General features: G+C 39.3%; 2 protein-coding genes across 6 annotated transcripts in view; one reads left to right on the top strand and one right to left on the bottom strand.

The window, feature by feature from the left end:
* The window catches only part of AhcyL1 (Adenosylhomocysteinase like 1), a 472,277-nt gene extending 415,582 nt beyond the window's left edge, over nucleotides 1-56,695 (bottom strand). The window contains exon 1 of one of the 2 annotated variants that reach the window (XM_067140830.2): nucleotides 56,551-56,695. In XM_067140830.2, coding sequence (XP_066996931.1) covers nucleotides 56,551-56,646 — 96 coding nt within the window. In that variant the 5' untranslated portion in view covers nucleotides 56,647-56,695. The remainder of the gene's footprint in view (nucleotides 1-56,550) is intronic. The other variant, XM_067140831.2, reaches the window with a different exon arrangement.
* A 60,908-nt stretch (nucleotides 56,696-117,603) lies between these two features.
* On the top strand, nucleotides 117,604-385,101 carry LOC136862872 (ubiquitin-conjugating enzyme E2 T). 4 transcript variants are annotated; one of them, XM_067139140.2, is made up of 5 exons: nucleotides 117,604-117,854; nucleotides 166,141-166,210; nucleotides 209,347-209,551; nucleotides 323,036-323,145; nucleotides 384,332-385,101. In XM_067139140.2, the coding sequence occupies exons 1-5, from the start codon at nucleotides 117,743-117,745 to the stop codon at nucleotides 384,357-384,359; spliced, it is 525 nt and encodes a 174-aa protein (XP_066995241.1). In that variant the 5' UTR covers nucleotides 117,604-117,742; the 3' UTR covers nucleotides 384,360-385,101. The 4 variants fall into 4 exon arrangements, with proteins under 4 accessions (XP_066995241.1, XP_066995240.1, XP_066995242.1 ...); XM_067139139.2 differs by lacking the exon at nucleotides 384,332-385,101 and adding an exon at nucleotides 356,115-357,365; XM_067139141.2 differs by lacking the exon at nucleotides 384,332-385,101 and adding an exon at nucleotides 335,743-335,978.
* The last annotated feature ends 180,569 nt before the right edge of the window (nucleotides 385,102-565,670 follow it).

The following is a 565,670-nucleotide window of genomic DNA, read 5'->3' on the forward strand; positions in this document are numbered from 1 at the left end:
TAACAAATGTTTAAAGACTTGATCACTTTGGAATGGTTAAAAGGTCTCAAGCGTAGCACTGCTAAACACTAGGTGAAAATAAAACACGGACATTTAAAAACTGACATAGGATGCAGTCCTTCCACAGAGTATTGACAATAAAGTAACAAGTAGGTTTGATGGTGGCTTGCAAAATTAACTCATAAAAAGAAGCAGTCATTTATGAAGTACTCAAAGAAGTGGAGTGATAATATGGCCAGAAAGTTCTTGATCCAATTCGGAACCTGAAGTATGAGAAGAAAGTTAAGAGTTAAAATGAGATTGGAAATAGGGCAAAACACTGTAAAGTTAAGTAGGAGACTCACCTCAAAGGGCCTGATTTGTGCATGGAGAGTGGCAAGGAGCAAGTGCTAGAGTTTGCTAGAAGCATAGAACATCGTTAAGGGAGGGAAAGGGGTGGGTCAGGAAGGGGGAAGGGAGGGGTGATGGAGGGGGCGGAGTCAGCTGGGCGTGGTAGGGAAGGATAACGTGTGACGTATAATCTGAAAGAACAAGCTATTTTTAGGGAGTTTAACACTGTTGAGAACTAAAATAAGAGAATCAAATAAACTTCTGGGCTTTTCGGAAATGTCGTTCAAGTTGAGATTAGGATTTAAGTATTGGTCTAGATGTATGTAACAGGCTTCCGTGATATCTAGTAAGGGGCCTTTGCTCAACGTGTCTAATATTGTTACATCTTGATCTAATCCATTAAATTTGTGTTTATAATCTTGTACGTGCTGACCAACTGCGGAAAACCTATTGTATTTAATTGCATTGAGATGTTCGGCATATTTAATCTTGAAGCTCCTGCCAGTTTGTCCTGTATATGAACTGTTACAGTCGCTGCACTGAAACCTGTAAACTCCTGACTTAGTAAAAGGGTCCGATTTGTTGACCAGGTTGGAATTGTGGCGAATATCCATATTTCTGTTGTTGGTGCGGAAAGCAATAATGACGTTATGTTTCTTGAATAGGTTGGTAACCCTGTAGATATTTTGATTGAATGTAAAAGTTGAGAATAACTTAGGCCTGGGATTATCTTTTATTAAGTTAGATTTAGAGCGATGTCTGAATCTGTTGATAATACGTTCGATGAAACTTTTATTTTAACCATTAAACCTGGCTATCGCACGTATAGTATGAAGTACTTTATTTAGGTCTGCTTTCGACATTGGAATTTTGAACGCGCGATCAACTAAGCTATTGTAAGTAGCACATTTGTCGGAATAGGGATGCCAGGAATCTCGTTTTATTGTTAAGGCTGTACGGGGAGGTTTTCTGTATATTTTACAAGAGAATGAAGAAGGGAGTCTGGTGATGGTTGATAAGTTTAGCGCCAGATTTGTAGATGACACATTTGTCATCATCGATGAGCGTTCTGTCGATGCACTGAATACCCTTCTCACACCTTAACAACATAGACCCTAATATCAAATTCACACAGGATTCAAAATCTAACGCTTCCATCAACTTTTTAGATATAACCATCACCAGACTCCCTTCATTTTCTTATAAAATATAAAGAAAACCTACCCATACAGCCTTAACAATAAAACGAGATTCCTGGCATCCCTATTCCCACAAATGTGCTACTTAAAATAGCTTAGTTGATCACGCGTTCAAAATTACAATGTCGAAAGCAGACCTAAATGAAGAACGTGCGATAGCCAGGTTTAATGGTTAAAGTTTCATTGAACGTATTATCAACAAATTCAGACATCGCTCTAAATCCAACTTAATAAAAGATAATCCCATGCCTAAGTTATTCTCAACTTTTACATTCAATCAAAATATCTACAGGGTTACCAACCTATTCAAGAAACATAACGTCAATATTGCTTTCCGCACCAACAACAGAAATATGGATATTCGCCACAATTCCAACCTGGTCAACAAATCGGACCCTTTTACTAAGTCAGGAGTTTACAGGTTTCAGTGCAGCGACTGTAACAGTTCATATGTAGGACAAACTGCCAGGAGCTTCAAGATTAGATATGCCGAACATCTCAATGCAATTAAATACAATAAGTTTTCCGCAGTTGGTCAGCACGTAAAAGTAAGTCAATTCCAGTAGCACATTAAGCTATTTTGCCATGAACATTTTATTTTAAAATATTAAAATTAAAAAAATTCTGACATTATTGAAGTTGCTTCTGGTTGCCAGGAAGCATGCCAATACTGGGATATGTGCAGCAATTGTCAACAATTGTAGCATATTTAACAATCGAATGAATATTAACCTATTTTTTCCCTTTGTTGAGCTGGGTCTCCCCCCTACTGGAATTGACTTACTTGCTGATGGGCAATAGGAACCTCAGTGCAGCGAACCCTATTCCTATGAACGAAATAGATATGCCTGTGCGCAGAGTTCTACCCCCTCTTGAAATCCACAGTGTATCTCAGGCATGTGAATTAATAATTAAATATTTCAGTACTGATTATCGCTGTGTTGTTAGTGAACTGTCCAGCGATGTGTTTCCAAGTCTGACTTTGAAGCAAAATCACGGACAACGCTGAAATCAACTAGTAGAAGTTACCTTGCAAAATGCTGGATTGGAGGCATGACAGATTACACCACAGTTGGTAAAATTATTTGTTGTGTACTTGTGACAAACAGGTTCCCTGTGAAAAAGTACCAGCTCGTATAGCACCCTAATAACTCAGCTCATATAAATGCGAAGCGAGTTGGTAGCAGCAAGATAAAACAAACCTAATGAACACTAAGTTCCATCAACTTAAGGATAAAATTAGTTTACCTGTGATTTGTCACACAATAAATAATTGCTGCAAATATTCCACAGAATAGATTACCTAACTCTCATTTCCATAGGCAAAGAGTGTTTGCTGTTGACAACGCTACACTAACCCGATTATTCCCTTTTCCTACCATTTATTACAGCTAAAATAATAATTCAATTTTCCTTTATCAAACAGGATCAAATAATCCCTTACACTTAAATAGTAACTAAATAATAGAAGCAATTGCTAATATAACGGTAATGGATGGGAGGATAATTACAAGGTTTTTGATAGAAGCAAAGAATAGCTCATTAGAAGCTAAACTTGTAATGTAGATAAAAGACACTAGATTCCACCTATGAATACTAGGAACAGGATTTACGAAAATCAGAAAGATGATATTATTCCAACAGTCATTGAGACAGTACACATTATGGGTAAGGGGTGGTTTGTCCGGGCAAAGACAACTATCGAAGAATTTAAAAGTGAGGGTACTGAAATTTATGATTCAGAGTGCAAGATAAAATCCTAAAGAATTTAATTGTATAAAGTCTGCCTATTCAATGCAAGTTCCCCATTTAATAAATTGACTAAGAAGCTACATAGGACATCTTTCGACCTAGTCTAGAGGTCATCTTCAGCTTAAAATAACACAAAGATGAAAAACATACAGAAATAGTTTTACATAAAAAACTTGAGATAAAATACAATCAACAAGTCCAACAAGAATCTAAGTTTAAAATGTTCATAGCTTCATTCTTGTGGACAAATCTAGTTGTAACACGTGTGGGTCCAACCGTGTGTACCACAATTATTGGTTGGCTGAAGGAATAGTTTAAAATTATGAAGTGTTATCTGTCATGCTTCTCGAATGGAGTGTTTTCCTTTAGAATTTTATCTTAGATATTTGAAGTCAATACAGAAACCAGAATGAAGTTAATTACTTGTAATTGAGAGGGTAGTTTAAGGAATCACTATTAAGGAGGCAAAAATGGCTTTCAGCAATGAAATGGTTCAAAGGGAACTGGCACTTACCAAGACACTCCCAAACCATACCAGAAGCAGTCAAGAAGCTAGAAACACGTGAACTGAGAATGATTCGCTGGAGATTACCGAGAAAGTGAAGCATGAACTGGAAGGTATCACAGGAAAACTTTGATTGTGTGTGCAAACAATATTTCGTGATATCCTCAAACAAAATCCAGGTTACATCATGGTATCTTATTACATGTAATAAATATCATTTTTGGTCCGTATTGATGATATTAGATTGAAATAATAACATTAAATTATTTATTAGACCACCTAATCAATACAAAATCGTCTTGGATGATTTACATAAATTTGTTAGCTAATAGTGGGACATGTTTCGCCTTCTCTGAAGGCATCATCAGCCATAGTCTTAACCTTAAATTAAAAATAAGCGTCTAAATAACATGTAGTAATGAAATGAATTTTAAAAATCTTGAAGAGATTTGAAGTAAAATAACATTAAAAATAACAATGATGGTTTGAAAATACAATGTGATGAGATACAATAGTGGAAGTATTAACAAAATTAACATTAGAATTTTGTTAATACTTCCACTATTGTATCTCATCACATTGTATTTTCAAACCATCGTTGTTATTTTTAATGTTATTTTACTTCAAATCTCTTCAAGATTTTTAAAATTCATTTCATTACTACATGTTATTTAGACGCTTATTTTTAATTTAAGGTTAAGACTATGGCTGATGATGCCTTCAGAGAAGGTGAAACATGTCCCACTATTAGCTAACAAATTTATGTAAATCATCCAAGATGATTTTGTATTGATTAGGTGGTCTAATAAATAACTTAATGTTATTATTTCAATCATGGTATCTATAAACAAATATTTGGCTGGTACTGATAATGAGCATCTACCAGAATGTGTAACACCTACACTCACTCCCAAGTTCAAGTACTGTCCTGTCACATCCATAGATTTAGAAACCATTCTCTGCATTGAAGCAAATTTTATCTTCTTTTTTTTGCTAGTTGTTTCACGTCGCACCGACACAGATAGGTCTTACGGCGACGATGGGACAGGAAAGGGCTAGGAGTGGGAAGGAAGCGGCCGTAGCCTTAATTAAGGTACAGCCCCAGCATTTGCCTGGTGTGAAAATGGGAAACCACGGAAAAACATTTTCAGGGCTGCCGACAGTGGGGTTCGAACCTACCATCTACCGAATACTGGATACTGGCCACACTTAAGCGACTGCAGCTATCGAGCTCGGTGCAAATTTTATCAAACGCCACCAATTTATACCAGAAAAGTTTGAGAAGTCTGCTGTAGTGTACTGCAAAGCAAATTATGGACAGGAAAAGTGGGGTGTGCAGTGAAAAATGAAAGAGGTATGTACGTTGAGTGCTCAGCCCAGAGGCTGGTTTGGATTTCAACAGCTCCGCCATCAGCCGTTAGGTGGCCCAGGCGTCACTGAAGAGGCATACTAGGGAAATGAGGAGTGAGGCAGTTTCCCGTTGCTTTCCTCACTGAGCCAGAAGTTGCTATTACATCTCAGTCTGCCAAGCCCACTGAAACGCCTGCACCAACCGAACCCTATGGGCAACATTTTCACACCATACATAACAGGAATTGGCAGTGTAAGGAATGGCTTTAACAGCATCACTCATACCTCGGTCACTTTCATGCTGTCTAAGCCAAAGACAGTGTTCTCCCTAGGACCTTTCTAATGGGCGCACCGCCCAGCCATTTTTACTGACCGCCCGGCTATCATAACCTAGATATCTGCTAGATACATAATATTTCAAGTTGCTTTACGTCGCACCGACACAGATAGGTGTTATGGCGACAAAGGGATAGGAAAGCGCTAGCAGTGGGAAGAAAGCAGTCGTATCCTTCAGCTACAGCCCCAGCATTTACCTGGTGTGAAAATAGGAAACCACGGAAACCATCTTCACTGCTGCCGACGGTGGGGTTTGAACCCATTATTTCCCGTATGCAAGCTCAGAACTACGCGCTCCTAACTCGCTCGGTTTACGAAATATTAATACATATTTCATTAATTGAAAACCTACAACCTGTTTTCCTGTCAGTGACCAGGTCAGGGATGGAATGAATTAGGCCCCTTCTTGCGGCGAGGATAGGAATTGTGCCGACTGCGGAAGCCTGTCGCACTCCTCTGGGGCAATGATTAATGACTGACAGAAGAAATAGTGGAGTGTGTTGCTGGAATGAAAGATGACAAGGAAAACTGGAGTACCCAGAGAAAAACCTGTCCAACCTCCACTTTGTCCAGCACAAATCTCACATGAAGTGACCAGGATTTGAACCATGGAACCCAGCGGTGAGAGGCCGGCGCGCTGCCGCCTGAACTATGGGGACTATACGTATTTCAGTCATAATGTGTTCCAAATTAAAATGTAAAAACTGTAAAACTGTTTATTTAAATGAAAAATCATTATTGTCAGCATAATCGCGCGAGTTACATCGGAGTTCAGCTTATCACCTTATCAGACTGTGCCTCATATATAGGCTTCTGATAAGCTCACCTGCATACACCCAGCGTCAGTGGGTAGGGTCTGACGCATCCCACTCTATCGAGTCTAGTGTCAGACCTAAGGCGAAACACTGGTTAATAGAGCAAGCGCCTGAAAAGCCTTACATCCAATATATTTTATCACCTAGTGTCGTGCGCGAGCGGTGCCTAGATTAGCGTGGAGTCACATGTGAGCATTCGATTCAGCGGTACGTAACAAACCCGTCTAACCAGGGACCAAGGGGGATGTTTTCATTACCCTTCCCGAAGGGAAGGGGCGGGCCACCTAGAAGGTTACGCCTTCTCTCTTGCCAGGAGATTTGGCAGGGTTTGGGGATTTGATAAGGTTGGGAGATGAGAAAGGAGGGAGCTTTAATTTGGCGATGTGAAGGTATGGCCTCTCGGCTAAGGGATGCAGCATCTGTTCTCTGCTTTTTATTGAGTTTTACATAGATAGGTTTACAATTATGATTTACAAAGGGTTTCAATACAGCTATTTAAAAGTTATTCTTGGGAGTTGGGGAAGAGGAGATGGATGGTTTGTTGGTAAAGAGAGGAGAAGTTTAGGAGTGATGCGAGTAGTACATGGAGGAGGTAAGAGCGGTTTCGTATGTTTGAAGGGTGGTATTGGGGGTTGGGAAGCCGGGCGTGGTTGCGAGAAGTGGAAGGGCGTAAGGAGGGTTGCGGGGGAGATCGAGATAGCTCCACTTGGTGGTGGCGGCCGAAGAGTTTTATCCCCTGCTGGATTAGTCGCTGTACTACTTCTGCTGTCTGGAGCTGGAGTCTCAGCATAAAGGTGGCTCCGGCTTCGTTGTATATCCTAGATGCGCGTTGAAGATGGAGGCCTGCAAGTCTTAGTTCCTGGGTGATGATGTTCATTGGTATGCCTGGGTTTACGCCCCGCACGACGCAGCTGGGGTTGCATTCGGGCGGTGGTGGTGGTGCTGGTGGTTTTTTTTAATTTTGCTAGTTGCTTTATGTTGCACCGAGACAGATAGGTCTTATGGCGACGATGGGACAGGGAAGGGCTAGGAGTGGGAAGGAAGCGACCGTGGCCTTAAGGTACAGTCCCAGCATTTGCCTGGTGTGAAAATGGGAAACCACGGAAAACCATCTTCAGGGCTGCCGACAGTGGGGTTCGAACCTACTATCAAGCTCGGTGGTGGTGGTGTAGTTGGTCGGGTTGTTTCCATTGCTTCCTCACAGGGTGGCCGGGCTGTAGTGATTGGTGGGCTGGTTGGGATAGCAGAGATGGGAGACATCATAATTGGGGAGGTGTGGGTCGAAACTATGGTGGTTATGGGAGTCTTGGGTAAGGTGGGAGTAGGATAAGTGGCGGTAGTGGTGGTAATGGTAGTAGTAGGGGTTGTGTATATATAGGACGGGAGCTGTGGTGGTGGGGTGTAGGGAGGTGGCTGGGTGCCAGGTTTCGGTGACTGTGGTGGAGGAGTGTATACAGGCGGCCGGGTTCCCTGTTTCTCCATGAATTTCGGGCATGGTTTCATGAGGTGTGGCCATCCTTGAATGAAGATTCCATATTTCAGCGCCTTCTGAACATTGTTTACTGTGGCAAGTTGGACCAGTACTTTTTCTGTTGGAATGAAGTTTTCTAGTATCCTGGATAGGTTTGTTGCTGGTACGCCGCTGATTTGGAGCGAACGGAGGAGTGCTCCGTCCGTAAGGGCGAGATCTACGCCTTTAATGACACAGTTAGGCATTTTGGGGAGGTCGACTTCCTGTTTGGTGTCTGGCCTGTTTATGCTGGCTGGCACGGCAGAGTATGAAGTTATAGAAGTGGTGTTCCCCTGCCGTAATAAAAATTGGCATAGATCGTCCCAGCAAGCAAGTGATTATGAACGAGCAGTAGAACACTGGAAGTTCAAACTACTCTGTTACTTCTTCGTGATAACACTAAAATAGTTCATTTTTGAAGTTAATGTTTACCTGTCAAATATTATTGTTAATGGCATGAGGGAATAAGTTGGAAGTTTATCATATTTATTTTTTACATAGTATTCCCTGCCCGGCTACTCATTCCTCACACCCAAGTAACGAAAATTTCTGGGGAGAACACTGAAGGATGATACTGAGACAGGTCAATGAAAGGAACAAATTTGTTCTAGCCCACACAGAAGACACAGTGCGCTGTAAACAGTAGGCCTTGCCAGCAAAGGCATAATGAAAGAGGAATGTGTATTTAAGTGTGTTTCTTCACGTTTGAGAGTTTTTTTTTTTTTTTCACAGTTTCCTTACAACTTCACTAATTACATTTTACCACGTCTATTGATTAACACATTGTTTTATCTAGGAGATATGTGCATATGCTTTACAGTGAACACTGATAGATTTTAACATGTCTCAAACTAAGCACAGATTGTTTGTACTAGCAGAACAGCTGCAGCTGTAAGAGTGTGATTTCTTGTTTTTCATTCAGTTGTTGATTCGTGATCATGATTTTATGCATTGGTGTGGATGAATTACGTGACTCTAGTAAAGGAATCTTACATTTGCATTTCATATCAGTGTTTAATATAGCATGAAAATAAGTGCACACTTAAGTGCATATTTCACCACATTTTGCAGCATACTCACAAGCTTACATTAGTGATTAATGTAGCATATAAATCCGATGTCTACTGATCACACATTCCCTTCCAAAATCCCAGTGAACACCTTGCCTGGTATACTGATCAATGAAATTAGCACCAAAGTAGTTGTTGGAATCCTTCCCGCTGCTTTCATCCTATCAGAAGATACATTACTAATATATTCCATGCCAATCTTATTACTCCATGAAGCCATTTCAACCCTGCCTTCCCACTAAATGTTAGGCTCCATCAGTAGCATAGCCAGGATTTCAGTTTGGGGGGGCCCATTCATCCAGAATTTTAATTTGATAGGTGTCCAAACTTCCAGAGTTTAGGTGGTGCAGAATACCTAAAAAGGAAATGAGTGTCCTTGGATCCAAGTAAGAGTGGTGGATTCGTACAGATTCCGGAAGCTAATAGTAATCTTCTTCTTCTTTCCCCCCCGCTTTTCCCACATCTGTGGGGTAGCGGGTGCGAACTGTGCCGCACGTGTGGATTTGGCCCAGTTTTACGGCCGTATGACCTTTCCGACGCCAACTCTATATGGAAAGATGTAATCACTGTTGTGCATTTCTTTTTTTTTTTTTCCCCCTTGCTAGTTGCTTTACGTAGCACCGACAAAGACAGGTCTTAAGGCGATGATGGGACAGGGAAGGGCTAGGAGTGGGAAGGAAGCGGCCGTGGCCTTAATTAAGGTACAGCCCCAGCATTTGCCTGGTGTGAAAATGGGAAACCACGGAAAACTATAGAGCTGCCGACAGTGGGGTTTGAACTCAGTCTCCTGGATGCAAGCACACATCTGTGCGCCCCTAACCGCACGGCCAACTCGCCCTGTGGATATGAGAAGAAAGCCGATCCTACCGAGTGCGGTGATGGATCTTCAGTAGTAATTGATGGTTTTGATTTTTACCATGTGCAATCATAGCTTCTGTACTCTTATCATAAACCAGCTGCATTATTGAAACTGTTGGTAAAATTGATAATATCCTCCTTTGTTTGTGAGGAAGTAGAATCTTCATTTAATTTGTTTTCTTAAAAAAAGGAACCACTTTGGTACTACACCCTAAGAAGGTGACGACCTTCCAGGTCGTAGATAATTTGATTACGGGAGACTCAAGGCAAATTCAACTGAACCCACAATTAAGGCCGTATTTTCCCCATACCATGCTTTTTTAACTCTGTCAGTACCGGGAATTGAATGCAGGATGCCTTAAGTCAAATTTTAAAATAAGGAGACCTAAAAGTAACCAGCTGGCCCCGCGGTGTAGGGGTAGCGTGCCTGTCTCTTACCGGAGGCCCCGGGTTAGATTCCCAGCCAGGTCAGGGATTTTTACCTGGATCTGAGGGCTGGTTCGAGGTACGCTCAGCCCACGTGTTTATAATTGAGGAGCTATCTGATGGTGAGATGGCGGCCCCGGTCTAGAAAGCCAAGAATAACGGCGGAGAGGATTCGTCTTGCTGACTACACGACACCTATGGCCCTTCGAGGCTGTTATGCCATGGAGTTTGGTTTGGAAAAGTGAACAAAGAAGGAAGCGACACTCCTGCAAGGCTCTTTAGCTTCCAGCTAGTTCTTCTATCAGCCCTCGTGCATTTACGACAGTTGGAAAACGTACGCCGTAATAAATGCTTCTCATAAAACCTTTGTAAAATAACTGACTGCATCTATTTATAACAATAATCTCAAATGCCTTCTTTTCATGTGGCTCAGTTGTTTGTGTCGCTGTCCTTCTGAGTCCATGTTCGCAGGTTCAAATCCCAGCTTGGGTCGGTGGCCCTTGAAACGGTGTTGAAATGGAAACAGCTCAGTGTTGTTGGTTTCCGGCACATTAATAAAAATTATACACACGAATATTAGCGTCTCAGAACTGTAAATTTATAATACTATATTCTGTATCCCAGGCTTGCGAGCGAAACTAAATAAAAATTTGCTTTATGTCGCACCGACACAGATAGGTCTCAATGTAATAGACAAGAAAATTGTTCCACCGATCAATACAACTAGTGTTGTGGCCTGATTTAGTTCTATACCTCTTATCTTTAAATCGTAAGAAACCGAGTCTAATCATCGTCGTCTTGGTCTCTACTTCTCTTACCCTCCATAACAGAGTCCATCATTCTCGTAGGTAACCTATCCTCCTCCATTCGCCTCACATGACCCCACCACTAAAGCCGGTTTATGCGTACAGCTTCATCCGTCGAGTTCATTCCTAAATTAGCCTTTATCTCCTCATTCTGAGTACCTTCCTGCCTTTGTTCCCACCTGTTTGTACCAGCAATCATTCTCGCTACTTTCATGTCTGTTACTTCTAACTTATGAATAAGATATTCTGAGTCCACCCAGCTTTCGCTCCCGTAAAGCAAAGTTGGTCTGAAAACAGACCGATGTAAAGATAGTTTCGTCTGGGAGCTGACTTCCTTCTTACAGAATACTGCTGATCGCAACTGCGAGCTCACTGCATTAGCTTTACTACACCTTGATTCAATCTCACTTACTATATTACCATCCTGGGAGAACACACAGCCTAAATACTTGAAATTATTGACCTGTTCTAGCTTTGTATCACCAATCTGACATTCGATTCTGTTGAATTTCTTACCTACTGACATCAATTTAGTCTTCGAGAGGCTAATTTTCATACCATACTCATTGCACCTATTTTCAGGTTCCAAGATATTAGACTGCAGGCTTTCGGCACAGTCTGCCATTAAGACCAGGTCGTCAGCATAGGTCAAACTGCTTACTACATTTCCACCTAACTGAATCCCTCCCTGCCATTTTATACCTTTCAGCAGATGATCCATGTAAACTACGAACAGCAAAGGTGAAAGATTACAGCCTTGTCTAACTCCTGTAAGTACCCTGAACCAAGAACTCATTCTACCATCAATTCTCACTGAAGCCCAATTGTCAACATAAATGCCTTTGATTGATTTTAATTATCTACCGTTAATTCCATAGTCCCCCAGTATGGCAAACATCTTTTCCCTCGGTACCCTGTCATAGGCTTTCTCTAGATCTACGAAACATAAATACAACTGCCTATTCCTCTCGTAGCGTTTTTCAATTATCTGGCGCATACTGAAAATCTGATCCTGACAGCCTCTCTGTGGTCTGAAACCACACTGGTTTTCATCCAACTTCCTCTCAACGACTGATCGCACCCTCCCTTCCAGGATGCCAGTGAATACTTTGTTGGTATACTAATCAATGAGATACCTCGATAGTTGTTGCAATCCTTCCTGATACATAGGTGCAATTACTGCTTTTGTCCAATCTGAAGGTACCTTACCAACACTCCACGCTAATTTTACTACTCTATGAAGCCATACCATCCCTGCCTTCCCACTGTACTTCACCATTCCAGGTCTAATATTTCATCTATTTCTGCTGCCTTATGACAATGGAGTTTATTTACTAACCTTTCCACTTCCTCAAGCATAATTTCACCAACATCCTTTTCCTCCTCCCCATGAGCTTGGCTGTTTGCATCACCACCATGATGATTTCTTTTTACATTGAGAAGATGTTCAAAATATTCCCTCCACCTCTCCAGTGATTCCCTGGGATCTATTACGAGTTCACCTGAATTACTCAAAACACTGTTCATTTCCTTTTTCCCTCCCTTCCTAAGATCCTTTATTACTGTCCAGAAAGGTTTCCCTGCTGCTTGACCTAACCTTTCCAGGTTATTACCAAAATCTTCCAACGACTTCTTTTTGGATTCAACAACTATTTGTTTCGCTCTGTTTCTTTCATCTACGTACCAATCCCTGTCTGCCTTGGCCCTTGTTTGGAGCCATTTCTGATAAGCCTTCTTTTTACGTTTACAGGCTGCTCTCACTTCATCATTCCACCAAGATGTTCGCCTTTTCCCATCTTTACACACAGTTGTTCCTAGGCATTCCCTTGCTGATTCTATTACAGCATCCCTGTATGCCACCCATTCACTTTCTATATCCTGAAACCGCTTACTGTCTACTGTTTGAAACTTCTCACTAATCATATCCATGTACTTCTGTCCAATTTCCTCGTCCTGGAGACTTTCTACCCTTATTCGTTTGCAGACAGATTTCACTTTCTCTACCCTAGGCCTAGAGATACTTAGTTCACTACAGATCAGGTAGTGGTCTGTATCATCGAAAAATCCGCGAAAAACTCTTACATTCCTAACAGATTTCCTGAATTCAAAGTCTGTTAAGATATAGTCTATTATGGATCTGGTACCCCTAGCCTCCCATGTGTAGCGGTGAATAGCCTTATGCTTGAAGAATGTATTCGTAACAGCTAAACCCATACTAGCACAGAAGTCCAGCAAACGTTTCCCATTCCCATTAGCTTCCATATCTTCCCCACATTAACCAATCACCCTTTCGTATCCTTCAGTTCTATTCCCAACTCTTGCATTGAAATCGCCCATTAGCACTATTCTATCCTTGCTGTTGACCCTGACCACGATGTCACTCAATGCTTCATAAAACTTGTCAACTTCATCCTCATCTGCACCCTCACATGGTGAATACACGGACACAATTCTTGTCCTAATTCCTCCCACTGACAAATCTACCCACATCATTCGCTCATTTACGTGCCTAACAGAAACTATGTTGCGTGCAATGGTATTCCTGATAAAGAGCCCTACCCCAGACTCTGCCCTTCCCTTTCTAACACCCGTCAAGTACACTTTATAATCTATCTCTTCCTCATTATCTCCCCTTACCGGAATATCACTTACTTCTAGCACATCCAAATGCATCCTCTTTGCTGACTCAGCCAGTTCTACCTTCTTTCTTCCATAAGCCCCATTAATATTGATAGCTCCCCATCGAATTCCATTTCATTTGCCAAGTTGTTTCCAAGGAGTCCCTCGCCTGTCAAATGGTTGTGGGACTCCATTACTCCAATAGGTCCGAAGCTTGCTTAAAGTGTTCTGAGCTCAGTAAATTCATGAAGCAGGATGCTGCCCTACTTGCACATAGTCCAAGTGAGGATCTCTCCTCTAACGGGTTATGGACCACCGGTGAATTGTATAGTCCTAGCCGCCTGAGCACAAGGAGGGCCACGACTGAGAATATGTCCGAGATGCCCACTCCCATTCCATAGCAACTGGTATCCCGACTCTCAGGACCACTTACTAGGCCACTCAGCCGTTGCCCATGGTTCACTAACTAGGACGTGACTACAGTAACCCACAAACATGAACCACGAAATGAAATGAATATTAACACTTTAAAATTTTACTTTGTCTCCTATGTTCTCCCCATTATTGACTTTTGTTCCCCTATTTGGTCCTCATCTGCTATCACAAACATATCTCAACTAAATAGTATCTTTAACCTTTTCACTTTCATTGTTAAGACTCACAATCCTGTTTTTAAGAACAAAACAATCTGACATTTTGAACTATCTGGGTATACTTTACCTGAGAAACGGTTGACAGTTCTCCGGTCTATATTACCTTCATAAAATAATCAATGGCTACACCAAATGTAATACTCTTCCAGTGTACTTCCCTATACACGTTCCTCCACGCCCAACATGCAACCGGCACACTCATCATGTGTCCCGTCCGCACCTAACCTTACAACGACGCTCTTCGCTGTCTCCTTACTCTTGTAACTCACTACCCGATATCTACATATTCACATCTTTTGCATCCTTCAAACAAAAAATTAAAAGATTCCTTTGAAGTCCTCTCCAGGTTTCCATTTTCTTCCGTCCATCCAACCCTCGACCTTTCTTCTTCCTAATTCTGTAACCGACACTTGCCAGTTATTCGTTGTCGTTGTTGTAACATTGTCATTGTTAATAATTTATTGTTGATAGTTAATATTACTGTTTATACCAATTGTTATCCTTTATACTTAAACACTATTATTAGTGTAAAATGGCCATCCATAGGCTGTATCCGATAAATAAATAAATAGGAAATTATAGCTCATAAGACGAATTTTTTGCCATTGTAAAGTGAATGCTATAAAGCAAACCTCGGATGAGGGATAGTACTGGGGAGTCCACACAAAATGAAAAATTGAGGGAATAGTACATATCTTGTGTCTACAATAAACTGACTATTTTATTTATGTATTTTTCCAGATGGCATATGACCAAGAATCACATTTTGTGCAGCATAAAGCATCTACAGGACATATCAACAACATTGATATAAAAAAAAGGAGCAATTTTCCATCGCAGTAGCCACTAATTTCCAGTTTTCCTGGCACTTCAATGGAGGATAATTATAATATCAATTTACGCGAAGCGCTGATTTCAGCAAAAATGCCGTAGAACGCATTACATAATCCTATGTTGAAGAAATTTCTTGAGGACAACAGTTGCCGTAAGGTACCAGACGAATCCACGTTGAGAAAAAATTAGGCTATTTGGAAGAACTGTGCAAGAAAAATATTGAAGACATGAGGTGATATAGGTGATCGTTATATCTGGCTTTCGGTGGACAAGACCACAGGTAGTTGCCGTCATTATATCGCAAACATTGTGGTAGGTAAATTAGATGCCACAAAGCCTGAAAAAAAAACATTATACTGTGCAAGATGTTGGAAAAAACGAACCATAGCATCATAGCTTGCACCATCCAAGATGCTTTTCGCATTCCTTGGCCAAGAAAAAAAATCAGGATGACAAATTTTTACTTCTTTTGAGTGACAGGACAGCATATATGATCGAAGTTGGTGAAGTATTGAAGAGTTTCTACTCTTGGCCTTGGATAATAGAGCACAATGAATAGTAACATGTCAACTCTGAACTGGATGTGTTTAATATCATTAGCAAAAGGTGGTCTAGTCTTTATGTTTGATTAAATCTAGAAGGAAGAAGAACTAAATTGGTATGTTATATAGAAAAAGAAATCAAAAATGTAGAAAAACAAACTGGGTGATTTATAATGCAAAGTACTTATTCCTCGTACCCATGGGCCCTTGACGTGTTATGTCGCATTGATCTTCAAACTTACACAAGCAAACAGCATCTTTCAGCTATTGTTATTGAGAGGAGACAGCACAGAAGGGAAATTGAGGGGAAGCAGCAGATTGCTTATCACATGCTATGATTGCTTTATTAGATTTTTTCAGTTCTGAATTAATTTTTATGACTTGTAAATATTACAGCACGTGATAGGCAACCTGCCACAAACCCTCCATTCCATTCTCCGCTGCCTCTCCTCAATAACACGACCGAGCAAGTAGCTCCGCAGTTTGGATCACGTAACTGTCAGTTTTCATTTGGAAGTTAGTGGTTCAAACTGCACTGTTGGCAGCCCCAAAGATGGTCTTCCGAGGTTTCTCATTTTCACATCAGGAAAATGCACCAGCTGTACCTTAATTAAGGCCATCGTCACTTCCTTCCCACTCCTAGCCCTTTCCTATCTGTCACCGTAAGACCTACCTGTGTTGATGTGACAAAGAAAAACTGTTTTTAAAAACAACAGCTCCAGGCCGCCGTTTAACAAGTGTAAGTTTAAACATCAACAAAATGCAACATGACATAGCCTACTTGATGAGGCTGATGGGACTGAGTGAGTACTTCACATTTATCACTTACACAATTTGTTTCTTTACCTTCAATTTATTCTTCTCTATACTGCAACATACTTCGTTTTTCTTTCCTTTCTTCTAGAATTCTCTATCAAACACAGAAAGACTACATTCAGTTCTAATTTGAGATTTTACTACTGAAAGTGCTCTAATATCGAAGTCCACAATCCCCAATGAACAAGAAGTTCCTCCAACCCAGCCTGATATAGACACTTGATTTAACACAAGACAAGTTTACTCCAAACCACTTTGTCATTTATTATTAAATCCGAACCATGAAGACACCCAAAGACAGACCCCACACATTGTATTCTAAAATTTTAAATTAGCCTTTTCATGTTTTTCATCATTTTAATCATTTAAATTTTTTACATATTTTCTAAATTATTCTTTCCAAAGTGAATTGTTAGCTGAGGACGGCCCACATAGGGTTGAAATCTGTAACATTACATATTTGTAGTGCTTTAATCTTTTGTGCATCGAAAACTTGGACCCACAAACTAAAATTCTTTTAGAATTAACATTCAAGAATTAGCCTATATCAATGAAGTACTCCTCCTGTGTTTCTTCTTTCCTTACTAGTACAACTAGGAGTGCAATGTGGTGAAATTCCCCGTCATTAGCGTTTTTCCAGCTGGCTTGTTAACTGCTAACTTTCCGTTACAGCATGTTCCGGTGAACGCTTATGCAGAACTGCACTTTTAGTCCATTATTATCGGATTTTAAATAATTCTGGAAATGATTTAGGGGACGTTCAATGAGAACTAGTGAATTAATACATTATATAATTTAATGGAGTATAAATTCTTGTGCTTTACTGATGTGTGATTTAATTTAGAAGAATGAAGAGAGGGAAATGAATCTTTTAGGCATGTGATTGTTAAGGTTATTCTGGTTGGCTCATTTCATGGTGTATACTTCTATACTTCATTGCTTTTTCTTGGTGCTGCCCATAAAGTAGTGGGTGTTGTCACGTGTGTTCACAGACAGCCAAGTGTCTGCTGAGTCTAACTGCATTTTTGTGTTCTTAAGTGCCTGCAGTGGGAATTAAGTTTTTTTTTGGCCAATATGTGTGCTTAGTTCTTGGCAACTGAGTTCAGATATTCTTGAATAGGACTTTTTAAATTTACATTGCATTTACTAAATTTGCTTTTGTTATGGTTTTTTTTCTGAATGCTATTGTGAAACCTTCCTTTCTGAACATGTTAGCCATTTTGAACGTGTTTCTGTTCACAAAATTGGGAACTACATCCTTATCGATTTTGGGTGGGGATTTGTTAAGGCCTTTTTGTTTTCTTAATTGATGGTTTACTGTGTTGGGTGGATGGTTCCTTTCTACAGCAATTTGTTTTATTATTTGTATTTCATTTTAAAACTCTGTTTTGCACACTGGTATGGTTTTAGCTCTGTGAATCATCTGTTGCATGCAATTCCTGTATGTATAACAGTTTATCTTAGTTCTACTACTTGTGATGTCTAAAATATTCATCATTGCATTTGTTTCTGGTTCCACTGTAAAGACTGAAGTTCGTAAGTTCAGCCTGCCTATGTAGCCTAATGGTTAGCTCTACTAGCTGCTGTCTTCAGAGGACTGGGCTTAATTCCTGGTACTGCAGAAGGGGTGGAACATGGTTAAAATGGTACATGCGGCTCACCTCCACTGGGAGTGTAGACGAAAAGATCTGCACCACCTCAGGACAAGGACACAATTGCATCTGCTCGAGTGCAATATTTTTTAGGAACGTTAGTCAGTTAAGAGTTTGTTTTCAATATTATTTAAGAATATGTTCACTATTACTCCTGATATTGGTGAAGCCATGGCTAATCCATCCTCTTAAAAATATATTTTCTCGAACATAAAACGTGTTTTGTTTAAGGCTGTTTTTAATAGCTTTATTTTTTATTTTGTTTTCTTCTATATGTTTTCTGTAATTTTAACCAATTTTTTCTATTGGTATGTTAGTCTAAATGTCAAAAGATACCGTTCTTGTACTTTGTTATTTTCAGTTTCCTTAGTTTGTGAATCATGTCAGTGTTTTCCAGGCTTGTAGGTCGTGGTTCAGGAGCATTTGATGCTCAAGATGTTTCACCGATGACTGCACTCAGCATTATCAAGGATTCCAACAGACTTTGATAGCAAAGTGCACGCTATGGTGCGATGTTCGCCTATTGGTCCGCCATGTTGGAGGGGTGGACGCTGGCTGGCTGTACTTTAGCCAATGATTTAGGCATTAAGGAGCCCGATGTACGTCAACCTGCCTTGGCGGAGATAGGCAAATGATCACCCGTTGCTTTTTCTGGTCTGCCGTAGCCATCATGTTCTCCAGGATTTAAAGCTTTCAGGACTGGAAACCAGGCTTTGTTTACCTATTCAGATTCCTCCTTACGGTTGAAGCTGATGGTGTGCTTCAGGATTACAATGGCTTCCCTTTGTAGCCGGACATGATAAGATACAGTAGTTGACAGTACTTTGGTGTTGCTGTACTGTATGTCATGGCCTGCTAGCAGTGAGTGTTCAGCAACTGGTAACACCCGGCTGCAAAAAAAAAAGTTTTCTCTCCAGCAAAATGTTGAAGAGGTGATTTATCCTAATTAGGGTGTGCTGATTTCAAATATGTAAACCGTCTTGGCCTATCATGTACAGTTTTTTTTGCTATTTGAAATCACTGTTGGTAGTTAACATCTTTAACATTTCCAAGGACTTTGTTACAAACATCCTTGAATGATTCTCATGCCTGAAGCTGTGTTTCGCTCGTCGTACTGAATGTCAGATCCTTCATAAGCTTCCGAATTTGAGGGCCGTAAAAAACACCTTCCTTAATTTTGGCATCCGACAGTCCTGAAAATTTCTGACAGAGGTACCGAAAGCAGGGACTGCCAGAGTCCTGCAGCCAGGCCCACCGCGCAGCACTTCAAACAGATGGGCTCCGGCAGCCCAGCCCATGCAGTGCCGTTCTCTTCTGACGCAGCAGCAAACTGGCCCACAGCACTGGTCTCATACAGCGCACCAAAGTCCACCGCACTGGGCGGGCTCAGTACAATAACCTTGAGTACTTCTCTACAATAACATGTGTGCCGTGCACAACGAAATGTTCAAGTAACACTACTATTCAGATCATTCACTCTACGAATTCCCGTACGCTAACAACATATTTTAAAGTACGGTAGGCTAATCGCCCTGCTCTGCGAACCATGTGACCTTGCCGCGGTGGGGAGGCTTGCGTGTCCCAATGATGCAGATAGCCGAGCCGCAGGTGCAACCATATCGGATGAGTATATGTTGAAAGACCAGACTAACGAATGGTTCATCGAAAGGGGGGTAGCAGCCTTTCGGTAGTTGTAATAGTGGCAGTCTAGATGACTGACTGATACGGCCTTGTAAAATAATACTCAAAAGGGCTTAGCTGTGTTGATACTGGTACACGGCTGAAAGCAACGGGAAACTACAGCCGTAACTACCTCCCAAGGACATGCAGCTCTCTGTATGAATGGTGTACTGATGATGGCTTCCTCACGGGTAAAATATTCCGGAGGTAAACTAGTCCCCCATTCGGATCTCAGGGTGGGGACTACACGAGAGAGGGCGATCATCAGGAAGATGGATACTGACATTCTGCGAGTCGGAGCGTGGAATGTTAGAAGTTTGAATCGTTGTGGTGGGTTAGAGAATCTGAAAAGGGAGATGGATAGACTAAAGTTAGATGTAGTTGGTATAAGTGAAGTACGTTGGCAGGAAGAACAAGATTTTTGGTTAGGTGACTACCAAATTATCAACACAAAATTAAACAGGGGAAATGCAGGAGTTGGTTTAATAATGAATAAGAAAATAGGGCAGCGGGTAAGCTACTACGACCAGCAAAGTGAAAGAATTATTGTCGTCAAGATAGACACCAAACCAATGCCCACCACAATAGTGCAGGTCTATATGCCTACTAGTTCAGTGGATGATGAAGAAATCGAAAGAACATATGAGGAGATAGAAGATTTAATACAATATGTAAAAGGTGACGAGAATCTAATTGTGATGGGAGACTGGAATGCAGTGGTAGGCCAAGGAAGAGAAGATAGTACAGTAGGAGAATTTGGATTGGGACAAACGAACGAAAGAGGAAGTCGGCTGGTTGAATTCTGCACTGATCATAATTTAGTCCTTGCCAATACTTGGTTGAAACACCACAAACGACAGCTGTATACGTGGACGAGACCTGGGGACACTGGAAGGTATCAAATAGACTTCATTATGATTAGGCAGAGATTCAGAAACCAGGTGTTGGATAGCAAAACTTTCCCGGGAACAGACGTGGACTCTGACCACAACTGGTTGGTCATGAAATGCCATCTGAAGTTGAAGAAATTGAAGAAAGGAAAGAATGCAAAAAGATGGGATCTAGACAAGTTGAAAGAAAAGAGTGTGAGGGATTGTTTCAAGGAACATGTGGCACAAGGACTAAATGAAAAGGCTGAAGGAAACACTATAGAGGAAGAGTGGAGAGTCATGAAAAATGAAGTCACTAGGGCTGCTGAAAAAATGTTAGGAAGGAAGAAAAGATACCTAAGAATCAGTGGATAACTCAGGAAATACTAGACCTGATTGATGAACGACGAAAATACAAGAATGCTAGAAATGAAGAGGGCAGAAAAGAATACAGGCGATTAAAGAATGAAGTGGATAGAAAGTGTAAGGTAGCCAAGGAAGAATGGCTGAAGGAGAAGTGCAAGGATGTCGAAGGCTGTATGGTCCTGGGAAAGGTAGATGCTGCATACAGGAAAATCAAGGAAACCTTTGGAGAAAGGAAATCAAGATGTATGAATATTAAGAGCTCAGATGGAAAGCCACTTCTAGGGAAAGAAGACAAAGCAGAAAGATGGCAGGAGCATATCCAACAGTTGTATCAAGGTAAAGATGTAGATAATTTGGTTCTGGAACATGAAGAGGCTGTTGATGCTGATGAAATGGGAGACCCAATTTTGAGGTCCGAGTTTGACAGAGCTGTGAGTGACCTAAATAGGAACAAAGTACCTGGAATTGATGATATTCCCTCTGAATAACTTTTTTTTTTTTTTTTTGCTAGGGGCTTTACGTCGCACCGACACAGATAGGTCTTATGGCGACGATGGGATAGGAAAGGCCTAGGAGTTGGAAGGAAGCGGTCGTGGCCTTATTTAAGGTACAGCATTTGCCTGGTGTGAAAATGGGAAACCACGGAAAACCATCTTCAGGGCTGGCGATAGTGGGATTCGAACCTACTATCTCCCGGATGCAAGCGCACAGCCGCGCGCCTCTACGCGCATGACCAACTCGCCCGGTTCTGAATTACTGACTGCCTTAGGAGAAACCAGCATGGCAAGGTTATTTCATTTAGTGTGCAAGATGTATGAGAAAGGAGAAGTCCCATCCGATTTTCGGCATATACCCATTCCCAAGAAAGCCGGAGCTGACAGGTGTGAAAACTACCGCACCATTAGTTTAGTATCTCATGCCTGCAAAATTTTAACACACATTATTTACAGAAGTGGAAAAACAAGTGGAAGCTAAGTTGGGAGAAAATCAATTTGGCTTCAGAAGAAATGTAGGAACACGTGAAGCAATCCTGAATTTACGTCTGATCTTAGAGGATCGAATCAAGAAGGACAAGCCCACATACATGGCATTCGTAGATCTAGAAAAGGCATTCGATAATGTTGATTGGACCAAGCTATTTACGATTTCTAAGATGATAGGGATCAGATACCGAGAACGGAGAATTATCTACAATCTGTATAAAAATCAGTCTGCAGTGATAAGAATCGAGGGCTCTGAAAAAGAAGCAGCAATCCAGAAAGGAGAGAGGCAAGGCTGCAGTTTGTCCCCTATCCTTTTCAATGTTTACATAGAACAGGCAGTAAAGGAAATCCAAGAGAAATTTGGAAAGGGAATCACAGTCCAAGGAGAGGAAATCAAAACCTTGAGATTTGCTGATGATGTTATTTTATCTGAGACTGCAGAAGATCTCGAGAAGTTGCTGAATGGTATGGATGAAGTTTTGGGTAAGGTGTACCAGATGAAAATAAATAAGTCCAAAACAAAAGTAATGGAGTGCAGTCGAACGAAGGCAGGTGATGTAGGAAACATTAGATTAGGAAATGAAGTCTTAAAGGAAGTAGATGAATATTGTTACTTGGGTAGTAAAATAACTAATGATGGCAGAAGTAAGGAGGACATAAAATGCAGATTAGCACAAGCAAGGAAGAGCTTTCTTAAGAAAAGAAATTTGCTTGCTTCAAACATTGATATCGGAATCAGAAAGATGTTTTTGAAGACTTTCGTGTGGAGCGTGGCATTGTATGGAAGTGAAACATGGACAATAACTACCTCAGAAAGAAAGAGAATAGAAGCTTTTGAAATAGGTGTTACAGAAGAATGTTGAAGGTGAGATGGATAGATCGAATCACGAATGAAGAGATATTGAATCGAATTGGTGAGAGGAGATCGATTTGGCTAAATCTGACGAGAAGAAGAGATAGAATGATAGGACACATTTTAAGACACCCAGGACTTGTTCAGTTGGTTTTTGAAGGAAGTGTAGGTGGTAAGAACGGTAGGGGTAGACCAAGGTATGAATATGACAAGCATATTAGAGCAGATGTAGGATGCAATAGTTACGTAGAAATGAAAAGTTTAGCACAGGATAGGGTGGCATGAGAGCTGCATCAAACCAGTCTATGGACTGACGACTCAAACACACAGGCTAATCGCATCTTGAAATTAAATGGTAGAGATTTCTCCTGCACTGTAACAATAATAATTGATAACAAACAGAAACTTTAAACTAACATTCGTTTGCAATTGACATCAAGTTAACTGAAAATGAATTTAAATAACACTAAGCATATTCATAGGACTTCATTCGCATTTACCTCAAAATAAAATAAACAGAAATGACGTGCAATATGCCAACAACAAAAACAAACCTGAACATAGCTTTTACTTAGTGTGCGTAGTTTATTGGTCATTTTAATGTGGTGGAATGGAATTACTGTGAATGAAAAGAAGAGCATCAGCATTTTCTGGCTGTATTAGAGACCATCGTGCGTTGAGAATGAAGCCCGCTGAACTGAAATTTATCTCTGAAGCTGAACTTGATGCTTGCATACATACTACTTTCTTAGCGATCTGGTGAAATTTTGGATAGTTTTGTCCATTTATTCTCCAATAGGATGCTATATATATCTTCTTCCATTCCACAATTTTGCTTTAAACATCTTTCCAGCTCACCTGTTGGAATAGGAGCCTCATGAACGTCAGTCCACAAAGAAAACTTCATTACTTAGGCAGGTTGTGGCATAGTCGTGGAGTCTGATGACACGGAAACATTACAACGCTCTTCATTCAAGCACACCTCGTTCATCGTAAGTTTTTTATCTAATCACAAAAAGACAAAATCAGTCCGACTCCTTTAATCTATACTAATATAATAAAGAGAGAGCGCGAATGTTGTTAGTTTGTGTATATCTGGAGGGTAATCTCAGAAACTACCGGATCGATTCTAAAAATCCTTTTACTAATGTAAATATACATTATCTCTGAGGGACATGCACTGTATTTTATTTTCAAAACAATTCCAGGTGGGGGGCGACGGGGGAGATACAAAAATAATAGGCTAATATAGGTGAAATATCGAATTTGTTGTGCAAGGATGAGACTAAGCTCATTTTAAGCCCCCTGACCCAAAGAACAAATCTCGGTAAGCCCTACGGGTCGCAAGTGATAAAAACCACGTTTTAAAGCCCTAAAACCGACCGCTATGGAGATATTGGCACCACACTACCCCTTCTCTCTGAATCGGATTAGGAAATGAACTGCCGTAACCATGGCAACGCCAGCTCCAGGATTCTACAGCAGCGAGATTATGCGTGAACGTTTGAGCACAGTTGCCAACCAAAATTTGTACACATAATCCCTGAGCATATCTACAGTATATCTCAAACACTTAACATGTTACAAATGTGAAAATTGGTATTTAGTATTTTAAAAATAAAAACAGGAATTATTTTGTTTTTTGAAAGACCACTTAACGTAGGGGGGTTAAGAGGGACTGAAAAGGGGGTTGAATTAATTTTATTAGGGTACTGACCTCAAAAACTGAAGTAGTTACAGACACAAAAATTGGTGTTTAGAGTCTCCTTTGAAAAGAAATACGTATTCTTTTGGTTTTGGAAAATCCACTAAAGGGGGGATGAAAGGACTGAAATATTAGTTAAATTATTTGTATGAGGATACTTATGAGTACCGGTATATCTAGAGTGTATGTCAAAAACTTTACATGTTACAGACATGGAACTTGGTGTGTCCTTTAAAAATAAAGAAACATGTCTCTTTTTTGTTTTCGGAAAATCCACATAGGTGGGGGTGGAGGAAGGGCTGATAAAGAAGTTGAATTCGCGGATACTTATACCTCAAAACCTGAAGATGTTACAGATTTGGAAATTTGCATTTGTAATCTCCTTTAAAAATAAAGAAACCTTTTTTTTTTTTTTACTTGAGAGAAGACATTCTCACGTGTACAGTTCTAATTCGCATGGTCATCTCAGCCCCAAAAGGCAATGCCACAAACTTGGTTTATGAAGAGTTTCTGGGGTAAATGAAATTCAATTTTTCAGTGAGGTTTTATACTTCATGGACTTTCAGATAATGTCTTAGTACAGTACCGAGGAACGATTACTTTTATCAAATTACGAAATCCACGCGAGAAGCCGCGGGCAACTGCTAGTTTGTACATAAAGTTCACCGCAGATCGTACAGCACACAAAATTAACGTCTTTCCCATCACCGTCAACTGCAGGCTTGAATACCAACCAAATAAGACTTTTAAGTTTAGGATCCGGTTCAGAAGTCTTGTATTGTGCGGTTTTTAGTTCGTTTGTTGCTTCTTTTTTTACTTCACGATTTTTTGCCATGGTTTCTTTTCTTTTGGAACTACAGTCCACATTTGTTTCCGATAACAGGATACACGGAGAAGTCAAACTGAAAACCACAGCAAATTTGATCGGCTCCACTCAACCGTAATGCAACGCACTCCGCTGACACGCAGTGCACTGTACACGTTGAAGCAGTTTTAGCCCATAGAACTACCACAGCGCTGTCCTTGGCTCACCATGTACGAATGACAGAGCGCTGGCCCAGACCGGCCCGTGCGATGTCACGGGCTTCGCAGCATGTTATAGCCTTTCAAAGCCCATTGCATTCTACTGCCGAAGCAGCTCATGGGCTGGGCCTCTCTACAGGACTCTGGGGACTGCCTCTATCCAAACTCTTCATGTACTGCTTCATAATTCCCAATTTAATATGTAAAGGGGGCAATAACACACACTGAAGATCAATTAATGGACGATTTACAATGTTTTTTCCTCCAGACACGAACTGTTTCCTCTTGGGCCACTCCGACACTAACCAGAGACGATCCCTGTCCCGAGAGTCCCACTCGCACAGATAACAGGGGAACTTTGTATATCCTCCTTGCTGCCCTAATATGATACCACACACCATCTGTGTTCATTGTAGTTCAGTTTCTGCAACACCATAGATAAACTGTGATAGTTTTCACGAAGAGATGTTGAATGGGCGACTGGCACTGAAGCAAGTTTATTTCCATTGTACAGAAGAACACCTTCGAGACTTCTTTTACTGGTATCAATACATAGATGCCAGTCCTTTGCTTGGTAAATAATTCCAAGACGACAAATCAAGCCGGGGATATCACAGCAAAACACAAGTTCCTCTTCGTGAACAAAAAACTGCCTGAATTTTTCCTCCCGATTTCTGTAACAATATGAATTTGCCCCAGGAAGTAAAAAATTTCTCTTTTAATCCTGATTCTGTCCAGCCCCGCGATGCAGGGGGCAACGCGTCTGCCTGTCACCCGGCGTCCGCGGGTTTGATTCCTGGCCTGGTCAGGTGTTTTTAATTGTAAATTATTAATATCCCTGGCCTGGGGACTGGGTGTTTGTGTCGTCCTTAACATTCCTTTCCCCACATTCAACACTTAACACTTCTGCCATTTACAAAATACATGCAGGTTCCTCACATATGGTGCAAGTAGGGGCACACTGATTATAAAGACGTGGAGTTTTATCCTCAACATCCGGTACAAAGGTATCATCGTCACCATCCTCCACACTTGAAGATGACTAAGAGAGACACTCTGGTAACTGTCATGGTGGTTTTGGGACAGGAATATCGGGCCCATGTGGTATGAGGGTTATGGCAGATGGAAGGCAGGGATACACAATGCGCTTTTTGTTTTTCGTATTAAACCCGGACACTTTACATACACAAAAACATTTGCATACCTGCCAGCTTTTACGGTTTATCCGTAAAATTTACGGAAATTGCAGCATTTTACAGTTTTATGGATGGACGGTGTCATTCTATGACTTCGCGGACAAATATCTGAACCAACGTTCGATAATTGCTCCACTTCCGTAAAGAACGCTCGGTCTTGGTCGAAGGCAAGTCAACGATAGTCGATAACTCATTCTTTGATATGATTGGTAACCGTGTGATGTTTGTGTCGTTACTGGAATTTAAAGCCAGGATAACAGTTCTTCCGTGTGAATCTTAGGTGTCGACAGGCTCTGCTCCACAAATTCTTTGTTCCACTCCGTTCACTTCTTGTGATTTAACCTATATTCTTTGACCACACGAGTTGTTTTTGTTTACAAACAGTACTTCCAAAGAATCATATTCTGTTGATTTTCCATGCATACTAAAATGAAGAAAGGGCCTCTTGCACGGTATGTGGGTGTGACAATATTGCACATAGTGGATGCAACGAATTAGGTGATGGTGAGTTAGTTCTTGGCATTCAGACTTCCAGCATAGTGAATGATCTCCAGGATAATGATAAATCCCTTTTCTTTTCATCAGTGAGAAACTACTTTTGTACTGCTTGTGACTACATCATCAAGTTTCCACTAAAGGTTGATGTGTTAAAGCATGTTCAAGTTGCTAGGTTAGACAAAATTTAAGTTGCACAGTTTTCTTCCATTCATTTTATTCTTGGAAAGGTTTCCTATCATGTTATGCAAGGAAGAGAATGAAACTACAGATGAGGTGGTGAATGAGTTCAGGTTGTTTACACTTTGATTGCAAATCGCGATGCTTCAAGTGATTCCAGGTGGGCACCAATATCAAGAATTTCTGAGCCGATGGACTTCTTAAGTATAACCAAATTTCTCACCATACCCCATAGCACTACAGAATGTGAACCTGATTTCAGACTTGTGAAGAAAAACAGAACAGAGTTCAGACCATCCATGTCCAATGAATGTCTAGAGTCTATTTCTATTTTAAAGACCAGGAGTTCTGGTCCTTGTTATGACAACATATTTTCTCAAGACTTTTTGCAGGAAGCTAAAAAGGCCACAACTATGACTTTCAAGTCAAACTAGGGTTATTGTGTAAAGCAGGGCCTCTCAGGGTGCATGCGCCCGTGCACTGCATGGCGCAAGGTGCAGGAGACTTCACTAAGTTGACCAGAGTGCAAATCCCCACTCCTCTTTCCTACATCTCTCTCACCCGTTCAGCCTGTCTCCGCCGTCTTCACCTTCCCCAATGATTTTCCCCTCGCTGGGAAATGTTTATGTGCAGTGAGCGGAAGCACTCAGTTGTATGGGACAATGTTACCAGTGTTAAAAACTCTTCTTATAATATGGTTTGAGCAGACAATTTATCTTCTCTAGCTCTTCTTTTCCTTTCTCTTTGCAATTATACCAGTAATATCTGGAACAAGGGATCGGCTGACAGCAAATCTGAGAGCATTCTTTAAATTTCAATCAGAAATACTCACACACAATCTAGTTTTCGTACGACTCAAAACAGGAAAAAAAAAAAAAAAGAAAAAAAAAAACTTTGACATATGTATGTGGGACCAAATATAGAAATAAACTTAGCTGATTCTCAATGCAGTTTAGGAAAATCTACCTTTGAGTAATTCTTGAAGAATTTGAGCAAAGCCTTTGTACTGAAAAATAGATCTTTTTGATTATCACGTAATTATAGTCCCACAGATTAAGCATTTGGCTTTATCGTCACAACTGAGAAAAAAATACTGAAGTTCCCAGTTTGATTGAAACAGACTTTCAGCAGTGTTTGCTTCCTTCAAAACAGGTTGCTTCATGATTATGTTGTTGTCTTGCGCTTATCTATTTCACTGATAAACAAGCTGTCTACCACCGAACACTTCATCGCTCTCAGCACACTACACCGTCCGAGTCAAGCCGAGTTGAGCCTAGTCGGATCGATGCACTGTGCACTGAGCCGTTGTGCCTCTGTTTGCACACGTGAAATTTTGGGAGTTTGAGAGGCCCTGGTGTAAAGCCTTTTTCAATTATTGCATATATGCTTAATTTATCAAGGTAGTCCTGTTGTGTATGCTCCAAACTAATATTCACCACGCCTGCTGCTGTTTAACATGGATTTCTTCTTGATTGTTATATTCATCTACAAATCACTGACCTATGATGTAAGTAGATACGATTTCTTTGAAGTATCCTTTTTTAAGCATGAATTCTTGTATTTTGTAGCCCAGAAGTATTATTTTCGTCAAGCCAGGGTACAATATAAAAATAATATAGAAGCCTCCACCTTATCAATACTATGTTTATTTACAAGATGCAGTAAATTCAGTACCGGTTTCGACCCCTATGGGGTCATCCTCAGCTGTTATACATTAAATCGTTTTCAAAAACATCACGTAAGGACTAATGCCTTCATATCACTGACCCAGTTTGACAGATCATGAAAAAGTAAATATAACAGTAGTATAATGAATCTTTTCTCATTGACTAGAAAGTTGCTTATTATGTAAAGCGTCATCTCATTGTAGCCTGAGTCTAGTAAACATCAAATAAAGTTTACAACAGTATATGTGGAATTATTACATATTTACATATATATTATTGGAACATACATTGTCTATTAAAAACGAATATATACACATAAAATTTGACCCGCTATAACAGGCCGTTTAAAAGTGGATGAAATGATAAAAACAAGATAAAATGGGTCCGCATTTAACTCTAGTTAGTGCTGGTTTGTTGTTGCTGCATTATTCTTTTAATATGGTAAGTACACAGTGTTTGTATTCTAATGTTTAAACTTGTGATAGTTTTTGTTCATTCCGATGTTTTCTTGATTAATGCTAGTATGATATATTACAGTTGTCTTGATGTACTAAATTATTATGAGAAATTGCGTGCACCATTGCTAAGTTAAGATAATGCCTATTGTAAACTGGAGTATTAAGTAATGCCGTGCATCTTGGGATTAAAACTGTCGATGTCAACCAATATACATGTATGCTGCACGGCTGCACGTCGAGATACATAGTGCCAACACTCAACATATTACAGTCTACAATATAAAGGAAGCCCTCACGTTATCACCTAGAACTTATGTATATTGGTTGACATCGACATAGTTTTAATCCCAAGATGCACGGCATTACTTAATACTCCAGTTTACAATAGGCATTATCTTAACTTAGCAATGGTGCACGCAATTTCTCATAATAATTTAGTACATCAAGACAACTGTAATATATCATACTAGCATTAATCAAGAAAACATCGGAATGAACAAAAACTCACAAGTTTAAGCATTAGAATACCGTAACGAGTTGGCGGGGTAGTATGATCAATTAACAGAAGACTGGTAGCTTCAATTTCATAGATTTATTAACTACGCACTAAACTATACAAAACTGCACACAACTGTTGCTCATAACACAAACTTACACAGTTCATGCGCTCTCTCTCCCTTCGTTTCTCACTTGTGCTCACACTACACAGTTTTACACTCGCACACACGGTCCCGCGTCGCACGGCTGCACGTTCTCTTCCTCGCCGACAGTCCGCACTGTAGCATACTAGTCCGGTAATCACGACTGAGCCACACCGACTTCTAACTCGGTCGAACTCTTCCCTCTTGCAGGCCGGTCGTTCCTCCCTTTTATACCTGCTCTGGCTCTTCTAGAATCGTCCGGATGCTGGATGAATCCAGAGACATCGCGAGATGGAACACTCCAGATTAATTGCGGAGTCATCTCCATACTTCTCGGCTACGGACCGCGAGCAGAAGCGAGTGGGGGCTGGCCTAGCTGCTAGTGATTGGCGCAGCTGAAGCATAAGGGGTGGGTCTTTACGGTGTCGGGCCGGGCCCACTGCCAGTTGACATGGCGGACGCTAGGACCATTGCAATACAAACACTGTGTACTTACCATATTACAAGAATAATGCAGCAACAACAAACCAGCACAAACTAGAGTTAAATGTGGACCCATTTTATCTTGTTTTTATCATTTCATCCACTTTTAAACGGCCTGTTATAGCGGGTCAAATTTTATGTGTATATATTCGTTTTTAATAGACAATGTATGTTCCAATAATATAAATGTAAATATGTAATAATTCCACATATACCGTTGTAAACTTTATTTGATGTTTACTAGACTCAGGCTACAATGAGATGACGCTTTACATAATAAGCAACTTTCTAGTCAATGAGAAAAGATTCTTTTTTAGTTGCTTTACGTCGCACCGACACAGATAGGTCTTATGGCGACGATGGGACAGGGAAGGGCTAGGAGTGGGAAGGAAGCGGCCGTGGCCTTAATTAAGGTACAGCCCCAGCATTTGCCTGGTGTGAAAATGGGAAACCACGGAAAACCATTTTCAGAGCTGCCGACAGTGGGGTTCGAACCTACTATCTCCCGAATACTGGATACTAGCCGCACTTAAGCGACTGCAGCTATCGAGCTCGGTGAGAAAAGATTCATTATACTACTGTTATATTTACTTTTTCATGATCTGTCAAACTGAGTCAGTGATATGAAGGCATTAGTCCTTATGTGATGTTATTGAAACCGATTTAATGTATAACAGCTGAGGATGACCCCATAGGGGTCGAAACCGGTACTGAATTTACTGCATCTTGTAAATAAACATAGTATTGATAAGGTGGAGGCTTCTATATTATTTTTATATTGTAGTAGCAATCAATACGGAAATGAAGCTCATAGATTATGATGAAGACCGGGTACGTCGAAAACCATTGAGATTTTTTGTTGCGCACGAGTTTTACTGATAGCTGTTTTCAAAAGTTGGCAGGTATGCATTCATCAAAATGATTTCCTTGTTCCTGCCAAGCCATTGGGATTCCGAATGGCATTGACGGCAACAACCCATTGTACCATTGCTGTAGGTTTTCTACACTGGTTTTACACGACATGGGTTGCGAAATTCTTGTCCTGGTCACCTAACTTTATGTTAAAATAGGTCAAGTACAGGCTTTTTATAAATGGCATAATATTTCGCTTCTGGCCTTTAATTGTACACTAGCCACATAAATAACAGAAGGAGTTGGGACTGTTCACACATTTTTGCCTCCAAACATCACAGCCACTTGCCATTTCAACGCAAACTCACTTATTCATTCAATCTACTTCAAGTGCACGTCGTAACTTGTAGACAAAGGAGTGACACAGGTTCCCAGATTCTCCTCTCAGACTACGGAGAAACACGATCTTGGTGTTTTGACCTTGCCTGACATTGTGCATGCGCGAACTGCAACTGTTCTACTTGTTCTTCCGGAATTCCTGTGTGATTACCTACTACCCTCCAAAACAGAGCACATACAATATTTTCTCTCAGACATGTCCATACCTGCATTCAATACAACCAATCCAAACCTCATTTACAACAACGAAGCTCCTTTAGCATAAACATGAGATGGACTTGTGACAAATCTGTACGTAATACGAAATAACTGGTATTTTTTTTTTACATAAGGACACTAAATGTAACGTATATCACATACAATTACTTCTGCTGGAAATTCTTCCCAGGCCGTTGTAATCAGTCTGCTTGTCCCAGCCGACTATGTTATGCTCCTTCAGTCGTGTGGCGATGCTGCGTTTTGTAGTGCCTACGTATACCCGCCGCTGCTGCATAGGATCTTGCAAACACCTGCTGTGGAATGAGGATGGCGATTGTCTTTAGCAGACCTAAGTAGTTCCTGGACAATGAGGCCTAATTGCGACCATGAGAATGCTGCCCAGACAATAACTAGGCCGCCTCCCACCTGGACACAAACTTTTTGACACACAGGATCCATAGCTTCAAGGGGCATACGCATCAGTTCAATATAACAGGAACCACACGCTGCCATGGTCCATTACTGATGTTCGCGGGCTCATGCAAGTCACTGATCTCTGGGTCGAGGTGTCAGCAAAGTGACAGGAGTCCGTCGTCTGCTGGTGAAGCCTATGCGGTGCAGTTGCCTGAACTATGAACAACGCAATTTAAGGGTAAAGAGCTTGTCAGAAGCTCACCGTGACCCGTAATGAATTTCAGTCCAATCTCAGTTACCTGCCCTATACACACAAGTTTATACGATGAATAGAGGCACCTGTTTGTGTTGAAAATTGTTGCCTAATTTCGTAATTTTTTAACAGTTATTTCGGCATACTTTTAGCTATTTTTATTTTATTTTGTCAATAATTTTGCTCCAGTTTTCAGCAATAACAAGTAAACCAAGAACTTAGTTGATAACACATTTGCAGTATAACGTCGTATTTTTGCATAAGTATATATACATGAGTTGTGCTTCTGCTTAGAACACATACAGTATTACATATTATATCAAAGCATGGAAAATTGAAAAAATTGTATCAGCTGTCACTTTAACAAGTAGGGCCTAACCTAAGTGTATAATTTACACATCAGTCTGAAAAAGAGAGAGATACCATGAGTTCCATATTACTGGGAGTCAGACATTACATTACAATACATTGAAAATGCCCTCTCACTATCAACATTACTGACTGATCACGGAGATATTCTCCAAGGTACTCAACACTTTTAAACCATGAGTTCCAACCAGTGATCACAGGAATAGGAAACAGTTTAGCTTTAGTGGGTTCGTCTTCTTATTTCTGTTTTAAGAATTGAATGTAGGTATACATGCTTTTTCTTCCGTGTATTAAGGAAGATGTGTTTTGTCTGTACAACACATTCGTTCAAAGCACCAAGTTCCACTGTCCACACACTGCCCACCAAATTCAGTTTATGAGCCCAACACTGTGTGTGTACTAACCGTTCTGAAACTAAAATCCTAACTACATTTAAGCACTTGCCTTATGTAACGTGCTGAATCTGAAGTTAGAGAAACTACATTCTGGTACTGAATTACAAGTTTGTGAATGGTACATTCATAATTGCCTGTGAACATGCTGTAGCATTAGCATTTGCAATAACTTTCACTCCCTCTACAAATAACTTCGGAACTGTTCTATCGCCACAACTAAGCACTTTTACCAGAACCATAAACATAGATTGCCCCTTTTGTTATCAGTCATTTCATCACACAGAATTGAAACTCTCATCTTCCACAGCTTCTTTTAATCTTCCCTCCTCCTCTTTGATGATTCGAGGTACAGAACTTTCCTGCAGTCTTCCAGCTGTGGGCAAGTCTCCATCACCTTAAAAAATCAATAGGCCTAATATTAGAGGGCTCCTTATCATTTGAATGAATTAAATGATTTATAATTTTAAGTAAAGGAGGCATCCAGCATGCATTATCTAGGCATAAATGTTGTTAAATGAGAAAAGTAGCATAACTGCACAGAGTTACTGTATTTGAAAAACATAACCTCAAATTTATTGCTCAGAAAAATTGTATAGTATTGCACAAACCTGGTATATATTTCTCCATCCACTCTCTCATCTTCGGGTGATCAACTTTTTCCAGTGGAACATCTGCCTACATAAAAACTTGAGTTGTAGATAAAATGAATTCGTCTTTATCGTATTTTGCTCGTTTTGCTCCTGAACTAGAGTCTGTCAGACGAGCTTGTCTTCTGATGCCTGCCGTCGTTAGCGCCTTTTCCTTGTTCTTCTAATGTGAAACTCTGTTATTAATGTGTTTCAGGGACAAGTCCTTCCTCTGCCACTCAATTCGCGAATTACATTATTTGCATATCAGTATCTTTCTAGTTTTGCCAAACACGTAAAATCCTTCTGATGTAAATTCTACTTCTCGATCAAAAACTGTCGCAACCATTTTAATAAATTGAGCAAAAAATAGGAAAAATTAAACACACCGATCAGCAGCGATTTTCAACAGGCAAGAGGACACCATCACTCCGTCACGTATAGGGCTGGGACAGATACAACGCAACCGTTTTATCGCAACTGTTTCCGAAACACAACTGTTGTGAGAAAATACCAGTTGCACTCTGCTGTTGTGTTCTTCGCCAGCACCGATCAAGTGGCATTTCAAGTTTTAAAACCGGAACGTATACAAAACTGCCTTCCACAATCGTTGCGTTTCTTGACACTGGGATTTTCCTGTGCAACTCACAGGTCAGATAGGCCATTCTGGAGAACTGCCCTGCTATTGAATGAAGCGCCTGACGTCACCGAGAGCCATAATAGACATGGCTACCCCAGATTCTATGGATTGAGTGTTGTAAGGTGCAGTTAGTCGAGTACTTTTAGAGTTAATCTTCTTAGTTATTCTAATTAGCCTCCATTCAGTCATGAAATATAGAACTAGTGGATCTTTAGATGCCGAGACATTTAACATTTAAAACTAATACGAAAACATAACACGACTTCAAATGCGACTCTGTAATGACAGGTTCACTCACAAAGGCGATCATGAGTTGAGAAACCTTTTACGAACAACTAAAAAACATAGGTATTAATCAAGGCTTAATACTGCCCTAGTTTAAAGAAGGAAGAGAACTACGAGCATTATTCCTTTTCTAGGTCTCAGAAAGTACAGTAATTTAAGATGATTTTGTTATGGATTTGTAAATTATGTTGATATTCAGATATATTTATTTGTAATTTCTATGTTATGTACGGTAGTAGATTTTCAAGCACACGGTAATTTTAAATTCCTCTAACCCATATTTCCAGTAGCCTGAATAGGTAACAAAATACAGTAGTAGGTTAGAAGAGTGTTAGAAACAAAATATATTACTACTGTCGACCAAACTATTATGCTCATTCGAGTTTGGAGGTTGTTTATGATATAACCAGTAAGCCTATAAAAATTTAACTACACCATAATTTTCTTAGTTTTATTTCATGTTAGTCACGAACGTTTGGAATTTTACATTTGCACTTTAATATTTTTTTTATGGCAAATGGAACGCAGGAAGTTTTTAAACGTGTTTCAACCATACATTAAGCTTAAGAAATTATTTCTCTAAACACGTCATCAGATCAAATCCAAATTATAACACAATATAGAATGTAATGTTTTATACGTTATTTATAAATTTAAGAATTTTATAATCCCAAGAAAAAAGGCTGTTATCAATTTTGTAAGACAACTTTTTCTCGGCTTAGGGTGGTTGGAAAACTGCACTATTGGCCGCGTTGTAATCTTTATATATCCAATGGTTATGCTGTAAGACTGTGAACTTCGTAAATGAATTCCTTTATATCAGTTTGTATTTATATTGGATAGAATGATATACATCACTGACTCGCCGGTACAAGGAGGCGTTGCCGCGCACTCCTTCATTTGTTTTGTAGGAGTGCATTATTTTGCAACCGTTTTACACAACGGTTGTCTGCGCGCAACGGTTTCAGCGACAACCGTTGTCTGAGCGCAACTGTTTTGCCCAACATTAGTCACGTAATTATGAATACGATAAATTTCTCGCTTCCCAGGAAGCTAATTTAACGATAATCGACATATCTTAGCTTTTGATATATCTAACAGGTATAAAGTCGATTGTGGCATCGATTATCGGATTTTATTGCCACAACTTGCCTCGAATCTCCTTCATTAACTTCAAATGATGCAATTCCAAAAAATTTTGTAGATTATTTCGCGATTTTGCTTAAACGTAAATAGTTACGTGTTTTTGTGCCAAATTCGCGCTTTGCAAAAAAACAGGTGCCTCTAACGATGAATGAATAAACAAATATAGTAAACAACATTAAGTGTATCAGAGAAGCAAAAAGTGGCTGCTTATAGGGAAAAGTACTGTTACGTATAAAACTTGTTGATGATTATGCTTTTTGTTTAAAGGGGCCTAACATCGAAGGTCATCGGCCCACGTATAAAACTGAGTCTGTTTTATTACTCTAATGTGGCCAGAGACAGAATAATCTCGTTGCATCACCAAGAAACACGCATGAAATCCAGCCAAAGAGAACCATACATGAGAATGCCATCCATGACCTCCAGGCCGGCTGGGAGCTTTCCAGTCGGCTGACTCACTACTCCCATCCAAGAAGTACCAAAGGGTCTACCGCAAGGCTGGCGCATAACAGGTGAGAAGGTAACTGATCGGCCCGATCAGTTATCTTCTCAGATGTTCCTCGGTATGCTCCCCTCGGTCTACATGTACCACCATTTTGCATCTTGGCCTCAGTCGTACACGGCAGCTGACGTCATTTAATCATTTAAGTGTCTTTCCACGTCCCCACGTATAAAACTGAGTCTGTTTTATTACTCTAATGTGGCCAGAGACAGAATAATCTCGTTGCATCACCAAGAAACACGCATGAAATCCAGCCAAAGAGAACCATACATGAGAATGCCATCCATGACCTCCAGGCCGGCTGGGAGCTTTCCAGTCGGCTGACTCACTACTCCCATCCAAGAAGTACCAAAGGGTCTACCGCAAGGCTGGCGCATAACAGGTGAGAAGGTAACTGATCGGCCCGATCAGTTATCTTCTCAGATGTTCCTCGGTATGCTCCCCTCGGTCTACATGTACCACCATTTTGCATCTTGGCCTCAGTCGTACACGGCAGCTGACGTCATTTAATCATTTAAGTGTCTTTCCACGTCCTCTAGAACATGAGAGGCCACCCTAGTTAAATGAAAGTTTCATGATGATAGATCCGTATTGAACTGTGATTACAATAGAGTAAATTAATGTATTATTTGGGTCCATATTTTCAATATCAAAATGTAAAGAGTTTAAATTACATAAATGATTAGGGACTAGTTTCGACCTAGTACTAGGTCATCGTCAGCCTAAAGCAAGATTAAAACACAAATACCGGAGAAATTAAACAATGTAAAGACACGTAAGGTCTTGTAAAAGTACATACCATGTGAGATATTGTGCAGCACTATGTTAAAAAATAACTCTCTGAAAGAGATTCATAAAAAGTCCAGTGCACATTAAAAAGATGTTATAGATAGGAATCCTTGAGTTGCTGGATAAGGAGATTAGAATATGCTGGCTAATTTAAGATGCAGGTATCCAATTGAAGAACCACTGAGCCGAAGTTAGTCGTTTATTTATGAATAAAGTCCAGTGCGCCGTATAGCATTAAAAAGTCCAGTGCGCACTAAAAAGATGTTATAGAAAAGAATTCTTGAGTTGCTGGATAAGGAGATTAGACTATGCTGGCTCCTTTAAGATGCCTCTGAATGTGACAAGTCTTTTCACACTTCAAAAATTGGTAACGCAAAGTCAAATTTGGAACCTTCAAAGTTCCTTTCAGGCTTGTAGATAAACATATCCTAAAGTGTTACGTCGTGTTTTAAGAAGGAATGTTACATTTTAATCTGGTACTGTTCCAGCTCACTTTCACATAAACTATAAGTATATAATAAACAATTTGAGACTGAAATTCGAACTTGGACTCAAGTTCCTTACAATTTCAAAAGAAAACTTTCATAATATTACTTGGTGATTCAAGACCTGGAGTTAAGTTTTTAAGAAAATTTTTAACTTAGTGTTGTATAAGCTGATACTCATTTTAACTCCCAGTCCATTTAACCACTCAATATGGTCATATTGGTCCCATGCTTTGTTTTGTATGTCTCATCTAGAGAAGACATGTATTTGAAAAGTGATACAAATTCTTTTCATACATTGAATTTTGGCAACACAAAGTTGAACCCAGAACTTCAAGTTCCTATCAGGCTTAATGATTAAATTTCTAATTGTCACATCTTGTTATAAGAAGAAATGTTATACTTTCCACAAGTTCCTTATGATCTAAAGAGAGCTATCTCAAGAAACGTTATGCAGTGATTCAAGAAATGGTATTATACCTTTAATAAATCTGTAACTTAGTGTTGTAAGAAGTGATCTTTCATCATGTTAATTCATTTACAATTTAGTCGTATGTTCAATTGTATTGCGCATTGCTTTGTATGTTTATTTTATATATGTCAATGTCTGTTTTTCTAAGTTTTTTGGCTGAAGATGACGCAGAAAAAGTGTTGAAACTAGTTCCATTTATTAATTAAAATGTTGTAATGTGAATATTATAACATTGTTTTGTATTGAAAAGGTGTGCCCATTAGTTTGTTCCTATTCTATTCTCGGTTCAATACGGATACATAATGAAGTTCTTAAATTTGAATGTAGCAGTATCGTCCTGCCAGTCAGCAGAACATTGCAAACCATTTCTCATCATTGTGGGAGGGGATCCCTAACCAGACAAAGTATTGGAAACATTCTAAGTGAAAAAGGTAAGTAGACTGATGAAATATTTCTGTCAGACAAAAAACTGAAAAACTGCTATGATGCTATATCAATGCATACTAATATTATTGTATGAATTGTATTGAATAGGTGGATTGTATAATTTCCTTATAAGAAATTTTGTCTGATTCAACCATTTGTTTAAAAAAATGTAACCCATTGGTTTTCATAGAGTACAGTAACAACAGAACACCATGGATGACTGCTGTCAAATTTGACAAATGGATCAAAGATTTTTTAAATGACACAAGAAGACATGCAGTGTGTTACTTTTTCTGACAATGCACCAAGCCACAAAATTCCAGCTAATATAAGCAACAACAGGATGGAATTTCTTCCTCTCCAATGAATTGGATATCTTCAGCCTTCAGACGTGGGAATAATGAAATGTTTTAAAGCACATTACATGTGAAATAAAGTGAAAAAAACATTTGTCAGATCAATGATGGGGAATCTGTTGTCAGTATGTTGCTAAAGAATGTTCTATTCTACAAAAAAGTTGCATGGAGAGAAGTTTCAGCCACAATAAGGAACTGCTGGTCCCACACTGGAATCACTACTGGAGCTGATTCAACTGAGGAAGACCAGTCCAAGCATTAGAGGAAACTCTCGAATGTCTTCCCAACAGAATGACTCTCACAGTAAGGAAAACTCGAAGCAATGGACCAAAAAGAGTCAGTGTTTCAGGAACATTCCATTGACAACACTGCTGACTTATAAAAACCACAAAAAAGTTCGAAGTGACAGCGAAAATGAAAGTGAAATACCTGAGCTGGTGCATCAGAAGATCACTACTAAAGGAGCTGATAAGTGTGTGACAGTCTGAATGGTTATTTAGAACAAACTTTGTTCTCAGTGAAGACGTACGATCACCTCATTGCTATTCATTCAGCTATTTCAGCTCACAGTGAGATCCGTAAAGTTCTGTTCAAAATCTTATAATTTTTCAAAAGGATTTAACCCTTAACTATGAACGTGCGGTCAACATGACCGCGGTGGAAAAATAAACACGTACTAAACCTCGCTTATCGCCCTCCCAGTATATTTGCTTGCAGAACCTTTCTATTTTAAGAAGACCTCTCCACTGTACTTATGTCATAAGTAACCATGCAGCCGCAATAAGAAGCTGATGAGTTTTGTAGTGGTCTGGGTGACTGCACGTCCATGGTTTAAAGCAGTCTTCAGTTGATAGTGCTGTGTGCAGCAATGAGTCAGCGTGCACGTACATCGGCAAGTGTCCAAACACGTTATGTACATTACGAAGGAACAATTACCGAGTGGTCTGAAGAAGACATGAGTGATGTGGACGATGGTGATTGTGAAATAGTGATCACTATACCTACACTGAGACAGAACGAGAGGTAGAAGAAGATGAAAGGTCCGCGCTACTGCCTGATTATTCACGTTCTAAGCGTTTTTATGATAGAAATAGATACAAATGGTCGTCTGCTCAACCTCCACAGAATGTGCATACTCCTCGTCAAAATATCGTGATTCACCTACCCTGTTTGCGACCTTTAGCTTGAGTTGGAAACAGTGTGGATCCTGGTACGGCATGGACACTTAATATTCAGTGAAGAAATGGTGAACTTACTAGTGCGTTGGACAAATGTGAAGCTCAGTGCAATGAGAAGTAATTACCAAAAGTCTACCCGACCAGAATTTCCAAATGTTGACACGGTTGAAATGAAAGCTTTCCTAGGCCTTCTTATTTATTCAGTGGTTTTCAAATCTAACAAAGAGGACATCACTTCAGTCTTCACAGCTGACCATACGGGACGTGAAACATTTCGTGTTGGGATGTCGGGTACGAGGTTTTCCATTCTTCTGTGCAGCCTGCGTTTTGACAACCCTGAAGACAGAATGCAGCACAGAGAGAGAGAGAGAGAGAGAGAGAGAGAGAGAGAGAGAGAGAGAGAGAGAGAGATCCTACTGCACCCATATCTGAGCTTCTGAATATGTTGATTCAGAAATCTCAAAGGTGTTACTCCATTGGCACAAATGCAACACTAGATGAGATGCTAATTGGTTTCAGAGGTCGATGTAAGTTCAGAATGTATATTCCGAACAAGCCTGAGAAATACGGAGTGAAACTGATGTGCCTAACCGATGCAAAAAATAGTTATTTGTACAGTGTCTGTATTTATGCAGGAAAAGACACTGATGGAATAGGTCTTTCAAGGGAAGATAGGAAATTTTCAAAGCCAACTCAGGCAGTTCTTCATTTATCAGAACCAATACAGGGCACAAATAGGAATGTAACAGCTGACAATAGGTTCACCTCAGTACAGCCTGTTCAGGAGCTGAGGAAAAGGGGACTCACTTATGTTGAGACAGTAAGGAAGAACAAGAAGGAAATTCCAATTACCTTCTTGCCTTCCAAGCAGAGAAAGGTCGGTTCCTCTGTGTATGACTTCACAAAAGACATAACTCTTCTCTCACATGTTCTGAAAAGAAACAAAGCTGTTTTGTTAGCATCCTCTATGCACCATGGGAAAGTAACTGATGCGGACACAGGAAAGGAAGAAATGATTCAGTTTTATTATTCTATGAAGTCTGGAGTAGATACTTTGGATCAGATGTCAGCCAACAAAGGTTGGGCACTATGCCCCTGTTTCGGCACACTGTGCCGGTGCATAGTTATGTTCCGCTGTTCTGGAACACGGAGCGTTAGTTGTTCTGAAACATTCTCAAGCGAGACGGAGACAGTGACTTGCTGTCCCGTCAGAAGCGCCACTATGCACTGCCCTTCACCCACTAGCTGACTGTCGATACCGGCAGTGTGCTGCCATGTGCTGGAGTTCCGTGTTCCATCGTATCCTCTTTGTTCTGAGAGTTCCGTTGCACCGGCAACTGGCCTTCAGTACAAGCAGATGCGTTCTGTTTTGTTTTGAAGCCTAGCAATATATACTGCACGAAAGCCTTTGAATAATGTCGCACCAGAGTCCAGTTTACGACTTTTTTACTAGAATAGAACCGGACAGAGTGACATACAATTTATGTTCTTCTATTTTGTCTGAATAGGGATCTTCAACCGGCACGATGAGACATTTGAAACTTAAACATCCTACAATTTTTATTTTCGTGCCCTGCTTGTATAGGCCTAGTTTTATTTTTAATCTCCGGTTCCGCTTGTATATAGTGTTTGATTTTTATCTTTGTGTTTTGCTTGTATGGTTTTTTTTTTTTTTCTTGTTCTGCTTGTATATTGTGTACGTAAATAGAGTACTGACGAATGTTTCTTCAACTGTGAGAGTATATTTTTAATTGGTGGAAATAACATTGTGACATTTGTAAACACATCTACTGCCAGTGTAACTGTGACAGGTATATTTCAGAATGAATGAAAACATTCTTATCCTAAAAACAACATTCAGACATGATTTTCTGGGTGCCTATTTCAGAGTTCCGACTGCTTTTTCACGTTGCAAGTGACTATTTTCATGCCGTGAAGTCTTATCCTGGCCCTAATTATGCACAATGTAGGCTGATGCATTCAACTGGTGTGAATATACTTGGATTGGTTACTTTTAAACATCGGTACTGCCATTGTAAGCGTGGCAAGTGTATTTCATATTGACCGGAAAAATCTTCACCTAAAAGCAGCCTTTAAACATTATTGGGCGCGAATTTCAGTGTTCCAACTGTTCCTTCACATTCCGTGCAGCTTTACGCTGGCCTTAACTACACATAGCATGTCTGGTACAGCAGCACATTCCTGCTGAAGCGGAGCATGTCATGTTGCCTCACGAAGTTCTCTCTAGTGCGCAGTTACAATACCGTGTCCTGTGTGCTGGCACACTGTACCGATACACTCCACCTCAAGCTCCTAATGTTCCAGAACAACTGACTGTTCCAGTCTGCCCAACCCTACAGCCAACTACTGCACAGGTAAAACAAGAAGGTGGCCGATGGCAGTCTTCTTCTGTATCGTCGATACTGCAGCTGTGAATGCGAATATCTTGCATAAGTCCTATCGCGAGAACCCCCAAATAACCAGGCAACATTTTCTGAAAGAACTTGCTGCTTAACTCACTAGGCCACACACAATAAGAAGATTATCAAATCCCAGGATCCCATGAGATATTCGAGGCGCTATCTCTAGAATTTTTAGCATCCCTGAGGAGCGTATCAACATTGCAGAGGAGAAGCTTGAAAAACGGATAACCTATCGCTTGTGCCCACCAGCAAAGAACAGGAAAACATATTATAAGTGCTAAGATGTGAAAAACCAGTATGCTTAGAGTGTACAAGAAAGATATGCTTCGAATGTGTTGAGTGAGAGTAACATTGACAGCCAAGTTCAGTGCTTGCAATTTCCACCCCAAGAAGTGATCAGTCTCATGTGTGGTTAATTTTCAGTGCAGTAGTTATCAAACATCTTTATTACCCAAGTTAGGGTCTATTTTTTTTATAGTGTAATGGTTGTGTGTTTAAATGGAACAGTGCATTCTGAGTAACGAAAACTGCTGCGACTGTAATCTGAACGTACGAGGGTTCTACAAATTAACAAATGGAAAATGTTGTTGTGGTTTTGGGTTGAATAAAGTTTATTCAAATGAAAACAGCTAGCAATTTCTCTCATTAACCGCCCCTAAATTTTGATGCGGTCTCTGTGACCTCACGTCCATGTTGATGTCACTGAAAATGTACGACCATAGTTAAGGGTTAATGTGCATGAAGAGAGCTGTATGACTATCAGATATGTACTGTATACTACACTGAAATCATTTTTCATACCCAAAGAAATGTACTTCACTGTCCTGATGATAAATGTATAAAAGGGGTATTTAACACCCATCACGGTATTGTACAAATACAAAATACTTACAGAAATATTAATGTAAAACTAATTAAATGCTGAATTAATACTATTCCAAAAAGTCCCTGTACAGTATATCACTATGTGGCAGAAGTCACAAATTAATGTTTTATAATATGGCCTCAATTTAACTCCACTCTCCTTATTGCATCAGCTACTCTCCGAACAAACTATGGCATTATAACGAGGGATAACTGTATGTTATAACATAGGAAGGAAAGAAAGTAAGAAAATGTTTATGGCGGAAGTGCAATTGAAACAGAAGCAGTCCTCATCCATTGCCGAATTAAAGTTTTGTTATGGAAAGCTAACACACCTAGGCATAAGAGCACAAGCCAGCTCATGGTATTGTATGTTCCTCGTATTTCATATTTTATCATGCTTAATTTTAATTATTAAAATAAAATTCACATCCCATGTAAATACAAATGCTGTGAACACCCACAAAAATGCATCTAAAGGTTAAGAAAAGTGCACCTACGACGGAACTTGCACAATACCATACACTCATTCTTTTGTTTTGTTTTTCTTTTGTTTTTGAGACTATACTTATGAAAATGAAAGGCTACTGTTGAAACTAACTAGCCTTCTGGACAAACTAATCTGTACCTCAAACAGGGGAATGGTTTATGACCACTACTATGATGCACTATCAATAGATTTCATCAAGGTAATTTACTACTCCTGACAAACAGTTATTCAATCAGTCTATTTCTGAAAGTGATTATTTATTGGATTATAAATAGAAAGAGGTGAGTGATTAGAAGAGGGAATGTTACTTAAGAGATCAATGGACTCGTTCAGGAAGGGTAAAAGAAGCAGAGAGCACCAAGGAGCAAGTCAGTACGTAACACTTAGCAATAACAAACAGAAAAAATGCACTGACCATATTAAGAGAGCAGGGCCATGCCTATTCTCCGGACCACCTTTTGAGCAGTCTAAAGCGGAAGTGACGTCATTGTCTCGTCACACTAGCCGTGGTTGCCAAATGACCCGGCGTGCGATTCAAAGTTGTACTCCACCACTATAATACAGCACAGCTCATGGATTGAACCTCGAATGAATTTAAAATAATTAATACATTAACGTATGCGTGTTAGAATCCCATACAGTTTTTTAACAGCTTACAACTTGAAACAATTCATTTACTGAATTAGATTTTAAATGTGAAAACCTACAATCTGTTTTGCAGTCAATGGCCGCGTCAGGGATGGAATAAATGAAGCCCCATCTTGCGGCGAGTACAGGAATTGAGCCGGCTGCCGAAGCCTGTTTCACTCCTCTGGGGCAATGATTAATGACTGACAGATGAAATTAAATGATACTGGAGAGTGATGCTGGAATGAAAGATGACAGGGAAAACCGGAGTACCCGGAGAAAAACCTGTCCCGCCTCCGTTTTGTCCAGCACAAATCTCACATGGAGTGACCGGGATTTGAACCACAGAACCCAGCGTTGAGAGGCCGACGTGCTGCCACCTGAGCCACGGAGGCTTTCACAATTTTAATGTACTAACTACAATTTCACAGTACAATTTCAATAAATTAGCTATTACAAATATATTTTTATAAAAATATTCTTTTTCTTCTTCTTAATCTGTTTACCCTCCAGGGTTGGCTTTTCCCTCGGACTCAGCGAGGGATTTCACCTCTACCGCCTCAAGGACAGTGTTCTGGAGTTTCAGACTTTGGGTCGGGGATACAACTGGGGAGAATGACCAGTACCTCTCCTGCTATGCTGAACAGGGGCCTTGTGGAGAGATGGGAAGATTGGATGGGACAGACAAGGAAGAGGGAAGGAAGCGACCATGATCTTAAGTGAGTTACCATCTCGGCATTTGCCTGGAGGAGAAGTGGGAAACCACGGAAAACCACTTCGAGGATGGCTGAGGTGGGAATCGAACCCACCTCTACTCAGTTAACCTCCCAAGGCTGGGTGGACCCCATTACAGCCCTCGTACCATTTTTGAAATTTCGTGGCAGAGCCGGGAATCGAACCCGGACCTCCGGGGGTGGCAGCTAATCACGCTAACCACTATACCACAGAGGCGGACTATAAAAGTATTATGACATATTATTATTATTATTATCATCAATATACAGTATGTATATATATATATATATATATATATAATATTTTATTATTTATTATTCACTATTATTATCTAAATATATGGCCTGATTTCTGATTGAAATGAGTTGCTACTCACGAGCGATTTATGAAAAAGGGAGAGAAGTGAGGATTATATATGGGCCTACTCGTACTGGAATTAACTTGGAACTGACTGATGAAGTTGAGGATCCAGGCAAAAACCTGTCCCACCTCCGCTTTGTCCAGTATAATTTCAATAAATTAGTTATTACAAATATATATTTATAAAAATATTATTACATATTATTATTATTATTATTATTATTATCATGCAGGAGGTTTCAGCGTTAGCTTACCTTGTGCCGCAGTAATTAATCTGTCTCACTATCGAGTGGCTGCACACCCAAGTCAGAATCAGAACCGGGGTCAGCACACGAGGTAAACTAATCCCGCCGTCAATAATATTCGCTCGGAAATGCTTATAAACAGACAAAATCATATTTCTCTCGCCGGAAGTAAAAATCTTGCGTTTCTTCTTCAACTGATAACAGTCTGGTGAATTTTTGTTCGGATCCATCACACAATATCCAATAACGAGTAAGAAGAAACCTACAAACGTACAAGAGACTACAAGAATTATGAATTAGCACACAATACGCACATGCACTGTTTTTGTAAAAGCGAAGCACACGTGTTCAGGACATCCACTGAGTGAGTAAGTATGGCAGCTCCGCATTGACTGCACCATTGCCAAAACTCGCTGCACCCCTCTTACCCCCTCACCTACCGTGTGACAACACCGAAGGCGCTGCCCCTGTCGCCCGCGCCATCCCCTGGTCTATACACTCACTTCCGCTTTAGTCTGCTCAAAAGGTGGTCCGGAGAATAGTATCTGAGGCAGAGAAGGAGACCTTCAGAATGGCGAAGATGGTGGATGACGCAACCCATCCTCTCTGGGGAAAATTAGAAGAGGAAACACTGCCTTGTGGAGAAGAGGGATCTTCAAAAGCTAAGGGAGTAAACCCTGAAATAAAAGCCTCCGATGCGTTAGGCTTAGCAGGTCAGCAGATGAGTACATTTGCACTTACTTTCAACTACAATACAAGCCTCGGATGGAAGTTTAAAAATGGAAATGGAATTGACAAGCCTCTGACTACAGTTGCACAGTACGGTGGTAATTCTGATGTTCGTGCAAGTGTTAGATCAGAGAACATAATCCGATTTGGAATAATAAATATTTTAACAATGAATGGGAAGGAAAATGAATTGATTGACCTAATGGAGAGACGAAAACTTGACATCCTGCGATTAAGTAAAATGGAAAGGGAAAGGAATGAAGAAACCAAGAAAGGGATACACATTGTACTGGATGGGTAACAGTAAAAAGAAAAGAAATGGAGTGGAATTTTGGGTGAATCAGAATGTCGAACCAATACCTGAAGTTGAGTATGTACTGTAAATGAAAGAATTATAATAATGCACATACATGTAAACAAGGAACTACTGAAGATAGTACAGCTGTATGCTCCACAGACAGGATGTAGCGTGGAAGAAAAAGAAGAGTTCCTTCAATGAACTGGAAACACATATTGTTGGAGATGGGATCATAATAACGGGAGATCTAAATGCTCATGTGGGAACTGATAGAATGGGATATGAGAATGTTCTGGGCCCACATGGGTATGGCATTAGAAATGAAGATGGAGAGAAACTGTTTGACTTTTGTATCAGAAATAACCTGATAATAAAGAACACATGGTTTATGAAGAGGAATAGCCATAAGATCAGCCAAAATAGTTGGGATGGACAGTATGGAACACTCATCTATTTTACAATAACAGACCGAGAATGGGGAAGATACATCATGAATACGAAAATTTTCCCAAGTGAAAGTATGGAAGGTGATCATAGATTGATTGTGGAATTAAAACAAGTAAAATTCCCAAAATTGTATTGAAGAAACCAAAGATCAGGATTTGGGAATTGGAGGAGGATAAAAGAATGGCATTCCAAGATTGTATAAAAAGGAAGGTGCCTAACACGGAAATACGAAGTGGAGAAGAAAAGTGGGACAATTTAAGACATTTGTGGAAGCAGCAATTGAGGTATGCGGGGAAAAAAAGCAAAGGTTAAGGGAAAGGAGACACGGTGGTGGACAGACACAATAAAAACATAAATAAAAGAAAGAAACAAGGTGAAGAAAATAATGGATAAGGAAAACAAAAAACGTATCAGAGGGATGAGAATAAGATAGAAAGGTTACATGTGGAATACAAAAGATTGAAATTACATGTAAAGAGGAGTATCAAGGAAGAAAAGGAAAAATGTTGGGGAGAGTTTAATAAACAAAATTGAGCAAGATAGTCGAAGAAATCAGAAACTATTACACAGAGTAATAAAATCAAAAAGAATAAATCAAGGAAAAATCAAGACATTAGAGAGGGAAGATGGATCCATAGCACATGACGAGAAGGGTCTTCAGAAGGTGATGGCAAAGTATTTTGAAAAACTTTATAATGAGGATGACTGCTCAGAAGAAAAAGATAAGAAAATGGAAATAATAGATGGAGAAAAAGAAGAAAACCCGATAACATGGTTGGAACTTGAAAGGGCAGTGAAAGCAATGACCAAAGGTAAAGCAAGTGGAAAAGACAAATTCAATGCTGATATGATTAAGGCAGCAGGAAACATTGGACTAGAGTGGCTATACAGAGCCCTCAATGCCATATGGAAGAATACCTGAAGATTGGCAACAAGGAAGCACTGTACCACTGTTCCAAAAAAAAAAAAGGAAGAAATGTGAAAATTATATAGGTATAACTCTCTTATCACATACATACATAATCATTATAGACTGTTATGCCTTTCAGCGCTCAGTCTGCAAGCCTCAGTGAATTTACTAAACGTCGCCACAATCCTCGATTTGCAACTAGTGTTGTGGCCTCATTTAGTTCTATACCTCTTATCTTTAAATCGTTAGAAACAGAGTCTAACCATCGTCGTCTAGGTCTACCTCTACTTCTCTTACCCTCCATACCAGAGTCCATTATTCTCCTAGGTAACCTATCCTCCTCCATTCGCCTCACATGACCCCACCACCGAAGCCGGTTTATGCGTACAGCTTCATCCATCGAGTTCATTCCTAAATTAGCCTTTATCTCCTCATTCCGAGTACCCTCCTGCCATTGTTCCCACCTGTTTGTACCAGCAATCATTCTTGCTACTTTCATGTCTGTTACTTCTAACTTATGAATAAGATATCCTGAGTCAACCCAGCTTTCGCGTCCGTAAAGCAAAGTTGGTCTCTTATCACATGGGCTAAAAATAATGGAGAAGCCAGACAAAAGACTGAGGGATATAATAGAAACACAGAGGAAGAACAATATGGCTTTAGACCAAATAGATCAACAATAGACTTGATATTTACAGTGCAAACGATAATAGAAAAATATCTGTAAAGGAACAAGGAAATCATCTTTGTATTTTTGGATTTGGAAAAAGCTTATGATACAGTTACAAGAAAACATGTATGGGAATGCCTACTGAAAAGGAATGTATCAAAATCATTAATTAACAAGATAAAAATGTTGTATCATGAGAATAAAAGCAGTGTACAAGTGGGGAGTGGTGACTGAAACATTTTATACAAGAAAAGTTCTCAAGCAAGGAAGTGCACTGTCGCCATTATTGTTTATTATATTGATGGTTTAAATCATAAAACGTGTGAAGCAGAGTATCAGTAGTGATGAAGTTAATGCTTTGGTATGTGCAGATGATGTGGTGATTTGGGGAAAGGGAGAAAAGTACAAAGGAGACTGGACATTTGGAATGAAAATCTGAAGGAGTTTGGAATGGTCAGTAGTAAAAAGAAAACTGTAGTCATGCACTGTGGAAAGGAGAAAAAGGGAAGCCAAGTGAACAGACTGAGAACGGTTAGAGAATGTAGAACAGTTTACATATCTGGGTAGCATTATTAATGGAAGTAATGAAATAAATCCTGAAATTGATAACAGACTAAGTAAAGGTACAACATTTTATGAAGTCAGAGAGCTTTTATATAATGACAAAGTGCCCAACAGAACAAAATTAACATTATATAAACAGTATTTAATACCAATTTTAACATACGCCTAGAAATGCTGGTAACTAAGATAGTAAGATCCAAGCAGCAGAACTGAAATTTTTAAGAACATCGGTTAAAAAGACAAGAAGAGATGGAATTTAAAATATTAAAATCAGCGAAGAGCTAACTATAGAGCTATTAGTACAGAACATACAGAAAGCAAGACTGAGATGGTTTGGACATGTAAAAAGAATGGGAAAGGAACGGGTAGCAAGAAGGGAATTGGAAAGAGAAGTTAAGGGAAAGAGACCAGTTGGAAGACCGAGAAGAAGGAGGATGGATCAGATTTGGAAGGACATTAGAGAAGCTGGATTGGATGTGGCGGAAGTAATGGAGCAGAAGTGGAAGGACAGAAAGGAGTGGAGGAGGCTTGTTAACCACACCCGGGCAACTGGAGTGGGACACTGATGATGGTGATAATGATGTGGCACAGCACGAAGTCTATATACAGTCGGACACTAAAGTCTACATACGCCCTAAAAATAACACTTTAAGACAAAAGAAATCAAGAAAATATTATGTATTCACTTTCTGTGTCATACACAGACATGTTACAAACTGAAAAACAACATTTATACTGCATAATTAATAATAGTTCCATATAATGACATCTTGAGTATACAAATGAAACTCCGGTAGGTACAAAAGTCAACATACACTGTGATGATCACTTTCATGCACAATTTAATATTTTGTATTGCTGCCTTTTGCTTCAATCACAGCTTCCAAGTGTCAATTCATACATTCCACCAACTTTTTTGTGTCCGCAGATGTAAAGTTACTCCACTCTTTCACTAAGGCCGCTTTCAGATCACCTTTGCTTTTGCTGTTGTATTTTTTTATCCTTCGCTTTAGTTCTCCCCAAAGATGTTCAATTTGCTTGATGTCTAGTGACTGGGAAGGCGAATGAAACTGTTTTGGTACACTGTATATTATCCATTCTTTCATGACAATGGCCGTATACTTTGGGACATTGTATTGCTGAAACACCCAGTCTGTTCTTAGTCCCAGTTTCTCTGCAGATTGTTTCAAATTCTCCTTTAAGATGGTGACATACTTCCATTTATCCATAATGTCCTCAAATACCTAATTCCCAACCCCGGCTCCAGACATGCGACCCCACACAAGAATATTTCCACCACCATGCTTCACGGATGGGACAAGATGTTTCTTTCACACTGGAAGATGTTCAACTTACTCTCATCCATGAAAAGCACTGTATTCCAAAATATAGAATATTTACTTTGATGCAGAGTTGCAAATTCTAGGCGCTTCTGTTCATTTTCATTGCTTATGAACAGTTTCTTCCTTGCTGTTCTACTGTCTAACTCATGACTATGCATAAGTCTTCGTACTGTGATAGGATGAACAATGTCACTAGTATTTGCGACATCTACCGCCAACTCTGTAGCTGTAATTCTGGGATCAGCATTCACTTTTCTAATTATGTGTCTGTGCTCCCTCCTAGTTAATTTTTGTGGTCGTCCACATCTAGCTTTATTTTCTATACGTCCTCGATCATTGTAGTTTTTTTATCACGGTTTGGACAATTGCATGGCTCCTAACAATTCCCTAACTTTTTGCAGTGAAAAGGCCTTTTTACTGAGCTCAATTATATTTTTCCTCACCTCTACTGGTATTTCAGTTCTTTTTGGGTCATGTTACGCGATCGAATTCTGTATTACAATACACGTCTACTGTATCAACAAACCGCACAACTTTCACACTGTTCACTGCAACATCTCTCCTACAACTGACGGCAGACTTGGAGTGTATGTTGACTTCTGTACCACAGTAAAACACACAATGTTGCATCTGTCACGCTTGTCGTGCATGATACTGGTCTGATGACCTTGGATTATGTTTTTATGCACGTGGACGCATGTACACCTCTGTGCATCCAGCATCGTACACAACATGCGACAAAATGAGGGTGTATGTAGACTTTAGTGTCCCACTGCATATTTTATTTGTCACTGATATAGAGCACTAGACTAGGAATACAGTAAGTTTAACATTAAACGTAAATGATAAAGTACTAAGACTTTTGCGATATTGCCCCCAGACAACTGGAAATTAAAGTCAATAAAGCAACGAATAACACTGTTCAGTATTTCAGTGAGCAGTACGAGTGTCAATCCCACAAGATATGAATTTAATCACATTTGGCTTTAAAAGTATTGCCTATGAACAGCAGATCTCCATTGGAGAGGATGTAACCCACAATAGTTAATAATTAATGGAATAAAGAATGGATAAGATGGGAAACGAGAAGATTAGAGATGTAGTAAAAGAAAAGCATCTACAGAACAGGATAGAGGCATCTAGACTTAGATGGTATGGAAACATGAAGACACAGGAAAGAATACTGAAGAGGATGCATGAAATGGAGATAACAGGAAAATGACCGAGAGGAAGACCAAGTGACAGATGGATAAAAGGAGTGGAAGAGTGTGTACAGAGAAGAGGAGAGTACTGGGCAAGAGTGATGAAGTGGTGGGAAGACAGGAGGAGATGGAGAGGCATATGTTCCAAGCAGACCTGGCCAACAGCCGGAAACTGCATACAATGATGATGACAATGATTGGCTTTATGTCCCACTAACTACTTTTACGGTTTTGGGAGACGCTAAGATGCCATCGTTTTGTCCCGCAGGAGTTCTTTTACATGCCAATAAATATACCGACATGAGGCTGACGTTTTGGGCACCTTCAAGTACCACGGACTGAGGTAGGATCGAACCTGCCAAGCTGGGGTAAGAAGGCCAGTGCCTCAACCATGTGAGCCACTCAGCCCAGCGCACAATAGTGATATTGCACAATTATTAGAAATGATAATAGCTTAAACTAATTTGGAATTAACAAAATTAAATGTAAAGACACATGAAGAGCTTTTTGTCTTGAAAAGTCTAGTTGAATATGTTCGTATCAGTACCACCAGGGTGATCTAGCCTGCTTTTCTCTTATCTAATCACACATTGTGTGTAACATTCGAGGGCAGGGGGTAATATTTCCAAGCAGAATTTTCATAAAACCTTAATTTTACAGAAAAGAACTATCAGATATCGAGCAAAACTGAAATACAATAATTCATACAAATAGGTATTTATACAGATATTATGACCCTGTCTAGTACATGCATCTCCACAACAATTCTTTATATTATTAAGTTTAGATTACCAATTCAGCAAAACTGAGAAACATACCGTATATCATTACAACACAAGAGGAAAAGACTCGCACTGATAAGCCACATATTTTTTTTTTTTTTTTATTTTTTTTTTTTGCTAGTTGCTTTACGTCGCACCGACACAGATAGGTCTTATGGCGACGATGGGACGGGAAAGGGCTAGGAAAGGGAAGGAAGTGGCCGTGGCCTTAAGGTACAGCCCCAGCATTTGCCTGGTGTGAAAATGGGAAACCACGGAAAACCATTTTCAGGGCTGCCGACAGTAGGGTTCGAACCTACTATCTCCCGAATACTGGCCGCACTTAAGCGACTGCAGCTATCGAGCTCAGTAGCCATAAAATTAGCCTTCTTGAAAAGAAAATGTAAATCACTCGTCAGAAAATATTAAAGCCAGTGCAATTATGTGCAATTCAGGAACACTTTAGTCAGTTTTCTTACTGATAAAACTATTTTAGAAAAGCAACACTTTTATTCCACCCAGCTACAAATGCATTTGCAACATTATCCAAACTGTCACACGCAATTCAGATTAATCTCATACAGCACAAATGTACTAAGCACAATGACCGAGCTCGATAGCTGCAGTCGCTTAAGTGCGGCCAGTATCCAGTATTCGGGAGATAGTAGGTTCGAACCCCACAGTCGGCAGCCCTGAAGATGGTTTTCAGTGGTTTCCCACTTTCACACCAGGCAAATGCTGGGGCTGTACCTTAATTAAGGCCATGGCCGCTTCCTTCCCACTCCTAGCCCTATCCTGTCCCATCGTCGCCATAAGACCTATCTGTGTCGGTGCAACGTAAAGCAAGTAGCTAGCATTAAGCACAATGCTTGAATATTTAATGTAGATACCTTAAACTGAAAACAGATATAACAGTTCTTTTGAATTAAATTAATGTACTGAAAAATTAAGTTTATGTAGGGACCAATCAAAGATCAAAGGTGTTTGAATTGTAGTTAACTAATTGGTGCCTACTTGCAGAACTGTTCTGTATGAATTTTTAAAATCCACAAAGATTGTGTGACAGGCAGAAGATTGACCAAGCAACATTTCTAATTTACTCAACAGCTTCAAGTGCTTCCTATATGACCTCCCCCCCATCCAAGTTCAAAGAACTATACTGGTACAGAAAAACTAAGCTATAACTGACACTGTAACCAAACAAGACAACTAGGCCAAATGAGAAAGGTAGGCCTATATTGAAGTAGCATGAAAGTGACTGTAGTGATGACTACATCACCAGACTAGGCCGGGATTGAACCCGCCAGCTAGAGCTCAGCAGGCCAGCGCTCTACTGCTTGAGCTACTAACCCCAGCCATTTATATTCATTACTAATGTATAAAGTTATTTCATCTTCCAAGAAATTTATACAAGATTTCTGGATCTGCATGTGAATTATACACACGTTTACACTCCAATGGGTTAAGGCAGTCATTATACAGAAGATGCTACTTCATTTTATACCACTATATCATGTCCAATTTAATAAATACACATAGCATACGTTTCACAAGTTTCATTGAAGAAAAATAACATGCATTAACTATTCAGTCATACACAGATAAATACATACATAAATAGATACTCCGGTTTGAGCTGCCTGTGTTACAGTTATTGCACAATAACAGAGAACAAATTGATCAAACTATTAATGAACAATCCTATAATTAAGTAATGAATCTGTTACAAGCAGTTCATCACCTTACTGTGCACAATAAAATTACTTGCAAATAGCCACAGCTACTTAGCAACTGTTAGAAACAGGGTATTCACAAGGCTAAGGCAAAATGAAAGGAGCGCCATTCTATAAATTTACATAAAGTGTATCAGCACTGCTCACACAAACCAAAAAGCACAGTAACTTATGCAACAAGCAATGAGATCCCTTTCAAACACGGTGCTTGTAAATGAAACTGACTTTTGACCATCCACTCAGACCAATCACGGAAGGTTAAAATTACATTTGCAATACTGTACAAACGTACTTTGGCACAGACTGCCTACAAAGAGCTTAGGAGAGATTACCAATAACTCAATATTTGTGCAACCCTTTATAAATGTAGATGATGTATTTGTATTCTTCTATGATCATAGAAACATTTCCATACAAACTATCAACGTTGGATTACAAACTTTTTTGTTTGTTCTTAATAGCAGAGACGACATAATTGCTGGTATGAAGAGCAAGGTAACATTTTGAGTAGGCACAAAGGATCAAACGTTCTGCACATATTTACGCACTTACTACATTCATGTATGCAGAAACCCGAGAGGCCTATGGTGCAAGCAGGATTATGAATAAAGTATATAACTTACACATGTATATTGCACCACCCCCCAACAACAACAACATGCACAACATAAGTTCCTTTTTCTTCAAGTTGCTTTACGTCGCACCGACACTATATGTCTTATGGCGACGATGGCACAGGAAAGGGCTAGGAGTGGGAAGGAAGCCTCCGTGGCCTTAAGGTAACCACGGAAAACCATCTTCACGGCTGCCAACAGCGGGATTCGAACCCACTACCTCCAGAATAATGGATACTGGTCGCACTTACACGACTGCAACTATCAAGCTCAATACAACACCCGTTAACCCCACCACATACTGCATGCTATGCATCACCTCTATTACTGAAACGTGTGTCTGTCAAAGTAGAGAGTGCATGAAAGACAGCAGTAACAATCACGGAATAGAACATAAGAGTAATCATAATCAGAGCAAATAGGCCTAATCACTATAAAGCACTTCCTGAACTTTCTAATTAATCAGGGACTTCCAAAACTAAACATTCAGGCTTATGCAAACCACTTTACCAAATCACTGTGCATATATTTAAATTCACAGCAGCATACTGAGGTAATATTACCAGAGACAAAAGTGGCAGAAATAGCATCCCGCAAACATACGCGAAAAGATCAAATACATAGATTGTTTACAAACTGCAAATAAGCCTAGAAAATGCTAAAATGTGTAAAAGTGATCATAAAAAAAATTACTAAAGACTTAAGCATACGAGTAATCATTCTTCTTCGACAAGTAAAAGGTAGGAAGAAATTGATCTTTCTACCAAATTGTCCTTCTACTGCAATTATAATGTGAATAAGACACCATGGTAAGTGGGAACAATTTCAACTGTACCATACAGCTAGATGAAAGCTAACCACATACACCATTACGTCATAAATCCTGGCATATTTCAGAATACTTCACCTGATTTACATCTTTTATTTAGGTTTACTGGCTTGCAACGACATTATTCAACTGAATAACCTATAAACAGGTTGTAAACATCAAAAGCATAGCAACATAAACCCATACTTCATTATGACATGTAAGTATGCCTCGCTTTGTTCTTAATACAGATAATTCTTTTATTCACACCTTTCCCGAAGAACCTGGGTCGGTGACAGGACTGTCCGAAATTACAGACGGAGTCGACTTCGTTGCGAGCAAAATTCCACCGTACTGCTCACCCATTTTACGAAAACAGATGTTTCGCACTAAGATTAAACATTATGACCTCAAGGAATAAAGAATACCAACTTCAGATATTCTTTGGCTATTGAAACAATAACAACCAACGTTATGGTCGACCAACACCCTCTTTCAACTACAAGCCTTGTGTGTTAGAAGTGGCAACTGTAAACCTTGGGAGTAAGGTATTTTTGTTTTAAATTGTAGTGTACTTGATACCAACGGGTACTGAAATCAAAATGTGTTCCTTATCTTTGATGACAATATTAATGGTACGGCATAATAAAAACCTACATAACCTCTGTCTGGAAATAACATTCGCCGACATATCAAATGTACCGTACCTACATTATGTAAAATATTTCAGATGCCTTGAAAGTGTTATGAACCCGGGTGCAAGTTATGACAGAACTTTAAAATTAAATGGCATCGTTTCCACAAATTCCTTCCCTAAAGAAGACATAAAAAGGCTGGAATCGAATGGTGCCATTCCACGAAAGAACAGGCAATCAAATCAGTCATCTGAATTTTTTGCCGAACTCTTCGATTAAAAGGACAGAATAGCTTATGAAAATTGGATAAAATCTGATAGAACAGTCAGAAATTCTTCTCTAAGGTTTACCAAGTTGAAGGAAGAAGCCGTGTCCCGTATGATGCAAGTTAAATGAACTAGTATAACTTGGAATCAATTCTCTAACACACGGATAGGTAAGGGAAATATCGAGATAGATAGCAATAATTTATTATTATTATGACTTCTGAGGTGAGGCTATGAAGTTGTTTATATCTATTAGAATTATTACAATTATTTACGTAGTTATGTACGAACGATCGTATTATTTGTGAGGTTATGTCATGAAACATCAGCTGTATATTACCCCCTATTTCCCGGTCAAGCTCAACCAGCACACGAGAGAACCTAAGGTGGACCGTTCGTTTGCAAGCTGCCTTAATTTTGGAGACTTAAAGGACAAGAGTTGACAATACGAATGAGAACAATTTAAAAATAGACTCTACATCTATTATAAGGTATGCACAATAATGATGAATTTAACAAACAAAATATCTCTTACGGAAGTTACTTTCGAAGCTCACGAAGTTACAATGGTTGAAAAAATGCACACAAATCAATTCTCACATCTGGAATAACTTTGACATACCATATCTGAAGTACTTATTTCATTATTGTCTGGTCGAAGGAGCTATACCAGATGAATGGAGAGTTGCTATAGTAGCCCCTGTGTATAAAGGAAAGGGTGATAGACATAAAGCTGAAAATTACAGGCCAGTAAGTTTGACATGCATTGCATGTAAGCTTTGGGAAGGCATTCTTTCTGATTATATTAGACATGTTTATGAAATTAATAACTGGTTCGATAGAAGGCAATTCGGTTTTAGGAAAGGTTATTCCACTGAAGCTCAACTTGTAGGATTCCAGCAAGATATAGCAGATATCTTGGATCCAGGAGGTCAAATGGACTGTATCGCGATTGACCTGTCTAAAGCATTTGATAGGGTGGATCATGGGAGACTGCTGGCAAAAATGAGTGCAATTGGACTAGACAAAAGAGTGACTGAATGGGTTGCTATATTTCTAGAAAATAGATCTCAGAGAGTTAGAGTAGGTGAAGATTTGTCTGACTCTGTAATAGTTGAGAGGGGAGTTCCTCAGGGCAGTGTTATCGGTCCTTTATGTTTTCTTATATATATATATAAATGATATGAGTAAAGGAGAGGAATCGGAGGTAAGGTTTTTGCGGATGATGTAATTCTGTATAGAGTGATAAATAAGTTACAAGATTGTGAGCAACTGCAACATGACCTCGAAAATGTTGTGAGATGGACAGCAGGCAATGGTATGTTGATAAACGGGGCTAAAAGTCAGGTTGTGAGTTCACAAATAGGAAATGTCCTCTCAGTTTTAATTACTGCGTTGATGGGGTGAAAGTTCTTTTGGGGATCATTGTAAGTATCTAGGTGTTAATATAAGGAAAGATCTTCACTGGGGTAATCATATAAATGGGATTGTAAATAAAGGGTACCGATCTCTGCACATGGTTATGAGGGTGTTTAGGAGTTGTAGTAAGGATGTAAAGGAGAGTGCATATAAGTCTCTGGTAAGACCCCAACTAAAGTATGGTTCCAGTGTATGGGACACTCACCAGGATTACCTGATTCAAGAACTGGAAAAAATTCAAAGAAAAGCAGCTCGATTTGTTCTGGGTGATTTCCGACAAAAGAGTAGCGTTACAAAAATGTTGCAAAGTTTGGGCTGGGGAGAATTGGGAGAAAGAAGACGAGCTGCTCGACTAAGTGGTATGTTCCGGGCTGTCAGCGGAGAGATGGCGTGGAATGACATTAGTAGACGAATAAGTTTGAATGGCGTTTTTAAAAGTAGGAAAGATCACAATATGAAGATAAAGTTGGAATTCAAGAGGACAAACTGGGGCAAATATTCATTTATAGCAAGGGGAGTTAGGGATTGGAATAACTTACCAAGGGAAATGTTCAATAAATTTCCAATTTCTTTGAAATCATTTCTGAAAAGGCTAGAAAAGCAACGGATAGGGAATCTGCCACCTGAGCGACTGCCCTAAATGCAGATCAGTATTGATTGACTGATTGATTGATTGATTGATTGATTGATTGATTGATTGATTGATTGATTGATTGATTGATTGATTGATTGATTGATTGATTGATTGATTGATTGATTGATTGATTGATTGATTGATTGATTGGCTATTCTGTAAATAATAAACACAAAAGAAAAATTAGCCTTCCTTTGGATACGCAAAATAAAATTAAGTGGATGAACTCCATCCTAAAAACATCCTGAATCTCCGTGATATCTTAAGGATTGAACTCAATTATATCAGTTTAAACAGTAACAAAAACATTAAACGTCCCCTTTAATTGAGCGGTTGATAACAATGGTCTACTTTTTAACTTAATCTGCTCAATATTTACAAAAATATATTCTACTATCTCTCTCAGTTAAAAATAATGTCTCAAAAAACACAAGTTGAGATTATTAACTGAATTATTGAGACTCTTGAAAAATCATTAAATGAATTAATTGAAGTTAATCATGTCGTTACTTGAACTTATTAATCGCTGATTTACATTTAAAGCAACAATTCTTTCATTTATTTGCGTCCTTATGCATACTCTTTAGATAATTTATCGATCTTATTCACTTCTCACAAAATCGTTTTATCATAGAATTGAATGTGTCAATGAACTTTGCATAAAATATTACATAGCAATCTCAAATAATACGAACAAAGCACATACAACGCCGGAATAATCTAATCCACAACGCCGAACACGTGGTCGGACTAAGTACCACATTTCACAAACTATATCACTCTCACACAATGCACACACAGGATACTCGAATTTTATGTGTAAATTTACACTCAGATCCTAGCTTTGATTTTGATTTATAACTATTACCATGGGGAAGAAGGTTGAATGGCATAGACTGATGACCTTCATTTAAATTCAATATCCTCAACAACTGACGTGATTCGTGATAGAACTCAGATGACCAATTAATTGAACGTTATCTTGACATTACAACGGCGATATCTTCAAAAATCAATGCTTTCAGAAGACTTGGTAGATATAATAATCGTGCACATCACCTGGGATAGCACTGATTATATTCTCTGACACGTGGACATTAAGTGTAGATAAAGTATTATAATTATTCCTTAAATATTGAAATACATCTCAACACTTGCTCCACATTTATCGGAATGCAGATCAACCCGTGACACGTGCTTCCAAAATTCAATAATATTGCCCGCAGGCTTACCATTCTCCAGGTAAAATTATACCATAGTTGATCAAATTTTGCACGATAATCCACGGTCTGTTTCCAGTCATTTAACCGGGTCAAGAATGGAATGAATGAAGTCCCCATCTAGCGGCGAGGTTAGGAGTTGTGCCGGCTGCTGAAGCCTGTCGCACTCCTCTTGGGCCATGATTAATGAATGAGGGATGAAATGAAATGGTAATGGAGAGTGTTGCTTGAATGAAAGATGACGGGGAAAACCGGAGTACCCGGAGAAAATTCTGTCCCGCCTCCGCATTGTCCAGCACAAATCTCACATGGAGCGACCGGGATTTGAACCACGGAACCAAGGGGTGAGAGGCCGGTGCGCTGCCGCCTGTGTCATATTCCACATGAATTATTCTCATAATCCTTTTTCCTCGCCATGTTGCCATCGGGTTCAGCAGTCCGGTGTATCTCTCGTTTTGACTTCATGGAAGTTATTTCGGGCATGTGAGATATGGGTCCACAGTGCCTACAGGGCAGTGAGGGGGCTGCCCTCTTTGGGCCTCTGCCCCTGCCACTCTGCGACTTCAGGACTGATGGTGTTCTCCTTCCCTACTCCCTGAGACAAAGATTTTCCTTCTTTAGGAACTACAGCTGAAGATCTGTCATTTAGTCTGGCCCCTCACCCTCGACCCTGCCAGGAGCCGTAGCTCCCGCCGGTATCGCTCTTGGGATCACTGAGGCACGCAATCCTCCCCACCACGTCAAGGTACCAGACAATGGGGGAGGATGAATTATTATAACATTATTTATCACTCATGACCATATATAGTTTCAATTAACCCGATATGAAATTCTTATTATTGGTAACACTTTTTAAATAGACCATCAACATCTGAATTAATATTTTAATAAGATGGCACAATATGCATTATCGTGTGGCACTGCAATGAATGAAACACAATCTAAAACACGTCCCCCAATGTTTCATAAAAATTTCGAATGATCATTTTACACTCTTATTTATCCGAGAGAACAATGATTACTAAAGCATGATTTTTAAAAATTGCACTGAGGTTGAAATATTCTTAGAAGACAAACTAGTCTACCTCTAAAGGTAGAAATATTCTTAGAAGACAAATTACTCTACACCTAATCTAACAGAGTCCAATATACACATCCTCATACTAAAAACGACCTTTAACATGGCAGGATGAAATATGAAAAATATCACTAAATTACACAATCTATTAGAAATATTATTTTAGAGAAGAAGGTCGTTAAATTTTCTAAAAAGATGGACAGAAAATATTACAGAAAGGTACGTAAATTTTGTGCTGGTATTCGATTCCCGGAGCGGTCTGCTATGCTCCCATGATATCCATCACGTTCTCCCTCCGATGTTAGTGGCGCTACATGCTTAGTGCCACATGGTTGACGTAGATTTCAAGTTCCACGTCGGATGAATCCGTCCTCTCGAATTTGTAGTTGACATCTTGGACTGGTGTCGTAATGACGTTCGGCTGTAGTCCCCTTATCTCTTCTGAAGTTAGTTCTGAGATGAAATTGATACAAAAATTTAGAAAATGTTCGAGCTAGGCCAGAATAAATAATGCAGAAGGACACGTAACTTAAATTGGCTCGGAGACGTTCTTGAAGAATAAGGGCTGAGCTAGGTAAAACACTGAGTTGAAATAGCATCACATCTTTGGTGTGGTCGTTAGATTAATTGCTATTGGCGTTTGTACGAGTAAAGGTTTCTCGTAACTGGTTCACATTGTTATGGAAAGTTTCATGTCGAGCGAGCACCGTAGGGGCTGGGTTTAACCTTGAAACAGGCCAGCACATCACGTGATCTCCACATGTTCGATCGATGAGGGTGAAAGGAAAAATCAGTACATAAGTAATCTCCAACTCGCTAGCCACGTGGCTGACTGAGATAACAGACTGTCACCAAAATGAACTTGAAAAATAGCCCATATCATAGAAATGACACTGGCTATTACGAGGTGCAATTAAACACTCGAAAAGCACAAAATTGATGGGGGAAAATATATATTAATATGAGTTTATTTAAGGTAGGAACACGTAATTAATAGTACATAACTTATTATTACCTGTATATAGATATTCATAGACAGATATTTATTTAAATAATTAATTCCAACGAGCCAACGGCTCATACGGAGGAATTGTACAATTAATAATATATTCAATGGCGGATCTACAAACTCCGAATATTTACAATGATATAATCAGGTGACTAAAACAGTAAAAGTAGATACATCAATGCAGAAAGTGTAAAAAATAAAATACCATTCTATAGTTCCTTAATTATACTAAGATACTTAAACTACTTAGAACTACAAGTGAGTAACAATGCAAGGGGATTGACAAAGCGGGGCGAGTGTTTGTTTTAAACATTACATATTTATATTTCGCCTATGAAGTATCTGTCCATAAATTTTCCTTTGCCTTTCGTTTGAAAGTTATTAAAGTAGGGGCAATTTTACGTCAGCAGGAAGTTTGTTGTATGCTTGAATTGCTGAGAATTTACAACTGTTCTTCCCATATTTTGAAGAGTGGATGTGATACAAGGCCAAGTCATCTGCATGTCTAGTTTGATACCTGTGGTTGTCTGAATTGGTTATTAAAGTAGAGTTGTGAAATATTATGTTTCTTTTTATTTTATACATTAGTAATACAGAATTAAGCTCTGTAATTATGCTGAGAGGTGGAATTTTTGTCTGAGTGTATAGGTCTTTTACTGGGCTGTATAATGGTAAGTTAAATATGTTCCTTGTTGCCCTGTTCTGTATCACCATTAGTTCATTCAGGGAAGACTTTATGCAATGTGACCAAATTACACATAAGTACTGCAAGTGGCTATGTACTAGTGCATAATAAATTTGTAGGAGGAGGTGTTTAGGGATTAAATATCTAAGTCTTCTTAGTAACCCAGTAACTGGGGCGATTTTCTTAGTTATGTATTCAACGTGGTCATACATTTACCGTATATATAATGTATAAAACAAATGCAATATTGTGTAACATTCTGTAATATCCAGAACAACGTATCATTGACAATAGAACTGTATAGAAAATGACTTTCATTTTATATTGTCTATCTGAGACTCACGAAATTATAGAAAACATGTTGTTTCATATATTGTTCTAGAAGCCTGCCCAGGCAACGTATATGAAGGGGCAGTCTTGTGAGTGAGAGTTGAGTTGTTGTTTAACAAGAGTTGCGAGTACAAGTCGTTAATCGAGTATGTGAATTCATGAAGTAATTACGTTGACATGCTATTGTGGCAGTCTTCTTCTACTTCTTCGTAGTAATGTTTTGTTTCAAGATGGCAGTTTATTAGTGCGTGTGTGTAGAATCTGTGTAACTAACTTGTAAATAAAACAGTGTACACAATTGACAGCATTTTATGTGCGTTTTGTGGCTACATCACGTAGGTCCCTAATTGTGCCTTCTTACCTAACCTGCAGTACACCAGCTGAGAGACAAGATCGCGACTAGCGAAGAGAGGATATTCGGAGAAGAGAACAACAACAAACACTGGATAATAAAAAAACAAAATTTCATTTACTAATTTTAGTGACCTTTTCAAACATTACCTTCAAAATTACATCCCTCGAATTGTCAGTGTAAGATAGTGAATATTTGTGGTTTTATCTTCTAAAAGTTGATTTCCTTAAAGTGCCGCGAAGCTCATAAGTACTGTATGGTATGTATTGTATCACACAATGTTTACAGGTTACTTAATTCTGAAAGGAAATGATTGAGATTGGTGATTTATATTTTGATCATTTACAACGAGGAAGACAGTCATTCCGAGTGACTTATTGTATTGTATTGTATTGTATTGTATTCATGCAACATCTATAGTTGGGCCCACGAGAGTTAGAGTCTGATAATTTTAGTGGTGAAAGCAGTAACTACGAAGTATGATGCGTTGTCATAGTTACCTCTGTCAGCTGCATATCATCCTTTGATGTAGGCTAAATATTTAATTAAACATGTAGGCTAATGCAATTCGACAATGTTTGACCCGTTTTGGGGCTCGTGGTAACAATTCCAACATTTAAGACAACACGTCATTGCCGATAAATATGAGATATCATAATCACCAAACTCACGGTAACTTCACCAAATTCAGATGTACTGTACAACTAGTCACTGATTAACTTACAAAAAAGTAAACTAACAACCAAAATAATATTCAAGAAACAAACAAGTAAATAATTACATAAACTAGCTACAAATAACACAGCTAACACAGCACCACTCCGAATAATGTCACAAAAGCGACTGAGAGCATGCCAACCCACGTGGCGATAGCTTCATAAATATTGCATTTCTGTTATCGTTGCCATACTAACAGATCATACTCGAGCAGCGTTAGTCAAACTTTTCTCGCCGGTGGCGCTAAACGTCAGACTCCAACTCTCGTGGGCTCAAATGTATATTTCAGAGCATTGTGAACTCAGAAGAGTTGGCGAATACAAACAGTACAGTACAATAGAGTATACCTTTATTTCTTCTATTTCTCTCAGATATCTCCATCTAGATTGTAACAGAAGAAATATATAACAAAAACTTAAAAAGGTATAAAGGTGTCAAGCCACTATCTATGGGTTTGAGTTGAGTCAGCGTGCCTGCTCATCAAACTCTCGTCTCGGAAGCCAAGAACTAAGGTAATACCAAATAGCTTAATATACATTAGTCTGAACTGTCCTCGCTTACCACACAGAAGTGCGGCGACAGTGCGTAGTGCTACCATCTAGAGGCTCGAGGAGAACATTACACAAGGAGCTATTAAAACACTACAAATGTCGACTTCGAAAACCCAACGAAAATCAGATTTTAAGACGTTTGCATAGTTCTTGTGATATAGGGAAAGAAGAAGGTGGATGTTGATCTGAAAGAACCAGTATGTATCACCATTTCCTTCACACACAGGGGTTACTACACCAACTCGTCATTAATTGGGTATTGCTCCTTCATTCAAACAATAATCAAATAAGTACTTCAGATTTGGTACTATATACTAGTACATCTTCTGAAGTCTTATCAATTCCAGCCATTTTTTTCAAATTATGTATCTTTCTGTAAATGTCATTGATATCATATGGGAAAATTTAATACTTCTATAGCATTAGTCACCTCCTCTATCTGGACATTATCCTTGTAACCAACAATCTTTGCATACTGCTGACTGAATACTTCTGCCTTTTGAAGATCCTCACATACACAGCCACTTATAACGCGATTTCTCTCCAGTCTGTTCCTCCTTGTTAGTCTGTTTATTTCTCTATTATAAGGTGGGTGTTTTCCATTCCCTACAGGCATTAAATGTGCAAACCTGTTTCACATTCCTCAGCAATTGCTTATTTATCGTTTTGCAACTACAATACATTCTATAATAAGAAACGGTACACCGGGATGGCGATGTCCGACTGTAAGGAAATTACGTATGCAAAGACAGTCGGACCGAACATGCAAATGATTAAAGTTACGTGTCCAGTGAATGAATAGCGGGTACTCCTGCACATCCAAACTGCGCATGCATCAGGTGGATATAAGGCGCGATTCTGAAGCGTATGCTCAAAGTAGCTGTTGCATTCGACTGCGATATCTTAACGTCGGCTATTAGAATACCACGCCAAAGGATTCGTGCTCATTACAAGCAGATGTCAGAGCTTGAAAGAGGTCGTGCGATCGGATTGAAAGAAGCTGGTTGGTCGAATCGAGCTGTCGCTGGACATTTGGGTCGAAGTGAAGTGGCAATCACACGATGCTGGCAAGCGTGGGTCAGCACCGGCAGGCATCAACGTCAGGACAGCAGTGGTCGACCGAGGGCCACAACAGCGCGGACAGACAGAGCGTTTGTCAGATTAGCAGTCACAGCATCAGAGTCGTCGTTATCAACGATCCAGCGTGTGACCCGCACACATGTGTCCACCATGACCATCAACAGGCGCCTGAGCAAGAGGAATTTGTGCTCGCGCCGACCTTTACGCCACTCCACTCACGCCTGTTTACCGTTAAGGCAGATTACAGTGGTGCCGCGCTCAAGCAACGTGGAACTGCGCTGAATGGGGACGTATAGTCTTTAGTGACGAGTCTCATTTCCAACGGTGCCCTGACGGCAAGCGCAGACGTGTTTGGAGACGTCCAAGCCAGCGTGGGGATCCTGCCTTGACTATCGCACGCCACACAACCCACAAGAGGAGGTGATTGTCTGGGGTGCCATCTCCTTTGATAGCCGGACCCCTCTGGTAGTCATTCCTGGCACACTGACAGCACAGCGGTATGTTGATGACATTGTACGGCCCGTTGTGTTACGTTCCTTCAGCGATATCCAGGCCTTACGTTCCGACAGGATAATGCTCGACCGCACATGGCACGTGTGGCTATGAACTTTTCTCAGGCTTGCCCTATCCTTCCTTGGCCAGCTCGGTCACCTTATCTCTCTCCCATAGAGCACATTTGGGACGTCATGGGAAGGCAATTGCGAACATCCCGTAATATCGCCGATTTAGCCCAACAGTCGGAGACCATTTTGCACGTAATTGCGCAGGACACCATCCGGGACCTTTATCAGTCTATGCCGTGTCGATTGACAGCTTGTATACAGGCCAGGGGTGGACCAACACCTTACTGACGCGCTCAGTTTGTAACGCTCTAACTCTGCAATAAATCATTCGATTGTTCTGCACTTTTGATCGTTTGTTTTTCTATGTCTGTTCCTCACATCCACCAGTGTTTATCGTCATCGGACAATTCCTTCCTGGTGCGTCTTTTTTTCGTTATACAGGGTAGTTACATATTAAATAGAACTTCGCGCCTACTTTATCAGCCATATCATCTGCCTAATTGTCCTACATTTCGGACCTTCCTCTCTATCACATGTATTTCCAACTACGACAGAAACTGCTTCATGATCTCTATACCATTTATTACTTCGGCTTCTCCTTAGAGCTCGTCTGGTATTACCAGCACCACGTCCAGGACATTCTTCCCTCTAGTTGGTTCAATCACCTCTGAATCAGCTGTCCTTCCTATAGTAACTTATTGGCCATATTTTGATCATGCTACCTGTCGTTCGCATTACCTTTCCAATTGACATTAGATAAATTCAGATCTCCCGTTACTATCACACTCTTTTCCATGTCGTTTCCCACATAGCTGATTCCATCTTACCAAATAATTCTTAATCAGCGTCAGCGCAACACTTTCCCGGTCTATACACTCCAAGGACATCAATTTTCCTATTATCTTTAGAAATGAGCCTTACACATAGAATGTCATGTTTGTCAGCTTTATCTTTTTCGTAGCTTACAAATTCTTCCTTCACGAGAATGAATACTCCCCTTCCAAACGTTCCTATCCTACTTCTAACGTACACACTCCAGTTCCGCGAGAAAATATCTGCATCTATTATATAATTTCTTACAAATTGTTCCTTCACGAGAATGAATACTCCCCCTCCAACAGTTCCCATCCTACCTCTACGATACACACTTCAGTTCCATGAGAAAATTTCTGCATCCATTATATCAATTCTCAGCCATAATTCAACTCCTATTACAATATATGTTAAGTATATATCTATTAAATTATTTAATACTATTCCTTTCTTTACAATACTTCTACAGTCCCTACTTGACTTCCAGGTCCCTGTACCCTAAGACCACCACGTTTTCCTGAATCTTCCTCACTATAAAACTTCTAAACAAATTTCCTAGCTTATACGCATAACTACGGTTTAAGTGAATGCCATATGAGCACAGATCCTTATCTCCTACCCACTCATTACGATCTAGAAATCTCACTTCCGCTTGCCCACATACACATTGCATAGCCTCATTTAAATCCCCAATCACCCTCCAGTCTGTATCACTCCTACAATGTATTCCACTGATAACAGTCTTCTCTTCCTTAAACATCACACGTGCTGCATTTACCAGATCCCACACAACCCCAACTACATGCTCAGCCCATGATATAATGGCCTGCATTTTCCTGTATTACATCATATTATTTTACCAGATCACTTAATTTACACTGTTTAGTAACATTTCCTACAAAATTGAACTTCATTACATCATTCCCTTTGAGTCAATAGAAAGTTTGCAACATTAGATTCACAATTAATATCATAGGAAGCACAGAGCAATTGATTTACCATTAAACCTCTTATGGGACTGCGAAATTTTGTTGCATCTGGGGTCACATTGTACCTTTTTCTCTAATGATCGAAAAAAGTCAATGCAGTCCAATGTGACTCTCCTTGTTAACAAATAATAGAAAGCACAATATTTTGTAGCAATTGAGGCTTTCACGGCCGGCGTTACAAATCATGCCAGCGTTTTCCGGGCATATAGGTGAACCATGCTCCATTAGCATGTTTCTCAAATGTAATGTTTTAGTATGCAAATAAGTTGTGTCGACCTCAGTTCAAGGAAAAACTTATGTATTTCCATCGATGCGCTACAGAGCGCAGCACTCTGCATGATGTGTATTGACGATCTTTTCTTTTACGAGACAACTAGGTTTTATCTTTTTGACGCATATCTTTGCATTGCTAGCTCGAGATTTTTTAACAATGGAGCCCATGCCGTCCGGTATTGCCTTTCTCTGTTTTAGGTGGATTTTAAAATTATTTAAAAGAGCCTTTACTTCATTCATGTCGTAAGTTAAGTTTGGATATAACAGGTATGTGCTTTTAGTTGTTACTTTATTATAACGTTGTGTTTGAACATTTTTTACAATCCCTGATAAGTGGTCGATGTGCGTCTCCGACTCATCGCATTTTTGGTGCACTTCCTTTTGTTGTACTTCGCCATCTATGAAGCCATTACTTTCGTGTCGACTAAAAGTTTCATTATATCGTGCTCCCGTAGTGCACGCTACTTGTTGGAATATGCGAGGCCTGGGACTGTGTTAAGTTGAGTCATGTGATGTGTATTGGTACCCCGTGTGAATGATTCGAATGAATGCTGGTGTCTGAACGAATTGAAATGTGGGCTATCGATTAGTTTATTTACATTTTTATTTTAATTTTTTGATCTTGTTTCTGTACCTAATTTTCTTTTCTTGGTGCAGCATTCTTATTTATTTGGCCATGTCTTTACTTTGGTATCTGCCTAGCCGCCTGTCGGCCATGTCTATACTCTTATTTTCTAATAATCGCGCATGCCTGTAATCCTCTGTTGTTTAATATCTCTGGACCAGAAATGCTGAACTCAGCGCCTTGTTGATACCTTCCTTTAATTTCTTGCGTTTTTAAGTTGATCTCTCTGGACGTGTGGGCTGACATTTTTTTGTGAGTGAGAGGCTTCCATTGTTGTTGCGTGGATAGCGAAAGGAAAGATATGTGGTGTGAATAGTGTAATCTCGTAAAAGAATATTGTTTATATTACAGTTTGCATGGCAATTTGATTGGAATGCTAATTGCAACGAGGTTGTTACTGAATCAGCGAGCTGGCAATAATATATTTTTAGTGTTTCATTATTAATTATGTTGAGCTCACTCCACGATGTCGAGAGGTACGCTTGAGAAGGTATGTTCATGATCTATTTATTGGTTTGTCTTTTACAATTGGCTTCTTTTTCATGCTTTTTGATTCAAATACTTCTTTATTAATAAATCCTGCCCTTATGTTTATTCAGCGTTTCATTTATAGTAGTCTTGGATAATCATCGATAGATGATGATGATGCTTGTTGTTTTTAGGGGCCTAACATCGAAGTTCATCGGACCCTACGGATAATCATCATTGTCCCCTAATAACGAGGGCCATCTTCAGTTCAGGGTTGTCTTTCTGCCTTCCCTAATCGGGATCCGCACCTCAATTCGCCCGATATGCGCATCTATTTACATTGCGTTAGATCTGTTGGTGAGGGGGTTCGGCACATGGACCGTGGTCCAGGAGCGAGTGAATGTCCCCCTGTTTGACCGAAGACTGCGTTCGGCCTTGTCAAGTGTTCCGACTGACTTCGATAGCAACAACCTTGAATTATAGGTTAGCGTGTCTGCTTCTCACACGGAGGCACCGGGTTCGATTATCAGTAAGTTCAGGGGTGGTAACAGATGATCGTGACAGTAACTTTAAGTGTTGAATTTGCATTTTACTCAACAGATACATCCACCAGCACTACGAAATATTTCATTCTCGGCAAATGAAATCTGTTGACCGTGAAGGTTTATGTCGCCGTTTTTCGAAGTTATTGCGTGGATCTGTTTTGGTTGGCTTATCAATACAACAATTTGATCTTGCTATTTGTTTAATTTAGAGTTTACTTCGTTTCTCTAGTACAACGTGTATTCGCTGTACTTCCCGAACTCTTTATTCTGTTATTGCATGTGCTTGCGTCATCTTTTTCCCGTAATGGCTGGCCATGTAAGTCCGAATGATTTAGTTATCCTGGATATTTCAGATGATTTAGACAGTAATAGTGACTTTTTGTCGTAGTGACTCGTATTACGTATAAAATGCCGATTTTACACCTGAAGAATTTCGCACAGTTACAGCTGCCACAGTCACGGTCACGTGCATCGCACCGTGAAGAACATGACATCGATGAAAATCACGTGTACAGTGAACAACTTTGGGTCATACTTCATGAGTGAATTGTAGCACACGCATCATACTGATATCAAATTATTCAGAATTAAATGTTATTTCTTTCAGGATTAAGAGTAAAGAAGAATGACGCAATAATGTCTGATCTTCGTCTGACCTTCCTGTCATTGAAAACCATCATTTATTTTTCAAATGTTATTTTCAAGATTTAACATTTTTCCGCTTTACCACTAATAAAAGGCCCAAGGTATATTCTTTTCTGAAAAGCTCATAGTTTCCTACATTATTGTGATTTATTTTATTTGACTATGTGTTAAACTGTTTACCGTACGCGCACCTTTTAGTGATACATGCAAACCGTAGTGCTGAATCGGTCCACCTCGGTTATCTTCGAGATTCGTATTGGCAACCTTTGAAACAGAAACTATGAATCGCTTATGTATCGCTGTGCGACATCTGGCGTACACTCTACGTACTAGTACTGTTGCTGTTTACACAACAAAACCAAACTATAGAATTCATGCTAGGAACACGATTCGAATCGAGAAATGTTATATAATGTTAAATAATATATATGTGACACTGTTGTTGGCGTAAGATAATAAATGTTTAGAAAATTCATATCGATCGATCATATTATGGATTTAATTCAGATTTCATTTCTATTCAGTTGGCAGTATAACCGGAACTGGGAGACCTCCCTCCTTACTCCTCAACCCCGTACAAAGTAATATCGCTAAAAGTTGCGCGGACTGTACGTGCTGATTTTTTTGTAATTGGGTTGGAAAATCACAGAAATTAGTTTGAGCTTCCTCGAGCAAGCCACTACATATAGGCAGAGTGAAAGAGGTTTAAATGCAAACTTAAACTACCTACCTTTTCCACTCATTCACAACCCATACAATAATTTTCTGTTCATTGCCATGCTGTTTTAACAATTCCAGCTGTCCTTCACCCAATAATGTCGCTATCTCTTTACATAGTAACCGTAAATGAAGATCTTCCCTCACTTCACCCATAGCGTAGTGTTCTATTCCTGAATCCTACACTTTCTATTATATAAACAAAACATCCACCATAATAAAACTTTTCTCACAGTTCTTTCTACATTACTAATACCTATACTCGCAACTTGGCTTATCGTATTGAGTATATTTAGGGTCGCTCTCCTCCCACATTCCTCCATCTGACCTTGCATTTGAATATGTCTTATACTCTTTATAATAATCCTGCAAAATAGTCTTCCCCTTTTATCCTTATCTCCGTAGCGTTGGTACCCTAGTCCCAACCGTTCCATATTCATTTTAACCTTTACAGATCAGACCTCCACACAAATACTTCTAAGAAGAAAGCGTCCATTACTCCTAAGCTATTGCTGATAAACAGCTTGTAGCAGTAGGACACCTTTTCCTCTCTTTAAGCTCATCCAATAACTCAGTACCCCCTTCACAATTTCAACTTCCATATAATCCCCAATCTTCTATTTATCTGATTCAGAGTATCACTCCCATTTTGCACGGTCCGCAGTTCTGCTCCATAAAGTAATCTGCTTAAAACCACTGTTTTGTACACCACACTTTGTATATTATAATTTATTCCCGGAAATTTGTTCTCAGAAATCTTAATAACCAAAAGAGCTACTAAACTTTTCCATTTGCCTCTCTTAATCTGGTCTTCCCATCCCCCTCCTTTTTGATTATAAAAACCACCAGATACTCCAGCTTTTCCCCCTCTTCTACTTTCTCACCCCAAAGCACCCAGTTTTCTCTTCTTTCTCGTTCTGTTTTCGGCCTACCATCATCTACATCTTATTAAAATATAATTTCAGCGACCAATTTCCAGCATGTTCTGATACCGCAATTAAACATTTTTGCAAACCCCGTCCTGTTAGTGTCTTTAGTAGCATATCATTAGCAAAAATTAAATGAAATCGTATATGGCTTTTAGTGCTGGGATGTTCGTGGAAAAGTTCGCTTCGCCAGATGCAGGTCTTTTGATTTGACACCCGTAGGCGACCTGCGAGTGGTGATGAGGGTGAAATGACAATGAAGACGGCGAATAAACCCAGCCCCCGTGCCAGAGAAATTAACCAATTATGGTTAAATTTCCCGACCCTGCCGAGAATCGAACCAGGGACTCCTGTGGTGAAAGGCCAGGACTTTAACCACTTAGCCATGGAGCCGGACACCAAAAATCAATACTGCGAATTCTTGATAACCTAAAACTGGGCAGGCCACATATGCCCTCCCTGTCCTTGTAAAATATCATGTTTAAATAATCAAAATAAAATAAGTGATAGTTTACAACCTTGTTTCAAATCAATCTTATATTCAAACATGTCACTTGCCACACCTTCTTCCAATTGAATACCCCAGTAAACTTTATCATATACGGCTTGTAGCACACTCTCCATCTTTCCTGAAACCCCAACCATTACTAAATTTTCAACCAACGCGCTTCCACTCACTCTGTCAAAACCAAAACCAAAACCCAATGGCACTACAGCTCCAGAGGGGCCTTGGCCCACCAAGCAACCGCTGATCAGTCCAAAGGCCTGCAAATTACGAGGTGTCGTGTGGTAAGCACGACGAATCCTCTCGGTCGTTATGCCTGGCTTCCTAGACCGGTGTTGCTATCTCACCTTCAGACAGCTCCTCAGTTCTAATCACGTAGGCTGAGTGGACCTCGAAACAGCCCTCACGTCCAGGTAAAAATCTTTGACCTGGCCGGGAATCGATCACGGGGCCTCCGGGTGAAAGGCAAGCACGCAGCCTACCCACCATGGAGTTCGCCACTGTGTCAAAAACTCTTTCAAAATCAATTGCATCTATGTACACATTACCCCCTTCCTTATTCAGATATTTCTCCAAAATCATCTTAACTATCCTTATATTATCTGACCTCCTTCTGGACTTCCTAAACTACCCTGGAAAATCGACAATATCGATCACTCTTCAGCTCATTTCCTCAACCTATTCGCTAGTATAACCCTATAAATCTTGCTCAACAAGTCCAGGAAGGATATTATTAACTACATTTCTTCTTCCTGCTGACCTGTTCTTCAATATCCCTATCTATTCAATTACCTCCTCTCCTGATATATTTTATCCACCTCGGGGAAATCGCTCCCCACCTGACTGTGAGCTAGTGTGTACTGAGCTCCCCGCTTAAGGGGTTAAGAAGGCGAATCTGAAGTTTTGATATTACGGGAAGTTTTAGATGTACTATTTCTCGTGGATTGAGTGTACAGCAGTATTAATAAATTTATCCGTCTATTCTCGCGGTGATAACGTTGGTCTTCGCCCCTCATCAGGTTATATAAAAGAAAAAGTTTCCTCTTTGATTTCACCGGTGAGCACTCGGCGTTGAACACATGACGTAGAGCCCCGTCACTTAAAATTTACTGCCAATTACAAAAGACCTAAATGTTACAATAGGGAGGTTGAGTTAATTGAATATCCTTAAATAAGGTAGCTGGGATGTCAAGAATTAGAATAAGAAGGAATGTGGGGGGAGATGGGTGGTAAAATAAAGAGTACAAGGAATCGAAGTAAGTAGTCATCAGGGCGCTAAAATATTATAAAATGCACAGACAGAGTGGAAAAGGAAAGAATTTTGTAGATTAATGAAATACTATACGGACAAAATCGCAAAGAGAAAGATATTATGGATGAGGGAGCAAACAGAGGTGATGAATATTGAGGGTAGAATGAAGCAACCTAAAAAGGTGTGGGAAGGAGTGAATAAAATTAGCAAATGTGAAAAGAGGTAACATCATCCAAAATTTGAATATGACTCATGTGTGAAGTAATTTCGCAAATTATAAGAGGGGAGAGTAACTTGGAGATAATCAAGAGAGGAGGAGTTTTCTCTAGAAGCGAGTTGATGCACATATTTATGAGGTGGTCCCAGGCGATACAGTTAGACGCAGCAACTTCCGAAACCTTGGCCTGGGTCCAAGAAGGATTCACATTTCAGAGCCAGCCTCGCTCAACACCGGTCAGCCGCGGATGCAGCAGAGGACGGGGCGCGGCGCACTGGGGGCGAAGGCCACTACAGCACCAACCTAGCATCTGGGTCCAGGGAACGAGTCTGCCCGAGCGACAACAGGAGTCCGTCCCCGTCGCCAGCGGGCACTCTTCGCCGGTCGCTGACCGGCCTCCCGCCGATCTCGACCGACCTGCCCCAGAGCCACTACGAGCCTACAAAAACCCAGCACGGTAGTCGCCTTGTTCCACAGGGAGGCAAGGACAAGATTCGTGTGTAATGTTCTCTTGTTTTCTATTATTCTTCTTGATGTCTATTATAGTGTCCTTTGTAATGTTACTTTATGCCTTTAGGCCTCGTATGTAATGTTTCTCTGTGCTTTCACACTGTGAAATCGAGATTGCATCTTCCTATCAGCAAAGCTCTGGTTTTTGTTTATAGAGTAACTTTCACTTGAATATTTTAGGCAGTTTACTATCAATCTCTGCCTGTAAATAAATGTTTCTGTATATGTAAATTGTAGATTTACAAAGTTTAAATGTACGTAAAAGATATACAATGCAATAAATTATAATATTCACGAAATTTTCTGTTATGTTGGTTAGCGCTTTCGACGGATCAAGTTTATATAGCCTCCCTACAATTCATAAGTGACATAAACGGACTACCTATATTACACACAATACAGGTAATATTTTGTGTCAGTGTCAGTGGTTTGATGTTGGCGGGTTGGTGTGTGCGTCTGTTTTTACGTGTGAACATCACTGCATGGCACTTCTCTACGTTGACTTTAATGCGCCATTTAGTGAGCCACGGTTCCAGTGTGCGCAGCGCTACCTGGAGCCTCCTTCTTGTACTCAGGAGCTGTGGGTGCTGGACGGTTATTGCTGTGTCATCTGCATAGAGATACGTGGTAGTGAGCTCTGCGGTCGGCATATCGTTGGTATACAGGACAAATAGGATCGGTCCTATTAGTGAGCCTTGGGCTACGCCCGCTCTGATGTTTCGAGTACTTGATAGAGTGTTGTGCACGTCTACTTGAAACTTTCTGTCTGTTAGGTAAGACTTAATTAGCCTTACATATCCTGGATGGAACTCGTAGTCTATCAGTTTTGATAGCAGGCCTTCATGCCATACTTTATCGAAGGCTTTTTTGTATATCTAAGAAAACCGTGCCTGTATCCCTTCGCTTGTTAAACCCGATAGAGGCGTGTTCAAGGAACCACGTGAAGATCTGAGTGGAGGAATGTCCGTTACGGAACCCAAATTACTCTTTCCTTAGTATTCCTTACTCCTTTATGTGGTTTACGAGCCTTTTTAGCAGTATTTTCTCAAATAATTTGCTTAAGGCTGTTAGTAGACTTATGGGCCGATAGTTGTTGGGATCCGATTTATCTTTCCCTGGCTTCCCGAATACAAGGATTTTTGCTAGTTTCCATTGTTCTGGGAAGTATTGCAGCATAAGCATGGCATTGAATACGTTGGTAATTATTGTGAGGGCTTTCCTGCTTAGTTTTTTGAGAACTAGATTCATGATATCGTCTGGCCCTGCGGTTTTTTTGGGGGGTTGAGGTTTTCAGTAATCCATTTTATTTCATGGATATTTGTCTTTTTAACTTCTGATCTAGGTTCATTGTTCAGAAATTCCTCTACCTTTACTTCGGTTTGCCGCGTGAATTCGGGGTCGGAAGAACTGTCATTCGGTGTGAATGCTGCCTCTAATGTGTCAGCTATGATTTCGGCCTTCTCCCGCGTGTCGAATACTGGTCCATTTGGTCCCTTAGTGGTTGGAATAATGTGTGGTTCGCGTGTGATGTGTCTTGCTAGTTGCCAGACGGGTCTGGTATTCGAGTCGAATTTTCGCAGTTTATTGTTCATTCGTTGGACCTATGTTCTTTCAGGGCATTTTGAATTTCAGTGTTCAACTGATTTTTCATTTCCCTGTCTATGTCGTAGTGGTATCGGGCCCAGCTGCGCCTGTGACGGTTCCGTCTTCGTATGTGTTCCTTAATGTTGCTTGGAATGTCGAAAGTGTGCTCCTTATGTGTGTGTGTGGGGGGGTACTCTCACTTCTGTCGCTGTTTGTATTGCCTTAATGAGGCTTGATATTGTCTCCTCAATCTCGGCAGGGCTTTCAGGGGTGTTGTTTTTTATTCCCTGTAACAGCGAATCAAGTTTCCTTACGAACTTGTCCCATTTGGCTGCTTTATAGTTTAGCCTTGGCTTGGGAGTTCGTTCGTATCCCTCGGGGTCAGCATCCAGTGTTAGTAGTACTGGTTGGTGTCTTGATCTTAGGTCATTGATCACCTTCATGCTGTATTCCAGAGGGATGTGATTATGTAGGGCGATGTCTAGTGTATCAGAAGTGTGCCCTCTCGGAGCTAGGAAGGTGGGTTCCTTGGGTGCTGCTATGACGTATTCGCGGGCGAGCATGTGTTCGTATAGCGTGGTGCCTTGTTTGTTGGGTTTAAGACAGCCCCAGCTTTCGTGTTTCGAATTGATGTCTCCGCCAATTATCGTGTTTCTGGCTAGTCCTAGGAGAACCTCGATGTCGCCTGTGTTGACTGTCCTTGGAGGGGAGTACGTTGCAATGACGTTAATTAACGTCCCACGTACTAGTAGGCGTATCCCGCATGCTTCCATTGCCACTAGCTCTGGAATTTCAAGCTCCATGTGTTTTAAGTCCCTTCTTAGCAGTACTGCCACGCCTCCTCTGGGTGAAGGTCTGTCGTACTTGTGTACTTTGTAGCCTTTAACTGTTAATTTCGAGCCTGGGGCGAGAAATGTCTCTGCGATTAGTGCTACGTGTATTTCATGCTTTACTGGGAAGGCTTCGAGTTCTATTTTCTTGTTGCGTATTCCATCGCAATTCCAAATTAGAACTCTCAGCCCCTGTGTGTTGTGTGTGTTTTTGTGATGTGTACTTTGTGCAGCCATTTCAGGGAATAGAGATAAATAACTCGATGAGGTTTACTATTGTCCTCAGCCACCTGAGATTCTCCTCCTCTGCCACCCTTTTTAAGAAGTTTAGTATGGTGGGTATCAGGGTGGTCAGCGGTATATTTATGCCTAGTGACTTCAGTATGTCTTCGGCCGCATTGGTCTTCTGACCTGGAGGTTCTCGTGGAAGTTGTGGCTGGGGTAATGTGTTTAGTGTTGTGTTCGTGGTGGTGGGCGTGGTCTGGGTAGCGGATGCTTTGTGTGTAATCCTGGTTATTGTGCGCTGACTGCGAGGTGTGGAGCAGGCGGCGGGTTCTCCATTTAGTTCCTTCTCGGGTTCCCTAGGCGTGGTCTTTGCGTCCCTTTTGTTGTTTTTATTTAGGGGGTTGGTCCTGCCTTGGTTGTTTGAGGCTATATTTCTGTTGCCCGAGGCTTGGGGAGTGGGGTCTGGTTGGGTTTGAGCCTCGGGGTGTCTGTCTTATCTGGTTTGTTTATTTTGTGTCTTGCCTCTGCCTGAAGGACCTATACAATTGGCAGGGCCTTTATTTCCTGGTTGGCCAGGTTTACCTGAGGGGCCTGGTTGGCTAGGGGGGCCTTTGTTACCTGATGGGCGTTTTTGAGCCTCAGGGCGGCCACGCTGTTGTTCTCTCGCGCCCTTCGGTCTCTTAGCTCTGAGGGAGCTTTCGTATTCCCTGCGGCTCGGGCATTCACTGTAGTTGGCCGCGTGTCTCCCCTTGCAGTTACAACATTTAACAAATTCCCTGTCTCCGCCATTCGGACAGTCTCGGGAGGAGTGGGACCCGGCACACCACCTGCATCTGTGGCTAAGCTTACACCCCACTTGGGAGTGACCGAACCTTTGGCACACTCTGCACTGGGTGCATGTGGCTTTAGGCCGGTAAGGCTCAACCTTTACAGTCATGTTTAGGAGGGTGCGTAGACTCTCCATCTTTTCCACTCCCGACTGGTCCGTTAGCGTGACAAGATAGAGTGGGGCTTGTTTCCTCCCCTCCCTTGTTCGCATCCGCTGTACTACCAGGACTGGGATTTGCTCAGCTGAAATGGCGTCGCCGAACTCTTTGAACGTGTACTTGTTTACGGGGGTTCTGAGTACATATCTCTTAGTCCTCCCGTAGTTGAGCAGAGTGTACTGAATATCTTGCTAATCAAGTGCGATAGTTGCCAGGTGATAGCTTTTTTCTGAGTATAATATCAGCTGGACAGCTTCGTGCGAATCCCTCCTGGGCTTTACGAACTTATAGTTCCTTTCGCCGCGTGGGAGGTACTTGAGCAGCGCAGACTCAATTTTCATCAGGTCGTTGGTGTATATGGTGATTGGGTGGATTCTCATGTTGTTGTGGTGTTTGGTGGTTTGGGGGAAGTGGGTTGGCTATCGGCCCCTCGCCCGCCCAACCCTGTGGCTGAACAGAATGTGCTTCGGTGTGGGATACTTGGTGTAAAGATCGATCCCGCTTATTAACGGGTTGATCTTATTACTCCATGACTTTCTGTACATATTTAGTGTCTGTTTACGTATTTGGTGCCTTATTGAGCTGACTTTCGCAATACTGCGTAGTTGGCGTATTGGCGTGTCGTAAGGGAGTCTGGTCGCTGCTCGTATGCATTTAGTTTATATTATTGTTGGCGATGACATCTATATATTGTCCCCTTCTCCGGGGTCGCTCAGTCGGCGGAGCGAGAGTCCCAAAGGGTGGACTGTTCGCAGGGCCAACTTGCTTTTACGGGACCGACCGACAGAACATTTATTTTACAGGGCCATTGGTGACTGGATAGGAGACATAATGTTGAATGAAAATCAGGACAAAATAACAACAATGTTTATTAAAATATAACGAAAACTCAGCCTGGACAAATGCAAAATAAAAAAAACCTAATACAATATTTCACCAAATAATTCAATTCATTATTGCTTGTGAACAAATAAAATGACTGTGAGTCCTCGCATGCTTCTCGGTTTCATTTGATTCCATTACTTCTTCAATGAAACTCCCTCCAACATATTACACTGTAACATTGAATTAATCACGTGATTAGCAATGCTATCATTTTCAATTGCAACACATCGTGTTGGCGTGCACACTGGAGTCTAATCCATCATGACTATGGCTACGTCCAGCATCGTCGTATTACTCCAGCAAAGTTCCGGAAACTTCCAATCCTTTCCTCGTGTTCGTTGCATCTTGGCTGCTAGGTTTCACGGAGATAGCTGAAACTGAAATTCTGCATTAACAATAGGATCCACAGTAGTTGTAACTCACAAAATTATTCACAACACTTAACTGGTGCAACGATGAATTTTCAGGTCCAGGTTTACTACCAGCTTCGACTTCCAAACACATTCACCTAGTTACGATACGTCTTAAAGCTGACAAATAATATTACTAGTTATTACGATGCTTAAAGGCCAGATTACTTCTCGAATATTCCCTTAAGATAGTGCCTTTCCTTTATACTGTCCAATGGAACATTCCATGAGTTTCTATTATAAGACTTGGCTTCAATGAACACACGAACTGTCTGCGGTTCAGCAGGTTCCACACGGGAAATTGTGCGGCTGTAATAAACTCGTTGGATACTGCCTTGAGCTGACAACAAGTTGCACTGGCACTCAGATAAAGCAATGGTTGTGCCGTACGAGAATTATACAGGTATTAACGTCGTCTGCAAATACTCGTCTTTTCCGTAGAGAATGCACTGTTCATCTTCTCCGTAAGAATACGACTGTACGACGTTCTTCAAACTTGTTCTGTTCGTCGTTTCGTAAGGTACTCTTCTGTACTGTTCGGTGTTTCACAAGGGACTCTTCCTCGAATTTGTTCTAGAAAAATCCTAAGATTTTCTAGCACCTTCCTCTATTTCCATTGGCTGTTGGCCATCATGCGCCGTGATTCGTCTTTCAGAGCTGCGAGTGGATTCTTCGAGAATAATATTCCCCTCTCGTCTGCCGGTGTGTCAGGTGACGTAACTGCGTGCGCTGGCGGCCTTCAACAGCTGTTGACCTACTTTCGGCTGCCTCCGATCGGCACGGCACGGTAACAGCTGATACACGCGCTTTCGTAAACCAATATTCCGTAAAATTTTTTTCCATCTTTCCCAAATTAACTGAGGCACCATTTAGACGGGTACAATATATCAGAGCGGTGTATTGGGGGAGCTGGAGGTGACTCAGCGCCTAGCGTTCTCCGCGAGCGGGAGACAACAAGTGTTAGAGGAGCTGGGAGCAGACTGCGCACCTGACTCTCAGCAAGTAAACCTAACAACTGGAGTTTACCTGACGGGGTGTGCTATGCACAACTATGCGTGCACCACCACTACTAATACTACCACCACCACCACCACGACATCTCCGATCACCACCCCGTCAGTACAAGCCAGCCTGCACATACCAGTGCAGCCGCTCCCCAATCGGCCGGCCAGCCACAGGGCTGACCCCCGAAATAAGAACAGGCGAAGCCTGGAAGCTGACCTGGAGTGCGTGACGTTGTGTGCGGGCGACCGGGAACCGGGGCTAGGCCCCGATGTGCCGGAACACGAACACGGGAAGGAACAGTCGTATGACTCCACTGAGCCAGCGACTGTGGAGCAAAACAAACATAAACTGGAGGCTACTTCTCCCCCTAACATGAATCGAACCCTCAAACCCTACCCAGTGGTCAGCCCGTCGGACGCCGTGACATTGGGACCCAGTTCCGCCAACCCGAGCGCAGAGACAACAACGCAAATTGGAAGGAATGAGAGGAAAAGACGGACTCGGCGGATGGCGCTAAATAATGTCCAACCCCCACCAGCGCAAAAGAGACACTCGGACTCGGACGAGGCTCCACTGGTGATTGGCCTTTCAGGTAAATCTCGGGAGACCGAATCTGAAAGCTCCGAGGGAGAGGGACTCAGTGAGCACGGGGTGACCGAACCCGAGGTCCCAGCCACCCAGCCGGGAAACCAGGGCGACGGCTTCTGGGAGGCAAAAGGGAGGAATCAAGGGAAGGGGAAAGGCAAAGTGACCCTGAGCTGCAAGGCCCAGAAAGGCGGGACACGTAAACCAAGTACCCGAGTCGATAGTAGCACCGAAACATCTATCGGCTCTACCCAGCCCCAGCACTCCACACACAAGAGGCAGACTCGTCAGAGCCCACCTCCACCACCACAACAAATGAAACCAAACACCCGTAAGGGGTCAACCCCACCACACCTTACGGTATACACCACCAACAAAAAGACACGAAATGGAGCTCCTCACAAAGCTACCGCATGACCATAGAAAGTACTACTTCTCCAGGCCGAGAGTTGATGCACACGAAGCAATCTGGCTACACATGCAAAGCTTCGAGAGCTGCGAAATTGCTATCGGAGTGTTGAAAGGGCTAAATATTAATTTTGTAAAAGTATTTCCCAACAGCACTATGAAGCGGTTCGTAGTGAGGACCCCCATTAACGGAAGTAATGCGGACGAAATCCAGCTGGCATTGAAAGCACAGGATATCCCCGCATTCTCCATGGTGCAGATGCGTACAGGGAATAGGCCAGCCAAGGGCAACCTATTCCTAGTTGCCGTGGCGGATACCCCAGAAGCGAACAATCTGCGGAAAATGCGGATGCTCGCGAAAATGCTGGTGTCGGTTGAGCCATACCGCCCCCCAGCCACTGGCCCCCAGTGTGGAGTGTGTCAGAGGTATGGCCATCCAGGCGCGGCGTGCCGATCAGAGCCCAGATGCCGCAGATGCGCCGCCTCCCACTTGTCCCGCGACTGCCCCCACGGCAACGACCCCGCGTACTCTAAGTGCGCCAACTGCGGGGGGAAACACGCGGCTAATTTTAAGGAGTGTCCCAGCCGCAGGGACTTCGAAGCCGCCTGTCAAGGCAAAGGGCCAAAGGGTGACAAGCGTGGCAATCCTAAAGCCCAAGCAGGCCCTTCAGGCTCAAGCGCTTCACGCAAAAGGAATCCAGGCCATTCAGGCAAAAAGGACCCTTCAGGTCCTGCTGACTCTTCAGGTACAAAGGGCCAAAACCCAGGCCATTCAGGCAAGCAGCGCCAATCAGGCGGAGGCATTTTAAATTTTAAGCCCGTACGGACGGAGGGTAAACACAACCCCGGGCCCTCAGCCCAACCAGCCCCCACCACCGTCCAAGCTAAGACCTCAGACAACAACAACAAGAAGGCCCAGTCACATGTAAAGAGACAAGGGCAGGTTAAGTCCACGCGAGCTCCCACCGAGTTACCTGAGGGCCCACCCCAGGCCAGCTCCACCCCCCACAAGATACCTGCCGACAGCAAACAGGCATCCGCACTACCCCTCCCAATGCCCGCCCCCACCACTACACCAGCCACTACCATCCCACCACCTACATCCGAAACACTAACACAGGTGCAACAGCCAGAAGGGAACATGGCAGGAAGGGTGTTCAAGGAAAAGATAGACGAAATTCTGAAAAACGTCTTTCCGAACTTGAACCTAACCGCAATCATAACCTCTGGTCTTATGATAGCCAAAATGCTGGCCGCGACCCTATCACTCCCATGGCTAGGGGACTTGGCGAACGCAATCTCCGAACTCCTGACCCTGGATGGCTGAACAACGTAACAATGATAATAATAATAATAACACCTACAACACACAAGGGCTCCGAGTTCTAATATGGAACTGCCAAGGAGTGCGGTCAAGAAAATATGAACTCGAAGCCTTCCTAACAGCGAACACCATACATGTAGCGCTCCTAACAGAAACATTCCTTCCACCGGGGAGGAAGTTCACCATATGAGGCTACAAAATACACAGAAGTGATAAGGCTAACGGAGTTGGAGGAGTGGCAGTCCTGGTAAGGAAGGACATCAAACACATGGAGGTAGACATGCCAGAGCTGGTCGCGCTGGAGGCATGCGGAATAGCCCTACCAGTGCAAGGGACACTTATAAATGTCATAGCGGCATACTCCAGACCGACATGCCTAACACTCAGGACATAGAATCAGTACTAAGGCTAAATCGAAACACAATGCTAGAGGGGACTTAAACTCGAAACACGCCAGCTGGGGATGCCTGAAACCAAACCCAGCAGGCACAAGGCTGTATAACCACATGCTATCCCAGGACTATGTGGTAACAGCCCCCAGCGAGCCCACGTTCCTAGCACCGAACGATCACGTATCCGACATACTAGACATAGCCCTATTGCGACATATTCCTCAAGGGCATAGCATAACGGTAGTGAACGACCTGGGGTCGCGGCACCAACCAGTGATATTTACACTAGATGCGAACCCAGAGGAATATGAAAAAACGCCGGCTCAACTATAAAGCAGACAACTGGGGCAAATTCGAACGCAACCTAGACACACTCCTACAGGGAAGCGAAGGCATGCTATTAGACAGCACAGCCCAAATTGACGAAGCAGTCAAAACCCTAGTAGAAGCAATTCGAACAGTCACAACTGCGAGCATACCGCTAAGTAAACACAAAGAATGCCCTCTTTTCGAGATTCCAGTTCACATAAAATAGTTAATACGCAGGCGCAACAGCCAAAGGCGTAACTGGGCTCGACATCACAGAGACGAAGATCGCGAGATGAAAAACGAACTAAACACGGAAATACAAACTCAACTACTGGAATACAGGTCGGAAAAGTGGAACAACCACCTCATACTTTTCGACACCAACACTAGGCCAGTGTGGAACCTAGCGAGACACTTCACGGGAGAAACACACAGCATCCCTACCATTAAGGGACATAACTGCCCGGTATACGACAATCGTGATAAAGCCGAAATCATAGCGGACTCGATAGAGGCGGCTTTCACTCCGAACGAAATAGCATCTGACCCAGCCTTCATCAGACAAACTGAGGCAAAGGTAGCAGAATTCCTTGAAAATGCACCTAAGCCGGAGGTTAAGAAGACAAATATACAAGAAATTAAGTCATCTTAACCCCAAGAAGGCGCTTGGCCCGGACGAGATCCAGAATATTATAATTAAGAAATTAAATCACAAAGCCCTAACACTACTTACCAGCATCTTCAATGCAATGTTCAGACTCCAATACTACCCTGAACAATGGAAAAGGGCTAGGATCCTCGTATTTGGAAAACCAGGCAAAGACAAGTCAGACCCCAATAACTACAGGGCCATCAGCCTTCTGGACGCCCTCAGTAAAGTATTCGAGAAAATACTACTGAAAAGGTTAATAGGGCATATCAAGGAAAAAGGTATAATTCGCAACGAGCAGTTTGGTTTTAGGAACGGACATTCTGCCCCACAACTGCTCACTCGATTCATAGAACAAGCCACCATAGGTCTCAATAAACGAAGAGACACAGGTTCGGTTTTCCTTGATATCCGGAAAGCATTTGACAACAATCTTGCACGAAGGCCTACTAGCGAAACTAATAGACCACGAATTCCAACCCAGGCTATATAAAACTTATAAAATCTTATCTGGAGGGCCGAGAGTTCAAAATAGACGTACACAACACGCTGTCAAGTACACGCAGGATTAGAGCGGGTGTAGCCCAAGGGTCCCTTATCGGCCCAATCTTCTTCGTCCTGTATACAAAGGACATGCCTACTACAGAACTCACTACCACACACGTCTAAGCTGATGACACCGCTATCACAGTCAAACATCCACAGCTAGCGTGCGCTCGAAAGAGGCTACAAGTAGCACTAAAACTCTCGAGCCATGGCTAACGAAATGGCGCATCAAGGTCAATGTTGACAAGTGCCAAGCCGTGCTGTTCACTAAGAAGAACAGACGCACACGCAGACCAGTCAACATAAAACCGCTAAAGCTTTTCAACGAAGATATAGTGTGCCATGACAAAGTCAAATACCTAGGAGTAGTCCTAGACAGAAAGCTCACCATGCTACACCACATCAATGATATCCAAAGAAAAGCACACATACGACTTAGCCAGCTATATCCTAAACTGAACAAAAAGTCCAGTATTAACATGGAAGTAGACATAAACATGTATAAGGCCCTAATCAGACCAATAATCATGTACACAGCCCCAGCGTGGGTGTTCACTGTAATGACGAAACTGGATAAGCTGGAATTAATACAAAATAAATGCATACGAGCAGCGACCAGACTCCCTTACTACACGCCAATAGGCCAACTACGCAGTATTGCGAAAGTCAGCTCAATAAGGCACCAAATAGGTAAACAGACACTAAATATGCACAGAAAGTCATGGAGTAAGCAAGTTAGGAGTGAAAACAACCCTTAACTTAAAAATGTAATATCTCCTAAACGGTTGGTGCTAGAAAATTAATGTTTAGCTTAAAAATCACTAAACATAATCCTTTAACAGATGATATACACTAATCCACCCCTAACTATTATTTTAGGTTTTGGGGCAAAAATAGCTTAAAATTTTAAAATTAAAAGCAAGGCTTGTTGTTGCAGAGCGCGTTGTATCGACTCTAATAGAGGTCCAGAGGTAGGAATTGACAATACTGTAGCTATCGCTGTTGTCAATCATACTTCGCCGCGAAGCTGTTTGCAAGGAAAGGGACAAATAATAATACTACGGAATGACTAATCGACAAAAATATGTACATGCTTTATAAAAATAGCAAGGAGGAGTAGTTTTTGTGTCTTTTTTCGTATGTCAAGTAGTTACAATCGGCATTCTAAGAAAACCTCGCAAATGATCGTGAAAATTGTATGTGATTAGAGCCAAGATGCTGAATGTAAGAGTGATGAACATAGAAATAATAATTGACAAACAAACGTGTTCAGCAATGGTCCAACGCCGTGGTTAGCCGATTGGATACCCGTTGGTCTGAAAATTTTCACCAACAGAATGTTGGCCGGCAGGGTAGGAGAGATCGTGCTATAGAATTTCTAATCCCTAGTTTGCGTCAAAAAGCCTTCATTCAATTCCAAACTTCTCCGCAGAATTCATATGGAGAGAGCATATGACACTGTTGATGGTGATTCGTCCGTCGGATGGCGACGTAAAGCCATGAACAGACACCTTATGCTATCCGACAGGAGTAGGCTATGTGCCAGCATCGTGTTTCACCCTCCACCTTCCTGCTATCAGGTATCAGTGTTTATAATAAGTAACATAATTCTTAGTTTAATTTGGCATATGCCGTAAAATAGAATATTCTTAGTATGAAATATTTAAGTGTGCAAGTGAAACAGTGAAGTAAAGTGCATTACATTTAAGCTGCTAATGTTATATTAAGTCAGTGTAGAATTAGATAGAGATCTCGTGAAGTATGACAATGTACGAACAGGTGATTCAACGAGATAGTTGAGAATACGATTAGGAAGGAAAGTAATATAACACCTGATTGCAAAGATTGTCATATGATGAAGAATATCGATTAATTTCGCGAAGCCATTCAATCAAAGACTACGTCACAGGTGGATCGCGTGCGAGAAGTGATTAGATAGAGTCGAGTTATTCCTTGTAAGGCAATATTGTTAAATGTACAAATACGGTATTTTAAGGTTGTGAATCGTAATTTTTAGAAGAGAATTGATCAATGTAAAGGACTATTTACGTACAGAAGAATGTTATATCTCAGTAGTTGCAAATAATATGAAGAAGGTTATGAGAGATGAAAATAGATACCGGTATTGAAAAAGTTGAGATGGAATTAATTGAAGGTTGTATAAGATAATAGGAAGTTATATGAATGATTTCAGTATTATAATGTGCGTCGTAGTAATTATGAGACATATATATGGATGATAGGCGTTAAATATAAATGATATTGAATCAGTTAGACGATGCAAGTACTGGAAGAGAAATACGCCCGGAGACATATATATGTAGATGATAGGCGTTAAATATAAACGATATTGAATCAGTTAGACGATGCAAGTACTGGAAAAGGAATACGCCCATAAATGATATTGAATCAGTTAGACGATGCAAGTATTGGAAAAGAAATACACCAGGGAGTGACTTGAAAATAAGGTATGGATGGAGAATACTCGCATATGATTGAGATTTTGGAGGTGATACAGTAATAAATACAGCTGTTATTATATAGATATATCAGTTTTGTAACGTATTCTCAAAATATATGAACTGTGAAGTAGGCAAGAAGTTATATGTGTTGGAGCTGACGTTTAAAAATGATACCGAGATATCACAATGCAGATACTTGTTAAATGACTTGTACAACGATATATTTGAGCTAAACTTAACGAATGAAGGCATATCTAGCCAAATTGCATTAAATTAAGAATTATGTATATAGAATAGGGAGATAGATTATTTTATATATTGAGTGTTGTTTTATAATTTATGATAGAATTTTAAATGAGAAGATAGTAGATTAGGAGCCGTGATTTAAGAGGCAGTAGGGTCGAAATCGTTAGCACGTCAGTCGTTAAAATACAGTCCTTCAGAATGAGATTCTACATTAACGAATTCAGATTTCAAGCCATAAAAGTGTATAAATTATGAGGAGGAATTCCAAATTTTCCTAATGCTAATGTAATTATGTTACATTGATACATGTGAATGATTAATTTAATTTTCAAAGGATGATTGTGGAGAATTTGATTTCATTTCAGAAATTTTGAGTTCATAATATGATATTATTATATTAATACGCCAGCGCTGAATTAAATATTGAATTCCACGATTTATTAATTTTGAACAACAACTGTAGAAGTTCATAATGATAATAGTTCTAATTTCTCTCAAGTTTTTCTTAGTTTAATAAATATGTTTCTTCATGATTTTATAATTAAGTGAGTGATAATTTATAGTAGTAGTTAGTAGATTGACTTATTTTGTAAGGTGTTTTCATGTGATTTACAATAAGAAATTGTGGTCGATGATGACTTTATAGTTTTATGCGATAGGATGGAGACGTTCAGCGTTGATTATAGCGTACAGTCGCCTTGTCTTTCTCGGAATTCACGTAAAGAATAACCTACAGAAAAATTAAAAATTATTCTTACTCGATGAGATACCCTGAGATTACATATGACTAGCTGGAGTGATAGCTGTGTCGTACCTGGACGCAGGAAGGGCTCACTGTTAACAAACTTAACCATAATATCTATTAAAATTCTCTTGATTATAAAGCTTTATATATTTCGTCTTATTAAAACAATATAAAAATTTGTTGTGTTTGAATCTTTAAAAACTTGTTCTAATATTTGGAAAACTATGTCACTAGTTGGTCATGTATAAATACACTTACAGTCTCTTAAAGTTTTTGAATATCTTAAAATTGTATACACATTAAAATAATTTTGTTACTAGTGGCGTGAGCTTTTCCACACGTTGTACCTTATGGAAATAAAATCTTAGTGCACTCTCAAAACAGCTGAGTTTAGGCGCGACTAACATTCTTTTCATCCGTAAAATAACGAACTGAAGCACACTGTTTATTATAGGTTAGAAATTTGTAGTACATTAAATATTTAACATCCAATTTTTCAACTTCACGTATTGCTTGTGGACTTTACCAGTGTAGGGCAATTCTACAGACGTTAGCAAGGATTCAGTCAAATGGTAACAGTCAAGTTTTGATGATAAGCAAGTGGTAATTTCATCGAATTTTACGTTGACATCTCTGTAACAGGAATTCTTTTAAAAAGTATGTGAGATGGTTTTAAAGTTGAAGAAGCTAATGTTGAAGGATCAGCACTTACCCTTCCTACTCCTGCCTGCATTTACGTTAGTACACTCAACCGTTTGACGACTGCTTGCGCTCCTCGTGTTGTATGTGTGTCTCCGTATCTACGGGGCATTGGGAGAGGAGGTAAGAGAGCGGCGTTCTAGCGAATGCCGTGATTCTTTGAGGGGAATGTTCAGAAGTTGTGTGGAGGGGTGTTTGTATATTCGTGGATTGACTATTATGATTAATATTCCGGATAAAATTGTTTGTCAATTTTGTGCTATTGAGTTTGAAAGTTTGTATTAACTTCGGAATTTGTTCTATTAATGGGTTTTTGATTTCTATTTCGTCGTACAGGTTTTTTATCTCTATTGAAGTACTTGTCTAGGTAGATATGTATGTTCTCTAGCGCATTCATTAATTTTCCTTTATCGACCTTTCTGATTATATTTAAATCTTTTTCTACTGTGGTAAAATGATGTCCTTTTTCTTGCATATGTTTACTCATCGCGGTAAATTTGATATGTTTAGCTGCGTTTACATGTTCCAATTATCTAGTTATAAAACTTCTGCCAGTTTAGCCAACGTAAGAAAAACCACAATCTAAGCAAATTAGCTTATAGTTTCCTGAACTTTGGTATTTGTTGTTGCGTGAATTTACACTATTATGGTTAAAATATATTTGTATTTTGTGTTCTAAATGCAATATTGATTTGCCGGTTTTTTATCGGATTCGTGATTTAGTATACTGCTGGGTTGGTGAATGTAAATGTTGCGAATTTTGGTTTTTCAGTTTTGAACGGAATAAGGTTAGTGGCTAGTTTCGATTTCACTCTATTAATGATTTTGTTAACCACATCTAATTTATAACCGTTGACTGAAAATAAGTGTTTTATAAATTGAATTTCTTTCTTTAAACTATTATCAGAAAGTGGCATTTTGAAGGCTCTGTATATCAGACTAAAAAGCGTGTTGTTCCTGTGATTCTGGGTGTAGGGAATTTTTTTAATATTTATTGGAACGTAAGATGGCTTTCTATAAATCTGAAAGTTAAATTTATTTTCTGTTCGTGTTACTGCAATATCTAAAACGTTTAATGAATTATTATTTTCTTCCTCCTTAGTTAATTATACTCTTTGGTCTAGATTATTTAAAAAGTTTAATATATTATCACTGTCATTAAGTTTGCTATCTATTCTAACAAAGGTATCATCCACGTATCTCAACCACAAACATAGTCCTTCTATGCTTGTTTTTATTTTGCTGTGCGCTAGATAATCCATGTAAATATTTGATAAAATTCCTAACGTGGGGTCACCCATCCCCAAACACATCTGTTTGTAAATGTTATCGTTGAATGTGAAATAATTGTTGTTTAAAACGAAATTTAATAGATTTATAAACTCTTCAATTTCGTACGCACTTATCTTGCCCTGTTTGGTCAGATTAGATTTGCTGATTTCAACAGTTTCTTTAATAGGTATGGTTGGATACATATTGGTTGTATCATAGGAACATATCCTGTGATGTGGTTGTAAGCTGAAACTATTTAATTTTTCGCAAAATTCAATTGAACTGTTTACCATTAAATCGCTGTTAAATTAGTAATTTTAAAAAATGGTGTACGAATTTTGAGATTTTGTAAGTAGAACTCCCTCTACTATTTGCTTTGTGTATCTTTGGTAGAGCTTTAGCTGTTGGTAATTTGGGTTACATATTAATCATTTTACTCTTGTTCGTTAATTAGGAAAGTGGAATTTTTAAGTATATTCTTTAGATTCTTCTGAATTTTATTTATAGGGTCTTTGTTAGTTATTACATAATTATTATCCGAAAAAATGCTTCTGTTTTGCTAATGTTATCGTGTTTGTTTAAAAGTTTCACCTTTGTCTGCTTTAGTCGCTGTAACATTGCTATTTTTAATTTTGGTTCTTAAACTATTGCCTTGTTTAGGTTGAATATAATCTGAATTGTTGATTAATTCTTCAACTAAGGTAGGAAGCTTCTTTTTGATATCATACCTAACATAATTTTGTGAATCTACTGGTACTTCTTTTACATTCGACTCTGCTTCTGCTATTGTAATTATTAAGTCGTCCATTATGTGTCGGTTAGGCCAGATGAATTTTGATCCTTTATTGAGTTAACCTATTTCGTTCTCAGTGAAAGTAGTGCTACACAAATTTATCGTAGTGGGTACATCTTTTAAAGCTGGAGTGGTTTTATTTATTCTTGTCGGCTGATCCCTCAAGTTTAAATTACTCTCTTTCAAATGGAAAAATTTGTATTCTACTTTTTTCTTCTAGTATGTCAACAAGCTTCGCACTAATATACAGTTGGATTGAACCCAATTCTAAAGGGTATAACTGCTGAGAAATTTCTAAATGTGTGCGGTATAGTTGTAGGTTCAAAACCGACTTTTTTCTATAATGCATTTTGATTTCGTTCTTCAGCCATATCTCATTCACCTTGTTTTGTGAGTGTACTAAGTTTTGTGTTGATAAATTACGTCTTTGTGTAGGGTTTAAAAATGTCGGTATAAGTTTGTCTTTTAAACATTTCTTCAAAAACCATATATCTTTCGAGATCTTACCTATTTTAACCTTAAGGGCGGTGATCAAGGAATAAATCTATTAGATAAGGCATGTAAAGAACACGATATCGCTTATGCTACATACAAAGGTCAGAACAGAAGGAAATAAGCAGATAAAATCTTAGCCTCTAAGGCTTGGCCTCGTGTAAACTAAACTAAAGTAGGTGGGGGTAGACGAAGAAGAAAATCAAAACATCGAAGAGAACGTGTAAAACCGAAGAAAGACAGCATGCTGTAAAAAGGTGGTTTTCTTCCACTCCTTCCGATATTTGCAGCCTTGTCGTGCTTGGGCTGTCTAGCAAGTCGAGCTGCGGGCATCGCATCGGCTGCAAACAAGGCGAAAGCCGCACAGGAAGAATTAAAAGAAATGAAGCGACACAATCGAATGCTAGAAGCGATGCGTGTGAGACGGTTTTCTACTCGAAACAAAGGAAAGGCCATTTACTCAAAGCGCCCAGCATATAAAAGATAATGGAAGGCCTGCCGAATAGAGCATTAACTAACATAGATCTATATCGTCACGCATTTCGTTTAAAAATTCCCTACTTCAGATATGTGTTTATGCGGGATACGTTAGCGAAAATTCCTCTTAAAAAGAGAGTTATATTTTGAATTTAGATCGGATAAGTAAATCTGGTTCGCACTGGGTTGCTTTCAGTAAACGAGGTGTATATTTGTACTACTTCGACAGTTTTGGTAATTTACGTCCCCCTAAGGAGGTATTAGAATATTTATAAAACTGTTACATTCGGTATAATTTTCATTCTTATCAAACTTTTAATCCATCAATTTGTGGTCATCTGTGTTTACTATATTTATACTGTATAAATAAAACACGACCTTAAGATTTGTGTTCAGTGTGCACGATGCCTTATGAAAGACGGATCACACTGGAGGGTACAGGCTCGAAATTTGATGTAGTATTAGAAATCCCGATTTATTTGAATGGAGATTCTTTCTGTGAAATAGGACTTGCCGCACTATTTACATCTAATAGTATTCGAAATGTCACTAGTAAAAATAATAAGTTTGCTATATATTTGAATAATAAAAAATAATTTTGAGTGTAGAGGAAGGTATTTATGAATTCGAAGATCTCGTTGCAAAAATTGAAAGTTTGCCATTAAAAATGTGAAACTATTTCTGCAAGTGTAAACTCCAAAACTTAGTTTATTATCTCAACTATTAACAACAAACCCACTATGCATTCTCCGTTCGACATTGATTTCAATGTACCGAACAGTGTTGGTAGTAGTTTATGTTATCTGTTAAATATATATGAGAAATATGCTAACCATGAATCACAGCTGAACGAAATAGGCAACGTGAGCGTTAATAGCACAAATAACCAGATTTGTTTTAAATGAAGGGAGACAAAACAACTGTAATCACATTACCTGAAGGTAGTTACACTTTTTCAGAAATAGGAGCTCTAGTTCAAGAAGCAATAATTAACAACTTCCCTATTCTCGAAGAGGTGAGTGACCCTCTAGAGGGAGATAGTAAACTTATTACTATTACTTATGAAAAGACCTATCTCCGCTGTAAAATGTCTTCAAACCTAGACGCAGACTTTGATGTTTCCGACTTAATTGCAGATTTGTTAGGATTTTCACGTCAAAAATATGAAGCTAATAAATTACATATTTCAGGGGATATTATTAAAATGAATAACGTAAACTCGATTCGCGTATGTTGTAATATCGTGTTAGATTCCGGTTCCTACCTCAACGGTAAACAAACACACTCGTTATACAAGTTTAAACCCCTTGTTCCAGCAGGCTATCCTATTGTAGTTCAACCGTCAACTATAAGCTTCTTACCGGTAAACACTAGTGTTATTCAACATATATCCGTCGTACTCGAAGATCTGTTCGAAAACCCAATCGACTTACAAAATGAGGATGTAAAAGTAGAGTTAATTATTCGTCCAGTGAAAATACAGTAATAGTATATAACATAAAGCGTACTGTCATTCGGGTAAGGAACAGTTGAACAACAACATAATGGTAGTAATTTACAACAAGTCAAAAAAGCGAGGATTAAAAGAGGAAGCAGAGAGAGTAGTAAAATATAGAGTCACCTAAAAAACAATCTCTTCGTGTACGCTACAAGAAATGATTAACCGCAAACAATAAAGACTTTTTGCAATCGCTAGGCTACCAACTACCATAAGTTCTAATTATCCTACGGAAGCTACTTTAGTCTCTTTTCGTGTGTAATCAAGGTAACATCAAGAAGAAATATGTTTAACGTAACAGACAAAGTTGTATTTGATAACGGAGTAGCCAGGCAGGAGGTAAGAAGCTATCGTTCAAATGAGGCACGAAATATGAAAACAACGATGAAATTCGAGTTCCTGTACCTTCTGAAGCCGATGTCCACATAGAAGGTTGTATTGTTAAACCAAACACAGATGATGCACCTTCAACTTCAAACGTTCCCGATCAAACTTTTGCAGCAAATCTTCCCGATGAAATTCGTATTAAATTAAATGCGAAGGAAATTGAAAGAACTCGGAAAGATTTTTTACAATGCTACCGACTACTATAAGATAAGGCATATAAATTATATTTCTCTATCAGAAACTACTTTAGTCTCTTTTTGTGTTCAATCACGGTAACATCAAAAAGAATTATGTTCAACGTAACGGACAAAGTTATATTTGACAACAGAGTAGCCAGGCGGGAAGTAAGGAGCTATCATCCTTATGCGGGCACGAAATATTAAAACAACGATGAAATTCGAGTTCCTGTACACAACCAAGAACATGTCCTTTTACCTCTGAAGCCGATGTTCACATCGAAGGTGAAAGAGTTAGATCAAGCGCAGATAATACACCTTCAGCTACAGCCGCTCCCGATCAAAACTTTGCAGCAAATCTCTTCGGTGAAATTCGTATTGAACTGAATGGGAAGGAGATTGAAAGAACTCGGCGTGTAGATACGACTAGTGCTATAAAAACCTTCGCCTCTTATTCTAAAAATGAAATGCTAGCGCTGCAAAATGCCGGTTATTTTCCTTCAATTTCTACATCACCAAACGAAGCTACTATTGCTCACGCAACTACAAAGCTGTTCCATACAATCACCCCACTGCGTGTTCGTTGCGGCTTATTTGAACACTACAGGAAACCATTTATAAACTTTAAACTTGAATTAATCTTTACTCGTTCCAGAGATGACAAATGCGCACTGTTTTCAGCCAATGCGGGTGATACAGCTAAGGTTAAGGTACGCAAAATGTACATAATGCTGCCAACTCTAATACTGTCCGACGATGAAGAAGTTAAACGCAAAAGGTTGATCCAAAAAATCCTTCTATTCCTGTAGCATTTCGATCGTGGAGTTATCACGAGTTACCTACTATTCCAAATTCAATGAAAATTAATTGGACAGTTATAACTACGTCACAAATAGAAAAACCGAGAGTTTTCATGCTTGCTTTCCAAACCGATAGAAGGAGAATTAATGCTTCTTCTTCTCAGTTCGATCACTGTAATATTCGATCAGTTGCCGTATTCTTAAATTCAAACTTTTTTCCCTATGAAAAGGCTGTGGCTAATTTTAACAATGGCGACTGCAGTGAATTGTATGATATGTTCATCAAGTTTCGTAATGCGTACTATCAGCTTGATGGTAATCGTTCTGAACCGAATATATCACGAAGTGAATTTCAATCGCATTGTCCTATTGTTGTTATTAATTGCATGGAACAGCTAGAATCGATAAAATCTTCCTCTGTAGATGTTCGCATTGAAATTGAAACAAACGAACCTATTCCATCCAACAATACCCTGCACTGCATTATTATTCATGATCGCATAATAAATTAGGAACCTCTAACGAATGAGGTATTTTTCTTCCAATAATCTTGCGCGAGTTTTCTTCCTTTTTTCTAACTGTGTATATAAACGAGAGAGAGAGACGATTCTCTGCTTCAGTTCTTCGATATCAATCAATCAATCAATCAATCAATCAATCAATCAATCAATCAATCAATCAATCAATCAATCAATCAATCAATCAAACAACCAATCAATCAATCAATCAATCAATCAATCAATCAATCAATCAATACTGATCTGCATTTAGGGCAGTCGCCCAGGTGGCAGATTCCCTATCTGTTGCTTTCCTAGCCTTTTCCTAAATGATTTCAAAGAAATTGGAAATTTATTGAACATTGCCCTTGGTAAGTTATTCCAATCCCTAACCCCCTTCCTATAAATCAATATTTGCCCCAGTTTGTCCTCTTGAATACCAACTTTATCTTCATATTGTGATCTTTCCTACTTTTATAAACGCCATTCAAAATTATTCGTCTACTAATGTCATTCCACGCCATCTCTCCGCTAACAGCTCGGAACATACCACTTAGTCGAGCAGCTCTTCTTCTTTCTCTGAATTCTTCCCAACCCAAACATTGCAACATTTTTGTAACGCTACTCTTTTGTCGGAAATCACCCAGAACAAATTGAGATGCTTTTCTTTGGAATTTTTCCAGTTCTTGAATAAGGCAATCCTGGTGAGAGTCCCATACACCGGAACCATACTCTAGCTGGGTTCTTACCAGAGACTTTATGCACTCTCCTTTACATCCTTACTGCAACCCCTAAACACCCTCATAACCATGTGCAGAGATCTGTACCCTTTATTAACAATCCCATTTATGTGATTACCCCAATGAAGATCTTTCCTTATATTAACACCTAGATACTTACAATGATCCCCAAAAGGAACTTTCACCCCATCAACGCAGTAATTAAAACTGAGAGGACTTTTCCTATTTGTGAAACACACAACCTGACTTTTAACCCCGTTTATCAACATACCATTGCCTGCTGTCCATCTCACAACATTTTCGAGGTCACTCTGCAGTTGTAACTTGTAACGTTGTAACTTATTTATCACTCTATAGAGAATAACATCATCCGCAAAAAGCCTTACCTCCGATTCCACTCCTTTACTCATATCATTTATATATATAAGAAAACATAAAGGTCCGATAATACTGCCTCGAGGAATTCCCCTCTTAATTATTACAGGGTCAGATAAAGCTTCACCTACTCTAAATCTCTGAGATCTATTTTCTAGAAATATAGCAACCCATTCAGTCACTCTTTTCTCTAGTCCAATTGCACTCATTTTTTTGCCAGTAGTCTCCCATGATCCTCCCTATCAAATGCTTTAGACAGGTCAATAGCGATACAGTCCATTTGACCTCCAGAATCCAAGATATCTGCTATATCTCGCTGGAATCCTACAAGTTGAGCTTCAGTGGAATAACCTTTCCTAAAACCGAATTGCCTTCTATCGAACCAGTTATTAATTTCACAAACATGTCTAATATAATCAGAAAGAATGCCTTCCCAAAGCCTACATACAATGCATGTCAAACTTACTGGCCTGTAATTTTCAGCATTATGTCTATCACCCTTTCCTTTATACACAGGGGCTACTATAGCAACTCTCCATTCATCTGGTATACCGATCTCGATAGCTGCAGTCGCTTAAGTGCGGCCAGTATCCAGTATTCGGGAGATAGTAGGTACGAACACCAAAGTCGGCAGCGCTGAAAATGGTTTTCCGTGGTTTCCCATTTTCACACCAGGCAAATGCTGGGGCTGTACCTTAATTAAGGCCACGGCCGCTTCCTTCCTACTCCTAGGCCTTTCCTGTCCCATCGGTGCGATAAGACCTATCTGTGCCGGTGCGACGTAAAGCAAGTAGCATCTGGTATAGCTCCTCCGACCGAAGAATAACCAAATAAGTACTTCAGATATGGTAATATATCCCAACCCATTGTCTTTAGTATATCCACAGAAATCTGATCAATTCCAGCTGCTTTTCTAGTTTTCAACTTCTGTATCTTATTGTAAATATCATTGTTGTCATCTGTAAATTGTAATATTTCTTTAGTATTAGTCTCCTCCTGTATCTGGACATTATCCTTGTAACCAATAATCTTTACATACTGCTGACTGAATACTTCTGCCTTTTGAAGATCCTCACATACACACTCCCCTTGTTCATTAATTATTCCTGGAATGTCCTTCTTGTAACCTGTTTCTGCCTTAAAATACCTATACATACCCTTCCATTTTACACTAAAATTTTTATGACTGCCAATTATGCTTGCCATCATGTTATCCTTAGCTGCCTTCTTTGCTAGATTCAATTTTCTAGTAAGTTCCTTTAATTTCTCCTTACTTCCACAGCCATTTCTAACTCTATTTCTTTCCAGTCTGCACCTCCTTGTTAGTCTCTTTATTTCTCTATTATAATAAGATGGGTCTTTACAATTCCTTACCACCCTTAATGGTTCAAACCTGTTTTCACAATCCTCAACAATTTCTTTAAACCCATCCCAGGGTCAGTTTACATTTTTATTTACCGTTTTCCACCGATCATATTTACTTTTTAGAAACTGCCTCATGGCTGCTTTATCAGCCATATGGTACTGCCTAACAGTCCTACTTTTAAGACCTTCCTTTCTATCACATTTATTTTTAACTACCACATAAACAGCTTCATGATCACTAATACTCTCTATTACTTCAGTTTCCCTATAGAGCTCATCTGGTTTTATCAGCACCACATCCAGGATGTTTTTCCCTCTGGTCGGTTCCATCACTTTCTGAATCAGCTGTCCATCCCATATTAACTTATTCGCCATTTGTTGGTCATGCTTCATGTCGTTCGCATTTCCTTCCCAATTGACATCTGGCTTATTCAGATCTCCCGCTACAATCACATTTCTTTCCATTTGTTTCCCACATAGCCGACTATCCTATCAAATAATTCCGAATCCGCGTCAGTACTACCCTTTCCCGATCTGTACACTCCAAATATATCAAGTTGCCTATTATCTTTAGAAATGAGCCTTACACCTAGAATTTCAGGTGTCTCATCTTTAACTTTTTCGTAGCTTACAAATTCTTCTTTCACCAGAATGAACACTCGCCCTCCCACCCTTCCTATCCTATCTCTACGATACCCACTCCAGTGCCGTGAGAAATTTTCTGCATCCATTATATCATTTCTCAGCCATGATTCAACTCCTATTACAATATCTGGTAAATATATATCTATTAAATTACTTAATTCTATTCCTTTCCTTACAATACTTCTACAGTTTAACACTAAAATTTTTATGTCATCCATACTTGATTTCCAGTTCCCTGTTCCCTTATCACCGCTCCCTAGGCCATCCCGTTTCCCTGAATGTACCTCCCTACTACCCTTCCAAAAAAATTCCTAACTTATACGTACCACTGCGGTTTAAATGAAGGCCATCTGAACGCAGATCCCTATCTCCTACCCACCCATTAGGATCTAGAAGTTTCACTCCCAGTTTCCCACATACCCACTCCATAGTCTCATTTAAATCCCCAATCACCCTCCAGTCAGTATCCCTTCTACACAGTATTCCACTAATAACAATCTCCGCTTTCTTAAACTTCACCCGTGCTGCATTTACCAGATCCCACACATCTCCAACTATGTTGGTACTTATATCAGTTTGCCTTACGTTGTTGGTACCAACGTGAAACACTACCACCTTCTCCTTCCCCTCCTCCCTCTCTTCTACTTTCCTCAACATCTGCCTCAACCTAATTCCTGGATAACACTCTACCCTGGTACCCTTTCCTCCATACACTTTCCCCATGTGTCTAACGATGGAATCCACCATGACCAGAGCCTCAACCCTATCCACCTCATTTGATCCCCTCCCCTCCTGGTCTGCCCTATCTTTCCTGGTAGCTGCAGAAGCTACTTCCTCCTCCCTTTTCTTCTTCCCATCACCCTGCTCCACCTGTCTTTTCCTATCCTCTACTCTACATTTTGCTTTCCTACCTTTTCCCTTCCTCCTACTTGCACACATCTCAGCAACAGTTCCCTGTCCCTCATCTTCCCACTGTTGTTCTACCTGGAGTGACTCGTACCGATTTCGCACAGACACCTGTCCTGAATAGAGCCCTTAGCCTGCAATCTCCTTCCCCTTAGAACATTAGACCACCTGTCTCCTACAACTCCTCCCTTTCCTTCCCCTCCCTCTTGAACACCCACTGTAACCTGTATATTGTTTGAGGGAGGGATATCGAACACACTATGAGGGCAAGACCCAGAGGAGTGATAGCTGACATTCAGAAGTTACCTACTGGAATTTACGAGATAGCCTGTTGTAATATAGCTTTGTCTACAAATATGTTACCTACAGCTATATTAGGTATGAGTGTACCTAATTTTGATTTCACGCTTACGTGTTTCATCAATCTTCTCAGTGATCAACAATACCAATATCTGGTTGTGTGCAACTGTGTTAATGAATTACCTCTATTAGCACTGCGAGAGTATCCTCGTACATGCATAATTGACTTGAACACTATAGAAGGTGTACCCGATTTAAGAACAATGCGTAACGAGTGTGTCCCTGTTGACTGTCCACATCAATTACCACATGTTGCAAGACATTCAGGCAGCTGTGCTATGTTCAACGTTCATGCAGTTCATTGTTGCTTAAAATCATCTGATGGTGAGATGAGAATAGTGTGTTCAGTAATAAACAAATTTAAGAAAGGAGGTGTAAGCATATTCAATAAATTTGAGTGGGCTTTCTTCCCTGAAAACATATTATCTATTTACGAACAGCATCAGTTAAGTGCGCTCTGGCAGTATCTACCAGATCATCTGAAGGCGAACTTACACCATGCTTGTCAGGATTCAGGAGCTAACAACGACAACAACGTCCGAGCTTGATATCAGCTACTAATTCAACAATTATTAAGGTGAAGGAAAATAGATATAATGGAATCCTTTTTCTTGCTTGCTTCTTCGGTTTTATTCTGCTACCAACTATTTTTTCCTCCTCTGGAGTTCTTTCCTCATGGTGGCAAAAACAACAACAACAACAACAACAACAACAACAACGTTCGAGCTTGATATAATTTACTAATTCAACAATTATTAAGGTGAAGAAAAAATAAATAATAGTTTCCTTTTTCTTGCTTGCTTTTTCTGTTTTATTCTGCTATCAACTAATTTTTCTTTTTTTCCTCTGCAGATCTCTCCTCGTGGTGGCAGTCAAAAATTCAATCAAAATCATATATAAAAACCTCTGTAGTTTCTCATTCAATAAATTTGAATGTAATGTAAAAATAAATATGTTTTTCATTCTCCTACTCCTACTTTAGTTAGAGTACAAGGAATAAAAGATAGGTGGCGCAGGATAGTTGAAAGAAAACTTTTAACAACTTTTTGATCATCTAGTTTGGCTTTTACTTTTTCGAAAAAGAAAAAATTAAATAAAGCTTTACAATGCACTTTAATATATAATGAAAGTAGACATACAGTACAATAGTTTACAGCGCAGTTTAAAAGAGAAAGTATTAATACAATGCAATACATTGAATATAAGAAACAGAAAGTGAAATGTTTATTTAGTTTGAAATCCTATAAGATCACAATTTTTTAAATTAAAGAAATATCGATAAATCAAATACAGAAGAAACAAAAGTTTCTAAAATAAACAGATTAAAGTAAACACAGAAGAAACAAGAGCTTTTCCTGCTATTAATAATCACCTACGGAGTAAATTACATTATTTTTACATACGGACGTGTAAACCGATGAGGAAGTGCTCACAAAAAAGGAGCCTACAATGCAAGAGAGCTATTCATTGGTTATACTTTTCTCTGCAAAATTGTTATGTCCAAATGGTAATGTATTAATTTTGTGGTCTGTGATGTACCTTTTGTCATCATTAGCTGTGAGTGATAGTTGATATTGACGAACCGTGAACACAGAATGAGACGTGGAAGTGATTCACACTTGTAGTCTGGTCACACGCTCACCTTCATACAGACAACGTCTACGCTGATCAATTGTAAGGTGATCGACAACATTTTTTGACACCTTTAGCTTTACAAGTAGGTTTCTCTTATTCACACAACTTAATTCTTTAACGATACTTCCACCGTTTTCATCCCTCATTAAACCTATTTCACCTACATTTTTTCTTTCAATTTGGAAAGGATTATTTTCGTCATAATTTCCTGTGTCAAACAAAACTGAATTTTCCTTCACAAACTCGTATATATCAAATGAAAAATTGTATATCAAACTGTCGGTGTCAGTGTATAGTAGTTGTGAGTTTGAATCAGTGTTTCTCAAAATAACGTTGTAGTGAAAATCGTTCATTTTCATTTTTGACAAATCTAAACTTGTAGCAGCGAGGTAAACCGGTTGATTGTGAAGAATTTGAAGTTTCTTCATTTCCACAATCATACAGTGTTCGTCCACTATAATACGTTTGAAGGTTTGCTCTTGAGATCAACGTACGTGCACCATTACGACCCTCCCACTGTGTAACCCATTTGATGTCGCGCCGCTTTCTTACGTTCATTAATGGAGACCAAAAATTGCGTTATTCATTAATTTATAGAAACGTTTCTCAAACTCTTTCTAACTTTCGTTTCTCTGTGTTCAAATCAATGTAGCATTTTAACCATGCGCTCTGATTAAACTGAATCGCTCTGTAAATGCGAGCTACATTCATACCTAATTCTACACACTGTTTTAATACCCTATAATGAAGAACAGACCGTTCCTTGTTGTAAAGAGTGCTCATTAGTTTCGTAGATTTTTCAGGGCACAAAGGATAATCGGCATGTTTATCATGAAGTTCTGGGGGGTAGATTAAATCAGCCTCTACCATAAACCCAACATCTGCTTCATCTCCTACAACCATAATGTCAAACTTCTCGACGTTCTTTACCCATTGAAAGCCGCCCGTTGGAAGAAACTGTTGCGTAGCGAATCCATACAAATTGTTCACTTCAACGAACATTATGTATGATTCCGGTTTGGACTCATCGTATGTTAGCAATTACTTGTTATTTGCTACTGCATGCCGCGTAACGCATTGCACATTACCACCGCGTATGGAGCGTTCGAAAAACTGCAGCATGTCAACATCTTACAGTAATTCTGGCTGGAAAGCCGTTATTTTTTTCATAGCACTCCGGGCCATAGACGGTGCCGTGTAGAAATGAGCGGCATCAATACCATATGTCTCTTTTCCACTCAATCTAAAGTCTTCAAATACATCAGCCAAGAGTAAAGTATCGATTTTCAAGTAAAGATCAGAATATTCACTCAACGATTTACAGTTATAAATGAGGCAAGCAAACGCGTAGTTCTTTTCCGACACAGTTTTACCCTTTAAAGAGCTAAAGAATGAACTCCTTGGCGGTAAACTAGTGTCGTCTAACACCTCCATACCAGTGATATATTCGTATGGAAATATTCCTTTCCGAGAAGCGAGTTTAAATTGAAAATCATCGGTAAAATAAAGTCTCGTTAATAGCTTTGACTCATCACTAAGTAATAGTGCCATTTTGTCCAGCGAAAAAGGAATGAAGTTGTATGTGTCCATAAATTTTAGTTCAACACATTGTTTTTGGTTATAACGTATAAAGTTTGAAAATTTCTTGTATCGCTCCATGTTCAATGCTAATAGTTTAATGTTCAGCTTGAGATTTGTCGCAACATCCCCTCCCTTCCTATGCAGTTCTCTAATTATAAAATGTCCGTCATAGGCTGTCAAATTATGGAATGCTACCGGCAAGGTTCAAATTTTACGATACTGTAAGTTACACGATTGATGTCCTGATCTCCTGTAGACAGCCGTTAAATGACAATGATCGCGAACTTTAATTTCATTATCTGCGATTTGCTTCTCACATATATGACATAATGTATGTGAGAGGAATTTATTTTTTAGCTCAACAGTCAATAGTAACATCGGTTTCGTTTCAAAATAATACGGCGCAAGCGTGTCCACTATGTTATACAACTCATCTACGAACCATTTTACACATTCACTACCTTGGCAGAGTTTGAATGAGCACAAATCTCGGTCAAAACTAGTGTAAATAATATGCTACGCTGTATGGTGAATTGGAGTTGAATGTGGCGTGCTATCATTTGAAAAACTAGTAGACACATGTTTCAGTATGCATTCTGTGTCAGCATACACAATAAAAGGCACTGTCTCTTTAACCTTATACTCTGCAAAGTACTGTAGCCGTTCCCTATCCGAAGGCATTATACTTTTGCCCACCGGAAATTGTATACAGTCATTACTCTGCAAAGCTAATTTTTCCTCATTTTGGAAGTAAGACAAACATCGTCTGCAAATATAAAGTATATTCCGGCTCTTCGTAAGAGATGAGCGCACAAGACGTGAAAGATTCTTAATTAAACAGAAGTGATACTTCTCACTGTCGCCAATCTGAAGCATTAGAAGATCTACTTTCTTTTCACACGTTTTATGTGAAATGTTCAAAGGTACAAGAGTAAAATTTTTTTTGACATCTTTCTGCCCTATGCACACCCAGTTGTTCTCGCCATACTGCCCTCCGAATACATTCACGGAGATTTCGTCTTAATCTTCAAATTTTCTCATATATCTCATTTCCATCGGGATTGTATGTCTTTTAAATTTAGAAGTAAATTATAATGTGGATAAGAAGAAATGCGATCCACATGATGTTTAGCTGGAACTAAGCCAGCAACTACACTCCATGCAAAGCAAGCATCCCGTGTGTTCTGCAGATTAATAACTCCTTTCTTGTTTCTAACTGCTGTAGGCAAGGTTAGACTACTTGGCGACTTGCCCACGTGAAAACCAACATTTTATTAATGTTTATCCGCAATTCACGATTTCGTAGCAGAAACCAGCCCGAATCACGAGCCTCGAACTCTGTCAATATTTTCAGAATCGGCTTAGTTACATGGTCGTTGTACCATACTCTTAAATTAGCACCTTCGGTAATTTCCGCATTCCTTGAATGAAAATAATTGTTTTAGTTTTTATCGTGAAGAACATGTTGTGTGCAGAGAACGGTATTTACTTTTAATGCTTGTGTGTTAAGTGCTTTCTTCACATATTTATTAAACCACACGTAAGATTTATCTAGGAACTCTTCGGGAAGTAAGAAATCATTTTTAACATTTACCACCGCTAGTGTGTGTACTCTGCGCCGAAAAGCTTCCCCGATTTACTTACACTGGAAAGCAGAAAGATCTTCTATCTGAAAAGTTAGCCCATTAACAGTGCGAGCGTGTAAATAAATTTCTAACATCCGATTACGCATTTCCTCTACCTCGTTAAGATTTTCAATCAGCTCGTCTGAGCTTCTTCTTCTCGCTCCTCGCTAGGTTCGAACTTAGATGAAATTACTATTGATCCATTTACCTCCCTCATAAACTCACGAATGCGTTCAAACGCTCTATCAAAATGAGCTTGCATTCTTCCCTTATCTTCATCCGTCTGTAAATTAATGTCTAATTTTCTACGTTTACTCGAAGGAAACGCCATGACTAAAAAATGTGGCCACAAATTACGTTCTGGTGCTAAATTTTTCTATGTTCTCAAGACAAGTCCAGCAGTTGCTGTAGCAACGACTTATCAAGAATGTACAATCCGTCATCACGCTGTATAACCATCGAGCTAGCTCACTCCCTACTACATCTAGTGAACAGTGAACAGTTTCGCTTGGAAACACGTCCTGAAGCTTCCCTAACAATGTATTCCGGTAATAGGAAATTTTATTCGATTCTTGTGTAGAAAAGGAAAAATTAATCTTGTAAATTTCTTCGAATGTGTTATACCCAACGAATAGTAAAAAATGTTCATTACTTGAAAATTCGGTCAGGAGAAATCGCACTACAGCAGTTGTCACCTCCTGCTGGCTTTCATATGCTTTACTCAGGTTCGTCACATATACTGTAAAATTAAAGAGTGCACACCCTGTGTTCCATAGTTCAATACAATTACCACTCAGTTCTTGTTGTTGTTCTGCGCTCAGTTGTCCCGCTTCATCTTGAACAGGCTGTGCACTGGCGACGACTTCCTCCGCTCGATGTACTTGCAAGCGTCAACTCTGTATGATTGGATATGCTTGATTTTCGGATCCAGCCTTTATCTCCACTTTCTTCCACTTCGTCATAGCAACACGACGGATCTGAAAAGAAGCAGCACATACAATTTTCAATTAACAAAACAATTATACAAATATGGTGAAAAGAAGTTACATATAAGAACGAAAAGACCTTACTTAGTTAAAATAAGTGTTGTAACTGTCGGCATTCTACTGTAGAAAGCACACTTGATAGTAGCCCCTCTCCATGCCTTTGTACATCGTTTTGAAGTTGTTTTTTAATAAATTTATTTCTTCTGCAGAAAGTTTCCCGAATTGCGCCGGCAGGAAAACACTCACTGTCTCCTCATCTTCCCCTTCAATATCGGCTATTATTTTCCTTCCGAAACGTGTTTCTACTGCTCTCAGCTCTTTAACCTTAAATGGATGGTTAATTTGCAACTCGCTTAGTTTTCTATTATGAAACTGTGGTGCCATCGCTATCTCATTTAATTTCATTAACATATCCATTATGTTGAAACTGGTATGTCTTTTACAATTAACAAACTAAATAAACTTAAACTCACTTACTGAAGAGGAAAGAAAAGTTGTTGTAGTAGAGAAGTTCTCTTCCAACTAGATGATAGTTTTCATGTTGTGCTCTGCTCCTTTAATACTCCCTGCCACCACCTTCTCTGCTCACCAGTGGGATGGAGTTGTCGCTGGTTCACCTTCACTAAAAATTACAACCTGCCATAAACATCCTGTCCACATTTCGTGATGTAGATAACCTTCAACAAGCTGCAAAGCAGATCTTGCCTAGTAACAGGTGCACTGCACCACTCCTTAATTTTTCTCCTCACCCACAATAGGGGAGGAGGAGGAGGAGGGGGATCTTTTACATAAACTAACATCCTGTTAACCTTTCGCCAGCAAGTGACCTTTTAAAGCAAATCCAGTTGCCACATAGTCACTGTACCTCGCCCACAACAGTAACATTCAAGAAATGATTGCCTCTTACATAAAGACCTCTGAGTGTGTAGTTATCATTCCACATGTGCCTAGCCCCCTTGGCCAGTGAGAGGCACTCCATCAAGTGACCTTTTAAAACAAATCCAGTCACTGCCCCATGGTCACTGCACCTGGCCCAAACGGTAACCTTTCGAGAAATAATTACCTCTTACATAAAGACCTCCGGGTATGTTTAGTTAATATTCCACATGCGCCCTGGCAAGTGAGAGGCCCCGGAGGGGGAGCGCGCGCGCTAGCGCAGAGCCTGCGGTGGTCCAGAATCCCCTTTTGTACTCTACTGCTGTCAAGAACATTCAGGTCTCATCGAGACCCCTCAGTATTGTTGGACGGATTCGACTATTGTATTTAGTTGGATGCGATCGAAGGAAAATTACGAACCTTCGTAGAGAACAGTATACAGGAGATACCAAACTCCATAAAAAGGGATGAGTGGAATCATTTTGCTGGAAAACATATCCCTGTTGGCATATCGTCACGAGGAAGTTCGGCTAAAAAACTCTTTGTGCCTTGGCCGGGGGGGGGGGTGAGCACGGCTAAGTATACTACAGGACGAACGGCCCAGTAAAACTGTTGCGGTCATAGAATCCTGTTGTGAGGAAGGGGATAAAAAGATAGTTTTGACAGTTTGTAGTTCCACATTATTATTAACCAATATATACCGGGCGAGTTGGCCGTGCGTTTAGGGGCGCGCGGCTGTGAGCCTGCATCCGGAAGATATTGGGTTAGAATCCCACTGTCGGCAGTTCTGAAGATGGTTTTCTGTGTTTTCCAACTTTCACCAGGCAAATTAATTAAGACCACGGCCGCTTCCTTCCAACTCCTAGGCCTTTCCTATCCTATCGTCGCCATAAGACCTATCTGTGTCGGTGGGACGTAAAACCACTATCAAACAAGGAAAACGCACAAATACATCGCAATTCGGAAACATCCCGATGGCAATGGTCACATTGAGTAGTTTGATAATAAGGTAAATTTTCTGGAGTATTTTTCCGAAGTATACCAGGATAGTGAGGATGGTGGCATGGGTGTTGAGGTTTACAAAGAATAGTGCAAAACAAACAAATGATCGGTATAAATGCAAGCTAACAGCGGAAGAATTAGAACGGTCTGAAATAAGGTATATAACACTTGTTCAAGAGGAAACCTTCACCAAAGAAATGGTTTCCAGTGTAAATCTCTATGTGTCTTCAAGGATGCAGAATGAAACCTGCGGGTGAAGACAAAATTGTGGAGAGGAAGGATGATGATGTCTTCAAATGCCCCGTCGTCTTGCCAAACATGCATAAATTAGTTCAGCCTTCGATTCGGGAGGAACATGAAAGGTTCTTTCATACTGGAAGTCATATACTACTAGCTCACCTGCGACAGAGATATTGGACACTGAAAGGTCGAAGAACTGTTAGAAATATGCTTGCATTGTGTAAGAGGAAATGCAGACGAGGTGAAGCCAATAAGATGGTTCCAGATGTACAACGCCGTCTCCCAGAAGGGCGCTTCAGTGTTTGAAGTTGTGGGAACATACCTTGCAGGTCCACTAATCCTCAAGGGAGGACAGAAGTCGTGGATTGTACTATTCACTTGCGCCGTATAGGGTAGTTCATCTAAATCTAATAACCCCTGTCAAGAATGGGTTTATTATGTGTCTTCGTGAGTTCATTGCGCGAAGAGGAAGGTCAAATATAATTTACAGCGGCAACGGAAGCAATTTTGCTGGAGTAATAACCTGCTCAGATCCATTAACTGGAACAGGATAGAAGAAGATTACTCACTGCTATGAATTAAGTGGTAGTTCAACCCTCCAGCTGCCGTCTGGTGAGGAAGTTGGTGGGAACGGATCGTCCAAACAATCAATAGAGCCCTTCGTCATGTGCTGGGAAGATAAACTCTAAACTATGGAGAACTACTCAGTATAATATGTGACTGCGAAGCTCTGATAAACTCGCGACCTCTCACTTAAATGTCAAAAACGTCCTGAAGATTTGAATCCAATCACGCCCAGCATCTTTCCGAAAGGCATGCCCAATGTGAGTACTCCTGATTTTGACTTGATGGATGCGAAGTGTTTATCAAAATAATGAGTTATATTCAGCAACTATGTCAGGACTTGAGGAAGCGAATCAGGGACGAATGTCTGGGTCAGTTTGTACATTGTCATTATAAAGCACATGGTGAAACATGGTTATAGGTTTAATGGAGTTAGGTAGGTGGTAGTCAGGAACTTCTTTATTACCTTATAGCGATTGTGTGTGTACTATGGTTGGCAATAAAGATATTATGTAATCTAATACTCATTGAAAGCCTCCGTGGCTTAGACGGCAGCGCGTCGGCCTCTCGCCGCTGGATACCGTGGTTCAAATCTCGGGCACTCCATGTGAGATTTGTGCTGGACAAAGCGGAGGAGGAACAGGTATCTCTCCGTGTACTCCAATTTTCCCTGCCATCTTTCATTCCAGCTGCGCTCTCAATTCTCACTTCATAGCATCTATCAGTCATTAATAAAAATGACTTAGGGAGTGGCGACCCCATCGTACTAATAGCCCATATATGATTCATTCATTCCATCTCTGCCCCGGTCATTGACTGGAAAACCGGTTGTAGGTTTTCATTTTCAATACTCATTGAAAATGTTGAGCTTTGGGAGTGTGTTAACTAGAGAAAAGCCAGATTGTTTGTAGTTTGTAAAATCCTGGAGAATTAATCCTTGTATGAAAGTATGTTCTGTGTTGTGAAATGTAATTACACGTGTATATGACATCCTGTTATTATGTTGTTGCAAGGATCTACGGCACGGGTAGTGCGCGATTGTCTAACTCTAACCCAGCACATTGTCTTACTCAAATCTGGACCTTAATGAACTAAGAATGGGAACAATCAACACTAAGAATTGCAAGCATTTTTATGCAATTCCTGCCAATGGTACTTCATATTGTACTGACGCTGCGTCATATTCCTACTATCCGCATGCGATTAAACCATGACTGTACTCCTGTTCACTTCTTTGGAATGAATCTTTCAGACTGTGACATCTGCTCTTACGACCAAGAAATTGGAACGATAAACCACTTACTTTTCTAATGCCCATTTTCCTCTCTTTAGCGTATACAATTTATCAGGAACCTACTCAAAGTTCATGAGCCCTTACCTACGAGTGTCTCTTGCTTGGTACATATTCCCCGTTCGCATATTGCTGAAATTAACTTTCATTTCCTGAATGATGCTATGAGTATCCTTTAAACGCCTCCTTAATATGCTGTTCCGGTCTTCTCAAAAAGATAAAAAAGACTCATCATCTTCGTCATAAATCGTTTGATAAGCTGCTGATAAATGAGCTGGTACTTTCAGAGACCTTCAAAATTATTATTATTAATCGCTATATTTAACATACCAATTGTTAATGCCATATGTAAGTCATTGTCTTGTTCTTAAATTTGCATTTACGTTTTATTTGGGAATGCATACCGTATGTAGAATCCGTACAAATTGTACGAAGCTGACATTATGTTGCTTAAGTAACTACAGATCTGTTCAAATTATTAGACTCAACAGGCAGATCAAGCACTTTTTTTACTTCTCTTCCCAAAATCACGTTGAAAATCATATTTATATTAAGAAAACAAGTATTTTAGCATAACATCAGTCCCTTGCATAAGTTGTTTGCTGTTTGGAGGTATCTCCAGTTAATCTAGCCCACTTTTGTCATTCATCACACCAACTTCTTAACTTCATACGTAAAACTTAATCAACCTACAAATTACTACTACATCATTACAATGAAATCCCTAAATACAACTGAGCATTTTAGTACTTTGTGTGATACCCTTTGCATTGAATGACACTCTTTAGCCGTTTTGGCATGATTTTCACAAGATTTACGCACTTATCCTTCAGTTCCACATCCGTATACCACAGATTGTTTATTTCTGCTATCAGCTGATTTTTGTTGGTTATGTTCTTTTTCATCATCTTGTGTTTCATGAAGCTCCATACATTTTCTAATGGATTCACGTCCGAGCTGTTGCCCGGCCATGGTTGAATGCTGATATTCTTGCCCTTTATAAAAATTTTGTGACACTTTTGGCCTTATGACAGGGTGCACTATCATGCATGAATATGAAAGAGCCATCGTCAAACCATTTTTCGGCCTGAGGAAGGAGTTGTTCTTCAAGAACCCGTTTGTAATTGTCCTGTTTCATTGCCCCCTCTATAATTTGAATTTGTCCAGGTCCATAGATGGACATCACACCCCACACCATCACTGCAGTTGGGTGTTTCACAGTCTGTTGTATGCACTCCAACTTGTATTCCTCTCCACGTCGACGAATTTCATATCTTGAACATTCTTCAGAAATACTGAAATACGACTCATCACTAAAACACACTTTCTCCCATTCATCAGACCAGTGTTGAAGTCATTTTGCCCATTCGAAACGTGAATGTGCCATTGATGGGGTGATCTTCGCTTTCTTCCTTGGTCTGCGCGATTTGATGCCCTCACTACACAGGATCCTCCGGACACTTCCAGGAGGAACAACCGCTCCATAATCCGCCATTTTAATGCTCAAGTGCTTAGAAATGAATTTTCTATTGAGAAGAGCCAAATTTTTTTAGTGTTCTAATGCCTCGTGGGGAAAGATTTGATTTTCGCCCACACTTTCCCACTCTATTTTGATGATAAGTTGTGTTCTTCCTCAATTCTACACTAATTCTACTGGCTGATTTTTGACATAAAAACACTTTACGTGCAGTTTGCCTCTGTGAATACTTTCCTTCACTCAGCAGAGCACTGACAACTGCAACTTTACATGGGGAAGTGTCTTTGCCTTTCCCCATTATAAAAAAAACAATCCGATTGTACGGTACAAAGCACTAGAAGTTGAAAAGAAACAACTGATTGAATAAAACTGTATGAGATCACTTCAAAATTAATGGTTAGAAATAGCTACTCTTCCCTAGAAACAGTACAATCCATCAACAATGGCCATAACAACACTTTTTCAGAAGCAAGAATCCAACTGCTACTTGCAGTCACAGCGCAGGCAATGACACTCCCTCCAAAACAAAACAGTTGAAGGTCAAAACAGAGTTCCCAACAGCTTGATGCATTCGTAAACTGTGTGGGAACTGATGTTGCACATGTTCACCAATAATCTGACAAGAAAAGTCCCTTTTATGAAGAGGTATCTTAAATATATTTCAAAATAGCATGAATTTGTCTGTTGAGTCTAATAATTTGAACAGATCTGTATCTGTAGTACGCAGCGAATTGAATTCCCACGTATACCCGTACTTTCTATGTATTCCATACCTTTTGAGAGTTTGTGCTTTAAACCAACTATTATAATTTCATCAATTGAGACTTTTCCCAGTAAGACACAAAATTTTTACCATCTCTTATCTAAGTTCAAACGAGATAAAATCTCCTTATGTGGTGTTGAAGTTAGCATTTATACCGATAGTGCTCTATACATAAATGGAAACGGATCAGCCTTTTTTATTCCACAGTCATATTCAATCACAGAGTTTCACCTCCCCTATAATTGTTCTATATTTACCGCCGAATTATTCGCAATCCGTCAAGCTCTACTCCACCTTAAAAATCCTATTAAAAGCTTCTATATATACGGATGCTAGAAATCTCTTACAAGCCTTACCCTCTAATTCGACTTCATTTAATTAGTATTAATATAATGTGAAATATTTATTGTATTATTTTGACCAGGCTGGTGCGTGCATAACACTAGCATGAATAGCTGGACATGTAGGGATTCCTGGCAACGAGAAAGCTGATTTTGCCGCTAAACTCGCAAGCAGTCAATCTACTGCATCTGTCTTCAGCGCGATTTCTCCTTATCCTTATCTTGATCGGTAACTCATACTGAAGCCTACCAGACAAGGCAACATGTTTGGCAAAAATTTTCACGTAAAAAGGTAATTTTTACTATCAACTCCAACCTATAATCCCACTTAAACCTTGGTACTTCTATGGATCTTATACACAACGTCACATCACTGACATAATCAGTCACGGTTACAAACATGCGTTAACGTCTCAGTATAAAGCACGTTTTCATCTTGCGCAACAAGCTACCTTTGCGTGTGGTCAGTCTAGTGGTGATAGCAATCATATCATCTTTCAATGGCTGGTTTACGATTTACCTCGGAGAATTTTCTTATCTTGTTTAGCGAAGATGGCTCTTCCGTTTCCTACCAGTATATCTTGCTTATTGGCAACACTTTCCCCTAATCTTATTGATAGTATAAATAAGTTTCTTTATGACGCTCAAATAGTGTTGTAATAGTTCTACTACGACTAACGTCTGCAACTCATTTCGACAGCGAAGCGTTTTTCTCATGTCAGTTTTAGTATGCGTGTGATAATGAACATATAACTAGCATATACGTGTCATATACAGCCTATGTTATTATTGAATTATGAGTTACTATGTTCAAGGTTGTATTAATCAAGAATTCAACTTATGAGATACGTAGAAGTGTATTTATTAGCAAGGTTATAGTGACTGGGCGATAATCCAACGAGTCCAAACCAATCCCTTTAGAAGAAGAAGTATCTATCTGCAAATATACTATAGAGAATACGTGACACTCTGCGAGATACCGCAAGACATTGACTGCCAGCGCACCCATCGGGACGACCTTAAAACTGAGTGTGGTAGTAATGCCGATCAGCTTATTAAGTGTGAATGTTTGAACTTGGATTTCCGTTAAGAGGAAGATTTCTGTGGAAATGCAATTTATCCCGTGTAAAAAGTTTTTGGAGTTACAATCATACAAGCACTGAACCATGTTTGGTGAGGTTTATGCTGTTTTCGGCTGCAATAACTTTGAGCTTGTTCAGCTATAGAAATCTTTCTTCCGCTTTCCTCGAGACAAACATTGCAAGTAAATTAAATATTGTAAAATATTAGTGTCCACATCACATTAGGTTTAATATTTAGTTGTCAAGTATCCTTACCTTACATTAACTACATGAAGAAAATTAAAACAAAATACTTAAAACTACAATTCTTCTTTTCTACCGCTTTTCCCAGATCTGTGGTGTTGCGGGTACGAACTGTGACGAACATGTGGGTTTTGCCCTATTTTACCAGTCCTCACACCAGCCCTATATTGAGGGACATAATCACTTGGCCTCGGATTTTAGGGAAAAGCGTATTTTGTTCTTGAAGACAGTATTTAAATGAAGTTGTATTTACACGTTTCATTTATTTATAATGATAGAAACGGCCATTCTATAGTGCCTAAAATTGCCTGAATTGACGTTAGAACTTACGTTTGCTATATTCCTATATTCTCCCTAAATCGGTTAACATGCATTTAATATATTCGAGAAAATACAAATTTGCTGACTCATTTTCCGTCTCTTAAACAATTTTTTAAAATCCGAAGCTGTAAACCACACTGTCTGGAAAACTTTAATAACCTCCCGCAGTGAACATTTCCGTAGTCTGTCACGAGGCTGGAGACAGTATCCACTGAAAAAAGGCCATTTATTATGTGAGAACATTTCGGTATTTCCTTTTGTTCAGTGTGTGAATTACGCCGAAAGCGTCAGGTTCCAAGTCGCCTTTAATTAAAACGTTACATGTGTTTCCCCATTTCACATCGGATGAAAAATTTAAATCATGTGACGTTTGCAGCAAAGTGGTGAGTGGAACTTGTTTTAAATTTTACCCCTAATGAGATTTTATCAATTTAGCGAAATAAATATTGTATGTAAATTGATGCCCATTGACATACGTAAACCTGAAGCTGCCTAAATTATTTTAGAACCTATTTAACAGCCTATTTAGACTGCTAAATAACATTTTAGCACCAAAAATTCTGATGACTAGTATTTGCTATTGCATGTTTTTGTGATGGTTGGAACTGTAGTGTGTTGTCTGAATACGAAGAGATAGTTTCGGAACAAACACCCAGTCCCCGAACCTGAAGGATTAATTAGACGCGATTAACATCTCCGATCGCTCTGGGAATCAAATCCGTGACCATCTGAACAGTAGGCTGACCTTTCAGCCAAAAATTGGGACAAAACAATATCATTATTGAGTTTCATTATTTCTATTAGTATTAGTATTCAATTTTCGTAGTAGAACTACGCAAAAATATTTATGTGGTTTCATTTTTCCTATCATTTTTAACATGCAAGTTGTGTAGTTTCGAGAATACCACCTAACGTTTAAGGTCGGGCCATCAGGTGCGCACTATCTACATATCTCGCAGTTTTTTACGGGAGAATGCGGAAGTGCCCAGTATTGTCTACAGTGTATTTGCTATCTGTAGCTTGATTTTGGAGATTCTGACGTAGAATTCGTTGGCTTTCTTTTCATGTGTACAGAGAGTACAGATTTTTTTAGTCCTTGCAGGACGAATAGAAATGAGTAGTGTGCCGACTCCCTCTGAATCACATGTTAACAGACACGGTGTACATGTTCTCCGCCACCTGCAGCGCTGCTGTCGATAAAAGGGAGAGTACGCGCGCTTTTCTTCGGCTTACTGTGGAAGTGTGCAAACAGTTTGTGGTCTTTTTCAATAGTTTTATACATTCTCCAGTTGTATAAGTGCAAAATAGCTGGCATTAACTTTTCATGAACTGAAAAGTGAAAAAGATTATGCATTTGAGAAGTAGGACGTTTACTTTGACATATGCTTCAATTTACTACCGCATGTGAATATGCCTACAACTTGCAATGTCCCGGGTTGTAATTCGGGTTACAATAAACATTCGAATGATAAGCGTCATTTTTGTTTCACCCCCAAAAGATCCCACTTTGTTCTCAAAGCGGTCGAAGGCTATCCCACGTCAACATCTGCTTTTAAAGTGATAGTACCCTTAACATAATTTTGCAGTCAGATTAGAGACATGGCAAAAGCTGTTGTCAAAGAGAATGCCAAAATCACAAGTACAGCTCAGGAAAAAAATTACAGCGCGCTTACCTTTGATCAGCCACAATTACCTTTTTTTTCTTTTTTTTTTTCTATTTGGTTTACGTCGCACCGACACAGATAGGTCTTATAGCAACGATAGGATAGGAAAAGCCTAGGAGTTGGAAGGAAGCGGCCGTGGCCTTAATTAATGTACAGCCCCAGAATTTGCCTGGTGGGAAAGTGGGAAACCATGGAAAACCATCTTCAGCGCTGCCGACAGTGGGATTCGAACCCACTATCTCCCGGATGCAAGCTCACAGCGCGCGCCCCTAACCGCATGGCCAACTAGCTCGGTCCACCATTATCAAGTTGGGAAGATGAACAAATAGCTCCTTTCACGAGTTCAAAAATTAATGTTATTCATCTGTTCTGTGAGCATATTGTTAAACATGAAAGCGAAGTGATAGGCTGTACAGCATGTATTGGTTCTATGCAAAACAATGCAGAGGAGGACCTAACAAGTCTAGAAGAATATTTTAACGCATCCAACTATCTTATGTATCCATCGAGTGAATTATTATTGATGTTTTCTCATGTAGAGGAAGTTGCTGTGAGAAATATTAGTGTACAAGAGGCATATGGGGTGAAATATTTCAAGAATGGCTGGATAGTTTACCTTCAATTACTGTTTCTTATAGACTTGGGTGCTGTACTGAACATGCTCAGGACTTGGTACCAAAATTAATTTTTCATTACATACGATGCCGATTTTATTTCCGAACAAGAAGTACGGAAAGAAATGCAAGCTTGTACGACCGCAAAACATACCCGTAAAATGTTCAAGGTGTCCAGTTAACCGACTGATAGGGTGAAGTGCTGATAAAATTAATGAATTTGAGCATGTTAGTATATAATTTAACTTAAGTAGTTACGCAGGAATTGCATTTGTATGACATACCGGTACGTAACATCATGTGGGTGCCTGCAGAGTTTTAATGTGCTGATATTACTCAGCATGTACACTAACGGTCGAACATGTGTTTTTTTAATGTTATAGCTGATAATTGCAACTGAGTTTGATTTTGTGGTGAATTAATGAAATAGCTCTATACACACATACCCGTTTGACATATTCGTTAAGACACTGACGAACCAATTTCAGAAGTAATGTCATTAAATCATTACTAAATGTAAAATATTTCCTATGAGTTTGTCACATATTACTTTCAAAACAAGGAACACTATAATCTTAATTTGCACGAAACACAGATCGCACATAAACACAGTCAACGGTCAGTAAAGAGAATGCACATTCCTGAAACGTACCAATAATAAACACACGGTTTTAAATAATTTATTTAAACAATAAATTCCGAATTAAATCACACGTTCAGGGACAGCTGATCCCTGGTTACCTACACCAGCGCCGCGTAGTGTATGAACATATCAAACAGCAGAAGTCGTCCATCGCCGTTTCGATCCTCTCGTCAAACTATGTACTTCCTGTCCTTGCACATTTGTAAGTGTTTATTCTTCGTTGTGGGATTCTTTGCTTATTTTTGTGGTTTTTGTATATCTGTACTGTTTATCTTTGCTTTTCGCGGGATTTGAGGACAACAAGATTGATGACTTATCTGTGCATTGAATTTTCTTGAAGAGAGAAAGTGTATCAGTGTATGTTTATTTTAAAGTGTGGCTTTTGGGTAAGAAAGAACTCTGAACTAAATAAGCACTATGGATAACGCCCGATTCATGGGCCGAATTCGCCGGGAACTTGCAGTAGCTAATTCTGTGCCTGGGATCTTCTATTGCTGCAAAAATGAGAAAATGGACGAGTTGGAAGCTAGTGAGTATCCCTGGCTCGTTATTTATCTCAGCAATTAAGTTGTAATAATCTTGTCGCAGAGTTATGGAGAACGAAGTGATGTGCAGAATACAAGTGAATCGATGATTGCTAAAACTACATGAGTCAACCTTTTTTGTCAAATTGAGGTAAACCGGGCGAGTTGGCCGTGCGCGTAGAGGCGCGCGGCTGTGAGCTTGCATCCGGGAGATAGTAGGTTCGAATCCCACTATCGGCAGCCCTGAAGATGGTTTTCCGTGGTATCCCATTTTCACACCAGGCAAATGCTGGGGCTGTACCTTAATTAAGGCCACGGCCGCTTCCTTCCAACTCCCAGGCCTTTCCTATCCCATCGTCGCCATAAGACCTATCTGTGTCGGTGCGACGTAAAGAAGAAAAAAAATTGAGGTAAGTATGTGGCTGCATTCCGTGAGGGTAGTTACACGTTTTGTGCAAATAGTTCATCTGTCACGTTGCTTTTTTTTATGCAATACAGTTTCCACAATTCAATGTTGAGAGCAGAAACAGCATGAGTCAGTTCCTACGCTCAACGCAGTGCGTGTTCTGAGCGCTGTAAAGCACGAATCTCTCAAGCACACGAGTTGCGCTCTGAAGGATCCCCCCACTATTTCTCTGAAGGATCTCCCCTCTTACTTTCAGTTGTAAGTTTACCGAGCTTTGTGTTCGACGAGTGACGTGCATTAGCTTTTTATGTTGTGGATAGTAAGTTTACAGAATTCTATGTTCAAAAAGTGACGTGCATCAGTTTTCTAGGTTGTGAATAAAACGTAGATATGTCAAGTAGCAGTGAAAGAAAGAGGAATTATGGGAACTAAGTGAAGAGAAGGAGAAGAAATCCTGAAGCACACAAAAAGAATGTTATTCGCACATCAAATTTAAAAGGTGAGCAGCATGTTAATTGGCGAGGTAAGGTTGTCAAAAAGGGAATTAATGGCCCAAACTGTAACTGTAGTATGAAGTGCTTTTCTAAGTTAACACTTGAAGAGCAAACACATAGGCCTACACTTACCGGTAATCACTTCAATGAATTTGCAACTCTAAATGAACAGACATGTATTACTCTCAAAATTTTAAAGTGATGCATGGTGTTACGGTGGTGAGGAGTAAGAAGGGAGCTCTCCTGGTTCCGGTGATACTACCACCCGAATGGAAATGAAATTGAATTGATTCGATAATATGATCGATCGATACAAATTTTCTAAACCTTTATTATCTTAAGCCAACAGCTGTGTTACACACACATTATATAATATGTTTCATTGAGAATCTTGTTCCTAACATGAATTCTATAGTTTGGCTTTGCTGTGTAAACAACAACAGTACTAGTATGGAAAGTACTAGTATGTCTCACGGCGATGCATAAGCGATTCATAGTTTGTGTTTCAAAGGTTGCCAATACAAATCTCGAAGATAACTGAGGTGTACCAATTCAGCACTAGGGAGCCCATGTATCACTAAAAGTTGCGAGTAATACATACAGCAGTCAATTGGAAAGAGGGACATAAGGAAATGTAGACCAACGAAGGATGATCCCAAAAGTAGGATCCGTTATATTATCATGAATGGATCCATTAAAATGCATTTTTGTAAGAAAGCATTCCTGTCATTTCACAGAATGACAGATGTACGGGATCGTCGTTTATGCACGTTATTGTTGGAAGGACCAAACGTAGTTGCTGGAGATGTATGTTAGAAAATACATCAACATATTGAATCGTTGCCTACGAGTTGTACACATTATGGTGGAAAGCAACTTCTGTATCTATATGCCAGATTAGACGTAAAAATGATGTATGCCATGTTCAACCGAAGCAAACCCAGGAGTTCCTGTAAAATATGTGTTTTATCTCCGCTATTTGAAGGAAATTTTAAAATTACATTTTGGAAGGCCGCAGGTTGACACATGTAGAGATGAGCTCAACCGATATTTCAGAATATCGGTGACGGGTGTATCTGTGACACAAAAATATGTGAGACTTTTTTGTGGAATTCAGTCACAGGAACACGAGCATACGATTATCGTAACGGGTCACGGCTAGAGATGAGCTTAAATGATATTTTAGGATATCTGTGACCGGCGTATCTGTGATACAAAAATATCTGACTTTTATGTGTGATTCAGTCACAGGAAGCACGAGCATATGATTATCGTCACGGTCACTCTTTGGTCACGGGCGACCAGTATTGAAATACTTCTAGTTGATATGATGACAAAGTCGGGTAGTATTTTTCGGAAGATTCGGGACATTAGAAGTGGGTAAAATAATATTCATTTTTGTACAGTAATTTGACGTTTTAATAATGCATAGGGAAAAGGTTGTTAACATGATGCACACTAAATTAATAAGCGGAATCTGATTACCCGTGTCGTGTCTCCGGGATACCAATACAGTACTTAATGTAGGTTTAAAAATAAAAAGACTAAAAATACTGTAATAAATTTACGAAATTAATATAAAGATTCCTCTCATGGCCTATACAGGGCTATTCAGCAAAGTTGTCCACGTCAAATAACTCTTGAACGGTTAAAGATATTGACATTTTGTTTTCAGTTTCAGTAGTGGTACCAAATGGCTAATAATCGGACTTAAATTAAGTACTGTGCTATGACGTTAATATTTTCTGGGATCATGGTACTAGCTTTGCCTTTTTTTAAATGGTACCACACTATTTTGTACACATAGCCTTTAATCTACAAACATTACAAATTCAGCACTGTGATTATTTTGAAAATCGGACAAGTACTCCTCAAAAAAACATGTATTCAAACATGCCTGATTTCCCAGCTGAGGACTATACTGTTCGATTCGCACTACATATGAAACATGAGCTAGGTATTGACATATAGAGTTTCTAGACAGGTATTCTCTCTACTGTGCTCATAAATACACTATGATAAAATGTATGATTTAACACCTTTAATATCGCCGTACGTAACTGGTAAGTGAAAAACTGATATAGACATTGAGCTGCAGTAGATAACATAGCCCTGTGAGCTTGATCCAAGTACACAACATAAACAATATTTTGTCACAGATACTTCCCTGACAGTGTATCTGATGTATTGGTGACAGAAAAATATCGGTGACAAAGTAACAGGCTGTGATTTATCAACCATCTCTAGACTTGTATTAAATGTGAAGAACTGGCTGTGAAAATAAAATCACCATCATTATCAGAATCCGTGAAACGTACTGTGGTCGCTGAATTAATGGTACATAAAAGTCCAAAACGAAAGTAATGGAGGGCAGTCTAACGAAGTTAGGTGATGCAGGAAATATTTCATTAGGAAATGAAAGGAAGTAGATGAATATTGTTACTTGGATAGTAAAATAACTAACAATGGCAGGAGGAGGACATAAAATGCAGACCAGCACAAACAAAGGTCTTTTTAAGAAAATAAATTTGCCCACTTCAAACATTGATATAGGAGTTAAAAAAGACGTTTTTGAAGACTTTCATCTGGAGCGTGACATTGTATGGAAGTGAAACATGGACGGTAACTAGCTCAGAAAGAAAGATAATAGAAGCCTTTGAAATGTGGTGTTACAGAAGAATGCTGAAGGTGAGACGGATAGATCAAATCACGAATGAAGAGATGCTGAATCAAATTGGTGAGAGGAGATCGATTTGGCTAAATTTGACAAGAGAGAGAATGATGGGACACATCTTAAGACACCCAGGACTTGTGCAGTTGGTTTTTGAAGGAAGTGTAGGTGGTAAGAACAGTAGGGGTACACCAAGGTATGAATATGACAATCAAATTAGAGCAGATTTAAGATGCAGCAGTTATGTAGCAATGAAAGGGTTAGCACATGGTAGGGTGGCATGGAGAGCTGCATCAAACCAGTGTATGGACTGATGAATCAAACAACACGTCAGTAATAAACAGTAAAATTCAAGATCCAATGCCATTTAAAAGATTAATATGAGAGATAGACTTCGTATATAACTATGCAACGCATTTTTACTTTATACACATAAGGACAAGCTGTCCATATTACAGCATAGAACAAAATTTGTTCCATTAGATAACCCGAAAGTGAATTGAAGTATACACCCCTCACAGTAGCTCAGCTTTGTCAGAGACTCTTGTATGGCCTATGAGTAAACCTGAAACTGTTTTGCATAATTTTGAGGACCGATGACCTAGATGTTAGATCTCTTTAAACAAGCATCATTATGTGAATCTTGACCTTACTGTCATTTAGTCCCCTACTCTAATCCTCTGATCTGTTTTCTAGAAGTTTAGCCACCCATTGTATCACACTTTTATCTTTTCCTTTGATTGTCATCAGAAGGTGCAGCTATAGGTTTCAAGATCTGGACTAAATCTTCTGTATTCCTTTTCAAACACATGTTTATCACTTTTCCTCATTAGTTACTCTCATGTTCATACAAAACAGAACACCTTGAGAGCCTAGAGATAGGAAGTTCATATTCACAGGACATGTTCGTTAGTATGTTCTGCAGAAACCATTAGCATTTCAGTCACCTAGGTTCAGCATGTGTCCTGTTGCTTAGTAGGCACTGGGTCCTCCATGGGCACTGGTAACTTTTTCCATGCGCGGTGGCATCAGGGCGTATAAGGCGCAAATGGCGTCCTGGGGTATAGCCATCTGTGCTGCATTCATTGGTTCCACATTTAATCTTTGGTTGTCGGCATTGGGTCACAACGCCGCATCTGTCGTTTCACCATATCCCACACATTTTCGATTGGCGACAAGTCCTGTGATCGGGCGGGGCAGGGCAACAGGCCTACATCCTGTGACAACAAGAAGGCACCTGTTCATGCAGCAACATGTGGTCGCGCATTGTTCTGCTGAAATATGGCGTCTGGTGTGTCATGCAGAAATGGTATGGCTACGGGTCGTAGTATGTCATTCACATAGGTCAAACTGGTCGCAGTGCCCTGGACATGCACCAACTGTGATTTGTGGTTGTATCCAATAGCACCCCACGCCATATGGCCTTAAGTTATTTTGACAGTGATACACCGCATATTGGTACTGTCACCTGTGTTGTTGTACAATGAAATTTGATATGTCTCACTACTTTCACACAGCAAGCTTGCTGAATGCCATTAACAGGAGAAATATATTCGAAAAAATTCTCCAATTTCTTTGCATTAGTTGCAATTTCTACTTCTTCAACATAAAGGGTACAGATAAGGTCTGCTCTGCTGACAACTTTGTGAAAATGTGTAGCATTACAGACATTAAATTCAGCATCTACCTGTATGTTGTGTTTTCACACATGTTATTTCTGAACTGCTCTGACTCCATCATCAGGCCCTTTCTCATGGTATGACTGAGAAGTTCCAAGATGCATGTCTAGCAGTTGAAGCAAGCACTGTCGTGCTATACCAGTTCTTAAAATGGGCAGCTGCACCATCACTCCATATGTTGATGCTGTAAACAGAGTGAACACTCTTCATAAAATCAGACATACTGGCATCATTAAAAACCACCACTTCTATTGATGAATGCCTGCTGCAATCTGATATTACAGCATAAGATTGGTGCTGAAACTTTCCAGCTACAGCTTCCCTGTAATATAAAACTGCTGTATACAGAATGCCTCATATCTTTTGGGTCAACGGAAAACCATTTTCAGGGCTGCCGATAGTGGGATTCGAACCTACTATCTCCCGGTTGCAAGCTCACAGCCGCGCGCCTCTACGCGCACGGCCAACTCGCCCGGTCATGTTATCCTTAGCCGCCTTCTTTGCTAGATTCAATTTCCTAGTAAGTTCCTTCAATTTCTCCTTACTTCTACAGCCATTTCTAACTATTTCTTTCCAGTCTGCACCTCCTTCTTAGTCTCTTTATTTCTTTGTTATAATAAGGTAGGTCTTTACCATTCCTTACCACCTTTAAAGGTACAAACCTGTTTTCACATTCCTGAACAATTGCTTTAAACCCATCCCCGAGTCTGTTTACATTTTTGTTTACCGTTTTCCACAGATCATAGTTACTTTTTAGAAACTGCCTCATGCCTGCTTTATCAGCCATATGGTACTGCCTAATAGTCCTACTTTTAAGACCTTACTTTCTATCACATTTATTTTTAACTACGACAAAAACAGCTTCATGATCACTAATACCATCTATTACTTTGTTTTCTCTATAGAGCTCATCTGGTGTTACCAGCATCACATCCAGGATATTTTCCCCTCTAGTTGGTTCCATCACTTTCTGAATCAGCTGTCCTTCCCATATTAACTTATTTGCCATTTTTGGTCATGCTTCCTGTCGTTCGCATTTCCTTCCCAGTTGACATCTGGCAAAATCAGATCTCCCGCTACAATCACATTCTTTTCCATGCCATAGCTTATCAAATAATTCTGAATCCGTGTCAGCGCTACCCTTTCCCCGTCTGTACACTCCAAAGATATCAAGTTGCCTATTATCTTTAGAAATGAGCCTTACACCTAGAATTTCATGTTTGTCATCTTTAACTTTTTCGTAGCTTACAAATTCTTCTTTCACCAGAATGGATACTCCCCCTCTCAACATTCCTATCCTATCTCTACGATACACTCTCCAGTTCCGTGAGAAAATTTCTGCATCCATTATATCATTTCTCAGCCATGATTCAACTCCTATTACAATCATCATCATCATTATCATTTCCCTTTATCCAGCTGTAGCCGGGTAGGGGCAAATATGGTTCCTCTCCACTTTCTTCGGTCTTTCCACCACTCCTCCTCTAACACTGTGTCCCAGTCCAGGTTTCTTTCTATAATGCTGCGTTGGATGGTATCCTTCCATCTCAATCGTGGTCGTCCACGGCCTCTCCTTCCTTGGATTTGCATTTCCATCACCCTTTTTGGCATTCTTTCGTCGCTCATTCGCTTTATGTGCCCAAACCATCTTAGTCGGCTCTTCTCCATTCTATCATTCATTTTTTCCACTCCAATTTCTTCCCGGATTTTCTCATTCCTTATTTTGTCTCGTCTACTCTTCTGTATCATACTCCTCAAGAATTTCATTTCGGCTGCCTTTATTCGACTCTCATCCTTCTTTGTCACAAGTTTCTGCTCCGTAAGTTGTTATGGGTACGTAATACATCTTGTACATAGTATCCTTTGCTTCCATTGGCACATCTTTGTCCCATAACATATTTCTTACACTATGATAGAAACAACTTCCAGCTTGAATTCTTTTACTAATTTCAGCATCCAGTCGAGCATTCTCCATTAATTCACTCCCCAGGTATTTAAACGTTTCCACTACTTCCAGGGGCTTGTCTGCAAGTCTAATCTGACCTTTCCCTTCTTTCTCCCCTCTAGTCATAACAAGAGTTTTACTCTTTTCTACACTTATTTTCAATCCACATTCTTCAATCTTCCCATTCACCACATTCAACTGTTCTTGAACCTTCCTGTCGTCTTCTCCCCAAATCACAATATCATCTGCAAATAACATCATGTTCATTTCTCTTCCTGCATATGCTGCTTTTGCTGTTCTCATGATGTCATCCATTACTATTGTAAACAGGATTGGTGATAGAATACTTCCCTGTCTCAGCCCACTAGTTATTTTGAACCAACTTGTCCTGCCAACTTGTGTTTGCACGCAACTGCAACATTCCTTATACAATGCCATGATCATTTTTATTAATCCCTGTCCAATTCCTTTTTGCACCAGACTGTCCCAAACTTTCGTCCTAGGGACACTGTCATATGCCTTTTCAATATCAATGAATGTCATCACCATATCATTCCCGTACTCCCAATGCTTTTCCATTAGTTGTCTCATAATGAAAATGGGCTCTATTGTTGACCTTCCACTTCTGAAACCAAACTGATTTTCCTGTATCTGCTTCTCAACCCTCAACCTTATTCTACTTTCCAGTATCCTTTCCATTATCTTAGCAACATGGGATATTAGAGTAATTCCCCTGTAGTTCTTCAAAACTTTCTTATCACCTTTCTTGAAAATTGGGATGATTATTCCTTTTTGCCAATCCTCAGGGACCTCCTTATTCTCCCAGACATTCCTCAGAACCCGATATGTCCACTGCAGGCCTACAGCTCCAGCTGCCTTTATCATCTTCACTGAAATTTCATCTATTCCAGCAGTTTTTCCATTCTTCATCTTTCTTACTGCCATTTCAATTTCATTCATTGTAATTTCTTTATCCATTTCTTCGTCAACTAATTGCCTTTCCTGGTCGTCCATTGAATGACTGTCATCCGTTCTTGTGTTCAGCAGCTTCTGAAAATACTCTCTCCATCTATTTCTTATTTCTTCTGGCTTTGTTAAAATTATGCCACCTTCATCCTTCACAAATCTGGTGTTTACTTGATCTCTCTTTTTGTTTCTTAAGATACCATACAGTAATTTCTTGCTGCCCTGCATATCATCTCTCAATTTCTGTGTGAATAAGGCCCAGCTTTTCCTCTTTTCTTCCTCCACTACTTTCTTGGCCAAATTCTTTGCCTCCACATATTTTCTTCTACTTTCTTCAGTCTTAGATGTTTTCCATGCTTTCCATGCCATTTTCTTTTCCTTCACTTTAATCTTTACCCTATCATTCCACCAGTGTGTTTCTTTGTCCTTCACATTTCCTGATGTTCTACCACACACCTTTTCTGCACATCCAACCAGTGCTTCCTTAAATCTTTTCCATTCCTCTTCAACATTCCCCATCTCTGTCCTGGGTACCAAGGGTATTATTTGCCTTTGAAATTCTTCTTGTATGCTTTTCTCCTTCAACTTCCATACTTTAATTATTTTCTCTCTTCTTAATTGGGGTTTTTCAATCTTTCCAACTTTCAATTTTCCTATCACAACTCTATGATCTCCACCAAAGGCCTCTTCAGGCATGGCTGTTACTTCTACAAGGTTCTTCCGGTGTTCTTTCTCTATGATTATATAATCAATCATGGTCTTTGTTCGTCTGTCTCCCCAGCCATACCTTGTAATCTTCTGACTGTTCTTCTTCCTAAACCAGGTGTTTCCAACAATCATTTGATTCCTCATGCAAAAATCGCCTTCTGGATTTACATTTCCATATCCAAAAGGCCCTACAACATCTTCCTTTCCTTGTCTTTCTATTCCAACTTGTGCATTTAGATCTCCCATCAATAGTACTTCCTTATCTTCTATCTGTCTCTCCACTTCCTCTAAGAAGTCCTCTAGATGTTCATCTATGCAACCAGTTTGTGGGGCATACAACTGAAATAGATCTTTCACGCCATTTTCAAACTGGAGTCTCATCATCATCCTATCGCTGACGTACTTTGTATATTCCAGATATTCTTGGATTTCTCTTCTAAGTATGATGGCCACTCCATTTTTTGCTTCAGGTCCTCCGCTGTAATACAGCCTGTATCCTTCTCTCAGAGGGATCTCCCCTGTACCCCTCTTCTTGGTCTCGCACAGTCCAAGTATGGCTATATATTTTTCTATCATGAAGTCAACCAGTTCTTCTGTCTTTCCCGTCAGTGTCAGTACATTAACTGTAGGGACCCTCTTCGGAGGCAGCCCTACCCAGGGAGTGGCGCCCCTGCCTATGTGAGTCCCAGAGCACACTGACCCGGTGTGTAACATCTGGTATGGGTCCCAGCTCAGGGTTACGAGTGAAGACCTCAACGGCATCTACGGCGGAGAAGGTGGACTTCGGTACGGCGGAGATGGCGGAAGGGGCATACCCGTAGCATCTGTACTCCAGAGGAGCGGCTACGAAAGGCGTCTGTCTCCATGTTAGGGGCGGCCTAATTTTGAACCTGGCAGTAGGTATAAAATGCCTTTGGGTGTGGCGAGCCCATCGTAACAATAGCCTATATGGACAAAGCAGATATGGTGCCTCCTATTACAATATCTGGTGAATATATATCTATAAAATTACTTAATTCTATTCCTTTCTTTACAATACTTGTACAGTTCAACACTATCACTTTTATGTCATTCCTGCTTGATTTCCAGTTCCTTGTTCCTTTATCACCGCTCCCTAGGCCACCCCGTTTCCCTGAATGTACCTTCCTATTACCCTTCCAAACAAATTTCCTAACTTATATGTACCACTGCGGTTTAAGTGAAGGCCGTCTGATCGCAGATCCCATCTCCTACCCACCCATTAGGATCTAGAAACGTCACTCCCAGTTTCTCACATATCCATTCCATAGTCTCATTGAAATCCCCAATCACCCTCCAGTCAGTATCCCTCCAGCACAGTATTCCACATATAACAATCTCCGCTTCCTTAAACTTCCCTGTGCTGCATTTACCAGATCCCACACGTCTCCATCTATGTTGGTACCAACGTGAAACACTACCACCTTCTCCTTTCCCTCCTCCTTCTCTTTTACTTTCCTCAACATCTGCTTCAACCTAATTCCTGGATAACACTCTTCCGTGGTTCCCTTTCCTCCACACACTTTCCCCACATGTCTAACGATGGAATCCCCCATGACCAGAGCCTCAACCCTACCCACCTCATTTGATCCTCTCCCCTCCTGGTCAGCCCTATCTTTCCTGATATCTGCAGAAGCTACTTCCTCCTCTCTTTTTCTTTCCCATGACCCTGTTCCACCTGTCTTTTCCTAACCTATACTCTACATTTCCCTTTCCTACCTTTTCCCTTCCTCCTACTTCCACACATCTCAGCAACAGTTCCCTGTTCCTCGTCTTCCCTCTGTTGTTCTACCTGTAGCGACACCTGTCCTGAATTCTGATCCTCAATAGTGCCCTTAGCCTGCAATCTCCTTCCCCTTAGAACATTAGACCACCTGTCTTCTACAACTCTCCCCTTTTCTTCCCCTCCCTCTTGTACACCTATTGTAACCTGTACATTGTTTGAAGGAGGCCTGTCTTCTATGAGAATCCTAATTATCTCCCTCAAACTATCCAACTCCTCCCTCATATCCCTGAATGCCTCGCCACACCCACCTGCACTGCTTAGCCATTCTTTATGGAAAAAATGAAAAGGAAAAATAAAATAACTTATGTTAAAAAAATTAATGGAGGGATATATTGTCTGGGATAGTACTCAAAGATCGACAATAAGGTACCGGTAATTAATATACGACTACACTACAATACTACTTAGTCATACTCTATTTTTATCTTACAACACCCTAACAAGATAAAACTGCTGTTAATTACTGAATACCGAAAGGAATACACAAGAATTACACAATTCTAAACTATCCTATCCTACTTGCAACAGAATTTTAGCAAGAGAGTTTCTACGGATACCTCTACTATACTACACAAATATTTTACAATAATAAAATAAGCACGCTAAATTCTAATAAGATACTACTCGTATACTACTGTACAGTACACTACAATAATTTTAAACTATGTTCAGACGTATCCTAATTACAGTACTGGTACCGTATTTCACTACTAAGAACGAACAGAAATGAAAATTGCAAGTTTGAAATTTGCAAGAACTACTGTACTCAAAGATTACCAGTTTTGTAACTCCTTTCCTTTCCGAAAGACGTTATAACTGTGTTTCTTCATTTTCTCAGCTTGGCACCCAAGTTTACTTCTTGCAGTCATCATATCCCACATTACCTGTTCCAATTAGACTCCATTCCACTGATTTACCATAACCCATGCATGTCCCTCTGAGTCAGAGTTACTGACCTTAAAAGTATTTCTCTCTAAAACAGAATCCTGCTTACTCTTACAAACATTGCAGGAACCTACCATACAGTCTGCATTGCTTATATCACAAACCATGCCCCTTACAAGATTTTTGCACAGAGGTTGTATCAGTTGCTTCATGGCTACATATCTTTAAAATGAAGTTTAAATTTTCACAATTAAGGGCAGCAACAAACTTAATGTCTTCGAGTTCCATACAGTTTAACTTCTTCTAGACGAAGACTGCAAAAGAATGACAGTCCCACTTTGTTGGAACCATGTTCTCCTTCAGAGTAAATAAAAGCACAACACATGAATATGAGCATGAATTTTCCAATATTGAAAACGATATGGAAATTCTAAACATAAATTCTAAGGTCCCTTTGCTCAATATCTTCGAGGAATTCTGTATCAAAGTTGACCAATTTGCCAACCTAAATTTTTATCTCAATGAAATAACAGAAATAGCAACATCCTTTTCGTTGGTGCCATTTCCCTCTTAAAGAATGTTTATTAAAAGAAAGTTAATAAACAGAAATAAAAACACACAACTAAGACTGCACAGGACACCCCCCCTCCTATCCCAGCCCCTTCTCAAGCCCTCCCCTCTGCTCCACCCCCTTTCCCCTCCGCTGCCACTAAGGCCAGCCCCTGTCGTACAAGAGGCAGTACACAGTACGCTCCCGACAAAGAAGTAAGCGATCAACTAGAGACAACAGAAAAGTAAGTAAAATACACTTACATTATATTTCACTATACATATTGTAGACATCCTCTAACAGAAAATTCTTCCCTTTAGATGATCTGACACAGCTATCACAAATTTCCAGCAGATCACAAATTATGAAGCAAGGAACACTTTCACCATATTACTCCAAAACATGGGGCATTAAAACTAAGGCAGCCTTACCTTGAGCAGTGCTCAAACTATATGATGATTTCAACTCAATTTATTTGTTCCACCAAAATTGGCATTTAAAAAATACAGTATCTACCTGCTTTAACCCTGACAGTAACATGTCTATAAATATCGCTTTAGTTACACCACACGTTTCGAAGACGTGTCACTCAAAGCCTATTATTTAAAGTTACATTAAAGTTACCAGATGGAATGAACAAGGAATAGAGATGGTGGAGGGGATAACTCTCCCCTCCTTAAGAGGAATAGATGGCATTCATTCGCACAACACGTCAGAAAAACGTATGGTGTTACTGTCAGGGTTAATATAGAAATCATAAAAGTGTGTTAATAAAACTTGAAGACCAGTGATACTTCATAAAACGAACTTTAAAAAAAATGTTGGTGCAATATAAAGCCACTAGCAAAAACAAATCCAACTGTTTATCTATAAATTAATGTATGTTTGGATTTATATAATATTATAATCATCATTTCCCATTATCCAGCTGTAGGCAGTTAGGGGCAAATATGGTTCCTCTCCACTTTCTTTGGTCTTTCCACCACTCCTCCTCCTACACTCTGTCCCAGTCCCAGTCTAATACTGCGTTGGGTTGTGTCCTTCCATCTCATTCGTGGTCATCTGCGGCCTCTCCTTCCTTGCATTTACATTTCCATCACCTTTTTTGGCATTCTTTCGTCACTCATTCGCTTAGTGTGTCCAAACCATCTTAATCGGCTCTTCTCTATTCTATCATTAATTCTTTCCACTCCAATTTCTTCCCAGATTTTATAATTCCTTACTTTGTCTCTTCTGCATTATACTCCTCAAGAACTTCATTTCGGCTGCCAGTATTCGACTCTCATCCTTCGTTGTCATTGTCCAAGTTTCTGTTCTGTAAGTTGTTATGGGTATGTAATACATCTCGTACATAGTTTCCTTTGCTTCCATTGGCACATCATTGGCCCATAACATGTTTCTTACACTATGATAGAAACAGCTTCCAGCTTGAATCCTCTTGCTAATTTCAGCATCCAGTCAAGCATTCTCCATTAATTCACTCCCCAGGTATTTGAATGGCTCCACTACTTCCAGGCGCTTGCCTGCAAGTTTAATCTGACCTTCTTTCTCCTCTCTAGTCATAACAAGAGTTTTACTCTTTTCTACACTTTTTTTGAATCCACATTCTTCGATCTTCTCATTCACCATCTTGAACATTCATGTCCTCTTCTCCCCAAATCACAATATCATCTACCCAACATGATGTTCATTTCTCTTCCTCCATATGCTGCTTTTGCTGTTCCCATGATGTCATCCATTACTGTTGTAAACAGGATTGGCAATAGAACAGTTCCCTGTCTCAGCCCCAGTGTTCTCCCCAGAAATTTTCATCAGCTGGGTGGCAGGAACGAGTAGACGGGCGGGGAATAATACGTAAAAAAATTAATGTAATAAAATTTCAGTTTAATCCCCTCACGGCATTAACAATAATATTAATGCCAAAATTGACCTATATCAGTGTTATTAGCACAAACAAGGCATAACGGAGTATTTTCGACTTCAGGTGTTCTGCTGCTCGTTCACAATCATGTAACACCAGAACTTAACCATTTGGTTCGTGTGGAGTGCCATATATGTTTTTGACGTCGGGCAGAATCGAGTGCTCGCATGCGATTCCAATCTAATACAGGCACCGTACCGCTCGCACGCAACACTGCGTGATAATCGAGCTAAAGATTGAAACTCCGATGTAATTGATTTAATTATGCTGACAATAACAAAGATTTATCATTTAAAGCAGATTTACTGTATTTAGATTTTCATTTGGAACACTTGATGACTCAAATAGACCTATGTATTAATACTTTGTAACTAGCACAAATACTTATCTAGGTTATGTTAGCTGGACAGTCTCTTTGCACCAGACTGTCCCAAACTTTAGTCCAGGGGACACACTCATATGCCTTTTCAATGTCAATGAATGCCATCACCATATCAGATGGTTAAGACGCTGGCCTTCTGACCCCAACTTGGCAGGTTCGATCCTGGCTCAGTCCGGTGGTATTTGAAGGTGCTCAAAAGTAGTTAGTGGGACATAAAGCAAATAACATTATTATTATTATTATTATTATTATTATTATTATTATTATTATTATTATTATTATTAAATGATCCCTGGGAGAACACTGCAGCCCACTAGTGATTTTGAACCAACTTGTCCTGCCAACTTGTGTTTGCACGCAATTACAACATTCCTTGTACATTGCCATGATCATTTTTGTTAATCCCTGTCCAAGTTCTTTTTGCACCAGACTGTCCCAAACTTTAGTCCAGGGGACACAGTCATATGCCTTTTCAATGTCAATGAATGCCATCACCATATCATTCCCATACTCCCATTGCTTTTCCATGAAAATGGGGTCTATTGTTGACCTTCCACTTCTGAAACCAAACTGATTTTCTTGTATCTGATTTTCAATCCTCAACCGTATTCAATTTTCCAGTATCCTCTACATTATCTTAGCAACATGGGGAATCACAGTAATTCCCCTGTAGTTCTTCAATACTTTTTTTATTGCCTTTCTTGAAAATTGGGATGATTATTCTTTTTTTGCCAATCCTCAGTGACTTCCTTATTCTCCCAGACAATCGTCAACTGCAAGCCTACAGCTCCAGCTGCCTCTATCATCTCCACTGAAATTTAACCTATTCCAGCAGTTTTTCCATTCTTCATCTTTCTTACTGCCATTTCATTTTCATTTATTGTGATTTCTTGTCCGACTTGTTGGCTGAACGGTCAGCGTACTGGCCTTCGGTTCAGAAGGTCCTGGGTTCAATTCCCGGCAGGGTCAGGGATTTTAACCTTACTTGGTTAATTCCTATGGCACGGGGGCTGGGTGTATATCTTGTCTTCATCCTCATCACGACGCGCAGGTCGCCTATGGGCATCAAATAGAAAGACCTGCACCTGGCGAGCCGAACCCGTCCTGGGATATCCCGGCACTAAATGCCATATGGCATTTCATTTCATTGTAATTTCTTTATCCATTTCTTCATCAACTAATTGCCTTTCTTGGTGGTCCGTTGAATGTCTGTCATTAGTTCTCATGTTCAGCAATTTCTGAAAATACTCTCTCCATCTGTTTCTTATTTCTTCTGGCTTTGTTAATATTATGTCGCCTTCATCCTTCACAAATCTGGTTTTTACTTGATCTCTCTTTTTGTTTCTTAAGATACCATACAATAATTTCTTGCTGCTCTGATATCATCTCTCAATTTCTGTGTGAATAAGGCCCAGCATTTCCTCTCTTCTTCGTCCATACTTTCTTGGCCAAATTCTTTGCCTCCATATATTTTCTTCTACTTTCTTCAGTTTTAGATATTGTCCATGCTTTCCTTACCCTATCATTCCACCAATGTGTGTCTTTGTCTTCCACATTTCGTGACGTTCTACCACATACTTTTTCTGCACATCCAACCAGTGCTTCCTTAAATCTTTTCCATTCATCTTCAACATTTCCCATTTCCGTCTTGGGTATCAAGGGTATTATTTCTCTTTGAAATTCTTCTTGGATGCATTTCTCCTTCAACTTCCATACCGAGCTCGGTAGCTGCAGTCGCTTAAGTGCGGCCAGTATCCAGTGTTCGGGAGATAGTAGGTTCGAACCCCACTGTTGGCAGCCCTGAAAATGGTTTTCCGTGGTTTCCCATTTTCACACCAGGCAAATGCTGGGGCTGTACCTTAATTAAGGCCACGGCCGCTTCCTTCCCGCTCCCAGCCCTTCCCTGTCCCATCGTCGCCATAAGACCTATCTGTGTCGGCGCGACGTTAAGCAACTAGCAACTTCCATACTTTAATTCTTTTCTCTCTTAAAGGGTGTTTTTCAATCTTTCCCACTTTCAGTTTTCCTATCACTACTCTATGAGCTCCACCAAAGGCTTCTTTAGGCAAGGCTGTAACGTCTAAAATGTTCTTCGGGTGTTTTCTCTCTATTTATTTATTTATTTATTTATTTATTCAGGATCAGCAACAGCATAACGCCGAATTACAACGATCTGAGCTATGTACAACAGATATGGATCTAAAATGAAAGATATATAAATACTTACAAAGGACACGAATATACACAATAAAAACTGTACAATCATATATAATACATATTTACATAAACAACGTTATTAACAAAGAAAAATACATTTACAGTAAATACAGGAGCAGAACGGGAAAGAACAAGAAGGAAAATTAAGTTATATGATAAATATCATGACAGAAGGAAGGAAACGTTACGAAGAGATCTAGGTTGTTGTTGATAGATAATGTATTAAACATTGCTGGAATACGTACCGAAAGGGACCTTTGGGTGAGAGAAAGCCGGGAGTAAGGAGTATGGAATAGGGTCTTCATTCTGGTATTACGGGATGGGACGTGGAGGGGAAATAAGGAAGCTAAATCTGGAGACCTAAACAGACCATTAACTGCTTTGTATAGCAGCTTTAGGTCGGCTACTTTCCTCCGAGCAGAAAGAGTCTTGAGGTTCAGTTTCCCAAGCACTTGGATAGTGCTTAGATTGCGACATGCAGGGACCCTGGCTCTGACGATAGCACAGAAAAAAGATTGTACACGGTCAAGGTGGCAGAGGTTTGAAGAAGCAGAAATGGACCAGACTGGAGAGGCGTATTCAACAATAGGTAAGATACAGGAAACGTAGAATGCTCGGAGGGCATTCACATCTGTGATGTCAGAAAACCTGTACAGTAAACCAAGGAGTGACATAGCACGTGAGGTAACCCTGTTTATGTGCGAGACAAACAACAATTTACTGTCAAAATGCACTCCTAAGTCTTTTTGAGTGTCAACAAGAGCAATCGGTTGGTTCAGTAGGTGATATTGTTGTAGAACGGGGGATTTACGAAGTGTGAACGAAATGGTGGAACACTTGGAGGGATGAGGTTTAAGACGCCATGTAGTACACCAACCTGATAGTGAATCAAGTGCATTTTGCAATTGGATCGTATCTGTAGGAGAATCGATCTGCTTGAAGATTTTACAATCATCAGCAAAGAGCAGTATTTCACATGAATGGTGGGAAACAGTATCGATAAGGTCATCAATAAACAGGGCAAAAAGAAGTGGACCAAGGACACTACCCTGCGGGACACCAGAGAGGGTGGTGGTGAGAGAAGAACTGCATCCATCAAGAACAACGCGCTGTAGTCTTTCGCTCAGAAAGCTATTAATTAGAGCTAGGAGTCTCCCATGCACGTTAAACCGTTCAGAAAGTTTGTGCACAAGAAGGGTGTGATCCACGGTATCAAAGGCCTTCGCGATGTCGATATAGCATACATCAAGTTGAGAACCCGCGTGGATGGCAGACGTGGCATGATGGAGGAGGATAGCCAAGTTAGTTACGCAGGAGCTTCCAGGAAGGAAACCATGCTGCTGAGGGGATATATAGGGATTTGTAAACGCAAGCAAATGCTGATGGATGATCCTTTCACAAATGATTGATAAAGCAGGTAATATAGAGACCGGGCGATAATTTGCAATATCCGACCTCTGTCCACCTTTAAGAACTGGTGTGATATACGCAAGTTTCCAGGAGCTCGGAAAGTAGCCGACTGAGAAGCACCGATTGAATATCACACTAATAGGGTATGAAAGACTTACTGCTGTATTCCTAAGGAAGATAGGACTGAGACCATCAGGACCAGTGGGTTTATTTTCTGACAAAGACGAAAGTAGGGAGTACACTTCAGATTCAGTGGTAGAAATATTACTGAGGCTATGGGATGTAACAGGTTTACATTTAGGAAACTCAACATATTGCACAGGTTTAACAAAATTAGAGGTAAAATATTCATTAAATAATTCAGATCTATCTGCTCCACTGGCTACAGACTGGTCCCAGGTTACTACTTCCGGTATTCGTTTATTGTCTCTTCTGTTATTTATAAGTGACCAGAACCTTTTACTGTTGTGTTTTACTTCAATGCAGGCTCCGTTAATATAGTCAGAGTAATCCCGCCTTAATAAGTACTTGTGGTGTTTGCGAAGGTCCGAGAATATTTTATAATTACTCTCGGAAGGTGCATTCTTCCATTGTCTCCAGGCTACCGATTTTTGTAGTTCAGCACTTTTAGTATCACTCTTCTTCCATGGAGGGAATTTTCTGGACATCGAACGAGTAGGAATGAGGTCCCGAATCACAGCAAGCGTCCAATCATAAAATAAGTCCACCGCATCTTGAACTTCACCCACATGCAACAAATGCCATGGTAACAGGGACAGGGTACGATTCACAGTCTGCCAGTCAACTTTACGCCACACAGGCACAGAGCTCCTAAGGACAGGTCGATGACATCTCGGAGCACGGGGAGGGGTGAGAGTGAAAGTTGCTTCAAAGGACTTGTGGTTGGATTTAAAAATATTTCGTCCCACAGAAACAGATGAGGGCTCGTTATAGGAAAGCAGGTAGTCAAGAAGACTATTTCCGCAGGTGTTTTCCAAGACATGCTGTTTGAAGTTCAGTCCAGTAATATAGTGGTCCATATACCATTTGTCGAGGCTATTAGAAGGCTGACCTAATGAAGGGGAAATCCAGGAGACAGACAGATTAAAGTCTCCTAGTATGACAATGCTATCTTTGGAATGAACGGCTTTAAGCTCAGAGGAAAGAAAAGCTTCAGAATAGCTGAGATAAGAACGAGGTGGTCTATAGAAACATGCAAAAAGATATTTTATGTTATGAAATGTAACTTCAACCCAAACAGCTTCACAGTCATTCATCAGGTCGGAGCGTAGGGTCGCATGCCATTTAGATTTGACAGCGATTAAAACACCCCCTCCCTGGGATCCTGTTCTACGATCGGCCCTGAATAACGAAAACTCTTTTGAGAGTGGGATTTCAGAGTCTAACACAAAATCCGTCAACCAAGTTTCACTTAAGGCGATAACGTCGAAAGCAGCTAATTCTTGAACATGAAGTTCACAGTCTGTAATCTTATTTTTTATGGACCTGATATTTTGACAGTACACGGAGAACTCATTATTCATTGTCGGCCCAGGATTAATTTGCACATCACCAGACAGTAGTAACAGTGTTAGTAAGAAACTTAACGGGGAACGGCGCGCATGACAGCGTAATTTCAACGAATCGTGGGTCGATGTTGGGACCTTAAGAAAACAAGACAGGTTAGCCGTTGGTAAGGAAGGAAAATAAAACTTACGATCCGAAGTTAACCAGACTCCTGCTTGTGAGAGGGCGAAGGAAGTTTCCACGTTCCATTGTGTACCTGCAGGCCCTGAAGGCGGATCACTCGCAGCAGTTGAGGACGCCGGCCCCGTAGTGTGCGTAAGCTTGTCACACCCCGACCACGTGGCGCACAAACACAATCTCATTGTTTTCACCATTATATCGTCACACATCGCACACTCACTACACTCCACATCATCACTAAATTCCTCGGAAGAAATTCCAACACAATTCGAGACAGCAAATCCTTGATTAACCACACATATTACTAAAGTAGCACAGAGGATACCCACACTGAGATATTCGCTCGCCGCCATCTCCCCTCTCCCCACTGTTTCCTGATTATGATTATAAAATAAATCGTGTTCTTTGTTTGTCTGTCTCCCGAACCATACCTTGTAAACTTCTGACTGTTCTTCCTAAACCAGGTGTTTCCAATGATCATTTGATTCCTCATGAAATATCCACCAAAAACTTGCCTTCTGGATTTACATTTCCATATCCAAAGGGCTCTACAGCATCTTCCTTTCCTTGTCTTTCCATTCTAACTTCTGCTTTTAGATCTCCTGTTAATAGCACTTCCTTATCTTCTATCTGTCTCTTCACTTCCTCTAAGAAGTCCTGTAGATGTTCATCTATGCAACCCATTTGTGGGGCATACAAGTGAAATAGATCTTTCATGCCTTTTTCAAACTGGAGTTTCATTGCCATCACCCTATCACTGACACATTTTATAGATTCCACATATTCTTTGATTTCTGTTCTAAGTATGATGGCCACTCCATTTTTTGCTTCAGGTCCTCTGCTGTAATACAGCCTGTATCCTTCTTTCAGAGGAATTTCTCCTGTACCCCTCTTCTTGGTCTCACACAGTCCAAGTATGGCTATTTCTTTTTCTTTCATGAAGTCAACCAGTTCTTCTGTCTTTTCCATCAGTGTCAGGACATTTACTGTCGCAGTCTTGATGTAGTTTGGTGCTGGTTGCCCACTTCTCACAGTTCCCCCCAGCACCCAAGGGGCTATGCGTCGCTTTTAGCAGGGGACGCCCTGACCTTTTCTGAGGCACCATATCTGCTTTATCAACTTCCATACTTTAATTCTTTTCTCTCTTCTTAAAGGGGATTTTACAATCTTTCCCACTTTCAGTTTTCCTATCACAACTCTATTGTTACAATGGTCTCGCCACACCCAAATGCAAAATATTATAATATTCATTTTTAATCTCATTTTAACTTATCAGTGTGAATAACTGGAGGTTATTGTTCAATTTTCTACAAGTTACATTGGTCACGCAAATGAGGTTACGTTAGTCTTGCAGTTGAGGTTACATTTGTCACAGACTTTACTAGTAATAGATTTAAAAAATGAATATAGGCCTAAACTTTATGAACAATGTTATTTGTGTTACTATTCTAACTATTACAGGGTGGCGCACGTATAGTTGACACATTTGAAAAGAAAATATAAAATGCAACTTATGTACTATGTTGTTCAAATTTCGTGCACACCTTCCCTGTTTCATGGAAATAACTGTAGAGGTGACACTGCCGCCTAGTCTACGAATGCCTGAATTCCAGTGAGCTTTCTGCCATGGCCGACTATCCGTTTAGCAGTGCCCCAAAACAATCTTTTATTGCGAATCGAAAAGTGTTACGGCGTCACAAATAAAATTTCAAACTGAATTTCAAGTGGACACCAGCAAGGAACACCATCCTTCGCTTATACAGAAGCTTTGAAGTACAAGGCAGTGTGAAGAAAGAAAAGCGACTGCGTGCACCAGCAGTTCGGTTTCCTGAAAACATCGCTGCACTGAGGGTCGCCATGCAGCCCACACCAGTCAACACGGCGAACTTCAAGAGAAAGTGAAATATCGCGCTGTTCAGTTCAAAGAATGTTACACGGTGTCCTTCAATAGTACACGTACAAAATGACTGTACTACACAACCTAACAGATCTTCACAGACAGAAGAGATTGCAGTACGCATTATGGACTCAAGATAAAGATCAAGTACTGTCTAACACTTGGCTCTCTGATGAAGCTATTTTCAACTCAACAGGGCAGTTAATAAAGAAAATGTGTGATTTTGGGCTACAGAAAAACCAGAGAAGACCTCAAAGCCGCACGGAAATGCGTGCTCAGATTGTGCTGCTCTGCAGTGAAATTCATGAAGACCTCTGCCGCAAATTCGTCAGAAACATGCGTACTCGTCTCGAAGAGGTTGTTGGCAGCAGTGGAGGCCACACCGAACATGTGATATAGTGAAGTGTATTTCCAGGGTCCAAGCTACCTGTGTCTAAAATGTTCGGTGAAAAATAAAGTTGTTATTCTAAAAGTAAATGTGTCAACTATTCGTGCGCCACCCTGTATATACTTTTTTCCCATTCCCTCTCACTCTTTTTTGAAAATTAGAAAAACATTGTTTTTTCGTGCTAATATAACTTGAGTAAATGTTTTAGTAATTCCACGTGATTTTGTAAAATTGTTGAAATTCGTCTTCAGCAATAATTACTTCAGGTTTCATGACACCATATACCAACAACATGGATTTCCCATTTATCGCCGGCTACCGGAATCATGGCTGAAATATACTTGGACTATCTGGAATACGCGAAAATTAGCAGAACAGATAACATCTTCTTTTTGGTATAGGTTTGTCGATGACATTTTTATCATAAGAGATTAATGGTTCACTAATGGCATCACCATACTTGAGCAAATCGACAAACTGGACCAGAATATAAAATTCACCATGGAGACTGAGATAGATTGCACTCTTAATTACTTATACATATCAGGCAGGCATGACAACCACCTAACATATAATATCTATAGGAAGCCTACAAGCACGGCTAACACCATAAAAAAGAAATCCACCAACCCTGAGGCACATAAAAACACGGCCTATTACAGTATGATTAATAGTGCATTTAATATTCCCGTATCAGATGAAAACCTGATTAAAGAACTAGACACAATTCATCAAATAGCTAAACACAATGGATACTCTAAAGAGTCAATAAATAAGATCATTCAGAAAAATCAAGCATCGACCTAAAACTAAATTAAGCAAAGAAACCAATTCCAAGAAAGATTATGCAACCTTCACATTCAATAATACTAGCATACACTATATAGTCAACATATTTAAAAGACGCAACTTAAATATGGCTTTTAAAACCACTAACAACAATTCCGCAATAATTTACATCAAGTCAATCCATAAGAACAATGAGTACAACCAATCAGGTGCCTATAGATTGGAATGCATGAATTGTGAGAAAAGCTATGTAGGACAAACTGGCCGAAGTTTTAACACCTGCTATTCAGAATATGTTAATGCTGTCAAGTATAACAGGTTTTCTTCCTTTGGACAACATATAGCAGATTCTAGACATAAATTTTCCAACATTGAAAGAGACATGGCTATCCCAAAAATAGCCCCCACAAAGGTGCTTTACTCAATATTGCTGAGGATTTCTACATGCATATGGACCAGTCATTTAATCTAACTCAGAACTTAAATGAACTAACAGATAAAACAGTAATTTATGACACAGTCACGCCATTACTCAAAAGTCATTATCTAAGGAATAAATAACAACAAAAAATACCCTCGACTAGTCCCCCACAAGACATGACCCCGCCCACCTAAATTACTGCCCCTAACCCCTCCCCCCACCCCTCACTACTCCCTCTCGCCCCATCGACTACTCACAGCGCTAACCCTCGTCGTATGAGGAGCAGTGCACAACGTGCTTCCAGCAGGGCAACAATATCTGGCCTCCCCAACTGAGTGAGTAAACTAACACACACGGCTCCCACCTCATATCATACAAAACAGACGTTCTCTCATACCCAATCTTTTCTCTTTAACATTTAGACTCTATACAACTACTATCTCATAGATGATTCCACCTACTCCAAATGTACCATAAACAACAAGAAAACGTCCCATAGGCCTAGATGATTCCACCTACTCCAGGTGTTCAGTAAACAACAAGAACACTTCTACTAAAAGAACACATCAATTTCCACAAGCAAATTTGAAGATTAGTCATCGCCAGCTTAACTCATTTTGACTTTGACAGGGCACCACCACAAAAAGCAACATACCTCAGCACCATATTTGACAAGCCTACACCTTACAAGATATGGAACATTCAGCTACCAACACACCAGCATTTTTAAGTGCATCTTAACTATGAAGAAGACAGAACTACAATAGGTGTAACAGGCGCTATAAAGGACGTAGGGCCTATGGACACAATTTAAATTTTATTGATATTTTCTCATTATTGTTGGTCATCATGCTTTTTAATCACATTCTTAAACTAAGTAATGTCCACTGATTTGTACATGTTGTTTTATCTCATGTTCTTAATACAGCTGAGGATGATCGATATAGATCGAACCCAGTACTGCAAATCGTGTATTTTTAAGCATAAATACATTATACTTTTAAGAAGCCATATTGATTAGGTGGAATTAGCAACATCTTACAATTGTGAACTTTATCGACAAGGACATGAAAATAATAAACTATAATGCCTCACCTGGTAGTGCTGTAACATCCATTAGCTGTTTAGCTGTGTACGATGAGTGGTGGTAATTCATTAAAATATGCTTTTATAATGTCACTGATATTACTTTTACTAGATTAACTACAGTTTATAAAACATTTTGAATTCTCAACCTACCTTTTCAGAGGAATAAATGATGCAAATATATTATGATTTCTTCAATCAATCAATACTGATCTGCATTTAGGGCAGTCGCCCAGGTGGCAGATTCCCTATCTGTTGCTTTCCTAGCCTTTTCCTAAATGATTTCAAAGAAATTGGAAATTTATTGAACATCTCCCTTGGTAAGTTATTCCAATCCCTAACTCCCCTTCCTATAAATGAATATTTGCCCCAGTTTGTCCTCTTGAATTCCAACTTTATCTTCATATTGTGATCTTTCCTACTTTTATAAACGCCATTCAAACTTATTCGTCTACTAATGTCATTCCACGCCATCTCTCCGCTGACAGCTTGGAACATACGACTTAGTCGAGCAGCTCTTCTTCTTTCTCTCAATTCTTCCCAACCCAAACATTGCAACATTTTTGTAACGCTACTCTTTTGTCGGAAATCACCCAGAACAAATTGAGCTGCTTTTCTTTGGATTTTTTCCGGTTCTTGAATCAGGTAATCCTGGTGATGGTCCCATACACTGGAACCATACTTTAGTTGGGGTCTTACCAGAGACTTATATGCACTCTCCTTTACATCCTTACTACAACCCCTAAACACCCTCGTAACCATGTGCAGAGATCTGTACCCTTTATTAACAATCCCATTTATGTGATTACCCCAATGAAGATCTTTCCTTATATTAACACCTAGATACTTACAATGATCCCCAAAAGGAACTTTCACCCCATCAACGCAGTAATTAAAACTGAGAGGACTTTTCCTATTTGTGAAACTCACAACCTGACTTTTAACCCCGTTTATCAACATACCATTGCCTGCTGTCCATCTCACAACATTTTCGAGGTCACGCTGCAGTTGTAACTTGTAACGTTGTAACTTATTTATCACTCTATAGAGAATAACATCATCCGCAAAAAGCCATACTTCCTATTCCACTCCTTTACTCATATCATTTATATATATAAGAAAACATAAAGGTCCGATAATACTGCCTTGAGGAATTCCCCTCTTAATTATTACAGGGTCAGATAAAGCTTCACCTACTCTAATTCTCTGAGATCTATTTTCTAGAAATATAGCAACCCATTCAGTGACTCTTTTGTCTAGTCCAATTGCACTCATTTTTGCCAGTAGTCGCTCATGATCCACACTATCAAATGCTTTAGACAGGTCAATCGCGATACAGTCCATTTGACCTCCAGAATCCAAGATATCTGCTATATCTTGCTGGAATCCTACAAGTTGAGCTTCAGTGGAATAACCTTTCCTAAAACCGAATTGCCTTCTATCGAACCAGTTATTAATTTCACAAACATGTCTAATATAATCAGAAAGAATACCTTCCCAAAGCTTACATACAATGCATGTCAAACTTACTGGCCTGTAATTTTCAGCTTTAGGTCTATCACCCTTTCCTTTATACACAGAGGCTACTATAGCAACTCTCCATTCATCTGGTATAGCTCCTCCAACCAAACAATAATCAAATAAGTACTTCAGATATGGTACTATATCCCAACCCATTGTCTTTCGTATATCCCCAGAAATCTGATCAATTCCAGCCGCTTTTCTAGTTTTCAACTTTTGTATCTTTTGTAAATGTCATTGTTATCATATGTAAATTTTATTACTTCTTTGGCCTTAGTCTCATCCTCTATCTCAACATTATCCTTGTAACCAACAATCTTTATATACTGCTGACTGAATACTTCTGCCTTTTGAAGATCCTCACATACACACTCCCCTTGTTCATTAATTATTCCTGGAATGTCTTTCTTGGAACCTGTTTCTGCCTTAAAATACCTATACATACCCTTCCATTTTTCACTAAAATTTTTATGACTGCCAATTATGCTTGCCATCATGTTATCCTTAGCTGCCTTCTTTGCTAGATTCAATTTTGTAGTAAGTTCCTTCAATTTCTCCTTACTTCCACAGCCCTTTCTAACTCTATTTCTTTCCAGTCTGCACCTCCTTCTTAGTCTCTTTATTTCTCTATTATAATAAGGTGGGTCTTTACCATTCCTTACCACCCTTAAAGGTATAAACCTGTTTTCGCATTCCTCAACAATTTCTTTAAACCCATCCCAGAGTCTGTTTACATTTTTATTTACTGTTTTCCACCGATCATAGTTACTTTTTAGAAATTGCCTCATGGCTGCTTTATCAGCCATATGGTACTGCCTAATAGTCCTACTTTTAAGACCTTCCTTTCTATCACATTTATTTTTAACTACCACAAAAACAGCTTCATGATCACTAATACCATCTATTACTTCAGTTTTCCTATAGAGCTCATCTGGTTTTATCAGCACGACATCCAGGATATTTTTCCCTCTGGTTGGTTCCATCACTTTTTGAATCTACTGTCCTTCCCATATTAACTTATTTGCCATTTGTTGGTCATGCTTCTTTGGTTCTTCGACGGTGGATTTCAACCATGTCTAGCACAAAAATGGCTATATTAAACAATTTGGTGCTGCCAAATTCAGAATATTCAAACTTTTAGGTTTAAATTGATATATAACATGTTATCAATGCAGAAATATGAATAACAAACTTAAATGTTGCAAAATTATGGAATGACCCCCACCTTATTCTCACCAACTTGTGTACTAGGAATTGAATTATGGGTGAATCTCTTCATCCACGCAATCATTCAAATTATTTTGTCATCGCTTGAGAAGTATCTGTAGTACCAACTAAGGCCATGGCATTTATACTGTTCATTGTGCTTTTCCTTAGGACTTTTTGCACCAGTAACAGCTAAACAGGACAGCTTACCAAGTGTGACAATTCATTCACTTCCAGAGAGATCAGCTGGTCATCCCCTAGTACCTCTCCTGAGGGCCACTCTTGTTCAGGTTTCTTAAGCCAGTTTGGTTCCTCCCACCATTTCAGTGTCAATACTGTAGTTTATCTACCTGGCATCCTCTTGAAGCAAGATTGCAGGCTTTTGGTGGCCAGGCAGTGTGCTTTCACAATTCAGGCTAAGTCAGACTCTGAATTTCTTTTACCCAATTGTTTACAATAGCCCAGTTTTTTTTTTTTTTTTTTTTGTGTGTGTGTGAAAATTTAAATTTATAATTCCACATTTACAATACTGTAATTGTCTTTATTGAAAAGACTACATTGGCATTATCATCACACTATTTTATATACAACATGCATATCATTTTATTCGCATAGCCACTCACGTTGTTTTCTAATTGGGCAATTCTGTGTATACAACAACATTTTAATTTGTGTTTTAACTGGACTTCATGGTTCATATCATGTTCCTGCTGCACCATTTTAAGGTTCAAGATTGACATGACGCCAACACGCCATGTCACAAGATTTAAAGACTTTTCATTTACGTATTTTAACATGTCCTCATTTTATTTTCAATGTTTGTATGTGTGACTGAAGATGTCCCATAAGAGGATGAAACATGTATCACGGAAATAGTCTAATGTAGTCATTTCAATAAAGACAATTACAGTATTGTAAAGGTGGAATTATAAATTTAAATTTTCACAAGTTAATACTTTGACAATACGGGCTCTAATATGAAATTTATTACGTGCAACAGCCCAGTTGTCTTGCTTCTGGATTCAAGTCAAAGCAGTGGTAGAGTCTGTCGAGAAAAATGTTTCAGATCAAGTGCGTCCAGCACATACTTGTACAAACTAGCTCCGAACAGTGCAGCAATCAACTCCAGTCATTGAATGGTGACCGCTGTAATAGGAGCTACCCTTGCTTTAGCTGCCAGGAGACTTACTTTAACCAAACCATCTTATGAACACAGTTGCAGCATAAGCTAGTCGGCTGGCATAACAGAAATTATCAACACTTACACCAGAGTTGTTGGTAACACAGTGGAACCATTGTGAGACTTCCTACTTCTTAAGAAGGTAAAGGCATTGGTACCAGGTCAAAAATTCCATTCTAGTATCTGTATCAACTGCCTCGTCCCAAGATATTCCACTCTTCCAAAGTTTTTGTAGTAACAGTCTGGGAATTAACAATACAGGGCTCGCAATCCCTATAGGGTCAAAGATCTGCTGGGCTACTGAAAGAACTGTTCTTTTTGTCACCTCACCTAGCACAAAATTGTCGAGCCACTCTAATTTCAATGCCATTGTATCTGAAACTGTATCCCACAGTAAAATTAATGTTGCAACCTATCTAATCCCAGTAAAGGGATTGTGGTTGGACTGCCATCCCCTTAAATTGAATTTACCATCTTCCATGACCATAACAGCTTCACTGTTGAATTGTTTAAAATCAGACAGAGACGCTGTACTAGTTACCACATTATCGACACAGAGGCTTCCTTTCATTTATATCATGACTTCGTTGTTGTATAGTGAGCTACGCATTGCTTGACTGACACGATAATCAAGAACTGCTCCTGGGATGAAAGGGCTACATTTCAACCCAAACACCACCCTCTGGTGCTGAAACGCTCTAACCTTCACCCTGTCATTCTTATCCCACCAGAGAAATTGAACGCTGTCTCTGTCTTTATGGCAAATATTTATTGCAGGAAGGTTATTTTTTATATCTGCTACTCTCCCAAACTTTTCTCTTTGAAATTTGAGTAATAACAGAAGGGGCGAGTTCATTGAGGTTTGGCCCACACGCCAAACACTGATGCAGAGAGAGTGAGCTTTTGTCTCTCTCGCAGAGGAATCAAATACCGGACGCACACTTCTAGTGCCGTTCTCTTTAACAACAGCTCAATGAGATAAATATTGCACATTATCTCCCATTGCCTGAGCACCTTTTCAGTTATCCCTGCTTGTTCCCACTCGGTCAAAACAGCATCGTATGAACTAAACAAATTTTGTTCATTTCATTTTTTGCTTGTGGACTCGTCTCTTAATTGCCAAATCACAGTTACTTGGAAGAGGCAAATGGTCCTTCCAGAATAGGGGTACCTCATACTGCCCATCATCATTTCTGACAATACACATCTGAAGCTTTGTTCAAATCTCCCGATCTCTTCCTTCTTTGGTCTTATGAGTGGCTGAGTCTGATATACCAATGATATCTAATCTCTAGAGTTCACTAAACTCATTAATAAGTAGTGCAGTAACCTCTACTGCCGAGATAGTGGGTTCGAACCCCACTGTCGGCAGCCCTGAAGGTGGTTTTCTGTGGTTTCCCATTTTCACACCAGGCAAATACTGGGGCTGTACCTTAATTACGGCCACGGCCTCTTCCTTTCCACTCCTAGCCCTTTCCTGTCCCATCGTCGCCATAAAACCTATCTGTGTCAGTGCGACGTAAAGCAACGTGCAAAAAAAAAAAGTTAGTTTCAATAGCTACTATGCTCGAATCCAATAATTTCAGTCTCCCTGTCCTTAGCTTACTAGTTACATGTGCCCCAATCAGCAAGTCTACAGGTCCATCCCTTCCATCTACATCTGTTAAAGGAATATTCCCATCTGTTCGTGTTCCTCTAACCAAGGTCCTTTCTTGACGGAAGAAATAACATCACAAATGACCGATCCAGTGCTTCCTAATTACAGTTCAATTTACCATCTATGTTTTGTACCCCTGCATTGTAACGCAAATATTCCTTCAAATAGTTTTTACATCACCAAAGAGACCATGTTTAATTGCTTCTCCCCTCAAGGTCTTATAACCTTATTTTTCCACAATTTCTTGTCGGAAATATGACCTCTGAGAGCCTGCGTCAATGGTTGTGCAGAGATATGGGTCCTAGTATGCTTCATATTCACAATTGGTGTTTGTAGCAGAACATAGTGATGTGTGGTGCTACTACGGGAGGTGGTTTCCTGATCATCCATGTCTTGGTTGTGGTCTGAATTAATATTTAAATCGTTCTTTTGATTTCTTAGCACATTGGGGCACATTAACACATTATGATTCTTATACCAAGCAAGACCTTTCACAGCTATTTTAAATTTATTTAAACAATGACCCTTCATTAAACACTCAAAAAACCACCCTTATTATTTAATAACTTCTGTTTCTCAGTCAAGCTCATTTTCTGAGCCTTTAAACAGTTGGAACCATCATGTTGTCCATTACAAAAAATACAGACTTTTCTTATCCTCTACACCACTGGTACTTAATAACTGAGCAGCAGTGGCTATTGCAGGCTTATGACATGCTAGTGTAGTCTGAATATTACATTCATCTTTAACCCTTTCAATGCTAGGTTTGTTATGTATACGTACACTCTCTTTGCTGATTTTTTGCCCATGAATGTGTATTTATTGAAAAATAGCTTTACTAGTTATTTAACTGACATTTTAAGATAATAAATTGAAATTAAGCATAAATTTACAGTGATGATGTTCAAAAGTCTAAAAGGGGACATTATTGTAGTATTGTTCAAAGCAGGATATAACACCACCATGCATTGTATGGTTGACTCATATAATGTTTTTTTAGCTTGTCATGAACATTATAACAGCAAAAAAAAACCTGTAGAAATCTTCATTCACAGGTTCCAAATAAAGTCCAATGCTTCCAGTCATAAATGACCGGCATTCACCGTAACAACATGCCAGAAATTTAGTGGAGTGATGTTTTTATTTTGTGTCATTCGATTTGCAAAGAAAAATTTACTAGAACAATCTCTAACTCACAAACCAGCAAGGCAACATGTATGAAAAAAGTGGATACTCATTTTATTGTAACATCAACATATCTATCATAGTGTAAGAAACATGTTATGGGACAAAGATATGCCAATGGAAGCAAAGGAAACTATGTACAAGATGTATTACATACCCATAACAACTTACAGAGCAGAAACTTGGACAGAGACAAAGAAGGATGAGAGTCAAATACAGGCAGCCGAAATGAAGTTCTTGTGGAGTATGATACAGAAGAGTAGAAGAGACAAAATAAGGAATGATAAAATCCAGGAAGAAATTGGAGTGGAAAAAATGAATTAAAGAATAGAGAAGAGCCAATTAAGATGGTTTGGGCACATAAGGCGAACGAGTGATGGAAATGCAAATGCAAGGAAGGAGTGGCCGTGGACGGCCATGATTGAGATGGAAGGACACAATCCAACGCAGAATTAGAGAAAGAAACCTGGACTGGGACACAGTGTTGGAGGAGGAGTGGTGGAAAGATCGAAGAAAGTGGAGAGGAACCATATTTGCCCCCACCTGGCTACGGCTGGATAATGGGAAATGATGATCAACATGTGTGTATGTTTTATGAATAGCTTTGTAAATGACATTTCACTTTTAAAGTGTTTAAGATCAATTTTGATTATATCTGGAGATGGCCAAAATTGAAGGCCAAAGGATGTCCTAATGTTTTAATGAACTTTAAATATAATTAGCATGATGTGTATTGAACAGGTAGACCTATCAATACATTATTTTATGAGAATCAAATCTCTGTACATTATGTTGTCAATACAGAGCCAATGTAAAATTTGTAAGTTGTAATCTAATCAAATATATGCAACTGTCTTCAGCAACTGACGCCCAGCACAGGAGCGGTTGGTGGTTTTTGTCATGCATTGGATGAAATCAGTGAGTGTAGTTGTAACCATTAGCAACTACCAGTTGCTGTATGGTGTTTAGTTCTTCATTGTAATCTTTCGTGGAGAGAGTTATATTCTTGAGTCTGTGCAAGATGAATTGGAATGTTGAGTGCTTGTGTTGTGGTGGGTATTTTGAAGTTTTTGTGGAACATGGTGCGATAGACATATTGAGCTTCCTATATATCTTGAATTTATGTTTCTGGTTGTTGTATTCATATTCTTCTGTTTACTATAGGTTTTTGTAAAGTCTGTCGACATGAACAACTAGTTGTGAACATTTTCTGGTGTTGCTTTTATATAGGAGGATACTATCATGAACAAACCAAGCCAAATATAGTCAACTGAGGGCTGGTTCAACCATCTGCTGGTAAACTAGATGGCAGCTACACAGGAGGTAAACTACCTGGGGGTGTAAATCAGCTGGGACTTTGGCTTGTGTTGTACCACCTACACGTAAGCACTAGGGAGCTACCCAGAGCTAGGCACCGATATATGGGTTATTTTCAGCGACTTCTCGCTTTTGACTGAGGTGCCATCTATCGTTAGATGTATGAACCTCATTTTGATTGTCTATTTTTCTTTGCATGCATCTGATGATTATCACCAACAAGCCTAATAAGGGGAGTCTGTAGAGTTATTGACGGTGATGAATGTCAAGCTTTTGTGAGATTAATCTATGAGGTTCCAAATCAATGCCCAATTGGGCTTAAAATCTCGAGATTTTAATGTTTACATTTTCTTACACCAGTTATAAGCTGTCATGCAATGCAACGTTTTGGAAAATATTCTCGTTTTACAAAGGAAAATTTAATGTATCCTATTCAATACATATCATAATTCCATCATTAGATGGAGTAATAAAATTCAAACATATTTTGACTCGTTTGAGCCATCTTCAGTTAACATAATAAGAGCTAAAAATACAGTATGTTAAAAACATAATGAAGGAACAAATGAAAAACAAAAGAGACATGACGGAAATAAAAAAACAATATAATATACAACATTTCCATCAATAGATGGAGCAATAAACAACTTGTTGAGATGGCTTCAGTGAAATATTCTAATATCTTGTAATAAAGAATTCTCGTAGTAGAGTGGTCAAGGCGCTCGCTCTGAAGTGGAAGGTACAAAGGTTCTCTTTGTCTTTTTTAACTAAAATTCAGATTTCTTTTCGTACCATGCATTGTTTTTAACTATCTTCTACGTGCTTCCATATACGTATGTGTACACACATGTCTTCCTTATGGACTTATTGCCTTTGAGCCTTCTATTTGCAGGCTTCTGTGAATTGATAAAGTATCTCCACGATCCTCTATGTGCAGCTAGCTCTGTGACCTCATTTAGTTCCATATGCTTCTATTTCTTGATAATGTGAAAATAAAAACCTACAACCTGTTTTCCAGTCATTGACCAGGTCAGGGAAGGAATGAATGAATAATATATATAGGCTATTAGTACAGTGGGGTCGCCACTCCCAAAGTGATTTATGAATGACTGATAAATGCTATGAAATGAGAATGGAGAGTGTTGCTGGAATGAAAGATGACGGGGTAAACTGGAATACCCGGAGAAAAACCTGTCCTGCCTCCGCTTTGTCCAGCACAAAGCTTGAGTGACTGGGATTTGTACCACGGTATCCAGTGGTGAGAGGCCGATGCGCTGCCGTCTGAGCCACGGAGGCTCCTTATTGATAATGTGTTTTCTTCTAATGTTCAACTTTATAAAGTGGGAAGATAAAGATAATGAAACCGGGCTAGTTGGCCATGGGGTTAGGAGCGCTCAGCTGTGAGCTCGCATCCGGGAGATAGTGGGTTCGAACCCTACTGTTGGCAGCCCTGAAGATGGTTTTCCATGGTTTCCCATTTTCACACTAGGCAAATGCTGGGGCTGTACCTTAATTAAGGCCACGGCCACTTCCTTCCCATTCCTAGGCCTGTCCTGTCCCATCATTGCTATAAAACCTATCTATGTCAGTGTGACGTAAAGCAAATAGCAAAAAAAAAAAAACAAAAAAAAAAAAAAAACTTTATGAAGATAAAGTTGGAAGATAAAGAACAAACTGGGGTAAATATCCATTTATAGTAAGAGGAATTTGGGAATGGAATAGTTTATCAAGGGAAATATTTCATAGATTTTCAAGTTCTTTGAAATCATTCACAAGAAGGCTAGGTAAACAATTTATAGGGAATCTACCACCCGGGTGACAGTCCTAAATGCATATCAGTGATGATAGGAAATAATAATAACATCACTTTCTATAACTAACACACACTTAAAGCATTTTCCTAGTAGAGATATTGTGATTAAGCATTTTGATGCAATATATTATCAACAAAAGAATGTATGAAGAAAGCATGCAGGTGAATACAACAGCTAATTATGAAAAAAAAAAATCAGCGTAATGAGGACTTGAATCTATGTACCCCATATTACAAAGCGAACGTCTTAGCCATTACACTACGAGAACGCTAGGGGTGACTCAGATACATACAATAACTTATACCTAGTGTCTGAAAAATTAAAATTGGAAAATTAAAGCCCAATTGAGATGATTTCCAAATATGTTTTGATTTCGTATTCTTGCTGACTGTCTTCACGAAAGTTTGACATAATGTGGCCCTGATGCTGTAGATGCGAGAGGATGGTGTGACCATTGCAACTCAAGGGAAGCATTCATGTTCAAAATACTACAATACAATCCCGATCCCTGTTACAGTATCATGCTTTTATCAACATACTAAGATAACACTAGCCTGCAAAAGAAAAATTTTTTTTTTTTGTGCGGTAAAAACGAAACTAGGTGTGTTTTATGAATTTCTTAACGCAGAATTCGAGAAAAAATTTAGTTTTGACGAATCGCGTCTGGTTTGGTGGCAATTATACAAAATATTATTTTGTTCTTACATAAAATTGTTGATACTTAGTATTGATTAAATATGATGTATTAATGTAAATTTCAGCTTGCAAAGCATAATCATATTTTTCATGCATTGAATACACATAAATGCTGCTTTGTAAGCAAGTAGATAGTATGTATTATATTTTTAATGTATATTGAAATTCGTGAAACTGAAGCATAAAGCGCCTATTTAGTTTCGACTGTACAGTTGCTTTTAAATTAATATAACCGTACCTTGAATAAAAATTACATGGTTAAACATACATAGTTTTGTTACTTACATTATGTGCAGGTTAGATTCACACCTCCGTCTTTTCCCGTTTGCCATGGAATTTCCAGGTTTTTGAAGTTCTTGAATGATCTCTAGAAGGGTCGTCTTGTGCAATCGACCAACAGTAATCGGCCATCATATTCACATCCCAACGTCCCTGATAGCGTTAATAATTTCGTGTGGCTATTTCTAGCCGAGTGCAGCCCTTGTAAGGCAGACCCTCCGATGAGGGTGGGCGGCATCTGCCATGTGTAGGTAACTGCGTGTTAGTGTGGTGGAGGATAGTGTTATGTGTGGTGTGTGAGTTGCAGGGATGTTGAGGACATCACAAACACCCAGCCCCCGGCCCATTGGAATTAACCAATTAAGGTTAAAATCCCCGACCCGGTCGGGAATCGAACCCGGGACCCTCTGAACCGAAGGCCAGTACACTGACCATTCAGCCAACGAGTCGGACCCTGATAGCGTTGTTCTGCATCTTTGAGATCCTGGTGAAACCTTTCACCTTGTTCTTCACTGACAGCTCCTAAATTTAGAGGGAAATAATCCAGATGCGAAGCTAAGAAATGAAGCTTAAGGCTCATATTACAACCGAGTTCCTTAAACTTTACCAACATTTTCCTTACAATTTCTTTGTATTATGGTTCATGTTTGTGGGTTACTGTAGTCACGTCCTAGTTCGTGAACCATGGGCAACGGCTGAGTGGCCTAGTAAGTGGTCCTGAGAGTCGGGATACCAGTTGCTATGGAATGGGAGTGGGCATCTCGGACATATTCTGAGTCGTGGCCCTCCTTGTGCTCAGGCGGCTAGGACTATACAATTCACCGGTGGTCCATAACCCGTTAGAGGAGAGATCCTCACTTGGACTATGTGCAAGTAGGGCAGCATCCTGCTTCATGAATTTACCGAGCTCAGAACACTTTAAGCAAGCCTTGGACCTATGGGAGTAAGGGAGTTCCACTCCCATTTGACAGGCGAGGGACTCCTTGGAAACAACTTGGCGAACGAAATGGAATTCGATGGGGGAGCTATCAATATTAATGGGGCTTATGGAAGAAAGAAGGTAGAACTGGCTGAGTCAGCAAAGAGGATGCATCTGGATGTGCTAGGAGTAAGTGATATTCGGGTAAGGGGAGATAATGAGGAAGAGATAGGAGATTATAAGGTGTACTTGACGGGTGTTAAAAAGGAAAAGGCAGAGTCTGGGGTAGGGCTCTTTATCAGGAATACCATTGCACGCAACATAGTTTCTGTTAGGCACGTAAATGAGCGAATGATGTGGGTAGATTTGTCAGTGGGAGGAATTAAGACGAGAATTGTGTCCGTGTATTCACCATGTGAGGGTGCAGATGAGGATGAAGTTGACAAGTTTTATGAAGCATTGAGTGACATCGTGGTCAGGGTCAACAGCAAGGATAGAATAGTGCTAATGGGCAATTTCAATGCGAGAGTTGGGAATAGAACTGAAGGATACGAAAGGGTGATTGGTGAATGTGGGGAAGATACGGAAGCTAATGGGAATGGGAAGCGTTTGCTGGACTTCTGTGCTAGTATGGGTTTAGCAGTTACGAATACATTCTTCAAGCATAAGGCTATTCACCGCTACACATGGGAGGCTAGGGGTACCAGATCCATAATAGACTATATCTTAACAGACTTTGAATTCAGGAAATCTGTTAGGAATGTAAGAGTTTTTCGGGGATTTTTCGATGATACAGACCACTACCTGATCTGTAGTGAACTAAGTATTTCTAGGCCTAGGGTAGAGAAAGTGAAATCTTTCTGCAAACGAATAAGGGTAGAAAATCTCCAGGACGAGGAAGTTAGACAGAAGTACATGGATATGATTAGTGAGAAGTTTCGAACAGTAGACAGTAAGGAGGTTCAGAATATAGAAAGTGAATGGGTGGCATACTGGGATGCTGTAGTAGAAACAGCAAGGGAATGCCTAGGAACAACTGTGTGTAAAGTTGGGAAAAGGCGAACATCTTGGTGGAATGATGAAGTGAGAGCAGCCTGTAAACGTGAAAAGAAGGCTTATCAGAAATGGCTCCAAACAAGGGCCGAGGCAGACAGGGATTGGTACGTAGATGAAAGAAACAGAGCGAAACAAATAGTTGTTGAATCCAAAAAGAAGTCATGGGAAGAATTTGGTAATAACCTGGAAAGGCTAGGTCAAGCAGCAGGGAAACCTTTCTGGACAGTAATAAAAAATCTTAGGAAGGGAGGGAAAAAGGAAATGAACAATGTTTTGAGTAATTCAGGTGAACTCATAATAGACCCCAGGGAATCACTGGAGAGGTGGAGGGAATATTTTGAACATCTTCTCAATGTAAAAGGAAATCATCATGGTGGTGTTGCAAACAGCCAAGCTCATGGGGAGGAGGAAAAGGATGTTGGTGAAATTATGCTTGAGGAAGTGGAAAGGATAGTAAATAAACTCCATTGTCATTAGGCAGCAGGAATAGATGAAATTAGACCTGAAATGGTGAAGTATAGTGGGAAGGCAGGGATGAAATGGCTTCATAGACTAGTAAAATTAGCGTGGAGTGTTGGTAAGGTACCTTCAGATTGGACAAAAGCAGTAATTGCACCTATCTACATGCAAGGAAACAGGAAGGATTGCAACAACTATCGAGGTATCTCATTGATTAGTATACCAGGCAAAGTATTCACTGGCATCTTGGAAGGGAGGGTGCGATCAGTCGTTGAGAGGAAGTTGGATGAAAACCAGTGTGGTTTCAGACCACAGAGAGGCTGTCAGGATCAGATTTTCAGTATGTGCCAGGTAATTGAAAAATGCTACGAGAGGAATAGGCAGTTGTGTTTATGTTTCGTAGATCTAGAGAAAGCATATGACAGGGTACCGAGGGAAAAGATGTTCGCCATACTGGGGGACTATGGAATTAAAGGTAAATTATTAAAATCAATCAAAGGCATTTATATTGACAATTGGGCTTCAGTGAGAATTGATGGTAGAATGAGTTCTTGGTTCAGTGTACTTACAGGGGTTAGACAAGGCTGTAATCTTTCACCTTTGCTGTTCATAGTTTACATGGATCATCTGCTGAAAGGTATAAAATGGCAGGGAGGGATTCAGTTAGGTGGAAATGTAGTAAGCAACCTGGCCTGTGCTGACAACTTGGTCCTAAAGGCAGATTGTGCCAAAAGCCTGCAGTCTAATATCTTGGAACTTGAAAATAGGTGCAATGATTATGGTATGAAAATTAGCCTCTCGAAGACTAAATTGATGTCAGTAGGTAAGAAATTCAACAGAATTGAATGTCAGATTGGTGATACAAAGCTAGAACAGGTCAATAATTTCAAGTATTTAGGCTGTGTGTTCTCCCAGGATGGTAATATAGTAAGTGAGATTGAATCAAGGTGTAGTAAAGCTAATGCAGTGAGCTCGCAGTTGTGATCAGCAGTATTCTGTAAGAAGGAAGTCAGCTCCCAGACGAAACTATCTTTACATCGGTCTGTTTTCAGACCAACTTTGCTTTACGGGAGCGAAAGCTGGGTGGACTCAGGATATCTTATTCATAAGTTAGAAGTAACAGACATGAAAGTAGCAAGAAATATTGCTGGTACAAACAGGTGGGAACAATGGCAGGAGGGTACTCAAAATGAGGAGATAAAGGCTAATTTAGGAATGAACTCTATGGATGAAGCTGTACGCATAAACCGGCTTCGGTGGTGGGGTCATGTGAGACGAATGGTGGATAGGTTACCTAAGAGAATAATGGACTCTGTTATGGAGGGTATGAGGAGTAGAGGGAGACCAAGACGACGATGGTTAGACTCAGTTTCTAACGATTTAAAGATAAGAGGTATAGAACTAAATGAGGCCACAACACTAGTTGCAAATCGAGGATTGTGGCGATTTTTAGTAAATTCTCAGAGGCTTGCAGACTGAACGCTGAAAGGCATAACAGTCTATAATGATAATGTATGTATGTATGTTTCTTTGTATTGAGGGTCCTTAATGTTGCCAAGGAATTTAGTCACTACATCTTTGAATGCGTTCCATGCCTCTTTCTCAATTTTGGTCACTGTGTCTGTGAAAATTTTATCCTTCATCTGTTTACGAATCTGTGGTCCATCAAATACGCCTTATTTGATTTTTGCATCTAATAATGAGGGAAATTTTGTGGATAAATATTGGAAGCATAGGCTACTTTTATGTAATGCCTCGACATACAGTTTCATCAATCCAAATTTGATGTGCAGGGGTGGAAGTAGAATTTTTTCACGGTCAATAAGTCTTACATTCAAGACATTTTTGGATTCTGGTTGTAGTTGTTTTCTTTCTGTCCAATTCACTGTATCGCAATGTTTATCCCATGCCCTGCTATCCCATTCGCATAGGAAACAGGGAAATTTTGTATAGCCTTTTTGTTGTCCCGGCAACAATCCAATGATCTTCAAATCACCGCAAATTTGCCACCCATGCTCATGATATTTAATTTTTTCAAGCACCAACTGTAAGGTCTCGTATGTTTCAACTTTTTTGTGGGGTGTGCAAGTGGACGGATGCCAGAACATTTGTATTATGAAGCTAAACAGCCTTTAAACTTATTTTGGAAGAGTTAATAAAAACACGCCAGTTACTAGGATCATACTCTTTCTCTCCCAATCGACGTAGAAGATTTAAAACATCTGTACAAATTACAAGTTCATCTTCTTGAGTATAATACTTTCGGACTGTTATCTTTGAAAGGAAACTGCTTTATCAGTCCATCATAAACATTGCATAAGGGCTGGGGTTTTTAACACGTCTGATTATTCAAGTGGTCTAATGCCTGTTGCTCACGGTAAAATTTTCTGTCAAATTTATTGTACAATAATTTAATTTTATAAAATTTCTGTTGCTCACGGTCAAATTTAAGTTTTATAAAACCTTTGACAAAACTTTCATAAAATAGGACATGTTCTATTCCGTAAAATTAATTTTACGAAATGAACCAATCAGCGAAGCTGACATCATGATGATGCTGGCGCTACGTCGTGAGAAGATTGCGAAGCTCGATTGTAAACAAACACTTCTTTCTAAAATGGCAGGTTCCGGGTGGACTAAGGAAGCTGTTAGTGTTTTACTGGACGAATACCAGAAATATCCATGTTTGTACGAGGTTAAAACGCCACTTTACCACAATAGAAATGCAAGAAGAGAGGCAGAAAACACAATCGCCGAAATTGTGTCACAAGTTCGCCCGAATACAAGCCCGGCTGATGTGAAGTCGAAGATAAACGGGCTTCGAACTCAATTCACTAATGAGAGGTTAGTACTGAATTTGATCAATCGTAATTATTTGAGATTGATTGATTTTTCTTTAAATTTGATATGAAGTTTATAATATGGCAGATAGTAAAGCTAGTTCTATTCATGCATTCACGGTTGACTTGGTAACCTGTCAAAAATTTAAATGCAGTAATTATTAATGTACAGCCTACTGTGTACCAATAAACAGGTTTTTTGTTCTTCAGTGTATATTAAAATGTAACTGATTTAAATCTGCAAGTTTACTGTAGTAGATTACATTCAATTGTTTGTTTTCAGGAATAAGGTTATGAAATGTTTACACAGTGGAATGGGTGGCAATGAAGTATACAAACCAACATTTGCTTGGTATGACCGTATGCTGTTCCTTATTCCACATATTGCTACCAGGAGCAGCAAATCAAATTTGGATATGAATACAACTTGTAGCAGTGATGACAGTCAGGTAAAGCTTATTTCTAAATCTAGATTTCATAGGTTACAAGATGGTCATGTCACATGGGACCTGTGCAACAACCAAATTTAAATATGAAAGTTAAATGTTTTTTGTGAGTAGGAGAGTGATGTTCTTTGAATGTGAAACTCCACCTTTTGTTTTGCTATCTGTCTTCCTGACCCACAAATTTTCCAGCATGGTATGATTGACTCTTCTAGTAGGTGGTGGGATAAATGTATTCATTTCAATGGAGGATATTGACAGTCAGAGTTAATCAAACATCAATAACTCTATCAATGGGGGATGCAAGGTTATGTCTGAATATTTCTGAGACATGGGATATACACCTCTTGCATCCATGCATATGTAAAATTCAGGGTTAGCCAAATTGTATTCCTTCATAAGCTGTGAAGGTAGGGAGTATGTATGAGTAAGAGGAATATTCTGCATCAAAAGAAGTATATGTCCACCTATCCAATACTTTTAAAATTTATTGATCTCTGTAGATTATTTACATGGTAGCCATGGACCATAATTTAATAGTCTCTTTAAATTATTTTACACGGTAACCAGTAACCATGGACCATGTGAAATAATCTAAGGATACTATTAAATTATAAAATTATTGAACAGGCGGACATATAGATACTTATTTTGATCATAATAGTCAATACAGAACCTGTACACAGTTTAATTACTGAGCATTCATGTAGGCTGTAATGCAGTAAAGACAACTAGGCTTAGGCGGATTACTTTAAATCATAATTTAATGATAGACAGCACCATAAATTAAAATACCTGTAAACACTCAATAACTTAAGTTAATATATGAATTCCTGCACTAATTCAATTTAATTCCATACCACTTTTATTATGTCATGTACTGTACTATCTGAAAGCTGACCGATGGCTGTGCAAAGTACAGGGTGTTGAAACATTTTACAAGGGCTAATACTGGTATATTACAAAATATGTTAATCTACTGCCTGCTGTCATTTGTTGATGGTTACAGTACTTTTGCATCCATCTCTTGGCACAGGCCAGAGCAAAGTGTAGTCCCAGTCTCATCCATGGCTGTGATAATATGGAAGTTGCTGGGGTATGGGTAGTGCTGATTAATGACATTCACAGCACAACCAGTGTGTCTGAGTGTCATGAAAGGTGTTGCTCATAAGGTTAGTTGTGCTACATTGGCACTGTCTGGCCCAGTGAGGATAGCAATGGCAAACTACCTCACTCCTCATCTTGCCTAGTATGCCTCATTTTGGTACTGCCATTGATTTTTGTGGTTTCCCTATAACTGCATAGCCTTTGGTGATGCTATTTGAGGATCCAATCAGCCTCTGGGCTGTTGACCTAACAGACCCAGACATGTTAATCTACAAGAATAGTAGCTAAATATTTGGCCAACCTTAAGAGGAACAACTGTGATAAACATCATTCCAAACATACTTGTCTAATTAAAACTGCACCCTTACAAATTAAAATTAACTCATAATTTCAAAAGTAGAAAGAAAATTGAATTTAAACTTTCATCTCAAATAGTGGTAACTAAGTATCTATTCACTATAGTATTATGGGCTTAAATTATTTTTTTTTAATGTGAAACTCTACTGTACACCTACATTTATAAGAAGGGTCCATTCTAACACAATATTGTAAATGACAGTCACAGAGAAATACAATTAACATGTTTGTTATAAATAATTAGAATCGAAATTTATCCACACAGTGATCTTGCCATGATACTTTGCCTACACCATTAAAGTAGTCTTTCAATGTGTTCCTGATACTTAGTGGTGTTTGCAAAACTCGGTTTCCACCTTGCCTCTGGATTTCTCCCATGATGAGATCCCTTCTTCACTCCCCTAATTGCACACTGCCTCCTTGTACATTTTCTTCATCCACACTGTGAGGTGGCATATAAACTCCCCTGTTCTCTTCCAAAAGGAAGTTGTGCAATACACAGGTAGCAAGGACAATGGATTCCACTTTGTCAACAGAGAGTGTCCTTTACTCAATAATTCCCTAAAAACATTTGCCATGATGCCAAATGCATTTTCAACTACACATCTGGCCCTACTTAATCTGTAGTTGAAAATTTTCTGCTCTCTTGTCAGCCCGCTGTACCTAAAAGGCTTCATTAGGTTGGAAGAGAGGGGAAAAGCATCATCTGCAATCATTACATATGGCACTTCACACTCAGTTTCAGGAGGTTTGCGAGGGGGAGGAATGTTCAGTGTTTTATTTTGGACTGATGCAAACAAGGTGCTGTTTTGGTAGACACCTCCATCACTTGCTCGTCCATTGGTCCCAACATCAATGTATATGAATTTATAATGGGCATCCACCAGACCAAGCAAAACAATGCTGTTAGTACCCTAATTATAATAGTGGGAACCACTTGATCTAGGAGCTGCAAACTGTGTATGTTTCCCATCCAATGCACCCAAACAATTAGGGAAATTCCATTTCTCTTCAAATTCATGTGCAATCTCAAGCCATCCAGTCACAGTATCTGGAAACTGAAAAAAATTGTGTTTGTTTTAAAGGTTACTCTGCCTGATGACTCTGTGAAATTCGATGACAATGGGATGCTGACTGTATATGAAGAAGAAAATAGGCCTACTGACAATCAGTCATGTACATCACAGCCTGCAGCAAGTACATCAGGTAGCTTATATATGTTTATAGAAATATCAAAACATAATATTTTAAACAATTTGTTGAGGCAACTAAAATACACTGTAGGTAATTGAGTTCAAAAAGAAAATTGACAATATTCTGGTGATAAATTTTCCTTCTCGACTTTCTAGGAAGTTAGTGGTTTCCAGAACTTATTAATGGTATACTGTAGTAGGGTAATTACTCACATTATGATATTATGCAGTGATGTTAATTCAGAAACATGCATATTATTTATGCAATCACTGTGAATTAGCTTATTATTATTATTATTATTATTATTATTATTATTATTATTATTATTATTTCCAGGCACATCACGAAAACGGAAGAAGGGGTCGATTGAAGACGATGTCCTCCTTCAGGCTTCAAAGGTGCTTCACTCAGTGTCAAATACTGAAGATGCAGACGATGAATTTGGCAAATTTATTGCCTCAGAACTGAGAGCTCTTACCGACACAAAAATTAAAATTCTTACCAAACATAAAATTCAAAAAGCAATAATGGATGCTCAGTTGGAAGTATTAGGCCTACTAAATACAGACTAGGAAAGGAGTTCCCACAGCCTAAAAAATGATATTGTACATATTTATGTAATATTTTTTAATAATTATGTTGTTTCAATAAATTCAAATATTTACCTTCATGTACTTTTCCTTCAGTGAAGAGTATATTTCCCTACATGTTTCAGGAATAATACGTGCTAGAGTTCCTAATGGTATTCTAGTTGAATACATCAAGTTGGTGTAACTTTCTCCAGTGGCCAGAAATCGGAGTGTCACTTGCAGTCTCATTTCAAGAGAAATAGCTTGCCTCATGTTAGTGTCTTGTCGAATAATTTTGGGACCAACAAGATCCAGAAGTTTTTCAAAACTGCCTTCCTCCATTCTTAGAAAATTCCTATATGAATGCTGGTATTCTAACCTCAACTCATTTTCAACCAAGGACAGCAATCCTCTATCTTCTTCTCTTCTTTTTATCCAATCCCAAGTCCAGCATTTCCTGGCATTTCTTTTCTACCTTTTTACCACTGTACAACATATAATTGCAGCTAAAGCGCAAGTAATAGATGGGATTAGTGATCACGAAGCTGTTTCTGTGGTAATTATAAATAAATGTGAAAGAAAGGAAGAGATTAAAATTAGGACTGTTCGGCAGTACCATATGGCATGAGGGAGTTTTTAATAAGCAACTATGATCGGTGGAAAACGGTAAATAAAAATGTAAACAGACTCTGGGATGGGTTTAAAGCAATTGTTGAGGAATGTAAAAATAGGTTTGTACCTTTAAAGGTGGTAAGGAGTGTTAAAGATCCACTATATTATAACAGGGAAGTAAAGAGACTAAGAAGGATGTGCAGGTTGGAAAGAAATAGTTAGAAATGGCTGTGGAAGTGAGGAGAAATTGAAGGAACTTACTAGGAAATTGAATCTAGCAAAGAAGTCAGCTAAGGATAACATGATGGCAAGCATAATTGGTGGCCACACTAATTTTAGTGAAAAATGGAAGAGTATGTATAGGTACTTTAAGGCAGAAACAGGTTCCAAGAAGGACATTCTAGGAATAATTAATGAACAAGGGGAGTGTGTAAGCGAGGATCTTCAAAAGGCAGAAGTATTCAGTCAGCAGTATGTAAAGATTGTTGGTTACAAAGATAATGTCCAGATAGGGGAGGTGACTAATACTAAAGAAGTATTAAAATTTACCTATGACAGCAATGACATTTACAGTAAGATACAAAAGTTGAAAACTAGAAAAGCACCTGGAATTGATAAGGTTACAGGGGATATGGCTTGGGATATAGTACCATATCTGAAGTACTTGTTTGATTATTGTTTGCATGAAGGAACTTTACCAAATGAATAGAGAGTTGCTATAGTGGCCCTTGTATATAAAGGAAAGGGATATAGGCATAAAGCTGAAAATTACAGGCCAGTCAGTTTGACATGCATTGTATGTAAGCTTTGGGAAAACATTCTTTCTGATTATATAAGACATGTTTGCAAAATTAATAAATGGTTTGACAGAAGGCTGTTAGGGTTTAGGAAAGGTTATTCTACTGAAGCCCAACTTGTAGGATTCCAGCAAGATATAGCAGATATCCTGGATTCAGGAGGTCAATTGGGCTGTATTGCGATTGACTTGTCTAAGGCATTTGATAGGGTAGATCATGGGAGACTACTGGCAAAAATGAGTGCAATTGGACTAGACAAAAGAGTGACTGAATGGGTGGCTCTGTTTCTAGAAAATAGAACTCAGAGAATTAGAGTAGGTGAAGCTTTACCTGTCCCTGTAAAAATTAAGAGGGGAATTCCTCAAGGCAGTATTATTGGACCTTTATGTTTTCTTATATATATCAATGATATGCGTAAAGAAGTGGAATCAGAGATAAGGCTGTTTGCAGATGATGTTATTCTGTACAGAGTAATAAATAAGTTACAGGATTGTGAGCAACTGCAAAATGACCTCGATAATGTTGTGAGATGGACAGTAGGCAATGGTATGATGATAAACGGGGATAAAAGTCAGGTTGTGAGTTTCACAAATAGGAAAAGTCCTCTCAGTTTTAATTACTGCGTTGATGGGGTGAAAGTTCCCTTTGGGGATCATTGTAAATACCTAGGTATAAATATAAGGAAAGATCTTCATTGGGGTAATCACATAGATATGATTGTAAATAAAGGGTACAGATCTCTGCACATGGTTATGAGAGTATTTAGGGGTTGTAGTAAGGATGTAAAGGAGAGAGCATATTTGTCTCTGGTGAGACCTCAACTTGAGTATGGTTCCAGTGTATGGGACCCTTACCAGGATTAGTTGATGCAGGAACTGGAAAAAATCCAAAGAAAAGCAGCTCGATTTGTTCTGGGCGATTTCCGACAATAGAGTAGCGTTACAAAAATGTTGCAAAGTTTGGGCTGGGAATACTTGGGAGAAAGGAGACGAGCTGCTCGACTAAGTGGTATGTTCCGAGCTGTCAGTGCAGAGATGGCGTGGGAGGACATCAGTAGACGAATAAGTTTGTATGGTGTCTTTAAAAGTAGGAAAGATCACAATATGAAGATAAAGTTGGAATTCAAGAGGACAAATTGGGGCAAATATTCGTTTATAGGAAGTGGAGTTAGGGATTGGAATAACTTACCAAGGGAGATGTTCAATAAATTTCCAATTTCTTTGCAATCATTTAAGAAAAGGCTAGGAAAACAACAGATAGGGAATCTGCCACCTGGGCGACTGCCCTAAATGCAGATCAGTAGTGATTGATTGGGTTTTGCTTTGTTTGTTGGAGTCATAGTCTCAAACACACTGTAAGTTGAACAGCTGATTCTTGGTTTAAAAGTTTATCGATAGATGGCAGCACATACACTTCTTAGTTCAGAAGTTAGTTCATAGATGCCCATACTGATGTTTCCACGGATTTTATAAATTAATTTTACCGTGAGCAACACAACTTGTTTTCATCAAATTTTTATAAAATTTATTGTACAACAAATTTTACGAAACATTTTACCGTGAGCAACAGGCATTTAAGATGAAAGACAAACTCTCAACTTCAATCCTACATACCTCGCGGTCTATTGCGTATCTGGGGGAGTTTGTTATGAATTTACCAGGAAATCCCCAACTACAAAATGAAAATTTAGACAGCAATAAACCTATAATTCAATGCAAACAATAACAAATCAAATCACATAATTGTATTCTAAAAAATGTTGCGCGAAAACATCTCTCAACATTTCAACTTACAAATTCATGCAGATACTAAAACACCAAATTGCGTCAAAACTATACGTGATAGGAAAAAAATAGCATCATTTTCGGAATCAGGGCAGCGATTTCCATAAGAATTACATATTTTCTATTTTACTGCAAAAGCATGTTGGCTAGTGTAATTTAAGTTTTACATCATCAAAAATACAGCTAATAATGTTCAGCTCTAAAATCTTGCCCGGCATGTAAAGTCTTACAAGTCATTAATCTCATATTTGGTCCGTATTGACGACAGTGATTACATATAATTTAAAAGAAATATTTGTTTAATGTCAACCTCGTCAATACTTACAATTACCACTATTGTGGTTAAATGATTATAAATAATTGAAAAATCGTGAACATGTTTCGCCCTTCTTAACGGGCATCATCAGCACTATGAACAACTTTAAAAATAATAGTTACATTTAAGACTGTCTTACAATAATCAATCATATAAGATTGGAATAAAATGTGACATTAAAAGTTGTTTTTGATACCATTATTAAAAAGTTATAAGTAAATCTTATAAACAACAAGTTAAAACAGTTGTAGGTCAATTTCATAATCTAGTCTAAAAAATATATATGTTAATGTTGGTAGGAAGATTGTCAAACGGCATTCGTCTGTAATGTAAAGTCTTATCGGACCCTCACAGTGGCCGATAAGTAACATGCCAGGTAAGTACAATATATTCTGCCGATAGCGCTGTGCAGGAGTGGTTGAACGGAAACATCCTTTTATGCGGAGGGCAAGTTACATGCTACTTCACCGAAGGTGGTAGAACCGGCCCTGAAATGACTCCGAGGTAACTTGTTTATCATTTGAACTGAACTGTAGTGAAATTGTTACTGTACTTTTTATTGTAAATCAGTAGCTGTTTTAAGGTAGTAATATGCAAAGCTGCTGTTATATTTCATTTCCAAAATAGATAAAAAGCAACCTTTTTGTTTTGTTTCAGCGATATCTGGTCTGGAAGGCACACCATACGAGGGTGGGATTTTCCAACTGAAAATTAATATTCCAGAGAAGTATGTTTATCAGAAAATTGTTGAGATCCTCTCAGGGACAAGCAACTAACATTCAGAGAGTTTAGAATGAGATAGATCCATTATAACCTTTCTCCTTTAAATTGTTTTCTCATCTGGTATGGAAATGCAGGGGCTGTACCTAATTAAGGCTACGGCCACTTCCTTCCAACCCCTAGCTCTTTCCTGTGCTATAGTTGCCATAAGACCTGTCTGTGTCAGTGCGACGTAAAGCAACTAGCAAAGAAAAACCATTTATGCTACCGGCAATCTACAGTAGCATTCTACTTTTCTAAAATTCAGCAAATATCATTAAAAGATGCTTAGTGGGTCTCCGGACCAATCCAAGCACCCCTCAATATCCTGCTTGGATTCAACTCTTCCTAAACTTCATGGGTCATATGTTTGGCAGTGGTATTAGTGTTGCTTGTCACTGTGAGCTGTCAGTGTACAACATGAAAATAAGCATGGTATCTAATATTCGTGCATTTTTATACAAAAAGAATAATGTTTGATGAGTCATAAGGATAAGGCCAAATAAATTCTATTACACCTACGAATGTAAGTGATGTATAAGTTTCAATTATTTCTAGATTTCTAGACTATTATATTTAGATACGTGCGTTATGTTATCTTATTTATTTCATTTCTAATTTCCCTCTCTTATAATGTGCAGTATTCTGTTGCTGCAGATTCTAAGGGCCTGTACTAGAACAGCCATGTGCGACTTTATGAGGCAGATTATATGTTGGGTTGAAAACTTGTGCTATGTAATTCGTTTATGTGTAACCTGGAAGAATATTCTCTACTTTACCTGTGTCGAAGATGGAGTGGCAGTTGAAGGTCTTGCCCCTATCTTGGACTCTGCTGTAAGAATCGAGATGGCTGCACATCATGATGAATCTGCATCTGCATTATGCTATACGAAAAATAAGTTGTTATAGTGTAGTCTATGTATTTATAAAATATATCTCACTTCCCGTCCACCTATCACAGTTTTTAAAGACTTCCCAAGCGAGCAAGTTGTTGCCACTAACTATATGAGTTGCACGCAAGCAGGGCAATGGTAAGCTTCCTTGGTAGCCACAGTCGGTATGGCATCATTGCATGATGCTGCCATGTTATTTGTCAGTTTGAGTCCTATTAGGTGAACATTTTTTTTACCTTCTAAATTTTATAATACCAATATAAATGGTCCTTTATTATTGAATATTATAAATTTTCCAGCTAACTCATTTCTGGTTGCCAGCATTTCACCTCAGTGTTGGTAAATAGCACACCCACCAAGACGCATGGCTAGTGCATACCGTGGAGGCCACTACGTAGGCCACCTGGAGCCACCGGCAGTGCCAATGCACTATGAGAGACTTAGTCTCATAACGCTGGCAACCAGGAATGAGTTCGCTGGAAAATTTATAATGCCCAATAACGGACCATTTATATTGGTAATATAAATTTACTCATTCAGGACAAATATTTCAGGTTCCCTATGGGAATCAACATCTATATCATTCTAAATTTTAGTCTGCTAGGTACTAGAGATGGTGGCATACAATTCCGAATCACTAAAATGCATGCAAAAAGCTCCAGTTGTACCAAGTATTTTCATGTAAGTGAGATAAATGTCTGCCAGTTTCTATTCTAACATTATCTTGGAAAAAGTAACCATAGTACTTATTAAATTGGCAAAAATAGCTTGAATAATTAATAATAAAATTACTGATGCTCTGCCACATAGTGATATCCGGGTTTCCCAATTTATTGTACATCTTAACAAAATTTGTAGCATTGATTACGAATATAAATTTTACTTTCGCCGTAGTTAGTATTAAAAAACAAAATTATATTTTGAGGTAGGAATTATTTGGTAGGATACATAACTTGAATCTTACCTTTTGCGTCCATGTAACATTTTCAGTCTTCTTGCTTTCTACAATGGTGTCTGTTTCGTTACATAGTTAATTAATATTCAAGTTTTTCTTTGTGTAAATTTCAGTCCTAATTTTTTTCTTGGCTGTAACTTCCACATTATAGCCTCGTAAGAGTCCATTCTAATATGGCAGAATAGTGCAGTGGATTTAAGCTCTACATATAAAGTTCACCCTTAACCCTTTAACCGCCAACGTCCGATTGATCGGATGTTCGAGGTTCAGTCTAAAAACGCCAACATCCGATTGATCGGACGTTCCGGAAAATGTACTTTCCAAGTTATTTATTCGTTTTAATGTATAATAACTGTGAGTGCAAACTATGTGGAAAAACGTGTGAACAGTACCACATTGAATTCTGTACAAAAAGAACAATGTCTATACGTGATTATGCAAATATGTAACCCATCAATGTAACCTATATTCTCTGTTACGGCTATTTGGCTGCATTAAATATATTAATAATGTATAATACATGTTTTGGACTAGTTTTGGATTAAGTAAGACTATATACAACAAGTTTAGTTGAGGAACTTGCTGCTGAGTGGCTTGGTGGCCAAGCGGCAATTCAGCTCCCATGGGTGGTTACTATTTACCAAAAAAAGAAAAAAAAAAAGGAACACAACTGTTCCATATTCAGAAAGAGTAGTACTAGTCAAGTTGGTAAAAGGAAAAAAAAAGACCAGATACATTTGCAAACAGTGTAAGAAGAGTGTACACCCTTTGTGCCTCCCTAAGCACATTTGCTAGAGCACGTCATAAACATGTGTAAATATTAGTGAATAATTTCTTGTATCATATTTTTAAGGCAAAAAGTGAATTTTTGAATGTTAAGTATGTGTGAAATATACATTGGTAGTAATTTTTTACTTAAAATGAACCAGGAACTGCAGCATTTGCGTATAATGTAAGATTAGAAAATTTCACGTTAATGTAATAATAATAAAAATATTGTAACTGTAATATTGTACATAAGGCTCCATCTTTTTGTATATAGCGTAGGAAACACCACCTCTCTAAAATAATGCAGCTTTTGATAGTAAAACTGTTTTTTTCTTACCGGTTTTTTCAGATCAAAAATTAGATGTATGGCTTTTCAGGCGTTTGCTCTATTAACCAGCGTTTCGTCTTAGGTCTGACACTAGCCTCTTCAGAGTGGGATGTGTCAGACCCTACCCACTGACGCTGGGGTGTATGCAGGTGAACTTATCAGAAGCCTATTTAAGAGGCACAGTCTGATAACTGCATACGGGAGATTTAAATATTTTTTTCAAAGAAAGGAAATATTTATTTGAATTATTACTTCATAAAATAAATTTAAAAAAATAAAGGTGCATTAATTTACATCAATAAAATGTCCGAAGCATTGCCTTCGAAACAAAAAAAATGCCCATCCAATTTACATAAATTGAACAGAAGTTATTACGAATAATTTACTGCAAGGTAAAAAGTGCTCATTAGGCCTTGGCGGTATAGGACATGGACACCGCGTATGAGGCTGGCGGTCAAAGGGTTAAGATAGAGGCTAGAGTCATTACAATTGATGTTAAGATAATTGTGCCGGGCTGAGTGGCTCAGATGGTTAAGGCGCTGGCTTTCTAACCCCAACTTGGCAGGTTCGATCCTGGCTCAGACCGGTGGTATTTGAAGGGGCTCAAATACAACAGCCCCGTGTTGGTAGATTTACTGGCACATAAGAGAACTCCTGCAGGACTAAATTCCGGCAACTCGGCGTCTCCGAAGACCTTAAATAGTAGTTAGTGGGACGTAAAGCAAATAACATTATTATTATTAAGATAATTGTGATAATCGTAACAATGAATGTAATTCAGATTGCTTATTTTGAATCAATCTTTTTGATTGGAAGTCTTGGACTCAAGTAATACATTTTCGAAGGATATAATGCTAAACAAGAGCCTCCGTGGCTCAGGCGGCAGCGCGTTGGCCTCTCACCGCTGGATAGCGTGGTTCAAATCCTGGTCACTCCATGTGAGATTTGTGCTGGACAAAGCGGAGGCGGGACAGGTTTTTCTCCGGGTACTCCGGTTTTTCCTGTCATCTTTCATTCCATCAACACTCTCCATTATCATTTCATAGCATTTATCACTCATTAATAAATCACCTGCCGGGCTGAGTGGCTCAGACGGTTAAGGCGCTGGCCTTCTGACCCCAACTTGGCAGGTTCGATCCTGGCTCAGTCCGGTGGTATTTGAAGGTGCTCAAATACGTCAGCCTCGTGTCGGTAGATTTACTGGCACGTAAAAGAACTCCTGCGGGACTAAATTCCGGCACCTCGGCGTCTCCGAAAACCGTAAAAGAGTAGTTAGTGGGACGTAAAACAAATAGCATTATTATTAATAAATCACCTTGGGAGTGGCGACCCAATTGTAATAACAGCCTATATATGTTTCATTCATTACATCCCTGACCCGGTCAATGACTGGAAAACAGGTTGTAGGTTTTCATTTTCATAGTGCTAAACAAACTAAAACACCTGGGAACAGATATACCACTGTGCTAAACTTCTCTACATTTTCAATAACCTTATTGCCAATGCAATAAAAATGTTGCTACATCTACCACATAACAGTAACATAGTAAAAGTCTGTTTGTAGAATAAAAAAAAAAATTAACTTACAGTTTGCAAAACTGTAGTCTACATATCTGGCTGTTTGTCTAACAGTCATAGTACAGGCCCGAAGTCCATTAAATATATTCACACATCCCAGTGACATAAGTCACTATGTTAACAGAGTTTTAGAATCGAGTGAAATATTTAGTTTTTTTTTAAGCCAACGTGGCATCTTGAATATGGTTTGGTTTTCTCTGCTACTCAACAAGACAAACAACAGCGGAAATTTGAGAAGGACTGGCTACACCAATTTCACTGGATTTCGTACAGTCTCATGAAGGAAGGAAGAATCTGCAAATTCAGTGTTTTGTTTGGTCCTTCAGCTGGTGCTGGTGTAGGCTGTCAGCCACTGAAGACTCTGGTGAAGAAGTTGCTGCAAATGTTTTTAACTGCCCTTGAAGATTTGTGAGTTCATGCCCCTATTCAGTACTACCTCTTTACAGATGAAAAAGCCAGGGAGATCTTGAAAAATTATGAATCAAGAGATGGGAACGTAGTTAATGTTTTGATTGATAAGAACAAGGCAACAGTGATTGAGGCAAACGGAAAAGGATTAATTCATTAATAAAAACAGCATTGTTCTGTGTCTTGTCCTCTAATTCTACAATCAAGGTAGTGTGCCCCAAACTAGTCAGTGGATCCCAAGCATGCTCAGTTTGAAATCCACTAAAATATATTTATCATATAATTACACCCTGGATTTGTGATTGGGAGCATATATTCCTATTATGGACAAGACTAGGTAGAGTATAGCTTTAAATGATGTTGGCAGAAGCACGTCAGATTTGGGAAAATTGTAACTTATTCATAAAAAAATTAATGGACAATCAGTCAAAAATAGATGTGAAAAAAATACAAATGTAAAAGTTGCCTCGACTTTATAAAGAAATATGGCAACCCTGCGCCAACAAGCACGTAACATTTACACTGAACACTTGAAAATTTTAACACATTTAAAGAACTTGGGCTCGCATGCTCACACCATGCACCTGGCTTGTTTTGTTAATTCATTCAACTATAGATGAGTACTTCCCTTGCCTGCACACTTGACATTGCAGTAGGGTCCCTAACCTTATGTCATCTAATGCGCTTTGGAGGTAAATACCTACTCTGACTGTACACGTAAAATATCTGATTGGTAAAGCACATCCTGCTATATTACATCTAGCAAAACACGCGCAGAAAAAATCAAACAGTGGCTCGGAACCACACACAAGTCACATGAAAAGAAACAAATATTTACACAAATCAAGGAGCATAACATATTGTCATTTTCCACTCCCATATAATAAGCAGGCTAATCCCACACAAAATTTTTATGGAAAAGTTTCACGGTAAACAAATAACAATTTATACAATTCGCTCCCTAATCAATGTTGGTTCCTGGAAAAGAGAACATGACGCAAAATCAAATAAATAGACTGGACTTTAACTTCAAACATTTAATTCAACGTTGGTCTCTGGAAAATGTACATCAAATCAATCAGTCACTACTGATCTGCATTTAGGGCAGTCATCCAGGTGGCAGAATCCCTATCTGTTGTTTACCTAGCCTTTTGTTGATTACATATGTTTTTGACATTTGAGGAACTTTGCCTAACACAGTCACTCTCTTCATTCACGGAACTGCACAAAGGAACACATTCTGCTGATCATTTATTTCTCAACGCATACGATCCGTCACTCCGTATACGCCTTCTTGATGATTGACCTGGCATTGCTCCAAACTGTTCCATGGCCTCCGCCGCGTGATGTTTCTGGACCTGAATATTCATATGAGATTTTTCCTTCACAGTTGTGATCTTTCATCTACTGGTCTCCATTTGTATCCCAACTCGTGTTCTTAATTCAATCATCGGAATACCACGGGGTTCTGAGCTTTTGAATTTCCTGATTTCATTCCATTAGATTTCCTTTTAATGAGCGAGTTGTCTCGGTTTACGTACGTAGTTGGACGTATTCCGGCGGGATGTGTACTTATGCACCGCTTCTGATGATCTATTTTACTTTACTTATAACTTTCAATGGCTCCTTTGCACTTGAGCTCGAGACCATTGAAAGGTTATAATACGGAATAACATTATCCACAAAAAGCCTTATCTCTCATTACGCTTCTGTACTCATATCATTAATATGTATAAAAAAAACATAAAAGTCCAATAATACTGCCTTGAGAAATTCTCCCTGTTAATTATTACAGGGTCAGATAAAGCTTCACTCTCACTCACTCTCCTGGCGTTATAGCCCATGAAGGACCCTGACCTCTTCAGTAGCTTTCGCCCACTCCTTTCGGTCCAGAGCTCTCCTTCACCAGCCTAGATCTTTATCAACTCCAAATCTCTTGAGACGTTGCCCAGCCACCTTGTCCTTGGTCTTCTCCGTCTTCGTTGGCCGCCAGGATGTTGGTCAAGGGTCTTCATAGCCCGGCCCTGGTCCATCCTTTCGATGTGTCCGAGGTACTGAGGTCTCCTCTTTTTGGCCTCTGCGACTATCTCGAGGTCACCATACAGGGCATAGACTTCTTCATTGGTCCTGATGCGCCACTCTCCTTGATCGTGAACCACGTCGAAAATCTTCCTCAAGATCTTTCTCTCCCACACCCGTAGAAAGTTCTTGTCGCACTCATTTAGTGTCCACGTCTCGCACGCATACAGTACAACTGGACGGATTATAACCTGGTACACGGTGAGTTTTAATGTTCTGGACAGCGTTGCAGTCTTCAGTAACTTCTGGAAGGCGAAGTAACACCTGTTCCCAGCTGCCACCCTAGCCTTTATCCCCTCACTAACCTTGTTGTCCTCAGTCATGAGGGCTCCCAGGTACTTAAACTGCGTTACTCTCTCGTAGGTGTTTCTTGCAGATTCCAGTCCTCTCACACTGTGAAATCTTGTTTTGTCTCGGGTGTTTGCAGTGTACTTGGTATTGTCCTTGTTGATCTCTAAGCCCAGATGTTGTGATCCCTCGCTCATGTGCTCCAGAGCTTCCGTCAGTTAGTTCGCACTTCTCCCAAGTAGGACAACATCATCCGCGAAGGCCAGGAACTGGAGGGTTCTGTTGCAAATGGTACCCCCTGGTTTCAGAGGTATTCGACGCATAACATGCTCCAGGCAGAGGTTAAACAGAGTGGTTGACAATGCGTCACCTTGCCTCAACCCTCTCTTTACTTCAAACTCCCTGGAGAGCTGGCCCTGGATCTTCACTTTGGCTCTGGTACTTCTCACAGTCATCAGGACAAGGTTGGTGATCTTCGTCGCACCTGCATCTCTTCCAAAACCTGTCGCAGTCTTGACCTGTCCACACTGTCGTAAGGCTCCTTGTAGTCAATGTAGAGCTGGTGAATGCTGATGTACTCATGACACTTTTCAAGGATGAGCCGCAGGGTTAGTATGTGGTCTGTTGATCTGTTGCGCCGGAACCCACACTGGTGGTCTCTCTGCAAAGGGCTCAAATCTCCTAGACAGCACCTTTGAAAAGATCTTGTAGGTCACACTAATAAGAGAGATTCCTCGGTAGTTGCTACAAACTGTCCTGTCACCCTTCTTGTAGATGGGACAGATGAGGGCCATGCTCCAGTCCCTTGGCATCTCCTCACTTTCCCATATAGATTGAATCAGAGCGTGCATGTTATCTACAATCTCTTCTCCTCCATACTTGAACAGCTCAGCTGGTAGGCCATCTTCTCTTGGTGCTCTGTTATTGCGCATGTGGTCAGTCGCCTCCTTCATGTCATTCCTCTTCACTGCGGGGACTGGTTCGTGCTCATTGTCAGTAAGTGGGTGGTCAGCTGTCACCTGATCAGACACCCTTGCTTCTGCCTCCTCGGTATTTAGGAGCTCTTCGAAGAGCTCCGCCCATCGTGACAAGATCTTCTCCTCCTCTCCAACCAAAAGACCCTTCTTGTCCTTGCAGTATGAGGTTCTGGGCTCAAACTCATTCTTGATTTCCCTTGTTCCCTGGAACATGGCACAAACCTCCTTCTTATTATACAGCTCCTCGATGGCTTCAAGCTGCTCTTTCTCTCGCTGTCTTTTAGTCCTCCGGAGCATCCTCTTTGCTTCTACTCTCGCCATATGGTAGTCTTCTTCTGTTGATGTTGTCGGTCTTTGTAAGGTCTTGTCCCTTGCTTTGGTCCTCCTTTGGATGGCCTTTTCGCATTCCGCATCGAACCACTCGGGTCTTACACTTGGTTCTTGGAACCCTGCAGATTTTGTCGCTGCGTACGTGATGGCATCCTGTATTGTTCCCCATAGATTTTCTACAGTGGTGCCTTCTTATTTCTCTCTCTGGTCCGCAAGTTTGGCTCGGACCGTCTCTCTGTACACATCCTTGATGACGGCATTATTCTTCAAGGCTCCGACATCGAACCTCATAGTCTTCTGGGTGTGAACTTTCCAGATGTTGGCTATGCGTTGTCTGTACTTCATGACAACCAGATAGTGATCCAAGTCATGTCCGCACATCTCCTCGTCTTCACATCCATAGTATCAAATCCATGCCTCCGGTCGATGAGGACTTGGTCGATTTGGTTCTGTGTCTTGCCGTCAGGGGACTTCCATGTTACCTATGGATCCTCTTCCGCGGAAAGTAAGTACTGCTAATGCTCATCTGATGGTCGATGGCAAAGTCCACTAGTCTGAGGCCGTTGTCATTACTCTCTGGGTGTGCTCTCTTGTCCAATCGCTGGTCTGAACACCTCCTCCCTCCCCACCTTAGCATTCATGTCAACAAGGATGATCTTGACGTCATGACGCGGAGCAGCAGAGTACTCTCGGTCAAGGAGAGCATAGAAGGCGTCCTTTTCTTCCTTAGAGGCATCTTCAGTCAGTGCATGTGCGCTGAACACTGTCACATTGAACAGGGAGAACTTCAGTCTCAGTGAGCACAATCTCTCATTCGCGGGCTTGAACTCCAGCACTGCCGGCTTAAGTCTCCTGTTAACCACGAATCCAGTACCAAGCTGACTCCTCACTCCTCCACTGTAGAAGAGGTTGTAATCTCGTGAGTCCATGATGTCATCGGATTTCCTGCAAGGCGGCCACAGAAATATTGTAACTTTTGGGGACTTCCTTCAGATTGCTGAAAGCTCCTGCTCTGAGGAGACTCTGGACATTCCATGTGGCAAACACAGCATCTCGTTTTCCTTTTCCATGATTGGTCGTCAGTAAATCCATCCGGCTTTTGCTATTTTGTCTTGTAACAAGGGATTTTTACATGACTAGGTCATTGGCCCAGCGCATAAACTTCTGGGGGGGCTGCCCCCTTTCAGCCCTCAGGATGGCTCTCCTTTCTGTCTGGGTGGCCCCATAGCCTTTGGGAATCTCTCCCCTTACCCACAAGGCAGTGGATGCTAATCCTATTTACCCCGGAAAAGCAGGGTTGCCTCTTCTGCCAGTTCCGCTGTTCCAGGAACTATTCCTTCCGTCTTCACTGCCATTGAGGACTTCAACAAAGTTCACCAGAGCCCCGTTAGCCGTCACCTTTCAGGGTTCCTGCATGGCCTTCACAGCTACTGTAGCGGTCCCGGAGCACATGAGGTCCCCGCTGTGCTTCACCCCTGCAGGCTATCCCCTACTTCATGCCGTTGCCCGTCTCCCACCACAGGGAGGTGGGGTTGGACTTGTGGGAGACCAGATAAAGCTTTGCCTACTCTAATTTTCTGAGTTCTATTTTCTAGAAATACACCCATTCGGTCGCTCTTTTGTCTAGTCCAGTTGCACACATTTTTGCCAGTAGTCTCCCATGATCTACCGTATCAAATGCCTTAGAGGGGTCAATTGCAATACAGTCCATTTGACCTCCTGAATCCAAGATATCTGCTATATCTTGCTGGAATCCTACAAATTGAGCTTCAGTGGAATAACCTTTCCTAAACCCGAACTGCCTTCTATCGAACCAGTTACTAATTTCTCAAACATGTTTATCATCATCAGAAAGAATTTGGGTTACCAGAAATCCGTATTTACCAGGACATGCCCTTATTTTTAGCATCTGTCCTGGCATCCGTAGTTATTTTTTAATTATTTGCTGATTGTCCGTATTTTCATCTAATAATGTTAAAATGAACTTTTTCCAACTGGAAACCCATTTTCGTAAACTTAGACTCGCTTATTCCAAACTTTGACTTCAGCTGCAACTTGAACTTTTTAAATTCCTGTAGTCTTTGATTAGTATATTATCGCTGGTCGAAGTCGATAGTCGAAGTTGGCGATAGCATACGGAAACGGAAGCTAAAGACAAATAATTTTTTGTTCATATTGCTGCTTAGTTGTGCCACAATCCTTGTGATCTACTCTACAATATCTGTTGTGATCTGTTGGTACGTTAAATGTATTATGGGGAAAAGAAAGTGTAAGTTCACTGCTGATTTGGAGAAAAGATATAAATGCTTCAAAAAGGGTCGCACCAACGAAGAAGCCATGTGTCTAGTATGTAAACCAGAAACGTACGTTTCTGTGGCTAATCGTGGAGCTATGGATTTAGAAAGTCATATTACAACGGGCAAACATAAAGCTAATGTTCAAAGTGCATCAACTTCAAATAATGTGTTGACATTTTTCAAAAAGAACACATCACTAAACGAACATGCAATTGCTACAGAGGGAGTTCTTGTTTACCACAATGTTGTTCATCATGGGAGCTACAAAACTATGTATTGTATGCCTAAACTTCCATCTAAATTATTTCCTGATTCTGAAATAGGGAAAAATATTCACTGTGCTCGTGCAAAGTCTGAGACCATTGTCAACAATGTACTTGGACCTCACTGTGTAGAAAGTGCCATTAAACAAGTCAAAGACGTTATCATACATTGGTGTTTGTACGGATGGCACCAATCATGGGAATATAAAACTGTTTCCTGTGCTCATGCAGTATTTCGACTACAGGAAAGGAGGGCTGCAAGCAATGTTAATTGACCAGCACAGTGTTAGTAATGAAAAAGCTGCAACAATCTCTCCAGTGGGGTTAGATGTCCTGCAACAAAATGGAATTTCGGAGAAGTGCATTGCTCTTGGAGGAGATAACTTGCAATACGAATTTTGGTGGCCTGAAAAGAAGAGGAGATAATAATGTATTTTCTAACCTCAAATCTCAGCTTAATGAAACCTTGATTGGAGTAGGCTGCCCAGCACACGTGTTGATTTATTGTCGATTGACGTTGAAAGCATTGTGTTAAAAGTGTTCAACTACTTTTCTACGTTCACCATAAGGAATGAAGAGCTAAAAACTTTTTGTGAATTTGTTGATGTGAATTACAAATTCCTATTGAAGCTTACAAAGACTCGTTGGTTGTCACTTTTTCCAGCTGTTGAAAAGATGCTTGAACTGTATCCAGCACTTCGGTCTTATTTTCTATCGGTAGATAACCCGCCAACAATTTTGAACAAGTTTTTCACCAATAAGTTAAGTGAAATGTATTTAATATTTTGCCAGTCTTTAATGTCAGTCTTTCAAGAGAACATTCTTCATGCTGAAAAGGAGAATAATTCCATTATTGAAGTGAAACAGGCACTTGAAGAAACTGTTGGCATTTTACAAGCTCGTTTTTCAAATAATTTTGTTCCTATGAAAGTGAAAGAAATGATGAAAACTTTGAAGGAGGAAGGGTTGCAGGAAGACAGTGATTCATTCATGAAAGAAGTCCATGATGTATATAATGCATGCCTGGAATACCTTGGAAAATGGTTACAGCCACTTTAAGAATTCAGTACCTTTAAATGGATGACCTTAACTTTAGATTTCAACTGGACTGACCTTGAAGATACTGTTAAATACATTATTGCTAAAGGTGTACACATTGATGACGTTAGATTATTTGACCAATTTGTAAATCTTCAAAAGTATGTTGAAGTGCAAAATCAGAATGAAAATTTCTTGAAGGAACCAGTCCATAAAAAATGGGCTGGTTTTCTAAATAGTGTCAGTATTACATGTTCTACCGAGCTACTGAAATTGGCAGAAGTGTATTTTGCAATTCCTACACATAATGCCAATGTAGAAAGAATTTTTTCTTTAATAAATGCACAGTGGACCAAAGAAAGAAATAGGTTAAGTGTTGACTCTGGGAAATGTTTGGTGTCAGTGAAATTTAACATGAAAGACTTCACTTGTAGCCAGTTTTACGACTATTTAAAAGGTGTTGCTCAATAAAATAAGTAGCTCTGATAAGTACAATCAACATGAATAAGGTGTCAGTGACATTCTTGCTTTCGAGACTTCACTTGTGGCTAAGCAATATGAATAAGGTATGCTAAATAAATGGTCTTAACAAAAAATTTAGGCAATTTTAATGCTGTCCAGGTTTTATCCTGCTTTTTGAACTCAAAAGCCCTGCTTTCAAGCTGTTGTCATCTGGTAACCCTAGAAAGAATGCTTTCTCAAAGCTTACATGCAATGCATGTCAAACTGACTGGCCTGTAATTTTCAGCTTTAGATCTTATCACCCTTTCCTTTATACATGGGGGTACTATAGCAACTCTCCATTCATTTGGTATAGCTCCTTCATGAAACAATAATCATATTAGTACTTCAGATAGGGTACTATATCCCAACCCATTTTCTTTAGTATATCCCCAGAAATCTTATCAATTCCAGCTGCTATTATTTTTTTAAAAATGCTATGTGTTTGGGGCATCGACCTATAGAGATCTTTTGCCCCTACTTGCACCTGTGATATGAACCTGCGTGTAATTGGGATGGAGGAAGTGTTGAATCTGAGAAAAGGAACGTTAAGGACGACACAAACACCTAGTCCCCAGGCTAGGGATATTAATCTTTTACAATTAAAAACCCCTGACCCAGCCAGGAATCAAACCCGGAGCCACCGGGTGACACGCGGACGCGTTGCCCCCTACACCGCGGGGCCGGGCAGCTGCTATTCTAGTTTTCAACATTTTTATCTTATTGTAAATGTCGTTATCATAGGTAAATTTTAATACTTTCTTAGTATTAGTCACCTCCTCTATCTGGACATTATCCTTGTAACCAGCAATCTTTACATACTGCTGACTGAATACTTACGCGTTTTGAAGATCCTCGCATACACACTTCCCTTGTTCATTAATGATTCCTGGAATGTCCTCCATGGAAGCTGTTTCTGCCTTAAAGTACCTATGCATATCCTTCCATTTTTCACTAAAATTTGTATGACTGCCAGTTGTGCTTGCTATCATGTTGTCCCTAGCTGACTTCTTTGCTAGATTCAATTCCCTAAGAAGTTCCGTCAATTTCTCCTTAATTCCACAGCCATTTCTAACTCAGTTTCTTTCCAGCCTGCACCTCTTAGTCTCTTTACTTCTCTGTTATAATATAGTGGGTCTTTACCATTCCTTACCACCTTTAAAGCTACATACTGTTTTCACATTCCTCAACAGTTGCTTTAAAACCATCCCAGAATATGTTTACATTTTTATACACCGTTTTCCACCGATCATAGTTACTTTTTAAAAACTTCCTCATGCCTGTTTTATCAGCCATATGGTACTGGCTAAGAGTCGTACGTATAAGACTCTCCTTTCTATCACATTTATTTTTAACTATGACAAAATAAGCTTGTGACTACTAATACCATCTATTACTTCGGTATTTCTATAGAGCTCATCTGGTTTTACCCGCACCACGTCCAGAATATTCTTGCAAATGCCACAAATTCAAATGAACACTGTTCTTATAACATCAGAACGACTCGGAAATGAACACAACGTGCTATTTAAAGATCTCATCTTTAGCAGTACAGAAATGACATGGACAAAAATACAAAAATTGGCTGCTTCCAAAATCCCTCCTCGGTAGATGCAAGTAAATAACCCTCGCCTATCACACGGCGGAATACCACAAAATAATCAAGATTCAGGCTCCCAAAAAGACCAAAATCCTCATGGGATCCTACCTTTAGCTACTCGCCGAAACAAATCTACCCTAGGCAAGTTACACAATAACCATCAATAAATCAGGCCTTAACTGTGGAACGCATCCCCTTAAACTCAACAAAATATAGTCCCATGTCCAAAAGATTGCTAAATCTGACATCACAAATTAACGATGCCCTCCTATTCTTCCATACTCTTCACAAGTCTGCACTCATTAAGTTAAATTCAAATTAATGACCGACTCTGCTCTGATATAAAATTTGAAGACTGAAATAATACCAAAATTTTATGTAAATTCATTCCTAAGAACAAGCCTCCGTGGCTAAGATGGCAGCGCGTCGGCCTCTCACCACTGGATGCCGTGGTTCAAATTCCGGTCACTCCATGTGAGATTTGTGCTGGACAAAGCGGAGGCGGGACAGGTTTTTCTCTGGGTACTCAAGTTTTCCCCGTCATCTTTCATTCCAGCAACACTCTCCATTATCATTTTGTAGCATTTATGAGTCATTAATAAATCACCTTGGGAGTGGCGACCCCATCGTAATAACAGCCTATATATGTTTCATTCATTACATCCCTGACCCAGTCAAAGACTGGAAAACAGGTTGTAGGTTTTTTTCATTCCTAAGAATCCAGAAATTTATACTGAACTAACTTGCACTCCCCATTCAAGGAAATGGTAATAATAATAATAATAATAATAATATTTTTAAGAGATCTAAACTTCCATGCTAGAACTTAAAACATGGTATTGGCATTGCAAAACAGTTACCCAACAACAACATCGCACTAAATCATGACAACACGCTCTTAACGCCAAAACATTTATCACATTCAAACTTAGAAAACTCAAGATGATACTAACAAGTGTTTGAATCACAGCTCCACCAGCATTCAGCCTCACTCACACTTCGTGCACATAACTAGGAAAATGTGATTGAATGTTTTTGTGCCTTTTAAATCCAGTTATCCAACCAACCTTCTACCTTTTACCGAGTTGAATCTTAATCCCTTCCTAAGTTACACATTCACCCCGAGGTGTGCATTGCGTCTCAACATCAAAAGAAATGTACAAGCAAGAAATGCTAATGAATTTTAGAAATATTATTTATAAAATTTATGCTAACCACTCAGGTACCAAAATGAAATAAATGGCAAACTATGACTCCATGCATTAGTCGACATGTACTTTACAATATTTTCAAATTATTAGAAAAGCTACCCTACATCTTACTGAAAAATTTCAATATATAATCCTGTGAAACAAAATTTAAGCCTATTGAATTTAGTCGATAAACTGGCCTATCCCCTCAGCAACATTAGACAACAATATCACAGTCATAATTTCATAAAAATTCTGGTACTCATCTGTTTAGAAGATCCATCGCATCTGCCTGCAGCCAGGCTTCTTCCAGCCTTAAGTAACCTCCCATGGTCATGGTGATGTCCTCAATGATTATAAGTTGAAATCTCGATAGGTCTCCATCCTTGACGAAGAAACACATCCCAACTAGTTGTTTGCCTTCCCTTTCACTATAAATGAAGCAGTGTTATTACCCACAATGTTCTGACGAACTCACTTTATACTTCTGGATTTACTTTGCATAACTTTTCCATTACTTGTGTCCCACGAAAGGAATAATTTATTTTATACGTCTGGCTAATTTGTAATAAGCTGGCTACTTTGTTACCGCAAATGTTCACCCTTGCGAATGTTTATCCTGCGTAACTTTTGGCAGTCTCTAGGCATAGAACTTGCTACAAATCTATCTTTGCTAACAACTATTCACTCACAATGGACCCATCTCTAAGTGCCAAAATTACTCCAAGAAAGATTATGCAACCTTCACATTCAATAATACTAGCATACACTATATAGCCAACATATTTAAAAGACGCAACTTAAACATAGCTTTTAAAACCACTAACAACAATTCAGCGATAATTTACAACACCAAGTCAATTCGTAAGAACAGTAAGTACAACCAATCAGGTGCTTATAGATTGGAATGCATGAATTGTGAGAAAAGCTATGTATGCCAAACTGGCCAAAGTTCTAACACCCGCTATTCAGAATATATTAATGCTGTCAAGTATAACAGGTTTTCTTCCTTTGGACAACATATAGCAGATTCTAGACATAAATTTTCCAACATTGAAAGAGATATGGCTATCCTAAAAATAGCCCCCAAAGGCAGTCTACTCAGTATTACCGAGGATTTCTATATACATATGGACCAATAATTTAATCAAACTCACAACTTAAATGAACTAACAGATAAAACAAATGTCCTTTATGACATAATCACTCCATTACTCAAAAGCCATTATCTAAGGAATAAACAACAACAAATAAAATACCCTCGACTAGTCCCCCACAAGATACGACTCCACCAACCTAAATCACCGCCCCTAACCCCTCCCACACTCCTCCCTCTCACCCCATCGACTGCTCACAGGGCTAACCCTCGTCGTATGAGGAGCAGTGCACAATGTGCTCCCAGCAGGGCAACAGAATCTGGCTTCCCCAACTGAGTGAGTAAACTAACACACACAGTTCCCACCTCATATCACACAAAACAGACATTCTCTCATACCCACTCTTTTCTCTTTTCCATTTAGACTCTACAACTACTATCTCATAGATGATACCAACTACTCCAAATGTACAATAAACAACAAGAAAACTTTTCCTAGAACACAACATCAATTTCCACAAGCAAATTTAAAGATTAGTCAATGCCAGATTTTGTTCATGTCATTTTCTGCTTGTGGACTCGTTTCTTAAGTGCCAAATCACAGTTACTTGGAAGAGGTAAATTGTCCTTCCACAATAGGGCTACCTTGTACTGCCCATCATCATTTCTGATAATACACATATGAAGCTTTGCTTAAATCTCCCGACCTCTTCCTTCTTTGGTTTTATGAGTGGCTGTCTGATATACCAGTGACATCTAATCTCTACACAACCGCACCCGGTTTGCTGGAGCAAAGAAATGAAGATGAAGATGATGATGATGATGATGATGATGATGATGATCTAATCTCTAGAGTTCACTAAACTCATTAATAAGTAGTGCAGTACCCTCTACTGCCAAGTTAGTCAAATCAGAGTTCACCCTAATTTAGTTTCACCGGGCTCGATAGCTGCAGTCACTTAAGTGCGGCCAGTATCCAGTATTCGGGAGATAGTGGGTTTGAACCCCACTGTCGGCAGCCCTGAAGATGGTTTTCCATGGTTTCCCATTTTCACACCAGGTAAATGCTGGGGCCGCTTCCTTGCCACTCCTAGCTCTTTCCTGTCCCATCGTCGCCATAAGACCTAACTGTGTCAGTGCGACGTAAAGCAACTTGCAAAAATAATTAGTTTCAATAGCTACTATGCCCGAATCCAATATTTTCAGTCTCCCTGTCCTTAGCTTACTAGTTACATGTGCCCCAATCAGTAAGTCTACAGGTCCATCCCTTCCATCTACATCTGTTAAAATTCCCATCTGTTCATGTTCCTCTAACCAAGGTTCTTTCTCGACAGAAGAAATACCATCACAAATGACCGATCCAATGCTTCCTCATTACAGTGAAATTTACCATCTAGGTTTTCTACCCCTGTATTGTAACACAAATATTCCTTCAAATAGTTTTTACATCACCAAAGAGACCATGTTTAATTACCTCTCCCCTTAGTGTCTTATAACCTAATTTTTCCACAGTTCCCCAGTTAATACACCGTAGAGTTGATTAAGAAATTAGACAACTTGGAAATTCAACCCCACCATTCCATCCACTCATTCGATATTACCAGCATGTATCCATTATTAACACCAAAAACTATTTCCCATTATCAAAAGAAAGAAGCACATACAGTTGTTTAAGGAAACTTGAGATTCAGGATTTTTATGAGTTGTAAAATTAGTAGTCAATAACAATTTTTTTTGTCTTTGACAGTATCGTATATCAACAGGATGGCTTGGCAATGGGGTCACTGGCCGCTGGAATCTTAGCAGAAATCTATCTAGACTTTCTAGAACACATTATAATTGACAACAATGACACCTTTGCGAATATGCTCTTTTGGGCTAGGTATGTCAATAACACCTTGGTAATCCTTGATGACAGAACCATTAATGTGGCCTTCACTCTTATTAACCTTAACAATGTTGATTCCCGTATTAAATTCACTCTTGAATCTGAATCCAACAAATCAATCAATTTTTTAAATCTTAAGATAAGCAGGCTCCTATCCTCATCGTATAAGATATATAGAAAACCCACACAAATAGCAACCACTGTTAGACAGCATTCATCACATCCACATACATATAAATGTGCCACTTATAATAGCTTGGTTGACCGCGCTTTTAAAATACCGTTGTCCAAAGAAAACTTAAATAAAGAATTAAATACCATCCGTTCCATTGCCAGATTCAATGGATACGACTTTTGTATAGAAAGAATAATTAATAAATTTAAACACCGACCAAAAACAACACTACTAAAAGAAAAATCCAACCCTGCCACGTATTCCACCCTCACTTTCAGTGAAGACGTCTACAGTATTACATCTTTAAGAAACCTAATACTAATGGTACATAACTCCAATTCACTAAACAAAACTAACATCTTTTCAAGGTCAGGTGTCTACCGATTTAAATGCAATAACTGCAGTTCTTCTTACATAGGGCAATTAAATACAATAGGTTTTCAGAGGTGGGGCAACATATACATGATGTAAAACACAGTTTCACCACTATAGACCAAGACTTAGAAATTCTCAGGACTTCAGGAAAAGACCCTCTCCTTGATGCCACTGAAAACTGTTTTATCAATCAGTCAATACCGATCTGCATTTAGGGCAGTCGCCCAGGTGGCAGATTCCCTATCTGTTGTTTCCCTAGCCTTTTCTTAAATGATTTCAAAGAAATTGGAAATTTATTGAATATCTCCCTTGGTAAGTTATTCCAATCCCTTCCTATAAATGAATATTTGCCCCAATTTGTCCTCTTGAATTCCAACTTTATCTTCATATTTTGAACTTTCTTCCTTTTAAAGACGCCACTCAAATTTATTCATCTACTAATGTCATTCCACCCCATCTCTCCGCTGACAGCTCGGAGGATATCACTTATTGCATAAGACCAGTTTCATGTTTTTACCCGTATTGAACTTACTACTAGTATTTACAATTCCTGTTTTTATTATCCACTCAATTCAATACATAAAATGTTTATTGTCTCTAAAGGGACATTACAATATAAACATTAATTGGGACAAGTTCGCTCGCTGTATCGAGCATCTTGAGCTATCTGTTATACAATTTTCTCAAGGTTGAGTCATACATTAAAGCTTACTTATTATAATTTTGTTCAGTGAAAATGTTTTACACAATAAATTTTTTTGTCACTGCTTAAAAATTAAACAAGTAAAATTGAAAATTAAATTGTATCATTAATGGACTAGACGTTAATTACATAATATTGATAAAATGTCGTCTCTACTCAAAAAGTAAACAAAAAGTTTTTGACAATTAAAATGTATCATTAATGGACTGGACATTAATGACATAATATTAATGTCCAAGTCATATTAAATACACCAATTAAATTGAAAGATTTGGCTAATTCTTGTTTGTTTCTTGATTTTTCAAATAGTGTTATTGTATTTATCAGAGTTTCAAATGAAATAAGTGAAGGTTAAAGGATTAAACTTGCAGTATTTTTTCTGTTGTGTTTTCGTTAATTTGAGAACTACATCATTATTAAGGGATGGATCATTGGAGGTTTATACTCTGTTGTGTGCATCACACTTGTAGTCTTCACAATCTTCAACTGATTTAATTTGGCCTGGTTGAACCATTTATCCTCCTCTCTCTTCAGGAATTGCTCATGCTGGTGCCTCTGTTGACTTAGCAATTTTCTTACTCCATTTAGCAGGGGTTTCATCTATTTTAAGTGCTGTTAAGTTTATCAACACAACTTTTAATATACGGGCCCTAGGAATATCATTAGATCAAACACTTTTATTTGTATGAGCCGTGGCTATTACCGCCTTACTTCTCCTTCTTTCTTTACCTGTATTACCTGGTGCTATTACCATGCTACTTACTGACCGAAACGAAATACCTCATTGTTTGATCCCGCTGGTGGTGGACTTACATCAGTTGAGATTGAAGTTGAAAATTGTGAAGACTACAGGTATGATGCACACAACAGAGTATAAACCTCCAATGATCCATCCCTTAATAATGATGTAGTTCTCAATTAACAAAACACAACGGAAAAATTACTGCAAGTTTAATCCTTTAACCTTCACTAATTTCATTTGAAACTCCGATATATACACTAACAGTATTTGAAAAATCAAGAAACAAATGAGAATTAGCCAAATCTTTTCATTTAATTGGCATATTTAATATGACTTGGACATCAATATGATGTCATTAATGTCCAGTCCATTAATGATACATTTTAATTGTAAAAAAAAAATTTTGTTTACTTTTGAGTAGCGACGACATTTTATCAATATAATGTAATTAACGTCTAGTCCATTAATGATACAATTTAATTGTCAATTTTACTTGTTTAATTTTTAAGCAGTGACAAAAAAATTTATTGTGTAAAACATTTTCAATGAACAAAATTATTATAAATAAGCTTTAATGTATGACTCAACCTTGAGAAAATTGTATAAAAGATAGCTCAAGATGCTTCATACAGCGAGCGAACTTGTCCAAATTAATGTTTATATTGTAATGTCCCTTTGGAGACAATAAACATTTTATGTATTGAATTGAGTGGATAATAAAAACAAGAATTGTAAATACTATGCATACCACTTAGTCCAGCAGCTCGTCTTCTTTCTCCCAGTTCTTCCCAGCCCAAACTTTTCAACATTTTTGTAACTCTACTCTTTTGAAGGAAATCACCCAGAACAAATCGAGCTGCTTTTCTTTGGATTTCTTTCACTTCTTGAATCAAGTAATCCTTGTGAGGGTCCCAAACACTGGAACCATACTCTAGTCTACCAGAGACTTATAAGCCCTCTCCTTTACATCATTACTACAACCTCTAAACACCCTCATAACCATGTGCAGAGAGATCTGTACCCTTTATTTACAATCCCATTTATGTGATTACCCCAGTGAAGAGCTTTCCTTATATTAACACCTAGATACTTACAATGATCCCCAAAAGGAACTTTCACCCCATCAATGCAGTAATTAAAACTGAGAGGACTTTTCCTATTTGTGAAACTCACAACCTGATTTTTAACTCCGTTTATCATCAAACCATTGCCTGCTGTTCATCTCACAACATTATCGAGGTCATGTTGCAGTTGCTCACAATCTTGTTACTTATTTAGTACTCTATACAGAATAACATCATCCGTGAAAACCCTTACCTCTGGTTCCACTTCTTTACTCATATCATTTATATATATAAGAAAACATAAAGGTCCAATAATACCGCCTTGAGTAATTCTCCTCTTAATTATTACAGGGTCAGATAAAGCTTTGCCTACTCTAATTCTCTGAGATCTATTTTCTAGAAATATAACAAACCATTCAGTCACTCTTTTGTTTAGTCCAATTGCAGTCATTTTTGCCAGTAGTCTCCCATGATCCACCCTATCAAATGCTTTAGACAGGTCAATTTGACCTCCTGCAAGATATCTGCTATATCTTGCTGGAATCCTACAAGTTGAGCTTCAGTGGAATAACCTTTCCTAAAACCAAACTGCCTTCTATCGAACCAGTTATTAAATTTGCAAACATGTCTAATATAATCGGAAAGAATGCCTTCCCAAAGCTTACATGCAACACATGTCGAACTAACTAGCCTGTAATTTTCAACTTTGTGTCTATCACCCTTTCCTTTATACACAGGGGCTACTATAGCAACTCTCCATTCATTTGGTATAGCTCCTTCAACCAAACAATAATCAAATAAGTACTTCAGATATGGTACTATATCCCAACCCATTGTTTTTAGTATATCCCCAGAATCTTATCAATTCCAGGTGCTTTTCTAGTTTTCAGCTTTTGAATCTTGTTGTAAATGTCATTGTTGTCATCTGTAAATTGTAATATTTCTTTAGTATTAGTCTCCTCCTGTATCTGGACATTATCCTTGTAACCAACAATCTTTACATACTGCTGACTGAATACTTCTGCCTTTTGAAGATCCTGACATACATACTCCCCTTGTTCATTAATTATTCCTGGAATGTCCTTCATGGAACCTGTTTCTGTCTTAAAGTACCTATACATATCCTTATATTTTTCACTAAAATTTGTATGACTGTCAATTATACACCTTGATCAGTTTTTCAATTCCAACCTAAACTAAATGAAATCTCAGAGAAACCTAACATCCTCTTTTTCTTTCTCATCACAGTTTTTAAAAGCACCAAGTTCTCAAGTAGGTGTTCGATCTTTCACACCATACACAACACCCTCTCGCGCTACATGTCCCTACCACATCGCCCTCCAGACCTGCCTTAATACACCTTCCCCTCATCTCCATATTCCCCAAGCCCTTCCCTTCTTCCCCTCCTACCTATACCGCTGCTCCATCCTTGCTTACACACTTGCTCCAATCCTCAACTCCTCTCCATATGTTAAGCTTCACGGCACGTTGTGAAAGGTGAGCCTCGTACTATTGTTGTTTTATTTTGTCTTGCCTCTTTGAGCCTTCTGCATACTAAATTAGGTCTCCTTCTTTCTTTAGGCCTCACGTTCTGCATCGGACTGAGAAATCTTGGGCCTGCAAACTAACATAGGACCCACATGTATAAAACTATCCACCTTTTGACGTGCTGGTACAACATAAGCTTAGAAGTCTCTGCCAAACAGCAACAATACAAAAGTTGTATCCCTCTTTGAGACTCTTTTTACCATGTCACAATGAGTCAACCATCAAGATTTAATATGTTTATCAAGTTTTTATCTTGCATTCAATCATAAACTCAACATTAGGATGAGTTATTTCAACACCTACATCAAGATTACATAAGACTATTAAGCCGCTAACGCGTTGTCTACCTATTGTAGATATAATTTTTACTTTTAAGTGTGAACTTTCGTTACATGAATTGTATCAATGTGTGTATATTGTTGTATATATATATATATATATATTTTTGTCCTCTTGCTCAGTTTATGTGATAGGCTGATGATGACACTAAAAATGTGTCGAAACCAGTACCACAATAAACATGTTGTAACAATCCTATGCAAAAGAATTGTATTGAAAAGGTGGAACCCTTAAATTCAATTTACCGTTATGTTTCTCAGTTCAATACAGAGCAACTATGAAGTTTTTAACTTTCAATAGGAACTGTGCCAGCATTTTTCTGGAGTGAAAATTGGAAACCACAGAAAACCATTCTCAGGACAGCCGAGGGTGTGGTCCGAATCTGTGTGTCTCCCGAATGCAGTGCTTGGCTCCCTAGCCTTAGCGCATTAACACACTCGGCCACACAACTCGATAGACTGTAGTCTGAGAATATCGTCGTTGCTGGGACGAAACCTCCTATGTGAAAAATTTTAGCTTAGAACTTTGGCCGGTAAGGTTCTGTCATCTAAGGTGCAATATTGTGTGAATGTAGTCAAGGGATTCGCACTCTTCATGATGTATGTGCTGCGGGTCAATATATCTCCAAAAATATTATCACATAGGAGGTTTTGTCCCGGCAACGACGATATTCTATTTTGTATGTAATTTATCCTATTTTAATTTTTCTGGTGAGAAATTACACTTTTTATATGTATTTTAATTTATTTTATGATTTGTAGTTTTCTTACAAGTTTCTAATTAATATTACCTGGGCTGACTTTGTACTTCTGCATTTCAGCTTGTTAAGTGTGATGGAAAACTGAATTTCACAGTGTTACTCCACCTTACTTTGTGACAAATTCAGGCTTGATATCCTAGTTTGTTTGAAGGTCACTCATTGATTTATCCTCAAGAAATGTTAAATAAAGGATAATAACTCCCAAGTATACCATTGGGTTAGAATGTACTCTATGATACGTGTTAGCTGTAACATTCATAAATGTTCAAAAAATTTCACAAAGTAACCTCTGCTTACGGTATTGTGGTATGGAAGGCCTCTGCAACACCATTTTAACAGAACAAGCCTGGGTCGAGCAAGTCAGCCTGGCAAATCGCTGAGTTGCTCCCGCACCCTCGCGCCACTATGGACAACCCACTGGAAACAAGATGAGCTAGGCATTAATGCCAACTCATTTACCGCCTAGCTAGTGTGGAAACGAGGAGAACCACTTTCCATATCCAGTGGTTTAGAGGCATCATGACAGTTCAGTTCAGTGTGTGCTTTGAATGTGCCACCGATTGATGAGCGAAGAGTGCTGTGGGGCGTGTGAGGCGGTAGAAATTGCTAAACACCCGAATCATTTTAACAAGGGGGATGGCTATGTACTGAGTAATCATGGCTAACCTGCATAGTTAACTCTTTACAAATAACAGAAGTTGCATAAAAAATGATTTGATGGTCATTATGTATGGCATGTTCTGCTCCAGCAGACTTCTCTGACTGGCAAAGACGTAAGCCAGTGGTCTCCCTAGAACCTTTCTAAACCAGTTATCATAACCTAGATATGTGCTAATTACCTAACATTTCTACCGACACATATAGGTCTTATGGCGACGATGGGATCGGAAAGGGCTAGGAGTGGGAAGGAAGAGGCCTTGGCCTTAATTAAGGTACATTTACGAGGTGTGAAAATGGGAAACCACGAAAAACCATCTTCAGGGCTGCTGACAGTGGGGTTCGAACCCATTATCTCCCGAATGCAAGCTCATAGCTGCACGTTCCTAACCGCACAGCCAACTTGCTCGGTTTTCATAATATTAATGCATATATGAGTCATTGTGTGTTCCTAATTAAAATGTAAATACTGCAAAATTTTAAAACGAAAAATCTTCATTTTTTGCAGCATAATTGCACAAGTTACATTGGAGTTAAAATGTTCAGCTTATCACGTAGTGTCGTGAGCAAGCGGTGTCTGGATTAGCGTGAAATCGCATGCGAGCACGCGATTTCGTGGGACGTAACAAACCCATCTGGCACTCCACAGCAACCGAGTGATAATGAACGAGCAGTAGAACACTAGAAGTTCAAAATACTCTGCTATGTCTTAGTCATGGTTGTACTGGGAGGTACACCTCAACCCCGCGCATTTAAAAGAAGCGCCTTGAAGAACGTTATCAATCATACAAAACATGAAACAGCTAGTGCAGGAAGTGGGACATTTACCAACAGAAGTCACTACTAAATGATGGATTAATATGTTATTCTAAAGTTTCCTAAACTGTTTTGGTGTATCACTGGTTTCAAGACATTTGAATTTTTCTCCATAGATGTCTCTATTTAAAAACTGAGGTCATGCACTCAGATGCAAAGTGGAATAATTAAAGATTTGAAAAAATTTGGTGTTTATAGGTTTTCTGAACTGAATTGACTCATTATTTTTTACTTCAAGGTTTGCAACACTTCGTTCTCATCCCGCCAGCTTTGGAGGCTTTCCTATCACAAATTTTCTGTATTTATTTTTCAGCCAATCAAACGTTTCTGGTACCTATTTTATCTGCTAATAAAATGAGAGGGTGTGTCCGGATTTCAGGGAAACGGGCTTTGTCTAGGGAGCGGTGATAAGGGTACAGAGATCTGGAAGTCAAGTACGGATGACATAAAAATGTTAGTGTTGAACTGTAGAAGTATTGTAAAGAAAGGAATAGAATTATGTAATTTAATAGATATATATTTACCAGATATTGTAATAGGAGTTGAATCATGGCTGAGAAATGATATAATGGATGCAGAAATTTTCTCACGGAACTGGAGAGTGTATCGTAGAGATAGGATAGGAATGGTAAGAGGGGGAGTATTCATTCTGGTGAAAGAAGAATTTGTAAGCTACGAAAAAGTTAAAGATGAGAAACATGAAATTCTAGGTGTAAGGCTCATTTCTAAAGATAATAGGCAACTTGATGTCTTAGGAGTGTACAGACCAGGAAAGGGTAGCACTGACACGGATTCAGAATTATTTGATACGATAATCAGCTATGTGGGAAACAACATGGAAAGGAATTTGATTGTAGTGGGAAATCTAAATTTACCAAATGTCAATTGGGAAGGAAGTGTGAACAACAGGAAGCATGACCAACAAATGGCAAATAAGCTAATATGGGAAGGACAGCTGATTCAGAAAGTGACGGAACCAACTAGAGGGAAAAATATCCTGGGTGTGGTGCTGGTAAAACCAGATGAGCTCTATAGAGAAACGGAAGTAATAGATGGCATTAATGATCATGAAGCTGTTTTTGTCATAGTTAAAAATAAATATGCCGGGCTGAGTGGCTCAGACGGTTGAGGCACTGGGCTTCTGGCCCCAACTTGGCAGGTTCGATCCTGGCTCAGTCCGGTGGTATTTGAAGGTGCTCAAATACATCAGCCTCGTGTTGGTATATTTACTGGCACGTAAAAGAACTCCTGCGGGACTAAATTCCGGTACCTCGGCGTCTCCGAAAACCGTACAAGAGTAGTTAGTGGGACGTAAAGCAAATAGCATTATTATTATTATTATTATTATTATTATTATTATTATTATTATTATTATTATTATTATTATTATTATTATTATTAAAAATAAATATATTAGAAAGGAAGGTCTTAAAAGCAGGCATGAGGCGGTTTTAAAAAAGTAACTATGATCGGTGGAAAACGGTAAATAAAATTGTAAACAGACTCTGGGATGGGTTTAAAGCAATTGTTGCAGAATGTGAAAATAGGTTTGTACCTTTAAAGGTGGTAAGAAATCGTAAAGACCCACCTTATTATAATAGAGAAAGAGACTAAGGAGGAGGTACAGACTGGAAAGAAATAGATTTAGAAATGGCTGTGGAAGTAAGGAGAAATTGAAAGAACTTGCTAGGAAATTGAATCTAGCAAAGAAGGCAGCTAAGGATAACATGATGGCAAGCATAATTAGCAGTCATACAAATTTTAGTGAAAAATGGAAGGGTATGTATAGGTATTTTAAGGCAGAAACAGGTTCCAAGAAGGTCATTCCAGGAATAATTAATGAACAAGGGGAGTGTGTATGTGAGGATGTTCAAAAGGCAGAAGTATTCAGTCAGCAGTATGTAAAGATTGTTGGTTACAAGGATAATGTCCAGATAGAGGAGGTGACTAATGCTAAAGAAGTATAAGAATTTACATATGATAACAATGACATTTACAATAAGATACAAAAGTTGAAAACTAGAAAAGCGGCTGGAATTGATAAGATTTCTGGGGATATACTAAAAACAATGCGTTGGAATATAGTACCATATCTAAAGTACTTATTTGATTATTGTTTGCTTAAAGGAGCTATACCAAATGAATGGCGAGTTGCTATAGTAGCCCCTGTGTATAAAGGAAAGGGTGATAGACATAAGGCTGAAGATTACAGGCCAGTAAGTGTGACATGTGTTGCATGTAAGCTTTGGGAAGGCATTCTTTCTGATTATATTAGACATGTTTGTGAAATTAATAAGTGATTCGATAGAAGGCAGTTCGGTTTTAGGAAAAGGTATTCCACTGAAGCTCAACTTGTGGGATTCCAGCAAGATATAGCAGATATATTGGATTCAGGAGGTCAAATTGTCTGTATTTCGATTGACCTGTCTTAAAGCATTTGATAGGGTGGATCATGGGAGACTACTGGCAAAAATGAGTGCAATTGGACTTGACAAAGGAGTGACTGAATGGATTGCAATATTTCTAGAAAATAGATCTCAGAGAATTAGAGTAGGCGAAGCTTTATCTGACCCTGTAATAATTAAGAGGGGGATTCCTCAGGGCAGTATTATTGGACCTTTATGCTTTCATATATATATATAAATGATAAGAGTAAAGAAGTAGAATCAGAGATAAGGCTTTTTGCAGATGATGTTATTCTGTATAGAGTAATAAATAAGTAACAAGATTGTGAGCAACTGCAACACGACCTTGATAATGTTGTGAGATGAACAGCAGGCAATGGTATGATGATAAACGGAGTTAAAAGTTAGGTTGTGAGTTTCACAAATAGGAAAAATCCTCTCTGTTTTAACTACTGCGTTGATGGGGTGAAAGTTCCTTTTGGGGATCATTTTAAGTATCTAGGTGTTATGGTATTGTAAATAAAGGGTACAGATCTCTCTGTACATGGTTATGAGGGTGTTTAGGGGTTGTAGTAAGGATGTAACGGAAAGGGCATATACGTCTCTGGTAAGACCCCAACTAGAGAATGGTTCCAGTGTATGGGATCATCACCAGGAACTGGAAAAAATCCAAGGAAAAGCAGCTCGATTTGTTCTGGGTGATTTCCGACAAAAGAGTAGAGGTACAAAAATGTTGCGAATTTTGGGCTGGGAAAAATTGGGAGAAAGAAGACGAGCTGCTCCACTAAGTGGTATGTTCCGAGCTGTCAGTGGAGAGATGGCGTGGAATGACATTAGTAGAAGAATAAGTTTGAGTGGCGTCTGTAAAAGTAGGAATGATCACAATATGAAGATAAAGTTGGAATTTGTTGCAAATATTCATTTATAGGAAGGGGAGTTAGGGATTGGAATAACTTACCAAGGGAGATGTTCAATAAATTTCCAATTTCCTTGAAATCATTTAAGAAAATGCTAGGAAAACAACAGATAGGGTATCTGCCACCTGGGCGACTGCCCTAAATGCAGCTCAGTATTGATTGATTGATTTAGTCCAGAGCCTTCTCGATGCTTCCCCTCGGGTGTAAAAGTTGTAGCTTTTTCAAGCTAACTTGTCTTATTGGTGGCCAAATTACTGTGTTCGCGGCCAGTATCCAGTATTCGGGAGATAGTAGGTTCGAACCCCACTGTCGGCAGCCCTGAAAATGGTTTTCCGTGGTTTCCCGTTTTCACACCAGGCAAATGCTGGGGCTGTACCTTAATTAAGGCCACAGCCGCTCTCTTCCCTCTCCTAGCCCTTTCCTGTCCCATCATCGCCATTAGTCCTATCTGTGTCGGTGCGTCGTAAAACAACTAGACGGGGGGGTCCTCATTCTTCGGCTGGCAGAACATCAGCCCAGGTAATGGCCACAAGTTTTCTACCTCTGCAGTTATCTCCAAAAGCTGAACTCGAGGGGAAGGATCCTATCTTTAACTACCGGTATGTAACAGTCAATTTTCTAAAATCTAAACTTACTTTATTCTCATGTAAAATTTCATGTTAGTCCTAAGGACTTAAACTGTAAATCGGGTGTAGAGAGTGTGTTACCCTCTCGAATTCCCCCCCCCCCCCTCAATTAATCTTTTGGTGACTACGATTTTGTAACTGTTCTTCTCCTGTAAATTTTAAATTAACTTGTCCTAGTCACCTCAGTAGTGTGGGATTAGCTTCTGCATCGTTGGGCTGCAAGCCCAAGTAGGGTTTTTAACTTGGTTTTCTAGGAGCGCAATTGTACGCCTCCATACGTTTTGAGTTTTGTCCAGTAACTTAACCTGTTCTTTTCTCGAAGGCCCAGTAGAATGGGTACTAGATACCCTTGTGTAAACTAAAATTCATATGGTATTGTAAATTACTGGTTGTGCCTAAAGAGGCCGAAAGGTGTAATTGTATTGAACAGAGTTGCTCTTTTCTGTCTTGTAGCAGTTAATGGTTGCCTTGAGTAGGCCGTAAGAGTTTGGGAGCGTAGTCTCCTGGATTGAATTTGTAGAGCATGTAAGCTCTTTTTCTTGTAATGTAACAGATATTGCTGTAACATTGAGTGGTGCTTTTGGAAGGCTGTAAATTGTAACCGTTGGAGCAAAGTGCTCTTGAAAAATTGTGTTTTAGGAGATATCTCTCCTTTGCTACCTGTCTGTTGCAACAATTTTGATGTTGGGACCTTGGTAAATTATGAGCTTTGAAGCTCAAATTGTAACTAGTCTTTTCTGGGTTTTTTCTGTTTTTTTTTTTTTTTTTCTACTTTGCACCTGATATATTGTTTGTTAAAATTTAATTTCTGAAAAGAAATATAAACTTTATTTTAAAATTTTAAATTCATCTTTGACTATCGTAGATATACCCTTTCCCACCAGCACCTTCTTTCACCTCTGCGTTCCACAGATAACCCCGGAACAATGGTAACACTGGAATAGTTCAATTTTGCAGTTAATGTATGTCTGTCTAATATTATTATTAATGCCCTGGGTGGAATAAATTGAAATTTTATCATATTCATTTTTTTACATCATTTTCCCCACCCGGCTGATGAAAATTTCTGGGGAGAACACTGTAAGTACCTGCAATGTTCCTTAACCCTCGTAGCTACCTTCCAGCCACGAACCTACTACGCTGGCGTAGCAGGGGGAGAGGTGATACTCCCATGTGGTGCGTCCCAGGTGGCAGAGAGCGGGGTCCTAACCGGCTTGCCGGCGGTCTTGAGGGAAATAAAATACCTCTCACGGACCAAACACACAACCCCCTGTGGGTGGGGGACGTATACAAAGAATACACCCACGGTACCCCTGCCTGTCGTAAGAGGTGACTAAAAAGGGGCGACTAAGGGATGATCAAATTAAAACCATCAGACTACTTGTGATTAGTACCACCATGCGGGGAACACCGTGGGTCGCTTTTACTTACGCGTAGTAACAAATATGTTTGTGATTAGTAGCAATAGGTATCGAGCTCGATAGCTGCAGTCGCTTAAGTGCGGCCAGTATCCAGTAATCGGGTGATAGTGGGTTTGAGCCCCACTGTCGGCAGCCCTGAATGTGGTTTTCCGTTGTTTCCCATTTTCACACCAGGCAAATGCCGGGGCTGTACGTTAATTAAGGCCACGGCCGCTTCCTTCCAATTCCTAAGCCTTTCCCGTCCCATCGTCGCCATAAGACCTATCGGTGTCGGTGCGACGTAAAGCAAAAAAAAAAAAAAGAAAAAAAAAAAGAAAAAAAAAAGGTAGCAATTGACTACGGTGCCGGCTTCTGCAGTACCTGTGATTCATACCCTTATATGAGCAACACCATGCGATGAGCGACACCATGGTTCTGCCTTGCCTATGCTTAGTACCCACTATGTGAGGAACACCCCAGGATAGTGCGGGTGTCTGTGGTTAGTCCACTTTTGTGAGGAATGTCATAGGTTTGCGTTGCCTTTAAATAGCGCCGCAGTATGAAAAACACCATAGGTCTGTATTCCATGTGCAAATTTCCTTACCTGTGAGTAGTACCTTACTGTGTGGCATGCCGCGAGTATACGTTACTTTTAGTTAGTACCGCAACATGACAAATACCATGGTTCTACTTTCCTAACGATAAGTACCATTGAGAGAGGCAGATGACTTGGATTTTGGACCCCTTTAGACTAAAGGCATCATCGATTCAGTATTCTGCTATAGAGACGCAGTCCCTTGGTCAGTAATACTATTGTTTCACGTCAGTTTCTGTGAATGTGAGACATTGCGGATCAGATCCACTGATTGTTTTAAATTCATATCCATCTATTCATTCTTCGTCCTCATGTTTTGAATTCTGGTCAGTGGAGGATTTTGGACTTTGTCTTTCCATTTCATCTCATTTCGTACCATTAGGGGCCGATGACCTCGCTGTTAGGCCCCTTTAAACAACAAGCATCATTATCAGCTACGCTCCAGCATGTTTCGCCAACATAAACCGATTCACAGGAGCAAGGAATCTATATTCCAGCACAGTTTAAACCAAATGGGGTTTTTGACAGATCGCAAGTAATTGCCTAGGATAATATCAGGCTTAAAGGTGGTCTTGATATTGTGCCTTGTGTGATTATTGTCAATCCTATCTGTGACAGACTGTACGTATGGCAAGAAGGCCAGACGCAAAGGACGACAATTGCGTGGCAATCTGTCTTTTGTCTTAGGATGTAGCACTTCATCAATTTGTTTCCTTGAGTAGCCATTTCTGTTCTGGTTAGGAACTCAAGTTCAATGTTTAACTTATACTCCTCACAAACCTCCCTTGCTCGACTGAATAGAGTGTTAAGCACAGCATGCTTTGGCAAGGATGGTGGTGAGAGGACCAATGAAGATATCTATTAGGATGGGTGGGTTTATGGGAAACCAAATGATCTAAAGTTCCACCTGATTTCTTAGAAACCAAAACATCCAAGAATGGCAAACATCCTCCACATTTAGTCTCCATGTTGAATTTAATGTTTGAATGTAAGCTGTTCAAGTGACCCAAAAATATAGATAATTCATTTGCTATCTGGTCCTATGGCGAACATCTTTCTTCTTGACTCTGGTGGCCCTGGAATGAACTAAGTGTAGTTACTATGGAGTGACAGTTGCAACTAAATTCTTTGTTATTGCTTCGAAGACGATCCTGGTTGCAGGTTCGAAATGTGTCAACTTATAAGAAGTATTACAGGAGCAGACATCCCCAGAGTTATATATTATAATGTCTTTTAGCGGTCATGATAATCTACATCTTGAAACAACTAATCTTGGTTTCATAAAATGCACTTTTTTAATGAAGCTGTGTTCCATGTGATAGTAAGTTCTAATTGACACAACTGTCACTATTATGCTAGAGAGAATCCTCCCGTCACTGAAGAGTCATTCAAAATGCAGATCGGTCACAGTTTGGGCAATGATTGGATGGGAGGGATTAGTAGGAATGTGAATCTTGGACAAGGCTGCTAATGCTGATCGGTATTGTGAAATCCTTCATGAAATTGTTGTGCCATGATTTCATAAAGTGATGAAATCAAACCTTGCTTATTCCAACAGGGCAGTGTACGCCCTAACTATGCTATTGTGCCGAGGGAAATTCAGAACTGCAGAATCGCCAAACAGGTGGCTGGTAAGGAGAGGACTGACTGAATTGCGAGCCTGCTCACCTGTTCCTACAGCCTGTGAGTGTTGGTTGAGGGTTTATTTGAAGTAGAAGGTTTATGCTTGATAAAGGTGAGGCATCAACATGCTGAAAAAGGCAATTGACGAAGAACTTCTTGCTATTCAGGTGGACGTGTATCGTGAAGCAACGAGTGACTTTGCAAAGCATTGATGATTATGCTTTGATGTTAACAGCAAGCCATTTGGAGGCAATAAAATAATTCTGATTACTGTCTCATTGACATACCTCAACGAGATGGAAGGCTTGAGTGTGCAAGATTGAAAACAGTGCTCTTAAATCTTGCATATAGAAATTAGCGATGACCAGTGCCAGTGGCAACACCATCCATTTGTTCATATATTGTACCATGAAAACTGAAATATGTGGTGGTGAGGACAAGGTGAAACAGATTAACAATGTCACCAGGAAAGATTTTATCCAACAGAGACAACGTGTCCATGATTTGAACCCCAGTGAACAAGACACAATATCAAATCTGACTACAATATCACCAGGACAGACATGCTGATTGGACAAAATGCCCATAAACTTCAATGAATTCCTTTTGGATGCCCAATTTCCTCTGTGCGGCTTAAGACGTTCCCCAAGGTATTTGGTCAGGTTGTATGTAGGGGGAACATATACTATTGACAATAGGTCTAAGAGGAACTTCTGGTTGCAGGTTTAGGAACTTCTGGTTGCAGGTTTGAAATGCGTCAGCTTGTGATAAGTACCGTATTTTCTCGCGTAATTAATGAACTTTTTTGATAAAAAATACATGCGAAAACTTTCGATGCGTTAATTATTCAAGAAATTCAAATATTTAAAAATTATTTACAATTCATGTACATTTAAAAGATACATCAAATATAATATACACACAATTGGTTCAACTCATTTTAGATTATCATCATTTGGCATAAAATTCCGGTGTGAGCCTTTTTCCGAAAAGTCAAATAGGGTACATCAGGTAAGTTTAACATATCCATACAGATGCACACGAGATGCTGTTAGTTGTACAGTTATTTATTTACAGGTTAACACACACGTAACCTTGATTACTGGTGTTTGACAACAAAACACTGTTACACCACAAACCGCCATTTAAAACAACAACTGCCGATCTCTTCAGTATGGCGACTGCGTTTACCGCATGTCACGAGATCACAAGTAAAATCTTGCTACACCATAACTCGCTAACCAGTAACTTTTCCAACAATTAACTACCAATAACTTCCAACTCCCAATAACTAAATTCACTGTGAAGATAGTTTCTTTATATATATCCTGGCCAGGTTTCCAGAAAGATATGTTACCAGAAAAAATCTACCTTCTTGAATATTCCAGAATGCCTAATACATAGAAAAAGTGTACAAAATATTCTCAGTCATTCTTGTCTACCTATACCATTTTGGATGTTAGAGTGTGTTTCACAATTATGGGTTACAATCTATATATACAGGTAAGAATAAATTATAATATTATTTCACACGTATTTACATTAACAGAACTGATACAAATGTCTATGTACAGTGCCTACTTAATGACATAACCTCACACACAACGCTATTGTATCGTAATAATTAGGGCTTGGATTCGAGCATATTATCATATTTTTTTCCTGAATAGTACACATTGATAGAAGCCTTTCGGTGGTATTTTCATCTCTCTTGGGACCAACAGAATTTAAATTTATCGAGCATATAAATGCATAAAACCGTGGTTTTCAGAATAGAAGCATATAAATGCATATTCTTGTGGTTTTCGTCTAAATAGTTTGTTTTTCTTCGAATTCACCCCCGAATTCGGGCCCTGACCATCCTTAATGTTCTAAAATAGAAATAATTATTAAAAAGCCTATCTGGTGCGAATAATAGAACCGCAGGTTTTTAACCTTTAGTGAGGTCATTCACACACCCTAATTGGCCTCTGCCGGATTAGAGTGCGACTCATCAGATAAGCGATGGAAGCCCCAAGCATCCTTTCACTTTGAAATGTGAGGTATTTTAGTGGTGTGCCTATTCTGGGAACCAGTATTGTTTAGGTGGCTTTTCCCATGAAGTGGTGGAAGATCCGACCCGGTCAAGTCAAGTTTCTGCATTCTACTCTCAGTTCTCAGTTCGTAATCATATCCGTACATACCTATCGAGTTCTTTTGATTTCTAACTACACGATGCCTAAAGTTAAGGAATCTCTGAGTGTTTTACTCCGATGATGTGCAAAGGAAGACCCTGACTCATTTTCTACTGAGGGGAAAATTCTTTTCTGCAAAATATGCAAAAAAGAGGTAAGTTCTTATTGACATTTTCACATCTACGTTCTTAAAGATATTACTGGTCAAACGGTTGAAATTTCAAGTAAGCCATATGTGTAGCATATGGTGCCTACCTGCTAGGTAAGTAGAGATAAGTCTAAGCATTCGGAGTGTAGACCCGTTAGATCCTCAGATTTTACTGTACATTTCCGATACAGAAATTGACGTTTGGATTTGCTGATTTTTCATGGGATCGTTGATAGGGTGCTCGTATTTCTACTGCAATATTTGAAAATAATTCCATTGTCCACAATGCTTTATTTTTGTTCATTCAATGTACTTTTTTCTCACTTATGCATACCTACCTACTTATTTTCAGATCAAGATTTCGAAGTGTTTTCAATTTTCCCAACATAAAATCACAAGTGGGCACTCAGCAAAAGTTGTAGAATTTAAAAAAAGGAAATCGAAGAAACAAGCGCTGATACAACCTTTGTTCAATCAGCAACAGCATTTGGACGAGTTCTCTTCCTGAGTTTGTAGGGCATTTTTAAGCGCCAACATACCTCTCTACAAAGTCGAACATGCTGAGGTTAGAGTTCTCTTCAAGGACTTTGCAGGAAGAGACTTGCCTCATGAGTCGACCCTACGTAAATATTACGTTTCTTCAGCCTATGAAAAGGTATGAATTCATGCACGATTGCCGTATTCCGCATTCTCGTTAACAATTTAGAAGTAATTTTTACATGGATCTGGCTTTGTCGTAATGAAGGTTATCTCTCGATAATACCTTCATTCCATGAAGAATATTCATTCAGGTACTTTCTTCACCAGGTTCTACATGCAATCAGGGGCGACATTGGGAGCCACCCAATTTGGTTATCTATCGACGAGACCAGAGACACTTGTGGAAGATACATGGCCAACGTTATTGTTGGAAAACTCAGTCCCAGTGAACTGGGGAAGGGCCACCTAATTCTGTGCAGGGAGCTAGATGTGACAAACCATGGTACCATTGTGCGAACAGTGCAAGCAGCTCTGCGTAAGTATATTTTTGTTAATTTATTTTTTGAGCAATTTGCCAAAGAAGATTAAGTACAGTCTGGCTATAATTTCAATGCATTCTACGTATGCTCAGTGAAGACTCTGATAGTTCTGATAGTTAAATATCTTTTACAGTTGTATGACATGTCAGAATCCCATTAACTGAATGATTCACCCTTCATTTCATGCATTCCAGTTTCAGGCTTGCTGTGGCCAACATTTCCAGATGAGGAGGTAAACAAAGTACTCACATAGGTGACTGACGCTGCTCCCTACATGATTAAGGCTGGGAAGAGCTTCAAGCTTCTCTACCCGAAGATGTTACATGTTACTTGTCTTGTCCATGAAATGCACAGAGTTGCTAAGGAGCTGTGCGAAAAATCGTCCGGCGTCAACAGCGTCATTTCCTCAGTGAAGAAAATTTTCCTCACGGCTCCTTCTCGCTTTCGTGCCTTCAAGATGATGCATCCAGAGCTCCCTTTACCTCCCGAGCCCATATTGAAGCGATGGGGAACTTGGATCTTGGCTGCCTTGTATTACGCTGAAAATCATAGGGCAATTGAAGGGGTAAGATTAATTGAAATGTTTAAAATCTTCTCATTTTCAAAGTTTTCTCTATAATTCTTTTCATTTCTTTTATCCATCATACGGCACCTAATTTTGTAATTTTCTCAGTTATTCTCCTCGGCTAATGTTTTTCGTTTATATTTTTTCCAGGTGATCAAACGTTTGATGAGGCGGACAGCAAGTACATCGCGAAAGCTAAGGCTGCTTTAAAAATGAAGGGCTTGATGCCATCCTTGACATTCATAAAAGCCTACATGAGCGTCATTCCTGAGCCCATCTTAAAGTTGGAATCGCGAGGGATGGAGTTGGTTGAAGTGGTCGCTACAATACATGGAGTCATCCAAGAAGCCGACTCGTGGCCTGGAGAGACTGGGAAAACCGTGAAACAAAAATTGGAGTTCGTGCTGGCTCTAAATCCCGGTTGGAGTACAGCGTTGGACTTGGAGAGGATGCTGCGTGGCGAGTCTGAACCGTCAGAGGATTTTCCGAACTACTCTGCACAAGAAGCAGCATCATTCAAGTATTTTAATGTTGAAAGATCGTTCTCATCATTGAAACTTTTATTGACTGATTTAAGAAAATCATTCAAAACTAAAAACATAGAAAAAATTCTTGTTGTACAGATCAATGCTGATCTACTTCATTGACTCGCCTAATTCTGAACATCTTGTAAATGAACTTTTAAACTGTAACTTTCATAAGAAAACTTTTCATATATATACTTGAAACTTGAATGCAAGTATATCGCAGTGTATCATACATACAATTAGAAAATAAAGCTTGTATATAAAGATATGTTATTGGTTTTTTCGTTTCACTTTCCTTTCTATAGTTCTTAACAGTTTTTTCGAGCATATTCTGCATATTTAACCGCATATAAAGGTTTTTTCGAGCATGTCTATGGAGCATATAATGTGTTTTTCGAGCATATCTATCGAGCATATAACACATGGTTTTCGAGCATATCTGGAGATTTTATCGAGCATATCAATCCGAGCCCTAGTAATAATGATACAAATACTAACTGGATGTAACACTTTACAGCCATACATACAAGTATCAATCGTAAAATAATAATAATAATCACAATTGTAAAATAATATGAAATTGAAAACCTACCCCTGTTTTCCAGTCAATGACCGGGTCAGGGATGTAATGAATGATGCAGATATAGGCTATTAGTACGATGGGGTCGCCACTCCCAAGGTGGTTTATTAATGAGTGATAGATGCTATGAAATGAGAATGGAGATTGTTGTTGGAATGAAAGATGACAGGAAAAACCAGAGTACCCGGAGAAAAACCTGTCCCGCCTCCGCTTTGTCCAGCACAAATCTCACATGGAGTGACCAGGATTTGAACCACGGTATCCAGCGGTAAGAGGCCGACATGCTGCCGTCTGAGCCACAGAGGCTCTTGTAAAATAATAATAAAAATAATAATAATAATAATAATTCGAGCCCGATATCTGCATTAGTTACACATGGGTGAGAGAATATTGTTTTCAAGTTATACCTGTTATTGCACTTGCATCAAGTTGGACACATGGGTTTGAAGTACCGACACTGGAAAATGTTCTTCCCGTTACAAGCTGACAATGCGACCTGAAGTGAAATAAACATGAACTAATAAAAGTCTCATCGCCTCATCGAGCTCTGCCAACAACACGACCTGAAAATCATGTCAACATCCCTATGGAAAAACCCCAATAAGTTCTAAACATGGGAATCACCCAGCACCTGCTGTGGCAAACACCAGATCGATCATGTCTCCATCTCCTTCCCTACGGAAAAACCCCAATAAGCTCTTCACATGGGAATCACCCAACATCTTCTGCGGCAAACACCAGATCAATCATGTCGCGATCTCCTTCCGAGCAAAAAAATAAGTACACAACGTCCAAGTCCGCAGAGGAGCCAACATTGACTCGGACCATCATCTAACGAGAATCAAAGTGAAATTTACCCCAAAATGCTTCTATCAGAAATCCAAGGCAAACAAAAATATGGACATAACACAAATAAAAACATCAAATCTCAGGGAAACTTGGGGGGGGGGGGGAATTCCAGCCAAAACTTGGAACGAATTCCACGACAAAATCATGAAGAGTGCATCACAGCAAATCCCAATACAGAAAAAGAGCAGACACCCTTTTTGGAACACTGAATGTGACCAAGCTTTATTGAATAGAAAAAAACGCATACCAGACATTCATCGGCAACCGTACACCTGAAAACGAGGAAAAATTCTGCAAAGTCCGCAGACAGACCTGTAAACTTATCAGACAAGCAAAGAGGAAATACCTGGAAGACCAACTGAAGTCGGCCGAACAGGACTTCCGCAACTATAACACCAGAGATTTTTACAGCATCTTCCGCAACAGATTAAATGGGTACACGCCCAAGAACCTCTGCTTCAGAAAACAAAACGGAAAACTGGCTCTCACAGATGACGAAAACACCAAGGAACTTGCGAGATACTTCGAGGCACTACTCAACTGCCCAGAACCAACAGAAAGAATTCACTCCAAGAACTCCCACAAATCATACAAGAAATTTGGACAATGGAATAATAGCAGAAAATTGGACAAACGCCCTCCTCGTTCCGCTTCACAAAAAAGGTGACCGAACAGATGTGAACAATTACAGGGAATTTCCCTGGTGCAAGTCGCATACAAAATCCTCTCTGCAGCCCTCCTCCAAAGAACACAGGAACAACTAGAACCACTCATAGGCAAATACTAAGCGGGCTTCAGGCCCCACCGATCCTGTGCAGAACAGATACTCAATCTGAAAACGATCTTGAAATTATGACACACCAGAAAACAACCCACAATCTGCACCTTCGTGGACTTCCTGAAAGCATACGACTCCATTGACCAGCAATCCCTCTTCCAAACACAGTGAATACGGACTGGACAACAAGACTCAAAAATTCATCGGAATAACTCTCACCAACACAACTTTCCAAGTAAGATTAATGGGAAATACATCTGAAAAATTTCAGATAAAAACCAGTGTCCGACAAGGAGATGGACTTTCCCCACTACTCTTCAACACAGCCCTGGACAAAATCATGAGAGAATGGAACATAGGCAACCATTAAGCATGATAAGAAAACATGTAAAAATCTCCTGTCTCGCTTTCGCAGATGCTCTCGCAATCCTCGCAACAAACGAACAGCGGGCAATCAGCCAAATCGAAACCCTCAAGAAATGCTCAGAAAAAATCGGCCTAAAAATCTCCTCAAAAAACTAAGGTCACATGCAACCACTGCAGCCTCCAGAATTTGAACACAAAATTTGGCAGAATCAAAAAATTAACTGAGTTCCGATATATATATATATATGGGAGAAATTGTAGTACCAACAGGAAAAGAACAGAAGGCCCTCGAGGTCCGCATCCAGAAAATGATGAGAGCCCTTGGCCGAATGCAAAACATTTACAACAGAAAATGCCTCTCAATCTTCACCAAAATTCAACATTACAACACTGTGATCAGACCTGAAATACTATATGTGAGTGAAACACTGGATCTTCACAGAGAAACAGTACTCAAAGATATCCTGAAAGAGGAACGTAAAATCATCAGAAAAATTCTCGGCACAAAACTGACTGATGAAAGATACTGACTGCAATCTCGTACAAAAACCGAGGAGCTCTCAAACCGTGCAACCGACATCAGATAAAGAAGCCTGAAATTTTACGGGCACATCAAACGCCTTCCAGAAAACAGACTGACAAGAATCTTACTAGAGGCAACAGAAATCATCAAAAGACGTAGGTGGACATCGGAAATTCGCCAAGACCTGGAAAAAATCAGGACTAAAAGTAGCAGACATCGCAGGCCGAATCTGCTACAGAACGAAAATCAACAAATGGGAAGTAGAGTCAGAGAGAAAGCACAAAAAGAAGACTGGAGTCAAGTGGACAGATGAACGAAGAACCACAATGAGAGAAAAACTGAAGGCAGCGTGGCAAAGAAGGAAATACACAACTTCTGAGTGAGCTTTGCGTGATCAGTTTTCTGGTCTTTTTCACATATAATAATAATAATAATAATAATAATAATAATAATAATAATAATAAAAGTACAATTCATGGAAGTATGTAATAATGACATACTGGCAAAAAAGAAAACTGTCCAACACGAGAAGGGCTGGGCTTTGAAGGAGGGACCCTGCTAGATTTCTCTAAACCATTTGTATCCAATCTTGTACGAGTGACGTGTCCATCCACCCTTTTTCTTGGATACGAACGTGGATCCCTCGCCTAAATTTTACTTTAGGCATTGTTTTTCATTTTAGAACAACATAAGGTGCAAGCTTTCTGCCATCAGCTGTTACAGCAAGCATTGCAGTACACATAGTTGTTCTTCACTTCCGGTAGTGTGTACGATAACACTCAATGTCCCTTTCTTGTCGATTGTTCAACTTTGTGGCATATGGAAACTGATTGGCATCTGACCTGCGTTTCCTATTTGGGAGAGCAAGTATTCCTTCACTTTACGCTTCTCAATCACAAAGCAATGAAAAATCTTATTTTTTGGTTTAAATCATTCAGCAGTTTTTGGCATAATGTTGTTCTTCGTCGAAGAGAAAGTCCATTTCTCTTCATAAAAGTAATCATCCAGCTTCAGCTGACCTTCCAATCCGAGATACTGATTCCATGTGCAGCAGCTATTTCTCATCCTTTAAAATACAGCATTTCTTGAGAACAGCATGTACAGTGTTGCATAACGAAATCATATATCTAAGTAGATCCTCCTCTACTTACGGAAACTTGCCGGTTTTTTGGTCCGTGAAATGCTTTGCGAGACTTGTTGATCGCTTGAAGTGCACATCTCTGTTATCACGGGAGTGCACATATCATTCGGGCACTGAATACTTGCGGCCTGCTGCCCTATTTCCGCATGTTTTGGCGTAACTGATCACCGCAAGTTTATATGATGCAGTATTACTTGAATACTTGCTCACTGTGAACTAACAAACAATTTTGAGGTCACAGAAAATGCATGTCCTGTATCGGAAACAGTTGTAAAATACGTTTGTACCAGACTGGAATAGAGCGTCACTAGTAACTTCCATGCTGATTCTCTCACTGAATTACAGTAGTGCAGTAGTATTTCCTCCCGGCTGATAACAGCACATTGCTCAGTATTTGAAATGCCGGTTTTGCAATAGGAAGGCTGCTACTTGAGTAGTTAACATCTTTATATTTTCGAAACTCATATGGAGCTGCGTGATGGATGTTCGAAGAAGTGGGTGCATCAAATACGTGAACATTCCTTTTTCTCCGCTTTGGACCCAAAAATATTTGAATGCGTAAATTATGCAAGGGCATTAATTATGCGAGAAAATACGGTATTACACGACCTAACATCCCCATAATTATTATATTTTCAAGATTAGTTGTTTTCACATTTCCTTAAAACAGTTCATACAGTTCCAACTGCCTGTCAGGGTCACCCTCATTCAGTTCATGGGCACTAACTGATTTGAAGAGACAGTACCTCCCATGTTTGAAAGCATTGGACACACTATACTGACTGATACCAAGCTCACATACACCATGATGGGTTGATTATTGTGGGCTATTGACGTACACAGGCTCATACCTTGCCGATGTTGTTGCTTCGGTGCTACTGCGAGGCCTCCAGGATGTTTTCCTTTTTGGATGCTTCTTATTGTCAACAAGCGTTTCCACCATTTTCACATAGATAATGGTAGCAGTGCTAATGTTGAAATCGTGTCTCATGACCTCACTACCATTCTAGTATGCAGATGCCCATGCTGCAACTGTAACATGCTGCTGTACGTTTAGCACCATCTTGGCTAATGTTGTAGTTAAGGAATATGACACTTACCTGAAATGAACAAAAACAAATTAAGTTTTAAATTTTACATATAGAATTACTTATTTATTTTTTATTTTTTGTTTTTAATTATTTATTTTTCTCTCACTCATTCTCTCTCCAGATACCCCCTTGTTCCTCCAAGAGTGCAGTTTGTAACTCCAGTTTATCATCCTAATATTGACTCATTGGGTCGAATTTGTCTCGATATCTTGAGGCACCCACCAAAGGGATCGTGGTCACCTGTGACAACCATAACTGGTGTGTTGTTGGCTATACAGGTTTTGATGGGACAGCCAAATCCAGATGATCCACTCATGCATGAAATTGTAAGTACAGGTTTATATTTTTAAATATTTTAAAAATTGTGTAAGTTTGGGAGAAAACTTCAGCGTATCTGTGGTGGGGTGTGTCTAATAGCAGACTCTGCCCTATAGCTTGTTAGGCAGAGCGTCTAAGGATTAAGTCAGCATTGCCATCAGCACCATCATAATCATCATCATGGTTCTCTTATAGTATGATGAAATAGAAGACATGATAACATTCACTAGCTAGAGGGTTGATGTCAGGAAGGTCATCCAGCCATAAAACTGGGCTTAATCCAGATTAGTGCTGAACCTGGATGATAGGGAAAGAGTCAGGAAAGAAGCAGAAGAAGAAAGAACCTGAGTTATGATAGTGTCCAAAGATTTGGGCTAATGTGAGATCAAATTTTCAAATCAAAATCAAATCAAATCAAAATCTCTTTATTTGCAAATGAGGTGTCTACCTCGGTGGCAAATGGTACACTAAAATACATTATTGTCAAGCACTAAATTTTAAATTAACAGGAGACGAAGAAAATTTTCCTAGAATACAATATTATACAATTTACGCTAATAATTTTTTCTATTAAACACACACATCATCCTTAATAAATTTATATTGTTTACAAAATTCTACTTATAATATCTTACAAACATAGTCAACTCATATACAGTACGGTATGTGAAATTACTTCTAATAATACTATACAACTGGTATAAGATTAAAATTAACATTGAATTTATTTACATATTTATATTTTACCCATTTTGGAACATAAGTAGCATAACGACCTGCTGCGTCTTAACCAGAGCCCCTTTTGCCACCACTTTTCAGAGTTCCTGAAGGGCCTTCACAGCTACCGTAGCGGTCCCAGGGCCCTCGAAGTCCCCACTGTACTTCACCCCTACAGGCAGTCCTCTACTTGGGCTGTCCAAACTCCTTAGACCAGGGGATGGAATTAATTTAATCACACACATTTATTATTTACAATATCCTGCACTGGTCGAATGCCCTCTAACATTTAATTTATTATCTCTGTTGTTGTTTATTCTCTTCTTGAATATCTGTACAGATTTTGGAAAAGGATCAAACACTGCCCCTGGTAAACTGTTCCACTCCTTCACGCCCTTCCCAATGAAAGAAAATTTACCCCAATCGCTTCTGCTAAAATTCCTTCTAATTTTGTACTTGTGGTCAGTTCTACCAATATAATTATTTTCCAACCGAAGCCTCTCACAGATATCTCCCCATGCTTCTTCTCCTGTATAGGCTCTATATAATCCTATAAGTCTACTTTTCTCCCTTCTCTTACTTAAAGTTTCCCACCCAAGTTCCTTTAACATTTCTGATACACTACTCTCTCTCCTGAAATCCCCTGTTACAAACCTTGCTGCTTTCCTCTGCACACCATCTAGTTCTTTTATTAGGTATTCTTGGTGAGGATCCCAAACACTGTTTGCATATTCCAATAATGGACGAACCATACTTAAGTAACATTTTTCTTTTAATTCTTTGTTGCATCCTTTAAGTAGCCTCATTATGACATGTAACGATCTGTATGCTTTCCCAACAACGTCATCAACATGACCCTTCCAGTGCAAATTACTTTCAAATCTCACACCTAAGTATTTGCACTTGCCATCTTTTGGGATAACTACCTCATCCAAAGTATATTCAAATTCAGTTTTAAAGCTCCTGTTTGTAAAAGTTGTAACAGTTGATTTGGCTCCATTAATCTTCATATTATTTTCTTCAACCCATTCCTGGATACTGTCAAGGTCCCTTTGTAATTCTGAACAATCCTCAATGTTATTTATTTCCCTATAAACAATTATGTCATCTGCATACAATCTTATTTTCGATGTTATATTGTTCCCTAAATCATTTGCGTATATTAAGAAAAGTAACGGACCGATTATACTACCCTGTGCAATTCCCTTCCAGACTTTCTCTTCCTGTGATATATTATTTCCCACTTTGACTTTCTGAACCCTTGAATTTAGAAATGTTCTTATCCAACGTATAACCCTTACGTCCAATCCTATTCCCTCCAATTTCTTTAATAATATTCCATGTTCCACTCTATCAAAGGCTTTGGAAAGATCTATGGCTATGCAATCTAACTGGCCTCCTGAATCTAACTGATCTGATATGTCCTGCTGAAATCCCACCAGTTGTGCCTCGCAAGAAAATTTCTTTCTAAATCCATACTGGCTCCTCATGAACCAATTTTTATCATCACATATCCCTCTGATGTACTTTGCTATTAAACTCTCCAGTATTTTACAAACTATACTGGTCAGGCTGATTGGTCTGTAGTTCTCTGGTTTCCTTTTATCACCCTTTCCTTTATAAATTGGTGAAGTACAGTATAGTACAGTCAGTTGACATTCAAGATTGCTTGAAAACATTAAACCTGTATTGTTATGTTTACTGATGCATTAAAGAACCCCATTTTCACACCAAGAGACTATCACTCTTGGCATCCTTGATAATAGCAAGAGATATTAAACACACTGCACTCATTTTAATATCCAGCAATCGCCGTGATCAATGGCTGTGTGATGTAGTAAAGGTTCCTGGGAAATGGGATACTATTTGCTGTGGAACAGCAGTGTTTTTCTCATACATATTCTGAAAAATGATGCCTGTCTTGCTCTGTTGGCGAGGAATTTCCAATTCACTATCTGTTGCTAAAACATTTGAGTTAAAATCTCGCTGAGGTCTATATTTTAGTAAAGCCAGCACTGTGATTGCACTGAAAATATGTCTAGCAAGTCTTAGACCTAGGGAAGTGATGGAATCTCACTTCTCTTAGAAAAGAAGATGCTCCCAAACTATTTTGCAAACAAATTGTTGTTGTTATTGAAGAGGTGTACAATTAGTATTACAGAGATTTATAGAAGAAAGAAAATAGAATTGGATATATTGATAATTAGCAGTGTTACGGTGTATAAATGTGCCACAAACAAAACAAGTTCCTTACCCTCAATTCATATATATTAATATTCTGTTAAGTTGTCGTCATCATCATCATTTCCCATTATCCAGCTGTAGCCGGGTAGGGACAAATATGGTTCCTCTCCACTTTCTTCAGTCTTTCCACCACTCCTTCTTCAACACTGTGTCCCAGTCCAGGTTTCTTTCTCTAATACTGCATTGGATTGTGGCCTTCCATCTCAATCATCTTGACTTGGAGATTGGATGTTTGCGATCCAAGTGGTGACCCATGGTACTAATGTTGTGTGAACCAAGGTAAACTTTTGCCATAGAAAGAAAGAAAGAAAGAAAGAAAGAAAAGAGTCATCACTTAACATGGCATGTTAACCTAGGCTCAAAGGTTGAGTTTTTATTTTACAATCTATTATAGGTAATAATTCAGTTAAACAACATATCTTGCCAAGAACATTCCTATTTATTTGGGAACTGCCCTAACAAACACCATTGCTGTGGAAAAACACAAAATTACCTATTGAATCATAAATGAACACGGATAAAAGTGAATCGAGAAGCGATCATTACTGCAGGGTACCATTCAAGGCAGTATTACTAGAAACAGGCCAAGGGAAGAGAGTGCACTTTCTCTTTTATTTGTTATGGTTAACCCTTTATTGTTAATGGCTTTCATGGTCTTCATATTTGATATTTTGTGGATTTTCTCTTATGTTTAAAATACAGGCATTCAAATTGAGGAAGATGGTAGCATCTCCCTGCCATTCAGTAACCTCCCAAGAAGGAGTTCTGGTATGAATTTTGCATACTTTGCAGAAGATGTGATAATGTTAATGCAGGAAGGCTCATAGATATGAAATTAATAATGCATTAAATTTGTTTAGAAAGTATGTTGGATATTTTTTTTTTTTTTTTTTTTTTTTTTTTTTTTTTTTTTTTTTTGCTAGTGGCTTTACGTCACACCGAGACAGATAGGTCTTATGGCGACGATGGAATAGGAATGGCCTAGGAGTTGGAAGGAAGCAGCCGTGGCCTTAATTTAGGTACAGCCCCAGCATTTGCCTGGTGTAAAAATAGGAAACCACAGAAAACCATCTTCAGGGCTGCTGACAGTGGGATTCGAACCCACCATCTCCTGGATGCAAGCTCACAGCAGCGCGCCCCTAACCGAACGGCCAACTCGCCCAGGAAAAACGCATATTGGGAAGGAGCAAAAGCACAGAGACATCGTAGGGGAATAACCAGCAAATAGAAGGACTAAGAAGAATGTGGAAAGGCTCATTGGACTCTGCAAAGCTTTTCAGCAAAACTAATATCAACACACTTCAAGAAACTCGCGAGAAAATCAAAGACGTGTATCTCCGAATCTCGAAGTAGGGGAATTCCAATTGGATTAGCGATTACAATGAAAAACTCAAAGACGGGGATGAACGCCAAAGTGTTTAGGAATTATGAATTTGATTCAGACCACTATGTCTCCAAAGTTAAAATCCATTTTCTCCCAGTGGGACAAAAGAGAGATCCATCTAATTTGATAAGATACAACACAAATCAAATGAACATCACTGAAGACATCATTAGAAACTTCAGGGACAAAATCCGCACCAGCAGAAAGGGGAATTAGCAGGAACTATGCACGGGAATCAATGAACCCGCAAAGAAAACACTCAGACAGGCTAGGAGGAAAAGGGAAATATGGTGGAATGAAGAATGTGAGGAAGTTCTCAGGGAGAGGTCCGAGAACTGGAGAAAATGGAAATGCTCCATAGAAAAGTAACATATGGAACCATTCAGGAAACAAAGGGATGAAACATCCAGGATATTTCGAAGGACTAAACAATTATTTGAAAGAGCTCAAGCTCCACACCGACTTTGTCACAAACAATTTCCAAGACTTCTATAAGACTTTCAAAAGCAAAGTCAAAGGATACCAAGCGCCAAGTTTGATCTTCAGAAACGAATGGGGTAAAATCAGACTGAACAACCAAGAAAAATGTGAGATATTAGTCAGGTACTTTCACAGTCTCTTCAATTGTCCTTCCCCAACATCCAAACTAGAATTTCCAGACATGCCAGAGAACTCAGAAGATGATGAACCACCAACAAAGGAAGAAGTCAAATAAGCCCTTGAAAAACTAAAAAAAATAAAACAGGGCAAGTGGAAAAGATTCAATAAAGGTAGAAATGTTGAAATGGACTGAACTGGAAATCTTAGATGATCATCACCAAATCATCAAGGAAATCTGGAAGGAGGAGAAAATCGCAAACGAATGGAAAACAGCACTTATCCATCCACTGCATAAGAAAGGGGACAAACATGATGTCAACAAATATAGGGGCATGTCCCTCCTCCCGATCGCCTATAAAATTCTCTCAAAACTGCTTCTTAATAGAACAGAAGTGAATTAGGACGAACAACTAGGGGAATACCAAGCAGGGTTTAGGAAAGGCTGCTCCTGTATTGAACAAATATTCAACCTGAAGTTAAAACTCTGCCACAGAAGAAAACTACAGTGTCTTTTACAGACTTCAAAAAAGCCTTCGATTTGGTGGACTGAGAGACCTTAGATAAGATCATTAGGGAATTTGGAGTCAAAACCAAATTGGCACATATAATCAAAGAAGCCCTAATAGGCACAATCTCCAAGGTAAAATTCTTTGGGCATACTTTACAATCATTCAAAACCAACACAGGTGTGAGGCAAACTGATGGACAATCCCCACTCCTATTCAACTGCATCATGAAAAGATAGTGAGAATATGGAACTCAGAAATTGAACATCCAGGGATAATCCCAATCTGTCTAGGGAGAAAATCAGGAGGGATTAAAATCAACTGCCTGGCTTTCGTTGATGACTTTGCTACACTATTGGAAAGTCCAGAGGTCGCAACCATCGAAATTAACCTCTTGGAAAGAATCGCCAGCCAAACAGGACCGAGGATCTCGGCAGAAAAGACCAAATTCATGACAAACATTAAGGATGGGCCAAAATTCTTGGAAACAGAGGTGGATGGATAGAAAGGGTCAAGAAGTTCAAGTACCTTGAAGAGACCATTCAGGAGAATGGGCTAGAAAAAGCTGCAGTGGAAGATTGGATCTCCAAAATTGAGAGAGCATATGGCTTGACCAAAAAAAAAAAAAAAAAAGAAGTGCTTATCCTGGAATGAAAAAATAAAACATTAAAACACCATGGTCAAAACAGAGTGCCAGTGAATGCCTGTTCATGAATAACAAGCTGGAGAAGCTAGAGGTTTTGAAAAGAAGAATCCTTAGAAAACTTATGGGAAAACTGAAAGCAGATGGAAACTTTGGAGCAAGAAAGAAGTTTACCAGAAGGTGGAAAGGTTCTTGCAGACCATGAAAAAAGGAGACTGGTTTTTCTCGGGCATCTGTACAGAATGAACGCAAATAGACTTACCAAACTGGTATTTGATTACTTCTGGAGAAGAAAAGATCACTACAGACTGGATTAAGGAAACAAAGAAGGAACGAGAAAGGTTAAACATCTCACAGGTCCAACTGTTATAAAGGAATACATTTAGGAATACAGTCAAAAATTTCGAAGGGGTTCAATCTGCAGGAAGAGCCTCGACAAATAAACAATGGAAGCAACTCTGCATGAAGAGAAACAAATGAAGTTGTAATACCAATATAAATGGTCCGTTCTTGGACATTATAAATTTTCCAGCTAACTAATTCCTGGTTGCCAGCGTTTCGCCCTCGTGTGCTAGGCTGGGCTCATCAGTTGGTACCTAGCACACCTATCAAGACACTGGCTAGTGCATACCGTGGAGGCCACTGCGTAGGCTAATTGTAGCCACCGGCAGTGCCAATGAACTATGAGAGACTTTGTCTTATTATCAAAAATTGATGCCTGCTTGGCCATCAGATGATATAGATGTTGATTCGCATAGGGAATATGAAATATTTTTTCCGAATGAGTAAATTTATAATACCAATATAAATGGTCTGTTATTGGACATTATAAATTTTCCAGCACTAGCCAGCCTAGCACACGAGGGCGAAACGCTGGCAACCAGGAATGAGTTAGCTGGAAAATTTATAATGTCCAATAACGGACCATTTATATTGGTTTTATAAATTTACTCATTGGGAAAAAATATTTCATATTCCCCATGGGAATCAACATCTATATTAAATGAAGTTGTAGCATGATACTAAGTGGTACATTGGCTTGTAAATAATAATAATAATAATAATAATAATAATAATAATAATAATAATAATAATAATAATAATAATAATAATAATAATAATAATAATAATAATAAAATTCATTTTGTCCATAACTATGTGTTTTAGTGTATTTGTACATTTCTGCAGTTAGAGTAGCTTCTTATTCCTAGTATTGTATAATCAGGATATGTTTAACTATAATAATTGTAGTATAGTTATTCTAACAGTTTGTTTCCTGACTGTATTATCATCGTGGAATCTTTTGTGTAGTATATATTATTTCCTTTATCTGACATATATACCTACTTCTATTCATATAATACCCAATTTTACTTCTGTTGACATTCCATATTATTTCACATTTCTTTGAAAAGATAAAAATATGGCCAAGAGGAACAGGTGTAAGGACTGTGGGTGTTAGTGCAAACTAAGGAGGATGAGGGAAAAGATAGTGGGTTTGAGGCAGATAATAAGACTTGTAATGGATGACAGGAATGAAGATAGGTCCCTCTCAATCAATGTACAAGATACGCTGGCAGACGAGAGGGAAGCGATGGAAGGGGAGATGTTGTGGAAGACAGGTGGGCTAATGTCTTAAGGCCAAGGACGAGGATTGAGGGTTTTCCACAGGAAGAAGGACCAGGAGAGGTATATGTGAGGAATTGGTATGTGTCACTGCAGAGAGAAGCAGAGGGAAGATGGAGAACAGGGAAGTGTTACAGAGGAGGGGTGGGGCAAAGGAAAGGGACCGGAAGGAAAGGGAAACATAGAGTAGAGGATAGGAAGAAGGAGTTGAAACAGGGTAGTGAGAGGGAGAAAAGGGAAGAGGAAGTGATTTCTGCAGGCACCAGGGAAGTTAAGGGAGTCCAGGAGTGGAGGGGATCTAATGAGTGTGGGGTTGAAGCTCTGGTCATGGGTGACTAAACTGTCAACCATGTGGGAAGAATATGTGGAGGAAACAAAACCAGAGTAGAGTGCTATCCAGGAATTAGGTTAAGACAGATATTGAGGAAAACAGAAGGGAGCGATGAGGGTAAGGTCTGGTTCGATAGAAGGCAATTCGGTTTTAGGAAATGTTATTCCACTGAAGCTCAACTTGTAGGATTCCAGCAAGATATAGCAGATATCTTGGATTCTGGAGGTCAAATGGACTGTATCGCGATTGATAGGGTATATCATGGGCGACTACTGGCAAAAATGAGTGCGATTGGACTAGATAAAAGAGTGACTGAATGGGTTGCTATATTTCTAGAAAATAGATCTCAGAGAGTTAGAGTAGGTGAAGCTTTGTCTGACCCTGTAATAGTTGAGAGGGGAGTTCCTCAGGGCAGCGTTATCGGACCTTTATGTTTTCTTATATATATATAAATGATATGAGTAAAGGAGTGGAATCGGAGGTAAGGCTTTTTGCGGATGATGTTATTCTCTATAGAGTGATAAATAAGTTACAACGTTACAAGTTACAACTGCAGCGTGACCTCGAAAATGTTGTGAGATGGACAGCAGGCAATGGTATGTTGATAAACGGGGTTAAAAGTTAGGTTGTGAGTTTCACAAATAAGAAAAGTCCTCTCAGTTTTAATTACTGCGTTGATGGGGTGAAAGTTCCTTTTGGGGATCATTGTAAGTATCTAGGTGTTAATATAAGGAAAGATCTTCATTGGGGTAATCACATAAATGGGATTGTAAATAAAGGGTACCGATCTCTGCACATGGTTATGAGGGTGTTTAGGGGTTGTAGTAAGGATGTAAAGGAGAGTGCATATAAGTCTCTGGTAAGACCCCAACTAGAGTATGGTTCCAGTGTATGGGACCATCACCAGGATTACCTGATTCAAGAACTGGAAAAAATCCAAAGAAAAGCAGCTCGATTTGTTCTGAGTGATTTCCGACAAAAGAGTAGCGTTACAAAAATGTTGCAATGTTTGGGTTGGGAAGAACTGAGAGAAAGAAGAAGAGCTGCTCGACTAAGTGGTATGTTCCAAGCTGTCAGCGGAGAGATGACGTGGAATGACATTAGTAGACGAATAAGTTTAAATGGCGTTTATAAAAGTAGGAAAGATCACAATATGAAGATAAAGTTGGAATTCAAGAGGACAAACTGGGGCAAATATTCATTTACAGGAAGGGGAGTTAGGGATTGGAATAACTTACCAAGGGAGATGTTCAATAAATTTCCAGTTTCTTTGAAATCATTTAGGAAAAGGCTAGGAAAGCAACAGATAGGGAATCTGCCACCTGGGCGACTGCCCTAAATGCAGATCACTATTGAGTTGATTGATGGTAATTTTCCATGTTGGTACCAATAATATAACAGTCACAATTATAGATTGGGATGTTCCACTTATTCAAAACATAATTCAATTGTTAGTGTATGTATTTACATTAAAAATACATTATCACAAAACCAGTTATGATCCCATTAGACTTCATCTTCAGCTGCTGAAGACATTAAGTAGTAAAACAGCAAATGCATGAATATTAAAACATCACTTATCGAAAGTTAAATACAATTTTAATGCCGATAATACAATTGTATTCGGTTTACATGTCTAGAGTTCAAAGTTCAATAACCCCTGTCCGCTGAAGATTTAAGTAAAAAATTAAACACAATCCATGAAATAGCCCACTATAACAGATAAAATAGATAATCAATTAAAATAATCATCCAAAAAATTAAGCATCAACCAAAATCTAAATTAATTATAGAAGACAAATCCAAGAAAGATTATGCAATTTTTATTATACCAGTGTCCACCCATCTATATAGAGTAAAACCTCCCTATAACGGACACCATTGGGACCGAAAAAAATGTCCGTTATGAAGGGGTGTCCGCCCGCAAGAGGTTATGAAACCGGTACCATTAAACATAAGTTGGAACACAATAACCCATGTATTGTATGTGTTAACAATTCCTGCAAATGTACCTTTAACTGTATACAGTATTGTACAATATACTGCACTGTACTCACATGAGAAAGTTGTAGATGGGCTGCTGCAGCTGCGATGCACTGTATTAAAGAGACAAAAACACTTCTGTGGAAACCTCTATTGAGCACACTGTACACTATTACCGTTCACCATGTTAAAATTAAGAGAGTTTTTGAAACTTCAAATCAGTATGTAGATGTAGCAATATCTGGCACAGTACAGTAAAACATTAGCACTTGAAAAAATCCTTAATGTTCATTTGTTTTGTCCATTTCAGTTTAGCAATGATGTTTTCACTATGTGCAATTAAATCCTGGGTTAAATTTACACCTTTTTCATCGTTTTGTATATAATTAAATTCTTTCAGTCGCTTAACAATGCCGAGAGCCTCACTGTACGAGGTTATTGGCAGCACATTGATTTCCGTATTTTCTTCAAAGTCGTCATTAGCATCACCTTCACTCCTGCTTTAGTCAGAATCTTCATTTTTGTCCCTCTTCCCTTGGATTGACTGAAGAATCGTTTTCGTGTCTCCACTCTCACACTCTGTTGGAATATCTGAATCAATTTCGATATAGTTGTTCACTTGTACACTGTAACCTGCTGCATTAATCAACTCTTGTGTTGTTTCCATGCTGTCAGGATGGGTATCCGATTCTATTTTGGGATGTCCACCCCTAGCGGGAAACCCAGCTTTCAGAAAGCAGTTACGAATTGTTGAGGCCGTGACGTTTTTCCATGCATTGGTTATCCATGAAATTGCTTGGAGAACATTCAGCCCCTTTGTCAGTGTTTGAAGGGTTACTTCATTCCCGTTAAGTTCTGATACTATGTGCTTCATCAGTAACTGTCTGTACATAAACTTGAAGTTCTGGATCACTCCTTGGTCAAGCGGCTGAGAAACTGATGTTACATTTGGTGGGAGAAAGACGATCTTCACATTTTGCAACTTAATTGTAACCGGATGCGATGCTGCATTATCAAGGAATAATAACACTTTTCGCTCCTGGCGTATAATTTTTCTGTCCAATTGTCATAGCCACTCTGTCATTATTTCTCTGGTCATCCATGCTTTCCTATTCGCTTTCCATTCAATGCCAAACTTCGTAACGTCCATATTTTTAAAACATCTTGGTTTTGCAGCTTTTCCTATCACAAGGGGCTCCTTCCGTTCTCCACTCATACTTGCACATAACAAGACCGTAAGACGTTCTTTCGCAACTTTTCCACCAGTACGATTTCCTTTGAAACACAAAGTTTTGTCGGGTAAAGCACGGAAAAATAATCCAGTTTCATCGGCATTCAAAATATTTTCTGGAGCATACCCGTCTATGATTGAAGGTATTTTTTCTTGCCAGTTGTCAACAATCTCCATATTAACACTGGATGATTCTCCGCAAATCACTCTGAAGTTGATACCATGTCGCTTTCTGAATCTTTCTAGCCAGCCATTCGAGGCTTTGAAATCTCCAATACCTAATTCTGTCACGAATTCTAACGCTTTTGCTTGTATCATTGGTCCTGAGACAGGGACATTCTGACTTCTTATTTTAGCGAACCACTCTAGCGTTGCTCCACTACCACTCTGAAACAGTTTAATGCGCTGTTCGTTGCCATTTAAATGCCATTCTTTCACTAGTTCCTCTTGCTTTTTCACAATTTCAGCTGCCTGTGTCTTTCCAATCTTAAACACTTCGGACAGTTTACGCACACCACACATCTCACGTTTATGATAGTCTATTATGCCTACCTTTTCTTTTAAAGTTAAAAACTTCCTCGGAGCCATGTTTACAAACACTTACTAACGTAAAATTGAACACATCAAAAGCCCACGAGTCAATGAAAAGTAACCTGACAGTGAAGGTACGAATTCCAGGGCTGTCGAGCATGTCGGACACAACTTCCGGAAGTGATAGCGTAGCTTAGTGTTGCCTTCCAAGAATGTGTACAGCCAGGATCAAAAGTTACGGTGTCTGTGATTCTTGGAAGTACCGGCTGTGCAAAAAGTAAGCGAATACATACTGTACAGGACACAAATATAGGATTTTTTGAAAAAGAAAGTGTCCGTTAGGAGAGGTTTAATTAGAGTTTCTCGTGGCTATGGTGTGTCCATGTCCGTAATAAAGGGTGCCTGTAAATTACTCATACACAACATGGCATTTAATTATGGACCTAGAAAATCGTCCGCCAATGAGGGGTGTCCGTTAAGACAGGCTTTACTGTATATCAAATAACATGTTGTGACTGACTGACTGATTTATCATCGCCGAGCCAAAAACTACTGGTCATAAAGAAATGAAATTTTGAGGATACATTTATATTACAAAATAGGTGCTCAATAAGGAAGGATTTTGGATAATCCGTCGGTAAAGGGGTAAAATGGGGGTGCATTTTAAAATGAGAAATGGGGGTGCATTTTAAAATAAGTATATCTATATCTCAAAAACTTTAAGGTTTAAAGATGTTAAAATTGGTATTTGGAATCTCCTTTAAAAATAAGGAAACATATTTTTTGTTTTTGGAAAATCCTTTTAAGGGGGATGAGAAAAAGGGTTCAATACCTTTTATCAGGATGCATATAATAAATAATAAAATCCACAGCCTGTTTCCAGCCATTCGACTGGGTCAGGAACGGAATGAGTGAAGCCCCATCTAGCGGCGAGAATAGGAATTGTGCCAGCTGCTGAAGCCTATCGCACTTCTCAGGGGCAAAGATTAATGAATGAGAGATGAAATGAAATTGGAGAGTGTTGCTGAAATGAACAATGGCAGGGAAAACCGGAGTACACAGAGAAAAACCTGTCCCGCCTCCACTTTATCCAGCACAAGTCTTACATGGAATGACCAGGATTTGAACCACGGAATCCAGTGGTGAGAGGCTGGTATGGTGTTGCCGGAACCACGAAGGCTCTATCAGGATACTTTTTTTTTGCTAGTGGCTTTACTTCGCACCGACACAGATAGGTCCTATGACGACGACGGGAGAGGAAAGTCAGATCAAAAATTAGATGTATGGCTTTTCAGGCGTTTGTTCTATTAACCAATATTTTGTCTTAGGTCTGACACTAGACTCTTCAGAGTGGGATGTGTCAGACCCTACCCACTGACGCTGGGGTGTATGCAGGTGAACTTATCAGAAGCCTATTTAAGAGGCACAGTCTGATAACTGCATACGGGTGATAAAACTCCACAATGGAATTAATGCCCGCCTAGCAATTCCAGCGTCAGTGGGTAGGGTCTTACACATCCCACTCTGAAAAGTCTAGTGTCAGACCTAAGACGAAACGCTGGTTAATAGAGCAAACGCCTGAAAAGCCATACATCTAATTTTTGATCTGATTTTTTATATGCTCTATTGGTGGAAAAATATCTAATTCTCTCCATGGGAACTTAGAATTTCCATTCGGGAGAGGAAAGGTCTAGGAGTTGGTAGGAAGCGGCCGTGGCCTTAATTACGGTACAGCCCCAGCATTTGCCTGGTGTGAAAATGGGAAACCACGGAAAGCCATCTTCAGGGCTGCCGACAGTGGGATTCGAACCCACTATCTCCTGGATGCAAGCTCACAGACGTGTGCCCCTGACCGCACGGCCAACTCACCCTGTATGAGGATACTTATATAAAATAAAATAAAATATGAAGAAACAAGTAATTTTTGTTTTTGGAAAATCTACTTCAGAGGGGGTAAACGGAAGTGACAAAGGGGGTGAATTTTTAAAATGAGTATATCTATAATATATCTCACAAACGTAACATGTTACAGATGTGCAAAATGGTATTTGGAATCTACTGTAAAAGTAAAGGAACATGCATAATTTGTTTTCTGAAAATCTACTTAAGGGGAAGTGTTAAAAGGGAAAATTTTCAAAATGAGCATATCTGCAGTACATCTCAAAATCATATTACAGACGTGAAAATTGGCATGTTTAATTTCTCCTAAAAATAAAGTAATGCATTTTTTTGTTTACAGAAAAAAACACCAGAAGGGGGGGGGGGAAGAGACTGAAAAGGGGGGTTAAATTATTTATATACATAAAATAAGAGTTCTGTCTGTACATTGCTCAGAATTTAAAAAAGATGGTATTTCTGTATAAGTCGTGCCCACAGTAACAAGGAAATGCATTTTTTACTTTTCTGTAATTTCTGTCTGCCTGTCTGTTTGTATGTATGTACATGCATCACGAGAAAACGGCTGAGGAGAATTTAATGAAAATCGGTATGCAAAGTCGGGTAATAGGTTGTTACAATCTTGGCTATAAATAGTTTTATTCATGCTGACTGAAATGGTAGTTTAGGGGAAGGCCTAAAATTTAATTCCCATATGTTTATGTTATTAGTGATCATATCTTAATGAAAATCGGCATACAAAGTTGGGAAATAAGTCACTATAATCTAGGACATAAAGAATTTTACTCACACTGAGTGAAATGGTAGTTTAGGTGAAGGCCTAAAATTTCATTCTCAAATATTTGTTACTGAAGGTCGTATCGTAACGAAAATCGGTAGGGGAAGTCGAGGAATAAGTCGATACAATCTAGGCCATAAATAATTGTATTCGGGGCCGATGACCTTCGATGTTAGGCGCCTTTAAACAACAAGCATCATCATCATCATCAATTGTATTCACGCTGACAAAAATGGCAGTTTAGGGGAAGGCCTACAATGGAATTCTCTAATATTTATGTTATTAATGGTCCCATCTTAATGAAAATCAGTATGCAAAGTCGGGGAATAAGTCACTATAATCTAGGCCATAAATACTTTTATTCACGCTGAATGAAATGGTAGTTTAGGGGTAGGCAAAAAATTTAATTCCCAAATAATTTTTATTAGTGGACATATGGATAAATACTACACAACTAAAGATATTTACGGCTATGATCAGAGATATTCATGAATTTGGATTGTTGTTACTAAGTCCTTATCAGCGCCCAGTCACGAGAAAATGAGTAGACAGGATTTAATGAAAATCGGTAGGTATGTAAAGTCGGAGAATAAGGAACTACAGTCTACGCTATAAATAATTTTATAAGATGCCCTAAGATCACAGAGTCTAAAGAAAACTAAAGGTGAAGGCCTACAATATAGAAAGCTCATAAAATTGATCAACAATAACATTACATCGACCATTGTTTGTTGTGGTGTGCTTTGTCTTCTGTTGCCACTCATCTCCTATAGATAGGATTACTGCTGCATACCGAGTTTTTTTAAAATTTGCCTTGCGTCGCACCGACAAAGTTAGGTCTTATGGCGACGATGGGATAGGAAAGGGCTATGAGTGTGAAGGAAGCGGCCTTGGCCTTAATTAAGGTATAGCCGCAGCATTTGCCTGGTGTGAAAATGGGAATCCACGGAATAACATCTTCTAGGCTGCCGACATTGGGGATCGAATCCACTATCTCCCGGATGGAAGCTCACAGCTGCGCGCCCCTTACCACACGGCCAACTCGCCCAGTCGTAAGAGTGTAACAGTCTGCCTAAATATTGGCGGAAAGTAGCTGGGGAGTTAGGTAACTTTATTCTTTATCATGCCATTCCTCTGGTTCATAAATTTTCCGATAGTACTGGTACGTAACAGACTGCTTCATCAAAGCATTTGAGCTATTCAATCACTACTCTGAGGCACTGATTGGAATGAGCAGTGTGCATATTTAACGCAATAAAGGCAGAGGAGTGTTTATGGCTGTCTGCGGCCTGGTCGTTCCAGCTCTAGAATTTTGGACTGTTAGATCGGCACCGTAGTACTGAGTAAATTTTTTCTAGAATAAAATTACTGTGTCCACCTATTCAATACAATTATATTTTGTAGTGATTAAATTCTACATGAAATATAAACACTAGTTAGGGACATGTTTCGCCCTAGTTTTGGGTATCTTCAGCCTAATACTAATCTTAAGGTCAAGTCTTAAATCTATTGACATTGGAACTTAATATTAAACTTAAAGTAATATCAAATACTAAATACAATGGTCTTGTGCTTATTACATATTTACATAGTTTACAATATGTACATTAACTAAATGCCAGAATTTGTGAACAAGGAAGCACTAAAATAATTATTTTACAATGACTGGAAGACCTTTGAGACATCTGGATGAAAGTTTATGCAAATGTGTACATATTGGCTAGAGATTGATCATAGCGTGAATATGTACATTAACTAAATGCCAGAATTTGTGAACAAGGAAGCAATAAAATATTTTAATTATACAATGACTAGAAAACGTTTGCGACGTCAGGATGAAAGTTTATGCAAATGTGTACGTATTGGCTAGAGATTGATCACAGCGTGAATTGGAGTATATCCAACTGTTTGACTAGAGATTGATCACAGCGTGAATTGGGGCTTCTCGAACTTTATGGATGAACATTAGGTTGAAGGTTTTTTCAAAGGTGGTTATGGTTATTATCATAAGTATATTGTTGCAAAACCGGAACCGTGGTTAAATTCGATCGTGTTGGATTTGAATATTCCTTTAGAAAGAAGCATGGTTGGTCGGTAATGTTTAATAGGCTAAAGCATGGATGTTGTAAACATATTGTTGGTATTGTTCATTGGAGCTCATCTGATTAAATTTTGAATTTTGTGCCATTCTTGTCGATTAACGTTCCCATTGGTGCATTGTTCAACCTTGGGAGGAATTATGAGATCTCTGTAACTGACTAAGAGAAAACAGGAATTTAGAATGTGAATGTAGAGCCCAATTAATCATAATTGTAAAGTAAAAGTGTTTCCCGCATGAAAGTGGACGAACTTACTTATCTTGTCGATGTTAGCTGGAACCGCCTGTTCCGGTTGCGTCTGAACGACTAACCTTACTACTCCTGGTGAAGTATTGATGCGGTAACGGAGGGGTGGAGCATAGATGGGGAGGAGGAGGGGGAGGGGGAGTGAGTTTCAGTTTGTGCGTCTGTGTTGTTGCTTGAGAGGCGTTACTCGAATTGGATTGGGCGGGCCCAGCATTAGGCGTGGCAATTGGAGCACATGCGTGCTGTGATTTAAACAAACTGGGGACTTTATTCTGATTTACGGCCTGGTTTAACCTCAGAGTTGCCTCATATAATGGATTTTTATTGTCAATAACATCGTTAAGATTACCAGGCCATAAATCAGAATAAAGTCCCCAGTTTGTTTAAATCACAGCACGCATGTGCTCCAATTGCCACGCCTAATGCTGGGCCCGCCCAATCCAATTCGAGTAACGCCTCTCAAGCAACAACACAGACGCACAAATTGAAACTCACTCCCCCTCCCCCTCCTCCTCCCCATCTATGCTCCACCCCTCCGTTACCGCATCAATACTTCACCAGGAGTAGTAAGGTTAGTCGTTCAGACGCAACCGGAACAGGCGGTTCCAGCCAACATCGACAAGATAAGTTAAGTTCGTCCACTTTCATGCGGGAAACACTTTTACTTTACAATTATGATTAATTGGGCTCTACATTCACATTCTAAATTCCTGTTTTCTCTTAGTCAGTTACAGAGATCTCATAATTCCTCCCAAGGTTGAACAATGCACCAATGGGAACGTTAATCGACAAGAATGGCACAAAATTCAAAATTTAATCAGATGAGCTCCAATGAACAATACCAACAATATGTTTACAACATCCATGCTTTAGCCTATTAAACATTACCGACCAACCATGCTTCTTTCTAAAGGAATATTCAAATCCAACACGATCGAATTTAACCACGGTTCCGGTTTTGCAACAATATACTTATGATAATAACCATAACCACCTTTGAAAAAACCTTCAACCTAATGTTCATCTATAAAGTTCGAGAAGCCCCAATTCACGCTGTGATCAATCTCTAGCCAATACGTACACATTTGCATAAACTTTCATCCAGACGTCGCAAACGTTTTCTAGTCATTGTATAATTAAAATATTTTATTGCTTCCTTGTTCACAAATTCTGGCATTTAGTTAATGTACATATTCACGCTATGATCAATCTCTAGCCAATATGTACACATTTGCATAAACTTTCATCCAGATGTCTCAAAGGTCTTCCAGTCATTGTAAAATAATTATTTTAGTGCTTCCTTGTTCACAAATTCTGGCATTTAGTTAATGTACATATTGTAAACTATGTAAATATGTAATAAGCACAAGACCATTGTATTTAGTATTTGATATTACTTTAAGTTTAATATTAAGTTCCAATGTCAATAGATTTAAGACTTGACCTTAAGATTAGTATTAGGCTGAAGATACCCAAAACTAGGGCGAAACATGTCCCTAACTAGTGTTTATATTTCATGTAGAATTTAATCACTACAAAATATAATTGTATTGAATAGGTGGACATAGTAATTTTATTCAAGAAAGAATTTACTTATTGTATCTTCAATACGGAACAAAATGAGATTAGTTACTTGTAACTGTAGTACTGTTCGCTAAAAGTGATAAAATGTGTAGTTTTCATTTGATCGAGTATTTTATATGATAAAATTGCTTTTAATCGCTACATTCCTACCAACGTTTTTGTAATGACCTATATTGACTTCAGTTACGAAAACCACAAAATCAGTCTTTCTGAGAATCCCGTTGTGAAGCAGGGGTACATCAGGTAGTTATCTATAAAACTGAAGATATTACAGATGTAAAAATTGGTATTTGCAATCTCCTTTAAAAATAAAGGAATATGTATTATATTTTTATTTTTCTTGGAAAATTCACTTAAGGGGGTTGTAAAAAGGACTGAAAATAGGGTTGAATTCTTTTTATGTGGATACTTATATCTCAAAAACTGAAGATGTTAGAAACATGATAATTTGTATTTGGAATCTTCTTTAAAATTTCATACATATTTTTTTTCCTTTTGGAAAATCCAATTAAGGAGGCAGGGTGGGTGAAAAGAAGTGAAGAAAGTGGTTTTTTTTTTTTAGTATACTTATATATCAGATACTGAAGATGTTACAGATGTGACCATTGGTATTTGGAATCTCCTTTAAAAGTAAAGGAACACACATAATTTGTTTTCTGAAAATCCACTTAAGGGGAAGTGTTAAAGGTGGTGATTTTTTTTTTTTTAATGAGCATATCTACAGTATATCTCAAAAACTTAACACATTACAGAAGTGAGAATTTGTATTTTCAGTCTTTTAAAAATAAAGTAACACTTTTTTCAGAAAAAACACTTGGGGGGGGGGGGTGAAATGACTGAAAAAGGGGGTTGAATTTATTAAGATACTGGTATATCCAAAACTGAAAATATTACAGACGTGAATATTGGTATTTGGAATCTCCTTCAAAAATAAAGAAACATGTATTCTTTTGTTTTCGGAAAATCCAATTGGGGGGGGGGATAAAAGAATTGAAAGATGAGTTTAATTCTTTGTTTGAGGATACTTATATCTCGAAAACGAAGAATGGTACGGACGAGAAAATTTGAATTTGGAATCTCCTTTAAAAGTTAAACACACGCATTTTGTGGCGGCGGAGGGGTGGATGGAATCAATTTAGTGGGGGGGGGGGGGTGTAAAAGGAGTTGAATACTTTTATGAGGATACAAATAAGAAATTGACTCAAAACAATACACCCCTAGGGGGGTTTTGACTGTGGGGGTTTTGAACGATGACAAAAATATGCATTTATATGAAACCGTTTGAATTATGAAGTTAAAATTTCAAGTGATATCCTGGTAAGGTTTGAAACAAATTTAACCGTTCAGAGAGTTACGTGGGGTTAACATCCGGAAACAAATATATTCATTTGTTCCTCCTATATTCTGAACCAAAAATTGTAGCTGATAATGTTTAGTCAATCTAAAAGAAACATGTACTACGTGTAAATTAAATTTGCCAACGGCAAAATAAAAAGTATTCATTAGGTGGGACTGGAGATTATTTACCATCCTTTCCACTTCCTTAAGCGTCATTTCACCAACATCATTTTCCTCCTCCCCATGAGCTTGGCTCTTCGCAACACCACCAGGATGATTTACTTTTACATTGAGAAGATGTTCAAAATATTCCCTCCACCTCTCCAGTGATTCCCTGGGATCTGTTATGAGTTTACCAGAATTACTCAAAATACTGTTCATTTCCTTTTTCCCTCCCTTCCTAAGATTCTTTATTACTGTCCAGAAAGGTTTCCCTGCTGCTTGACCTAGCCTTTCCATCTTCCCACCACTTCTTTTTGGATTCAACAACTTTTTGTTTCGCTCTTAAACAGACCAATCCTGGCATAAAACATACGCCCATACAAATCACACTGAATGGATGGAGGAGGGCTGGGTTGTAATTGACAGTTTTCTTGCTTGTCGCTTGGCCCCTTTAAGTCTGCAGCGTTCTCTTTCAAACAAGTTGACAGCGGTGGATGTAGTGTTCAGCCACAGTGAGCAGTCCACAGCACATTCTTCCCATTTCTGTGTATTTATACCAGTGGTCTTCATGATGTGTTTCAGCCGGTCCTTAAAACGCTTAAGAGGGGCTCCATGAGGTCTACTGCCGGAGCAAAGTTCACCATAAAGAATTTGGCGCCGAAGCCTGGTATCACCCATGCGGTGAACATGGCCTAACCATCTCAGTTGACGAGCGATGATTGTTGCCTCAATGTTATTTAGCTGCGCTTTGTTGAGAACTGCCGTGTTGGACACATAATCCTCCCACTTAATATTCAAGATAAATCTTATTTTCTGTTAGTGGAAGTGCTCAAGTTTTTTGATATTACGGCGACAGAGTGTCCAAGTTTCACAGCCATACAGCAGCGTGGATATGACAACAGCTTTGTACACCATGAGTTTGGTATGCAGTTTTAGGTCGTTATTCATGAAGATTCTGTGCATTAACCGTCTGAACGCTGCATGAGCAGCCCCAATTCTTTTATCAACGTCTAGTTCACAGGTACACCGTTTAGACAAGATCCTTCCAAGATATGAAAAGTGATCAACCTGTTCCAGTGTTGTGTCCAAGATGGAAATGCTGAACTTAGGAAGTGTTAATCCTGGGGCAGGTTGTGCAAGTACCTTCGTTTTTGTTTTTTTTTTTCATTAATGCCAAGACCAAGGCGATCACATGCAGTTTTTAAAGCAGTTGATCGACTGTTGTAGTTCTGCAGGTTTTAGAGCAGGAGATGCGGTGTCATCAGCACACTGCAGTTCTGCCACCCGGGTAACCAGAGTAGTGATGGGACATTCGATTCATTTGATTCCATTCACGTTACTGAATCGATACAGTGATCCGATTCACGGCACATTATTCACCCCTCCTACTGCATCTGTGTAGTATGTGCTGGTAAGACAGCAGCAACAGCATTCAGTGCTCGCAGCTGCCATCTGGTCTTCATACTATGAAATCCCTTCTTAGAAAATAATGCTAGTCACTCTAATACATCAAAGGTTACCGGCGACGCAGGGTGGGAAAGGTTAGGATTAGGAAGGTAGCAGCCATCGCCTGAATTAAGGTACAGTCCCAGGATTTCCTGGTGTGAAAATGGGGAAACTACGGAAAACCATCTTAGCGGCTGCCAACGGTGGGATTTGAACCCACCATCCTCCGAATGCAAGCGAATAGCTATGCGATACTAACCGCACGACAACTCGCTCAGTCATTTTTGAAAATATGTACTTTTCTATCAGCTGAGGATTTTTTTAAATCGTCATATCTTGTATAGGCTACCCGAGATGTAGAGTAGCCCGCTGGTTTTCTGATTCAACATATTGTTGGTTAAGTTATTACGTCTGTCCACATATGATTGAAGTCTTGTGCAACGATGTGACATATGAACTGAGAGAGTACTGAGCCGTTCTTCCCAATATAAAACAGGTACTTTTGAGTGGTCATGAGCATGACTCATAATCATAGGGCAGGCTAGAGTCGAGTTTAATTGTCAAATGTCAACTAAGTTATAATACTAAGATTCATTAAACTAATAAATAGTATAACCTACTAGCCTACCTACTTACTAGCTACTTCAGAATTATGTTTTGACTACCTTTTTAACACTGCAAATAAATCCATCTATTATTTAAACCTCCCTGTAAGAAGAAGGGGCTGCCTAGCCGAGGCGGTAAACGCGTGCTGGGTTCGCCCGGAAGGACGTGGGTTCGAATCCCCGTCAAGAAGTTGTAAAATGTAAGAAATGAGATTTCCACTTCCGGAGGTGCACATGGCCCTGAGGTTCTCTCAGCCTACACCAAAAATGAGTACCAGGTTAATTCCTGGGGGCAAAGGCGGCCGGGCGTAGAGCTAACCACTCTACCTCATCAAGTGCCGAGGTTACGGATAGTGGAAGCCTTTACCTTCCACCCCTCCAAGGGCCTTCATGGCCTGTACAAAGATGACTTTGCTTTGCTTTTGCCCTGTAAGAAGAGGACAGTGAATGCAAATGGGTATTATTTTCAAATGAGCTGAGCTCGAGAGTCCATTATAGCATACGATACTTTCATGGCTCACTGTATGTCTCGCTGCAGCGGAAGCTCAGCTCTCCGCCAGTGTCCAGTGAGCCGATAAGGAGCCGTATGTATCTTGTGTCTCACTGAGCTGTGCTCGTTCACGATTCTTTCGATGTGCCATTGCTCACTGTATGCCTCGCTGCAGCGGAAGCTCGGTTCTCCGCCAGTGTCCAGTGAGTCGATAAGGAGCCGTGTGTATGTTGTGTCTCACTGAGCTGCGCTCGTTCACAATTCTTTTGATGTGCTATAATTCACTGTCTCGCTGCAGCAGAAGCTCGGCTCCCCATCAACGTCCAGTGAGTGCGCCACTCAGCACTGTTCGCTGGAAGTAAGCTGAATTGTGTGCCATAAGTTCGCCGTTCCTGTGAATCGATTCACTCGGACACTTGAATGAATCGATACACTGCTTCGAATCATGCATTCAGTAGCCAATACTAAACCAGAGTATGTCTTTGTGAGCAAAGTCTTGCCAGATTGAAAAGTCCTCCATCAAAACAAAATTTAATATCCATGCCTGAGTTGTTTGCAGATGATTCATGCAGCATGGCAGCCATGTACAGTGCAAAGAGTGTAGGAGCAAGTACACAGACTTGTTTCAATCCATGAGTGATTGGGAACGAATCTGATACTGAGTTACCATGAAGAACCTGTCTAGACATGCCATCATGAAGAGCTTGAACCAATTCCACGTAACGTTCAGGACATCCAAAATGTCTCAATACTTTCCACATAGCAGATCTTGGTACTGAATCTCTCTTTTTTTTTTTTTTGCTTTACGTCGCACGGACACAGATAGCGGCCGTGGCCTTAATTAAGGAACAGCCCCAGCATTTGCCTGGTGTGAAAATGGGAAACCACGGAAAACCATCTTCAGGGTTGCCAACAGTAGGGCTCGAACCCACTCTCTCCCGATTACTGGATACTGAATGGAATAATATCAATAAGTTAATTTATTGAATTTACCACCTAATCAACACAAAATGTCATAAATTAACTTATTGATATTATTCCATTCAAGTATCATCAATACGGATCAAGAATGATATTTATCACATGTAATATTAATGCCAACCAGGCAATGATAAAACCTAATAAGTATTTGAACCTAAGAATTAAAATAGGCAAGATTTCTAGAGATATTAAGTTTCTTAAAGATTGCTTGAAATTAGAGTTGGTTCTTAAGTTTCTCAAATCTTTGCAACAAAAAGGTCATCCCCATTCAAAATCTAATGTCACTCAAAAGAAAGTAAACAGCATATGGTTAAAAAATGAAATCAAGCTATTATACAGGAAGAAATCTCTATTGAATTTACAATTATACAGGACACATTTGACCATCTCTCAAAAACTATCTCCACTTGAATGGAATTCATTTTTAAGGCACACTGACCTCAAACTATCTTACATATTAGACAGGAAACAGAAAACCCTAAACCATAAATTATCTTGTTTACAAGAAAACAAACGCAAAACTTCCGACCATAACACAACTAACAAAGTGCCCCCTTCCCATTTGACTAACATTTCCACTACTATCAATCTTTCTAATACTGCCTTCTCCAAACAAGAGATGAATCTATTGGATATGGGTATTAAATATAATTGGCCTAATCACAAAAAAGCAGACGACATAATTACTACCATCGCTGAAACCGAAACTAATATTGATAAACAAATTCCGATTGAGAAGCAAAATGACGTACGTTATGAAGTAAAAAAGAGACTCCCAACATTGTTTAATGAGATAACATCTAACAACAACTACAACATCTCAAAACAAATCCTAAATCTGAAATCTAAAATCCATAATATTAATGTAGTAATAACCAAAGCAGATAAAGGCAACACCATAGTAATAATGAATAAACAAGATTACATAGATAAAACAGAAACCTTTCTATCAGACAAAACCTATACTATAATTAATAAAGATCCAACAAACAAAATACAGCACGAATTAAAGAACCTTCTCAAAAATTCTACTTTTATTTTAAATGATCATGATTATCAGAAATTAACCATAATGAACCCAAAGTTACCTACAGTAAGATCATTACCCAAAATTCATAAAAAGGAAGTCCCCATTCGACCTATAATTAATAGTATGAATAGTCCTACCTATAAAACTTCTCAATTCCTACACAAATTCCTGAAAAAACATTTCAAATTCAAGAACTCCAACCCCATAAAAAACTCGATCGAACTTTGCAATTCCCTAAATAAATTCAGTCTACAACAAAACCACGTTTTATGCTCTTTCGATATCACCAACATGTATACAAATATCCCTATCAATAATACTATTAATATCATAAGGAACAAACTATCGAAACATAGCAAATTGAGTAAAATCGAAATTGATGAGTGGTTAAAATTACTTAGTTTTGTTTTAAACAATAATTACTTCACCTTCAATAAGAAAATTTACAAACAGGAAGGTTTGGCGATGGGAGACCCGTTATCTGGAATATTAGCTGATATATACTTGGATAACCTCGAACACAGCAAAATTATCAATAACATCAACGGACTCTGTCTTTGGCATCGTTATGTCGATGATACCATAGCAATCATAGATAAACAGTGACAACATATTATCCTTCCTCAACAATTTGGACAATAACATTAAATTCACTAAAGAAGATGAAATCAATAGCTCTTTAAATTTCTTAGACATCAAAATCACACGATTATCAAACAAGTTCGACTTCCAAATATACAGAAAACCCACCTTTTCTCCAACAACCATAAAAAATGATTCTTTACATCCCAACTCACATAAAAAAGCCACTTATCACAGTCTAATATATAGGGCATTAAAAATCCCTATGTCCCCCAGTAATTTAAACAAAGAATTACAATTCATTAAAGAAATAGCTAAATTCAATGGATTTCATACAGATACAATTGATAAAATCATCAATAAAACCAAATTAAAATTAGCTACAAATTTAACCCCATTGAAACCCGTTAAACCAAAATACGCTAAATTCACATTCAATAACTATGGTATTTATCCGATATCCAATTCACTAATGAAGCACGATGTAAAAATAGCCTATACAACAAAAGACACTAATCGTAATCTATTCTTTAGTCACAACTCTATTAACATCACAGACAATAATTACTCTGGATCAGGAATATACAGACTAAAATGCTCCACATGTAATTTTTCCTATGTTGGCCAAACTGGCCGCAGCTTCTCCACTAGATACGCCGAACATTATAATGCACAAAGACATAACAAATTTTCAGCAATGGCCAACTACATGAGGGAAACAGGACACAAATTTACCACTATAGAACAAGACCTTCATATCCTTAAAAGAGTCAACAAAAGTAAACTTATGACTGAGTATGAAAATTTATTCATTTTCCTAGACCAACATTTCAACAAAGATAAGAACTTGAACGATATCATCGATAAAAAAAGCCCCTTGTACGAACAGACTTTATGTCTATTACAAGATTCAATTCCCCTCACCACTATATTCCTAAAAGTTTTCAACCTCAAATCAATAAGAAGCCCCCCTACCTCCTCTACAACTAAAACAATCCCCCCCCCCCTTCCCCTCACCGCCATTACCGCTAATTCAAATGCTACCAATAGACACTTTGCCACATCCACTGTATTTTCGCTCCCTCCAACGGCATCTCACCGTTACAACGCGCAGCAGCACACTTCCCCCTCTCTCTTCCGCCAATAGCAACTCCCCTCCAAGCACTACAAACAAGCCCATAGCCACACCTTCGCAAACAGTTCCACCTCCAACTCAAACATACTGTTACAACACTCGCAGTAAGAAGCAGACAGTCGACAATAACGTTCAGTTAATAACGTAATAACGTAACAAACTACCCTCTCTTAGTGTAATGGTAAGTGTACACAATCTTCACTTTAACATTCAATTACGATTTTTCACTCAATTAACACTACGTTTTTTGTTTCCTTTTACAGATTCAACTGTAACACTTCTGTATCGACTCGAATGTCAATCATCCACACATTCCTAAGAACATTGAAGTATTTGCAACAAATTGAGATGGTCCATAAAGGCCCTATTTAAACACCGTTATTCAACTTCGTATTTTTATTTTTATTAAAATGAACCATATCCTATCTCTAGTCAACAAGTATTGACGGTCACATGACCGTATTTCACTATTATTTTAAGCTACATTTTTATTAAATACGACCATCATTGTCATTTTCGTTGTAACCGCTGGTCGGCCAACATAATTTTTAGCAATCCTATCACTCGTTTATGACAAACTGTTGCTTTGTTCTTTCTTTTTAATTATAATAGAAACCTTCTAATGTCATATCACCATTACTTTCACCAATCGTAATTTTACTGACTCATTGTAATATCTTTATAACCAACTTAACTTTAATTCTTTTACTATATGTTAATTGTAATTTTAGTCTCTCCAAGGTTTTTTAATTTTATTTCATGTATATATAAATCAGATGCCTGTTTCTATTTTTAAGTTAAGATAATGGCTGATGATGCCTGAATTCAAGGTGAAACATGTACCATTTTAGTTAATATGCCAAAGTAAACCAACTGAAGTATGACATTTTGTATTGATTAGGTGGTAAATTCAATAAATTAACTTATTGATATTATTCCATTCAAGTATCATCAATACGGATCAAGAATGATATTTATCACATGCAATACTGGATACTGGCCGCACTTAAGCGACTGCAGCTATCGAGCTCGGTGGGTACTGAATCAAAGGCTTTTTCCAGATCATAGAAAACTAAATACAGAGGCTGCTGTTGTTCTCTGCATTTTTCCTGGAGTTGTCTAGCACAGAAGATCGTATCTGTTGTGCCTCTGGAGGTTCGGAAACCACATTGAGACTTAGTCAAAATCCTCTCCGAGATAACTCGGAGCCGGTTTAATAGAATTCTTGCGAGAATTTTACCTGCAGTTGACAAAAGTGATATACCACGGTAGTTCGCACATACACTACGATTGCCTTTCTTGAATATAGTAATGATGGTAGCATTCTTCAAGTCATCAGGTACTTCTTGAGTTTCCCAAATGAAGAGGATGAGTGTGAAAAGTCTAGTCTTCAAGGGTATACCTTCATTTTGTATCAGTTCCAGAGGGATGTTATCAGGACCAGGAGCCTTTCTTGGTTTTAGTTGATTGAGTGCTTTGGTGAAGTCTCTGTATGTAGGTGGAACTGCCATCCATGGTTGTCGGGGCTGCTGAGGGACATTACGAAGAAAGTTCTCAGCAACATTGGAAACACGATTTAGAAGTGAAGAGAAATGTTTCTTCCAACGCTCTAAAATTTCTACATTATCAGTTAAAATGATGCAGTCTTCAATGACCCCAATGAAAATCAAATTCGACCATATATCTCCTTTATGCCAGCATAGACGTTTTGCAGGTCATGGGCATCAGATAGCCTTCGCAATTCTTCAGCTTTTTGTTGCCGTCAGTTATTCTTAATTTCCCTAATTTGTGCCTGACATTTTGGTTTAAGTTCCAAGAAATGTGATTTCTTCACATTGGAAGATAATAATAATAATAATAATAATAATAATAATAATAATAATAATAATAATAATAATAATAATAATGGCGTATGGCCTCCGAAGAGCCCTGGTGCGGATCTTTTTCACGTAGATGGCCTATTAGGCGACCTGCATATCTGTGAAGAGGAGGGCCCTACCTAGGATGATTTCTAATGCTGAATACACCACACACACCTAGCCCCCGAGTCACTGGAAATAACCAATTAAAGTTAAAATCCCCGACCCGGCCAGGAATCAAACCCGGGACCCTCTGAACCGAAGGCCAGTATGCTGACCATTCAGCCAACGAGTCGGACACATTGGAAGATGGATCTTGAAGATAGGATAGGTGGGCTTCCCGTTTGGCATTGATCAGACATTTAATTTCTTCATTATTTTCATCAAACCAGTCCTGTCTTTTTTCCCTCAAAAAACCAATTGTTTCCTCAGCTGACTCAGTGATGACCTTCTGAAGCATGGCCCATTCCTGATTTGTACTATCACTGCTGACTGGATGACTAGCCAGTTTGTTTGAGATTGCATTTCTGTAATCTGTAACAATGGATTCAATTTGAAGTTTAGAAGTATCGAATTTCTTTCTGGGCAGGTTGCGGATGGATCTTTTTGGTTTGCGACAGATTGAGATTCTCAACCCGCAAAAAAAGGAGCTTATGATCTGTCCAGCAGTCATCTACGTTTCTTGCGGTCCTTGTAACAAGGACATCTTTTTTTATCACATTGCCTGGTGATGATATAATCAAGGATGTGCCAGTGCTTTGAGCGAAGATGCATCCAAGTGGTCTTGTAGCGATTAGGCAGGCAGAACTGAGTATTAGTAATGAAGAGTTCATGTTTAGCACACAAACCAAGGAGCAGTAGAACATTGGCATTACAGTTGCCAAGTCCATGTTTTCCCATCACATTCCCCCATAACTGGTGATCTTTGCCAACTCTGGCGATGAAATCGCCACGTAGTAAGTGTTTGTCTCTTGGTGGTACTTTGGTGATGGTAGTGTTCAGCAGGTTGTAGAACTGGTCTTTAGCTTCTACATCAGCATCCAAGGTGGGAGCATATGCAGAGATGAGTGTCATATTTGGTTCCAGAGAGTGGGATTTGGAGAGTCATAATTCTTTCACTGAATGCGGTTGGAGTTAGATGATAATCTTTCACCAATGTGGTCTTCACAGCGAATCCCACACCATGAATGCGGTGTTCTCCATCATCTTTTCCCTTCCAGAATATTTTGTAGCCTGAGCTGATCTCTGTAAGTTTACCTTGGCATGACAGTCTGGTTTCACTTAAAGCAGCAATATCAATGTTTATTTGTCTAAGCTCATGGGTGACAAGTGCTATTGTTCTCTCAGGTCTGTTATTGTCTTCCAAACCAAGTAAGGTTCGAACATTCCAGGTTCCTATAATCAAAGTTTTGGTAATCTTCGTTTTTCAACCGTATAAGGGGGTGACCTGCTGGGTGCGACCTCCCAGCCGGCTGATAGTGTGACTACCGATGTTTAGCCCACATTTTCTAGAGCCTTCCCCATTCAGGGTAGGCAGCGGTGATCCTAAATAGGCCTGCCCAAACACAACCATGTGTATATAACCTGAAAAGAAACAATTGCCATGTTCTATCTAAATTCGAGGCATCCATTCAGGTGAACGTTGGCGCCCACATTACAGGCATTAAAAATTATAAATAAATATCCAACATACTTTCTAAACAAATTTAATGCATTATTAATTTCATATCTATGAGCCTTCCTGCATTAACATTATCACATCTTCTGCAAAGTATGCAAAATTCATACCAGAACTCCTTCTTGGGAGGTTACTGAATGGCAGGGAGATGCTACCATCTTCCTCAATTTGAATGCCTGTATTTTAAACATAAGAGAAAATCCACAAAATATCAAATATGAAGACCATGAAAGCCATTAACAATAAAGGGTTAACCATAACAAATAAAAGAGAAAGTGCACTCTCTTCCCTTGGCCTGTTTCTAGTAATACTGCCTTGAATGGTACCCTGCAGTAATGATCGCTTCTCGATTCACTTTTATCCGTGTTCATTTATGATTCAATAGGTAATTTTGTGTTTTTCCACAGCAATGGTGTTTGTTAGGGCAGTTCCCAAATAAATAGGAATGTTCTTGGCAAGATATGTTGTCTAACTGAATTATTACCTATAATAGATTGTAAAATAAAAACTCAACCTTTGAGCCTAGGTTAACATGCCATGTTAAGTGATGACTCTTTTCTTTCTTTCTTTCTTTCTTTCTTTCTATGGCAAAAGTTTACCTTGGTTCACACAACATTAGTACCATGGGTCACCACTTGGATCGCAAACATCCAATCTCCAAGTCAAGATGATTGAGATGGAAGGCCACAATCCAATGCAGTATTAGAGAAAGAAACCTGGACTGGGACACAGTGTTGAAGAAGGAGTGGTGGAAAGACTGAAGAAAGTGGAGAGGAACCATATTTGTCCCTACCCGGCTACAGCTGGATAATGGGAAATGATGATGATGACGACAACTTAACAGAATATTAATATATATGAATTGAGGGTAAGGAACTTGTTTTGTTTGTGGCACATTTATACACCGTAACACTGCTAATTATCAATATATCCAATTCTATTTTCTTTCTTCTATAAATCTCTGTAATACTAATTGTACACCTCTTCAATAACAACAACAATTTGTTTGCAAAATAGTTTGGGAGCATCTTCTTTTCTAAGAGAAGTGAGATTCCATCACTTCCCTAGGTCTAAGACTTGCTAGACATATTTTCAGTGCAATCACAGTGCTGGCTTTACTAAAATATAGACCTCAGCGAGATTTTAACTCAAATGTTTTAGCAACAGATAGTGAATTGGAAATTCCTCGCCAACAGAGCAAGACAGGCATCATTTTTCAGAATATGTATGAGAAAAACACTGCTGTTCCACAGCAAATAGTATCCCATTTCCCAGGAACCTTTACTACATCACACAGCCATTGATCACGGCGATTGCTGGATTTTAAAATGAGTGCAGTGTGTTTAATATCTCTTGCTATTATCAAGGATGCCAAGAGTGATAGTCTCTTGGTGTGAAAATGGGGTTCTTTAATGCATCAGTAAACATAACAATACAGGTTTCCTAGCAGGATTTTTATGTTGCCCTTTGGTATCCGGGTGATTTCAGTTAACAGAAGATCCCAGAAGTCATTAACTTTCTGTGGGTTCTTGTCTGGCTTCATGGCTAAATGGTTAACATGCTGGCCTTTGGTCACAGGGGTCCCTGGTTAGATTCCCGACAGGGTTGGGAATTTTAACCAGCATTGGTTAATTTCGCTGGGGCTGGGTGTATGCATTGTCTTCATCATCATTTCATCCTCATCACCATGCGCAGGTCGCCTACGGGTGTCAAATTGAAAGACCTGTATCTGGCGACCGAACATGTTCTTGGACACTCCTGGTACTAAAAGCCACACGCCATTTCATTTCATTGTGGGTTCTTCTTGTTGTCTTCGTTGATCAGGGCGTGACCGGTGAGGTTTCTTTTGATTATTCTGTAGTGGTTGTTTGATGTCTATGATGTTTTCTCCCAGAAATCTGGTTTCTTGTACAGCTAGAATCTGGATTTGTCGTTCGTCCAAAAGCTTTTCTAGTTCTCTTTGCTTTCTGACTGGTAAGTGAGCAGCCTATTATAGTATGATTTATAGAGCCTTTAACATCCCAATGACAACAGAAGACCAAAATAATGAATTGAAGTTAATCCACGACATAGCTAAACACAACGGATACAGCAAAGAAATGGTCAACAAAATCATTCACAAAATAAAATCACAACCTAAAACTAAATTAGCAAAAACAGCCAAACCCAAAAAAGACTATGCCCTATTTACCTTTAACAACACCCACATATATACTATAACTAATATTTTCAAGAAGCACAACATAAAAACAGTATTCAAAACCACACACAATAGTACCAACATTATACATAACACTAAAACAGTCAATAATAACAATAAATACAACCAATCAGGTGTCTACCGTATCAAATGTAACAACTGTGACATAAGTTACATAGGACGTACAGGCAGAAACTTCACCATTCGCTACAATGAACATATAAATGCAGTAAAACATAACCATTTCTCATCAATAGGCCAACATGTAGAAGAATCCAAGCATAGTTTCACAAACATCAATAACGACATGACGATACTAAATATAAACTCCAAGGGCCCCCTGCTCAACATAACCGAAGATTTCTACATTTCTTTAGACCAATACGCCAACCCCAATCATAACATTAATGATATTAATGAAAAAACCAGCATCATTTTTGACAAAGCCATTCCGACATTAAAGAATGATTACCTCAAAATAGTAAACACACGCTCTAACAAACCAACGAATCACAAGCCTGACCCCGCCCCTACTTCTCCAACGGCCACTCCTTCTTCCCCTCCACCTACATTCCCCTCCACAGCTAATATGAGCCCCAGACGCACTCGCAGTAGAACACAACAAGCCTTCAAACACATCGGCACAAGACTTCCACAACAACTATAGTAAGTACTCTTTCCATACACACACTAGGCATTCCTTCTTACACACACTACCGGCATACTTATATCACCTTATCTTTACAGACTACAAGAACAAACATAGACGAGAGAGGTGTTGCCACCGACTACTTCTAAATACAAGCTCGAGACCTGCTGTTTGCTATATTGAAACTTGCCATAGTATATCACAAGTTGGGATATATAACATAACAAAATTTCTTCATGACAAAGGCCCATATCAATAAGACGTACACCAGTTTCAGAATGTTCTCGAAGATTACCTTACGCAACTAAAATCAACATAACTTAGAAGCAAAGGAACTGCACAGAGGACAGAAGAATGGAATCTATATAGCATGAAATGAAAATTTTAACAAGTGTCTACCTATACGTACCATTTTAATGTGTTGAAACTTTTTAAATTCTATATATTTTGGCCTATGTGTTTTTAATATGTTTTACATACTCATGTTCTATTTGTAACTTTTTACCCTAACTATTGATATTTTAATTATATGCTATTGTATACATTTCCATCCCCCATTAGACATCCGGATGCCTAATACAATAACAACTTGTGAATTGTCTAACGGCTAAAACAAAACGTGTACTAGCTGATGATGGCCGTTAAAGAGCCGAAACCGGTACTAGCTTAACCTACTAAAATAAATTGTGTATTGAATGGTGGAAAAACACATTTCTTATCTATAAATTTAGCCAGATCGATCTTCTCTCGCCAATTCGATTCAGTACCTCTTCATTTGTGATTTGATCTATCCATCTCACCTTCAGCATTCTTCTGTAACAGCACATTTCAAAAGCTTCTATTCTCTTTGTTTCTGAGCTAGTTATCGTCCATGTTTCACTTCCATACAATGCCACGCTCCACACGAAAGTCTTCAAACACATCTTTCTAATTCCTATATCAATGTTTGAAGTGAGCAAATTTCTTTTCTTAAGAAAGCTCTTCCTTGCTTGTGCTAATCTGCATTTTATGTCCTCCTTACTTCTGCCATCGTTAGTTATTTTACTATCCAAGTAACAATATTCATCTACTTCCTTAATTTAATATTTCCTGCATCACCTGCCTTCGTTTGACTGCAGTCCATTAATTTTGTTTTGGACTTATTTATTTTCATCTTGTACTCCTTAAAATGCATATAATTATTATTACTATTTTATCCTACTATGCCCTAAAAGGAATGCTAGCTGCTGTTAGTCAAATGCTGAAATATCAAAAGGGGTGATGTACATGGGGATAACGCACAAATATAGCAGGCAAGCTAATAATAAAATGACTACTGGTACACTACAATTCTCAGCTGCACTTAGGTTTGTTGTAATTTTGTCAGGGTAAGTGAAACAATAGAGCTGGAATTAAAACTCTTTGATACTTAGTTGGGCTATTTATTTTTCTCATAATATAGTATTCCCGGCCAGTATGGGATCTGTGGTTTGTAGGCACTGGAATTCACTCTTCTATGCAGATGTGAAATTCTTTAGTTTCATCACCTGTGTGAGTAAAGTTGATTACCGTACTTTTTTGTCATTCCATAAACCAGAACATTAAGTAATTAATTAATTAATTAAGATTGACAAATATATCATAATGATGATGCTGATGGTTTCAGTGGCTTAGGTGCTAGCTACCCACCCAGAAGGCTGAGGTTCCAATCCTGGTCGATATTTTCATCTCAAGAATCACGTGACATCAGGAAGGGCATCTGGTCTTAAACCACCGGCCAAAAGCAAAATGAGCCTAGGTGGCTCCAGCAACCCCATAATTAACTGGGATAAGCTGAAGATGATGCTGATGGTTTAAAAGAGTCCGACATCAACGTCGTTGTCCCACCTGAATGTTACCATGAATCTAATAACTGATACATAAAATAGAATTGGAAGGTATTATTTTATACTGATGAACTTAATGTTGACTAATGTGTTGAACAGTGAACTTGTGATTTTAAGGGCCAGTTGAACGAACAAGGAATAAATCTCCTTATAGCTATTCGCCGTATAGCTAATTCCTGCTATATCCTCAAGAGTCTGTTGTACCATTTTACCTTATTCCATGGTTAGTTATACGGGGTATAACATCAGTGATGAAGCATGTTGGCATCATAAAATCGCACCGCACTGCAATCTTCAAGTGTTACTTTACAGCAACAACATCGTCGCCACAGTGCTGTATTTGTTTTTACTACCTAATTATCCTTTATGATGTCGCAGCAGGATAAAAGGGCCCAAAATTACACTTAAGAAGAAGTGTTACAGCTGATACGTATTGTAGAGCGTTACAAGGATGTGGTAGAAAATAAGAAAACTGATGCAGTGACATCTATTGAAAAGGTTAGTTTTTGCCAGTCAAATTGTAATTAATTGTAGTATTAAGATTTATTACCGATATATAGACCCGTTGAAAGAAAAGCTTTGTTGACTATTAACAATTTAATTCAGCTATTGTATATTATGCATTGGTTCTAGTCTCAATACATTATTATTTTTGACCTGCAATATGAGTCTAGATTATCAAATGCAGTAAAGTAAATATAGGTACCAGGCATATGAATATTAAGTTAATTGTTCTCATTTTCTTATCCATCATTTGTAGACAAAGGCTTTGGAGAAAATAGCTGCAGACTTAAATGCCCATAGAGCGGGCAATGATGTATGATAGAGTTCAAGAACTCATAAAATTATCTTCAGAGGGTAATCAAGGTGTCTTCGATTCTGAGGCTACATTTCTTTGTGAAGGTTGGTGTTTACTGTGTAATTGGTTAAAATTAGTATTTGTGACAGTTAACATAAATATGCCTGTTCAAAGTAATACAAGTTGATCTACGATTCTGTATTTTCAGAGCAAACAGAATCTGGAAGTGAAAATTCAGTGCACTTACCAAATGCTGAATTTTGTAAGGTAAAGTCTGTAACAAGTAAGATTTGTGTGGAGGTAACTTACAATGGATGATATGCTTTGTTTAACTGCATAGGTAGCAATTAGTTTATGTAGTTTGTAAATATTGTATTCATTATGCCATCGTTGTCATCGTCGGTTGCAACTCGTATCTGAGTAAACATATTCTTCAGCAGTTTACATTTTCACACTCACAAAGCTTTGTGAATATTTCATATGACTTAGTAGCCCAATCTTGGCTCGAAACATGTGTCCACACAGATCACATGAAATGGCTGGCCGGGCTGAGTGGCTCAGACGGTTGAGGCGCTGGCCTTCTGACCCCAACCTGGCAGATTCGAACCTGGTTCAGTCCGGTGGTATTTAAAGGTGCTCAAATATGTCAGCCTCATGTCGGTAAATTTACTGGCACATTAAAGAACTCCTGTGGGACTAAATTTCGGTACCTCAAAGTCTTCGAAAACGGTGAAAGTAGTTAGTGGGACATTAAGTAAGTAACATTATTATGAAATGGTTGGGGTAGAGCGGAACTGGGTTTAACAGAGCTTCCGCACTTAACATTTATCCTCTTTACGTCGCAGTCATTCTTCAAACACCGAAACTGATGTAGAAACAGTGTGGCGCCAAAGTGTACGATTCTCAGCAAGCGTATCCCAGGATTGAACATTAATTACAGCTCTTTTTATAGTATGCTTTAGCTGATCCCTGAAATGCGTCAAAGGTACTCCATGAGTTGACGAGGAAGCCTGGTTTCACTCATGCGATGGGCGTGCCCTATCCATATGAGAGTGGCCAATGGTGGTAGCCTCAATGCTTATGGCACGTGCTTTCTCAAGAACTCCAAGGTTGGTAACCCGGTCCTCTCATTTGATGTTCAATATGAAGGTTTTGCAGATGGAAGAGCTCTAGCTTTTTGATATCCTGACGGTAGAGGGTCCACGTTTGACAACCGTAAAGCCGTGTTGATATGACAACAGCATTGTAAACCATGATCTTAGTATGCATTGTAAGGTTCTTATTCATGAAGATACAGTGGGATAAATGTCCAAATGCTGAGTGGGCAAAACCAATTCTCCTATCAACATCTTGTGAGCAGTTGGCATTCGTTGAGAGAATGCTTCCTATTTACATAAACTCTGTGGTTCACACAAGAGTTGTGATGGTTGGGTTTGGTAGTGTAAAAATAAGTGTGACAAATGGGACAACTGCCTTCTTGCTACCTATGATATAAGATGCAAGTTGATACAGTAATATTCATTCAGTATTTTCTGTCTAACAACACAACATGTTACCTACTTATCAAAAAATATAAATTTCACTCTATAAAGATTTACATTGGAATACTAGCCTGTATGGTGACCATGATCGTAAAGGTGTCCAAGTCTTTACAGTCTGACACTGTGGTTGTTAGCCAGTTTGAGTTCCGTTGGTGGAAAAAAAAATTCACCATTGAATGCTGGTCAGTGGAGTAGGAGAGGGGGTAGTATACAATTTCTCATCACTAGATTGCATGCCAAAAGCCTGGTTTCACCGGGCGAGTTGGCCGTGCGCGTAGAGGCGCGCGGCTATGAGCTTGCATCCGGGAGATAGTAGGTTCGAATCCCACTATCGGCAGCCCTGAAGATGGTTTTCCGTGGTTTCCCATTTTCACACCAGGCAAATGCTGGGGCTGTACCTTAATTAAGGCCACGGCCGCTTCCTTCCAACGCCTAGGCCTTTCCTATCCCATCGTCGCCATAAGACCTATCCGTGTCGGTGCGACGTAAAGCCCCTAGCAAAAAAAAAAAAAAGCCTGGTTTCACCGGGCAAGTTGGCTGTGCGGGTGGAGGCGCGTGGCTGTGAGCTTGCATCCGGGAGATAGTGGGTTCGAATCCCACTGCCGGCAGGCCTGAAGATGGTTTTCCGTGGTTTCCCATTTTTCACACCAGGGCTGTACGTTGATTAAGGCCACGGCCGCTTCCTTCCAACTCCTAGGCCTTTCCTATCCCATCGTCGCCAAAAGACCAACCTGTGTCGGTGAGACGTAAAGCCCCTAACAAAAAAAAAATAAGCAAGCCTGGTTTCAGTAGCAAACCTCCCTGCAGTGCTAATATTAAATGAGCGCATACGATGATGTTGATAGTGATTCATCCATCGGACATTAAGCTTTGAGCAGACCCCTTGGTGTTATTCGACAGGAGTAGGCTATGTGCCGACACTGGGTTTCACACACACTCCCCATAGGGGGACCACAGTAGATCTAATTGTTCGCAGTGCAAGGTCATGCAGTGACCTCCCCCTTGTAACCTATCCTAACCAGGAAAATGAGGTTGCAATATAATGAAAGATGTGACCAGCATGAATGTAAAAAAAAATTAAAAAACAGAGGAAAGTGGCATAGATTGTATATTAGTTGTACTTAAATATCAAAATGATAATTCCTTGCAAAGTATATGATACTAGCAAGATACCCGTGCTTCGCTACGGTATTATACTGAAATTTATAATTTAATGCTTAACGTTTTATATATAATCCAACGAAATTCGCGATCTGACTTGTTTTCTGAGAGAATCCGCCAAAATGTGCGATCTGACTTGTTTTCTGAGATACAACGGCAATGTTCCTCCCATTTTTCAATCCTTCTTTCCAGTAATATATTTCGTACTTCCCGGGCTAGGTCCAGGTATTCCGCCCGGTCAGTTGGGTCCCTAAATCTTTGCCATCTTTTCCTATAAGCATTTTTAATATGGATCAAATCCTTGAAGAGATCCGGCGTGGTGTCGCCTTGGGTGCCTTGGCGGTACTAAACCCGCGGCCGGACTGCATTCGTAGTCGTTACCCAGCCACTGTTTCCAGCCCGGTCCGCACATTTGGATGAGTGTCCAGAACATTATTATTAGGGTGGGTGATATTAGTTGAATTTAGGTTGTTATTATTATTATTATTATTATTATTATTATATATATAAAATTCGCTGGGGCCATCAAGGACCACGTTAAGTCTTGTTGCATTTGACACTGAACTTGGCCTTCTTTAGAGCCCAAATTTCCCTCATTCTTTGTGAGTGGGCCTGCTTACGCTCCTCTCTCCAAGGGACACTGTGTCTTCTCTTCGGTTGCTCGTCTCATTTTAGCCCGTTCATCAATATTTTCTTGCGGAAGAGATCTCTATTGAGGGCGTCTTCAGCTGAGATATGTAGCATTTGCAGGTCTTCAAAATCAAATCAAAATCTCTTTATTTGCAAATGAGGTGTCTACCTCGGTGGCAAATGGTACACTAAAATACATTATTGTCAAGCACTAAATATTAAATTAACAAGAGAAGAAAATTTTTCCTATAATACAATATTATACAATTTACGCTAACAATGTTTTCTATTAAACACACAGCTCATCCTTAATAAATTTATATTGTTTACAAAATTCTAATTGTAATATCTCCTGTACTACTTACAAATATAGTCAACTGATATACAGTATGTGGAATTGCTTCAAATGATACTATAAAACTGGTATAACATTAATATTTACATTGCATTTATTTATTTACTATTTTTTTTTTTTACCCGTTCTGGATCCTAAGTAGCATAACGACCTGCTGCGTCTTAACCAGAGCCCCTTTTGCCACCACTTTTCAGAGTTCCTGAAGGGCCTTCACAGCTACCGTAGCGGTCCCAGGGCCCTCGAAGTCCCCACTGTACTTCACCCCTACAGGCAGTCCCCTACTTTGGCTGTCCAAACTCCTTAGACCAGGGGATGGAATTAATTTATTCACACACATTTTTTTTTAAATTTACAATAACCTGCACCGGTCGAATGCCCTCTACCACTTCATTTATTTTCTCTGTTGCTGTTTATTCTCTTCTTGAATATCTGTACAGATTTTGGAAAAGGATCAAACACTACCCCTGGTAAACTGTTCCACTCCTTCACACCCTTCCCAATGAATGAAAATTTACCCCAATCGCTTCTGCTAAAATTCCTTCTCATTTTATATTTGTGGTCAGTCCTGCCGATATAATTATTTTCCAACTGAAGCCTCTCACGGATATCTCCCCATGCTGCTTCTCCTGTATAGGCTCTATATAATCCTGTAAGTCTAGTTTTCTCCCTTCTCTTACTTAAAGTTTCCCACCCAAGTTCCTTTAACATTTCTGATACACTACTCTTTCTCCTGAAATCCCCTGTTACAAATCTTGCTGCTTTCCTCTGCACACTATCTATTTCTTTTATTAGGTATTCTTGGTGAGGATCCCAAACACTGTTTGCATATTCCAATAATGGACGAACCATACTCAAGTAACTTTTTTCTTTTAATTCTTTGTTGCATCCTTTAAGTAGCCTCATTATGACATGTAATGATCTGTATGCTTTCCCAACAATGTCATCAATATGACCCTTCCAGTGCAAATTACTTTCAAATCTCACACCTAAGTATTTGCACTTGCCATCTTCTTTGGTATTTCTAAACCATGGAATTGTGGTTTTGGGGTTTGAATCAAAAAAGTGAAAGATTTCTTTAGTTAACTTTCTTCCGTCCATTCTTTTCAGATGACCATAAAATCGTGCCCGTCTTTTTCTGATTGTGTCGGTAATTTTCTCTATTTTGCTGTAGACTTCCTTGTTGGATCTCTTTTGATGGATTCCATTTCTGTACTTTGATCCCAAGATTCCTCTCACAATTTTGTGTTCTCTTTTCTCCAGTTCTTCAAGGAGTCCTTTGTTGGCATTTAGAGACAGGGTTTCGGCTGCATATAGAACTACTGGCTTCAGAACTGTTTCATAGTGACGTATCTTGGTGTTTTGGGAAAGGCATTTTTTGTTGTAGATTGTGCGGGATGTTTGGTAGGCTATTTCCCGTTTGCGTACTCGCTCCTGAATTGCTTCTTTGTCCAGTCCATTTTTCATGATGATCTCACCCAGGTATTTGAATTTGTCTACTCGGGTGATGTCCCCGTATTTTGTATGGAGTTTTGGTGGAGCCTCTTTGATGTTAGTCATTACTTCCATTTTCTCAAACGATATCTGCAAACCAGTTTGTTCGGCAATTTCCTTTAAAATTTCAACTTGAGCTCTAGCGGTTTCTATGTCGTTTGAGAGAACAGCAATATCATCGGCAAATGTTAAGCAGTCTGTTGCGATCCCCTTGGATTTGGTTCCTATTCTCAATGGACTGTAGTTGGTTTCCTGTAATCTCACCCGCCAGGTTCTGATGATCTTTTCAAGAACACAGTTGAAGAGTATCGGGGATAGCCCATCACCTTGTCGGACTCCTGTTTTGATGTCAAAGGAATGCGAGAGACATCCGTGGAAGTTCACCTTGGATTTTGTATCGGTCAGGGTGGCTCTAATTAATGCCAGCAGTTTCAAATCAACTCCAAATTCATTTAAGATGTTTAGCAGGACTTCCCGGTCAATGGAATCGTATGCTTTCTTAAAGTCCACAAAGACAGACACATACTGCTTGGACCTTAGTGTACAATATCTGATGATCGTTTTGAGATTTTGAATCTGTTCAGCTGTTGAACGACCTTTTCTGAACCCTCCTTGGTATTCACCTATTTGATGTTCGACTTGTGCTTCCAAACGCTCCAGGATGGCAAGTGATAGAATTTTGTAAGTCACAGGTAGCAAAGATATTCGTCTGTAGTTGTTGATGTTCTTCATGCTGCCTTTTTTGTGTAATGGATGGATCAAAGCTATTTTCCAATCTTCGGGTAGGGTCTCCTTGTTCCAAATTTCTTCTATTTGCTTTTGCAAGATATCAAGTGATTCCTCTGGGGCATATTTCCATAGTTCTGCTACTACTGAGTCTTCCACCGGCGCTTTGTTATTTTTGAGACGGGCAATGTGGCGCTTTATTTCATCTCTGTCGGGTGGTCTGGAATCTGGGTACCTGAGTAAGGGTTCCTTGGTCTCAATGGCGCTTTGCGGTTTAGAGCAATTAAGTAAATTCTTGAAGTAATCTGCCAGAATGCTGCAATTTTCTTCATTTTACGTCGCCAGTGTGCTGTCCTTTCACTCAAAGCATAGAGATGCTGGTTTATAGCCAGTGAGTTTGCGTTTGAAGGCTCTGTAGTACTCTCTGCTTTCATTCCTTCTAAAGTTTTGTTCTATCTTTTCAATGAGAGATTTTTCGTATTTACGTTTCTCAGTTCTGAACACCCTAGCTGCTTGGGCACATTGGATTTTGTAGGTTTCCCAATCATTTTCTGATTTCGTAGAGTAGTACTGTTTCCACGCATTGAGTCTCACCTGGAGGACTGATTCGCAGGTACTATTCCACCAGGCATGCTTTTTGCTTCTCTTGATTTCTGCAACGTCTTTGGCGGCCTCAACAAGGAGACTTTTGGCGTTGTTAAAGTCACAGTCATTTGGTCTAGCCTTCTCCTGGAACTCCTCGACCCTTTGCCGAAGTTTATCATTGTCGAAGCGTGTGATCTGTTTAGTTGTCTTCCTTGTGTTTGCGGGAATTGGTTTGAATTTGATAAGAGACATATAATGATCTGAGGCCACATTGATGCCTTTCTTTACCTTGACATTCATAATCTCAGGGCTCTTTGTCCTGGAGATCGCAACATGATCAATTTGGAACTCTCCGAGAGCTTGGACGGTAGAACGCCAAATCATTTGCTTTCTGGGTAGATGGCAAAAGTAGGTCGACATGACCTGCAGGTTGTGATTTTCGCAAATGGTCACCAGTCTTTTGCCGTTGGGATTGGTTCTTTTGTGAGCAGGGTAATTTCCTATAACTTTCTTGTACTTCTGCTCACGACCTAGTTGGGCATTGAAGTCACCCAAAAGAAGCTTGACATGGTGTTTGGGGATTTTGTTCAATTTTTCATCCAGTAGGTCCCAGAAATTATCAACTTTGTCTGGATCAGACTTGTTCTTATCGTTTGTAGGAGCATATGCGTTAACTGGGGCGTAGGTTTTGTTCGCGCATTTAATTGTGAGTATAGACAATCTGTCATTCACAGGTTCGAAATTTGCAACTGATTTAAGGATCTTGGTTCTAACAGCAAACGCGGTTCCAAGCATCACAGCTCCATTGAGGATTCCTCTTTGCGCTTTGCTCTTGAAAAATCGGTAGCCTTGAGATTAAAAAATCTCTTCATCTGGGTACCTTGTGCACCCGTCATGCCGGGCTCAGCTCGGCCGGTGAGCGAAGATCTCCAGGGTGTAGATCGTTCGCTTATCGGCTGTGCGAAAATTTTAAAGTGCAGGGATAGATGATGAACTAGTGGCAAATGAGAGAAAGCTAAATAGGTTTTACACATTTATTATAACTACTGCTCTTCATAAACTTCACAATAATTTACAAAATCTAGGTATTTTGTTTAAATGATTTGTCTTCTTTTATGTCGAAATCACATAGACACTTCATCGAAAACGGAACAGCAAATGGCTGAATCTGCAAATATAATATTTATATTTTTAGTGGAAAATTAATTAAATAATTAATAATAATTGATTTGAGATGATCTCTCCCATTGATAATTTAATAAATTGAAAATAAACTTCCTTCCTTCATAGATTTGATTTTAAACAAGTTTGAAAATGATCATTTTCATTCCTCTTTGAAAATTAAATAAAAATTTTTCTCTCATAAAATTATGGTTAAATCGTCTTCCTTGACCTTTAAATTAATTAATAAACTCAACTTTATAATTATTTAGTAGTTGCTTCCCACATAATAGCTTGGAACTTGACATTATGTCAATCTATGTTTATCCATTAATTGAAATAATTAATTAATTAACGCTTACAATTTTTGATTTTGTGAGTTCAATCCACTGACATGGCCTATACTTATTTATGTGTATTCGTTAAATAAAATCCTATTCTTCCTTAAAAACGAATAAAATTCACTAAAGGTTTAAATTCATTCAAATGGTGAACCACTAAAGTTGGCGTAAATTAGGCCAAAATTCCACGAAATAACGAAGAGCATCATCACAAATATGGATTGGAAACTTACATTAAGCAAAATACAGTCAAATCACACACACTACACTCACACAAAGATACACGGAAATATTATATACATATTTACACGAACGCTAGCCCTTGACTATTAATTTTCATGTTTAGACAAAGTTAGGAAAATTATTCTCATGATGACACTATCGTGGTGACCTCCTCTCATCAACTGGAAATGTGACAGAGCAATGATTGTCACTTTATTAAAGAACATAGTTATACGACGATGTTCAGAGAAAATTTACGAACACAAAATCATCCAAAAATCATCGATAAAATCGCTTAAACATAGGCCAGAATTAACATTCCGCGCACGCGGTTCATGAGCTACGATATTTATTTTTACTTCTCCACTATAATTGTGATTCTCGATTAATCTGCACTCACAACGAAGAAATTACATCAAGTAACATATTCTATTCTTAAATTGACTCACAAATGGATGCACAGCTCGACTGCTGAATTCAATAATATCCATCTACCAGTCAACTAATCATCACAACACAGCAAATATATAAAAAATTGTATCGGTCAGATACCGCCATTTCCCAGGCCTAAATTACTATAAATGAGCGCACATCAACCATATTCAATAATAACCAATATTATGCTCATGACCTTAGGTGTTCTTTTACGCGATAATTTAGTTAAATTATTTTTATTATTATTATTATTATTATTATCCCTGGCCGCGCAAGATCATACGTGCGGAAGCTACTGCACAACAATATTTCAGATGACTCTATTGCACACAAAATTCAACCATACGTCGCATAATTGAAGAATGAACTCTGACATAATAGAATCTACGAAATTACTGTCCCATTTGATCTCATTTTAAGTCTAAAAATATTCAAATAGTCCTAGTTTAACGTTGAGGTCGTTTTACATTTATTTCTCCTGCCACAATGAACTCGGGACAGTTGAAACACTTCTCGAAGACATCCACTCAAACAAACTAATAGGTTCAAATACTCACACATCCTCAATCTACCATCACCAAGAAAGAAGAGATGGAAAAATTCTAACTAATAGAAAGTTTCTAAACAAATAAGTAGAGGCTATGTCATTACAATTACATTACAAAAGGAAAGAAAGAATAACAAAGTTTAAATATTACTTGGTGGTGACTGTCGGTTGTAGAACTCGGGCTGATGACCTAGTGCATTATCACATTACGCACCATCGATCCTGGTCACGCCCGCCTGGACTGCCTCACATTTTACTCGTGCATTGGAGACATGCTGGCGCGCTGGAAATCACACCATTCACCAAGAAAGAAGACTGGCATCCTGACTTGAACTCGAACCGGTGATCTCTTCTGTGGAATTTCTTGTGAAGCTGAAACTGAAATCACGTCTGAGACAAGGTCCAAAACTCACCCCGATGTTTGATAAGATGGGAAAGAAACTTAACTTTTAAAATCTGTTGAATTATAGGTGGAATCCGTAAATATCTGAACTGCAGTTGCAACAAGTTGTAGTCTCTGAATGACGAAGTTCCCTCAGCAAGCGAAGTGCGTCTTCTTCCGTCCGTAGTTGAAGCTAGAGTAATTCTCCACACGACGTGTTCAGAGGTAGAAATTTCTGAATAAATTTTCCTTAGGAAAATCCATTATTCACTGTCTTAAGATAGGGGTGCGTCTTTTCCTCATAAGCGATTGGTTAATTTATTAACTTCGCACCAAATTAATCGCTTGATTGGCTGCCATAGTCAGACGTCATGCACCTTCACTATTATCGATCGAGCGCTTGACACACATTCTGCCTGGTCACGTGGCATTCACGGGTGATTTGAAGGTTATTTGGCTAGCTGTATCTGCGCTCTCCCCTCGTTTGCCCTTGAGTGGAATTCCCTGACACCTGGCGTATCTCGCTCAGCCGACTCGATGTGATAAACTCCCTTCCTGGTTCACGAAATAATATTTCAACACACAGTAGAAATAAAATATTTTCCAATAAATGATTTTTACCAATTTTGAAGGGGACACTTGTTTCCTGTAGGGCCACTATGGATATCTGATTTTCGTATTATTATTGTTGTTGTTGTTATTATTATTATTATTATTATTATTATTATTATTATTATTATTATTATTATTATTATTATTATTATTTTTTATTATTATTGTACCGGGAGGTACACCTCAACTTGGCACTTTCAAAGTAAGCGCCTTAATGAACTCTTCTATCGACCAAAATGTGAAATTGTTACTACATAAAGTTGAGACTTTAATCAGAAGATGTCACTACTGAAACATTAAGTAATTGTATTATTGTGAAGTTTCATAAACTGATTGAATTTCTATTGGTTTTGTTTTTGCTGTACGTCAAGAAGTTTCGACGTTTTTCCACAGATGTCACTACCAAAGAACTGTAGTAATGCACTCTGGTGCAAGGTAAAGGAAGTTGTTATTGAAAGAAATTTTGTGTTTATAGGTTTTCTCAACTTTCATTTGTTTTCGTTATGTAATTCTAGGTTTGCAACACTCCTGTCTCATTCCGCCAGCTCTGAATTTGGCCAATTAAAATTTTCTGTAATTAATTTTCAGCCTATCACAGGCTTCTTGTTCGGTTTTGAGTGTAACTTTTGGGTTCAGCCAATAAAAATGAGAGGGTGTGTCCGGATTAGCCCAGAATCCTCTCGAACCTTCCCTGAGGGTATATAAGCTGCGGCTTTTAAAGTTTCCTTGTCTCTTGATCGTCGTCTTTCTGAGTGTGTGTGTTAAGGCAGGAGGCGGGACGCCTCATTCTTCGGCAGGCAGTAAATCAATCAATCAATCAATCAATCAATCAATCAATCAATCAATCAATCAATCAATCAATCAGTCAATATTGATCTGCGTTTAGGGCAGTCGCCCAGGTGGCAGATTCCCTATCTGTTGCTTTCCTAGCCTTTTCCTAAATGATTTCAAAGAAATTGGAAATTTATTGTACATCGCCCTTGGTAAGTTATTCCAATCCCTAACTCCCCTTCCTATAAATGAATATTTGCCCCAGTTTGTCCTCATGAATACCAACTTTATCTTCATATTGTGATCTTTCCTACTTTTATAAACGCCATTCAAAATTATTCGTCTACTAATGTCATTCCACGCCATCTCTCTGCTAACAGCTCGGAACATACCACTTAGTCGAGCAGCTCTTCTTCTTTCTCTGAATTCTTCCCAACCCAAACATTGCAACATTTTTGTAACGCTACTCTTTTGTCGGAAATCACCCAGAACAAATTGAGCTGCTTTTCTTTGTAATTTTTCCAGTTCTTGAATAAGGTAATCCTGGTGAGGGTCCCATACACTGGAACCATACTCTAGTTGGGGTCTTACCAGACACTTTTATGCACTCTCCTTTACATCCTTACTGCAACCCCTAAACAGCCTCATAACCATGTGATCTGTACCCTTTATTAACAATCCCATTTATGTGATTACCCCAATGAAGATCTTTCCGTATATTAACACCTAAATACTTACAATGATCCCCAAAAGGAACTTTCACCCCATCAACGCAGTAATTAAAACTGAGAGGACTTTTCCTATTTGTGAAACTCACAACCTGACTTTTAACCCCGTTTAACAACATACCATTGCCTGCTGTCCATCTCACAACATTTTTGAGGTCACGCTGCAGTTGTAACTTGTAACGTTGTAACTTATTTATCACTCTATAGAGAATAACATCATCCGCAAAAAGCCTTACCTCCGATTCCACTCCTTTACTCATATCATTTATATATATAAGAAAACATAAAGGTCGATAATACTGCCTTGAGGAATTCCCCTCTTAATTATTACAGGGTCAGATAAAGCTTCACCTACTCTAATTCTCTGAGATCTTTTTTCTAGAAATATAGCAACCCATTCAGTCACTCTTTTGTTTAGTCCAGTTGCACTCATTTTTGCCAGTAGTCTCCCATGATCCACCCTCTCAAATGCTTTAGACAGGTCTATCGTGATACAGTCCATTTGACCTCCAGAATCCAAGATATCTGCTATATCTTGCTGAAATCCTACAAGTTGAGCTTCAGTGGAATAACCTTTCCTAAAACCGAATTGCCTTCTATCGAACCAGTTATTAATTTCACAAACATGTCTAATACAATCAGAAAGAATGCCTTCCCAAAGCTTACATACAATGCATGTCAAACTTACTGGCCTGTAATTTTCAGCTTTATGTATATCACCCTTTCCTTTATACACAGGGGCTACAATAGCAACTCTCCATTCATCTGGTATAGCTCCTCCGACCAAACAATAATCAAATAAGTACTTCAGATATGGTACTATATCCCAACCCATTGTCTTTAGTATATCTCCAGAAATCTGATCAATTCCAGCCGCTTTTCTTTTTTCAACTTTTGTATCTTATTGTAAATGTCATTGTTGTCATCTGTAAATTGTAATATTTCTTTAGTATTAGTCTCCTCCTGTATCTGGACATTATCCTTGTAACCAACAATCTTTACATACTGCTGACTGAATACTTCTGCCTTTTGAAGATCCTCATAAACACACTCCCCTTGTTCATTAATTATTCCTGGAATGTCCTTCTTGGAACCTGTTTCTGCCTTAAAATACGTATGCATACCCTTCCATTTTTCACTAAAATTTGTATGACTGCCAATTATGCTTGCCATCATGTTATCCTTAGCTGCCTTCTTTGCTAATTTCAATTTTCTAGTAAGTTCCTTCAATTTCTCCTTACTTCCACAGCCATTTCTAACTCTATTTCTTTCCAGTCTGCACCTCTTTCTTAGTCTCTTTATTTCTCTATTATAATAAGATGGGTCTTTACCATTCCTTACCACCCTTAAAGGTACAAGCTTGTTTTCGCATTCCTCAACAATTTCTTTAAACCCATCCCAGAGTATGTTTACATTTTTATTTACCGTTTTCCACCGATCATAGTTACTATTTAGAAACTGCCTCATGCCTGCTTTTCAGCCATATGGTACTGCCTAATAGTCCTACTTTTAAGACCTTCCTTTCTATCACATTTATTTTTAACTACCACATAAACAGCTTCATGATCACTAATACTATCTATTACTTCAGTTTCCCTATAGAGCTCATCTGGTTTTATCAGCACCACATCCAGGATGTTTTTCCCTCTGGTTGGTTCCATCAAGTTCTGAATCAGCTGTCCTTCCCATATTAACTTATTTGCCATTTGTTGGTCATGCTTTCTGTCGTTCGCATTTCCTTCCCAATTGACATCTGGCAAGTTCAGATCTCCCGCTACAATCACATTTCTTTCCATGTCGTTTTCCACATAGCTGACTATCCTATTAAATAATTCCGAATCCGTGTCAGTGCTACCCTTTTCCGATCTGTACACTCCAAATATATCAAGTTGCCTATTATCTTTAGAAATGAGCCTTACACCTAGAAGTTCATGTGTATCATCTTTAACTTTTTCGTAGCTTACAAATTCTTCTTTCACGAGAATGAACACTCTCCCTCCCACCATTCCTATCCTATCTCTACGATACACGCTCCAGTGCCTTTAGAAAATTTCTGCATCCATTATATCATTTCTCAGCCATGATTCAACTCCTATTACAATATCTGGTAAATATATATCTATTAAATTACTTAATTCTATTCCTTTCTTTACAATACTTCTTCAGTTCAACACTAACAATTTTATGTCATCCCTACTTGATTTCCAGTTCCCTGTTCCCTTATCACCGCTCCCTAGGCCATCCTGTTTCCCTGAATGTACCTCCCTATTACCCTTCCAAACAAATTTCCTAACTTATACGTGCCACTGCAGTTTAAATGAAGGCCATCTGAGCGCAGATCCCTATCTCCTACCCACCCGTTAGGATCTAGAAATTTCACTCCTAGTTTCCCACATACCCACTCCATAGTCTCATTTAAATCCCCAATCACCCTCCAGTCAGTATCCCTCCTACACAGTATTCCACTAATAACAATCTCCGCTTTCTTAAACTTCACCCGTGCTGCATTTACCAGATCCCACACATCTCCAACTATGTTGGTACTTATATCAGCTTACCTTACGTTGTTGGTACCAATGTGAAACACTACCACCTTCTCCTTCCCCTCCTCCCTCAGCCAGGTAATGGCCACCTAAATTCTCTTTTCTGTAGCTACCTCCGCAGACTTATCAGAGGGGAAGGTCCGAATTCTTAACTTTGTAACAAAACTGTCTTTCGGCTAATGTAAAACTTCATAAAGTTGGTTTGAGATGACTACGGTTTCGTAACTGTTTTCTTACTGTAATATATTAAATTTATTTCCAAGCGAGTCACTTCAGTAGCTTGGGACTAGTCCCTATTTCATTGGGCCCAGAGCCCTGTTAGGGTTTTAATATTTCATTATCTAGGAGCGCAAGTGTATGCCTCCATTCAGTTTGTGTTCGGGCCATTTATTTAGCCTGTTCTTTTTCCGCAAAGGCCCATTAGGTTGGGTACTAGATACCCCTGTGTGAAACTATTTCCATTTGTAAATTGTGCCATGTGAGGCCAGAGAGTTTAAGATTTTTATGTAATGTTGCCTTTAGTGGGCTGTAAGAAATCGAGAGCATGTAAGCTCTTTTTGAAGTTTTGTAATAGTGAGGGGTGCCTCTGGAAAGTTATATATTGTAATTTCTTGAACAAGGGTTCTTGAATTGGGAGATTTCTGCCCTTGACTAAATTATTCCTCTAAGCTTGTAGCTCAGAACTGGTAAATCAAGAGCTTGAAGCCCAAAATTGTTAAATTCCCCATTCTGGAGTGTTCCACCCTTGTTTGGCATTGTACCTGAGATATCATTGTTATTTTCACCAGGTGAAAAATTGTTAAGTTTGTTGTTTTTGAAGAAATACAACCTTCAGTACAAATTTTAAATTAATTTTGGTATTGTAGATAGACCCATTCACCCCAGCACCTTCTTTCACCTCTTTCTGCTCCACGGACATCTCCGTAACAATTATTATTGATGTTCTGGACCCCGCAACAAGATGCAAGACCGCTACTTGGCAGTAAATTACATCTGCTGTCATTGTGACCAGCACCATTGTTGTGCGTAGGCAAGTGCGTGTGATTTCTGGTGATACGAATTATATACTTCCGTGCATTATTGACCTTATTATAGAGGTGAACAATTTCACGGTCAATATCATTCCTATCGTTTATTTCAAATGTGTTTGAATTTCTATTTTCATGCCAGGAGAATCTACTATAATCTAACATTGAGTTCTCCAAAGGAAAAGATGGCTCTTGAAAACGAACCCAGAAAAGATTAAAGAAGATCGGTTTATGATCAGAATCAAGTACATTATGAACAGTAAAATCTATTAGTCTCATTTCCTTTTTCACCCCACCACTGTTAAGTTGATTTACACCCCCCCCCCCAAAAAAAAATAAATAAAGAGGGCGTGTTTCTTTATGTTTAAAGGAGATTCCAAATACCAATGTTCATGTCTGTTACCTTCAGTTATAAGTATCCCCATAAAAAGAATTCACTTTTTTTTTTTTTACTTCCTTTCACCCCCCGTCCCCCCCGTCCCCCTGTTAAGTGAATTTTCTGAAAAAAATACTTGTACCTTTATTAGTAAAGGATCTTCTAAATACCAATTATCGCGACTGTAACATCTTCAGTTTTTGAGATATGTGTCATAAAAGGAATTCACCTCCTTTTCACCCCCCGCCCCCAAGATGATTTTTCCCCAAAAATGTGTTTTTCTTTGTTTTTAAAGGAGATCCAAGTACCAATTTTCACTTCTGTAACAACTTTTGTTTTTATTAGATATAAGTATCCTCATACAATTTATTCAATTAATGTCTCAATTCTTTCACTCCCCCCTCCCCCACCCCCCTCATTGGATTTTCTACAATCAAAGGAATACATGTTCCTTTACTTTTAAAGCAGATTCCTAATACCAATTTTCACGTCGGCAACATCTTTCGTTTTTGAGATAATAGTATCTTCATACAAATAATTCAACTAATTTTTCAAATTCCCCCCCCCCCCCAAGTGGATTTCCAAAAACAAAAAAATACGTATTTATTTTTAAGGGAGTTTCCGGATACCAATTTTCATGTCTGTAACATCTTCAGTTTTTGAGATATCAGTATCCTAATAAAAAATTCAGCCCCATTTTCGGTCATTTTTATCCCCCCACCTAAGTGGTTTTACTGAAAACAAAAAATACATGTTTTTTTATTTTTGATAGAGATTAAAAATACCATATTTCACTTCTGTAACGTTAAGATTTTGAGATACCGTATACTGTAGAAATGCTCATTTTAAAATATCACCCCCTTTTTAGTTCCCCTTAAGTGGAGTTTCCAAAAACAAATCGCCTGTGTTTCTTTACAGGAGATTCCAAATACCAATTTTTATGTCTGTAACATCGTTTCTGAGATATACTGTGGTAATAGTCTTTCTAAAAATTCACCCCATTAATTGGATTTTCCAAAACCAAAATTATACGTGTTTCTTTATTTTTTAAAGGTGTTTCCAAATACTAATTTTCAGGTCTGTAATGTCTTCAGTTTCTGAGGTAACTATCTTCATTAAAGGCATTCAACCCCATTTTCACCCCTCCTAGTGGGGTTTTCCGAAAACAAAACAATACGTGTTTCTTTATTTTTAAAGGAGATTCTAAATACCAATTTTTACAACTGTAAACTTTTAAAGTTTTGAGATATAGATACACTCATTTTAAAAATTTCTAAAAAATCACCCCATTTGTCACTCCTGTTTAACGCCCATTAATTGGATTTTCCAAAAACAAAAAAAATACAAGTTTCCTTATTTTTAAAGGAGATTCCAAATACCAATTTTCAGGTCTTTAATATCTTCAGTTTCTGAGATATAAGTATCCTAATTAAAGGCATTCAACCCTTTTTTTGCCCTTTTTCACTCCTCCTAGTGGGATTTTCCAAAAACAAAAAAAATGCCTGTTTCTTTATTTTTAAAGGAGATTCTAAATACCAATTTTTACATCTGTAAAGTTTTGAGATATAGATACACTCATTTTAAAAATTCACCCCCCCCTTTTCACCCCTTTAGCGACAGAATATCAAGAAATCCTTCCTTACCGATTACCTACATTGTAATATAACTGTATCCTCAAAATTTCATTTCTTTATGTCCAGTAGTTTTGGCTCGATGATGATGAATCAGTCAGTCAATCAATCAAATAAATCAATCACCACTGATCTCAATTCAGGGCAGTCGCCCAGGTGGCAGATTCCCTGTCTGTTGTTTTCCTAGCCTTTTCTTAAATGATTGCAAAGAAATTGGATATTTATTGAACATCTCCCTTGGTAAGTTATTCCAATCCCTAACTCCCCTTCCTATAAACAAATATTTGCCCCAATTTGTCCTCTTGAATTCCACCTTTATCTTGATATTGTGATCTTTCCTACATTTAAAGATACCACTCATACTTATTCGTCTACTGATGTCCTCCCTCGCCATCTGTCCACTGACAGCTCGGAACATACCACTTACAAGAAGAACAATAAATCTTTGATTTCCACCTATTCAGTACATTAAAAATAATTATAAAATTAGGATCTCATCCTTATTTTATTGCTTAATTGTTAAAACAGCACATGTTTTGTTCATATTTTGAACATCTTCAGCTATAAATATTCTTACAAGGTTAAATTGGTACTGTTGTTCTAGAACTTGCACATGGTTTGCCATTAACAAACTTATCCATGATAAACTTCAAAAAACCTCTCAGATATAAAGTGTTTATATATTACGTCGTCTTATTGAAAATAATGTGACTATTTGTTGAGTTTGAAACTTTGAAACCTTATTCTAATTTTTAAATACAATGCCATTAGTTAGTCTCTGTATAAATACATTTATAATCTGTTAATTGCTGAATGTCTTAAAATTATTTGTTGTATACACATTAATACGCATGACATAAATTCGGATGAATTAAATGCCCACTTTACTAGAGAAATATTTAGTACCCATCCTCATATTATACAAAAAACAATAAATTCTCTTCAATCTACTCCATTACCACAACGGCCTTTGTTCGAATTTCGTAAAGTAAATGAAACTGATGTAATGAGAAAACTAACATCAATCAAATCACAAGCAATCAGAGTGGACGGCATCCTGATATCCTTCATCGTTACCTTGATAGATGTAGTATTGCCAATTTTAACCCACATATGTAACTCATGTCTTTCGGAAGGCTACTTCCCAACTGTTTGGAAGGATGCTTTAATTTTTCCATTACCAAAAACATCTCTAGCAAATTCTCCATTTGACTATACTGTATACTTTCTTCACTTTCGAAAGTCTTAGAAAAACTCATGCATGAACAACTGCTCCAGTATTTGATGCACCATTCATTACTTGATTACTCCCAATCTGGATTTTAAAGAGGACATAGTACATCTACTGCTCTTCTAAAAATTACAGATGATGTAAGAAAAGCAATGGATGAACGTAAAGTGACTGTGCTCATTCTCCTAGACTTCGCCAGTCCTTTTGACACAATCAGTACAGACATATTAGTAGCGAAATTGCATTTCTTCCATCTTAGCGATGCTGCTCTCAATTTGTTCGCTTCCTACCTCCATAACCAATGACAGTTTGTTGTCATGAATGATGAAAAGAGAACGGAGTGGAAGTACAGAGTTAATGGTGTGCTACAAGGTTCCATACTCGGCTCCCTGTTATTTATTTTATATTTGAATGACATCTCTTCTAAGTTGGAAAATTGCAACTACCATCTCTATGCCAACAACCTTCAATTTTACTGCCACACAAAAGTGAATGACATAAATGCAGCTATTGAAAATATGAACCAAAACTTAGAGCAGATCTTCTGTTACGCAGCTGAGAATTCTCTCTCCATCAACACAAGCTATCATACTAGGGCAGAGAAAACTGCTTACCCATTTACACAGTCTACAACTTCCAGTTATTCAACTAAATGGCATTGCTATCCCATTCTGTAAATCAGTAAAAAGCCTTGGAGTCACTATAAATGAAACTTTGAACTGGGATGAGCATGTCACTAATGTATGCAGGAAAGTTCATTCATCACTTCATCCCCTTAAGATTCACCAGACCGTATTACCTATCAACTTAAAAATAAGACTGGTCAAACACTGATACTTCCAATTTTTAACTATTGTGATGTTGTGTTGCTGGATGCTACCAATGAACAAAATAGGAAACTGCAGAGAGCTTTTACCTCCTGCATTAGATTTATTTTTTCATTGAATTTTGCCTCGCATGTATCCCCTTTTTATGCACAACTTTCTTGGTTAAAAGTAGAGCAGCAGAGAAATCAGCATGTATCAACCCTTAGCTATCGACTCTTGACTGAAAATATAAATGAATATCTCTCCAGTAACTTCCGCTTTCTATCTTCCTTTCATGATCGTGACACGCGTTCTGGATCAACAATTGCAATACCTCCACATCATACATCTGCTTTCAGTAATTCTTTCCTTGTGTTGGGCACTAGAATATGGAATGCTTTACCCCCTGAAATTAGGAATTGTTCCTCATTAATTACCTTCAAAAGACAGTCTAAACATTTCCTCTTGAATACGTAGGCTATTACAAGTAACAAGTAACTAATCTCATTTTGTTCCGTATTAAAGATACAATAAGTAAACTCTTTCAAGATTAAAAATATTGTGCTCACCTATTCAATACAAATATATATTTTTAGTAGTTAAATTCTACATGAATTAAACACACCAGTTAGGGACATGTTTTGCCCTAGTTATGAGCATCTTCAGCCTATATTAAACTTAAGGTCAAGAATTAAAACTATAACATTAGAACTTATAGTAAACTAACTTAATACTAAATACAGTTGTCTCATGCTATTTACATAGTTTACAATAGTCTACAATATGTACAATATGTGTATTAACTTTGCCAGAATTTATGAACAATGAATTAACTTATTTTATTATGACTAGACTTCCAGTTGTGGATTGGATTGATCACAGTGTGAATTTGGGTTTCTCAAATTGTATTGACCAGAATTTATCGCCTGAGTCGTAAGAATTTTAACAATACTGGAACCTTGGTTAAAGTCATTCATGTTAGGGTTTGAAACAGTTTGAATATTCCTTTAGAAAGAAGCATGGTTTTGTTTTAAGATTAAAGCGTGTAAGTAGGATACATATTGTTGATTTCATTCGTTGCTTATCGGATAAAAATATTTGGAAAATTCCGTCATTCTTGTTGATAAACTTCCCATTGGTGCATATTCAATCTGGGAGGAATATGAGTTGTCTGTAACTGGATAAGAGAAAAAAATGGGGAATTAGAATGATGAATGTGGAACCCAATACGATAATAAATGTAGAGTGAGTGTTTATCGTATGAACTTACTTGTCTTGTCGACGTTAGCTGGGACCAGTTGTTCCGGTTGTGTCTGAACGACTAAGCTTGCTGCTCCTAGTGTAGTATGGATGCTGTAGCGGAGGGGTGGAGCGGTGTGGGGAAGGGCGCGTGATTTTCAAATCGTGCGCCTGTATTGTTGCGTGAGAGGCATTACTGGAATTGGATTGGGCGGGTCTGGCCTTAGGTGTGGCTATTGGAGCGCATGCGTTCTGTGATTTAAACATACTGGGAACTTTATTCTGATTTACGGCCTGGATTAACCTCAGAGTTGTTTCATATAACAGATTTTTGTTATCGATGACATCGTCAAGATTATTATTTTTGGTATAAGTTTGGTCCAAATTAATGTACAAGTTTTCCGTTTCGTTCAGCAATTTGCCTTTGCTTAGGCTTTTAATGACCGTCAAATCATTTTCTATTGAGGTGAACTTATGGCCAGTTTCAGTCATATGCTGGCTCATGACCGAATACTTATTATGCTTGGAAGCATTGTAATGTTCCAGATACCTCGTGTAAAAGCTCCTCCCGGTTTGTCCAAAATATGTGAACTCACACTGGGCACATTTTAATCTTTAAACACCTGACCTTGAGTAAATGTTGTTGTTAATATTGACTCTACTGTGGTTGAGGAATATGTTCTGATTATTATTTATTGTCTTGAAGGCTATGTTTACGCTGTGTTTTTTTAAAATATTAGTGATATGATGGATAGCCGGGCTATTATACGTAAGGGTGGTGTAGCTGTTTGTCGACGATAACCTAATTTTGATCTTATTAATTAACCGATTGATAACATTTACTTTAAAGCAATTGTACCGAGCTAACTGTCTTATGTAATTTAGTTCTGTTTCCAAACTTTTTGGCGAAAGAGGAATTTTTAGTGCCCTATGTATTAGACTATGGTAGGCAGCTAGTTTTTGGGTCTTAGGACGTAAGGACGAATCTTTAATAGTTATGGGTGAATGAGTAGGTTTCCTAAAAATTTGAAATTCAAAAGTGTTATTCAAGCGTGTAATTGTTAAATCTAAAAAATTTAAAGAATTGTTGACCTCATCTTCTTTGGTGAATTTGACGTCAGGATCTATTTCGTTCAGTGAGACTAATATATCGTGACTGTTAGTAATGTCCTTATTGATGATTACGAAAATATCGTCAACAAATCTTAGCCACAAACTAATGCCCTTTATTTGTGAAATTTTTGTATGTTCTATATAGTCCATGTAAATATCTGCTAGAATGCCAGAAAGAGGGTCGCCCATAGCTAGGCCTTTCTGCTGATAATATTTACCATTAAAGGAGAAGTAATTATTGCTTAGAACGAAACTCAATAACTTCATGAATTCTTCAATTTCCATTTTACTAAGGCTGCTGTGTTGATTCATGTTGTCATGGATAATTTTAATTGTTTCTTTAGTAGGAATGCTTGGAAACATGTTTGTGACATCGAAAGAAGACAAAATATGGTTGGGTTGCAGTTCAAATTTCTTTAATACTTCGCAGAAACTAATTGAATTTTTTAAAGGAGATTTATTGTTGAAAATATATTGTTTTCTTAAAAACCTATGAATGAATTTTGATACATTATAGGTAGGGCTATTCCTGCAATTTATAATGAGACGCATTGGGGTGTCCTTCTTATGTATCTTAGGTAAAGCTCTGGCGGTAGGGATACTGGGGTTCATGTTGAAATGAGAATTGTGACCCAAAATTCAAAATTAGTATGAATATGTGATTTTGGTGCGAATTCTGCAAAAATGTGCTTTTTTACGGGCGAAAACTACATGAAAATGGAAAACCTGTTTTCCAGTCATTGACCGGGCCAGGGATGGAATGAATGAAACAGATAAAGGCTATTAGTACGATGGGCTCGCCACTCCCAAAGTGATTTATTAATGATTGATAGATGCTATGAAATGAGAATGGAGAGTGTTGCTGGAATGAAAGATGACAGGGAAAACCTGAGTACCCGGAGAAAATCCTGTCCCGCCTCAGCTTTGTCCAGCACAAATCTCACACGGAGAGACCAGGATTTGAACCACGCTATCCAGTGGTGAGAGGCTGACGCACTGCCTTCTGAGCTACAGAGGCCCGAAACAACATATTTCAGCAGAATCGTCAGAAATACTCAAAATATGATGCATAAATCTTTCGACCGTTCCGATCGATGAAGAAAAGTAGCCAATCGATTGCTGCTTGCTGACCTTAATCAATATTTATAATGGAAATAGCAAGGGGAATAAGATCTGTATCGATCATTATCGAAATGTAAATCGAGTGTCACGGAAATAACGAGATAGACGCAGCGTTGTTTTCCTGTTGTTCAAAATTGAAACTAATGAAGAGTAGAAAGTCGAGCGATCGTTTAGGTTGTGGGGCACATGACAAAACTGCGCACGATTGGGCTCAGAAATATGCAAAGGACGGTTTATATGCCACAGATTCAGCGACAGTGTTTTGCAACTATTGTAACTGCCGAGCTGGGTGGGGGGGAAAAGATAGCATTGTGAAACATGTTAAATCAGAAAAACACATGGGTAAGCGACGCGATAACGAAAGTTCAACCCCTGCTGCTAGTATGTCTCAAAGAAAGCAATCTTCTGTACTTACACAATTAGATAGATGTAAACGATGAAAAATTTCCAGAGATAACTTCTCGAAACACACAGTTGAAGTATTTGCCAAAGCAAATATATCTCTGTAAAAGCTGGAAAGCAAAGAGCTAAGAGCCTGTATTACTGAGTTTTCAAATGAAGAGCTGTCATATGTGAGAACTCAACGTGAAGAATATTTACCAGTTAAGTTTCGATTTCATTGATCGGGTACGGTTTACGTATTACGACATCGAACCCACGCGCAAAATTGAAGGATACCAAATTTGAGTGCGATTTCCATATCGAACTATCTTACTCATACCCAATTGATCCAGTAATTTTAAATTATTTTGTTATAATTTGAGGGTTTTTTTTTTTTTTTTTTTTTTTTTTTCCTTTCTAGAAGTTGCATCTGACCACCAGAATAGAACAGCAGAGGCTCTAGTGGGAAGAACATCAACATACTCTGTGATGAAACTACAGATAGAATGGACCGTTGTGTTTTTATCATCATATTCCAAGTCCCAGCCAGATCGAAAAGAGAGCTGCACATTGTTTCTGTGAACTATCTCGATGCAGGAAATGCTACAAACTGCTCTTGTGCTGATTTAGAAACTCTGCACAGTTATAGTGTACCATATGATGCAGTTAAAGTGTTTGATAGTTACAGTGCCCTTTTGCATGACCTGGTGTTATGAAACATTAAATGTGGTCATAGAGGATCATTTAATGCATGTACAGTGCTGGGCACATAAAGATCAGTTTGGTTGGCAATAGTTGGGTCGCAGTGATGCCAGATTTAAATCATGTGGTTGCGATAGCAAAGTCTGCATTTTTGAACACAAGAAAGCGAAAATATAATTATTTACATTTCTTAACATCATAGTATGGTGCTTCAAAGGAAGCAAAGCTCTTTCCTGCACGTGTCATAACCCAATGGAATAGCTGGTTTCAGGCTGTCTTCTATTTGAGTGTTTACTTTACTGATGTTGTTACATGTTTCAAGATGTCTGACATGAAAGACATCAACAACTGTGGTGTTAAGTATCTGACTGATCTGAGTGACTGAGAAGTGAATAGGCTTCACTCCCACATGGTTTTTGTCACAGATCATGCAGCTGGATTGATTGACCTCCTTACTGAACTTGAAGGGTCTCTATATCCTACCTCTCATCTCCTTTACCCCAAACTGCATAACCTTGACGGCAGTTTTACCTTAATTTGTGAGGGGAATTTTTCTGCGGCAACTAATGATGCTTTGATTAAGCTCACTCCTCTACAGCAGGCTGCATGTAGAGACAGGTTTGTCAAAGCTGCTCATTCTTCACAGTGCAAGCTAGCCACATTGAAAGCTAAAGACCCAAGTTTACGAAAGTAAGTCTGTTGACATATCCCTTCTACTCCTGCCTGCATTTACGCTAGTGCGCTCAGATTTCTTGGACGAAATTACCGCTTGCATATCACCTAAGCTTGACTGTCACCATTTGTCTGAGTCCCTGCTTACGTCTGTAGGATTACCCTACACTGGTTAAGACTACAAGCAATTTGTGAATTTGACAAATTTTGACATTAAATATTTAAAGTAGGGCAAAATTAATAACCTATAATCAACAGTGCACATCAGTTTTGTCATTTTATGGATAAAAAGAAAATATTCATAACTCAGCTGTTGTGAGAGTGTATTAAGATTTTTTATTTCCATAGGGTACAGCATGTGAGAAAGTTTACGCCAGTTGTAACAAAATGTTTTAATGTGTATACAACAAATAATTTTAAGACATTCAGCAATTTAACAGATTGTAAATGTATCTATACAGAGACTAAATAATGGCATTGTATTTTAAATATTAGAATAAGGTTTATAAAGTTTCAAACTCAACAGATAGATTATTTTCAATAAGACGACGTAATATATAAACGCTTTATATTTGAGAGGTCTTTTTAAAGTTTATCATGGATAAGTTTGTTAACGGCAAACCATAAGTATAAGTTCTAGAACAATAGTACCAATTTAACCTTGTAAGAATATTCATAGCTGAAGATGTTCAATAAATGAACGAAACATGTCCCGTTTTAACAATTAAGCAATAAAATAAGGATGAGACCTAATTTTATAATTGATGTATTGAATAGGTGGAAATCAAAGTTTTATTGTTCTCCTTTTAACAGACTTTCAGTACGAAAAAATGAGGATAGTCTCTTGAAACATACCACTTAGTCGAGCAACTCGTCTCCTTTCTTCCAAGTCTTCCCAGCCCAAACATTTTAACATTTTTTTTAACGCTACTCTTTTGTCAGAAATCACCCAGAACAAATCGAGCTGCTTTTCTTTGGATTTTTTCATTTTCCTGAATCAAGTAATCCTGGTGAGGGTCCCATACACTGGAACCATACTCTAGTTGGTGTCTCACCAGAGACTTATATGCCCTCTCCTTTACATTCTTACTACAACCCCTAAATACCCTCATAACCCCAATTAAGATCTTTCCTTATATTAAGACCTAGGTATTTACAATGATCCCCAAAGAGAACTTTCACCCCATCAATGCAGTAATTAAAATTGAGAGGACTTTGTCTGTTTGTGAAACTCACAACCTGACTTTTAACCCTGTTTATCATCATACCATTGCCTACTGTCCATCTCACCACATTACCGAGGTCAATTTGCAGCTGCTCACAATCTTGTAACTCATTTATTACTCTGTATAGAATAACATTATCTGCAAAAAGCCTTATCTCTGATTCCACTTCTTTACACATATCATTGATACGTGTAACGTTAAATTAATGAAGCAAAAGATGAATCCGATCTGTTGATATTTAAGTCAAGAAAATTAATTGATTCATTACTTTTTGACTCCAAAGTAAATTTAATCTGTGGGTCAGTGTTGTTAAGTACATCTAGAGTAGCCGTTGCGTCCCTAACACGTTCGTCTAAAATTACTAATGTATCATTCACAAATCTAGACCAATGCTTATAGCATTTTTAGAAAGCCTACACAAACGACAGTCACTATTAGACAAGACTCAGAACACCCATAGAGTCAAAAAAACTCTACATACAATAGTTTAGTAGAACGGGCCTTTAGGATCCCCATGACAAAAGCTAATTTGAATAAAGAACTCGATATAATACGTTCAATGGCTAAGGTTAATGGTTTTAGTGAATGCTTTATTGAATGTATCATCAACAAGTACAGGTACCGTTTACAAACCACTTTGCCCAAAGACAAACCTAATCAAAAGGCGTTAGCAATATTTACTTATAATAAGGATATATATAAGTTTACTAATATTTTCAAGAAACATAATGTCAAGGTTTCATTTCGTACTGATAATAATAATACAGTTTTATTGCACAATTCAACCTCAGTTAATAGATCGAACCCATATTCTAAGTCGGGTGTGTATAGATTTAAATGTAACTACTGTGGGTGAACATATCTAGGTCAAACAGGACGAAGTTTTAAAATTAGATACACGGAACATACTAATGCCATAAAATATAACAGATTTTCCGCGGTAGGCCAGCATGTACATGATCTAAAGCATAAATTCACATCTATAGAACAGGACATTGAGATCTTGGAGAACTTAGGAAAAGGAAGTTTGCTGGATGTTATGGAGGGTTGCTATATACACCTGGAAGAGTATTTTAATCCAAGCCTTAATTTAAATGAAATTTCTGAAAAATCAAATATTCTATTTGATTTCCTTATTGAGTTTTTTTTTTTTAAATGTACATATTCCGGTCAATAGGATGGTGTTTCATATTATGCGTAATAGCTTTACTAGTTGCTTTTTACGACCACGCCCTCTGGAGCTCCAACTGGTTGCCGTTCCTCAGTTGCTCCTCCCACTTTCCCCTATTTCTCCCCTTCGGTCCCGACCAACCTTGGACACTCGATTACTATCACAACACTGCTCGCTAGGCTTCACTGTGCTTCGCATGGACAGCGATCTTTTGAGGTGAGTCACGTAAAAACGTTTACGTTATAAGACATAATTTTATATATTGCTTCTTCAGTTAAGTGATAGTTTATTACATTCCTATTATTACAGGCCCCCATTGAACTGGGAACGTTGTACTTGTTAACATCTTAAAGGACCGATTGTTCGTTTCCACCTCACTAGGATAGCTCCATTAAAACGACTCGGAAGATTTTTTTGAAGTATTTTAATACGATTCTACGTCACATTTTAAGAAGTGTGTTAAATTAAGTTAATGTTTCTTCGAGATTATCTTCAAGTTGTTGTTCTTTTAAATCCATGTTATTTTATAAGTGAGCAAACCAGTTTGCATATGTTTTCATCAATTTATGGTTTAAGACTCGCAAGTCTCGGACTTGTAGAAAATATGGACTTTGAGACAGTATAATCATAACACAGTTTTAAGTTGTTAATATGGTTTTAAATTGTGTTCAATTTGGTGTAGATAAACTTATGTGATTGCCAATTTTTCCAAGAACCTATATCAGCTAATGATGATGCAGATGGCCGTCGAAACTAGTTCTGATTGAAATATAATGTTGTAATTTCATCTAAACAACAGTTTTTATGTATTGAATAAGGTGGATCCAAATTATAATAAAAGTTGTAATCTTGGTTCAATACGGACAAACAATGAAATTTATTAATTTAATTTCAAATTACGCAGTTTTAAATTTTTTAAATTGCTATTTGCTTTACGTTGCACCGACACGGATAGGTCTTATGGCGACGATGGGATAGGAAAGGCCTAGGAGTGGGAAGGAAGCGGCTGTGGCCTTAATTAATGTACAGCCCCAGCATTTGCCTGGTGTGAAAATGGGAAACCATGGAAAACCATCATCAGAGCTGCCGACAGTGGGGTTCGAACCCACTATCTCCCGGATGCAAGCTCACAGCTGCGCGACCCTAACCGCACGGCCAACTTGCCCGGTCGGTTATTAATTTTCAACGGGGGTGGCAGCCTTGTGGACACACATGATGCAGGATCTATTGCAGGCAACAGAAAATAGTCTTCATGACACTTGACCCGACTGACCAAAGCTGGCGAATAGAAACAAATAAAATGTTCACAAATCTGAGATTTATAGTGCCTCCATTTCCATTCTTCTATATAAGTAAGAATACTGCCAGGGCCAGCTTGGTGGGTCCTTAGCAAGAATAAAGGGCGGATCTCTCCTCTACGCTACTCCAGTATCGTTTTCACGTCTTTTTTATTATATTTTTCACCCGGTGAACTTGACACAATACTGCCAAATTATAAATGATAATCCTTGAGGACATATTTCCATGTAAATGACTAATTTCCTTGTTCCTACTTTAAATTTTTTTTACTTCTAGGAACATTATCTCTAATAGTCTTTTTTATGAAACAAATGCATGATATATACTAAGCATTATTGCCAATTAGCCCAACTGTAGAAATTTAAGATATAGGGACTGTTGCGGGGATACCCGTGGAGCAGAAAGAAGTTACAGAAGGTGCTGGGGTGAATGGGTCTAACTACAATGTCAAGAATTGAATTAAAACTTAAACTGAAGGTTATATTTTCAGAACTTCAAACTTAACAAATTTTCATAACAATGAAACGTCAGGTACAATGACAAATTTTAAACAGGACAAATAAATCCAAAATTTAGTGACTATTACAAAATCTGGGCTTCAAGCCCCTCGCTTTACAATGTTACATAAGGAAGAGGTATTATTCAATGAAGGGCAGAAAACCCCTAATTCATGGAGCACTTGCTCCCTAAATACAATATCAAGCCTCCCAGAGGCACTCTTTACAACACTTGAAAAAGAGATAACGTGCTCTCAGTTTCTCAAGCCTACTCAAGGCAACACCAAAAAATCTTACACTCTTTGGCCTTCCATGGCCCAACTTACAAATTCAAACAGGGGTATCTCGTACCCAACCTATAGGGCCTTTGCGGAAAGAACAGGTTAAGTAAATGGCCCGAAACAAACTGAATGGAGGCGTACAGTGCTCCAAGATAGTGAAACTTAAAAACCAAAGGGCACTAGGCCGGTGAAACAGGGGCTGTTCCCAAACTACTGAGGTGACTTGTATAGAAAGTAATTTACCACATTACAGAATGCAAAACAGTTATAAACGTAGTCACCTCAAACCAAGATGAAGGGGAACTCGAGAGGGTAATTCACTCTCTATCCACGATTTACAGTTAAAGAGTTTACGAAGTTTTTACATTAGCCGAAAGAAGATTTACATTTTAGAAAAGTTGGTTACATAGTTAAAGATTCAGACCTTTCCCTCGGGTTAAACTGCGGAGGTAGCAAGAAAGAAAGATATTATGTGGCTATTACCTTGTAGGTGTACTGCTGACCGATGAAACAGGCCGCCCGCCTCCTGCTTTGACACACACACTCAATAAGATGACGATCAAGTGGCCAAGAGACGTGCAAAGCCGCAGTTTATAAATCCTCAGGGAAGGTTCAAGATCTTTCACGAATAAACCAGCCACACCCTCTCAATTTTATTGGTCAATTTAAAAGTTACACTCGAAATTGAAGAAGAAGACTGTGATAGGTTGAAAATTAATTACAGAAATTTGAAATTGGCTAGATTCAAAACTGGCGGAAATAAAAAGGAATTATAGCCAACCCAAAAATAAATGAACATAATTCAGTTACAAAAACCTAGAAATACAAAACTTCCTTAAATTATAACTTCTTACACCTCGCACCAGGGTGCATGAACATAGTTTTTAGTGGTGTCCTCTGTGGAAGAATGTCCAAACTTCTTGATGAATATCAAACAAAACAAGTAGAAATTCACTCAGGTTAGGAAAAAGTACAATAACAAAATTACTCAATATTTTAGTGGTGACCTCTTCTGATTAAAGTTCCAAGTTGGTGTAGTTTCAGTTTCACTGTTTTACCAATAGAGGAGTTAATTTAGGCGCTAGATTTGAATGTGCGGCATTGAGCTGTACCTTCCGGTACAGGGAGAATGTAATTTATGTCAATTTTAATATTTTTCAGATCAAATGTGGGAAAAATACCACATAGATCAACTTAGAAATACTGCGATGCATCTGATACAAGTACAGAAATCTGTATCAATGCTACCTTTCTACCAGTCCACTTTGGGCAGCGACCAACAACCATTTTCTTCAGACCTATGCACTGCAATGTTGGGAGCTAATATGCCCCTGCATAAACCGGAGCACCTTCGAATTTCAACAAGCTGCCGGGAGCAATCACCAAGTTGGAGAAGAGTGGCATGCCCCTGGTGGAGTCATTTAGGATTGTGGAAGAAGTCAGGGGAAGTTTTGACCAAACCTCTGAGAAGGCAGCCGCTATGAGCGAAATAAAACCAGATGAAGTGACCTCATTGAAGTTTTGTTCAATCTCTTCACGTGATGTTGAGAGATCTCTCTCTCAGTACAAAAACATTATGCACGAGAGGAGAACAAGATTGTTACCGGAAAACATTGACACGTTGCTTGTAAATTCCTTTTATAATAATTGAGTGTGTTATTAAACTATAAGTAATTTTTCATGCCTATTTTCTTGCCTATATTACACGTTAGTGCCTATTTAAATGCCTATTTTGGCTAAATTAAGAGCCTATGTGCCTGCCTATTTTAACTGTTTTTAGTGCCTATAATTCTCGTCTCTAGTCATCACGTAACCGGCAGCATAGTAGCAGCTCGCACCATAAGGTCATTGACAGCAAGGAGGACATATTGTTTGGTTCAGACCAATGTTACATCACTTCAATTTGTGGATAAATTAGATGAAATGAAGTAAGTAGGCCTAAAATAAAATCCTCCAGGCATCTGAGTTGTCGTCTTTTTTCGCATAAAGTATCTAAAGTTGGTTTGTTTGGTTTGCTTATTTAAAGGAATGACGGGATTAAGAGGAGGAAATTCTAATTCATGTTAGGTCTCGGAATTATACCAGACTTAAGGAAAGAATAAAAAAGAAGAGAGCAGAAAATATTTTAAGAGAGTGACTAACTTTATAGGTGTTATTTATTATTTTACGATTTGGCTATTTATTATTTATTATTTTACGATTTTAAGATAGTGACTAACTTTATAGGTGTTATTTATTATTTTACGAATTGAAAACTATTTTATAAAGGGTTCTACTAAATGGCAAAGTAAATGTTAATTTTATACACAAAGAAACATTTTATTCTTTTTAGATGTAAATAAACCGAGCTCAATAGCTGCAGTCGCTTAAGTGCGGCTAGTATCCAGTATTTGAGAGATAGTAGGTTCGAACTCCACTGTCGGCAGCCCTGAAAATGGTTTTCCGTGGTTTCCCATTTTCACACCAGGCAAATGCTGGGGCTGTACCTTAATTAAGGCCACGGCCGCTTCCTTCCCACTCCTAGCCCTTTCCTGTCCCATCGTCGCCGTAAGACCTATCTGTGTCAGTGCGACATAAAGCAACTAGCAAAAAAAAAAAAAAAAAAGATGTAAATAAGGACGTAAAATTAACATACAGTGATTAATTTAATAGATTTTATTATTTATTATTTGAAAATTCTAGTTGAAAGTCTGTAACAAATGACATAGTAAGTAAGTGAAAGGTGAAACACAGAGATATATTGTAACAATTTCAAGATTTATATATAATTGTTCTATTTATACCAATGCACCAAGTCCAAAGATTAATTAATGTTTGGGACCGCTGAAGAAGAGAGTAGTTGGCTCTCGAAACATGTACGGTAATTAAATATAATAAAATATTTAAGGTATTGACAAGGCGGGAAAGTGTTCTATAGAGATTTGACCTAATTATGTGACGCTGAAACGACAATAACTTCTCATCATAGGCACCAGGAAGACGCTGTGAAATTGAGGTACGCCTTCGTGTGCTCAACCCATTTCTTTTATAAAAATTACAAACCCATCCTCTGTTTGCCTTAAACCCTTCCATTGAAAGTTCCTTTGCGATCTCTAATGCATTTAGCTGACACATGTCGCTTGACACCCTATCCCAATTCCCGCCTTTCTGTCACATATTTATAAGGTTCTTTTTTCAATTTCTTGAAACTGTACACTCAGTCCACGAAAAGCTCTACATTCACCACTACATGGATGATAGGAAAACTTAAAACGCAAAACAGCGTTGAAACTAGTTCCAAGTGCAAATACATGTTATAAATAAACTATAACATTTTTGTATTGAAAAGGTGGACCGTTTTAAGTTTTCCTATCATCCATTCTCAGTTCAATACGGACAAAAATGAAATTCTTAGGTTTAAATAAAAAAAAATTCACCACTACATGTTAATAGCACATTTTTCTTCTTTCTGCAATCGCGAATACACAACTCGTCAATATCGTATTTCCTACCGGCGGCACGATTTCCAATAATTTCGGCTTCCCGAACTACTTTCACTTCCTCACTCACAGTAGAAGATTGCAAACGCTTTGTAGAATTCATGTTAATACTCTGAGAACGTGCGTGAGACTCACACCAAACACGGAAGTAGCATATACTGAGAACGGAGAGAGCATTGTTGCCAAGCTGCGCTGGGGTTGATGCCCGATTTACGCGTATTCAGAAAGATAAATTTCCCAAAATTTTAAATAAGACCCGCACCCAATTTTGGAAGCGATATTTTCGAAAAAACAATGCGGGTGGTACTCGAGATTATACGGTATATAAGAAAACATATTGGTCCAATAATACTGCCTTGAGGAATTCCCCTCTTAATTATTACAGGGTCAGATGAAGCTTCACCTACTCTAATTCTCTGAGTTCTGTTTTCTAGAAACATAGCCCCCCATTCAGTCACTCATTTGTCAAGTCCAGTTGTAATCATTTTTGCCAGTAGTCTCCCATGATCTACCCTATCAAATGCCTTAGATAGGTCAATCGTGATACAGTCCAATTGACCTCCTGAATCCAGGATATCTTGCTATATCTTACTGGAATTCTACAAGTTGAGCTTCAGTGGAATAACCTTTCCTAAACCCAAACTGCCTTCTATCAAACCAGTTATTAATTTTTCAAACTTGTCTTATGTAATTGGAAAGAATGCTTTCCCAAAGCTTGCATGCAATACATGTCAAAGTGACTGGCCTGGAATTTTCAGCTTTATGTCCATCACCTTTCCCTTTATACACAGGACTACTATAGCAACTCTCCATTCATTTAGTATAGCTCCTTCATGCAAACAATAATCAAGAAAGTATTTCAGTCAGTCAGTCAGTCAGTCAGTCAGTCAGTCAGTCAGTCAGTCAGTCAGTCAGTCAGTCAGGACATGTTCTTTTATATATATTGATGAAATTTGAAATAGAAATTAGAGTGCTTATTCTATTATTTTGAGTAGTCTTGCGAATTTCAAACTTTAATTGAAATTTCAGTTTCAGTTTGTGCTTAGTAATAACCTATTGTATTATAATTAGGATACGTCTGAACGTAGTTTAAAATCATTGTAGTGTATTATAGTAGGTATCTTATTACAAATTAGTGTGTTTATTCTATTACATTGAAATATTTGTGTAGCATAGTATCTGTAGTATCTATAGTATCTTGGTATCTGTATTAACTCTCTTACTAGAATTCTGTTGCAGTAATTAGGGTAGACTTAACTGCAGTTTGAATTGTGTAGACCTAATTCTTGTGTATAACTTCCGGTTTTCAGTAATTAACAGCAATTTTCATTCTGTTAGGGTGTTGTAGGAAAAAATTAGTACAACTAAGGAGTATTGTAGTGTAGTACAGTAGTAGCTTATATTAATTACCTTGTTGTTGTGTGATCTTTGTGAACTATCCTAGACAATATTTCTTTCCTTTCATTTTTATTTGCACAGAATAAGTTATTTTATTTTTCCTTTTCTTCCCATTATTCCGTAAATAATGGCTAAGCAGTACAGTTGTAGGAACTGTGGGTGTGGCCAGGCATTAAGGAGTATGAGGGAGGAGTTTGAGAGAGATAATTAGGATTCTCTCAGAGGACAGGAAGGAAAGTAGGAGTCCCTCAAACAATGTACAGGATACAGTAGGTGTAAAGGAGGGGTGGGAAGGAAATGAGGGAATTGTAGAAGACAGGTAGTCTAATTTTTTAAGGGGAAGGAGATTGCAGGCTAAGGGCTGTGTTAAGGATCAGAATTCAGGACATGTGTCTGTGAGAAATCGGTACAAGTCACTGCAGGTAGAACAACCGAGGGAAGATGAGGAACAGGGGACTGTTGCTGAGATGTGTGGAAGTAGGAGGAAGGGAAAAGGTAGGAAAGGGAAATGTAGTGTAGTGGAAAAGAAAAGACAGGTCGAACAGGGTCATGGGAGGGAGAAATGGAGCAGGAAGTAGCTTCTGCAGCAGTGAGAGAAGATAGGGCTGACAAGGAGGGGAGGGGATCAAATGAGGTGGGTAGGGTTGAGGCTCTAGTCATGGGGGATTCCATCATTAGACATGTGGGGAAAGTGTGTGGAGGAAAGGGAACCAGAGTAGTGTGTTATCCAGGAATTAGGTTGAGGCAAATATTGAGGAAAGTAGAAGAGAAGGAAGAGGGAAAGGAGAAGGTGGTAGTGTTTCATGTTGGTACTAACAACGTAAGGCAAGCAGGTATAAGTACTAACATAGTTGGGGATGTGTGGGATCTGGTAAATGCAGCATGGACAAAGTTTAACGAAGCGGAGATTGTTATCAGTGTTATCAGTGGAATACTGTTTAGGAGGGATACTGATTGGAAGGTGATTGATTATTTAAATGAGACTATGGAGTGGGTATGTGGGAAACTGGGAGTGAGATTTCTAGATCCTAATGGGTGGGTAGGAGACAGGGATCTGCATTCAGATGGCCTTCACTTAAACTGCAGTGGTACATATAAGTTAGGAAACTTGTTTAGAAGGGTTATAGGCAGGTACATTCAGGGAAACGGGATGGCCTAGGAAGCGGTGTTAAGCGAACAGGGAACTGGAAATCAAGTAGGGATGACATAAAAATGTTAGTGCTCAACTGTAGAAGCATTGTAAACAAAGGAATCGAATTAAGTAATTTAATAGATATATACTTACCAGATATTGTAATAGGAGTTGAATCATGGCTGAGAAATGATATAATGGATGAAGAAATATTCTCACGGAACTGGAGTGTGTTACATGTAACTAATCTCATTATTAGACCCGTATTGAACTATGCTATGATATACTAACAATTTGTTGGTTATTTTGATCCACCTTTTCAATACAAATTACAGTTTGTGTTGCTAAGTTGTAATGTTACAACACTAATTTACCGGGACATGTTTCGCTTTTATTCACAAGCATCATCAGCCTATACAATTGCCTCAAGGTTTGTCATATTTCGGTTGTTGTTACAAATTTCATTACATTGAATGTAAATCTAATTTCAGTGATAACAATATTTAAAACAAGAATAATATACACATTAAAATTATGACAATATGATTTGCAATGTTAAAATGGATTAACTCTTAATTCTTTCTCTATGATTATATAATCAATCATGGTCTTTGTTCGTCTGTCTCCCCAGCCATACCTTGTAATCTTCTGACTGTTCTTCTTCCTAAACCAGGAATCTAAAAACAATACTTAAAAATTCAGTTTGTTTATTTCGAGCAAGAACAACAAAAAATGGTCAACATGAATCCAACATTACCCAAGGCAAAGGCACTACCTAAAGTACACAAAAACAATACACCCATTCGACCAATTATAAACAGCAGAAATAGCCCAACATATAAAATATCAAAATTTATACATCAGTTCCTCAAAAAGCATTATAAGTTCCAGAGTAACTCCTCAATTAAAAAGTCAATTGAATATTGCGAAAGATTAAAAAACTTCAACTTACAACCCCACCATAGAATGAGCTCGTTTGACATTTCCAATATGTATTCAAATATCCCCATTAAAGAAACGATCGAAATTATTAACTCAAACCTTTCCAAATATAGCAACTTAAGTAAGCTAGAAGTAGATGAATTTATTATACTACTTAAATTTGTACTAAATAATAACCATTTCACCTTTAACAATAAAATTTACCACCAATTAAGTTTAGCCATGGGTGACCCCAGCTCGGGAATATTAGCGCATATTTATATGGATAACATAGAACATAGCATTATAAAACCAAACATAGAAGGAATCTGTCTTTGGCTGAGATTTGTTGACGATATATTTGTAATAAGACAACCGAAAAAATAACAGCGAAAAAATCCTTGAATTTTTAAACAACATCGATAGATACGTAGAATTTACCAAAGAAGACGAAAACAACTCATTGAATTATTTAGATGTTACTGTAACACGCTTAAAATCCAAATTTGATTATCAGATATACAGAAAACCAACACACACGCCAATAACAATAAGAAATGACTCACTCCACCCCAAATCCCACAAACAAGCAACCTTTTTCAGTATGGTCTACAGAGCCTACAAAATACCCTTATCACCCGCGAATTTTACAAAAGAAATAAATTTTATAAAAGAACTAGCATTAGCCAATGGATATAAAGCAGACATAGTAAATCGAATCAGCAACAAAGTAAAGCTCAAAATAGCCACAAACCTTACACCGGAAAAGACTAAAAAATCCAAATACGCAACCTTCACTTACACCAGTTCAAAGATTCACCAAATAGCAAACCCACTCAAAAAACGAGATATGCAAATAGCCTTTAAAACACATAACACTAACAAAAACTTATTTTTTAACCATAACACAGTAAATGCCTACAATAACAAATTTCAAGGCTCCGGAATATACAGACAAACATGCGCACAGTGTAAATCTTCAGATGTTGGCCAAACTGGACGCAGATTCCTAACCAGATACATGGAACACTTTAATGCCTTAAAACACAATAAATACTCCGCAATGAGTAATCATATGAAAGAAACCGGCCATCATTACACCTCAATAGACAAAGACCTTACAATAATCAAAGGAATCGAAAAGGGGAAGCTAATGACAGAATTCGAAAACATATATATTTATTTGGATCAATACTTTAATAAAGGAAAAAACTTGAATGACACGGTCGAAATAAAAAGTCTGTTAATAGAGCAGTTGCCAACATTATTACGAAATCTCAAATCAGATAAAAGCAAATTCTTTAAAATATTCAATCTAAATACACTCACAACTGAAACCATTTCGGCAACGCAAAAAAGTCCCCCTCCACATAACACGCCAAAGCTTAACGCCCCGCCTGCAGGATCGTCTTCTACCCCCACATAAAATCAGCTTCATGGTCCGTATCGCACTTCAATAGATTCACAATAAAGTATTTATTTATTTTCCACCTAGTCAATACAATGATTGCCTAAGGCAATTTTTATTGGTCAAAAGTGGTACATGTTTCGTATATTATCAACATCTTCAGCCACATAACACAGTTTAGATGAAAAATATAAAATTGACAAAGTAATGCTTTAGAGGAAGTGTCCTTGAAATTAACATAAGATTGACAAGATTAAAACAAACAAATAACTCAAGAGAAAATATATAAATTATTTCTACAATAGAAAGCAGTCGTCAAGGAAACACTTGTACAATATTCCATAGAGAAATTGTCCTAATAAATATTCTTTTCTTAATAATCCATGAAAAAAGATCAATTTATAAATTAAAAATTATACATTTTATAAGTAATTATCGAAATGAAGAAATCCTGATATCACAGTGCGGCTCTTATTATTAATGTAGATGAAAATATAACTAATTCCTAGTTGTCAAATCTTATTAAGCCTGCTTTCCTTTGGAACAGTAACTCCTGTCATTCTTTCACAGTTTTGCGCCGGGTGTAATATTGATGATGCGTTCTTCCTTGTTCTTGCACCTGAGGAGGAGGAGGAGGAGCGGGGGATATAGGTGTGTCAAGAACTTCCTTGCTGTCACCTATAGCTTCAACTGAGGAGGAACAAGTTGTAGGGCTATCTGTAGGTGGAGAAATTCCAATTCTTTTTTCTTGATCCTTCTCAAGCATTTTCAAATATACTAGAATTTGATAATATAATGGATTCTTATATTCTACAGCCTCATTAAGGTTATCATTTTTCTTTACAAGTTGGTCTAGATGAATGTACAGGTCTTCATATGTGTTCATTAAGCTGCCCTTTTTTAACTTTTTTATGATGGTCAGGTCTTGTTCTATGTTTGTAAATTTATGACCTGTGGCAGTCATGTGTGATCCCATTGCTGAGAATCTTCTATGTTTTTCAGCATTCACATGTTCCAAATATCTAACTTTAAAATTGCGGCCAGATTGTCCTATGTATGTGTTCTTACATTCAAAGCATGTGAGTTTATATATACCGGAATCAAAAAATTTATCTTTTTCCGAGAGATTTATTGTATCATGGTTGAAAATACTATGTTTCATGTTGTTATTGGTGGAAAATGCAATTTTGAAATTTTTTCTTTTAAATAAATTTGTTATTACATGAATGTTTGGATTATTATATGTGAACTTGATATATTTTTCAGTTTTACTAGGTTCGACTGCTAATTTAGATTGTTGCTTCTCCGAAAATTTATTAATTATTTTATCAATCATGTTATTGTTGAAACCATTCAAGAGGGCTTGTTGTCGGATAAACAACAGTTCTTTATTCCTTTCAGATTTGGATAAAGGAATACTAAACGCTCTGTTAATGTAACTATAATATGCTGATCTTTTCTGTGCCTCAGGGTGTAACGAGTTGTTCTTGATAGTGGTCAGTGTGAAAGCGGATTTTCTGTGTATTTTGAAAGAAGAATTTAACGAAGAACAAATTAGTAAGCATACCAGAAATTGAAGATTTTATTAATGTTTTAAAATTCGTGTTAAATCAAAATTATTTTACGTTTAATAATAAAATTTACCAACAAAAAGGACTTTCAATGGGAGCCCCAGCATCAGGAATATTGGCTAATATATACTTAGACTATTTGGAACACACGAAAATTATTAATCAAATAGAGGGTTTGGATTTTTGGACACGTTATGTGGACGATGTTTACGCTATAATAGATAACAGACTCACCGATAGCAATAAAGTTTTAAATATATTGAATAATTTGGATTCCAATATAAAATTCACTTTAGAAGAAGAAGTTGAAAAATCACTGAATTTTCTGGACATAGTCACAACAAGAGAAGAAAAAGGATTTTCTTTCAAAATACACAGAAAATCCACTTTCACACTGACCACTATCAAGAACAACTCGTTACACCCTGAGGCACAGAAAAGATCAGCATATTATAGTTACATTAACAGAGCGTTTAGTATTCCTTTATCCAAATCTGAAAGGAATAAAGAACTGTTGTTTATCCGACAACAAGCCCTCTTGAATGGTTTCAACAATAACATGATTGATAAAATAATTAATAAATTTTCGGAGAAGCAACAATCTAAATTAGCAGTCGAACCTAGTAAAACTGAAAAATATATCAAGTTCACATATAATAATCCAAACATTCATGTAATAACAAATTTATTTAAAAGAAAAAATTTCAAAATTGCATTTTCCACCAATAACAACATGAAACATAGTATTTTCAACCATGATACAATAAATCTCTCGGAAAAAGATAAATTTTTTGATTCCGGTATATATAAACTCACATGCTTTGAATGTAAGAACACATACATAGGACAATCTGGCCGCAATTTTAAAGTTAGATATTTGGAACATGTGAATGCTGAAAAACATAGAAGATTCTCAGCAATGGGATCACACATGACTGCCACAGGTCATAAATTTACAAACATAGAACAAGACCTGACCATCATAAAAAAGTTAAAAAAGGGCAGCTTAATGAACACATATGAAGACCTGTACATTCATCTAGACCAACTTGTAAAGAAAAATGATAACCTTAATGAGGCTGTAGAATATAAGAATCCATTATATTATCAAATTCTAGTATATTTGAAAATGCTTGAGAAGGATCAAGAAAAAAGAATTGGAATTTCTCCACCTACAGATAGCCCTACAACTTGTTCCTCCTCAGTTGAAGCTATAGGTGACAGCAAGGAAGTTCTTGACACACCTATATCCCCCGCTCCTCCTCCTCCTCCTCAGGTGCAAGAACAAGGAAGAACGCATCATCAATATTACACCCGGCGCAAAACTGTGAAAGAATGACAGGAGTTACTGTTCCAAAGGAAAGCAGGCTTAATAAGATTTGACAACTAGGAATTAGTTATATTTTCATCTACATTAATAATAAGAGCCGCACTGTGATATCAGGATTTCTTCATTTCGATAATTACTTATAAAATGTATAATTTTTAATTTATAAATTGATCTTTTTTCATGGATTATTAAGAAAAGAATATTTATTAGGACAATTTCTCTATGGAATATTGTACAAGTGTTTCCTTGACGACTGCTTTCTATTGTAGAAATAATTTATATATTTTCTCTTGAGTTATTTGTTTGTTTTAATCTTGTCAATCTTATGTTAATTTCAAGGACACTTCCTCTAAAGCATTACTTTGTCAATTTTATATTTTTCATCTAAACTGTGTTATGTGGCTGAAGATGTTGATAATATACGAAACATGTACCACTTTTGACCAATAAAAATTGCCTTAGGCAATCATTGTATCGACTAGGTGGAAAATAAATAAATACTTCATTGTGAATTCTACCCCCACCTCGACAACATATAAGAATTCCCCACCACGTAGCACGTCAATAGCAAACGCCCCGCCCAACATCTCTTCCCCTCAACCCCCTACCCGCCCTTCACAACAGCTCTTTCATACGTACAACACAAGGAGTAGAGCCACAACAGACAATAGTCACAGTAACGCAATAAGGCCCACAAGATTCTGTAGCAGCAGACAAAGGTGTAAGTGATAATGCAACATCAACACTCACATTATAAGCACAACACACACACACAATATTACTTAAGTTCATTTCAATTTGTTCCAGATGCTTCTTCCATTCCATAAATCGAAAGAAACATAATCAGATACCGGTACTCAAAATTTGGATTGAAACCCCTTTTAACCATAACTTACATCAAAACAATCAACTTCCAACGGAGAGTCTGGTCGCTACAAACAAGAATTAAATATGTCAATACTTCCTCTGATCAAATTGCCAAACAGCAGCAGCAAGCCTCATCAAATCTAGAAGCCATTTTCCAACGAACTCAAGACTTCAATTCTAGATTATCATCATGACTAATCACGAATAATGCAAAATTACAGTCTCTTTAAATAACATTATTTAGAGAGCACAATTCTTAACTAAATTTCTCAATACTGAAATGTTACCGTATTCTAGAAACCAACGCACTTCAGAAACTATGGCTCCTATATATTAACATCCAATATTTATATTTACGACTCAAATTTTAATGCCAAATTATAATTGAATCAATTTTATTTTAACATTGCAAACAATTTTTAGCCAAATTTTCAATATTGTAAAAACTGTGTTTTGGACGTTAATGTTGTTTTAGAATTAAGAGTTAATCCATTTTAACATTGCAAATCATATTGTCATAATTTTAATGTGTATATTATTCTTGTTTTAAATATTGTTATCACTGAAATTAGATTTACATTCAATGTAATGAAATTTGTAACAACAACCCAAATATGACAAACCTTGAGGCAATTGTATAGGCTGATGATGCTTGTGAATAAAAGCGAAACATGTCCCGGTAAATTAGTGTTGTAACATTACAACTTAGCAACACAAACTGTAATTTGTATTGAAAAGGTGGATCAAAATAACCAACAAATTATTAGTATATCACTGGAGTGTGTATCGTAGAGATAGAATAGGAATGGTAGGAGGGGGAGTATTCATTCTGGTGAAAGAAGAATGTGTAAGCTACGAAAAAGTTAAGGATGAAAAACATGAAATTCTGGGTGTAAGACTCAGCAACTTGATGTCTTTGGAGTGTACAGACCAGGAAAGTGTAGTACTGACGCCAATTCAGGATTATTTCATAAGATAATCAGCTATGCTGGAAATGATATGGAAAGGAATGTGATAGTAGCAGGTAATCTCAATTTACCAAATGTCAATTGGGAAGGTAATGTGAATGACAGGAAGCATGAACAACAAATGGCAAATAAGTTAATATGGGAAGGGCAGCTGATTCAGAAAGTGATGGAACCAACTAGAGGGAAGAATATTTTGGATGTGGTGCTGATAAAACCAGATGAGCTCTATAGAGAAACCGAAGTAATAGATGGCATTAGTGATCACGAAGCTATTTTTGTGGTAGTTAAAAATAAATGTGAAAGAAATGAAGGTGTTAAAATTAGGACTACATATTAGGCAGTACCATATGGCTGATAAAACAGGCATGAGGGAGTTCTTAAAAAGTAACTATGATCACTGGAAAATGGTAAATAAAAATGTAAACAGACTCTGGGATGGGTTTAAAGTAATTGTTGAGGAATGTGAAAATAGGTTTGTACCTTTAAAGGTGGTAAGGGATGGTAAAGATCCACTATATCATAACAGAGAAGTAAAGAGACTAAGGAGGAGGTGCAGGTTGGGAAGAAGTAGAGTTAGAAATGGTTATGGAAGTAAGGAGAAATTGAAGGAACTTACTGGAAATTGAATCTAGCAAAGAAGTCAGCAAAGGATAACATAATGGCAAGCATAATTGGTGGGCATACAAATTTTAGTGAAAAAGGAAGGGTATGTGTAGGTACTTTAAGGCAAAAACAGGTTCAAAGAAGGACATTCCAGGAATCATTAATGAACAAGGGGAGCGTGTATGTGAGGATCTTCAAAAGGCAGAAGTATTCAGTCAGCAGTATGTAAAGATTGTTGGTTACAAGGATAATGTCCAGATAGGGGAGGTGAGTAATACTGAAGAAGTATTAAAATTTACCTATGATAACAATGACATTTACAGTAAGATACAAAAGTTGAAAACTAGAAAAGCAGCTGGAATTGATAAGATTTCTGGGGATATACTAAAGGCAATGGGTTGCAATATAGGACCATATCTGAAGTACTTACTTGATTATTGTTTCATGAAGGAGCTATACCAAATGAATGGAGATTTGCTATAGTAGTCCCTATATATATAAAGGAAAGGGTGATAGACATAAAGCTGAAAATTACAGGCCAGTCAGTTTGACATACATTGCATGTAAGCTTTGGGAAAGCATTCTTTCTGATTATATTAGACATTTTGCAAAATTAATAACTGGTTTGACAGAAGGCAGTTTGGGTTCAGAAAGGTTATTCCACTGAAGCTCAGCTTGTAGGATTTCAGCAAGATATAGCAGATATCCTGGATTCAGGAGGCCAAATGGAGTGTATTGTGATTGACCTGTCTAAGGCATTTGATAGGATAGATCATGGAAGACTACTGGCAAAAATGAGTGCTATTGGACTAGGAAAAAAAGAGTGACTGAATGGGTGGCTCTATTTCTAGAAAATAGAACTCAGAGAATTAGAGTAGGCGAAGCTTTATCTGACCCTGTAATAATTAAGAGGGCAAGGCAGTATTATTGGACCTTTATGTTTTCTTATATATATCAATGATATGTGTAAAGAAGTGGAATCAAAGATAAGGCTGTTTGCAGACGATGTTTTTCTGTACAGAGTAATAAATAAGTTACAAGATTGTGAGCTGCTGCAGGGTGACGTCGATAGTGTTGTGAGATGGACGGTGGGCAATGGTGTGATGATAAATGGGGTTAAAAGTCGGGTTGTGAGTTTCACAAATAGGAAAAGTCCTCTCAGTTTTAATTACTGCGTTGATGGGGTGAGAGTTCCTTTTGGGGATCATTGTAAGTACCTAGGTGTTAATATAAGAAAAGACCTTTGTTGGGGTAATCACATTAATATGATTGTTAATAAACGGTACAGATCTCTGCACAGGGTTATGAGGGTATTTAGGGGTTGTAGTAAGGATGTAAAGGAGAGGGCATATAAGTCTCTGGTAAGACCCCAACTAGAGTATGGTTCCAGTGTATGGGACCCTCACCAGGATTACTTGATTCAAGAACTGGAAAAAGTCCAAAGAAAAGCAGCTCGATTTGTTCTGGGTGATTTCCGACAGAAGAGTAGCGTTACAAAAATTTTGCGAAGTTTGGGCTGGGAAGACTTGGGAGAAAGGAGACAAGCTGCTCAATTAAGTGGTATGTTCCGAGCTGTCAGTGGAGAGATGGCGTGGGAGGACATCAGTAGACGAATAAGTTTGAGTGGTGTCTTTAAAAGTTGGAATTCAAGAGGACAAATTGGGGCAAATATTCGTTTATAGGAAGGGGAGTTTGGGATTGGAATAACTTACCAAGGGAAATGTTCAATAATTTTCCAATTTCTTTGTGATCATTTAAGAAAAGGCTAGGAAAACAGGAGATAGGGAAGCTGCCACCAGGGCGACTGCCCTAAATGCAGATCAGTAGTGATTGATTGATTGGTTGGTTGGTTGGTTGATTGATTGATTGATTGATTGATTGATTGATTGATTGATTGATTGATTGATTGATTGATTGATTGATTTGTGAGTATGAAAATTGAATTGTTCATGTGTTATGAAAAAAATAGAATGCAGGGCCTATATTGGTTCATTCTTGTGAACACTATACATTTGAACAGGTGTTTAGTTTCTGTGCTGCTCTACTGGGAGTGACAATAGAACGTAAGTCAAAGGTTATTTTAAATACTATTTTCCACGAACCTACTATGCTGGCGGAGCAGGGGGAGAGGTGATACTCCCACGTGGCACGTCCCAGGTGGCGGAGGGTGGGGTCCTATCCGACTTGCCGGCGGACCTGAAGGAAATAAAATACCTCTTGCTGAGCAAACACACAACCCCCTTGGGTGTCCGACTCGTTGGCCGAATGGTCTGCGTACTGGCCTTCGGTTCAGAGGGTCCTGGGTTCGATTCCCGGCCGGGTCGGGGATTTTAACCTTAATTGGTTAATTCCAATGGTCCGGGGGCTGGGTGTTTGTGCTGTCCCCAACATCCCTGCAACTCACACACCACACATAACACTATCCTCCACCACAATAATACGCAGTTACCTACAAATGGCAGATGCCGCCCAACCTCATCGGAGGGTCTGCCTTACAAGGGCTGCACTCGGCTAGAAATAGCCACACGAAATTTATTTGCCCCCTTGGGTGGGGGACGCAGACGAGTAATACACCCAACATATCCTCTGCCTGTCGTAAGAGGGAACTAAAAGGGCCGATCAAGGAATGATTGTATTAGAACCATGAAACTACTTGTGAATAGTACCACCACGCGGGGAACACCAGGGGTCGCTTTTACTTGCGAGTAGTACCACTATGTTAGGTACCAAACAGGTTACCGGGCGAGTTGGCCGTGCACGTAGAGGCGCGCGGCCCTGAGCTTGCATCCGGGAGATAGTAGGTTCGAATCCCACTATCGGCAGCCCTGAAGATTGTTTTCCGTGGTTTCCCATTTTCACGCCAGGCAAATGCTGGGGCTGTACCTTAATTAAGGCCACGGCTGCTTCCTTCCAACTCCTAGGCCTTTCCTATCCCATCGTCGCCATAAGACCTATCTGTGTCGGTGCGACGTAAAGCCCCTAGCAAAAAAAAAAAAAAACAGGTTTGTGATTAGTAGCAACAAAGTGCATTGCCAGCTTCTACATCACCTGTGATTAGTACCACTTTAGGAGCAACACCATGGTTCTCGCGTGCCTATGATTGGTACCTACTATATGAGGAACACCACGGGATAGTGTGGGTCCCTGTGGTTAGTACACATATGTGATGAACACCGTAGGTTTGTGTTGCCTGTAAATGGCACCGCAATGTGCAAAACACCATAGGTCTATATTCCATGTGTGGATTTCATTACCTGTGAGTAGTACGATACTGTGGAATGCTGCAAAGTCTACACTACTTTTGATTAGTACCGCAACATGACAAATACCATGGTTCTACTTTCATAGCGATAAGTACCATTATGAGGGGCTGATAACTTGGATTTTGGACCCCTTTCTACTAAAAACATCATCGATTCCGTATTATGCTATAGACGCAGTCCCTTGGTCAGTAATACTACTGTTTCACGTCAATTTCTGTGAAAAACATATCAGATGTAAGGCTTATCAGGCGTTTGCTCTATTAACCAGCGTTTCGTCTTGGATCTGACACTAGACTCATCAGAGTGGGATGTGTTAGTGGGTAGGGTCTGACACATCCCACTCTGATGAGTCTAGTGTCAGATCTAAGACGAAACGCTGGTTAATAGAGCAAACGCCTGAAAAGCCTTACATCTGATATGTTTTTGACATGCTCTATTGGTGAAAAATATCTAATTCCCTCTATGGGAATTTAGAATTTTCCAATTTCTGTGAATGCGAGACATTGTGGGTCGAATCCACTGATTGTTTTAAATTCATATCCATCCATTCATTCTTCGTCCTCACGTTTTGAATTCTGTTCAGTGGAGAATTTTGGACGTTTAATTTGTCATTCCATTTCGTCTCATGTCGTGCCATTAGGGGCCGATGACCTAGACGTTAGGCCCCTTTAAATAACAAGCATCATCATCAGATACTATTTTGTTAGTATTCAATCCTTGGTTTCTAAACCCATGACAACTTCACCTGGGAATCATTCTGTAAAAATAAAGAGAGAGTAGATTTAACTGAATTTTAAATAATTATGTCCATTATGTCATATTACAGAACCGATAACCATCAGCAGTTTGTATGATGTTTTTGTTTTGACAGGATGAATGTGTCTTGAAGGAAAAGTGAAGTGCAATTAGATCTGGTACAAGAACATCGGACATACTCCTTTCGAGTCAGGCGAGCCGACCCTGAGTGAGCTCGAGAGTGCCTGTTTTATGGGTACATATATGGCTAGGAAAGGAGAGTGATACACAGTTATATCTGTAATACCTAATCTGGTGGTACGTTGAAATGTTCTTTTACAGTCAGGATATGCTATTTCTGGGTTGAAAAGGTTTATTCTTTAACTCGTAGAGGGTGGAATTTAACATATTATATCCCACAACAGGTTGCCACGTGCAGAATTGAATATATTAAATGGAACCTTACTCTTGGCACTCCTGAAGATGGTTTCCCGTGGTTTCCCATTTTCACACCAGGCTAATGGCTGATGATGATGATGATGATGATGACGACGATGATGATGCTTGTTGTTTAAAGGGGCCTAATATCTAGGTCATTGGCCCCTATGTACCTTAATTAAGGCCACGCCTGCTTCCTTCCCTCTCCTAGCCCTTTCCTATCCCATTGTTGCCATAAGACCTATCTGTGTCGGTGTGATGTAAAGCAACATGTAAAAAAAAAAAAATTCAGAGATCCAGCATTATCAGCGCAAGTAGCAACTCAACAGATGGCAGTAAACGACACTTTTAGGTCTGGCTGAAAGGAGAATTCTTGAATAGAGGTAGCGCTATCTCCCTGCTAGTTTTTTACAAGCTGTGAGAGAATATAGTGTTCAGTCAAGCGGGCGTTGCGAGTTTTGAGACTGGCTTTTTGCTATTTTGCTACATGGTTAGTAAGAAGAGAGTCAGTGAGCGATCGATTACTTCTGTTTTGGACTCCACAGATGTAGATATACAGTAGAGTCTCGATTATCCGACCTAAACGGGACCTGGAGTATGTCGGATCACCGAAAATGTCGGATAATACAGAATAACTTTGAAGACGAACTAAAACAAACAGGAAGACTATACTGTATTACGTACTATGTTTTACGGGACTCTATTTATTGTCTTATTAATTCAATTGTACAGTAGATGCAGTACTCTTTTCTTACTACGCCTGTAGCCATGTGCAGACGTCTTGGCTTGGGCTGCAAGAGTTTTGATGTCAGCATCTTGAAATTCAGCCCAGTCTAATCACAATTAAAAATCTGATCACCGGTTAATCCTTTAGCAAGAATTTTTTCTTGAAATTGTCTTTTAAATTTCACAACCTCATCGGATTTAGCTGACAGTTCTTCTCCACAGATATTAAGCTGCCCAATGCCGTACCGTTTTTCCCACCGATCAAGCCACCCAGCAATAGCAGTAAAATCAGGGTCCCTTTATTAAACTCCTTCTGGATATACACCGCCATTTCTTGCAGAATGGGGCCAGATATTGACAAGCCCTTTTCCTGGTTTTTAGTGAACCAAAGAAATAGTGCTTCACTTACTTTTTCGTACTCACATTTTTCATTGTTTTTTTTCTTTCTAATTATCAATCCATCACTTGTTGCTCTCGTAGAGCACCACTTTTCAATTTATTCCCTCGTATGTTTCCAGTCTCACACTGTAACACGTCCAACACCATAATCTGAAGCCATTTTTTGGAGAGTTTCCCCTTTGTCCAGTCTCTTTAACCCACTCTACTTGTCTTCCACAGAAACAATCACTTTCTTACGTTTACTCGCCATACTCACAGAGGATATGAAAACTATAACATCCGCACCTAACCAATACTACATTGCAAAATCCTACCGCATGACTGCTAGTGCTTGTCACACAGTCGCACCCTCCACACCCCGTGTCCCAGAATTGCATCCACCTAAAGTTCAAATTAAGCCTACCAGTGTCGGATAACACGGAGTGTCGGATAAGCGAAGGTCGGTTGAGCGAGACTCTACTGTAAGTGATTTTTCATTTGAAGAGTCTGAAGATGCAAACTGAAGTAGTGAAACTTCTCAGTGGAAGAGAGACTCAAGTGCCCCGGAGAACGAAACAGCTGCTGAAAGGACTGACGTAACTTAGACCCAGGACCTTCAAATACCATTCCGATATACAATATTAATCAGGGACCAATTTGTCCGGCTCCATGGCTAAATGGTTAGCGTGCTGGCCTTTGGTCACTGGGGTTGCAGGTTCAATTCCCGACAGGGTTAGGAATTTTAACCATCATTGGTTAATTTCCCTGGCATGGGGGCTGGGTGTATGTGTTGTTTTCATCATCATTTCATCCTCATCACGGCGCGCAGGTTGCCTGCGGGCATCAAATCAAAAGACCTGCACCTGGCGAGCCGAACCCGTCCTGCGATCTCCTGGCACTAAAAGCCATACGCCATTTCATTTATTTCAGGGACCAATTTCACATTCGAATTCTGACATGGCAACTGAGCCTACAGAGCACTTTTAACTATTTTTTGGTACCGAAATTTTGACGTAATTCACCAGGAAACGGTAATTCAGGGAAATAAATGGAAACAACAGGCAGCAACTCCAACTAGAAGATGTAGAATCAAAGATTTGTTATTTCCAACACTAGCTGATTATAAGGGCTTTGACTGGCTTAATAACTTATTTTTGGAATGGCTCTTATGCCTCTTATGTGCTAACATGCTGCCATGAAGAAATTCGATAAAATCCTATGCGCCTCTGTGATGGAATACATCCAATATTCAAGGTAAGTAGTTAGTATTACGTGCATAGACATGTTTATAGCTTGTGTTCGATAATTCTGGACGAGTTTTAATTTACCATATTTTCAGTCCGTGTGCAAACATAAAACACTTCTGCCTGTGTAGGGTTAAGGATTATATGCAGTTCTTGCCAAACTGCAATTATCTTGGTGTCAACTGGTTTTATGGATCCTCACAACCAATAAAGATCTCAGAATGAGACGGATGGACATTCTCAGGTTCACTCAGGTTCCTTCTGAGCGAAGACATTTTATTCTCTATTTTTTTCTTTACAATGGTAAATGAAATTATGTGCTGTGCCATGAAATAATATACAGTACATTGGTTCCGCATATTCAGAGAATTAAGTTTCACAATTTATTGAATTAAAATACACGCAGTTACACAGTTCAAGATTTAAAAATGAATGTGATTTCTAACATGAGTCTCTTGGAATGGTCCAGATGTCTGTATGTAAAGAATGCTAGGTTTAGGTTATGCATTACGTTAAGTGTTGACCCATTTATGTTACTCTTGCCAATTCTGTTTCCACTTAAACCATAACAAACAGAGAGGGTAGAAATTCACTGTGGTTCACTTCAAGCGTTGTAGCATTATAAGGAAGTAGAAATGAGGCATATCTCATGTGGAGTTCATTTTAGAGGAGAGATGTTTTTTTTTTTTTGCTAGGGGCTTTACGTCGCGCCGACACAGATAGGTCTTATGGCGACGATGGGATAGGAAAGGCCTAGGAGTTGGAAGGAAGCGGCCGTGGCCTTAATTAAGGTACAGCCCCAGCATTTGCCTGGTGTGAAAATGGGAAACCACGGAAAACCATTTTCAGGGCTGCCGATAGTGGGATTCGAACCTACTATCTCCCGGATGCAAGCTCACAGCTGCGCGCCTCTACGCGCACGGCCAACTCGCCCGGTAGAGATGTGTTCATTGCGATGTTCAGGTACCCACCATCCAGCCCCCAGGAGTACATTTACTTTTATAACCCAATAGAGAGTAGCACATGCAATTCTCCATTGCTCCGAGTAGCTTCTAGCATTGCTGTTGGCTAACATATAATGGCATGTGACATCATTTCTAGCAATGATGAGAAATACATTCTGTTACCAACCCATGGAGGATAAAAGCACAGGCCAATCTCTGTCAAGAGACTCACGAGGCTTTTTCCTATGGATGCGGTGCATGCTGTCTACACAGCAAGAAGAAATGACATTTATAGCTATCTTTGCATAGCCAGGCCAATGTCTGTTATGAGAACAGTGGCCTCTTCACACTCCCTTCAAAAGGGTTTTTTTTCTATGGCTGCGCCGCATACTGTCCGCACGGCAAGAAAAAAAAGACATTTAGTGCTTTTGCCACACCTAACAATGTACACCGATCGTTTTGTCCCTAGTTCCTTAGTAGACAGGTTAGCAGTCTTGTGCACCACGCGACCACGTCATCCGCGAGAAGTAAACAAATGACAGCCGTACTGCGCCTCGATCATCACTTGACGTGGCATGTTGTTCATTAAACCTAGGCTCGAAGGTTGAATTTTTATTTTATAATCTGTTATAGGTAATCGTTCAATTAGACAACATATCTTGCCAAGAACACTCCTATTTATTTGGGAACTGCCCTAACAAACACCATTGCTGTGGGAAAACACAACATTACCTACTGAATCATAAATGAACATGGATGAAAGTGAATCGAGAAGCGATCATTACTGCAGGGAACCATTCAAGGCAGTATTAATAGAAACATGCCAAGGGAAGAAAATGCACTTTCTCTTCTATTTGTTATGGTTAACCTTTTATTTTGAATTGCTTTCATGGTCTTCATGTTTGAGATTTTGAGGATTTTCTCTTATGTTTATAATACAGGCATTCAAAGTGAGGAAGATGGTAGCATCTCCCTGCCATTCAGTGACCTCCCGAGAAGGAGTTCTGGTATGAATGTTGCATACTTTGCAGAAGATGTGATAATGTTAATGCAGGGAGCCTCATAGATATGAAATGAATAATGCATTAAATTTGTTTAGAAAGAATGTTTGATATTTATTTATAATTTTTAATGTCTGTAATGTGGGCACCAAATTTCACCTGAATGGATACCTCGAATTTAGATAGAGCATGGTAATTGTTTCTTCTCAGGGTGTATATATATATATATATATATATATCCATTACAGGCCTTGCCTAACCTGCTGTAAGACCTATCTGCCAATAAATCAAGCAGAGATAATTGTTCCACCTAATCAATACTTTTTATTTTGCTTTTGGAAAATTTAATTTACAAGTAGTACATATTTCTTTTAGACTGACTAAACATTATCAGCTACAATTGTTGGTTTAGGTAGAAATTCATAAAAGTTCAGAGACATACAGTTTCATATGAATCTTAAAACAATCTCTAACATATTAAAACGTTTTTAGGTTAGATCTTTAAAAACATAGGAAGGTTAGGTTGGAGGGAGAATCCCACCTTCCACTACTTATTTGTTTTTTATTGCTAGTCTATGTAATTATAAAACATATACCAGCTTAAAATCTAGTTTACATTATTTAAACAAGTACATGTTTCGTTCCTAATGCAGAACATTTTGAGCAAAAAAAGGGTACAAAAATTGGCACAAAAGAAATAAAAAACACTTATGATGTTGGTGGTGATGATAATAATGATAAAATATTCTTTTATTCTTTCATGTTGAGCCAAAACCCAACGAGTCGATGTTCAAGCTTGAGACAAAATCCGTATGTGAGGGATCTTCTTTCTTGAAAATGCTGCAGAAATATGAACTTTAAATATCTTGAGGAGAGATTTAAAAGATGTTAAATGTAAAATTTAATATATGATGACCGGGGAAACTCATTAAAAGTAAATGAAGTTGACGTTAAGTTTTTGCTATAAAGTTTTATGATGTTGAAGGGAGTCTGTAACAAAAGGAAAAAACCTTGTGAATAGACGGTGGTGGAGTGTCGAAGGAACAATCAAAATGCTTACCTTCTGAACGGTCCCGCTGTGTTTACTTCTTCCCTTACATCGTCAGCTGAGTGTGTATGTATGTGCCTGTGAGAGGAGTATGAGGCAAAAATGGAGAAAGTAGGGGAGGGGTGGAAAGGGCGGGGGGTGGGGCGGAAGGGTGTTAAGAACTTAGCTATATCTATTTTGGTTAAAAGTAGCTAGGAAATATTTCTAAAAACATGTTGTAAGTGATGTCTAGAAAATATCTTTTTTTTTTTTTTTTTTTTTTTTTTTTTTTTTTTTTTTTTTTTTTTTTTTTTTTTTGTTCCCTTAACTTGGAACATAAAATGTGAACTGTCTTCTTAGAGCACTGTGTTTGAACTGTAAAATCATAATAGCATCTTGTATGTTGAGGCTAATGATATTTGTTGTGAAATTTAATGTTAATTCAAGAATTCAAAAGTTTGTGCAGCACCTATTTGTGCATCAAATGGTTAGGTGATTTGCGGTATGACCTGCAACCAAGAGAGAAAAAATGTAGGAGTGTTGGTGCTATATTTAACCTTCTTCCTTGGTTAACTTGTGTTAAAACTTGTCAAAACTTACCCCGAATATAAGAGCGTTGCCCCACGTTCCTACTACCTTGGGAGTAGTCCTGCACTTGTAGCCTCAACTTTTAACTTGATGTAATACCGGTGTGTGTTCATTGGAGCCTGCTTGCTAGTGCGGCAAGGTGAAGAGTGCGTATGAGGAAGCATGTCCACCCTGTCATTATTTGTTGTCGTTTCTTGAGTGGAGGTGAAGTGTGTGTTCATTGGGGCCTGCTTACTAGCATGGCAAGGTAAGGAGAGGGGAGGAAGAGGCGTGTCTGCTTCGTCATTACCTGCTATCATCTTTTGAGTGGAGGTGGAGTTTAGTTGGGAATCAAGGGTTGTACTGCTGTTTGTATTGTTCCTGGATTTATCATAATTCCTTTCTAATACTGAATAATGGATAGTTTGCAAGACCTATCTGTGTCGGTATGGCAGAAAGGAGATTGTAAAAAATATATATCTATGCCATGTGAACAGGTCGTAGATTTTCAAGCACACATTTCATTGAAAATGTAGTTCGTGCCTGTCCATAAGTAATGTATATAGTCTGCCCATGAAGGAATGCTGTAAAAATTTCTACAAGTAACACACGTTGTCTCAGAAAATAAGCTATTACATTGAAAAGAAGTCTAGATAGCACAAGGCTACCATACATCAGTAGCTAAGATCAGCAGAACAACAATGATATTCATTATCATCCCCAGACAGGTCTATACATAGATAGACATTCATAGGCAATTGATACTGGATTCTTGACAACGGACACTGGACCATGTTTAACACACCCTTATACGGGCATCCACCTTTCACCTCCAACATGTCATGACATACATAGCATAGGGAAGGGCTGTCAGTCTGAAGAGGCAGATCTCTTGTGTTTACAGGTGAATACTCTCCACCAAAGTCATCTTGAGGATTAATACTTTGAAATTGTACCTAGGGTCCTTAGTACTGATGCTAACATGACGGCCGAGTCCTCATCACAGACGTGACTCGACCAAATTTCACATGTGATTTTTGGCCTTCACTAAACAGCTGTAATTTTCTACAGTATTCTAGGCTACACAATATTAACACACACACACACACACACCCACCATGGCGCAACAGTACCGAAGGGCCTTGGCCTACCAAGCGACCGCTGCTCAGCCCGAAGACCTGCAGAACCGCACGACCGACAAATCCTCATGGCCGTCATTCTTGGCTCTGTAGACCGGGGCCGCCATCTCACCATTGGATAGCTCCTCAATTTTAATCACATAGGCTGAGTGGACCTCGAACCAGCCCTCACATCCAGGTAAAAATCCCTGACCTGGCCAGGAATCTAACCCGGGGCCTCTGGATAAGAGGCAGGAACACTACTCCTGGACTGCGGGGTCGGCTTACAATATTAACAAACAACATTCAATATGGAGACCTTCCAGTTTGTAAACTTTCATATGTGAATAATTTATTTATTAAATAAATGTATTAATAATAAATATAATGCAGGGCCATAATATATGTATTATCACATTGTATATAATTCTTATTGTAGTGACTTACAATCTGATTTTTAACAATGATAGACTACACTTTCTCTCTCTTGCAGGAAATTAAATTATTTGGTAAGAATGAAGCCATACTTTTCAATGTCGACTTAGTTAAATGTAACAAAAAAAATTCAGTCTTTCAAACACACTGCAATTACATACCTGTAAAAATACTCACTATTATACGAAGAATGACATGTTTCGTTCTACAAGAACATCCTCAGATTCTATCAAATCACTTAAACAATGATATATGTACAGTATCGTTTACGCAGCGTAAACTTGTCAGTCATAGAGTTAGTTATAACATGAACCAGTAATGACAAAAAATAAATTTACAAGTATTAATATAAAGAAAAACTTCCATAAAGACTGTTGATGCTAAGTCCGTTGTCAACAAATACTACTTCAGGACTGTGGTCATGGAAAGTTTTGGGAAAAGCACATTGCTCGCAGAGAGGGGAGGGGAAGCATGGGGGGTGCCACGTGGAGCATTGTGGATCTCTCCTGTTGCATGTTAAAATCGATTATACTGTACCGTGGAGAGGGGAGGAGGAAGTGTGTCTGACAGACTGAACATTTTTTTACGCAAAATTAAATTATTAAAATATTTCATAAAAATACTTATAATTCTTAAACACTGTTGTACAACATTCAAACTACCAACAATACAAACATTTAAGTATTAATCAAAGAATTCTACTACCATCAGGCAAACTGTGACATACTAAAAATACTGTGGACCGTACACACATAAGAATCCAATCATTTGGAGACAATACAGCTGAAATATACTGCATTCAGAAGGGATACTTTTCTATTAATGTTCAAGTGATTAGTGATCCTAACTTCCAAATCAGGGATGTAGTTGCTAGATGGCCAGATTCTATATATGATCGCACATTATTTAACTCCCATGTTGTAGTACGGTTTTAAGTGGGGACAAGTAATGAAGTGGTCTTGTTACGTGATCATGGATGCCCCTTCAAGGAAAAGTAACTCTGTGCTACAACATCTCAAAATGAGACCTCAAAATCATTATAAATAACAACATAGAATACACGGAACTGCGTGGAGAGGATTATATGGGTCTGGAAAAGGTGATTTCCTGTTCTTAGCTTGGGACTGCAAATCAGATGTTCTACAACCGTTTCAGGTTGACTTCATGCACCATGTTTTACAGCTGTATTCAAACAAAGGTGCATCGGAGTGCGTTCAAAAACCACATGGTTCTATCACTGCCTTCTAGGTTTGCGTTTTTCGTGACTCTTGTGAAACTTAACATAATACTAGTTAAAATTTTCCTGCAAAAGATTGGAGAAATGTAAGAATCTTGTCACATTGTTAAACAACTATTAGCCTTCTTTTAGCAACTGTTGATGAAACTGGGTCTTAATTGAATTATTATCAAAATATAGGCTAATTCACCTCCCGTGTAAATGCAAACCCTGTGGATACCCACTACAAACATTATATCTATAGGTTTAGTTGTTTCTGAGAAAAGTTTACCTGCAAGGAACTTATGCAATACCGTGCATTTGCAAATGTCTTGAGCGAGTGTACATTCCAAGAACTTATAGATATGATGCTGTACAGACTTTTAGGCTTATGCTGTGTCAAGAAAATAAAGTGAAATTCTTAACGTTTCGCAGAAAACTGTGCTCTGCATCCTCAGAAGAAATCTCGACTGACCATGATAAAGCTCAACTTGTAGGATTACAGCAAGATATAGCAGATATTTTGGATTCAAGAGGTGAAATGGACTGTAGCACGAGAAAGCCTTTGTTGTGGTCAGTTTGGGTTTAGGAAAGGTTATTCCACTGTAGCTCAACTTGTAGGATTCCAGCAAGATATAGCAGATATCTTGGATTCAAGAGGTCAAATGGACTGTAGCACGAGAAAGCCTTTCTCTTGGTCAGTCAAGATTTCTTCTGAGGACGCAGAGCACAGTTTTCTGCGAAACGTTAAGAATTTCACCTTTTTTTTTGACACGGCATAAGCCCAAAAGTCTATACAGCATCATGTCTATAAGTACAGGCCGTGAAAGCATTAATGACAATATTCCAAGAACTGTCACCTTATAGAAACTCTATATCTTTCACTAAAAATATATATTTTTATCAATAAATGATGCAAAAGCCCAGTTACTAACATTAATTACATTAAATCATTAACTGTAGATAAACTTGTCAAGTTTTGTCTCACTGTAATTACATTTTCTGGCATATAATTTAAAATAATAAGTAATATGATGTTCTAATAGGCTTTATTTTTCTTATTCAGCAGACCAATCAAGTAGTCCTACTCTGCTGTTGCAGATGACAAATATGATGGTACGTACCTGTTACGCAAAAAATATATTGTTGTAATGATCAGAATATGCTATTGTTAATATATTATTGTTTTCATAAAGAACCTTCACCAAATGAATGGAGAGTTGTTATAGAAGCCCCTGTGTATAAAGGAAAAGGTAATAGACATAAAGCTGAAAATTAGCAGGCTAGTCAGTTTGACATGCATTGCATGTAAGCTTTGGGAAAGCATTCTCTCTGATTACATTAAACATGTTTGCAAAATTAATGACTGGTTCGATAGAAGGCAGTTTGGGTTTAGGAAAGGTTATTCCACTGAAGCTCAACTTGTAGGATTCCAGCAAGATACAGCACATATCTTGGATTCAAGAGGTCAAATGGACTGTAGCACGATTGACCTATGCCACTGTATCCTGTGTTAAACTTTTCATTTCTACATTACTATTGCATCCTACATCTGTCCTAATCTGCTTGTCATACTCATACCTTGATCTACCCCTACTGTTCTTACCACCTACACCTCCTTCAAAAACCAACTGAACGAGTCCTCGGTGTCTTATGATGTGTCCTATCTTTCCATCTCTTATTCTCATCAAATTTAGCCAAATCGATCACATCTCACCAATTCAATTGAATATCTCTTCATTCATGATTCGATCTATCCATCTCACCTTTAGCATTCTTCTGCAACGCCACATTTCAAAAGCTTTTATTCTCCTTCTTTCTGAGCTAGTTATCGTCCAAGTTTCACTTCCATACAATGCCACACTCCAGATGAAAGTCTTCAGAAACATCTCTCTAATTCCTATATCAATGTTTGAAGTGAGCAAATTTCTTAAGAAAGCTCTTCTTTGCTTGTGCTAGTCTGCATTTTATGTCCACCTTACTTCAGTCATTGTTATTTATTTTACAACCTAAGTAACAATATTCATCTACTTCCTTTAAGACTTCATTACCTAATATAATATTTCCTGCATCACCTGCCTTCGTTCGACTGCAGTCCATTACTTTTGTTTTGGACTTCTTTATTTTCATCTTGTACTCCTTATCCAAGACTCTGCCCATACCCTTCAGCAATTTCTCCAGATCTTCTGCAGTCTCAGATAAAATAACAATATCATCGGCAAATCTCAAGGTTTTGATTACCTCTCCTTGGATTGTGATTCCCTTTCCAAATTCCTCTGATTTCCTTTACTGCCTGTTCTTTGTAAACTTTGAAAAGGAGGGGGGACAAACTGCAGCCTTGTCTCACTCCTTTCTGGATTGCTGCTTCTTTTTCAAAGCCCTCAATTCTTATCACTGCAGACTGATTTTTATACAGATTGTAGATAATTCTTTGTTCTCGGTATCTGATCCCAATCCCCTTCAGAATCTTAAATAGCTTGGTCCAATCAATATTATCGATTGCCATGCCATGTTCATGGGTTCGCCCTTCTTTAAGATCAGACGTAAAGTCAGGATTGCTTCACATGTTCCTACATTTCTTCTGAAGCCAAATTGATCTTCTCTTAAGGCAGTCAGTAATTCAGAGGGAATGTTATCAATTCCATGTGCTTTGTTCCTATTTAGGTCTCTCACAGCTCTGTCAAACTCTGACCTCAAAATTGGGTCTCCCATTTCATCAGCATCAACAGCCTCTTCTTGTTCCAGAACCAAATCTACATCTTTACCTTGATACAACTGTTGGATATGTTCCTGCCATCTTTCTGCTTTGTCTTATTTCCCTAGAAGTGGTTTTCCATCTGAGCTCTTAATATTCATACACCTAGATTTCCTTTCACCAAAGGTTTCCTTGATTTTCCTGTAAGCAACATCGACCTTTCCTAGGATCATACAACCTTCGACATCCTTGCACTTCTCTTTCATCCATTCTTCTTGAGCTACCTTGCATTTTCTATCCACTTCAATTTTTAATTGCCAGTATTCTTTTCTGCCATCTTCATTTCTAGCATTTTTGTATTTTTGTCGTTCATCAATCAGGTCTAGTATCTCCTGAGTTATCCAATGAGTCTTAGTTGATTTTTTCTTCCTTCCTAACATTTTTTCAGCAGCCCTACTGACTTCAGTTTTCATGACTATCCACTCTTCCTTATTGTGTTTCCTTCAGCCTTCTCATTTAGTCCTTGTGCAACATGTTCCTTGAAACAATCCCTCATGCTCTTTTCTTTCAACTTGTCCAGATCCTATCTTTTTGCATTCTTTCCTTTCCTCAGTTTCTTCAGCTTCAGATGGCATTTCATGACCAACAAGTTGTGGTCAGAGTCCACGTCTGCTCCTGGGAAAGTTTTGCAATCCAACACCTGGTTTCTGTATCTCTGCCTAATCATAATGAAGTCTATTTGATACCTTCCAGTGTCTCCAGGTCTCGTCCACGTATACAGCCATTGTTTGTGGTGTTTGAACCAAGTATTGGCAAGGACTAAATTATGATCAGTGCAGAATTCAACCAGCCAACTTCCTCTTTCGTTCCTTTGTCCCAATCCAAATTCTCATACTGTATTACCTTCTCTTCCTTGGCCTACCACTGCATTCCGGTGTCCCATCACAATTAGATTCTCATCACATTTTACATATTGTATTAAATCTTCTATCTCTTCATATATTCTTTCGAGTTCCTCGTCTGCTGTACTAGTAGGCATAGGCCTATAGACCTGCACTATTGTGATGGGCATTGGTTTTTATGTCTATCTTAACGGCAATAATTCTTTCACTTTACGAAGGAAAAATTAAATGTATGTTCCTAATTCAATACAAAACATAAATCCATCATTAGATGGAGCTATAAAATTCCAACATGTTTCGACTCATTTGAGCCATCTTCATTGAAATAAAGGGGGGTTAAAGTAATCTACATAATACAAGCTAAAATGTGCCAAAATCATAATGAAGGAACCAAAGAAAAACAAAAGAGACATCAATCAATCAGTCACTCATGATCTGCATTTAGGGCAGTCGCCCAGGTGGCAGATTCCCTATCTGTTGTTTTCCTAGCCTTTTCTTAAATGATCGCATAGAAATTGGAAAATTATTGAATATTTCCCTTGGTAAGTTATTCCAATCCCTAACTCCCCTTCCTATAAACAAATATTTGCCCCAATTTGTCCTCTTGAATTCCAACTTTATCTTCATATCGTGATCTTTCCTACTTTTAATGACACCACTCAGACTTATTTGTCTCCTGATGTCCTCCCACGCCATCTCTCCACTGACAGCTCGGAACATACCACTTATTTAGAAATAGGGAAGGATTTCCACCTATCAATACTTGTTTATTGCACTTATTATGCTACAGGACCGGTTTCGACCCCTTACATAAGGTCATCTTCAGTTGTACCATGCATACATATCTATGTGATGAAGCTATGATTAAGATTGTATTGTCAAAGGAATGCCATACAATGATAAACATTTGGTCACATCCAAATGGGGCATGTCGTAACGTGAACTGACGTATATGTCACTATGTGCAACAATGCAATTGTATGTCTAAAATAGTATGTTTAAGGTCTTAAAATTAGTTGATAAAACACATCTCTACTTAAAACTAACTTATATGTATAAGATGAATAGGCCTACAATATATAGGAGCACTTTATGCACATGAACGTTCGTGCCTTGCTTGTTGTTCAATTCATCGGCTGACTCCCGTGTTCAGGTCTTATTTACACAGTTGTACACTCAGCTGCTGTTTTTGGAGTTTAAATGATATGGTTTGCTTGTAAAATTGTATAAGTAAAACATTTTGTCTTCATGTATACACATAGAATAAAACACTTTCCAATTTTAAAAAGGTGCCAGACGTATGGATAGAATTAGGCTAAAATATGTTCAGCTCTGCTGTGTGTGTTGCCTTATGTTAAAAACAAATCATGTTGTCCTGTGATGTCATAAAATTTGAGTGACATTGGGTTCAAAGTAGTGGCTCCTTTCCCATTTGTAGCTGTGCAGTGATGTTATATTTATCTGTGGAAGATAAGATTGAGCTATGAGTGATATTTATGTTGGAGGAATAAGGGCTGTGTGTGCTAATTTGAATATGTACTTACTGTTGTTGGTGTGGCTGAGTTGTGTTTGATATGCGAGCTTGTTGTGTACTACTTCGTGTTCTTCTTGGGCTCATACTAGCTGCTGTGAGGGGAAGGGAGGGAGGGGTAGGGAGAGTTGCTGTTGTGGGGGTGGGGGTGGAGCTGGGTGTGTTGTTTGATGTTTTTCTGTCGCGTGTCGTGTTCTGTTTATCGATTATCTTAAGGTAAGAGTTTTTTAGGGCGGGGATAACTGTATTGAAGATTATGTTAGTTTTTTCTGTGATTTCATTTATGTTGTAATTTGGATTGGTATACTAATCTAGAGTGATGTAAACTTTGCAAAATTTTTGTAACGCTACTGTTTTGTCGGAAATCACCCAGAACAAATCAAGCTGCTTTTCTTTGGATTTTTTCCAGTTCTTGAATCAAGTAATCCTGTTGAGGGTCCCATACACTGGAACCATACTCTAGTTGGGGTCTTACCAGAGACTTATATGCCCTCTCCTTTACATCCTTACTACAACCCCTAAATACCCTCATAACCATGTGTAGAGATCTGTACCCTTTATTAACAATCATATTGTGATTACCACAATGAAGGTCTTTTCTTATATTAACACCTAGGTACTTACAATGATCCCCAAAAGGAACTTTCACCCCATCAACGCAGTAATTAAAACTGAGAGGACTTTTCCTTTTTATGATGGAAATAAAATCATTAACAATATTTACATCACCAGATGGAGCAATAAATAACTCGCTGAGACAAATTCAGTGAAAAAAGTTTAGTATAAAGCATAATCAAATCCAAAAAGTGTGCTAAACCTGAGAGGAAAATAAAGTAAATGATACAGACTGAAACGAAGTAATAAGTGCTAATATAGAGGTTATGAACCTCTTAGTCTCTTTCGCTATGCGGGTCGTAGTAGCTTATCCGCTGCCTTTTTTTCTTATTCATTATTAAACCAACTCCTGCATTTCCCCTGTTTGATTTTGTGTTGATAATTCGGTAGTTGCCTGACCAAAAATTCTGTTCTTCCTGCCAACATACTTCACTTACACCACCTATATCTAACTTTAGTCTATCCATCTCCCTTTTCAGATTTTTACAGTAGGTGGTCCACAACCTCATTATTAGCACTTATTGTTTCGTTTCTGTCTGTATCATTTATTTTAATTTCTTCTTAGGTTTAGCATACTTGTTTGGATTCAGTTATGTTTTACATTAACTTTTTTTCAGTGAATTTGTCTCAGCGAGTTATTTATTGCTCCATCAAGTGATGTAAATAATGTTATTGCTTTTTTCCCGTCATGTCTCGTTTGTTTTTCTTTTGTTCCTTCATTATGTTTTTAGCACATTATAGCTTTATTATGTAGATTACTTTAACCCCCCTTATTTCAATGAAGATGGCTCAAACGAGTCAAAACATGTTTGAATTTTATTGCTCCATCTAATAACGGATTTATGTTTTGTATTGAATTAGGATACATTTAATTTTTCCCTTGTGAAGTGAAAACCGTCAATACGGAATGATTCTAATATCTTGTAATAATTCTTTCACTATGCTTGTCATAGTAGCTTATCCGCTGCCTTGTGTTGTTATTCATTATTAAACCAACTCCTGCATTTCCCCTGTTTGATTTTGTGTTGATAATTCGGTAGTTGCCTGACCAAAAATCACCGTACTTCACTCAAACCAACTACATCTAACTTTAGTGTATCCGTCTCCCTTTTCAGATTTTCTAACCTACCACAACAATTCAAACTTCTAACATTCCACGCTCCGACTCACAGAATGTCAGTATCCATCTTCCTGACAATCGCCCCCTCTCGTGTACTCCCCACCCGGAGATCCGAATAGGGGACTAGTTTACCTCCGGAATATTTAACCCAGGAGGGAGCAATTATCAGTACATCATTCATACAGAGAGAGTTGCATGTCCGCAGGAGTTAGTTACAGCTGTAGTTTCCCGTTGCTTTCAGCCTTGTAGCAGGATCAGCACAGCTAAGCCATGTTGAGTATTATTACAAGGCCATATCAGTCAGTCATCTAGATTGCCGCCCTTGAAACTTTCAAAAGGCTCCTACCCCCTTTCGATGAACCATTCGTTAGTCTGGTCTCTCAACCGATACCCATCCGATATGGTTGCACCTGTGTCTCGGCTATCTGCTTCATTGGGACATGCCAGTCTTCCCTCCGCAGCAAGGTCACATGGTCCGCAGGGGAGGCCACATGACCATAACACTACGTAAGTCTCCTCTACCGACATCATATTACGTACTCAACAAGCCCATCATCGTAGTTACGCAACAGCATGACTTAAATGTAGTATTCGATACAAAATTGCAATTCAAGAACCACATAGAAACATATACAACCAAGGCTATGAAATACCTAAACATTCTCTACCGCTTCACAGAAATTTCTGATCCTACTGCTCGTCGTCACTTCTTCCTCACAATCATTCAATCTCTCTTGAACTACTGCTCTCCGATTTAGACAGCAGCCTCCCCTTCCAGTGTCCTTTTTTTGCTTCAATTGTTACGAACAGAAACCCCAAGCTCAGAAATCTGTCTATAGGAGGTATTAAGGGCAATAAATGTGTCACTGCTGCACATCAGGCGCCAGGTAGCTGACCTGAGTTTGCTCCATGGGATCTTAAATGGGCATTACTGCTTGGAACATCTTGTGCCAGTTTTCTCTCTCCGTGTTCCTTCCCGCTCCACCAGAACCAAAGACCTTCTCCACATTACCCACACTCAGCACTCAATACTTCAACAATCTTTCCTAATCCACCTCCCAACTCTCTTTAACAATATTAATTGAAGTGAAGAGCTTGAAATAGCATCAAGTAAAAGTGTATCCGAGAGGGGTCTCTTAAAGGAGAACACAATACAAAAACACAGGTTTTGTTATTCATTGCTAAACACGTATTATGGGAATGTAATAACAATGCCGTTAATCTGGTGCCTCTATGTCCAACCATTCTCAAGTTATGTGCGGATGTAGTAACTGGTCATGACGTCACTGCGCCCCAGAGTCTACCTGGCAGGCTTGACGCTGGGAGTAAACTTGCGCAGTCTTTTCCCGCACTTCATCTGCTCCTGCCGTGTTCTTCTGTTGCAAGTGTTAGTGGGCTTATTTTTATTTATAGTGGATGTAAATATCTTTCGTCCGTATCAGTATGAGCCAGAACGAACGACATTTGCTGATGTCCATTCAGATAGCAATCTTGACATGGATATGCTAAACGCTACAGGCCGTGCCGGCACGCGAATTTGGTGTAAATGTAATGAGTGTACCATCATGGATACGGGTGAAGAAAGTGTATTAGACAATGTAAAAGCAGTGAACTCTGGAGAAATGTATGTGTATAACAAGAAATCCCTCGTTTACAAGGCTTATTTTAGATCATGAAGTATTGACAATGACAAGGCATAATATGAGCTTAAAAACAAATAACTTGGCAAGGAAACGTTTACTGACAGCTTTAAATCCATCAAATAGAACTTGGCGTTTTATTTGTTACAAACAGTTTACTTCGTGGGTAAATTCATGGACTGCGATTGGTAAAAAGAACAGAGTTGTCATACCATCGTATGTTGTCAACACCATAAGGAACACATTTCCGGAACCCGATGGCACCTATGTGGGCTTCAAGCTGTAAATGAAGAAATGAAATTAAATAGTAGCATTATATAAGAGTTTCCTAAGCTTGTTTGTATGATAAATATAAATAATGAATATTTTGACATGAAGTACGGTACCTCATTTATTGTTGCGAGTGAAATCGTGAGAAGTGCTTCTTGATCAGGTCGTCATTGGAAGGTCGAGGTATTGGAGCGATGTTTTTAGGCAGTGACAGATCCATTGCTTGATCTTCAGGTGAAGCTCTACTATAGTTAGTTTGCAAGAGATTTATTTTGTTCATTATTGCTTTCTTCAGTCCAATGCTTTTGATGCCTCATATTTCTGTTTTATCACCCAGGCTCCTGTTGATTTTGAGTACTGAGTTTTGATACCAGCTTTCAATTTATTGATGTTCCAATTATAGTTCAATGCAGCAATCATTGACCTGAGCTTTAAGCCTCTGTACGAGAAATTAACTCTGTTAGAAGCGTATTTCAAACGAAGGTTGTGATAACTTTCTAGGCCTCCGGTGTGAACGTAGTGTTTTATATGTTCCACATCTTTTAAAAAAGATTTGTCTATAACTATTTTCTTCAAGGCTTCATATGAACTTGAATTTCCTTTAATCCACATTTTCTTTCTCTCTTCTCCTCCGTTAATGTATCGTGCTCACGGGATTTCCATTCACCATTTTCTAACCACTTACGTTCATTTTTTACGTGGTGCAAAATTGACGTAAATTTATCGATTAACACAGAACTGTTTCCATTACATGTCTGTGCTGCCCACCATAAATGATTATTTATACTGGCCTTCCATGCTTGAACTTCTGGATGATTTTTATCATTTTATCATTAGACTTTTTGATATGCGCCAAACATCAAATTCATGTTCAATATCAGGATACTGCGTTCTCAGTAAATACCTTACTCCTTTGTGTCTATCGGAAAGGAAGAATTTTATATTACCATTTTCTTCCTGTACAATCTTCCTCATCGCGATTTTACACGCAACCCTTTCAAGATCACCTTTCACCATCACACACTGAACAAGTTCCAAATGAGCTATGCGGCCTGTATTTATATCCATTAGTGAATACACTAAATATTTGGCTGAAAAATCGGGAGAATCGTACTGGCCATCTCCAGCTAACCAAATGGGTTTGGCACTGCTTTTCAAACAAACAATAACATTAGTCCTTTCTTGATCCCAAGCACCCTCCACTATCAGACCATTTACTCTATGAATAATTCTATCATATACAGTTCGTGACATCATATGTAAGTTAATGGACTTGCAGAATGACCGAAAAGCTTCAAACAGAATGCCTGACAACAAAAATGCTGATGACATTAGGACATTTGCTTTCGGTTTCTTTCCTTCCATAGGTTGACAATACCAACAGAGTTTATTACCACAATCGCAAAGTGATTTTACGCACAGCATAGTCCCTTTATTGTAATGTGAAATGTTTTTCACTTTACTTTTACAAATGTAACAAATTTCAAAGAGTGTGAGCAAACTTGTCCCCGCTACAAAGAAATATGAACCTGTAATATGTAGGCTACATCATCCTAAGTGTGTTCGTTATCAGTATCACTAATATAACTTTCACTGTCACTTTCATCTGGTTCATAGAAACTGTCATTCAACTGTTCTCCCATTACGTCACTGTTCAAGGGCTGTGCCGGAAGTTGCAACATCGAAGTATTTTCTAGCTATTTCACTTCCTAACTCACACTGTATTTCTACACTACATTCGTGTCTGTCTGGTGAAATATTTTCACTCATATTCTGAACGTCGTGTACATCATTATCGTTATCACTTTCGTTTAATAATGTGTCAACAAACTCCCTTCGTCTTTTAGCCTCATACCTTTCCGTCCTGCACTTTTTAGTTCCTGACGAGTACTCCCACAGTGTATTTTGTGAAGTGGCTTCCATATGAATTAGCATTCCTGCCTGAGAAGTATCTCCATCTGTCGACGCCAGACATCTTATTGAAGGAACAGACCCTGGCTTCAATTTCGGACCTTGCAGCTTTTCCGTAGGCATCACCTTCATTTTCAAAAGTTGTGTTTCATCATAGTCTGTATTTTTAAAATGCACTGAGCACACAGTAGCTCCCTTACAGGGAGAAAAGTGTTTCCTCTTGCAAAATTGTACCCAACTGCTAAACCTTCAAGGCAACTTACTTCGATTTGGAAACCTATGGAAATGTATTTCGTTCTCTCTACTCTTTCGGTTTCTACTCGTTGTGTTGTTACAGCCGTACACACTATAGGAAGGCATTTCGACAGTCACCGCACTATTATAATAAACAACACTTCAAGTAAACAGAAGAGCGGCTGAGCGCGTACTGCAATAATCAACTGGATGGCTCGCTCAGCACTTACAGCGCAGTGACATCACAGCTACTCGTGTTTCCTTAGTTCACTGGCCTGCGGAGCGGCTCACAGCAAAAACAAATATATAGTTGAACACTGTCCGATACACTCTTTGATTCTGAGGCAACTTGATTTTTGTGTTATGTTCTCCTTTAAGGATAAGTTGATATGAAGTGGTTATACCGCCATTTTAACGCATAATGACTTGGCTCTAAACATGGACATTCTCATGGTTTTTTATTTGGACAGTTGTTATTAGTAGGCTGTGTACCTAATCTTGCTATCTTTTGTTATGTTTGTTATATTTTGTCATGAAAGTTTACACTTGTTAATTAGTCTGTTGACAGTACATGTGAAATTTGCTCAATGTAGCTGTATCTTGTGCATTGTGGATAAATAAATAAATAAATAAATAAATAAATAAATAAATGGTTTAGACAAATCTGCAGTAGGAGAAAGGGTACACAAGATGGAAGGAGCATATGGTATCACAAAGAATTTTTATAACAAAAAGTGTCTATCTAAAAATCTTAATATAAGGCACTACACTACAGTGGTGAAACCGTAATGCTTATATGCAAGTGAATGCCTGGTACTAAACTATATATTAGATAAACTTTAGGTACTAGAAAAGAGAATCATGAGAAAAATCTTGGCCCTGTGAAAACAACAGAACTATGGAAGTTAAGATCTAATGATGAAATATACAGGAACATAGAAAACATAATAGAAACCATAAGAAAAAGGAGATTGCAATTTTTTGGACATATTTACAGAATGGATGATTCCAGATTAACTTTTCAAGTACCCTTGGGACAAAAAGGCTGGATTCAAGAAGTAAAGAAAGATTTAGAAAGAAATAATATAAGAGAAGAAGAAACTATGGTCAGAGAAATTTTTAGAAAGAGTGTAGTAAGTATGAAAAGATTCCAAGAAAGATTGAACAAGAAGCTTGGTACGAAGTGGTCCAAGGACAGAAGGAAACAGCCTAGTGAAAGGATGAAAGAATATTGGAAGGAGCGGAAGAGAAAACAACAAAGTATGAAGAACTGAATTAAAATTGGCACGTGGTCCTTAGCATGGCTCATCGGAAAGAAGAAGAAGAAAATTGCTTTTATAGTTGCAGCTACTTGGGGTACTAACCCTAGAGAGGTGGAGGTGGAACTTCCTCTACTTAATCAGTGTAAGCCAGCATTTAAGAAAAGACCGTGACACTTTCTGCAATGGGTAAAAATATTCAATCGTGGGTGACAGCAAAGGCAGAACTAGTTTAGCTATCAGAGGCTGCTAGAAAAACAGTTGAATGAAGTGGAAAGAAGAGAAGAGAAGAAGCTCTCTTCCTTCTAAAGAAAAAACGTTTATTGCTTGACATAGAAATTAAAGAGGATACCCTGTAAAACCTTAAACCATAATTTTTTTGTACTAGGTTTGATAAGAATAAAATATTTATGAACAAAAGGTGTTTCATACAGTTCTGATTGAAAGCCCAAAGCCAAACTAATCTACAGAGTTATCCTGAAGGCCCAAAGCCAAACTAATCCACAGAGTTATCCCTAACGGCAATATATCCCACATCCTCATTCGCCACTGTTTCTCTCTCGTCTTCAGTTGCAGCATTGATAGCTTCCTGAAGCTGAGGGTCTATTAGAGGTAAGTCCTCATTCATTTCACCTGCACCGGGCGAGTTGGTCGTGGGTTAGGGGCGCACAGCTGTGAGCTCACATCCAGGAGATAGTGGGTTCGAATCCCACTGTTGGCAGCCCTGAAGATGGTTTTCTGTGGTTTCTCATTTTCACACGAGGCAGAGCTGGGGCTGTACCTTAATTAAGGCCAAGCCGCTTCCTGCCCATTCCTAGGCCTTTCCTGTCCCATCATTGCCATAAGACCTATCTGTGTCAGTGCGACGTAAAGTAAATAGCATTTCCCTGCTAAATTGTGAGCATAGCACATGCCACAATTACTGCTTCCACCCTGTCAGACCTCAGTCTAATTCCATTTACCAGTACAGGAAAACACTTCTTCCACTTAACCCTTTCAGATTGTGTACGCACAATTGTGCGGGTTCGTATTGTATTTATGTCTGAACTTATTTGATATTTTCTTGGCGCTAGACTGGACTGCAGTGCTTGTGCAGGACATGTAGTATGTACTTCAGTTGTTTTTATTTAGCGCTTGACCACCAGGAGGCAGGAAGAAGAGTTTACAAATACAGTTCATTGGCAAGATGGCGGGAAGCAGTAATGCCTGTATTTATTTATTGCATTTGTATTAATCTAGAAGCCTTACTGAATATCAGAATGTAATCAATGAAGTGTATAAATTGTTTAGCGAATGTAAATTGTGAACTTACATCATTGTACTGTACCTTACCCTGTCCTCAAATCTTGGCCTAGCTCAGCGGAGAAGCTGCATGCATTGTCTGGTTGTACAGTGGGTCTAAAAACTAACTACAATTTACTTAAATCAAATTGGACAGGTGCAAGACTACATATCTTAATTAAATGAGAAGTCAAAGATATAAAGGGTGGAACTAATTAATAATCAAATGGCATGAAAAAATACAACAAAAATCAAAATAAGTTTTAAATTTTTTTACATGAATAAGTTCGACGTCACGAGTGAGAGTTGCGAAGTGGGTCACAAACCTAAATTAAAATGTCGTAAGTGATGAATTACGGAGGGATCGCGTATTTATGTTGAATAATCAGATGAGTTATCTACGAATGGCACGAAGCTGCAGGTTAACTGTATACTTCAATATGACACATAATAATAGGACTCTCATGTCTCACCCAAAATTATATAAAATCCGAATCAAGTCGGTGAACAATATACACAAAATACTGTACCTGTCCAAGGCTTCAGTACATAAACAAGTTACCGTGGTCCATGAATATGATATTAGAATGGAGCACCTCCGATGAGCTTCGAACTCAGCCCGGTTATTGAAGTCTCACCTTCCCCTACTAGAATGATTCACTAAGTGAGTCATTATAGCATTTTGGGTCTGACTGGAGCGTCTGATGGGGCGACACTTTTCTGATAATCTCTATAGTAGGGGAATATTAATTATGAGAGGAACACTAGTTCATTACTAATGAGAAGAGAAACAATATCTTGTATAACAATTTTACTATACTAGTGAAACACATCTTATTAACATGGATATGCCATATAACGCACTTTACAAATATTATTTAGATTGATCTTGACGTGAATGTTTTGTTAGTTTCTCTCTACACCTCATTCGACGTTGAATTATTTCATATTCAAAGAAGCCTTTCCTCCTGAATTATTTACACTATTTCAAACTTAGAGAGGCGCTTCCTTCTTGAATCATTTACACTTATCATTTTGCGCGCACATTTAATTAGTAGGGACATACCCTGCTGTAATTCTGTCTACCTGTTGAGAATTAATATATTCAAATTATATCAAGTTACGATATCCTATGAACTGAAGTGAACGTATGTTTCTATGAATACATTTTTGGGACCTTTGAAAGTCGTATCACAACACTTCCTTAAATTAATCATTGCTGAATATGCAATATAATACACACGCTCGTTTCATTAGGATTTTTATCAATACACATAACACGACATTATTTACACAACGTTGCTACCTGCGGACAAAATTAAAGCAACTCAAATACCCTAACATTATAAATAGAGTATCATAGCACTTCCTGCAAGAGATGGGCATGAACAAATACATTTCAAACACACACGATGAGTCACAGGTGGTACAAATCATCTGTTGCTGGTGACAGTGAGTAGAAACTTTCACTGTCTCCTGGAATGAACTCGGGATCTGCTGAGACGGGGTATATTTAACCTGGAATTCCCTGCACGCTGTAAATAACTAAGGAAAAATTGGAGGGACCCTTCCTTTAATGCACATTGGAATCTATGCGATGTTGGTAATATTTAAATTGATGCACGTAATCGCTGTGCCAAGAGGAATGAACCAGCTACTTGTGTTCTGTTCCCTTTCAATGGAGCAAACACTTTACTTCGTCCCTTTTGACGGACTCGTAAATCACCCAGCTGTTAGTCGCCCACGACACACTTCCAAATAGTGGCCACTGGGTCCTCTCATACAATTGCTTCATGGCAAATAATAATCTCACTTCTTTTCTGGCCACAATGGCAGCACATTAAATACCGGCTCTAAATCCGGCCGTAATCGTCATCTTCGTAGCACGGTATCCACTTCGCGCATATTAATAGCAGACTCCAGGGGAAACTTTACAATATACATTAGGGCTACAGCCTGCCTAGTTACCTCGTTCCTCCTCTCGGTACCTCGAATACAATGCTATTTTGCACGGGTCCGAATTACATCACGCACTCACAAGCTAAATAATTCAACGATATATATACCCCAATGTCATGTCTCCATCCGTTGTTTCAGCAGCCCTAATTACTAGTTAGGAGGACTCGCTACCAAGTGTGAAAGTCAATTACTGAGAGATTTTTGATGACTCATACATATTTGCTATAGAGAAGATGGTAACTGGAGTCATTTTTACAGAATATTTAAGCCCTCTTTACTCTACAGTGCTTCGCACTTAATTAATCTAAGGTCCTTAGAATTACGTCATGCATTACCAAAAACCCTTATAAAAACGGAAGTAAAATATGGTTGTTCCAAACCATGATGAATGTATTCCATAAAAAAACCAAAATAAAATGAAATTATTATCATCCCTTTGAAATGGCATATTGGCGATCTATGTTACAACTACATGCAAATTTATTCTATATTTACAATAGGATATGACTTTCAAAGCTACATATAATTGGAAATGTACTCATCCTCCGGAAAAACCATGAACACAGCATTACAGGAGGGCACATCCATGTGTTTATTCGATCTGCATGATGCCTTCAGCGATTTGAAGTCCTTTAGAAACCAACTGGCAAGTCATGAACATGGCGGCTTGATCTCGTGCAAAGTTCCAGATGTTCTCTGCTACACCAGGTGAAATTCCGGCAGGCAGCTAGATACCTCATTCACTCCGATGTTCTTGTAGACTCCTTATGTAAATGAGCGGAAGTTATCTCATATGAATGAATTAGTTTATATTACACATCACAGATTAAATATATGGTTGGGTCTGCTTAATGACACAAGCATCCCAACCTAACGTCGGTTGTGTCCTTGAAGCCCGACATTATTCCCTTCTCATCCACCTATCCCTTTAATTGACAGCTAGTCTTAAGTCCTGAAGCTCCACTGGTTCACTTAGAAATGTCACTGGTTAGGCCACTAATGTGTTAGCACTCCGTATTACACAACAATAATTCAGGCATACTCTATTGCACTTAGTCATACGTAAGTCGAGCTCTCTACTGCGTTAGGGATTGATCTAACGTGGCACTGCCCTTAATCATGCCAACAATGAGCCGTTCACTTCCCTTCCTTATATTTCACATTCATATAGAGTACACTCGCTCCATGCACTTAGTTAAACACGTGCCTATTTATATTAATTGAGCCGTATTAGTTTAGGCATATATGAGGTTCGATGCAGACCTCTTTAACACACGGACAGCGATCATCGCGGTTTTGTACCGTTCCTACTATATTTGTTAGCGGCACACTGTACGCGCAAACAACTTACTCAGATTGTGGTTATTTCCACATACATTCACAGACTTTAATAAATCACTGCGTTACACTGCTCATATTACAGAACAAATTAATATCACAGTTCAACCACTACACAGACAGCATAAAAAATACTACGTTTTTACTCAACAAAAATAAGAAGACGGCTCAGCTTTAATAATTCTTTTATATGCAACAAACTTTTAATTCAACAAAATAACATATACAAAAAATGAATATCTTAATGTCAAACGGACTGCATTCAACTTCAATCCTCTAATTTAGGATCGCATGTGAAACCAATATTACGAGTGTATAATATTATAGACATTAAGGAACCGAAGACCATTCATATACCAAATGAAGAATTTTATATTTTGACATGCAAGAATCTCCTTCTTACACAAATTATTTTTAACCTAGCATAATAAGATGTTAAATTTAATCATAGCATCATTCTATTGCCTGTATATAAGGAGTTAAATATGATAATATGCTGTTCATTGTTTTGACTGCCAAGTTTCTATACACTTTTCATGCAGCTGATGATGGTGTTAAAAATGATACACCGAAACATGTCCTGTAATTTGTAATAAATAATGTTGTAAACATCAGATAACAACATTGTAAATATATTGAAAAGGTGGAACCTACTATAAGCATATTTAATTGTGATCTCAGTTCAATACAGATAAAAACATGAAATTCCTTACGTTTAACTAGAGTTGGATCACGCGAGCCAGCATATTGCGAATCGCATCCCGGAGCGGGTGGATAAATCCTAACTTGGACAGTTTTTACCACAGAATGATGCGGAAAACGGTATATTTCATCTCCTGGGTATCATGACATACTATATGTGACGTTGTGAACGGTCACATCACACAATCCTGGGACTGACACATTTCCCCCAAAAGGCACTGAATTTACTATCACAGGGTCCTCCCGGATACAATTGAAGAGGTCCAGAAAACCCCACGACTAAATCCAGCGCACGCTGTACACACTTGTTATCAATGGTGCACACAAAAATTAACAACAAGACAAACAGAAAGCACACACAAATCACAATGCAGTGCACTGAAAATACCATCTGGAAAAAAAAAAATGCACAGATATCACCTTCTGATATCCTGGTTGCACATGTGGGATATCAGCTGTGGAGAAAGTGAATGGGTGGCGGAAATAAGCTTTAACTGCAGAGAAGACCTCCCCTTCGCCTGAATTACTATATAATGTTAGACAGCCTACACACCAACTACCACGTCACAAGTCGCCTACATCGTGCCAACCTGCATTCCGAACAAATTCTTGTCCTCTTGGCTTACAAAAGAAGTTTCAGCTGCTTGCAAAACAGGGAAGCAATCACAAAAATAAGCCCTCATGGCATTCAACATTCGCGTCTAAATAATGCCGCTTCAGGACACATATCACCCGTACTTTACATAAATATACTCTTGTAAGCGCTTCTGGTTTTCAATCTCTCGAACACTGCAGGTTCGAATCTCGGCTCATTCACAGGCTATCCACAAAGTCTTCACACGACTAAATCCACATCTATCTCGTGACGGTAGTATTACAAATCTCTGGGCGCATTCCGGCCTCACACTCTACCCTCTATGGGTTCACGTCTCGCCCTCAGCTACGGATTGGTCTGTTGCATAATTAATCTGAAAGATCTTAGCTCAACACAATGGTGGAAAAATTACCTCACTGGTATGACTCCATGCTGAAAGACATGCTACATGCAAACATTCGTGCACATCCTAACCTTAACTACTGGAGTTGATCTAACCTCTGAATATAATTTGACGATACTGACATCATAAATCTTGGCACCCAGAAATGTCACTAATGAAACTATATAAAACAATACCACATGGAAACCACAACTAATATTCCCATTTACTATCTAATCAAAGCTAATAATATACACACGTGAATCATCAGCCCTGAAAATTAATTTAAATAACATGAAACATTATGCATAAGTCATAGAATTTACGTAATGAAAATATATACAAGATAAAAATAAAAAGAACTGGGCATGTGAAGAGTCTGTATTATATGTCATGCTTAAAAAGTGTAGATTAACTCATCTGATGTCTCCCGACATTGCCTCTGGCTTCCGTCTGGGGCTCGTGGTGGAATTAGCCATCATGTTGCTGTGGACGTCAAGTCTGGAACACTGGAACTTGATTCCCTGGAATGCCATCTCTGTTGCCGTCTGCTTCTCTCTTGAGCTTAGATCGTCCTGGAACTGGCTGCTGCAAAATGAACACTCTTCCTGTTACTGCCTTGTACGTAACCACGCACAGTGGTGTGACCTAGGTGAGGCCAATTGACAAATCTCCTACTTCTAAATTAGTCCGTTCAAAGTATAGCCTATTACGGTCAAAAAACCAGTCACAGACAAGTTCAAAAGGCGAAATATCTTCGCAAACCGCAATAAAAATCGTGAACTCGATTTAGTTTATAATTCTCAAATTCACAGTGAGGTCGGATGAGCTAGTTATATCCTAGTGATACGTTTAATTTCACAGTCAAAGCTTGGATTAGCTAGTTACATCTCGTAATAAGTTTAAATTCACCTTGTTCTAAAGAGTTAAATTAGGCACGCGGTCTCGAGGTTACTCGCGAACGATACGCACTACGTACTGGAATGTCAATCACAAGGGGTGAGCTGCTCGGCTCCCTTCGCTTTATAGAGAAAGGCAGTTTCTCTTACAGCCAGTGGTTCCCCGGACTCTCTCCAGCCGGTCTTTGTGAAGTGACGCTTGACTCTCGACGACCGTTTGAATTTGAAAACATAAATTCAAGATTAGGTTGGATCTCTGTACAGACAAGAAATGTGTTCCACTTATCAATACTTATTTATTGTAAATGGATTAACATTAGTACCGGTTTCGGCCTTCCATGGCCATCATCAGCTAATACATAATTATATTACAGCCATTAGACAATATCACAAAGATGTTATTATGTTGGATCATCCGGATGTCTAATGGGGATGAGAATAAAATATATTATAGTAGTGTTTGTTTATGTGGGGTTAAAATATCTGTGATCAAAGTGGTAATGAAGGCTACAGTAAACTAAAACCTATTGAGTATACATTGGACATGAGTACATTAAACATATTAAAATACATAAGGCACAGTATAAAACACTTAATAAGTTAAACACACTTAAATATGCTATATATATCTATATATATGTGTTAAAACACTTGTTAAAATTTGAGTTTGTGTTGCGTGGAGTTCCTTCTTCAATCTTCTATATGGTTCTTGTGCTTCTGTATCTATGTTAACTTAGTTGTATGAAGTGATCTTCAAGATTATTCTATGGCTGGTACGTCATATTAATTTGTGGTGAAAACCCTTGTCGTGAACATTTTTTTGAGTACTATGTAATCCAGTTGTTGATGAACTTCAGTAAGTTTTATGACAGACTGCAACACTTGAGTTTGAATTTTGATTAGGAACTGTTGGTGGTGACACCTCTCTCGTCTGTATTCGTGTTGTAGTTATTATTATTGTTGTTGTTGTGGAGGTCGTGTAGCGATATGTTTGGAAGCAACTTTTGATACATCCAATTTTATTTTCTATATGAGCACATGTTTAACAAAAGCCTAGTGATATACAATCCCACAAATAAACCTAAAATACTTCTAACAACAGTAGGCCTAATATTTGATGGTATAGCGTGCGTGACTACACCACATTTTAGACACATCAGATTGATAAAATCAATTAAAAATAACAGGCTAACCTACCTGTTATTCCAACTGATCATTGATCATATCCAAAAGACACAAAACAGTCTCTTTAACCAACTGAAATCTGACAAAAAACTCATCATCAAATTTCTGGAACAGGTCTTAACGAGGTCTCATGTTCTGCATCTTCCTTGTTCTTAAACACAAATCATGAAGGATGTCATCATCACTATCCGACTCTATTATCATATCCGCCATGTTTTATCTAGGAATAACTCACTATCCCTCTGTTTGACACCCGAATAGTATATTCCGAGGTTATACTCTGAATACAACTTATCCAGCCCTCATACAACTGGTTTCTAGCGTTAACCTTGGGATAAGGGTTACCCCAGCTTTATTCCTTGTCCGTACAACTGGCCCTGAACCTGCTAGCGAAATAAAATCGCTGTATAGTTTTGTCAGCGAGTTATGTTGAGAATATGCAATTCTAGTTACTTGTGAGTGAAAGATTTGTGGTAACATTTTAATTTAAGTAGTGAATTTAGTCTTGCCATATATTTAGTTATTAGTTTGTAGTAGAATTTGGAGATGGTGGAGCTTCATACAGCTGGAGACTGCTGTCGTGTAGTCCCAAAAGGTGGCATAATTGTCAGATTCATAGAACAGATGTAAGACTTGCAATTTTGTTTTTAGTTGTGCATAACTTCCTGTCCTGTACATATTGATAATTATATAGTATTATATTATAATTATGATGGCACTGAGTTGTATAAAACCAGCCCTGTTATATGTTATCTTAATTCTCAATTAGTTGTGCATGCTCTCTACCCTCAGATATTTTGAAATGTGTCAACTGCTAGTTCAAGTTGTACATACAAATGGTGACATATTTTTTAAAACTTTGGTAAATGGAATTTAGTACTCCAGGTTTTATACTATTATTATGATGCTTACTGAGTTTTATAAAACTAGCCCTGTTACACATTATCCTGTATTCTCAGTCATGCTCTCTACCCTGTGATATTTTGAAAAAAGTCAACTGCTAATTCAAATACTTCAAGTAATAAGTGTTTGAAAGGGAAATTGAAATTGACTGATGTCCAAACTACCCAGTATTTCAGTGATGATACCTGAGTTCTTAAAGGTGAAGCTTCCACGGTGTGTAGAATTATTTAGTTTATTTTCCTGGTTGAACCATGTTGTTTTCTGTACATTACATACAGTTTGCCGACATTTGAATACAATGCAGTATTCTTTGTCAAGTCGTCTGAAATACCCCTACTCGATCCGAGGTAATCAGTCTCCCAGGATTGCTGTCTGGGAGACTGATTACCTCGGACCAGGCGAGTTGGCTGTGCGGTTAGATGCGTGCGGCTGTGAGCTTGCATCCGGGAGATAATGGGTTTGAATCCCACTTTCGGCAGCCCTGAAGGTGGTTTTCCGTGGTTTCCCATTTTCACACCAGGCAAATGCTGGGGCTGTACCTTAATTTAGGCCATGGCCCCTTCCTTCCAACTCCTAGTCCCTTCCTATCCCATCGTTGCCATAAGACCTATCTGTGTCGGTGCGACGTAAAGCAACTAGCAAAAAAGAAAAAAAAAGATTACCTCAGATCGAGTAGGGGTATTTTAGTCACCTACAAAGAATACTGCAATGTATTCGAAACGTCGGCAAACTGTACGTAATGTACAGAAAACAACATGGTTCAACCCAGAAAATAAACTAAATAATATACCTGAATTCTTTTCTAACATTGACAACTAGAACTATTTTTTACATGTATATTAGAATTTATTGTTTTTTTATTTTTCCTACAGACTGTAGTGGTGATTATTATATATTTTTTTTTACATCATTATTAAAATTTCTTGGAAAATTTCTGCTCAGTTTGAGTTTATCACTGAAAGACTTTCATGACATTCCACATCTCCTCTCTAACATATTTTAAATCTTGAACTACTCTTTTGTCCCACAGAATAATGTAAATGTGTTGGTAACTTTTTGTGCGGTTTCAAATTCTCAGGCAGAGCAGTACTTGTACCACAAGAGAGATTATGTATGTACTGCAAAGGAATGGACTAAAAAGTATGCAGTGGTTCAGTCTACAGATGTACAGTCACGAAGAGAAGAGTCGTAAGTGTTTTTCTTTTAGCCTTGCACAGTGAATTTGGTAATGACCAGTATTATGTATTTTGCATTGCTAGATATGCAACTAGTGGTGCAAAAGTAGGACTAATCCTACCTCTTCTGAAATTAGACTTTAATGAATAAGTAACATCTTGTCCTAAACATTTTCTTCATGGAATTTTGTAGTTCTGAATATACTAGTGAATGTACTAGTGTGACTTGTTAATGTTCGCTCAGAGACATACTTTTAACACACTGAATCCCTTTCCCGCCCTGACTCTGGTCTTGTGAAATGCTCGCACATCCTATGCTACAGTAGAGGTCGGAAACATTTTTCTTGTGATTTAAATTTACATTTATGACCAGAACTTGGATTTTCGGTTACCACGGCTATTCTCACTGGTCTCTTCTCTTTGATGCTGTTCATTTGTGTCATCTGTCAACAAGTTCCAGATTTAGTAAGAAATACTTGGCATGCTGTATCGTGTGGCAAGATGATCTCGCATTACCTAGATAGAAGTTGAAGCAACTATTTTCCATATGTTACGATGTTATTCGCTTGTATTTATTCATAAATTTGTTGCGAATACCACAAGGTCTTTTAACTGAAAATGAAATTAATCAAAGCCATAGAAAACCAAATCCCACAGTGCAACAGCTCCGAAAGGTCTTGGCCTACCAAGTGACCTCTCCTCAGCCCGAAGGCCTAGTCAGGACAACAAATCCTCTCGGTCGTTATTCTTGGCTTTCTAGACCAGGGCTGCTATCTTACCATCAGATAGATCCTCAGTTGTACGTAGGCTGAGTGACAATTGAACCAGCCCTCAGAACCAGGTAAAAATCCCTGTCCTGGCTGGTAATCAAACCTGGGGCTTTGGGGTAAGATGCAAGCCTGCTACCCCTAGACCTCAGGTATTGAAAATTCACATTACTCTAGTTACACATTGTTTTCCTCATCATTTGATATTTTGTCAAATAAATTTAGAAAATATGAATGCTGGTATTGAAACTTAATTCTTACCTTCTAAAACATTCTTTCAGACTATGGTAATGAGTTAATATGTTCACAAAAATTGTGTACAAAATGATTTGAGGTGTTTCTAAAAGGCCTGGATGTTCGGAACCAAAGGTCGATAAAAGAGATGGCACTCAGTATGTTAAATTCGTTGTACATGAGATTGTTTAGTATTTATTTTACTTGTATATTGATTAAAGATAGCATGACCTGATATACTATACAAGGTAGTTTTTTGGTTTATTTCTTGTAAATTAAATGTGCTACTGAAAGTTCCTGGTATGTTTCTTTAAAGGTCGTCTTCTTCTCAGAAGAAACAATAATTCAGCTATTGAGCTAGCAATGTCAAATGTAATGTAGTGACACTGTACAAATGCATTAGTACCCTTATTTTCCACTAGATGACTGACTGACTAAACGCCCTATTGTGTTGGTGAGAGTTGTCCATGAGCCAGTTTATTGCATAGCAAGGTAGCTGGTCTGTATCCAGCTCACTGACTTGTATTTTTGTGTTTGAACCAAAGACTTTCATATTACCTATCTAGACTAACAAAGCACACAGATGCTATACCAAATATTGAACGTCTTCACACATCACCATACTGTGGGCGCATCAACTTTGAATGCGTGGTTAGCACATGATAATGTTTACAATTGTTTGCGTGTTTTTGTGTTTAATCGTGTCAGTAAGTGGATCTGTTGTAGTATTTATTATTATTAATGTTATTCATTTCTTTATTAATGGTGAAGTTAGGGCCCCCGGCCCTCTCTTACACTTAATCTATATATATATATATAAAATAAGAGTTTTGTCTGTACAATGCTCAGAATTTGAAAAGAATGGTATTTCTGTATCGGTCATGTCCACAGGAACAAGGAAATGCACTTTTTACTTTTCTGTAATTTCTGTCTGTATGTATACTATACTGGGGGACTATGGAATTAAAGGTAGATTATTAAAATCAATCAAAGGCATTTATGTTGACAATTCGGCTTCAGTGAGAATTGATGGTAGAATGAGTTCTTGGTTCAGGGTACTTACAGGAGTTAGACAAGGCTGTAATCTTTCACCTTTGCTGTTCGTAGTTTACATGGATCATCTGCTGAAAGGTATAAAATGGCAGGGAGGGATTCACTTAGGTGGAAATGTAGTAAGCAGTTTGGCCTATGCTGACGACTTGGTCTTAATGGCAGACTGTTCCGAAAGCCTGCAGTGTAATATCTTGGAACTTGAAAATAGGTGCAATGAGTATGGTATGAAAATTAGCCTCTCGAAGACTAAATTGATGTCAGTAGGTAAGAAATTCAACAGAATTGAATGTCAGATTGGTGATACAAAGCTAGAACAGGTGGATAATTTCAAGTATTTAGGTTGTATGTTCTCCCAGGATGGTAATATAGTAAGTGAGATTGAATCAAGGTTTAGTAAAGCTAACGCGGTGAGCTCGCAGTTGCGATCAACTGTATTCTGTAAGAAGGAAGTCAGCTCCCAGGCGAAACTATCTTTACATCGGTCTGTTTTCAGACCAACTTTGCTTTATGGGACCGAAAGCTGGGTGGACTCAGGATATCTTATTCATAAGTTGTAAGTAACAGACATGAAAGTAGCAAGAATGATTGCTGGTACAAACAGGTGGGAACAATGGCAGGAGGGTACTCGGAATGAGGAGATAAAGGGTAATTTAGCAATGAGCTCGATGGATGAAGCTGTACGCATAAACCGGCTTTGGGGTCATGTGAGGCGAATGGAGGAGGATAGGTTACCTAGGAGAATAATGGACTCTGTTATGGAGGGTAAGAGAAGTAGAGGGCGACCAAGACGTCGATGGTTAGACTCGGTTTCTAACGATTTAAAGATAAGAGGTATAGAACTAAATGAGGCCACAACACTAGTTGCAAATCGAGGATTGTGGCGACGTTTAGTAAATTCTCAGAGGCTTGCAGACTGAACGCTGAAAGGCATAACAGTCTATAATGATAATGTATGTATGTATGTATCACAAGGAAATGGTTGAAAAGAATTGAATGAAAATCGGTATGTAAAGTCGGGGGATGAACCACTGCAATGTAGGCTATAAATCATTTTATTCACGTTGAGCGAAATGGTAGTTTTTGGGAAGGCCTAAAATTGAATTCTCAAATATTTATATTGTTAGTGGTCCCATCGATAATTACTACATAACTAAAGTTACATAGAATTAAATTTCTGATTTTAATGTCTTACACATTTTTACCATATCGGCTATGATAACAGAGACATTCATGAATTTGTATTTTTGTAGCTTAGTCCATATCAAAGCCAAACCACGAGAAAATAGGTTGACAGAATTTAATGAAAATCGGTATATAGAGTCAGGGAATAAGAAACTACAGTCTAAGCTATAAACAATTTTAATCACTCTGGATGAAATTGTAGTTTAGGGGAAAGGCGCCTAAAATTTAATTTTTAAATACCTATGTTATTGGCCCTATCAAAAGGTATTACATAACAAAAGTTATAGAGAATACAATTTCCAATCATTTACTGTATGTTTTATTCAGTTTTACCGTACCGACTATGATAAGAGTGGTATTTCAGAGTCGGAAGGAAACTAAATGTGAAGGCCTACAATATCGAAAGTGCCTAACAATGATCAACAGTAACATTACATTGACCATTTTTTGTTGTGATGTTCTTTTTCTCTTATGCTACCACTCAACTCCGATAGATGGGATTACTGCTGCGTACTGAGTATAACACCTTGACTGAATATTGGCGGGAAATACCTGGGGAGTTAGAAAACTTTCTTCTTTAGCATGCCATTCCTCTGGTTCATACATTTGTGATATTGCTGGTACGTAACACACTGGTTCATCATAGTATTTCAGCTATTCGATCCCTACTCTGATGCGCTGTTTTGAAAGAGCAGCGTGCACACTTAGGCCTAAGGCAGAGGCTCACTTACTACTACTACTACTACTACTACTACTACTACTACTACTACTGCTAGTAGTATGACCTGGTCTAGAATTACAATTTAGGCCTATTCCAAATTATAACACCAAAATTCACTAAATAGCTCAAAATTTAACCCTGAAAAGAGCCGTTTCTCAAGTAAAGCTTCTTCCTCTTCACTTTTATTGAATTCTACATTCATTTTTTTTCCAAATTATCAGTGAAGAGGGGGTTTCTCCTTTGGCCCGGAGGAAAAATTTGCCTCCATGTCAGATAGATTTTTTCCGCCGCCAGTGTAGTGAACTGAGATTTTCCGACTCATCGGGTACTCCTAGGAAACAGATTAGTAAAAGGGCATAGTTTTCGGCCTGGGACTCTCCACTATTCGACACACTCCCCCACCGCCATAAAAAGACGAAGAGTATTCACGGATTACGGCTGTCTTATAAATCTCGTATTTTGTCCCGTATTGGCTCAGTAAACTAAGGTTAAGTTATATCAAGATTCCCACCTTCCAATACTTGTCAATTTCTATATAATGGTTTTATTAATTACATGATATAATCCAGCTTAATCTCTAGGACATGTTTTGTTCCTTTTATGGAACATCTTCAGCTAAAAGATTTGACAAAATGGCAAGACAATTAAAACACATGTGATAGTTATGATGATAAAATCAGTGAAAATCTTCAAAAACATAATTTCTAATTCCTATATCAATGTTCAAAGTAAGCAAATTTCTTTTCTTAAGGAAGGCCTACTTTGCTTATGCTAGTCTGCATGTTATGTCCTCCTTACTTCTGCCATCGTTAGTTATTTTACTACCGAAGTAACAATATTCATCTACTTCCTTTAAGACTTCATTTCCAAATTTAATATTTCCTGCATCACCTGCCTTTGTTCGACTGCACTCCATTACTTTTGTTTTGGACTAATTTATTTTCATCTTATACTCCTTACCCAATACTCTCCCCATACTATTCAGCAATTTTTCCAGACCTTCTGGATTCTCAGATAGAATAACAATATCATCGGCAAATCTCAGGGTTTTGATTTCCTCTCCTTGTTCCTAATGTTATATAAACATTGGAAAGTAGTGGGGGGGGCAAACTCCAACCTTGCCTCACTCCTTTCTGGATTGCTGGTTCTTTTTCAAAGCCCTTGATTCCTATCATGTGCAGACTTATTTTTATACAGATTGTAGATAATTATTTGTTCTCGGTATCTGATCCTCATCACCTTCAGAATCTCAAATAGTTTGGTCCAATCAACATTATCAAATGCTTTTTCAAGATCTACGAACGCCATGTATGTGGGCTTGTCCTTCTAATTTGATCCTCTAAGATTAGACATAAAGTCAGGATTGCTTCACGTGTTCCTACATTTCTTCTGAATCCAAACTGATCTTCTCCCAACTCATTTCAACAAGTCTTCCCATTCTTCTGTAAATAATACATGTTAAAATCTTGCAGGCACGAGATACTAAACTAATGGAGCGGTAGTTTTCACACTTGTCAGCACTGGCTTTCTTTGGAATAGGTATATAACAACATTTTGCCGAGAATTGGATGGCATTTCTCCTGTCTTATACATCTTACACATTAAATGGAATAACTTCGCCATGCTGGTTTCTCCTAAGGCAGTCAGTAATTCAGAGGTAATGTCATCAATTCCATGTGCCTTGTTCCTAATTAGGTCCCTCAAAGCTGACCTTAAAATTGGATCCCCCAATTTCATCAGCATCAACGGCCTCTTCTTGTTCCAGGCCCATATTATCTACATCCTTACCTTGGTACAACTGTTGGATATGTTCCTGCCATCTTCCTGCCTTGTCTCCTTTCCCTAGAATTGGCTTTTCATCTGGGCTCTTAATATTCATACACCTAGTTTTCCTTTCTCCAAATTTTCCTTGTTTTTCCTGTATGCAGCATCTACCGTTGCTAGGACCATACAACTTTCAACATCCTTGCACTTCCTGTCCCATCGTCGCCATAAGGCCTATCTGTGTCGGTGCGATGTAAAGCAACTAGCAAAAATAATTTTTAAAAAAAGCCCTTCTCATTCTGCCATTCTTCCTTATTTTTCCTGCTGCACTTCCTAATCACTTCATCCTTTAATCACCTGTGTTTCTCTTTGCCCTGGTTTTTTATTCAATCTTTTACTTTCGTCATTCATCAACCCAGTCTAGTATCCCCTGAGTTATCCATTGATTCTTAGGTGATCTTTCCTTTCTTCCCATCATTTTTTCAGCAGCCCTAGAGACCTAATTCTTCACGACTGTCCATTCTTCCTCTGTTGTTTCCTTCAGCCTTTTCATTTAGTCCTTGTGCAACATGCTCCTTGAAACAGTCCTTCACACTTTTTTGTTTTTCAACTTGTCACGATCCCATCTCCTTGCATTCCTTCCTTTCTTCAATTTCATTTACTTCAGGTGGCATTTCAAGACCAAGAAGTTGTGATCAGAGTCCACGTCTGCTCATGGGGAAACTTTTGCAATCCAACATCTGGTTTCTGAATCTCTGCATAATGATAATGAAGTCTATCTGATACCTTTCATTGTTTCCAGGTCTTGTGGTGTTTGAACCAAGTAATAGCAAGGACTAAATTATGATCAGTGCAGAATTCAACCAGCCAACTTCCTCTTTCATTCCTTTGTCCCAGTCCAAATTCTCCTACTGTATTACGTTCTCTTCCTTGGCCTACCACTGCATTTCAGTCTACCATCACAATTATATTCCCGTTGCCTTTTACATATTGTATTAAATCTTCTATATCTTCATATATTCTTTTGATTTCTTCATCATTTGCTGAACTAGTAGGCATGTAGACCTGCACTATTTTGGTAGGCATTGGTTTGGTGTCTGTCTTGACAACAGTAATCCTTTCACTATGATGGTCGTAGTAGCTTACCCGTTGCCCTATTTTCTTACTCATTATTAAACCAACTCCTTCATTTCCCCTATTTGATTTTGTGTTGATAATTCTGTAGTTGCTTGACCAAAAATTGTGTTCTTCCTGCCTACATACTTCACTTATACCAATTACACAAAAACCTTGTTTATCCAGATTAAGTGGGACCGGAACTGATCTGAATTATTTAAAATCCGGATAATCCAGAAAACTAAAAAACAAATGCAATACATGTTATACAACATATTAACATGAGTTGTACAGTAATACCTTTTTTCAACTGCACAAAAAAAATGTAAGGACACTTTTCTTACATTTACGTCTCCGTTTTATGCACTAAAATAATGTGTGAGCTTTTTCTGTTTTACATTTGTATAGCGTTTGTGCGCAGCATGTTCACGAAGACATTTTACTAACATCAGTTCTGCCGTTTTGGTTCAGTCTGGGATTCTAAATAGGCCATCAGTTTGTCCAGCTGCATTGTTGCATCACCATGAGCCATATTTTTCTGATGAACTGCTGGTTTCGTTTTTGAATTCACCATCACCCCCTGTCATTACCTGCTGAGGAACAAGAGGCAACAATTTATTCATCTGTCATTATGCCGTAGCCTGAATTACAGTCATTTACGTCGTTCACATCTACGTCCGAGCATCCGGGAATGCGTGCAAATGTGTCAAGGATTTCGGAAGAGTCCACAGTTTCCCATTCTCAATTCCAGGCGAATGTCGGGATGGTACCTTTGATAGACCGCGGCCAACTTACTTCCAATTCCTATCCTTAACTATCCTTGCCGGAAAAGACATTCAAGAAGAATCGACTCCGTAAAAGAAATACTGTACAAGTATAAATAAATGTTGTTATTTTTTATGCGGATAAACCGGAGATCCGGACTAATGAGGGCCGGATAAACAAGGTTCTTGTGTACATCTAACTTTAGTCTATCCATCTCCCTTTTCAGATTATCTAACCTACCACAGCGATCCGAAATTCTAACATTCCACGCTCTGACTCGCAGAATGTCCCAATGATTGCTCCCTCTCGTACAGTCCCCACCCGGAGATCCGCATGGGGGACTATTTTACCTCGGAAGATTTTACCCGGGAGGAAGCCACCATCAGTACACGATTCATACAAAGAGAGCTGCATGTCCTTGGGAGTTAGTAATGGCTGCAGTTTCCCAATGCTTTCAGCCGTGTAGCAGTATCTACACAGCTAGACTATGTTGAGTATTATTACAAGGCCATATCAGACAATCGTCTAGACTGCCATCCTTGTAACTTTACATTAAAAAGCAAAGCAAAGTCACCTCCGTACAGGCCGTGAAGGCCCTTGGAGAAGTGGAAGGTAAAGGCTTCCACCATTGTTAACCTCGTCACGTGAAGGGGTAGAGTGGTTAGCTCTATGCCCGGCCGCCTTTGCCCCCAGGAATTAACCTGGTACTCATTTTTGGTGTAGGCTGAGTGAACTTCAGGGCCATATGCACCTCCGGAAGTGGAAATCTCTTTTCTTAAATTTTACAACTTCCTGATGGATATTCGAACCCACGTAACTTTACATTACAAGTGATAAATATCATTCTTGATCCGAATTGATGATATTTGATTAAAATAATAATAATTTAATTGAAAGTTGTGCGAGTATGTAGTTGAAAATATTCTTATTCAAGTGAGTTGTAATAAGTAAGTATTTAGTTGATGAATTTATTATCTGATTTGCTTATTATATTTCCACTTAGTTATTGAATGAGTTTATAAAATACAAAAATAATAGTGTTGGCTTTAGAGAGAGAGAGGTGGGGCTGCGATTGCTTTTTAAAATAAATTGCAGCCTGGGTAACAAAAGTGTTCACCACACACCACTGCTGGAAAGTAACCATTTGTCCCATCCCTATATTTTACTGTGTTTGTAAAAGTAATATTAACACAGCTTAGCTCTATGATGAGGATTTTGATGCTTTTGAGTTTAGTTATGAGTCTAGTTTGTCTAATGATTATTGCTTGTGTTTTATTAAGATTAATAACGAGAAAATTTTTGGCGGCATATTGCATTAAATTGTTGAGATCATCATTAATTTGCTTTATTGCAAAATGAATGTTTTCAACTTGGGAATTATAGTATATTTGGAGATCATTAGCATACAGATGATACTTGCAAAATTTAAATTGTTTTGTAATGTCATTTAAATATAAACTAAAAAGAGTTGGGGCTAGGACACTGCCGTTGATGGATTACAGTTTTTCTTACACTCCATTGAGATTTACTCTCGTTAATGACAACATAATGTCTGCGGTTTGTGAGATAAGAAGAAAAGAATGCGAGGACAATCTGACTAGAGTGCATGGCTTGTAATTTTGCCTAAAGAATATCTAAGTTTTCGGTATCAAAAGCACTACTGAAATGAGGAAGGGTAAGGATCGTCACTTGTCATCGATCCATGGCTTTTCGTGCATCATCTGCAATTTTCAGTAACGCTGTTTGAGTACTGTTTTGTTTTTCAAAGTCAGACTGAAGAGGATTGAGAAGATTGTAATTGTTCAGATATTCCGTCAGCTGTCGGTGAATCAATTTTTCAATAATTGAAACGGGGCGATAATGAGGTGGTAGGTTAGGCCAGGGTTTTTTTTTTTTTTTTTTTTTTTTTTTTTTTTTTGCTAGGGGCTTTACGTCGCACCGACACAGATAGGTCTTATGGCGACGATGGGATAGGAAAGGCCTAGGAGTTGGAAGGAAGCGGCCGTGGCCTTAATTAAGGTACAGCCCCAGCATTTGCCTGGTATGAAAATGGGAAACCACGGAAAACCATTTTCAGGGCTGCCGATAGTGGGATTCGAACCTACTATCTCCCGGATGCAAGCTCACAGCCGCGCGCCTCTACGCGCACGACCAACTCGCCCGGTAGGCCAGGGTTTCTTCGGTAGGGGGATTACTAGAGCTTCTTTGCACAGTGTTAGAAAGATCCCTGTGTGTATGCAGTAATTAAATATGTGCATGATGATTGGAAGTATTGCATCTATAATACCAAGCTCAGTGGCTGCAGTTGCTTAATTACAGCCAGTATCCAGTATTCGGGAGATAGTGGGTTCAATCCCCACTGTCGGCAGCCCTGAAGAGGGTTTTCTGTGGTTTCCTATTTTCACACCAAGCAAATTTTTGGTCTGTTCCTTGATTAAGGCTTGCTGCTTCCCACTCCTAGCCCTTTCCTGTCTCGTCGCCATAAGACCTATCTGTGATATAGATGTTTGATTCCCATGGGGAACCTGAAGTATTTGTTCCGAATGAGTAAATTTATAATACCAGTATAGTTGGTCTGTTATTGGACATTATCAATTTTCCAGCTAACTCATTCCTGGTTGCAAGCGTTTCACTCCACTGTGCTAATTTGGGCTCATTAGTTGGTAAATAGCACACCTACCGAGATACATGGCTAGTGCACACCGTGGAGGCTACTACTAAAATGTTTTCATTCCTCCCCTGAAGGGGGAGGCGGGCCTCTTAGACGGTGATGCCGTCTCTCAGGCCGGGAGATTTGTTACGGTGAAGGAGATGCACGGAGAAGGTGAGGAGGTTGGCAGCCGTGGCCTTTACTAGGAACTGTCCCGGCATCCATTCTTAATACAGCCGGCGGTTGGGGCCAGCCGTGAGGTCTGGCCCTGTCCCGCCTCCCGAATGCAAAGGCGTAGAGCCACAGTAGAGCCGTGGCCACCCCTCCTCTGCTCGGTTGGCTGGTCAGAGCATAGAGCTGTTGGACCACAGACCAGATGGCTAAAGGAGGAGATTTTATTAGGGTGTTGTGGAGATGTGGCCTCTTGGCTAAGGGGTGTAGTTCTGGTCTTGTGCTTTTTATTGAGAATTATTACGTACATACAGTTAACATGGAGTTGTTACAGATACATATATCGCTGGTACAATTTGCCAGTTCGGTGTGAAGGTTTAGTAGGGACTACTAGGGTAGGGTTGTGATGTGAGGAAGTGGAGGGTTGCTGTAATATTGGCGATGGAGGTGGCTAGAAGGCGAAGTAGGTCTAGTATCGGGTGGGAAGAGGCTGGTTTGGGGAGCAGGTAGGTAAACGGCTTGCGGGGGTGGGGTGGGTGGAGAGGTTGGCCGGGGGCGACGATGAGAGTTGTTAGGAGGGAAACGCACGGTATGGGGTGGTGAGCGAGAGTGCTCAACTCGGTAGTGCTGGCTGTGGATTCGGACGCCGGTGGTAATCAGGTGATGTACTTCGTCTTCAGAGGGGAGTTGTAGCCGCACCATGAACATTGGGCCGTTGGCGTTATAGATGTTATAGATGCAGTACGCGTGGCGGGCTGGGACGCCTGCTGTTTGGAGTTCTTGTTGCATGTCCTTTTCTGTGATGGCGGGGCCTATGCCTCAAATGACACAGCTCGGAGATAGAAGCTGCTGAGGTGCTGGTGTTGCGGCGGCTGCGTTTCCTTGTGAGGCTGGCTGTGCTGCGGTGGTTGCATCTGTGTGGCTGGTAGGGGTTGCTGGGTACTAGGTGGTGTTGAATTTAGGGAAGTGATGGAAGTTGACATTAGAGGTGAAGGGTGGCTGGACGTGGTTATAATGGTGGGAGTATGGGAAGGAGTATAGGCCGAAGTAGTGATGGTGGTAGTAGTAGTTGTGGAGAAAATGGACGTAGGAGGTGGTGAGGGCTGCTGGGTTATTCGGGGCTGATGTTCGTTGACGGTGGAAATAGTGGAAGGGTTATCGAGGAGCTGTTTTAGTATATACGCCGGGGTGGGCACCACTTCGTGGAGTCTGCTCTTGATAATCGTGCCGGTGGCTAGAAGGCTTGCCCCTTCATCTTGACTGCATAGATAGGCCAGAATCTGCGGCGATGGTGCGAAAGTGGAGTGATCCAGGAGCCTGAAAACATCGTAGACTGGGGTGCCAGTGTTACGTAGTTCGGAGATAATGTCGTTTGCAGGGAGGGCGGTGTCCACGCCTGTGATGAGGCAGGAGTACATGTCGTTGGGGAGGCGATTGCCAACTAGGCGTCTGCCTGTTTGTTTTATTGGGCCGACTGAGTTAGCTTTTATATGTGAGGGCCACCCGGCCGAAAAAATTCAGGCGTATATTAATGCGTTTTAGGCCACTGCGTAGGCTACTTGGAGCCACCAGCAGTGCCAAAGCACTATGAGGGACTGTCTCATTTTCAAAAATTGATGTCTGGCTGGCCATCAGATGATATAGGTGTTGATTGCCATAAAGAACCTGAAATATTTGTCCCGAATGAGTAAATTTATAATTCCAATATAGTTGGTCCATTATTGGACATTAGACATTTTCCAGCTAACTCATTTCTGTTGTCAGCATTTCACCCAAATTAGCATGCTCAACATATACCAATTTAGGAACCCTCACAATTTGAATGAGATTAACAGAAAAAGAATACTTTACTCAAAACGTTCATTCCATTTATTTGCCAACAATATTATAATAAGAACGAACCCTGCTTCCAGCTCTCCAACTCAACACTGCCCCTCCCCCTCCCCTTCCCCACCTGCTTAGTGCCTCCCTCCCTCACTCCCTCCACTCCTTCTTCCAACCATACAAACACAGCTGAGTCAGCCACAAACACAACTAGTGGAAGCGAGGCCTCTAAACCAACAAGGTCAGGCTGTTTGAGAGGGCAGTTATTTAATAAGTGAGTCACAAGTTTTCTTTTCATTTTTATCCCTTGTCTATCAACTTTAGCTTTTTTACATTCATTCATTTACCCTCTTTCCATTACAGATTGGACTTCATATGATATTGATGGTTTCCACTATTTCGAGTCACACAATGCTGTACCCGGCATTTGTCTCTCTTATACATTAGCTTCTGTTGCCCACCAGACTACATGAACATGTGACTTATTGATGATAGACTGTTTGTAAATTTTAATTTATGATTTTGTCCTCGTTTTAGAGTGGTATACAAAACTTTTAGACAGAGGTTTCCAACCTTGCCACAACCTTGTTTTGTTTTAGAATTATCATCATGTTTCACTTGGATTTTATATATTCTTTCTCATTGGTTTTAATGATACTCTTTCAATGTCAGTTCATGTAGCTTTTAATAATTAATCACTGAAGATGGCTCAAAATGAGCCGAAACATGTTTGATTAAAAATCACTCCATCAAAAGATGTATACATGTATTGAACAGGAGGACATAATAAAAACTTTTCTATTGTAAAGTAGAGTGTTGATATGAACATCGAACAAGCAGGTAAGCAGATTCACACATATTTTCTCAATGGATTTACGAGCTAGTAGCCCAGTAGGTGGTGGTGGTGGTGGTGGTGGTGGGGAAACCTGTGAGGCGTGGTCTTCAGCTGAGGAAAGGAATGCAGGAAGCTGTCTCAGGGGTGAATTGGATGGGGAAGCAGAGGAAACATGGGGTGATGGTCATCACTTTCAGTGGAACAAGTTATTTCAGCTTTGGTATGGTGACAAATACAATAGAATAATCTTACCTCTGTTATTTCCTGAGAACTGCTACCAACAAAACAAAGAAACAAATACACACACACACTTGCACGCTCTCTCTCTCTCCATTGTCATTACTTCACTTCACTCTTTCACCTCTTGAATAACACTGTTAAGGTCAACTCATGTGGTCACTTGGAAATTATTCGTCCATCCTGTGTCCATACAGTTTTCTGACCGAAGTGGTCACTTGAGGTGTTTAGTATGTCTTTTCTCGCTGCTGTAAGCAATTCTGTTATCAGATACCTGATCCCTTAACACTAGAACAGCGGAAGGGGTCAAAATGACACCCACCTTCAATTTTTTCTTTAATAACGTTTACACTCTTGAATCATTTCTCTTCAAATATCTTGACTTTTCATCATTTTTCATCTCGTTTACAGTGATGTATCGCACCCAGCAAAATATTTACATTCTCATTGTTTTCTGATATGGCATACCCTGGACAGCGGGAGGGGTCATTTTGACACTTGTACAGTATTCCTTATTACAGCAGTTTGCATTGTCAGACAACAGTGTGTATCTGGACATTATTATTAGTATTGTGTTGCTCTTACTGTCAGATGAACCAGGCTGAGTGGCTCAGACGGTTGAAGCGCTGGCCTCCTGACCACAACTTGGCAGGTTCGATCCTGGCTCAGTCCGGTGGTATTTGAAGGTGCTCAAATACGTCAGCCTCGTGTGTGTGTAGATTTACTGGCAGGTAAAAGAACTTGCGAGACAAAATTCTGGCACCTCGGCGTCTCCGAAAACTGTAAAAGAGTAGTCAGTGGGACATGAAGCAAATAACATTATGACTGTCAGATGGAGTGCTCTAGTTAGCGAGATTATTGTATTCATCTCATCATTTAGAAAGTGTTCTTCTTACAGGCATGTCGTGCTACGATCGTCATTCTGCTGACAAGGTGTCTCGTATGCTAAAAAATTCAGACGTTGAGCCTGAAGGTGAATTATCCAATTCAGATGGTGATTTTTTGCTTGAGACAAGAGAGATAAGTGAGGACAAAGGTCACAACAAGACAGAGGATGAATTACCTGCAGGGGAAGTTCAAAATGCTAATCTATCTCAGAACTCGCCCCTAATGTCTCAGTCTCGGTTAGGTGTTTCATCACTGAAGATGGTTGCCCGAGATGGAGCAGAGTGGGAGGTCTGGGATTCAAACTCTTCATCTGGAAGGCGAGCTTCAGCGAACGTCCTGAAGGAGCGGGGAGGTCCCACAACATATTCTTACCACCGAGTTTACGACTCTGCCATTAGTGCCTTTCGTCTCCTCTCTGAATCTATGCTTCGTCTAATGAAAGGACGCACAGAATCAAATGCTCAGAAAGAACTTCACGGACTGGACCGTGTCGCTCGTGAGTTGGAGGCTGTGATTGCCATCATGTATACCCACAGTGTCCTGTGTTCAAAAGGTGTGTCTGTGGATGAACTGTGGCTGCATTCTTGTCGACAGTAATTCCTGAAGGACACAATGTCAAGAGATAGATTTCGAGAGCTTCTCAGATTCCTCCGTTTTGACGAGAAATCAACCTGAGCTGAGCGCCTGCCAGCTCAGGTTCGCACTTGTAACTGAAATCTGGGACAAATTTGTGGAAAATTGCCTTCATTGTTACCGCCCAAGTGAAAATATTACAGTCGATGAATAATTACTTCCCAGCAAAACCAGGTGCAGATTTAACCAATTTATGATGAACAAGCCCGAGTGGTCGACCAAATGCCCCGTAAGTATACCACCAAGGGTGCATGCAAGAGGTGGCCAATGCATGTCTTTTACAATATCCTGGACCTAACAGCTATCAATGCTTGGGGCATGTACAAGCAAGTAACGGGTAGGAAGTTCATCCTCCAGCTGGCAAGTGAACTAACAAGGCGGGACAAGCAAGGGCAGCAACAACAACAACAAGAGGAGGAGGCTGTGGGACCATGTCCATCTAAAAAGCGGAAGAAGTGCCAAGTTGGTCTGTGTAAAGGCAACAAGTCTAGTGATGCCTGCAGCAAGTGCCTCAAAGCAGTGTGCGGAAAATGTGCACGAAAAGTAGAAGTTCTGTGTGCAAAATGTGTTTAGCCTGTTTTTAATTTGCCTAAAGAATTACTGAAAATGTATAATTGTTGCAATGTGGACGACTAAGTAAAGTTGTTCAATTGGTTAATTTTGTGAAAACTCCTTAGAGAAACAGAAACATGGTGCAATTGTTTGTGATTATTCATGTGTCCATCAGTAATATAAAAGGCCCATACACTAATGTCATGTCCTTATGTGTAAAATAAAGTTTTGGAAACCCAGTCAAAGAAAATACATGTTTTGTATTCTATTTTGAACATTTCCAAGCATTTCTTATGATGGGTCAAAATGACCCCTTATCACTGTTCCAGGAATGTCGGATACTCTGCCGTTCTAGTGTTAAGTGATTTATTTACGCGCCAGTTACAGTCACATTCGTGATATAGCGCGAAGTTTATTATGATAGACCTTTTCCTTCCCATCACTATCTCAGCTGTGGTTCTCTTTGGGTTTCCAATCTTGTGACAATGATCTAAATTGTCCAATGTCAAGTTTATTCCTAGATGAGATTACACAACACCGAACACTTTATTTTAGATGTCCTCGTTTGGAGCCTCTGCTTGCACGTGGAGTAATAGGTAGTTTCTCATGCTGTACACTTCTACTTCGTCAGTTATGTCACCATGTTTGGAGATCTGGTTTTGCATTGCAGTAAGTTCGCACTTCATCTCTCTGAACTCCTCGGTGACAGAAGCTCTGAAAGACTGGAACTCCAGGGCAAGTACTTCTAGGGAAACATCGCCGGGGTTGGTAGCACTGTTCTTTGCGGCACGCATTGCCTTTTTTTAGCAAGCTTGCATATCATTAAGCTTTTTTTTGAAGAAATCCGCTTGTTCACAGACATTAGGGACATTATGAATGATAGTAACCAATCACTGAGTGTTATTTAATAATATAACTTATTCAAGTGCACACAATGGTAGTTAAACTTGCTGATCTGCTAGATGGTTTACGGAGCTCTCTCACATTCATTTCCTCACTGCTGACATCATTTATGTAATAGATTGATAATATATTAACAGGTATTTTCAGTGAGTAACCAGGAGGTTATAGTTAAATTGATTGGCAATATTAAAGGAGAGTAGACTTACTTAGGCCTTACATGTGGAGCTGCTTGTAATTGTACCGATCGTTATCAGAAGGGATATTGTATTTCTTTTCACAAGTGAGTAGAAATTGAAGTGTTATAAACATACTTTCAATCAGTATAATCTAGAATTAAGTAGGCTGTAGGGTGGTGGATTGAGAGAACATACAGACATGGGCATTTTGAACATTTTGGATTCTTATTCTTAGCCTTTTCTAATTCATTGGGGGTAATTCTAAAGAACTACAACAGTTGTTCTGTAAAAACATACGTATTTTTCGTATAGACTGTCTGTCAGTACTAAAAATTCAATAATTTCATTTCACCTTGTCCAGCTCTTGCCAGGTCAGGGCATTTATTGCGCTTCTGCACTGTTGCCTCTTCTTCCACCACTCCTCTTCAGTAATTGGATTCCAGTCCAGTCTTCTTTTTCTTATACTGTTCTTGACAGAGTCCATCCATCTTGCTCTAGGCCTCCCTCTTTGCCATCTTTCCTTGTATCTTAGCCTCGAACACTTGTTTTGGTATCCTTCCCTCCTCCATCCTCATAACACATCAAAACCATCTCAATTTATTCTTCTCCATCCTATCACTCAATTTTTCTACCCATATCTCTTTTCTAACCTCAACATTTCTTACTCTGTCTCCTTGTCTTCCCTACCATACTCCTCAGGAACTCCATTTCACTGGCCTGAATTTTACTCTCATTTCTCGATGTCAAAGTCCAAGTCTCTGATGCATACGTTCATATAAGGGCTTATAGACATCTCTTTATATTTCATAGGAACTTCTCTGTTCTACACCAGGTTCCTTACATTCTGGTAGAACATATTTTCCACTTATAGTACTCTTCTGCTGATCTCCTTATCCATCTTACATCTTGCAGTATTTCACTTCCCGAATATTTGAAGTATTCAACAACCACAGAGTTTGGTCCCCTGATACTAATGATTCCTTCTCCTTCTCTTTCTATTCCTGTCATCACAACTGTTTTGCTTTTCTTCACACTGTCTTTCATACCATATTTCTCAATATTGTCATTTAAAGACTCTAGTTGGATTTGCACTTCTGTATAGTTGAGGCATTCAGCTGGTTATCATTTTAAAGATCGGATCGCCAGTCGCTGCAGGCAATAACGTACTTCAGTATTGAACTTTAGTTGCACATTGTTGGTACTGACTGTAAAAATTTACTGCTGCACACAAGTCAGGCCTTGTGGTCAGGCAAGCATACATTAATGCTCTAACAAGTTCATAATAGGGTTTAATTCTTATTACATTAGGTTGTGAGGTATCTAACTCTCTGATAGGCTGTACTTCTAAGGGGTTTGTTTAAGGTTTGCTGACTGCACCCCAAATGTACTGTTTACCTTTTGCAAATACTGTTTCTGAGATATAAACATCATGTTTCCCCTGCACTCTATTTTAATTCCCAAAAAGTAACTTAGCTCTCCTAGATCTCTCATTTCAAATTCTCTCATCAACTTTTGCTTCACATCCATTAACACCTCAAGCATGTTACTTGTAATTGTAAAATCATCCACATACAATAGCAAATATACAACAACATCTCCTTCCACTCTTACATACATCTATCAGTCTGACATTGCACAAAACCAAGGGATTTCACAAATGCTTTTAACCTAGCATTCTACTCCTTGGGTGCTTGCTTTAGCCCATACAATGTCTTGTTAAGTTTACAATACAGACCTTCCTTGACCTTCATTCCTTTTGGTGGATGCATATAAATGGTTTCTTTAAGACTTCATTTAAAAAGCCATTCTTTACATCAAGTTGACGAGCAAAGTACTGCTTAGCATTTATTATACACGATCATATTCTGAGTGTAGCTAGCCTTGCAACTGGTGTGTATGTCTCAGAATAATCAAGCCCTTTCCTTTTATAACTAACCTAGCTTTATAACAATCCACAGTACCATCAGCATTATTCTTTAGTGAGAACACCCATTTACTCGTAATTGCCTTTTGACCTTTCGGTAATTCTACCAGATCCCATGTATGATTTTTGTTCATTGTCTGTATTTCCTCATTTACTGCCTCATACCAGTGTAACTGGTCATTCATGCCCTGTACCTCTTCATAGGATTGAGGTATACCTTCACAATAAGAAATAGCATTCAGAGCAAGATACAGACTTTCTTTTTCCCAAGTGTTCCAGCTATTACTTTCAGTATCATTTCTAGCCTCGGTTGAAACGGTCATGAAGAATGCATGCATCTCTCTTTCCTCATCTTATCCACTTAAAAACTGTTGATAATTTTCTGCCTGAGCAACTGAAGTTATATAAAATCTCTCAAATAACTGGGCTGTTATTTTTCCTTATTCTATCACTCCTACTTAATCCTCCAATTCTTATCTGATCTTCCACTTTATTATTAAAACTTTCTTCCATAGAATCCTCATTATCAGTTTCTCCTCCTATGTCTGACCTTTCTACATTCCCTTCTTTTGGTATCTTTCCTGAAGATTGAGCCTTCTCTTTTCCCATACTCCTTCCCCTTCTCCTGAAAACTTGTTCCTGTTTTCATCAAAGGTAACATCACAAACTACAATGACCTTCCTATCTTCTAAGCTCCAAAGTCTATACCCATTTGTACAAAAATCAAGCAGCACACATTTTTTACCTCGAGCATTAAACTTTCCTTTGATCTCTGGCTTATGTTTGTGAGCATAGGCTACACAACCAAAAACCCTCAGCTTGCTGACGTTGGGGCAATACCCGTACCACAGCTCAGAAGGTGTCTTACCATCCTCCAAAGCTTTTGTTAGTCTCCTGTTAATCAACTATACTGCAATCGTGGCTGCCTTTATCCAAAATGTTTTCTTTAGGTTTGACCCCAGCAGCATGCATCTGGTTTTGTCAAGTATTGACCGGTTCATGCACTCTGAGACCCCATCAAGTGATGGTGTATGTGACACATTTAACTCAAACTGAATACCCTTTTCCTTAAAAAATGGCTTTACTTAATCATTTACATACTCTGTCCCATTATCACATCTAAATTGACAGATTTTTTTTTGAAAATTCACTACTTGCCATTGCTTTATCATTTTTAATATATCCAGCAACCTCACTCTTTCCTTTTAAACCGTACATGGGTGTAATCATCAATTAAGGTCAATATATATTTAATTCCATTGTAGGCAACAGGCGAGATTTGCCCACACACATCACTATGCATTCTCTCCAACGGTCTGTGAGCCCTCTCCCTGATCCTTGTGTGAGGAAGACGTCTGCTTACCTTCGACACAAATATCACACATGACCTTGTCAAGGCTCTTGATATCCCGACACCCATCTACAGCCACACTTACTTTTTAGCCCATCACCTCCTATATGACACATTCTCCTGTGCCAAAGGCCACGATCACCTTGTGCAATATAAGCACTCGCCTCAATGGGATCTTCGAAAACCAAGTTCAGTTTATACAATTTCCCACCAAGTCATTCCCCTTTTGAATTCTACATTCACCCTTCTCCACTACTACCTTAAACTCTTTCTGTTCCAATGTTGAAAGTGAAATCAAGTTAGAATCCAAATTGTTAATTAAAAAAATCATCCTTAATCTCTATCTTCCTAACCTCACCATTCACATAGGTGGTTCCAATTACAATTACATTACCAATTTCCTTAGAAAACAAAAACATTTCTGATTTAGCTATTCAGATTCAAACAGACTCCGACAATTTTCTTTTGTTAGTTACAGGCATATCAGACTTAACAAGATGATCCGACACTCCACTATCCAAATTCCATGAACCTAAACAATCAGCTGTTGCGGCAAGACTTTCTCCTTCTACGGCACCTACAAAGCTGTATGCTGGGATTTCACTGTCACCATGACCATCACTTTTAAAACACACCTGGGACACACTGTTTGCACTACCACTGTCTGCTTGCTGTGGACCCCGATACTTGCCTCCTCCTGGTCGCCAGCATTCCGAAAACTCATGTCCAATCAATTTGCAGTTATTACAGGAAAACTGGAACCTTTTCTTCTTTTCTTGCCCTTGTCCTTGACCCGGATGCCTTTGTTGGGAGTTGTTTGCCCATTGCGGAGACCCTCGGTGGTGTTGAGCTCCTTTGAACGCCACTGAAACTTCTGGTAATTGACTCTGCTTCTGTTTTCCTCTTGGCTTCTTCACTAATTCAAATTCAGCAAAAATCCATTGTCAAATTTTCTGACGCCAGAGTTTCTGGTGCAGACACACCGTTGTCATACTCATCTGGCATTGTCATTAGAAAATGACAAACATTTCCTTCATTATCCATTTTGTCCCCAATCCTGGCCAGATCAAGAATGAGAGAGTCATACTTCATGCAGAAATCATCAAATGTTTCTGAACTAGGCTTAAATTTCATATTCTCCAGCTTCTTCTTCAGAGTCATTCGGGTAACTGGCATCTTCTCATACTTCGTTTCTAAACATGTCCATATCTCATTGGCAGTTGGATTTGGCTAGGCACTGTACCACAAAGCGTTTGCACTTTGTCAGTTTACCACATCTCGACTGTTTTTACTTCCTTTTCTTTTCTGACTTCAAAGAGTTTCAGTAGTTCTTCAAGGGGTGTTTGTACATGTTGCACCAAGTCCTTTTCCTCTAGAAATGTTTCCATTCAGTATTTCCACTCGTCATAGTCTTTCCCATCGAAAATTGGAAATCTTGTAATTTTTCGTCATCCATATTCAACTACAAAGAATGTCTATGCCGCACCAAGTTCTTTTACTGTATGTTCTACTTGTAACTTATTTCACTGTTTATAACTTCTCCAGTTTTCCTTTCACGTACTCCTGGACCCATAACCTGTTAGTTGCGTGAATTAACTGTCCTTGGAAGTTACTGTTCGTCAGTAATAAAACAATTATCATAATTATCAATATAACTTAAAAACACGTTTCAACTTATAAGTTACAACTTATACAAAGCTTCCCACTTGTTGTTACACCACTATTAAATAATAATGCACATAAAACAAACTACACACCATAATACCAATCTTACAAAAGAAAAACAAAAAATACAAGGAATAAACAAAAGAAAGATACACCTATGAGAAATTGCTGCTTGCTAACACCCTGTTTCTCACTCGGTGATTGTGAGTTAGTTTAATTTAATCTTTGCATTGTCCTTAAATGACTCCTTATTTACTTACTTCTCCAGGCCTGTATTTCACTCATTAGTGGAGATATTTCATGGCCACTTTGGCTTGTCTCTGTTGAGTGTTTTATTTGGTTGCAATTTGTTGAACTAGTAAAATTTAGTTCTTGTTCGATTTGTCCCCTTTGATATCCCTCTGAAATTCTCGTGGCTCTTTAACTCATTTAAACCTAGGAATTTCATTTAAACCTAGGAATTTCATTTTTGTCCATATTGAACTGAGAAAGGATGATAGGAAAAACTTAAAACGGTCCACTCTTTAACTCTGTATGCTTGCGTACGCTGTTCTATCCATGTTCCTCCTTCCTACCTCACCTTTTTATAGTGCCTGTCTCAGGAGTCGCACTGATTGTGTATGTCATATTATTTTGGTGGGGGGATTCATGCTTCAGCTCTTCTGAGATATTTTGGAAAGACAGATTTATCACAGATACCTGTTATGTTACCTTTCCCTTTGATGAATTTCCATGATACCATTAATGACTATCCATACTATGTGTTCTGTAATCATGCACGTGGTGGGCCTATCTTACTGTGCAAAAGTATACTATAGTGAATCTGTTGTTTCATTATTTTACTTCAACAATCGTGTTATGGGTACAGTATCCAACTCCTGAGCCTGAACATCGCACAGTACATGGAAATCTTTGTAAGAATAGAGCCTGAACAGCACTGTTATGTTTTGGCATGGATTCCATCAATTTTGCATGTTAAGGGAACAGATGTTCACTTGTTGATATATCTATTTTTACCATTCTCCTGTTACAAATGGCTGATAGGTTTTCAGTGGGAGCACTTAATGTTATTATCAGCAAAGAATTTGTTCACCTTTTTGGTTGAGTGACATGGTGCAATATCTTGTTGAAAGGCACCTTTACCATCTGGAGAAAGTTTTTGTAGCTCCTGCACTGTGTACTGGGTGCTGTTCATCATTCCTTTAACGGGGACTTTATGTTCTGGACCCTTATGTCTGAAACATCCCCAGAACATCACTTTCTATGGAGTATGGATTAAAGTCATCAGAAAAGACTTGAGTGTTGGTGATGTCAAAATAAATTAATATATTTAAAAAGTATTGAATAGGTAGACATCTCTCTCTCTCTCTTTTTTTTCTTTTCAGTTACACAAGTTATTTGCACTGACTCTTACATCCTGAAACAGTTACGCTACACACAGTTCTGAAACTCTCACTTGGACCCTATGGCAGTTCACAATCATATGACTGTACAACTATACCAGCTGCAACTTCTCAGTTTTTGCGCATGCAATACAGTTTCACACGTCTGTGTATGGTACAGAGTTTGCAAACTCAGAGCGGTCTTCGTATGTTGTCCCTCATCACTCAGCTGCACTGTTCTGTCAGTTCAGGTACTGCACTAACAGCACTTGGTTAGTGCTCTCCTCAGCTGCATTCCACATAACTGTCTTGATTACCAGGCGACTTGGCCGTGTGGTTAGGGGCGCGCGACTGTGAGCTTGCATTACATGTAACTAATCTCATGTTTAGACCCGTATTGAAATTTGCTATAATTTGCATACAAATGTGTATTTTTTATTTTTCTATTCCACCTTTTCAATACAATTGATTTTGTGTTGTTAGAAGTTCACATTGCTACAACACTACATTAAAAGGGACATGTTTCACTTGGTTTCAAACATCCTCAGCCTTTGTAATTTATCTCAAGGTTAAGACCTGGCATTGTTAATTTGCTTATAACCGTAATGTAACAAGTACCACAAGGCATTGTATTAGCAGTCAAAGTGACGCACCATCATTTAAATATTGTAAAAAGAAAACATATCAACACCTCAAGATTCTCGGATTGACGTCCCTTTTGACTAAGCTCTCATAAAAACAGTCTACTTCCAATGTAAAATCTGCTAGTAAAATCAAGACTAGTTCGAGGAAACAACTAATAGATTACAGAAGAATGCCTCAAATCAACACATGAAGCAGAATATTTCCAATGCATTTAAGATTTTAAGCTTTAGACACTATTGAGTTTTAATGGAATTTACAACTCAAATTTTAATACAATAAGTCAACTAATAATTGTTTTTAAAAAAAAACAAAGAACTTGAGAATTTTAGCCAAATCTCATTATTGTGAAGATGTTACTGTGTTTTGGACGTCAATGTTATTTGAAATAACTAATATCCCAATTTTAGCACTGTCATCTAAATTGTTAAACTGTCCATTGTGTTTACAAATGCCTATGTTTATGTATTTTACCACTTAGTTTTTAGAATCATAATTAAGTAGAAATTAGTTATAAGCAAATTAACAATGACAGATAAATTACAAAGGCTGAGGATGCTTGAAACCAAGGGAAACATGTCCCTTTTAATGTAGTGTTGTAGCAATGTGATCTTCTAACAACACAAAATCAGTTGTGAGCTTGCATCCAGGAGATAGTGGGTTTGAATCTGTCGGCAGCCCTGAAGATGGTTTTCCATGGTTTTCCCATTTTCGCACCAGGCTGTAGCTTAATTAAGGCCACAGCCGCTTCCTTCCAACTCGTAGGCCTTTCCTAACCCATCGTCGCCATAAGACCCATCTGTGTTGGTGCGACGCAAAGCCACTAGCAAAAGAAAAAAACTGTCTTGATTGCTGATTGCTGTACCCTTTATTTACAATCCTGTTTGTGTGATTACTGCAATGAAGATCTATCCTTATATTGACACCTAAGTACTTACTGTGGATCCCCATAAAGAACTTTACCTACTAGTGAAACTCACAACCTGACTTTCTTACTTTTAACCCTGTTTATCATCATACCGTTGTCTGCTGTCCCTCACACAACGTTGTCGAGGTCTTTTTGCAGTTGCTCACAATCTTGTAACTTATTTATTACTCTATACATTATATCATCATACATAAAACCGCTTCTTTATTCCTGTAATTTATATATATATGAAAACATAAATGTCTAATAATACTGCCTTGAGGAATTCCCCTCTTAATGATTATAGGATCAGCTAATGCTCCACCTACTCTAATTCCTTGGGTTCTGTTCTCTAAAAATATAGCCACCAATTCAGTCACTCTTTTGTGCAGTCCAATTGCACTCATTTTGCCAGTAGTGTTCCATGATCTACCCTTCCGAATGCCTTAGATAGGTAAATCACTTTACAGTCCATTTGACTTTCCGAATTTAAGATATCTATATAAGCTTTGGGAAGGCATTCTTTCTGATTATATTAGACATGTTTGTGAAATTAATAACTGGTTCGATAGAAGGCAGTTCGGTTTTAGGAAAGGTTATTCCACTGAAGCTCAACTTGTAGGATTCCGGCAAGATATAGCAGATATCATGGATTCTGGAGGTCAAATGGACTGTATCGCGATTGACCTGTCTAAAGCATTTGATAGGGTGGATCATGGGAGACTACTGGCAAAAATGAGTGTAAATGGACTAGACAAAAGAGTGACTGAATGGGTTGCTATATTTCTAGAAAATAGATCTCAGAGAATAAGAGTAGGTGAAGCTTTATCTGACCCTGTAATAATTAAGAGGGGAATTCCTCAAGGCAGTATTATCGGACCTTTATGTTTTCTTATATATATAAATGATATGAGTAAAGGAGTGGAATCGGAGGTAAGGCTTTTTGCGGATGATGTTATTCTGTACAGAGTAATAAATAACTTACAAGATTCTGAACAACTGCAACGTGACCTCGATAATGTTGTGAGATGGACAGCAGGCAATGGTATGTTGATAAACGGGGTTAAAAGTCAGGTTGTGAGTTTCACAAATAGAAAAAGTCCTCTCAGTTTTAATTACTGCGTTGATGGGGTGAAAGTTCCTTTTGGGGATCATTGTAAGTATCTAGTTGTTAATATAAGGAAAGACCTTCATTGGGGTAATCACATAAATGGGATTGTAAATAAAGGGTACAGATCTCTGCACATTGTTATGTTGGTGTTTAGGGGTTATAGTAAGGATGTAAAGGAGAGGGCATATAAGTCTCTGGTAAGACCCCAACTAGAGTATGGTTCCAGTGTATGGGACCCTCACCAGGATTACCTGATTCAAGAACTGGAAAAAATCCAAAGAAAAGCAGCTCGATTTGTTCTGGGTGATTTCCGACAAAAGAGTAGCGTTACAAAAATGTTGCAAAGTTTGGGTTGGGAAGAATTGAGGGAAAGAAGAAGAGCTGCTCGACTAAGTGGTATGTGATTGAAATAATAACAGTAAGTTATTTATTAGACCACCTAATCAATACAAAGTGTAGTCTTGGATGATTTACATAAATTTGTTAACTAATAGTGGTACATGTTTTGCCTTCCCTGAAGGCATCATCAGCCATAGTCTTAACCTTAAATTAAAAATAAGCATCTAAATAACATGTAATAATGAAATAAATTTTAAAATCTTGAGGAGATTTGAAGTAAAATAACATTAAAAATAACAATGATGGTTTAAAAATAGAATGTGATGAGATATAAAAGTGGAAGTATTAACAAAATTAACATTAGAAGGCTGCTAAAATAAGTGCAATGGATAAAACAACAGATTGTTATACAACAAGTAGTAAGATTGCATAAAAATAAAGTTCATAGTCTGGCGGTTATAATTAGACGATGGCGAAAAATCGTATATAATCAAAGTAAAGAAGAGAGAATAAAAGTCAAAGGTTGGTCAAGAGATCCGAAGTTAATCATAATCTTGAAGATAAAAGACGAAAGTCAGAGGCATATGGTGAAGTTGTAGAACACGTTGAGGATATGTTGTAGAACAGAAGTTGAAGAACAGTTTCAAATAGGATCTCTATGGACCATCTCCAAATTTGAAGTAATGCTCAAATGTTGCAAGTTGTGAGTTTGTAGATATTCTAGTTGAAAAGGCATATAATAGTGGAATCTGTAAAAACAGGTCCCCCTTCAACACAAACCTTCAGCTATAACACATGTAGCAAGAAGTCTACTGTTGCAAATACTTCTAACTTATAACGTTACAAGCTATCTTTGTCACCGTCAAATGGTAAGTGCACACGATTCTACTTCAATATTTTCAAATATCTTTTCACACAATTAACTCTACGTTTCTTGCTTCCTTTTACAGATTCCACTATTATATGCCTTTTCAACTAGAATATCTACAAACAAACAACTTGCAACATTTGAGCATTACTTCAAATTTGGAGATGGTCCATAGAGATCCTATTTGAAACTGTTCTTCAACTTCTATTCTACAACTTCATATCCTCAATGTGTTCTACAACTTCACCATATGCCTCTGACTTTCATCTTTTATCTTCAAGATTATGATTAACTTCGGATCTCTTGACCAACCTTTGACTTTTATTCTCTCTTCTTTACTTTGATTATATACGATTTTTCGCCATCGTCTAATTATAACCGCCAGACTATGAACTTTATTTTTATGCAATCTTACTACTTGTTGTATAACAATCTGTTGTTTTATCCATTGCACTTATTTTAGCAGCCTTCTAATGTTAATTTTGTTAATACTTCCACTTTTATATCTCATCACATTGTATTTTTAAACCATCATTGTTATTTTTAATGTTATTTTACTTCAAATCTCCCCAAGATTTTAAAATTCATTTCATTATTACATGTTATTTAGACGCTTATTTTGAATTTAAGGTTAAGACTGTGGCTGATGATGCCTTCAGGGAAGGCGAAACATGTACCACTATTAGTTAACAAATTTATGTAAATCATCGAAGACTAGACTTTGTATTGATTAGGTGGTCTAATAAATAACTTACTGTTATTATTTCAATCAAATATCATCAATACGGACCAAAAATGATATTTATTACATGTAAGTAGTATGTTCCGAGCTGTCAGCGGAGAGATGGCGTGGAATGACATTAGTAGACGAATAAGTTTGAGTGGCGTTTATAAAAGTAGGAAAGATCACAATATGAAGATAAAGTTGGAATTCAACAGGACAAACTGGGACAAATATTCATTTATAGGAAGGGGAGTTAGGGATTGGAATAACTTACCAAGGGAGACGTTCAATAAATTTCCAATTTCTTTGAAATCATTTAGGAAAAAGCTAAGAAAACAACAGGTAGGGAATCTGCCACCTGGGCGACTTCCCTAAATGCAGATCAGTATTGATTGATTGATCTTGCTGGAATCCTACATTTTGACCTTCACTGGAATAACCTTTCCTAAAAACCAGTTATTATTCATAGGATATACCATTAGTATGAGGCACACAACAATACACCACACACCACATGCCGCAACGAGAGGTAAGTCTTATATAACCTATGCCATTTGACTAACATGCTCTCTCTCTCTCTCTCCCCTTCTATTCACTTCTGTTCATTAATTTTATCTAATTTTATCTATCATTTGTTCAGGTTAACTTCATGGACACTGCAATGAATTGCGAATTTATACCAGCCACAAATTAAGAATGTGTCAGTTTTACCATATCTTCATGTGCTGTCCTGACAATGTCAAACAGCATTCCAGCATGGTTTTTTTTAACAAGCACTACAGGAACATTTTATTTACGTTGGTCGATGTGGAAATACCATCTAGCAGTTCTGCGTCAGCTGGTGGTTGTTTACAGTGGCATTCAGTGGCTTGCATACTGCTAACATCACTGAAGTAGATTTGGTGATTGATGATCTGACTACAGAATCAACATTTACCAGTTCCCGTTTTGCAATTGAAATTGCAATGATTAGCAGTAATGGAACTAACACTTCTATGAATATCAATAAAAGAAAGAGTCTGGATGATGAGCATACTCCAGATACTAAGAATTTAGAGCCTAATTTATTTTTCAGATTTTACGCTTAGTTCATCTCAGATTTTAATGTTAATTGTGTGTTTGTGCATTAGTTTTTATGTCAGTTGTGTGTGTGTTTTTTTTTTTTTTTACATTTGTTTAGTTATTAGATGTATTACATTAAGGCTGAAGATGGCTAGCCAAGGCCAAAACTAGTCCCTAGTTTAGTAATGTAATCCAGTAATATTGACTGGACGAGTTGGCCGTGCGGTTAGGAGCGCGCAGCTGTGAGCTTGCATCCGGGATATAGTGGGTTCGAATCCCACTGTCGGCAGCCCTGATGATGGTTTTCTGTGGTTTCCCATTTTCACACCAGACAAATGCTGGGGCTGTACCTTAATTAAGGCCACGGCCGCTTCCTTCCAACTCCTTGGCCTTTCCTATCCCATCATCGGCATAAGACCTATCTGTGTCAGTGCGACGTAAAGCAACTAGCAAAAAAATATCAATAATATTGCATAATATAGTATTGAAAAAGGTGGACCATACGACATTAATTTAATAATAATTATTGCCAGTTATTATTTTCACAAACATGTTCAATATAATTAGAAAGATTGCTTTCGCAAAGCTTACATGTAACACATGTCAAACTGACAGTAAATAAAAATGTAAATGGGACTGTGGGATGGGTTTAAAGCAACTATTGAGGAATATGATAACGGGTATGTACCTTTAAAGGAGATTAGCAAGAGGGTGCAACAGGTCATTGCATTCTACCAGAGTGTAAGAAACCTTGCCGGGAATAAGGAAGTACCAAAGAAGTGTAAAGGGATAATTTACAAAATGTATTATGCACCCATATTGACCTACGCAGCTGAGATCTGGACAGTGACAAGTGGGGAGAAGAGTAAAATTCAAGCCATTGAAATGAAATTCCTAAGAGCTATGATAGGAACGACCAGGATAGATGGATTTAGAAACAATGATGTTGCGTTCAGACGTATCTTAATTACAAAGTGTTATTGCTACATCCACACAGAAATGAAAATTGCTGTTAAAAGTTTAAATTCGGAAGAACTATACTGGGATTACATGACAAAGTTAAATACGTATACAGATTATTGTAATTGCTGTTATTATTTTACCCTAGTATGCTCTAATAGAAATGAAAATGCCGTTTAGTTAAATACTGAAATATCAAAAGGTTTACCATACACAAGGATAACACATGAATGTAGCAGTCAAGATACTATCTATTAAAATAATTACACATTAATTACAGAATGATCACACAACAACACCGGACAGGTTGGCCGTGCGGTTAGGGGAGCGCGCGGCTGTGAACCTGCATCTGGGAGATAGTGGGTTCGAATCCTACTGTCGGCAGCCCTGAAGATGGTTTTCTGTGGTTAACCATTTTCACACCAGGAAAATGCTGGGGCTGAACCTTAATTAAGGCCACGGCCGCTTCCTTCCAACTCCTAGGCCTTTCCTATCCCATCGTTGCCATAAGACCTATCTGTGTCGGTGCGACGTAAAGCCAGTAGCAAAAAGATCACACAACATTAAAGTAAGCAATTTTTTTTAAATGCTCTTTGTTCGGGGCATCGACTCATGTGGATCTTTTGCCCCTACTGGCACCATATTGTATGAACCTGTGTGTAATGGGAATGGCGGTAGTGTAGAATGTTGTGTGTGAGAAAACGAAGATTAAGGACATCACAAACACCAAGTCCCCAGGCCAGGGATATTAATCATTACAATTAAAAACACCTGTCCCGTCCAGGAATGGAACCCGGGGCCATCGGGTGACAGGCGGACGCATTGCCCCCTACATCACGGGGCCGGACAAGTAAGCAGTATACTATCTAATAAAATAACTACACTACAATACTGCTTAAGCTTATATTATTATTCCCAGTACTACTCCGAGCAGCAGGTAATAAATGAAGAAGGGTACCTGAAGAGTATTCCGAAGTTAATGATATTTTGGTGTGTTGTTTGTGGTACTCTGTGGAGTAGAATCTGAGTTTTCAACCTCGAGGACCCTGTGCTAACTTGGAGTGAGCCGAAAAACCTCTAAATTTTTGGATGTTTTTGACTTTTCCACTCATAACTTCTAAACATGCATTTTTAGTGGAATACACCTATTTGCAGAGTTGAAGAGCATTAAATTTCCTTCTCATTGCACTGGTCAAAAGTATTTTTTGACCCAGTAGTTACTGAGATAGAGCAGCTAACAAGATACAACAAATTTCTCAAACGATCAAAAATTGCCGAAAAAAATGCAGATTTTTGCCTTATAACATTCCTTTGTCAGTATTTCTGTGTAAATTATGTTAGGTGCAGAACTTTCCACATTAAGAAACTTAAGTGATTGGTTGGCTGGCTTTCCACCATTCCTTGATACACAAGGCTTTTGCAGTAGACTTTGGCAGTAGCAAATGCACAGTTATTAACGGTGGGTATCTGCTGCATAAGGTTGTGTGGAGCAAATCAACAGAAGCCACATTTGAATTGGTGTGTCAGAATTACGTGTATTATGTTCAAAGTCACTTTGGGAGTGTTACGAATTAGGAGTGTTGAAGGATTCAAACTTGTTTCGATATACACCAATTCATAGAGGACAAACAATGACATAGTAAGTGATAAAGATTCATTGACGGGTTATACAATGAGAAAAGAACAATGAAAAAGCTTAATCAAGACAGTGTATCTTTTCTACTTGAAAGTTAACCTCAAATCACAACTTAGAATTTCGTAATATGATACATTAATGAAACCATCATCGTGAATAACGTATATCACAAGAAAATCCCTAGACCCTTTACAAACTATAACGTAAGGCAATTCAAACGGACATGGCAAACTACAAGCCTCGGAGTAAATTAACACAGTTTCCAAAAAAAGTTAACAAAAGGAGAAGGAAGGCAGTAGGAAGGGGCAAGCACGGGATCACAACAGTGGGAGTCGCCTGAGCACTTTAAGTCACGGAGTGCAGGACCAGTTCATGTTAAAAGTTTTTGAGTCCAGGCCACATGTTCAAACATTCACAAACTCTTGAAATTACGATTAACTGAAGTTCATATTTTGAGGGAAAATAACACTCATGTTAAACTAAAAAAAGACCGGCCATAGCAACGAAGGTAAGTTCAAAATTCATTAGATAAACAATGATGGTGATAATAATAAATAAAGTACTCTGTTGCTCACCCAATGTAGTTGAAAATAAGTGGAGTTTCCCAGGAAAACACTGGGAACCCCTTAGACGACCCTCCAACGTCACTCGGTATCAGCGCTGGACTGAAGACCGAGTGAGTGGGCAGGTATTTATACCACCACAAAAAGTTTGAGAAAGAAACACACAAAACATCGAGAAGCATCAGATAGTGATGCAGCGGGTGACATAATCCAGTGGTGAGCCAGTATGCAGAGAGCTGTTCAGCAGGACGGACGCAAGGCGAGACGGCAACGAAGGTACAAGGCCGGTTAGATGAGTGTTAATAGTGGCGTGTAGAGGAAGATAAGTGGAGTTCTTGTTGACGGCAGCCGTAATTAGGTGAGTGACAGTTACAGGAGCGATGCCATAGTGGTTTTTTATGGATATCCTGTTGGCGAAAGTTACCAGAGCACCAAAGCAGCAGAAAGGTAATGACTGTCTTGGATGCACTCATCAACATAGTTTGTGTTTTTCAAAACATCTGTTACTATAGTTTCACTACGAAAATTTCTGTCCAACTATACCAACAAGAAAAACTTCAATTCATTGCTGATGACTGAAATGGAAGCCAAAGGAATTCGGGTGAAGCAGACAACTGAGCATGCTGATGTCATGATAGTGGAAACTGCTATATCAAAAGCTGATGACTTTGATAGTGTCACCATGACAGGAGAAGACATCGATCTTTTGGTTTTGCTGACAACATTAGCTTTTTCTTAAAATAACATTTATTTCCAGGAGAGTGGGATAGAGGTTACACCTCCAGTGTTTTGTATTTGTCCCATTCCTGCAAAGTCAGCACTCAGGATATTCTCTTCCTTCACGCAGTGATTGGATGTGACACAACTTCACCGCACTTTGGAATTAGGAAGAAGGTAATGCACGTTTATGAGAAAAACCCTTGGCTCTCAGAAATAGTTGGTGTTTGCAAAGACCCTGAGGCAACACCCCACCAAATTTCTGAATCAGGAGAAAAGTTTCCAGTGAAATTGTAAGGTGGAACAATCGACGCAGATAATTTAGAGGATCTGTAGTACCGAGCATTCTCGTCCAACGTTGTAGTAAAACCAAAATTTCAGCTTGCCAGATTGCCTCCTTCAATAGATGCTGCTAATTACCACTCCTTCAGGACATGCCTGCATGTACAAATGTGGCTGGGGAATGAAGGAAGTCCACAAATGTTACCATATGCTTGGGGCTGGAGCCTGACCAAATGTGGTTAGTATTATACTCAGTCATAATATGTGTCATATTGTTAAATTTTCACCATACTAGACAATTGCTCTACTGTGTTATAATTCATTGTGCTATGCCAAAATAAACTTATTATGTACTTATTTTGTTTAATTTATTTACAGATGTGATCCCGATTACCACGACCATGGATGCTGCCCCAGACCACCTCCTTAACATCATTCACGGCAAATGTACTACAGGATGTAGCCTGGGGGCCTGCAGCAGCAAAAAAAAAAAAAAAAAGCAGGATTCCAGTGCTCTGCCATCTGCAAGAATTGCATTGGTATAACATGTGAAAATTTGCCAGAAGCAGGCATCAATGAAGAAGACATTGACACTGTGAACGGCACAGAAACTTGACACCTAGTGTCACACACCAGATCCCAAGCACTTTGGGACATTTACTTCACAATGAATTCATACAGACGGATCATTTCTTCGGACCATTTGGCCCACTTATTCCGGATGTGAATTCCCCCCCAATAATTCATCAATGTATATTTTATTCACTAAGGCGTAACTTACTGGAACGAAAACATTCCTTATATACATGTTGACCAACTAACATCAAGATAAATCAAGACTCAAGAATATATTAAAAGGACAATTGCCATAATGCTTAGCATCATAGATAATACCTTTACTGTGTTCATTTCACCTTGTTTTTAATTGTATTGTGTTACATTCACCCACATTGTTTTTATGTATTGAGACTAGTATTTCCAACGTTGAGATAAGCTGTCCCTAACCCCATTCGACGTCAATTGTATGAGTGGTTTAATACCAGCCTAGCTAAGACTCGTGTGCTTAAACTTTCCTTATGTCAACAAATTACAGATGTGCCAAGTTCAGCGTTATATTGGTGACTGTATTTGCACAATATTCTTTTTAATGTTTTGTTTATATGGCTGAAGATGACCCAAGTTAATAAGGGTCAAAACTAGTCCCAGTTTTATTAAAATATAGTAACATCAAATCAATGATATTGAATTGGTGGACCTTCCTCACCCTTGATAGCGATCGTAAGTTTAGTTGTTTTTTATTTTATATTAGCTATTACCCGTGGCTTCGCTCGCATGGACTTCGTAATTTGATAAAAGTAATTGCTCCTCGGTACTCCACAAAGACATTATCTGAAAATCCCTAAAGTATAAAATCACATGGAAAAACACATTTGTGGTGTTGCTTTTTGGAGCTAAGATGACCAGGCTACTGGCAGAGGTAAACTCTGGAACATGAGACATAGAACTGTACATGTGAGAAACAGTCCTCTCTCAAGTTGAAAACACAAAAATGCATGTTTCTTTATTTTATAAGGATATTCCATTACCTATTTCAATATCTGTAACATCTTCAGTTTTTGAGATATAACTCAATCAGGCATTAATAAAAGAAATTGCAGTGACTGCCTTGAACTACTCCAACCAAATCCTGAAGAACCAAATCTCCCAATCTTTCTAATGCAACAAGATACGTTATGTCAAATGTGTTAACCAACTCACAATTACATTTAATATTCATATTGTCTTTGTGTATACTTTGTCCTCAGGGGCAATCTCCAGGTGGTGAAAGTCAAAGTAAAAAATTAAAATAAAAAAGAATTCAACCACTTTATCAGTCTCTCTTCTGCCCCCCCCCCCCCCCCCCAACTACCACCAACACCAACTAACATCAAGATAAATCAAGTGGATTTTCCAGAAAAATTCATGTTTTTTATTTTTAAATGGGATTCCAACTGCCAATTTTCATGCCTGTAACATCTACAGTTTTTGAGTTATAAGTATCCTCATTAAAAGAAATCAACTCATTTTTCTCTTCTTTTCACCCCTGTTAAGTGGCTTTTCCAAAAACACAGCAAAATACTTCTTCCTGTGATTTTAAGGGACATTCCAAATACCAGTTTTCACGTCCGTAACATGTTTAGTTTTTGAGATATACTCATTTTTAAAAAATTCACCAGCTTTTACAATACTTTTCATACCCTTAAGTGGATTTTCTAAAAACAAAATAGTATGTGTTTCTTTATTTCAATAGAAGATTCCAAAATACAAATGTTCACGTCTTTAAACTGCTAAGTTTTTGAGATACTGACATACTCATTTTAAAAATTCACCCCCCTTTTCACCCCCTTAGTGATGGAATATTAAAAAATCCTCCCTTAGTGAGCACCTACACTCCAGTATAAATGTATCCCCAAAATTTCATTTCTTTATGTCTAGTCGTTTTGGCTTGGCGATGATTAGTCAGACAGGCAGGACAAGTTATTTTATATATATATACTAGCAATATACCCGTGCTTGGCTACGGTTTTAAACTGAAATTATTATTCAAAGTTTTACATTTTGGAGAGTCCACTGTCAGCTAAGCCAGTAAAATATGCCCTCAGTTCGTATATAAAATGGTTTAAGGGCAATGACTACTGTATTTATTTTCTGATCTAACACTCATTTGAACACCATACGCAAGAATTTTAATGTTTTAAACCCTATCTTATTTAAAATCTGGCATGTAAAAGCGACCAACATGTGAAATTTTGAATTTGTACATCGAACAGTAACGGAGGAATGAATACTTTTTTTAAGGGATGAATGTTTTAAAACATTTATTAACATCTAGGATATAGAAGACCAACCTTCATAAAAATATAAGTTAGTGCCTGAAACGGTTTCGGAAGAATTGATATTGTGTTTTTGAGAGTCAACCTCCATCTAAACCCCTTAGGGGAGAAATATTTTCAAGTATACGATATTTTACACCTAGGACATAAAAGAACACATTTCTCATAAAATTACAGTACAACTTTATACGTCAGGCGCTTTTAGAGGGATGAATAACTTCGTTTACGGAGGTAACCTCATTTAACACTTTAGGGTTGGAACGTTAAAAAATATTTCCTCTCTCACACCCAGGATTAGGAATTGGAATTTTGTCTTTGTACGTTAAACTGCTTCGGAGGAAGGAATGAAGATATTTGTTTTTGGATCTTGACCCCACTTGACTCTCTGAGCGCTTAAATTTGTTTAAACCTTGTGTTATTTATCACTTAGGATATCATTTGAAATTTTAATTTCATAATTCAAACGGTTTCATATAAATGCGTATTTTAGTCATCATTCTTCATCCTCCAGTCAAAAGCCCCATAGGGGTGTATTGTTGTAAGTCCACTTCTTATTTGTATCCTCATAAAAATAATTCAACTCCTTTTAAACCCCCTTAAGTTGATTCTACCCCCCTCCGCCACCACAAAATACGTGTGTATTTATTTTTAATGAGATTCCAAATACCAACCTTTTCGTCTATAACATCCTTCATTTTCGAGATAAAAGTACCCTAAAAAAAAAGAATTCAACTCAATTTCCAATTCATTTATTGCTCTTCAAATGGTTGAAAATGGTAGATAGAGAGTCTGTAATGAGCAAAGGTGCCTTAGTTGCGAAGTTTATTGAGTAAAGTATGAAAAGGGGGGAAACTAACAGAATCTTACCCACCCCCTCACTTCTGCTGATTCAGAAAGTGATGAAACAAACTAGAGGGAAGAATATTCTGGATGTGGTGCTGGTAAAACCAGACGAGCTCTATAGAGAAACCGAAGTAATAGATGGTGTTAGTGATCACAAAGCTGTTTTTGTCATAGTTAAAAATAAATGTAAAAGAAAGGATGGTATTAAAATTAGGACTATTAAACAGTACCATATCGCTGATAAAACAGGCATGAGGGAGTTTTAAAAAAGTACCAATGATCAGTGGAAAACGGTAAATAAAAATGTAAACAGACTCTGGGACGGGTTTAAAGCAATTGTTGAGGAATGTGAAAATAGGTTTGTACCTTTAAAGGTGGTAGGGAATGGTAAAGATCCACTATATTATAACAGAAAAGTAAAGACATGAATCATCTTGATAATTGTTATTCAATATCCAGTATATTTGACTCGCAAGTTTTCAACTTGCTGGAAAAGAAAGAATAGTTAAATATTACAGTTGAAAGGTTTTATTATGTGTTTTAATGTAGACGTCATAGGGTTCTTATCTTATGTAAATAGGTTTATATTTATCATGAGATTTATATAATTGCCTGTTTTCCAAGCTCTTTGTACAGCTGAGGATGACACCAAAATGTGTCGAAACTAGTCCTGAATAAATTTAGACTGTTGTAATTACATCTAGACAACATTATTATTGTATTGAATAGGTGGGCCCTAGAAAGTTTAATCATTGCAAGTTTATAAAGGTACTCTCCGCGTGTTGATAGTGTCACCAAAAATAGACTGGTAATCACGCTCTCCCCGACATATCTCGTGTCTACCAGTCAACGATGTCTTGTTACAAATCCGAACCTTTTTTCATGTCCGTATTGGCCCTCGAACAGCCGATACGTAGAATTAGCGCTTTCGATGGTCTTCACATTGATGCATGACAATCTTTAGCCTGTATGTCATGACTGCACCTCTGGTTTTCAAGCCACTTGTTACAACTTTTCCAACCAACTTCAACCTTCTCGTGATTTAGCCACTGCTTCCCGTGTTATACAATCTTGAGCAGTCTTCACCACTACACAATATATACAGATTCTCATCCTAAGTTTAAAGTTATACAAAATATAATAATATGCACGCTCCCTTATTTACTACCAATTAACCATTCTTACAATAATATATTCTTACATATTAACTTAATAAAATAACATGATTGTTACTACTTTACATAACAAATTAATTTACAAAAATGTCCTAACCTAACATATCCGGGGTTTGTTCTCTTTTACGATTACATTGTCTCCTGTCTTCCATTTCTCTAGCACCTGTATTGTTACACAAGGCTTTCTGCTTTGTTCCCTTCGTATTATCCTATTGTATTCCTTTTTCTGCTGTTTTTTATAAAGCCGCCTTTATTCTCAACCATTTTCTTGTTTACCTTCTTTCATGGCTTTGGTTGCCATCTCGGCTAATGACATTTTTCGTTTTTCCAGTATTGTCTCTAAATTCCATTTCTTTACTTTAATTGCTTTCTTCACTTCTTTAATCTCATTTCCATCATAACTAATGCATAGCCTATAGCAATATCAGCTCATGGTATTCGGTGAGAATTTTCACTGCAATCCTGTACCTATCATCAATCAAAATATAATCTGATTGATATCTGGCTCTATCACCTGGTGAAATCCAGGTATATAATCTTTTATGATTAGCAAACCATTTATTGGTAATAAACAGACTCTTCTCTTGTCAAAAGTCAATCAGCTTCTCCACTCGTTCATTTCTTCTTCCTAATCCATGCTTTCCAGCCACTCTTCCCTTGGTGCCTTCCTGTACTACCGCATTCAAGTCGCCAAGAATTATTCTGCAATAGTCTTCCTTTTAGTAGATCTTCAGTATTTTTGTACATTTGAGCAATAATTTCACCTTCATAGTGGGATGTTGGCATATATACTTGTATTATCACTAGATCTTTGGGTAGCCCTCCTATCCTAATGCTATGTGCCTGTCATTAACACATACTACTGTCTGGACTCATTTTGCTACATCATTTCTTACAATTATTCCTTCTCCATCAGCTCCTTTCTCTTTTAATGAATAATACAATTTATTATAACTTCTCCACTCCTCATTTCTTCCTGTCTGTCCCATCTTACTTCACTTAAACCAGTTGCATCCATTTTATTTTATTTTATTTTATTTTATTTTATTTTATTTTATTTTATTTTATTTTATTTTATTTTATTTTATTTTATTTTATTTTATTTTATATTTTAAGGTTTTCCAGCTTTAGTGGTTGAAGAAGAGTTTGATCATTCCAAGTCCCAGTATGTATTTTTTTTTTTTTCCCTTCCTGTTTCTTTTTCTCTTTTTGCTTCGCTCTGAGAACTGATTAGAAAGCTGTTTTACCTCTGGAATATCTAACAAAAGAAGGCAACACCATGATGTCTTTGCAAGGAATATCTCTAGGATCTTTAATACAGTGGGTTTCCATAGCCTTCTGTATGCCAATGCAGTGACTTCCTTTCCCCCAGGAAAATAGATTGCCCTATCCCACTGCTCGCTCATCCGCCCTCAACAGAGATCGTTGGCATGATAAAGTGGGGGACTCCTTTTATCGAGAGTCGCATGGTCAACTGTCAAACTAGGATCTTCTAATAGATACTCTTGCTTATTCTGTGAACTGGTGCTGTTGAAATGTAGACGACAGCATATCACAAGAGATTATGGGGCATGTGCAACTCTTACAAAACGAGAACAAACTAAGAGATAGGACAAGACGCAATGACTAATCATACTTCAAGGATAATGGAGCATTAACAAATCTGTGGGAAAAGGAAGAAATTACACTAACAGTGCAAGTATCTGATGTTATTCTTTGGGGAAGTAAAGCACATGTCATAAGAAAATAACCTTATTAAAAATTAAGAACACTACAGTACTATGTTTTAGTCACCAATTCAGAATTAATTTGTATGAATAACACTCAGTCACTGATGGCAGGGCAAGCACAATAGCAAGTTGTACCGGTACATGAAAGGATGTGGTGAAATTCAGTTGATATCTGTATGAATGTTAACAAATTCAGAAACAGTAGGGGCTATGTAAGAAGATCAAAATATCAATAACCGGTACAGTCGTCCTAAAAGAAAACTGGGGGATAACACTCACATGCACAAATAGAATATTACAATTACATGGAAAGAAACAACTAAATTAAATATATAGCTTCAATATAAACATTTCAGTACGAGCTTATTGTGAAACTTGTCTGTCATGGCCTTCATAAATCCTCACCACTTACTAGACACACTGAATTCTTTGCACAGGGCAGTCAAATCACAATGGAACCATAAATAACCAGCAAGCTAAACTTTTAAGACATCATAATCAGTAGAAATATCAATAACATCCCATACAAATTATACAGGAATCTCACTCAAACTTCGCACACAGTAGGCAACGAGTCTATCCACCCTAACGCACAAAAATTAGCAGAACTGATTACAGTGATACACAGAGCAGTAGTCGCAGCAATCAACATAACTGATTTCAACAGTTAAATACATACAAAGATTAAAACATCGTGAAGTAATTAACACCCCCAACACAGAAGATAAAGTAAGAAAACAATGAAAAAAGCAGAAAAATCCCTACTGGAAAACAATAAATATATAGTTCACAATTTTATGAACAAAAACACATACGACATAGCTGGCATATACAAAAACCAAGATTTAAATATAACTTTGAGAACCAAGAACTCATTACAGGAGCACAATAGCAACTGCAACCAAACAAACAAAAAAACACTTTTACAAATAAGGAATATATGAACTCAAATGTCAAGAACCAAATGGCACTGCCACATATGTCAGCCAAATAAAACGTAATTTCCACAGCAGCATCAAAGAACACTTAAAACCTAGTTAGATACAATCACTATTCAGCCTCTGCTGAACACCTATAAAACACTCCCACCATTTCGCAGACAACAACACAAATCTTAAAATTTTACACATCGAAAACTTACAGTTTGTGATGTGGATTACTGTAGTCACGTCCTAGATCTTGAACCATGGGCAATGGCTGAGTTGTGTAGTAAGTGCTCCTGGGAGTTGAGGTACAAGTTGCTATGGAATGTGAGTGGGCATCTTAGACATATTCTGATTCATGGCCCTCCTTGTGCTTAAGTCAAATCAAATCAAATTATCTTTATTTGCAAATGAGGTGTCTACCTCGGTGGCAAATGGTACACTAAAATACATTATTGTCAAGCACTGAATATTAAATTAACAAGAGAAGAAAATTTTCCTATAACACAATATTATACAATTTACGCTAACAATTTTTTCTATTAAACACACAGCTCATCCTTAATAAATTTATATTGTTTACAAAATTCTACTTATAATATCTCCTGTACTACTTACAAATATAGTCAACTGATATACAGTATGTGGAATTACTTCAGATGATACTATACAACTGGTATAAGATTAAAATTTACATTGCATTTATGTACTTTTTTTTTTTTTACCCATTCTGGAACCTAAGTAGCATAACAACCTGCTGCGCCTTAACCAGAGCCCCTTTTGCCACCACTTTTCAGAGTTCCTGAAGGGCCTTCACAGCTACCGTAGCGGTCCCAGGGCCCTCGAAGTCCCCACTGTACTTCACCCCTACAGGCAATCCCCTACTTCGGCTGTCCAAACTCCATACACCAGGGGATGGAATTAATTTATTCACACGCATTTTTTATTTACAATAACCTGCACTAGTCGAATGCCCTCTAACATTTCATTTATTTTCTCTGTTGCTGTTTATTCTCTTCTTGAATATCTGTAGAGATTTTGGAAAAGGATCAAATAATCCCTATAAGTCTAGTTTTCTCCCTTCTCTTACTTAAAGTTTCCCACCCAAGTTCCTTTAACATTTCTGATACACTACTCTTTCTCCTGAAATCCCCTGTTACAAATCTTGCTCCTTTCCTCTGCACACTATCTATTTCTTTTATTAGGTTTTCTTGGTGAGAATCCCAAACACTGTATGCATATTCCAATAATGGACGAACCATACTCAAGTAACTTTTTTCTTTTAACTCTTTGTTGCATCCTTTAAGTAGCCTCATTATGACATGTAACGATCTGTATGCTTTCCCAACAATGTCATCAACATGACTTCCAGTGCAAATTACATTCAAATCTCACACCTAAGTATTTGCACTTGCCATCTTTTGGGATAACTACCTCATCCAAAGTATATTCAAATTCAGTTTTAAAGCTCCTGTTTGTAAAAGTTGTAACAGTTGATTTGCCTCCATTAACCTTCATATTATTTTCTTCAACCCATTGTTGGATACTTTCAAGGTCCCTTTGTAATTCTGAACAATCCTCAATGTTGTTTATTTCCCTATAAACAATTATGTCATCTGCATGCAATCTTATTTTTGATGTTATATTGTTCCCTAAATAATTTGCATATATTAAGAAAAGTAATGGACCGATTATACTACCCTGTGCAATTCCCTTCCAAACTTTCTCTTCCTGCGATACATCATTTCCTACTTTGACTTTCTGAACCCTTGAATTTAGAAATGTTTTTATCCAACGTGTAACCCTTATGTCCAATCCTATTCCCTCCAATTTCTTTAATAATATTCCATGTTCCACTCTATCAAAGGCTTTGGAAAGATCTATGGCTATGCAATCTAACTGACCTCCTGAATCCAATTGATCTGATATGTCCTGCTGAAATCCCACCAGTTGTGCCTCACAAGAAAATTTCTTTCTAAATCCATACTGGCTCCTCATGAACCAATTTTTATCATCACATATCCCTCTGATGTACTTTGATATTAAACTCTCCAGTAATTTACAAACTGTACTGGTCAGGCTGATTGGTCTGTAGTTCTCTGGTTTCCTTTTATCACCCTTTCCTTTATAAATTGGTATTATTATAGATTCCTTCCATTCCTTTGGTATTACATTATTATTTATGACATTGTCATAGAGAAATTTTAAATAAGGCACTATGTACCACCCCATTGTCTTTAATACCTCCCCAGTAATTTGATCACTTCCTGCTGCTTTTCCTTGCTGAAGCAGTTGAATTTCTCTGAGAATATCTTCATTTGTGAATGAGAATCTTCTTGTTTCCCTCTGTCTCTCTCCCTCTCTATCTTCTGTTTCGGTTTCCATCTCCTGACAATCATCTACTGAATCTCTGAATTCCCTACTAAATAGGTTTGCTTTCTCAGTATCTGTTAAATAGTGTTCACCCCCTTCTCCCACGATTGTAGGAATTTGGATTCCTTTTCCTTTTTGATTCCTTATATATGAATACAGCTTTTTCCATTTCCCTTTGTGGTCATTACCCTCTTGAAGTATGCCATTCATGTAATTCTCTTTTGGTTCCTTTTTCACTCTATTCAGTTCCCTCATTAGCTGTTTTCTAGTTTCTCTACTCTCCCTACCCTCTTTGATTTTCTTGTTTACTATTCTACATTTTCTTTTTAATTTTCTTATTTCCCTTGTATAATAAACAGGGTCTGAGGTCATTTTACCCTTCTTCACAGGTACGAATCTCTTCTCTCCTTCCCAAATGATTCCTTTAAATTTAGCCCAAAGTGTATCCACATTACTCCCTTCACTTATCCAACAACTGAATTGTGATTTAAGGTAAGTCCCAAATTCATCAACTTTAGTTTTTCTGTACAATTTCTTGTCTTGTGTAACCCTCTTATTAAGCCTTTTTGGTACGAGTCCTACATCCATTATTACAGCCTTATGGTCTCCTATTCCTTCAATTACCTCAGTTTTATCAACATTTTCCCATGGTTTAACCAAGAATACATCTAGTAAGTTATTGAGACGAGTCGGTTCTTGTACTACTTATGTGAATCCTCCCTCCCAAATTAACTTATTTGCCAGTTTCTGTTCATGGGCTTCACTTGCAGCTCCATTCCATTCAACTTCAGGCAAATTTAGATCTCCCCCCAATTATTACCATATCATTATTATTGTTTTTATGAGTATAATCTATTATTTGCTCAAATATTTCCATGTCTCTTTCCTCTCTTCCAGGCCTGTATGTTCCTGTAATTCCCACCTCCTTCATATTATCACAAACTAATTGTATCCCTAATATTTCATCCCTTTCATCGGTTAACCATTCATGTGAACAATAAGTTTCCTTCACCAGAATAAACACTCCCCCCTCCCTTTTTATTTCCTCGGTCTCTACGATAGACTGTATACCCTTCTGGAAATACTTTTCTATTACCCACCCTTTCTCTCAACCACGATTCCACTCCTATCACCACATCAGTCTCATAAGATTCCATCAATGTACTGAATTTTAATTGTTTATTTACTACACTTTGACAGTTTACCAAGAGCAATCTCAGACCCCCTTCCTCCCTAAAACTTGACTGTTGCAATTGGGTAACTTGAAATTCCTTACTTTCCTGAGTTTCATTTTCTAGTTGACTGAGCCAGCTTGAAGTACAGCTGGCTCTTTCTACTAGTTTTCCTGGTCAGTATTATAACTCAAGGGAGTTGCCTGTTTTACAGTACATATCTTAAGATTAATAAAATCTAGAGCAATATTTGCTATCTTTTGTTTACCTGAATTGTTTAGATGGAGGCCATGTTTTGTATAACAGTATCTCTCAAAACTGCTGCATTCAATAACCTGAGTATTCCGAAAATGTTTACAAATTTTAACAATATCTGTATTGACCTTGTCCACTTCAATGTTTACACACGAGTCTACTCAAATCATGTCTGTGGGGCACGTTCACTACAAAGACGTTAGTGTGGCTAGGACTAAACAATCCACCAGTGATCTTTAACCCATTAGAGGAGATATACTTAGTGGGACTATGTGTAAGTAGGGTAACATCTTGCTTCACAGAATTTACTAAGCTCAGAATATTTTAAGTACGCCTCAGACCTATGGTAGTAACAGAGTACAGCTTCTATTTGACAGGCGAGGGACTTTTTAAAAACAAGTTGACCAACGAAGTGGAATTTGATGGGGAGCTATCAAAATTAATGGGGCTTATGATTGAAGAAAGAAAGAATTATCTGAGTCAGGAAAGAGGATGTGTCTGGATATTTTAGGAGCTAATGATATTCGGGTAAGGGGAGATAACGAGGAAGAAATAGGAGATTACATAGTGTTCTTAAGAGGTGTTAAAAAGGGAAGGTCAGAGTGTGAGGTAGGACTGTTATTCAGGAATACTACTGCACGCAGCATAGTTTCTGTTAGGCACGTAAATGAGCTAGTGATATTGGGGAGAATTGTCTATTCGCCATGTGTGTGTGCAGGTGAGGATGAAGTTGACAAGCTCTAATAAGCACTGAGTGACATCAAAGCTAGGGTTAACAGCAACGATACCGAGCTCAATAGCTGCAGTCGCTTAAGTGCGGCCAGTATCCAGTATTCGGGAGATAGTAGGTTCGAACCCCACTGTCGGCAGCCCTGAAAATGGTTTTCCGTGGTTTCCCATTTTCACACCAGGCAAATGCTGGGGCTGTACCTTAATTAAAGCCACGGCCACTTCCTTCCCACTCCTAGCCCTTTCCTGTCCCATCATCGCCGTAAGACCTATCTGTGTCGGTGCGACGTAAAACAACTAGCAAAAAAAAAAAAACCAGCAACGATAGGTTAGTGCTAATGGACGATTTCAATACGAGAGTTGAAAATAGAACTGAAGTATATGAGAAGATGCTGGATAAATGTGGGAAGATATGGAATGTAATAGGAGTGGGAAGTGGTTTAACGGACTTCCGTGCTAGTGTGGAATAAGCAGTTATGAATACATTCTTCAAGCATGCAGCTATTCACTGTTACATATAGGAGGTTAGGGCCACCAGATCCATAACAGACAATACCATAACCGATTTTAAATTCAAGAAATCTGTTCAAAGTTCGTGGGTATTCTGGAGATTTTTTCGATGATACAGACCACTATCTGATGTTTAGTGAACCAAGTATCTCTATGATTACAACTGAGAAAGTGAAATCTGTTTGCAGATGAATAAGGGTAGAGAATATCCAGGATGAGGAAATTAGACAGAAATACACCGATATGATTAGTGAAAAGTTCCAAAGAATAAACAGTAAGCTGGTTCACGATCTAGAAAGAGAATGGGTGGCATTCAGGGATGCTATAGTTGAAACTGCAAGATGATGGGAAAAAGCAAAATCATGCTGGAATGGTGCAAAACAAAAAGAAAGTGTATGGGAAGTGGTTCCAAACAAGGACTGATGCAGATAGGGAATTGTACGTAGATGAAGGAAACGGGAAAATAAATACTGTAGTTGTTGAATCCCCAAAGTTAGTTGGTGATAACCTAGAAGGGGTTGGTTAAGCTGCAGGGATCTTTTCTTGACATTAACAATCATAGAAAGGGAGGGGCAAAAGGAAATGAATAGTATCTTAGATGTGAAGCTCCCATGGTATGTAGAGTTATTTAGTTCTTCTTCCGGGTTGAACCACATTGTTGTTTTTTGTACATTTCGTGCAGTTTGCCGACGTTACAAATACATTGCAGTATTCTTTGTCAAGGCGACTGAAAAACCCCTACTCGATCCGAGGTAATCAATCTCCCAGGCAGCTAATCAACTACCAGTATTCGAAACGTCAGCAGACTGTATGGAATGTACAGAAAACAACAACACAGTTTAATCCGAAAGACAAAGGAAATGAATAGTGTTTTGGGTAAATCAGGTAAACTCATAGCAGATCCCAGGGAATCACTGGACAGGTGGAAGGAATATTTTTCAAATCTTCTCAACATAAAAGGAAAAAATTTAGGTTTATGTCGCGAACAGTCGAGTTCATGGAGTGAAGGACAATGATGTTAGTGAAATTACACTTGAGGAAGTGGGAAGGATGGTAAATAAACTCCATTTGTATAAAACAACAGGAATAGATGAAATTAGACCTGAAATGGTGAAATACAGTGGGAAGGCAGGAATGAAATGGCTTCACAGATTAATAAGATTAGCCTGGAACATTAGTGAGGTACCTTCTGTTGGACAAAAACAGTAATTGCACCTATCCACAACCAAGGGAACTGCAATAACTACCGAGGTATTTCATTGATCAGTATACCAGGCAAGGTGTTCACTGGCACTTTGGAAAGGAGGGTGCGATTAGTGGTTGAGAATAATTTGGATAAAAACCAATGTGGTTTTGACCACAGAAGGGTTGTCAGGATCGGATTTTCGATGTGCGCCAGGTATTTGATAAATATGATGATAGCCGTACTGAGGGATTATGGGAGTATTCTTAAGAAAGAAATGAGGCCCCATCTAAACTATATTTGACACCAGTCTATGCTGATTTCAGGCCAACTCTGCTGTACAGCAGTGGAAGTTCGGTGAACTTGGGATATTACAAGATATTAGAATCATTCCCAATTGACGGTTTTCACTTTAAAAAGATGAAAAAATGAGTGTATCCTCTTAATTAAAAGCAATCAGAGGCATGTATATTGACAGTAATAAATAATCTTAGAATTTGGGGTAAATCAATAAATAGTAGAGCCTAGGTGTCAGTGAGAATTCATGGTAGAATGAGTTCTTTGTTCAAGGTACTTACAGGAGTTAGACAAGGCTGTAATCCTTCACCTGTGTTGTTCATAGTTTATATAGATCATCTGCTGAAAGGTATAATGTGGCAGGGCAGGATTCAATTAGGTGGAAATATAGTAAGCAGTTTGGCATGTGTCGATTACTTTGTCTTAATGGCAGACTGTGCTGAAAGCCTCCCATCTAATATCTTGGAACATGAAAAGAGATGCAGTGAGTATGGTAGGAAAATTATTTCCAAGTTTAAAGTGATATCAGTAGTGAAGAAAACTAAGAGAATTCAATATCAGGTTGGGAATACAAAACTGGAACAGGTAGATTGTTTCTATTTAGGATGTGTATTCTCCCAGAATGGTAGTATAGTAAGTGAGATTGAATCAAGGTGCAGCAAAACTAATGGAGTGAGCTTGCACTTGCAATCAACAGTATTCTTAAGAAAGAAATGAGGCCCCATCTTAACTATATTTACACCAGTCTATGCTGATTTCAGGCCAGCTCTGCTGTACAGCAGTGGAAGTTCGGTGAACTTGGGATATTACAAGATATTAGAATCATTTCCTATTGATGGTTTTCACTTTACAAAGGTGAAAAAATGAGTGTATCCTCCTAATTCAAAGCATCATATATTCCATCATTACACGGAGTAATCAAATTCAAACATGTTTCGACTCGTTTGAGCCATCTTCAGTGAAAGAGGGGGGGGGGGTGTGTGTGTGTGTGTGTGTGTGTGTGTGTGTGTGTGTGTGTGTGTGTGTGTGTGTGTGTGTGTGTGTGTGTGTGTGTGTGTGTGTGTGTGTGTGTGTGTGTGTGTGTGTGTGTGTGTGTGTGTGTGTGTGTGTGTGTGTGTGTGTGTGTGTGTGTGTGTGTGTGTGTGTGTGTGTGTGTGTGTGAAATAATTCACATAATACAAACTAAAAATGCCAAAAAACATAATGAAGGAACAAATGAAAAACAAAAGAGAGCCTAGATGGAAACAAAATTAGCATAATATACAATATTTACATCATGTGAAGCAAAAAACAACTCACTGCGACAAAATTCAGTGAAACAGGGGTTAATACAAAACATAATTGAAACTAAAAACTGTGTTAACCTAAGATGAAAAAAAAAAAAATTAAAACAATGATACAGATGGAAATGAACAATAAGTGCACATAGTGAGGTTGCAGACCTCTTACTTTACAAAATATTGGTTTTGTAACAATACAAAACAGGATGAAATCACTGTCAAAAATTCAGGCAGAAAAATCTATCTTTGTAGAAACCCATCACATCGAATTGGCTATGAGGGGAGCGGGAGCGAAAAAGTTTGAGAAACCAAGCTTGACATAATGTGCAGGCGAAAAGCCTGTGACAAGGAAAAACATCAATGAAATTTAGAGCTTTAGAACAGCAGCATTCTCAATATCTTCTCCATCTAGCGGTCCCATTCTTGATTATCGTTTCATAATGTTGGCTGGTTGGTTTGCCTTATTATAAAAGGTTGGAAGGGCCATGAGATAAAATTGAGGAGCTGTGTTAGGGAGATGACAGATGCATGGTAAACTGTAAGTGACCTAGTGGAAACCGTCAGTGAAGTTTCAATCTGTAATGGAAAAAAAACTTTGTTGTGTGAGAAACTTGGGCTGATAAGTAAACAGTGTGGAATGGGTGTGTTAATGGGTGGGTTAAAACTTACGGTGTTCAGAAGGTGGATGTGCTCTCGAACGGCCTTGCCTTCTCAAAGTAACGGTCTCGTTCGCGCAATCAAGTCTATTGTTGGTTCAGCTGTGTTTGCGAGGATGGAAGGAGCGGAGGGGGAAGGGGTGGTGCAGGGCTGGTGTGGGGAGGGGGGAGTGGTGGTGAGTTGGAGAGATGGAGGCGGGGTTTGTTTATTTTATGGAAGTTCTGACAAATATATGGAATTAATGTTTCAAGTAGAATGTTCTTTTTCTCGTTGACTTCATTTAAATTGTGAGAGGGGTTCATAAACTGATCTAAATCGATGTGGATGCTCTCGAGAACGTTGAGCAAGGTGCCTTTTTGTTCATAATGCAAGATCTTAAGATCTTTATCTGTTGAAGTGTATTCGTTGCTATGAGTGAACATCATAAAACATCCAGCCACGAATACACTTCAATAGATAAAGATCTTAAGATCTTGCATTTCGAGCAAAAAGGCACCTTGCTCAACATTCTCGAGAGCATCCACATCGATTTAGATCAGTTTATGAACCCCTCTCACAATTTAAATGAAGTCAACGAGAAAAAGAACATTCTACTTGAAACATTAATTCCATATATTTGTCAGAACTTCCATAAGATAAACAAACCCCACCTCCATCTCTCCAACTCACCACCACTCCCCTCTCCCCACACCAGCCCTGCACCACCCCTTTCCCCTCCGCTCCTTCCATCCTCGCAAACACAGCTGAACCAACAATAGACTTGATCGCGCGAACGAGACCGTTACTTTGAGAAGGCAAGGCCGTTCGAGAGCACATCCACCTTCTGAACACCGTAAGTTTTAAGCTTTCTACACACCCATTCCACACTGTTTACTTATCAGCCCAAGTTTCTCACACAACAAAGTTTTTTTCCATTACAGATTGAAACTTCATTGACGGTTTCCACTAGGTCACTTACAGTTTACCATGCATCTGTCATCTCCCTAACACAGCTCCTCAATTTTATCTCATGGCCCTTCCGACCTTTTATAATAAGGCAAACCAACCAGCCAACATTATGAAACGATAATCAAGAAAGGGACCGCTAGATGGAGAAGATATTGAGAATGCTGCTGTTCTAAAGCTCTAAATTTCATCGGTGCTTTTCCTTGTCACAGGCTTTTCGCCTGCACATTATGTCAAGCTTGGTTTCTCAAACTTTTTCGCTCCCGCTCCCCTCATAGCCAATTCGATGTGATGGGTTTCTACAAAGATAGATTTTTCTGCCTGAATTTTTGACAGTGATTTCATCCTGTTTTGTATTGTTACAAAACCAATATTTTGTAAAGTAAGAGGTCTGCAACCTCACTATGTGCACTTATTGTTCATTTCCATCTGTATCATTGTTTTAATTTTTTTTTTTTCATCTTAGGTTAACACAGTTTTTAGTTTCAATTATGTTTTGTATTAACCCCTGTTTCACTGAATTTTGTCGCAGTGAGTTGTTTTTTGCTTCACATGATGTAAATATTGTATATTATGCTAATTTTGTTTCCATCTAGGCTCTCTTTTGTTTTTCATTTGTTCCTTCATTATGTTTTTTGGCATTTTTAGCTTGTATTATGTGAATTATTTCACACACACACACACCCTTTCACTGAAGATGGCTCAAATGAGTCGAAACATGTTTGAATTTGATTACTCCATCTAATGATAGAATATATGATATTTTGAATTAAGAGGATACACTCATTTTTTCACCTTTGTAAAGTGAACTTGGGATAGCTTATTCATAAATTAGAAGTACCACAGTCGTGAACGTAGTGACTGATCACTGGTATAACAGGTGGGTATAGTGGCAGGAATGAGGAGGTAAAGGCTGAGTTAGGAATGAAGTCAATGGATGAAGCAGTACACATAAACTGGCTTCAGTATTGAATTGGTGTGAGGTGAATGGGGGAGGCTTGATTACCTAGGAGAATAATGGACTCTGTGCTGGAGGGGAACAGAAGTAGGAGGTGTTCAAGAGGACAGCTCACTTCCTGATGATTTAAAGATAAGAGGTATGAAACTACGAGGCCATAGAGGTAGTTACAAATAGACACTCACGGAAGCATTTAGTATATTTACAGAGGGTTGTAGACTAAATGTTGAAAGGCATAACAGCCTGTAACGAAGATGTATGTATCAAATATAAAAGCAAGTTATATATAAAGGAGTCAATAGAAAGACACACAACAATAAAAACCAACCAAATCAACCGCAATGATCACGCACCTAAAATACTCCCTCCCTCCCCCATTCTTTACTCCTATTAAATTAATTCAAAATATTGTTAAAGCACAACATTTCACAATCCTTTCAAACTGCAGCTTTTTAATAGTAATCCACTCGAGTTTACTCTGTTGCACAGTACATCTCGGATGTGGGTTATATTATACCTACCATATACTAAATTCTCTGAATTAAAGCAGAGGCGTAGCACTTGGGACTCTGACCTATTATGATGATGATGATTATTATTATTATTATTATTATTATTATTATTATTATTATTATTATTATTATTATTAAGCCTAAACTGATAGACAGTTACTCTATTAATTCATAAACACACAATAAAATATTTCAAATTTGTTCTCCTGTAAGCAATTTTCAACTTCACGCGAAAGTTGGTGGGAATAAAATCACAGTCGGACAAAACCTGTTTATATAACAAATTCCAACTTGTAAGTTTGAGAAGTTCCACATTTCCACCACTTTAAAATCTTAGATTTTTCTTAGATTAAAATAACATTACTTTATTTTTAAATTAGTCTGTACATGTTTCGTTTTTCATAGAAAACCTCTTCAGCCGTGATCTTGATTTACAGTTGAAATATGCACAAAAACACAGACATTTTGATCTTTTATCTTGTCAAGGACAAGTTGTTTTAATATGAGTGGTTAACTGTGTTTTACATATGTAACCTGTGTAGCATTGCATCAAATTGAGATGGTCCAAAAAGGTCCTATTTAAACGTCGTTCTTCAACCGTCAATTTCAACTTTGTATTTTTTTATCAGTCTGAACCACATCACCATATGCCATTGATTTTTGACTCTTTCTCTTGTAAACGAATAATTGCTGGTCACTTGACCATCTTTCATTATTATTTTATTCTATATTATTTATTAAATACGATTTTTATCGTCATTTTCGTTGTAACCGCTGGTCGGCCAACTTAATTTTTAGCAATCCTGTCTCTCATTCATAATAGACTGTTGCTTTGTTCATTTTAATGTTGATAGAAGCCTTCTAATGTCAATATTACTACTACTTTCACCAATTGTATATTTCCTCACTCATTGTAATATCTTTAAAACCAACTTCATTACAAGTCTTTTACCATATCTTAATTTTAGTTCAAGTCTCTCCAAGGTTTTTAAAAAAATCTGTTTTATTCCATGTATGTGTAAATCAGGTGCCTGATTCTATTTTAAGGTTAAGATAATGGCTGATGGTGCCTAAATTCAAGGCGAAACATGTACCATTTTAGTTAACATGCCAAAGTAAATTCAACTAAGACAAGACTTATTGTATTGATTAGGTGGTGAAATCAATAAATTAACTTATTGTTATTATTCCAATCAAATATCATCAGTACGGATCAAGAATGATATTTATCACATGTAATAAGTGGTATGTTCCGAGCTGTCAGTGGAGTGATGGCGTGGGAGGACATCAATAAACGAATAAGTTTGGATGGTGTCTTTAAAAGTAGGAAAGATCACAATATGAAGATAAAGTTGGAATTCAAGAGGACAAATTGGGGCAAATGTTCATTTATAGGAAGGGGAATTAGGGATTGGAATAACTTACCAAGGGAGATGATCAATAAATTTCCAATTTCTTTGCAATCATTTAAGAAAAGGTTAGGAAAACAACAGATAGGGAATCTGCCACCTGGGTGACTGCCCTAAATGCAGATCAGTAGTGATTGATTGATTAATCTCATTTCATTTTTTCTTTTTTCCTTCCGAGCAGCACAAAGCAACTCATAACAGCATTAACCAAATCTCGTTAAAGAACGAAATTAGGTTTTTGTATCGGAAGAAAGCCATGTTGAACGAGAAACTGTATAGGGCTCACCTGCAGCCACCCCAACACCTGATACGCCCTTAGAATGGAGTTTGTTTCAAACAAACAAACACACACACACTATCTCTCTCTTCGTTCTTCTTCTTCTTCTTCTTCTTCTTCTTCTTCTTCTTCTTTGTCTTCTTCATGGGGCCTCTAAATATTAGTTCCTAATTAGCATTGACCTCTAAGATGTTTTGCTACCATTTCCACGTAGATATACCTGCTCCCTTCACAAAGCTGCAGGTTGTTCTTATTGGGTCTTCTTGGATTTTTCCCTCTCCCTTCATCTGGTAGTCCTAGAGTGGCGAGTCTGATTCTACCCAGCGCCTCACACTCAAAAAGTATGTGTTCAGCTGATTCCTCTGCTTCACAGCATTTCCTACATATGTTGCCTCTTATTACTCCAATTCTATGTAGGTGTTTTACCGAGCTCAATAGCTGCAGTCGCTTAAGTGCTGCCAGTATCCAGTAATCGGGAGATAGTGGGTTCGAGCCCCACTGTCGGCAGCCCTGAAGATGGTTTTCCGTGGTTTCCCGTTTTCATACCAGGCAAATGCCGGGGCTGTACCTTAATTAAGGCCACGGCCACTTTCTTCCAATTCCTAGGCCTTTCCTATCCCATCGTCGCCATAAGACGTGTGTCGGTGCGACGTAAAGCAAATAGCAAAAAAAAAAAAAGGAGGTGTTTTTTCAGACGGCAGTGTCCTGTCAACAATCCTACTACCCATCTTATATTTTCTCTGCTGAATTTCAACAGTTCTTTAGTATGCTTCTTGTTTCGCCCTTTAATCAGTTCCTTTGCAAGCCTGCATCCTGGAGTATTTTTCCAGTTTTCCATTTGTTTCTTTTGTACCCATTTTCCTATGTAGTATCGGGCTTGTCCGTAGGAAATTCCGCATACAAGTTCTGGGCCTACAAAATGTGTTTCTGCCCCTTTCCTGGCCAGTTCATCTGCCTTTTCATTTCCTTCTATACCTGCATGCCCTGGTACCCATATTATTTTGACTATGTTGTACTTTGAGAGCTTCAGGAGAAGTAAGTGGCAATGCCAGACAATTCTGGATATTATCCCGACTGCCTCTAATACCTTAATGGCCGCTTGGCTGTCCGTAAAGATGAAAATGTTCTTATTCCTATAGTTAACACACAACTTAAATAAGATGCTTAGTTTTATCCAAAATCAGGCTACTGTCGATTGCAAGTTAGCATGCTTGTAAAATAGTCAGTCAAAGGGAAAAGAAGATCCCTCTAGATGTACAACCATTAAAACGAATGAAACCTCCCTAGTTAATCATTTGTCCATTGTTCACTTTACCGAATCCAAATTAAATATTTTATGCAAAGGACCCAAGTTCAATTCGCCTAGCCCAAATAAGAGGGAAGATTTGTTAACTTCTATAGCAGAAATACCAGGTAATATCCAAAAATTACCTACTGATCAGCAACAAGATGTTAAATAAAAAATTATAAAGAAACTCCCTCATTTAGCTAAAGGCATTAAGAAAGGTGCCCTGGGGAAAGTTCCCAAACAAAATAAGAAATTAAAAACAAAAATAAGGGACAACACTGTCATCGTTATGAAAGCCGATAAGGGGGAAATAATTGTCATCACCGAGCTCGATAACTGCAGTCGCTTAAATGCGGCCAGTATCCAGTAATCGGGAGATAGTGGGTTTGAGCCCCACTTCCACTTCCTAGACCTTTCCTATCCCATTGTCGCCATAAGATATATCTGTGTCAGAGCGACATTAAGCGAAATAGCAAAAAAAAAGTTTAAAAATAATAATAATTGTCATCGTGGACAAGGACGATTACATGTCAAATAGAGACCTTTTTCTCAAACAGTTCGTACACTGTAGTAAATAAGGATCCTACAACACAGATTCAAAAGAAATTAAAAACACTCCTAAAAAACTCATCTTTCATTTTCACTGAACAAGAGTTCTTCAACACGAACCCCAGTCTTCTGACAGTTCGAGCACTCCCGATATTGTATAAGACCGGAGTCCCCATTAAACCGATCATTAACTTACAAAACAGTCCTGCTTACTAGTTGTTGTTTTTTTTTACGTCGCACCGACACAGATAGGTCTTACGGCGACGATGGGACAGGAAAGGGCTAGGAGTGGGAAGGAAGCGGCCGTGGCCTTAATTAAGGTACAGCCCCAGCATTTGCCTGGTGTGAAAATGGAAAACCATTTTCAGGGCTGCCGACAGTGGGGTTCGAACCTACTATCTGCCGAATACTGGATACTGGCCGCACTTAAGCGACTGCAGCTATCGAGCTCGGTAGTCCTACTTACAAGATCTCTGAATATATACATAATTTCTTAAAACAACACTAACCGAGCTCGATAGCTGCAGCCGCTTAAGTCCGGCCAGTATCTAGTATTCGGGAGAGAGTGGATTCGAACCCCACTGTCGGCAGCCCTGAAGATGGTTTTCCGTGGTTTCCCATTTTCACACCAGGCAAATGCTGGGGCTGTACTTTAATTAAGGCCACGGGCGCTTCCTTCCCATTCCTAGGCATTTCCTGTCCCATCGTCGCCATAAGACCTATCTGTGTCGGTGCAACGTAAAACAAATAACAAAAAAAAGAAAAAACACTACAATTTCTGTAGGAAAACATCCATAAGAAACTCAGTAGATTTCTGTGAGAAATTGAATCAGTTTCATGTTGTGTTCTTATGACATCAAGGACATGTACTCGAAACATTCCAATTAAAGAATCAACATTATCGGAGACTATCTTTTGGCCCAAAATCAATTAAGCAAACTAGAAATAGAAAATTTCATCAATATTTTAGATTTTGTTTTAAGCAACAATTACTTTACATTTAACTGCAAAATGTATCCTGCAATTGGTCTTCCGATGGGAGCTCCGGTCTCAGGGATTTTAGCTGATATTTTTCTAGATTTTTTTTGAAAATACTGAAATTATTGGACAAGTACAGGGCCTAGAGATCTGTTTGAGATTTGTTGATGGCACGTTTGTCGTTCTTGACCAGACGAAAAACAATAGCCATGATATTCTCCAATATCTTTATTCATTACATAAAACCCTCATGTTCACTGTTGAGGATAAGGTAAATAAGTCCATGAACTTTTTAGATGTCACTATTACAACAGATCAAGAGAATTTCATCTATAAAATATACAGGAAAATGACACATTCATCCATCACAATTAAATGTAACTCTCTGCATCCAGCCGGGCATAAGAAAGCAGCTTATTATAGTGCAGTATGTTGAGCTTTTAAATTACCTCCTTCTAAAAAGGAATCTACCAAAGAGTTGAAATATTTATGTATTGTAGCCTCATTCAATGGTTTTTATTTGAAGTTTATCAATTAAATGATAAGTAAGGTAAAAAAGGAAACTTATTCAAAATTGACTCTGGACACAAGTAAAAAATCCGGCTTTGCTGCTTTCTCGTATAATAATCCTGCAATTTTACAAATAACAAACGTGTTCAAAAAAGGAAAGTCCAAGTAGCATACTCTACCCATGATACAAATGCCAGTACATTTTTTAATCATAGTAGTGTTAACCCAAGAAACAGTAGTTATACAGATTCAGGTGTTTACAGACTTAATTGTGCTAGGTGTGGAGTCTTGTACGTTGGACAAACTGGATGAAACTTTGCAACTAGACACATGGAACATGTAAATGCAGTAAACGTCAAAAATTCTCTGCTATGAGTATCCACGTGGAAGAGTCCAAACATACGTATACATCCCTAGAACAAGATCTGGAAATAATAAAAGGGGTGAAGAAAGGATGCCTCATATCCACGTGGAAGAGTCCAAACATACGTATACATCCCTAGAACAAGATCTGGAAATAATAAAAGGGGTGAAGAAAGGATGCCTCATACAATGGAGAACCTATTTATTTTCCTGGACAAGTTCTATAATAATAAACATAATCTGAATGACAACATAGAAAATAGGAATCCCTTATTTCATTCAATACCTCCCTTATTAAACCTACTAGGCATCATTAACAAAATAGGTTACTGAAGAAAGAATTTTCCCCCACTTAGATGGAACATTTCCCCTCCACCTCCTTCTGCTGCTGTTGTTCCCCCTCCCTCCACCAAACATGCAGACCTTACAGGCCCACACAGGTATGACACACTAGGAGGAAAGCTGCTCTGAACACAGTAGGAGGCCCATTGTGAGTCAGCTGTGAGAGTTGCCAGGTGGTGAGTAAACTTAAGGACTTATTAATCACGACAGCCAGATCACTTTCATTATAGAGCTTAACCCTCTTAGAGCCAGTAGCCGATCTGGTTGGCCGTTCGCCATCAGCTGGAAGAGGCCAGCGCTCCGCCTCCACTCTACTACTGTAAAGTGCCAGGCCGTTTTAAGTGGAAATACATCGATTTTAAAATTTGTGTGCATCAGTGTATGGCAATTACTGACAAGAAATTTTCTACGTGCGGACTGCATAGAATAAAAAAATATTCTGAGTTATTAAAATATAAAAAATTAATAGTTGATAATATACTATTTTATTTTCAGGAAAGAACATTTTCTCACTTTCTGTTTCAGTAACTGTTTGAAAAAATAATTTGCAATACAACAGAATATACTGTACATAATTATAAAACCTATGGTGCTAGAGTCCTGATGGGCCTGGCCTACCAAATGACCGCTGTTCATTGCGATGGCCCGCAGTTTGCATGGTCAATGCGATGAATCCTCTTGGTTGTTCTTCTAATATTTCTAGACCGGGGTCGCCATCTCACAGTCAAATAACTCCTAAACTGTAATCATTTAGGCTGAGTGGACCTCGAACCAACTCTCAGGTCCAGGTAAAAATCCCTCACCTGGCCAGGAACCAAACCTGTGGTCTCCGGTGAGAGGCAGGTATGCTACACCTGGCCCGCGAGAACTGGCATATGCTTAATGATAGATAATTCATTTCTGAACAGAATTCTGTAAAATAATTACTCAGCACAGGAAAAAAAAAAATACAAATTCAAATATATGTCACAAGTGAAAATGACCAAAATGACATGATAATTTTAATCACCAAAAATTGTTGACCCGTAGACTTATCACCAGATAATATTATGTTGTTGTCCAAAGTTTTAGACCACTGTTGAAGCACTTAGGAGTATGGTTGTATATTTACACTAACACTAGTAGGAACTATACAGTCAATAAAAATAATTAAGCCTAACACAGATTTTAATTGTAGTGTATCTCCAATATCGAGGCATAAAATTCTCAAGGATAATTTAATAAAACCTCGAATTAAATTAATTTAATAAAACATCCTATTAAATTATCCTTGAGATTTTTATACCTAAGGACATCTTCAATACAGAACAATAATGAGAGTTGTTACTTGTAAATTCAATATCGAGGTCGGGATTTGGGTTACAGTTAATCACAGGTAAGGAGTTGGTCAGTGTAGCGATTGGTCTCTATGACTATAAGGTTTAGCGGAGAGAAAATGAAAAATAACCGAAGTATGAGATGGGTGGAGAATCAGGAGGAGGGGCATGTTTAGGTCCAGGAACTTCAATGAAGGAGACAAGAGATCGAGGAATGTTGTCAGGTTCATTGGAAGAAATTTCCATAAAATATTCTCCAGAGACATTATCATCTTCATCACTAGTTTCATCTACTACCACATTCACAGTAGCTTCCATGCCCATTGAAACAAATAAATGTCTCTTCTTTAGCTGTAGTGATCCAGGGGGCGTGTACGGTATAATTTCAACGCTACTTTCTTCACTATCGCTATCCGAAAAGAGATCATTTGCGTTAAATTTGCGCTGTTCCAAATACGCCATTAATTTTTTTTTTTTTTTTGCTATGGGCTTTATGTCGCACCGACACAGATAGGTCTTATGGCGGCGATGGGATAGGAAAGGCCTAGGAGTTGGAAGGAAGCGGCCGTGGCCTTAATTAAGGTACAGCCCCAGCATTTGCCTGGTGTGAAAATGGGAAACATTAATTCATTGTCATCAGTACCCGCTAAAAATATCACGTGGAACACTTTCCATTTTGCTTTCACAAATCCACTCTGTGCAAGGAACAGTCTCATACTGACCACGACCAGTTAGCTGTATTTCTGAACACAGGAAGCGGCTCTTGTGAAAGCTAGAACACCCTCTTATAACTGCCAAAGCAAAGTCAGGCACACAATAACAGTAGCCCCATCCCTATAGGGTGTCTAAAAAGTATGCACATCACTATAGGTTGTGACAAAATTACGTATATCATAGAATTTTCTGCCGGCCGATATAGTGGGCGGTGGTAACTTCCAACTGGATATTTAAAGGCCAACATGATCGGCTTTGTCAGTTTAAAGGGCTGGTCCTCGCACTATCACCTGGCTCCAAGAGGGTTAGAATTTTTTTTCTCATTTCCAGATTCAGATGCTTTCCAACTCTAACACAATCAGTCAATTTCATCTGACAAGAAAATTGCCCCTTTTCATTCACATCAAGTGTTGAATGTTATAAAATTTTGCATAGTTGTACACTGCTGTTTCACTTATTGTCTTGGGATAATTTTCCAAGTGGTATTTTATTAATAACACATCTTTTACATCAAGCTATGTCAAATTATGACAATGAAGATAAAACCAAAGACTCTTTAGACATTTAAAACCTTTATCTTGTCAAGCACAAGTTGTTTTTATATGAGTGGTTAATTGTGTTGCACTTATGTAACCTGTGCTTTTGTGCATATTTTAACTCTAAATCAAGAACACGGCTGAAGATATTTTCTATGAAAAACAAAACATGTACTGACTAATTTTAAAATAAATGAATGTTACTTTAATCTGAGAAAAATCATAAGATTCTAAAGTGGTGGAAAGGTGGAACTTCTCAAACTCACAAGTTGGAATTTGTTATATATAATAATTCGACTATGGAACAAGATGATATTCATTAATTGTAAAACCTGTTCTTCGTCCACAAGCCATGTACTAGTAAGACTATTGACCTAGGCCAGTCCAAGGATGGCTACTGAGAGGAGAAACATCGTGGAGCAGGCTGTGCTAAGATAAGTTATGAAAACTATTTTGTATTCATAAAGTTGTTGAACAGAGAATTTTAATACTTAAATGGATCATAATATTACCCATTCATAATCAATGATGAGTTTATGCAACATAAACAATTTGGTACATACATCCACATGATTAAGTAGTCTGATCAAATCTGAGGGTGTTCTTGTAGAACAAAACATGTAATTCTGTTATTTATAAAATGTTTTCTTTTCGAAGTACCGTGTGTTATAATATTTCTTAAATTTGTGTATTGTGTTCAACAGACTGAAAAACATAAAAGTTATATTAACTGAGTTGACAATGAAAAGAATGGCAACCTTCGCAACAAAATACCACAGTCAGTAAGTTTGTGGACTAATGCCTTGAGTGTGGGCAGTCATACAGCATGGTGTACATTTATGTGGGCCCACATCATCCTCAAAATTGTCGCTATTGGCCACCAAGTATGTCTGCCAATGTTGGTATAATTAATTGTTGGGAACACTGCTGAAAGATATTTGCAAGAAAGTCCTCTATGGTTGGTCGTGTGGCAGTGATGATCTCCTCAGCAGAATGAAATCTACATCTATGTAGCTTTGCTTTCAGGTGGGTAAGAGAAAGAGATTGTGTGGTGCAGAGTCACGTCAGTGTGGAAAAATGATGAATTTTTGCCTTCTCAGATCCTCTTGGAGAAGAAGCCAGTTCTTCCCATACAACAGCCATAGACACTTACGACGAATTGAGTCGTGTAGAGCAAAGAATCTCTTTATAGCTGCTCTTGTTGATAATTTCTCTTTGTGGGATGAACTCCGTGTGCACAATTCCAATGAGTCCAAAAACATTTCAAGCAGCGCCTTGTCTTTTGGCCTGTCTTGTTTTGTTTTTCTTCCCACTATGACAATACAAGCAATTTTGGCGTTATCATCTGAAACTCTTGGTAGCGAATTTGCCTAATTTTTTGTAGGACTTGTCATTCACCTGTTGGTCAGACTGTGACATTCTTGCATTCCACTACTTTCATTCAACCACCCTTTATAACAGAGGCCATAGTTCTGATGCTCACAACTACCTCTTGCTGGAGTGAGCGAAGAACTGTTGCAACACTCCGTGGTGCAACCAGTTTGTTGTAGAACACCCTGGCAAGACTATGTAGCTGGTTGACTAATATGATGATTGGACTGTGTAATAATAATGTAAAGGTCAAGTAATCATCGAATTCATGGTCTGGTTCTGGCAACCTCTACCTTCGTCTTGGCACAGTCCTCGTAAGTAAGCATTTTGCATGGTATACTTATCAAGTGGTAAAAAATTCTAGTTCTGAGATGTTAACGTTTGAGTTAAGATTGTTATTTTCTGTTGATCATAAACTATTGAGTTACAGGATTTCATATTATATTTGTAGTAATCCAGAGGAAGGATTGTTCCATTACAATTGCTTTTTCAGTAATTAAAAGAAATCATCCCTGTTTTAATTTCAGTGAAGACCAAAATGTGAACCTGAATTAATCTTGCCTGGAGATATGACTACATGATCAACAGACCTGATCCTCGAAGCCACTTAACTTGTGTATATCTAGTCAAGAAGCCATCATCAGCACATCTTTATTTGTAGTTTCAGTCTGTGTATGGCAACATTAATCAGATGTTCAACATCTTGGGAATAAGTTTGATCTGGAGACCACTTCCTTTTCTTACCTCTACAGTGCATGCCTGGCTACTGAGCTATTCTAAAAAGACAAGGTACATATGGTGGTTATAAATCTGGGTTCAGTAAAAGCTCAAGTGGGTTCTTGTTATCATTCAAACAGCTGTAGTTTTATAAAACCCAGTGTTTTATCCAATATTCCTAGTATTTTTTTAACCTTAATGCTATACTTTCTTTTGTTTACATCTTGTCGTTTAATTTATAGTTTGTTATGGAATTCTTGTTCCGTGTACTAGTAGTTGTTTTAAAGTGATTTTGCTGTATTGTTATGTTACAGTTTATTACAGATAAGATTTCAGTGATCTCTTAGTTTGACTTGTTCTTTTGACAGCTTACATTTTCACTTCATTAAAAAGAAGACAGTTTGAACTTAGGAGCAGTACATGTTTGAAATTCACTTAAATTGTTAATATTTGTATAATTTTGTAAACTCCCTCTTTATATTTACTTTTTATTCTCTTCATAAATTCAATGTGATATAAAAGTTTTATATTTATTGTTTGATTTGAATGCCTGCAGTATTGCAGTCATAAACACTCATTACAATTTTTTTGCTTGTTTTTAGATATCCTTACTTGTGATGTTTCTTTAGTACTTGTGTGACTGGAATTATTCAAGGCTTGGATTAGAAAGGGTACTGAAGAAATTCAAAACTTGTAAAAATGTAAAGATGTAATGGGAACAACCACATCCAGTCACCTTGATCTAAATTTGAACCTTTCAACATTTATATGTGGGTTCTTTCATGTTTCTTAAGTGAACTTGTAAGTAAAATTGTAACGTAAAAAATTTTCAGTCTGCCGAACACATGTTTAATACTTACCTGTAAAAAAAAAAAAACACACTATTAACCCTGCACAGGGGGAAATGTTTTATGTCTGTACATGGGCTGCAAATACGACAGCTCATCCAGAATTGTAGACAATATATGGGCTTTTTGGGGTTATGCCATATAAAGATGGTAACAAAATCATCCAGAATTATTGAACACTAGCTATAACATGCATATGTACTTAATATTAATTACTTACCTTGAATATCGGATGTACTCCATCGCAGAGCTCCATAGGATATTATTGAATTTTTTTGCGGTAGAATGTTAGCTCAAAAAAGGCATTTGAATCATTCAACAAATAAGTTATTATGTTTATCGAAGCTCTTATATCAGGTAGTGAAGGTTTTGCCTGTTGCTTCCAGATGTTTCCCTGAATTACTGTTTCCTGGTGAATTACAGTATGTAAAAATGTCAGTATTAAAAAAATAGTGAAAAGTACTCTGTAGGCTCGGTCGACATGTCAAAATATGAATGTAAAATTGGTCCTTGATTAATATTATATATTGGAGTTGTACTTGAAAATCCTGGGTTCAAGTTACTCACGTCAGTCCTTTCATCAGCTGTTTCATTCTCCGGGGCACTTGAGTCGCTCTTGCACAGAGAGGGCTCACTGCGTCAGTTTCCGCCTTTGGATTCTACAAATGAAAAATCACTTTCATCTACATCTTACTGTCTAAAATTGAAGCAATCTATTGCTCACTGACTCTCTCCTTACTAATCATATCGCAAAATAGCTATATAAATCACAAAAGGCCAGTCTCAAAACTCACGGCGCACCTTTGACAACACGATAACCTCTTAAAGCTTGTAAAAAACGAAAAAGGCCAGTAGGGAGATAACATTTCTGACCAATTCATATACAGTAGAAGTCCGTTATAGCGAGAATTCATAACGGCGAAAAAATTACTCGCTATCGCGGATTATCGTTATATCCGATTTTTGTATAAAAGTCGGAAAACCCCCCATGCACATAAAAATCGTTATGAAACGGCAGTCAGTTTATTCAACACTTGCATTTCCGCAGATTATATCCCACTACGGCTTACTTGTTTGTTATTTTTCGAAATCCGATACTACGTGAAAGTGTATGTTTAATATCATTCCGAAAAAAATATAGTACCGTATTTCTCCGAATCCAAGATGAACCCCACTTTTTCCTTCAAAAAATTTAAATCGGGCTCAAAAAGTACTTTGTAAATTCATATGAATGCCTTGTTGTACAGTAGGCCTACACATTTTTAGACGCCGAACATTGACTTTCGTCATGGCGTATTTCTTTTTTTTTTTTTTTTTTTCGGCTGCACGATTATTTATTTCCGCGGGTTTAAGGACCATTAACTTAAAATTGGCATCATAATACCGAAGAGAACCCGTTGACAATTTGCCGGCAATACCTATTCCATGCGTCTCTACAATACGACGATCCATCGGGAAATTATTCTTGCTGTCTATAAAACTGTTACTTTTACTCAGTGTCAGATATAACCGGCTACCGCTACACGTGCGTCTCGCTTGCCAGATTCGGCCAAATTCAGCGGCTAGCGATGTATAGGCCTAATCGCGGACGTTGAAAGTCAACGAACGAGTTTATTGCGCCACGGTTTGCCCATTGCGCCCTTGAGTTTTTCGTGCACATACCACACAATTTCATCTTTGACTTTAAAGCGTCCTTGTTGCGGACCACTGAAAGCATTTTTTGTGCAGTACGCATTTTTTTTTAGCTCTTTGTCTTCATTCTAATGCCAAATATTGGCTTTGGTTAGGTCTATGCCATATTTTCTTGCGGCTGCACAATTATTCTACATTTTCGAGTGTTTAATAACCATTAACTTAAAATTAGCTTTATAATTGTTACGATGTGTTGTGGATTTGCAGAGGTGAAAGAAGGTGCTGGGTGGAATAGGTCTCAACGTACGAAATTAAAGTAAATTTAAAACTTTAACAAAGGTTATATTTTCTTTTCAAAATCAACAGATAACAACAACAGAGTAACAGGTACCATGTAGCAGGAAAACAATTTAAGAAATTACAATAGTTACAAGAGTTGGGTTTCGAGCCCCAAGATTAATTTCTGAGCTCTCAGCTCACCACCACATAGCTAAAGGGTCGTATTCATGAACGAGACTAACTTAGACTTAGGAGGCGGTAAGTCGCCATTTCCATTTCATAATCGCTACTTGGAGGTAAGTAAACTTAGATGGCGACTTACTTCCAAGTCGCCGATGTTCCGTACTTAAGTAGACTCTGAGATAAGAAAAATAATAAAATGGCAGATATTGCTGATGTAGTTAATTTTGTAGACGAAGTTGAAGAGATCCAGGAAATTATTCAGTACGTTGTGCCTAATCCTCGGCGTATTATGAGAGATGCACAGAACCCAGTTGAATTTTATACAGAAAATGAGTTCAGAAAACGATATAGATTCGACAAACGTACAGTATTAGATGTACTAACGATGTTTGAAGACGAATTACAGAAATATAATAATCGAGGATCACCCATACCTCCAATAATACAGTTGCTAATTTCGTTAAGATATTGTGCTACAGGTAAGAGTAAAATTGTTGTTACTGCAGTGCAAAGTTTTTGCACTCTCTACTCATTGTGTTATCTAGTTAGGTTAAGGGATGATCAGTACAGATTAATGCATTCTAATGGTAATTACAATAGCCTTTAGCACTTCCATGGTTTTCAGGTAACTTCCAAATTGACTCCGCAGATTTACGAGGAGTAAGCCAGCCCTCAGTATGTAGAATAATCAGAAGAATATCGATCCTGATTGCCCGAAAGAGACCACAGTTTGTTTCGTTCCCAAATGAAGCTGAATGTCGAAATAATGCGCGTCGTGTGTATGAAAGATCCCGATTCCCTGGAGTGGTTGGAGCTATTGATTGCAGCCATGTACCAATAATAAGTCCAGGTGGCGACCATGCTGAGGTTTTCCGTAATAGGAAAGGAATTTTTAGTTTCAATTGTCAGGGCATAGTCAACCACGAGATGAAGTTTATTGATGTCGTGACGGATTGGCCGGGTTCTACACATGATAATAGAATTTTCAACAACAGCAGGATTTGTTTACAATTTGAAACGGGACAGCGACGTGGATTACTCGTTGGAGATAGCGGTTACGCTTGCAGGCCATTCTTGATGACACCCCTTATTAATCCTCAAACACCAGCTGAAGAAGCATACAATGCTTCTCACATTCTTGCTAGAAACGTAGTAGAGAGAACATTCGGAAGCTGGAAGAAAAAATTTCAGTGTTTATCAAGAAAGTTTACATTGAAATTAAACAACATACCTCCGGTCATTGTGGCTACCGTTGTACTTCATAACATTGCTGCAGATCGTGGTCTCCTGGAAGAACCTGATGAAGGGAATGACGGTTTTGAACATCATGACTGACCTACACCCCAAATGTTGGGAGCTGTAGCCAGAAGACGCATCATAGAACGATATTTTAACTAAAAGTGTTCTGTGGCATCTAAAATAACTATCTAAAATAACAACATTACCCTTTCATAAATGCATTGCCACAATTATGTAACATCATTTGCTTCATAAAATTGCTTTATTAATGCTCTAAAATCTATTTTATAATTGTGCCCATTTATATAATAATAATAGTGTGTTCATTAATGTTAGTCATTTCAGGTTAGGTTAATATATATACACATTATTAGTTGTATTTAGTTTTTTTTAATTGATGGAGTTCATTCATCCGCATAATAGTCAACTTATGCACCTCCTCTTGGTACTTCATCCTCGCTGCATGGAACTCCTTCTCCTGCTGAATCTTTAGTTTGTGAAGCTCTTTCATCTGCTCTACATCAAGTTCCCTCCTGGCTTGCAGATATGACACTGCCTCAGTTCGTGGTCTATTCACACATTTGGACATACCTGTACTTTCTTCTTTCTGTGGCTTCCTTTTCGGCTGATGATTCTGCCAGTAATGTAGGCCCACTCTCAGCTCCGGATGTTTCCAGTACTTCAGTGACTTCATCATACAACACCTCCTCTTCCGTCTCCTCTTCACCCATGAATCCATCACTGTCAAACTCACTCGGAATCCTCAGATTAAGGTGAGGTAGTACACTTTCCACCATTGCCAGAAAACTGTCATCCTTGTCACCTTTTGCACTAGGGCCTCCACCAGTTGCAATACTCTCCTTTCTTTGCTCCATTTTGCGTTGCCTAGATCTAAATTTTATATTGTTCCAACACTTTTTTAACTGCTCTCCACTTCTCTTGCTCGTGTTAGCTACACTACAAAATTTTACGCTAATATCCTCCCACGCTTTTAATTTTTCCCTCATATTAACACTGTCTGTCTTTTTGTTTTCGACTGCATCTTTCTTCTCTTTCACTAATTCTAATAACACTTCCCTTTCATAGTTGTTGAAGGCTGGCAATTTTTTCTTTCCATCCATCGCCGCGAAATAGAAATTTAACTGTATTGATTTTAGAGTCCAATGTAATCTATAACGCAGGAAACAGCTGACTTTCTTCTTCTTCTACTGCTTTATTACGAAAACAACCTTGAGTGACGCAAGACGCTGCACTGCTCTTCCATTGTTTTCATTGCCAACTTCATATCTAATTCTTCACATCGTAACTTACCAAAGTCTACTTACGCCAGAGTCAACTTTGTAAAAGTTGCGTCTATGAAACAGACTTCCACGAAACTCAACTAAGTGAACTTACGTAAGTCAAAGTCAAAGTCTCGTTCATGAATACGACCCTAAAGGGCGGAAAACCCCTAAGTACAAGGAGCACTTGCTCCTAATTACAGTGTTAAGAAAAAGAGCAGACCTGCTCTCAATTTTACAAGCCTATCAAAGGCTACAACAAACTTCCTTCCTAACTGCCCTTAAGGCACACATACCGTGAAACAGGGGTATCCTGTACCCAACCTACAGGGCCTTCACATCAGGAAAATAAAACATCAGGTTAAGTTACTGGCCCATAATACAAAATAGAATGGAGGCGCAGCTTGCACTCCTAATACACTTTTAAAACCTACTTGGCACTAGGCGGCTTACGCAAGGGCTAATCCCATACTAAGGAGGTGACACGATAAGAAAACTTTATTACATTACGAAGAGAAGGAAAACGGTTATGAAAACGTAGTCACCTCAAAACAATATGAGTGGGAGCTCGAGAGGGTTAGGCACTCTCTATCCCAATTTATAGTTAAAGAGACGAAATTTTACCAAGTATCTATTACATTTTAAAGATAGGTTACATGAGAAAAGTTTCGAACCTGCCCCGAGGGTTAAACTGCTGAGGTAGCAAGAAATAAAGTTATTAAACGGCCATTACCTTGTGGATGAACTGCTGCCCGAAGAAAGAGGCGCTTCCCGCCCCCTGCTACATAATCGCACACTAAGCAAGATGTCGATGAAGTGGCACCGAGACAAGAAAATCAGCAGTTTAAATACCCTCGTGGAACATTCGAGACCTTTTAAGAATGAGTACCCACAACCCCCCCCCCCTCAACTTTATTGGATAGCTTAAAGCAACGTCTCCATATCGGAGAAGACATACATTATTGGTCAAAAATTAATTAGAGAAATTCGGAATTGGCTAAATTCAAAACAAGCGGAAAGAGAAGGGTTATACTGCCAACCCAAAAAATGACTGAAAGAAATTTAACAAAGAACAAACTTATGAATACCAAATTTCTTTAAAAAACAGTTCCTTCACTTCGCACTAGGGTGCACAATTATAGTTCTTAAGTAGTGCCATCTAGAAGAGAATGTCCACACTTCTTGCTACAGAATAAACAAACACAAATCAAAATAGACACAGTTCAGAACACTACAAGATTACCAAATTTACAGTAGTGACCTCTTTTAAGAAATAGTAGAAATTGTTCAGTTTTCAAGGTTCCAAACTTCTCCTGTAGAGGAGTTTAAACTGGCGCAGTATTTGAATTCGTGGCGTGCACGTGTGCCGCCCGGTACAGACCACCCCCCCCCCCAAGTCCTTCCAAGGGGTGACACAGAAGGAAACAAAAATTTGTTTTAAAAAAGTCCAAGTTTTGTTGAGTTGAAGAATTTAGAAGAGAAAGATCTAATTTTTCAGTAGTCGAAGGTCTCAGAAGTTATTTGATGTAAGAGGTATTAAATAAAATCCAGTTTTGGAATTTCTTAGTAGTAGCTTTTGATGAAAAATCTCTATGGTTGTAGTAGTTGAATTCCAAAGGAAAACTTTAATTCTTGGAAGAAGAAAAAAAAATGTCTAAGTCCACCAGATGTTGATGTTGAATCCAAGAACGTAGTAATTGTGGATATGGCATGTCCACGTAGCTGCATAAGTGCATTAGTTGCTGATTACTTTGACGGCCAGACCAGCCGCCGCTGCTTGTGTCCAGAGGAGGCCGCTCGGACCCCTTAAGTACCCTGAGATACACCTCTCCCGCTACTATGAGAGGGGTAGTGGTGGTGAAGCACGCCGCACACGCGACGATTGTTTATAGTCCGTCGGCAGTTAGCAGGTGGTGCGCCGCACATCAGCCTTGGCCGGAAGGAGGGCTCCGACTCGCCATACACTGGTTGACCTCACTGGAGTAGAGCGGGCCCGTACTCCACCACAGTGGCGGTACGGCGCCGCACGGCTGCGGGGGCACTGAAACATTAAGATCTCGGCGGCAGAATTTTGTTGGACCATAATGATTTTAGGGTACAGTCTTTGTGGTGAGGCTGAGGGGCCAGCGGCGTTGAAGTTTTTATTTCATTTTAATTAGCCACTGTTATGTTTGAGCAGGAGACGGGAGCTTGGTAATGGCCTAGGTGGACAGGACAGCAGTTTAACTGACAGGGGAGGTTGTACAATGAATATTTAAAAACAAAGAACATAATCCCAAGGGCAGAAGGCCTCAAAATGAAACCAAAAATATAACCTTCAGATTTCTTTCAAAATTAACGAAGCAAGTTAGCACTGAAATTACACAGGTTTCACCTGCGACAGGTGAACCCTAAAGATCCTCTCGGTGGCTGGATTGCTTAGTAATAAGGTAACGGGTGTGAGGAAATCGAGAATAATACACGGCCCATGAAATCTGGGGGCAAGCTTGCTCGCGGGAACAAAATTCTTGACCATTACTTGGTCGCCTACCTTCAAATTGGTGGGTCTCCGTCCACGATCATATCTTTGCCTAACTTTTTCATGAGACACTTTAAGATTAGCCTTAGCCTTCTTCCAAAGATCTTTAATGTTCTCCGGGTCTATTGTCTCAGAATAGTACTAAGAGACCAAAGGTTAGAGAGCGGCGTGTTGGGAACAAACTTGAACATCAAGGAAGCTGGAGTAAACTTATGAGGTTCATGAACCGCCGAATTCAAAGCAAAAGCTAACCAATGTAGGGACGTGTCCCACCTAGAATGATCTTCATGATGATATGCAATCAGCGCCGACCTCAGATTACGATTGACCCGTTCAGCCAGAGATGGTTGAGGATAGTAAGCAGAAGTTGTTACATGAGAGATAGATAGGTCGAAACAAAATTTACGAAAGAGATTGGAAGTGAAAGCTTTCGCATTGTCGGACACGATATATTGACAAGGACCAAAAGAAGCAAAGATAGAATTTAAACAGGAAATGGTGGACTGAGCGGTAGCCAGCTTAGTCGGAAACAACCATGAGAATCTAGTGTAGCCATCTACACACACAAGGATGAACTTGTTGGCATTCCCCTTTGACTGGGGGAAGGGTCCGACCTAGTCAATATACAAACGTTCCATTGGGCGCGATGCTTGATGAGAAGACAATAGGCCTACCTTGGTGGACATGGTGGGTTTACTAAGCAAGCAAGATTTACAAGTCTTTACCAGTTCACGAATTTCACCGTCCATACCTTTCCAGATGAACCTTTCACGGATCCTTTCACGAATTTTGAAGATGCCTAAATGCCTCCCCCAATGTGGTCTCATGATAGTACTTGAAGATCATGGGCACAAGAACAGCTGGAACCACTACTTTCATCATCTTATCATGCCCCGACGGGCAACATAGAACACCATTCCTCAATACATAAGGAACAACATGTTCCCCAGAAGAAAGGGTTTCCATAATGGGAGCCAGCACTGGATCTTCACGTTGATATTTTTCAATATCCCTAAATAACATGGGAGCATCAGTCAGAATGGCATTAACCTCAGGTAGTATGGACTCGGGAGGTGAAGAACTATGGACCAGTTCATGGGTTTCTACATCATTGGAAAACATACGGCTAAGTCCGTCTGCTACAACAGTTTCAGTACCTCTTATATGCCTAACATCAAATTGGAAGGCAGCAATTCGGATGGCCCACCGGGCTATACGACCAGTACGACGCGGCCTACCTAAGACCCAACTTAAGGCTTGGTTATCAGTCTCCAAGTCGAACTTGACATGTTCCAGATAAAGGCGGAACTTTTCTAGCGCAAACAAGACAGCCAAACCCTCAAGTTCATAGATGGAATACTTGGCTTCTTGAGCCGAAAGAGTCCTAGATGCATAGGCGATGGGTCGCCTCCCTAGTTCGGTCTCTTGAAGAAGGACCGCAGCCACTGCCGACGACGATGCGTCGGTTTGGACGATGAATTTCTTAGAGAAATCGGGCATAGCGAGGACAGGGGCATTACAGAGAACTAAATTGAGGTCTTCAAAAGCGGCTTGTTGAGAAGATCCCCACTCAAATTTGACGCCTTTCCTACGAAGTAAGTTCAAGGGCGCCGCTCTATTGGCGAAGAGGAGTTTAAACTGGCGCAATATTTGAATTCGCGGCGTGGAGGTTTACCGCCCGGTACAATAATATCGACTAGAAGCCGTTGAAAATTTGCCGGCAATATCTTTTCCACGTATTTGTACAATAAGACTATCCATCAAGAAAATATTTCTGCTGTCTCTAAAACTTAATTTTACTAAGCGTCATGTATAATAGACGCGTTATAACTCTGCCACTGAGTAGCCATGGTTTTTCTAAGAATTCGCACGGTCTCATGTTTTGATGCCATTCTGCAGATTTGAGAAACGTTTTTGGAGAGGCTAATAGAACGCCATTCTCTGTTCACTATTTCCCGAGATCCAGTGACGTTACACACAGGCACTGTACAATCGGTTGTCTTGGCTAGCGATGTACAGTATAGTAAAGAGGCGGTCGTTTATTGTCAACGAGTTCTGTGCGCGTGTGGAAAGAAGCAGCGTGGTTACCGCGGTAGTTGCCAGTGGTATCCATTAAGTTACTGTTAGGCCGCGAATGCATCAACCCTTGAGTTTTCGAATGAGATTCTGAGAAATATAAAGGCTTGGATTCGGAGAAATACGGTATCACTCCAGAGGTTTTTGTGGCAAACACCTCAGTTTTCTTCTTCAAACAGCGTCACCTAACCTAACCATATATGTATCATGAAAATAATAACCTCCTCGCTAAAAATGTACATGTAAATACGTAAATAGCCTTTCCGAAATTTAACTACACGCGAGAAGGTATTAAATATCTTCTGAAATCAGTGATGTACTCTGCCATATCTTGAGGTGTATCACATTCTTATTTTCCGTATATAACATTAAAATTAAGATATCGTTTACTTCAGTCTTTATTTTTAACGAGTTAACAACTGCTATCGGCCACGTTATTTACGCATTTATTACGAAAACGTATTATCCTCTTTCATTTCGAATTTTCTTTAGAGAACAGCAGTCGACGGGTAGTATTAATCAACTCCAACATCGCCTCTGAATGTCAACGAGAGAGCTCGCAAATGCACAAAATGAGAAAACTATACCGTACCGAAGATGAGCGATCGCATTTTGTTGCAAACTTTTCAGTTTTCTTGTTCAAACAGCGTCACCTATCCTAACTTAACCGTACTATACGTATGATGAAAACATACTTAAAGCGCCAGTAGAGAAATGATAACCTTCTCGCTATAAATTTCCATAACAGTCTTGCCGTAATTTAACCAGACGCGACAAAATATAAACTACCGACCTCTGAAATCAATTAAGCACTCTGCCATATCTCGAGGTGTATCCCATTCTTACTTAATTGCAGCATTTAGCCTCAAAATTAAGCGGTCGATTAATCAGCCTTCATTGTTAACGGGTTAACAACCGTTATCGGACACGTTATTTACGCATTTATTACGAAAATATGTTCTCTTTCATTTCGAATTTTCTTTACAGAACAGCTGTCGACGGGTTTTACTAATCGACTCCGACATCGCCTTCGAATGTCGACGAGAGAACTCGCTAGTGCACATAGCGAGGAAAAGATTCCGAAGGTAATCGATCGCATGCAATATCACCGCTGGGGTGCATAAATATCGGAAACGGAAAAAATCGCGCGCGCTTAATCGCTCGTAATAACGGATGCTTCAGTGGTAGGGTCCTCGCTGTAACCGAAGGACGATACATAGTTCAATATAGGAATTTTGAAGGGACAGAAAAAAGTCGTCGCTATAGCGGAGTTCTCGTTATATGCCGTACTCGCTGTATCGGACTTTTACTGTATTAAATTCCTGTTGCGGGCACCCTGTTAATGGGATTTAATATATTAAATTCTGCACTCTAAGTGTTATAAAAGGAATAAAAATTACAGACTTTTTTACAGGTATGTTATAGTGTAACAAATTCTGCTCATTTAGCTAGTATAACCTTATTTCTGCAGTTTCTATTCTGCTGTTCATGTAGAGATAGCGATCAAGCTACAGAAGATGTCATGCTGGGTGTCTTGCTACCAAGTCTGATATTCCTGAAGTGTATTTTATGAAAAATGAAACAATTTATTTGAAAAGTGTTCTGGTAATACACAAAGTGTGATGCTAGTGATATGACTGTTTTATTTAATTTTCCAGATTATTGTATTCAAAATGTGGCTGAATGTTTCTTTTTGTGAATTTCTGTAAACAGAATTTTGATTTTGAAGATTTGAAGTGTGGTTATAATGAAGAGAACACAATTTAATATCAAATAAATTGTCAGTAGCCTATGCTAGCATTCCTTAATCCTCAAGGATTAAAACAGATTAATTACAACTTCAGTAACACGAACATATCCTTTCCTAACAAACCTATTGAAATAACAATATAGTGATTTAATTAGTAAAAGTTTAGCTCCATGGCTAAATGGTTAGCATGCTGCCTTTTGGTCCAAGGCATTCCAGGTTCGATTCCGATTAAGTCAGGCACTTTAACCTTAACTGATTAATTCCCCTGTCTTGGGGCTGGGTATGCATTCCGAGTTCAACGTTAAAATTCATCTTCGATAGGGCTCCATCTTAACACATTCACACCCACCATTTGAGCGGGCTATTTAAATAGCTGGCCCAGCTACTTCAGCTGTTATTGGCACAGCAAACAACAACAAATTATTTTCACAATAAGTTCTAAACTAAATAAGATATGAAAGCAAAATTTTGTACATTCCTTAACGAAGTCCTCTAGTATCTCTGGAGGGTGTGGTAGCTAATGTTACACTTTCCTGAGTGAATGGGAACACCGCACTTTCCAGTAAAATAAGGTGTTTTACTAGTAATTTTATTTTTGAAGCATACTTTGCACCTTCTTGAGGGGAACTATTTTATTTGATGGTGGAATCTTTAAGAGAATATGTTCTTTTCTTTTCCCATCTAACCTAATTGGTGGATCCTTCGCCGGTACCCTTTTCGGCGGCAAAATCGCAGGACTTGTACTTCGAGCTGATGAAGTGAATGGTGCTGAGATGTCGGAGAGAGGTGACTGTACTTGTGTGTTGGATTCACTTTCTTCCTGGAGCAAGTTCCTAACTACTGTTTGCATGAAATTCAGGAATGTTATTGTTTCTTTGAGGATTTGAGTTCCGAAGGAGCCGAAATGCATGAAAATGTGAGCAGTACAGTAAAAATCAGAAAACCATTCTTGGCCACCTTACAGTTTTCCTCATGAAAGGAGAGAGTGCCAGGTACTGGTCTGCAGTATCAACACCATGCATGTGTTGATTATAGTCAGTCACAGATTCTGCTTTCAGTTTTTTTTTTTTCAGATTTGTTTGTTTCAACCATTTCTGCTGAGTGGATGATAGTTACCATAGTAATAACCTATTTGTCCCTCCAAGAAACAAGCAATACATCCTCGTCCCTCCTGAAAGTCATTTTGCCACGTTTGAGAATTGCCTAGTGTTCCTTTAGGTCGTTCGGTACACCTTAATTTCACCGTATTGTTCCACATGTGGCATTGTTCTGTTCCTGTAATTGTTTCACGAGTCCAACGCTGTTGTCATAATTATCCATATAGACTGTATGACCCTCGTCCAGAGCAATTTTCTGTTGCCGGGCTGAGTGGCTCAGACGGTTGAGGCGCTGGTCTTCTGACCCCAACTTGGCACGTTCGATCCTGGCTTAGTCTGGTGGTATTTGATGGTGCTCAAATACGTCAGCCTCGTGTTGGTAGCTTTACTGGCACGTAAAAGAACAGTAGATGTAAGTGGACAGTTCTGGGGCCTCCTCCTCCCGCGGGAAATTTTAATTTTGGCGGGAGATTTGAATTTGTAAACAAAGTCACATGCTTTTTGATAACTGTCATCCGCCATCTTTAAACAACAACGCATCGCTAACCTCAGCGCTGCCATCTTGACGGGCCTAAACCTCAGTGCTGCCAACTAAACCTTACTAGCGCGAGATTTGACTTGGTAAACAAAGCCAAGTGCTTTTTTTGACAGTTGTCATCTGCCATCTTGCATCGCTAACCTTAGTGCTGCTCTCTTTAGGCCCGATTGTATAAAACAGTTGATCCTAGATCAAGGCGTAAAACTGATTCTAGATCACGTTGATCCTCAAATTTGTGTTATATAAACGTTGATCCGAGATCATTTTTCCTTAATCACGAATCAAAATTGATCCAACGATTTCCTTGGATCAAGCCTTGTGATCCGGATCAAGTAGTGTTCTTGTACCGGTATTGTAGGCCGCATTTATCAACGTGAAAAGGAGAGGGCTTTTGTAGTGCAAAATAGTGCCGTAACAACAATCACGGTAAGAAGAAGAAAAGATGTTCTGCATTTTTACCGGTATTTAATCTGATGAAGGGATTTTTATCGCGATTCTGTCTTTGAATTACAGATGTCTGACTTCTCCGATTTTTCTTCAGATGACGATAATGAAGAATTTCGGCGGTCTCTCCCGAGTATTCCAAGAAAGAGGAAACCCATTATTAGAACTTAGCGACAAAGCTTTTAAGATGAGATTCCGTCTAACCAAACACACTGTTGAGGTTATGGAAGGTAGACTTCGAGACTCTCTAATGAGACGAACGAATAGAAACCAGCCACTTACTCCAATGTTCCAGATTCTATTGACTCTGCGATTTTACGCGACAGGGAGTTTTCAAATCGTAGTTAGTGATTTATTCAAAATTGATAAAGCTACGGTTTGTCGAGTCATCCATAAAGTAACGCGAGAAATTGCTGCGTTGAGACCTCAATTTATCAATATGCCGACTGACCAGAGAGAAGCAAGGAGAATCATGCGTAATTTCTATGACATAGCTCATTTTCCAGGAATTCTTGGTGCTATAGGCTGTACGCATGTGCCTATCATATCGCCAGGGGGTAACAACGCCGAAGTGTTCAGGAACAGGCACTGATGGTTCTCCTTGAATGTACAGGTTATATGTGATGCTAATCTGCGTTGTCTAGACATAGTAGCAAGGTGGCCTGGATCTGCACATGACAGTAATATATTCGATAACTCTAGAATTCATGCTCGGTTTGAGGCGAGGGAAATGCCCAAAGGATTTCTTCTCGGAGACAGTGCCTACCGTTGCTGCGAGTACCTTCTCACTCCAGTATTACACGAAGCGACACCTGCAGAGATGGCATATAACAGAGCTCATAAGAGATCGCGATCCACAATTGAAAGAACTTTCGGGCTAGTTAAAAGACGATTTCCCTGCTTGAAGATGGGTCTTCGAGTGAAATTGCTTCGGGTTCCTCCTATTATAGTGGCAACGTTTGTCCTACATAACATGGCCTTAGATTCCATAGATAGTGAACCTGAAGTAGAAGGAGATATTTTTGCAGGAAGAAGGGTTTTCGAGGAACTTCCTGTCTTCGAGGAAGCTGGGATGAATGGAGGAAATACTGCTGTTAGGAATGAAATAATTAACAACGTGTTCAGGTATGTTTTTAATATTTCTAAGTACTAACAAGACTGTACATTTGCTTTGGCTTTAGCCGTCGCTAGCTCATACTTTTTAATTTCCTGGTCTAGTTTGAGATTTTCCATTTTAATGGCGTGTTCTGCCTCTAGACATTCCAGTCTTCTCTTGTAGTTGTCCCTTAAACTTCCCTCAGCTTCAGCTCTTCGCTTTTTAGGAGGTGAAGTTTGGCTGCTGGGGCCAGGACTGACATCTGTATCTGGTACTTGTTCCTAAAATCAGTCAGTCAGAATTGAAATACGAGAATGTGATAAAGAAGAAGAAGAAGAAGAACGGTCGTGCTGTAAAAGCTAGTCGAATAGTAATAAGGAACAGTTAAGCGTGTGAAAAGTATATTTGATTTATGACCGGTTTCTGGAATGACAGTTATCTATAGATGAGTAGTTATCAGTGACCGAACATGGTGATACATTTAAAATGAGTTTCCGAAACAACAGTTATCGGCTTATTCACAGTTATCTGCGCAAAGACTGGTAACTGCAGCTAGTGCTGTAGGTACCTCTATGCTAGAATTGATCCCAGCAAATTAGTTTTGTAAACATTAGTGATAATGAACTGACTATACTATATTTACAGTCATTCATTCTAGTTTTAACGTGCTTGGGTGTGCTAGAGTTTACAATATTTCGGTCCGTAGGTTTACTTCCACGTTATCACTGGCTTAGTAACTGATTCCACCTGTATGGTGTCATCTGTCCCAGCTGTTTAGATTACAATCACCTCGGAGCATGACGCTCCTACTGTAGATAAATATTCTAACACGGGAAATGAATCGTCAAATAAAATGGAACTCAAATCAAACGGATTTTTACCAGGCTCAAATTGATCTTTCAGTGCAACTATAATGTTAAAAATTTCTTTCATCAGGCTTTGAACCACGAGTCTCACCAACAGTTCGTGAACTCCCAATCTGAAATTAGGGAGTACTTACCATTAGCATTTACATTTGTACTACATGGTCTCTTAGGTACCGGTATGCACTTACTATAAGCCTGCTGAATAATAAATAGTCTACCGATTTTTGTTGCTTTTTTAATGTTACCGTATTATATCTTTTAACCGGTGACGTGAGGTCTGATAGACTCCCAATAAACATAAAACATCTGGACTTCTTTAATTAAAAATCTTGCAGGGAGCTGTAGTTTATATTAGCTTCTTATCTGTGGACTTAACGTCAGCAGTTGCGAGAGTATTTTTGTCAAGGCATGTTGCGTGGTCAGTGTAAGTAAAACTTCTCAAGTGACTAGTCCGTTGCAGTTATAAGAAATACAAATCCTCAGTTCGAAGAGTACATTACGGAAATACTAATGAAAAATGTAGTGGTACCGGTATCTATTGTATTTTGGCTATTGAAGATTGCAGTTTGTAACGCTTTCGTATTGTTCAAGTTGTGCCGTGAAAGCCCAGAAGAAATGGAATTCTTGAAGAGTTTGGCATCTGATCAGGTGAAATTACATGCACACTTTTTCATTTATATTATTATTGTTTACGCTTGTGTTCTGGATCAGAAAAAAGTGATCTGTTTGGTAATCGCGGTGTATTTCTATAATTTTAGTGACGAACGCATCTAGGTGAAATTTAAGACTATATATGCGTGCTGTGAATAAGAAAGAAGGGGAAATATAACTAGTTTTTGCGTTATTAGATCAGATATATTCTTATTATGAGAGATTATTACACGCTGAATCAGATTGATTGAAATGACTGTGTACATATTTGCCAACCAGTTCTCATTATAGGAAACTTCTGCTAGTGAAAGTAACTAGATATTACCAAAATTACCGTACCCTAAAAACATTTGCGTAGATACATCTATTGGAGGGCGAGAAATACTAAACATGACGATATCTGTACTGTTCATTACCAGGGCTTATTAATATGGATTTAAGTTTCCAGTTAACAGCGCAGTTAGTTACAAGCACATTTAGGTAACTCATAGGGAAATGTAGTGTACCAGAAACCGGCCATTATATGTAATATCTATTTGAATTAACACCCTTAAGTTTTTTCAACATACAGTAGTCACGTAACTTGATACATTACCATGTTGAAAGAAACCCGACTGACAGCTATTTCCTCCACGAAAGCAACGGATTGAGTTTGTGATTCGTTCACTGCAGTTTCCATTGCAAGTGCAGGATCCTCCGCATCACATTCACGTACATCTAAATAATAAAATTAGACATTATGTACTTCCATAGTAAATGTGCACTGTATTTAGTTAACCTGTCATTCGTCAACAAGGGGTAGTTTGTAATTTTTTATTGGAGTTACCGATGACCGATTAATTAAGGTAAAGGGCTTATCGCAATATTTACTAGAACGAAAAACAAACTAACATCAGACATAGTCCTGTGTATCGGTAATTAATTTACAATGCCTTATGCTTGTGAAAAGCGTAGCTCTGTATGAGTCTACACTTCGAACGTCCTGTACCAGTATTCCTGATTATTTATACCAGGATTTCAAGGTTAACTTACCAAAAATAACTTCTTGGTGGAAGTTCGCATCGCAATCGGACTCGCAGGCTAGTGGAAGGAATTGGGGTTTTAATGCTGCTACGAGTTTCCGTCCAACTTCATCCACCGTAGGTTGTGCGAATGGACCTCCGCCTGTTTTATGAATGCTGACCTAGTAAGAATGTACAGTTGGTTAAGTACGATACTCCGAAGTCTCAACTAGTGATTAATACGCAAATATGTATTTCTTTACTTACTTTATCGTCTGCAGCCGACTTCTTCGTTCGTCGTTTTACGTTCTTGTAACATAACTGCAATGTTTTCCAATCCCGTCGCGCCACATTTGCGTGGGAATTGAAGTCTGAAGCTAGTGCTTTCCAGGCGTTTTCCTTCTCTTTCGTACTTACAGCATCAGTCTTTTTATTTTCAATCGTATTCTTATATTTAGTAACGAATAAATCAATCAACAACTCCTTTTCGTACGCTGTAAAATTCGGCGCTCGATTTCTTCGCTCATTGACATCCAAGTTCATATCCATTTTTCAATCGGTGTTTGAGATCTGATTGACACTACGTCACAGAGATTAAAACATGAAATAACGTGACTTTACTACCAACATACTCCTGATTAGTACGAATTTCCCACGCTGTTTACGACGTTGCCAAGCGAAATTCTACGATGACGGATCAAAGTTGATCCGGATCATGAGATCCGAGATCAATGTTATACAACACAACGAGCAGCTTGGAAAGGATCATTTTCTGATCTCGAATCAAAATTGATCTCGTATCAGCTATGTTTATACAACCGGCCCTTAGGATGCTAAACCTCATCGTGGTGGTGGTTGTGGGTAATTTAAAATCCACGTGCTTTTTTGACTTGTCATCCGCCATCTTGCATCGCTAACCTCAGTGCTGCTATCTTAACGGCACAAAACCTCAACAACGCATCGTTAACCTCAGTGCTGCCCTCTTTATTGTACTAAACCTCATCGTGGTGGTGGTGGTGGGCAATTTAAAATCCACGTGCTTTTTTGACAGCTGTCATCCGCCATCTTGCATCGCAAACCTCAGTGCTGCACTCTTTAGCTACTACTATTGAAATGTAGTGGCGGCAATTTGAAAAATCCACATGCTTTTTGACAGCAGCCATCTTTAGCTACTACCTTTAAAATGTGGTGGCGGCAATTTGAAAAATTCTGTGTGCTTTTTTGACAAGCTACCATCTTTAATCAACAGAGCATCGTGCTGCCATCTTTAGCTACTACCTCTGAAATGTGGTGGCGGATAATTTAGAAAAATATTCGACAGCAGCCATCTTTAATCAACAGAGCACCGTGCTGCCATCTTTGGCTACTACCTTTGAAATGTGGTGGCGGCAATTTCCACGTGATTTTTGACAAGCTGCCATCTTTAATTAACAGAGCAAACAAAGCCACGTGGTTTTCTGACAACATTCATCCGCCATCTTAATTCGCTTACCTCAGTGCTGCTATCTTTAGCTACTACATTTGAAATGTGGTGCCGGCAATTTAAAATATTCTACGTGCTTTTTGACCGCTGACAAGCTAACAGCAGCCATCTTTAATCAACAGAGCATCGTGGTGCTGTCTTTAGCTACTACCTTTGAAATGTGGTGGAGGGCAATTTGAAAAATTCTACATGCTCTTGTTTGGAAACAAACCTACATGCTTTTTGACAGCTGACAAACGACCATCTTTAATCAACAGAGCTCCGTGCTGCTATCTTTACGGCCACTACCTTGCTAATTAACGCTTAGAGGCTACTACAAAGATGGCGGTGGCTGTTATAGCCTCCTCCTATACCTCCACCACCTCCTCTACCTCCTCCTTTGTTAAGGCACAGCTTCATCGAACAAGTTTAAACATGCATCGCGATAGCTCGAGTGAGCACCTTCTGCAGTGATGACGTCATTGTGCGTGTTTAGACTTGATCGTTTTCTTAAGAGTATGTAGGTTTAAGATATGCAGTAAGTATGCATCATGAAAGCAAGAGTGTGCATGTGCTGCAGCGATGACGTTATCATATTTGTGCATGTTTAAACCTGTTCGTTGAATAAAAGCTTTAGTCTTCGAGATACAGTGATAGAGAGTGGAGCGCAAATATGACGAAAACATTAATAGTTGATGTACAAGGCTTTAAAGTAAACGGCAACAAGTTGTGTTTAAAGAGGTGGCTGTGTTAGATTGCAGTGTGTTGTGGGCACCAGAACTTGTTAGTTTAGTATTTACCCCACCTTTTCCTTACTGTTTGCAAACAGATGAAGATAAAAAGCAGACTCAATGGATCGAAAACAATCTAGGTTTGAAGTGGGAAGAAAAAGGAATACCTTCTCGTTTTCTATCCTTGATGAACGCACATTTGTCAAGAGCAGACCTTGTTTTTTAAAGGGTTGTGAAAAGAAAGAATGGTTGCGTGAGTATCTACCATCATCGTGTGAAATTATCGACATGCATGAATTAGGGTGTCCATCATTTAAAACTCTTCCGAAGGAGCATAATAGAGAAACAAGTAAACAGTCTTTACAACATGTGTGCATGCTCTTTGATTGGTTGTGTTGCACTGCATGCCGGGAGATGAACAACATATGTAAACTGCAGTGTCGAAATAACGTTAGTGTAAAAGAAACATTTGTAGAGTAAAGACATCATGTCATTTCTAACAGATACTAAGTGTAACGCATTTGAAAAGGCAATCGTGAAGTTTTATCCGTGCAAAAAGAAATTAAACACTTTTACTGAAGAAGAGTTAAATGCATTATCAAACGCATTTTTGGTTAATGTAGCTGGGAATGCTGTAAAGAAGATCTGGGATAAGGTGCCTCGTGAGTGGACTCAAGATCCTGTTTTGTCATAGCTTCAAACGTGTAGTTTACATCATGAACACGTGAGTTTAGGTAGAAGACCTGTGAGACAGTGTCGTACATGTCAACTGATTAAACTCTCACGGACCTAAAACTAACGAATTGTCTTCGCTTATAAACACTTATCATGGCTGCGAAGGGAGTAAACAAGGAAAAGGTGAAGAAACGTGCTGGGAGAAAGATGAGGAAGCATGCTGGGCATGGGCTCATCAATAAAGTAATTGATCTTCCCATCGAGCTTCATCTTCCCAGCGGTCCTAGCACACGTTCGCCTGGCACGTAGTTAGATGCTACCTGCAAAGAGCATGTCGACAAAACAATCCTAAACTAAGACGTGTAGCTAATAAAAATCTGCTTCGTACAGCTATGCTGCGTGTGTTATTACCTAGTGCTTCAGCTGCTCAGAAGATAGCAGCACTTGTTGGTGCAATAAAACGAACACTGAACGACAAAAACAGTAAAATAAATAAAAGATAAAAATGTATATATTTTATAAAATAAGTATGAATTGTCAAAAAACATATTACAGGTGTTGTTTAATCCTACAGCATGTCCTAGTGACTTAGAAGAAAGGAGAGGTAGAGAATTAAAAACACACAAGATTTAAAGTACATCCTCTTTATTAATCCATGAATTAAAGCTGTTATTAAAACCAAGCCATTTAACATACAGTTTATTCCCACGACGTCGAATAACACGTTCAAATAAATAGTGATCAGGATATTTTGTTTTCTACAGTTCTTCGATGTAGAATCCTCCTTCAATAGGCTGTCCTCTGAGATCGCGAAGTAATTACGTAACTGGATTAGTAAGCTTAACACTACTGACTTGAGAATTTTCAGTGCTCCAGTTGGGTGTGTATCCTTTGGCAAAGATAGACTTGTGTTTGCTGATGCTAACAAAATGACCATTAAACCGATGGCGACGTGGATCAGCTGTTTTAATTACAAGATGAATAGAATCTAGACGAGGTGTATTCCTTGTAACAAGACGTGGCTTTGTTCAGATAGTGCGATGAGGTGTATCGTTGTAGGTAGATAAAAGTCTAGGTAGCAGATGAATCCAACGTAATGAACCTTGTGCTGTAAATTCTCACCACATCATTGTTTTGAGTGTACGATTAAAGCGTTCTACAACTTGCCTTGAGATTGCTGAACGTAGAGTAGTGTTGAATGCCAAGTAACTTGAGGTAAGAAGAAAATTCCTTGTTGTAAAACTCTTTACCTTGATCAGTTTGAAGAAGCCTTGGGTAGCGTTTCGATTCTTCAACAATATGTTTAAATGCTTCTTTAACTTGAGCTGCTGTTTTAGAACGCACGGGTTGTGCAGAAGCAAACTTCGAGTACACATCGATAACAGTAAATAGATACTTATACCCCCTATTACAGGAGGCTTATGGAATCACTTCTACTAAGTCTGCCTGCCAGAGATCATCTTTTCCTCTTGCAATAACGCATCTGCGACAGTAGGTGCGACGTGCTGGTTTATGTAACTCATGTGCGATGTTTACCTTTACAGGTGAGATCTTCTCTTGACGAGCCATTACAAAATAATACCGGCATAACGTAATTCTGTGTCTAGAATTTATGATTCGTGACCTGTGTGACCAGCATCTTGCGATGCTCTTAAAGGTTGTAATCGTTCAACGAGTAAGTTTGGGTCATTCCAGTATCTCACGTCCACATACGGCGACAAAGTCTTGTAGATAACATCAAGACCACGTGCAGTCGGAAACAGCTTAGAAATAAACTCACGATACTTTTAACTCTTATTTGCATTTACAGCTTCTGTTCTCATGTAATTACGTCATGTTGCGTCAGTAGCAAGAAGTATTGTTTTATATTTTTTAAGATCATCTTGTAAAATTATATCCTTGTCAGGTATTCGTGAGAAAAGTTCTAAGATTCCTTTCTTAGGTTTATAGGTAACACCTTTTACAATAAGTTTGTTTTTATTAATCTTAATATTTGAATTTCCTATCCAGAAACAGTCATCTTCGTAGCGAATACCGTAGGTAGTGTCAGTTTGTCCTGTAAAACGTTTTTCTATATAAGGTGGAAAGAAAGATCCATATGTATCTTGAATATAAGTTCTAAACCGATTAAGATTCTCTGGCTTAATCATAACCTCAGACAAAGATGGTAGATCTTGCGTCGATGTAGTAGGTATTTCAGCAATAACATCTGTAGTTAAAAACTCAACACGCTTAGATGGTTATGTATCATTAAATTCTTCTTCCTTACCCTCCTCTTCTTGATCTACATTTTTCTTCTTCTCTTCCTCATCTTGTTCATGCTTTTCTTCTTCTTCATGCTTTTCTTTATGATATGATGTTTGCATAGAAGCAAAACTTGAAGTAGACTGCGGTAATGAAGTAGAATTAAAAATGTCTTTGAGTGGTGTACTTAGTTGTGTTTTTAGAAATAAATCCGTGTCTGCTTGAATACGTTTAAGCTCTTTAAATTTCCGTCGAATATTATTTCGAGCTTGGATGATATGTTTTGTAAAATCCTTGCTAGATGTTAACATGATGATGGTTTTTAACGAAGTAGTTACTGTAATTCTGTGTTAATGCACATAAAATGATCGAAACCCATGCAATATCGTCCATGCTGAAAATCACTTTCTTTATCAATAACTAAAAAGCTGTAACGGTGTAATGACCAACATGTAGCACACATACGTTTAAAATTATCGAATGACATATCATTGTTAACATGTTCATTATACACATGTCGCATGTTGCGCTCATCTTGCCGAAATAGCACAATAACTTTTGCGTTATCGCATATCAACTGCGTAGGCACACGAGAATAGGTTTGGCATAAATAGATGTAAGCAACATACACTGACTGACAGAGCAAATGCAACACCAAGAAGGAGTGGTCAGAACTTTATGCCAATTGCAGGGTAGACTGACGTCACTGAGGTATGCTCATGATGCGAAATGCGCCGCTGTGCTGCGCACGTAGCGAACGATAAATGGGACACGGCGTTGGCGAATGGCCCACTTCGTACCGTGATTTCTCAGCCGACAGTCATTGTAGAACGTGTTGTCGTGTGCCACAGGACACGTGTATAGCTAAGAATGCCAGGCCGCCGTCAACGGAGGCATTTCAAGCAGACAGACGACTTTACGAGGGGTATGGTGATCGGGCTGAGAAGGGCAGGTTGGTCGCTTCGTCAAATCGCAGCCGATACCCATAGGGATGTGTCCACGGTGCAGCGCCTGTGGCGAAGATGGTTGGCGCAGGGACATGTGGCACGTGCGAGGGGTCCAGGCGCAGCCCGAGTGACGTCAGCACGCGAGGATCGGCGCATCCGCCGCCAAGCGGTGGCAGCCCCGCACGCCACGTCAACCGCCATTCTTCAGCATGTGCAAGACACCCTGGCTGTTCCAATATCGACCAGAACAATTTCCCGTCGATTGGTTGAAGGAGGCCTGCACTCCCGGTGACCGCTCAGAAGACTACCATTGACTCCACAGCATAGACGTGCACGCCTGGCATGGTGCCGGGCTAGAGCGACTTGGATGAGGGAATGGCGGAACGTCGTGTTCTCTGATGAGTCACGCTTCTGTTCTGTCAGTGATAGTCACCGCAGACGAGTGTGGTGTCGGCGTGGAGAAAGGTCAAATCCGGCAGTAACTGTGGAGCGCCCTACCGCTAGACAACGCGGCATCATGGTTTGGGGCGCTATTGCGTATGATTCCACGTCACCTCTAGTGCGTATTCAAGGCACGTTAAATGCCCACCGCTACGTGCAGCATGTGCTGCGGCCGGTGGCACTCCCGTACCTTCAGGGGCTGCCCAATGCTCTGTTTCAGCAGGATAATGCCCGCCCACACACTGCTCGCATCTCCCAACAGGCTCTACGAGGTGTACAGATGCTTCCGTGGCCAGCGTACTCTCCGGATCTCTCACCAATAGAACACGTGTGGGATCTCATTGGACGCCGTTTGCAAACTCTGCCCCAGCCTCGTACGGACGACCAACTGTGGCAAATGGTTGACAGAGAATGGAGAACCATCCCTCAGGACACCATCCGCACTCTTATTGACTCTGTACCTCGACGTGTTTCTGCGTGCATCGCCGCTCGCGGTGGTCCTACATCCTACTGAGTCGATGCCGTGTGCATTGTGTAACCTGCATATCGGTTTGAAATAAACATCAATTATTCGTCCGTGCCGTCTCTGTTTTTTCCCCAACTTTCATCCCTTTCGAACCACTCCTTCTTGGTGTTGCATTTGCTCTGTCAGTCAGTGTATTTGTGTCGTCCCGTACTAAAGAATGCACGAATAACGCTTTCCTGTTCTGTTGCGACATCGTCAAAGATCATAAGAGAATTAGGAAGCACATCGTCTGGTGATGGTACTTGCTCATGCTAATTAAATTTAAAATATCTTAATCCATCTTTAACTAGATCTTGCATTACAGTTTGTAGAATAGTATATAGCGGTTGATAGGGTGACTTTGCAAAAACGTAAATTTTATCGAAGTGTATACCATTTACAGAAGTAATAAGTGTAAGTAAAAGATTTGTTTTCCCGCATCCCGATGGGCCTGATATAATACATCGAACAGTAAAAGGAAACAACGTTCCATGACGTTTTCTTCTAGTTGTACTAGAACTAGTTAAGAGATGTAACAGGTAGTGTGTCTTGCTGCTTTATAATCTTCATGATAACTGAATCATAAAGTAGGCAATGGTAATATATATATATATATATTAAACGAAACAAGAGGTAATGGTTAGTTTATGATTTGCTCTTGACGAGTAAAGTCGTGCACAGAATGGTGAAACAACGATATCCAAACGACATGAAGAAGAAAGCAAAAACTGTTGGGTGGAAAGATGTTATAAAGGCTGCACAAAAAGCTATTCGAGGGGAGTACAATCGTCGTGTAGATATTACTAAGGCATTACGCGCAGCAAGAGCGAGAATTTCTCCAAAGTGCAGAGCAATGTTTAGTAAACGTGCACGAATTATACCTGTACCAAAACGAGGAGGATTTCTTCCTGCGCTGTTTGCTGGCCTAGCAGCTTTAGGGTCATTGCTGGGCGGTGCTAGTGCTGTAGCAAGAACTGTTAAGGCTGTAGAAGAAGCGAAACAACAGTTGAAAGAGAGTGAACGTCATAACAAGACGATGGAGGCAATTGCATTACGAGGTAAAGGTGTACACATGAAGCTAGCACCATACAAAAAAGGGCTTGGCATCTACATGTCTCCAAAAAAAACGTCTACTGAATGCACTGCCACATCGAGCTCTGACGTATGGATAAGTTTTTACGTTTGCTTAACAACTAGGAATTCGTTATTTTCGAGGTGTGTATATGCGCGATCAACTGCCAGCACACCCACGTGAACGTGAAAGTGCCGTAATTAACTTGGACAACAGTCGCGGACCTGGAACACATTACGTTGCTTATGTAAAACGTAAATGTAGAGTATGGTATTTCGATAGCTATGGAGACTTACTCGTACCTCCTCCCTTTGAGCTCATACGTTATTTCGGAAGCAGTGCAGAGGTTTACAATAAAAACCGTGTGCAAAACTTTAATACACGCATGTGCGGACGATTATGTCTTACGTTCTTATATAAAACCCAGACAGCAGAGAAAGAGCATTAGTGTCTACGTGATGACTAACATTGAAAGAACGTTTGCTGTACGTGGAGAAGGATCTGAAACAACCGTCTATTTTAATCCGCAGATCGAACTGGGCTATCAGGCACATAGTCTTGGACTAGTATCGTTTGAAAGCTACAATAAAATATATAATGTGCGTGATGGTGTAAACAAGTTCTATTACGATGAGTACGTGCTAACGCTACCCTCATGTTGTTGTTCAGTAGACGATATTCATGACTATATTGAAAGTACGTTAATTGAACAGTTTGGAGAAGATAGTATTAGTAATCATAATTACAAGTTCTCAATCACTGTAAGCAACATTACACGTAAATGTGTTATTGAATCATCATTTAAGATTGACTTCAAATCACAACCTGATTCGATTGGACCATTGCTTGGATTTTCATCAAGGGAGCTCCTACCGAACGTACGTATCGAGTCTGATCAACCTATAACACTCTTCGATGATTATCATGTGAACATTACTTGTAATATTATTACAGACTTGAACAGTAATATACAACCTTCGCACGTCCTGCACGACTTTATTGTTACAGAGGAACGTGGATATACTATTTGTGAGAAACCAGCAGTAATTCTTTGTCATCCTGTGTCTGTAAAACACATTAGTAACATTATTCGTAGGCTTGTAACTAAACATAATCTGCTTATTCATTTAGATCGGCATGCGTACGTAGACTTCATCTCAAACCAGTACGAAAAACATCTATAAAACACGGTATACATTCCGAAGACATACTACATGTGTGCGAAGACTCATCGAGTTAACAGATATCCATAAGCAGATACTCCAAGATTTATGTTATACGCTACTACAACAGAATGGAGGAAATGCTAGACATTACGAGTACAGTAGAAACTCGTGAAGGTGTAGTACGAAGTGAGCTTCATTCCTATCAACCTTTTACGTTTGGATTAAATAACAATGATGAAATTCATTTTATTATTAATCAGCAAGATGTATACACCTTACCACACGAAAATTACCTCTATATTGAAGGACGACTAGAAAAGTCGGATGGAAGTGGACCAAGCACTTCACAACTAAACAACCATGCTCTAGCTTTTCTCTTTTCTGAAGCGCGATATGAAGTAAATAATGTTGAAATAGATCGAATGAAGAATGTTGGTATTACAAGTGCAATGAAGCTCTACCCTTCTTTCTGTGATGAAAGTAATCTTTTGCGGATGGCAGGATCGTGTCCAAAAGCTACTAACAACTGGATGATTAATGAGGATGGAACTTTTACGGGTATGTTATCACTAAAACACATTTTTGGCTTCGCAGAAGACTTTACACGTATTATATTCAACGCAAAACAAGAGCTTATTCTGATCCGTGATCGAAGTGATTACAATTCTCTTAAAGCAGCAGAAACACCAGTAGAATCGAAAATTACACTTCATCGTATACTGTGGAGGATTCCACATGTAACCTTATCTGATCGTCAAAAACTTCGATTGCTCATGATTGTAGAAAATGATACACCATTACCTATACATTTTCGAAGTTGGGAACTGCATGAATATCCTGTGTTACCACCTACAAACAAGCATAGCTGGGCTGTTAAAACATCACGTTTTCTGAGAAGCCCTTGTATATTATTTTTGGATTTCAAACCAATCGTAAATTCAATCACGAAAAAGGTAGCTCACTGTTTGATCACTGTAAATTAAGACATGTTAGACTATATCTCAACGGAATTACGTATCCCTACGAAAACATACACATTAACTTTGAGAAAAATAAATTTGGGATGCTCTATGACATGTTTTGTAAATTTCAATCATCGTATTATCAGAAAGAAGATCGCTATTTATACCTCAAGAATTTAAAAATAAAGCACCGATTGCAGTTATAGACTGCTCTTATAATGAAGAGTCCATAAAAGAATCTCCAGTTGATATTCGCTTAGAATTTCAAACATCTGAAAATATTCCTGCTAACACAGCAGCCTATTGTCTTATTATTCATATAAGTGATGTTACCATCCGCTAACGAATAAGGATAGCTCTTGATCATCAACATTTGTGTGTGTTTCGACATCGTACGCTATGGAACAAAACTAAGTGTGCATGCTGTTTGCATGCTCATACGCAGCATCTTATTTGTCTTACACGAGTAAGTGAGGCTATTAGGATGTTCTATAAACATAGAACCTCGATGCCAAAACATCTTATTCAATATTTACGGCCAGGATTTTTATCTACGTACGCTGCCTCTTACGTACATAATTTTTGGGACATCCTTCCTCTACACAGTGAGATGTCGATCGATGTAGCTTTATGCAGAACCTGTCAACGACATTATAAGCATCGAGGACAAAATGGTGATGATGATTGGGATGGACCAAATCCGAGGATTGAACACTCTACACAGTGTATGAATGAACTTGTTCTAGTACCTCATGATGATGATTCAGAAAAGGAATAACAACAAGGTAAGAAGTGTATGATCTTTGTAAAGCATAACATACTTAGTATAATATATTTCTAAATGTTTTGTTTAATTTGCATGTTGCAGGAGGCATTTCGGAAGCATACCGCAAAACGTTGTTAAGAAGCATACCAACCTCAGCAGCAAAATGAACACTGTTGTAGTACATTGTAAATAAATATTTGATCGCATTCAAAATGTTGTACTTATTGCATTCCTTACACCTACTTACTCTTAAGAAAAGATCAAGTCTAAACATGCACAATGACGTCATCACTGCAGCACGTGCTCACTCTAGCTATCGCGATGCATGTTTAAACGTGTTCGATAAAGATATGCCTTAATAGATGAGGACGGGGTGGTGGAGGAAGAGGAGGGTATAACAGCCACCGCCATCTTGTTTAGTGGCCTTAAGCGCTAATTAGCGTGGTAGTAGCCGTAAAGATAGCAGCACGATGCTCTGTTGAATAAAGATGGTCGTTTGTCAGCTGTGAAAAAGCATGTAGGTTTGTTTCCAAACAAGAGCGCGTAGAATTTTTCAAATTACCCGCTACCACATGTCAAAGGTAGTAGCTAAAGATAGCAGCACGATGCCCTGTTGATTAAAAATGACTGCTGTCGCTAGCTATCAAAAACCTCGTGGGTTTGTTTCCAAACAAGAGCACGTAGAAATTGTCCGCCATTACATTTCAAAAGTAGTAGCTAAAGATAGCAGCACTGCGTTAAGCGTTGTAAGATAGCGGATGACAGCTGTCAGAAAAGCACGTGGCTTTGTTTGCTCTGTTAATCAAAGATGGCAGCTTGTCAAAAAATCACGTGGAAATTGCCGCCACCACATTTCAAAGGTAGTAGCGAAAGATGGCAGCACGGTGCTCTGTTGATTAAATATGGCTTCTGTCAAATAGAATTTTTTAAAATTATCCGCCGCCAGATTTCAGAGGTAGTAGCTAAAGATGGCAGCACTGAGGGTTCCGATGCAAGATGGAAGATGACAGATGTCAAAAAGCACGTTGATTTTAAATTACCCGCAGTACCGTAAAGATAGCAGCACTAAGGTAAGCGATGCAAGATGGCGGATAACAGCTGTCACGTGGAAATTTCCCGCCACCACATTTCAAAGGTCGTACCTAAAGATAGCAGCACGGTGCTCTGTTGATTAAAGATGGCAGCTTGTCAAAAAAGCACATAGAATTTTTCAAATTGCCGCCACAACATTTCAAAGGTAGTAGCTAAAGATGGCAGCACGATGCTCTGTTGATTAAACATGGCTGCTGTCAAAATGCACGTGGAATTTTTCAAATTGCCGCCACCACATTTCAAAGGTAGTAGCTAAAGAGTGCAGCACTGAGGTTTGCGATGCAAGATGGCGGGTGACAGCTGTCAAAAAAGCACGTGGATTTTAAATTGCCCACCACCACGATAAGGTTTAGTACCATAAAGAGGGCAGCACTGAGGTTAACGATGCGTTGTTGAGGTTTTGTGCCGTTAAAATAGCAGCACTGAGGTTAGCGATGCACGATTACTGATGACTTGTCAAAAAGCACGTGGATTTTAAATTACCCACCACCACCACGATAAGGTTAAGTACCGTAAAGAGGACAGCACAAAGGTTAGCGATGCAATATGGCGGATGACACCTGTCAAAAAAGCATTTGGCTTTGTTTACCAATTCAAAACTCGCGCTAGTAAGGTTTAGTGACGTAAAGATAACAGCACTGAGGTTTAGGCCCGTCAAGGTGGCAGCACTGATGTTAGCGATGCGTTGTTGTTTAAAGATAGCCGCTTGACAGCTGTCAAAATGCACGTGGCTTTGTTTACTAATTCAAATATCGCGCTAGCAAGGTTTAGTGCCGTAAAGGTGGCAGCACTGAGGTTAGCGATGCGTTGTAGTCGGATGACAGCTGTCAAAAAGCACGTGGCGTTCAAAAAACATGTGGCTTTGTTTACCAATTAAAATCTTAGGCTAGTGAGGTTTAGGCCCGTCAAGATGGCAGCACTGAGGTTAGCGATGCGTTGTTGTTTAAAGATGGCGGATGACAACTGTCAAAAAGCACGTGGCTTTGTTTACAAATTCAAATCTCGCGCCGAAATTCAAATTTCCCCGGGAGTAGGGCCTGAGGAAGAGGAGGCCGCGGAACTGTCCACTTACATCTACCTAAGAAGTACTGCGGGACAAAATTCCGGCACCGCGGCCTCTTCGGAAGCATTATTATTATTATTATTACAATTTGCTGTTTGGGGATATAAAGCTCTGTAAATATGTTGCAAAGTTTCGGTGAAATGGGTCTACAGTGGAACTTTGGATTGCGAGCATAATTCGTTCCGGCTACATGCTTGTAATCCAAAGCGCTCATATATCAAAGCAAATTTTCCCATAAGAAACAATTGAAACGTAGATATTTCGTCTACAACACAAAAAATATATATGCTCATAATGTGTCTAAAACAAGGTATAACGTAAAACGAATTAAACTGCACTTTACCTTACAATAGACTGAACGCTGATGTGAGGGAGACAAAGGAGGACATGAGAAGAGTTACTATGTAGCACGAATTTCACTAACGGAATCGCTACTTTCTGTTGGCTCGCTGGAATTGTTTTCTTTTCATGCAACTTTAAGGAGGAACCTGTACAATGACTTTTGCTTTTGCCTCTTTTTGAAGATTTCACGAAAATGTGACATTGCATTGTCATTGAACAGATTCATCCCTCGCACTGCTACGGGCTTATTCAGGTGGTGTTTTTCTACAAAATGGGAAACCACATTTTGCACTTCTCCCGAATCTCAGTTGAATTGAGAGATTCAATTGACTTTTCCTCCCCCTCTTCCCCGGACGAGATATCCTCCACAGTGGCGGCTGGTACATAAAATCAGTGGTGTGCTGTAACCCTTTTCCACTTCCCCATCCAAAATAAAAATATTTAGAAACATATAGAAAAACTCACTCAGTGACGATAAATGAAGTCCATACGTCGCTCCTCCTTGCTACAGAATTTGTCAATCACCCTGGCCTTGAACCCCTCCATGCTGGAGACCATTTTCTTCTCAATGGAGAGCATTACGAGGGCACTTAGTCTTTCTTGTAACATGGTGTTCCGCAGGAAGGTGTTGTTACTAATATCTTCAGAAGATTAGTTATTTGGTAGAATGTACCTTGCAGATTCCTAGAAATTATGAAATGCAGAAGTGGAACGGCCCCACCAATATTCTTAAAATCTGGCCTCAAATACAGAACCGGCAGCTCTTTTCTGAGCCTTTTCTTCTCCAACATGCTATAGGCCTGGACAGTCACATCAAGTTCTTTATCCGGAAACGTTTTAGAAACCCGTTCAAAGTTGGTGGACTCTAACAATTTTGCTGCTTCCAGGTGATCCAAGGTTTGGAAGCTATCACGGGCCTCATGTTATTCTATCGCACACTTCCTTGGCATCAGTACGCTGACATGATAGTTTTCTGTGCTTGTTTTCTGAAGTACACGTTCCTTCAGATTTACTGGCAATGTTTTCTACCGATTCCCTTATGTTGTTTATCACTTGAATGAAGTGTGACACAGCCTATTTTATTTTTACAGCATCAGCTGTTCTTGACTGCAACTGGTTGTACATAATGTCCACATGTGGCATCATTTTATGAAAAAATGATAGCCAGAGGATGAATTCCCCGCCTTCTAAGCTGCGACGAAGCCCATTTGCTTCAAGGCAAGTTTTATAGGATGGGGTTTTCTCGAACATTAATAAACACTCTTTTATGGAATGACTTTGTTCGTACACCACATTTACAGTGCGCGACCTGAAATTCCATCTAGTCGCTGGTCCTGTTGGAATTCTTCGCACTGCCACTGCTTCTAAAGCAGACATCCGTTGCGGCGACCTTGAGAAGAAAACAGGGAGCGCTGAAAGGTGTGCGAAGAACACCCTAGCCGACTGATTCTGCGAAGCAGAATGTTCCATTGTTAGATTCAGCTGGTGTGCATAGCAGTGGATGTAATGTGCGTTGGGATAGTAGGCTTTTATCTTTGCTTGCACTCCACCTTTACCACCACTCAGTACTGATGCCCCGTCATATGTCTGCGCAATAACTTTGTACGGTGTACTTTTAAACATGTTGTTCATTTCACTTTAAATGCATGATGGAAGAGCATCCACATCCTGACCTGGTTTAAAGAAGCCCCAAAATTGTTCGTATGGAATACCATCTTTTCCATACCGAAATAACAACACTAACTTCGCCTGCTCTGAAATATTCGTAGTTTCATCGGCCATTACACTAACAAAATCTGATTGCTGTATTTCTTCTGCTATCATTTCTCTGCAGGTCTCAAGCATGCAGTCCAACAGCTCGTTCTGGATGGTTTTTGAGGTCCCCTTGAAAACTCTATTAGATTCAGTGTGCTCCTTCACGGCACTGTCTATGCTAGAGATTAAATCTACTAGGCCCAAGAAAACACCAGGGTTGTCAGAACTATCACTTTCGACGTGTCCCCTTAAAACTAATTCAAACGCACCGCAAAACTTAATGCAGTCTACAATTCTTGATAGCACATACCTGTTCTTTTCCACTTGTTGATTGTGCTTTTCTCTTTCTTCGTGATAGGCACGGCTTAAAAATGTTGCAATATTCACCCTTCCTAAACCACTTAAGTTTAAAGAATTTCTCACTGTTATTACGCTTTTGAATTAAAGCATTTAGATGTCCAAGATCTTTAACACCCACTGTTCCCGAAGAATCACTATTGCCAAAACACAGAAAACAGAAAAGGGCATTTCTAATCTCGCATCCACACATCCAATCGTTTTTATACACTTTTCTATTAACTTTTCTAGTGTCTGGAGTTCTATTCGAGATGCGTTTCTGAGCAATATCTAAATCTGGGGTAGGTCTACCTATCTTCTTTACCTTAATTTTTTCTTCCAGAGTTCTGGTTGAAAATCCTCTTTTCAAGAGGCTCTCCACTGAGTTTTCCATTCTGAACTAACACTCAAATAACCTCAACACATATACACATTCCTCATACAAAACTAATTAAGCACACAATAACACCTACAATGACAAAACATTCACGAACTCGGAAACACAGAACCTCTCAATGTTACCAAAAGCATTGAAATAAAACCAGCAATGAAGTAAAGCAAAATACATGTTATGTTGCTATAGTGACATTTATGAACTAGGCACTTTGTAATTAAAGAAAATCAAAACATCGTGTCCTTATTTTGACAACATAAAAAGTACTATTTTTATCGTTCATCGATTTACAAATGTGGCTATGGAATAGGCAAGTTGGGAGTATTAAAAGATCTGGCGGGAACAGCTGATGCCTCGCTTTACAGTATTTTGTTGTCCCATTTGTTTTGAGCGATTACCTCTTAATAATGCCACTGAATCCAGAGTTGCCACTTGCCACGCTCTCATTTCGCAAGTGTGATCACTGATCAGTACTGCCCCTCTGTGGTCGAACGAAGAATCGCTAGCAAGTGATGTCTTGGCTGTTCTTTCCACAGCATATTGGAAGAGTTGGGCACGCGTGCGCAATAGGCAGAGTTCTTGCTTTCTGGAAAAAATCTTAACGAATTCTCGCTGAGTCGTATACGCACAGACTCTGGAGTGGGACGCACGACAACCTACCTGATTGTGAGGGGACTTGAATGATTTCCTGATCTTTGACTGACGCCTTTCTCAATACACTGTGATAAGATAACCTTATTAAGTAACTTATTTTGAAATATGCAATGTGCTGCAGCACCTCAGCACATAAGGTACGGCCGCCCCTGCTCCTCCATAACCTCCTCCTGTTGGTCGCGATGCAAGTCCGTCAGTTCTTTGGTGGTGAGTTCCTGGCTATGTTCTTTCACCAGCTCTTGAATGTTCACGTCATTCATCTCCAACCCCGTGGTCTTCCCTAAGGACACAATTTCATCGACAGTCGGTGGCTCATTGTCACCAACAATCCCCTCAAAATCACGTCCAAAGAAGACAGGCCACAGTTCTGACCCAGCGGAAGTGAGAGTTCTCTTGGTGACACCATCCTAGGCTTTATCGTTCATCTTCAGGCAGTTCGCGATGTGGAAATGATTTCTTCAAAACTCGCGGAGGGTAAGGTTTGTTCCTTCGGTCACTTCGAAGCATCGCTGTAATAGTGCTTTGGTGTATAGCTCCTTGAAGTTTGAAATGACTTGCTGATCCATAGGCTATGGAAGTGGAGTAGTATTGGGAGGAAATAACTTAATCTTAATGAACTTGAATTCCTCCAGTAAGTGGTCCTCAAGGCCTGGAGGATGAGCAGGAGCTTTGTCCATAACCAGCAAGACTTTGAGCGGCAGATTATTTTCTGAAAGGTATTTCTTCACTACAGGACCAAAGACCTCGTTCATCCATTAAACGAAGAAAATACGAGTGAACGGGTGACCCAAACCTTAGTGTTGGACCTCCACATAACATTTAACTGTCTCTTTTGCACCTTGTATTTCTTGAAGGCTCGTGATTCTCGGAATGATACACAAACAGGGGCTTTACTTTTAAATCCCCGATGGCATTACCACACAATAACAGCGTTAAGCGGTTTTTCATGGCCTTGTGACCGGGCAATGAATTCTCTTCTGCTGTAATGTAGGTCCTCTTTGGCATCTTTTTCCAAAAAATTCCCGTTTCATCGCAGTTAAAAACTTGCTGTGGCAGGTAACACACGGTAACAATGAGCTTCTGGAACTCAGCAGTGACTGCCTCAGTTGCCGTAGCATCCGAACTGGAAGCCTCCCCGTGTCTCACAACACTATGGATGCCACTCCTCCTCTTAAAGTTGTCAAACCATCCCCTGCAGGCCTTGAACCTTTCTTCGAGTTCTTTTGTACGTGTACTGCATGGTAATTTACTTACGAGGTCGGCGTAAAACGTCCTTGCCATCTCGCAGATTAAATTCTCGGACACAGTATCGCCTGCTAGTTGCTTATCATTTATCCAGACAGGAAGCAACTTTTCCACGTCTTCCAGAGCACGTGGCCATTGCTCTGATACTCTTGTGACTCCTTATTTTGCATCTACCCCTATTATGTCTCTTTCTTCTTTAATATGGTGCAAATCGTTGACATAGACTTGCTATAAAATCTTCCAATATCAGCCACTCGCATACCTCGTTCGTTCTTTTAGATCATTTCCTTCTTAATTTCCATCGTAATCATTTCCTTCTTCTGACCGAATTCCTTTCCAGCCTCCTTTTCGTTCACCGGGCCGATCACTACAGAACAGTTATAGCACTAATGAAAGAAACAAAACATGTATGCTCGTGCGGTGTTGACTATGCAAGCGAGGCATGCCAACTGAAGTCCAGCGCGGGAGATAATTACTCACACTCCCAGGAAAGAGAGATGCAGTGGCGAGGTGAAAAGAAAGGCACAGGGAGAGAAAACGTAGGCAAACGTGACGCTCGTATTGCGGAACCTCACTCGCTTATCAAGTTAAAATTTATCTAAAATGTTTGGTCGTCTTGCAAAACACTCGTACACCAAGTTACTCGTATTCGGACGTTTCACTGTATTTTTATATAGTCTGTCAGTGCTGTGCTCGTATTCACTGCTGTTACTGAAGTGGAGAAATGACAGGATACGTTCGAAACGATTTTGTGACATGGTTTTTGAGAAAACAGGAGTGGAGAAAATTGGATCTTCTGTCCACTACATTATGAGAGATGGTTTACTAATGATGCTGGCAGTGATCATCAAACCCAGGAATTGTTAATTTCTGAAACAGTCACCGGACTCCAGGTTTGTGTAAGAGAGTGTTTAGAGAAGGGACGTTGCGCAGCACTGATTACCTGACTGGCATATTTGTTTGCTCGCTCAGATATTCGAGAAATTTGGCTGTGAGAAATATATTTACAAATGACATCTCGTTAGTGTTTTCTGTTTCAATATTTATACCTGGTTTAGCTGTAAATGGCATAGCAGAGGGGCGATATAAATGCGAGCCTTCAGGTTGTGTGCTTTCTGTCACTTGTCCAGGAGAATCTTCTTCACTGTCATCACTGTCACTTCCACTTAGCTCAGTCTTCATTGAATAGGATGTCAGCAATTTCATCAATACTTATATTGTCCCTAATACCATGGTTACACTTCAGAATGTGATTATACACAGTCTTGTGCAATCACAAACCAACTACGCAGCTAGCTTGGCCAGCACTAGCCGTCGTTCAGAAACAGAATTAAATTGCATTGGAAGGGGAAATTTCCAAGGCCATGTGGTTTCTGGTGAGTAGAAGAATTCATAAGGGTACTACCCTCATCTGTCTCGCATATATTTGTGACAAAAATAAACCACAGCTGTGTAGAAATGGCTACAGTTCAAGGTTGCACTTATCTGGGATAACTTGCAGACGGTCCAGAGCATGGATATGCGCTATAGGCAATAGCACGGATACGGCGTGAATGCATTAACTGAGGCATTGGTTGCCTTTAAGGCGTCATCTCAAAAGACCTGCACCAGGCTTCTCCAGAGTTTGCATGCCATTATTAGCAGCTAATGTGTAAATTTCCCATTTCTCTCAAGTTACAGTAGTTAATTTTGACATTTATATTTAGTAATTTATAATTAAAGAATGAAATTAAATAAACCACTTGAGCTCTTAAATATAAATAAAATAGAGAAAATAATGAGGAGAATACTCCACAGTCATTTCAGGAAGAAAAATTAGTAAACACTGAATTTGGAGCACTATCCCGTTTACTTTATGATGTAAGTGTATTAAGAGATATAAAAAAATAGAAATGAAAAAATGCCCCTTTACTGTATTGTAATAAAAAGTCATGTGGCTGAATTTTCTTGTGAGGTAAGCTGTCTCTTAAGCCACTGTTTGTCATAATGTACAAGCTCACTAGACAAAAATTTAGTCACCCCTAGTGTTCATAAAACCAGTCACATATACGTCCGGCCTGATGAACTCTGCTGTCGTCATCTTAAAAAATCGGGCTATCAATAACATATTTATCATGCAGATGTTGACTGAATGTTTTTCTGGGTCATGTTAGTGGTCATCTCAGTTAGCGGACCCAATCCGTGAAACGAAAAACACCCCCAAAACATCACAGACCCACCTCCGGCTTGAAGCTGACCTTGCACACATCCAGGATGAAATGCTTCATCATTCGGCCCTCGGTGCACTCGATGATGTGCGTCATTGGAAAACAGGTAAAAACGTGATTCCTCAGACCACATTACATTCGCCAGTCAGCTACTGTCCATGTTCAATGATTTCTAGCCCAGCGCAGCTCTATGTGGCTGGGTGAGCAACGGCCTCTTGCGAGCTGACCAACTCCAACTGTTAATTGCATGTAGTTCTAGTCGCAATGTTCTCTCGCTAACAGATTGGGATGGACCTTCATTCACAGACTGCAAATTATAAACTTCGATGCAGCAATATCTGTCGGATTTGAAGGTGATTTAGATTCACAAGCCGTGAAACACATCTCATCTCTCCCTCAGGATCTTTTTTAAGACCACAATTCTGACGTGTTTTATGGCTACGTGTAGTACACCACTGCTTGTAGACACATTGAACAGTCCGCTGTGAAACACCAACAAATCCAGCAACTTCGCACACCGTATGGACATGGCCAATCACTATTGCCCCTTTTTGCCACTGTCACATCTTTACACCTACACATGTTGATGTGCACTGTCCACTTGAAACATGCATGTCTCACTGATCGCTACTGCCTTATGCTCACGTAGAGGCAGTGCACATGCGATTCAGCACCGGATTTGTTCGCTGTGCCATCTGTACAGGCTTAACCTTCCATCTGTGCTTGCGCACTAGCGTGATTAATTTTTGTTCAGTGAGTTTATATGCACACTGCCTGACAAAAAAGTTAAGCACCCAGTAAGAGTGACTGAAAATGAATGGAACTACTGATGCTGACATTAAACTGATTACAATATGGGATGAAAGAGACAAGGCCATAGGCAATTATAGATGGAATGTTGGCGCCAGGTCAGTAGGGTTTACACCCCCCCAGGCCGCAATGCATGCCTTTATGTGGTGTAAGAGGGTCCGTGTGACGTCGGAGAGCCCATATGACGTATGAGCGCAGAAGGTGGGGGATACGCTGTCGTAGAGTGAGACGAAGAGACAGCCTCGCTTTGCAGTAAACACATGCAGTGCTATACGTAGTGGTGGTGGTAGTGGTACAGTACAGTACATAAGTATGGATGACCCGGGCACATCACGGTGGGACAAGCTACCTACCCCTCCGATCTTTTTATCTTTATGGGAAGATATATATTTATTTGTTGAAAATGATAGGAATGCTACAGCTAAATGTTTAATTTGTAGAAAAGAGCTACAGTATGTAAAAAGATATAATTTACAACGCCGCTACAGTTTGTGTCACGCTGCAGATTATGATCGGTATCAAGGCGAGGAAAGGGTTCGTGTAATTACAGAACTAAAAGGTAAATTAAATAACCCTGTCGAGCATTCGATCAGTGAGTCAGCAGTTCGACTGAGTTATAAAATTTCATATTTAATTGCAAAGAAACTTAAACCGTTCAGTGATGGTGAATTCGTAAAGGAATGATTAATTCCACCAGGTGAGGAATTTTGTCCAAACATCAATGAAGAGTTCGAAGCTACCAGCTTGTCCGCGCACACAGTGTCGAGAACAATTCAAGACCTATTTGATGATATCCACCTACAATTATTAGAACTGACAAAAAGCTTCCGGGCATACTCCTTAGCAATTGACGAGAGCACAGATATTTCTGACACGGCCCAACTAGCCGTTTTCATACGAGGGGTTGACGAAAATCTTACAATTTGTAACTACTTGATTTAGTGCCTTTGAAGAATACCAGGAAAGGCATCGACATTTTCAAGTGCATTGTAAGTGTTGTTGAAAATGCCTCCTTGCCTTGGAACAAACTAGTTTCAATAGCAACAGATGGTGCACGTTCCATGGTACGACGCAATTCTGGAGTAGTTGGGCTCATAATACAAAAATGAAAACTCTCAATATAGCTCACACACTTGTTCAAATTCACTGTATCATACATCTAGAAAATCTATGTGCGAAAAGCATTGAACTGAACAATGTAATGACCACAGTGGTTAGAATTACTAACCTCATAAGATCAAGGGCCTTACGTCATCGGCAATTCAAGGAATTCCTAGCAGAAAGTGACAGTGAACTTGGTGATTTGCCTTATCATTGTGCTGTTCGCTGGCTTAGTCGAGGCAAAGTACTCAGTGCATTTTTTCAACTACGACAAGATATAGCTACATTTATGGAGCAGCAAAATGTGCCAGTCCCCGAACTACAAGATCGCAGGTGAATTAGTGACCTCGCATTTCTTGCAGATTTAACAGGTCATTTGAATAATCTGAATGTTTCTCTCCAGGGAAAGGGTGTAATAATTACAGAAATGTTTGATAGAGTGAAATCGTTCAAATTAAAATTGTGTCTGTGGGAGCGTCAGTTCATGAACAGAACTATTCCACATTTTCAAAAACTGCTTACAGTGTTTGAATGTGCTACGGCTGAGGATGTTGATAGGTATGTCAAAATCATAAAAGACCTTTATTTGGAATTTGATTCTAGATTTAACAATTAGGAGTGTCTGGAAACTGATTTTCAATTTTTAACCAAGCCATATTCAGTTCAGATAACGTTTATCCAGACCTACAATTAGAGTTAATAGATTTACAGTCTGCCTTTGCTGGCAGGATGTAGTGTTTACAGTGCACTTTGTCTTCTGGTATGGGCTAGAGCAATATTGTTACTTTCATTGATCTGTCTCAGCTTTATCCTTGGCTTTGACAAGGTGAAAGTGACTGAGGTATGAGTGATGCTAGTAATGCCATTCCTTATGCAGCCAGTCCCTGCTATGAATGGTGTGAAAATGTTGGTCATAGGGCCAGTTGGTGCATGCATTTCAGTGGGCTTGGCAGACTGATATGTAATAGCAACTTCTGGCTCGGTGAGGAACGCAACGGGAAACTACCTCACTCCTCATTTCCCTAGTACGCCTCTTCAGTGATGCCTAGGCCATTTATGACAGCTGATGGCGGAGCTGTTGAGGATCCAACCAGCCTTCGGGCTGAGGTCTAAACATACAACAGATTTACAGTGTGATAGAGAACTCAGAAATAAATTTGTAAATAAGAAGGATTTGTGTGACTTTTATAGACATTTTTCACAAAAAAAGGTTTCCCAGATTGCATAGGTTTGCAGCAAGAATGTTAAGTATTTTCGGTTCTACGTATGCCTGTGAACGACCCTATTCTATTTTAAAACAACCAAACCAAAACAGAGAAGCCAGTTGTCAGATCACAATTTGAAGTGTGCTCTTAAACTTAATGTTTTTCAAATATTAACTCCAAATATTGAAAAACTAGTCAACGGAAAATGACTACAAAAATCAAGGAAACCCACGAGAGGCAACTGAGTATCGATATCATGAGGTAAAACATATGTTTTTTGAGTTTACATATTACTCTTTGTACCCAGTACTATTTTTGTTGTAAAACTGTACTGTTCGTAATATTAGCACTCTTTTTACAGTGCATGATATTGTAAAACACAGCAATTTTTTGTTCAATATCGGTTCCGAAGATGCATCGACAGAAAACAAGTTTAGTTTGTATATGTAGAAATAAAGTTGCTTTATAACTCTTATGCCACTTCATAACAAAGTTACGTTACAATAAAATGTGTAGAGAGAAATATGTACTACACATACCGCATTGTACCTGCAGCCCTTGGGCCTCCCCCTACGAATGACGTGTTTCCCTTCGCCCCTCTAGCCTTCACTTCTCAGTTACAGTACTAAGTACTTTGTTTCGCTGCCCGAGCAGAGTGTGTGACATGTTACCTGACATCACACGTACGCGCAATTGGCTGACCCTGCTCTAGGCAGTCCATAGACACACGTGCTATGTATGAGATGCATTATCTTGTTAGAACACTGTCCCAGGGTGATGTGCCATAAGGTGTAGGGCGTGCAGACGTAGAATATCTGTGACGTATCGCTGTGCCGTCAAACTCTGCTGAAGCAATATTAGAGGTGACCTGAACACGTATCCTATAACTCCCCACACCATGATGCCAGGGTTTACGCCTGTGTATCTTTCCACAATATGGGCAGGATCTGCCCTCTGCCCTCGATGCCGCCAAACCCGCACACGGCGGTCATCGGAGGTTATGGAAAAGCGGGACTCATCACTGAACATGATGCAATGCCATTCGTCCTCTGTCCATGCCTGCCGGGCAAGGCACCACTCTAAATGCAGGCGTTGGTGTTCTGGTGTCAATGGCAACATAAGCATGGGACGGTAGGACCCCAGTCCGGTGGATGCGAGTTGTCAAGACACTGTGCGGGAACTAGAATGTTGTAGAGTCTCCAGTACATGTTCGCGGATGGCGGGTACTGAAGTTATGGGATGCCACAATGCTTGCTTACTTGCTTTTATCAAATACAGTAGAGATAATACGCGACACTGAGCGAGATATCGAGGGACAGCTATTGGATCTCTCTCTAGCGAGTAGACCTGAAAAATACTGATTCTGTCATAAGAGCACGTGTATTTATGTGTGAAGTTTTTGGTGTTATTTATGCGTTTTCAGTGAGTTGACATAATAAAATATTAGCGTGTGTCATTCCTTGATATCTCATATTAACATGAGGGAAAAGGTATGTGCTGTGTTTGGCTGCAGTAACTATGAAGTAGAGAAGAATGCGCGGTCGTTCTTCAGGTTCCCTCGTGATAAGAAAATGTAAGTAATGTTGTGTTTGCATATATATTCGTCCAGTGACAGAGATCTTTATAGTACTTCATAATCTTCTGACCTGCTCGAACCATATTTTAACTGGCTTAAAATGTAATACGCATATTTTATTGTATAGTGCAGCAGTTAACCTTCAATACCGATGTGTTGTTGTAGGTGTTATCTGTGGGTTTTGAAATGTCACATAAGTGATTTGGATAAGGTGTGCAAGAAAGAAGGGACGTTACGCTGATATAAGAATTATAAGATCTGTTCAGATCATTTCCAGACCAGCGACTTTAAAAATCCTTGACTATACAACCAAGGGTATGTTACATTTTTACCCTAATTGTACGTAAATATTACTCAAAGCATCACTATCGACAACATTTTCATACTTTTCTTTCTTTTATCCCTCTTCTCAGATTAAAGCCGGGATTTTATAGATTTTCTTTCTGTTAGTAGGCTTCATGTTAAGAGGAAAATTGTCCAGCTATTAAATGTTAATTCATTGCATCATATGTGTAAGTAATGTGCCGATATTTTTATTGAAAGTGTCTTAATGTTATGATACAATGTTTTTAAATGAGAAAAAGACAAATCCAACCGTAAGAGTTCAGGCAGGAATGCTAAAGCTAAGAAAGTAATGCATAAATGAGAGATCAAGCCATTTCACAGCAGTCCATTTCGCATCTTGTTTATATGTCTAATTTTAGTCGTTGAATAATAACCTTTTAAATTATTCTTCATTCATTTATCCAGAATTGCTTTAGCAACTTCGAAGTTATTATCTCAATAACACTTTCTTTCTAGACGCAATTTATTTATCCATTTTCGTATATACATTTCCATTGATATTTGAATTTAGCGCGATTTTTTCAGGTCAAGTCACTAGGAGCGCCAACGTCGAATTGTCTCCCATTTTATCAAGGCTAAATCCGTAAGTGTCGCATATTGTCTCTACTGTATTTGCTTTTATTTTACATCGCAAATGGGGAATATCCCGGCGGGATTGGTCACTTACAGTAGTGTAATAATAAAGTAAAGTTAACAAAATACTCCAAAACAACAACAACAAACAAACAAGAGTACAACAAGCAATTCCATGGAAAGGAAGTATTACAAGATATACTACTAGTTTAACATTCTAAATCCAGCATCATCATATACAAATTTACACCCAACTTAAATATTTCCAGTGCTTAACACCGGCTTACAATACTATAGATTGAGCTTACGACTAGCTTAATATTATAAATGTTAATAAAGTGAAGTTAAAGCATAATTACTCAACAACAACAACAAGAGTACAACAAGCAATTCCATGGAAAGAAAATATGACAAGAAATATTACTAGTCTAACTTTCTAAATCCAGATTCGTTATATACAAATTCACACAAAGTTAAGTATTTGCAGTACTTAACACTACGGCTCACAATACTACAGGTTGAGCTTACTACTAGCTTAACACTAAAAGTGATGGTAAACAAAACTTAAAACATAACTACCCACCAACAACAACAACTGGAGTACAACAAGCAATTCCACGGAAAAAAATGTTACAAGAAGTACTACTAGTTTAACTTTCTAAATCCAGCATCATTATATAAAAATTCACACACAACTTAAGTATTTCCAGTACTTAACACTACGGCTTACAGTACTATAGGCTGAACTTACTACTACCTTAGCAATCAATCAATCAATCAATCACTACTGATCTGCATTTAGGGCAGTCGCCCAGATGGCAGATTCCCTATCTGTTGTTTTCCTACCCTTTTCTTAAATGATTGCAAAGAAATTGGAAATTTATTGAACATCTCCCTTGGTAAGTTATTCCAATCCCTAACTCCCCTTCCTATAAAAGAATATTTGCCCCTATTTGTCCTCTTGAATTCCAACTTTATCTTCATATTGTGAGCTTTCCTATAAAGACACCATCCAAACTTATTCGTCTACTGATGTCCTCCCACGCCATCTCTCGGCTGACAGCTCGGAACATAGCACTTAGTCGAGCAGCTCGTCTCCTTTCTCCCAAGTCTTCCCAGCCCAAGCTTTGCAACATTTTTGTAACGCTACTCTTTTGTCGGAAATCGCCCAGAACAAATCGAGCTGCTTTTCTTTGGATTTTTCCAGTTTGAATCGAGTAATCCTGGTAACGGTCCCATACACTGGAACCAATTACAAGTGATAATGAAGTTAAAAACATTGGTAATTACCCAACAACAAGAATACATACACACCATGAGTACAACAAGTATTTCCCTAAGAAGAGAATACCACATGAAAAACTACTAGTTTTGTAACTTCAGCAAGCAATTGAAAATATGAAATGAATAAACATATGAAATGAATAAACGGTGTCTAACATAAGAGTAAATAACAAGAATGGGCGCCACCTGCAAAACAATTGCAGGAATAATTAACTCTGTAGGTCTGTAGGTCCTCCGACAAATCATCCTCCTTTTCTTCACACCCCTTGCCCCCAAAATCTCTCAGATCATCACCTTCCCTCCCTACATTATCAATTGCTTTCCACACCAATACCCCAATCATTAGCTGCCGTGTAATGCTTATCAATTAAATTACTTACCTCCTCCCCTACATTACTAATTTCATCACTTAATTCCTTCCCCTGATTACTGACTACTCAAATTATTCCCTTGATCAATCAATTTGGCCAACTGCTCCAATACTAACTTCATAAACTCATTATTACCCCCATGTTACTTTGATTTTGCTCACTACCTTCCCCTTCACCCCCATTACAATTCCATACACTTTTTCCATAGACATATTTTCATTCTGAAAACTACTTTCATCAAACTTTGTGTGCTTGTGTCAAAGCTGCTCTCCTCATCATTAACTGACATACTTCCTTTTGCACTTTTCCCCTTTTCAAATTCATTACACTACTATTACTCTTACTATTATTCATATTCCACTGATAAAATACAGTACTCAAAACATGACAACACCGATACATGAATCCTAACACAAGCTCACTAAAACACCGGACCAAATGTGCCTATCGAGGTCATATAGCAAGTCTGAATATCATTCTGCCTCACGTTGGCGGCGCCAATTGTAACTTAAGCAAGCTATTGAAAATATAAAATGAATAAACGGTGACTAAAATAAGTGTAAATAACAAGAATGAGCGCTACCTGCAAAACAATTGCAGGAATAATTAAGTCTGTAGAGCAACGAGCAGCTCCCTCTCCCAAGGCGACGGTTATCAGGCTAACGAATCTCCAGACTTACTTTATAACCTTACCTGTTGCTATTTACCCCTGAAATTGAAGTTAGGTAGCATGCCAGGTTCATCCTTACTCCACTGATAAAAGATTTAGTGCAAGTTTCATTCCATGACTTTACTCCAAAAATAATAATAAAAATATAACAAATACCACAATAATCATCACTTGATGAGACCAACATCTGTTCGCCGTTTACAAAGGACAGATATACAGACAACTAAAAACCACATACAAAAAAATAAATCACTTGACGAGACCAAATCGTGTTTGCCGTTTACAAGGGCTAATTACAAACATCCACAAACCACCAACAAGAAGAAAGAAACGTCACTTTACGATACCAGCTCGTGTTTGCCGATTACAAAGGGCAAATATACAGACAATTAAAAACCACATACAAAAAAATAAATCAGTTGACGAGACCAACTCGTGTTTGCCGCTTGCAAGGGCTAATTACAAACATCTACAAACCACCAACATGAAGAAAGAAACGTCACTTTACGAGACCAACTCGTGTTTGCCGTTTACAAAGGCAAATTACAAACCACTAAAAAGACCAATTTAAAAAATCACTTAATGAGACCAACTCGTGTTTGCCGCTTACAAAGGCAAATTACAAGCATCTACAAACCACCAAAAAATTATTTTCACTATATACATTTAACATACCTCCAGGTAAGAGTCCCACTGCACTCTCTAGTGTTACAGAAGAAAAACCTAATCGGGTAAAGAAAAGTACGACGACTTTCTCGACGTACGGATGCAACCTTCTTTACGAAGAGCATCCCTAACCTTATTTACACACTTCTTCATTGACGTGTTGAGTCCTTCCCGATTGCCGCACAGGGTAGTGTGACGCCTCACGTTTCTCCAACTGAAACTGCATGCTCGGCCGACGATGAATTCGTTTCTCAAGAAATATAGAGCTTTTCAAGCTCTACAAAATGTTCCGCGAGGGCATACAATTATAATGTAGATTCAGTATGCACCACCACATCCACTGTTCATTATCTTATAGAAGAATTGTAGTATAGGCCTAATTATTATACAGAGTTCGAGTATCAAACACTTAGTAGCGTCTTTTAGAGAACGTCCACCGCAAAGCCGGAAACTCGTTAGCATCTGTGATTATACCATGTTCACTCCGTAAAAGATACTCACGAACAATTTAAGATCGCATAGGAAACTGCGCAAAATACGTAGCTCCCGCGCTCCGGTCCGAATGAGAAAAATGCAGAATCAGAATTAGAATCGGAATGACTTGCTACACGTGGTTATAGCGTCCTGAAAAAGTTTACTGGTAGCAACGCTCTCCTAGGCACATCTTCACGCGTCACTTAGTCAACCTAACCTCGCTTAAAACAAAGCCCTCGTATTGGCTATCGTGCGTCTGATGTGACACAGAACGTCCACTCATGTACATTCACATTGATCCACTCCAATTTTCAGCCTATACTACCTGCCGTACCGCGGGTTTCCAAGCCACTTTGTTACAACACTTTCAACTGACTAACCGTCTTTCCCGATATAGCCACTATTTTCCATGTTGCACAATTCTTGAGCAACCTACACTGCCATGCCATGTGCAGACACACAAATTAAAGTTACAAATATATACAATATACGCTACTACAAGTAGTATAATTGGATGGTTCTGCGGCACCTCCGCCGCCGCACGCCTCCGCCCGCCTCCTCCTCCGCCGCCGCCGCCTCCCGCGGGAAATTTGAATTTTGGCGGGAAATTTGAATTTTGGCGCGAGATTTGAATTTGTAAACAAAGCCACGTGCTTTTTGACAGCTGTCATCGACAACAACGCATCGCTAACCTCACTGCTGCCATCTTGACGGGCCTAAACCTCACTAGTGCCAACTTAACCTAACTAGCGTGAGGTAAACAAACCCACGTGTTTTTTGACAGCCACGTGCTTTTTGACGGACAACAACGCATCGCTAACCTCAGTACTGCCATCTTGACGGGCCTAAACCTTAATAGTACCAAATTAACCTAACTAGCATGAGGTAAACAAAGCCACGTGCTTTTTGACAGCCACGTGCTTTTTGACAGACAACAACGCATCGCTAACCTTAGTACTGCCATCTTGACGGACCTAAACCTTAGTGGTACCAACTTAACCTAACTAGCGCGAGGTAAACAAAGCCACGTGCTTTTTGACAGCCACGTGTTTTTTGACAGCCACGTGCTTTTTTGACAGCTGTCATCCGCCATCTTTGAGCACGGTGCTGCCCTCTTTCGTCACCTATCATCGGCAGTGCTGCCATCTGGACGGGTTTAAACCTTAGTGCTACCAACTTAACCTCACTAGCGTGAGATAAACAAAGCCACGTGCAGCTGTCATCCGCCATCTTTGAGCATCGTGCTGCCCTCTTTAGCTACTTACCTTTGAAATGTGGTACGTTATCCGCCATCTTGCATCCGAAACCTCAGTGCTGCGCTCTATGTAGTGGCGGCAAATTCCATGTGCTCTTGTTTGGAAACAAAGCCACGTGCAGCTGTCATCCACCATCTTTAATCACCGTGCTGCCCTCTTTAGCTACTTACCTTTGACAGTTGTCATCCGCCATCTTGCATCGCCAACCTCAGTGCCGCACTCTATGTAGTGGCGGCAAATTCCACGTGCTCTTGTTTGGAAACAAATTCACGTGCTATTTTTCTGACAGCTGTCATCCGCCATCTTTGAGCACCGTGCTGCCCTCTTTAGCTACTTACCTTTGAAATGTGGTACGTCACAGCTGTCATCCGCCATCTTTAATCCAGAGAGAACAGTGCTGCAATCTATGTGGTGGCGGCAAATTCCACGTGCTTTACAAATCAACATGCTTTTTTGACAGCTGTCAACCGCCATCTTTAATCACCGTGCTGCCATCTATGTGGTGGCGGTAAATTCCACATGCTTTACAAACCTATATGCTTTTCTGACAGCTGTCATCCGCCATCTTTAATCCAGAGAGAACAGTGCTGCCCTCTATGTGGTGGCGGCAAATTCCACGTGCTCTTGTTTGGAAACAAAGCCATGTGCAGCTGTCATCCGCCATCTTTGAGCACCGTGCTGCGAGCAATTTCGTCAGTTGGCATCCGCCATCTTTAATCTACAGAACACCGTGCTGCCCTCTTTATGGCTACTACCTTAAGCACGTAGTAGCGGGCAATTTGAAAAGTTCTGTTAGCTATCATCCGCCATCTTTAATCACCGTGCTGCCATCTTTAGCTAGATACCTTTGAAATGTGGCGGCGGATAATTTGAAAAATGCTTTTTGACAGCAGCTATCTTTGAGCACCGTGCTACCCTCTATGTGGTGGCGGCAAATTCTACATGCTTTACAAACCCACGCGCTTTTTTTTTTGACAGCCATCTTTAAGCAACAGAGTACAGTGCTGCCCTCTTTGTTGTGGCGGCAAATTCCACGTGCTCTTGTTTGGAAACAAAGCCACATGCTCTTTTGACAGCTGTCACCCGCCATCTTTAACCAACAGAGCACTATGCTGCGGGCAATTTCGTTAGCTGTCATCCGACATCTTTAATCAACAGAGCACCGTGCTGCCCTCATGCGGGGTAATTTCGTTAGCTGCCATCCGCCATCTTTAAACACCGTGCTGCCCTCTTTATGACTACTACCTTAAGCACGTAGTAGCGGGCAATTTCGTTAGCTGTCATCCGCTATCTTTGAGCACCGTGCTGCTCTCTGTAGTAGAGGGTAATTTGAAAAGTTCTGTTAGCTGTCATCCGCCATCTTTGAGCACCGTGCTGCCATCTATGTGGTGGCGGCAAATTCCACATGCTTTACAAACTCACGCGCAGCTGTCATCCACCATCTTACATCGCAAACCTCAGTGCTACACTCTATGTGGTAGCGGATAATTTTAAAAAGAAAAATTCTACAGCAGCCATCTCTGGACGCTAATTGCACAAGATGACTCCTTAAAGGTGCTCATGCAAGATGATCGCTAAACATAGACGCCCTTGGGATGCTTGCGCAAGATGGCGGTTATACAAGGCTCCTTATGAGGGATGCTTGCGCGAGATAGTGGTTGCTCTTATGAGGCGGCTCAAGGATCCATGGCTAGAGACGCCCTAAGGATGCTTGCGCAAGATGGCGGATGCAAGATGGCGGCTATACATAGCTCCTTATGAGACAGCCAGTACAACATGTGATCAGAACATTGATTGATGTGTTCAGAACACAAAATAAGTAGAATCGAACACTGTACTCGATACAACATGTGATTAAAACATTGTGTGGTGTGTTCAGAACACTAATCGAACGCTGTATTAGGGGATACCTTTGTTTAGATTGAAACATAACAAGACTAGAATTGAACACTGCACATTGATTGATGTGTTCAGAACACAAAATAAGTAGAATCGAACACTGTACTCGATGTCGTTAACTTCAACATGTGATTAAAACATTGGCTGGTGTGTTCAGAACACTACATAAGTAGAATCGAACGCTGTATTAGGGGATACCTTTGTTTAGATTGAAACATAACAAGACTAGAATTGAACACTGCACTCGATGTCGGAAGATCAGATTGAAACATAACAAGACTAGAATTGAACACTGTACATTGATTGATGTGTTCAGAACACAAAATAAGTAGAATCGAACACTGTACTCGATGTCGTTAACTTCAACATGTGATTAAAACATTGTCTGGTGTGTTCAGAACACTACATAAGTAGAATCGAACGCTGTATTAGGGGATACCTTTGTTCTAAGAAGATCAGATTGAAACATAACAAGACTAGAATTGAACACTGCACTCGATGTCGTTACATGTGATCAGAACAATGATTGATGTGTTCAGATCACTAAACAAGTAGAACCGAACACTGTACAACATGTTAGGGGGATACCTTTGTTTAGATTGAAACATAACAAGACTAGAATTGAACACTGCACTCGATGTCGTTACATGTGATCAGAACAATGATTGATGTGTTCAGATCACGAAACAAGTAGAACCGAACACTGTACAACATGTTAGGGGATACCTTTGTTTAGATTGAAACTAACAAGACTAGAATCGAACACTGCACTCGATGTCGTTACATGTGACCCGATACAACATGTTAGGGGATACCTTTATCCTAAGAACCGAACACTGTACAACATGTTAGGGGATACCTTTGTTTAGATTGAAACTAACAAGACTAGAATCGAACACTGCACTCGATGTCGTTACATGTGATCCGATACAACATGTTAGGGGATACCTTTGTTTAGATTGAAACATAGCAAGCCTAGAATCGAACATTGTTTGATGTGTTCAGTACAACTTTAATGATTAACATACACACTGTGCACATATCGCATAGCTAAAAACACACTGTGCACATATCGCATACCTAACACTTCAAATGATTTGCTTAGTACGAAAATAAAAATAAAAAATCTATACCGCGTAGCTAACTCGTTCATCACACTGCTAAGACGCTTAGTAATTGTGAATACACTCATACGAAAATCAAGAAAGCACACTGCGTAGCCAACTCGCTCGGCACGAAAAAATCTATACCGCGTAGCTAACTCGTTCATCACACTGCTAAGACGCTTAGTAATTGTGAATACACTCATACGAAAATCAAGAAAGCACACTGCGTAGCCAACTCGCTCGGCTCACTCGCTTAGTAATTGCAACACACACGGATAAGAATGTTCCGAGATACTTACATGTTTTTTAAGGGGGGTGAAAGATCATAAATTATATGTACACACATGTTGTCTCCTCCAAGTTGTAAGATGAAATAGACGCAGTACTGCGAGTTTCCACTCTAGCTGGCGAACGGAAGTAGCATGATATCTCAGCAAAAAATAAAAATACGCGTGAGCTTGCAAGTCAGACACAATGATGGATACCGCGATTCAAATCCTGGTAACTTATGCCGTCGGGAAGGGCATCCGGCTAGATCATGTAATGATGATCGCACAGGTCCCACGCCTAGCATTTACAGCTTCCAGTTCGAACCCGCTATCATCCGAAGTAGCGAGAATGATTGAAGAGTGTTTTAGTGTGATTCATTTGTTGGATGGAGGCGTTAAGCTGCCTTCTTCGGTAGGAGTAGGCTATGTCGGGATATCGATTTAAAATCCTAGTCAGGAAGGGCAGCCGGTCGTAAAACTATGGTGTGAGGCGGGGTGTGCAGAAAAGCTAGCAATAAGTAAGGGCTGTTGATGGGGACGTTAAACCTTGTGCAGACTCCTTCGAAAATTATTTTTTGAGTACAAGTGTGTTGATGCTGATTCATTTGTCGGATGGAGGCAATAAGCCTTGTGCAGGCTTCTTCAGTGGAGTAGGCTATGTATCGGTACCGGGATATCTAGTTATAAAACCCGCTACAACAAATTTATCGCGTATACTGCGATTTAAAATCCTAGTCAGGAAGGGCAGCCGGTCGTATAAAACTATGGTGTGAGGCGGGGTGTGCAAAAAAGCCAGCATTAAGTAAGGGCTGTTGATAGGAGGCGTTAAACCATGTGCAAGCTCCTTCACCAGGAGAAGCCTACATGCCGGTACCGTGCAGGTTCTTTCGATAGGAGTAGGCACTGTGTGTGTTTTAACCTCTCCGTACAATCATGATAGTTTACGTTAGGAACTTACATAGGCTAAATGCTACACATTCCGTGGCAGAGCCGGGAATCGAACTCGGTCGAAAATTATTTTTTGAGTACAAGAGTGTTGATGCTGATTCATTTGTCGGATGGAGGCAATAAGCCTTGTGCAGGCTTTTTCAGTGGAGTAGGCTATGTATCGGTACCGGGATATCTAGTTATAAAACCCGCTACAACAAATTTATCGCGTATACTGCGATTTAAAATCCTAGTCAGGAAGGGCAGCCGGTCGTATAAAACTATGGTGTGAGGCGGGGTGTGCAAAAAAGCCAGCATTAAGTAAGGGCTGTTGATAGGAGGCGTTAAACCATGTGCAAGCTCCTTCACCAGGAGAAGCCTACATGCCGGTACCGTGCAGGTTCTTTCGATAGGAGTAGGCACTGTGTGTGTTTTAACCTCTCCGTACAATCATGATAGTTTACGTTAGGAACTTACATAGGCTAAATGCTACACATTCCGTGGCAGAGCCGGGAATCGAACTCGGACCTCCGAGGGTAGCAGCTAATCACACTAACTACTACACCACAGAGGAGGACTATTTCAGAATATTTTACAACCTTAATTGGTACTGTGTTTTAAGAGCTTGAATGGTACTCAGCTAAGAAGACCTTCGCGAGTTACAAGCCGCTTATCAGCATGTAGTGTCCTCGTTCAAGGCCGAGCCGGAAGATACGTGTACAATTTCATCTAACACACGCATTCCGCTGCTCGCTCTGCGCTGATACGACTTCATGGACAGTAGAACAAACCTATAGCCTACAGTATGCATGCCTCTCACCCGGTAGTCTCGGGTTCGATTCTCTTGGGGATAAAAATGTGTTTAAATCACATGAATGTGTTGAGTTGTCCTTCCTGATGCAAAACTAGCAGTATCTAACCTCATACACCATAGTTTTACGACCGGTTGCCCTTCCTGACAACTCGGATTAAGAATCTGTTTTGTTTTAAGACTAGTTGTCCTTCCTGATGCAAAATTGGCAGTATCTAAGCTCTTACATCATACGCTATGGTTTTCGGCCGGTTGCCCTTCCTGACAACTCGGATTTAGAATCTGTCGAGAATCGGGGGTTTTACAGCTAGATGTTAAATCGCAGTATCACGAACTATTGTTTTACTGCTGGATGCCCTTCCTGACTAAGATTTTAAATCGCAAGAATTTGTTTTAAGACTCAAGTCTTGTTATGTTTCTTTCGTAATCTGCAAGTCTAAACAAGCATATCGCTGCACACTCTTGCCTTAGCGATGCGTGTTCGATAATTGTTTTCGACCGGTTGCCCTTCCTGACGCCAAAGAACTCGGATTAAGAATCTGTCGAGAATCAGGGGATTTTCAGCTAGATGCACTTCTTAGATTTTAAATCACGAACTATTGTTTTACTGCTGGATGCCCTTCCTGACTAAGATTTTAAATCGCAAGAATTTGTTTTAAGACTCAAGTCTTGTTATGTTTCTTTCGTAATCTGCAAGTCTAAACAAGCATATCGCTGCACACTCTTGCCTTCACGATGCGTGCTCGATAATTGTTTTCAACCAGCTGCCCTTCCTGACGTCAAAGAACTCGGATTAAGAATCTGTCGAGAATCGGGGGATATACAGCTAGATTTTAAATCGTGGTATCACGAACTATTGTTTTACTACTAGATGCCCTTCCTGACTAAGATTTTAAATCGCAAGAATTTGTTTTAAGACTCAAGTCTTGTTATGTTTCTTTCGTAATCTGCAAGTCTAAACAAGCATATCGCTGCACACTCTTGCCTTCACGATGCGTGTTCGATAATTGTTTTCAACTAGTTGCCCTTCCTGACGTCAAAGAACTCGGATTAAGAATCTGTCGAGAATCGGGGGATATACAGCTAGATTTTAAATCGCGGTATCACGAACTATTGTTTTACTACCAGATGCCCTTCCTGACTAAGATTTTAAATCGCAAGAATTTGTTTTATGACTCAAGTCTTGTTATGTTTCTTTCGTAATCTGCAAGTCTAAACAAGCATATCGCTGCACACTCTTGCCTTCGCGATGCGTGTTCGATAATTGTTTTCAACCGGTTGCCCTTCCTGACGTCAAAGAACTCGGATTAAGAATCTGTCGAGAATCGGGGGATTTTCAGCTAGATGCACTTCTTAGATTTTAAATCACGAACTATTGTTTTACTGCTGGATGCCCTTCCTGACTAAGATTTTAAATCGCAAGAATTTGTTTTAAGACTCAAGTCTTGTTATGTTTCTTTCGTAATCTGCAAGTCTAAACAAGCATATCGCTGCACACTCTTGCCTTCACGATGCGTGTTCGATAATTGTTTTCAACTAGTTGCCCTTCCTGACGTCAAAGAACTCGGATTAAGAATCTGTCGAGAATCGGGGGATATACAGCTAGATTTTAAATCGCGGTATCACGAACTATTGTTTTACTACCAGATGCCCTTCCTGACTAAGATTTTAAATCGCAAGAATTTGTTTTATGACTCAAGTCTTGTTATGTTTCTTTCGTAATCTGCAAGTCTAAACAAGCATATCGCTGCACACTCTTGCCTTCGCGATGCGTGTTCGATAATTGTTTTCAACCGGTTGCCCTTCCTGACGTCAAAGAACTCGGATTAAGAATCTGTCGAGAATCGGGGGATTTACAGCTAGATGCACTTCTTAGATTTTAAATCACGAACTATTGTTTTACTGCTGGATGCCCTTCCTGACTAAGATTTTAAATCGCAAGAATTTGTTGAGTTGCCCTTCCTGACATAAAACTGGCAGTATCTAGCCTCTTACACTATTGTTTTCAACCGGTCGCCCTTCCTGACGTCAAAGAACTCGGATTAAGAATCTGTCGAGAATCGGGGGATTTACAGCTAGATTTTAAATCGCAGTATCACTACAGCCGGATGCCCTTCCTGACTAAGATTTTAAATCGCAAGAATTTGTTGAGTTGCCCTTCCTGACGCAAAACTGGCAGTATCTAGCCTCTTACACTATAGTTTTCGTCCGGTTGCCCTTCCTGACGTCAAAGAACTCGGATTAAGAATCTGTTTTGTTTTAAGACTAGTTGTCCTTCCTGACACAAAACTGGTAGTATCTAACCTCTTACTTCATACACTATTGTATTCGACCGGTTGCCCTTCCTCACGTCAAAGAACTGGGATTAAGAATCTGTCGAGAATCGGGGATTTACAGCTAGATGCTCACCGGATACCCTTCCCGACGGCATAAGTTGCCAGGATTTGAATCGCGGTATCCATCATTGTGTCTGACTTGCAAGCTCACGCGTATTTTTATTTTTTGCTGAGATATCATGCTACTTCCGTTCGCCAGCTAGAGTGGAAACTCGCAGTACTGCGTCTATTTCATCTTACAACTTGGAGGAGACAACATGTGTGTACATATAATTTATGATCTTTCACCCCCCTTAAAAAACATGTAAGTATCTCGGAACATTCTTATCCGTGTGTGTTGCAATTACTAAGCGAGTGAGCCGAGCGAGTTGGCTACGCAGTGTGCTTTCTTGATTTTCGTATGAGTGTATTCACAATTACTAAGCGTCTTAGCAGTGTGATGAACGAGTTAGCTACGCGGTATAGATTTTTTTTCGTGCCGAGCGAGTTGGCTACGCAGTGTGCTTTCTTGATTTTCGTATGAGTGTATTCACAATTACTAAGCGTCTTAGCAGTGTGATGAACGAGTTAGCTACGCGGTATAGATTTTTTATTTTTATTTTCGTACTAAGCAAATCATTTGAAGTGTTAGGTATGCGATATGTGCACAGTGTGTTTTTAGCTATGCGATATGTGCACAGTGTGTATGTTAATCATTGAAGTTGTACTGAACACATCAAACAATGTTCGATTCTAGGCTTGCTATGTTTCAATCTAAACAAAGGTATCCCCTAACATGTTGTATCGGATCACATGTAACGACATCGAGTGCAGTGTTCGATTCTAGTCTTGTTAGTTTCAATCTAAACAAAGGTATCCCCTAACATGTTGTACAGTGTTCGGTTCTTAGGATAAAGGTATCCCCTAACATGTTGTATCGGGTCACATGTAACGACATCGAGTGCAGTGTTCGATTCTAGTCTTGTTAGTTTCAATCTAAACAAAGGTATCCCCTAACATGTTGTACAGTGTTCGGTTCTACTTGTTTCGTGATCTGAACACATCAATCATTGTTCTGATCACATGTAACGACATCGAGTGCAGTGTTCAATTCTAGTCTTGTTATGTTTCAATCTAAACAAAGGTATCCCCCTAACATGTTGTACAGTGTTCGGTTCTACTTGTTTAGTGATCTGAACACATCAATCATTGTTCTGATCACATGTAACGACATCGAGTGCAGTGTTCAATTCTAGTCTTGTTATGTTTCAATCTGATCTTCTTAGAACAAAGGTATCCCCTAATACAGCGTTCGATTCTACTTATGTAGTGTTCTGAACACACCAGACAATGTTTTAATCACATGTTGAAGTTAACGACATCGAGTACAGTGTTCGATTCTACTTATTTTGTGTTCTGAACACATCAATCAATGTACAGTGTTCAATTCTAGTCTTGTTATGTTTCAATCTGATCTTCCGACATCGAGTGCAGTGTTCAATTCTAGTCTTGTTATGTTTCAATCTAAACAAAGGTATCCCCTAATACAGCGTTCGATTCTACTTATGTAGTGTTCTGAACACACCAGCCAATGTTTTAATCACATGTTGAAGTTAACGACATCGAGTACAGTGTTCGATTCTACTTATTTTGTGTTCTGAACACATCAATCAATGTGCAGTGTTCAATTCTAGTCTTGTTATGTTTCAATCTAAACAAAGGTATCCCCTAATACAGCGTTCGATTAGTGTTCTGAACACACCACACAATGTTTTAATCACATGTTGTATCGAGTACAGTGTTCGATTCTACTTATTTTGTGTTCTGAACACATCAATCAATGTTCTGATCACATGTTGTACTGGCTGTCTCATAAGGAGCTATGTATAGCCGCCATCTTGCATCCGCCATCTTGCGCAAGCATCCTTAGGGCGTCTCTAGCCATGGATCCTTGAGCCGCCTCATAAGAGCAACCACCATCTCGCGCAAGCATCCCTCATAAGGAGCCTTGTATAACCGCCATCTTGCGCAAGCATCCCAAGGGCGTCTATGTTTAGCGATCATCTTGCATGAGCACCTTTAAGGAGTCATGTATAGCTACCATCTTGTGCAATTAGCGTCCAGAGATGGCTGCTGTAGAATTTTTCTTTTTAAAATTATCCGCTACCACATAGAGTGTAGCACTGAGGTTTGCGATGTAAGATGGTGGATGACAGCTGCGCGTGAGTTTGTAAAGCATGTGGAATTTGCCGCCACCACATAGATGGCAGCACGGTGCTCAAAGATGGCGGATGACAGCTAACAGAACTTTTCAAATTACCCGCTACTACAGAGACCAGCACGGTGCTCAAAGATAGCGGATGACAGCTAACGAAATTGCCCGCTACTACGTGCTTAAGGTAGTAGTCATAAAGAGGGCAGCACGGTGTTTAAAGATGGCGGATGGCAGCTAACGAAATTACCCCGCATGAGGGCAGCACGGTGCTCTGTTGATTAAAGATGTCGGATGACAGCTAACGAAATTGCCCGCAGCATAGTGCTCTGTTGGTTAAAGATGGCGGGTGACAGCTGTCAAAAGAGCATGTGGCTTTGTTTCCAAACAAGAGCACGTGGAATTTGCCGCCACAACAAAAAGGGCAGCACTGTACTCTGTTGCTTAAAGATGGCTGTCAAAAAAAAAGCGCGTGGGTTTGTAAAGCATGTAGAATTTGCCGCCACCACATAGAGGGTAGCACGGTGCTCAAAGATAGCTGCTGTCAAAAAGCATTTTTCAAATTATCCGCCGCCACATTTCAAAGGTATCTAGCTAAAGATGGCAGCACGGTGATTAAAGATGGCGGATGATAGCTAACAGAACTTTTCAAATTGCCCGCTACTACGTGCTTAAGGTAGTAGCCATAAAGAGGGCAGCACGGTGTTCTGTAGATTAAAGATGGCGTATGCCAACTGACGAAATTGCTCGCAGCACGGTGCTCAAAGATGGCGGATGACAGCTGCACATGGCTTTGTTTCCAAACAAGAGCACGTGGAATTTGCCGCCACCACATAGAGGGCAGCACTGTTCTCTCTGGATTAAAGATGGCGGATGACAGCTGTCAGAAAAGCATATAGGTTTGTAAAGCATGTGGAATTTACCGCCACCACATAGATGGCAGCACGGTGATTAAAGATGGCGGTTGACAGCTGTCAAAAAAGCATGTTGATTTGTAAAGCACGTGGAATTTGCCGCCACCACATAGATTGCAGCACTGTTCTCTCTGGATTAAAGATGGCGGATGACAGCTGTGACGTACCACATTTCAAAGGTAAGTAGCTAAAGAGGGCAGCACGGTGCTCAAAGATGGCGGATGACAGCTGTCAGAAAAATAGCACGTGAATTTGTTTCCAAACAAGAGCACGTGGAATTTGCCGCCACTACATAGAGTGCGGCACTGAGGTTGGCGATGCAAGATGGCGGATGACAACTGTCAAAGGTAAGTAGCTAAAGAGGGCAGCACGGTGATTAAAGATGGTGGATGACAGCTGCACGTGGCTTTGTTTCCAAACAAGAGCACATGGAATTTGCCGCCACTACATAGAGCGCAGCACTGAGGTTTCGGATGCAAGATGGCGGATAACGTACCACATTTCAAAGGTAAGTAGCTAAAGAGGGCAGCACGATGCTCAAAGATGGCGGATGACAGCTGCACGTGGCTTTGTTTATCTCACGCTAGTGAGGTTAAGTTGGTAGCACTAAGGTTTAGACCCGTCAAGATGGCAGCACTGCCGATGATATGTGACGAAAGAGGGCAGCACCGTGCTCAAAGATGGCGGATGACAGCTGTCAAAAAAGCACGTGGCTGTCAAAAAACACGTGGCTGTCAAAAGCACGTGGCTTTGTTTACCTCGCGCTAGTTAGGTTAAGTTGGTACCACTAAGGTTTAGGTCCGTCAAGATGGCAGTACTGAGGTTAGCGATGCGTTGTTGTCTGTCAAAAAGCACGTGGCTGTCAAAAAGCACGTGGCTTTGTTTACCTCATGCTAGTTAGGTTAAGTTGGTACTATTAAGGTTTAGGCCCGTCAAGATGGCAGTACTGAGGTTAGCGATGCGTTGTTGTCCGTCAAAAAGCACGTGGCTGTCAAAAAACACGTGGGTTTGTTTACCTCACGCTAGTTAGGTTAAGTTGGCACTAGTGAGGTTTAGGCCCGTCAAGATGGCAGCAGTGAGGTTAGCGATGCGTTGTTGTCGATGACAGCTGTCAAAAAGCACGTGGCTTTGTTTACAAATTCAAATCTCGCGCCAAAATTCAAATTTCCCGCCAAAATTCAAATTTCCCGCGGGAGGCGGCGGAGGGGGAGGCGGGCGGAGGCGTGCGGCGGCGGAGGTGCCGCAGAACCATCCAATTATACTACTACTACAAATTCTTCTTCTAATCTTATGTTTTACATATAAATTAACAAAATGACATGATTTACATGACTTCAATATTACGAACTATTTTACAAAAGTTTCCTAACCTGAAAATTTGGGGATCGTACATTCGTACGGTTGCAGTTTCACAATCTAAACCAAGCAGAAAATCATAAATTCAGTGTCCATAATTTACAACTTTTACTTTTCACTTACACACTAGCACTAATTGTCTTCTTAAATTACTTGATACTGGAAGGGAATCTATGAAAGACTACTGCAGGTAACTTATTCCAATCGCTCATGGTCCTGTTTACGAACGAAAACTTGCCCACGTCCGTATGCTAGTTTCTGGCCCTAATTTTAGGCTTATGATCATTTCTTGATAAATACGAGAAAGGTTCCAACCTATTTCTAATACTACTCCAGGCAGCCCTTCCCGTATAGCTCTTATAAAGACCACACAGGCGAGCTCTAGTTCTTCTAGATTCAAGACTTCCCCAATTAATGTTATTCCTCCCATCCCCAGTTACGAAACGCATCGCTCTTCTTTGATTTTTTCTATGGAATTCATTAAACCCACCCTGTACGGACCCAGCACGCAGATCCATACTCGAGAATCTGGCTTACCAAGCATTTATAAGCTTTACTTTTGGCACCAGAATTAGCTTTCTTGGGTTTCCGCATAATAAAATGTAACGATCTCCAGGATTTCTTAACTATATTTTCCTCTTACTCTGACCGGTTTAAGTCTTTTCTAATATTAACACCTAAATACTTACAACTATCAACTTCAACGGCACTTCCCCTCCAATTTTGTAATCCCTTTTTCGGTGTGGATTTTCATTCGATTTTCACGTGCCCATTTTTCAATTGTATCTAAATCCTGCTGAAGCAATAGTTCTTCCTCCTCTGTTTTTATCTCATAGCACACCATACCACGCCTCCCATAAGTCCAACCCCTCGTCCACGTCGTGGGAGGTGGGCAACGGCCTGAAGTAGGGTTTTGCCTGTAGGGGTGATGTACAGCGGGGACTGTGTGTGCTCCAGGACCGCTACCGTAGCTGTGAAGGCCCTTCAGGAACCCTGAAAAGTGACGGCTATCGGGGCTCTGGTGATGTCCTCAATGGCAGATGTGGCAGAGAAGGAGACTTTTGGAATGGCAAATCTGGCAGACGAGGCAACCCTTTTCCCTCGGGGTTGAAGAAAGGGGGAAACCACTGCCTTGTGGTGAAGAGGGAACTTCAAGGGTTAAGGGAGACAGCCCCTGCAGAAAACGGCAGGCTTGGAGGCTCACGTGGCAGCCCCACCACCAAGCTCGGGTGCTGTGGGCTTGTAACTCGCACATCTTAAATCCACTTATTAAAGAAACTGAAGTGAAACGAAACCGGATGGATACCTCGATGATGAACTTTGGCCCAAAACGGAAAATGATAATTTGTTGTTGGAATGTTTGAACTTTCACAGAAGAAGGTAAACTAAAGCAGGTTGAGAAAAAGATGCAAAATTATGGCTTGGAAATTCTTGGTTTAAGTGAAGTGAGGTGGTGCGATTTTGGAGAGATCATGATGCAAAATGGGAATACATTTATTTATTCTGGTCAGTCTGGGGAGGATGTTGAACGGAGAAATGGAGTAGGTATGTTGCTAAATAGGACAGCCAAGAACAGTTTAATTGAATGGAGTCCCATCTCAGACAGAATGATGACAGCTAGATTTCATGGTAAAATTTGAAATGTAACACAATTAGTTTGTTATGCACCAACAGACGTATATGATGCCGACATGTAGGATAAATTTTATCATCAGTTGAATGAAACTATGAAGAATATAAATAAAAGAGATATTGCTATTATTATGGGTGATATGAACACGAAGATTGGATCAAATAATGAGGGACTAGAGCGTGTGATAGGGAAACGTGGATTAGATGAAATGAATGATAATGGAGAGAGATTTGTAAATTTGTGTGTCAGCCAGGAAATGGTGATTGGAGGGATAATCTTTCCTCACAAAAGTTGTCATAAGGTTACATGGGTATCGCCAGATCACAAAATAGAAAATCAGATCGACCCTGTAGCTATTAGCAAGAAATTTAGAAGATCATTGACAGATGTAAGGAATAGAAGAGGAGCTGATGTTGTTAGTGATCATCATCTAGTAGTAGCTAAGCTTAAATTGAAAATAAAGGCTGCATCGAAGAAGTTTGCAACAAGGAAAAAGAGGTTCAGCATACAAAGGTTAAACAGTGAAAAGAAGAGGAAATAATTTAGTCTGGAGTTGAAAAATTGGTTTGAAGTCCTTTCAAATCCTGAAAAAAAGGAAGAGTTGAGTGTGGAAAGAACTTGGGAAATTGTTAAGAACACTTATATACAAACGTGTGAAAAAGTAATTGGCTATAGGAGCTATCAACAGAAAGACTGGATGTCTGAAGAAACATGGGACTTAAGTGAAAAACGAAAAGAGGCAAAAGCTATAGTAAACCAAAGCAGAACAAGACAGCAGAAGTCAAAAGCCCAAAGGAAATATTCGGAAATTGACAAAATGGTTAAAAGGAGTGTGAGAAGCGATAAAAGAAGACGGATTGACCAGCAGGCACAAATTGCAGAGGAAGCTGAGAAGAAGGATGACATGAAACAACTCTATAATATTACATGGAAGTTGTCAAGAGGAGGTTGTAGGAAGACTAAACCAGTGAGGGGTAAGCAAGGAAATATGCTGTTATCACAGTAAGAACAATTGAGAAGATGGCAAGAGTATTTTTCAGAAATGTTAAAACAAAGATGATGGAAATGAGCAGGAAATGCAAGAAGAAGTAAATGAAGGCTTAGATAGTGAAGACTCAAGACTAAAGCTAGATTCCCCAACAAGGCATGAAGTTATGTTAGCAATGAAACAATTAAAGAATGGTAACGCAGCAGGCATAGATAATATAGATCCAGAAATACTAAAAGTGGATGAAGAGGCCACCATTAATTTGCTTCTACCATTACTGGGGAAAATATGGAAAGAAGAGAAAAATTCCAGCTGATTGGAAAGAGGACTTGATCTTGAAACTCCCCCAAAAAGGTGACACCGCAGTGTGTAAGAATTGGAGAGGAATAACACTACTGAGCATACCAAGTAAAATTCTCTCTAGAATAATTCTAAACAGAGTAAAGGTCTCAATTGAGCAGCGTCTTCGAAAAGAACAAGCTGGTTTCCGTAGACAACGCAGCTGCGTTGATCTAATAAATACGCTAAGAATAATTCTAGAGTAAAGTAATGAATGGCAGGCCACATTGTATTTGACATTCATAGACCTTGAGAGAGCGTTTGATTCTGTAAATGGACCGTAATGTGGAAGACATTGGTGAAATATGGAGTACCGGATAAAATCTTGAATCTCATGAAGGCAATGTATGAAGGGTATAGAAGTAAAGTAGTACATGAACGAAAACTCCCAGATTATGTGAATGTCACAAGTGGAGTTCGCCATGGATGCGTTCTTTCAACAACAATCTTTTTAGTGGTGCTCGATAATGTTATGAGAAATATGTTGGGTGGAAGGAAAAGAGGAATACAATGGGGAATGGGGGAAAGACTGCAAGATTTAGAATTTGCAGATGTTATTTGTCTTTTGTCGTCAAAAATTAGTGATATGAAACACAAGTTAGAAGGATTACGGAAGGAAGCTGAGGCTGCAGGACTCAATATAAATGTTGTTAAGACCAAGGAAATGAGAGTAAATGCTAAAATTGATCAAAGATTGTTTGTGGCAGGAGAAGAGATTGAAGAGGTTAAACATTTACCTACTTGGGAAGTGTAGTGACATGAGAAGGAGGGGCGGAAGAGGATGTGAGACCCAGAATAAGGAAAGCAAATGGAGCCTTCATGCAGCTGTATACAGTATGGAAGTATAACAACATTTCAAGGAAAACGAAAATAAAAATTTTCAATACAAATGTTAAATCAGTCCTTGTGTATGCTTGTGAAACTTGCAGACATTTATAAACCGCCGCTTACGGCGCATCATAAACATCAGATGGCCTGAAATTATGTCCAATGACGAGCTATGGAGAACAACAAACCAAATTCCAGTCGCAGTGGAAATGAAGAGGAGAAAATGGAAATGGATAGGTCATATTTCGAGAAAGCCAGCGGGATGTATAGAACGCACAGCATTGGAACGGAATCCGCAATGGGCACGGAGGAGAGGTCGTCCTAGGAAGACCTGGAAGAGGACTGTAGAGGAGGAGGCTCTTGAAGCAGGGAAGACTTGGAAGGAAGTTAAAGCATTGGCAAATCGACGACCACAATGGAGACATTTCACGGATGCCCTATGTTCCAGTGGGAACGAGAGGAATTAAGTAAGTAAGTACACCATACAACAGTCCTCCCTCAGGATGGTGTTCCTTGGTCGACCTGAACCTGCACAACGTGATTGGGTGCCCTCATGTACCCATTAAGTCCAACATCAGGCTACTGTGACATCTGAATGGCCCACATGCCTGGCAATTGCACGTTACGTCCAACCAGCCTCATGCAGTCCCTCAATGCGGCCTCTGTCAAATGCTGTCAGTTAGTGGATAGGCTGTCTAACGCATCTGCGAGGCATCGTGGGTGCTTCGTACTGTTCGTAGTTCTCTCTGCATGTCTTGCTCAACTGTCTGACACACATCAGTTGACTGGTAACATCTTCTCAACAACAGGATGGTGCCATCACGAATGCAATCTGATGGGCAATCTACACATTGCAGATCCTTATAAATCTAACCATTTACTCACACATCAATGGTATACATGTATACTGAAATGGGATAATACTGGACCACTCCTTCTGTGTGCCTAACTTTTTTGTCAGGCAATGTATTATACCCGTAACACGGTTACAAGTTAAAGTCCCCGATGTGTGTGGAGTTATGTTACCCGCCGAGCACGCTTCCCCAGCGAGCATGTCAGCTGTGAGCAGCGGGGAAGTGAGACGTCACAAACTGGGAACTTGGTCAAGGCTATATTACGTCAGACGACGGAATGTTCGATTCCTTTCCATCATTAATTTCTTCTGAATGAATTAAGATATGAAGAAATGAACTACATCACCGTGTAGCCTATTCTTTTATAGTCATGATTCCTAAGTTTCAAAGAGGTCTGTTGTAAATTACGGAAGATATTAGCAATTACAATTTCTCAGAGATACCTAATAAAAAGGCAGGCATTTCGCTTGTCAAGCCATCAGAAATCAACACAGCCACCCCAAACAACAAAACCAACCACCCGTAAGGGGTCCACCCCCACCCCTCACGGTATACACCACCAACACCAAAGCACTAGAAATGGAGCTCCTCGCAAAGCTACCACATGACCAGAGACAGTATTACTTCTCCAGGCCGAGAGTAGATGCACACGAAGCGATCCGGCTGCACATGCAAAGCTTCGAAAGCTACGATATTGCTATCAGAGTGCTTAAAGGGCTGAATATTAATTTTGTAAAAGTATTGCTCAATAGCACAATGAAGCGGTTCGTAGTGAGGACCCCCATTAACGGAAGTAATGCGGACGAAATCCAACTTGCTTTGAAAGCACAGGAGATCCCCGAATTCTCCGTGGTGCGGATGCGACCAGGGAATAGGCCAGCCAAGGGCAACCTATTCCTAGTTGCCGTGGCGGACACCCCAGGATCAGAAAACCTGAGGAAAATGCGGATGCTAGCGAACATGCTGGTGTCGGTCGAGCCGTACCGCCCCCCAGCCACTGGCCCCCAATGTGGAGTGTGCCAGAGGCATGGCCACCCAGGGGCGGCGTGCCGATCAGAGCCCAGATGTCGCAGATGCGCTGCCTCCCACTTGTCTCGCGACTGCCCCCACGGCAGCGACCCCGCGCACTCCAAATGCGCCAACTGCGGGGGGGAAACACGCGGCTAATTTTAAGGAGTGTCCCAGCCGCAGGGACTTCGAAGCCGCCCATCAAGGCAAAGGGCCAAAGGGTGACAAGCGTGGCAACCCCAAAGCCCAAGCAGGCCCTTCAGGTACAAGCGCTTCACGCAGAAAGAACCTTGGCCCCTCAGGCAGAAAGGACCCCTCAGGTCCCGCAGGCCCTTCAGGTACAAAAGGCCAAAAACAAGGCCCTTCAGGCGGAAAGCTCTTAAATTTTAAACCAACGCGGACGGATGGTAAACACAACCCCGGGCCCTCAGCCCAGCCAGTCTCCACCACCGTCCGGAATAAGAATAAGAGCAAGATTTCCAACAATAATAAGAAGGCCCAGCCCCAAGCGAAAAATCACAGGCAGGTAAAGCCCACGCAAAATCCTTCCGAGCAGCCACAGGGCCCGCCCCCGGTAAGCTCCACCCCCTGCAAGAAGACACCTGCCGATAGCGAACAGGCATCCGCACCTCCACCCCCGACGCCCGCCCCCGACGCCACACGTACACCACTAACACAGAAACAGACACAGCTGCCAGAAGGGAGCATGGCAGTAAGGACGTTCAGGGAAAGGATAGAAGAAATCCTGAAAACCTTCTTCCCGAACCTGAGCCTCATGGCAGTCATAACCACTGGGGTTATGATGGCCAACTTGCTCTCACTCCCCTGGTTAAGGGACCTGGCTAATGCGATCTCCGACCTCCTAGCCCAAGATGCCTGAGCAACACGACGATGACAACAATAATAAAAATAACAATAACACACAGGAGCTTCGAGTTCTAATATGGAACTCCCAGGGCGTCAGGTCTTGGAAATATGAACTCGAAGCCTTCCTAGCCGCGAACACCATACACGTAGCACTCCTCACAGAAACCTTCCTCCCACCAGGGAAGAAGTTCACCATAAGAGGCTACAAACTACACAGAAGCGACAAGGCTAATAGAGTCGGAGGTGTGGCAGTTCTGGTAAGGAAGGACATTAAACACATAGAAATAGACTTACCAGAACTGGTCGAGCTGGAGGCATGCGGTATTGCCATGCCAGTGCGAGTAACACTCGTCAGTATCATATCGGCATACTCCAGACCTAAAAACCTTAACACACGTGACATTGAATCGGTACTAAGGCTAAATCGAAACACGATCCTAGGAGGAGACCTAAACTCGAAACACGCCAGCTGGGGATGCCTGAAACCTAACCCAGACGGCACAAGGCTGTACAACCACATGCTATCCCAGGACTATGTGGTAACAGCCCCCAGTGAACCCACGTTCCTAGCGCCAAACGATCAGGTCGACGATATATTGGACATAGCCCTACTACGAAACATTCCTCAAAGACACAGTATTAAAGTCATAAACGACCTAGGGTTGAGGCATCAACCGGTAATATTTACACTGGAAGCGAACCCGGAGGAATATGAGAATAACCCCAAGCGTCGACTCAATTATAAAGCAGCCAAATGGGGTAAATTCGAAAGAAAACTCGATTCACTCCTACAGGGAACTGAGGACATACAAATAGTAAACCCAGCCCAAACGGAAGAATCTTTAAAAACACTCATAAGTGCGACCCAGGCAGCCACAACTGCGAGCATCCCGGTACCCAAACCTAGACAAAACACTAACATCGAAATGCCGGCCCACATTAAAGATCTAATACGCCAGCGCAACAGACACAAGCGCAACTGGGCCCGATACCACCGCGATGAAGACCGGATACGTAAAAAAGAACTCAGAACAGAAATCGAAACCGAAATAATGGAATATAGGTCTCGGATCTGGAATAACAAACTGAGTACGTTTGACACAAATACCAGACCAGTGTGGAACTTAGCGAGATATTTCACGCGAGAACCACACGTGATCCCAACAATTAAGGGACCTAACGGACCAGTATATGAAAATCAAGATAAAGCCGAGGTGATAGCCGACTCGCTGGAAGAAGCCTTTATGCCCAATGACGAACCGGCAGACCCCGCCTTCATTAGGCAAACAGAGGCCAAGGTAGCGGAATTCCTAGCAAACGCACCTAAGCCCGAGGTTAGGAAGACTAATATCCACGAAATTAAGTGGATAATAGACCACCTTAACCCGAAGAAGGCACCCGGCCCAGACGAGATTCAGAACATAATACTCAAAAAGCTAACTCAGAAAACCCTCGCACTACTCACTTAAATATACAATGCAATGTTCCAATTGCAGTATTATCCGGAACAGTGGAAAAAGGCGAGAATCCTTGTATTTGGCAAACCAGGCAAGGACAAATCTAACCCTTATAACTACAGGCCCATCAGTCTCCTGGACGCCCTCAGCAAAGTATTCGAGAAAATACTGCTGAAAAGGCTAATAGCACATATCAAGGAAAGAGGAATCATTCGAAACGAACAATTCGGTTTTAGGAACGGCCACTCCGCCCCGCAACTGCTTATCCGGGTCTTAGAACAAGCGACCATCGGACTAAATAAGCGGAGGGACACATGCACGGTATTCCTTGATATCCAGAAGGCATTCGACAAAGTCTGGCACGAAGGCCTGTTAGCGAAATTAATAGACCTCGAATTCCACCCAGAGTACATAAGATTAACTAATGATACCTGGAAGGCCGAGAGTTCCAAGTACATGTTCATAACACACTGTCAAGCACGCGACCGATCAGGGCGGGCGTAGCCCAGGGGTCACTAATAGGCCCAATCCTGTTCATCCTATTTACAAATGACATGCCGACAGCGGAACTCGCTACCACGCACCTCTACGCGGATGACACTGCTATCACAGTACAACGCCCTCAATTAGCATGCACCCGAAAGAGACTACAAGTAGCACTGCGAACCCTTGAGCCCTGGCTAACCAAATGGCGTATCAAGGTTAACGTTGACAAATGCCAAGCTGTGATGTTCACTAGGAAGAACAGACGCACACATAGGCCAGCCAATATAAAACCGCTCAAACTATTTAATCGAGATATAGCATGGCACGACAAGGTCAAATATCTAGGAGTAGTCCTAGATAGAAAACTAACCATGCTATATCACATTAAAGACATCCAGCGGAAAACACACGCACGACTGGCACAGCTCTATCCGATACTGAATAAAAGATCCAGTATTAACAAGGGAGCAGCAATAAACATGTACAAGGCCCTAATTAGGCCGATAATAACGTACGCAGCACTCGCCTGGGGCTACACTGCTATGACGAATCTGGATAAGCTGGAACTAATACAAAACAAATGCATTCGAGCAGCGGCTAGACTCCCGTATGACACACCAATACGCCACCTACGTGCAATTGCGAAAGTCAGCTCGATAAGGCAACACATACGAAAGCAAACACTGCGAATGTACACTAAATCATAGGGTAATAAGACCAACCCACTAGTCCGTGGAATAGGACGCTATGACGTCGATCTATACACCAAACACCCCACGCCGAAGCACATTCTGTTTAGGCACAGGGTTAGAAGGCCGGGGGCCCGAATCCGTCCCCCCTCTTAAGCTGACACCAACTCACTACACCGCTCCACTTAACATTACGCCCACACACCACACTGCAACACCTGTATATATGTACATACCAGTTCACCTATATCCTAGATTAAGTTATGCTATACTACTATTATTATGTTATGTTATGTTATGTTATGTTATGTTATGTTATGTTATGTTATGTTATGTTATGTTATGTTATGTTATGTTATGTTATGTTATGTTATGTTATGTTATGTTATGTTATGTTATGTTATGTTATGTTATGTTATGTTATGTTATGTTATGTTATGTTATGTTATAGATCTTGCCACCACAGGTAATCAAGCGAGGAAGGATTGAGATAAGAAATACATCATGACGAAGGCAACTCAGCCATAATAAGGGACGACCCAGTCCACCCCCTGCCAGCGACAAGGGAGTGGACATATAACCCACCCCTGATAATATCATTCAATTATATGATATACTTGTTTTACAGGACACGAGAGCGGAAGAGAGCGGCCCGCACTCTAAAGTTTTAAATGTATATATGTACAAATTGTTGCAGAGACAAGTGTGTTCCAACAACATCGCATAGAGGGACATCGATAGGCGGAAGAAGATAGCCCCTTGCATTATGTAAGGCTTGGCTTTAATTCCCCCCTCTCCAAAAGGAGACTTGGCACCAGGGACTGCTGGCTGCTGGGCAATGGGACGAACCTGTGGCCCAGAGCCCAGACGCTAGCAGACCCGAGCCACACCAGGCAGTGACAAGAAGGACTGATCCCCTTAATAACAGAAAATGGCAAGGAAATGGTTATGTTTGCATGACACATATTCCTAACTAACACAACCTCTGGTCTATCTCCAGCCCACATCCTTGCATGTGCTATCAAAGGAAGTCAGGTTTTATATGTAGGCTCTTTCTTCTTTCTGCCTATGTGGTTTTTCCCTGACCCTTCAATACCATACTTCAACACCATATACCTAACACAATCTCGCCTGGTAACGTGTCTGACATGGAAACAGGCAGATACTCCTTGTTTCCCACTCTACCCAGCTATCTCTTTTCTACTTAAAAATTAATAGCATGTCAGAGGCCATGTAGATTGAGTCGATGGTCACGGCGGAGGAGCGGTCTACGGGGGCCCCCCGTATAAAAAAAATTGCCAAGCCAGTTCACTTTGTACCACAGCCGAGATCGGCCGGCCGGTTGTTGGGTATTCTGCGGCTATAATGTCAGTCGTCAGTTCGACCCTCTGCGAAAGTTAAAGTCCGCGTATTATGACGCACTACAAGGCTTAAAATATTTTCAGTGTCGTGTGTGTGGTGATAGCAACTGAGCCTAAGTTGAAATTTGAACAGTTGAGGAGTTTTACCATTTACGAGAACAGTGTGACTGAAACTTACATTTTCTCACCAATACGATGTTAAGCTAATATAATTTGATGTTCGTATTTGAACGACAGTGATTAACTTTACAGAGTCATTTAACAATGAATACTGAAAGTATTGAAACGTGATCGTCAGTGAAACGTGAAAATTGTCCATAATCTTATATTTAATTTTGACAAATAATAAACTGTGCTAGTAGTGAAATATAATCTAATATTTTCAGACTGTTGAATTTACGGTAATGAAGCATCACAGTGCATAGTTGTTCTACCTAAGGTGTTGGAACCACTGATCTCTATACATGGATGGCTGGTAGCTTGGGTAGCAGTTAGCCGAATAGAAGATGACTGGCGTAGTAAGATGGCAGCGAGCGCACGGTGACGTAGAACACGAGGAGTGCGCTTGCTTTGTTTAAGCTTAGTTCAGCGACGCCAGGTCTACTGATTGTAGTTCCACGGGTGTTCTGTGCTGTTTTATTGCACTACCCCACACATTTACAAAGGAATTAAGATGAAATACATCAATGAAAAATCACTAGTTTAGATATTTCACTCGCTGAATTGAAACCACATGTTACTTCTGCATGTTAGTAAAATATAAACAAACAAGGGAGCCATGCTTGTACTACTACGATTAACACAAATACGAATTCCTAAATGTAAAGAATACAAATACATAATATATTAAAAGTATCAAAGTATAAATGTGTGGCAGATTTCAAATGAGTACTACTTGGAAGAGGTACAACACAAATACGAATTCCTAAATGTAAAGAATACGAATACATAATACATTTAAAGTATCAAAGTATAAATGTGTGGCAGATTTCAAATGAGTACTACTTGGAAGAGGTACAACATTCTCTCCGTCAGTTCAAATTACAATATTTCCTAACATAATGTAATTGTATTGATTACGTAGTAAACAAGTGACTGTCAGCATGCCGAAGTGTACTTATACGGCAAATACGCCACGAAATACTTGAATATCCAGCGAAAAACACAATAAACTATCATTATGCCGTTACAGGAGAAGTGGGTGTGGTTCTGGGCTTTTAAATGTCCTGCGGGCTCATATTAAAAGGCTTCTACAAGCTTTATACAGAGCGGTATTACAAAAACGAAAACATTTCCTGAAAGAGGAAGAATAAGTCTATTTTGTATGGATAAAAAGGTAAATCGAGATTTTGGCTCAAAATACGAAAAATTCAGTCATACCTCCCCTGAAGAATGCATATTTTCTTGGCATACATGTATAAAATTTATGGCGATGTTTCAGAAACTGTTTTTCACTCGTTTTATATTACCGACCGCTAACTGCATGTATTCATCACCTAATTTAATATTTGTCGGTCGTTATTATACACTCATTTTTATCGCTATCCCGGAGATTTACTGATCTCGGAATGACGTGTCGGTGTTCCCAATGTCCTTATGCTTTGAGTGAACATGTCCTTATATTTTTAATTATTCCAATACGACATTAATTGCGATTTAAAATTGATTATATTATCATTGCTTCCCCATAAGGAGAGCTCTAGGATGGGTACACCAACATGGCGGACCGCGCGCTCATCTTGGCGCACTTTCTCCTGCAGCGGAGAGCTGCCATCAGCGATCCATGTATAGAGATCAGTGGTTGGAACATATTTCAAACTGTACGTCTTATGTTACGAACGACTAATGTAGTTGATCGTATTTAACAGTGTCGTCGAACTTTGATTCTATTTTTCAAGTGACCAGATTCTTAAGTGAGTATAAATTAAATACCGGTACTCTATTTAAACGATCTGGTGCATTTAACATTCCTTAATTATCCCGATAAGACTTGTGCCGAACCCAGGACGGTTCCAGGAAGAACAGTTGATAGTGAACGGGACTAAATTCACGAAACTTACACTTTTTCCTTTAATGTTGTGTGAAGTGTTAAAACGGGATACCTTATTTTCCATGTCGTTATTCGGACAATGTTCTCACACTTAACTTTAATAAGGTGACCTTTATTTTATGTGATTAATACATCACAAGTTTAATTTAGAGTCCAACTTAATCCATCAGTAATGACTGTGTTCTTCTAATTAATTAGTGAAATCCCACTGTGAAGACAATTGAGTGCAGCCTGTGACTTTTTAAAGATCGCTACTAACCATAAGCGCATTTGTGCAGATCAATTACTTTGAATTTGTGAATAACTCTAGATAGGATGTACACCTAATTGGATACTAGAGGCGTGCATTATTCGAACTTACCTTTCTTGACCACTATATGTAAAATAAATATTTTTGTTGAATATTGTTAAATTTAAGGTTAATACACTCTAAATGAAACATACTACATGACATTTTACAAAAAAGATAAATACATGATAACAAAAAAGCATGGGACTCAGAAGTCCCGTTGGGCAGTAAACAGTCTTAAAATCCAGTATTGACTACAACGTAGACGTGTATGTTGAGACAAGATCTACATTAATTATTTACAATTATTATTTAAACATGAAGTACATGAATTGTGGTGAATTATTAACTAAGTATAAAGTTACTATTTAACTAATATTTGCAACTGAAAAATACAAAATTTGATATAGGCTTCCTGTAAAAATTTGTACGTTCTAACTCATGACTACATCAAGGTACAGGACACATTTACAACTGAAAAATACAAGTATGCACTGAAACTCTAACTTATCTTCATGGTACAGGGCAAAGCAGTTTTACCTGTCATTGCAGCACAAATGAACTTTACAAATCTTACAAATTGTGTAAGGCCTAGACTCAACGTTCTGTCGGCTGCACACTTCACATCTTCCTCTATTCAATGAAAATGCAGGCCAAAGACACCCCCTATTTCCTAGCCTTACATCATTGGACTCTGAATAAGCATCTTTCCCTCTTTTAGGTTGGGGTGCATCAGTTGGCATGAGTCTTTCGATGGATATCTTCCTTCGTACGTTCTTGCTTGTCCCCAGTTCTTGTGCAACAACTCTTCTGAATTGCAAGACTGTTAACTTTGGGTACATCTGGTTATGTATGATGAAGACATTGACAAAAATTACCATACATCAAATATTCCCCAAAACCACCTTTGCCACCACTTTCTTGACTTTCTATCATCACAGTACAGGGCACGCAGATGATCAACTTTGTCAGCACCTCCCATATCTGAATTACTACAATGGGGCACTTTACCTCTATTTTGGTGCCACAATTTCTTGTTCTTTGCACAACTCATGATGTTCTATACAGGTACCACCATTGAAGAGGGCTTTTTTCCCCATCCTCTGTTGGCCTCAGGAAGTTTAGCTTTATTTTCTTGCAGTCTTACTTTCAATTGATGGACCATACTCAGCATTTGCTTCAAAATCATTGCACAGTTCATCATAGTCATCACCATTTTCAGGATTAATACCTAAAAATGAAACGAATATGCTATTTATAACAGCTTCCAAACCGTTCTAATAGCTACTTTATAATTATTAGGCTTAACACTACAAATGAAGAGTAGCCCTACTCAGGAATAGAACTATTCAGACATCACTGTGTATCTGTCTATTGACATAACTAATAGAGAAAACAAATAAATAAATACTAGTATCTGTTCTGTAACGTTGTCAGTGACTAACCCCATAAAAATAATGAAAATTATATTCGAACAAAAGACCATTCAAATATCATTGTATATTTGTATTTATTTGCATTTGTATTATTTGTATTTGTATTAGGCCATTGATGGGAAAATAAGTAAATACTTACAGTCAGCAGCTTCCACTTCTGCATCAAATACACTGGTAAAATTATCAAATGTTTCTTCTTTGTCACTGTCTTCTAAATCGGTTAGTTTCCTTCATCTACTAGAATATCTTCACATAAGACAGAAATAAGTTCATCTTCACTTAATCCTTTTGTCTTAGGCCTAAACATTTTCAACATTTCACTCGAATTCTAACTAACAAAACGTGCATAATTATTAGCGTCCTCCAACAACACTAAGGCATGGAACAAAACACTCACGACACGACTGTCACTAGCTGCCCATCGGGACTTGTAAGTCCCTTTTAGAAATATGTGAATATTTACGATATTATGTATTAGAAGCCTTGTGTAGTAATAGAAATATATTCCCAAATATGCATGCTTCATAAATTTTATCTCATAAGTATATTTATACCGTCACAAAAGGCAATAAATAATTTGAAAACTGATTACACTTTTCTCTACGGTTGCCTAGATACCACAGCTGAGAAATAATCGTTTAACTGCCATCTGTTGACCAGTAATAACGCTATAAGTATATTGCTTCCTGCTCAGAAGTGGGACTAGCAAGTCCCAATAGTCAAGTGCCATCCAAACTCTGCCAATAAAATGTGAATGCACTTTTATGAGGATGGGACTTGTAAGTGCCAATCGTCAAGAAGGGGTAAGTGAAATCCCACTGTGAAGACAATTGAGTGCAGTTTGTGACTCATTAAAGTTCGCTACTAACCATAATCTCATTTGTGCAGATCAATTACTTTGAATTTGTGAATAACTCTAGATAGGATGCACACCTAATTGGATACTAGAGGCGTGCATTATTCGAACTTGAGACGGGGAAAGATATGCTTTGCTGCATATGCAGCCACCATCACACATGAGTGGAACGTGTAATCTAAAATGGCCGAGTTTGCTCCAATTCTTTCGACACGGGTGATGGGCAACGCTCTCAAGGCCGATTCTCGTGTGCTGCAAGCTGTGCGATGTCTCAGAAAATACAAGCGTAAGCTTCATAGTATATCATCTGCAGTTCTCATATAGAAACATGTGTGACGATAAATTTTGTCAAAAGCCTAGGAAAGCACTGCATGTTGAACTATGAGCTCCTTAATACCATTAACAAAAGTGAAAACAGAATGTCAGTATCTTAAACTGTTCATGAGTTATTTCAAGTGGACTTCTTAGCTGAATAACCCACATAATTTGTTAATAACTGTAGATAGGATGTACATCTACCTGGATACCTCGCAATCGTTGTTGACAGGGTAGCTTCTTGTGATGCAGACCGGGCCGGAGGTGTTCTGTGACGATTCCTCATCATTGATATTATGCATTTTTAAGTGCCAGATCATCCCAGAAGTACTGTATTTCTGCCGACATATTTTACTTATTTTGAACACGCAACACAGTGGGTTGTGACATCTCTTCAAAATAACCATCATCCATGACTTACGTTGCGTTTCAGACATCGTCTTCAAGTTGTCGTGTACAACTAGACACAATAAATTACACACTGCACCATCATATGAACTACAGACCAATCAGCCTGACCAGTATAGTTTGTAAAATACTGGAGAGTTTAATAGCAAAGTACATCAGAGGGATATGTGATGATAAAAATTGGTTCATGAGGAGCCAGTATGGATTTAGAAAGAAATTTTCTTGTTAGGTACAACTGGTGGGATTTCAGCAGGACATATCAGATCAATTGGGTTCAGGAGGCCAGTTAGATTGCCTAGCCATAGATCTTTCCAAAGCCTTTGATAGAGTGGAACATGGAATATTATTAAAGAAATTGGAGGGAATATGATTGGACATAAGGGTTATACGTTGAATAAAAACATTTCTAAATTCAAGGGTTTAGAAAGTCAAAGTAGGAAATAATATATCACAGGAAGAGAAAGTTTGGAAGTGAATTGCACAGGGTAGTATAATCGGTCCCGGTAGCAGGTAGGGACCCTCTTCGGAGGCAGCCCTACCCAGGGAGTGGCGCCCCTGCCTATGTGAGTCCCAGAGCACACTGACCCGGTGTGTAACATCTGGTATGGGTCCTAGGTCAGGGTTACGAGTGAAGACCTCAACGGCATCTACGGCGGAGAAGGTGGACTTCGGTACGGCGGAGATGGTGGAAGGGGCATACCCGTAGCGTCTGTACTCCAGAGGAGCGGCTACGAAAGGCGTCTGTCTCCATGTTAGGGGCGGCCCAATTTTGAACCTGGCAGTAGGTATAAAATGCCTTTGGGTGTGGCGAGCCCATCGTAACAACAGCCTATATGGACAAAGCAGATATGGTGCCTCAGAAAAGGTTAGGGCGTCCCCTGCTAAAAGCGACGCGCAGTTCTTCAGGTGCTGGGGGAACTGTGAAAAGTGGGCAACCAGCACCAAACTACATCAAAATTGCAACAGTAAATGTACTGACACTGACGGGAAAGACAGAAGAACTGGTTGACTTCATGATAGAGAAAGATATAGCCATACTTGGACTGTGCGCGACCAAGAAGAGGGGTACAGGGGAGATCCATCTGAGAGGAGGATACAGGCTGTATTACAGCGGAGGACCTGAAGCAAAAAATGGAGTGGCCATCATACTTAGAAGAGAAATCCAAGAATATCTGGAATATACGAAGTTCATCAGCGATAGGATGATGATGATGAGACTCCAGTTTGAAAATGGCGTGAAAGATCTATTTCAGTTATATGCCCCACAAACTGGTTGCATAGATGAACATCTAGAGGACTTCTTAGAGGAAGTGGAGAGACAGATAGAAGATAAGAAAGTACTATTGATGGGAGATCTAAATGCAGAAGTTGGAATGGAAAGACAAGGAAAGGAAGATGTTGTAGGGCCCTTTGGATATGGAAATGTAAATCCAGAAGGCGAGTTGTTGGTGGATTTTTGCATGAGGAATCAAATGATTGTTGGAAACACCTGGTTTAGGAAGAAGAACAGTCAGAAGATTACAAGGTATGGCTGGGGAGACAGACGAACAAAGACCATGATTGATTATATAATCATAGAGAAAGAACACCGGAAGAACCTTGTAGATGTAACAGCAATGCCTGAAGAAGCCTTTGGTGGAGATCATAGAGTTGTGATAGGAAAATTGAAAGTTGGAAAGATTGAAAAACCCCAATTAAGAAGAGAGAAAAGAATTAAAGTATGGAAGTTGAAGGAGAAAAGCATACAAGAAGAATTTCAAAGAGAAATAATACCCTTGGTACCCAGGACAGAGGTGGGGAATGTTGAAGAGGAATGGAAAAGAATTAAGGAAGCACTGGTTGGATGAGCAGAAAAGGTGTGTGGTAGAACATCAGGTAATGTGAAAGACAAAGAAACACACTGGTGGAATGATAGGGTAAAGATTAAAGTGAAGGAAAAGAAAATGGCATGGAAAGCATGGAAAACAACTAAGACTGAAGAAAGTAGAAGAAAATATGTGGAGGCAAAGAATTTGGCCAAGAAAGTAGTGGAGGAAGAAAAGAGGAAAAGCTGGGCCTTATTCACACAGAAATTGAGAGATGTACGCAGGGCAGCAAGAAATTACTGTATGGTATCTTAAGAAACAAAAAGAGAGATCAAGTAAACACCAGATTTGTGAAGGATGAAGGTGGCATAATTTTAACAAAGCCAGAAGAAATAAGATATAGATGGAGAGAGTATTTTCAGAAGCTGCTGAACATAAGAACAGATGACAGTCATTCAATGGAGGACCAGGAAAGGCAATTAGTTGACGAAGAAATGGATAAAGAAATTACAATGAATGAAATTGAAATGGCAGTAAGAAAGATGAAGAATGGAAAAACTGCTGGAATAGATGAAATTTCAGTGGAGATGATAAAGGCAGCTGGAGCTGTAGGCCTGCAGTGGACATATCAGGTTCTCAGGAATGTCTGGGAGAATAAGGAGGTCCCTGAGGATTGGCAAAAAGGAATAATCATCCCAATTTTCAAGAAAGGTGATAAGAAAGTTTTGAAGAACTACAGGGGAATTACTCTAATATCCCATGTTGCTAAGATAATGGAAAGGATACTGGAAAGTAGAATAAGGTTGAGGGTTGAGAATCAGATACAGGAAAATCAGTTTGGTTTCAGAAGTGGAAGGTAAACAATAGAGCCCATTTTCATTATGAGACAACTAATGGAAAAGCATTGGGAGTACGGGAATGATATGGTGATGACATTCATTGACATTGAAAAGGCATATGACAGTGTCCCCAGGACAAAAGTTTGGGACAGTCTGGTGCAAAAAGGAATTGGACAGGGATTAATAAAAATGATCATGGCATTGTATAAGGAATGTTGTAGTTGCGTGCAAACACAAGTTCGCAGGACAAGTTGGTTCAAAATAACTAGTGGACTGAGACAGGGAAGTGTTCTATCACCAATCCTCTTTACAATAGTAATGGATGACATCATGAGAACAGCAAAAGCAGCATATGGAGGAAGAGAAATTAACATGATGTTATTTGCAGATGATATTGTGATTTGGGGAGAAGACGACAGGAAGGTTCAAGAACAGTTGAATGTGGTGAATGGGAAGATCGAAGAATGTGGATTGAAAATAAGTGCAGAAAAGAGTAAAACTCTTGTTATGACTAGAGGGGAGAAAGAAGGGAAAGGTCAGATTAGACTTGCAGACAAGCCCCTGGAAGTAGTGGAAGCGTTTAAATACCTGGGGAGTGAATTAATGGAGAATCCTCAACTGGATGCTGAGATAAGTAAAAGGATTCAAGCTGGAAGTTGTTTCTATCATAGTGTAAGAAATATGTTATGGGACAAAGATGTGCCAACGGAAGCAAAGGATACTATGTACAAGATGTATTACGTACCCATAACAACTTACGGAGCAGAAACTTGGACAATGACAAAGAAGCATGAGAGTCGAATACAGGCAGCCGAAATGAAGTTCTTGAGGAGTATGATACAGAAGAGTAGAACAGACAAAATAAGGAATGAGAAAATCCGGGAAGAAATTGGATTGGAAAAAATGAATGATAGAATAGAGAAGAGCCGACTAAGATGGTTTGGGCACATAAAGCGAATGAGCGACGAAAGAATGCCAAAAAAGGTGATGGAAATGCAAATCCAAGCAAGGAGAGGCCGTGGACGAACATGATTGAGATGGAAGGATACCATCCAACGCAGCATTATAGAAAGAAACCTGGACTGGGACACAGTGTTGGTGGAGTGGTGGAAAGACCGAAGAAAGTGGAGAGGAACCATATTTGCCCCTACCCGGCTACAGCTGGATAAAGGGAAATGATGATGATGATGAGTATAATCGGTCTGTTACTTTTCTTAATATACGCAAATGATTTAGGGAACAATATAACATCAAAAATCAGATTGTATGCAGATGACATAATTGTTTATAGGGAAATAAATAACATTGAGGATTGTTCAGAATTACAAAGGGACCTTGAGAGTATCCAACAATGGGTTGAAGAAAATAATATAAAGGTTAATGGAGGCAAATCAACTGTTACAACATTTACAAACAGGAGCTTTAAAACTGAATTTGAATAAACTTTGGATGAGGTAGTTATCCCAAAAGATGGCAAGTGCAAATACTTTGGTGTAAGATTTGAAAGTAATTTGCACTGGAAGGGTCATGTTGATGACATTGTTGGGAAAGCATACAGATCGTTACATGTCATAATGAGGCTACTTAAAGGATGCAACAAAGAATTAAAAGAAAAAAGTTACTTAAGTATGGTTCATCCATTATTGGAATATGCAAACAGTGTTTGGGATCCTTACCAAGAATACCTAATAAAAGAAATAGTGTGCAGAGGAAAGCAGCAAGATTTGTAACAGGGGATTTCAGGAGAAAAAGTAGTGTATCAGGAATGTTAGAGGAACTTGGGTGGGAAACTTTAACCCGCCAGTGCACGGGTCACAAAAAGTTACATGAGTAAACAGGTTGGATCTCACAGACCCATCATCACATTTCTTTTTTATGGTATACTAATATATTTTTATTTTCAGTATCCATTCTCTCCTATTCCGATAACATTATAAAAACATTGCTGTCACAAAACCGTTGATGATTAACACTTACTTAATATTTTACAAAGCAATTATCTAACCACAGCAAATTTACAAAAAATATTTTATTTGATCACAAAATTCAGCACTTATCAAGTCAAAATTTATGATTTCGTCATAACCTTATCTTCACGATCCAGAAAGTTCATTGGAACATTCACGTTTCAGCTTTACATTCACTGCACACAAATACGGAGTGTTCAAGACACATTAATTTTCTGCACAAACAGCATGAATAACGGGTCTTTCTGTCTCTACAGTATGCACGACGTCCTCTTTTATTTTCTGTATTTTCACGTCCTGTGCTTCTGCTGTCAACTCAGATATCCTTCTTGCAGTTTTGCGAATGCTCTTAGGGAGATGTCTTGAGACAGCTCTTTCTCTTATTTGTTCTTCAGATAGAAGAAATAAGAGTTTCTTCAAAAAATTTATTCTGTTCCTTGCGTCTGGAGAGTTACGGTTGATGGCTCTGAATATTAAATATGCGTTAAAGCCTGCAATATTCAGCAACGGGTCTTTCTGTCTCTACAGTATGCAAGACGTCCTCTTTTATTTTCTGTATTTTCACGTCCTGTGCTTCTGCTGTCAACTCAGATATCCTTCTTGCAGTTTTGCGAGTGCTCTTAGGGAGATGTCTTGAGACAGCTCTTTCTCTTATTTGTTCTTCAGTTAGAAGAAATAAGAGTTTCTTCAAAAAATGTATTCTGTTCCTTGCGTCTGGAGAGTTACGGTTGATGGCTCTGAATATTAAATATGCGTTAAAGCCTGCAATATTCAGCAACGCATAGAAGACCACCATTGTCCAACATCTGGTCTTTCGAGCCACGTCGTAGAATGCCGTCCTTTTGTCTGGACAGTCTACACCATCCTTAGTTGAATTATAGAATGTGACTATTTGAAGCTTCCTCTTTCCTCCTATACTTTCCTCAGTGTTATCATCGCTGTGCATCGACGACAGGAAAACAACATTTCTTCCTTTATTTGGGACATAGGAAACCAACGTCATGTCCTCTTGGAAGCCAAATATACTGCTGTGAAGTTTCTGTTTTGCAGCTACAATAAAACTTGTGGGCAACCATCTCTTATTTTTTCAGAAAGTACCGACCATTGTAATATTATATTTATGCTTCACTTTTTCGACAATAAAGTACGAGGTAAACCAGTAGTCAACTGTCAAATCACGTCCATTTCCAGACACAGGGATGCACATTCTCTCTACAACCACAGTAAATGTCATCATCTGTTAATGGTTCCTCCAATAATGCGGCAACTCGTTCCATATCAGGTGGATTGCTGACATCATAACACTCCTTTTTCTTAGACCTATGAAGAAACGAACTCATTAGCCCACGTCAACCCATTTTCAGTCTCACCTCTGTACAAAAATCCCAAGGAACTAAGGTGAAAGACGACCAGGCTAGCTAAACCACGGATTTGGACAAGACGCTAAAATATAATCCCTATAATCTTCTTTATGTACACGGTTAAAATTGAAAGACTAAAATGCTTATGATTAAAAAAACTTACACGACTGCACGGGTTGGGTCTCATAGGCCCACAGAGCACTATAAATTACCACTGCTCACGTACTAAAGCAATCACTTCCATGTTCGTCTGCAGGAATACTACACTGGTGAAAACAGGAAGTTAGCAGAAGCCGAAAGTATGCAGCAATCACCGTCTATCAGAAAATGTTGGAAATACCAGAGCATGGGTCTCACAGACCCAACCCGTGCATTGGCGGGTTAAGTAAGAGAAGGGAGAAAACTAGACTTATAGGATTATATAGAGCCTATACAGGAGAAGAAGCATGAGGAGAAATCGGTGAGAGGCTTCAGTTGGAAAATAATTATATCGGCAGAACTGACCACAAGTATAAAATTAGAAGGAATTTTAGCAGAAGAGATTGGGGTAAATTTTCATTCATTAGGGAAGGGCATGAAGGAGTGGAACAGTTTACCAGGGGGTGTGTTTGATCCTTTTCCAAATTCTCAAGAGATATTCAAGAAGAGAATAAACAGCAACAGAGAAAATAAATGAAATGTTAGAGGGCATTCGGCCAGTGCAGGTTATTGTAAATAAAAAAATGTGTGTGAATAAATTAATTCCATCCCCTGGTGTATGGAGTTTGGACAGCCGAAGTGGGGGATTGCCTGTAGAGGTGAAGTACAGTGGGGACTTCGAGGGCCCTGGGACCATTACGGTAGCTGTGAAGGCCCTTCATGTACTCTGAAAAGTGGTGGCAAAAGGGGCTCTGGTTAAGACGCAGCAGGTCGTTATGCTACTTAGGTTCCAAAATGGGTAAAATAAATAAGTAAATAAATGCAACGTAAATTATAACCTTATACCAGTTGTGTAGTATTATTTGAAGAAATTCCATTCCACATACTGAATGTGAGTTGACTATGTTTGTAAGTACAGGAGATATTATAAGTAGAATTTTGTAAATAATATAAATTTATTAAGGATGAGCTGTGTGTTTAATAGAAAAAATTGTTAGCGTAAATTGTATAATATTGTATTCTAGGAAAATTATCTTCTTCTCCTGTTAATTTAAAATTTAGTGTTTGACAATAGTGTATTTTAGTGTATCATTTGCCACCGAGGTAGACACCTCATTTGCAAATAAAGAGATTTTGATTTGATTTGATATATCGAAGTACCTAATTATGATATAGATGTTGATTCCCATAGGGAATCTGAAATATTTGTCCAGAATGAATAAATTTATAATACCAATATAAATGGTCCGTTTTTGGACATTATAAATATTCCAGCTCATTCCTGGTTACCAGTGTTTCGGCCTCGTGTGCTAGGTTGGGCTCATCAGTTGGTACCTAGCATATCTACCAAGACGCTGGCTAGTGCATTCCGTGTAGGCCAATACGTAGGCTACTTGGAGCCACAGGCAGTGCCAATGCACTATGAGAGACTTTGTCTCTTTACCAAAAATTGATGCATACCTGGCTATCAGGTGATATAGATGTTGATTCCCATAGGGAATCTGAAATATTTGTCCCGAATCAGTAAATTTATAATACCAATATAAATGGTCCGTTATTGGACATTATAAATTTTCCAGCTAACTCATTCCTGGTTACCAGTGTTTCACCCTCGTGTGCTAGGTTGAGCTCATCAGTTGGTACTTAGCACACCTACCAAGACGCTGGCTAGTGCATTACATGGAGGCCACTACGTAGGCTATTTGGAGCCACCGGCCGTGCCAATGCACTAAAGAGACTTTGTCTCTCTACCAAAAATTGATGCCTGCCTGGCTATCAGGTGATATATATGTTGATTCCCATAGGGAATCTGAAATATTTGTCCCGAATCAGTAAATTTATAATACCAATATAAATGGTCCGTTATTGGACATTATACATTTTCCTGTTAACTCATTCCTGGTTACCAGTGTTTCGCCTTCGTGTGCTAGGTTGGGCTCATCAGTTGGTACCTAGCACACCTACCAAGACGCTGGCTAGTGCATTCCATGGAGGCCACTACGTAGGCTACTTGGATCCTCCGGCACTGCCAATGCACAATGAGAGACTTTGTCTCTTTACCAAAAATTGATGCCTGCCTGGCTATCAGGTGATATAGATGTTGATTCCCACAGGGAATCTGAAATATTTGTCCCGAATCAGTAAATTTATAATACCAATATAAATGGTCCGTTATTGGACATTATAAATTTTCCAGCTAACTCATTCCTGGTTACCCGTGTTTCGCCCTCGTGTGCTAGGTTGGGCTTATCAGTTGGTACCTAGCACACCTACCAAGACGCTGGCTAGTGCATTCCATGGAGGCCACTACGTAGGCTACTTGGAGCCACCGGCAGTGCCAATGCACTATTGGAGACTTTGTCTCTTTACCAAGAATTGATGCCTGCCTGGCTATCAGGTGATATAGATGTTGATTCCCATAGGGAATCTGAAATATTTGTCCCGAATGAGTAAATTTATAATACCAATATAAATGGTCCGTTTTTGGACATATAAATTTTCCAGCTAACTCATTCAAGGTTACCAGTGTTTCGCCCTCGTGTGCTACGTTGTGCTCATCAGTTGGTACCTAGCACACCTACCAAGACGCTGGCTAGTGCATTCCGTGGAGGCCACTACGTAGGCTACTTGGAGCCACCGGCAGTGCCAATGCACTATAAGAGACTTTGTCTCTGTACCAAAAATTGATGCCTGTCTGGCTATCAGGTGATATAGATGTTGATTCCCATAGGGAATCTGAAATATTTGTCCTGAATGAGTAAATTTATAATACCAATATAAATGGTCCGTTATTGGACATTATAAATTTTTGAGCTAACTCCTTCCTGGTTACCAGTGTTTCGCCCTTGTGTGCTAGGTTGGGCTCATCAGTTGGTACCTAGCACACCTACCAAGACGCTGGCTAGTCCATTCCGTAGAGGCCACTACGTAGGCTACTTGGGGCCACCGGCAGTGCTAATGCACTATGAGAGATTTTGTCTCTTTACCAAAAATTGATGCCTGCCTGGCTATCAGGTGATATAGATGTTGATTCCCATAGGGAATCTGAAATATTGTATTGAATGAGTAAATTTATAAAACCAATATAAATGGTCCGTTATTGGACATTAAAAATTTTCCAGCTAACTCATTCCTGGTTACCAGTTTCGCCATCGTGTGCTACGTTCGGCTCATCAGTTGGTACCTAGCACACCTACCAAGACGCTGGCTAGTGCATTCCGTGGACGCCACTACGTAGGACACTTGGAGCCACCGGCAGTGCCAATGCACTATGAGAGACTTTGTCTCTTTACTAAAAATTGATGCCTGCCTGGCTATCAGGTGATATAAATGTTGATTCCCATAGGGAATCTGAAATATTTGTCCCGAATCAGTAAATTTATAATACCAATATAAATGGTCCGTTATTGGACATTATAAATTTTCCAGCTAACTCATTCCTGGTTACCAGTGTTTCGCCCTCGTGCGCAAGGTTGGGCTCATCAGTTGGTACCTAGCACACCTACCAAGACGCTGGCTAGTCATTAGGAATTCTCAAGGCTCTCTGCTCTCTCCAATGCTTTTCATTCTCTTTTTAGCCAATATCCCCCAACCGCCCTCCCCCGTCCAGCTCCTCCAATTCGCTGACGATACAGCAGTCCTTGCCCCCCCCCCTGCCTATCCGTCCAAGCCATGAACCGAATCCTTCCACCCTACCTGAAGTCCTTTACCTCCTGGTGTAAGCGTTGGCATCTGTATAACAAACCCCTCCAAAACCCAATCCATCTTACTCTTACCCTGCCGTGGCCATCTGATATCCTGCACATCTCTGCCTCAAAATCCATTAGGCCCCCTTCATTCCCAGCCTACCTTGAAATATCTAGGCATCACCATCAATCAACACCTGTCCTTTTGTCTTCACTTCCTTACTACCGAATCCAAAGCCGCCCGCAGGTCCCAGCTGCTTCGCCGACTGACCGGCACCAGCTGGGGTCTCAACACCAAACTCCTCCTCCTTACCTATAAAACCTTTATCAGACCTGCCATCACCTATGGTCACCCTGCCTGGGCAGCCGTTGCCCACTCGCATCCCACCCTCTACCAACCTCTTCTATCCATGGAACATCACCTAGTGCGCATTGCTCTCTGTCTCCCACCGCTGTATCATACCATAGAACTCTATAACATATTCCCCTTCCCCAAACTAGACACCCATGTCTCCCTCCTGTTCCAGAGATTCCTCGATAAAGCCCTGACCCCCAACGACCCCATCACGTCCCCAATGTGGTCACTACCCTTTAAGACTCCTCGAAATACCTTATCCCCGCTCCACTTTTGCCACCACCACATCCAACCAACAGACCGACCACCCCCATAGAGAAGACTGTGTTTGAGTATTTGCAGCCTAGTCCATCTCATATGCCCCTCTTACTCTTTGACATTACAGTCCCTAAGACACCACATTGACCACCTCACCACTGACCATGAAATACCACTACCCTTTCCAAATTGTATTATATATAACTGTAGATATCAATTTTATTTTTATTTTATTTTTTCACATTGCAAACTTCACTCCTTTAATGACCAATTAAAGACATTTCATATTTTTACGTGGCAGTAAGCTTACTAATCCTATTTATTTTAAACCTCTCATTTATAATACTATAGAAAATAGCAATGTCTTAGTTTATGCATTTCAAGAAGAAATAAGCCTCTATTATTGTATTCTTATATTTTGTGTCTATGTATAAGCAAACAACATTTTCAAAATGGCTGAAGACAATAAACTAATTCAGTGATGAAATAAATAAATTAAAAAATAAAAAACAGGGAAAATAGCCAATATGCCCACAATCAGATCTCCCATTCCCGTCACCTCTATTTACCCTTTTCCACATCTAGCACATCACCTTTAACCCCCACAACTCTCTTGGCCAGAGAGTTGGTGTTCCCTACTAGGTGACCCGCCTCCACGATATGCACTAGCCATGTGTCTTGGTAGGTGTGCTATTTACCAACTGATGAGCCCGATTTAGCACACTGGGGCAAAATGTTGGCAACCAGGAATGAGTTAGCTGGAAAATTTATAATGTCCAATAACGGACCAACTATATTGGTATTATACTTTTTCTAAGTGGATATGTACCTTTTCCACGTAGGAGGATGCTCTGGGAGAACTCTGATGATGTCAGAAACGAACTTGTACAGAACAGCATGCGTAGAAATAGGTTTGAAGAGATTTTCAGAATTCTCCATGTTGGCGACAATTTTGACCTTCCCATAGGTGATAAGATGCGAAAGTTGAGAAATTTTATGGAGCATCTAAATGAATCCTTTCTTGTAATTGCTCCCAAAGAAACTAACGTTTCTATTGACGAGTCTATGATACTGTACTTTTGCCGCTGCGGATGCAACCAATTCACCCATGGGAAACCCATTTGCTTTGGCTTTAAATGTTGGGTTGCTGCACAGTGTACCGGATATTGTCTACAATTACAAGTTAAAAACTTCATCCTTGTTCCATATTGACTCCGAAATTTAAATTGTAGTTATTGTGGAGATGCACCAAATCAGTACAGCCTTACAATCACTCTTGGTGATAAATTATATTTACAAAAAAATGTACATGTTTTGGCTCGTAAGAGCTGTTCAAATAGTGTAAATTAAAATAGCCATAAATAGGATATTGTCTACATGATGGTGTGCACAGACATAATAATCATTTAAAACAAGGTCTAACACATTAAAGACACTGTATACACAGTATGTATCAAGTACATTAATCTTGAATCCTAAAACAATTTCATAGTCCAAAGTCAAATCTAAAAATAAAAAAGCACCGTTTCTTCAAATTACATCAGTCACATTTTTAAAATCCTTCTTAAAGTTAAAACATATGCCTTTCCTGCAATATTTGTTTTAAAAAAACTTCTGTTGCTGGCATGCATTAATGTAAGAGGGAAATACTCCTCAAGGTTGAATCCAATGGCTGTATTGATTTATACGGGACTTTTTCATTTGTAATAATCTAATAAAAAACATGCATCTGAAAAGAGAAAAGAATCAAACTAATACAGTGACAACCAAATTATGAAGTATAAATTAGTGTGAAAAAGGAATGAAAAGGGAGCACTTAGCCTTATTTTGTTCCTTTAGACCTGACTCCCTTTTTAAGTAACGTGGCCAGGTTTTGCAGCCATTGCCGTGCATCTTGTGTTGTACCTACGTAATACATCCTGTACAGGGGCTTGGCTAGTTGTAAGGGGGGGAAATGAAGATGGAGGGGAAGGGATAGCTGTGTTCGTGAATGAGATTGCTAGGGTGGCATTGAACGATTGAGCTTTGTCAATCAATCAATCAATCAATCAATCAATCAATCAATCAATCAATCAATCAATCAATACTGATCTGCATTTAGGGCAGTCGCCCAAGTGGCAGATTCCCTATCTGTTGTTTTCCTAGCCTTTTCCTAAATGATTTCAAAGAAATTGGAAATTTATTGAACATCTCCCTTGGTAAGTTATTCCAAACACTAACTCCCCTTCCTATAAATTAATATTTGCTCCAGTTTGTCCTCTTGAATTCCAACTTTATCTTCATATTGTGATCTTTCCTACTTTTATAAACGCCACTCAAACTTATTCGTCTACTAATGTCATTCCACGCCATCTCTCTGCTGACAGCTCGGAACATACCACTTATTACAAGTAATGAAAATCGTCATTACATCAGAACATATTAGACAAAAAACAAAAAACCTTAGACCACAAGTTCACATGTCTATTAGAAGAGAAACCTAAATCCATAAACCAAAACAAAAATAGAGAAACTTTCACCCCCTCATGGAAAAACACTCCAACCACTATCAATTTATCTAACACCACATTTTCGGATAATGAAATCAATTTCTTTGACCAAGGCCTAAAATATAATTGGCCTAGTCCACATAAAGCCGAGGACATAATTACCACAATAGCCGAAGTTGAATCCAACATAAATAAACAAATTCCCTTCGACAGACAAAATGACGTGAGATATGAGATAAAAAAGAAATTACCCACCCTTGTAAAAGAAGTTTCCAACATCAATAATTTCACCGTTCTCGAACAAACCCACGAATTAAGAAAAAAGGTAGACACCAATAATGTTATAGTAACGAAGGCCGACAAAGGCAGTACCGTAGTCCTAATGAATAAACACGACTACATCCAAAAAACGGAGGATTTCTTTTCCGATAATTCTTACTCAAAAATTTGAAAAGATCCTATCTTAAAAACTCAGCGTAATTTAAAAACACTCCTAAAAATCACCTTTTTTATTTAATGAACACGAACATCAAAAACTCATCACATGAATCCCAAATTACCCACCTTCAGAACACGTTCCCATTCGACCCATCATAAATTTTACAATTTATAAATCTCATTTTTTTCTTCAACTGTATTGGAGTTCAGAGTATCAAATTATAATAATTAAAGAACCACCTTTCCAATACACAAAATCCTTATATTTAGGATGAAATCGTTTAATCACAAATTGGACATGTTTCGCTCAACTTTGTGAGCATCATCAGCAATAGTTAACATAAATCATTGGTGGGTCAGGGCCCTGATCCTGGTGTATATCACAAAAGAATGTCTAATATACATTGATAAAATATATAAATTTAACACTTTAAAGTAATCAATAAGATTATTTATGTCTATTAAAACAAAAAAAATTATCATTAAAATTGTTTAAAATGTGAAACGGAATGGATGGCTTAAAAGTTAAAAATAGTACATGGTAATTAGATGTTCTTAAAAATCGTTGTTCAATATATCTACGCTCGATTGCATTAAACTGTTTATGATAAAATCAGTTTTTCATATCAGGGTGAGTTCTTATTATAAACTATATTGGTGTTTAAAAAAATAAAGATGACGAGAAACGCTAAAATCGCACACGATGGTTGAAAAACGAAGTTCACTGGTGATAAAATATCGTCTAGATCGGCGTAAATTAGCCTTTATGGGACTCCTTGCGTTGTAATTTCAGCCGTTATTTTGGGCAGTAATGTGTTGAAATTGTTCTTTTAACGGAGAATTACTGATCTATTATATGGAATTGATCGGATGTATCCTGAAAAAGAAAAACGGGGGAGGGGAAATATGAGTGTCGTCTATTGGAAAAAATTTGAAGAGTGTAGCACTTTAAGGAGATGATAACGGAAAGCACTTACCCGTGTGTGAACTGGTCCCTTGGTTGTTTACTTAGATTTGATGGTAACTTTTTGGGGGGGGGCCGAAGCCCGCTCCCCCCGCGTGACCAACGACTCAATCTACATGGCCTCCGACATGCTATTATTTCTAAGAAGAAGAAGAAAGAGATAGCAGGGAGGAGTGGGAAGTGATACAAGGAGTATCTGCCGGTTTCCGAATCAGACTCGCTACCACGGCAAGAGTTTGTGTTAGGTATATGGTATTGAAGTATGGTATTGAAGGGTCAGGGAAAAACCACATAGGCAGAAAGAAGAAAGAGCCTACATGTAAAACCTGACATCTTTTGATAGCACATGTAAGGATGTGGGCTGGAGAAAGACCAGAGTTTGTGTTAGTTAGGAACAGGTAACATGCACAAAACATAAACCAATTCCTTGCCATTCCATCGTCTGGGGAACAGACCGTCTGGGCACTGCTGTGACTAGCACGGTCCTTGCCGGCTGTGGAGCCATGCGTCGAGTACCACTGGGGCCTGTCGCACAGCTCCACTTCCTTGGGGGTACCTCGTACCCAGTCTCCGATCCCGGAGAGTGAGGCCAAGCCCGCCGAGGCGGGGGCCTCCTGGAAGGGGGTGGGTCATGGCGCCGGGCCTCCCTCCTCTCTCTCCGCGCCATGGCTCTGTAGACTGGGCAACTGCGGTGGGAGGCCGGATGGCCCGCCGCGCAATTGGCGCACACCGGCGCCTCCTTAAGTGTTGCGCAGGCCGTGTAGTGGTGATCATCATCATAGCCGTTGCACTTCACTTGGAGTCCACAGCTAACTTGACGGTGGCCCCACCTCAGACAGCGGAAACACTGCAAGAGCTGCTGAGGGGGACGTTTTAGTCTCACCTGTCTGCCGCTACCCGCTGAGGTCCTCTCCTGATAGGCTCCTCGGTTGACTGCTGTCCTGGGAGCAGTCTTGGGTTGCGGCTGGGCGGTCCTCTTCTGATGAGCCAGCGTCGCCTTCTGGTTCCTGGTGCGGCGTCGTCTTCTTCTTCTTCTTCTTCCCTGGGGCTGCTTCTCGGCTGGGGGGAGGCCTCGTCCTGGTGGCCCTCCTCCCGACCTGGTGACCCCGGGTGACTGGTGGTTCCGCTGCGTTGCCATCTGCTTCTTCCTCCTGGCAGGCGGCGGCGGCGTCGGTCAGTGCTAACACTCGACTGAGTTCCCTGTCCTGTGGGGCGCACACCGAGGTCTGCATCTCGAACGACATGTTGACTGGCAGGGCCTGGACGGCGGCCTCAGCACGCCAAGGGGCGTCCTTGTCCACTGCCGTGCCGCTATCCACCATCACGGGCGCTCTCCTGGTTTGCGCCCGGGTTACAGGCCCCTCCTGGTAGGCCTGCGTCTACGACCACTTCGCCTTGGTAGGTGGTCGACGATCCTGGATGGCGGCCTTGTTGGTCTGCGTGTACTTCGTAAAGTACCGCATTCCAACTGAAGTCGCGCCGCCGTCGTCCTCGGTCCTTGGCTCCGTCTGCGTGGCTGCCTCCTGGTAGCCCGAGACGTCCAGGTGCTCCCTGAGTCCTGGTAGTCGGACTACTTGGTGCTGCTGGGACGCCAGCTCTTCGTATCTCCTGAGGCTGGTTGCATCCCTAGGGCTGATGATAACCGCACAGCCAGGGATCACCTCGCTGATGATCTCGAAGAGCGACTCTCCGATGAACTCCGCGATGGCTTTAAGGAGGTCGATTATATAAATCGTCTCCTCGTAGGTATGCTTCCCCCATCGGTTGTACACCAACTGCGTCGGGCGTCGGAGATCGGGGGCGTCCGCAGCTATGAGCGCCGCTTGTAGTTTCGCTACGGCTCTCCCGCAGTCGTAGTCGGCCGGTATCGCTGGAACAGTTAGCTTCTCCATCCTGGTCCTCCTGAAAGTAAAGCTCGTCTTTTCACTTCGGCAGTCACCTCGTCCTTCGTTTTGATGGTAACTGGCTTACTGCTGCGTGTGTTATACGAATGCAGTCGTGGAAACGGGGAAGGTAGCGGTGAGGGGAAGGGAGGCGGGGCATTGCGCGAGTTATCAGCCAATGAGGAGGATGCAATTGTAGGAAGCGTTGTGGGTGTGGCTACTGTTGCTGCTGTTGCTACGGGAGGATTAAAAGCATGTTTATAATGGAAAATCTTCAGGAAATTATTAGCATTAATACCGAATTTAGCAATTAATTTGGGAATTTGCTCAATTATGGGGCTGTTAATATCCGATACCTCATTTAAATTACTATCCTTATTGAAGTATTGGTCCAAGGAAATATAAACATTTTCATACCCGGTCATTAGACTGCTTTTATTTACGTATTTGAGTATTTGCATATCTTGATCGATAGTACTGAAGTTATGCCCTGTGTCTCTCATATGAATACTCATAGCAGAATGCTTCCTGTGTTTCACGGCATTATAATGTTCTAAATATCTTATTCGAAAACTGCGGCCAGTTTGCCCTATATAAGAAAAATTGCACTGTGTGCATTTAAGTCTATATATTCCCGAGTTTGAGTATTTGTCGTAAATTGTATTGACGGAATTAGAATTGAAAGATATATTACGGTTGGGGTTATAGGTTCGGTATGCGATGTTAATATTATGCTTATTTAATGGTTTAGTGACATTATGAATAGCAGGGTTGGTGAAAGTAAAAGTAGCGAAATTTGTTCTTTTGTTTTTTTCGGGAACTAGTGTAGTTGAATTCTTTAGTTTAATTTTACCTATGATTCTGGTGATCATTTCAGGTTTAAAACCATTCGTTATGGCTAGTTCTTTGATGAAACGTATTCCTTTATCTCGATTAGCTTTAGAAAGGGGATTGTTCATGGCCCTGTGAATCAAGCTGTAAAATGTAGCTTGCTTATGGGCGTGAGGGTGCAAGGATTCGCTTTTTATTGTTATAGGGGCGGCAGATGGTTTCCTGTAAATTTGGTGAGTGAACTCATCTTTATCTCTAGTCAAGGTTAAATCTAGAAAGTTTAGGGAGTTGTTGATCTCGTCCTCTTTAGTAAACTGAATACTAGGGTTAAGGTTGTTAAGAAGCCTGATTACGTTGTCACTATTATTCAATTGTTTATCTATGATAACGAATGTATCATCCACAAATCTCAGCCATAGATTTACGCCGTTAATTTTATCAATTATTAATTTGGTTTCCATATCGTCCATAAAGATATTGGCCAGAATGCCGGAAATTGGGTCGCCCATTGCTAATCCTTTTTGATGATATATTTTATTATTAAATGTGAAATAGTTACTGTTAAGTACAAATTTCAATAAATTAATAAAATCGTCTATTTCGTATCTGCTTAGATTGTTTAGATTCATAAGGTTAGATTTTACGATTTTAATTGTGTCAAATACGGGGATGATCGAATACATGTTAGTGATGTCATAAGATACCATAACGTGATTATCTGTTAGTTTGAATGTGGACAATTTGTTACAGAAATCTACGAAATTCTTTATGTAGGCTTTATTGTTGAATTTATGATGCTTATACAGGAAGCGATGCAAAATATTTGAAACGTTATATGTGGGACTATTTTTACAATTTATAATGGGGCGCATTGGAATCTCTTTTTTATGTATTTTTGGTAAAGCTCTGGCTGTGGGTAATTTAGTGTTCATTATGGTAAGTTTTTGTTGTTCGCACTCTTGTAAAAGAAAAGAAGACTTCTTTAAGAGGTTCTTAAGGTCTCTTTGGATTTTTAAAGTGGGGTCTTTTTCCACTATATTATAAGTTTCAACGGAAAAGATGTTTTCGGTTTTGCTAATGTATTCATCTTTATTCATTAGTACCGTTGTGGGACCTTTGTGTGCTTTTGTGACTATAATATTGTTGTTATTGATTTTGCACTTAAGTTCGGTTATCTGTTTGTTAAAGTTTAATATTGACTTAGAATTCAATTCTTTAACTAAAGAGGGGAGATTCTTCTTTACTTCGTATTTCACGTCATTTCGATGTTCGATTGGGAGTTTTAAAATACTAGATTCAGCCTCGGCACTATTGGTAATGAGGTCGTCAGACTTATTGGAGTTGGGCCAGTTGAATTTCATGCCTTTATTCAAGGGGTCCATTTCACTGCTAGAAAGTGTGATATTAGATAGATTGATCGTGGAGAGAATGTTATTTAACTGAGGTGTATGTGAGTTATTCATTCTGTGAGAGTTCACGGATTTTGTTTGTGAATCCTTGAGGAGTTTTAGTTTTTTCTCCAAAACTGATAGCTTATTGCTTATTGCAGCTGATACTTTTTCGTTAACGAATTTAGAATAGGATTCCCATTCTAATGAAGGTATGCTTGAAGAAATCTCTAAATGCGCATTATAGAGCTGTACATTCAAAAAAGCCTTTTTTATAGTGTAATTTGATTTCGTTTCTCAACCAAATGTCATTTACTTTCTTTTGAGTATTGAGCAAACTGGAAGAAAAATTATTTTTCCTTTGTGAGCTTCTTAAGAATTTTGGGATTAGATTATTCTTTAAACATTCTTTTAGAAATATAATATCCCTAGATATTTTATTGACCTTCACCTTGAGATTAAGAAATCTATTCTTCGAGTTTGCCTGGTTGGCTGTAACATTACAATTTATAAATCTCATTTTTTTCAACCGTATTGGAGTTCGGAGTATCCAATTATAATAATTAAAGAACCACCTTTCCAATACACAAAATCCTTATATTTAGGATGAAATCGTTTAATCACAAATTGGACATGTTTCACTCAACTTTGTGAGCATCATCAGCAATAGTTAACATAAATCATTGGTGGGTCAGGGCCCTGATCCTGGTGTATATCACAAAAGAATGTCTAATATACATTGATAAAATATATAAATTTAACACTTTAAAATAATCAATAAGATTATTTATGTCTATTAAAACAAAAAAAATTATCATTAAAATTGTTTAAAATGTGAAACGGAATGGATGGCTTAAAAGTTAAAAATAGTACATGGTAATTAGATGTTCTTAAAAATCGTTGTTCAATATATCTACGCTCGATTGCATTAAACTGTTTATGATAAAATCAGTTTTTCATATCAGGGTGAGTTCTTATTATAAACTATATTGGTGTTTAAAAAAAAATAAAGATGATGAGAAACGCTAAAATCGCACACGATGGTTGAAAAACGAAGTTCACTGGTGATAAAATATCGTCTAGATCGGCGTAAATTAGCCTTTATGAGACTCCTTGCGTTGTAATTTCAGCCGTTATTTTGTGCAGTAATGTGTTGAAATTGTTCTTCTAACGGAGAATTACTGATCTATTATATGGAATTGATCGGATGTATCCTGAAAAGGAAAAAGGGGGGAGGGGAAATATGAGTGTCGTCTATTGGAAAAAATTTAAAGAGTGTATCACTTTAAGGAGATGATAACGGAAAGCACTTACCCGTGTGTGAACTGGTCCCTTGGTTGTTTACTTAGGTTTGAAGATAACTGGCTTACTGCTGCGTGTGTTATACGAATGCGGTCGTGGAAACGGGGAAGGTAGCGGTGAGGGGAAGGGAGGCGGGGCATTGCGCGAGTTATCAGCCAATGGGGAGGATGCAATGGTAGGAAGCGTTGTGGGGGTGGCTACTGTTGCTGCTGTTGCTACGGGAGGATTAAAAGCATGTTTATAATGGAAAATCTTCAGGAAATTATTAGCATACCGAATTTAGCAATTAATTTTGGGGATTTGCTCAATTATGGGGCTGTTAATATCCGATACCTCATTTAAATTACTATCCTTATTGAAGTATTGGTCCAAGGAAATATAAACATTTTCATACCCGGTCATTAGACTGCTTTTGTTTACGTATTTGAGTATTTGCATATCTTGATCGATAGTACTGAAGTTATGCCCTGTGTCTCTCATATGAATACTCATAGCAGAATGCTTTCTGTGTTTCAGGGCATTATAATGTTCTAAATATCTTATTCGAAAACTGCGGCCAGTTTGCCCTATATAAGAAAAATTGCACTGTGTGCATTTAAGTCTATATATTCCCGAGTTTGAGTATTTGTCGTAAATTGTATTGACGGAATTAGAATTGAAAAATATATTACGGTTGGGGTTATAGGTTCGGTATGCGATGTTAATATTATGCTTATTTAATGGTTTAGTGACATTATGAATAGCTGGGTTGGTGAAAGTAAAAGTAGCGAAATTTGATACCATTTGATACCATCATAAATAGCCGAAACAGCCCAACGTACAAAACTTCTCAGTTCCTCCAAAAATTCCTTAAGAAACATTTCACAATAAACACCCTATTAAAAACTCAATAGAATTATGCGAAACTTTAAATAAATTTAATTTGGAGCCTAACCACATAATGTGCTCATTTGACATTACCAATATGTTCTCGAACATTCCCGCTAAGAAAACTATCGAAATCATACGAACTAATCTTTCTAAACACAGCACCTTAAGCCAGTTAGAAATAGAAGAATGCTTAAAATTACTAACTTTCGTCCTTCATAACAATTATTTTACGTTCAATAATAAGATATGCAAACAAGAAGGTCTAGCCATGGGTGATCCCATTTCGGGAATACTCGCCGAAATTTATATGGACAACCTCGAAAATAGTAAAATAACAAACAGCATTAATGGTTTGTGTCTTTGGCTACGCTATGTCGATGATACACTAGCAATAATAGACAAAAGCTGCAACAATAGTGAAGACATACTAACTTACTTAAACAGCCTTGATAATTGCATCAAGTTACTAAAGAAGATGAGGACAATAATTTCATCAATTTTTTAGACATTACAATCACCAGGACCTTAAACAATTTCGATTTCCAGATTCACAGAAAACCTTCATTCACTCCCACAACCATAAAACAAAATTCTCTTCGCCCACAATCGCACAAACAAGCATCGTTTTACAGTTTAGTGTACAGAGAGTTATAAATTCCCATGTCAACCGTCAATTTCAAAAAAGAAATAGGTACCATAAAAGAAATAGCTGTTTTCAATGGATACAATCCCTCAATCATACAGAAAATAATCAATAAAGTGAAATTGAAATTGGCCACGAACCTCTCCCCAATAAAAATTAATAAGCCTAAAGATGCATCTTTCACCTACATTAACCCCATTATACATCAAATCGCTACCCCTTTAAAAACATAATATTAGGGTAGTCTATAAGACCCATAATTCTAATCAAAAGCTATTTTTCAACCACAATAAGATTAACTCGGACAACAATAAATTTTCGGGCTCTGGCATTTATAGACTGAAATGTGCTGAATGTAACAGTTCATATATCGGTCTAACTGGTAGAAGCTTTGCAATTAGATATGCAGAACATTTCAATGCCCAAAAGCACAATAAACATTCAGCCATGAGCATCCATATGAAAGACACCGGACATAGTTTTACCACAATCGAACAGGATCTCCAAATTTTAAAAAGACTAGATAAAGGCAAGCTCATGACCGAGTTCGAAAATGTATACATTTTTTGGACCAAAAATATAATAATAAAAATGTAAATGATCCAATAGACAACCGAAGCCCTCTTTACGAACAATTAATATTTTCACTCAATAGTTTAAATCTGAAAGACAAAAGACTTGTTAACGTCCTCAAAACAAGCTCTCCAAGCACCCCCACTAAGCCGCTCAACTCATCGCGCCCCTATTCTCCCTCCAATACACACAACTCCTCCCCAAGCGCCAATCACATGCGCACAGCCCCGCCTTCTCAAATCCACTCCCCTCCTCTAAGACGTCACACGTACAACACGAGGAGCAGGACATTAGCGACAGCCAGTGCTCCACAAACCTCCTAGCAATTAGGTAACAGCTTAACAGCTTTCAAGGTAAGTTTTAACTTTCACATCTTTCATTTTCTCAATGATTTCCCCCCGTTATTTCTCTTTTTCCGTCATTTCACTTAACTAATTAAGACAAATCCTCCATTTTCAGATTCCCTCACATGTAGGACAGCTCAAACACCGATTGCACTGCACAACATTTTCGACCGTTGCCCATTCAACCAACAACTGACTTTCCCGCACTTCAACAACAAAATATACGCAAACCTCTAGTCAACTAGGAAGAATCTAATGATGTTTTTAACTATCTTCATTTGAAGCTGGTGTTGTTTTAACTCTGTCTTAGCACAGCCTCATTTTATAATCAACAAAAGCTGTTCACTTACACTGTGCACTCCATTCATATAGAGCGTGACCAACCGAGTTGACTACCTCATGAATCATAGGGCGAATTATTTTGGTTGGAGCAAAAATTACAAATAGACAAATTGGAATGTTTTACCTCATCAATTTTAACAATTATAAATAAGTGTACAGTAATTATAAATTGTATTTTATTTTGCCAACATTTGTATATATTACGTAGAACTACCATCTAACTCAATATCATATAGACTTTGATTACTTTCATTGTTATACTGTACATATGATGGCCTCATTTCAATTTTAAGAAACCACTAGTGTGTTTTACTATGTGTAACTGGTCTATTGTGATTTCGTTTAGGATAGGACCTTGTACGTGTTTTTTAATGTATTCTTTCTTACATATTATGTTCATAATTTCCAACCAGACGTCTGGTTTAATTTTGAGGTGCTTTGATATGACTGATGATGCCCCACAAGGAGGGCGAAACATGTCTCCATTTTAACGATGTTTAAATAAATTGTTAACATCCTGTAATGTATTGAATAGGTTGGAGTCCAATAAATTATTTTACATTATTATTGACATACCACTTAGTCGAGCAGCTCTCCTTCTTTCTCTCAGTTCTTCCCAGCCCAAACTTTGCAACATTTTTGTAACACTACTTTTTGTCGGAAATCACCCAGAACAAATCGAGCTGCTTTTCTTTGGATTTTTTCCAGTTCTTGACTCAGGTAATCCTGGTGAGGGTCCCATACACTGGAACCATACTCTAGTTGGGGTCTCACCAGAGACTTATATGCCCTCTCCTTTACATCCTTACTACAACCCCTAAACACCCTCATAACTATATGCAGAGATCTGTACCCTTTATTAACAATCACATGAATGTGATTACCCCAATGAAGTACTTTCCTCATATTAACACCTAGATACTTACAATGATCCCCAAAAGGAACTTTCACCCCATCAACGCAGTAATTAAAACTGAGAGGACTTTTTCTATTTGTGAAACTCACAACCTGAATTTTAACCCCGTTTATCAACATACCATTGCCTGCTGTCCATCTCACAACATTTTCGAGGTCACGCTGCAGTTGTAACTTGTAACGTTGTAACTTATTTATCACTCTATAGAGAATAACATCATCCGCAAAAAGCCTTACCTCTGATTCCACTCCTTTACTCATATCATTTATATCTATAAGAAAACATAAAGGTCCGATAATACTGCCTTGAGGAATTCCCCTCTTAATTATTACAGGGTCAGATAAAGCTTCACCTGCTCTAATTCTCTGGGATCTATTTTCTAGAAATATAGCAACCCATTCAGTCACTCTTTTGTCTAGTCCAATTGCACTCACTTTTGCCAGTAGTCTCCCATGATCCACCCTATCAAATGCTTTAGACAGGTCAGTCGAAATTCAGTCCATTTGACCTCCTGAATCCAAGATATCTGCTATGTCTTGCTGGAATCCTACAAGTTGAGCTTCAGTGGAATAACCTTTCCCAAAACCGAACTGCCTTCTATCGAACCAGTTATTAATTTCACAAACATGTCTAATATAATCAGAAAGAATACCTCCCCGAAGCTTACATACAATGCATGTCAAACTTACTGGCCTGTAATTTTCAGCTTTATGTCTATCACCCTTTCCTTTATCAATATGTAGTGTTTCCAATAAAGACGGTATAAAGAGCTATGTATATCGAACAAATGGGACGTAGCTTCATGACTAGGTACCTGGAATATGTCAAAGCGAAGAAGCACCGGAAATTGTCAGCAATGAGCAGTCACATGAGTGAGGCAAATCATACTTTTACATCTATTAAGCAAGACCTGACTATCCTTAGGAATGCTAGAAAAGGTAATCTTTTGAATACTATTGAAAATTTATATATTTTTCTGGACCAGTTTTACAATAGTAACTATAATTTAAATGAGATGCTCAAAAGTAAGAATCCTTTATTTGTCAAAACTTTCCATGACCACAGTCCTGAAATAGTACTCAAGTTTTTCATTATATTAATACTTGTAAATTTATTTTTTTCATTACTGGGTCATGTTATCGCTAGACTCTCTATCAGTGACAAGTTTACACAATGTAAACAATACTGTACATATATAAGCACGTTTTAGGTGATTTGATAGAATCTGATGATGTTCTTGTAGAACAAAACATGCCATTCTTTGTATAATAGTGTGTATTTTTACAGGTATGTTTATAGTGTTATAATTTATATTGTAATTACACTGTGTTTGACAGACTGAAAAAATCTTGTTACTTTTAACTGAGTCAACACTGAAAAATATGGCTTCATTCTTAAGAGACAAAAAAAATCTCAGTTCGTCAATCATGTCTAATATGTCCTGAGTTATGCACTAATTCGTTGATTTTACCTGTCTTCAGCAGCCCTACTGATCTCATTCCTCACAACTGCCCACTCTTTATCTATTGTGTTTCCTTCAATCTTTTCATTTAGTCTTTGTACAAACATGTACCTTGAAATAGTCCCTCACACTCTTCTCTTTCAACTTATCTAGATCCCATTTTCTTGCATTGATTTCTTCAACATCAAGTGACATTTTGTGACCACATGTTGTGATCAGAGTCCACGTCTGCTCCTGTGAATATCTTGCAATCCAGTACCGGTACCTGGCTTCTGGATTTCTGACTGATCATATGAAGTGTCCATGGGAAGAACTTGATAACCACTTTACAATTTTTTTTATAAAATCCTCCTTATCAATACAAATCAAATCATCTGTTAGATGGAACAGAGTCTGTACATGTTTCAGCCTATTCTCAAGGCTATCTTCAGTAGCAGAACAATTATTACATAACACAAAACAAATTAAAATCTTGATTAAGTGAAATGACAATGATCATGATTAATGAATTAATGAATTTAACAAACATATTGAGGTACAAAGTCCTCTCGTCTGGTAGGTCGTTCTTGATTGACAATTAAAACTTTCTGACTGTTAAAATGAAACACTGTGCTGGGCAGTGTAGTGAGACCGTTAATAACGTGGATTAAAAAGTGTGTAACATCTGTAATGAAAAAAAGAACTGTGAATGTATGGAAAACAAATCAAAATACTGTGTGAAAAGAAAACTCAATCGACTTACTTGTAATAAAAAGTTGTCGTCTCGAGTGGAATAACCTTGTCAGTCTCAAGTCACATTGATAACTAAGCTTGCGTGTGGCTTACTGTGTGTCCGTGCTGATGCGGTTGGGTGGGGCAGAGGAGAGGGAGGGGCAAAGGGGGAGGGATGAGGTGAGTCACAGGAGGGGGAGGTTGAGGGAAGGGCGGGTCTTGTTCTAAAATGTCGGTAGTGAAACTCGTTTTTATAAATAAATTGTTCAGAGATGAGCGGGTAGTGTTTAGATATATTGACATAAATACCTTTTAAACTAATAATTTAGCAGATTGACATGTTGGCTATATGTTTTCAAAAGGATGCTTATGATACGTAATAAAAACAAATTTGTAATAGTTGTAAAAAAAAGGCTTGAGTACATAATCTGCGGTGGAAGAAACATGTTAACTCCTAGATCGATGCCATAATTATGGCTGTTGACCAAAGGGAAGGACTATGACTCCACCCGAACTCGTACCCAGAAGCTCTCAATTTCCGGCCGAGTGCTCTGCCCACTGAGCTGTGAAATCGGGACACTTTTTCTGCTTGGATCAAGTACTTGTTACATTGGCAACAATGCCATCCCTGATTCAAGTCCCAGTGGGGTTGCCTTTTTTCTCTGTGGTAGGAATCTATAAGGCATCTGCTACACATACAATGGAGGGTGGCGCAGGTTAGTTTTACATCATCGTCAGCTGTAGATCAAAGTTAATTTTAAGACACGTTTTCTCCCAAGCGCACTGACAGGGGATCAAAGCATGTTCACAGAGGTGAGAATTCACTTAATTATCTCGTCCCAAAAAGTTAATTGTTACCAATGTACGGCACATTATGAAACCCAATAATAGTATTTCTCACATTGCTCTTACATCTTAATGTGGACACTGCTGGACGTGAAGGAAACATATGAGTGGGGCTAACAAGTTCTTCCCGTGTTCAGATGGCGTTTAACAGGTTTATCCCCTGTATAGGTATTTTTATTTGTTCAATATCTCCGGACTTATAATTTTGTTTTCCTTGACATCATGTAGACCTCAATGTGAGTAACATTCATGACCTAAAAACGAAAAATCAGAAAAAATGGAGTTATCAAGTTCTTCCCCTGGACCCTTCATATGTGAAGTCTATTTTATATCTTCCTGTGTCTCCAAGTCTCATTCCGGTATACAGCCATAGTATGTGGTGTTTGAACCAAGTATTAGCAAGGATCAACTAGCAGATTTCCTCTTGCATTCCTTCATCCCAGTCCGATTTCTCCTATGGTATTACCTTCTTTTCATTGGCCTACCCCTGTATTTCAGTCTCCCATCACAATTAGATTATCTTCGCCTTTTACATATTCTATTAAATCTTATATCTCTTCATATATTCTGTTGATTTCTTCATCATCTGCTTAACTATTGATCACTCCATGTTAAGAAAACAGTATTGCTCTTGTGGCAACAGGGTTGCCGTATCAAACGGCTCTGCATAACAGCATCGTGGGAAAACTGTAGCACGTAAATTTGTGAAACAAAATATTTTTAAATTCAAGGTAAAAGAGGAAAGAAACTAAGCTGATTGGTATTCGCAGCATAACGGGAAAACGGCAGCACATACATGGGTGAAAATCAGTATGTAAGTTTAAGACAAAAGGTAGAAGAATCTAAACTGAAAATTATATTCATGAGCTCTGGGGGTTGGGGTTGGTGGGGGTAGATGGGACTCATTCTGACGTTCAAAGCATAATGGGAAAACGGTGGGACCTACATTTGTGAAATGTAGTTTTTAAGTTCAAGGTAAAAGGAGGAAGACGACAAACTGCAATTTAAGCACAGTTTACTTGTGTTTCTACCTCAACCTCATCCATAAAATAAATAAATCTCTGTATTAATTTTAAAGAAAGAAAAAGCACACACAGGCTAATTAATCACATAACACTCCCTCAACACAGGACAAGAGCACAGTGATATAAAGGCTAAAAAACACATACACATCACATAAATAGAGGACTTCCATTTCTACAACAGTAATAGGCTGCCAAATTCACAGAGTAACAGATTACACATTGCATGTACCAGAGCGACACAGAAGGAAAATGAAGGAAGGCAACAAAGCGACGGCTGTTCCAGCTATTGTGCTTCCTCCCTGCGAATATACTTATGAAATATAAAATCTTCAGTAGTTTATTTAATAAAGCAGGGGTAAAAAAACCTCATCCTTGTTTTTCTTGTAACACATTATAATATTCCTTAATCATGAGGAATTATGGGTGTCTAAAGGGGGGATGTGTTTGTTCCCTGTAGATCCACAAGAGCAATACTGTTTTCTTAACATGGAATGATCTATATAGTATGCATATTGCGCCGTTCCCGCGTCCAGGCATGGACACAAGAGATCCTGACTAGCTCTAAATTCAATTGGTCCGATGACTAAGTTTTATGGGTGTGAGTTCCGTAATAGAAAAACGTCCAGATCGGTTAATGGTAGATTCTAAGTAACGTTGAAAGACGTCTCTTACCCGTAACTAGTTAGATACCATACTCTTACTAGCTCTTATAGAAGTTGTCGTCAACTGAAACTGCTATAGTCTTACAACTAATACTTATTCTAGGAACACGTAGAAAGAATGTTGAGGTTTCACTATCCCATATCTATTCAAATATTAAATCAGACATTTAATAAAAATTATCTCAAATCTTACAAATGAATACTTCTTGAAGTGAGTGACTCATTGTCATTCCTACAGTCTATATCCGTCATCAACATTTCAGAAAAATTACGTCTTTCGAATTCATCATAAATAAATGCCTCCTCGGATTACATTATTTCACTTCATAAGTCCATTGATCTCTCAAAATCATATAATATTAGAATAAATATTATGTAACATTTGAGAACTATTGAGAAACATGTGTTTTCATCCGTATGCAACTCACTTACGAAGTTGGGCGATAACGAATTAAATTAATGTGAATGAAATTAATTATATTTACATGAGCCGTACTGGCAAGAAAATAAACATTAAAATCAAGAATACTAAGAGTATAGGATGCATCCGTAAAGAAGAAAAATAAAAATTGTATCAATTACTATTTACAATATCTCTGACTATACTCTATTAAGAAATAAAGAACCCTTGTGGAATCGTCGAGTTAATGTTCAGTTAAGAATTGGAGTTCAAGTTGTCTGAACATCAGTTATTCTTGGAATAAATATGAAATTCTGTTCGTTACCACCTATTCCTTACTCTTTAAACTGACACATTATTTAATTTTCACTAACTGTCTGTCTTGATGCGGGTTTAAAATTCTCAATAAAAATTATCACAAAATTTTCTTGACTTTGAATTGACCAGTACTCTCTTGTATGTTTCACAGTTTAAATATTCACTTTCACATGCTTAATTGCTTCTTAGTTACTCATATTTCCCTGTGTCACACAATAAGCTAAGCTACGTCCATTGTAAGTCGTAATCACCCTTGAAGTATCGTTATCGTAAGATTTAACTTATGAACTTAAGGTAATGTGACCTTATTTTTAGTGATAAGTATTAGTCTACGTGCGTATTTGGTTGCAAGAAACGTCACCACACATATCCTATGTAGTTATCATCACACATACTACTAACGAAAAATCTACTTGGTCAGAAGACACTACCTCCGACTAAAAATAATTATCTGTTGAATATCTATGTCACCAGTGATTAGTCTAGTAGGTTGAATTTTGTCCAGAATAATGTTATACACAGTGAGAGTTTTCAAGATCATCCTAAATAAATCAGTGAAGGCTTAAATCTTATCATGACTACATATATGACTCTCTAGGCAATCCTAACATGGATAAAAACATCGCTCTACCAGTCTCGAGATCATATCCTAAGCTATGTAAAAATGCATAGGATCAAGAATTAGCACATGGAATTGGCGAGAATTCACTGACACTCTCAGAAACATCATTTGAAATCACGAAATCTCACTTCGCACAACTATGACTATCTCTCTCGAAGAAACTAATAAATATGACCATCATAAATCACTATCATCCTTATACCATATCTATAACACGTTAATTATTACACACATTTCACGTATAACAAATCTCACACTTCATCATATTCAAATCACTTCCTTAAACCGCACATCAACGTGCCGTGACATTCATAAAATGCATACGTTACTTACTAGTGTCATAGTGCCAAATTTAACATCATAACTCTGAGTAGTCTACTGCCTTATTCCTTCATAAAACACTTCCTATATACGATCTCGCACCGAGTGACTTTGATTAAAATAGGGCACACTGTATTAATGCCAACTTCACTCTTTACTCTTCACTGATAATAATAACTCTAACTGTCTATCCTCACATATCACTGGAAACATTACGATCGGAATATCACTTGGTGACCACGCCTACTAATGGAATTGACATTTCATATAGATGAATACCTACTTCCAATCATCTCGGCTAGACGTTTATCTACGCACTGTCTTCGCACAAAACGCACATATCAACATACAATAATAAAAGATAATATTCTCTTACTTACGAAAACGACTTAGATAATGGACTTAGCTTTGCTCAAGGTGGTCTCGATGTCTTCTCATCTCCGGTCATCTGAGATTAGGATCTCGTCATCTGGTTCCTCCACAAGTGATCGGGTACATCGTAGCTCCTCAACACTGATTACTGGTCATCCGGGATAGCCAACATCGTATCGCCTCATCAGGATCCAAATAGCGTTGCCTGGCTTCTTTACAGGCTCATAGTGGAATCTCGTACGTATGTAACAGAATAATAACAAAATATGTGATTCATTGCTGTCATTCTTCAACTAATATATCTCTTGTGAAGCTCAGATTGTATGGATTTCGTTATGGTACAGTTAATCCAATAAACTAGCTCCAAATCGACTAATATAGATGTTAAATATTTATTCCAATTTGCAAATGAATTTCTTTCCTCTATATTTTTGTTGATGTGAATGCACTCAACAGCTGATCAGTAAGTTTCCTTCCCTATTAAGCGGTATCGGGCAAATTTATTGAAGCTCTGCGCCACTTCGTGACGTAGTTCTATTGTAATCTGTTTATTTCCTTTTTAACGTATTTAATCTTCCGCGCAGCGATTAAATCTTGATAACAGCTGTTTGGCGTGTAGTTGCGAATTATATTTCGTTTCCAAATTACAATATTTAGTTCAGCTGGATAATCCTTTTCAATCTAGTCTTGCGTCTTCTTACTGCTTCGAGGTCAGATTATATAGTAGGTTAGGAGCAAATTTTTCTCTTGAATAATAGGTTTAAATAATGTCCATTTGTCATTCTTTTCCTGCGCCTTCTATACATGGTTATTTCCGTAACCGACTGATGAAAATACTTACATTTCGGCCCGTACTGACGTTAAATGCATTTTATTTAACATTTTGATCGCAGAGACTCCATCTTTGTTCCTACAGCTCTTATAAAGAACTGTGAAACGGCACAATATAGACCTGTACTGTTGTGATGGGCATTGGCTTGGTGTCTCTTGTGTTGATAATTGTGTAGTTGCCTGACCAAAAATCCAGCTCTTCCTGCCAACATACTTACCAACTACATGTAATTTTAGTCTATCCATTTCCCTTTTCAGATTCTCTAACCTACCACAATGATTCAAAGTTTTAACATTCCATGCTCTGACTCACGGAATGTCAGTATTCACCTTTCTGATGATTATCCCCTTCAGTGTAGTCCTAACCCAGAAAAGCGAATGGGGTACCATTTTACCTCAAGAATATTTCTCCTGGGACGAAGCAATCATCAGTACGTCATTCATAGAGAGAGCTGCATGTCCTCGGGAGTTAGTACCGGCTGTAGTTTCCTGTTGCTGTTAGCCATACATATGGGCCAGTCAAATGAAAACCAAACACCCACTACAACGTGACCATGGAATGGTTTTATTCAAAAGCCATTACCGAAAGCATGACTTAATACATTTATCCCAGTGGTAGACGAAACGATCAATTCCAGTTTTGTAGAAAGAGGCAGGTCACTGATGAATCCACAACCGCACCCACTCTTGCACTTCCATGTCCGAATGAAACCGATGTGCACTAATGTCTTTCTTCAGGTCGCCAAAAATGTAAAAATCACAAGGTGAAAGATCCGGGCTGTACGGAGGATGCTGAAGTGTTTTCCTACCAAATCACTGAAGCGTAGCCTTTGCCCGATTGGAAGTAGGGGGCGAGCATTATGATGCAAGAGGATGACTCTGTCCGACAGCATTCCATGGTGTTTTGAATTTATGGTGCGTTGCAATTTCTGCAAAATGTTTTTCTAGCGCTGTGCATTGATTGGGGTTCCAAGCTTGAGGATGTCGACATGCAGAGGACTCATGCATTCAAAGATGGAGGCCATCATGACCTTACCGGGACTTGTGTGAACAGCTTTGGATTTCTTCAGCAGGGGAGAATTGCAATGTTTCCATTGCTGGCTTTGCTCTCAGGCTTGAAAAGGTGGCACCACGTTTCATCCCATGATGATAGAGTCAGAAATGCATACTCTTCCTCGCAGTACTGCTTCAGATGACTCAGGCATGACGCTATTCTGTCGATCTTTTGTCCCTCCGTCAGTTGATGCATAACCCACTGCGTAAATTTTGCTGAAATGCAAGTGATCTTTTATAATGGCATGCATGGAGCCACGACTAATGCCAACCTGAACACAAATTTGTTCCTCCGTGATTTGTCTGTTTTTCTGGATAAGGCCATCAATCTGCCCTATCACATCAGGAGTAATGGCTCGAGAGGCCTGTAATGGATGCGCATCGTCTTGCAGTGATGTGAACCCTTCTCGGAATCTCCTATGCCACTTGTGTACACTCATCATGGAGATGCAGTGTTTTCCATACAAAACAGACATGCAACAATGAGTTTCACATACTCCAGCACGCTCAGCCACCAGAAAATGATCCACACTTCTTTGGTCTTCTTTGCTTGCCTCCATTTCTACAGCTGGATGAACTCACTAGACCAGTCCGCGCACCAACAGAGACATAACCCAACAAATGCAAGCACCTGTGAGTTGTCACAATGCAGTTCTCCTACCACAGTGATGGCAGTATCGGTAACAGATACCCATCCAATATGGATGCGGCTATGGTTCGGCTGTCTGCTTCATTGGGACACACAATCTTCCACATCGCAGAAAGGTCACATGGTTCAAGGAAAGGAAAGTAAATATAATATCAAAAATAAAGAAAAAATAATGTAAACATAATCAAAAATATTGAAAAACAAAAGTAATGAGAATGAGAAATGCCATTCCTTCTTTGTTCTTATTTTAGAATTTCATGTAAAACAATGTATGTCTCACTAGATTGTACAAACCATTTTGTTTTTAGTGGTTTACATTAGAATTGTATTGAACAGGTGGACCAACAGAAATATATTTATTCTTCTAAGAATTGTATTTAAAAATTGTTTAGTTAATAAAGAATCAGAATTCATTACTTGTAACATTGCTCTGCTGTTTTCTCCTAACCCTTTGGCGCTCCATTACTTGTGAAAGGAAATATTCCCTTACATACCATTTATTTTCAAATCACATAACATAAATGAAACAAATCACATACACGAAACTTGAAGACACACACAATAACATTTTTCAAGTTTTATCATGTTTTTATTGTTTGGAGAGATTATTTTTTGTATGATACACCTGTAAACTTCCATTTTAAGAAAGAAGTTAACGAGAATACACAGTATTTCACTGGAGAATTACTCAACAGTCTTTGGATTGTTGACGATTGTTTGCTGCATTCCGACAAGATCAAAGAGTAGAGGGAAGCTGAGTAAGCAAATTCAAGGATCAGCTGATTATTGTATTCCAATAATTTGTAGTTCCAAGTCCCCAGCATACTTCGTACTGGGCACCCTCGATTATTCATTGAGTAAAAGTTAATAATCAAATTCCTATATCGCAATTCAAGTCCCCGGCGTAGATTCGACATACATTTTTAAAAGAAATTATTGTAGTCAACCTCTTATTTTCTTATTTTTTTTTGCATTTAAGGGCACTTTTAATCTCCGTCCCGCGTAGTAGAGAAAATAATAGCAATCCACCAGCGGTAAAAATTACATAGCCACATTTCAGTTAAGAACTGTAATGTAGATACGGTATATTTAGATAGTATCTTGTCTGATATGCCAGCCCCGTGGTGTAGGGATAGCGTGCCTGCCTCTTACCCGGAGGCCCCGGGTTCGATTCCCGGCCAGGACAGGGATTTTTACCTGGACCTGAGGGCTGGTTTGAGGTCCACTCGGCCTACGTGATTAGATTTGAGGAGCTAACTGATGGTGAGATGGCAGCCCCGGTCTAGAAAGTCAAGAATAACGGGCAAGAGGATTCGTCGTGCTGACCACAGGACACCTCGTAATTTGCAGGACTTTGGGCTGAACAGCGGTCGCTTGGTATGCGATGGCCCTTCGGGGCTGTTATGCCATGGAGTTTGGTTTGGAAAAGTGTACAGAGAAGGAAGCGACACCCCTGCAAGGATCTTTAGCTTCCAGCTAGTTCTTCCGTACGGTCTAGTGCATTAGGACAGGTGGAAAACGTACGCCTTAATAAATGCTCCTCATAAAACCTGTGTGAACATACTAACTGAATCTATTTATAACAATAATCACAAACGCCTCCTTTTCATGTGGTTCATTTGGTTGAGTCGCTGTCCTTTTGAGTCCGAGTTCGCAGTTCAAATCCCGACTTTGGTCGGTGGCCCTCAAAACGGTGTTGAAATGGCAACAGCTCCATGCCGTTGGTTTCTGGCATGTTAATAAAAATTATACATACGAATATTAGAGTCATAAAACTGTAACTTTATACTACTATATTCTGCACCCCAGGCTTGCGAGGGAAACGAATTAACAATTTGCTTTACGTCGCAACGACACTGATAGGCCTTATGGTGACGGTGGTATAGGAAATGCGTAGGAGTGGGAAGGAAGCAGCCGTGACCTTAATTAAGGTACAGCCCCAGCATTTGGCTGGTGTGAAAATGGGAAACCACGGGAAACCATTTTTTAGGGCTGCTGACAGAAGGGTTCGAATCCACTGGCTACCGGATACAAGCTCACAGCTGCGCTGCCCTAACCACTAGGGAAACTAAAAGGAGAAAGTAAACTCTCCCTAGCATATGTTGTGACGTATATTTTTCTTTACCAAATAAAAAATTATCTATACCCATACCACTTACATTCTATATTTATTTATTAGTGCCTTTTTTACAGTGGTGAAGTTAGGGCTCGAGGCCCTCTCGTACACTTAACCACATACTAATCAAAATCTTAAATAAAATACTGAGATATGTAAAACAGTTAAAACTACATAAATTAATAGAATTAAAAATAAATGTAAATAAATTACTAGCTAAATGAATATTAAAACTAATTAATATTAAAAAGTGTGGCTCTATGGCTAAATGGTTAGCGAGTTGGCCTTTCGTCACAGGGGTCCTGCGTTCGATTCCCAGCAGGGTCGGGAATTTTAACCATCATTGGTTAATTTCGCTGACACGGGGTCTGGGTGTATGTGTTGTCTTCATCATCATTTCATTCTCATCCCGACGCGCAAGTCGCCTACAGGCATCAAATAAAAGTACCTGCACCTGGCGAGCCTATACGCTATTTCATTTCAATATTAAAAACTCTTAAAAATGACTAATCCTCAGGCACGCACACATTCACACTTCAACCATTCAGTCAGCTGTCCTCAGCAGGTAGTCTCGGCAGGTGACCTTAAATCTTGATAAAGAGCTAGTTTCTCAGACCTGAGCTGACAGGGAATTCCATAATGTGGCGCCGATCACCACAAATGATCTATTAATTTTATCTGTGCGGTGCAGTGGAATAGAAAGAAAGGATCTAGAACGTGTATTTAAGTTGTGAAATGATGATAAAAAGGTGAATTTAGAAGAAATATACAGTGGTTGACTTTCAGCTAACACTCCTAAACACCATCGTTAGAGTGTGTAGCTGCCGACATTTATCAGGCTTCAGCCATGAGACAGCCTGGTAGTTTGGGGTGGTATGAATAGCGTACCTGATGTTGTAAATAAATCGCAAGCAGGAATTCAGTGCTCGTTGAAGTTTAAGTGTTTCTTCTCTCGTCATATCAACTAAAACAACGTCACAATAATCAAGAATAGGGAGAATGAGTGTCTGTGTTAGTTTGGCCTTTAGCTCAAATGGAAATATATCCATCTGCCGTTTAAGAGGGTGAAGTACTCCAAAAGTCTTTTCACGTATTTCTTTCATGTGACCAGAACATTCAAGTGTTTCATTCATAATTAAGCCGAGATTTTTAACCGTTTTACTATAGGGAATAACGTTACCATTCAGTAGGATAGGCGGGATTGCGACATTGTTTGAGCAGCTCAGTAATTTTCATGATCCAATTACGATTGTCTGAGATTTTGTGGAGTTTAGTATAAGAGAATTTCGTTGTGCATATATACTGAGTCATCGGAGGTCATTGTTAATATCTTGTCTTGCAGTGTCGATATGTTATTTCCTGTAGGGATGGTATGTCATTGATATAAATACAGAAAAGTAAGGGCCCTAGAATACTGCCCTGTGGGGCACCACTAAGTTTCATTTTCCATTTAGAGGCCTTGTCTTTTACTGTTACACGCTGTTGATGGTTACTCAAATAATAACTAAAAAACTTAAGTGCAGCCAGATCAAAATTTAGCAGTTCCATTTACTTTATCATAGTCGGAATTTCTAGAGTGTCAAAGGTGCTAAAGAAGTCAAGAATGATAAGTATAGTGAGCAGTCGTTTGTCTATAGCATTTCTTCTTACCTTCAAAAGTGCTGTTGCGGTACTGTGACCCTTCTTAAATCCAGATTGCAAAGGGTCCAAAGGAGCATTTTTATTTAGGTATTCCAGAACTTGCTCGTATACTAAACGTTCAAAGGCTTTAGAAAGTGCAGGGAGTATGAACACAGGACAAATGTCAGAGAGTGATTGCGGGTCTAAACTCTTAGGTACCAGTATAATATTCAATATTGTGTGTTTTCCAGACAGTAGGGAAAATTCCGTTTAGTAAACAGTAGTTCAGTATGTGCATCAGTATAGGCAGGACAGCACCCATAATGTTATGTATAAAGGTAATAGGAATATCATCTACATGCGTGGCCTTTGATTTAATCGAGTACAAAGCCTTTTTAACCTGATTTTCTGTGACACTGTGAAATGTGAATGGTGGATTGGCTGGAGGGGAGGGCGGTGAGTTGGTGCAGTTAATTGGGGTAGGTTGAATATTTATTCTACTAGAGTAATTGTTCAGTTCGTCAAGTAGAATGTCAGGAGTTGTCTGGCTCTGTTGATGTTTTCCTATTCCCAGAGCTCTAAATTGGTCCCATGCGCGATTGGAATTAAAGTTGTTAGCTAAATTCTGGGAATATGCACATTTTTACATTTCTGATTAACTGCTTTGTGCGATTTCTTAAAATGCAGAAAGACTCGAAGTCTGTGTCATCTAAGGTTTGTTTATAATGTCGAAATAACAAGTCACGATGGGCTATCATTCTCTTGGTTTCAACATCTAGCCATGGAGAAGAGGGGCGAGAAACCTTTATTCGACGTGTATGTGTGTGTTTCTGTGCCGCATTAATCGTATAAAATGTCACTTCTTTATAGCTTATCACATGACCATTATTATAATAAAATTACCGTATTTATTTTCTGGCTTGGGGGCTGGGTGTTTGTCCCAACATTTTCCTCTTCATATTTAGACAACATACTACACTACCAAGCACCAAAGAAACACACAACAGTCATTACATCCCTCCATATAGGGTTGGCATCGGGAAGAGCATCCGGCCTTAAAACAGGGCCAAATTCACATGTGCAACACAGTTCGCACCCGTGACCTCACAAATGTGGGAAAAACGGAAGAAAAAGAAGATGATAATGATGATGATGACTATTAGCTTCCAGAATCCGCACGAATCCGCCACTCTTACTTGGATCCAAGAAAACTCATTTCCTTTTTAGGTATTCTATACCACCTCAACTCTGGAAGTTTGGACACCTATCAAAATAAATGCCCCCCAAACTGAAATCCTGGCTATGCTACTGGTGCCGACCACACCACACCAGGCCTTCGTGCTGAGCAGCGGTCGCTTGGTAGGGCAAGGCCCTTCAAGGGCTGTAGTGTCATGGGGTTTGATGATGATGCTTGTTTAAAGGGGCCTAACATCGAAGGTCATCGGCCCCTAATGGAAAGAGATGGACATGATGTGATATGATAAATAAAATTTTAAAATGTACCGGTACCGTAAAGTGGGGTAACTTCGGCCACACAGGGTAACTTCGGCCACTGACGAATAGCAACACTTATTTTCTGCTGCTTCCTGTACTGAAAAAGATGAACCACTTGCAACAACTAAAATGCACATACAATAGAATGCTCTATCAACACTAGGAGCCCAAAGAATATTGGCGGGCTCATTGTTGAGTGAAACGATTTTTTTCGCAGCTCCGACTATTGTCTTGCAGAAAACAAACTGTTCTCTAGCCCACGCATTCGATTCTCCATTCCAGTGGTTTATGGGTTCAAAATGTAAGTACGTCTGGTAACTGATCAACACAATTTGATGCATTTTATTCAGATATGTTTTTCAGGAAATGCTTTTGTGATAAATGTTGTCATCTTCCGGGGTAAGTTCGGCCATGCCAAGAACATACAGGAAAACATTACACAGCCGCGGGTATTGTAATTAAAACCCTGGTTACTTCAAGAACGCTTTAGAAGAGATTAATAAAAGCACAATAACAATAAAAGAGGAAGTTTATCCTGAAAGGGGCAGGAAAGGCGGTTCCCATTTTCAATGATAGACGGATATCAGTTGACATGGACGATACACATTTAAGAACTTGATTGATGACCCAGATATTTTCTAATTTAGAAGACATTGTATTATGAGGACAGTCTAGAAGATTGCTTCTTTTCCGACCTCCTTTTTTCTCCATACAATTGGGCTTTATGATTTTCGTACCTTTATTTATTATCTTTTGTACCATTACAAATATTTATGCAATGCAACATGTGATTTGTAATACAGTATCATACAATGCTTGTACGCTTAGGCTAAATAAAATAGTTTCTTCTTTGGGGAAAATGTGAATTTGACCACTATACATCTATTTCACTACAAATCGATTTAATTTGTTTCTGATTGTTGATACTGAGTGTTCTGCAGGTTTTTAAAAACTTCATTTCTTGAGTTATTTTTTGGCGGCCGAAGTTACCCCAAAGCATGGGGTAACTCCGGCTACTCTTTCGAAAATCATAATTCATTACTGAATAACAATTAGAATTATGTTCATATTTAAAAATGAAGAACAAACATGGCAGAACTTATATTTTTCAGAAAAATAGAGGGAATATTTCACATATTAACTTTTAAAATATACGAGAAAGTGGCCGAAGTTACACCGTTTCACGGTATCCACTGACTGGAGTTTAAAAAATGGGGATGAAGAATGATTATGAGATTAAAACAATCAGTGGATCTAATTTGCATTGCCTTATTTTCTAATAAAATAATTGTAAATATAGGTGACAAAGGAATAAGGCATTGCCTGGAAGTACGGATATATATTGTACCCGGGCGATATAGCCCATAATTTATTCATGATTTGATATCCGAAGGAGAATATGTTACGCATATTGAAGTGGGAAGAATCAGGTAACAATATTCAGGCCCAAGGAAATGTGGACATAGACGAGCAAGCTGTGCGACGGATTCGAGCCGTAGGGATTATTCTGTCACAATGGCCAGAGTTTCTCTCTCTCAGTAGGGTGCCTATTAGTTTACCGACTAGATTTGGATGTCCCCAATATGCCTCGTACAGGAATAGAAAGGAGAGCCAGAAACAATGGCAGAGGTTACAACATTAGCGCTGCGAAGATGTAATTCTGTCGGGCAGAAGTTTCCACTACGTCACGATTCTCGGCAACTGGGGAGTGGAAAGACCAGCGCCTCAGGGCGAATGTGTGTTAAGTTGGCACGGAGGAAGATTCAAATAAACCGCTCACCCTAGCCCAATCACAAAATTCATTTGGCCAGCCAGGAATACCATCTTGAAAGAAATGAATTGGAAGATCAGTTATTTCCGAAAGTAATCATTAATCAAATATTGCAATTATATGAATTAAATTAAGGAATTTCTTAGATGTCATGCGTAAAAGAATCAGTTGTAAATTTAATAAATTGAAGAATGAAATTCCTGGAACGAGGAGCATCTGGAACGCTATTGGCCGGAAGGTGACCACGCTATGAGGGACGCTGCTTAACCCGCGAAGTATTGAAGAGCGATATCTGCTAATATCTCTGAAATCTGCGATCGTTAGCGGATCGTATTAAACCAGGTGTATGTTCCAGACGAGGGGAATAATTTGGTATAAATTATAACATTCTATTCGGACTGCCAGTGCCGATTTGAGGAAACCACTCACCTTTCTCCAAGGCATGGCGTCAGTTAATCCAGCAGTATGGCACTCCATCCATAAATACGAGTGAAAGGAACAAACCACACTTTCAATTGTATTCTAATCTCGGGCGAAGTGACGTGTCATTCGGATTCAGGTAGTTGCGTCCCAGTCATCAGCATTCGAGTGAACTTTAGATCCGGCCAGGTCTTGGTATGATCTCAGCTGATTATTCGTACACTACGAAGTCGAGCAGATATATAGTAGTCAGAGAGTGATAAATTGTCTTCTTTGAAATTAACAGTGAGAGCAGGAATAGTAAGCTGTGTGACGGACAGTCAGTAGAAGTTATAGCGAAGAATGTTAGTAGTCTGTAATTGAGCCTGTACCGTAGGAAGGTGAGATAAACCATACGGATAATAATTCGGACGCGCCGAGCGATTTATTCGAAACTACGTCGTTTGTGTCCCAGTCCTTTGTGCGGGAAAGGACGAAGAGTAATTAGTGTAAATAAAATTGTGGGTCTTATGTACCTCAGTGTGATCATTTGGTAAAATAAAATATCAACATGTAAGTGTTAAAATATCAAATCAGTGTTATAATGGCGGAACGCCGTAATATAAAATGTAATGACTACTTGTAATAAAATGTAATTGAAGACCTCGGTGCAAGAAGGGGACAGCACCAATTTACAAAACTTTTCAGAAACAGCGAAAAACGTTTTCAAAATTTATTTTTATATTTTTATATTTAGCATTAGTTTAGACTTTGTCACTTAAAAACGGAATTCAATGATATTTTGTAAAAACAAATTATTCTTCATATAAAATGCGGCTTATATATTCGTGTATGTGTTGGAGTTGTCCTGTTTTTGCTCGAAATACGCGTGGTTTTTTGTTTTCGTCGTAAAAATCGATAGAATAGTGACAAAAACAATCATATATTTTGGAAATAGTACAGTAAACTAAGTTACTTTCTTCGTTATGTGACAGGATTTCTTTTGGGTCATCATAATCCCCATCTTCTACATCACTAGTGTTACTTTGAGCATCATCTTGTTGAATCAGTTCATTGTAAAACCACAAGCAATCTGGGGGAACATATTTTTCAACTAACTCCTTCACATCTTTGATCTTTCGCTGTTTTATTTTCAAAGCCCCATGGTAAAGAACATTGCCATATTCGGGTAGGGAGAAAGTAATGTTTGGTTTTTCTAGCAGGAAAGCGTCTTTTACTAAAGGCACCACGGCTGCCGAAAAACTGCACAACATGATATATCTGGTGTACTTTGCCTGCACAATCTACACCTTTAGGCCTACTAGAACATTCATCCTCAGCCTAACTAGAAATTCCACCTGTTGAATCTGTTTTATTCACGTTACTAGGCCCAGGCCTACTGCAAAATTTGTCACTCTTGTCTTGATGAGATTGATTTGGGATTCACTATGCTATTTCCCAGTCACAAGTCCAACTTAATATTTCACTTGCATCACGTTAGCACACATTCACATCATTAATGACCGTTTTAGACACAAATATACTTAGATATATATATATGAGGAAAAAGCACTATTCGGTCTTTCGTGTGTAGAGCCATGAAAGTATTACACTTTATGCACTTTTCGAATACACAGATATCCTAATGAACTTTAGTAGTACAAACGTAATACACTTAACAAGAATGGGAGGAAGTGAAGGATACACTCTCCAGGAACGTATAGAAGTGCCACTTCCCAACATGCAGGAAAAAACAACTGAATGTCTATAGCGTAATTACAATTTGATATGAGTGTTATCAATGTACTCGTTTAAAATAGTGATGATAAGTGGTGAAGGTTGTGGTAACAAGACTGAGAGTCCAGTAGGCAAAGGTACGTGTAATCTAATTAATTTCCGCATTAAAATGTCCTGGTAGCGTGCGTATTGGGGGCATTGGAAAAATAAATGGTCGTTGTCTCCATAAGTATGTCCACAGGAACAAGCTGGGTCATTCGTGATATGAAAACGGGATAAGTATACAGGGGTTAGCGAATGATTAAAACGTAATCTAATAATATTAGTAATGTGACGTCGCGTGTATTTACCGTGTGCAAACCAGGGTTGTGTTGGGATGTTCGGTTTTAATTGATAATAGTGTTGTCCTTTCGTACAAGCTGATAGACGCCATTGTGTGGACCATGCAAGTTGAGCTTCATGTTTATTACGTGGGAAGAAATCGGAAACCGGAATTTTGATTTGTAATACATGCGCAGCATCTGCACTGGCCTCTTTGGCTGCTAAATCGGCTATGTCGTTGCCTACGTGCTGACTATGCCCTTTTATCCATAACAACGTTATAACAAAGCAAGACGTTTCGAGTTGAAAAAGAAGATGTTTAACTTCGTATACATACGTATTTTGACTGTGGGAAAAAGATTGTAAAGCTTGTAGCACACTTTGAGAATCACCGAAAATATTTATTTTTCTGGAATTCAAATGTCGGACATATAATAGAGCCTGGTGTATGGCGTATAATTCTGCTGTAAATATAGTTAAATTATTCGGCAACGGATATTTAAAGCTAGTTTGTGTTTGTGGGTCAAGGAATGCTGCTCCAACTCCAGTAGGCGATTTTGAGCCATCGGTAAAAAGATGATAGTCTGGAGAATTAATTAAACCTTTCATTTTCTTATGAGCAAGTGGTTTGAGGGTAGGTCCATTTATTGATTGATGCAACGAATCAGAAGGCACAATGATAATAGATGGACGGAATTGAATATCATAGCTAAATGAGTACATATTCAAGCGAGGTGTTCGTAGAATGATCTCGGTGATATGTTGCATTTCAACATATGCCATATATATTGCGGGGTATTGACGCTGTTGATAATATTCATGTAATAATTTTAATTTAGGGACTATAATGGAGTTCGATCTACTAATATGTTTAAGTAGAAATTTTTTCGAAATTTTTATCCTTCGAATGTAAAGCGGTTCTTCTGTAGTTTCCACTAACAAGGCATTGGTTGGTGTTGTTCGGAGGGCACCCACGCTGATACGTAATGCAGAAAATTGTAATCGATCCAATGCTAATAGACTGTGTTTAGAAGCTAAATCAATAATATGTGCACTATAATCAAAGGTGGAACGAATAGTTGCACGATATAGCTGTAATGCTGACAAGGGGTCAGTCCCCCATGTACGTTTCGTTACTGTTCGTAATATGTTGATGTATCGGTCAGATTTCCTAAGTAAATACTGTATTTGGGGTTGCCATGTGAGCCTTTGGTCTATATGTACGCCTAAATATAAATGTTGTGAGACAAAGGGGATGCTATAATTATCAAAAGTAATAGTACTTCTATCAAAGGTTCGTTTGCTAGTAAAAATCATCGCCGCACAATTAGGTAAGGAGAGAGAAAGCCCATGAGTCTTTAACCAACGAAAAACTAAACTCAAAACATGGGATATTGTGGCTCTACAATTGGCAATGTTGTGGTGTGAACAATAGAGCGCATAATCATCTGCAAAGGCTAGAATTCGGGCATGTGGTATCACAATAGATTCGAGGTCTTTCATATAAAGAGAAAACAAAATTCCACTTAGTATAGATCCCTGTGGCAATCCCTGTGATGTAAACCGGCTTTCAATTTTATGATGAGTTGATTTAATGGTTAACCGACGATTGGTAAATAATTGATTTAAAATAGAAATAAATCTGATGGGAAATCCATAGGTAGATAATTTCTCCCAGAGGATATGTAATAAAACAGCATCATAGGCGCCTTTTATATAAAAAAAACTGCAATGGTAGACTGCTTCCGTCATTTTGCTAATATGATGTCGAGAAGAAAGATAATAATAGGTTCCTGCGTACTATGATAACGCATAAAAGCGAATTGGTACTTAGGTGATAACGAATAATATTCCAATATCCACGCCATTCTTTTCATGAGGATTTTACAGAAAATTTTTCGGATACATGATCCCAGTACAATGCCACGAAAATTTTCAGGTACCGTAGGTCGCTTGGTGGGCTTTAATATAGGAGTTATGAAAAAATTGTTCCATAGTGGTAGTACTTGTAGGGATAATCAGGATCTGAATAACAGTTAACTACATCACTGAAAGCACTGATGACTGAAACACATGAACAAACAATATCAAGCTGAGGTTAGGCTTGTACTGAAGTAAACAAAGGACTGGAGGTATTCACTGTTGACACCTCGAGCGCTTGTAGTGGTCAGACAGTGAACTCTGTTTGGCACAAGAATGGGACAGCTCCCGGGAGCTGTCCCATTCTTCCCCCGAACCACAGACTGTTGCAACTCCTTTCCTTTGATATCTTATATAATATTTGTTGGAACTGTATTGTTCTCCCACACAAAGAGAGAGAGAATATTTTTCTTCATGTATGTCAATAAAAACAGAAAACCAGTACAAAGTTGAGCTGTCCCCTTCTTGCACCGAGGTCTTCAATTGTAAAATGGAATCAGCCACAATGAAGGAGTAGACGGGTGAGGGGCGAATGGGCCTCTCGTCCGTAATATGCCGACCAAGGATATCAGCCTAAGAGATGAGTACTAATATGTAAATTTATTTGGGAATGTTACCGTGATTAGGAGGGAAACAGTACTATTTTGACTTGGTTACTTCGTGTAACAAATGGATCGCTTCCCGAGTGCATTCTAAACTTAGGATGAGCGGACAGAGTTAACATTTAGCAATGTAAATTTCGGGTCAGATTCAGTAGTATATTTTTTTTTGTTGTACATAGTTTATCGTAGGTGCGGGGTAGCAATTTAAGTCATGCATGTATTATAATGTTAATCGAGTCAAGCTTTTCCCGATATTGATGTTGTGTTTAGTTTTTGTACTGACCCATACTTTGCTTTTTTTTATGTCAGTCATGTGATGACAAGTTGTGTGAAATTTTCTATGGGAAATCCATCCATGTGCAATGCCAGTGTTTTCCATTGTGTTGATTTTTGTTTTAAATTTACGTTTACGAATTCGTAGGGAAGGTCACGAACAAAAAATAATAATACATTATGTTGAGAATTGCGGTGATTATAAAAGAGATTAAATTGCAGGGATGTAAATCTAATATTCAAATGTCAACAGTGTTAAACCTTAAAACTTAAATGGATAATATGCTAAAATAAACGGGAATCGTTAATGGCAGACTAAATCTTCTATCGGATTTAAAACATGGTGTTAATTAAAAATTGTGAAAAAATGATTATGAATGCTAATACCGGTGATAATAAATCTTAAATACCGTACTAGTTAACGTGTTGTTTAAATTAGGTTCTAACATGCTATAAATAAACGTCAGATATTTAATGTGCAAGTTGTGGCAGGACCACGTAGGAGTGTACAGACCAGGAAAGGGTAGCGCAGGTGCTGATTCAGAATTATTTGATAAGATAATCAGCTATGTGAGAAACGATAAGGAAAGGAACGTGATTGTAGAGGGTGATCTCAATTACCAAACATCAATTGGGAAGGTAATGCGAACGACAGGAAGCATTACCAACAAATGGCAAATAAGTAAATATGGGAAGAGCACATGATTCAGAAAGTGATGGAACCAACTAGAGGGAAGAATATTCTGGATGTGGTGCTGGTAAAACCATATGAGCTCTATAGACAAACCAAAGTAATAGATGGTCTTAGTGATCACGAAGCTGTTTTTTCTCGTAGTTAAAAGTAAATATGATAGAAAGGAAGGTCTTAAAATCAGTACCATATGGCTGGTAAACAGGCAGGAGGGACTTTAAAAAAAGTATGATCGGTGGAAAACGGTAAATAAAAATGTAAACAGACTCTGGGATGGGTTTAAAGAAATTGTTGAGGAATGTGAAAAGAGGTTTGTACTTTAAAGGTGGTAAGGAATGGTAAAGATCCACTATATTATAACAAGGAAGTAAAGAGACTAAGAAGGAGGTGCAGGTTGGAAAGATATAGAGTTAGAAATGGCTGTGGAAGTAAGGAGAAATTGGGGGAACTTAATAGGAAATTGAATCCAGCAAAGAAGTCAGCTAAGGATAACATGATGGCAAGCATAATTGGTCGCCAAACTAATTTTAGTGAAAAATGGAAGAGTATGTATAGGTACTTTAAGGTAGAAACAGGTTCCATGAAGGACATTCCAGGAATCATTAATGAACAAGGGGAGTGTGTATGCGAGGATCTTCAAAAGGCAGAAGTATTCAGCCAGCAGTAGGTAAAGATTGTTGGTTACAAGGATAATGTCCAGGATAGAGGAGGTGAATAATACTAAAGAAGTATTAAAATTTACCTATGACAGCAATGGCATTTACAGTAAGATACAAAAATTGAAAACTAGAAAAGCAGGTGGAATTAATAAGGTTTTGGGGAATATACTAAAGACAATGAGTTGGGATATAGTACAATATCTGAAGTACTTATTTGGTTATTGTTTGCATGAAAGAACTTTACCAAATGAATGGAGAGTTGCTATAGTAGCTCCTGTATATAAAGGAAAGGGTGGTAGACATAAAGCTGAAAATTACTGGCCAATCAGTTTGACATGCCTTGTATGTAAGCTTTGTGAAAGCATTCTTTCTTATTATATTAGACATGTGTGCAAAATTAATAACTGGTTTGACAGAAGGCAGTTTGGGTTTAGGAAAGATTATTCCACTGAAGCCTAACTTGTAGGATTCCAGCAAGATATAGCAGATATCCTAGATTCAGGAGGTCAATTGGACTGTATCGCGATTGACCTGTCTAAGGCATTTGATAGGGTAGATCATGGGAGACTGGCAAAAATGAGTGCAATTGGACTAGACAAAAGAGTGACTGAATGGGTGGCTCTGTTTCTAGAAAATAGAACTCAGAGTATTAAAGTAGGTGAAGCATTATCTGTTCCTGTAAAAATTAAGAGGGGAATTCCTCAAGGCAGTATTATTTGACCTTTATGTTTTCTTATATATATCAATGATATGTGTAAAAAAATTGGAATCAGAGATAAGGCTTTTTGCATATGATGTTATTCTGTACAGAGTAATAAATAAGTTACAAGATTGTGAGCAACTGCAAAATGACCTCGATAATGTTGTGAGATGGACAGTATGCAATGGTATGATGATAAGCGGGGATAAAAGTCAGGTTGTGAGTTTCACAAATAGAAAAAAACCTCAGTTTTTATTACTGCGTTGATGGGGTGAAAGTTCTATTTGGGGATAATTGCAAATACGTAGGTATTAATATAAGGAAAGATCTTCTTTGGGGTAATCACATAAATGGAACTGTAAATAAAGGGCACAGATCTCTGCACATGGTTATGAAAGTATTTAGGGGTTGTAGTAAGGATGTAAAGGAGAGAGCATATTTGTCCCTGGTAAGACCCCAACTAGAGTATGGTTGCAGTGTGTGGGGGGGGGCCTTACCAGGACTACTTGATTCAGGAACTGGAAAAATCCAAAGAAAAGCAGCTCGATTTGTTCTGGGCGATTTCCGACAAAAGAGTAGCGTTACAAAAATGTTGCTAAGTTTGGGCTGGGAAGACTTGGGAGAAAGGAGACGAGCTGATCGACTAAGTGGTATGTTCCGAGCTGTCAGTGGAGAGATGGCGTGGGAGGACATCAGTAGACGAATAAGTTTGGATGGTGTCTTTAAAGGTAGGAATGATCACGGTATGAAGATAAAGTTGGAATTCAAGAGGACAAATTGGGGCAAATATTCGTTTATAGGAAGGAGAGTTAGGGATTGGAATAACTTACCAAGGGAGATGTTCAATAAATTTCCAATTTCTTTGAAATCATTTAGGAAAAGGCTAGGAAAACAGCATATAGGGAATCTGTCACCTGGGCGACTGCCCTAAATGCAGATCAGTAGTGATTGATTGATTGATTGATTGATTGATTGATTGATTGATTGATTGATTGATTGATTGATTGATTGATTGATTGATTGATTGATTGATTGATAATAATTACGTATTCATGATTGTCAAATTTAGGCGAATAGAAAGTCACGCCCTTGCGATTATTTGTGGAAACTGACCTCAGGAATAGATCAAGTGTGAAGAGAGACGTTGCAAAAATCATGCAGTCAGGAGATAAATATTTCGTACTATGTCGTCGATGAGATATAAGTCAGTCGAAAACTCTGTAATTAATAATTCAATTAAGTTTACGTTGAAGGATGAGGAAAGATGACATTCCGTATGGGATCACTTACTGTATAATGAAGCTGTGTTGAAAGATAATGTGATACGAAGAAATGTATGAAAATATAATAAACACAGATAATGTTAGTGTACGAACACGGAAAATGTAAGCAGAGTAAGACTGAATTACGTAGAGTGCAGAATTCGCACCCGTGTTAGTACGTGCGAGATAGATAGACTGCACACGTAGTTATTTTAAAGGCTACGGACCCAAAGATTAAAGGGGTTGAGATTCCAAATTAATGATCGTATAGTGTGATGAGTAAGAATGACAGTGATGGTAATAATAATAATAATAATAATAATAATAATAATAATAATAATAATAATAATAATAATAATAATAATAATAATAATAATAATAAAATTAACGACGACATCCCGAAGCTCAAGACTTGGAGAAAAGATAATAATCATATGTCGATCCGTAACAAGACGAGTTGTCGTGTGTCAAGTTACTGTAAGACCCGGTTTGTTTATTTTTGCTTGAGGGACGTGTGAGAACTATAATCAGGTAATTCCCGTTAAACCACTTGTTATGTAAGTGAGGCGTTGACCTTCCCGGACCAGGCGGACGAACCTGGCAATAATAAACATAGGGACGATTTCAGTCTGGCATGGCATGAGCTGGATCAATTATGGGGTCCGTCCGTGAAATACACCCTACCAAATCATAGTAGCCTTACCCAACCTGAGACGCCGACCTCGCGAAATGTATATATTTGTCGGAGGTACTCTGTCTAATCGGATCGGGAAGCCGAAAATAAATTTTAATTATTCTCGGGCTCTCGAGGCCAAAAGGGTCGTCCGTGTGGACTAATTAATCATACGAGCGCTGGTTCGATCCTAAAGGGATCAGATGGTGGAACCAGCTCCATAAATGCACCCACTTGAGGTGGGTCATACCACGAAATTGTGTTTTTCTTACAGAATGGACATTATAGGTGTATCCTCACGACTTGCGGAGAAGCAAGAATTATGTAATTTAACTTTGTCAATCAATGTGGTTATAAATTGTATTTAAATTCAGGGCGCCGAATGGTGCAATAAACTGCTCCTTCTGGCATTTATTCTCAAAGGAAACCATTCTTATAATCTTTTTTGTAGTTAGCTATGATGCCCATGGAAAAGTCTGTGTCACTTCCTAGTCCTATCAGGGAGTCCTTAAATTCATGTTTATAACTGAACATCCCCCACTTTATTTTTGCATGCCCCGTTCATCCCTGTGTTCACTGGTGCCTCTATATTTATCCTGAGATTTTGATTTGATGACTTAAAAATGAACCGACACACCAGAAATTAATGCTAGTCTGGGACTCAGAGGGTGAGCGGGTGAAAATTAAAACTTGAAATAACACATTAAAAAATACGCAAACACAAACTAAAATAAAGCCAATGGGATAAAAGCGCAGTGAACACAAATACACTAGGAAAAGACATCATTACACACGATAAACAAGATCACTACCCCTAAAAACGGACGACGAGGTCTGCTGACTGCTCGTCATCTCGCAAGATGAGGGAGATTGTACGCGGGAGGTTAAGCGTACGGCGCAGATCGACCAGGTCCGCACACTCCGTAGGGATTTGTACCATGGTAAGATGATCGCCGCAAGTACACACCAGAGGAGGTTCTCCCTTCAGTAAATAGGAGTGGGTTAGTATACCGTAGCCGATCCGAAGACGACATAATATCACTGCTTCCCTCCGACAAGCCCGAAGGTAAGTCCTCCAGTCATCCATACCTTGGTTGTACCTTTTATCCCTCTCAGCTTATTTGGAAGAGGAGTGGCCTGCCACTCCATCTCCCAATGGGACATAACCAGATATCTCAGCCGAGAGCGAATATCACTTGCTGGAACCTTGAAAGGCAACGGGGGCAATGTAACAGCCTCCTTGGCAACCTTATCTGCTAATTCGTTTCCCTCTACACCCATGTGGCTTGGGAGCCACATAAACGTGATTCTGGTGCCGGCATCAGAACACCCGGCCAGCAGTTCGTGGATCCGCTGCACCAGAGGTTGCCGAGGGAAACAGGTATCAATAGACTGTAGCGAGCTGAAGGAGTCAGTACAGAGAAAAAGTGTCGGCGCTCATCGGACAGTGCGTAACGCAGCTCTTCGCATTTAGCACAGAGCTCTGCTGTGTACACACTACAGGTTTCCGGAAGAGAAATAAAACTATCATTGTCGACAACGAACGCACAGCCCACCTTCGTTTCTGTCCTTCAACCATCCGTGTAAACGACGACTGAGCCTGGATACCGACCAACAATGAACAGAAAGAGCCTCCGATAATTCGAAGGGTCCGTGTTTTCCTTAGGGCTAGTGTGCAGATCCAGGATTATTTCAGGGCGTCGTATTATCCACGGAGGTGCCCCAATTGTTTGTCTGACAAGGCAGGGAACCGAAGGTACATCAAACATTCTGTGACTGTTATCCAAGCGTATTACAACCGGCCGCATTGCTCGAGGATGATAATCGCACAGCGGACGGTTTCCATTGTGAAATACGCAAGGATAGCTGGGGTGAAGTGGCATCTGTCACAAATTTGCAGCATAGGACAGAAGCATTTGCTGGCGCCTCAGGCGCAAAGGTGGCACAACAGATTCAGCGAGCAGGCTAGCAATGGGTCTGGTACGAAAAGCTCCCGTTGCCAACCTAAATCCGCTGTGGTGGATCCTATTCAGGTGCGCAAGGACGCTTTGCCTTGCTGATCCATATTCTGCACTGCCGTAGTCAAAACCTGGATAATATATGTGCCCGATAAAATCGTACGAGCACCGTGCGGTCTGCACCCCAATTAGTGTTGCTAAAACACTTCATGATATTCAACTTCTTGGTGCATTGTAATTTCAACTGCCGCATATGTGGCTCCCACGATTATTTGCTATCGAAAAGGAGCCCAAGAAATCGGTAAGTGTCAACTACAGGAAGAGCAACATTCCCTAAGAGAAGCTCAGGATCCACATGAAGAGTTTGCTTCCGGCAAAAGTGAACAACATTGGTCTTCTCGCTTAAGAACCGAAAGCCATGTTCTATAGTCCACCGTTCCACTCTCCTAATAGATTGCTGTAATTGCCGCTCTGCGACTGCCATATTATGTGAGCTATAATGCAGAGCAAAATCGTCCACATATAGCAACGGTATTATTGCCGAACCAGCAGCAGCGACAATACCGTTTATGGCAATAGCAAACAGAGTGACACTAAGAACCGGTCCCTGTGGGACTCTATTTTCTTGAACGTGGTATTGCGAATATGCCCTCCCATCTCGGACACGGAATAGACGAAGGGACAAAAATTTCACAATAAATATCGGCAAGTTACCTCGGAATCTCCATTGATGCAGGACTGAAAGGATACCATATCGCCATATGGTGTCATAGGCTTTTTCTAAGTCGAAGAAAACAGCCACCAAATGCTGTTGCGGAGAAATTCATCCTTGATAGAACTCTCCAGGCGTACCAAGTGGTCAGTGGTCCAGAGAGCGGCTCGAATACCATACTGGTACTCGGACAAAAGTCCTTCTTTCTCCAGACACCACACAAGTCGGCGATTTACCATCCTCTCAAATAGCTTACACAAAGTGTTAGTGAGACAAATAGGTCTATATCTTCCTGAATAATTAGGATTTTTGTCAGGCTTGAGGACGGGAATAACTATGCTCTCTTGCCGCTGAGACAGAAACTCACCCTCTATCCAGATTTGGTTGAACACTCGAAGGAGATATAGTAGACTATCCTCACTAAGGTGTTTCAACATTTGGTTATGGACATTGTCTGGCCCAGGAGACGTGTCCTTGCAAAGCGCCAAGCACTGCCGAGTTCCCACTCCGTAAAGGGCACGTTATAGTCCTCTGAAGCTTGAGTGGCAAAATTATGTTGATGATTTTCTGCCTCTCGCTTCAGAGCGAGGAAATCACAATGGTAATTCCTGGAGGCAGATACATCCGCAAAATGACTAGCTAGATGGTTAGCAATCGAGAGTGGTTCAGTGACGATACTGCCTGCAATAGAAATTCCCGCTACAGAAGATGACCCTTGGATACCCGAAATACGTTGAAGTTTAGTCTACACTTGAGACGATGGAGTATATGACGTAATAGGCGACACATACCTCTCCCACGAAGTTTTCTTACTTTGGTGAATAAGAACTCGCGTCCTAGAGCGCAGTATTTTAAATGTTACCAAGTTGGCCACAGTAGGCTGCCTACGATAATGTTTATGAGCGCGACGGCGTTCTTTATTAGCTGCTGCAGTTTCTTCGTTCCGCCAAAGAACGAGTTTTCGGCAAGGACTCCCTGAGAAGGAGGGAATGGTCTCCTCGGCAGCAGCAAGGATAACTTGTGTTATGTAAGTTATTTCGCCGTCTACGGTCCGTTTGGTATCGTCGTGAAAGACTGCTAGGGATGTGAACTTTGGCCAATCAGCATGGTTAAGAATCCATCGAGAGGAGCCTCGACGGATTTTTGTTTTTAACAAAGTAATCTGCCCGTTGCATTTTCGGACGTGTTCCAAAATGGCGCCTACGGAAAGTATAGACCACTCAAACTAAAAAAAGAGTACACAACGAAGTCTTAACATTTAAACACAATAGGAGGCCATGACTTACTTCAAACCACTACATTTCGAAGGCAGTGCAGAACAGAACAAGGTCAAACGAATTGTTTTAAAATAACAAGTAAATAGATTATTGTAAAAATATATTTGAAAAACTGAACTCGAGAGGATAAGAAGTGAATTGCGACTGCACTGTAAAAATAAGAAGATTATCAAGATTGTGGCGGAAATTTTTAGGAAAAACGACTATAATTTAGAAGAAGACGGCAAAACAACCTGTTAAAACACTGTGGAGGATATAAATATGGCGAAATATACGAGAATTTATTCAAATACGTATACTGATAGATCCGAGGCGCAGGATCAGCGATACTCCGGAAAACGTAAACTGGAAGCCGCAAAAAGAGGAAAGAATAGAAGAGAATTACTCCATTAAAAGAAAAGAAGAGGAAGGAGTAATATTTTTGAAAATTAAATAATATAAATTTGAAGATTTTCGCAAGAAAAGGCGAAAATATCTTACGCGGACTTAGAGAATTGGTCGATAATAACGCAAAAGAAAACTAAAAGAATAGCTTAAAAGAAATATTAATCTAACAAGAATATAAAATGAATATTTACTTCTCGGTAATATTTAATCTTATTGGCAGTTATTCCAAGAAGATGATGATCTGCTAAGCATCCAGATGGACCAACCTGGAGGGAGATATAATCCGAACAGCTGAACCTACCGAGGTGTGAGGAGGAATCCGTCCAGCAGAACTAACCTAGATGAGATGAGGAGTCCAGCCGAACCTCGAACCATGGCCAATGAACCAGCGATGTGACGAGCAGGAGAGCAACTTACGGCTGATATGACGAAAGACGAACTAAGTGTTTACGATAAGTAACATAATTCTTAGTTTAATTTGGCATATGCCGTAGAATAGAATATTCTAAGTATGAAATATTTAAGTGTGCAAGTGAAACAGTGAAGTGAAGTGCATTACAATTAATCTGTTAATGCTATGTTAAGTTAGTGCAGAATTAGATAGATATCTCGTGAAGTATGATTATGTATGAACAGGTGATTCAACGAGGTAGTTGAGAATACGATTAGGAAGGAAAGTAATATACCAGCTGTTTGCAAAGATTGTCATGTGATGAAGAATATCTATGAATCTCGCGAAGCCATTCAGTCAAAGATTACGTCACAGGTGGATCGCGTGCGAGAAGTGATTAGATAGAATCGAATTATTCCTTGTAAAGTAATATTATTAGATGCACAAATGCGGTATTTTAAGGTTATGCATCGTAAATTTTAGAAGATAATTGATCAATGTAATGGAATATTTACGTGCAGAAGAATGTTATGTCTCAGTAGTTGCAAATAATATGAAGAAGGTTATGAGTGATGAGAATAGATATTGAGAAAGTTGAGATGGAAATAATTGAAGGTTGTATAAGATAATAAGAAGTTATGTGAGTTAATTTGAGTATTATAATGTGCGTCGTAGTGTTTATAAGACATATATATCCACGATAGACGTTAAATATGAATGGTATTGAATCAGTTAGACGATGCAAGTACTGGAAAGGAAATACGCCGCGGGAGTGACTTGAAATAAGGTATGGATGGTGAATACTCGTATGTGTTTGAGATTTAGGAAGTGGTATAGTAATAAATATAGCTGTTAATATACCGTCAAACGGGGCGATTTCGGACACAGAGGTGGTTTCGGACAGTATGGTAGATTTGCCGTATTTTGTCGCATAGCAACGAGCTGCCGGTGCTTTGCACTTCTTCGCGCGTTTTAGTTTGACCTTGAGGTTATGTTCCCCGCGTTCTGTGCTTTTTATTACGAATCGACATCATACTTTGGAAAATTTCCCGTGTGCACTGGCATTGTTGAAAGTTCGTGCATTATCATTAAGTGGACACTTTCGATTATCGCAGTCGGAAGGAATGCATTATAACTATGGTTCTTAGTGAGATCAACTGACTGAAGTGTTTATAAACGATTGCTGTGGAATTTTGGTGTGATTTAGTGAAAAATAGTGTTTTACGCACATTTTACTGAAAATTGAAAGCAGTCTGGGTGATTTCGGACAATGCCTAGAAATTATCAGAGGCAGAAAGAAGCTGCTTCGAGGGGTAATTACGAGCCAAAATTATTAGAAAAAGCCGCACGTGATATTAAAAGTGTCAAGTTGTCTTATAGGAAAGCATTTGATTTCAATGGTATGCCTTGGTCCGCCCTACAAAATAAAGTGCAGAATGTACACCCAAAAAATGGGAAGACAACCAATGCTAAATGAGGAAGAAGGAAATGCTCGAGGAAGCTCGTCACCCTCCGGCCATCCTCCAACCAAGACCAAATACAATATCTAATAGGTAATATGTAATTGCAGTTGGTCTTGCTCCAACCCAACACAACCTGCTACTACCCGCCGCCGCCGCCGCCGCCGCAAATAAAATGTTCTTCCTGGGGAGTAGATTATTGGCCGTGACTTCCGCCGAGATGCAAGCAGTGCAGAAACACGTCATGGCGCCGGCAGCATCAGTGAAGATGAATGCGATGAAGCACACAATGAATGTAATGACGTTCTGGTGTTGCAAGAAGAGGCTTTCCTTATTACAGATTATAAATCCAACTTGAGGAACAAAGAGCATACAGGCCGTATTTTGACCTGGCCTGAAATATCCGTTCAAGGGATGTGGATGTCAAACACTTGCGCCCTTATAAAAACAACAGAAAAGTGTTTGTGTTCCCTAACATCCCTGCTGAGGATACAATAGCTAAAGAAAAAATTTCGAAAGTACTTCCAGTGCAAGTTGAGAAGAGAGGAATGTTTACTTTCAAAGAAAACTTATTTTAGATTTATAGGCCGTGGCAACTAGGCCTACATGTTCATTGTATCAATTTTTTTTTGCTCTGAGATTTGCGTAGTTTGTAAGAAAAATTATTAAGATTTCTCAGTAGGATCTCTGTACAGTTTATAACTATTAATATTTCAATTTAGACCGGAAAACTTTACATTTACCTCGTCAGAAAAGAAAGATCGATCAGTAACACGTTACATTTATCATTATAATGATTTTAACCAGCTAGTCATATTTTGGACACCCTCAGAACACTTTAAATGTCACAAAACTAAAGCAAAAAGAACGAACAATTGAAATAAAAGACTATTTATGTCCGAAACTGCCTAATACGCTTTGAAACTTCGGACAGCTGTTTAAAATGCATGTGCGTCCGAAATCACCCCGAAGCACGGGGTGAATTCGGACACTACTTTTTGTTTTCTCAGGAAAACCTGCGATGGCGTATATTTTTCGTTTGTAGGGTATTGCGTTAATTGGATATATTCCTCATTATTAGGATGATAAACAATACATCTTAAGATTCCCTTCGTGAGTTAAGACGAAAATAACCTCAAAACCGTATTTGACGGTATAGATATATGAGCTTGGTGACGTATTCTCAAAATATATGAAATGTGAGGTAGGCATGGCATTATATACAGTGAAGCCGACGTATAAATATAGTACTGAGATATCATACCGCAGATACTTGTTGAAATTACTTGCACACGCGATATATTTGAGTTAAACGTAACGAATGAAGGCATATCGAGCCAAATTGCAATAAATTAAGAATTATGTAGATAGAATAGGGAAATAGATCATTGTATATGTTGAGTATTGTTTTATAATTTATGATAGAATTTTAAATATGAAGATAGTAAGTTAGGAGGCCGTGATTTAATAAGCAATAGGGTCGAAAACCTTAGCACGTCAGTCGTCATAACATACTTATTTTTGGAAGTTTGTTAACCAACGAAATAGTCTCGTCCGTCTCGTCCGCGACATCGTATTGTACGGTTGGTAGTGTTCGAGGTTTCGTGTTCGGTGTCTGAAGTATCTCGAACTTACTCCTGCATTCGAGTGCTAGCTTGCGTGTGATTGTGAAGTGGTGGCATGAGTTCTGATAGTGGAGGAACTCGGGACTTTCATCCCGCGTCAAATAGTAATGTTGAACGGGAAGAAGAAGTGAAAATGGATACAAACGTGAATGATAGTTCTACTACTACCCCTTCGTTGCAAACTTCGACCCAATGCAATAATAACCCTCCCCTTCCTGTCCAACCTCCTAATACTATTGCATGTAATTTATACCCATTAAACCACCCGGGACCATATCTTGTTTTTGTTTCATCCAAACAAGGTAATAACATTGGCAACCTGCACCCTATGGCTATTGGGCGTTTACTTCATGAAAGAAACTTTCCTGTTAAATCCATCCAGTATAAAGGCCGTAACAGGATTCAGGTAAACTTTCACTCTCCCAATCATGCTAATGACTTTTTGCAGAATAAGTTCCTTGATACACACAAGTTGCATGCCTTTATTCCTCACTCCAATATCTTCCGAGTAGGCATTATACGCGGTGTTGAGAAAGATCTAACTGCATCCGTTATTCTTACTTTACTTCAGAGTGACGTCAAAGTTCATTCTGTTCATCGCCTACGCCGTAAAACCCTCCAAGATGATCAGGCAGTATATCTACCTACCGGCTCTGTAAAGATTGTTTTTGCTCCAAAATTTTGCCCAAATACGTTTCAATCTATCACGTAATGTTAGAAGTCAATCCCTTTATATTCTACCCCATTATTTGTTCCAAGTGCCAGCGTTATGGTCACACCATACACAATTGCCAGTCCACTAACTTTCGCTGTCGCAACTGTGGTTTGAATCATGCTACCTCAGACTGCCTTGCTAATGTCAAATTATGTGTACATTGCAATCGGGAACACGAAACGGGTTCATCAGATTGTGCTGTTCATCAGAAGCAAGTGGAAATCAAAAAACTCCTGTGCACTGATAACATCTCCTTCTCAGAAGCGTCTGCTCGACTATTTCCACCTACTTATTCTGAGTATAATAACATTCAACAATTTCCTCCCCTGCCCTCTCATCATCCTTCTCCACTACCAGACATCCCTCGCAAACGCAAATTCACACACGTGATTGTTGAGGATTTGCCACCTAAGCCTTCTCCCGGATATGATAGAGCTGGATATCTCCAGCTAGTGCAACCCACTACATCCTCTCGCCCCTCTCAATCTCTGAGTTATCAATACCCCATTCAACCCAGTCAGACAACTCCCTCAACATCGAGCCCGTCAATGCCTCTGCAACTCGCACAGCATCACCAAACAGCTACTGCACTCCCACAGCGAGAACATGTTCAACAATGAGTTCTCAATCTTCTCATGCAGCTTACTCAACTAATTGGAGATCACCCCAATATCTTACCAGTTATTAGTCAACTTCGAGAAAGTTTACACCTTATCTTTAATAATGGTAGTACGCATACTTCAATGGAATACTAGGAGCCTACAAAATAAACAATACGAATTCAAAATTCTCATGCACGAAACATCTCCTCATATAGTCGCTTTGCAAGAAACTTGGTTTTCTCATACAACTAACTTTTATTTTCCAGGATATTCTATCGAACGCCATGACGGACCAGGATTTGATGGTGTCGCACTTATGATACATAATTCGTTATCGTACACTCCATTACGTCTACAATACATAATACCAAATACCTATTCCCTAGGCCTTATATATCAGAACACATATGTTATAAACTTGTATAATCCCCCTGATAACTACATTTCTTTCGCCCAATGGTTCAAATTTTTAAATCAGTTTCCACCTGATACCCCACTGTTTTTTTGGGAGATGTCAATATTCATCATACTCAGTGGGGAGTCCCGCTGGACACCTCCAAAGGCACACAGTTCTTACATGCTGTAACTCAGCATAATCTCTTGCTTCTGAACGATGGTTCCCCTACCAGGCTCACTCCTCCTGGTTCGTTGCCTAGTGCAGTCGATCTATCACTTTGCCGCAACTCTATCGCCTCTATCACCACGTGGCGGGTACTCAGTGACACTTATACAAGTGATCACTTTCCTATCCTCATTACTTACGGCCATGGGTATATTACTAAAAACCCACTTAACGACCATTATATCTCTCCGCTACGTTCCATGAAACAGTTCAATGCTTCGTGCTTTAACTCCTACATGGTCACCCAATTGGAGACCTTCCCTGTAACTGAATTATCCTATCACTCACTTCTCCAAATAATAACACAGTATCTGGACCTATACCATCCTTTTACAACACCATCAAACTCCATGACAACTGGTACCTCTAAATTAAAGTGGTGGGACAGCGAATGTCACCAATTAATCCTTAAACGCAAGAGACTCTTCAAACTTTATCGTAAAACTCTAACCCCTTCACACTACTTTCACCTCAAACATCATATTGCTCATATCAGACGTGTATTCAATCAAAAACGACGACAGGCCTGGAAAACTTTTATATCCTCTTTCCATAACCATATATCTGCCTCTCAATTATGGAATGCTATCCGTGCTCTCACCCGGGCTTCCACTCACGTCCCACGCCCTCAAATCCCGCCGAATATTCTGAATGACTTTCTAAGGTCCCTCACTCCAGATCATGCACTTCCACCTTATACCCCAGCTATCTCTGCTTCCACTAGTCAGTGTTCAGTCCTTTCTCGTCCCATCACTCTCCCTGAGCTTACGTCCGTTCTTAACTCCTGCAAATCATCCACTCCAGGTCCTGATTATATCTCTTATGCTATGTTACAACAGTTGCCGACCAAAGCCCTACAAGTGCTTGTTCAGTACTTTAATTTTGTGTTACATACTACGACTCCTCCTCCCGAATGGAACACTTTTTTCCTAGTCCCGGTTCCAAAGCCTCGTCGTCCAATGACCTCCCCTCACAATATTAGGGGAATAATTTTGCCATCTTGTATACGCAAACTATTTCTTAAACTCATGCTCCAAAGGTTTCTCTGGTACTTAGAATATTATTCCCTTCTTCCCAAGTATCAGTATGCTTACTGTAAAGGTCGAAATGCTCAGGATGCGATCAGTATGCTTATAATAGACATATTATTAGCTAAATCTAGAAAAGAACACACTATTGCTGTCTTCCTCGATATACGAGGTGCCTTTGATTCCGTCCCCCTGAATATGTTATGGGATGTGTTATCACAGAAAGGCATCCCAACCACTTTCATAACTCTTCTACATCATCTGTTAACGTCTTGCACTCTAATCTTCAAACCTCCTCTCACTACACCATCCCCTCGTCAAGCTACTGTCGGCGTCCCTCAAGGTGATATATTCAGTGGAATACTGTTTGCTTTATATTTATCCGGCCTCGAGCAACTTGCCCTCCAATCTGCCAGAATTCTTATGTATGCCGACGACATAGTTCTCTACTTTTCCCATAAAGAGGTAGATGTTGCTCGCGAATGCATAACACGGCTGTTAATTCACGTTCAGTCCTGGTTACACACTCATGGGTTCTCTTTATCACCCGATAAATGCTCTGCCGCAATCTTTACTACCAAGCGGGTTTACAACTCCGAGCCTTTACTGTTCGATACCTATGAAATTCCCATACGTTCGCACCATAAATATCTTGGCATTATCCTTGACCGTAAATTACAATTTTCCCAACGTATACAACAACTACGCAACTGTACTGCCATGTATATTAACCTCCTAAAAGCCCTTACACGTCGTTCATGGGGAGCTGATCCTGTTACAGCAAAATTAGTCTACTGCTCCACCATCCGTGCTCGTTTCGACTACTGTGCACATATAATTGATCTTGCACCACCCTCCGCCCTTCAATCCCTCAATACAACTCAAAATCAAGCACTACGAGTTTGTTTTGGTGCGTTGTCTACCACTCCTACTAATGCCTTATTAGTTGAAACTGGTGACCCTCCTCTTCTCCTTCGACGCCGATTTCTAGCATCTAAGTATCTCCTCAAACGACTTCTAGTGCTCTCCAATAACCTTATACCCAAAATACAATTACTCGCTCAATCATTCTCATCACCTATCACACGTCCTTGCCGAGCCCCTGCCTTAATTTGGGCATTTGAGTCTGTCTCCCCATTTAAATCTACTATTATTCGTAGTCATATGCTACCATACTATTCTGTGGCATACGACGTGATTCAATATACTCCTACTATTATTCATTCTAAAGGATCTTCTTTTGCTATGCTCCCATACCGGCTTTCATTTTTTCCTCTCCATTCTAAAAAAAGTTCTCATTTCATCCACTAATGCCTGTCCCAATATTTATACTGATGGATCCAAAAATTCTTGTGGTGTCGGCGCTGCTTTTTATTATGAACAGACTCAGTATGCTGAATTGTTTCACTTATCGTCCCACTTTTCTATTTTTTCTGCTGAACTCCTTGCCATACGACAAACATTACTGTATATAAAAAATTCATCCATACAATCTGCTAATATATTCACTGACTCTCTCTCCGTGCTCCAAACACTAAAATCTAACAAGTTTACGCTGAACTGGTATGTGTATAATGTAAAACATATCCTCTTCAATTTACACAAATTAGGTGTCCAAGTAACCCTCATTTGGATACCTGCACATAAGAACATACCAGGCAATGAACGAGCCGATCGATTAGCGAAAGAGCCTTCCCTATTATCTACAACCTCAGCTACATTTTCTGTTCCAGCCACAGATTTCATATCTCTCCTCAAATCACAACAACGACAATTATGGCAAAACACATGGACAACATTTGCATGTCAGAAGGGCAAATTCCATCATAGTCTCCAACCCATATTACCTACTACTTTCTGGTATCAACACGCCACCTACACTCATCGTCATATCATCAATAGCATACGACTTCGCTTTAATCATTCCCTCACATCTCTATATAAATTTAGATTTCGCTTACAACAGCATCCCCTATGTCATTGTGGATCTGTAGATTCTGATATCAATCATCTCTTTTTTCAATGCCCATTGTACAACTCTCCTCGCCTGTACTCCAGCTTAATACAATACAATTATCCACTTCCCTCGTCAATTGCATGTCTCGTATACAAGCCCTCTCCCACAATCATACGTATCCTAAATCGGTTCTTAGATCACTCTCATTTACAACTCTAACCCCACTTTCCCACAATACATTGACACTGCTTACATATTTCATCATATTCTCATTTGCCTCACGCCCTCCCTAAAGCCTCTTCTTCAACCAAGACACAGAGCTACCGTTTATTCTCATCTCCCCCTCCACCGATCGCGTGTACATTTTCATTGATGTTCATATCAACACACTGTCGCCCCTCTTAATCTTTTGTTTACGATTTCAATGCCATTTTGCGCTCTCTACACCCCCCCATATACGTTGCTCAGATATTTCTTTCCATCTGTCCAAAGTCCTACACTCTCACATATATCCACCCCTCCATCGTTCCCCTGCCCTCTCCTGCTTATCCCTTATATGTTGGCCCGGTGTGTATGTTTTGTAGAAGTCGCTGAGATCGGCCACTCTAGCGTGAAGATTAGTATACCTTGTGTCCCTGTGCTTTTCCTATATCTCCTAGTCTTGTATACATATTTCCTCACTCTCAGTTGTCTAGGTGATATGTCTTTTCATGAACTACTTCAAGCGCTTTGAAACCATTTTGTGAGTCCGCTGCATGGTCTACTTCCCTCAATCTTCAAGTACTTCGTACTCAGAACAAATTGTGAACTGCATTGGTGTACTACTTTATTGGAATTGTGTCCGCGTGTAGAACTAGTACACATATAATACAGTATTGTGACTGGGTGAAATAACGAGCCCAAATCAACTTGTCTTGTCTTGTCTTGCGGATATTTATTTGGGATTCAATAAATTCTTTCCCAGTCACGAGACCATTAATATATTACACTTATATCACAAAAGCACACGATTACATCACTAATGCTCGATTTTAGCATGATCACACGTAGATAGATGCACTTAAGGAAGCAATATTATATCGGATATAAGTAGGTTCATGAAAGTATTACATTCGGTACTGAGCAGAGACACAAATAACTTAGTTACCTGGAGTAGGAGTAATGTGTTACACTGTACAAGATCGGAAGGTAATAAAAACTTTGTTACAGTATCTACTCACCAGGAACATATAGAAGTGCCACCTCACAAACATATCGGAACAAAACAACTGAAAAACTAGATCATAATTACAATTTGATGTGAGTGTTATCAAGGTATTCGTTTAAAATAGTAATGATTGTAGGCGAAGTTTGGTGCAACAAAACTGAAAGTCGTGTAGGGAAAGGTACTGGTACTTTAAGTAATTTCTGCATTAAAATGGCCTGGTGATGCGCATACTGGGGGCAATGAAAAAACAAGTGGTCACTATCGCCCTGAGATTCTCCGCACGAACAAGTTGGGTCGTTTGTAATGTGAAATCGAGTTAAATATACTGGGGTTAAGGCTTGATTAAAACGTAGTCGGATGATATTGGTAATGTGACGTCGTGTATACGTACCATCTGCAAACCACGGCAGTGTGGGAATACTCGGTTGAATTTGATAGTAATGTTGACCTTTCGTACGAGCAGATAATCGCCATTGTGTGCACCACGTGTGTTGAGCTGCAGTTTTGATATGTGGAAAGAAGTCGGGAATCGGAACTTTGATTTGTAATATATTCGCGGTATCTGCACTGGCGTCTTTTGCTGCTATATCGGCCATATCGTTGCCTACATGCCGATTATGTCCTTTAATCCATATTAGCGTTGTAACAAAACCGGATGTTTCAAGTCGAAATAGAAGAGACTTAACTTCGTAGACATATGTATTTGTATGAGGGGCGAGTGATTGCAGAGCTTGTAAAACACTTTGAGAATCGCTGAATATATTTATTTTTTTGGATTGCAACTGTTGAACATATACGAGGGCTTGGTATATGGCATATAATTCTGCTGTAAAGACGGTTAAATTATTAGGTAACGGATATTTAAAGCTAATGTGTAGTTGTGGATCGTAAAATGCTGCTCCGACTCCAGTATTTGATTTTGACCCATCGGTGAATAGGTGGTAATCTGATGAGGTTATGGGACTTTTAAATTTGTTATGAGCATATAATGTGGGATAAGGTGCAGACGTTGATTGGTTTGGTGCATCAAAAGGGGCAATGATAATAGAAGGACGGAATGTTTGAATATCATAGTGGTATGAATACGTATTAACGCGTGGTTGTCGAAGTATAGTCTCAGTAAGATGGTGGATTTCAGCATAAGCCATATATATGGCGGGATACCGATGATTGGGAGGAGGACGCTGTTGATAATATTCATGTAATAATTGTAATTTAGGGACAATAAAGGAGTTCGTTCTACTAATATGTTTAAGTAGGAATTTTTTGGAAAGTTTTATCCTGCGAATATACAGTGGTTCTTCCGCAGTTTCTACTAATAAAGCGTTAGTTGGTGTTGTGCGGAGGGCACCCACACTGATACGTAGTGCTGAAAATTGGAGACGATCCAAAGCTAATAAACTATGTTTAGAGGTTAAATCAATAACGTGGGCGCTATAATCACGTATGGACCGAATGGTTGCATGATATAGCTGTAGTGCTGACAAGGGGTCAGCACCCCATGCACGTTTCGTTACCGCTCGTAAGATGGTGATATAATGATCAGATTTCCTAATAAGATGCCGTATATGAGTTTGCCATGTGAGTTTTTGATCGATATATATTCCTAAATATAAGTGTTGTGAAACCAAGGGAATGCTATAAGTGTCAAAGTTAATAGGGCTTTTATCAATGGTTCGTTTATGTGTAAAGATCATCGCTGCACATTTAGGTATAGAAAGTGAAAGTCCATGGGCCGTTAGCCACTGAAAGACTAAACTTAACACCCGAGATATTGTGGCTCTATAAAGGTCAATGTGGGAGTCAGAACAATAAATAACATAATCATCCACGTAAGCTAGAATTCGAGCGTGTGGAATCACAAGGGATTCGAGCTCTTTCATATAAAGGGCAAACAAAATTCCACTGAGTATCGAACCCTGTGGTAAACCTTGTGATGTGTAACGGCTATCATTTGTGAGTTGGGGAGATTTAATAGTTAACCGGCGGTTAGTGAATAGTTGATTTAAAATAGAAAGGAATTGGATGGGGAATCCAGCACTAAATAATTTCTCCCAGAGGATATGCAATAACACAGCACCATAGGCACCTTTAATATCCAAAAAACCTGCTACTATAGATTGTTTCCGCCATTTTGCTAATAAGATGTCGAGTAAGAAAATAATGATAGGGTCTTGTGTACTATTACCACGTCGAAAGGCGAACTGATACTTGGGTAGTAGCGAGTGATATTCCAATACCCACGCCATTCGTTTCATAAGGATTTTACAAAAGACTATGCGTATACACGATCCCAGAACTATGCCTCGGAAATTCTCAGGTTCAGTAGGTCGTTTTGTTGGTTTCAAAATGGGTGTGATGAAAAACTCGTTCCATGATGCTGGTACATGTAATGTCTCAAAAATACTATTATAATATTTTAGTAAATAAATTTGGACATGGGGGGTAAGGCCTTGAGCATTTGATAAGTAATTGCATCTGGTCCTGGTGATGAGCTATTAATGGTACCTAATACAGAGTGTAATTCATTATATGTAATTGGATTCAAAAGGGAAATAAAAGAACACGAGTTATTCTGTGAGGTGGGTAGAAAGGAAGGATTTACTGTAACAGGGGCAAGGATGTATAAAAAATCTTCTAGAACTTGTCGCGGATAAGCAGAAGAAGTTTGGTATTGGAAAGTTCTCGTGATCATGCGGATCGCGTTCCAAAATTTCGTTGCTGGAAGTTGTGGAGTTAATTGAGAAATAAAAGATTGCCAAGCGTTTCGTTTTTTTCATTAAAGACGAGCTTTGTTTTCGCAATATGATTTCGCAATTGAAAATAATGCTGCTGCGTCATTGATTGGCGATATCGTTTGAATAATTGTTTGCGCTTTTGAATAAGATCGTGACATTCTTTATCCCATCATTTTAGTTCATATTCCTGTGGGTGGGTCGTCACGTTTAATGGTCGACACGGATGAAACATGTTTAAATATTGGGTTAAATAAGGGAGTAAGAGGGAAAAGGAAAGAGGGAACTCGTGTTTCTGCTGCAAAATAGAATTGAGGTATAATTGATAGTTAGAAACATTAAAATTTTTATAAGATCGGACGTTACTTATACAGGAGGGTGTCTGAAACTTGGAATGTGGTGGGTGAATACCATATGTGATGAGAATGGGGAAGTGGTCACTAGTGTGAGTATCAGATAATGTATGCCAGGTGGTGACAGGGGCCATAGTTGTGCGGCAGAAAGTAAGGTCTACTGCGCTGGGTGGAGATCCAGGCGGAGTTAAACGGGTCGGGGAACCGTCATTTAAAAGGAACAAATTCTGATGAGTTGAAGTAGTAAGTAAATTGGAACCTTTGATTGTATCCACCATACATCCCCATTCAGTGTGGTGGCAATTAAAATCACCGAGAAGGAAAAGATGTGGAAATGTGTCAAATTTTTGAATAAAATGCATCCATTGATTCTGAGTAATGTAAATGTGGGGAGGGCAATAGATGTTTATGAAACAAGTATTATGGTGTACTATTCCTACAGCATAAGTATGCGGGATGATATATTGTAAAGAGAGATGTGTAACTGATAAGGAAGTATGAACACATGTGGCAACTCCATCAAAGCCGTTACCATCATGTCGGAAAACTTGATAACCTCGTAATCGAAAAATGAAATGCGGTTGAAACCACGTTTCTTGTAAGCAGATAAAATGAGCTCGTGTTTCATTCAGCAATATTTGTAGCTCATGTCTTTTAGAGGCGGCACTTCGACAACTCCATTGGAGTAAAGTAATCATGCTAGTATGTTCATGATAGAGTCTCGTAGTTTATACAATACATGGTGAAGTTGAGGCTCGTGACCCATACTTTGGATTAACATTACCAGCAATTGCTGGATTTCTTGTTGAAGGCGTTCCTTGGAAGGAGGATAATGTATATCTTGAGGGGTTGCGGAGGGTTGCTGCCTAGCAGATGTGGGCGCACTTGAGGGATATGCTAGTTGCAGAGGTTGTTGCATGGCACTCGTTGACGGGATCGAATGTACTGGAACTGAAGGTTCGTTTCGCAGAATGGCCATGTATGCTTGTCGGTCGAAATAGGGTTCGGGTGTAGGAGGGGGAGATTGCATGATTACTTGGGCGAATTTACGCTTACGCGGGTTTGGAGTCGAAGGGGATGGGGGATTCGACTATAGAGGAGGGAACTGAAGTTCTTGTTGCTCGGAATGATAAATTGGAAGGGCGATTCGGGCTTTAGCTTCGGGAAAACATATATGTTCAGTACTCATTAATTTTTTAATGGTGACCTGATACTTACGTTCAGGACAAATTGAGGAACCCGTGACATGGTTTTTCTTACTGTACGAGTAGTATAATACAGGGATTCGGGCGCCGCCTCCTCTTCCGGGCTCCCAGGGGCCCCTCCGCCTCCCGCGGGAAATTTTAATTTTGATGGGAAATTTGAATTTTGGCGCGAGATTTGAATTTGTAAACAAAGCCACGTGCTTTTTGACAGCTGTCATCGACAACAACGCATCGCTAACTTCACTGCTGCCATCTTGACGGGCCTAAACCTCAGTAGTGCCAACTTAACCTAACTAGGGCGAGGTAAACAAAGCCACGTGTTTTTTGACAGCCACGTGCTTTTTGACAGACAACAACGCATCGCTAACCTCAGTACTGCCATCCTGACGGGCCTAAACCTCAGTAGTGTCAACTTAACCTAACTAGCGCGAGGTAAACAAAGCCACGTGTTTTTTGACAGCCACGTGCTTTTTGACAGACAACAACGCATCGCTAACCTCAGTACTGCCATCGTGACGGGCCTAAACCTCAGTAGTACCAACTTAACCTAACTAGCGCGAGATTTGAATAGGTAAACAAATCCACGTGCTTTTTTGACAGCTGTCATCCGCCATCTTTAAACTACAGAGCACCGTGCTGCCCTCTTTATCGCAGTAGCTACAGATTCGTCACCTGTCATCGGCAGTGCTGCCATCTTGACGGGCCTAAACCTCAGTGCTACCAACTTAACCTCACTAGCGCGAGATAAACAAATCCACGTGCTTTTTTGACAGCTGTCATCCGCCATCTTTAATCTATAGAGCACAGTGCTGCCCTCTTTAGCTACTTACCTTTGAAATGTGGTGGCGGATAATTTGAAAAATGCTTTTTTGATAGCAGCCATTTTGCATCGCAAACCTCAGTGCTGCGGCAAATTCCACGTGCTCTTGTTTGGAAACAAAGCCACGTGCTTTTTTTGACAGCTGTCATCCGCCATCTTTAATCGACAGAGCACCGTGCTGCCCTCATGCGGGCAATTTCGTCAGCTGTCATCTGCCATCTTTAATGAACAGAGCACCGTGCTGCCCTCATGCGGGACAATATCGTTAGCTGTCATCCGCCATCTTTAATGAACAGAGCACCGTGCTGCCCTCATGCGGGACAATTTCGCTAGCTGTCATCCGCCATCTTTAATGAACAGAGCATCGTGCTGCCCTCATGCGAGGTAATTTCGTTAGCTGTCATCCGCCATCTTTAATGAACAGAGCACCGTGCTGCCCTCATGCGGGGCAATTTCGTTAGCTGTCATCCGCCATCTTTTAATGAACAGAGCACCGTGCTGCCATCTTTGTGTTGGCATCTTTATTCTTTGACATGTGGTGGCGGCAAGTTCTACATCCACAATCTGAGAGCACCGTGACGTACTCTTCGTTGTGGCGGACAATTTAAGAAAGAACATGTCAAGGAATACCTTTGTTCTAAAAGAAAACAAGACTACGGTTCTGAACGGCTTGCGTAAGGTAGCGTTTGTTATAACCTCCTTTTCCCTGCTCTGTTAAGGCATAGCTTTATCGAACATACAACGCGATCTTACACATAAGACAGCATGCATATCACGTACCTGCAAGTTTAGACTTGAACACATAATACTGCTTATAGTTCAACGTTGTTGAACACTGCATTGCGTGACTAGAATCGAGCACTGTTTAGAAAGAAAAAATTTATCTTCTCAGCATACTTACTAAGCTGCTCTTTTTCCTCTATCAAGCTACATCTCTATCGAACACGCATTGCTGTAAAACATATTTTTAATCCCAAGAGAATCGAACCCGAGACTGCCGGGTGGGAGGCAAGCACACTAAACCAAACCGTAGGAGCCGGTAATTCTCTTTCTATATAATAATTTCATTTAGCTATTTCTAGCCAAGTGCAGTCTAAAAATAAATCCTAGTCTTGTTGCATCAGGAAGGGTAACTGGCTAAATCCTGGTCTTTCAGCGTCAGGTAGGGCAACTGGTCGTACCGTAAAACAATAGTGTATGATGTAAGAGGCTAGATACTGCTTCTTAAAATTCTAAGAAGAGCATCTACCTGTAAAACCCCGATTCTCGTGTTAAAAAGAGCATCTAGTTGTAAAACAGATTCTTAATCCCAGTTCTTTGACGTCAGGAAAACAATAGTGTATGATGTAGGAGGCTAGATACTGCTAGTTTTGTGTCAGGAAGGGCAACCGGTCGAAAACAATAGTGTATGATGTAAGAGGCTAGATACTGCTATTTAAAATCCTAGGAGGGCATCCAGTTGTAAAACAGATTCTTGTGATTTAAAATCTCGCGTCAGGAAGGGCAACCGGCCGTACCGTAAAACAATAGTGTATGATGTAAGAGGCTAGATACTGCTTTTTAAAATCCTAGAAGGGTATCCTGTTGTAAAACGGATTCTTGCGATTTAAACTCTTGCGTCAGGAGGAGGCACTCGGCTGTAAAACATATTTTTAATCCCGGCCCTGCTACGTTAGGTTACCGGTTACCCTTCCTGACTAGGATTTTAAATCGCAGTATACGCGATAAATTTGTTGTAGCGGGTTTTATAACTAGATGTCCCGGTACCGGCACATAGCCTACTCCTACCAAAGAAGCCTGCACACAGCTTATTGCCTCCATCCGACAAATGAATCTCCCTCAACGTCTTGTACTCAAAATCATTTTCGAAGGAGTCTGCACAAGGTTTAACGCCCCCCTATCAACAGCCCTTACTTAATGCTGGCTTTTTTGCACACCCGCATCTTAAATCATACACCATAGTTTTACGACCGGTTACCCTTCCTGACTAGGATTTTAAATCGCAGTATGCGCGATAAATTTGTTGTAGCGGGTTTTATAACTAGATGTCCCGGTACCGGCACATAGCCTACTCCTACCGAAGAAGCCTGCACAAGGCTTATTGCCTCCATCCGACAGATGAATCACCATCAACGTCTTGTACTCAAAATCATTTTCGAACGAGTCTGCACAAGGTTTAACGCCCCCTATCAACAGCCCTTACTTAATGCTGGCTTTTTTGCACACCCCGCCTCTTAGATCATACACCATAGTTTTACGAGCGGTTACCCTTCCTGACTAGGATTTTAAATCGCAGTATACGCGATAAATTTGTTATAGCGGGGTTTATAACTAGATATCCTGGTACCGGCACATAGCCTACTCCTACCGAAGAAGCCTGCACACAGCTTAACGCCTCCATCAGACAAATGAATCACCCTCAAAACTCTTCAATCATTCTCGCTACTTCGGAAGATAGCGGGTTCGAACTCCTACTGTTGGAAGCCGTAAAAAATAGCAAATGCTAGGCGAGGGGCCTGCGCGATCGTCATAACGTGTAATTACATGATCTAGCTAAATGTAGTTTTAGCTCAATACCTTTAAGTGCCTACAGGTAAGGAATACCGCGGATGTAGCTTAGTACCCTCCCGTTTAAGTCCAGAAGTCGAGGATCGCGCGCTAACTTTCCAAGGTTCGATCCGCTGCAGAACTCTTAAATTCTGACACCTCGGCATCAACAGGAGGTTCGATTCCGGCTTAAATACGTCAGCCTGCGGGACTCAGTGTAAGTCCCTCAGGAGAGCTCTTGTTGCATAAACACTTCGTTCCGACTGTACTGCAGTTGTCAGCGATTTTCACATCCGCTTGGTAACAAGCAGCATATTTACTCGCTGCAGTCTGCGTGAAGCGCTCACAGTTCTCTGCATGCGTTTATCACGCACACATCTCCCGTCTAAGTACTGTCTGCTGTGAATATTATTCTTCAGCCTTTATCTTAAGGTAAGCTAGAACTGTTAGTTACTGTTTGCAAAGCAACTCCTACGCTAGGTAATAGACATCTACATTCATATATGTTTGTCCTTTTCTTTTTTAGGTACCGTTCGAGTTACAGGCTTGAAAGTACGCATTTTATTCATCCGAGTAACAGTCTGCAGCACGTGCATTTTTAAGGTATGTTTTCGAACTTTGAGTTGTAAAGATAGCTAGGTTAACTGATGTACCCTACACTACATTCATATATGTTTGTTCTTTTTAGGTACGACCGGAATATTATCATTCGAGTTTCAGGCTTGAACGTACGCATTTTATTTATCCGAGTAACAGTCTGCAGCACGTGCATTTTTAAGGTATGTTTTCGAACTTTGAGTTGTAAAGATAGCTAGGCTAACTGATGTACCCTACACTACATTCATATATGTTTGTTCTTTTCTTTTTAGATTCGACTAGAATATTATCATTCGAGTTTCAGGCTTGAACGTACGCATTTTATTTATCCGAGTAACATTCTGCAGCACATGCATTTTTAAGGTATGTTTTCGAACTTTGAGTTGTAAAGATAGCTAGGTTAGCTGATGTACCCTACACTACATTCATGTATGTTTGTTCTTTTCTTTTAGGTACGACCAGAATATTATCATTCGAGTTACAGTCTTGAACGCACGCATTTTATTCATCCGAGTAACAGTCTGCAGTGCGAAGATTTTAAGGTATGTCTGACCTCTATTCGTTGAAACATGGTTTCTTCCGAACATCGTAACTTTAAGCTAATCATAAATAGTTGTTCTCTTCAATCCTCATGCTATAGACGAGGTTAATCTTATAATTTCAAACACGCACACATAGCTATGTCTGACCTCAACAGGCTGAAACTTGTTTTTTCTAAAACATCGTAACTTTAAGCTAATCATAAATAGTTGTTCTCTTCAATCCTCATGCTATAGACGAGGTTAATCTTATAATTTCAAACACGCACACATAGCTATGTCTGTCCTCAACAGGCTGAAACTTGGTTTCTTCTAAAACATCGTAACTTTAGTCTATTGATAAATAGTCGTTCTCTTCAATCCTCATGCTATAGACGAGGTTAATCTTATAATTTCAAACATGCACACATAGCTATGTCTGTCCTCAACAGGCTGAAACTTGGTTTCTTCTGAAACATCGTAACTTTAGTCTATTGATAAATAGTCGTTCTCTTCAATCCTCATGCTATAGACGAGGTTAATTTTATAATTTCAAACACATACATAGCTATGTCTGACCTCAACAGGCTGAAACTTGGTTTCTTCTAAAACATCGTAACTTTAGACTATTGATAAATAGTCGTTCTCTTCAATCCTCATACTATAGACGAGGTCAATTTTATAATTTCAAATACGCACATAGCTATGTCTGACCTCAACAGGCTGAAACTTGGTTTCTTCTAAAACATCGTAACTTTAGTCTATTGATAAATAGTTATTTTCTTTAATCTGCGTGTCATAGAAGAGGTTAATTTTATAATTTCAAACACGCACATAGCTATGTCTGCCCTCAACAGGCTGAAACTTGGTTTCTGCTAAAACGTCGTAACTTTGATCTATTGATAAATAGTCGTTCTCTTCAATCCTCATACTATAGACGAGGTTAATTTTATAATTTCAAACACGCACATAGCTATGTCTGACCTCAACAGGCTGAAACTTGGTTTCTTCTAAAACATCATAACTTTAGTCTATAAATAGTTATTTTCTTCAATCCTCATACTATAGACGAGGTTAATTTTATAATTTCAAACACGCACATAGCTATGTCTGACCTCAACAGGCTGAAACTTGGTTTCTTTTAAAACATCGTAACTTTAGTCTATAGATAAATAGTTATTTTCTTTAATCTACATGTCATAGACGAGGTTAATCTTATAATTTCAAACTCACAGCAATGTCCGACCTCTATACGTTGAAACTTGGTTTCCTCCGAACATCTTAACTTTAAGCTAATCATAAATAGTTGTTCTCTTCAATCCTCATGCTATAGACGAGGTTAATTTTATAATTTCAAACTCACATAGCTATGTCTGTCCTCAACAGGCTGAAACTTGGTTTCTTCTAAAACATCGTAACTTTAGTCTATTGATAAATAGTCGTTCTCTTCAATCCTCATGCTATAGACCAGGTTAATTTTATAATTTCAAACACACACAGCTATGTCTGACCTCAACAGGCTGAAACTTGGTTTCTTCTAAAACATCGTAACTTTAGTCTATTCATAAATAGTCGTTCTCTTCAATCCTCATGCTATAGAAGAGGTTAATCTTATAATTTCAAACTCACAGCCATGTCCGTCCTCTATACGTTGAAACTTGGTTTCATCCGAACATCGTAACTTTCGCCTAATCTCTATTGGTCGTTCTCTTCTCAGATGATCCCCTGCTGCGAGGAATGTAATGTAACGTTTACAAGGCGACATAACTTCATGCGCCATATGAAATCAAAACACCCTAGCATAACATCTGCTTTATGTAAAGTTTGTAGTGTGTATTTCGCTAACGTAGAGCGATACGAGGCTCACTTAGTAGAGGTACATCAAATATCTACTTGCCCTCAGGTAGTAGTAGGGAAAAAGCGTGCAGCTACTGATGTAGCTGTAGAAAGTACTAGTAGAAAAAAACGTAGAAAAAATCATGAACTTCAAACTATTCACTGCGAGCACTGTAACACTGATGTACCATCTTCGCATTTTCAGGGACATTTACGGAGTAATGCACATAAAAATAATGCGTGTAGAAGTGGTAGTAACGCAAACATCGAGGAAATTAATACAGCATTTAAAAGTAGGATTGCTAGTTACAGAATTCGCACCAGTCAAAAGTTTCAGAGCACTTCAAACTTTTTAAATTGCGTTCAACCGGATGTACAACAGCTTGTTGCTAAATCTTTATCCAATCATAATTTATTTAAAGTTAATTTTTAACTTTTCGCCTTGTACATTAAAAGCACGGATGAATCCGAAATAACGGACATTAAATCATTTAATACGAAGAATTTTGTCATAAGTCAGTCAACTAATTTTGGTGATGTACTTAGGGATGTCTCTAACATTATTTCAACTAAGAGCGAGGAATTTCAGGAAAAGGAATCAGGGTGGGCTTTAGTTGAAATAATGTATCTAGAAGTTAACATCAATAAGTACAATCCTATGCGAGGATCTTCACACATCGAGCTGCCGACATGGATTCAGAGAAAAGAAGCTGTTGTAAACATCCAAGACAATGACGAAGCATGTTTTGCATGGGCGGTGATGTCGGCTTTAAATCCTGCTAAATCGAATGTAGCGAATAGAACATCATCGTATCCACACTATTCAACGCAGCTAAATTTTGATAGTATAGAATTTCCTGTGCAGATAAAGGATATTAAGCGCTTTGAGGAACTAAATAACATTAGCATTAATGTGTATGGTGTAGAGAAAAAGTCTGTAGTACAGTAGGTCCTCTGTATTATACATGTCATAAGAAGAGTACTCATGTTAATTTACTCTATATTGAAAACAGTGAGAATAGCCACTTTTGATGGATTAAAAATCTGAGTAGACTTGTTGGTAGTCAGTTGTCCAATGAAAGGTATAAAAAGTGGCTATGTGATGGATGCTTGCAGTATTTTAGAACTGAAGATCAGTTAACGAAGCATTCCACGAATGACTGCAATCATGTACGTACAGAGATACCTACTACAGGCAATAATGTTTTAAAATTTACAAATTTTCACAAGCAGATGTGGGTACCTTTCGTGATTTATGCAGACTTTGAAGCCATCCTCACGCCATGCAACACATGCTTACCTAATCCTGACAACTCTTTCACTAATACTACGCACATGCATGTCCCGTATAGCTTCGCGTATTACATCAAGTGTAGTTATGATAGTACGCTTAACAAGCTAGAGCTGTATCGAGGACCTGATGCTGCTAAAGTATTTTTAGAAAGACTTGAAAGTGATGCAGTTCGTCCTGGTCGTATTCTAAATAGTAATATTCCTATGAAGCCACTCATCGAAATTAAGTTAAATTCAGTTAAATTCAGTTAATTTTTCATAACTTATCTGGTTACGACTCACATTTCATCATTTCACAATTTGGAGCTTCAGATGAAAAAGTAGATATAATCCCTCAGAATAAAGAGCGGTACATTGCGTTTGCAAAGTCTGTAAAAGTAGATGCGGAGCATTCTATAAAACTGAGATTCCTTGACTCGTTTCGCTTTATGGCGAGTAGCCTCGATAAACTTTCTAGTCATTTACAGCCAGAACAATTTACGGAAATTCGACGCGTTTTTTCTGAAGAAGCGCAGTTTAATTTACTTCGGCGTAAGGGTGTTTTTGTTATGAATATCTTGACTGCTTAGAACGCCTCGAAGAACGTGCCTTACCATCGAAACAATCCTTTTACAGCTCGCTGAATTCAGCAGATATTAGTGATGATGACTATTTACATGCACAACATATCTGGGAGCAGTTCCACATTCAAACGCTGGGTGAATACTCCGATTTATATTTAAAGACGGATGTATTTTTGTTAGCTGATGTTTTTGAAAATTTTCGCTGTGTTTGCAAGAAAACCTACAGCCTTGACCCATGTCAGTATTTTACTGCGCCTGGATTAAGTTGGGATGCGATGTTAAAATACACGCAGGTGAATTTGGAACTGCTAACCGATGTTGATATTGTGCACTTTATAAAATCATCTATTCGAGGTGGTCTAAGTCAGTGCAGCGGGCGGTATTCTAAAGCAAATAATAAGTACATACCGAGTTTCGATTCTAGTCAGGAATCTCAGTATATCGTTTATCTCGATGCTAATAATCAGCATGGGTGGGCGATGAGTCAGCATCTACCGGTGAGTGGTTTCCGCTGGCTAACGCAGTGCGAAATTGATGCTTTACAGCTGCACGCCCTAGGCGATGAAGCTGATAAAGGCTATTTCCTCGAAGTTGACTTACAGTATCCTAAAGAGTTACACACTTCTCATAATGACTTACCTTTCTGCCCTGAAAATGTGAAGTCCCCGTACATCACATCAACGATGAAAATGCTAATTGCTAATTTGTGTGATAAATCTAAGTATATCATTCATTACCGAAATTTAAAACAGTGTTTGCAGCATGGTTTAAAGTTATCCAAAATTCATTGCGTACTAGAATTTAATCAGTCACCGTGGCTAAAGCCATATATCGATCTGAACAATAATTTAAGAACGAATGCGGTTAACGAGTTTGAAAAAGATTTCTACAAGCTCATGAATAACAGTGTGTTTGGTATCTCTATGGAAAATGTTGACAAACGCGCTGATGTAAAATTGATTACAAACTGGGAAAATATTAAGATAAGGTATGGTGCTAACTATTTAATAAGTAAACCAAATTTCCACAGCTGCACCATCATACATGAGAATTTAGTTATTATACAGATGAAACGTGTTAAGGTTAAGTACGACCTACGTCGGCTTTGCAGTACTTGAATTGGCTAAAACACTCATGTATGAATTCCATTACGATTATATGATGAGGAAGTACGCGCGTAATGCGCATTTGCTCTACACAGATACCGATTCCTTTATTTATCAAATCAAAACTGATGACTATTACAATGATATAAAGCCAGACTTGGGTAGGTTTGATACAAGTAACTATCCTGCAAATAATCAACATCATCTACCGCTAGTGAACAAAAAGGTTCTAGGTAAAATGAAAGATGAATGTGCTGGGAATATTATCGATTCATTTGTAGGTACTAAATCCAAGTCATATTGCATAAAACTCTTAAAAGAACTACAAATAAAGAGATTGAACGGGGTTAAAAAGAATGTCCCGCTCCTTATTTGCAAGATAGAGTTTCGTTTATTACTCAAAGAAGAAAAGCAAGAAAGAAGCTGATGAGCAGATTTGTAAGTATGTTATTGTCTACCTCATGTTGAGAAGAGAAATTTTTCTTTTTCTAAACAGTGTTTGATTGCAATGCAGTGTTCAACAACATCGAACTATAAACGGTAGTATGTGTTCAAGTCTAAACTTGCAATACTCTTGCTCTTGCAATGCATGTTCGATAGAGATGTAGCTTGATAGAGGAAAAAGAGCAGCTTAGTAAGTATGCTGAGAAGATATTTTTTTCTTTCGAAACAGTGCTCAATTCTAGTCATGCAATGCAGTGTTCAACAACGTCGAACTATAAGCAGTATTATGTGTTCAAGTCTAAACTTGCAGGTACGTGATATGCATGCTGTCTTATGTGTAAGATCGCGTTGTATGTTCGATAAAGCTATGCCTTAACAGAGCAGGGAAAAGGAGGTTATAACAATCGCTATCTTACGCAAGCCGTTCAGAACCGTAGTCTTGTTTTCTTTTAGAACAAAGGTATTCCTTGACATGTTCTTTTTTAAATTGTCCGCCACAACGAAGAGTACGTCACGGTGGTCTCAGATTGTGGATGTAGAACTTGCCGCCACCACATGTCAAAGAATAAAGATGCCAACACAAAGATGGCAGCACGGTGCTCTGTTCATTAAAAGATGGCGGATGACAGCTAACGAAATTGCCCCGCATGAGGGCAGCACGGTGCTCTGTTCATTAAAGATGGCGGATGACAGCTAACGAAATTACCTCGCATGAGGGCCGCACGATGCTCTGTTCATTAAAGATGGCGGATGACAGCTAGCGAAATTGTCCCGCATGAGGGCAGCACGGTGCTCTGTTCATTAAAGATGGCGGATGACAGCTAACGAAATTGCCCCCGCATGAGGGCAGCACGGTGCTCTGTTCATTAAAGATGGCGGATGACAGCTAGCGAAATTGTCCCGCATGAGGGCAGCACGGTGCTCTGTTCATTAAAGATGGCAGATGACAGCTGACGAAATTGCCCGCATGAGGGCAGCACGGTGCTCTGTCGATTAAAGATGGCGGATGACAGCTGTCAAAAAAAGCACGTGGCTTTGTTTCCAAACAAGAGCACGTGGAATTTGCCGCAGCACTGAGGTTTGCGATGCAAAATGGCTGCTATCAAAAAAGCATTTTTCAAATTATCCGCCACCACATTTCAAAGGTAAGTAGCTAAAGAGGGCAGCACTGTGCTCTATAGATTAAAGATGGCGGATGACAGCTGTCAAAAAAGCACGTGGATTTGTTTATCTCGCGCTAGTGAGGTTAAGTTGGTAGCACTGAGGTTTAGGCCCGTCAAGATGGCAGCACTGCCGATGACAGGTGACGAATCTGTAGCTACTGCGATAAAGAGGGCAGCACGGTGCTCTGTAGTTTAAAGATGGCGGATGACAGCTGTCAAAAAAGCACGTGGATTTGTTTACCTATTCAAATCTCGCGCTAGTTAGGTTAAGTTGGTACTACTGAGGTTTAGGCCCGTCAAGATGGCAGTACTGAGGTTAGCGATGCGTTGTTGTCTGTCAAAAAGCACGTGGCTGTCAAAAAACACGTGGCTTTGTTTACCTCGCGCTAGTTAGGTTAAGTTGGCACTACTGAGGTTTAGGCCCGTCAAGATGGCAGCAGTGAGGTTAGCGATGCGTTGTTGTCGATGACAGCTGTCAAAAAGCACGTGGCTTTGTTTACAAATTCAAATCTCGCGCCAAAATTAAAATTTCCCGCCAAAATTAAAATTTCCCGCGGGAGGCGGTGGGGCCCCTGGGAGCCCGGAGGAGGAGGCGGCGCCCGAATCCCTGTATTATACTACTAGTACGCACATTGTGTAAATTGCTCCGTACACGCCTGGGTTTCATGCACCGAGCACAGAATAACATAGAGATGGCATTGCCTACCGCAATGCATTGGCTCGCTGAAGCTGACTTTTGCGCGCATCGCCATGTTGGTAATACCCGCAGTGTTAGTTAATTCCTATCAGAGTCTGTCATTTTAAAAGATTTCTGTCACATTATTTCATTGGTTAACATATCTAACGCAGTAGAAAATTGCCTTAGTCATAATTATAAGAACGGTACACTCCAGAACACTGTTTTAATCGCAGTAATGGTAGTTTAAAATTCGGAAAAATGAGCACAAATAGCCTGTTATTATATCAGATTGTATTTGGCTCAAACGAATCGGCGATTTGCAAGGTGCAGCTAAAAATAATGGAACATTTTCATAAAGACCTATTTTATAGATACCATATACAGTACACATCCACACATAATATCATACCCAATAAAATACACACAGTCTGTAGGCCTATAAACAAAATAATACACGGTCATTAACAAAGATATTCTGGAAGACCAGTAAGTATTAGCTAAATAGGCCTAATCATTATAGAATTGTTGAGCCAAGTAAATCATATCAAAAATAGAGAAATATTTGTACATTAGTACACTTGATGAAATTAATTAATTCATCTCAAGGATTTAAAAGGAATTGGCGTATGGCTTTTAGTACCGAGAGTGTCCAAGGACAAGTTCGGCTCGCCAAGTGCAGGTCTTTTGATTTGACTCCCGTAGGCGACATGCGCGTCGTGATGAGTATGAAATGATGATGAAGACGACAGATACACCCATCTCCCGTGCCAGCGGAATTAACCAATTATGGTTAAAATTCCCGACCTTGCCGGGAATCGAACCCGGGCCCCCTGAGACCAAAGGCCAGCACGCTAATCATTTAGCCATGGAGCCGGTCATCTCAAGGATTATTTTGTAATGTATACACACGCACATTATCATTATAGACTTATGCCTTTCAGTGTTCAGTCTGCAATCCTCTGTGAATGTACTAAACGTCACCACAATCCTCTATTTGCAACTAGTAGCTGTGGCCTCGTTTAGTTCCATACCGCTTATCTTTAAATCGTTAGAAAGTGAGTCTAACCATCGTCGTCTTGGTCTCCCTCTACTTCTCTTACCCTCCATACCAGAGTCCATTAATCTCCTATGTAACCTATCCTCCTCCATTCGCCTCACATGATCCCAACACCGAAGCCGGTTTATGCGTACAGCTACATCCATCGAGTTCATTCCTAAATTAGCCTTTGTCTCCTCATTCCGGGTACCCTCCTGCCATTGTTCCCACCGGTTAGTACCTGCCATCATTCTCTCTACTTTCATGACTGTTACGTCTAACTTATGAATAAGATATCCTGAGTCCACCCAGTTTTCGCTCCCGTAAAGAAAAGTTGGTCTGAAAACAGACCAATGTAAAGATAGTTTCGTCTGGGTGCTGACTTCCTTCTTACAGAATACTACTGATCACAACTGCGAGCTCACTGCATTAGACTTACTACACCTTGATTCAATCTCACTATATTACCATCCTGGGAGAAAACACAGCCTAAATATTTGAAATTATCGACCTGTCCTAGCTTTGTATCACCAATCTGACATTCAATTCTGTTGAATTTCTTACATACAGACATCAATTTAGTCAAGAACTTCTTGATTATACTTATCGATATGGTCATGAAATGGACGACTTGTAAATCAATTTAGTCTTCGAAAGGCTAATTTTCATACCATACTCCTTGCACCTATTTTCAAGTTCCAAGATATTTGACTGCAGACTTTCGGCACTATCTGCCATTAAGGCCAAGTCGTCCGCATAGGCTAGACTGCTTACTAAATCGGCACCGTTGGCTACTGGAGGCACCACTGACGTCTGCCCGGCTGGCGACGGCTAGCGCGAACGGTAGCTCTACTCGCGACGGTCGCGAACAGTGCGACCCTTTACATAAGTTCCTGCTTGGACAGGCTTGGTCATGCAGAGAAATTTCATCCTGGTGCATTGAACTATACCCACACATGCAGCGACTTGCATAGAAAGTCGCGGACGGTGCATAGTATAAAAGGTCGGTCGCAGACGGGAGTGTCATGCATTCTCTAGCGATGGCTCGAAGCATTATCAACGCTACCCCATCTGCTGGCTACTGGTGGGCTGCCACCTATGAAGATGCAGTAAACTTCATCATAGAGTACGTCGAAGCAGAGAACTCTATACACTTAGCACTGCATGTCTCAGGCATCTTTCTCCACGAGGGGAAGAAGTGTAGTCGCACTTTCCTTCCCGCCTGGATACACTCCTGGACGTAGACACCCTGGAATCTACTGATTTTTTCCACGAGGCGTATGAGAAGTTATCGGACATCGATCATTACCCGACAGCACATGGTTCTGGGTACAACTTCGTTGGCATCCATCGCTGGTGGTTTACGATGGCCCCTGTCAACCCAACAACCCCACCCAGCCGACCGGAAGGAATACGAGATCTCCAACCTACATCGATAGAGGACGCAGACAACAGGGTACTATGCTTGGCTGTATTGCCCTTTACCACATTCCTGAGAAACAACTGAATGCCCGTCAGGTACGCCGTAGGATTGAGGCGTGGCTAGCGGACAAGAGGTATTTGATTTCCGACGTTAAGATGACTATGAATAATATAAGGGAGTGGCACAATCAAATTAATAGATTTAATGTGCAGATATTCAATAAGCGCGGGAACGTTATTTATCAGGCTCGAAAGGAACGTGACATTCAAGACTACGTACGAATTTTTCATTCCGATGGCTAGTTCTCGTTAATATCACGGTTAGATGCATTTCTCCGGGACAAGACACGAGTAGGAGTCCGTGAGTTTTGTAATACTTGCTGTCGCTATCACACATCCGGAAAATGTTCCCGGAAAATTATCCCTTTCCAGGGTGATAATACTGTCACCGTACCGGAGAAGCCAGAAAGACCGCATAGTATAGTAATATATGCTGATTTCGAGTCATATATTGATGACACGAAGCAGCATGTCCCTTCGGGATACGCCTGGTATGCACTTCTCAATGGAGAGGGGATACATAAAGACTTACAAACTCTGAACACGGTTACCGATGTAGCCGCCGCATTTGTTGAGTCTACTCGGCTGTAGACGAAAGACTGGTTGTCGTCTCCTGGTGCGACGTCATCTGAGTGTCTAATTTGCGGCCACGAAATAACGGAACGTGACCCTGTGATCCACTATAGTAAAAATACTATGGGTGGAAGCGGGGCTTCCTACCACGCCCATTGCTGGCGTTGTATGGAAAATTGCATTCCGATTTTCTTTCAAAATCTTAAATGGTACGATTCACATTTATTGCTACGGGATGTAATTCGGACCTTTGGTGAATCGGTACAGATACGGGCAAAAGAGTTCGAAAAAATTGATACCCTGTATGTCCTGACGGATCAAGTGAGATTTAAAATTTGTGACAGTTATAATTTCCTATCTATGTCCTTGTCAAACCTTGCCAAAAATGTTGAACACCGTAGGTATGCTGTAAATGCAGATGAAAAAGCTGTATTTCCATATGAATCGTTTGATACAGCTGAGAAACTAAACATGCCCTTACCAAGGACGATGCTGCATGGTTTTCCTCTTTAACGGGCATGGGACAAGATAAGATGAAAGCGTTTGTTGTGTTGGATGCGAAAGGAATGCAAAAATTCGAAGAATATCATAATTATTATCTCGACCTTGATGTTGCTATATTACCGATGCTTTTTAACAATTCCGCACAGTCTCCCATCAGACGTACGGAGTAGATCCCGTTTATTTTCAGGGAGCACCAGGCTATACGTGGTACTGTGCGGTCAACCGAAACAACCGCGATTTTAAAATTATTCGTGATGCGAATGTCTACACAGCCATTCAAGACAGCATGCGCGGTGGTGTATCTCAATGTATACACCGGTATGCAAATGTTGAAAATAAACCGGAAGAATATCTATTGTATCTCGATATTAATTCACTGTACTCTAAATGTATGTTAATAAGCTTCCGATTGAGCTTTTTTGTCAACAGAAACCGAGTTACCCGTGAACTGGGAAAGCTGGACGAACCAATCGGATAAATGCTTTTTAGCGGTTGTAGATCTGGCGTACCCTGTAGAAAAGCACGATAGTCATCGTCAAATGCCTCTTGCCCCACACCACTATCTCGAGAGACTGTGCACCACGTTGTTAAATAAGGAAAGGTATATGGTGCACAATATCGCACTGAAATTCTACGTTGAAAAAGGTCTAAAAAATCCTGTGTACACGAGATATACATATTTTCCCAATGTTTCGTCTTAAAAGACTATGTTGAACATAACATTGTAAAACGACGAAATGCTTGTACGAAACCGTTCAGTGATTTGTACAAGCTCATGAATAATGCATTGTATGGGAAAACCTGTGAAAATGTATTTAAATATAAGAAATTCACTGTTTTAAAAGCTGAGATGAATATGAACAGTGGACAGGAAAACTCATTTTTAGTGGGCACTAAGAAGTTTCTTAAAATTGATGACTACTACTTTTCTGAGTTCGAGAACACAGAGATCCATTTAAATAAACCTATTCAATTGGGCTTTGCGATCTTAGAATTGGCAAAATTAGAAATTTATTCTTTCATATTTCACATTTTGCAAGTATTTGGCGAGAATGCCCGCTTATTGTATACTGATACAGATAGCTTACTGTGGCATTTTCAGTCTCAACGCTCGCATCCATTGCTAACTATGATGCGAAATCCATGGTTGAGCTCCAAACTGGAATTTGAAAATGCACCACCAGGCTATGTAATTCGAACATTCGGAACTCACAAAGTAGAAAGACTATGGGCGGATGAGGTTAACTACAAAGAAATTGTAGAGTTTGTTTGATTACGAGCGAAAACGTACGCCCTGCGTTTCCGAGATGGATCATCTACACAGAAACATAAGGGGGTACGAACAAACGCCCGTACTATTACCGGCAAGTGTGAAATTCAGTTTCAAGATTACGTAAATTTTCTCTTCGACGGTAAGGAACTATTTGTTGATCAGTATTACATACGGTCTCGACTACACGTTCCTAGAACAATGAGACAACGTCGGTTGGCGCTGTCGTCTACCGACAAGAAGAGGATCGTGTTACCAGACCGTATAAGTACCCTGCCACATGGTTATGAAGGAACAAAGGAATAAATAAGTACAACAACTTAATGTAAATCTATTTTATTATGTACAAACAGATACAATAAATTATGTCAAAAAAGGAAGTATTGTACCACTAATTGCATCATAATTTGTAAGTATAAGTACCCTGCCACATGGTTATGAAGGAACAAAGGAATAAATAAATACAACAACTTCATGTAAATCTATTTTATTATGTACAAACAGATACAATAAATTATGTCAAAAAAGAAGTATTGTACCACTAATTGCATCATAATTTGTAAGTCCTACTCCCCATCCACCTCGGGCTCGTAAATGCGCCATGTCCAAAGGAGCCATGCCTTGGGTTTCGTCATCACGAAACACAAATGAGATTTGAACACTTTGTTCGAGCATAAGAGAAGCTCTCTGTTTCATTAAGTTCCCATTTGATTTCTTAATAGGTACCATGGTAAAGAAATGGTTCTGTAACGGCTTGTATTGGGCATGGAGCCATTGAGAGCCTAGTGAGGCATTTCTACGATATGTTTTGGGATTGAAGGTGGACGGCCATGGGACAAAACCAAATTTCAAAAGAGTTTGCTGGGACTGCTTTTCCGTTCCTTTCACAGAAAAGAACGTGAACGGTGTTGGCATACCCACCGGCTCGATCTTATCGGGATATAAAAGGTCACCTTCTAGATTGGTCTCTACCTCAAATTCGACTGTGTCACTTGCACCCAAGATGTGAATTAATTCCCTATTTCGGCAAGTAGAGATTGTCATGGGGTCAAGAGTCCAATTAGTGTTGTCTTCTGTTGTGTCGTTTCGTCTACCACACCAAATGCGTGATCTAGAGGGAGCCAGAGCTTATCTTCGTCTGTAGAAGGTGACGCTAGCAGTTCATGCTCTGTATATTCCAGATCATTTAAAACGTATCCTTGATACCGATTGTCGTTATTCTCTAGGTTCCCGTGAATATGGGAAGCAATTTCATACAACTTAAGTTTTTCAAAGTTATCTGTCTTTGGTAAAGTATATAGGAAATTGGAACGCCCACTCGCCATAAAAACTTTCCATTTTATCGTACCGACACTATCACTGTCGGAAATGGTGTACCCGCTAGTTGACTGATACTTCAGCATGAAATGAATTATCTTACTCTGTTGAACAAACGAAGCCATCTCTATGGGCGTGTTACTTCGTACCTGAAGTTCGTCTGTCAGGATGATGAAATTAGTCATCCTACCCTTCGGCTTATGAATGCGATAGCCGAGACTAGCATCGCCATCAAGCCGACGGTTAATGGCAATGTTGACAACTCTGTCGACAGTTCCTCCCATGACCGTTGGGTAAAGGTGAACGTGACGTGCTTAAATGGGAGAGGCCGTTCTACAGGCGATTCACTCTCGCCAGGAATTATATCAGCCTGTCCAAAATTGCCTGTACCACTAGTAGATCCAGCTTCCCGTTTCGCTTGTGCAGACGGTTCCTCAGCGCTGCCTTCGTCGATGGGCCGTTTCCGAGCTAAAGTCCCACCCAATTTCAACATGGTGAGGTCCTGAGGATATAAACGACCCAATCAACAAATTGGTTCGGTGTGATTTGTTTCATACACGAAAAAGGCACATGTAAGTTGTATTTCACCATGCGGTTAGCAAAGGCTTGCTCGTCACGTTTACTTAAGTACCCTTTACCCAGAAATTCGGAATTAACCGATATTAACACAGGTGTGCGAAGCAAGTCCTGTTTTGTTGCGTACTTTTTGGAAATCTGAAAAGGAGCGCCAGCAAGAACAGATTTCATATCCTCGCAAGTCGACTCCACCAAAAATGGTTCTTCGATTACAATGAGAGATTTATTAAGACAATTTTCAAATGCAAACTCTGACAGTGAATCTACACTAGAGGCATACCCAGTCACAAAGTGTGCTGCAATACTCTGCACTACAAAACTCTTTCCTGTGTTACTTGGTCCATAGAGAAAGAGCGAGTTAATCTTGGGTTGTTCCTCATTAAGAATTTTCTAAAGGTTGCAGACAAAATCAATAGGAACAATATTATTTCTATAAAACAATTCAGATATTGTATCTCTGCTAAAGCTGGTGCCATCAGTCGCACAATTCAACAGGTGTTGAAATCTATTTTTCCTTTGAGAACAAAGTTTTTCTTTAATATAACAGGAAATTTTATTTTGAATTTCCCTAGCTAACACCTGGTAATAATGTCCAGTAAGCGGTGTCCATTCGTCCGGTATACATAAATCATATAATAAACTGTGCGAGGTAGCCTTGTACTTCCTAATTAATGCTTCAAGAATATTGTTTGAACCCCTCAACTACTGATCGCACCCTCCCTTCCAAGATGCCAGTGAATACTTTGCCTGCTATACCTCGATAGTTGTTGTAATGTAATGAAATAAAATAGCCATGCCTTAAATAACTATATAACTATATGGACTTCAAGTGAGATAAAACAAGGTACATACAACACTCAAAACACTTACACGTTCACATCATATAAAATATTCCACTTTCAATTACATTTACATCATATAAAATAATGTACACATGACTAGGCCTAATATTTTACTGGTCAGAACACACAAAATGCATTCTAATTAAATATATTTCAGTATGTGTGTCGCATACCAGTAGACAAAGAATTCATTTTTCCCTATTGTCCAGAAAACAATATCAGTTTGGTAAAATGTTGGCAAATTTGAGAGGGATGCATTTGATCATTGTAGTTTCTACAAAAGTGGTGAAACTCTATGGTCAAATATCTGTTCGCAATTGCTTCAATTAGCAATGGGAAATGATTAGTTTCAAGTTCCTGGTCAAGAAAATGGCTTTTAATATCCTCAAAAATGTCGGTTCCTATGAACTCTTGTAACACTTTACAAACCAGATGCTTAACCTTAAATGAACTCTGAGCAGAAGGAACTTTAACATCCCTAATACTTATACTATGCCTGAATGCAATTTCACAAAATTTTCAAATTTTGTAAAAACCTCTTTATGGTTTCACTAAACCACCCCTATCTTTGACTGAAATAAGGCCATTTAACTTGTCACTAGTGTCTATAAGGATGCTGAGACATTCTGGACATACAATCTTACTTTCTAAACTCCTGACTACAAACCCTGCAATGTACTCAGAGATGTCCCATGTTATGTCATTGTAGTTTGTCTTTCCAGGTAATACAATATAGTCATGATCCAAAAGACAATGTTGAAGAGATGTTTGGGACAATACCTCAGATGAATACTCTAGCATTCTTGCTTTAGGGAATGATGCATTTATCACATCCTCAGGAGACTTGTTCTGAGCGGTCAAAATACTGATTTTGTCCAGTGGGAGAGCGTTGCCATTTCTGGATTCATGTAACTCAGAACTAATTAATATTTTCTTCAGTGCAGCAGTGAATTGCCTAGCAATGGGGTTATTATTTTGTCCATCCTGAGATCTAAACTAAGCAGTCTCTCAAGATGGTCTTGAGTTACTTTATACAAAGGAAAATATTTCAGTGGAAAGTTTACTGATGGGTCCCCAACAAAGAAATCATACATTGAAATGGTGCTCTCAATATCAATTAGAAACCCCCAAAATCCTGTCTTTCTGGTGGATCAGTACATAGGTTTGTCACTGAATCCCTACTGTAGCTGCATAATCTACTGTTTGGCCCTCAAAAGGAAATCATTGATATTCAGAAATATTCTATAAATTCAGAGCTTTCTTAAAGTATTTACCCCTTATACTCCTAGAATTTAGAACATCAAAGAGAATGTTAAATATCTGTATAAATTCTGCTGTAGTCTCACAACCCTTGAAACCTTCAATGTGTTTACTTGAACAATACAACAGAGCATCACAAACAGACTGACTTAAAACGTGTGCAGCTAATTGGACCTTCATTTTTCTATAATGTATGTGTGAATTCCTGACTTTGTTCTCTAGATGCATATCTTCCGTTTGTTGCAACTCGTTCAACATGTCAATAAAATTCCACTCTATTACCTCACCTGACCCATTACGTAAGTATTTCCTATCACCTAAGGTATTCCTAACCAATTTCATCATGTGGCAGCATCCAGGAAAAAAAAAACTGGCTGTTTGGTAACTGGGTGGAGGAAATAAGTAACCATGTTACTTACATCTAAGTTGTAACCCATGTTGTCAGCTGAACCAATATTTGTTGCAGCACCATCACAAGTCAATGAAGTCACTGTCACACCAGAATCATGCAGCAATGTTAAACACTGTTCTGTAAGAGCACTTATTTGTGCAGGTTTTTTTGAAATGCACAAAGGATACTTTCGATAAAGTATCGATTAGGTGGTTTTTAAATTAATTTGTTGATTGCAAGGTGCAGCTAAAAATCATGGAACATTTTCATAAAGACCCATTTTAGAGAAAGAATATTTATATACCGTATGTTACGGAGTTATCCGCGGAAGGCAGAGGTGAAAGAAGGTGCGGGCTGGAATGGGTCTAACTGCAAGTCTTAAAGATGAATTTAAAATTTAAATAAAGGTTATATTTTCAACAGATAACAACATTTAACAATTTTCACTAGGTGAAATGACAAAAAAAATCAGGTACAATGCAACTTTACAAAAGAAAGCACAAGTTAAGGGTTCTTTACAAATTCTGGGCTACGAGCCCAAATTCGTCAATCCTTGAGCTCTCAGCTCACAAGCACAAAATACCAAAGGGTAGAATGCCCCTAATTACATGGAGCACTAGCTCCCAGCAATCAAAATGCCACGCCTCCCCGAGGCACCTTTCAAAATACCAGAAAGAGCTGACCCGCTCTCAATCTTTCAACCCTATTAAGAGGCCATAAACGGACTTTATTACAAACTGCCCTCAAGGCACACTTATAAATAAACAGGGGTAACTTGTACCCACTCTACTGGGCCTAAAATGAAAAATAATAGGTTACTTTAAATGGCCCTAAATGCAAAAGGAACGGAGGCGTGATTTAACTCTCCTAAATACACATTTTAAAACCTAAGAGGCACTAGGCCGATTACACAGGGGCTAATCCCAATCTATGGAGGTGACTAGTATACAAGATAAATTTAACACCCTATTAGAAGAGAAAAACGGTTACGAAAACATAGTCACCTAAAATTCAAAATGAAGGGGAGCTCGAGAGGGTAAAGCATTCTCTATCCACGATTTACAGTTGAAGAAATTTGTAGTTTTTACATAGACTGAAAAGGGATTTACATTTTAAAGAGATGGGTTAGATATTAAAGGTTTCGAACCTTCCCCGCGAGTTACACTGCTGAGCTAGCAAGAAAAGATGTTAAACGGCCATGACCTTGTTGAAGATCTGTTGCCCGAAGAAAGAGGCGCTTCCCGCCCCCTGCTACATATCCACACGCTAAGCTAGATGTTACTGAAGTGGCGCCGAGACAAGAAAATCAGCAGTTTTTATACCCTCGCGGAAAATTCGAGACCTTTCATGAATGATTAAGACCCACCCACAAACGTTTATTGGCTAACAGCAAATGTTACACACAAATCGATGAAGAAACACCTTATTGGTGGGAAATTAATTTCAGAAATTTAGGATTGGTTAAATTCAAAACAGGCGGAAAGAAAGCTTAATATTGCCAACCCCTAAATGAAAGAACAAAATTTAGTAAAGACAAAACTTATGAATATAAAATTTCTCCAAGAAAGTTCATTCCTTCGCACCAGAGTGCATTATCATAGTTTTTTTTAGTAGAGACATCTGTTAGAGAATGTCCAAACTTCTTGATCAACAAAAGCAAATCAAAAACATCCAGTGACATCTTCTGATAAACAGTAGAGTTGATTCAGTTGTTACAGTTCAGGGTTTCTCCTGTAGAGAGGTACTTTAAGGCGGAAAATTCAAATTTGCAGCGTAGATGTGTATAACTGGTACACCGTAGATACCATATACAGTACACATCCACAAACAATATCATACACAATAAAAATATACAAAGTCTGTAGGCCTATAAATAAAATAATATACGGTCAATAATAAAAATATGTTGGAAGAGCAATATGTATGAGGTAAATAGGCCTAATTATTACAGAATTGTTAAGCCAAATAAATCATATCAAAAAATATTTTTTCATTAGTACACTTGATGAAATTAATTCATCTCAAGGATTAATTTGTAATGTAATGAAATAACCATACCTTAAATAACTATATAGCTATATGGACAACAAGTGAGATAAAATAAGGTATATACAACACCCACAAAAATAACACTTTGAATGACATTCACATTATAAAAATAATGTGCACATGACTAGGCCTAATGTTTTAGTAGTCAGAACACACAAAATACATTCTAATTAAGTATATTTCAGTATGTGTGTAGCATACAAGTAGACAAGGAATTCATTTTTTTCCTATTGTCCAGAAAACAGTATCAGTTTGGTGAAATGTTGGCGAATTTGAAAGAGATGCATTTGATCATTGTAGTTTCTACAAAAGTGGTGAAACCTTATGGTCAAATATCTGTTCGCAATTGCTTCAGTTAGCAATGGGAAATGATTAGTTTCAAGTTCCTGGTCAAGAAAATGGCTTTTAATATCCTCAAAAATGTCAGTTCCTATGAACTCTTGTAACACTTTACAAACCAGATGCTTAACCTTAAATGAACTGAGCAGAAGGAACTTTAACATCCTTAATACTTGTTCTTTGCCTGAATGTAATTTCACAAAATTTACAAATTTTGCAAACATCTCGTGATGGTTTCATTAAACCACCCCTACCTTTGACTGAAATAAGGCCATTTAACTTGTCACTAGTGTCTATAAGGATGCTGAGACATTCTGGACATACAATCTTACTTTCTAAACTCCTGACTACAAACCCTGCAATGTACTCAGAGATGTCCCATGTTATGTCATTGTAGTTTGTCTTTCCAGGTAATACAATATAGTCATGATCCAGAAGACAATGTTGAAGAGATGTTTGGGACAATACCTCAGATGAATACTCTAGCATTCTTGCTTTAGGGAATGATGCCTTTATCACATCCTCAGGAGACTTGTTCTGAGCGGTCAAAATACTGATTTTGTCCAGTGGGAGAGCGTTGCCATTTCTGGATTCATGTAACTCAGAACTAATTAATATTTTCTTCAATGCAGCAGTGAATTGCCTAGCAGTGGGAATATTATTATGTCCATCCTGAGATCTAAACTAAGCAGTCTCTCAAGATGGTCTTGAGTTACTTTATACAAAGGAAAATATTTCAGTGGAAAGTTTTCTGATGAGTCCCCAACAAAGAAATCATACATTGAAATGGTGCTCTCAATATCAATTAGAAACCCCCAAAATCCTGTCTTTCTGGTGGATAAGTATATGGGCTTGTCACTGAATCCCTACTGTAGCTGCATAATCTACTGTTTGGCCCTCAAAAGGAAATCTTTGATTTCAGAAATATTCTGAAAATTCAGAGCTTTCTTAAAGTATTTACCCCTTATACTCCTAGAATTTAGAACATCAAAGAGAATGTTAAACATCTGTATAAATTTTGCTGTAGCCTCACAACCCTTGAAACCTTCAATGTGTTTACTTGAACAATACAACAGAGCATCACAAACAGACTGACTTAAAACGTGTGCAGCTAATTTGACCTTCATTTTTCTATAATGTATGTGTGAATTCCTGACTTTGTTCTCTAGATGCATATCTTCCGTTTGTTGCAACTCGTTCAACATGTCAATAAAATTCCACTCTATTACCTCACCTGACCCATTACATAAGTATTTCCTATCACCTAAGGTATTCCTAACCAATTTCATCATGTGGCAGCATCCAGGAAAAAAAAAAACTGGCTGTTTGGTAACTGGGTGGAGGAAATAAGTAACCATGTTACTTACATCTAAGTTGTAACCCATGTTGTCAGCTGAACCAATATTTGTTGCAGCACCATCACAAGTCAATGAAGTCACTGTCACACCAGAATCATGCAGCAATGTTAAACACTGTTTTGTAGGAGCACTTACTTGTGCAGCTTTTATGCCATGCACAAAAAAGTATCCTAAAGTAATCTTCCAGGAATTATTCACAAATACTAAGTGAAAAACTAAGGCGTCTGAAGCTAATGGTGCTGTGTCATCTTCATTATTAATCCCAACAAACAGACCCATGAAATTTATTGCCATCCCATTCCAAATGTTTCCTTATAGCCATGCAATCAAATAAAAGGGCACAAATCTTAGTGCCTGTGTATGATTTAAGTACCTGAAAAGCTTCAGCACAGAACCCAGGATTAGCATCTACACTTTGATACCATCGAGATAATGTTCTAGGGTGTGGAAGACAAGTGTCAATAGTGTTTCTCACAAATGAATATGCCTTTGGAGAAAGAAAATGAAGAGTAATGGCAAATGCTTTTAAATTCTCATCATACAACTTTTGCACTTTGTTACATGAAGCCTTATCTTGTTGAGGTTTATACAAACACAATGAGGTATCTGACAAACCACTTAACATTTCACAGTACTCATTATCTATCACAGCCTTCTTTTTAAGGCTGTGTACAACAGAACTTAGTTCAGCCACCCTTTTCTTCATTCGGCTCTTTTTCTGGTTCAGTAATTTAATTTTCTTTCTGTACGCAATTTCTTTGGTTTCCATATGATCTATTTGAGCATTAAAACACGTTTCTGCACTTTTATTACAGATAGACTTTTCCACAACAGGTACTTCCTGGACTGCTGTAGAGGAGTCTAATGAAGGCATTTCCACAGTCTTTATGATTTTAAGGACCCTCCTCTCCTGTAAAATAAATTTAAGAAATAGTAGGCTTACTCTATAAATATGTATTTCAACATATTTCTCAATCAAATGCTAAAATGAAGAGAAACTAACCTTTGATTGTATTTGTAGGTACTTTGGGAAAGCAGCAGACACAGATGGCACAGCCCATTCCCTCAGCCTTACGACACACAATGAAGTACGATCAAAATCACGTTCAGTAAAGTAAGCTGAACATATGGTGCTGAAAGGTGTGGGGGACAAATTTTCCATTCGTATAGCTCTTATCCATTTCTTCCGTCGTTCATTATCTTTAGGAAAACTGTAAATGATAAAGGGGCTTCTGAACCTATACTGCAAGTGCAAGGGGAAAACAATTTGGCATTGAATATTCGCAAAAACGTATTGCTTACCTGTGAAAAGTTATCCCTGGTATTTTCTTTGAAGCTCTGTTTGCACATCCATACGCTACACAAGTCGGCGTTTTAAAACCATAACGCAAACTTCCTTTATTTACTTCACACGTGGTGCACTGTTCACTTACACTAAGTGGTCTCCAATGTTTTGGTACAAACAACATGGCGGCCGCTTTTGTCCACTGACTTAAACTCAGACGGCACATTGTCATCTCTATGTTATTCTGTGCTCGGTGGTTTCATGTTGTTGCGCACATTTCCCACAACGAGCGTTTTTCGCTTGACATTGCCGAATTGTATGTCCATAGCGCTGGCATTTGCGACAGCGAATGGGTGAAAAGATGTAAGGTTCAACTTCCATGTACACCTTATATAAGGCGACATGGGAGGGTAATGTTTGTGATCTGAACACAATTTTTACTGAACCCGTAGGAAGTTATTGGGTTTCTCCTTCTTGAATTGCACGGCGATTAAGTCGTTGCACGCTTTTAACTGGTGCCTCAGATTCCAGGTACTTTAATATGTCCTCATTCGATAAACCTTTTTCAACTCCACGAATAATGCCTACTCTTAACACTTGTGAGGATGGAATGTAAGCTTTAATTTTGAGGGTTTCAAGCATAGGATTACTCAAAAATGCGTTTGCTTGAGAAGCCGTATGGAAAGTAACTTGTAGTCGATTACGTCCTTTACGTTGGATCGATTTGACATTAAGTTTAGTTTCATAAAATCGGCGACCAAGTGCAATAGGGTGTAAATTGCCGATGTTTTGCTCGTTTATAGATTCAACAAATACAAAGAAAGGCCCATGATGAAAGCGATTATAATATTCCGGGGTAGAAGCCACTTGGGACACCTCGGATTGATTGTTAGATTGTTCGGAATTAGAACGGTCTACCACTTCCCTATTACGCCTCTGTACATCAGACTCAGTTGACTGAGAATCTTGCTGGCGTGTCGTATTAGTTATGGGTTCCTCTTCCATAGGTACGACAATTTCACGCTCCACTCGTAAGGAATTCCCGGTTACCGCCGACGTTCCTCCACTGTCGGTCTCCATTGCTTGTCACTCCCGCACCACACTTGAACGAAAACACAAGTGATTACCACTACCGCGCACCTCTGACTCGCACAAGTAGAGTAGTGTACCGTACCACTATCACTGCGTGACTGCCCAAATCAACTTCACGAACAGAACAGAACAGTCATAACATACTTCTTCAGAATGATATTCTACGTTAACGAATTCAGATTTCAATGCATACAAGTGTATAAATTATGAGGAGGAATTCTAAATTTTCCTAATGCTAATGTAATTTTGTCACATTGCACTGTGCGTAATTTCAGGAATCTAGCCGCCAAAAATCGTATCTCGGGAACTAATGGACCGATTTACTTAAAACTTAGTATGTAACTGCTATTATTGGAGATAATTAAGTGTGTGGTCAATAAAGCACAAAGAATGAATTACTACGCCAGGAATAGAATTAGTAACATTTGTAATTTTAATCATTTTTGTTATAGGTTTAAGAAATTAAATAGATGTTAATAGTGGGACATGCTGTTTAGTATGTTTAAAAATAGGTACAGGAATACATGTACTTGCCAAACAATTTATTCATTAGATGAAGTTGCATCAGAATCGCTATCGTCACTGTCATTATCTCCTTCGGCAGAAACAGATACAGGAGGCTCAGACAGTAAGTTGAGCACTTCTCGTGAAAGCGAAATAAACTTCCTTCTCCTTGATTTCCCTAAGCTGGTAATGTAAGTGTCCGATGATATAAGCAGCCTATGGAAAAGGTAGTATTTGTGTCTTTCTGGAAGGTTTCCTATTATCTTTTTCCTGGTCTCCTGGGCTTCCTGAGAGAGTTGTCCAATAAGTATAATACAGTGCCTAATGACCTCCTCTCCATGTCCCAAGAGTTTGTGCAAACCTACAGGCATGTAGTACGATTTGTATTCTTGTAAGTATAATTGTATAGTTTCCTTTGCGTACATGTCAAATGACACTTTATCAAAGGCATACCCACACGAAAGAGTTTCTACGATGGCACGTAGATGGTTTATTAAATTTATGTCTACTCCAGTAATATCCGTAGAAGTGGAAGCCTCTCTGAAGAATCTTCTAGCGGTTTCCATCATTGGTACGGTATTGCCAGCACTTTGCTTCGGATACCAACCAATAGAAGCGTTTCCTCCCTGAACTTCTGTAGTGAAGTCATCTACAGTATTTATTTATTGCGTGTGTATTTTAAGGCCGGTCTCCACAGATTAACATTTAACAACAACATGTTAAATGTTAAAAGTGTTAAATGTTAACTGGTGACACCATCAACATGTTAAATGTCAAATGTTGAATACTGTCTCATTTAACATTGTGTCCACACTTAATAAACATGTTAAACTTGACTTCCTTTTTCTATATACAGGTAGTTTATTATATCAATTTGTGGCAATATATTTAGGTGGTTTCTATTATGTTCAAACAAGGACAATGGACTCAGATGAAGAGGATTACTGTGCGAGTTCGCCGTCTGGTCAAGGGGCATGCGGCTGTGAGGTTGCATCTGGGAGATGGTGGGTTCGAATCCCACTGTCGGCAGCCCTGAAGATGGTTTTCCGTGGTTTCCCATTTTCACGCCAGGCAAATGCTGGGGCTTACCTTAATTATGGCCACGGTCGCTTCCTTTCAAATCCTAGGCCTTTCCTATCCCATCGTCGCCATAAGACCTATCTGTGTCAGTGCCACCTAAAGCCACTCGCAAAAATAACAGATGAAGAGGATTTGGCCTTCCTTCATTCCACTATTGCTTCTTGTCATGTAATTAACATTAACGATATTACAGAGAAAACCAGTATCATCTTTGACAAAGTCATTCCTGCAATAAAAAAATGACTATCTCAAATTAGTAAACACACGTCATAACAAACCGACGAATCACAAACCTAACCCCGCCCCTACCCTCACAATAGCCACTCCTCCATCCCCTCCACCAACATCCCTCCACAAAGCTAACATGAACCCCAGACGTACTCGTAGCAGAACACAACAAATCTCCAAACATATCGGTACACAACCTCCATAGCAACAACAGTAAGTACTCCTTTCATTGCACACATACATTCAGGCATTCCTTCATACATACGCCATACTCATATTAGCTTTTCTTTACAGATAACAACCATATAACGTCCATAGACGAGAGAAGTGTCACCACCAACAGCTCTAAACTTAAACCCTATCTTGCTGTATATATAAATCTTACCTGACTACATCAACAGTTGAATTGCACAGTACTCAATTTTCAAATTTTAATGACAAGAGTTCTTATAACATACCAATATAAAGTATATCAGCCATAGAACATTCTCGATATTCACCTAATACAACTTAATCAACACAAGAACTACAAGATGATTGAAGGATGAATGCAACGCAACATGAACTCAAATTTTAATAGACGTTTTTAAAATATACCATGCTTTAATGTGTTTAATGTGCTATATTTTTTAGTGTCTTATGATGTGGCATATATATTTTAATGTGCTTATGTACTCATGTCCATGCTCAATCAATAGGTTTTAGTTTATTCTAACCATCACCACTTTTAATCAGAGATATTTTAACGCAACATACTGCAATATATTTTACTTCCATTTTTCATTAGACATCCGGATGCTCTTATGTAACAGCTTTGTAATTTTGTCTAATGACTGTAAATTTGTGTGCTAGCTGATGATGGCCAAGATAGGCCGAAACCGGTACTAGTGCAATAATTCATTCACAATAAATGTATTGATCGGTGGAACATTTTTCTTGTCTATTACATATAAGACCTATGTCCGGAACCATTCTCGTAGTGTGATTGCTGCCTGGGAGACTGATTGCCTCAGATCGAGTAGGGGTATTTCAGTCGCCTTGACGAAGAACACTGCAATTTATTCGAAATTAGAAATAGGAAAGGACTTCTACTTATTATGCTACAGTACCACTTTCGACCCCCTACATAGGGTCATCTTCAGCTGAGCAATACATTCACATATAGATCATGAAGCTATGATTAAGATTACATTGTCTGGGGAATGCCGTATGATAACAAATATTTGGTCACGTCCAAATGGGGCATGTCAAAACGGGAATCTTGTAGTTCATCAGTACGGATATGAAGATCATAGATTACGATGTATTCGAAATGTCGGCAAACTATACTTAATATGCAGAAAACAACAACACAGTTCAACCCGGAAAAAGAACTAAATAATTTAACCATAACTGGTTAATTTTGCTGGCACGGGGGCTGGGTGTATGTATCATCATCATTTCATGATCATCACGACGTGCAGGTCGCCTACGGGCGTCAAATCAGAAGACCTGCATCTGGTGAGCAGAATTGGTCCTCAGACACTCCCGGCACTAAAGCCATACGCCATTTCATTTACTGCCTCATAGCAGGGATCGAATAGCTGGAATACCATGATGAATCAGTGTGCCACGTACCACTTGTTAACAGAACACGTATGAAAATTGCATGCTGAAAAATAAACTGAATGAATGCTCTGCCTTCACCATGCTTATATAGCAGGGGTGGCCACTAACTTAAATTCTGGGAGCCCAAAATTAGGAGACAAAATTGGGAGCATGTTTAGAAAATGGTTCATAAAAAGAAGACAGGTTTTTCATTTTATAACAAATGAAGGAATATTTACACTGACTGACAGAGCAAATGCAACACCACGAAGGAGTGGTTCGAAAGGGATGAAAGTTGGGGAAAAAACAGAGACGGCACGGACGAATAATTGATGTTTATTTCAAACCGATATGCAGGTTACACAATGCGCACGGCATCGACTCAGTAGGATGTAGGACCACCGCGAGCGGCGATGCACGCAGAAATACGTCGAGGTACAGAGTCAATAAGAGTGCGGATGGTGTCCTGAGGGATGGTTCTTCATTCTCTGTCAACCATTTGCCACAGTTGGTCGTCTGTACGAGGCTGGGGCAGAGTTTGCAAACGGCGTCCAATGAGATCCCACACGTGTTCGATTGGTGAGAGATCCGGAGAGTACGCTGGCCACGGAAGCATCTGTACACCTCGTAGAGCCTGTTGGGAGATGCGAGCAGTGTGTGGGCGGGCATTATCCTGCTGAAACAGAGCATTGGGCAGCCCCTGAAGGTACGGGAGTGCCACCGGCCGCAGCACATGCTGCACGTAGCGGTGGGCATTTAACGTGCCTTGAATACGCACTAGAGGTGACGTGGAATCATACGCAATAGCGCCCCAAACCATGATGCCGCGTTGTCTAGCGGTAGGGCGCTCCACAGTTACTGCCGGATTTGACCTTTCTCCACGCCGACGCCACACTCGTCTGCGGTGACTATCACTGACAGAACAGAAGCGTGACTCATCGGAGAACACCACGTTCCGCCATTCCCTCATCCAAGTTGCTCTAGCCCGGCACCATGCCAGGCGTGCATGTCTATGCTGTGGAGTCAATGGTAGTCTTCTGAGCGGTCACCGGGAGTGCAGGTCTCCTTCAACCAATCGACGGGAAATTGTTCTGGTCGATATTGGAACAGCCAGGGTGTCTTGCACATGCTGAAGAATGGCGGTTGACGTGGCGTGCGGGGCTGCCACCGCTTGGCGGCGGATGCGCCGATCCTCGCGTGCTGACGTCACTCGGGCTGCGCATGGACCCCTCACACGTGCCACATGTCCCTGCGCCAACCATCTTCGCCACAGGCGCTGCACCGTGGACACATCCCTATGGGTATCGGCTGCGATTTGACGAAGCGACCAACCTGCCCTTCTCAGCCCGATCACCATACCCCTCGTAAAGTCGTCTGTCTGCTGGAAATGCCTCCGTTGACGGCGGCCTGGCATTCTTAGCTATACACGTGTCCTGTGGCACACGACAACACGTTCTACAATGACTGTCGGCTGAGAAATCACGGTACGAAGTGGGCCATTCGCCAACACCGTGTCCCATTTATCGTTCGCTACGTGCGCAGCACAGCGGCGCATTTCACATCATGAGCATACCTCAGTGACGTCAGTCTACCCTGCAATTGGCATAAAGTTCTGACCACTCCTTCTTGGTGTTGCATTTGCTCTGCCAGTCAGTGTATTTTCTACACTACACAGAGTATTATTGTACAGGTACACACCAATGAATGAGATTTGACTTCTGAGAAGTATTTTTTCGAGTGTTAATTTTTTAAAATCTGGCTGATAATTGGAAAGTGCAGTTTGCACAAGTTCACTTCAATGTTCACTAGTTAGGTCAGATCGATATTTAGATTTAATAAATGTAAGCGTTGAGTAAAGTGATTCACACACATAAGTAGTCCCAAAGATTGAGATAAGTCTCTTGGCACACTCTTTTCTTAGTGGACATTTTTCTTCTCGAACATTCTTCTTGTAATTTGCTTTACATCGCACCGACACAGATAGGTCTTATGGCGACGATGTTATAGGAAAGGCCTAGGAATGAGAAGGAAGCGGCCGTGGCCTTAATTAAGGTACAGCCCCAGCATTTGCCTGATGTGGAAATGGGAAAGCACGGAAAACCATCTTCAGGGCTGCTGACAGTGTGGTTCGAACCCACTATCTCATGGATGCAATGTCACAGCTGCGCGTCCCTAAACGCACGGCCAATCTGGAACATTCTTCCAAAACTTTATGGTAGAAACGCCACTTCGTTTGAGTCCTTTTAGTCCTTCGTCCTCTTGAAGTTCTAGTAGGTCCAATTCTACAGCTGCTGTATCCTTTGTTATTGGTGATGAAACAGGACAACCATCGCCAACAACATCAACAGCAAAAGGCTTTCCCAGGCATTAAAATTAAGGTTTAAGTGATCTCAAATCATTAAATCTGCCATTGATTTCTTCAGCAAGGCCAGACATTTTACTCATGTAATCTTCAGTTTCCATCTGAACGTCAGGAAGGCTTTCAGTAATAGTCTTCAAACATTTGAAGTGAGAAAATGTTTTAGTCTGAAGGTCTTTCCCAAAAAGCTTTAACTTGCTATGAAAGCTAAGTACATTCTGAGCCAAATCAGAATTAAGTTTTTCTGTTCTTTGTAAAGATATGTTTAGCGTTTTTAAATGCTGGACCACATCTGTAAAAAGAGCAACATGTAACAACCACTAGGGGTCATTAAGTTCAGGAAATGATTTTCCTTTTTCTTCCATAAACTGTTTGGTTGGATCGAGTAATTCAAAATATATGCCAAGAACATTGCTTACAGACAGCCATCTTAATAAGCAGTACCAATATACATCATCAGGAAGCTCGTTATTGTTCATATCTTCTAAAAAAGTTTGAACTTAAGCCCAATATGCTCTGGTTTTGTGCCAGTCATAGATGGTGCACCATCGGTAGCAATGCTGACAATATTACCAATATGCACTGAGTTTATCTGTAAAACACCATCCAGGGCTACTTTAATGTCACAACCACGAGTAGTATCCTTCAAAGTAACCAGGTCTAAAAGTTCTTCCACCACCTGCAAGTCCCTTGACCCATATTTCACAAATATGGCTAGTTGTGGTTTACCTTTGATATCAGTAGACTCGTCCAGAACCCGACTTACTACTGAGCACTTGCTTAGATTTTTTTGTAAATTATTAAAATTATCCACACTAATAACAGAAACTTGCCTCTCTATTGTGTGTCTAGCAGCGGGCATTTCGTTGATCAGTTTCTGCAGTTTCTTATTTTTGGGTTCTAAAATAGAAAAAAATTGTGCCATGTTCTTAATAAACTCCCCCTCTGTGTAAGAATTTTTTGCTTTTGCAATATTAAAAGCCAAGATGAAGCCAGCTTCTGTTGTAGTATCTGCTTCCTTGGTAAAAACTGACATAACCCTACTCTGACCATGGAGATTTTCCTTTAGTTATTTCAGTTTGGTTTTCCTTAACTGAGAGCGAACAGGGTTGAAACCGCTGTGGTTAGTGTCATGACGGCATTTTAGATTACTGGCCTTGAGCTTTGACAATGTTATTTGACACAAAAGACACATTGGCTTACCGTTTCTTTCTAAGAAAACAAATTCTTTCTCCTACTCGGTATTAAAAACTCGATTCTACTCTTCATATTTACGCTTCTTAGACAGCATCGCAAGAGCCTCCATGCCTCAGACAGCAGCGCATCGGCCTCTCACCGCTGGATACCGTGGTTCAAATCCCGGTCACTCCATGTGAGATTTGTGCTGGACAAAGCGGAGGGACAGGTTTTTCTCCGGGTACTCCGGTTTTCCCTGTCACCTTTCATTCCAGCAACACTCTCCATTCTCATTTCATTGCATCTATCATTCATTAATAAATCACTTTGGGAGTGGCGACCCCATCGTACTAACAGCCTATATCTGCTTCATTCATTACATCCCTGACCCGGTCAATGACTGGAAAACAGGTTGTAGGTTTTCATTTTTTTTCAGAGAGCATCGCAACTGTTCGGACACCAGGCCACAGCTGTTCTTAAACAGCACACAGAAAAGTAGCGGCACTCGCTACTGCCTAGACGTGAACGCGACTGGCTTCACCTCACGACACTGACTCACTGACACACTCTCCAGCTCAAAACACTATCTAAACGAAGGCCCCGGAACTATATTCACCTCCCATCTCTCACCACTGTCCTACAGCGCTAATAACGTTAAGTCGCACATCGTTGCTACTGACTGCCGTTGGCCACGAAATGTTGTTAAATTCCATTAATTATATCATTTAATTTTACTCTAAGGTTGGTGTCAAGAGCCGCACGAGACTGACTCAAGAGCTGCTTGTGGCTCGCGAGCCTCGTTGTGGCCAGCCCTGTTATATAGCCAGATAGCAAGTACTGCGAGTCATAGCCTGTCCATGTTGCACCAGCCTTTATAATTCTTTATTTATGTGTCAAGGGATTGTCATGATCGTTCTGAAATGTGATCATTCCTTTGGGTGTTGTATGAATACGTTTGTTGCAGTTGTCAGGTTCATTCTTTCACAATTATTTATGGAAATATTAAATTAAATGTAACATAAGCTGATTCTGGGTAATGTGCATCTCGGTGTAAGCCGGAAGTGACACGGCAGACGTCATATGCTCTTCAGTGGAAGTTTTGTAGTTGTACTTGAACACACTGCAAATACTCTGCAATTTCAACTTATAATAATCACTGTAGTAGTGTTACTGGTGCAATACATATCATTTATTTTGAGGGAATAAGGAGTGTGCCTTATATAAAAACTAACTCAGGGGGTCTCGAGCTGTAGCGGAGAGATGGCATGGAATGACATTAGTAGATGAATGAGCTTGAACGGAGTTTAAAGTACGAAAGATCAAATATATGAAGGTAAAGTTGGATTTCAAGGGGACAAATATTCATTTACAGGATGAGGAGTAAGGGATTGGAATACATTATCGAGGGAAATGTTTGATAAATTTCCAAGTTCTTTGAAAACATTTAAGGAAAAGGTAGGTAAACAACTGATAAGGAATCTGCAACCTGGGCAGTAGCCCTAAATGTAGATCATTGATGATAGATACTTGGAAATATCTTTAAAATTTGAATAATTTTAGAATTCTGAGGATTTTTCTGGACTCTTAACTATATATTTCTCTCTGATTTTTCTAGTTTCTTTAGTCTTTTAGCAGATGTGCCATTTCCATATATTTGTTGCATACAATGCATTGATTCTCCTGATTTTTTCTTCTCTTCAGGCTTTATTCTTGTATACTCCTATCAATCACCAAATTAACCCTCTCATTTCCTTTTTCCATTCTCGATGACTTATGTTTACCTGTGTTATACTTTCTCTACAGATTTGATTTATTCTATACCACACTTTCTTAATGTCTTTATTTTTAGAATCTCTATTTAGGTTATAAGCTTGTTTCTTCTGCCACAAGTGTTTGGTGTTCTAATCCTTTATACTCTTTTCTTTTACTGTAGAATGCAATTGTTGTTTCAGGTCCTTTTATCCTCTTATATGTCTTTAATGATTTTGATACTTCCATCTTTTTCTTTCTGCATTCTTTATTGTACCACCCACTATTTCTTGGCATTCTTATCCGCTGCACCTGCATCTTCTATCCTGCAATCAATACAGCATTTTCTGTGAGCTTTATTGCCTCATTTACTTGATTATTTTCAACCACTAATAATTTCTTCATTTTGGAAGTTCTCCTTTTGAAATATTCCTTGAAGTCTTCTTTCAATCTGTATTTGGGCACTAACCTCTCTTGTAATATTCCTATGATGTTAAGCCACACTTCCTCCTTATTTATTAGTTTTATAAATAGGAGTAAGTGATAAGATTCTCACCATCTTTCAGCTGTTATCCACTTAACGAGTAATTATGCCTACTTTGAGCATAGTACTAGATCTATAATATTTCCTCCATTTCTTTTGTATATATAAAATTACCCTTTCTTCTCCTGACCACCACCTGTTCATAATATACAGTTCTTCTGTACCACACAGCTCAAGTAGTTTTTCACGATACTTATTATACACTTTATCTTAACTTGTTCCTTTTTAATTACTATTTCCTCTACCTTTTTACAATTTACTTGTTTTCAATTTGTAACCTTTGCAATGAAGTCCCACCATCAGCACAACATCTGTGTCCTCATGCACATTGCTTATCAATTCATTTCTATTGCTAACTCAGTGAAAAAATCTTTATTTGCAAATATCGAGCCTTTGGGAGGGCTGTAGACAGAACTGAAGCATAAGTTCATATCTCCCTTCTGATTCATCTTTGTTTTCACCCAAAGTATTTCTGTTTCTACATGTTCAATTTTCTCATGTATTTCTCCTTTATTAAGGTTAGTATTCCAACAGGATATCTTCCTTTATGAGGTCTCCTATGTCTTGCCTTGCTTTGTTTTAAAACCTTCAGTATGTGCTTCATAAGCTTATGTAATCCAATTTTCAACAAAGGTAATAACATGCATTTCGACAATTAATCATTTCACCTGTTTGTTCCCCATCTTATTAAAAAATCCCCTTATATTGACACATCCTAGTCTCAGTTCTGGTTATTTTTTACTTTTACCCGTGTTAAATTGCTAATCTTACTTCTTATTACTCTCACTTTCTCCAGTACTAAAATGCTGCCTTCTGGAGAACTAATAATTTCCTTGTCCATATTATCGTCCTGAGCTTTAACTTGTTTGGACCAGAAGGCCTTTAAACTCGAACTTTTACCTCCGCCTGCCATTTCCTTTCTTCTGCCTTCTGTTCCTCCACTGGACCCTGGACTTGGGTTGAGCCTATGCTCAGCTGCTCGCACATCCACCACTTCTGCAATTTCAGCTGTCTATCCTCTTCTGTTGGACGGCCCTGTAACGAACTGATCCCTGTTGTCAGCTGGTGCTTTGCAAGCAAGAATTATTACTCCCAGCTATCTAGCTAGCTAGCACATTCTTTGCAAGTACCCTCTTCTGGAGTCAGTGAACTCACCTGCTTATCCATTTCCTTTAGCTGAGCTGTAACCCAAGTTCTCGGTCAAGTTCCGTCATCTACTGTAAGGCGCTTGCCTCTTGTGTAGTCCTTACGTCCAGAATTTCTTGCTTTTCCTAATAGGAAACGTAAGTCTCTCTGTCCATTTCTCGTAACACCCATACACTTTTCCCTTTTAAATGTTTTCCATTCAGTAAGACTGTTTGCCATCAGAGCCAATCGGTTTCTCCCCCTTTTTGCACATAATCAGTGTCATTTTCACTACAGTGATTCGTCAAGTCCAACATTTTATTCACTAAATCTTCAAATCTACATTTTCATTCTTTGCTATACGTTGCTTCTTGGCTGATCATTTTCTCTTGCCATTTAACTTGTCTCAATACTTCTTCTAACCCCTTCACATTAGCCTTTAGTAATTTCACTTCATTAGAATTCACCACAACTTTTTCTGTTATGATTCATACTTTTCCATTTCTTCCCAGCCAAACGCTCCCACATATCCATCCAGCAATCATTTCTATAACTTCTATCACTAGTATTGCTACGACTGGTGACACCATCGGAATTATCTGCAGCTCAGTTTGTTGCTGGTGACACTTCTCGCTTGCTGCACTCACTCACTCGCCCGTGCCAAACCTCAAGTAACTGGGAGCAGGAGAAGAGGAAGATATTGTAAAGAAAGCTTTGACCCTGCAAAACCTAGAATTCTCTTGTCAAAAATTATAATTGATAAGAGTAACTTACCATGTCTTTCCATCATTTAAGTTTATTATTAATCAATATAAAATTAATTCTGAACATTGTATAGAATGACCAATGCACATGATACATTCTCAAAAATGACTACTGTATTCCTACTGTCCACAATTTCCTTGAAGTTAAAAAAAACCACTTTACACTTCAAACTACCAAATATAATTATGTGTAATTGTTCATGCTCCCTTTGGAAACTGTGTGTCTCTGGTAACTAGAATAGGAGTATTGGTGTATATAACAACCTGTATAACACACGCCTGCCACTAATTTCGTGTGGCTATTTCTAGCCGAATGCAGCCCTTGTAAGGCAGACCCTCCGATGAGGGTGGGCGGCATCTGCCATTTGTAGGACACTGCGTGTTATTGTGGTGGAG

This window comes from Anabrus simplex, chromosome 2, assembly GCF_040414725.1.
Source record: "Anabrus simplex isolate iqAnaSimp1 chromosome 2, ASM4041472v1, whole genome shotgun sequence".
Lineage (NCBI taxonomy): Eukaryota > Metazoa > Arthropoda > Insecta > Orthoptera > Tettigoniidae > Anabrus > Anabrus simplex.

Excerpts from the sequence above, each read along its gene's own strand:
- LOC136862872 (XM_067139139.2), top strand. The coding sequence starts at position 117,743 with ATGGATAACGCCCGATTCATGGGCCGAATTCGCCGGGAACTTGCAGTA. Across the intron at positions 117,855-166,140 it reads AATGGACGAGTTGGAAGCTA|CGATATCTGGTCTGGAAGGC; the intron begins GTGAGTATCCCT and ends GTTTTGTTTCAG. Across the intron at positions 209,552-323,035 it reads ATCCACTCATGCATGAAATT|GCAGAGCAGTACTTGTACCA; the intron begins GTAAGTACAGGT and ends TCAAATTCTCAG.